The following is a 576,716-nucleotide window of genomic DNA, read 5'->3' as shown; positions in this document are numbered from 1 at the left end:
CAGTAAGTACGAAGGATTATATCCATTGAGGGAACTTAAAGCAGCCGCGGGATATAGCAACCCGGCATATGAGTCACCTATGCAGAGTAGTGACGAAAACCCAGACAAAGACAAAGATAGGGAAATCACCTCCAAAGGCGAGAGGGACAAGGAGAGGTGCGAGAAAGAAAAAGGAGATCAAGCACAAGCAAGCACATCTCCATATACGAATAGAGAGGGAAAGAGTTGGAAAGGAGATGAGGACAGAACTGATGAGATGGCATTCACACAGAACAAATGGATGGGAGGTCAGATTCTATTGAAACTTGATGGTAAAGGCATTGAGGATGTGAGGCAAAAGGGAGAGTCAGACGACTCAAAGCGAAAAGAGAAGGAAAAGGAGAAAGTATTGAGGGACGAAAGAATTAGGAAAAAAGATAGACAGAGACGAGAACATCTGTATCGCGAAGAGCAAGAAAGGAAACGCGGTCATAAGCCAAGAGCAGCTAATGATCAGGACAGGCAGGAACAACGAAGAATAGAGGAAGAAGAACGAAAGATACAGGAGAAAAGAATAAAAAGCCGAAGGGATGAGGAAATCCAGAGGGCAAATGAACATAGAGATGCGAAGAAACAGGAAGAAGATAGGATCAGAGAGAAAGCGAGGAAGCGCAGAGAGTTTGATGATGACATAGAACGCAAGCGAAGACAGAGGTCACAGAAGCTTGAATATCTGGAAAGAGAGGTTAAAATCCCGATCCAGTGGTAGACTAGGAAGACATAGAAGAATTCTTTCCTGAGTATGATTCAGTACCAGTCACGTCTAGGGCAAATATCAAAGATGACTTCGACACCAGAAGCATTGTGGAAACGATCGATAGAATATATGATGAAATGGAGCTAGAACAGGTACCCCAAGGGAGAGGAGAAGACAAGCATTTTTAGAGCACTTAGTTGTATGACACTGAGGATGCTTCTAGAAGTAGCAGAATTAAAGAGCTGTCCCTATATAGGTTAACACTAAATAGGAATGAGGAAGATGAGAGGAGTTGCACGAGTTGGGCACAGACAATATCAGACACAGAAAGAGAGGAATATGAAGAAAAGGAAGGTGAGAGGAGACGCGAAAAACGCTTCGCTGGAGGAAAAGGAATAATATGGTCAGATTCTAACGAGTCTGCACCTAAGGCATCTGAGTCAGCCACACAATCAGATCGACACAAAGGAGTAGCTAAGGTCAGAGGGAGGTGTCTCCACCACCCCAAGTGAGCCGACTAAGGACATTACCAGGTAAACGGCGCTGCGGGACCATAACACCTGCAGTGGATATAATAATGAAGAGAGAGGAAAAGGAGTGTCATGTGTTACAATTCCCGTTGCTCGAAAAAGGAGGAACGAGGCCACAGTATTTACCCTGGCCACACATGGACCGAGAAAATCAGAAAAATAAGCTTCCAATGTTAACATCGGGAGCCGGAAAATGGATACATGAGCTAGAAAAAATGACAGGAGGGAATACGTTAGCTATAGGGGATATTAAGGGTCTTTTGATCGCCACACTTGATGATAGAGCTGACGATGTATGACACGAGTAGGTTATCCTAGCGTGACCACAGTTAATACTGCGCACAATGAAGCTCCATTTAACAATTGCAGAGCCGCGGTATGGAAAGCATTACGATTGCTATACCCGGATACCTCTGACATAGGAGCTATAATGACACGCAAAATGAAAGAATCAGAAGATCCTTTGCTTTACATTCAGAATTTCCAAGACGCAGGGGTGCTGGAAACGAGGGAATCTTGGGGGAAATCTATACCCGTGTTCTACCATATATTATGCCAAGGGCTGCCAGATCAGGTACAGAAGCAGCTCAAGAAATTGGTAGGAATCGAGGCCAAATCATGGTCGGAAATACAATTGACCATAGCTCACTATTGCAGGCTACTGGTGATGGAGGAAGTCCATTCACGCAGCATGGGACAAAGTTATATATGGACTAGGACAGCTCATTGGGAAACCTGATGTGTTCTATCCTATCAGTGACACCAGACCCTCATGAGGAACCAAGGGTAGATGTCTGTATAGGATATAAAGAATATTCCTTCTTAGTTGACACGGGTGCAACACACTCATGTATATGTGAAGGCAAGTTTTCCTTGTCCGGCGATGCCATAAATACTGAGGGCTTCACAGGAGCAACCAGTCGTGTTCATTTTACAAAAGAACTTCCAGTATCTATAGGAGAATGTGACATGAATGTGCCACTGCTATATTCAAGGCCGACCCCAGTAAATATATTGGGACGAGACCTAATGACAAAGTTAAACATGACAATCTCGTTCATGGAGAAGGGCAAAGTATGCTCAACTCCAGGAATGCATACGCAGGGCAATCGGCTATGAGAGCTATTCCATTGGAACCAGAAATATTTGCGTATGGAATATGCATACTAATGGCAGGGCTACCAGGCCTTGCAGACAAAACTATGAGAACCCCAGATGAGTTTTTATTTAGGCCAAGAATACCTATGCACGAGGCAAAGGGACAAGTATTTCCCTTGGCAATAGACACAGCCACAGTACGAGGAAAAATGGCTTTGATCGATGGTTGTGATGATGAAGGCAGACAATGGTGCACAGTAATCGCCATTGAGGAAGGGTACAGATTGACTGACGTCACTGATAACTATCTATTTGACGAACAAGCAGGTGTAGACGAAACATCAGTTGAGGTAAATCTTGTTTTCTGGGTGAGAATGATGCTAGCGAAAAAACATCCTGAATATTTTGATGCCGACATGGCCCAGGGGCCTGTCTCAGTGTGGACCACAGGCTCCTATGACGTAGGCCTGTTAACAGGAGTAGTAGAAGTAAAGATTAAATTGAAACCAGGAGAAATCTTGCGAAGAGCATGACAATATCCCATGTCTAGGGAAGCAGATGAAGTGATTTTCAAGACAATTTCTGCTATAATGGAGCAGGGCATCTTAGTGACATCTGAGTCATCATGCAAAACTGCTGTTTATCTGATTAAAAAATCAAAGGGAGGGTCTTGGCGTCTAGTCCAGGACCTTAGGCCAATAAATTATATTGTAGAGGCCGAGTTCCCTCTAGTCCCTAACTCGTCCACGATCCTATGTAGTATACCTGTTGAGGCACAATATTTCACGGTGATTGACTTGAAAAATGAATTTTTCTCAATCCCATTGCACAAAGACTCACAAGATTTGACGTCATTCACGTTCAGACAGATGCATCTGAAAAGCACAAGGTTGCCCTAGGGGTACTGCGAGTCTCCTTCAATTTTCAACAGTCCTGCAGATGGACATAAGCAATATTGCATTAGAGAGTGTTGTCTTGCAATATGTGGACGACATCTTAATTTGCAGTACAACAGAACAAACGTGCAGACATGATTCTATCCAGCTATTTACTATATTGGCTGAAAAAGGATATAAAGTTGACAAAGAGAAGTTACAATATTGTCAGCAAGAAGTGCTGTACATAGGCCAGCTAATCTCACATGAGGGGAAAAGGGTTACCCCTGAAAGGGCTGAGGCCATACCTAACACAGCCAAGCCACACATGATAAAACAGATGCAGAGTTTCTTAGGACTGTGCAGTTATGTCAGAGCATGGGTCTTTGACTACAGCTCATATACCAAGCCCTTGTTGCAAGCCCTAAAGAAGGCACAGGGGACGAAAGGAAAAATTTAATGGACTGGCACCATGGAAGAAGGATTTGTCGAACTAAAAAGAGCCATTTGCACAGCACCAGTTATAGGAATTCCCAATTATGCAAAGGAATTCTACTTGTTTTCGCACAGAAATGGCAGTGTCATGACGGCAGTACTCACACAGAGAACCAAGTTGGGGTACAAGCCCCAAGCGCACTACAGTGGAAATCTAGACCCAGTAATAAGAGGTCATTTCCTTTGCGAACAAAGTTTAGCTGCTGCAGCGTTCGTCATAGAGAAGACTACAACCATTGTGATGGGATGCTCTATGACGTTGTTCGTCGAGCACGCACTATTTGCCATTCTAGAGAAACAAAAAGGCACATTGACATCTCATTGAGCTTCTGCATATGAAGTGATCTTATTGAATCCATTGATTAAGATAATTTGATGTAAAATAGTGAACCCAGCTATGTTCATAGCGGAGCCAGTCACTGAAATAGAGCCGATTCATGACTGTGCAAATTACGAAGAATTCTATGATGAGATTCCCAGAGTGAAAGAAAATGCACTGGCATAAGGAGAAATTGGGCCTCATTACAAGTCCGGCGGTAACTGAGGCGGTAAAACCACCTGGTTACCGCCAAACTCGTATTACCATTCCGCCTCCGTGATTCCCGGAATTACCGGAGCATTACAACCCCGGTTTCCCAGGAATCACGGAGGCGGAATGGTGTTAATCCCCATTCCCATGGAGTCCTATGGGACTAAATGGGAATGGGGATCATGGAAACACCGGCAGCATCTCGTAATGCTGCCGGTGTTTCCTCGTCCGCCTGCAGGTGGGCGGTGTTAAACCCGCCAGGTCAGACCTGGCGGGAACATCACCTCCCACCTGCAGGAGTTGTGATCGCCCGGCATTGAAACAGCGGTGGCACCGTTGTTTCCATACCGGGCGGTTCGTAATGAGGCCCATTGTCTTTGTTGACGGTTCTTCAAGAATCGATCAAAATGATGGGCAAAGATATACAGGCACCGCTGTAATGAAACACACGGCAAAAGTGAGAATTCCGAGTACCTCTTAGTGTACGATTACCATCTCATTACTCAGCACAGGCTGCAGAATTATTGGTGTTTATACTCGCACTTGAGAATCACGCAGACCAGGAAGTAACAGTGTACAGCGACTCTGCCTATGTGACGTCGATAGTGCATGCAGGCCTAGGCGCTGGAAAAGGAGGGGCTACCTCCGAGCGGACGGCACACCAGTGCAGCACACAGCCCTATTGGACAGACTGATTAAGGCACTACAGCTCCCAGTGGGCATAGCGGTCATGAAATGCGCCGCCCACATGAAGGGGACGCATTTTATTTCACGAGGAAATCAAGCAGCAGACACAGAAGCCAAGCGTGTGTCAACCAAAGACGAAAGCATAATGGACGTGGAAATAACTGATGTGCATGAGAGAATGATTGTTGCACAAAGTGAACCTGACAGTTATAATAACATGGAGAAAACCCAATTAATAAAACTCCAAGGGGAAGCACCACAGGAAGAAAAGAATCTCTGGAAGCAGCAAGGGTGTTCTTTAAACCCCTGTGAGAGTTTGTGGCGACAAGACAGCACTGGTAAACCAGTGATGCCTATAGCCCTATTGAAGATAGCAATGGAACAGTTGCATTATCCAGCGCACATGTCAAAAGAAAATTTAGCAGCAAGGATTGCTGAAGACTGGTTTATACTGAACTTAGCGGAGCACGTTGTAATTTTTATGGTGAACTGTATAATCTTCCAACAGTTCACAGCTGGTTATACACTAAGAGTAATTAGAAGAGTCAATCCAAGGCCTAATGGACCTTTTCAGCACTTGCATGTTGATTATTTCGATATGATTCAAGTATGTAACGGGTACACATATCTAATTGTTGTGGTGTGTCCATTCTCTAAATGGATAGAAGCAGGTCCATGTACACACCCAGACTCTACCTGTACAGCCACATTTTTGGTAAGAGAGGTTTTTCCCAGATGGGAAGTGTGTGAGGTCATGAGATCAGATAATGGGCCTCACTTTGTTAATGCAGTCTTCGAACAGATTAGATTGCTGTTTGGTATAAAGAACAAGTTCTCTTCAGCATATCATCCTCAAGGTAACGGGATATGGTAGAAGCTCACCGGCTTGTTAAAGGAAAGGATAGCCAAGTTGAAGCTTACTCTAAAGCAGGGATTACTGCACTGCCTTCCACTGGCACTGTATGCGCTCAGAAACCAGCCTGGTTCTGACCATCACCTTATGCTGCACAAGATCATAACAGGCAGAAGGATGCGCAACGCCACTGACACCCCGAGATAGAGCTAGATGTGATGCTCAGCCAACAGGGGAAGTTTAAGGGTCTGAAATGCAAAATTACTTGTATTGCATGACATCTTGTCTTACTGTAATTTCAGGACAGCTGCAGCGATGACAAAAAGGGTGCAGGGCAGCACAGAACACAGAGGGAGATACTACTACAGAGCCGATTCAAGGTTTACATCTACCACCAGTTTTCCCTGGGGACACGTTCCTGATAAGAAACCACACGAGAAAACAGCAAATAGGCTTGTCAGCATGCTATTCTTCCACTTTATGGAAGACTGTCCAGATATTGTTGGGAGACGCACTGACGTCTTGACATTTCTTCGAGATCCAGCAAACACAGAACTTTTGAGCATAATCCTGAACGGAATCATAATTCAGGTTGCACTTCAAGCTCATCGAAACACAGAATCTGAGTACCGAGCAGTTCCAGAATTCAACAAGGACTAGACAAATGTCCCTGTCAGCAGAAGATAGCAGATTGGCGAGCAATGTCTTCTTTCGCCTAATTGAGGACTTTCCAGAACTTGTGGGGAGACCTGCCAATGTTGACGTCCTCACTTTTATCAGAGACCCAGCAAACTCTACACATATGAGCATGCTCCTGCATGGTATTGTAATGCAGGTTGAACTTTCTAATCATCAGAATTTCCAGAGGAGACTGTAAACTTTCCGCCAAGGGACAGATCGAGGAAGTGTTGACAAGAATACACTTTTGCTGACAGAGAAGCAACATGTCCTCTGGAGTGAAACAGATAAGGGGCATTGATTGCGAGCTTGTTTATTTTGAACACACACAATAAGAGACTTACTGAACTTATTACCATACGTTGATATTTTCACATCCAGAAAAGAGAACTGTGTACAGTGACTAAAACCAATCTAGTCGACAGGCAAACAAGGACAATGGTTCCAGTTCCTGCAACCTATGAGCAGAAACAGCAGAATTCAGAGATAATGATCTTATCTAGAGTGTATTAAACTGTTAGTTTTCTTTCCTTAAATGGTAGAGATGGGCAACTTAAAAAGTAACGTTGTCATCCCTCAAGAAGAGAGGCGCTCATACTGCTCCAGAACTAAGTGCTGTCGACTGACCTACAGAGGCATCATGTACATATGCATTGTATTCATCGTTGTTTTACTGTCACTAATGATTCGAACTGCATTTTTTATTGGTGCCCAAAGTGTTCTGATTCCAGTGCACCCCCCTAATGATGTACGCATGGCACCCACAAAGGCACCCAGACCTTTTATAGTCATTCTAGTCCCTAGACAGTCTGACAAAGGAGTGAGTGAACTTGAAATGGATGTGATTAGCAATGACACATGCACACATTTGGTAACAAGAAAATTGTAAAGCTGGAGACAGGGTCGGCAGAGCAAGCCTGAGAAAAGGTTAATGAAAAATACATACACGCAAACAGCGAGTGCACATACACCAGGTCTAGTGTCAATAACTGCAGAACCGTAAGCCAAAGAAGGGGAAAAGTTTGGGCTACCTGCTATGAGAAGTTCTACTATCAGTGAAGTGAAAAGACGAATGGGGGAAGCTGAACTTTTAAAGAAATAAAAGAAGTTGGAAAATAAAGGTACAGAGAGAGCATTGACAAATGCATATGATCCAATAAAGAGGACAAGTATAAGTTGTACAATACTGCCATATACTGGACCAATGGCAGAGTGGATATGGACATTTATACCCAGAAGGAAAAAGATGCAAGAAGACAAAGAAAGAATTGTCAGGCTTTCTTCTACTCGAATGGCACAGATGAAGATGCCTGACCCATGGATAGAGATACCTGAGATTCCTCCAGTGAGAAGAAGCTACATGGATGCTATTAAGGATGTGATCATAGAAAACTACCTGAAAACCTTGAGAATAAAGAGAGACATACAAGGAGATGACAATGAACTAAACGACTCCCTGGACAGCACAGCACATTTGGGAAATAACATATGATACCAACACATGAAAGAAGTTGGACGACGAAATTAAGAGGGGGAATGCTTTGTTTGTGCACTCCTAACTTACAGCATGGGGAAGTCAAAGATCTTCGTAGCTGTGGAAATTGATGTCCAGACAGCACACTGTCTATCACACGTAGCAATGTGCACGACCAGAGGCCAGTTCATGGGACGTGATGCTTCACTCAAATGGGCAACTGAAGCAATGGATCCAAATGAAGACGATTATGTCCAAGACATAAAGGCAAGGAACAATGGAAAAACAAAGCACTGTCATAAATCACCAATGTATCAACTGAAAAGGATACGGTAACCAAAAAAGGATACAATTTGGTAGGGCTCATCCGGATCCTATTTTCACACGACTTGATTGTAGGCAGGTCAAATTAGACCTTCCAAATGATACAACTCTCTGACTGAATGAAACAGGCAGAGAGATGGATCACTGGAAAGGGCGTGAGAATTGTGTAGGAAGTATGCCTAGGATAGATAAAGTATCATAAGAAACTGTCCCAATCGAATTACTAAGAAAACACAGTATTAGCATTAATTCAGACACTGACCTTATGGCAAAAACTGAAGTAATCCACAAAAGTTTCTTGAAGAAAACCAGGAGTTGAACAAACGACAAAGGAAGGGAAGATTAGTAAGGGAGACTTATCCCGAACGGCACGAGGCTCTCGCTAGATACCGGGTTGGTGCACCACAGGATAGCGTCGAAAGTACTGGGCATAATAACCTTCCAATAGTTCATGAAATACTTCCTTTCCCACGATGAACAAAAATTAGCAATTTCACCTGTTAACTGTCACAGGTACCAAAGGTTCGAAATAGTTCAGAAAACCACGTGCAGGATTGCACGCGATAGAATACACGCAACCAGGCCAGCCGCGCTTGAAAACAGCATCCGCGTGTAGATATTTAGCACGCAAACAGGATACACGCAGCTCAGGACAGCCGCGCTTGCATACAGCGTCCGCGTGGAGATTTGACACGCGAACCGGATTCACGCAGCTCAGGACAGCTGCGCTTGCAGACAGCGTCCGCGTGGAGATTTGGCACGCAAACAGGATTCACGCAGCTCAGGACACCTGCGCTTGCAGACAGTGTCCGCGTGGAGATTTGGCACGCGAACAGGATTCACGCAGCTTCAGGACAGCCGCGCTTGCAGACAGCGTCCGCGTGGAGATTTGGCAGGCGAACAGGATTCACGCAGCTCAGGACTGCCGCGCTTGCAGACAGCGTCCGCATGGAAATTTGGCACGCGAACAGGATTCACGCAGCTCAGGACAGCCGCGCTTGCAGACAGCTTCCGCGTGGAGATTTGGCACGCGAACAGGATTCACGCAGCTCAGAACAGCCGCGCTTGCAGACAGCGTCCGCATGGAGACTTGGCACACGAACAGGATACACTCAGCTCCGGAATTAGCGTGTGGAGGAAACACACTCAAAATAGGCCAAAGAAGTTGTTGAAGGGAATGCGAGAACGCAGGTCCGGAATTCAGCAACCAAAACGCCAAAATTGACTTAATCAGAAGCAGCGATCGGAGTTTCCACACTGCTTATGTACGCACTGCCGTGATACACGTGACGGACCTAAGTCACGTGAATTTTAAACGTGAAAAATGTAGACGTCGTTTTCCGGGCAATGCATTGAACAACCTCCATTTTGAGTAGAATGGTCTAATGGTTCTATGGGCATAACTCATTTTGTATGGAGAGGTCGTTCCTGGTCCAGAGGTATGTCCAGCAGGCATGACAGTGCCACCCCCCAAAGGAGCAGCCTCTCCCCTTTTCGAGTGGAATCGCCTTAATAAAGCTGGAGCATGAATGTTAGACAGAGGTTCCCAGGATCTATCCTCGGGACCATAGCCTTTCCAATCCACCAGATAATATGGTTTCCCAGAACGTAACCTCATGTCCAGAATGTCTTGTACTTCATATTCGTCAGACCCTTTCACAGAAATAGCAACAGGCCGTATAGGCAATCTAGTAGCATCCGAGCACGGTTTGATGAGTGACACGTGGAATACAGGATGCACTCGCCACCGTTGTGGCAAAGCCAAACGGACAGGAGCCGGATTTATAACGTGGAGCACTTCATATGGCCCGATGTATTTAGGCAACAATTTCTTTTTCCCGGGTATCCTCAGGTTTTTTGTGGACAGCCATACCTTCATACCTGCTTGGTAGACAGGTGCAGGGATTCTATGAGCATCGGCATAGGTCTTGTCTCGTTTTTTAGCTTGCTCCAATTGCTGCTTAACTTTCTTCTGTAGACTCTTAAGATCTCTAAAATTACGTCCTGCTGCAGGAGTATCCAAAGACAAACTGGAATCCAAAGGAATGGATCGTGGGTGTTGCCCATACAAAGCATAGAAAGGTGAAGTACCTATGGCACTATGATAGGAATTTTTATAGGCGAACTCCGCTGCCGGCAGAACACTGAGCCAATCTGACTGAAACTGCAGACACAAACATCGCAGATATTGTTCCATAGTGCTATTGACTCTCTCAGTCTGTCCATCCGTTTGAGGGTGATAAGCACTAGACAATCTGTCATCAATTAGTAATGCCGAATTTAGTGCTCTCCAAAAACGTGACGCAAATTGTGAGCCCCTGTCAGTGATTATCTCTGAAGGTAGACCAAAAAAACGGAATATATGCCGGATGAATAGATCAGCAGCCAGACCAGCAGCTGTTGGTACACCAATACAGGGTATAAAAAGCACCAATTTTGTAAAATAGTCCACCACCACCCATATGGTATCGTAGCCTTTATTTCTTGGAAGTTCAACCACAAAATCCATTGATATCATGTCCCATGGTTTTTTGGGAACAGGTAGAGACTGGAGTAAACCCACTGGTTTGCCAGGAGTGTTCTTGCATTGACTGCATACCGAACATGTTGAAACATAATTTATAACATCTTGTGTTATAGACGGCCACCAACACCATCTTTTCAGTAACTCTAGAGTCTTCTTCTGTCCAGGATGGGCGGCAATCAATGAATCATGACCCCAACTGAGGGCCTTGTTCTGAGTGGTACCAGTTGGTAGATAGAGTACTCCTTGTTTAAAAGGCAAACCATTGTATATATCAATATTCAATTCCTGAATCAATTGTGGATTTAGTTTCACCCACTCCTGTAACTCGTTTTTTAGGGAAGGTTGTGCAGAACAACTACATATCACGTGATCTGCCAACAACTTATTTTGCACCGATGATTCTTCTTTCACCTCTTCACCGATGCGAGACAAAGCATCCGACTTGACATGTTGTCTGGCAGGGCGATAAGTAATTTGAAAATAGTATTGAGCAAAAAAAAATGCCATCTGGCCTGTCTAGCTGTAAGACATTTCATAGTTTTGAATGACTGAAGATTTCTATGATCCGAATACACCACCACCTGATGTTTGGCCCCAAGAAGATGATGTCACCATTCTTGGAAAGCATCCTTGATTGCAAGTAATTCACGCTCAGTGACAGTATAGTTTTGTTCATATGGGGTAAGTTTGCGTGAGAAGAAAGCAACTGGATGCTGCTCCTTAGTATCTGCACAAACCTGCGAGAGTACAGCTCCTGTAGCGACACTGGAGGCGTCTGCTTCAACGATAAACTGACCATCCGGATCAGGATGTTGAAGTACAGGTGCAGTGGTAAATGCTTCTTTTAACCTCTCAAAAGAAGCTTGGGCATTCTGGTTCCAACAGAATGGAATTTTAGAACTAGTTAAAGCTGTCAATGGGGCCACTGTCTTGGAGAAAGAACGAATAAATCTGCGATAAAAATTCGCAAAACCTAGAAACGGCTGTTATGACTTGACATTGTGTGGAACAGGCCAATTCAATATAGCCTTCACTTTGGACGACTCATTCGAACACCTTGATTGGTAATGTCGTAACACAGAAAATCCACTTCTTGTGTATGAAAGACACATTTCTCGGCTTTAACAAAAAGTTTGTTCTCTCTCAGTCTTTGTAAGACAGCTAAGACGTGTTTAACATGTTCTGGAAAAGATGATGAATATATCAAAATGTCATCCAAGTAAATCACTACGAATTGGTCCATCATATCTTTGAAGATATCGTTCATGAAGAACTGAAATGTGGCGGGAGCGTTACAAAGACCAAAAGGCATCACTAAATATTCATAAAGGCCGTACCGCATCTTAAAAGCGGTCTTCCATTCGTCTCCTTTGCGAATGCGAACCAGATTGTAAGCACCACGCAAATCTAATTTAGAGAAATACTTGGAAGTTCCTAATTGATCTAACAGAACATTAATCAGTGGTGAAGGGTACTGATTCTTTATGGTGATGTCATTAATTGCCCTGTAATCAACGCAAGGCCTTAGATCTCCTTCCTTCTTTGGAACAAAGAATAAAGGAGAAGCAGCCGGCGATTGAGATGGCCGTATAAATCCCATATCAAGAGCTTTATCGATGTATTCTTTCAAGACAACATCTTCTTTGAGAGTTAAAGAATAAACTCGACCAGTAGGAATTTTAGCTCCAGGAATTAATTCAATTGGACAATCATACTGCCTATGTGGAGGCAGCTGTCCTGCCTGACCTTTGTCAAACACATCAGCAAAATCTGCATATTCACTTGGTATATGTGTACCGCTCTGATGTACCACACTAATAGTGGAAATTCCCTCAATAGAGGCCAACATATGTGATTTATTTGACACCACCTGGCTGGTAAAACAATGTTCGTTGCAAAAAACGGAAGGATATTGTATCAATCCCGTAACCCAGTCTATGGCGGGATTATGAAGAGTCAACCAATTAAGACCAAGTAATATTTTGTATTGAGGAGCCGCAATGACATCGAAGACTATTTCCTCCGAATGACCATTTGATCAAGTCATCTGAATAGGTACAGTCTCCTGAGTTACCATACCGGAAATCAAGACCGATCCATCCACAGTATTAACCGTTTCAGACTTGTTCTTGTATATAAGGGGTATAGAACATTTCTTGGCATATGTGATATCGATGTAATTATTAGTGGCTCCAGAGTCAACCATAGCCTTGGAAACCAAGTCTTGGTCATTGAAACGTAAAGTCATCTCAACAGCTATCGGTGCATGCGCTGGAAATGTAATGGAGTCCGATGTAACACTCGACACAGGGACTTCTGCTACTGTCGAGTTTTGGCGTTTCTCAAAGGCTTAATTGGTCTTTTAGGACATGCCGCCAATAAATGCTCAGATGAACCGCAATACATACATAAGTTATTTTTCCTTCGGTTCTCTCTTTCGGCTCTAGACAACCGGCCTCTCACTGCACCAATTTGCATTGGTTCAGGATCATTCGAAGAAGGTGCCGATGTATCAGAACGAACTGATGCATGAAGGAAAAGTTTTCTCTCTCCTTTGCGGGCATTTCTTCGGGCATCAATTTGTAAGATTAAATCAAGAAATTCTGAAAAACCTGTAGGAACCACTGGGACCGTGGACAAGGCATCTTTGAGTTCTTCTGAAAGACCCTTGTAGAAAACAGCCGTCTTCTTGTCTTCTGGCCATTGAGTTTCGGCTGTTAATTGGTTAAATCGTGCAATGTAAGCCAACAGAGGTTGAGTGCCTTGTTGTAAATTCAGCGACTCCAGATCTGTGGCTTGAGTAGCGTAGCGCATATCAAAGACTTTGTTCATAGCAGCCAGAAGATCATCGCAATCGTACAACAGAGGGCTATTTGATTCCAATAAAGGATTTGCCCAAGCATCAGCTGTACCCCCCAAATGGGAAAGAACGAATGCTGCTTTAGTAGTTAGATCAGGAAATGAATTAGGCCGGCAAAGAAAATGAAGTCGGCACTGATTAACAAAAGTTCTGTAGGTTTTAGGATCACCTGTGAACCTTTCCGGGGGAGCCAAAGGAAACTGTGTGGGCATAACCACTTTAAGAGTTTCCTGTGATAAAGATGGTGTCGTAGTCCCAGATCCAGATGCAGTGGCTACTGGAACCCGTGCTCCCTGAGGAGTGGCATGCATGGCATCTTGCATAACATCCATTCGATGCCGTAGCACGTCCTGTGCCGTAATCATTTAGTTTCTCAAGTCAGTGATTAACTGAGTCAAAACAGTTAAAGGATCCGTACCCTCCATGGCTTCTGATTCTGTCATAAATCACCAATGTATCAACTGAAAAGGATACGGTAACCAAAAAAGGATACAATTTGGTAGGGCTCTTCTGGATCCTATTTTCACACGACTTGATTGTAGGCAGGTCAAATTAGACCTTCCAAATGATACAACTCTCTGACTGAATGAAACAGGCAGAGAGATGGATCACTGGAAAGGGCGTGGGAATTGTGTAGGAAGTATGCCTAGGATAGATAAAGTATCATAAGAAACTGTCCCAATCGAATTACTAAGAAAACACAGTATTAGCATTAATTCAGACACTGACCTTATGGCAAAAACTGAAGTAATCCACAAACGTTTCTTGAAGAAAACCAGGAGTTGAACAAACGACAAAGGAAGGGAAGATTAGTCAGGGAGACTTATCCCGAATGGCACGAGGCTCTCGCTAGATACCGGGTTGGTGCACCACAGGATAGCGTCCAAAGTACTGGGCACAATAACCTTCCAATAGTTCATGAAATACTTCCTTTCCCACGATGAACAAAAATTAGAAATTTCACCTGTTAACTGTCATAGGTACCAAAGGTTCAAAATAGTTCAGAAAACCACGTGCAGGATTGCACGCGATAGAATACACGCAGCCAGGCCAGCCGCGCTTGAAAACAGCGCTCGCATGTAGATATTTAGCACACGAACAGGATACACGCAGCTCAGGACAGCCGCGCTTGCAGACAGCGTCCGTGTGGAGATTTGACACCCGAACCGAATTCACTCAGCTCAGGACAGCCGCGCTTGCAGAGAGCGTCCGCGTGGAGATTTGGCACGCAAACAGGATTCACGCAGCTCAGGACAGCCGCGCTTGCAGACAGCGTCCGCGTGGAGATTTGGCACACAAACAGGATTTACGCAGCTCAGCACAGCCGCGCTTGCAGACAGCTTCCGCGTGGAGATTTGGCACGCGAACAGGATTCACCCTGCTTCAGGACAGCCGCGCTTGCAGACAGCGTCCGCGTGGAGATTTGGCACGCGAACAGGATTCACGCAGCTCAGGACAGCTGCGCTTGCAGACAGCGTCCGCGTGGAAATTTGACACACAAACAGGATTCACGCAGCTCAGGACAGCCGCGCTTGCCGACAGCGTCCGCGTGGAGATTTGGCACGCGAACAGGATTCACGCAGCTCAGAACAGCCGCGCTTGCAGACAGCGTCCGCGTGGAGACTTGGCACGCGAACAGGATACACGCAGCTCCGGAATTGACGTGTGGAGGAAACACGCTCAAAATAGGCCAAAGAAGTTGTTGAAGGGAATGCGAGAACGCAGGTCCGGAATTCAGCAACCAAAACGCCAAAATTGACTTAATCAGAAACAGCGATCAGAGTTTCCACGCTGCTTATGTACGCACTGCCGTGATACACGTGACGGACCCAAGTCACGTGAATTTTAACGACGTGAAAAATGTAGACGTCGTTTTCAGGGAAATGCATCGAACAACCTCCATTTTGAGTAGAATGGTCTAATGGTTCTATGGGCGTAACTCATTTTGTATGGAGAGGCCGTTCCTGGTCCAGAGGTATGTCCAGCAGGCATGACAAGCACATTGTGAACAAATATGAGAAACCTGGAGGAGAGATCAGAACAGAAGCAAATCACAAACTGAACATTCAAGGAAAGACGCCAGAAGAAACTCGGAAGTGGAAGAACAGAGGTCAAATGCAAATTTGGCAAACAATGCTTTCACCAGACAGATGGGGAAGAGGAGTAGTGATCTGCAGAGCATGGATGGTCTTTGGTCACTACGAGCCCACCATCAACATAGTGTAAAATGGATGCAAGCCATTATGGCCAAAACTTGATAAACTATTGACATGGGTCGAAGACAAAGGAGGACCCTTACAGATAGTGCCATTGGAGAATCCAAAATTCTGCTTCTGGAATAATGGTACAAGAAAAATGGGAGGGAATCAGAATTGTGGCTGAGTCTTTGACGCTTCAGGAATGGTACACAGTACTGCAGTGATCATGGATCATTATTGGGCATGTGGATCCAAAGCATATATCAGGATGCCAAAGAATTAGGGAGGTATATGCACAATAGTGAATGTCCAAGTTCCAGCACTGGTGATTTCAAAATGTATCTGAATATTGACAGTTTCCCGAAAGCAGATGCTCACCTGAGGGAGAAGGGATCTGTGGAACTGATGAGCAGAATCAAGCGAGAGAATTACTTTTCTGCCAAATCCATCGAAGCTTTTGATTCAATCCCATATGAAAATACTGTTCAGTCAGACTTCTTCCGTGTTCACAACAATTTTTATGCCAAGAATTCAGGTTGGAGCAAATACTAAATGGTTGCAGATAACCAGATGGGAGTTACTGCAGACCATCAACACGACCATACAAGGATTCAATGCAATCAGAGAAGAACTAAGGGCAATTTGACTAATGACTTTACAGAACAGATATGTCCTTTACATGATCACAGCTATGGATGGAGGTGTTTGTGCAAAAATCAGAGAATCATGTTGCACATTTACACCATCTCACAATGAAGAAAATTGAACTTTAACAGAAGCAATAGGTATGCTGAGGCAGTTACAGAATCAGATGATCAATGAAGCTGACGAAGTTGATGATGACAGCTGGTTTGGATCACTATTTTCATGGGTTCCACAATGGATGGCAGATGCATTCAAATTCCTAGGAGCCCTGCTAGTGATGATATTGGTCGGATTCTGTGTTATCAAGATAATAACCTCTCAGTGCCAGAAAACTGTAAAAAAGGCCATACGGATGAAGATCATGATTGATGTTGAACCAGGATGGAAGCCCAAGGACCTGACTGATGAATAAATAAGAGACTTTGTGAAAGCTAGCATTCATGCAGCAGAAGGAACAAAGTTTTGGCATCCAAGGAAACACAGAAACTATGTGGGAAGATGGATCTATTGCAACCCAAGTGGACAATGTCAACTTATGATGTGGAATAAAGATGAACACGTGCGAACAGCAGGAAGTCTGAAGGGAGTCATAAAAATATGGACTCGAAAGAGACATTTCTTCAAACCTTCATGTGTGGACCCAGAAGTTGAAATAACAAAGGACCCAGAAGATAAAGAAAAAATGGATCCAAAGGATAAAGAAAAGGTGGATACAAAGGAAAAAGTGAAAGTGGTTGATGAATCGCCCAGAGGGGGAGTGTAGAGGAGGTCCCAAACACGATTTGCACCCCTACCGCCCATTTTGAAGTACCAGGAACGTTCACACCGAAATATGTGACGTATGATGAGCAAATAAACCAGCAGAGAGCCGCAGTGTGGCTCTTTCCCGACTGACAGCACCCACTGTAGTACCAACACCTAAGAAAACCTGGACAGTGAGGTACTCATTAAGAAAACCATATCGACAAATGAGACAGAATGATTATTGTCAAAATGCAATACCTGAAGAAGCCAAGAAGGTACTAAAAGAAGACGAATGGTGACATCACTAGAACCCAGTCTGACTCACATATAGAAGATATGATGACCTGCGAATGATGAAAAGAGACGAAACACCATGGATAAGTGACATCCTGAGTTTAAAGTGAGACAATATCAAATGTAAGAAACTTATGCCATGAGCGTGATGAAGATATTCAGCCAGTTTACATGTGTGCATATGCAAGGAACCGCAAGAAGCTAATAAACTTGTGAGGCTTGCTAAGATTAGCAGTAAGATAGATTGAGGCAAGCGCCACCTATACATATCTACCTCAAGAAAGTACTTTATATAGGTATACTTCCACTATGCACAAGAGCAGAACCGACCAAAGGTTACTTAAGGTCTCACAAGGAGAGCTTTGCAGCAGGAAAATTGAGAATTAAGGACAGAGAGAAACCAGACGAAGACAAGTCATGCCAAGAAGCCAAGGTCGTACCATCAGAAATAGCCCAACAGTGGATACAATTAATGAAGAGAAGAACACAGTATCCTATTCTCAAAGGTCAAGATAAGCCACAGAAGGCAGATGGCTTGCAAAATTAAATCATGTACACAAATTGCATGGAGAATAAGACGATTTCATGGTGTCGAAATCACGTGACTGAGCAAGCAGAAGGGATGAAACTTTCACACCTAAGCATGGATTTGTGGCATGCCCAAATGCCTTAACTTTTCCAGACCAAGAAGCAGTCTCAAGGCCAAAATGCAAAGAAATAATTGACACATGACCACTGAAGTGATGATTGAATGTTGCAATAATTGGAGGGAGGCTGGGGATGCAGACAAACTCCCTGCACCTGGCTGGCTATTCTGCACGCTGCTAGGCTAGTGAAAAAGTATGAGTGGGGTTGATGCCAACCCAATCATAGTGGACCAAGTAATCTAGGGTCCTATAGTGAGTAGAACCAATGAGACGTCATATTTTTAGTGACGTCTACAGTAGCCATTTTTAAGGAAGGACTTAGATGCCCCACCTGACACTGTTTATCCAATTCCCTCTCTTCGTTACCATATACAGATATAGCATCTATATTAAAGTTACCTTCCTAGAACCAGTAGAATTGCATGCCAGATTTTAAGCATTACACGTCAGTGATGACGAGTTTTTAGTATAAATGATGTGTTTTTTATGAAATTAGTTAACTCCCCATTTTTTGTACTTGTCATTAAACGGACTCCCTTTACCAAACCATTGAATTGTCATTATTGATTTGATGCAAGAGTATTAATCTGCATCCCCATCCATCTCACGGGTGCTGCTGCCTCATCTTAAAGTGCTATTGGGTAACCCCCAGCTCTATGGGCTTGGGGTCCTAGTGCACAAATGCAAGGAAACTTTTGGTGTCTCAGACTATGAACGCTTCAGATATTGCCAATTTAACCCCTTGGGATTTCTAATCCAGAGACACTTTCGACACTCACTGCATTAGAGCTCCCCATTCAGGGGTGTTGCCACGGGAAGAAAATCACTATGTTATATAAGTTATTAGATAGATCGGATCCCCCCAACTGGCTCTCCTGTATGTTGCAATGGGAAAAATGTCATGGTGTCGAAATCACGTGACTGAGCAAGCAGAAGGGATGACATTTTCACACCTACGCATGGATTTGTACCATGCCCAGAGGCCTTAACTTTTCCAGACCGAGAAGCAGTCTCGAGGCCAAAATGCAAAGAAATAATTGACACATGACCACTGAAGTGATGATTGATTGTTGCAATAATTGGAGGGAGGCTGGGGATGCAGACAAACTCCCTGCACCTGGCTGGCTATTCTGCACGCTGCTAGGCTAGTGAAAGGTATGAAATCACTAGGTTATATAAGTTATTAGATAGATCGGATCCCCCCAACTGGCTCTCCTGTATGTTGCAATGGGAAAGAGATCTTGAGTGCTCTATCGTAGAAGAGCCCAGGAGATGATTTGGGTGAGGATCACCACTGCACCCCGCTGCGTAAGGAACGAGGAGGACACATACAAAGTTCTGCCTTAATAAAATCAATGGTTCCATCTCTCCCTACTATTGGAGGAATTGTGGCCAGAGGGGTGACCGTTTGCACCTTTGGTGGCATTGTGGAAAGGCCCACAGGTTCTGGAAGACGTACTGGCCTTAATCAAAAACAGAAAAGGTTCGCTATTACCTATGAATTGTATAGTAATCTTGTTGGGAGAAATGGTGGACTCCATCTATCTCATGAAGGACGCCAGAACAGCACTGATTACGCACTTACTGTTAGCAGCGAGGATCCCACTGGCCAGGAGTTGGAAGATGGCAGAGGGACCACAAATCAATGTTTGGCGGCACAAGTTATGGGAAATAACTGAAATAGGAAAGGTTTGCGCCCCCTCTCAAGGTTGCCTCTCCAAACATATAGCAACATGGGTTCCTCTTCATGAGTTCAGTGAAACATACCCCCTCCGGTGTACTAGACAGCTAATGTTGCAATCGTTCTCATTAATATAATGTGTTCATGTCATTTTGACTCTGTGGAAGAGTTCTCACTCTGCATTATCTTTGCTTGATTGTACCATGCAATGTTATTTTACTTCAGTTATGCCATGCCCGTGCTGCTGTGAAACTCCCTGTTTGGGTTTGATGGTCGCAGCCTCGATGATGACGGCCTCATGTACTTCTGGAATATAAGAGGGTTTGTCCATCTATTTGGTGAAGGTGGTCTCATTACCAATATTGAAATCTTTATGTTAGTTGCACTGCAAGAAACTTGGCTACTTGAACAAATTCATTTTGATGGACGTAAAACAATTAACCAGGTAGCCACCAAGGGGTTGAAAGGATGCCCTAAATGGGGACTGTTGATTTCCATAAACATCCCTGGAATATAGAAGCCATTCAGGAAAGCACTAACCATATACAGGCTGCTTGGGTGTACAATGGGAAAAGGAAGATGTTGGTAGTCAATATTTATGACCCTCCTAATCATTCAGAAACAAAAGTAAATAGAGGAATTGTACATATGTTGCTAGAAAAATACTCCAAGTCTTATCCCATATGGTTGATAAGTGATTTTAATGCTACCCTAGATCGCCCATTCCCTGATATGAACATATCCATACAATCAGCTCCTGTAGAGAAAATAAAATTAAACTACCAAAGCTCCCTTTGGACTAAACTTCTAGAAGAGCATAATCTTATGCTCCTAAATGTTTTTTGCCCTAGTAATGCTAACAGGGCCTTTACTAGATCAGCTGGTAATAGTGCTACCACCATTGATTATGTAATTGTAAATTCTATTGGTTTGACTCTAACTCAGGATATCAGTATTGTATCACGCACTGAGCGATCATTTTCCATTATGCACCTTAATTGAGTCCTTGATTCTTCCGAATGTATCCCCAAAATATGATCTGAATGGGAACATATTCCTAAACGAGGGGCTCAATCAGATACAGTGGAATGAAAAAAATGTGTGTAAAGACAATCTAACAGCCCTACGTCAGCTTGGCCACTTTGTTCAGAAATTTGAAAACATTATTCTTTCTGCAGGTAATGAGATCATTGATGCATTTGAAATGATGATAAAAGACATAGGTGGAAGGTTTTGCACAAGACGCAAATACAAATCCTATTATGAGAAGTCTAATTTCCCAATTAGTAAAAGAAGTTGTCATGATAAAAATATCTCTGAGGCGAAAAAAACAGTTACGTAAAGCGATTAAGTCGATATTGCTTTCAACAAGTGGAGTATATGACAATGAGCAAGTTGCATCCTATGTTAAATCAGCAAAGTGTGCATATAAAAACTGGTTAAAAATGTACATGAAAATCTGTGAAATAGAGATCTGGAAACAAATAGCATACTTGGCTACCGAAAGAAACAATACAGAGATTTGGCACATAATACGTGGCACAAAGAAACGCAATCTCCCGATTAATGGTGTGCTTGAGCCCGAATGGGTCAACTATATTAATACTACCATTGGTGCCTTAGGCTGTGATGAAATAGTTGTGAATATCCCAGATTGTACGTGGAAATTTCAAGCGACGATATTAGAAATTCAGGAATCTATCGAACACCTAACTAATTCCTGTGCTGCTGTCCCCGATGGGGTCTGCAACAATTTAATAAGGTGTTCACCAAAGAGTTGGCCTTTGGATTTTGTTTAATGTAATTGGACATACAGGGGTGATTCCTCTAACATGGAAGAAGAGCAACATCTTACCCGTTCACAAGAAGGGTGCCTGGAATAACCCTGCAAATTATCGTATACTGGCTATGTTCGATATACCAGCTAAGATTTTCGCACAGGTCCGGTTAGCTGAGCTCAATATTTGGATATCCGATAATAAAATGTTACTTTTAAACCACACTGGTTCTAGGAAAAAATCATCTACTGCCCATAATATTTTGATTTTAACTACCGCAGCAGAATATGCATGGAGGAGGCGGGACTGCAATATGTATTGCGCGTACATCGATTTTAGCACCTCATTCGACTCTGTGAACAGGAATAAGTTGTGGTTAAAATTAACTAAATGCAAGATCCCTCTTGGACTCCTTAAAATGCTAATGTTGCTCTATTCCGACACCTCCGTACGCGTCCGCCTCGATGGAAAGGGAAAACTTTCAAAATCTATCGCCACCCATCAGGGCAATATACAGGGCTGTATCGTCGCAGTAACACTTTTTAATCTCTATTTGGCAGATCCTTATGATGATCTTGGGACCACAGTTATTTGTCCCGCAAAAATGAGAACAATTGCAATACACTGGTTAGCCTATGCTGACGATTTGTTATTGTTAGATTACACTCCCCATGGACTCCAGCATTCTCTCAATGTCTTTGGGGAGTATGGGAAAACTAACTGCCTAAATGTAAACGTCAATAAAACCAAAATAATGGGTTTTGGTAAACGTGCCAATGCTGTAAAAAAATATACATGGACATTTATTGGTAACTTAGTTGAACAAGTTGCGACTTATAAATATCCAGGTGTCCATGTCGATGACAAATTTAGCTGGCGATACCATTGGCAGAAAACAAAAACAAAGTGTTTAAAAGTAGCCAATATGATTAGCGCCTTTATTGGATGCAACATAGGTTTCTCAGTAAAAACTGTACTGCTTCTGTATTCAGCAAGAGTACAATCAGTCCTTTTATACGAGGTTGAGATGTGGGGACACAACTTCCTACCTGAATTGAGAAAGTATGAAGCTAGGATATTGTGCAAAATGTTTTGCTTACCCCAATGTATTCTTGTTGAGTATATTTTATTAGAATTTGATTTACATGGAATTGAATGTGATTTTAATCAGATAAATATTATGTGCTGTGATAAGTTGTCTGTCCTAGATAATGACATGATAGCGGTTACATTTGTCTCTGCTTTTCAATGCATAGTTAATTGTGTGAAAATGGGTACTATGGGAAAAATCATGACTATGCATAAGCTGTGGAGAGAGAAATGTAGTCCATCTTGCCACCCTAAACAACAGCGGTCACTATCTGCAATATAGAATACCGTGTATTTTAATACCTGTTTATATTGTAGCATATCCGTGTCCAACTATTATTCGTCAGTACATTCTTCTGAAATTTAATTGCTGCAATACTTTAGAAATCTATAGTGCAAAACTTGGAATACTGAGAGAAGAGAGGTGGTGTCATCTTAGCGGCGACCATAAATTAGAAACTCTCAAACACCTGCTTGTTAATGTGAAAGTAACAGTCATAAAAGAACTTTTTTTTAAAATCATATGATAATCTTTTTAACTGCCAAGATCTATCGTTTTTATGGGATACCTTCATGATATAAATTTTATATTTGTCTTATTTAAGTTTTATTGGAAGATCATTGAAATTTTAAAACAGCTATCCGATGGAATTTTTATTTGACAAATTTTATTTGATGAATTGTAAACTATTGTGAACTGTTTTATCTTAATTGGATATGTACATACCTTTGGCAGATAGGGAGCCGGTGCAAGTGGATCTAGGTCACCTGGCCTAAGCCCCGACCACCTGGTGCCTTCCAGGTTGCCGCTCTTTTCCCCCCACTTAGCAAGCCCCGCCCACCTTGTGCCTTCCTGGTTGCCGCTCTGTTTGCCTACTTAAGGAGCCCTCCAGCTTTCCTTTGCAGATGGGGAGCAGGTGCAAATGGATCTAGGTCACCTGGCCTAAGCCCCGCCCACCTGGTGCCTTCCAGGTTGCTGCTCTTTTTCCCCACTTAGCAAGCCCCACCCACCTGGTGCCTTCCTGGTTGCCGCTCTTTTTGCCTAATTAAGGAGCCCTCCACTCTCTTTTCCTTTGCAGATGGGGAGCCGGTGCAAGTGGATCTAGGTCACCCGGCCTAAGCCCGACCACCTGGGGCCTTTCCCAGTTGCCGCTCTTTTTCCCCACTTAGCAAGCCCCGCCCACCTGGTGCCTTCCTGGTTGCCGCTCTTTTTCCCTACTTAAGGAGCCCTCAGCCTCTTTTCCTTTGCAGATGGGGAGTCGGTGCAAGTGGATCTAGGTGAACTGGCCAAAGCCCCGCCCACCTGGTGCCTTCCAGGTTGCGCTCTTTTTCCCCACTTAGCAAGCCCCGCTGACCTGGTGCCCTCCTGGTTGCTGCTCTTTTTCCCTACTTAAGGAGTCCTCCAGCCTCTTTTCCTTTGCAGATGAGGAGCCGGTGCAAGTGGATCTAGGTCACCTGGCCTAAGCACTATGCACCTTCTTAGCCCTACCTCTTCCTTCCTGCTCTTAATTCTTAGATCAAGGGTTTCTATCGCCCATGTGTCCAAAGTGAAGGGCAGACAAAGAAAAGGGCAATTCCTGTTTCCGACCAGGAGGACCCAGGGCCCGACCCCAGCTCAGACGGCAGGTAAGCATGCACCAACATGTGTTTACTCCCTCTGTCCCCACAGGCCATCCCCACCCCTTCTGGTCCCCCTGTGATGTTCCCTTGTGCCCCCCACCCTTCTTGCACACAGGTGTTGCTTGTTTTGCTTGATTCTTCTACTCTGCTCCCCTTCCCCCCATCTAGCCTACTTCTGCAGGAGTCTGTCCTGATACATTCTGTCTTGTGGCCAATGCTGTATTTGACTTTTATGGCCTTCATTGTTTCACGGTGCGTCACCCTTTCTCAACTCTCATGCTGGACTTCCTTTGCATCTTGTACTCATGGTGGCCCTGAATTGTGCTGTTCCCTTCTTCATCTTGTATCCTGGCTTGCAACATTATGTGTTACTCCTGACTTCTGCAATTGTATTGGCTCTCCCCTCTAGCTTCTCCACTCTTTTTGACTGCTTACTCTCTGTTCTGTCCTCCTCTCCCTTTCTCCCTCTTCCCATCTCCTCGTCTTACTTTCATCTATGCACTTACTTTATCAGAATTGTCCCTGGACCTAGTATGATTGCAACTTCGTCTGTCTCCTGCCCCCTACAGTTTTTTGTCCCCCCCCTCCAGCACTATCTGAAATGTCGTCAGGCGTAGTACGATAGTCGCTTGTCTTGTTCCTCCCCTCCCTTTCTGCACCCCTCTCCCTCACCTTTTGTTTTTCTCCAGCTCTAGCAGAAATGTTGTCAGGCTTAGTACGGTAGTCGCCAGTTTGTTTCCATTTCCTTCCCACTCTCTCCCTCCCTTCCTTATCTATGTCTTAGCTCTTGTACTATCTGAAATGTCGTCAGGCCGAGTATGATAGTTAATTTCACATCCTTACTGTTCATGGCTTGTCAGAATGTCATTGGGCCTCATTACAACCTGCCAGTCCGGGACCGTGCAAAATCCGTGATGGGGGTACAAACGTTTCCGTGTCCGCAAGCTTGCGGAAAAACCGTCCGATTACACGCTGTCGGTCGCGCGTACCACACGGACTCGGAAACGTTGTTACCGCCGTCACGGAAAACCCCACGGAAATGGAAATAACGCAGCCACAAGTGGCGCAAAACCCGTGTCCGCCTCCGCCGCCACGGACACGGAACCGGAAATACCATGATCGCCAAAACAGGAAACAGAGAGGCGGCCATCATATAAAAGCACAATCCATTACCATCCAGAGTCAGCACAAGCACAATCCTAACTCTGAGAAGCCAAAAGGGACCACCAGCATGTCTGCCAGGATTCCTGCTCAGAGGCAGCGCAAACAGCGCTTCAGCGAGGCAGAGCTAACCGTCTTGGTGGAGCACATTGTGGACAATGCGGAGATGCTGTTCAGCGGCGACCAACGGCGTGCCACACAGCAGAGGGGGAAGGAGGTGTGGGCCGAAGCTGCACGCAAGTGCACCGCTGTGGGCGTGACAGTGAGGAGCGTGAAGGACTGCCACAAGCGATGGGACGACCTGAGGCTGAGGGTACGCAACCTCATTTCCACGCACCGCCAACGCAGCAGTGGAACAGGCGGAGGACCCCCTTCCCCACTGAGGCTGCAAGCATGGGAGGAGCGTTGCAGCAGAGTCCTCCACCTTGAGGGAATCCATGGGATCGGGGAGGCTGAGGCAGGAGTGAGCCCACCTGCAGATGCCGGTAAGTGCCCAAACATGAATGCCACATGAAAATATGCAGTTGTGAGTACTGGGCCAAAGGACCCATTAACAACCCCCCCCTAGGCAGTGCATGTGTGGGCCAAAGCAACCCCCCCAGGCAGTGCATGTGTGGGCCAAAGGACCCATTAACAACCCCCCCCCCCCCAGGCAGTGCATGTGTGGGCCAAAGGACCCATTAACAACCCCTCCCCCCCCAAGCAGTGCATGTGTGGGCCAAAGGACCCATCATGATCCGTACGGCAACCAATATCACAGAATGCATACACCAGCAATCAGATGCATGTGACTAACACTATTCAATGTACAATCTTAATGACGCATGTGATGCACCCATCTGCCACCACAACAACACTAATTGCATGCCCTTTGTGTCCCCACAGCCGTTTCATGTGACAGTGATACTGCACAACAGGCCAGCCAATCTGAACTGGCAAGTACACAAGCCACCGCCACGACACAGGAGGATGCTGCCGGCAGTTCTGCATCTCTGGCCACATTACCAGCCACTACAGATGTGCCGCCCACCACCACCACCAACATCCCCACCATCTCCACACTGCCTGAGTCTAGACAGGTGCCACGGGAACCTATCATGGCCACCCAACACAACACCGAAGGCAGCAGCACTGCAGAGGGGGCGGCCTGCAGTGATTACAGTGCCCCGCAAGAGCACTCGGAAACGGGGCCACAGGGGGAGATGCCCACATTGGAAGACCTGGGCTCCTTCCATGAGCTGGAGTTCAGCCCCACATCACTGAGGAGTCCCATGAGGTCGCCCACCCCATCCATGGCCGAACTGAATGCCCGCATGCAGCGGATGGAGGAGCAGCAGGCTACCCTCACCCAGCTGGTGGAGAGGCAGCTAGAGGAATCCAGGCTGCAGAGGGAGAGCTACAGCGCCTCAGTGCGTCACCTGTCGAGGTCCATCGGACGCTTTGCAAGCACTATAGTAACCCTTGCACGCCATGTGCGGGAGGGCAATGACCACACCTCCAGGCTTGTAGAGGCCATGTTGGTTGGCCAACAGGCAAATCTGGCACGGATGCCCTCAATCCCAGATTCTGCGCAATCAAACACAACCACCCCATCCAGCTCCACTACTGCCAGTCCAAGGAGGCGCTCGAGTAGGCTAACGGGTCCCTCGGGCAAGGTTGCACAGGCACAGAAGCGCACACGGAAGTGATGGCATGTGTGTGGGGCAGTGCAGGACACATGTGGACTACAAGGGTGTGAGAGGGGTGGGCACGTTTGGGTGGTGGGGTAGGTAGTTTTGGGGGTTTGAACAATGGGGCCTGGGTGGGGGTGGGCACGTTTGGGTGGTGGGGTAGGTAGTTTTGGGGGTTTGAACAATGGGGCCTGGGTGGGGGTGGGCACGTTTGGGTGGTGGGATAGGTAGTTTTGGGGGTTTGAACAATGGGGCCTGGGTTGGGGTGGGCACGTTTGGGTGGTGGGTGGCCCCGGGTGTACAGCTTCCCTAACCAATGCACCTCCTTCCCTGTTGTTATTACATCAATACATCACCATTTCGAATCAAGACATACATGTGTGGACATTGATCATTTATTTTGCAGTGCAACTATTAATTCATTGTCGTCACCATGTTCGTGCATTTCTGTGAATGTGCTGTGACTCAAAAGTAAATGCGAATCAGGGCATCCCGTGCTCTCTGGCCATCATGTGGACCCCCAGGGGGAGGCGGTGCCATCCCATCCCCATCTCCATCCCCATCCCCATCCCCATCTCCATCCCCATCCCCATCCCCATCTTCCTCATCTGCGTCTGGTGGCATTGGGATGTTCCTGCGCAGGCAAATATTGTGCAGCATGGCACATACAAGCGTGATTTTACCCGTCTTCACTGGGCTGTACAGCAGTGATCCGCCAGATCTGCTCAGACAGCGGAAACAGGCCTTCAGCAGTCCAAATGTCCTCTCAATCATTCCACGTGTGCGGATATGTGCCCTATTGTATGCCTCTGCATGCCTGTTCCTTGGTCTCCGTACAGGTGTCATCATCCATGGCGTGAGTGCATATCCCGCATCACCTACATGGGATGTAGATGGGGGAACATGTCAGTGTTTGTGGCATCATGTCCTCATCTGCTGCTGTGCATTCTTGTATCATCATTCATTCCATGCATATGTACCATGCAGTATATGGAGGTATGTTTTGGGCATCACAATGTATGTCGCTAACTGGATATGGGCCTACACATTAACTTGCATGTTTACTGTGCCCTGCGGGTGACATTTGATTGTGTGCATGCCACGGTGCAGTGCTGTCCACACATGGCAGAGTGACTCCACTGTACGGAAGTAGTAAATACACGTCGTCTCATTTACACGCCTCTCGTGCCTTTTGAGGCAGTGTTTCAATTGAGGGTGGGTGTCTGCAGTGGCACAAGGTTCATGGGACAGTGACGGATTGGCTGTGCCAGCGTGTGCACGGGCACATTGTGGTGCCCTGTCATGTCTTCCTTCATGATGTTTGGCATCCGCTGTGTATTTGGTAGATGGAAGGGGGGTGATGCATGTGCGGTCACAGCGGCACACTCACAATGCTCATTGGCCTGGACACACACACACCACTTCGACAGGGTTGTAGCATTGTCAGCTGTACTCACCCAATAGCCATGTGCTTTGTCCGGCATAGCGTTCCATGTACCGTGGCAACGTGGAATTCCGCAGTAACATTGAGTCATGTGATGAGCCTGGGAAACGTGCGCAGCAGTGTGTAATCAGTTGCATGGCATCACAAACCATCTGGACATTCAAAGAGTGATACTGTTTCCTATTGCGGAACACCGCCTCAATTGCACATGGTACTGTCAGCTCAACGTGGGTGCAGTCAACTGCGCCTATGCAATTTGGCATGCCTGCTATGGCATGGAAGGCCAACTTGGTGGCAATGACCTCGGGGAGGGTGCGGGGTAGGGCTATGTGTTCCGACACATGGCGCAACAGGGCATCCAGTACCTGTACCAGGATTTTTGAGAAACAGGGTTGTGATATGCCGTGCAGCTCACCAACCGTGTGTTGATAGGTGCCAAGGAAATGCAGTACTGAGACAACCTTCAAGAGGGGGGGATGGCGGTGGGGGTGTCAATTTGGCTGCTGATGTTGTCCTCAATCATGGCGGTGATGTGCAGGATTGTTGCACGGTCCAGCCGGTATAGTGTGTGGATCTGTCCTGGGGTGAGGTACCTGGGTGAGGCCCTGATGCGTGGTATTGCTGGCTGGCGGCAGGGTCGGCTGGCTGGGCAATGGGGTTTGCCATAGCTGCAGGGTTGGCTGGTTGCCGCCTGCGCCTTCTCCGCCTGCGCCTCCTCCTCTGCGTCATTACTGCCACCATGTGCAGTGCTGCCTGTTGGTTGAGTAGGCCCAGTCCCAGTGCTACTAGACCTGCTGCCTGCATGGTTCTGTGTTGTGTTGGGCTGGGTGGGGCCCTTTTGTAGGCTCCCAGTGGCCTGCTAGGTCCAGCTGGGCTGATTTGGTGCACCTGTGCCCTGATTCAGTTCAGCAGGCAGTGTATAAAGCCATGTTTGCGGTGGCGGCGGTTCCGCAAACGTGATCACGGTATTTATGCCATTTTTTTGCCGGTATTTCCGTGTCCGCGCTAGTTGTGATGCTCACGGTGTTTCGTGTTGACGGTAACGGAGGGGTTTCCGTGCAGACGGACTTAACGGGACCCCTATTTCCGCGGTGGCGGTTGAGGGTGGTGCTATTACCGGGGCCACGGGTCATGATTGGGCGGACATGGAAACGGTGCCGGTATGGTTTTACCGGCAGTGTTAATTCCGGACCGGAGTACTTGTAATGAGGCCCATTGTATTTTCCCTTATTCCCTCCCTTGAAGCGCTTTGAAACACATTGGCCCTCATTACGACCCTTGCGGAAATCGACCGACCGGACCGCCATAGCGTAAATAGCGTTTCCGCCATTGCACGACGGAGCAAAGTACGGCTCATTCCGACCCATCGGGCACGAGCACCACGCCATGGCGGAAGTGCAAAGTCCGCGATGGCGGAAATGACCCCAAAACGGCCCACACCGCCGCCGTACGGCGCCCTAGGTGCAATTCCGCCACCCATCTTAGCGGTCACCGCAATGAGCGCCAACCGGAAAGTACGGTGACCGGAAATATACTGAAACGGAAGTAAAAACATGGTCCCGGAACGGGAAACATCACGCCGTACACCTATAAAAACACTATTTCCACACAACCATTAAAAACACAACCCTGAGACACATCCCAACCCGTCAGCCACCCTAGTGAAACCAAGAACAATGGGAAAAGAAGCGAAGAAAGCGTGCGACCGCAAGCGGCAGGTCCACTTCTCCCGTGAGGAACTCACCGTGCTCACAGAGACCCTCCAGGAGAATGCTGCCGCCGTCTTCTCCACGCAAATGACCAGGACGGCACCTGCGAACAAGAAGGCCATATGGGCCCTGGTGGCACAGCGGGTAAGTGCGGTGGGGACCGCACCCCGCAACCCACAGTAATGCAGAAAGCGATGGGACGACCTGCGGATCCGCGTCCGTAGCATACTTTCTGCCAACCGCAACATTGCCACAGCTACCGGTGGGGGATCGGAATCACCCATCAAGTTGACCCCCTGGGAAGAAATCTGTGCCTCCACCATTGGAATGGAGAGTATAGAGGGAGTCGGAGGGATGGAGAAAGGAGTGCAGACAACCGAAGAATCAGGTAGGTGCCCCAAATAAAACAATGCCAAAACCACAATGTCCAATCATGTGAAGTACCACGTGTCCACATAGTGCAACAGTAACACATGTCCAGGAGAACGGCCACATGCATAGGCCTGATAGCACACTTTAAAAGTCACATTAAATACATAAATAATTAAAAATCCTAAAAACACCCTCTACATGTGCAGCAGGCACACCCTAACTGCAGGCTGCAAAACAACTGCACCCTCACTCCGCACACAAATGAAACCACCTCCAAGGCCCTGACCCAAATCACCCTCAGGTACCACCCCAATGCATGTGATACATTGCCATTCCAATTTCCACAGACCCATTAATAACGCTCGCCCTCCTTTACTCCACCACAGGGTCCGATTCAAACGACGAGCTCCAGGACACCCGTACCAGCACACCTGCAAAGAGGGCCAAGACCAACGGCCAAAGACCCTCCACCTCAGCTGCACGCATCAAGACACGGCATCAGCACAAATCGAGTGGCAGCACACAGGAGGGGACTTCAACAGGCACCCCAGCAGCCAGCATGGCCACAACACCACCACCACCACAGGCCCCCCCAATGGATGCCACAGAAGGCACTGCTTCTGGTGGCAGCAGCACCATAGGTGACACTGCATTAATGGCAGCATGCTCCGACACAGAAAACGGGGATGTCGAAGTCAGATCCATCCATGACCTGTCTCAATCCCCCTGTCTGTTTCATCCCGTACACCATGAGGATACCACGCAGGGGCACCCACAAGACGACGACTGGCCATCCCCCACAAGCCCTGTGGCAAGGCAACATGAGGTGACCAGCCCCTCTGTGACACCACCGCACATGGCCATGGCACAGCAGAGGCAACAGTCCCTCGACCAGGTGATCGTGCAACAGCAGCAACTGGCCACGCTCCTCAAGGACCATGCTGATGAATGTGGGGGTACTAAGGCAGCCATAGAAACATCAACTGAGACACTTAGGGCAGTAATGGAGAGAAGTACAGAGACACTAAGGGCACAAATGGAGAGAAGCACCGAGAGCCTGAGAGTACAAATGGAGAGAAGCACCGAGAGCCTGAGAGTACAAATGGAGAGAAGCACCGAGAGCCTGAGAGTACAAATGGAGAGAAGCACCGAGAGCCTGAGAGTACAAATGGAGAGAAGCACCGAGAGCCTGAGGGGGGAACTGCATGCGACGTCCAAAGACGTATGTGCCGAACTTGCCGCAGTGCGCCGTGTGCTCACTGAGCTCACACAAACCCTTAGGGACATGCATGGACGTGAGCAGGCAGAGACATCATCCGTTGCAAGTTCCGTCCAGGGCAGCCCCCAACGTAGATCTGGGAGGAACCTGCGCTCCACAGGCAGGGGTGCCCCTGATACCCGGAGAGGGGGCCTGCAATAGCGACTGCCCACTGACAATGAGCATCTTTGGACACTGGTGTTCGGGGGGAGGTAGGAGGGTGGAGGGGGTGTGTTGGGCTTACTTGGGTGGCGGGTCGATAGGGTGTTTAACATGATATCACATATGCCATGAACAATGCACGATCATACAATGAGATGCGTGGACATTGATCTTTGTGTACGTGGCCATTATAGGCGTACAGTCCATATTGTGCATGTTCCAGACACACACAGTGCCACAAGTCCCGTGTCCATGTATCAGCCACCAGGCGTGAGTGCTAGAAGCATGCATCTATGATATGCTGACGAATGTCACGGCCCTCCTGTGCCTTGCAGACTCCTTGAGGTGCTGCCACATCCCCACCCTCATCATGACCATCTTCAGGTGCTTGCGGTTCTGCGTCAGGGGGCATGGGCACATTTCTACGTACGCACATGTTGTGTAGCATGACACATGCCATGACCATCTTTGCAACCTTCTCATGTCGGTACAGGAGTGCCCCGCCAGACCTGCTGAGGCAGCGGAAACGAGTCTTCAGTAGGCCGAATGCCTGTTCAAGACTACACGGGTACGTGAGTGGGCATGGTTGTAGTCCTCCTCATGCTGGTCCCGTGGGTTGCGGACTGGTGTAAGGAGCCATCTCTTCAGTGGATACCCGGCATCACCTGTATGTGGACAATGAAGGTATTTAGAGGAATGCCATTGCTACGTACGCACCCCCCCCCTTCCTGCCAGGTCATTGCCGCATCACATACCCCACACTATCATGCTTGAAATGAGACTCACCGAGTAGCCAGGATCTGTTCCCTGCGTGTCGGTCCATGTAGCGTGGTATAGTGGAGTTCCTCAAGACCATAGAATCATGGGTGGATCCTGGGAATCGGGCACAACAATGTGTAATGATCCTGTTGGAGTCACACACCATTTGTACATTCAGGGAATGAAATTGTTTTCGGTTGCGGTACTGGGCCTCCATGGCATGTGGGACTACCAATTCCACATGGGTGCAGTCGATGGCACCAATGCAACCCGGTATGCCGCCAAGTGCATGGAATCCCACTTTTGCGTTCGTTATTTCCTGCTCCGAGCGTGGTAGAGAGATGTAGTCGTCTGCGTGCAGCAGGAGGGCATCGAGCACTTGCAATAGTGTCCGTGAGAACAGTGGCTGTGAAATGCCATGCAACTGTCCGACTGTGTGCTGGTAGGTGCCTGTGGCCAGGAAGTGGAGTACAGACACCACCTTCAGTAGGGGTGGGATGGCGGTTGGGCTATCTATCATGCTGACAAGGTCAGCCTGTGTCATGTCCACAATGGCGGTTATGGTGTCCCGGTCCAAACGGTAGAGGGTGTGGATCTGCTCATCAGTGAGGTTGAACGGATGTGCTCGGAGGCGTGGGATAGCGGGCTGCCTGCGTGGTGGTAGTGGCTGTGCTGGCGGCCCTTGCTGGCCCTGCCTTGCCCTCCTCCTCCTCCTGCGTCTCCTCCGTGCGGCCGGTTGTAGTCGGTGTTCGTCTTCTTCTTGAAGTTGGAGTACTTGCAGTGCTATCAGGTCCCCCAGGGCCAACATGGCTAGTCCTGCCGGTAGCATTTCGGAGTGGGTGTGGTTGTGGGAGGGGGTTGGGTGTGCAATTAATGTGTTTCCAGGCTGTATGGGCTCCACCTGTGGTGATTCATTCCACCTGTGCAAGCTGCTCTCCCCTTTGGGCGAGCACGTCCCGCACACAACGCTGCAATTCGACGAATGGCATCTTGCCATTACAATCATGTATTTGTACCCAATGGCAGTGTAACATTGGTTGATATGTTCATTCTGCTTTGGTCCCATTGTTTCACATACTATCTTTGCAGTCGCGAACAGACTTGTGAAGGGTCAGTGGAACGTAGTACTCGAGTAACGGTGGACCCTCATGCAACACTGCACCGAGGTTCACCGACGGGCGGGGCGTCCCATTTGTGAGTGAAGGCAGTTGCCATTTTCACACACAGCCGCACTAGATGGATTAATTAGTGATTTCAAGCGGCCACAGATGCCTTTTCGACGTGATGTTGCAAATGAGGAATTCGAAGGACGGCGCTTTCGGTTTTCAGCTAGCGGCGAGGAGATGCCCACAGGTCTGACTGCGAATATAACGTTCTATTGTTCAATGTCCTTGGGACAGGGGCCATGGCGAGGATGCAATGATTGTTATGAATAGTATGGGATGCGCAATAGCGAAGTGGGCGATAAGGCCGGACGTTCCCAATTACATGTTGCTTCACAACACTGGAATTACGGGCTGGGGGAACAGTGGATTTTGCAGGCTCCATTACGCACGGACTCAATGGAAGTTTCACATGTCATGTGAGTATGGAAGCAGGCGTTTGTGATAGTGTTTTCACCTCGATATAGATAGTTATGATTCGCTAGTGGTTTTTGGTTGGTGATGATCCTTTGGAGTGGGCTAGCATGCATATGGCTGTGGATTTGGTGTGATCATTGAAGTGAGTAATTCAAATGTAGTTCTGATGGCCATTCTATTCTTTTTCATTTCGTTTGGGTGACAGGTATCTCCTCCCCTTTTGCCACTGCCATCTGTATGCCACTCCTGCAGATGGATTTTACTCCCGACACCTGCTGCTTCGTGTTAATCAGTGGTGCAGCATTACGATCTTATGGGACGATCGCCAATGGGCCACATGCCCTTACGCAGTACTAGTGGCTAGGAGCAACATTTCGGCCTTTCAGCTGGACTAGTGCCTCCCTATTGGGTCGGCCCTGCGGGTCGAGGCGCTTCCATGTTGCCTTTTCGTACGAGAATGTAGCCCCTGTGTGCCATGAGGGTACAGGGCGTCACACAAGAAGTAGCTGGTCATTTATTGCGGATGCTGCCCACAATGGTGAAATGTATTTTGGGGTTCATGGCCTGATGGCTGTATGGCCTTGGTGATTTTGTTGTGCATTTAATTCCTATTCTGATATGAACCGTGTAGCGTTCTTCTTTGCAGGTGATGTGTCAGATTCCTATTTGGGGAGCGATGTATAGTGAGGAGATCTGCATTGGGTTCCAGCTTCGGAGTATAGTTGCATGGTACTGTGCTGGGCGCGTTTGCCTACGAAGCCCAGTGAGGTCAGGGATGAGGGCTGCCAATGTGACTGTTTTGATGATGTGATGCTCAGGGGCGGGGGAATGGCTTTTGTGTAACAGATGCCGGTCAGCCAGTTGGATTGGTGGTATGATGTGATTATCAGAATATGGCTGGTCACAGGTGCCTGTGTTTGCGTGCGTTTCTTGGAGGGAGACTGAGGTCATGTCCATTTGTGTGGCTTCTGTATTCGTGCCATCTGTGCCCTGCAGCTTCCATTGGCCCCTCTTGAGATTCATTTGTTCGTTGGCAGGCATGGATGACTTGTACATTTCACTGGTTGCATTGTGTGGCTTCATTGAACCTACGGGGAGTTGTACAATGTGGCCAGGGAGCGGTGTACAGGCACTCAGTAGGGCCGTTTACGGTTGGTTCGCGATGCCGTACTTCTCACCATGGCGGAATGGTACTTTCCGCCGTGCTTGATGGCGTTAGGTGCATGTCCGCTGGGGTCAGAATTCGCGTACCGTTGCGCCATGGTGGTAATTGCGGTTTGGCATGGCGCGCGCGCGCGTACTTGGTGCAGTTAGCGTTGGCGTTCACTGCGGTGTCGCCAATGGCATCGTACTTTGCGGTGACGGGTCATAATCGCACCGAGCGCTATTCGATGGCGGTATTGCATTTCCGCCATTGTTTTTCCATTTCCGCCAGGGTCGTAATGAGGGCCATTGTGTATAGGCGCTATATAAATAAACTCTCATATCTTATCATATATATTTGGACAGCTTTGGATCTGTTTTAATTGTTGTTGTGTCTTTTTTAATGTTTTAATGCTGTCCAGTTTTATATTGTATATACAAAACCATGTGGTTAAATGTATATTAATAAATAAATAAAGATGTCTAGTATTTTAATTTTAGTTTTGTTTTTTTGTTTTTCATTTCAAATTGTTGTGTTGCTAAAATGATAAATAAAGTCTTTAAAAAGAAACATCTGCCAGACGAAATCCCTGAGTTGCAACCCAAAACAAGGGAATCACTTATAGTAATACTGTACAGCAAAGCCCCAATCTCACCCAGCCTGCAGCCACATGTAATGGCGTCCAGGAAAACTGACTTCCAAGGCGAGAATACAAGGTCAACAGAATCAATTGGTTCAAAGGGAGAGTCCTGTAATGCCGTCAACACCAGGGAACTATCCCAAGGGGGAACTCCAACATGCACCCTGGGAATGGTGAACAAGTAATACTTCAGTAACTGGGATCCCAGTTATTTACAACCTGAGTTCAGAACACATGGTAAGCACAATTCCCAAATAGCTGGAAATGGAGCAATGAATAGCCTGAACTGACCTTTTGACACACCGATGTGAACAATTCTTCCAATGTTTATTAAATACCTTCAGCATGGAAAGCCTCCTGACGGTGGAAATGTCAAATGCCAGATGCATAGTCAGACTCCGCCTTTGCAACCTTGCTCGTCAGTGTTCAAACCCCCCCCTCCTAAAATGGGGCATTGGAGGGACCAGCTCGCGGAAACTCTCTTAGAGGTGTGACGAATCTGAGGATGTCATCCCTTATTCCCCAGGGGGAGACCTTTTCCATGGGGCCAGGGCAGTGCGTCCACAGAATAATAATCCTCCTGGGGTGGTGCACCGGGGGAGGATCACTTGGGAAAGGAAGCCCCTTATGGGATAAGGGACGACCCTCCTCAGAGAACGTGGTATGTCCCTGCAGTAGTATCCCTTCTCCAGCATACAATCCTCCCCTCTCTCCTTTTGACAAAGCCAGTATTTGTTAGTCAGATTAGTCCATCTAATGTATCCGATAAAGTTAAAATCCTAGAAAATACCATGTCTCTTATATGTGACATGTACTGATAAGAGGAAGATGATCAGGAGTCCAAGGATTACTATTAGGAAACAGAATGAGCATTCTAGCTTTTTAAGGACTAGGATGAAGACGACGATTAGGAGTCCAAGGATCATTTTTGACAAACAGAATGATCGTTCTAGTTTTCCCAGGAACAGGATTGCCCCAAAGCAACTCCCTTTCCCAACACTGGAGTTTGAATGATGCACAGATGAGATGCTAGTGAGAGATGATCCTCCAAGGAGGAAATCTGCAAGTTGAGCCGTGGCCAGCAGGACGAGAGCTAGCTGGAGGGAAGCTGAGAGCGGAGGAGGAGGAGGAGGAGAACGTGAGCAGGGTCCCAGAAGTCAGGACTGCTCATGCCATTGCCATCTGGATCCTCCCGGCCTCTCAAGATCCAGAGAAGTGACCAGCCGAGTGGACGCACCGCAGGAAAGAAGCAGACGTCCGGGAAGCCACTGTCAGCTGTTATGAAGTCCCGAACATGACCGGAGCCTCCACAGAAGCTGTTGCAGCTCAGGAAATGCCAGTACCTTCCATTTGGAACTAAACAGGTACGCAGGTTACCCGAGTGGGGCATGAGGTTCAGGAGCAGCGAAGGGCTGAAGGTTGAGGCCACAGAAAGGTGGTCTGAGACCCTGAGAACCAAGTGCAAGTCTGGGACATGCACGCATTGGAAATACAAAACCAAAAGCCAATGCAAACTTTCCGAGTCTGGGACTTGCACCGATATGAGAATCTGAAACGAAACCAAACAAAACATTGCTAGTCTGGGACCTACACCCAAAGAGGGATTGCATATATTGGAAGTGTTAATTGGCAGCAAAGTAAACCAAGTAACTGTGAACATTACGAGTCTGGGACTCACACCCATAGCAGGACAGTCCATGAGAGGACAAAGGCTTGTCAGGAGAGTATGGTGTCCAGTCAAAGTTTCGAATACATAGTTTCGAAATAAAATACTTTGGAAACAAAAGGATCCAAAAAAAATTATTCGGATGCATTTTTTTTTATGTAAATGTTTTTTTTTTTTGGTTCATATAGTAAAATTAGTGTTTTTTACCAAAAAAACAGGGGTTGGGGGCAACCCCCCCCCAAAAAAGAAATGCATACACATTTTTTTTTTCGATCCTTTTGTGTCGAAACTTTTGAATTTCGACACTGTGACTGTCGAACAAGTGACTATGAACCGAGAGTATACCAAGACGAATTGAATGTTGCAGATTGCTGGAACCAACAAAGGTACGAAAATGAGAGAGAATGGAACGGGCACAGGGCCTGCTAAAACATAGTGAAAAAGATACAAACACTGTATCTCAAGGCTAGAAAAGCCACCAACAGCACAAGAATTTAAGATAACCTAACAGACACACGCCCTATGTAAAACGGAGTGAAAGGGAAAAGTGTGCTTTATGTCAAGGTTGGGAAATCCGACAAGGGTACGTGGAACAGAGTGAAAGGAAGAATAATACTCTTTAGCAAGGCTAGCAAAGCCAATGAGGTAATAGGAACCGGAAATACCAGAGCTTGCAGATGCCATAAGTTTAATACTGTGATTGAGAATAAATACACCTACCAAAGAGCCACAAGACTTTGGGGAGTCCCAGTGCCACGAAGGTGGGACACAGAGAAGTGTCTTAAAAATAATCCTGGAGGGAAAGTAAAATAAGAAACATTTTTGTTTTAAAAATGGGGAAAGTGAATAACCATACAGAGGAAAATTATATTTTTAACCAAGAAACTCTATACAAAGATTGTGAAGACTATACCCATATACTCTAAAGGAACTTTGAGACTGAACACAAGTCATCTATAAGTTGGGCCTGGCAGAAGCCCATACTGTGGCTATTGTGCAAGCCTCCTCTTTTTCCTTTTAGTTATATGTTTTGTAAAGTGGTAGGGTCAGTTAGTTGGTTAGGATTCAGACAGAGGACTTTGTACCTTGGCCTTTTGATGTGCACCCTTAGCTTTTGTTTTGTTAGGTAGCAAACTTCCCTCACAGCTATAGGGCTAGGTAGGCATTTTATTTTAATAAACAACCTTGAATCATGAGCCAATGTAGTCTGAATCCTTCTTCTGGTTCACCACAACATGTTGCACCAATTTGTCCCAAAGTCCCATTGCCTCTGCTTAGTAGATGTGAACTCTGCATGTTTAAAATAGTGTGTTTTGCACTGCCTATTCCTGTGTTAATTTAAAGGGAATCATTTTCAATTTGCTGATTCCCACGGTGCACAGCAGCACCGTGCTGAATCCTGTGATAAATGGAAACAAACGGTAGAAAATTCAAAGGTCTTCTTCCCTGTCCTCTCAGGCATTCAACATGATCCCCCAACTCCTCTGAATTGCCTTTTTCCTCCATGCCCCTCTCACATTACCCCTAGCACTCTTCGCTTCATAGGACACAGTTTCTTTTCAGAGGGCAAAATTCCCCCAGGATTTCCCCAATAAGCTCAGAATGTTCTACCCGTAACTGGCTTCCAGGCCCACCCTAGTTACTCCACTTCACATCTTGTCCTCTTTCTCCCTTCCCACCTCTAACCTGATGTGATTACATTTTCATTTTCAGCTTCCCTCGATATTTCTGCAGGAATCTCTCTGTGAGAAACCTGGAGGTGTCCCCCTGACTAGTCCTGGGGGTCTGTCATCCAGGTGGCCAGGACACAGCCATCGCTATTGGATCCAGTTCCTGGGGGTGGACCAGTGAGGGAGAATCGCCTGCATACATGGATGGGGGTTCCTCAGGGAGTGGAGGTGGGAAACTGACAGGTGAGACGTGGTATCCCCCTTCTCATGACAACTTTTCCCCAACCTTCCACGTAGGATGCACAAACACTTTACCCCACCCCCTTTTCTGACGTGAACACTTTTGCATATTACTAAGGACAATGACTAACACTCGAGCCATTTACCTGACATGTCCCAACCCCAGGGTCGGGCAAAGTCAGGCAATTGACCAGAACCGCACACATCTGACAGTCCTTTCCCTTCCCCACAGGGATAAAAGGTGGAGCACAAGAGCACAATACGAGCAAGGCAGACCGCACGACGAGAGAGCTAACTCAGCACGTCAGTTCAAGAGGAGGAGAAAGACAGCGCATGCCAAGAGGGTGACAAGGAGAGAAGTGACCTTGCCCTTTTCGACCAATGCCTGTGAAACCTCCACAGAAGGAATTATAAGACCATGAACAATAGCTAGCGTGTGTTGCAGCAGATGTCAACGGTACACAAGACCCTCCTCTGCGGATAACCAAGAGGTGCTTGTCTCTGTGGTACCAACCTTGACTCCATAGAGAAAGAAAGCCAAGCAGTTCATCACAGCCGGTGAGTCCAGGGGAGAGTCGATAAGAAACCGAACTGTGTTGAGCAAAAAGTAGCAAATGGCTAATTGAACTGTGAAAGGTTAAAAGAACTATTGATGAGAAAAGGGGGAAACCCAGCAACAGAGGAGTCCGGCACCACGTGGGTGCTCACTCAGGAAACTCTGGGCAATTACCCGATTATTGAAACTGGCATAACCAAAAGGCCTTGGGCAAAGGTGAGAAGGGGGTCAAAGTGGCCATATAGGGGTCTTGTAAAATCCTCTTTACAGTCGAAAGTCTATGACCAACAGATGATTGTGAAGCTAAGGGAAGTAAATCCTGCCTCGTAAGAGCTTAATACCACAGAGAGGCACGATTGACAAAATTGGCAAGAGTGAACCCAAAAGAGGATGCCGATAAAAGAGGGCGAAGTCTAAAGTCCCGAAATACAGTGTGTTGACAAGAGTGAACCCTGCTGAGGGCTGATCACAGTGAACTGTTTAAAAAGACATTAAGATTTGTGAAGAACACAAAGAAGATTGTGTTGAAACCCATAGTGAACCCAGTGGAGGGAGGCTAACAATTGAGAAGGGTCAGAGCCCGGAAGAGGGCGACCCAGAGGTGAAAGACATCACCCGATATATCTGTGAAAAGGAACTCTTTGTTTATTTTAATATGGTGGCAAGAGACTTTTTGGTAGAAAAGAGACTTAACCACCGAGTGCCCTGATTGCTGAAAGCGTAACTGTTAGCTTGTGCTGGGAAAGCTCGAGCGTGTGTTCTGCTCCAAAGTCCCACCTTGTCCCGCGTTGCAAACGAAGGGAACGGAGACCTCAAGTAGTGCATCCTGACTTATCATTTGTGAACACTTCCTTCTTTCTTATGAACATTATCCCACACCTCTTTTTGTATTTAGCATAAGGATTGGCAATATGTTTTTCTTAGTATAGGCCCTTTTATTTGACACAACACCACTAGGACTGCCTTATTATTATTTGATTGTCGAAGCTTGCTCCCCTCTCAGATTTAGGTTTAGAGTAGGTGTTTTTCCAACCTACCTTTACAGTTTAATAAACATCCTTGAACTGAGATCACTTGTGTCTGTCTTTACTGTTGTCACCATGAGTTCCTTACATCTCGCATTGTGCCACAAAAAGGCTGCTTTTATTTTCTGAAAAGTCTCCCTGCTGCATAGCACGATGGGAGATATCTAGAGGTTTTTCAGGAACAGGGGGCACCCGCTTCTTCGTTGAATATTTTGAAAACTACTGGATGGATTTGCCCGAAACCAGCAAAATAAATATTCCTTTATTTGCATGCATGCATACATACATACAGGAAAACAAGCTCCTTTGGTCACAAAGGAGCAGCCAAAAGGTAATATAGCAGATAAACGAGAGGCAGTGAGCCTCTTATAATGGGGAGAGTTTGAGTGGCATGATGACCGAGTTTGAGAAGCGGTATAATCGACAGATACCAGGAACAATACAGTGGACAAACGTAGGACAAGTAAGTGTCTACTGGTAGACAGTCCAGCCAGCTAAGCAGGAGCTCTGGCCTCAAACTATTAAGCGCTGGTGTGGTGGGCAAAAGAGAGGGAAGCTGTGAGGCAAGGTGTAAGTGGTAAGGCTGGAGAGTCAAGAGGATAGCACAGAAGCAAGGAGGTGGGCTTTCAATTTGCTTTTGAGTACTTCGATGTGGACCGTGTTTCGAATTGCAGAGGGGAGGGTGTTTCAAGTAAACAGAGCAAGAAGAGGGAAAGAGCGAAAATCAGAGAAAGAGCAGGGTGGGCGAGGTGCCACAAGGGTGGTGGGGGAATCAGAGCGAAGGCTGCGAAAGAGATTGCAGGGGTTGATACAAAAGGGTAGATATAGTTTCATGCACTAGTAGGAGAAATTTGAATTTGGCTGTTTTGCATAGCTAGTCACCCAGCCTGCTGGTGTTAGGAGGAAGTAGGGGTGAAGCAAGGGAGTTCAAAGAAAGTCCTGGTAGCAAAGTTAATGTTCTTGTCAAGGGGACAGGATGCAGAGTTTGGAAGACCAAAGAGGGTACTGATGCAGTAGCCCAGTTTAGAGAAGACAAGAGTGGTTGGGAGATGTTTGGTGGTTTTGAAGGTTTAATGCTTTTAAAATGTAATATTGTTGAATGGAAAACATGCAGTCTATTCGAAATGCATTCTGGGTGCAGCAGTGGACATTTTCCTCAAGCCTCAGTGAATGCTGAATTTTAATATGGGCTCTGAATACTGTCTGCATTATTTGAATCACTAAAGAAATATATTGTTCCAGTCTGCAGTGTTTTAGGGATTGTTTTGAGTAAAGTTCCTGATAACGTTGCAGGACGGGAAAGCAAACTATGTTGTCTTTTGTGCTCCCGTGGGAAAGAGGCCTCTTGGCGTTTTCCATGTGACATTTCAGGCGTATGCCAGTGGATACTTGCAACAGGTGAACTTTCTGGAAGAGTACTATACTGCATTTGTTTGAGGTTTAAAATGGGTAACACCAGATCAGGCGATGAGATGGAGCTTTAGGGGAAGGATAGACGTATTACTTCCTAATTGCCGTTAAGCACAAACCTCTCTGTTCACCTGGTCTGGAGTTCCCCAGTGCAGATCTTGGCAGAGATAAAGAGTTGCAGAAAAGGCACTTTAACTGTGATGTATTACTAACCTTTTGTTTTATGTAGTATTGTTAGTGTATTCATGTGTGTAATAAATGGCCATAAAGAGCCATTTTATCTAGCGCAGTGTGTGTGTGTGTGTGTGTGTGTGTCTGTGAATGCTTGCCTTTCAAGCGTACAATGTTTTCTATTTAGTGTATTTCTGTGCACTTTATGGAAATCAAAACAGAAGGGAAGGAGGTGCCTGATGCTCCTGGTGTTTAGGAGGTTGAGCCGAGCCACCATTGCAGTTTTAAAGACGACGGTAGAGAATGTGTGTGATGGGTCGTAGATGACATCAAGGCTTCTAGCTGACAAGGAGTAGGGAAGAGTGTCAGGTGGGAACTGGTTAGGCAGAGGAGGAGTTGCGAGAGAGGATTTGGCAGGAAATAAAAGCACCTCTGTTTTGGAGGAGTTCAACGTAAGAGACGGTGATGCCATCCAGTATTTAATAGCAGAAAGACAGTCAGTGATTGTTGTAGATAGGTCAGTGGAGAGTTCACGAAAGGAGAACAAGATTTGGGTGTCGTCTACTAAGAGTTGGTACGAAAACCCAAAAGGAGAAGATAAGTGCTCCGAGAGCAGGAGTGTATAATGTACACAGGGGTGGAACAAGGCAGAGCCTTGGCGAACATCAACAGATCAATGAGTGACTTTAGAGGTGTTGTTGCTCCAGATAACAGAGAACTGACAAGGTGCCAGGTAGGACTTGATCCAGGCAAGTGCTTTATCATGAATCCCAAGCAGAGAGAGTGTATGAGGCGATCAGAGGGATCGATGGTAACCAAGGCAATAGATAAGTCGGGGATGATTAGGCTACAGGATTGGTTGCAAAGTTTAGCAGAGGCAATAAAGTTAGAGGCATTCATGAGGATAGTTTCAGTGGATTAGCAGGAGCGTCACAAAGGTTGTATGTGTCAAGAAAGTTAGTAAGGCGGTTGACTACAATTCTTTCCAACAACTTAGATTAGTGAGGAAGAAGTGACACAGCCCGAAGGTTAGTCGGCAGATTTGGAGCAGCATCTTGCTTTTTCAGGAAAGGGATGACAATTATCTGCAATTTTATGCCAAAGTTTTTTCTTATTTGGTACAAATCTGTCCTGGGGTTTTCGCGCTACGGTGTTCAATCGATGCACTTTTTCTTTATTCTCAATGGGAAAATAAATAGGAATTGGCCGAAAACAGCATTTTTATCTTTTCTTAGTAGCCTTTTAATCTTTTGACAAATCTTTCCCGGAATGTCCAGTTTGGTGGGAGTGGGACAACCTTTTTTGTAAATATTTATCCCTATCCGTCCAGTGAGTCAAAAGTTATTAGCAATCACATTATCGGGAAAGTCTATGCACACAGGCTTCACCTTAACAACAGGACAGCGATCTCTGTGGCACCACTTAGAGGTATGCCCCTTCTACAGTCCATTCATCCATAACACCCATCTCACATTCATATCGCATTCAATCGCGCCTTGAAACACTTGTGTATAGGCGCGTTATAAATGCCATATCATATCATATCATATTGCGAAACGCAGAGACAAAAATATAATTCATATATTCACAGAAACAGCAGAGAAATGCAGACAGGAGCCATGGGCTGAGATTGACTTTGAGGAAGAAGCCAAGGGTGGAGAAATGAAGAGGGGCGGTTGTAGAGGGGTGGGGGCACAGGAAAAGAATGAAGGGCTATGGATGTAATTTGGGAAGGGAAGCATCTGGTACAGATCATATAACACCACCATTGATACCGTGGTGACAATACAGTGAATGCCATATGTAAGCTTTTAGGGCTCATAGAGTAGCCTTTTTCAACCACGGTTTTAATGCTGGTGTTCATTGACCAGTACCAGCCTTTTACCTTTATTCAAAGTGATTTTGTGAAATTCTGTATTCTTGTTTACCCTGCTCTCTTCCAAAGAGTTGGCCTTGATTGCACGACCACAGTTGGCACTTGCCGAGACAAGGAATGCTTAAGGTTGTACTATTTACCTACATTTGGGAAGGCACTCCCACACCCTAAATAGAGGCCATCAATATTCCTCCTAACACTTTCAGTGGGGGCAGCACCGTAATGGAGTTGCACCGTACTTACCCATCATATTATGACCCTTAAGGGAATGGGTAAACTCCGAGGTCCTTTTGTAGAAGGGATTGTGACTAGGTTAAACAATAAAACAAATGTTCCACAACAGTATCCTGGATGACCAGGCTTTCAAATACGCTTAGGCTAACCAAAAGGAATATCTTTCGAAGATCCCTCTGGGTCTCTCCCTGGTGCCACTCACATTCCATTGCTACAACAACCAGTTCTCAGAGGCACATTTCACTATAGCCATAGGGTTGAGAGTACATGGGTATGGATGTTGTCCTCTGGGTCACTGACATTGGCTGGGTCCTTGTCAATACAAGAAATCCAGGAAACCCTAGTCAGGCTCACCACAGGATTTAGATTAATTAGCAGCCAAGTTGTTAGCCTTTGGTTTTCAGTGGCTGAGGGGCTATGTCCACGCTGAAGGCAGGTAGTGGCAGGGGCACTGGCTGGAGGATGCTTGCTGGGGCCCCTGCATATCCCTAGTCCAATAGTACTGATGTTAGGAGCTCCTGGTCCATTAGTACACTCATGTTCGCCTGTGCCTGAACGTCCTTCTCCTTACACTCCCCTTTAGCTTCGGCAACTCCTGTTTATTCTCTTCATTGCTTTGTCCTTCTCCCTCACTCACACCCTGTAGGCATGGGATAAGTGTAACCCTCATCTCTTGTCCTCTAGTCTCTCCCTGACCTTCCCTCCATTCCAAATCTTCTTCTCACCAACTCCTCCTCTGGTTCCCAATTATTTACTTCCTCTTGCTGAGGTTTTACTCTCTCTACCACCTCCTTTGCTCTTCCTGTTACCTCCTACTCCTTAGTCTCACCGCCACCACCTTTGCTCCTCCCGTCACCACCTCCCTGTTTACTGTCACTCTCTCCACCGCCTCCTCTGCTCCTCCTTTCACTTTACTCTCTCCACCACCCCCTCTGATTCTCCTGTCACCTCCTCCTTAGCGCTTCCTGTTCTCCACTACCTCCACTGCTCCCCCTATGAACTCCCCTTTCTTAGAACTTACTCTCTCACCACCTCCTTTGCTCCTCCTATCACTTTCAACCATATGTCTGTCTCCAGTCTCTACCTTCCTCTGCCTCCAAACTCAAAGCACCCACTTACATGCAGCCTTATATAAGCCCCTGTCTCCTCCCCTTGTACAGGGCTCCCCGTGAGGGTTTGCACATGTTTATAATTTCATTTACTGGTGCAAGATTGGAGGTTTGCTAATTGATTCTCGGTTTCAGGTGTGTCTTTTTGAAGACCGTGGGCCTCATTACGAGTCTGGCAGTAACCACGGCGGTAAAACCGCCTCGTTACCGCCGGACTTGTATTACCATTCCGCCTCCGTGACTCCCGGAATTACCAGGACATTACAGCCCTGGTGTCCCGGGAATTCCGGAGGCGGAATTCGGTAAATCCCCATTCCCATAGGACTCAATGGGAATGAGGAAGTGGAAACATCGGCACCATCTCGTGATGGTGCTGGTGTTTCCACGTCCGCCTGCAGGCGGGAAGTGTTCAACCCGCCAGGTCAGACCTGGCGGGGAGATCACCTCCCGCCTGCAGGACTCGGGATCGGGCGGTCCGGAATTAACAGTGGCGGCAGGTTTACCGCCACTGTTAATTCTGGACCACCCGACCTGTAATGAGGCCCCATGTCTACAGGGCTGAACTTTCATAAGGCCGGTCCATCATCTTGGTTTTACTGCAACGCCTGCACATGTGCACGTGAGCTGGAGCTCCACCTCGGACTTGTGAAGCCAATGTTGCTTTAGATCCAGATACTTTGTGGATGTTTCACCCTGGACTGACACTGATAAGCAATGTTATTGTTCTATTTCCAGGCACATACTCTGACCATAGGTGATGTATCTGGCCTTCCAAAGGCATGGATTTGGTGCTGGCATTGTGCGTGTGGTGCACCACAGGATAACCCCAAGAAGGGTGGCAAGATTATTATTCTGTTCTGCTTGCTGCACAATATAGCAAGTGGGTTCCAGTAACAATGCCCCCAGCGTGACCCTTGGGGTGTGTGGAGGAGTGGCCATGATTGCTGGGGCTGACACCACCGCTCCATGATGCAGTGCCCAGGGGTGTTGCAGTGTGATTCGCTAAGGACATCCCTACCACACACAAGTCAAGGGGTAGAGAATTGTCAGACTGGTGCCACAGTAACATCCGACCCTATAAAAAACCTACAGCAATTTTTCAAAGGTTGGGGGCCCCTCTTAAAGGACCTGCATGGTTCCTAACTTCACTAACATGGTTTGCAATGTTCTGTATAGGGCCACAAGTATTGGTGCTGGAGTCAGACTTGGATTATAGTTGCCTCATAGGTAAGCAGCCTTTATTTGGCTGCGCAACTGTACTAAGACAGAAGCTCGCTTTGAAGCAAGCTAACGTGTTAGGCAGTGTGGGCATGTAAGGCCATGTAAAGGACTCGAAACATTTCTCAATAGTAGACAACGTTGGCGTGTCTTGTTAAACCTTGTGGGTTACATCAGATTGCTAGGTCACAGGTGCCCAAATGGACAGCTGGCTGCAATTAACTGTCTTTCTGGGTCCTTCCACGGTCGGAATGATCTATCTGACAACAACAGATCTGCAGAATTGTGTTGTGAATAGGGAGGTCTATTGCCTCGGAACTGCTGAGGACCCAGTATTCCAGAGAACTTTATCCACCTGTATTCTGGTTACAAAAAAATGGCAGTTTAAGGGAATCGTGTGCCAATTTTTTCTAAATCAATGCATTTATTATGGACAATTATATATATGTTTTAATGTCTATTGCACTGGGTTCTACCTTAAAATCAACCACATGTGTTGGCTATACTTATGTTAAAATATTACAAACATTAAAGTGACTCCGTGTGTGGTGTTATTTCAAAATGTCAAAAACTATTAAGTTCTCTAAGGTGAAAGTGAATGTATTTATACAAAACAAGAAATCAAACAGATAGACATATAAAACCAAGACAGATAATGTATAATGGGTTTTTCCTTACAACAGCTACTGGGTATCCTTTATTAACAATGTTAACTACTGTGTGACCAGGCCAGTAATCTGGCCTTGTTAAGATGGGATGGAAACCACTCTCAGCTGGGGTGTGAGGCCTGCCAGAGAGGGACCCAAAGCCATGCCTACCCCTGTTGTGGATAGTGGCAACAGAGGGGGCCCCAATTCCTTCTCCCCACTCCCCTGTGCCAGCATCCTTGCTTGCAGACCCTTATCTCCAGCCTTGCCTCATGTATTAGATACGCGCCAGTGTCTTTATGTTACTTTTAAAGCACCTGCATCAATAGTCAAGAATGCAGCCCTAAATGAAGCGAAGTCAGCACCATCACAGGGACAAAATCGGTCAAGGAACCAGAGAGAGCCGACAACAGGAACCCAAGGGTAGCCACTGAAGAATGCCAGAGGCACTGCTCGATGGTGAGAGAAGCTGAGGTCCTACATGGCAGCATGAAAGGTTTCACAGAGCTGCCATAAGGAGCCGGCGAGCCCGCACACGAGCATCCAAGACCACTAGTGAGTAAAACCCAGACTCACTGGAGACTGGTAGACCCCACCAAATGTGGGCCCGGAACACGAAATGGAACACTGCACTGCCTACGCCTCCATCTTTACTATGAGAAAGTGGGTCGGGCTTAGCTCCCTTTTCAAGATTTTTCCCTCACACATACATTCCCCGGATGTGCAAGACAGGACCAAATTAGCCTTGGAAAGGTGGCCAGTCGTCGCAGTGGGAGGAGGATTTAAGCAGGGGACAGAAAACCGGAAGTGTGTTTTTTTTGCGTGAGGTCACAGGTGGAGGTGGACAACGAGCAAGAGACCAGCAGGGGTGAGGTAGGGAGCAGCTACTTGTGAAGGAGATTTGTGGAGCAGATTAGGTATTGGGTTAGGAGTCGAAGTGGTTCTCCAGTGTCACTGTGGATGTTCGGGTGACAAGTGAGTAGAGAGATTAGTGTAAGGAGTGAATGCAAATTGGTATAGGGTGAAAGGAAGGTGTTTAAGTAGTTGTGGGAGGAGAGTAGTGGTGGGAGGAGGGGAGTAGTAGTGGGAGGATGAGAGCGTTAGTGAGAGGGGAAAGTAGTAGTGGGAGGGAGTAGGCGAGTGGAGGAGGGGAGTAAGAGTGGAGTAGGAGAGTATTAGCGTGGGGAAGAGGACTAGCAAAGTGAAAGGAAAAGTAACATCAAAGGGTGCAGGCAAGAACAGGAGGAGTGCAACATCAAGGGGATATGAGAAAGGAGGGAGGAGTGGCTGAGAAGCGATCAACGCATAGAGAGAAGTGAGAATGGATGTGCAAGGATAACCTGACTCAAACCAGTGGAAGGCACCATTACACTAACCTTTTCAAAGAGTAAAGAGAGGTAGGACGACCCTGAAGGAGCTTAGGTAGCCAGCATTTAGGGAACCATCTGTAGTAAAAGACAGCTTTTAGATAGTAGGGGTCAACATCAGGTAGCACTAACCAGGAGTTATGCATGCCTGGGTCATAGATGGGGTAGTAACAAGACTAGAGAGCGAGAGAGAGGGGTGGCTCTAGGCTCTACAAAAAATAAAACCCCTTGAACTGACTCCAAGACTCAGAGGGATTTCTGTGCCATCTGTGATATGTGGTGTCAGAAGTGGGAGCCATCAGACACAAATACAGAGGTCACACAATGCCATCCAAGATTCTGAGAGGGGTGAGACTGACCAGCATGGCCTGACTTCCCACCAGAGTTACCCCAGGGGCCGCCGGCTGTAATCAATATGCTGATGAAGAAGTGATGGGCCAAGCCTTGGTTCGAACTGGGTTGAAAATGGAAATACTAGAGGGATCCTACGGGAGAGTGGGGCCCTGAAGTCTGGGCTAACCCTTAAAACAGTTGCTGGAGGTCAGAGCAGGGGTAATCGACTGGGACTACAGTGGAGAAATCAAGGTACTCTTGCTGATCTTCAGAAACACCTCCTAATGTCTGAGGCAAGGGCAGCCCATGGCCCAATTTGTTGGTGAACGTGTATTTATTCTAACAGTGGAGGACGTCAAACCCTTGAGCACACAAACCGAGCAGAAGCAGGATTTGGGTAGATGACGGAAGCTTTAGAACCTGATAGACCGATCCAAGATCTCCTGGGTCCGGCTTCAGTTGAATTTGTGGTGGCACAGAGGACGGATCCGCTGCTAGACCAGGCAAGGAAGAATCTGGTTTCGGAAGTTGAGAGCCGAACATTGGAAGTGCTACATTTTATTGGAAGGGAGGGATGCTCTATTGTGTGAGTGTGAATCACAGAGGAGACAGAATCAACTACCACTAGCTGCTGGTGCCAAAGCCCTTCCATAAAGCTGTGCTAGAGTTAGCGCATTTCAACCTTACAGCCCACCATCTAGGGCTAAATAAGACATAAAAGACCATGCTGTGCTGAGTCTACTGGCCCGGAGTGTATGCAGAAATCAAACAGTTTTGTGCCTGCTGCCCTATCTGTCAGAAAAACTCACTGGACGATGTACCCAGGGCAACCCCTACCGATCATAAAGGTACCCTTCTACTGACCACTAGACATAGTCTGACCACTAGAACCATTGAAATCAAGCAACAGCTACATCTTTGTTGTGGTTGACTACACAACCCGATATCCATAAGCTTCCCAATGAGAAGCAACACCACCATGGCAATATTAAAGGTATAAACCCCCTTGAACTCTCTCTAAGACTTCGAGTAATTTCTGTGCCATCTGTGACAACGGCTGACATGTGCATCACAAAGATGTAAAAAAATGATTGGCACCAGGAGGTAGTACAGAACACGCTTTTTACAATAAAAGTTCTCAAATGGAAACACTAAGAGAAAAAATGAATAAGCTTGAGAAATTGTCTAAAAAAGAAATCACCAAATATTGGGAAATAGCCAAACAAAGAGCATAATAGAATGCCACTGGGATTAAGCATATACATAAAAGCCATATTTATGGCTAGATAATATAGAATAATTACGGCTACCTTAAGTTGAAGAGTCTGGATGCATTAGAACTAAAGAAGGCAGGGGTTTTACTGATACAGGAGACTATGGCGATCACTCCATTTGAGCTGGAAAGGTTCTATACTTATAACAAAGTGGCCATCGGGGACAACAAGGAAGGCCATCAGAAGTAAAAGCAATCGCAATAGACCTACAGCAGGAGCTACATCTCCTGTTTACGAAGTGGTCCGGGAGGGGGGAGATTGAACTTATTGTTGTGGGAAAAGACCTGAATTCTGCGTGTGTAACATCACATTCTAAAGGGGGATTGGCGAACACCAGGGGCCGCTCTACACTCTCTGCACGATAGAGAGTGGCATGGAATCATCATTTAGAGCAATCGGATCTTCGGGTAGGTCTCTCAAGGCATGAGGAAGTGAATTATTTCTACACGTGGTTTCGTGGATGGAAAAAGACCTGGATTGATCACTTCTTTGTCTCTGAAGATCTGGGCCACCTTTCTGACCCTTTAAGAAATATACCAATAACCCTGACAATGCATCTTCCACTTAAAACCAATCACATTCAACATGAAACTGCTTTCCTCTCACCAGAAAGAGGGGGCAGGGGGTGGTAAAGTGGAATGCAGAGCTTACCCCACATTTAGTGATATATAGAAGAAAGAAATAACAAAAATGGAGATGGGAGGACAGAGGCTAATGGCGAATAGCCTTGCCCTCACGGAACTGTATAAAGTCTCTCACCACTAGAGGACAAACTAGTGGAGGTAAACATCATAACCACCCAATGGCAAAACAAGCAAAGAGGGAGGCGATTAGAACTTCATTAAAAACAAAGCGCCCGATAACTCCATCTTCAGGACAGATAAGAAAATAATTGTGGCCTATTATAAAAATACACTAAGACGTATTGGGCGCAAAAGGTTGATTGAGCAAAATCAAACAGTGATTAAGACCCTTATCCAGAAGGATACAGTTAACTTCTGGAAAATCATGGGGGGGCGGTCACCAAAGGAGTGCATAATTCCTTAGAGTCTAACATCACTGCTCAGGAGTGGGTAGGGTACTTCACCACCAAATATGCTAGACCCCCCGATGAGGAGAGACTAATCTGGCCAAGCATGTTGGACCCAGACACAATGGCCCCTTCAATGGCAGATCAAAGACATACTATGGGCAATCGGTAGGGCGAAACCCTCGAGGGCCCTTGGCCAGGACAGTATACTGCCAGCATTAATTAAATCCAACCCAGAAATATGGGCTGCCCCGCTGAGAGATTGGTTTAATCATGTGAGTCAGACACTTACTGTAACGGCCACATGGAGAGAATCCCTAATAATTCCAATTCCAAGCAAGGAGACAGAAGTGAACCAATAAACTTCAGACTGATAGCCCTGTTGGATTCTTCCAGCAAGATTTTCTGAACCCTCTTGCTAAGGGAGTTTAAGGGCCTTATAACATCGAAGGGACTGTACTCAGAGTACCAGATAGGGTTTAGATCTGGCATGGGAACATTCCTGAATGCTTTTGCTATGTCACATCTTTTAGCAGCTGTCAAAAAATCTAAGGTAGGGACTGTCTATATGGCATTGATAGACATGTCCAGTGCCTTTGACACAGTAAGCAGAGCAAGGCTTTGGAAGAAACTCCTGGGCATGAATCTCCCCTTATCGCTGGTACAGCTGCTGGACTTGCTGCATACGGACACTACCATTGGGGTGAAGTTGACGGGGGAGGGAGCCATGACGGACACTATTTCTATGCACATGGGTTTGCGGCAGGGGTGCGTGGTGGCCCCCACTCTCTTCAGCCTCTACCATGCAGATTTATATTGTGTCTGGGCGGGGGGCATTAACAACTCTGTAAAACTGGTCTCAAGGACGTCATTTAGGGGTCGCCAGAGGTCACAACTGCGACCTCTGTGGTCTCCCTTGCGACCTCTCTATCTTTTAAAAAAAACGGAAAAAAACATGATTCTTTTTTTTTTTTGGTAATCCAAGCTCCTGGGTTGGGGCCAGCACCATGTGGCTCTTTACTTCTGGAGTGGCTGGCTTTCTTGATCAGGCCCATTTTAAAAAAAAGAAGAAAAATAAGAACAGGAGTGCCACAAGTCTAACACTTTCAGCACTGATCCTAAATAAGAAAGAATAGGAATACCAAATAATGTATCTTTCTGGAATTCTATACAATAATTGCTAGACTCATCAAAGGTTTATTTCAGGCACACTTCAGTGGGTGAGTCACTGATTTAGTCTGTTCTTAAATGCCTCAACTCAGCCTTTCATCCTTCTGAGGTCGATAAATGAGTACCAACACAGGTTGGGTGATATTGGGTATATATTTTTTCTTTATAAAGCGCTTAAGCATAAGTGCTATATAATAACACCTCATTATCATTTGGTCATGGACGTCTGCTTGCAATCACAGTAATTTGGTAATATGGACCTATATACACTGATCTTAACGATACATATGTCGATCCGCTCTTGTATGAAATGTACATCACATTATAGTGATATTGTAACCATATTTTTCGTAGTGTACAATGCTATGTGATGCCACTTCCTGTTTTGTTAATGAGTGAAAGGTCGTGTTCCATCACTTCCCGTGATATCACTTTGGGGCAGGGTCAAATTACATCACTTTCTGTGATGTCATCAGGGGGGTCAAGGGTCATGTGATGTCACTTCCGCTACCCCTGGCATTTTGGTGAAATGACATCCCTGGCTGGGCTCTGTGTCATTAGACTGCATTGTCTTTGCAGACAATGTGGTCTTGTTTCATCTGACACCTATGGGGCTCCAGAGGAAACTGACTGTTATTTGAATATGCTGTTAAGAAGAACTTGAGAGTAAATGGACAAAAGTCGAAAGTTATCCTTTTCTCTAACAAAAGATGGCCAAATATAATGAAGTGGAAGGTTGCCGCAAACCCGCTCTAAAGGGTGGACTCTATTAGATACCTTGGTTACCATGTTACCAACACCCACTCCAAGGAGAGTTGGAAAACTCTGATTGGGGGAAATGCTTGCCCCTACTAGCAAAGAATGAGGAGGGTATACTCACAATTATGTCACTTCTTGTTCAATCCTCTGCTCCAATACTATCTTTCAAGTGTGGAGGCCACTTTGCTTTATGGCCTGGATCTCTGCCTCTTCGACCTGGGGGATTTCCTTAATTCCATCCAGGGAACTCTCCTAAAGAAATCTTTGAGGTTGTTCATCTCTATTCCGAACGCAGTAATAAGGCAAGAGTTTGGGCTAATGTCATTGGGCACAAGAGCGAAATGGTGGAAAATGGTGGAATATGCCAAATTATTAAATCCACTAGCTATGTCTCTCTACCAGAGTTGGTGGGGAGGAGGGGAGCATCATAGAGAATCTGGGGCCTCCGTCACAAAGTTCAAGGTAGAAATGAGCGAAACACTTGCCTTGATAGTGTCATCCAAAGAAGATCTTTCCTAATGGCCATGGTCAAGAATAAGCTACATAAATACGACTGAGCGATCTCCTCAGATCAGGTGGGGACATATAGAATGTACACTGAAAACAGCAAATTCCTCACTAAAAGAGAAGAACTTTCCAAGTACATTCATATATTTCCCTGTGATAAACGTATGACTATTTACCTACGTTTTAGGGTAAATCAAAAACCCCACTTTGGAAAGGGGGGTTTGGGCACCAGCAGCCAGAGCTGTAGATTTTGTAAAAACACTCATTAAAGAAACCATTAAGCATGTGATAGCTGATTGTCCAGCATTGCAAAAGGAAAGGGCCACTCATCTGGGGTTGGAAACAGTTAATGAATTTACCTGGACCAGCTTGATGGCTGGTCTGGGACAGTCGCTGATTTTGGCTTTATGTGGCTTTCTTGCCTTGTTATTGAAAAAAATCTCGTTACTATGATGGTGCATACTAAGTTTTCACTCCCTTACTCGAGGAAACAATGTGCTACAAGCACTGATGTGATATATTCTTATGAATTCTGATTTAATAAAGGGAAACACATATTTTGCTTGTTTTTCTTTTAAATTTTGTATGTAAAAATGCTTTTTATATTTTCTTTGTGTGATTGTTCTGTTTTTGCTTTTTGTATAAGTGGAAGGTTTATACAATTTATATCTGAAACAAAACACTTATTCACGTTTTTATCAGAGTTTTGGGATGATAATCTGACAATATCTTCCATGAATATGGTAAAATTACTGATTAGGCAAGCAGAAAGAATTCATACAAAAGTAGAAGACGAAATAGTTACATTGAAGAAGGAAATCGAAAAAAAATATGCAGACTATATAGCAATTAACAAAAATTCTATGTAAAAGACTTTTAAAATTAACCAAAATAAAAAATACATTTTCAGAGATTAAAAGGTTTTCTGTTAACTATATTAGATTCCAATGTGTATGAATGTAATATAAATGAAATACAAACAATACTAAGCCCTGAAGTAGCTTGTGTAATAATTATAAGTGCGGGTTGCGCAAACACGTGTCGGACATAATTAAAATTGTTAACAAATGATACTCAAACCCTTTGCAAGGAAAACCCAGGTTACATTATTTGTCTTGGGTGTTATTTTTTTTGCATTTTTAAAGCGCTTATACAGCACGCGGCATCGAGGCGCTGTTGCAGGAATTGTTTGTTTTTTAGTTGCGTAATTTTGTTTTTGTCCTAGTTGCGTATTTTAACGCGCTTAAATAACTAAAGGTGTCTAAGCCGACCCTCTTGATTCCAAGGCGAGCACATTTTCGCTGAGCCTCCCAGGATGGTCTTTTTCAATTACTTGTTACTTGTTTTATTGACTTTTACTTTACAGAACTTAATTATGTGGGACATTTTACAATAATAGTGCATGAGACATCCCTTTAATGTTTGTAATATGCGGAAAAATGCAAATAAGGCTTAAGAGGATAAGGCTATCAGGCTACAGCCATTTAAACACACGTCATAGGAATACACTTCTAAGATAATAAAGATCTTCTGTCCTTTAATCCAGTAACCTGCGGTGCAAGTGTGAGCCAAAACAGGTGAGCAGAGAACCTGCCCCCACAGGGACAGGGCTTTGCATTGGGCTTTTAAATTCGAGTTTGAGTCCCTTGAGCAGAGGGGTCGCTGGCGGGCGATTGTCGCCAATGACACAGCATGCGGCGCAAGCCAGTCATGCAGGCTAGCTTACTGGTCCTTCAAATTTGAATGTTGCTTTATGCTGCGCGAAAGATCTGCCGTCCTCTCCCTACAGAGAGGATGTCCCCTTAGTCTTCATCCAGGGCCTGGAGGACAGCATGCTGGGGCAGAGGCGCGTTCTGAAACATGTACCCCATAGCACCTGCTGCTGCCCACTGTGGAGCTGACCTCTCTGTTTGCTTGCCATGCCTTCTTACTTAACACAACTTGGTGGGCAGCATTAAGTTTCGTTTTATTGCACAGTAAAGAACCAGACACACTTTGGCAATGTCTGCCCACATGTATTTGGCACCATCTTTGGCAGAAAGTCCCTAATGACAGCCGAAGGCTTGGGACCTCAAGCCCAGAGAAGTGCCATGTTCCTAGCAACAGAGGAGGAGTGATTGATAATATACGATGAAGGCATTTAAATATATATGGGGTACATGCACAGAAGAAGGGTGAGCATATCCAAGCGGACATAAACCTCTATAAGTAACAGGGTGGGATCAGGAGGTTGGGAGAGGACGCAAAAAAGTAGGCTACTCGTTACAGGGTGGTAAATGCGAGGATGGAGAAAGCATGTAATTACCCTAGAGCAGGGCAGTTACAGAATTCAGAAAGCAAATAGCAGATACATTAATCATGATTTGGATCAAAGACTGAGCTGTACACAAAGAAGAGCATATAGGTTTGCAGCAGTCGAGGATTGGGGCACCGGGAATTGTCCGCCATTACTTTTTTTTTTTTTACACTGATCTACATGCATACATGAACATTTTCCACATTTGTTTTAGTTTATGAAGGTTGAGAAAATAGTCCACCGTCTTCCCAGCAAAGTTGCGCGCCTGTGAACCTCATGGCATCCCTCTTTCCCATCATCTGGCTGTTCCGGCGCCCCTCGTACTCCATTTTCTACTCCTGCGAAAGTTCTTTCCTTGACAGTCACTGATCTGGTGAGGCGGCATAGCTCGTCGCCTATCCGGACGAATTCCTTGGGCCTGTTTAACGTTTTTATGTATCCATGCTTTAGGTCCTTTATACGTTCACGTACAAACATAGGAATGGTTCATAGTCTAGCAAGTGTTTTTTTTTTGGCGTGGAAGTAAGTCTCTAGGTGGTCGCTGGCCTGGAGATCAGCCAGTCAATGCTACGACAGCACGCAGCCCCTTTTCGTCCTGCGCTTGCGCCGTTTCTTTTTCATGCCATGCATGGCTGCTGCGGCCGCCTCCGAGAAGATGTCCAGGATATTCTCGCGGAACTTGGCGGAACATTCCAGATATGCCACAGCCCTGATCTCCCGTCCCATGGACTGCCCCTAAAGAAGGAGGAAAGAGAATGCGGGTGGTAAGAATTAAGGCGGTTTATCGACACCACTGCACCAAGGACGAAACACTAGAATGCTCTTGCAACCACACGCTACTCGCGCCCTAACATTGTGAAGCCATTGAAATAGAAATAAAACATGCTTTTATTGACTGGGTAGGAATTGGGGAACTTAAAAGTAATATGTAGACAAAGCTAAGGAGATAACATATTGCCAACTAGTATTCGGTTTCATTATCTCATGCATATGTTCAATGATGAAATAAAGGGATTTGACGGTCACCAAAGAATATCTTACTGCTTCAAATTTCCATTCATTTCACTCTCTGCTGAAAGGATAAAAAGAGCCATTGTTTCCAGAGTATAGCTCAGGGGCAGCACGCTCGTCTTGGAAGCAAAATGATGCAGAGCAACACAGGTTCGATCTCTTGGCAGCAAAATGATGCAGAGCAACACAGGTTCGATGCGCATTATAAACAACCAATTAGGAATCTTGTAAAAATAGTTTTTAACCCAATTACATCAATTAAAATAAAAAAAATATAAATAAATATATTATATATATATCTGCTCTTCAGCCACTGAAGACTTTAAATTCCATTTTAACTTAATGAAAAAACGCTGAAAACTAACAGTAGCAATTGGAAATCTTACCAAGATTAACATAACATATTTGGAAAAACAAAGTTTTATTTGAATGGTGCATAGGTTGGACCAAATGAAACATTTTCTCTATCCACACCCCTAACATTTTGGCATTTATACTTGGTTTCAGCTGTAAATGTAGATGTTTTTCCAGGTATATCGCACAAATGACGGAGATTGCGCCCGGCACGTACATCACCAAACATTAACGGCTGTTCATCCCTTATAGTCTTCCAGCCTAGCCCTAAACCATATCCTACCACTTTACCTTTTGCATAAAATTTGAAGAGCAGCAAAAAAAAACAAGGGGTACACAATATAAGTTTCCGCACCAACTTGTGTAAAGTATTTCTTTCTGGATCCCACTAAACTGCATGCAGTTGCCACAAGACTCCATGCTACAATGACACTTCTTTTCTCCAGTCTTGGCCTTTCACTTAGCAACAGATTGCATTCTGGGAGTTGTAGTCTTGGTTATTTTTTTAATGGACCAAAGTACCATAAAACTGTGATTTTAAATTAAAAGACACTGTTTGTAAAAGTGGAGTCACAATCACAGTGATATGATCGTGCTAAAATGTCAAACACAAATGGAAATTAGTCTGGTCATCTCCTCGAGTATTATCCCTCCCTTTGACCCTCGCCTCCTTCTTCCACTTTTCCCAACAACCCTCCTCTGCACCCCACCCAACTCTTGACTCAATACTTTTACTGGCCCTTCTGTTTAGAACCAAGAACGGAAACAACAATCACACATTTCAGTTTACAGGAATCTGTTTTGTTTGAGCAACGGATTTCTTTTGCGAGGGTGAATAGCCTTTTCCGGTTTTTCACCCTGAATTGACAGCAAAACAAATAACAATATTCTAGGGCTCTTTTGCGTACAGGACACTGACCGATTTACATTATTCTCCAGGACTGGCTCTATTATTTCTGAGACCATGTGCAGCAAAAGACATATAGTCCCCTAATTTGCATATGCATTGACATCTTTGGAAGTTTCATCACAGAAAATGACATTAAAGGCAGTGACATCACAGTCTTCCATACTTGAGGGCACCAATCAACATTAGAAGTGCCAAACGAAGAAGTTGATGGAGTATGCCAAGAGACAAATAACTCTGTGGCTAGCACTTTATACATGGCCACTATTATTAAGAGTTTTTGGAACAGCTGTGATTGTCACGCGGTATGACCAGCCTGAGGGGAAGAGTAAAACTCTGTGGGCTGGAGTTGCCCGCAAGCCGAAAGAAGCAATTCCTAGAGGTGGTATATTGGGGATCCCACAGAGACCATCTACACCTCTAAAACCATCATGCCTTCTGGAAGCCAGTCTATCTGTGAGGCGCTCTCTGTTCCTATATGTGGGGGTGAGAAAGGAGGAAGGCAGGACTGCCTTTAAATCTCCTCCAGCATACATGTGATGGCAGCCAGAGTTAAAGGGTAGCAGTATGCCAAGTCAGCCGCATACGCCCTCAGTGCCCCCCAGTCCCTGACCCAGCATGATCCCCCCAAGCCCGCCTCACGTTACCTAGTGCTAGCTCCAACCCAGTCCCTCCCTCGCACTCTCTGGGGAGACGGATAGCGAGCGCCACCTGCACCTGCCCTGCATGTCGCACTTACAAACAGCCAGCAGAGACTTTCCAGGCAGGGATAGTAGCGCCTCACAAGGGAGAGCCACTGCCAGATGAGATGCAAACCCATTTCCTCCTGATTCCAAGATGGCGCCCGGGTTCTTACACCCTTAGCCTTGGCTGCCGTGGAGCAGACAGCAATGGAAGGAATCTCATTGCTCAGGGAAGGCAGAGAATGATCCGCATCTGGAACCAACGGGAGAAAGCCGGACACCTGAAAGGACACGCCTTGTAGTCAGTTAAACCAACCCCGAGTACGAATAACTCAAGACTAACGGAGCACCAATTAGAACATGTAATGATTAACCAGAGCCCTTAGCAGGGCTATATAAGGCTAATTTTTGATGCAAAGATTGTCTCAGTCAGACTACTCTTGTAGAGACCAGAACACAGACGAGAGAGCATGCAGGAGAAAGAGAGGGAGTGCGAAAGAGAGACACAGAAAGAGTACGACTACCAGTTCTACTTATCTTTCAGCCACGTAAAAGGCCAGGACACAAATAGGAAGGAACATTACAATTGTACTGAGCACCATAGCCTAGACAGTGGCTGAGACCAAAGCCAAAGGAGAACCAGATGCTGCAGCCCTGTTTCTCAGACCCTGGCAGGCCAAAGAGAGGCCACGAGAGACAACCACGAGTCTGCTTTGGCTGGAAGTTTCAGCGGAGGAAAGTGACCGTAGGCTGGTGGGTTATATAAGAACGCAGCCAGGCAATGACCCTACAATAGGGGGAAAAATACTTGCCATTCAAAATGTGCCATGGTAATAACTTTAGTAACGCGGAGGGGACAGGCGCATCAGTAGGAGACTGGTAAAGGTAACACACTAAGCAGGTGGGAAGAACGCCTTGCCAGTAGGAGAGTGCTTAATGTAACACCCCAAAACAAAGTGGGAGGAAATACTTGCTGGTAGGACAAGCCAAGAAGCGCGCTGGGCGCCATTTCCTTGAGACTGTGTATAGAGACAAGAAGCTGGGGACTATATCCCTGAGTCTGTGCAAGATAAGGGAATTCTGTCATGGGAGTGTAATCTTTGGACAGAGTCTTCCAGCAAACTACTACAGTGGTGATTTGGCACTGCATAAAAGCCTATTAGCACAACAGAACAAAACATTTGAGTCGATCCAGACTAATGGCCTCATCACAAGTGGGTATATATCCCGGCAGTAAATCCACCGGGATACTGTCCAATGCAAATAGCGTTGCCTCAACTATCCCGGGTTGCGGTGGGGCACTAAGTCCCTATTCATATTGGATCCATTGGACTCAGTGGGGCATTTTTGGCACTGTTACTGCGAGGTTAATAGCACCGAAAATGGGCGGAAAGTGGCCAGATTTATCTCCAGTGGAAAACTGGAGGTAAATCTCGACCTTTCCTCCCAACTCATAGCTGGGCGGAGCGGTAATGCGGCAGTAATAGCGTAACTGACACATTTTTACCGCTACACCCAACTTGTGATGACCCCCTAAGGCTTTTTAAGAACAGTTATTTAATTTGGAGATTAAGCTGAGCACCCTGGGCCTTATCGGTGCCCCACCCACTTTGCCCCCCCCAAACTGCTGTGTGCAAATAAAGATGAACCATATTTTGTCTTGTTTGTTCTGTTGATCTTTCATCGTACAGTGTACACTGTAAACTGAAGCACTTCTTTCTACAGATAAGGCATAGTGAGATTTAAAGATTTGCCCAGGATCACACACTCTCTCTGGTTAAGTGGTGAAAAGGTATTTGAGCCATGACTGCAGTGTAGGCACTTGACCACATAGCACTGGTTGGTACAAATATATAATAATATTTGGATTACAACAGCTAAAATAATACTTTGGTTTACGGAGATGACTTGAAAAGTGCACACACATTGCATAATACACCAACATAACAGCATATAAATAATTCTAGAAACATGTTGAGCAAAAAGAGTCTGACTATCACTTTATTGTCCTCATCCAAAATGAAAGACTTCAAGCCCCAGCAGGCAATGTAATGTGAGCTTAAAACAATCTGCTCTCGCTTTTACATCTGTAGTCTCAAGACTTAAAGACAATGAGAGAATCATAATATAGGGCGTGGAAACATAACTGGGTTGTGTATTATGTGGTATCCTCCAGCGACATCTGCTCTTTGTTTTGGAAATAAAATAGTGAGCAGGAAAGATTAATTGTTTCAATCAACAAAGATAATTAACAAGTTTGCTGCTCTTGTACAGTGTGCCACTGGGAAGCTACTTCAGTTTTCCACATGAAAAGGATGCAGCCTTTAAACGCGCATAATTTTGGGCCCCCAAAATGAACGCTGAAGTTAATGAAAAGTGGTGACACGTCTCCATCTAGCGGCAGCATGGAGCTCAAACAAAAGCATGCCTTCACATTGCTGTTGGTTGGCTTCGTTGTCTGCTAACTTGTGGTTGATGCGAGCAAAGATAACCTAGAAAAATCCGCCGGGTGCTGCCAAACACCATGGAAGCAGCATTACTTGTTTCTGCATAATTAACAAAGTGCATTGCTTAGTTATAAACCTTGCACTGAACGCACACCGGGTTGACTGTCCTGAAGCCGGCCATTCAGGCGCGTTGCTTTTGGGCAGGTCCCTTTTAGGAGCGCCCTGTTGGCTGCGGCCAGCTGGGCTCAGGGACCTGCGCGCCTAGATATGTATGTTTTACTTAAATAGATTGCCAACCAAAGCACGGGAAAATGTAGTGCTTTGGTTGACAATATATTTAAGTAAACATTAGCCGGTCAGTACATGGAGCTGCGCTGTCAGTGCACGCACCATGCAGAAACATAGGTTGCTTTCAGGGGGGGCGCAAGGAAACCTACATTTTGGTGGATGGGGGGGGTCAACCCTTCAAATGTTGGGAGAGACGCTAACTTTGGAGACTGTGGAGGACGGTGTCATGCGTTGCAATCAGCCTCGTTGTGTTGAGGCGTGGCAAGGGAGCAGGGTTGGACTGGGACAAGAAATAGGCCAGGACACCCCTCGCCTAAAAAAAGCCCACCCCTCGCCTCAAAAAAATTGGCCCTCAAACCATCATCCGTGAATCGCGCCAATTCACGACTTTAAAGAAAAAGCTATTTATGTAGGGTTCATGTGTCTGTTACATCACAACACAACTTATAAAATAACATAACTTTGCATACAGTTCTGTGACAGGGTCCACCGCTCCGAGGCGCAGGAGTGGCATGAACCAACCACCCCACTGTGGTTTTGGGGCCTGCTGCAAGTCAATGCTTATTGTATAGCACTTTTTTTTATAGAACAAATATGCATACAATATCACCCAACCTGTGTTGGTACTCATTTATCAACCTCAGAAGTATGAAAGTCTGAGATGACTTTGCTGGGATTCTGACCTGCAACCTGCAGATCCCACACACATCGCAGCAGCGAGCGCTCAACCCACTGAGCTATCATATGGACTATTGTAAAATGAGCAATTATTCTGTAGTGTGTATACCATTAAACTGGTAACTGAGATTTAACAGCAGACCAATTAAGTTCATCTGCACGTCTGGTGCAAATTTGGCCGCATGTCAAGCCTGCGTGCATCTACTTTTCAGGCTTCAGAGGTTGGCAAAATAGGGAAAACAGTGCACTCACAGGACATTGAATACTCTCAGCACTCGTTACCTCATACGTGCAAACAGACATCCTGAACAGCATGCCAGGGAGTTGGGAAAAATAGACACATTACAAAAAAGTATCGTGGCACAATGAAGTCAATGCCCACTTGATGTGCTATGGTCAAATATTTCTACGCTGTACACAAGCTTTTAGGCACAAGGATTTTGTCAAGTGACCGAGGACACCGAGATGGAATGTCTTGTGATGATCATAGCAGAGACAATGGCAGAAAAAACATGCTATTACTGCAACTTGCTAAAAGCAAAATACATAGTCCGAAATGGAAGGTTATTCTACTCTAAAGTTGTAATTCCAGATATGGGAAGCGAAAGAGGGGGTAAGGGGTATTGCACAGGCCTCAGATCTTTGTGCAATCTGGGGATCACAGTTCAAAATCCTGATACTGGGGCCGGGCCTAATTCACCCCCACTTTTACTGCTCCCGCTCACATCTCCTTAGAACTGCACAGCTCCAAATCCATCCCTGAAAGGTCGAAAAATAGGCATGATAATGCATTGTTACCTAATGTAGGACATTTGGCCTTCAGATGCAGACACAGCTCTGGGGGTTTGTTTTCCTACTATACTGTCCTAAGCTCCCTGTGAGATTGTGTCTGATCCTTTTAAGAGTGTTCGCTTATGTACACGCTACCTCTGCCCCCTTCTCACTCGCCCTCCACCCGATTACCACATGCAAGTGGTTGAGTCCAGGGGAGCAAGGGGTGGGCCTTGCCCCTCTGGATAACAGCCGTGGTTTCATGTGCTTGCAAACTCATCTTCTTGGACGAGGTCTATGCATCATTCGCCACGTTTTCTGGAGCATTTGAAAATGGGTGCATTTCTGTGTTACCTCAGGCACAGATGTGCATCAGGAGATGATGGGGTTAACAGAGCCATGTTTGGATTTCGCATTATCATTTGTAGAGTGTCTGGGCACTCTGAGATATGAGCAGTTCAAATGACCTTCTTATTCACGGCGGCTTAATACAGAATGTCTCGATGTTTGCTTTCGTCAATTAAGGTCACTCAGCATACTGGAAGCGATTCAGTGACTCGAGGGCCATGGGCGAGGTGGCAAGGGTGTTTGCACAGACGAAGCAGGCTCTATTTCTGCACAAGGTTGTGGCTCCAAGAGGGCAGTGCACCTGACCCGGTCTCCTGCGCATATCATGGTGAGCAAGATTGCCCCAAGGCCACCCGCAGCGTCCCAAAGCAAAGCAAATATCCTAAATTGGCTGTACTCGCCCAGTGGCGACCTGGAATCCTTATCATAATTAACTTGTGTGGACTGGATGTAACTTACCGCTGCAAGACAAAGTCACACAGAGTCCTGCACCAGCAGCCAGAGCCTTTCTGCGATTCCTGCTGCTCTTGCAGACTAGCAGCCAGAGCCTCCCCGAATTCCAGCTCGAGCCAAAGGCAGGCAGAGTCCGGTTGCACTTGCACCGGCAGCCACTCCAGAGCCTTCCCGCTCACTGAAATTGCTCTGGAACCGCTTCATTGCTATGGAAAATCATGATGTCAGAAGTCACGTGAAGAAGAGTGGGTGGGCCGTTGCTATGGTCCGTTTCTTGGATGGGAATGAAAAAAAAGCACCTGCAATGGCATGGTAGCGACTAGTTCCATGCCGTTGCGGGTGCTTCTTTTTTTTCTTCTCGCAAACCAGCCAAGACGTGTGTAGAAACCGTCCCTGAGGCACTCGCCCGTATAAAAACGATTTCGGCCCAACCACGGGCCGAGTGGCCGATGGGTCATTCTGACGCTGCAAGGGAGGGATGCATTGGGAGGAAGTGACGTTTTGGGACGGGAAGTCCCCAGTTTCACTATTAGAGGGAGTTGAGACCAGTCACTCGTGTGTGGGCCTCCCATTAGGGCGCACCGCGCATTCGCTTACAAACGCCATCACGGGGCTCTGACAACCAGCGGTCCTCGCCGGCCAACATTGGCGATGATCCGGAAACCATGACACCCTGCGTGGGGTGGGTGCATTACTAAGGCTGCATGTGCAGCAACGCGGGTCGCAGGAGCGGCTTTGATTTTCCCTGACACCCGGGAGGTGGCGGTGAGAGCAGGAGAGCTCCTGGGACCCTGGGGGAGGGACAGAGGCCCTGCTCACTCCAACATCCCAGCCCCAACCATCCGATGCAGCTGCACGCACTCACCAGGTGAGGGCGCATCGGCTCATGTGGCGCCAGCTCTTCAACCAAGCATGGTAGGCATGTGAGAGCTAAGATTGGAGGAGCCACCCAACGAACACCCCAAAAGCATGGACAAGAAGGGGAACAGAGGGCAGACAGCACACACCATAGGAAGGCTACTGCGCAGCTAGTCCCTGTGGGTGCAGGGTCGAGGAAAGGGACCCCATTCACTGAGAGAAGCCCCAAGATCTGTCAAGACTCTAAGGCAGCACATCAGATAACATGTCGGAAGAAGATGTGCCACTGAAAATGCCCGCACTCCCATCAGGTGCCTTCCAGAGGGCGCAAGGGGAGATGCTGCCCTGGCAACTGCTCATTGCCTTTGACCTTATAGACACCAGCAATCTGGGTCTGAGGTGAGTACGCTGGGCCAAGGACTTTAGGGTGTAGATTGGTGCCAAGGCTCTCATGGATGATGAATGGAAGAAGAACGGAATCCGCTGCAGATATCCCCATTGCTGGAGGGCATCTGGGAAGAACTAGCGATTTACTTTTTCAGTCTGATCCGAGATGGTTCCTAGGACTGGTAATAATGGATGAATACTCGAGATTCTCCAGGGTACAGCTTATCTCTTCCATGGCCGCAACGGCGGTCATGCCGCCACTGGATTGCATAATCACAGCCTACGGCATCCCCAAAACCATCAAGTCGGACAATGGCCCACCATATATGAGCTTGGACTTTGCGAACTTCGCAGTGTACATGGGGTTTTACCATTGAAAGATCATGCCCCTCTGGTCCCAGGCCAACAGCATGGTTGAGCGATTCATGGGGAACCTCAAGAGGGCCCTGCAGGTCACCCATCTGTCAAGGAAACCATTTGAGCAGAACCTCTTTCAGTTACTGAGATAATTACTGCCACACACCTCATAGCACCACAGGCGAGTGCCCAGTGAACCTCATGTTTGGCAGGCGGCTGAGGACTTGCATTCCGCAAGGTCCCCAGCTGGGAAGGCCAATGCTCTCGGACCACAGGTTGTGGAAAAAGGATACACAGGAAAAAGGAAAATTAAAGTGGCAGCAGATTCCGGGAAGGGTGCAAGAGAAAGCGCTCTCACTATAGGAGACAAGGTGGTGCTGTGATAGTCTCAGTGTAGGAAGCAGGACCCCAAGTTTGCCCGGAGGTCCTTACAGTCAAGCAGAGGAAGGGCACCATTGTCATGGTGGCAGACAAGAAGGGAAGAACAATCACGCGCAACATCCCCCACTTCTGAGAATGCAAGTTCAAGAACGAAGATGGCGATGTCTCCCTAACTGAGAGGTCAGCTGAGGACTTGGAAGACCCATACCACGGGGATGGTGAGGTGTCCGATGGAGAGTGGAAAGACCCGTAGCCCAGTCCACCAGGACGAAGCCTGGTCCTACCAAGGAAAGGACAGCCTGTTTCGGGACAAATTCCAACCTGTGACTTATTTAAGAAATGGGTTAAAGGTACTTGTTTCAGTTTAACAAGGGGGGGAGGTGTTATGTTGTGCAGTTAGCCTCATGTTGAAGCGGGGCTAGGAGAGGGGCCTTGGGAGAAGGTGACGTTTCGTGAAGGGGTGTGCCCAGTTTCACTATAAAAGGGAGTTGAGACTAGTCACCTCTATGTGGGCTTCCCATTATTGGGCACTGCACATTTGCTTACAAACCCCATAGCCGTGGCTCTGACAACCGGCGGTCCTCGCCAGCTAATAGATAGGTTACTTATTTGTGTGAGGGGATCTAACTTCTTTACGCATTCTAATGAGACTATTCTAGTGCAGCTTCAATGTTACAAGCAGTTAACTCTCTCCTTTAAGTCTGAAAGTACCCATTTAAGGACTGCTGTGAGAATGAGCAGTCTCCTGTCCCCTCTCTACCCTTCTAATCTCTCCCCTGGCATGCAAGTACTAACCCCACATCACGATTTCAATTGACTAAAATGTATGTATATGGACACAAGTGGTAACAGTGAAATGCTTTACTTTAGTAATTGCAGGGCCTTTGTTAACGGCGAAGCCCAGGCGTCGTTTAACATCTATGCCCTGTTCTGTCCGGCCACGACTCTGTAGGTCAGCCAGGTCGGGTCAACATAGCCCAACATTTCTGTGTGCGAGAGTGGGGGCTGAAGCCCGGTCAGCTCAATGGCGTTGCGCCACTGGTTGCTGGGTCCTGCAAACATAACGTGCGGGACACACAATATGTCAGCCCGCAGGTCCCTGCGCCCTGCTGGCTGCAGCCAACATGTTGTTCTGAAAAGGGACCTGCACCAAAATCGCTGCTCTTAAACAGGCCGCGCCAAAACACGGTGTACTAGGCCCTCCTATGTGAGAATGGAGAATCTTCCTTATAAGGTCAAAAAAGCAAAAGTTTCAAAGATTGTGAGATTTTGTCCAAGCCTTTTTTTTAAACTGGATGACTACGGGCGAGAGTGTCTTCGAAGGTGTGAGGCCCCACCCCACTATATTATATGAGCAGTCAGGCATGAGACTCTACCCAGTCTGATACTCCATGACAGTGTATGCGGCTCCTGAGGCTGATCAGGAGGAAGGCTACTTCAGAGAGTGTTTTCCCCACTCTTCAATGAGTAGGGACTGTAGTGTGCGAAACGTCAGGAGCTCACATAACCCTGGGCTTTGTGGCAGCATAAGGCTTGCCCAAACTCAAGTACCAATGGAACCTCCATCGAGTCATGGGAGGGGGCCAGAGACCTCCCCCTATGTGCCATGATGGTGGTGCAGAGGATGCATCTGGGGGATTCCCCGGGGTAGCGCTCTGTTGTCCCGTGACCTAATAGGGGCCAGTCAGAGGAGCACTGCATCACCCATAATTCCCCAGCATGATGATGACCCCTTGGAGAAGTCAAAAGATTACACCCAACACTACATGCCCCGAGGATTCTGCTCAGGTGGCTTATACCACTAATTTTGAAGTCTTCAGGGTCTACGAGCCTGGTACTAGATCCGCAAACCAAAAAGGCCACATTTTGAATGCCACCGGCTCTGCAGACCCACTGCCAGGTCTGTGGATCTGTGAAAATGCCAAAACAACCAGAATGGCATGAAAATAATAGTTCTGACCCATACAGACCCCAGGCAATTCGTTTATAGTAAGGGGACCTTAGAAAACATTATTTAAAAGTAGAACTTACTTTGTTTACCTGCAAAGGGAAGCTACTGACAACAGGCAGATATGGGGAAGCCAGGCACACCAGTAAAGTTCAAGATGGCCATCCCACCGCTTATAGCCTCTGTCTCAGTATGCTCCACCCCTAAGCAGAGACAGGAAGGAAGTTGATTGGACCAATCACAAGAACGCCACCCCCTCCAACAACATGTAGAGCCTGTTATTTTGGAAGCCAGCCCAGGAGAGGGGCCAAAATAGCATACAAATATCGTACAACACTGCTAATGTGTAGGTTGTTAGAGTAGTGAACAGAAAATATTTGGAGACAGTTGCAGAGTGGTGAAATAAGGAATACAGCAACTGGAAGGAAGAGGAGGTTGTAATAATAGAGCATGGAGGACAAAGAAGGGTGAGGAGCTGGAGAAGATGTTGGAGAGAATGTTTACATCAAGGACATAAAGGGGGAGAGTTATTGGAAAGCGGTGTGAGGAATCGGAGGAAGGAGGCTGGAATTTCTTTGGGGAGAAGTTGAAACATCAGGAGGTGGTAGGGGGAGAAATGAAGGAAAAAGAGAAAGTTCAGGAACTGGAGGAGGTATGTCAGGAAGGGAAGGTGAAACATCAGGAGGTAGTAGTAGAGGTTAAGGAAGAAGGCAAAGTTAAGAATCAGGAGGATGAGTACTAGGAGGCAGAGTTGAAGCATAAGGAGAGAGAAAGATAAGAGGTTCAGGGAGGAGGCAGAGCTGAGCAAGAGGCGATTCATGGAGAGGAGGAGGAAGGTGAAGCCAGAAGAAGAGGAGAAAAGGCTAAGGAGGGTGTGACGTTGTGGATGAGGAGGAGCCCAGCGAGGGAGAACTGGGACTGTTATGTTAAAATCTTCTTCTATAGCACTAAACCCTAAGACATACAAGCACACAAAGGAATCTGAAGAAACCGTCTTCGGAGACCTAGCTAAGAGCAGAAATTCAGTTGGAAGCAGAAGGTCTTCAATTGTTTCTTAAAACTCAACAGGTTAGGTGTGGGTCTTACTGATTCAGGCAAAGGGTTTCAACTGTGACAGCCTGAATTGAGAAGCTTTTTCTACCAGCACATTTAATATCAAATCTGCTGGAGGTATCAGGATTTACCACAATTCTGGAATTTGGTGCTTTGTGCACTGGTGGAGACTCAGAAGAAGGAGACCGTTCCCAGAGTAAGGGCTACAGAACCCCAAGATTCCAGTGTGCAGCACTGTTCCTTCAACTAGGAAACTATGAACAGCATTATTTGTAGCCCCTTCCAACCTGGCAGATTCAGTAACTCATCTCCCAGCCTAACATGGCCACCTATTACTTACGAGTTATTGATCTCAGAGCAAACAAACAATGCGTCTTAAGCGGTCCACAGATAAACTGCATTGTGTCCCAATGCGTATATGTTCCAAGAACTCCTGAACCCGTTGCAACTTCTTTGCATCTGTGTTCTTTCCTACTTGCCATTTTCCCTTTTCTTTTCTTTCCTTGCCACCTGTCTGTTTGCTCTTTCTTGCTCTCTCCAGCTTGGAACGTTTCGCAGCCCACTCATATTTCTCCCAGCTCACCGTGGTTTCTCATCCAGAATGCACCCACCAGCCCAAAGTTCTTAAATCCTGAGGAGGATTCAGCAATGTACAGTTTCTCCAGCAGTGGTCCTCCGCCTCTCCTAAGCAGGGGTATTCCTTCTGAGGGTTCCTCCAACTGGGGGCCATTAATCAGTAGCTGTTGCCACCTGGCTGACATAGTGGCTTCAGGAGATCAGCAAATCCAGAAAACCAGCTCACAGCATCACAATGAGATCTACCTTTGATAGGTGGTGGAAAACATTAAGAAGGAGGAGCGGGGTGTTCTCGAAGATTTGTAAAAGTCAATTTGAGTGGCCAAATGCTTAGGCCACACAGGTGGCCACCTTGAATTTTATTATTGCTTCCACAGGGAGCCAATGCAAATGATAGTGAATTGATGTGTGTGAAGACATCATGGAGCAAGCAACAGACAACAGATTCAAAGTTCAAAATCATATGGTTTATTAAATCAAATGTCAGGATGGTTAAAGGCCGAACTTGTCAAATACTAATGTGGGATTTCCCTACCTGAACGAAACTAAGGAAAGTCTGGGTCAAAAAATTCAACTTACAAGTCTCTCTGTGTCCAAAACCTATCCTTGTCCTTACAACTAAAGCTAAACAATTTGTAGGGATGTCAATAATCAAATAAATGGTGATCAAAACAAAGTTCCACACAATCCCGGGGGTTCCTTTCCCCAAGTACAAGGTAACACAGTTAAAAAGAAAAGGGTCTTGGGGCGCCGTCCTCAAGACAACATTTGTAGTTCATCAAGTCTCAAGGTCCCCTTCCCCAAGACTTCATCGTACCAACTTATACTTGTTTCAGTCTCTCAATGTTCACCACAACTCCAAGTCAACCTGTCCCTCCTTCTGGATTGCATCAACAGTTCACTTACAGTGCTCCTTCTTGGTTTGTTTCACAATGTCTCTGGCTTTTGCAATTTTAGGGCTTCCTGGTCTAGGCGCAGTTATCCACCCCTCACAGGTCGCGCAACTAGGAACCTTAGGCTCTTCAGCCCACACAGGTTCTTCTGTATTTGCCCCTGTGCACTGATTCACATTCACTTAGCTTCTCCTTGCCAGCCTCTTGGCTTTATGTGCCGGTTCACATTCTGCTGGCTTCTACTGGTTAGACTCTTGGCTTTGCCATAACGTGCCACACATCTCATGTCAGTCTTAGGCCTTGCTCCACTGTACCTATTCATATAGTTCACTCTGTGGAGGTTTTCTCTATTCCCCACCTTTCTGTCATGCTCTTTCATACGTGCGCTCTTATTTCATACATTACTTTCAAGTGGGCACTCTCCCTTTTAACTTTCATCAGCTAATTTCAAGAAGAAATTGAAAACCTTGCTGTTTCTCTGATTGGTGGTCTAGCCCCCTCTTCTTCACTGGCTTTCTTCCTCGTATCAGTTTATGTTCTGTCCCGCGCCCTTATGCCTGTGGGTTCACGGCTGTGCTATATAAATGTTGTAAACTAAACTAATAAGCTTTGCTTGCAAAGTTTTCATTCAGTTCAGCATTCAATATGCATAATTTAACTTTTCTTCAAGCTTTCATTCAGTTCCATATTCAATTTGATTCATACAGCACTTTGTTACCTATGGGTAGCCCCCAGGAGCGCCCCGGCTTCGAGTGCCGTTTCCCTGCACTCACCGGGCCTCAGCGTTCCTCCCCAGCGGCCTCGCTACTTCCCTTCTGCTTCGCCGGCTGGCGGCCAGTCACTGCAACTCCCGCTCGCAGGGGAAAAGGACCCAAATAGGTAGGCCAAAAATCAGTTGTCCAAAGGGAAGAAGCCGAGCGGGGGCCCACCACCAACACCTCGGTCTTGTCAACATTCAACTTGAGCCAGTTGTTATGCATTCATTCCCCCACGGCCTCCAGACCGGCAAAGAATCTGTCTGCTGACTCAGGGGAGGAAAGGGACACCACATGGGAGAGTCGTAGCCATAGAGAAGCAGGAAGAGAATTTGGCGACGGTCAAAGGGCAAAGAGGACAACCAGGCCAGGACGGTACCCGAGAGGCTAGCCTCGGGCAGACAGCCTAGCAGGACTCCATGAACAATGGTGTAAAAGGCGGCAAAAAGGTCCAGCAAAATCAGAGCACTGACGCCACCCCCGTCAAGGATCCACACCAGGTTGTGCATGACTAAGACCAAGACACTCTCGGTCCCACGCCCTAAATGGAAACCAGACTGAGAAGAGTGGAAAAAGGAAGATTTCCCAAGAAAAGTAGTGAGTAAAGGACAGACCAAAGATTAGAGGAGATTCATAGGAAAGGGGAGGAGAGAAATAGGATGAAAATTGGAGGGGACCGTGTGGCTCAAGTAAAGGTTTCTTTAAAAGCAAATTAGCAATTTTCTCGAGGGTATTGTGGTTAAGAGTGTGGCTTGATACTGAGAGGTCCTTTGCTCTAACTTTCTCTTGGAGGTTCCTGCCTTTTGGTGATTGTGTCGCATGGTTCGCAGCAGACGCGGAGAGCTGCAGCGATAAGTGGCTGAGGCGGCTAGCGGCTTGCTATGTGTCAGTGAGGCTAGCTCTGCATACTGAAATTGTATCTGAATTTGCTGTGGTGCGAGCAGCGAGTGGTGAGACTCAACTTGTCTCCTTTGTAGCTTTGCTGGCACAACTGCATTTCGTGGTGTATTGCTGCATGCTTGAAGAGGCTGGATTAAGCCCCTGTTTTTTTATATTCCATGATTGTGTCAGAAGGGACTTCTGTGATCTTATTCGAGGTTCGGCTTGACACACTTTGAATGCCCAATGGCCTTCATATAATTGGTCCAACACAGGCGAAGTGCTGGTTCCAAGTGTTCTGTGGAGTCCATGTTGAAAGCTGAAAGCAGAACTCAGAAAGTAAAACCAATTGGAACTCAGCATGTGGAAACAGGGAGCAACTGCGGGTGGCTGACTTTGAGCTTGTTTGTTTGAGTGCTTTTCCTTGTGCCCGACATTTCATCTAACATGTTTAACTGTGACTATTATACCAACTATTATACCAGTATTTCTTGGGGAAGCAGTGTTGCCATCGCATGAGTATTGTAGTGAGTGAGCGAAAATGAGCTAAAACATGGTGCTGATGCGCAGCCATTTTGGATATTCACTTCCAGACTCCAATGAAAGTCTATGTGCCTCATTACAAGTTTGGCGGTAGCCTTGCTGGTAAAACCGGCAGGCTTCCTCCAAACTTGCAAAATACTCTGGCACCCGCGAATGGGCAATTACCGGGTCATTACGGCCCTGCCGGACTCGGTAATTGCCCATTCGTAGGTGTCGGAATAAAATGCTCCCCATTCCCATTTGAGCCACATTGGGCTCAATGGGAATGGGGAGGTTGGATGCACCGGCACCATTCGAAATGGTGCCGTTGAATCTGACATGCTCTGCTCGCGGGTGCTGGTCTGCCCGGCAGGCCAGTCCTGGCGGGCGGGATGGCACCCGCGAGCAGAACTTGTAGTTTGCTGGTCTGGTAAACAATGGTACTGGCAAGCTTACCAGTACCGTTGTTACCAGACCGGCAAACTTATAATGAGGCCCAATGTCTTTTGCAAGCACGGTTAGAAGGCAAACAGGATTTCTGCAGCGTTTACGATATTTTAGTGTGAAGTAGATGAGCTCACTGCGTAGGATAGTTTTGCATTGCTCGTTCAAGGACGAGTCAGGAGGAGAGGCAGAGACGTGCAGGTGCGCTGATAAGGGGTGCTGGGAACAAGAGCACGAGAGCATGAGCTGGGTTTTTCCACTGTCTGGATCTTTCCACTCTAAGAGTGCCTCCAATGCTTGGTGTCTGTCGCTCTGGCCGGGGGCATTCGGTAATCTATGTTTGTTTGTTTGTTTATTTATTTTTCAAGCGCACCGAACCCGTAGGTATCTGGGCGTATTACATGGTTGCATAAGTTACATAAAGAGCAAAAATGAGAAAACACAGGGCAGTATTTACAATAAGTTACAGTTTTATACAGATATTGCGAACATGTATCTACATAGGAGTCAGATCAGGACATTCATTATACATCAGAGGATGAAAACCAGGATTTAGTGTTCTTCCTAAAACTAAAATATGACGGTTCTGCTCTTAGGTCAACAGGTAGTGAATTCCATAATTTAGAGGCTATTACAGGGAAAGTACTTCAGCCTGTTTTTTGCAAGTTGAACCTAGGTACATTCAGGTAGTGTGAATGTGCAGTTCCAGTGGGGCGTGATGAAGTTTTTTTGGCAAAATTGTCAGCAAGATATTTTGGGGCAGAATTAGTCAGACATTCATACGTGAGTGTTAAAGTTTTGAGTTTGATCCTGTCTTTGACTGCGAGCCAGTTAGCGCTGCGTCTGATATCAGATATATGCTGCGCTCTCGGGATGTTGAATACGCTTCTTAGTGCATTTTTCTGCAGAGTTTGTAACTTATTTATATTGTATTTACTCAAGCCTAAATATAAGGCATTACAATAGCGTAGTTTTGATAAAATTAGCGCTCTGGCTGATATGGTACAACTGCCCGTTGAGATGAAGGCTTTGCAAGCATTGATTGATTTGCATGTGTAGGCAGTGGTAGATGCAGTGGCATTCATCTGTCTTTTTAGATTTGGAGCTGAGTCAAGGTAACAACCTAAGGTTTTCACCTCCTTGGACACTTTGATGTTGATTGAATGATTGATATTTTATTTGTATCGCGCTCGTACACAAGTGCTTCAGAGCGCGACAAGGCAAGGGAGGGGAACAGGGGAGAACAAAACAGAGATCTTACTAGGCCCAATGACATTGAGAATGCGCAAGTGCATGGGAGAGGGGGAAGGGAAAAGTGCATGGAAGGGTGGAGAAGTGGAAAGTGCGAAGCAGAGGAGAAACAGATAAATAACAATAAATAAATAAGAAAGTCAATACCTCAATTCGACATATTAACAGAACATGGTCCTAAGGGTAATCAATTACCACTTCAAATATGGAGACAAAAATGCAGAGAAATGCTGCACCACATAGAAGCGACGAAGAGACGTTATTAGCCAACCCAAATCTGGTTAAAAGGAAAGTGCTCGAATTAGACTGGATCGAGACTTACGAGAAGAGAAGATCTCACAAATGCATGGGAGATTCCCCACCTGAAGCAAAAAGATTTAATGAGATACCCCAATATATGGAAGTGTTCCTGTGCAAGTTCCTGAGGAGACAATACCTGAAATTCAGGCTAAACCTCTATGAGACCAGAGAAATTCAAAATTATAGAAGGGGCTTGTTAGCAAGTGACTCTAAATGCCGGTTCTGCGGCAAAGAAGAAACCTTAAAACATCTGGTTTTGCTATGATCTTAAAACACAAAGAACCACATATTTGGCCCAAGAACTGAGTATGGGGACGACTTACACTGTTGACGAATGGTGGTCAAGAATGCATTGCAGTACAAATAAGAAACTGGCGATCGCACTTACGTTATTCTTGAAACATCTTGAGATCAGACTGTCTGAAGTTCAGTAACGAATAATTCTTATGAAATAAGTAACTTAACTGTGACCTTAGCTATGTCGTTAAAAGCTAATGTGATAATAAAAGTTATAAGTATCTAAATAGTGTGTTAAATGTAGCACTTCTTACAATTTACAGTGTTGTAGCGATAGGCGATAGTTCGCTTTCGATAAGTACATTTGCTTTTTTCTTTTTTCTTCTCTTTTTCTAAAGTTTGTAATAAACTAAATGAAAATAATAAATAAATAAATAATAAAGGCAACAAACAGTGGTAGTGCAGCCAGCAATTTGCAAGTGCTAGGTTTAAGGCAGCAGACAGGGTAGGTCTGATAAGTCCAGGAAGAAAAAGAGGGGGGGCTGAATGGGGACAGATACAGACCCCAGTGCAAGGGGTGGCCCGGAGGCAGTGCGGGAGGGTGGCAGGATGAGCAGGTACCTGGGCCCAAAGGACAGAGGGTGGCCAGGTGCACGGTGCCAAGAGAGAACAGATCATCAGGGGAGAGGGGGAGCGAAGGCAGAAGAAAAGAGGAAGGTCTTGAGGTGCTTCCGGAACCAGAGATGGTTCTCCTCGATGTTGTTGCCGTCGATATTAAAGGAGTTAAACTGGTGGCTCAGGTTGTTTAATTTTGCTGTAGATCCAACGAGGAGTAGCTCAGTCTTCTCGTCGTTCTGACATAGGCCTTGGGTAGCCATCCATGCCTGTATTGTCAGATATATTTTATTGAGTAAGGTGGAGTCATGTTCATGGTTTCCAGTGATGGGGATGAGAATCTGAGTGTCATCTGCATAGTTAGTGTAGGTGACACCCAGATTATCGAGAGCATCGAATAGAGGCTTGGTGAATATATTATACAGTGTCGGCCAGACACATGACCCTTGTGGGACTCCACATGTGATGGGAGTGGGTTCTGCCGCGGCGTTAGGTGAAAAGACTCTTATGGTACGGTTTACAGAAATGATTGAATCCAGGCAGTGGCCTCCTCCGAGTAGCATGCTGCTGATGTGAGGTGGTTGCATAAGACCTTGTGGTTAACTAAGTCGAATGCCGCCGAAAGATCTAAGAGGAGGAGGAGAGCCAGTTTTCTATTATCCTTTAGGCTGTCCATTTGGTTCTTCAGATCTAGTAATGCGGATTCAGTTCCATGTTTAGGTCTAAAGCCGGATTGACGTAGACCAAGGAGATTATTTGTTTCTAGGTCAGACTGAATCTGGAGATAGGCCGCTCAATGAAGATTTTTAGAAGGAAGGGGACAGTTGTAATTGGTCTGTCATTAGTGGGTATGTTAGGATCTAGGTTTTTTTTTTTTAGGAGCAGGAGGACCCATGCGTCTTTCAGGTTTGCAGGGACATTACATGAGTTGAATGAGGCGTTAATGAGGGTGGTGATGAAGTTTGAAGTTTAGTTTATTTGTAAAGCGCACCAGGCCCATGGGCAACCAGGCGCATACTCTTGAATACAGGTTACAACAAAATATGAACAAAAGATCCAAATTTACGTGTTATCAATAAATACAAGATACAATTTATGAGTGAATACATTGTGGCATATATGCACAGATAAGATATATTGCAGGTAGACAGGTAAGGAACAGGCTAGTAAGGGTAACCTTATGCTTTCTGGGTGAACAGCCAAGCTTTGGCATTGTTCTTGAACATTAGGAACGAAGGTTCAGTTCTTATGTGGGTTGGCAGAGTATTCCACAATTTGGAAGCTAGGACAGGGAAGCTTGCGCCGCCCGCTTTTTGGAGTTTGAATCTCGGTACTGTTAGGGTGTGAATTTGGGCTGATCTGGTGGGACGGGAAGAGGAGTGAAGTTCAAGGCGCGATGAAAGGTAAGGTGGGGCATTGTTGTTCAGGCATTTGTGGGTCAAGGCTAGCGTTTTCAAGGCAATTCTAAGTTTTACCGGGAGCCAGCGTAGGTCAGATCTAAATGTGGAGATATGGGACCGTCTAGTTATGTTGAGAGCTGCCCTTATGTTTGAATAGTTTGAAGTTTATTGAGGTTAGACTGGCTAGTCCCTAGGTAGAGGGCACTGCAGTAATCTATTTTGGACATGATGAGTGTTCTAGCCAATGTAATGCAGTTGTGAGTGTTCAGAAATGGTCTGCAGGCTGTGATAAGTTTACATGTGTAGGCAGAGGCCGACCTGACAGCATTTGTTTGTCTGTTCAGGGAGAGGTTGGAGTCCAGATAGACACCTAATGTTTTGGTGTCTTTGGAGACCTTGATGACGTTGGCGTCAATGGTGAAGGACTCATAGGCTTGGTTAAGTTTGTTAAGACGATAAGTAGATCCTAGCAGTACGAGCTCCGTCTTATCGTCGTTGAGGCACAGTTCATGCTGAGCCATCCAGGCCTGGATGACCAGATAGACATCATTCAAGGCTTTGGTATCGGCTGTGTAGTCACCAGTAATGGGAATGAGTATCTGGGTGTCATCCGCGTAGTTAGTGTAAGATACACCCAGATAGTCAAGCACATCGGAAAGGGGTTTGGTGAATACATTGTACAATGTGGGCGATACACAAGAGCCTTGAAGGACGCTGCAGAGAATGGGAGAGGGGTCTGCCGAAGCTGATGGTGAGAATACCCGCATAGATCTGGTGCTAGTTCCCTGGTGGCTTCTTTTATTATGGGTCTCGGGCAAGAATCTCCTTGGCATCTAGAAGGTTTTAAGGAGGATATTATTTTGACTACTTCTTGTATGGACTCCGAGGTGAATTTGAAATGGTTGCAAGGTTTCAACCGATTTGAGTGTAGTTTAGGAGAGGGTATATCCTTGGATAGATTACATTTTTTTTTCAATTTTCTCTTGGAGCAGTGATATTTTGTTGGCTAGCGCAGATTGAATATTAGTACATCAGGTCTTGTCCTTGGTGCACGTTTCTGCTGGGGCTAACAGTGACTCTAATTCTTTTAGGATGATGAAGAGCTCTCTAGTGTTAGAGTTAGCTTTGTTAATCCTGTTATTGAAGGTTGCTTTTTTCGTTTGGGCAATCTCATTCTTATATTGTTTAGGTATGGTGTCAAAATTGTCTTTATTGGCATCTGTGGGGCTAGTCTTCCAGGGTTTCTGCACTTATTTTCCCGTTACGTAAGACTTTAAGATTAGGCGTAAACCAAGAATTAAGGTGTGCACAAGGTTTTTCTTCGCGCATTTTTAAAGGTGCTACCTTATCAATTGCTAAGTTAATCGTATTATTGTATAGGTCAACTAAGGCTGTTGGGTCTAGGTTAGTGAATGTAGGATTTATGATTGGTTGGAGTAGTGGCAGTAGACTATCTGCAGTGATATTTCTCTTATTTCTAGTCAGTGTAGGGGGAGCCATAAGGTTAGGGATAGAAGGTGACCTAACTGGTAGTTGGAATGTGATCAGGTGATGGTCAGTCCAAGCACATTGTTCATTAGCGGTAATTTTGGTATCACAATTGAGTTCAGCAGACCAATCTAATATTCTTCCTTTATTATGAGTTGGCCTATTGATACGGTGGGTTAGGCCCAGTTCGGTGATAGTGTTTGCGAAGGTAAAAGCATTAATGTCATTAAGGCCAAGGTTGAAATCACCAAGAAGTATAATCTGAGTGCAGGGTTTAGTGTTGGTAGTGAGTAGGGAAGTGATATCTTCCTCAAAGAAAGAGATGGGACCAGGAGGCCGGTTTAAGGTGTAGCGGAGGTCCCAAGTACAGCCTGCACTCCAGTCATCCATTTTGAAGTACCAGGGACGTTTACGCCGAAGTATGTGACCTACGAGGAGCAAATAAACCAGCAGAGAGCTGCATTGGGGCTCTGTCCAGTACCAATTAAAAGAACCGCACCCATTGAGGTACCTACACCTAAGAAAACCTGGACAGGAAGGTATCCAATGAGAAAACCATATCAACAAATAAAACAGAATGAAGATCGTCTGAGTACAGTCCCTGAAGAAGCCAAAAAGGTCCTAATGGAAGACGAATGGTGATGTCACAAGAACCCGGACGGACTCATATAGAAGATATGATGACCTGCGAATGACAAAAAGAGACGAAACACCATGGATAAGGGACATCGCGAACCTAAAGTGAAAAAGACGATGTCAAATGTAAGAAGCTTATGCCATGAGCACGGCAAAGATATTCAGTTAGTTTACGCATGTACATATGCTTGGAACCGCAAGAAAGCTAAGAAAATCGTGAGGTTTGCTACGCTTAGTAGTAAGATAGATTGCGGCAAGCGCCACCTATACATATATACCTCAAAATAAGCACATTATATAAGTATATTTCCACTATGCACAAGGCAGAATCAACCAAAGGTTACTGGAGGCCGCATGAGGAGAGTTTCATAGTTAACAAATCAAGAATAAAAGGCAGAAGCGAAACCCAGACAGAGACAAATCGTGCTAAAAAGCCAAGGTTGTAGCAGCTAAAATGGACATACAGTAGCTACAATTAATGAAGCAAAGAACAGAATATCCTTCTCAGGAAGGTCCATATAAGAAGCCGAAGGCAGGTGGTGGGTAAAACGAAAATCAAATACATGAATTACATGAAAAATGAGGCAATTTCACGGTGTCTGAATCACGTGACCAGCCGAGCAAGAATAAGGGGGACTTTCACACCTACGCATGGCAGTGGACCATGAAAAGATATCAGAACTTTTCTAAACAAGAGACGCAGTCTCGAGGCCAACCACAGTGAAATAATTGACACATGACCACTGAAGTGATGAATGATTGTAGCAATAATTGGAGGAAGGCCGGGGGAGCTGACAAGCACCCTGCACCTGGCCGACCATTCTGCATGCTGCTAGGCAAAGTGGAAAAGTATGAGTGGGGTTGGTGCCAACCCAATCATAGTGGACCAAGTAATCTAGGGTCCTATAGTTAGTAGAACCAATGGGCCGTCGTACTTTTAGTGACGTCTACAGTAGCCATTTTTAAGGAAGGGCTTAGATGCCACACCTGACAATGTTTATCCAATCCCCTCACTCTGTTACCATGTACAGATATAGCACCGATACTAAAGTTACCTTCCTAGAACCAATAGAATTGCATGCAACATTTTAAGCATTATATGTCAGTGATGATGAGTTTTTAGTATAAATAATGTGTTTTTTATGAAGTTCATTGGAGTTGTGAAGTGAGAAGGAAGATCAAGCAACCGCTGATATTCATGAAACTCCCTGCTTTTTGTACTTGTCATTAAATGGACACCCTTTGCCAAACTATTGAGTTGTTATTATTGATTTGATGCTAGAGTATGAATCTGCATCCCCATCCATCTCACGGGTGCTGCTATTCCATCTTAAAGTGCCATTGGGCAACCCCCAGCTTTATGGGCCGGTTGGGGTCCTAGTGCACAAAGGTACCCCTGCCAATAACTTGCACCAACTCCAAGTTATCAAAATGATGCAATTAGGGCTGCATTAAGAATCCCCAAAAGAGAGCATATCTCCGAAGCCAGGTGTGAAGACCACTGGCTTCCCGTAAAAGAGCGCATCACCTTTAAAACATTATTCATAACACATAAGTGCCTCGCTCTCACAGCCCCTATCTATCTTTCAGACAAAATTGTACGAAATACCTCCACTAGACCCAAAAGAGCCAATTACACCAACCAACTGTCTACCCCCACCATCAAAAGAGCTAAAGCAGGAGGCGCCAACTTCCCCTTCCTAGCGCCTAAACTCTGGAATTCTCTCCCGCACACTCTCAGGAATCAGACCTCCCACATGGCATTCCTGAAAGCCTTGAAAACCTCCCTCTTCAACTAGCCCGGAGTCCCCCTGTCATTAGAAAACCTCACACCTCCTCACTCAACATTGGTCCCTCTCACTCCTCCTACATGTATGTCTGTCTTCCTTGCATTGCTGTACTCCCCATATGTCACTTGTGTAAAGGTTCAATGTAACCACGAACCTCCAATGCTTGCTATGGCTCTTCTGTAACCTCACTTCAATTTCATCTTTGTGTTTCTGTAACTAAGCTAAGCTCCGAATGAAACAGCGCCACAAATCCACAGGGTTGCTTGTGCACTTTACAAATGTAAAAAATAAAATAGAATAAATGTAAGGTGCAAAGTTATAGTATGTGATGGTGAGAGTGGCACTTTGACTATAAGGAGTTCTCCTGAAGGGAAGGGATGTTGGGGTAGTAATCTAAGACATAATTTAGTTCTAGCGATGAAAGCAATACCTCATCCTCTTGAGGTTTCCCTCTCTGCCCTTAGTATGGTGTAGTTGTCCGGTGATGCTAGTGACACAGAAGGGCCTGCTGCAGCATGCAACCAGGTTTTGGTTATCACTAGGAAATCTAATTGGTTAGTGGTCATTAGATCTGCAATATCTAATGCATGGGCTACCATGGACCTAGCATTTATTAGTGCCCCTTTGATGTGAGGTAGGTCATTGTCTAGTTCATTAGGTAAGGGAGAGGTAGTTTTATTGGACACATTCTTTTTTCTAGGTTTGACATTAGTTTGAGTACTTTTTATCGGTGTCGGTGAAGGATTAGGATTAGCACTATTATTGGTAGGTGAATGATGGTCAGTGATGAGTCTAGAGCCTTCCCTATTGTTTCTGACGCTAGTTGTGCAAGGTTGGTTCGGGGTAGGCCTGGAGGCATACCCTTGAATCCATTGGGCTGGGGAGAGAGCACAATGGTGACTCGTGGTAGACTTAATCATCCGCATAGGGTTTGGTAAATCTGGTACACACGGTGGAAGGAATGTACTTGGGGCAATAGTCTCTGTCAGAGGGAGTACTGTGCACATGGATAGTGAGAGCCTACGTTTATGCGAGGGTGACATTCTGTTATATATTGTGCTCTGTAACAGAGTGATGGCTGGGCTTACAAGTAGTAGCGTCGCTAATATTGATGAAACAAGTGATATTGTTAGCGACTAGAAGTTAGCTAGTCTAGTGGTCAGACGGGGAGCATGGCTCGTGGTGTCAATGTGGTATACATAAGGGGCCTGAGGTAGTATGCGACAAGCATTCATAGATAGTCTAACATACCTATAGGGCGTGAAGAATTAATGCGCAATTAAGGCGGAGACTCTGACCCAATGAGAGGAGTGGTAGAATCTGCTAAGGGAATCAAAGGAAAAGTCTCACTGAGAGGGAGAACGCTCCGTTCCAGCCCCCGTTAGTTGATGTGATCTCTCTGCCTACCGGCTTTGGGACTTTGCAGTGTTGCGTAGAACGAGATGAAGGTGTTCTGTACAGCTGCACTAACAGTGATTCATTAATCTATGTCTATGTCTATATATGTATCTCTGTATAATAAGTTGCATCATTCTATTGTTTTATGCAAGCTTATGAAGTATGAATAAAGGGCCTGTAAAGAGCCATTTATATTCTAACTATTGGACTAAGTGTGCATCAATGCCTTCCTGAGTGCAAGAACTTTCATTCCGTGTAATAGTGTGAGCAGTTTTCTGAGATTTATAAACATGTTTGGAAAGCAAAACAAGTGTCTACGGGCACTTCCTTTGGAGCTGCAGTTTGGCTTGTATGTCTGTTGCCTTTTATGTCCTGTTTCTCTGCTATAAACACTTTGTTCGCATTACTTTGAGAGAGTGACTGTGAGTCTTGGACCTTTGAGCTCTCTAAGGAAAAACTGTTTGAGTGTGCAGTGTGTTTTGGTGTTTGGAGGTCTGAATATGGCGGGTTCCACGTATTCACTGGACTCAACTGGACCCTGAGCCTGTTAAGGCCTGACAACAGCTTCAATTTCCTTTCCAGCTGTTTGTATTGGGGAAACAATGAAGCAGCGGGCTACTGGTTGCATTGCAGCACAAGCTACTAACCGTGCCACAATGGTAGATACCAAAACTATCGGGACATGCAGTTATACTGCTGCCCTTGCCGCTGAATCAATTGGTTGCCCGCCAGGGGTACCATCTGAGGCAACTATACCCGCTCCACATGGTATCGAGGACGTCCTATTTGCTTGTGATGTTTTAGATAATGTGCTACAAAGTCACACAATACTTGATATAACACCTGATGTGGAGTTTGTTATGGAGTCTGAAGCCATTTGTACTGACTTTCAGGATAGTGACAAAGATAAGGACAAAGCGGAAGTGGAAGCTACTGTAGTCTTAACCACAAAAGAGGAATGTTTGCCTAGACGGTCGTCCAGGTCTTGTTCACAGAAGACGTTACAAATTGGGAACTTGAGGCATAAGTCCCTGATTAAGATTACTGAAATTTACCCTGTTTCTAATGAGGCTGCTGTAGGGGTTACACCCAAACTAACTTCTACTGATCTGATTATGCAATTTATAACAGAAACTTCGGCAGCTCAATCATGGCTGAGCTCTAAATTGATTGAGATGGTTGCGTGTGCTCTGGGGCAGGGGGGAGACCTTGATGTTCATGCTTGACCCTGTGAGGTAAGCCCTGGGCTAGTATCTGTTGGGCTTTCACTGCAACACGCTGGTTATGGCTGGAATGCTGTCAATATGGCAGCCAAAGTAGCTACGGCTTCAGGTGAGGTTTTGCCCGTGGCGATTGCCCTGAATGACCGAGTGAGTCATGTCGTTATTAATTTAATAATACTGACTTTTCATCTCTAACAGCATGTTCCCCTGTTACAGACAACCAGGTGGAGGTCAGTGCTGACATTTATGCTTCAGCTTCGTTCAAGTGTGTTGTGTCCACTGGTATTGGTGATACCAAAGAAGTAGACAATGTACACCCTACAACACATCAAATTCATTAGATTTACCAAATGACAGTGTTACAAGTTGCGACTAGGCCTCTTGTTTGGGGTAGTGGAGTCCTTATTAGTTCAATTATTCATTAGGCCGGATGTTATTATTGATCTTTTTTACAGGTACCATGCTGAATCCAGTTGCCTGTAGCTTTAGTGTACATGTGTCCTCTCATGGTTTCCAGTTTCACTTTTCCTGCCGTCTTAATATTTTTGTGCAGTGTATGAAATCTTGCTCGTGCCGGTCTTCGCCGGGCCCATTTGCTTTTCTTTGGCGTTCTTGGCTGACTAGGTGTGCTGCTGAAGTTTTCACGGCGTTGGTAGGTCCACTAACCACAAAGACTTATTTAATCTTGTCTACCAGTCACAAAATAACTCCCTGCCTCGCATATAATGTGCTTAAAATTCACTTCACACTCACAAGGTGCTGGACTTCAGAGCATTGCGCCTTTGTTGGTTCTTTCACTCTCATTGCTCAACACTCGCTCATTAATCAAACATGGCGTGGAAAATGCTGATTACGTCACTGAACATAATCCCGATATCTTTGGGCTTACAGAGACTTGGCTCAACTCCAACCTACCCACCCAAGCCACGCTCTCCACACCTGATAACTATACTCTTTACAGAGCAGATCGCACCCAGGGCAGAGGAGGAGGCGTTGCGCTAATGTGCAAAACTAGCCTTGATTGTCATGTCATGCCTCATACCTCACCTGACGGGTGTAAATCCTTGTGGATAAAGATAAGAACCACTCCCAATACTTTATATGATGTGTTAACACTTTATAGGCCTCCCAAAGACATGCCCTCCTTTGAAGAATAACTTTTTGACCTCATTGCTCATATCTCCAAATCGAAAAGTCCTCTCATCATAATGGGAGATTTTAATTTTTGGGCAAGCGACCCTCTCGACAAGCCCGGCTCCATATTACTTGACTCTCTTACTTCTACTGGACTTAAACAATGCATTGCCACACCCACTCAAAATAGTGGTCATATCCTGGATTGGCTTATTTCACAAAACCTTAACATATCTCAATTGACAGTGGTCCCATTCATATGGTCGGACCATGCTCTCATTCAGGCAAAAATAATGTACCCAGTCCTCCACCCAAACTTAATACTCTGCTCCACATTCGTCAACTCACTAGGAACCTGAAAAACATCACAGCTGCCAATTTCTCCATGCTGCTGTCTTCCAATTTGCAGCCACCTGCTTATGTTTCTGATTCTTCTGCATTAGTAGAACATCTTAACTCCTCTATTAAGCAAGTTATCAATGAATAAGCCCCCATGAAGATGAAAGTGATTAAATCTGAAGCTAACAAAAACTGTTGCTTCTCGGAAAACATCATTACCACCAGGCAATCTAAAAGGGCTTTGGAAAGAATTTGGCGGAAGAATCCCAATGCTGCCAGCCTCCTAGCTTATAAAAAGTCTGTATCGGAATTCAAGACACTTGTTACCTCTGCGAAAGCCACCCATTACAAGAGTATTATCAATGCCCAGTCCAATGTTGGAGAATTGTTTAAAATCTTAGCTGAATTCCAAGACCGTCCAGTTCCTAACAATGACCTTGTTAAGAATTCAGAGTGGTGCCAAGAAGTCCATAATGGCTTCTTGTCCAAAATTACAGCCCATAAGGAAAACATTAAAAACACCCTTAATCATTGTGACCCTGTGGTATCAGAACACAACTCTTTTACTCCAACTAACAATATTAACAACATTCCTTTGTTTTCCTTTTGCCACTGTTAGGAGCAACAAGTGCATAAGGTTGTTCAGGATTTATAAACTACCTCATGTCCAGGTGACGACGGTCCCACCAATATCCTCAAGGACTCACTAGATCTTCTTGTCCCCTGGCTCACCAAGGTGATCAATCTATCTTTTGATGAGGGTACAGTTCTGTCCTCTTTAAAATCTGCGTGGATTACACCACTGCTGAAAAAAGACAACTTAGACCCCTCAATCATAGACAATTACCGGCCCATTACCAATGTACCTTTCATTTTGAAGATACTTGACAAACTCGCTTATATCCAACTTCAGGCTCATGTAGAGGAACACAATATTTTAGGAATACGACAATCCGGTAACCGTGCTCGGCATGGCACAGAAACTGCTATGCTTGACCTTAAGTCCACTCTGGCTAGCATGGCAGACAAAAATCATCCTGCTCTGCTGATGCTTTTGGACCTCTCCGCGGCCTTTGATCTTGTTGATCACACTCTACCTGTAACCAGGCTCGGAGAGGTCACCAATTGCTCCATCTCAGCCTCTAAGTGGATCGCCTCCTTCTTGGGACCACAGACAGTAAGGGTTTGTGTAGGGAACAACCACTCTATCCCCACTACATAAACATGCAGCATTCCGCAGGGTTCGTGCTGGTCGCCACTTCTTTTTAATATTTACATTCGGCCTTTGCGTGACCTGTTGAACAGCCTGGGTGTCCAATATACCGACTACGCTGATGACACTCAAGTTGTTCTTCAGCTCAGCAGACTCTACAAGCAGGATCTTACCACTCTTAACAAAATCTACAGTGCCATCCAGAATTAGATGGCCTGTAACTCCTTAGCCCTAAATAACAAGAACACAGAGCTTATGATTGTTGCCGCCAAAAACACTCTGAGCAAGCTTACAGCTGACTACTTGATTGCTGATCATATAATTTCCGGTCTCAAAAAAGGTGAAAACCCTAGGAGTTGTCCTTGACGATGAACTGTCAATGAAGCCCCATGTATCCTACATCCGGTCTGCCTGTGGTTTTATCAACAAGCGCATACAATGCATTCAACCTTTCATAACCGCCAAAAATTGTGCATTGCTGTCCACAGCATTAATAGATTCCAGGCTGGACTATTGTAACAGTCTTCTGGCTGGTACTACTGCTATCAATATCCAAGCCCTTCAGGTTACACAGAACAATGTTGTGCATACCATCTTTGAGTATTTGCGTCGCACCCATATCTCTACTTTCAGGAAAACTCTTCACTGGCTTCCCTTAAAGCAGAGAATATCACACAAGGCCCTCACACCTGCCCATAAATGCTTATCTCTCTCGAGCCCAGTATATTTATTGGATTGCATTAAGAGCAAGACATCCACTAGAAATCTTCGGTTAGCCGCAGCTCCTTTACTTGTCCAGCCAAGATTTAAACTGGCTCGTTTTGGCGGCACAAGCTTTTGACATCCAAGCCCCTCTTCTCTGGAACTCTCTTCCCAATTCTATACGCCAAATTGAAGACTACTTACCCTTCAAAAAGGCCATCAAGACTCACCGTTTCAATCTCAGTCCTGATTAGTGGGCTATCTCCTCAGTTCTCTTCCGGTCTGACTCCTGTGTGTCTGTGTGTCTTGTCTTGACTTTATGTGCGCCCTGAGGCCCGCAGGCATGTGGTGCGATACAAAAATTAAAATAAAGAAAGAAACAGGACTCTGCTATTGCCAAAAATAGCAGTTTTTTCTTTCTTTTCAGTGCATTTTGGTGGACCATTCTATTAGTCTCGAAAAAACCAATACTATTACTTTGTCAATTTTGGATACGTCTTCAATTAACCAGAATGTTGGTGTCTGCTCCTGAGATTAAACCAGCTGACTGCTGCATGGTATGCACGCAGAAAGCATAGAGTTATATATCAGGCTAGCATGTATTCAGATAAGCGAAGATAGAATACAGCAATTAGGATGGAACCAGAAAGTGTAAAAGAAGGCAATAGCCAGCCTGTGAGGTGGCTCTTAGCAGCGACCCATACCTTGGGTATTGGCGCTGCAGATTGCTTCACTGGCCCTTTGCTGGAGGGGGAAAACGGTAATGCAGTATTATGTGCACTGGAAAACAGGAAATGGGAAGGGCAGTACTTTAGAAGAAGTGCGCTCTGCGAACATCCTTTTTTGTTGAGGAAGAGGATAAGTGTGAGCCTCCGCTTCGAAAGGAAGTGATTTTCGAACCTGTATTTCACTGTATTTCACAGTGTTATTAACCAAAAAAAGTATCGAATATTGATATGATATGATGTGCCATTTATAACGCGACTGTACACAAGTGTTTCTAGGCGTGCTCTCATGAGAGAAGGCCATAAAAAGGGTGGGGGAGAAGGTAACCCACGAGTGGTCAGTGCTGTTAGCATGCAGTGCTTTTGTGAGGCAGGGCCAGTATATAATCTTAAAGGGATGGTCTAGTAAAAAAATTTATTTAAAAAATAGATAGGCCACTTAAAAAAAAAATACTAGCATCCTCCGTTTTAAAACTTCCTATGTAAAATTTTGAGCTATTCAAGCTCAAAATTTGAAAAAGCAAGTACAGGGGCGCAGCCATTTTGTGAAATGGAGGCCCTCCTGTGCTGGATTTTGCTTTTGCGGCACTAATGAAGGAAAAGCCAGCCAGCTGTAGTAAACAAAGTCTACCGCTGGGTGGCTTTCCCTTCATTAGTGCCGGGACTCGGAGGACGCGGACCGGAGACCAGAGCAGGAAAGCTGCAGCTGAATCTCGGTAAGTGCTATTTATTTTTTTTACAAAAAATAAGCATTAGCTGCGTTTTTTTTCTAAGTTTTCCGGGCTGGAGGAGCCCGGAAAACTTAGAAATAAAACCGCAGCTTTAAAAACGTTGTATTTATGTTTGCGGTCGCTTTTGAAGCGACCGCAAACATAAATACAACGTTATTGTGTTGGAAAACGCTGCGGTTTTTCTTTCCAAGTTTCTCAGGCTCCTCCGAGCCGGAGGAGCCTGAGAAACTTGGAAAGAAAAACCGCAGCGTTTTCCAACACAACCGCGTTGTGTCTGCCTGAATCTGCTTTACCATTTGGGGCTCTCGGGCTCCCACCGGGGAGCCCGAGAGCCCCAAATGGGAAAGCAGATTCAGGCAGACACAACGCGGCATTGCTGAAAACAACCGCGTTGTGTCTGCCTGAATCTGCTTTTCCATTTGGGGCTCTCGGGCTCCCCCCGGGGAGCCCGAGAGCCCCAAATGGGAAATCAGCTGCAGGTAGAAACACTACGCGGCATGTAAACATAACCGCGTGTGTTTCTGCCTGCTGTGGCTTTCCCTTTGGGTCTCCGGTGCTCCCCTGGGAGCACCGGAGACCCAAAGTGATAGCCACAGCAGGCAGAAACACACACGGTTGTGTTGGAAAACGCTGCGGTTTTTCTTTCTAAGTTTCTCAGGCACCTCCGAGCCGGAGGAGCCTGAGAAACTTGGAAAGAAAAACCGCAGCGTTTTCCAACACAATAACGTTGTATTTATGTTTGCGGTCGCTTCAAAAGCGACCGCAAACATAAATACAACGTTTTTAAAGCTGCGGTTTTATTTCTAAGTTTTCCGGGCTCCTCCAGCCCGGAAAACATAGAAAAAAAAACGCAGCTAGTGCTTATTTTTTGTAAACAAAATAAATAGCACTTACCGAGATTCAGCTGCAGCTTTTCTGATCTGGTCTCCGGTCCGTGTCCTCCGAGTCCCAGCACTAATGAAGGGAAAGCCACCCAGCGGTAGACTTTGTTTACTACAGCTGGCTGGCTTTTCCTTCATTAGTGCCGCAAAAGCAAAAGCCAGCACAGGAGGGCCTCCATTTCACAAAATGGCTGCGCCCCTGTGCTTCCTTTTTCGAATTTTGAGCTTGAATAGCTCAAAATATTACATAGGAAGTTTTAAAACGGAGGATGCTAGTATTTTTTTTTATGTGGCCTATCTATTTTTTAAATAAACATTTTTACTAGACCATCCCTTTAAGCATTTGTTTTCAACTCCCACTTTTTCCACTACTCATAAGCCTGTGAATAGGATTTCTGACTGTACAGGTCCAGACAGATGTCTGCCCAGGGATAGAGAGTCAACAAGTTCACATATCAGAATGCACAAAGGATAATAAAGTGAAGGCTCTGAAAATACAGTCTTTTTGTCGATCTGGTCGGCATGACTATCTAAATGGCTCGCAGGTCATGGAGTTGTTCCAATCTATCATTCCGCTACGAATCATCAGAAATAGCAATATTCAAATAGTACATCAATGTGAGAATGAGGTGTTGGTAACCTCTGTGGTTTACTCTTTTACGGAATTTATGATTGATTATGTGGCACAACATTGTCAGCAATTCTTCCGGCTTGGTTACGAGTGTGCAGTGGTGGAAGCAACAGAATCTGTCATTTAATTGTCTACATTGTCTCTGGGCTTTATGAACCAGAGCTTGTGGCATAGGCTTTTCTCTTTCTCACTCACTGTGGAGGCCCACATGTGGGGGTCTCCCAGGTACATCTGCAACATTTCTAATACCAAGACGAGTGTCTTATCCCATCTACACAGAAGTCGGGCACACCGTGCAGCACTTGGTTCTTTCAAGGACTGGCTGGATTCTGAAGGACTTTGTCTTTCTCAATTGTTTTTGCTTATTACATCTCTGTGCCAGGGAATAGCAGCCCAGCCAGCCTGGGGGCAATTGGCCCCACCTCAGGCCGCACATTATATATAATGAAAAACAGTGTTAAAAAGGTCTCTTGCAAAGTCCTGCTGTAAGGGTGTGACGTATCGTGGGATTCAGTCACTTCTCCACTAGAGGGAGCGTTTCCCTGTGAGCAAGGGGAGGAGAACCTGCTAGGCGATACCTTCTGTAGGGAATCAGGTTCTCACCAGGTGAGACTCTCCCCTTGGGGACAAAGACTCCTGTTTGGAAGAGGAACTCCCTAGGTCATTCAACACAGTCCACCTTTTACCGCCGCAACACACAGAAGACGAGAAGACCACACTACTGTTTGTTATTGTGATATAAAACCATTGTTTCAGTGTGAAGAAAGATGTAATGGTAGTGCTGAGTAGAAGAAGAGTTCACAAGTGATACAGAACTCTCAAATAACAAAGAAGAAGGACTAAGAAGCTCTGCTGGGGAAGCGCCAGCAATACATCACAAATAGAGAAGGAGGAGTCCTATTGAAGCGAGAAGCCCCGGAGTTTCGAATCAGCTGTGACCCAGGTGCTGAGGGAGACAGAGACATGGAGCATGCAGACCTGGAAGAAGGCTGCAGTGTAACTGAAACATGAGCAAAGCTGGAAACAGGTGAAGCTGGGGGAAGGAAGGCCCAACGAACTTGCAAAGGATATGGTGGTGGCGTGACCAAGAGGCAGTGGACTGTTCAGTTCGGGTAACAATTCGGAGACCACCAGTCTGCTCACATCATGGGGCAGAGACAGGGTGAGAGAGCGCAAAGCCGATGCCAAGGTGAGGATGCAAGAAGTGTTTCCTGCCCTGAAAAAGGGCACGGTGACGCTGACCCCAAAGAACAGAGGTAACGCTGAAAGCGGCAGACCAGGGAGGGATAACGAAAATAAGGAGTATATGAATCATACTCGTCCCAGTAAGAGTGAGGAGTGGAAATTAAATGAGGACATTGATACTTGTCCCAGTGAGGGGTACAAATTCAATTTAAGGTAGAATCATTATTGGAACATTCCTACTCATCCCAGTGAGGGTGAAGAGTTGCAACAAAATGAGAAGTCTTATTGGCATTTGTATACTTGTCCCTGTGAGGCTGAAGAGTGGAGATTGGATGAGAACATTGATACTCGTCCCAGTGAGGGGGAAGAATTTAAATTAAGTGAGAATAATTATTGGAACATTGCTACTGATCCCAGTGAGGCTATAGAGTGGAAACTAAGTGACAATCATTACTGGAACAGCAATCCTCATCCGAGTAAGAGTGAAGAGTGGAACCTAAGCCAGAATCATTATTGGAACATTCATACTTGTACCAGTAATACTAAAAAGGTGAAGAGAAGTGAGAATCATTACTGGCTTCCTCATACTCATCCCAGTTATACCAATGAGGTGGAGGCAAAGGAGAATCGTTATTGCAACATACGTACTTGTCCCAGTAACTGTCGAGGGAAAGAGAAAAATTAGAGATCATTTGAGAAGCTTTAAAACTGGCCTAGCCAGGAGGAACTTTGTCTGTAGAAGAAGGATCAAGTGTATTGAAAAGAGAGCAAGAGAAGAATAACTTCAGAAGGGGAAAACAAGATGTCCCGGACACGAGTGAGGAATTGAACAGCCCTATTTCCAAACTGTATGAACTGGTCAAAGGAGTTGCCAAGGACTATCTACACTGAAGTTAATGAAGTGACTGTGCTGAAAAGCAGACCACGGGAGAAGGGAGTCATTCTCCTGTGCCCTAGTTCCTTTTGATAGTGACAGGGACAGAATAGGTTAGATTTGGAAAGAGGACAGATTTTCCTTTTGGACTCAACGACGACTGACAAGCACCCTATTTAGGGATAGTGAGGCGTTTATGTTTTAATTTTGTCAAATAAATCCCATAGACTGGCAAATATCCGTCTCTGTCCTTCGTCTGACCCGCCACACAGTGCTTAGTTGTGTCAGCAGTTAACAAAGGGTGAACATGTTGAGTGGGATCATAAAGGGTACCTTTCATAAGTTGAGAGGGGCAGGTCACTCTTAACCCTGTGGTGGTTGCGACTAAAGCTGCCGAGTCAACAAGAGCGTGGCTGGGTTAATTCGTTTCTCTGAAGGGCCTGAAAATTAACAGGGCCCCTCCTCTTAACATCTGTAATATTCAAGACCCTCAGTGCCCCTCTATAGGTATTTTGGGTGGGTGGCTGTGTGCTACATGATCAGTTGTATGGCAAAGATACCATGCTTCTTGTCAAGCATCTGCAGACCCTGCTCCTTTCACTCCTTAGAGTGGGTGTCTTGCAATCCCTATTTTAATGAAACGGGGGAATGCTGCTGCTGATATTTTTAAACACAGGAATGATAAAGATGCCATTATCAGGTAGATCCCTCTGAGCCGTGTGCATCAGGTGCTGCTAATGCTGAGGACAACCTTCTTGGCACACTTGCTGATGGCCCATTCCCTTCTCTAGTGAGAGCTACCAAAGTAAGGAAGGAAAGTACATTTGTATTCGTTTTGGCTAGCAGGTAGGGCCTTAGCACCACCTACCAGTTGCATTTATTTCATTGGTGTACAAATGGGAGGTAAATTGGGTATATAACAATGGCAAAGGCAACAGTTCTGGCTTATGTCTAGGTATCAGATAGATGTAGATAGGCATTGACATCAAGTACTCACACCATTTTACAGCTCTTGCCCTTTTATAGCCAGGTCTTATGGTAGTGGCTGGCAAATGCTATTCCCATGCCTACACAAAAGCCAACATTGTAGGCTTTGCCAATACTTGTTTGGCTTACACCTAGATTGGTAATGAGTCTGAAAGCACACAAATTCTTAATTTTTAGAATTGTATCTTCCCATGTTTGTTGTTAAGACGCCTCGGGTTTCTTTGTATCCACCACAAAACAATTATAATGAAAGTGGCCTCAATTCCCACATAGACTGTTGCAGTGGTTTTAGTGCAATGGGTACGCGTACTGAAAAGCTACAAGCACCGCAGAATGTAAGAATGAGATCATGTCTTGCAAGCCAGACCAGAGTTGCACTGTTTGCCTGGGGTTGCGTGAATGTACTTGAAAAAGACTTGCCTCGCTGACAAATGTTATACAAGCCTCCTCTGATCTCCCAATTTAAAAAGGGTTAGTAGATAAGAACCCGGGAGGCAGCGGAGAGCTGCAAAACCGTGTTTGCTTTTCCTTCTCTCAAGCTCCACAGGGGCCACCACAAGCGCAAGGCACTGTTGGAACATTTCCTGGGATTACTGTGGCAGAAGTCTGCGCTGCCAAGTAAAGTATGCCGGTGAATGATTTCTATTGGGAGGCCCTAGTGCAGGAGACTGCCATTTCCAGGAAAAATGGGAAGCAGGTGTTGTCTAAGTAAGAGAACTATTTTATTGCTAGCGCGGTACAACTACACTCCCCAAGAGAATGCACTAGAAGGCCTCAGTGCCCATTTTGAAAAGCCACTTTTAAATATTGATGTTCTCCAATGCATGCTGCACGTGGTAGTATGAGAAAAAAGCTCAACTAAATGTCCAATCCATCAATGCATGTGTGCCACAAGGGGTCCAATGTTGGCGCCTTGCTGTTCTACAACTTCACAAATGATATCTCCACGGATCTTCGGAAGACAAAACTGCCACTCTACACTGCCGCGGTCATTGCTCAGTCTTTCAGTGCAAGGAAAGTGTCTATTTACCTTCAGACTTCCTTGGACAAGTGTTCTGCTTGGTATTGAGACTGCCAGGTTGCACTGAACACAAGCAAGACGACAGCTAAACTGTTCACTAGCAAGAAATAATCAAGCATAACTCACAAACCTGATTCAACTGAGATGTAATCAAATGGGGGAAAGGACAGCTCCTTTCCAGGTGCAACATTAGACAGTAATCTCAACTGCCAAACCACGCTCAGAAGCCTCAAAGTAAGATATATGTCAAAATGGCAGCCCTAGACCAACTACTGAAGATAAAGTCTACTGCGATCCAGAGCCAGATCAGTATTATGATTGTGATTATCAGAAGTGACCCTCGCCTCTGCAGCGTGGAGTGGCTGCCTCTATGGGACCGAATTTCTCTTCTGGAAGTATGTAACAATGTCCCTGACATGGCACCTGGTGCTGCGCCTCTCACAAGAGCAGCAAACCTTCACAGAAGGGGGGGTGTCGGGGTACCGGACGAACAGCTGAGGAATCTCAACAACTTCCAGAAATGATTAGGGAAGACTGAAAATGCTCTGATCGCACAACATGCTGCCATTAACAAACACCCACCCGTGTTCTCACCACGCCCAATCACAGCCCTGACCCTGTGAAACAACTCAGCTGTGAGGACATGGTGCAAATCATGAAGCAAACAAAACTGCAAGCCCTTCCAGCACACCTAGTGTAATCAGACCAACTTCATGACTGCCAAAAAATCTGTCTCTCTCCTGCTAGCCAGAGTTCCAGAACATTGGCACAGAAAATGTGAAGCCCCGGTCCCAAAGGGCTTGCAGGGGTCACTCCTGGGAAGTTACTGATGGTGGGAGGAGCTGCTCTGTAATTAAGTGAGTTAGGACTGCACAGGTCCTGCGAGCGGTGCATAAGCAGTGAATTTCTGCTGAAGCTCAACAACGAGATATCTGAGAGACAATTTGTGTTAATTCATGGAACTCTAGGCTGCTTAATATTTCGTGTCAGAGGACAATGCTGTGTAACAACAGAGAAGCTCCGAACAATGCCCAATAACTACATTCTTGGAGAAGATGTGTAAAACAATAGGTTCTTATGCAGACCATTTTAAAGGAGTGGTGAATAGACATTCTAAACTCTATAAACTAGTGAACTGAAACCAGTGGGAGGCCTTAGAGCTTTTTGGCCTAGCTCACAATGGGTACGAGGCCTGTCCACACAACTCTTCCTCATCTTCGAAGCATATATGTTCCTGCTAAGGTGCTCGTACACTGAAACACCCCCTTTCTCACAGCTTTCAATCTGGAGGTTGTTTATCCTGTAAACAACGCTCAGTTTCAGGTTTGACATATAATCGGGGAGCGGTTTACAGAGAGGGCAGGCTTTAGGGTTGTTGTTTATTAATGTGTATTATACCAAATGCTTATACAGCGCTTCATGTTGGATGCCTCTCTCTTCTCAAAGCTTTAGTAATAGGTGTTATTACTTCACGTTTTAATAATATTCCGTTTTTTGCTCAAGGAAGAAGGAAGGCCTGAGTTGGCCTGCTGGGATTCTAACCTGTGTCCTGCACCATCAACACATATGTCTGCTACTAGTGCTTAACTTGCTGAGTTATCTTATAGATCTAATCTCTGTGCTTTTCTTTCTCACAGGTTCTACCCCATCCAGCCTCCTGCCTTGATTCCTTACCCCTTGACGCTGCTGTTCGTGCCAAGTATTGTATGGTCTTGGATTCAGCTCTTGGACTGTACTGGGGTCCAAGAGCTTTGTCCACCGCTCTGCAGTTGTGGTCAGAGGATGTGAGGCCTTCATACGTATAAGCGAGGAAGAGGTGGGTGATCACTTTCAGTTCAGTGAGCCAAAACAAGGAACTTCCTCCCTTTATCCCCAGAGAAAACATAGGTTTAGAGAAATGGTGTGAAGTACAGCAGTTAAGATTTGCTACTATTGTGATAGATACCCTTGAGGGTATTGGGGCCATGTGGATAGTTGATAATATGATTCATAAAGAGCCCAGTGCAACCTCAATTTTCTCTGGTCACTAAAATATTAGGGGGTTGGTGTTGCTTAGCTTTGTTTTTGTGTAACTGAGGAGGTGCTTCCTCTTCTCCTTTACTTGCATGAGCAAAAGAATCGGCACATTAACAAAGGGGATCACATTAAGATGCCCAATTCCCGCCCCCCCGAAGCGCAATTGTGCATTCATGAAGGGGACGTCTAATCACATATTGATGTGATTCCCATATTTACAAAGGGGAAGGATACGCACAAACATTCATTCTCCTGGACCCGCTTTGAACAGGTGCAGGAGTGATACCTTGGACAAAATTGCCCCACTTAAAATGCGCACAAGTAAACCCAAAGCCCACCTAAATAAATGGTTCACGCCCGAACTCAAGGCCTTACGCCTCACCAAGAGAAAATATGAATCCAACTGGAAATATGTGCAACTGCTGAGAACAAGGCTAACCTAATATCTATCTCCCGTCAATACAAAAACGCAGTCTGTCTGGCTAAGAAAAACTCATACAACGATCGTATCGCCAATTCTAAATCAAGCATGAAGGAACTCTTCTCCATCCTAAAGGAACTTGAGTCACCTATTGCCATACCAGACACTTGCACTAAAGATCAGACCTGGTGTTCTGACATCCAATATGCTCTATCTAATAAAATCACTACCCTCCAAAACAAAATTCAACTGAAAAAAGACTCGCTTAAACTCCCCACACTGTCACCACCTAAGGCGATCCACATGCCTCAACATACCAAATTTTCCTTCACCAAAACTTCCACACTTGAGATTGAAAAAATTATCCTCACCCTCAAACCATCTAACTGCAAAGGTGACATCTGCCCAGCACAGCTAATAAAAGACGCTGCCAGAGACCTATCACCATTTATCTCCAAACTGGTCAATGCATCCTTCTCTACAGGCATCATCCCAGCTAATCTAAAACAATCCTGGGTGCTCCCGTTGCTTAAAAAGCAAACTCTAGATCCTCTTATCCCCACCAATTACCGCCCAATCACTACAGTTCCGTTTCTGCTAAAGATCCTGGACAAAGTGGCCTATATACAGATTCAAAACTACCTTGAACTGCACAAACTACTAGGAACTAGACAATCTGGCTTCCGCCCACTACACGGAACGGAAACAGCCCTGATTGACTTAAAGGCCCAAATAGACGAACTGAGAGATCAGGGCAAGACAGCCCTCCTCCTCCTACTAGATCTCTCAGCTGCGTTTGATCTTGTGGACCACAAAGTCCTCTGCAAACACCTGGACGTTGCCGCTCACTTCTCCACCCAAGCCATCAGTTGGATAGAATCCTTTCTAAGTGAGAGAACTATGAGAGTCTTTTCCCCTTCGGCAGCAGCTGACCCTATACCTATTACTTGTGGAGTCCCTCAGGGATCCTGCGTCTCTCCGACCCTCTACAATATATTCACCAAACCTCTGTTCGACGATCTGGACAATCTCGGTATCACCTACACTAACTATGCAGATGATACACAGATTCTCTTCCCACTTTCTGGGGATCACAGCAGGGATGGGGAGTTGGTGAATAGAGTGTATCTCATCATTCAGGCATGGATGGCCACTCACGGTCTTTGCCTGAATGATGATAAGACAGAGTTGATCATTCTGGGCACACAAGCTAATATTAACAAATTGGGCCCGGATTACTCAGCCTTCAGCATAGACGGAAATGCCATTAAAGTCTCGAGGGAAGTAAAAACACTTGGTTTCTATCTCGACTCTACCCTGTCCTTCACTAAACAGGTAAACTCCCTAGCCTCCACTACTGCCTACACTTGTAAATTGATCAGAGCAGGCAAGCCCTTCCTGTCCAATACCAGCTGCCTAATCCTGGCTAGAGCCTTAATTCTTTCCCGACTAGACTACTGTAATGCCCTATACAGTAGCGCCAATAAAGCCACCACCCTAAGACTTCAAATTCTACAAAATAATGCTCTCAGAGCTGCATTAGGAATAAAAAAGAGGGAGCATATCTCCTCGACTAGACGGCAACATAAATGGCTCTCTACGGAGAATAAAATCCAGCTAAAAATGATCTCATTAACCCATAAGGCCTTAAATAATGCAGCTCCCAGCTACTTAATGGACAAAATAAAAAGAAAAACTTCTAATAGACCCATGAGAGTCGCCAATTCCAATTGTTTGGCAGTACCTAGATTCAGACTCGCCAAAATTGGTGGCGCCTGCTTCCCTGTGAAAGCTGCTAACCTGTGGAACGCCCTGCCACCTAACCTAAGAGCTGACCAACCCTTCCCCCATTTCAGAAGGAACCTTATCAAACACATTATCGCCAACAACGACTTAACACCCGAACACTCACAAGTGTAGTTCGACCCAATGCACCCTGACGTGACATCAACCTTTATGCTTATTACCGCAAATCCTGTATATTGCTAACTGTACATTCATGTAAATACGGCAAATCTTTATCTGCACATTCTTGTAATTTGTGCAATATGGTGTAATATTGTAAATTCATTTATATAACATTGTAACATTGTAAGCTTCGCATATACTTGTTGCTGCGCCCGGTAACCTAAGGGTCTGGTGCGCAATATAAATAAATAAACAAACAAACAAACAAACAGTGTGATGCACAGGAGGGTCCGTTTGATCGATTTGTGCATTTGTTTCAAGTCTTCCAATACTGTCCATTTCTACTCCTTTCTAAGTAGTAAAAGGGTATTTTATGAAATGGTTACTATTTTGCATGGCAGTCTCTTTAAAAAAGTGTAATTCTGAATTGTACTCCTAGCTCTTGCGTGGAAGTTGGGAACCCATGAATAGTGTGACGAATCTGAGGATGTCGTCCCTTCTCCTCTAGGGGTAGCTCTTTCCTATGGGGTAAGGGTGGTGCATCCGCAGTACAATAATCCCCCTTAGGGTGGTGCACTGTGGGAGGATCACATGGGGAAGGAAACCTCCTATGGGATAGGGGACGACTATTCTCAGGGAACGCGGTATGACACCGCTTCAGTACACCGAACCCCTTTCCCAATACTAAATCCTCCTTCTTCTGTTCTAGATAGAGCCAATGTGCTCTGTTGCCAAGTCAGTCATTCTAATATCCTTGAGAAGACTAAAATATCCAAGAGTACCAAGTATGCACCTAGTTTTATAGAAAGTATTGTGAAGAAAAGGTTTGAATGAGAGTCTGAGAATCACTCTACAGAAGAAGAGTCAGCGGTCTAGCTTCTTACGGGAGGTGGCTGGACCAAACGAACATGACAATCCAACGCTGGAGTTCAAAAGGAGCTCAGTTGGGAAGCAGATCAGAAACGATCTGATGAGGAGGAATTGCAGGAACGGTGCTCCGGGCGAGCAGATGAGAGCCAAAAGGCAATCCTTGAGCAGAGGAGAAAAAGAGCCGAATGTGGTCCAGGGCAGAAGGACTACTCGGACTATTGTCAAGACAAACATCTGTGTGCCCCATGCTCCGGCAAAGCACCTGAAGGAAAGGGGAAAGTTGCTGCAGACCCCGCTGGTCACCCGAACGGTACCAGAGCCTTGAGAAGCAACGCAGCTGCTCGGGAAGTGCTGGTACCTACAAGGAAGAAGCAAACAGGTTCTCAGGTTATCCGAGAGCTGTTAGAGGTCTGCAGAAGAATAGTGGTGAAGGCAGAATCTGGAACAAGAGGGTCTGCGACCCTGAAAGGACATATCCCTCTGGGACCGGCATCCATATGGAAGTCAAAGTATAAGAGGGTCTGGGACCCTGGGGATAACAACAATTGAGAAAGAGGAATCGTATGTTTGGCAAGGGAGTGAACCAAACAGATGCGATAACGAATTGCGAGTCTGGGACTCGCACCCATATAAGAAGCTGTGAATAAGAGGGTCTGGGACCCTAATTGTAAAAGAAGCGAAAAAGGAAGAGTTCTATGCTTAGCAAGTGAGTAAAGCAAGCGAATACAACGCTGGGACCCTACCCCATTTGAAATGCAAACGCTTACAAAATGAAGAGTAAGATGGTCTGGGGCCCTGTGAAAGAAATAGAGACAGTCTATGCCAGGACAGTTGTTTTGCAGGAGAGCAAACCAAGCTGCACGGAATATTGCGAGTCTGGGACCCACATGAGAGGTTAAGAATAAGAGGGTCAAGCATCCTGGACCTGAAAAGCCCTAATTAAAAGGAATCCTACGCTTGGTAGGGAAGTGTGCCAAGTTGGTGGGATAAAGAACTGTGACCCTGAGAAGTCTATCCTTTTGAATTGACCAGTTACATTTACCTAAGAGGACACGGGCCTCAGAGGCCCAAAACGAAGGAAAGCAGAATAAGTAGAAGTCTTGGGGAAAGGAGCTCAACCATATCCTTGGGAGCCTGTATTTTTTAACATTGTTTATTTCATCACTTTTTACCCGGGAGACTGGGGACTTTTCTGTTTGTTGGAACTACTATGAACATTTTACTTTGCGAAGAGATCATCCTTGCACATTTATTTTAAGTTATGAGTGTCAGTGAACCTGCAACTTCCACTTTCCCTGGGGGGGGGAGTCATTCATCCTTGGGGCATGGTAGGGAGTTACCCCCCTCGCTCCCTGATAAGACCTTTGCAGAAGGGGGATTGATTCGCCCCTCCCCCCCACGGAAAAGTAATACACACACACAAAGAAAATCACGTAATTCTTTGCACTGATCCTGCAGATCGCCACGAAAACTGCGGGGCAGAGATCGTTGCCAACAACAGATGTGAATACCCAGTCGGTAACACCGGCACCTCAAGACCCCTTGCCTAGAGTAGTAGATGGGTGCTTGGTCAGACAGGGTACACAAGTTTCCCCGCTACTGACCTATGAGAACTCCAATGACTTGAGCCTTGTGGATACTCCACCTGACCTGGCACAGAGAGATATGCCTGATTGTGACTCCTCCATATCTTTAATTGAATCAAACCGGCACCTTTACTTCATAGAAGACTGTAATCAGTAATGTGAAGAATGGACCGGAGAAGGGGGGGAACCACAAGATGAGATTATAGTGGAAATCAACCAAGTGTTATGCATTCTTGTTTCCCTCTACATGGGCCACAAAGCGGAAACCAAGACTCATTCCATACTGTTGGAATCCTTATTCTTCAAGCTCGATAACATCAATGCCAACACCACAGCAAAACAATTAATGTGTAATCACAGGCTCTGCAATGAAGAGGCTAAAGAGAGTGAGGAGAATGAAGCCGAGTTATGGAAAAGGAAGTGGGGTGGGAATCCGCGATGGACACCCAATTGTGCAACACTTGCTTAAAGCAAATGCACGGGCCTACCAACCCTTGTGATATGGACAAATCGCTGACTAGTGAAATGTCTGTGCTTAAAGCTGTTACTTGTTCTTCAATAGTTCCGGTATATAATAATGAAGTGGCTCTTCCATCAAACGATGGGCCAATTCCTCTACCTGAAGTTATCTGTGTGGAGGACTGTAGTAATTAGCAAACAGGAAGCAACAACAGTGTGTAGAAAGGTAGAGGATATCCCCTCCCCCCCACCCCCGGGTAGGAAACATCAGGGTATTCAATAAAAAGAAATAAGAATCGTCCACCCCAAAATCTGAACAAACAAGCGTCTTGCAAGTTCCTTCGGTCTTTGCTTACACAGCCTATAGTAAAAGCGGCTTTGGCTCAGACCCCAGTGGAATCAGCATTGGTGGAATCCACTGAGGTAATCATCATAGAACCCATTCCAAGCGTAAGTGTGACAAACGTGACCCAGGAAGCCTCTGTACAGAGTGTGGAGTCTGGACATAAAGTAGGGGCAGCTCAGTTGGAAGGTGTGCCCTCGAAAGGTAAATTTGTTGGCTAGCTTTTCCGAGGAAAGTGATAACTCTGCCATCATTGTTCAAGGAGTCAATGCAGTTGCACAAAGTCTACTGATGGGGCAGCATTCCCTTTCTGATTTACCACGTGGTACAGTGGAGACCTCTCCCAGTCATGATTTCTTTGTTAATCACAGCGCCAGGCACATGGATCAGCAACCCACTCTGGCATCCACAAATGGTGCCCTTAATTTTCGAAAACGAACTAATGAGATGGGAAATAGGGATGGTGGTACTTATGAGCTTATTCCAGCGGGCCCCAAGCCACATCAGAAACTTCACAATCTAGATATTGGAACAAGACCGGATGAATTGTATGTCGAACATCCATTTAAGATCTTAATAGAAAGTTTTCTACCAGATTACAGGTTTGTAATGTTAAATCGTACGAATATCCTCCCTCTCCTTGGTGAAATTCTCAACCTGACGGGTATATCCACAAGCGATCTTCAGAGAGTGGACTTTATAGACTTGTATAGGATAGACCACTCTGTCATCTACGTCAACTCCAAATCTGTCTTTGACATTATTCTTAAGGAACAAGAACATCTCAGAGCTTTTGGATTTGACCTTACGCATTACTCAGAGAAAACGAGAATTGGTGTACAACTGATTGAAAAACTCTAGTGTGGTACAAGTGATATAAACAAAAGGTTATTGGATTATGGAAGGGCAATTGCGGAGGATGTCTAGGCGTTAACAAGAAAGCTGCAAGCCTCAGAACAGAACAGGTGTGGGTTGCTGTGTGCAATGAATCTAGGATAAACTTCAACCTATGCTCACTGTTGCAAGTTTGGTTAGTCATCTCACACTCCTCTCATGGAATACTTGTGGTCACTCACACTTGTTTAATAATGAAACAGTTGGAAAAAGTTTAAAGAGTCATGCAAAAGTCTTGTTGCAAGAGACCTGGTGGAGGACTGCTCCCTCCATTGATGGATATGTGACATGTTTCCAGGCAGCCAGACAAGAGGAGCTGGGATGTCACTATGGCGGTCTGTTAGCCATTATAAGATCATGTAAGGAAATAGAAGTGGTGGGAGTATGGATGTATGCTTATACACTATGGCCACCCATGTTAGAATTACTGGGAAACACTGCCTGCATTTATTTAAGCTTGATTGTGCATTGGCACGCTGGTATTGTAATTTGGAGGATGCCTTAGACAGTATTATGTTGTGTGTCAATGCCTGGAGTGATGTGTTCTTGGGTGGCCATGTCATCCTAACAGGTCAATTGATTGTATTAACTTTGACCTGTTGGATGATATCGGTGTGACTAGGGACCAACGTAAAATCAAACAATATAATAGGAGAATTTGTATGAAGGGCCTGGGAGGTCTGGGCCTGGCCCCATTAATGGCACTATCACATATGATGTCCCGAGCCATTATAGCTGGTCAAATGGAGTCGTTCAATATACAATTTATTATATATTCACAGGGAAATGATTATTTGAGAAGTGCACCTCATTGAAAATTATTCCAACAACTTATAGTGACCACTCCATGCTTGAGGTGCAATTTGATGTATGGCTGTCGAACAGCGATAAGGGGGAGCATGATCCTACAGATGTGAGTGCCAACATAGCAGGCAATAGGATATCATGAAATCCAGTTCAGTCCTTCGGGTGAACGACACCCTGGTTAAATACCTGGTTTCAACCTCCCAAGATTAGAAATATAATACCTTCACGGTGGACAACTTCGAGGGATTTGTGAGGGCCTGATAAAATCTCATTTGACTATGAGTAAATCGGGTGGGGAACTAAGACCTAAGAAGCATTTTCATGCCTGCCATGGTGAGGTAGCCCTTAGGTAAAAAGACATGAGAGCGGCCATAAGACAGACAAAGAATAGGGCTGACCTATCGTTGACTGAGAAAGTGGGGCGAGCCCAACAGTCGTATCGGAATTGGCTCTGTGGTAGTTGAGCTAAAAGAAGCCAAGAGGATGCTGAAGCTATGCTTTTTGGAGGCTAATTAATGAACTTTGCATTGTTCATCCCTCTCAACAGATAAACTCAGTGTCTGAGAAAGATTGGGTGCTTCACTTTGAGTCCTTGTATGCTCAGCCTGAAGGGAAGGTCTTCAGCCAAACTAAAGAACCCCTTATGAAATTCAAGAGTTATGATTTAAATATTAAATATGAGAGTGTTTATAGAAGTAATAAATAAGATCAGTTCCTCTCGTGCCCCCGGCCCGAATAAACTCTCAAACGTTCTATTCAAGGGTGATCTGACAGCATGGCCGACGAGATTGACTTTCCTCTTTGAAAACGTGGTTAATACTGAATCCTTCCCTGTGTCTTGGTTATCGGCGCACGCATTGTCCCATCTTTAAAAAGGGGGCTAGATCAGATGCTATTAACTACCGACCGATTGCCATACTTTATGCGGATATCAAAGTGTTTGCATCCATCTTTGTTAAGACGGATTTCTGAACTCTGTCCTGGTGGCGCAGAAGTTCAGAAGGCCAACCTAATTACTTGGAACAGGGTAACCTCTGGACAAGCCAGACCAATCAAGGTAGCGATCGCGGCGGTCAAGACTAGGTCTCAAGAGGGGTGAGGGTGACTGAAAGCCCGCAATGAGCACACAAAGCAAGGACACTTACAAACTACTCCAAACAGGTGCTATATTAAAAATATATACACATTTATTCCAAGGCCTTTAAAACAATGACCGTAGCGAGAAATCACAATACAACTCTAGTAAACCAACACATACCATACCAATACAATATGTATACAAATACAAACAAGTCTCAAGCATTAGATGCACGAAATGTGTAGTCCACCTAAAAGGGAAGGAAAACAGGGAGTGCAAAATAATGCTTAGACCCAGTCCGCCTTCAGAGGCACCTAACTAAAAGGATGTCCGAGCCCTACGAAGAGTGGAGCCTTGTGCTCAAAAGTACCTGCACACGCTGGTGCCAACGGGCAAAAGGGGAGTCTCTTTGAGGGAAATCAGGCAGTTCAGTTTAGTGCACAAATGAAGAAGAACAGTGTTCTGCAACTCAAGCGCAGCCTCCACTGTGGGCAGAAGCAGAGCGCGAGTACGGAAAGGCGTGCTGTTTTGACACAGCGGGGAAAAGCTATGGGCTCCTGCAGGAGGGCGACCAGTTCCTAGCTATGCTACTCACCGGTCCCCGAAGCAAGCAGACCCAGGCTTCTCCGCGTCAGTTTTAGTCGCTGGAAGGTTCAGAGGAGCAGGGGACGTCTCGTCGTCGTGTTGAGTCTGCAGCAGCAGAGTTGAGTAAAAGACGTCCCAAACGAAGGAACCCGCACAGTTTGTTACCACAGCAGGGCAACGGAGCGGCCGTGTGTATCTGAGCCAAATGTACACTACTCACTTCAGACCTGGGAACGCCAAGTGTACGAATCGTGTGAGAGTGACAAGGACTCGAAATACTACACAACCTGGCGGCGGTTACAGAGCAAGACTCCTGTGTAGGCTGGACAGTCAGCTGGATGGCCCAGAGACGCTTCCGAAGGCTTACTAGCAGGAGATGGTGAAGATGCCGAGAATAGCTGTCCCCGCTATTCCAAGGGTCGAAGTACCAGTACAGGCCTTCTGGTTCGATCAAAGGTGAAAAGGGTTTCAAAAGGCGACAGCAGTGCAGAGGAGCAGTCCTTCAGCGGGTCACCAGCGATTCCTCGGTTCAGCCTCTTGGTTGCAGGATACTTGGCTCCTGTATTCCTTCGTTCGTGAGAACTCAGGAGATTGACATGGTAGTGGTGTTTCCAGCCCCCTCTTATCCACGGTTCCCTTCGCGCCAAAACGGAGGGGACCCAATGGGAGATCCGCTCATCAACACTCACACCATTCGTGGACCTGTCACGGACCACGGTGGTCCCAGGCATTCACACCACCCTAGACTCTCTGGCACCCAGGATGTGTATTGGGACCAGACATCCCAGCCCACATCCTGGAGGCACACACCAGGCATGTAGAAGCCCGCGAAAGCATCCGTGTTTCGCGGGAAAGTACATGCCCAAATAAGGAAAGCACCGGGTCGGCTCGACCTGGGGAAGGTGAAGGGAGCAAGACGGTCAGCGGACAGGACAAAAGAGCCTTGTGGTCTGGCCATTTTGGGAGCCAGGCCACCATTTTGGGTTAAGCGCGAGAAACGCGCTTAAAACGCCAAAAGGAGCTCAAAACACAAGAAATGATCGCTGCCACCATTCCCGTCCGTGAATCACTTGCACCGATCAGTTACAATCCTAAAAGAGTATCTAGGGCCTGTAGAAGGCTAGAGACCCAAGAGAGCAGTAACTTAGCTTACAGTGCCCTCTTGCGTCATGTTGCACGAAAGCCGCAACATGATAAAAGAAACTACGGAAAACAGCGTTCCCCGGTACTGACTGTCTTAGGGGCATGTCAGTTTCCCCGTAAGAAAGGAGCAAAAGCCCAGAGGAGTGCGGCATAAGGCTGCACTTCTCTGGCAAAGTTGAGAACAAGGTGAAAAACAACAGCAAAAAGTTTAGGGGTTGCCACATGGAAGGAAAATTACCTACAATTACGAAATCTTTCCTAACAATCTTACTTCAGCACCTTCAGTTCTGGGCAAATGAAAATCGGGAGAAGCAACAAAAGGCAGATTAGGTTCAGGAGATATATGGATACTTCCTTGAACGGTCTCATTTTAAAGTGCATACAAAATCTAGCTGGGGGTGGAGTATGACTCCATATACATCCATAGACCTTACGGCTGCTTTTGACGCCATTGGACTGCAACTTGCTGTGGTCTAAACTCAGTATGTGGGAAATTTCTAACGGTCTTCTATGGATGATATTCAGACTTTATGAGAACTCTAATGTCCAGGTTCGATTAAATCACAATGAGTTATTGTCACGCCAGATCCCTACCTCTCGTGGAGTCAGGTGCTGTACTAGCGCCCTGCTTGTTCAATCTTTATATGGCAGACATAGGTGATTACTTGCAGCCAGTAACCTTTGTAACCCCCAAACTGCACCACATGGGGCGCTCTGGATGGCTTACGCAAATCACTTTTTAATCTTTAACTGCACCCTGATAGGAGTACAACGCCTAATTGATGACTTTTTCCAATTTTGTTGATACACAATCCCTCAAGATTAAGGGCCTCATCACGAGTTTGGCGGTAACCCTTAAATGCGGCGGTAGCGCTATTACTGCCACACTTAAGGGTCCGCCACATCACAGGTTTGGCAGATTTTCCCCCAGCTCTGAGCTGGGGGGAAATCCGCCGAAATTTCCCACTCTTACTGCCGGAGGGAAATCCGCTGGTGGTAAGAGCGTGAAAATTCCCCATTGAGCCCAATGGGGAATGGGGAATTCCCGAAGGGGCTCAGTGGGGAATGGGCAATACCCGTTCCGCCAAACCCGTGGACCGGCGCTATTGGTGCCGGAGGGTTTGGCAGTAGGGCTATTAACGCCGGCGCTAATAGCGCCGCCGTTACCGCCCAACTCGTGATGAGGCCCTAACTCAGCAAAAACCAAAAAAATGCAGTGCTCTAGATGGAAAAAAGTTCCAACTTTCCGTTGGTGGATTCAGACTGAGCTGGTGGAGACGGTGGACAGCCTTCTGTATCTGGGTTTCCCAATCACTTCTAAATTATTTTTAGTAATTAATTATGTAAATCTAAGTTACAGAAGTGGTTGAAAGGTTGTGCTACAGCCCTTGCAAATCAGCTAAGTAGGGATGACGCGAGATATAGCAAATTCTCATTGTTACCATGTATTTGATACTATGAGGGAAAAATCATCCCCAAGGTCTTATATGGGATGGAAGTGTACACCTTAGACATCTTCGAATATTTGCCTGCGGTGACCTGGAGATGAGCCCTTAGAATCCCTGGCTCAGTCCCTTTACACGCAATAAGTTATGAGCTTGGTCTGGTTTCATTGAAAGCCAGAGCGCTTTGGAAATGTCTCTCACTTTTTAGGAAGTTCATGTGTCCCGTAAAAGGCTCCTTGTTTGTAGACTTAAAAGAAACATTGCTGTAGAAAGGTAGTGGGTTATTGCAAGAATTCAATGGGCCTCATCAGGAGTCTGGTGGTATCCCTGCGGTAATACCGCTGGGAAACTGCCAGCGTAAATAGTGTTACCGATGCCCGATAGCGCCGGATCACGAGTAGCAGCTGGGCGGTTACTGCCCATTCCCCATTGTGTCCATAGGACTCAATGGGGTTGGAGGTGCTATTACAGCTGCCATTAATTGCCTCCATTTTTACCTTCAGCTTTTTGCTGGAGGTAAAACTCCAACTTACTGCCCAACTCGAGATTGGGACAGCCCTAAAATGTAGCGGTAATAGCGTTACCGCTGCATTTAAGGGCTACCGCCCACGTCGTGATGAGGCCTAATGAGTTTTGTTGTAAAAACTGGATGCTCATTGAGCGAACTGATTGGGAATCCAGTTAAAGTCAAGCAGTCCCTATATGATCTTAATTGGAAATACACCAATACACCATATGCATAAGTATGCTTCACTGCGTCACTTGTATGATGATCATAAAAAGCTGGGTACGCTAGCACCCTACCTGGCAATCTATCCTGTCAAGCGGGTTCGACAGCTTTTCCTTCGTTTCCGTTGAAATCTTGTATTGACCAAAGAGATCTTGGTAAGATATGGCATGTTGCAAATCGAACAAGACTTGTGCAGATTCCGTAGCGAGAAAGACCAATGTGAAACCCTAAAACATCTGTTTGTATTTTGCCCTGCCGTGCAGGGTTTAAGGTGGAATTCCTTGAAAAAGTTATCTGGTGAGGAAGAGCCGCTTTGGCAATGTTGCCTGGCAGGTCTCACTACACCCACAGTTTTGGCGGTAAGTGCCTTCTTGAAATCCTTGAAGCTTGAACATCTGAATGATACGACATCTTCTTCGATACTGGTTGTTGGCTCCCCTACACCAACATTATGTGAGTCTGTACCTGGTTATAACTTGTGCTACTATGCGTTGGGGTAGAAGTTGTCATCTTGTCTTCTCTGTCCCTGTGAGATGTGACTATGAAAGATTCACTGTTTTAAGAAATGTATTTAGGGATTTCTTTTATGCTTATGATCATGTCGAACTGATTTCTTTTTCTGTATGAAATTTAATTTCTGTGTTATTTAAGATTGTTAAAGGTTACATTCCTTTTTTTTTCCATCACCAAACTTTTTTGTTTAAAATACAAAAAACAGCAACGTACCCATGTTGGCTCTGCACTTTGTTCATTTCCTTGTTGTCCCAGAAGCCTGCCACAGACCGATGCCACCTTGTGGTTTGCATTCAGGCTATGTGGTGGGTTTAGGAATGCATGAGTGGCACGGATAACCAACACGTCTGATCGCGAATCATTTTTAAAAATTTGCTTCAATTAGCTTCACATGATAAATGTACAATTGACGGAAGAGGTGTCCTCCTCTCTCAAGTGAACATTTTACATCTTCTCAACAGATGGTACCATTCTGTGACCTCAGGCTGAGCTGCCCAGGGAAGCTGCGGGCCGAAGGAGCTGAGGGACCTGTGCAAGCAGAGTTACCACGGGGCCATGAGAACTGCATAGTCAGAGGAATGCAAGAGAAGTAGGACTCCTGAGAGAGCCTATGGGAAGAACCTGCCCCAGGAGCGAGACCCGGGCAGATGGTGAAAATACCTAAAACTGTGAAAGTGTGCTGGGGTCTGCATCCCTGAAACTGTGGAAGTGTGTGCAGGGCACTAAATACCGGAAAAGGGAGCTAGGTACTATATCCGTAGGAGCCGAGAAGCAAGCTATCCATGGTATCCCTAAAAAAGTGAGTCAGGCACTATATCCCTGCCGGGCACTATATCCCATAGAAGCGTGCTGGGCACTATATCCCCATAGAAGCGTGCTGGGCACTATATTCCTGAGCATGTCTTTGGAAGTCATAGAAGTAGACTGGGCACTTCATCCCTGCAACTGGAAAAAAGTGACCCAAGCATTCTATCACTGCAAGGATTACAAATAGCATAGCAACTGGGTGCTATAATACGTAGACTCCGATTTTGGAGTCAAGCAGCATGTGGAGAGCTACATCCTTGAGACTGTGTATTGAGAGTTAAAAAGTGTGCTGGACGCACTTTCCCTGAGACTTTGTTTTGAGAGCTAAGGAGAGGGCAGGGTCTATGGGCCTCATTACGAGTATGGCGGTAAGCGGTGGAGTTACTGCCAACTTTACCACTACACCAAATTAGGAGTGACCCAAAAAAATGAGCAGTAATTCCACCGGCAGTTATTGCATCGGTCGTCATGGCTAAACGCTAATTCCGCCAATTTTTGCCAGAATTACGTCGTACAACGGGTTTTTCGGCGGTACCTCCGCTGGGCGGAAATTACTGTTAACGCCATTGGTGTGTGCGCATGCCCACCAGGTTGTAATTCAGCAGTAACTCAACTGGGTCACACAGCGGTAATGCTGATTCTGCCACAGCAGGGTTAGTGCCGGATTACCACCATACTCGTAATGAGGGTGAGGCCCTATATCCTGAAGTTGGTGTCAAGAATCATGCTAGCTGCTATAACCCAGTGACTGTATTTCAGAACAGGGAGACAGAGGTAGGTCACCCCTGATGCACAGTAGTTAACCACCCCTTCATCTCTTGCCTAGTTAGTTGAAGACCAGTTGCAGAGAAACCCCCAAAAGCCATATTCATTCATCCCATTACCATCCTAACAGCAACGCTTATTTGAACATTCTTCTGAACCAGAGGGCATGTCTATATGGCAGTGCAATCCTTTCAACGGAAGAGTTCCAGCCCTTTTCATCAGACGGGCAATGCGTTTAGCTGGAGCGGACGTGCACTTTCCAACACTGACACCATAATTCCAATGGAAGAGTAACAGCCTGGGGGACATGCTTTCCTTGCAAGAATATTGACACTTAGGCGCTTATTCACAGAACGTTTTCCAATGGGGGTTTCCCATTATAAAACACTTCTGGGAATTAGGTCTTTAGTTCTCAGCAGTGATGCCATACTTTCAAGGGGCGAGTACTGACGCAGGGGTGCAATATGTTCTATTGTAGAAAACTAGGTATGGTATGGTAATGGGTAATGTTTATTTATATAGCACCTATACACAGGCAATTGTTTCAAGCGCTCTAGCGCTTCAGAGGAAGGGTGCAGGGCTTTCAGCTGGTCAAATAGCACAGCGAGTGAGCACTCGCTTTGACATCTGTGCAGAGCCTGCCGACGCAGGTTTGAATCCCGGCAGGGCCAAACTCAGCCTTTCATCCTTCCGAGGTTGATAAATGAGCACCACACACCGTGGGTAAGCAGCGCTCAGATGCCCAAGGGTTTGTAGCGCTATATAAAAGCTAAAAAAATAAGATTAAAATAAAAAAGGAGTGTGGGCACTTCTTGATTTGGGTGCAAAGCTTTCAATGGGAGATTATTGCCACTTCTTAGCAGGGATCCCTGCTTTTAATGAGAGAGTATTGACATTTCTCCAGCATTGGATCTTTCATGGATTCACATGCTTAGAATATTCCCCGTCATCAGGCCGGGAACCCTCGGTATATTTATTAAGACGTTTTCCATTGGAAAAAATGTGACACTTCTGTGTCCCATCGATGTCGTTTTGGGCCGCTTACGCATGACCCAATAGGACGTATAGTATAAATAGCCCCGCCCCGTGGCTCCCTTCAGATTTCAACCGTCTCCAAAGTAGCGGGAGCACCTCGTGTTTTCTACTCTTTACAAGGTTGAGCTTTGTCTTTCTTTCCCAATGTCTGGGAAGACGTTGTTCCGCCCGTGTGCCACGTGCGGACTGAAGAAAGTCTACGAAGGAGATGGGCACATGGATTGCCTTTATTGTCTTCACTCGCATCATTCTGCGGACAGCTGTGATATTTGTAAGGGATTCTCACAGAAGACCCTGAAAAACCATAATAGGCGTCTGGTGACGTGGCTGAATGAAGGGGCCTACCCTTCATCGGAGGTGGGATCTACGCACAGTCTGACATTGAGGCCTAAATCTCCAATGGTTCATCGCCGCTCTGTGTCTGCAGAGCCTCTGGTGAAGAAGCCATGTTCTGCAGAGAAACGTCCTTCGCTAGAAAAACATCTTCTTCATCATCGAAACAAGGTCGTGTGGAACAGGACCGCAAGGGAAAATCTTTCTCTTCATCTTCGTCAAAAAAAGAAAGAAGAGACCCTTTAAAGACCTCCTCCTCAGGGGACCATCACAGGTATTCCTCGAGTAGAGACTCGACGAAGCATAGGTCTAGCTCAAAAAAGGCAGGATCGCCTAAAGAGCCTGCGTCACAGCTACCGCTGTCGTCAACGGGAGTTCCGTCGTCGATGGTTCATTACCACCGGCGCAGGCAATATCTGCAGTTGCTTCGTCAACCCCGGCAGCGACAGTTGAAAGGGCTCTGAGATCATCATCGACGGTGGACCCGTCAGAGCTTTGGCAACTGGCAGTGTACGATGCAGTCCTGCCAGATACCCTGTTACAGCAGGAATCAGCGTTCTCAATATCGTCGATGGAGGAAGACCGCAAACAAGTTGCTTGTCCAACTGATTTGGGTTTGCAATGTGTTGGCTCGTCGACGGTCTCGGGAGTGCAAAGTTACCCCATTACATTGCCTTTGCTAAATCCTCAGTCGGTGTTATCCTTACAGGTGTTGGCCACGCTGCAGTCCCTATTGAGCCGATTGGACGCAAGGTTGCCCTCCATTGGTACGCCTCCAGTGATACCGACGATGCCTGCCAACGACGAAACAGGTCCCGCTCGCGGTCAATGTCAACGACCGAGTTGCCGCCCTCCCGTCCAGTTAGCGAGGAGCCTCCCCGCTCACACCTGGAAGAAGGGGCGTTGCAGGATTCAGAGTCAGCCCAAGGGCCTAGAGACTCTTTCTTGGACATTTCCTCGTCTCCTTCGAGAGATCCTACATGGGAATCAGAGGCAGAAATGGAAGCTCCTAGAAGTCCGGCTCAGCCGTCACCGCCAGATCACATTGGCTCCTTTCACGCGATGATGGGCAAAGCCTGTATTGCATTTGGTCTGACTCCAGAGGAAGAAAAGAAGGAATGCTTCTTATTCGATCATATGGGGAAGAGGAGGAAGTCAGTCTTCTCGGTTCCTATTCTGGACCACGTCTGGCAAGAAGGCTTGCGAACAATGTGCCATCCATTTTCGGAACCTGCAATCAAGGGCAGGTTGGAAAAGAAGTTCAAAGCCCGGATTCTACTTCTAAAAGTTTGACCGCACAGCCCTCCCCGGAATCGGTAGTGTCGGCAGCGGCTGCCAGAAAAGCCAGATCTCAGCATAAGTGTACAACGCCTCTGAACAGTGAGGCTAGAAGGCAGGATGCTTTTGGTAAAAAGGTATTGTCAGTGGGTGCAACAACGGTCAAGGAGGCTAACTCGCTGGCTACCATGGCTAGATACGACCGTGAGATGTGGCATCGTTTGGCCCCCATCCTGGAACACCTGCCGAAGGAACACAGAAAAACAGCCGTTACTGGTCCGTGAGGGGGAAGAGGCGTCAAACCACTCTATTAACATCGCCGTGGACTTGGCCGAATCCGGTTTAAAGCAAATAAATAACAGAGTGGTATTGAGAAGGCAAGCCTGGCTGAAATGTACGAACTTTAGACCGGAGGTCCAATATAAGGTGCTCAATATGCCATGTGAGGGTGAGCAGTTGTTCGGGGAGAAAGTGGACGAAGCCCTTAAAGGCATGAAGGAAGATTCAGACATGGCAAGGTCGCTCGGAGCCTTACAAGGTGGTAGGGCAGTTTGGTCCTTTTGTCCCTTCCGTGGAGCGTCAGCAAATTCACAATTTGTGGCATCCAGGGACCAGGGTTTCAACAGGTCATCATACTCCTCCCAAGGTTACAGACGAGCTGTCCAAGAGACACGAAGAAGCCGAGACTTCCAGACCTCTAGGAGAAGAGGAGGACAGTCTTTGTCCACCAAAGCCAAGCAGTCAAAGTCCCAACAATGACGATTTTCAGGACGTCCTGGGAGGCAGAGTGTCCCGTCACGTCGACGAGTGGGAAAGGATAACATCAGACCGTTGGGTGTTGGACACGGTTAAACTAGGCCACTCTTTGCTGTTCAAGAAGATACAATCTCACATTCCACTGGTGTATTCGGCGCAACCCCATCTTCACATATTACAACAGGAAGTGGTGCTTATGCTGCAAAAAGGGGCTATAGAATTTGTTCCAGTGACCGAGAGAGGTCTGGGAGTTTACTCCCATTACTTCGTGGTCAAAAAACCCAACGGCAAGTGGCAACCCATTCTGGACCTTCAAGCTCTCAACAAGACTCTACAATGCCTGAAGTTCAAAATGCTTACACTTCAGGAGGTTATCCGGTCTATACAGCTGGGGGATCTTCTGGCATCGTTAGACCTGCAAGACGCATATTTTCAGATACCCATGAGTCGACGACACAAAGTTTCTAAGGTTCGTAGTCGGTCTGAGTCATTACCAATTCAAAGTGCTTCCATTCGGACTAAAATCGTCTCCCAGGGCGTTCACAAAATGCTTGGCTCCAGTAGCAGCATGTCTGCGAAGAAAAGGTCATCATGTTTACCCCTACCTGGACGATTGGCTGGTAAGGGGCTCGTCGCCGGGAGTTGCGCAAGCAAGCCTAAAGGCCACAATGCAACTTCTGCAACGGATAGGCTTTGCAGTCAACTTCGAGAAATCCTGCTTAGCTCCCTCAAGGACCTTGGTGTTTTTGGGTGCAGAGTTTCAAACTCATTCGGGACTAGTGAAGCCTTCGTTGGAGAGAGTGCAAAAACTAAAACTAAAAGCGAAGGAGTGGAAAGCTGGCACCAGTGTCAGTCAGGAAATACATGTCACTGCTGGGGGCCATGGCGTCGTGTATCCCGTTAGTGAACAACTGTCGTCTCTTCAAGAGACCAATACAGGAATTTTTGGCAGACCGATGGTCTCAAAAAGGCGGTTTGTGTGTAAATTGAGCATCAGCAGTGAGCTTCTACAAGCGCTTCAGTGGTGGCAGCTGTCAGACAATCTGATGTGAGGGATGCCCCCACAGGAACCTGATTTCCAGTGGACGGTGGTAACAGATGCATCGCAGACAGGATGGGGAGCCCATCTGGGATCTGTGCAAGTTCAAGGCCAATGGTCCCCAGGAGAGTCGACCCTTCACATCAACTGGATGTTGGAGTTAAGAGGTGGGCTCTGAAATCATTTTGACCACGCATACGGGGATCAGTCGTAAGAATATTAACAGACAATACAACAGCAATGTTCTACCTCAGAAAGCAAGGAGGCACTCGTTCCAGAATGCTCTCGAGCGAAACTCAGGATATATGGCTTTGGGGCCTCGAACAAGACATAAGCATAATGGCTTACCATCTGCCAGGGGAGAACAATGTACAAGCAGATTCTCTCAGCAGAGAGATGAATCAACTGCACGATTGGGAGTTGAACGATCAACAACTGGCGAACATCTTCAAAAGTGGGGTCATCCATCTCTGGATCTTTTTGCAACCCGAGAGAACAAGAAGTGTAAACATTACACGAGCAGATGTCCACAACACGGCTCGCTGGGGGAGGCATTCTCCTTCACGTGGACAGGCAAGTTCACGTATGCGTTCGCTCTGTTTCCGCTCATTCGACAGAGCCTCCAGTGAGTTCACAAATACCAATGTTGACTGATTCTAGTTGCTCCTTACTGGGCGAGACAGTTGTGGTTTTCGGACCTGCTCCAGCTGTCGATAACAGAGCCAGTGAGGTTCCAGAAGACTCCGGACCTTCTATCCCAAGACAAGGGAGCAGTTTGGCATCACGACGCAGACGCCCTCAGCCTGCCAGCTTGGCTCCTGACTTTTCCGAATTTGGGGCCTTGAACATTTCCTCGGATTGCCGCCGAATTTTAGAGGCAGTGTGAGCTCCTTCCACGAATACTTCATATGCATGTGAGTGGAAAAGATTCTGCGTGTGGTGCAGGGATCAACTGGTGGTGGACCCCCTAAATATCTTGTCAGAGCAAGTTCTTCCATAATTGCTACGCTTAGCGGTGGGAGGGTTGTCTTTCTCCTCCATAAAGGTTCATTTGGCAGCCATTTCGAGATTTACTCGTAAAAGACATTCAACTCAGTTGTTCAGCGATCGACTGGTTAAGCATTTCCTGCAAGGCTTATTTCGGACCTTTCCTCCAGCCAAAAAGTTTCCTCCTAATTGGAGTCTCAATTTGGTGCTGTCGGGACTGATGAAAGCTCCTTTTGAACCTATGTCATTGTCATCCCTAAACTTTTTGTCGTGGAAAATTGCCTTTTTAGTAGCTATTACTTCAGCAAGAAGACTGTCGGAGCTGCAGGCATTGGTGATTGATCCCCCATACTTGCGTTTTCTCAAGGACAAGGTGGTATTGGCAACCAATACTCGTTTCATACCAAAGGTTCCAACGACATTCCACAAGCATTCTTCAATTGTGCTGCCAACATTTTTCGCAACGGCCTCTTCTTTCGTGGAAAAAGCTCTCCATACATTGGATGTGAAGAGAGCTTTGAAGTTTTATCTCAGTCGTACTCAAGATTTTAGGCGTACGAGACAACTGTTTGTGGCTCATGGTCCGTTGGTAAAGGGAAAACCAATCTCCAAACAAGGACTAGTCCTTTGGGTGTCGTCGACTATTGCTTTTTGCCCCTCTAAGGCAGGGAAGCCTCTGGAAAGACGTCCGAAAGCTCACTCCACAAGATCCACCTCGTCATCGGCGGCATTGTGGTCCGGAATCCCGCTGGTGGACACCTGTCAAGTGGCATCCTGGGCTCATACATTTACTCGGCATTATTGCCTAGAGCAACAGCATGCAGCGGATGTGCAGATGGGGAGAGCAGTCCTGCGACACCTGTTTCAGTAAGGTAAGCCCCACATAGGGGTGTATCCTGTCAATGTACCATGATTGGGGTTACTGTCAATGTACCATGATTGAGGTTTTGGATTGCTAACTGCATGTGCGGCTCTGCTAATATTGGTTTGCATTGTACACCTCCAGATTAGGAGTACTGCTATATAGTCTAGCCTAAGCATGTGAATCCATGAAAGATCCACTGCTGGAGAAGGGAGTAGTTTCTTACCTGTAACTCCCCTGAATGCAAACTTGATATGCCCCTACTACTTTGGGGGTTAAAATCTGAAGGGAGCCGCGGGGGCGGGGCTATTTATACTGTACGTCCTATTGGGTCATGTATAAGCGGCCCAAAACGACATAGATGGGACACAGAAGTGTCACATTTTTCCAATGGAAAACATCTTAATATACCGAGGGTTCCCGGCCTGACGACGGTGAATATTCTAAGCATGTGAATCCATGAAAGATACCAACGCTGGAGAAATGGAGTTACAGGTAAGAAACTACTCCCTTCTCAGCTTGGGTCCAATGATCTCAATGAGAGAGTGCTAGCTCTTATCACCAGTAGGGCTGGTATATTTTGATGGGGAAGTATGACATTACTCGGTGAGAGAGCGACCCTTTCAAAAGAGTATGAACACTTCTCCACTGTATTGAACACTGTGTGTTGAATACTTTCATGGAAGAGTACTGGTACTTGTAAGAATAGGGCCAATCATGTCCACGGTATTAAATTGCACTTCTTAGCAGGTACAGTACTTTCCGTGGGAGAGTAGTGACACTTCGTAGCACAAGTGCAACATGTTTAATTTCCTGCAGTTCAAAACACGAATCAGGTGCTCCGGTGCAGTGAGTGCATCCGCATTCGAAGGACACAGATGAATGCGCCAAGGTGGGTTCTGGGCGGTGTTTGGCTCTGAGATAGACCGAGGTATCCAGAGATCAAGTGGCATGAGACCCTGAAAGCACCCAAGAAAGGTTCTGGCAACTACCCAGCACCCAGGGTGGCCCAGTGAGTGTCGCTCTGTGGGCGAGGTGCTTCTTGTCTCTCCACCCTCAGAGGGCTGTGCGGACTTGCATTAAGTACCTAGGAATCAGCGTTTCAGCACATTGCTGCGCAGTTCCGGAACATTCCATGATATGACTAATCAAAACCTGCGTCAGAGGTGGGAACCCGGCTCTTTTTTTTGTTTATAGAATCTGGGAAGCCACAAACCCAGCAACGCTTATTGCTATATAAGCAAAACTCTCCTGATATTGGTATGACTCTATCCGAGCCCTACCGGCCCCGAGGCACAAGGCTTTCCTGAATCTGATGCTCTTCAAAAAGCACTATGAATTTGCCAAACTGACATCCTGTGTTCCTATATTACTGTCTGTAAGAATACCTCTGCCATAAACTGACACGTGACTGACTCTGCCCCAGACTTACTGGCGCTTCAGAGGCACAAACCAACGTGTCAGAATTCTCCAGCACTCGATATGTCACCATGATAGTGTGCCCTAAACATACGCATGGAGCCTTATCTTTTTTAAACAAATACAAAAATAGTCTCCGAAATGAGGGGGGAAAGGAGAGAGAGGAGGAGCAGTGGGTCAGATGGGGAGCGATGGACAAGAAAGCACAGGGTAGCTGTGGCCCAGAAAGCAGAGAGGGAGCAGTGGGCCCGAAAGAGGGAACAAGCTGCAGATTGGTTGAAAGGTCAGGGAAAGCACCTAATAGACTGGGAGAAGAGATGCGAGAGGCAGAAGGAGGCGAGAAAGAATGAAGGACTGCAGGAGGAACTCGAGAGTGTAAGGTGTGAGTTGGGAGCACGGTTGGGAATGTGTCAAGGACTGGAATGATATGATAATGATATGATTGGTTATTTATAACGTGCTTAATACCCAGAGGTTTCCAAGCACGGACCCGGGCATCAAACCTGTGTTGCTCCGTGTCGTCTTGCTTCCAAGGCGAGTACATTGCCCCTGAGCTATCCTCCCGAGACATGCGAGTTGTGACTTGGTGGTGGGACTGAGCGAGTGGATATGTGCATTACTGGTAGACTACAAGGTTTCGGATTGTATGTTGGGATGGAGAATTGGTGAGTGTCAGGGGTGTTGGTGAGTGGAGGTGTGGGGGTGCATGGGGGAACTGGTGAACAAGAAGGGAAATATTTGCACCATTACAACTGATAACAATCAATAAAGGTAATAATATAAAATAGGCAAATACATTTAATCCAAAAAGTAGAGCAAAACAAACACTGTTCTGTCCAGCTGTGGACAGCTGGGACCCTTTCAATTCAATTGATAGCAGAGACCACATCAGAAAGGGGCAAATAATGACAACCTGATGCTTATGCAGCCTCACACAAACGGTCTCTTCTCTTGCAACCCGGGTCTCTTACACCCTGCCTCACTAGAACCCTCCAGTCAATAAAAAATGCGCTGCAAAAATGCTACAATAAATACCGCAATTGTGTGCTTTTTTATGACACAAAATGTTCATTTTCATGTCGCAATATCCTGGAGGGTACAATTGTCATCTGGACACTTTCTAATTGGGGTGACTGGCGCTTCTTTGAGCTGGGAGCCTCAGTGAATCAAACTTTGCGCGCATAAATACGCTCTAGCCAATTGGAAAACATCTGGCAAACACAAACCTGATCCAAGTGCTCTCGGTCTCAGGTAACTGAGGGAAGTTTCTACACACTGTAAACTTTTATCATCCAAGCTTTGGACAGTGGACTAGTTCGCAGGGATGTATGTGATTTCTTCGAAAATATTTTACCTAATGGAGATTTCGCCGAATGCATTTTACCAAAAAACGAAATTTACTTTTTACTTTTTATAATGCGGGCCCCCTCACCCATCCTTACCCTAACGTATACCACTACCCCACACCCCACCTATTATGCATTGTACATATACCACTTCACCTACCATTTCCGGTGAAATCTCATTAGGTATAATGGTATTAGGTGAAATGTAGGTAAACAAGTTTGCAACCCTAGAATTCAAGCAAATCACTACAGATCTAGTTGGTAGAGCAACTCAAGGCAAGAAGGGAACCATACAGTAATTTGGTGAGTGGATTTGAATGTAAATCGGGGTAGGTAATGGGGAAGAAGGATTACTTAGATGAAGAGGAGTGTGCACTTGTTATTCCCACCCCATATCTTTATGACTACTGTGTAGACATGACGGGATTATACATGCAGGAATTACTGGAGTAAGAGCCATGAATAGGCGATTGGCCCCAGATATCCCAGACATGTAGATGTTTGAGCAGCAAATCACACTATTTTATTCATTAAGGTTTGGGAGTGGCTCGGCTGGACAGCAGCATTTCATTACAGATCACCCTCTCGCACTATCAAGTCTCATCACTAAAATGTAGATAAAATGATAAGGAAGATACTAATGTGCAGAATCTCAAACGCTCTAATTTAAATGAATTGAACATTATTCACAGTAAGATTGTTCCTGAGGAACAGCAATATGTTCAGCTGTGTAATTTAAATGAATTGAACATTATTCACAGTAAGATTGTTCCTGAGGAACAGCAATATGTTCAGCTGTGTAATTTAAATGAATTGAACATTATTCACAGTAAGATTGTTCCTGAGGAACAGCAATATGTTCAGCTGTGTAATTTAAATGAATTGAACATTATTCACAGTAAGATTGTTCCTGAGGAACAGCAATATGTTCAGCTGTGTTTTGATCCTTCCCTTCCCTCCAGGATCGCATGTGAGGCTTTTGAAAAAATACTAAGATATTTGATACATTTACTACTAAAGTGAATTCACCCAATAGAGCTGTTGAGAGCAAAATCTGGTTCTATAAAAAGTATAAAATTACAACACAAACAACAATCTTCCGGGGGTGCTTACAGTGCTCCTGCAAGGCTGTCTGCAGCTCAGAGAAATTAGGTTTTGGTATAAACAAGACTTAAAGCAGAGAGGTGGCTTGGCCGATAAGATGTGAGAAGAATTAGGGATAGCTTCGGCCTCAGGCAATTTGCACCCATTTTGGAGGATAGTATAATAGCTGGAGTGAGCATGAATTAGCGGATAGTTTACACAATCATGTTCCCAATATACCTGGGTGAGCCATTTCTCTAATCTATATGATTCCTAAATCATTGGCTCAGACCAATAGGGCTGTACCTATTTAATCATTGAAGGGTGGGAAAAGATACTATGCCTTCTTCTGTGAGTTGGTGGAGCTCTAACCAAGTTCAGGATAGTAAGTGCAAACACTTTTACGGACTTTCTTGGTGAAGTATTGGAAGCATTAGCTACACAACTGCTTGTAAAAGCTGTGGGCTGGACGGGGTGTCTCTCGATTTCTATAAATACTGTGTAGAACTATGGGACCTTGGGCCCTCTCTTAACAGCATTTAGGGCCTGATTCATGGAAGTGTTTTATAATGGCGCAATCCCATAGGAAAAGTTCCATGATCAGGCCCTTAATCGCTTCAGTAGAATGGTTGACTTCCCTCTGTTACCATCACTGATACAGCATTTTTATTTTGGTTTCTTTGAGGTACATCTGATGCAATGAGACTGGCCCACAGACTTGCTTAGAGACTGGCCTCACAGCTGAACACCCATGCCAAGCATGGTCGCAGAACTGAGCTGTGGAATGCGTGATGCCTTATGCTGCAGTGGCCAGATTAGGCCCGTGCTGCGAATATACACAGCAAAGACGCTGCGGACTCAAATCCCAGGGCCTGTCCCAACTGCGGGGTTTGTTCCCCCTGTTCTACGAAATTGACCTTTTTGTTAGTATACGTACTGTTTCATGGGTGGAGAATGGATTTAGCCACTCATTGTATATAAGGATGAGCCAGGCCTGGGAGGGGCAGAGGTGAATGCAGCCCTCCCATGCACTGGTGTTTGTTTGCATTACAGCCCATTTCTCTCTACTTCTGGTCTCCTGTGTATTATTTGTGTCCCAGTGCCGAGTGCCTGGAGTGCCTGCTTTGCCTGAGGTGTGGGGGTGCACTGGTATCGTGGGGAGCAGGACGAGTCTGTAACACCCCCCTACTTGGAAGTAGGCAGTAATTGCTACAATTTACGGAAAGTGGGAAAGGTCTTCCCTGAAATCTTACTGCCCAATGTCACGGCTTGGCACATCTGCTAAACCTCATGGAAAGGTGGTCCTTGATAGAAGGTTAGAGTGGCTTCCCCTGTGAGGGATGATGGCAGATACTCGGTTTGGCTTCAGGGAGGGTCTAGGCACAGCGCAGTGCCTGAATGTAGGCCTCACAGGATCTAAATGCTCAGGCCAATGGAGGCTCGATTCATCTCTCATTCGTTAACCGGTCCATGGCCTTTGACTGCGTGGAAAGACCCACGTTGTGAGAGTCATTCCTGGTTGTAGGACTATCGCAAGATAAATGTACCTTCTGGAGCGAACTACACAGTGAGAATTTGGCAGGAGTGAGTTGTGGGCATGGCAGTGAGAGGCCCCTTCCTTTAATCCCCTCAAGGGGTCAGCCATGTGTGTTGGTGCCACTCTTCTTTTCATTATATGCCAATGCCTTTAACTGCAATATTAGAGGATCCCAGCTCTGAATAAGGCCACTGCTACTCCTGTTTGCCGACAATGCTGTTTTGATGGCGAGGTCTCACTGTGCCTTGCAGAAGTTGATCCCGGGGTACACAGAGAACATGGGGGGCCATGAGCCTCGGCATTAACCCAACTAAATATTCCACCATGCATCTGGGCAGGGTCGCATCTCACTGGGGGAGACTTGACAGGTGCTGAACTATGGGATACATGTGTCCAGTATAGTTACCAAGGTGTGGGATTTTAAAAGCAGTTTAGCTGGTCAGCTAATTTGATGAACCAATCATTCTGTCGGTCACAGGCGCATGGGGCAATTCTGAGATGCTCAAACAGACTTATAAGGCAACCAATTAGGTTCATGCTACGCCGGGAGGGAAACACATACCTGGGACATTTAACAATGGAGGCAACAGGGTCGGACTGGGACAAGAAATAGGCCCGGTCACCCCCAAAAAAGTGGTCCACCCCTTGCGCCCCTTGACCTCTGATGACATCACCGGAAGTGATGACATTTGACCCCATCCCAAAGTGACATCCCGGGAAGCGATGGAACACAACCTTTCACCCCTTGACAAAACAGGAAGTGGCATCAAATAGCATTGTACCTAAGTACACTAAATTACTGTGAATTCAAGCAGACGTCCAAGGCCAAATGATAATATGCTATTGTATAGCACTTACGCTTAAGCTCTTTTTTATAGAGCAAATATGCATACACTATCACCAAACCGATGTTGGTACTCATTTATCGACCTAAGAAGGATGAAAGGCATTTTTTTTTTTAAACATTTGAAAACAAATAATTTTTTTTCAATTTTTGTTTTCTCCAAACCGGCCCAGGCATGGCCAGAAACCAGCCCCCACTCCCCAGAGATGATTTCGGCCCAGCCACTGGCCGAAAGGCCGATGGGCCAATCTGACCCTGGGAGACAATTATACATTTCTTGATGTTTGGCCCGGGCTTTTTATTCCTCTACTAAGGACGCATCATTCTCAGCACTGAGGACATCCTTTGTTTTACATTTCCCGCTCCCAGTTGCCTTTACACGCGTATCTATTCATTTACTCCTGGCGGGCTCCCACCCTATGGGGGCCAAGGGGACACTAGAGTCATGGACGCTTGATCCTGTCGGGCAGCATGGCTCGAGAAGGTTGCACACGTTACCTTTACAGTCATACTGGTGCTGTACTATTAATGCATTTATTTAGGTTTACAGAACAAAGCCCGGATCCTTTCTAAGTGACTTTGGTAAACTGTAAAAGCGGAGTTGAGTTGTATTATATTGTAGTTTCTCTTTTGGTTGTATTTTTTTTTTGTATGTGATTTATGGATTCATTCATGGATTCCGAAATAACTTGAACTCGAACTCTCCCTATTCCTGTTCTCCTTCCTGGTCTTCTGTGTCTTTAGGCTGTTCCTAACCCTGGTGTTTCCCCCTTTCTTGAAGGCTCTAAGCTTACTTCATGGTTTTGCTAGCTGTGTCTGGGTTCTACTCTCCCAATCTTGCACTTCACCTCCCTGCGAGCTGACTGGAGACTGTGTCCTTGTTCTCCTTTCTATATTCTGCTGCTTCACCCCTTTCCTGGTTCTCCGTCCTGTTTCCTGGCGCTGTTCCTCACTCACTCAGAGCTGGTCATACGCCAGAAGAGCACCCAGTCCCCGTTTTAGCTTGGAATTTAGTAGTTTCTAATTTTTCTACATTTCAAATGGGGTAAAAATCCAACTCTCAGAATCCACAGGGAAAACAATAGGACTGGGTGGCCTTCTCATGCATGGCCCGGGAAACTTGAGAGCTCTGTTCACATCCTCTCTATCTCTTGCCTGTCATTACCCCCTCTCCTTGTCCCCTTCCATGTATTCTACCTCTATGCCCATCTGCTTCCTGGCTCTCTTTCTCCCTCTGAGGGGTCTCCTTTCTGCTTCCTGGCTCTCTTCCTCCCTCTCGTGTTGCTCCTCTCTGCTTCCTGGCTGTCTGTCTCCCTCTCGTGTTTCTCCTCTCTGTTTCCTGGCTCTCTTTCTCCCTCTCGTGTTTCTCTTCTCTGTTTCCTGGCTCTTTTTCTCCCTCTCGTGTTTCTCTTCTCTGCTTCCTGGCTCTCTTTCTCCCTCTCGTGTGTCTCCTCTCTGAATCCTGTCTCTCTTTCTTCCTCTCGTGTTTCTCCTCTCTGTTTCCTGGGCATTGCCACTCTCCCTTCTGGTTCCCCACATTCCATGGCTCTGCGGCCTGTTTTCGGGCTGTCTTCTTCTTTCCCCTTTTCCTCTCCCGTTCACTGGCTCTCGTGCATTCACTCTGCTTCTCTATCCTGTTGTCTGTCTCTCTCCCTGTACTGTTTCTCTTCCCCGGCTCTTATCAATACTCTCTCTCCTAGTTGTCCTTCTATTTTCCTGGCTCTCTCCTTTTCCCCTGCTTTCTTCCCTCATTCGCTCCTGATTCACCATCTCTTTCTGCTGGCTCTAATCCTCTTCTCTTTTTTACTTCCTATTCCTTGGCTCTTTACTGCTCCCCATGACTGTTTTCTGGCTCTCTTCCCCTCTCTCCTGGTTCCCCTTCCTGTAGATGGGCCCTCTGCCTCTTGCTGCTGTTTCCTCTCGGCTTCCTGGCTCTCATGCTCACTCGTCCATTTCTCCTGAATTTTGCATGGCTCGCCTCGCGTCTTCTCTCATCTTTTTCTTCTTCCTGTTGCATTTCTCTCTCTCTCTCTCTCTGTCTCTCTCTCTCTCTCTCTCTCTCTCTCTCTCTCTCTCTCTCTCTCTCTCTCCCTCTCCCCTCACTATGCACCTGTTCTATTCCTTTCTCTGTTTCCTGGCTCTTCTGCTTTGTCCATTTTCCTTCCTGTTGCAAGGCTCACTTCCCCACCCTCTCCTGGTTCGCCCCTCTGTGGGCTAGTTCTAGTCCTCTCTCTTCTTTTTCTCCTCCCTGTTGCATGGCTCACTTCCCCACTCTCTCCTGGTTCGCCCCTCTGTGGGCTAGTTCTAGTCCTCTCTCTTCCGTTTCTCCTCCCTGTTGCATGGCTCACTTCCCCACTCTCTCCTGGTTCGCCCCTCTGTGGGCTAGTTCTAGTCCTCTCTCTTCCGTTTCTCCTCCCTGTTGCATGGCTCACTTCCCCACTATCTCCTGGTTCGCCCCTCTGTGGGCTAGTTCTAGTCCTCTCTCTTCCGTTTCTCCTCCCTGCTGCATGGCTCACTTCCCCACTCTCTCCTGGTTCGCCCCTCTGTGGGCTAGTTCTAGTCCTCTCGCTTCTGTTTCTGCTCCCTGTTGCATGGCTCACTTCCCCCACTCTCTCCTGGTTCTCCCCTCTGTGGGTTAGTTCTAGTCCTCTCTCTTCTTTTTCTCCTCCCTGTTGCATGGCTCACTTCCCCACTCTCTCCTGGTTCGCCCCTCTGTGGGCTAGTTCTAGTCCTCTCTCTTCCGTTTCTCCTCCCTGTTGCATGGCTCACTTCCCCACTCTCTCCTGGTTCGCCCCTCTGTGGGCTAGTTCTAGTCCTCTCTCTTCCGTTTCTCCTCCCTGTTGCATGGCTCACTTCCCCACTATCTCCTGGTTCGCCCCTCTGTGGGCTAGTTCTAGTCCTCTCTCTTCCGTTTCTCCTCCCTGCTGCATGGCTCACTTCCCCACTCTCTCCTGGTTCGCCCCTCTGTGGGCTAGTTCTAGTCCTCTCGCTTCTGTTTCTGCTCCCTGCTGCATGGCTCACTTCCCCCACTCTCTCCTGGTTCGCCCCTCTGTGGGCTAGTTCTAGTCCTCTCTCTTCTGTTTCTCCTCCCTGTTGCATGGCTCACTTCCCCACTCTCTCCTGGTTCGCCCCTCTGTGGACTAGTTCTAGTCCTCTCTCTTCTGTTTCTCCTCCCTGTTGCATGGGTCACTTCCCTACTCTAACCTGGTTCGCCCCACTGTGGGCTAGTTCTCTTTCTCCCTCTTCTGTTTCTCCTCCCTGTTGCATGGCTCACTTCCCCACTCTCTCCTGGTTCGCCCCTCTGGGGGCTAGTTCTCTTTTTCTCTCTTCTGTTTCTCCTCCCTGTTGCATGGCTCACTTCCCCACTCTCTCCTGGTTTGCCTCTCTGGGGGCTAGTTCTCTTTCTCTCTCTTCTGTTTCTCCTCCATGTTGCATGGCTCACTTCCCCACTATCTCCTGGTTCGCCCCTCTGTGGGCTAGTTCTAGTCCTCTCTCTTCTGTTTCTCCTCCCTGCTGCATGGCTCACTTCCCCACTCTCTCCTGGTTCACCCCTCTGTGGGCTAGTTCTAGTCCTCTCGCTTCTGTTTCTGCTCCCTGTTGCATGGCTCACTTCCCCCACTCTCTCCTGGTTCGCCCCTCTGTGGGCTAGTTCTAGTCCTCTCTCTTCTGTTTCTCCTCCCTGTTGCATGGCTCACTTCCCCACTCTCTCCTGGTTCGCCCCTCTGTGGACTAGTTCTAGTCCTCTCTCTTCTGTTTCTCCTCCCTGTTGCATGGGTCACTTCCCCACTCTAACCTGGTTCGCCCCACTGTGGGCTAGTTCTCTTTCTCCCTCTTCTGTTTCTCCTCCCTGTTGCATGGCTCACTTCCCCACTCTCTCCTGGTTCGCCCCTCTGGGGCTAGTTCTCTTTTTCTCTCTTCTGTTTCTCCTCCCTGTTGCATGGCTCACTTCCCCACTCTCTCCTGGTTTGCCTCTCTGGGGGCTAGTTCTCTTTCTCTCTCTTCTGTTTCTCCTCCATGTTGCATGGCTCACTTCCCCACTATCTCATGGTTCGCCCCTCTGTGGGCTAGTTCTAGTCCTCTCTCTTCTGTTTCTCCTCCCTGCTGCATGGCTCACTTCCCCACTCTCTCCTGGTTCGCCCCTCTGTGGGCTAGTTCTAGTCCTCTCGCTTCTGTTTCTGCTCCCTGTTGCATGGCTCACTTCCCCCACTCTCTCCTGGTTCGCCCCTCTGTGGGCTAGTTCTAGTCCTCTCTCTTCTGTTTCTCCTCCCTGTTGCATGGCTCACTTCCCCACTCTCTCCTGGTTCGCCCCTCTGTGGCCTAGTTCTAGTCCTCTCTCTTCTGTTTCTCCTCCCTGTTGCATGGGTCACTTCCCCACTCTAACCTGGTTCACCCCGCTGTGGGCTAGTTCTCTTTCTCCCTCTTCTGTTTCTCCTCCCTGTTGCATGGCTCACTTCCCCACTCTCTCCTGGTTCGCCTCTCTGGGGGCTAGTTCTCTTTTTCTCTCTTCTGTTCCTCCTCCCTGTTGCATGGCCCACTTCCCCACCATATCCTGGTTCGCCCCTCTGGGGGCTAGTTCTATTCCTTTCTCTTCTGTTTCTCCTCCCTGTTGCATGGCCCACTTCCCCACCATATCCTGGTTCGCCCCTCTGGGGGCTAGTTCTATTCCTCTCTCTTCTGTTTCTCCTCCCTGTTGCATGGCTCACTTCTCCATTCTCTTCTGGGTCACCTCTCTGGGGGCTAGTTCTCTTCCTCTCTCCTGGGTCACCTCTCACGTGCTGCCTTCCTTCCTCTCTCTTCTGTTTCTTCTCCCTGTTGCATGGGGGTCCCCTTCCTCTCGCTCCTGTTTCCCTTCCCTGCTCTCCGGTTCTCGTCTATCTGCTGATTCTCAATTGTCCTCCGTTCTTCACTGCTCTACTTGTTCCACGAGACATTTTCTTAACTTGCAGCGCAGAGGTTGTGCGTGATTGAACAGGTCGAAGCTGGGAGGCAGAATCCTAATTCAAACTACCTTTTCTGGTTAGTCATGAAAGCCTGGCGCTTAAGGCGTAATTAACCGCAGCTTTAAGCATGGATCTGTCTTCATGTCAGCCTCTCTCTCTTTTTCTCTCTCTCGTACTCACTTTTGCTCATCAGCAACTTTGCAGAAGTTGCGTGGAAGAGCACCAGGTCAAACGCATGGGAAAGGGTTTCTTATGAAGGCATTCCCCGTCATGGAAAAGTTAGAGGGCTGTCCCTTAGTGCCCACTGCACCCACATATCGAAAATGGTTCATCACATCAGGCCCAGTGATATCACCCCGACATGTGTATGTCACCAAGAGCCCCTGGGTGATTACTGCAGCCGCGCGGAGAGCCACTGGACACCTCTCCCCAGGGCTGCCCCCTACCCTCACAAATTCCCGGCCTAGAAACCTGCACCTGGCAGGCACTTCCTGTTCTTCACCCCTTTCTTTGCAGTTCTTACACTCCCCGCTGTTTCTGCCCGATCAGGATTTCCCCACTCGTTTTTTTCATGTATATGCATTATAGGTCAGTGTTGCTGCCCTATAGTTGCGCTTGCCACCAGCTGGCCGCACTTTTATTTATTGTCTTTATTTATTTTACTGTTGTACTATGTACTGCACTGCCCCCTCTACTTCTCCCTGCACTTTCCCCCTTCCCCTCCCCCCTCCATTTGCATGATCTCAATGTCACCTGGCCTAGTAGGATCAATGTCTGTCTTCCCTCTGTTTCCCCTCCCTTGCCTCGTCGCGCCTTGAAACACGTGTGTATAGGCGCGTTATAAATGCCATATCATATCATATCATAAAGCCAATTTGCATGGACTTTTTCCAAAATTCTATTGACAATTACGGTTGACTTGCTGGATGGGTTTGGACTGAAATGGTCCCAAACAAATGTCTGGTAGGGTTCCCCCAAACTAGAAAAAATGTTTTAAACAGTTCAAAAGTTATTAAGCAAAGAAAGAAAGTGTTTTTCCGCCTACTCCCATTTATTTTGCCATAGAGAAAAAGGTTCTCTGATTGAACGCGCCCAGAGCAAAAACTGCTGGATGAATTTGCACCAAATAAGAAACCACTTGGGCACAAAGCGTTGTAGATATTCCTTTTTTTTTGATTTGGTGGAAATCTGTCAAGTTGTTTTTAAAATGTTTGGCAGAGAAGGGATGCCCCCAGTGAAAAGCACTGTTTTGTATTTCTCACATGGTGTGTTACAGCTCTGAGTCTTTTCAGAAATGAAATCTACCATTTTCTGTACTCAATGCAAGCAATTCCTGTGGGAAGTCGAAAAAGAAAAGGGCTCAAAATGATATTTGGACGAAGGACAGGGGTGGGGTTAGGGTAGGGGCAGGGATGGTGAACGAGGACCAAATGGTTAGTGGGACAGTTTGGGATGGGCTGGAGGGCCCATTTTGAAACACTTCAGTTTGATTTTACCACAGGATTCCTGCAGGAATATTTAAAGGCGCAGTCAAACAAAGTGCCTCACGTGAAAGAGCGGGGAAAGGGGATAACAGGAGAGGGTCAGTGCAGATGTACACAGAGGGTTGAGATGCAGCGGGACATAACAAGAGATGGGGCACATGGAAAGTGAAAGTGGGGATGTAGAAGAAAAAACTGCATTACCATGGGAATGAACAGCAACATTCTGATGATCGCAGGGATGTTACCACAGAAACTATTTGGGGGAAACAGCAGTAGAAATGAAAGTAGGGGAACGTGGGGGTGAGGCCACTGGCCAAGGGCAAAGGCTATAGGCCGAGGCACATGGCCGTTTAGTCTAATTGTTGCAACATGGACAGTTGGACACAGCTGGTGGGATCTGGTTATTTATTAGTGAGGGTGATAGGGGGCCAAAGGTGATGGCCAGTGGGCCATGGAAAAGAGATAGCATAACAAAACTATTGAAATTCTGTGAAAAAACTTAAGGTAAGAAAGAATTAAGATGATCCAATTAATACAAACAAAACCAAGGAAATTGAGTGGGTGTGGGAAGTGTGGTACATCATAAGAAGGACGAGGACCCGGTAAAAACATTTTTACTGTGAGGATTATTTAAAGTAAAATAAGGCCAATCTTTCCCTATGACTATGGGGTGTTCCATAGCTATTTTACTAACTGAGGTGCTCATCAGTTAATTGAAATGTCCAAATCAAGTCCGTCCACTGTCCAAATCTAACCTATCTACTCTACCACTATATAACTAATTAGGACCAGGAGAATAACTTTCTTCTCCTGGTTACTGTTCTTCACAGGGATTCCGTTTTGATTCTTCTGTTCCACTCAGAATACCAAATGCAAATAGTCTTTTGTTATCTTTTTAGTTACGTTCTGTAGCTCCCTTAGGGGACTGGTAGTTCCCTTTTTCACTTTCTCTCTAATTATCTTGGTTTGCTTCAAGTTCGTTCTCTCTCACTTGTAGTTTCCGGGTCGCCTTTTATATTGTTCTCCTGTTGCATACTCTGAGGGCTCCAATTATAATTCACCCTTTCCCAGAGTGCTGTTTCATGTATGAGGTTTATCTTCTTGCTGTCAGAAGACTGTATTCCCCAAGTGTCTTTTCCTTTAATATTCTCCTTTTTACCTTCAGGATATGGGTTGCCTTTTCCCTTTTCCCAACATGAGAAGTTTCCAACTTTTCTTCCCTACCACTTTGTGGTATTAGTGCTTCTTTCTATTTCACCAACACAGTTCAGGTTTCTTACTTAATTTCCATTTCCCTTCACACTAATACTGGGGTGTTTGCTTTACATTGAGTCCCTCTTACCCTTCCAGTATTCTTGTTCCCTGTATTAGCTTTTGTGTTCAGGGGCAATGGTGCCGGTTCCTGGTGGACATCAGATTTTCTTTCATCTTCTTTGTAGCTCCATGGCTTACTTTCCAATGCGTCTCTTTCTTCTGTGTTTCGCTCTCGTCTTCTAAACGTCACTAGTCCTGTGACGTGGATCAGGAGTGATTTCCTCCCACTGGTGGTGTCAGTGTTGTGATATGGGCGGAATGCCCACCATGACTGCTTTGTGGTCATGCCACCACCAAACTCTCTATTCCACAAGAGTTGGATTGCCTTTGCTCTGACATGCCAGTTTCTCAGCATTTCTCGCTCCACGTCAGAGCTGCTTTGACTAACACCGGCTCTGCATTCTACTACAGGCCGCCTTCCTCTATTCTCTACGTACATGGGGCTTCCCGTTGTTCTCTCGGCATTCAACTCTCTCTCGGATCTCCGCCCTCTCTTTCGGCTCTCCGCCCTTTCTCTCTGGTTCTCTGGTGTATCATTCCTGATCAGCCTCCTCGACACAGTCCATTGGAGAGTCTAATTTAAAGGGATATTCTCAGTGTTTTCTTGCTGATGATATTGGTACACTTTATCTTCAGGAAACTGATAACACTCTGGCGTATTATACAAGTCCATTTAAGCCATTACATGGAGGGCCTCAGGGAGTTCATCACGGGAACCGGAGTCCAGGTACCCAAAGGGGGAGTCACTCCTGATGAGGCCCCACTTCCCTCAAACCCTAGGGAGCGTGCTGCGTAGTGGACACACCTCCCTATACTCAAATGAGGGGGGCCCCCCTTGGGGAGATGTGACGAGTTCTCTCGATTGGTCACAGAAGTGACCACAATCTTAACTTGGAGCAACCACTACTGTTGGTGCAAAGCTCGTATTCACATGCATGAGATCACAGCAGGGAACAATTAGATCCAAAATGACTTCATAGGAGACATCTCTGGAGGGAACTCTGAATTAAGATTGCTATCAGTTCCTACATCCACAAAATGTCCTGGGTTTTGCTGCGATGAACTGGATTCTCTTAATTCTGTCTTAACTAAAGATTCTTTTACAAGAGGTCAGCCAAAATCCCTCCTGTTTTTGTTCATCACAGCGCTGACCATGTGAAACCCACTCAACTGTGACAAAAATAACACAGATCAAGAATATCACCAAAGCCGCAATTACTTTACTCAACCAACTTATGTGGAGTAATGAGTCTCAAGCCTTGGTAACCAAACTCATCACTGACAGCAAATCTGTCAGCCTTAGCATGGGCAGTCTGTGCCGTTGCCCAGGGCACCGCACTCATGGGACACGAGCTGGCACGTATATATAAATGAATAAATTGTATTTCTGGAGGAACTGCACTCCTTCCAGAGTGAGGCTCTTTTCTCCTGCCAATTTTGAATGTGGGTGTTCTTTTACCTCCTAACCCCTGGGAGGCCCGGAGAGAAACCCTTTCTGCAGACCTTAATAGACTCTCCATCCACGAAGCTGCAGGATGCGGGTGCCCCTGCCCCTCTCCCCCATCCATCGGAAGACTAGACGGTGTTCTACACACCACCAGGATGTGAGGTAAGCCCTGGGGGCTTACACTATGTCATTGCGCATTCGAGCGCACATTTTTAAAATCTTTCAAATATGACTTTCACTTTGTTGCCCTTCTGCAATGATAGCCTTTTCCTGCTACATGCCGGCTCTCTTGCTGCTACTTCTCTGTATGCCGGCGCTGCCTGGCCATTCCATGATGGCCGCCCCGCGTGCACCGGAGTGCCTGGGCCTCTGCTTTCCTGCTGGTAGTCCCTGATTGGCTGGGGCTAGGGACTTTTGGCCTATGGGAGAGCTTGCAGGCTTGGCCGGCCCTCCTCTCAAGGCCCGTTCCTGGCCCCTGTCTGCTCCCTGTCTGCTACATGGATGCTCTACAGTGAGTCATTGTCCCCCTTGCTGTTTGCCTGAATGTGCCCACTTGAGTGACTCTTGCATCGCTGTGTCGCAGCCACCCTGCAACATGGGGTTAGGCCCCATGAATGTGCCCACTTGATTGACTCTTGCATCTCTTTGTCACGGCCGCGCTACAGCATGAGGTTAGGCTCCATGAACGTGCCCACTTGATTGACTCTTGCATCACTGTGTCGCAGCTGCCCTGCAACATGGGGTTAGGCTCCATGAATGTGTCCACTTTGAACTCTTTCTTTCACACCTTTGCTTGTGATGTAATTACCTCTGTAGGCTTCTCTATGATGTAATCACTCCCTGAGCTTCCTTTCTGTAACCAGAAGCACTGTAAGCATTCTCTTAAGTATAAGCACCCAGATAACTCTAGGATATATGCGCTATATAAATAAATAAATAAATATATAAATAGTGGCCCAGCAAAAATTACACAGCAAGTCCTACTGGGCCTACAGAAATGTTAGTACTCAACTCTCCATTTGCTATGGCAAAGCATTTAAACAGGAAGCTATTTGCAAGTGATGGTTCAGCTGACTAATCATTGTGTGGACCAAAAGCACCAGTGGTTCAGTTGACTAACCATTGTTTGGAACAAGAGCTTAAGTTTTAAATTCAGGTGAAGTTGAGCATTGCAACAGTGACATTTCTTTTCTAAACGCACACTCAAGGCAATTTAAAAGTCACAAAAAACAAAGTTTGAAACTATCCCCTCACTTTCACATATTCTTATTTGGTTCTGTGAGGAACCAGGAATGAGATGTGGACACAGAGGACTCCTGGTATTGGTTATAGACTTTTATTAGAAAAAAAGGGGTTGGAACATGCGTCACTGTCCCTACTAAAGGAGGTGTCTCCCTACCTCAACCACAACTAAGGGTCTGTCCTTTGTTAAGATGTCCAAAGCAAAAATGTCCTGTGTCCGAAATCCTATCCTAGCCCTCTCATTCTAAAATTAACTCTAAAGTGTTGAGAGTATTGTCTCTGGCTTGAAACGTCCACAAACGTTCAAGTTCAACAAAAAAGTATAATCCAACAAAAGTTCCAAATGGATAATGTTCACAGTTCCTGGGAGGCTCCCTTCCCCAGGTTTCTCTCCACCAAAACAAAAGTTCCAAAGAATAACCAAGTTAGTTAAAGCCAAAGAGGATGAACCACTTCTCTTGGTATTACAATCCACTCAAGGAGATATAATTTCCTTCCTCAAGTCTTTTTCACAATCACTGTAAGTCAACATCCTAAGGGCATAACTCTTTTGTAGGATTCTCTTTTCTATGTACCACAATTTGGGTCCAGGTCCCAGACCCGCGACACACCTGGTATACTCTCCTGCCAGGTTCTCGCATATAGTTCCCTTACACAATTTGGATGTAGGTCCCACACTCGCAAGACACCTGGTGTACTCCTCCTGCCAGGTTCTCTTATATAGTTCCTTTAGACTATACGGGTGTGGGTCCCAGACTCGCTAGACACCTGGTATACTCTCCTGCCAGGTTCTCTCATGTAGTTCCTTTACACAAATTGGGTGCAGGACCCAGACTCGCAAGACACCTGGTATACTCCCCTGCCAGGTTCTCTCTTTATTCTTGTATTTCTTGTATTCACACAGTTCCAATATTCTATATCACTTTCATTCACTTTATCATTTGTCCCAGTGACCCAACCTTCTTGCTCTGGGTCACCCGAGTCATGTAACTGGCTTTATCAGTACTTGATGGAGCTTCTGAAGCACCTTGGTGACCCAGCTTCCCGTCTCAGGGCTCATCGGCTTTCTTTGGTCTTGCAGCAAACATACAGAAGCGTCCTGGAATCCCGCTTCCACTACACAGGCTTACCGGCTTCGCCTGGCGGCTTCCACGTCCTTCGCGCCTCCCGCTTTGCTCCTGAGCCCTTCTCCGTGTGCGGTCAGCATTGGTGCTGCTTCTCGATGCACTGCGGTCACCAGGAAGTGTCATCTTCTCTTCCTGCTGCGATTCCAGCACAACGAATGAACTCCTGCAGTCCTTCTTTTCTCACTGTCTCCCCGCTCGACTGTAAACCTCACAGATTGGCTTCCTCTGCAGTAACTAGCGAGTTGAATCTCTTTGTTACTTTCAGCTGTTCCATCTTTAAACTCCTGCTTCAGGGGATTTGCATGGAGCCAATCAGCTTCCCCTAAGCACTAGACTGCTTCTTCCGGTTCTGTTTAGTATTGCGCATTACTCAGCTCTTCTTCCTCATCTCAGTCTTTATAATTCTGTTTGTTACAGAAATTTGACAGATACTGCCAGCAGACTTTGCTGGTTGTTGAAGGGGATGATCACAGTATGCCAATAAGGCTTGAGGAATGGAAGGGATATCCCTAAAAGGGAAAGGGGGATACCATGTCACGTCTGATGATGCCAGGCCCTCCCCCTGTGGGATGCTTCCCCTCATGTGATCCTCCCTCAAATAGCCACCCCCAGGGTCGAGATCAGGTAGCAGTTGGTGTCCCCTGGCCACAAGAGGAGAGGCTACCTCTGGGAAAAGAGTGATGACATTATCAGATTCATCACATATCCTTTCCCTTATTCTGCTGGTTCTTTCAGCATGTATTGGGAAACGTGAAAGAAAATCTACATTCCCCAGATCTCTTCCTTTTCAATGTTCTCTGCAACTGGCTCTTTGGCACTTCCCCTTCTGTGGAACCTCTAGCACGTACCGCTTCCCCTGTCCCTTCTCTCTCTCTGCAACTGCAAGCTCTGAACGTTCACAAGGCCTAGTAAGGCCACCTTTTGTCCTTTGATCATCACTGTTATTATATTCCATTGTCTTGCATTGTTCCCTTCCCTTTGCCCTGTGGGTGCTTTTAAACACAATTTCTTGATGTATAAGCGCTTTACAAATGCCAAATAAATAAATAAATAGTTTGCCAAGATGTACTATCGGAGAGGACCAAGGACTCTGGGATGGTTCAATAATATCAGAGACCAACATCTTCTCCACTTCCTGTCTGACTATCTCTTGTCTTGCTTTGGGTATCTGATATGGTTTTAAATGGACGACCTTCCGTGGTGGTGTACGGATGTAGTGAAAAAACACTTTTACTCTACGGGGTTTATTTTATAAAGACATCTAGAAACAGTTCCAATAAGTCTTGTTGATTTTGTTTCTGGTTCTGGGGTAGGTGGAAAGGAATTAAAGTGTATTTATCTGACCCTTCTGTTAAGAGACTAGTCAGTACCACTGTTGTGGTTTCTACAGCATCCTCTATCCATTCCTTAAGGAGGTTTATATGATAGATATGGGTCTTGATTTGCCTATCTGGCTGGGAGATCCAACAGTTGTATGGGGATGTTTCTTCAACCATGTCATAGGATCCATACCATTTCGACAGCCTCTTGTGCTCGGATGTTCGCCAGGGAACAACAACTTTCTTTCCAATAGATAAGACCCAAGTAGAGTTTTTTTTATCATAAGATGTCTTTTGGTTTTCTTGGACTTCAGACAGGTGGGCTTGAACTATCGCGTTTACAGTGGTCATGTGTACTTTTAAACATTGGGCTGTTTGTGAGAGTGGTTAAAGTACCTCCTCCCAGGTCTCCCTTAGCATGTAAAGGACATCCCGTGGCTACCTACCATACAGTAACTCAAAAGGTGAAAACCCGGTTGAGGATTTTGGTGTTTTTTCGGATGGCAAAAAGGGCCCAGGGTATCATAACATCCCAACCTTTGCTGTTGACCTCAACCAATGTTCGAAAGACATTTTTAAAGGTTTTCTTGAAATGTTCCACCAATCGGTCAGTTTGTGGGTGGTAGACAGAGGTCCTAAGAGTTTTAATGTGTAGGTTCTCCTTCACCTCTGCCATTAACGGACTCATCAAGGTAGTCCCTTGATTTGTTGGGATCTCCTCCAGGAAACCAACTCTTGAAATAAATGGGATGAGGTGCTTCAAAGATTGTTCAGACCTATTATTGCATAATGGGAAAGCCTCTGGGTATCGGGTAGCATAATCTACAATTACCAAGATGTAACGATTCTCCAATCTAAATGACTTAAGGGGTCCAACTATGTCCATACCTATGCAGGAAAAGAACACATCAATGATAGGCAAAGGATGGAGCAGAGCAGGAGGATGTATTTGGGAACGAGTCTTTTGACACAGAGCACATGTAAGTACGACATTGTTCACATCAGTATAGATTCCAGGCTAATACAATCGGCTGATTACCTGGGCCTGTGTCTTGGCTGTTAATAAGTGGCCACCTCTTAAGTGGAAGTAGGCAATCTCCAGCACCATCCATTTATTACTTTTAGGCACCATAATCTGAGACCTAGGAGTACCATCAGTGCTAAGATCACCTCTATATAGTAGGCCATGTCTTAGAAAGATGAATGGTCCTACTTCCAGCCACCATTTTCTTCAGATATCACATGTAGTTGTCACTTGTTTTGCTCCTGGAAACTTCTTTTAATGTAACTTCCCACGATCTCTGAGTATCAAAGACACGTTCTGTGATGTAATTTTTTGTGTTGTCACTACTTATGGAAATTAGGGTGCGCTGCAAATCGTTTGCAGCCCAAGGCCTAGTCAATCCTGCGACTTTCTCTGGTCAGCCAGAAGGAACACTGCCATCCTGTTGTTTCTCCAGACAGCTTCCTTCCCAAAGTATATATCAAGAATGCAGGTAAAGTGGGTCTCCTGATGGGAAAACATCATGGAGCTGGCAAAAAGAGTAGCTCCTCGTGCCCCTGCAGGGCTTGAGTCTAGAGTAGAGCAGCATGCCTGAAATAGCTGCTTCAAAAGCACTTATAAACGTGTATGCTTCGGGCAGCAGCTGCCTAGGCCGCTTCTTTAGCCTCCTTGCAGGCCTCACGGCAGTAAGGATAAATATGGCCCAAGTATACACCAAAATAGTGCATCTAATTAATTGCAAATTAGATAAATGCTCTTCGAGTATTTGAGTGGCTTGGACCGGAGCTGAGCTTATGGTCGGAGGACTCTGCTACTTAAATACTGGTACAGAAGTATGAACTGTTTCTCCCCATCAGCGATCTGGTGGTACAGGTACAGTGCTCTGCTGCTCTAGGTGCCACCTTAAAGAGTAGCGTCTTTAATTTTCAACAGCTTCTGTGTGTTTAAGTGATGCCGAGCTCAGGTGTGGAAGAGCAGCTGGGTTTAATACTTCCTTTCAGACTTTCCCTAATGCTTACATTTGTTTTACCCCTCTCGGCCCACCTAGTCACAGTCCTTACTGGTTCCCTGAGACAGACTCTCTCTATTATCCTTTCCAAAGTTAGATGAATGACTCCAGTCACTGCCTTGGTCCTTTCTCTATGTTTGTGTTTTTGTCTTTTAGTCTCCATTGTGTGACCTATAAGAATCTCCCACCCCACTGGACAAACTCAGATCCTCTTTTAGCTTCTCTAACCTCCCTTTGCTGATGACACTCAGATCTTTTCCTCATTTCCATCCTTTTTCACTGGACTATCCACCCAAATCTCCATTTGTTTGTCTGGCTTACGCACAAGTGGTACTTTGCGCTCTCATGTTGACTTCTTCAAAGATCGATGTCATCCATCTCCCGGCCTCTCCCGTGCCTCCCTTTCTCCTCTCCCCACGATTATTTCCTCTTCACACCCTCATCCCTCTCCTACAGGCCAGTAATTTGAGGGCCCTCTGTGACACCACCATCAAACTTGAGCAATTCATCACCTCCGCTGCCACAGCTGCCAGGCTTAACCTCCTGAACATCCACAAGATCACCACTTTCCTTTCCACCAAAAATGCTTACATCCACCCTTGTCCTCAGCCGACTGGACTACTGCTCCAGCATCCTACTGGGATTCCCACTCCACTCTTTTACCCCTTCATCAACTTTTCTGCCGTGTCTTCTTCCATCTTCCCTGTTCTGTTCACACATCCCACTGCTGACTACCACTGGGGCTGCTATCTATGCAGGTCCACTCCCTCTTCAAAAGTCTCCTCTTGGTCTTTAAACCCATTCATGGACTGGCACCACCCTACCTCTCTCCCTACATCCCCTGCCACTCCCCCTTCTCACTCTGCGGTCAGCAGCTTTTTTCAACATCTCCGCCCTTGATTCTGCTTTGCTACCTCGGGCTTCCGCTCCTTCTCCCTTATTGCTCCACACCATTTGAATTCTCTACCAATGGACATCAAATCATTCTCCACATTGGATCCATTCAAGCTGGCCTGAAATAAGTACCTTCTCCATCAGGAGGGCACTACACCCACCACTAACACTCTCCTCGCTTCCTTTTCCTCTTCCCCCCTCCCTGTGCTCACTTATGTGTAAATATATAAGTACTAGTGTTAATACTGAACATACCTCTGTATATATGATCTTTTCATTAGTGTCCCGTCTTTCTGTGCCGCTACTATTACTACTGGTTATTATGTTCATCCATTCTCCACCTTGTATCATTGTAAGGCACCCCATGAGGGTGCTCTGTTCCCAAATGTACGATGGATACAGTTTTTGTTCAAAACACTTTTCTATGTTTCCAATAAATCAATCAAAAAATAAATAAAGTTTGTGGCTTTTAGGCAGCAGCTTTCTCCATGTTGTCGGAGGAGTCACTTCAAATGGCTGGCAAGCTGCTTGTGAGCTCTGGAGACCTGGACTCGATACAATGTTGTAAGTTCGTGGCCTTCCAACCGCAGGGTTTTCCCGCATGTGACCCGAATTTACCACTTCATTGTCTAACGGCAGAGTGCTCCCTCGCTGCCAGGGGTGGACTATACGAACAATGGAGATTGCCTGTGAGGCCTCTGCACCCTGGCCCTCTTTTGTGTGGTAACCTATTTTCTTTCCACGTTTTCTCATAGGAAAATGGTTGGGCTTGCTGATAATGTGTAATATGGGGCCACTTTGAACATTATTTCCAGGGCCTCTTTTGGTTTCCAGTCCACCCCTCCTGGCCGGACATACAATGTTGCAAATTCACCAGGACATACCAGTGTCTGAACATTTAGAGGATTTAAACAGAGAGATAGAGATCGCTTATAATAAATATTTTGGCTGGAAAAACGTTGCGCAGTGCCCCAATGAAATAGGGCACATCTTTCTTGAGCGCATGCATTAAACCTCCCTGCCTCATGTCTCGCTGCATCATTGCTGGCCCTAGTGCCTTGAGTGGCAATGGAAAATGAGCCCAGACTCATCAAGGGGGCGTGGCATAACGGTGAGGGTTACCTGCCGGCTCGTTAGGCCACAGCCCCCTGACAGACACCGGAGCAATGGGCTACAGGCACCTCCGCCAGGCAGCCTCTTCTAGCGATCAGCACCCTCTGCCCGCGTGGGGAGAGGATGCTCATCTCTGCATTTATTTGCCAAATGCTTGCCTGGCAAGGGACAGCGCCTCGTCCTTTAATGGTGGTGCTGTCCCTCGCCAGGCAACATGCCAGAGGAGGGGCTGCGTTACCATTAAGCCTGAAAAGTTGAGGCCGCTGGAAGCCGAGGCCTTTTTCCTAAAGCCTGAAACTCCTGAGAATGAGCAGGAACTTTAGGCAGCGACCTCACCTTTCCTCTATAGTGGTGGCGCCAGCCCACAGGCATCTCTTGCTTGAAGGGATGCCTCGCAGGTGCGGCGCCACCATTATGGATTAAAGGCTTTTTTCCTGAAGCCTGTAGCTCTCGCACATGAGCCTCGTCCTGTAGCGGGCGGGGTTGCCAGTTGACATTAGCGACCCCTGGCAATGCCCCACCTCGAGTTTCTGAGCATGATGCTAGGGTTCGGCCCTGGCTAGCCACGGCCCACTTAAAGTCCTGGCTGGCCCTTTCCAGTGACTAACTGAAACCTTTTGGGAATGGGAGATTGGAAAGCAGAACTGGGTGTCTGCGGTGGCAGAGGAGGGTTTCTTCTAATAGAGGAATCATTGTGAGGGCGGTTATCGGCAAACATGCATTTGACGACAGTCTGTGCATATGGATAGATTTACAGCTGACCGTAGCTGCTCCTCTAATATGAACCAAGGATCTTAGCAAACCTAGTTTAATAATATAGAAAGAGCTACTGTCCGCTGCAAAACCATCCATTTCTGCAGGGTGTTGGAATGTGGCAAGTGGTACCACCCCAGCGGACAAAGTTCTCCTTGGGGTCTGATAATTCGACCACACTTTCACCTTTCCATGCAGGACTAAAACACACGTCCCTCCCAGCAGCCGCTGCATCACCTGGCCAGTAGTTGTGCATGGCCCACAAGAATGTCTCGCAGTGATGAGTTTCCTCTGGATACTGCATGGGACAGCTTTGAGGAATAGCTGCACTGCAAGAGTCCTCGCGGCTTAGATAGATTTACTATACATTGGAACCTCCCTTAAAGGGGCAGGGGAATGTTTTTGCTCAACGTGGCCAGCCGATCACCAGGGACTGGCGCATGGTGGGGTAGACCAGGGGATCCTCCCTGTGCCGCCTTCGTGCCCAGCCTTACGTAGCGGGTGGCAGCAACTGGCCAACCGACCCACTACCCGAAGGGTCCGGCTAAGGACTTCAAAATCGACAAAATGACGGTGTATTGAACATCTATAGATGTTTGGAGAACATACACATTCCTACATCCAATGTGCAGAGTGCCTTTCCAGGTATTTGTTATGCCATGATTGTCTTTGATTTTGGGGGAGAACCAGGGCTGCAAAGGTGTGCCCTTTTGATTTTGGAAGGGGCGGTCATCTCTCCAGCAGACAGCATGTTCTCTGTGCAGTATCACCTTAGCTGGGACTTTAAGGTGAGCTGTTGTAACCAGTGAGGTATTAGGATACATGATTCACATGAGTGCATGCAGAACCTGCTCCCAGGGCCTGTTCGAGGATGCACTCGAGGACAGCATACGCCGCGACCAGTTTTCCTCGTGTGGGCACTCCAAGCAAGAGCGCTGGAAGGGACACCTGTTCTAGACGAATTCAGATGGACTAAGGTCCAGTCTGTTCGACCAACAATTCAGGTAACTTGGAAGTATATGTGTTTGTAGCAAGTGGTAAAACAGGACACTGGTAGAAGCAGGCCCTGAATTGGGAGACCTTTAGAGAATATGCGCAAAACATGTGTCCAAGGGTTGGGGCCACTTTTCACATGATGATAACCATGGAGCCCATAAAAAATGTATCAATGTCAAGTCATACAGAACAATGCAGTAAGGACAATCACCAAGAAAAAAAGAAAGGGAGGAACATATTACAGAAGACAGAAAGTCCCTTCATTGGTTAGCCCTGGAAGACCGGATCACCTTTAAAGCAATAACCATTGTCCATCACTGTTATATGTGGATCCGCACCCGTATAACTAAAAAACCAAATAACCACATACGAACCTCGCCACACCTTAAAATCCAAGGCGCAAGGGTTTGTGAAAGTAACTCATTCCAAAAAAGCCAATGGATTTGGACGAGCATTCCCTACCAAAGCGGCATCTAAGTGGAATGAGCTCCCAAACAGCCTAAGGCTAGAATCTAACTACCTATCGTTTAGGAAGAAACTGAAGACACTGTTGTTCAAATAAAGGACCTGCTTAAATACTAATGTCCATGTAATGTAATCTATTCATACCAGTAATCTTACTGTACTGTCCCGTCACTTTTCCGTTGTCCTGGTCTTCATGCAATGCGCCCTGATGCCTGCGGGCTTCAGCGCTATAGAAATAAATAAAAATAAAATGTCGTGTGGAAGGGCTTTTTCCATTGCTGTCATGGACAGAGCTGCACAGTAGATAGGGGAAACCCCACCCCATGCTATGGCCCTCTCCTGTGCCTACATCCTACAGTTAGCGCCGTGTGTGGGGAGTGGTGCCTAACAAGAGGGCGGTCGAATTGTATTTAACCAAGTCTCAGTAATACACATCTTGTCTGGTGTACAAAAACATTGGGCATCAAAGAATAGCATAGAGAAGGCACTTTTTTTTCTAATGCACGATTTTTGGAAACGTGCTAGTCACCTTATTTACAAAGGTGATATGAACATTTTTCAGGGGCCATGTGCCAGCGCAAATGAATTTCTGGCCAGCCCCCTTGCAAACATTAGTGTCACGAGCCTGCTCCCGCAGACATGCATTATTGGCTTCCATCACACACGTGGGTGCTCTGAGGCCATTTCCGAGTCATGGGGGCCTTCAAGGGCTTGTCTTAAGGAAATGTTGAAAAAAGCAAAAAAACGTTCTATCCGTGTTAGAAGAATAGAAATGCAAGCAGAAAAAAGCTGCATGCGAGGGACAGAAAATGAATGCCATTGCCATTGCGCATCCCTGCAGCGCCTGTTCCAAACAGACACAGGGGATGCTTTTTCCTTCCATGCATTTGAAAGCGCAACCCTTTTGTGAATTCAGGTTTCACTTTAAAAATGATCCTTTGATCCTCCAGCTTTGCACAAACAAAGGGGAGGGGGAGTGCACATGGAATGTGTGTACTTCTATCACCTGCATCGTTAGGCGCGAGATCATACACGAGTCTTCGGCGGGAAATTAGATATTTCTCAGCATCACGTGCGATTCTTGTGATATTTGCTCTGCATCATTTCCTGTGCAGGGAGTGTCTCTCCAATGAGGAGCCGCTGCACTCACGTTTTAGTTACAGGCTTTGCTGCTGACCTTGGTACCTATACCAGTGTCACCTGCAAAACAAACAACCCATAAATCACACCAACAGCACACGAGGACTCACATCGATGCAATATTCACACCCAAGCTCAGCGCACAGTGAAACCCGTACTGAAGCTGCCAACAGGACATTACTTTTCTCACTTTCCAGTTCCCTCTTCACCCTACTAACCCTCCCAGCTCCTACCTTCTTGTTTGCAGATCCGCCTGGGGACCAAGTCCGTTGGTGGCGGTGCGCGGCACAAATACATTTAACATTATCATTAAAAAAACTAGAGTGGTGCCGCTTGCTAGTAAGACCGCTGCATACCCCAGGGGTACTGCTTTCCTATTTCATCATGGAGCATGGTGTTCAAATATGGCCAGGATGCACAGAACTAATGTGGCCTTTGATCGTTTTAATGTAATGTTTTGTTATGGCATCCAGAATAACAAGCAGCTGTTTGAGTTGCTCTTAGTAACGGTTGCCATGCCTTCCAGCATACCTTTTCACTTTTACAAGGACACCAGGCTATGTCCACATGCTTTGCAGTGGTGCAACCCATTTTTATAGTTCATCACATAGGTCGGATTAAGTGACGCACACTTCTATGGATCCTTTACAATAAAGTAATAGTATGTCTATTGAACCAGAGTGAATGGCATTTATGGGTATTTTCGAGACTAGATAATGCACAGTCAGATTCTCAGCCAGTTTAACACCCGGGCTTCCTTATTGAGGCAATAAGCCCCGAGACGGCAGGCCATTAAAGCCCAAGGTAATGCCCCCAGGGACGAGGGCCTTAACGATGTCCCGGGGGCATTACTGTGGGTGGTAATGGCCTGCTGTCGAGGAGCTTATTGCCATTAGTCCCCCAGCCCGTTAGACAGGGGTACTAATGTTTTTTTTTTTCCCAGCTGCGATACACGTTGCGTTTCGCAGCCGGGAAAAAAAAGTCAAAATAAGTTACACAAAAAATGGCTGCCGCGGAGAGACAACCTAGTCCATTTTCTGTTTATGTGGCGGCCATAGTAAACAAAGAAAATGGCCGCCATGGAAGGTGAGAAGGGAGTACGCATAGTCCCTTCTTCCTTTCCATGGCGGTCATTCACTTACATTGGAAAAAAAAAGAAACAAAAAATGGCCACCTTGGAAAAGGTAGAAGGGACTACGTGTGGTCCCTTCTCCCTTTCCATGGTCGCCTGAACAAAAAAAAATTGTGCCTGGCACACGATGCACACAAGTGCGTCAACGGAATTACACTGTGGTATGGCTCAGAAACGAGCCAATCCACAACAAGTGGATTTGCGTTGCCGGGTACTAATAGATAACTAACCAGGTCCCTCCATTTCCCTTTAAAAGGCTGCCGGGCTCTGGAAGACTGAGGTCTTTTTTTTCTTCCCCTTGCAACAGGCTCCACAAAGACCAACCCGTATTCTACATAAAATATTCAGGGAGTTAGCAGTTTACTGCAGCCTTGCCCCTGTGAGACAGAAAAGGCCAGTGTAGATTTGCACTTGAGATCCAGTAGCCTGAGCCGGCATTTGAAGCCAGCAGAGCCTCCCACCTGAGACCCTGCTCCCCGAACCTGCACCTGTAGTTGAATTGTGGTGTTTCAGAGGCACAGAGCAATGTTTGCAGCTATCCCCATTCTCCTCCATACCCATCTTTCCACCAAAGTGCTACAAACTGAAGGTTGGGGGTGAAGTCACACACCAGGCAAGGATCGGAGTAAGAATCTGATTAGCAGCAGCTAAAAGCAGCTCGAGTATCAGCATCACCCAGTATCCAGGGGATATCTCGCAGGGGTACCCAGAGCTATGTAACATACCCCAAACTGAACCCCCAGGTGAAACCATTGTGCAAGTCTGGGACCTGCACCCAAGCAAATATAAAAGAGTAAGAGGATCTGGGACCTTAATATCTGAAGAGAAAAAGAAAAGAGAGCATCAGAAGCTTTGCAGGGGAGTAAACCAAGCACCAACATATTGCATTGCGAGCCTGGGACCCTCACCCATATCAGAGCTACAGAGATCATATTTGAAACCTCTGTGATGAGCCCTGCAGAATCCCAGCCTAAAGTCTCCTCTCATGTGGCCAGGGGAAGGCAGCCGCTACCTGACCCTGACCCTGGGTGTGATTAGCCGGGTGATCACATGGGAGGAGAAGGCCATCAGGGGAATGTGAGGACTTTGCCATGGTAAACACAGTATTTATCCTCTTCCAAGGGGGAAGTTTCTATGATACCGGAATATCTAATGGCTTGTTATCATAGTAAGGCTTCCCTTCCCAGAATTACCCAAATTGTCAGTGGTGAAACCCCTTATGGTAAACATGGGAATCATATATGTAAGGATCAGAGAATCAATACTACTGTTTCTGATAGTTATAATTCCACCTTAGGTTTTGAATTATAAAACCAGAAACCTACCATTAATTCCTTTGAAAGCCTCCCCTAAAGGTACATTGTATAAATCATTAAACAGAGTGAATTACAAGAGGTTAAAATAAATAAGAACGTTGGGACTTCAAGTCCCATAATGCTTTTGGTACTGAGACAAGGAAGAGGGTCTCAGAGTTGCAGAAGTGTAGTGTGCAGACTAATGGTTATAATAACCCACACCTGAGCGGGACCTTTAAATATTTAAGGCCCCTTCAGGTGCAGGCCATCAGAAAGAAGCAGTGGGAGCAGCAGAAGCAGAAGAAAGCAGACGTTAGAGCTGCCGCTGTGTTGTCAGCAGGACGCAGTGCAGAGAGAGTCATAGGAGTCGGGAATCCTGAATGCAGAGAATGGGCAGCGGGAAGTGGTGTTGAGACAGGCTGTCACGTAGGAGCGAGAAGCTCTCCTGGTTCTGCAGCTTGCTCCGGTGGGTGGCGTCACCAGAGTATGCAAGGAGCAAAGGAGGTCTCCTTTTCAGGAGGCACAAGCAATGGGAGTGTTACCGGAGCTGTCAGACGCCCAAACAGTCCTGACGAAAAAAGAAGTTAAAGCAGCAACAGGTCCAATGGTGGTGCAAGGAAAGACCATTGAGTTGGCCTTCGATAGGTAACTCTCGGGGCGCTCCGCAATAGACCACTGGCTCAAGGCAATCTTTTTTAATACCGACCTGTTGAACTAAAGCATAATTGGCATAATTCTCATGTTCAGAAAGAATGATTGAAAAAATGTTGTAACCATCATTGCCAGAGGGGACACTATTTGAACAAAATGAATGTAATCTACTAGAAGGGAGATTACCTGAAAGGGAAGACAACAACCAGCATTGCCTAAGCCTACATAGGGACTGTTAAAAGTAGTTTCCTGGATTGTGTTTGGCAGGAGGTGAACCAGATCTGGCCGTCGGTTGCGAATAAAGAAAGCGATTCACAGGAACTTTGAGAACCAGAGGAAATCCAGGGGAAAGGAGCTATCGCCTGTATATTGGAACATTATATTGTGGAAAGAGAAATGTGTTGTGTGTCAATTTTTACAACCCAGATTATCTGGAACTTTCTGTTGGTAAAGAACTTTACCCATCACTTTAGGAGAAGAATATATCCTTGCACTTTATTACTGCTAGGGTCAGAGGTAGGTTTTCGGACACGACCGTGACTGACGTTTTAGTAGACATCCTGACTTATTCACTAGATTGTTTTGAGGCAGGGAAATCCCTCTTAGAGCTAGGGCCAGAGAGGCTATTTACCAACACTTTTTCATTTAATAAAAGTCTACAACCCAAATAATGTCACCCCTGTGTCCGAGCCTTCCTTCTGCACTCAGAAGGCTCCCACTGTTTTTTTAATGACAGAAGGACAGAGATTCTCTTTTATTGATACTCCATTTCACCTCAACTATCCTATCCACTTCCAGAGGTTTCTTTCTATTCTTCTTCTATTAATTGGATGATGTTAGGTTATCGTTCTTCATGCCAAAGAGTTACATGATGATGCCCAGGAGCAAACTGTGTGTCAGAGTTGTGACTGCGTGTATGTGCAGCTTCCTTTTTGCTGGTTGGATGGAAGCAGGGTTCTCTGTAGTACCATCCTGTGTATGTGCGGAGAAGAAATGGTCTCTTCCATATCTCTTCTTATCTTATTTTCCTCTAATTTGTCCAAGATTAGCAGGGACTCAAGATGGATGTTTGTCTAGTAGCGGGTGACTCAGCGAATGTCACTGCAGAGTCCCTGGATGATACACAACTTCAAGACGAACACATCTGAGCAAGCCTGGGCATGTCCATGCAATGACATCAGGTGGAGTTGATGCCCCCCATATATCTGGTATTTGATCCAGTGTGATAGGCTATATAGGATTAGTCTCAAAATAGATACATCCTCAGGGAATACTACAATCACTCTTACCAGTTCCAGACCAGGCCTCATTGCGTGATGTTTGCAGGTAATTTTGTCTTATTTCTGTATGTATGTATGTATGTATGTATGTATGTATGTATGTATGTATTACATGTGTTGATAGGGCACAGACCCGGAGGTATCACAACGCTAGTTACAGAAAGTGCAGCATACTGTTCAAGGGTAGGCATTCGGGTTACAGCGTAGTGGTAGATGGTAGAAGCACATTTTGTCTAGCCTCACCTCATGGTACGGGAGGGGGGGCTAGTTCAGGTGTGCAGACAAACATCATTTACAGCCAAGAGCTGCTAAAGTCACAACCGATGGGTTGCAGGGAACATCCATATACAGCTAACAAGCTGCTATAATCAAATTAGGTGGGTACTGGGTACATTGTATTTGCAGCAAAGTGGTGCGAAAGTCAAAGTAAGTGGGTCACAAAGTGATGTACAATGAGATGATGGTCGCAGGAGACATTGCAGAAAAGCCCTTCTGGCTGGGCCGTGTTGACGCGCAAAGGGTGTGCCAGATAACACATAGGGAAATCACAAAGGTTGAGGTAAACAGTGGGTGCGTGCAGCCTAGGTCAGAGTGCCATTTGTGAGGTATTTATTGATTTATTTAAATTTGTAAAGCACACTACAGCCCTTAGGCATCGAGGGGCTGTTGCAGGAAGATGTCTTAGTTACAGGAATATGCGCGCGTGCTCGTGGGTTACAAGGAGCATGACTTGGCATAATGAGACAGAATGCAGGTACATGGAGAAATAGCGAGATTCATAAACTGAAAACAACAACAGGTTACATTACAAGGGTGATGGGTTATATAAGCAGGCAGGGTGCAGATGCCCAGGAGGCCAGTTAATACAAACAACCATGTTTTAATGGCTTTCCTGAAGGCTGTGTGAGAATCAATGCATCTTAGATGAGTTAGGTAGGGAGTTCCATTGTGACGTGGCGATGAAAGGAAAGCTAAAACCTCCTGCACGGGACCGCAGTGTTTTCGGAACAATGACCATGTTGGAGTTTGAACATCTTGTAGGTCTTTCAGAAACGACGGGCTCCCGCGCCCTACGAAGGAGGGCCCCTCGGCGGGGGCCCCCCCTTAGTGCCGACTGCCTCACGCGGCACGGCGGCATGAGGAGACTGGAGGGGAAAGGGGGGTGGAGGGGGCGGGTGACGTCATCTCCCGCGCGCCCATTGGCGCCATAAATACAACGGACAAGGGTCGCGGGGTCTCTCTTTGCCGGCTCCTCACCGACGTTGCAGTCACAAGTCCAAAGTTGCAGGCCAGTTCCAGCCGGGTCGGGTTTCAAGGCGGTGGTTGTTCCAGGCGTGGCAGAAAGGAGCGAGCGGCGGCGGTAGGACTCGGGCGGTAGAACAGAAGCGGACTTCGGTTCGAGCCAGGACACAAGGTAAATGCAGGCAGGAGGAAGGAAGAACTAGGGGGTGGGCATCGGTGGCACATGGCGGCTTAGGAGGGGCTGGCGGCCGCGTTGGAGGGGGGGGCGTTATATTCGCGCACACCACGTGGTGAATATTTGGGGGGTTGGAAGTTAAATTACAGATGGGGCGCATAGTCAGGTGCGCCGGAAGTTGAGGATGAAGTTAAGGGCCGGCGGGGCAACGCATGTCGCGTGGGCAAAGGGCCACGGCATGGCACAGGGGGAAACCGGAGGCGGGCAGGAAGGGATCATGGTCGTTTGGTATGGTTCGACCCATAGTTGGAATCCGCCTCAAGTCACGGGCCTCGCGGTCTCGGGCACAGGACATCACTATTCAGCAAAACGGGCCGGATATTAAGACATTCAGGTTAATAATCCAAACGCGGCAAATTCTCCGATCCCTGCATGATTACTACGGCTCGCAAAGCAGCAGGCCATCATTATGCACACACGTAAGAGGCCAAGCCTCGTATGGGCAGCGATTGCCAGGTTCAGTAGAAAGTGTAGAAGTTTGCATGCATGGGAAAGGTAGGTGGGATAGTAGTGCAGGATGTTTCCATGACATAGTGGCTTTCCAAGTTTTGTTCACCAAGCGGAGTGGTGGTACATTCCCTCTGCGAGGGAGCTGCGCATTTCAACGGGTCCGGTTTAATAGGAACGATATTGGCGTAATCCCATGCATGGGCATGGGCTTACTAATGGTGGTCACGCGTAGCAAAGTAGTTTAAGGGATGTCTAATGGGATCGCCCGGGAGGGGCAAATCGGTTACTGTAGGGCAGGGGGTCGTTAAGGCTTTATTTGGAGGGGGAGGTGCGCGGTATGCTAAACGTTAACCCAGCAGAGGGGCCAAGGAATGTATGGGTATCGGGGATAACATAGGCAACGCAGACACGCGAAACGGCCTTGGCTTCCAGGAAGGGGGTTTGTGCAAAGCTGCCGCGCCACGTGGCTTTATTTTCGAAAATGTGCACGCACAGCATTTCCAATGTTTGGCTGGGTATGACGGTGTGGGTCGTTGGCAGGCCGTGTGGGGAAACAATTGTTTAACAAACATGTCTTACGGAGGTAGTTCAAGGGGCAGGCCGAATAGTAGGATAAAAACGGAATGTCACTAAGATCTGCACATAGGATGGGTGAGCGAAAGGACGGGCAGGTTGTTATGGTTTCAAGTAGTCCAGGGTGCAGTGCATTTTGGGGGCATGTGTTGGGGCGACAGGGGGAGCCTTTCCATCATGTTCGCATTATGTTTTGTTATGTAGGTTACAATGCGCCTTTTTCTAATCGTTGGGAAATTTTGCGGCCCTGGAATGTTAATTTGTCGACTCTACCACGGAGCGGGCTGGTCGCAGCCTAAATGTTGGTTTGCAAAGGAGGGGGGGGGGGGAGTTGGAACATTGGGGATCGCGCTGGGGAGAAGGGGTCGCGAGGCAAGATTATTAAATATTTGCTTATTTAGTTGGGTTAGGGTGGCAATTGTGTTCCTGCTGTGTGCCCTGTGAAGGCGTTTACTTCGTTCTTAAGCAACAAATATTGGGAAGGTAGTCAGAGTCAAACCATTGGTTTGGGATTTTAGTGGGTGGGTCCACACAGGGGCGAGGCGGTCGTAATTAAGGAATGGTACATGGCAGGGAAGATTTGGAAAGCACACCTAGAGCACCACCAAGCATAACGGTCTTATAATAACTTTATAGAAGGAGGGTAATGCTGACAGGAAAGGGTTATAGCTCCAAGCTCACCATCGCCAAGGGAGCCAGTTAAGAACCTGCACACCAATGCATGGGATTTGGCACATTTAATCTCGGTTGTCTGCGCACAACACAGCAATGTAATGACATGTTAGGTACGACTTGTTATAATAGGATATGATAGTTTAGTTATATAGCGCCTATACGGAAAGTGTTTCAACGCTTGGGTTGTAAAACATTTGGGTCGATCGATTTTGGTAGGCAATTGAAAGTTTATTGCAGTTCAATGGGCGGGATTGCCGCTTTCAGAATCCGAATTGCCAATTGCTTGGGCTCTGGGAGGCGGGACCACGTGGGGGAAAGGCTGTTGCAACCTCGGGTTGGGTCAGGGCTAGTGGTTAGATAGAGCTATGTGGGAAATGCTTGTTGTGTTGGCATCGTTTTTTGGTGTGCTCTTGGTATTTAGGCAGGGCCCACTTGGTGGACACAGTTGGTTGCCGAGCATCAGGTTTACACTGGCGACACCGCATCCGTTGGTGCAATTGAGGGGGGGGGTCCACTTGCGGGGTCGTCAGTGGGCGAAGGTTGGGTTGGTAGTAACCCTAGCGCTGATAGTGGCGTGTTGTTTTCTTGGGGGGCGTGGGGGCGGAGGCAGGTATATTGCGCCTGGCATTGTTTGCGCAGAGCGGACGTTTGTTGGCAGGTTAGTACCGCATGGGTTGGTTCATGCTATAAAATGTGAAGGGAAGCGCCACGAACCATGGAGCACATGTCCGTGGTGTTGGGCGCAGTATCTGGGAGGGGCAGGAAGCAGGAGAGTCGCTGGGGAAGGGCACGGGTTGGTGTTGTTGGTTTCGGGATGCGGTAGTTAGCGGGGGGGCGATGCAGTTTTTTGCTGCCTTGGTACGGGCGGAGGTCAGGGCCTGGTCTGGGTGGCCGTCGGGGGTGGCACATGCGCAGTCATGACGGGCCTAACAAGCAGATGGGGCAAATGCAGGGAGGGTCTCAGCAGCTGCTGCAAGTACAGCAGGCAAGTTGGCCGGCTGCAAGGTCTTGAATGGAAGGTTCATTGGTATAGCGCCACGACACGTCTTCCACAGCGCAAAACTGACCCCTGCCTTTTCCTTTGACATTTTAGGGTTCCTTGTCCCTTCTTGTGCCTTCCCCCGACCCAAAGCCTGGGGAGACCCACTATCCTCCGTCGCAATGAGACATGGTTCACGGCCAGCTCTGCCACGAGCTTGGGCCACGCCCGCGGCACGCAACAAAGCCGGGGCGGGGTGTGGAATTGGGGGTCGGCAATGTTACGGGGGAAGGTCGCCTAACCTTATGATAGGGTCGGCAGCCAGGTAAAGCAATTTTGGATAGGGCGAAGCCTTAGGACCAAAGGGGGGGGCCGAGGTAGGTACGCAGCGGAATCAGGTTTGCTCACCATGATTTCTTTCATCCCGCAGAACACACCGGACGGTCGAACTGCGAGGCAGAAATAAGGTCGTTTACTCAGAAGTCTGAGAGGGTAGACGGTTGCAATGGCCCAATCACAAAACCCAGGCCGGGTGGTGGCGGCTGAAGAGCAGTTGGCAGAAGGACCAGCGGAAGGGGAGTCGGCATCATCGCCTCCAGGGGGACAGCCTTTGGGTGCGGAAGGTTGGGCCAGATTCGTGGCACTGGCCAGGGCCGCAGGTTGGGAAACAGCGGTAGCTGCGATGGGAAGGGGGGTGCAGTTAGGCAGATTTGGTGGAGCGTTGGTCAAAAAAAAAAAAAAAAAAAAAGAATGTTTAAAGGAAAGGTGTTATGCAAACAGCTAGTAGCCAAAAAATAGTAGCTGCTTTTGGGTTTCGTCACTTTCAGCAGAGCTCGCAGCCATCAATTTTGTCACGATCATCTTTATAGACGTGGCGGAGGGCGCAAAAAACGGGCTGCATGGGGACCGACTGAGGGCACTTACTGCGGGCGCATCACAAATGGGTTTGAAATTGTTGAGCGCAGAGATCAGGGAGCACGGCCATTAAATATAAATCGCGATGGAGTTATGGACGGGGTCTCGGCTCGGCTTATGACATTAGGTTTTAGGCGAGGGTTGATAACAGGCATGGGGATTAAATCCAGGCGAGGCAGCTATGGGGTTCGCAGGTGCCAGCTGCGGCAGGAGGAAGCAATGGTTGCTAGTGAACACCACACATTTTGATGCAGTGGGGAATTTATAACACGCATATACACAAGTGTTTCAAGGCGCAAATGAAGGTCTGGAAGGTTTGGTTTACCACGCAGGTGGTATGCTGGATACAGTTTTAAATGCTCCATCTGTTGGATGGTCGAAGTGTGGGCTGGAATGCGGCACATTTAGGCGGGGGGAGTGCGGGCTCGTACGGGCGGGTAAGCAGCAGGTCGGCAAGGCGCACAAGGGTTTTACATGGGTAGGCGGGGATACGCCGGGTAAGATATCCAGCTGCAGTATGAACGCTCTTAAAAAAATAAATAAAAAAAAATAAATAAATAGAGTGGAGGAGAGTGGGGAAGATGTAGAGTCTGATGTTGCCTACAATAGAATGTACATTCAAACCTGGGGGCAACGCCCGGACAAAGACCGCAAGGGGCCGTTGCATGTTCGGTGTTGGTCATATAAAAGCGTTTCTCTCTCTAATGATTCACCAAGGACGTTCACTGCACAATCTCGCTTTTTCGCTACTTACCGGTGTCCCTTAAGGTTGGGAGTTTTTTTTTTTTTTTTTTTTTTACAATGTTCACAGGGTTCAAGGAGTAAGATTAACCAACAACAGATACAGGAAGAGAGCGTTTGGTTAGAACAATGGGCAACTTGGGTACGCCTACAGATGCCCATGAGAGCGTAGTGGCGCAAGGTTTTGCATGACTAGCTGTGGTTAAAACAGAGCATTTTGGGCTGGGTGCAAGGGCAAACCACTCCGCTCTGGGAGGGGCAAGTGATGGAGCGGCACAGGCGCAACCTCCGCCATGGGCTTTAGAAGTGGGATGGCCAACAGCACGGTTTGAGCTAGGGGGAAGGTAGGGTGCGCAAGCCGGATCCCCCTCTCTTGCAGGAGAGGGGTGCTCTGGCAGGCGTGTGAAGGGGGCTAAGGGGGGGGGCGCTAGGAGGGGCTGAGTACGCGCACGGTGACGGGGGGGTTGCAAGGGAAGAGGGGGTGGGTGAGGGTAGAGCAGGCACGGGGGGGTGGAAGAAGGGGACAGGTTCTTAGCATACGGAAAGGATATGACATGGGTAAATCAGTCTATCAAGGCAATAGTCATTAAGACATTGCTTAGACAGATGCAACAACAGAAGCAATCAAAAGGATTACAAATGAGGGCCCACAAGGAAGGGGGGGTGGAACGCTATAGACTTACCCATTAAGAAAGGCCGTTAGTTGGCCCGAAACGCCCCCTCCCCAACACTTAGGGGGTTTTGGGGGCCTCCGCTAGGAACGGAACGGTCAAAGGAAGGCCTCATTTCGGAACGCTGCTGCCAGGTCAGGGGCCCGCCTGCAAGGCAGTACGGAACAAGCAGCAAACAGGAGGAGCACCAGCAGGGAAGGCTGCAGCACCATTCATCACGCCACCGGTTCTAGCCGGAGGGCCTGTGTGTCTGTTGGGGACGGAATGAATGGAGGTAAAAAGAACAGGTTGGGATTATAACTGGGGATTGGTGCACTAAGGCGACCAGGTGCATGAGGGGGAACTCACTGCGGCCGGTGGCCCGCTGTGAGTCGTGGCGGTGACACCGGTCGCAGCGACCGGTCTCTTGCAGACAAGCCCAGCGGATGTTACCTGGTGTTCCCGTTAGAAAGTACTGGCGGATACCACAAGGGGAACTGCACAGCCATCAGCTTATTAAGAACGGCGCCCAGGAGTATTAGACTCAGGGGAGGCCCACGTTAATGGGGAGGGTTAGGGGGCTTGGAAGACCTTTCCAACTCCAAAATTGGGTGGGGGAAATGGGAAGTGCATCGTTGGAAACTGAAAATTGGAAAGCAACAATGAAGTCAGCAAGGGGGGGGTGAATTGAAAGTTTGCACTGTAAACGGGGCTCCGGCAAGTACGTTGGTAACTGGGGGGAAGGGGGGCCCCTGGGAGTTGGAGGATGTTAAGGGGGGGTTCAAGAAAGGGGGGCCCTTCGTGATTGGCAGCTTAAGGAGATCTAAAAGAAACTTGGGGGGGGGGGCCTTGGAGTGCGGGGGGTAGGGGCCAGGAGGAGCAGGGGGGGATAGTTGGGGAGGACCCCTCTTTAGCGAAAAGCAGGGGAAGAGGTTGGGGATAAGAATGATGTTGGGCTCTGGGGGATAGGTAGCGCTTGTTGGATGGGGCTCTCTAGAACAGGAGGCCGCGATGGGGGCCGGAGGGGATGGGACAACCAAGGCGGCGGGGAGAGCTAGAGCAGATCGGGGTCTTGGCGGAAGGGGGGAGAGGGGCTCCCTGGCAGGATGGGTTGGAGGAAGACCTGTTTGGGGAGAGATAATTTAACAATAATAATAAGCCAACCCGGGGAAACGGGAAGAGGGAATCCTGGGGTAAGAATAAAGGAGCAAAAAGGGGAAAGGAGACCGGAACGCATCCTTTAGAAGGAGCCTAAGCGGAAATGGAGAATGGAAAGAAAGTAAAGCACGGAATAAAATTGCACTTAAATAGCGTTGGGGAAAGAAAAATGAAAAGAAAATTGCAAAACAAAGAAATTGCCAAAGGGTAGAGAGGGACTGCTGAGGAAGGGACTGGGCGCCCGCGTCGGGTCCCCCAAGGACCCGAAGGGGCGGGGGGGAAAAGTTGCTTGCTCTCAGCGCAGAATCCTGAGCGTGAACGGAACACCTGTAAGCTAACTCCTGACTTTATGTGTAATAAAGTTTGCTGTGGCAATTTTTTCTCCCACTCATCCTACTGGTCTCTGCCTATCCTTTGGGTGGATGGGGGTTGGGCTAATTTGGGAGGAGGGTAGCTGGGCAGGAGTGAGAGTCGGAATGTGGAATGAGAGCTGGGGGGGGCGTTGGGAGCAACAAGGTCTGCCACCGTGCCACCCCACTGAGGGTGTCGGCGCTAGGGATTTTGCAAATCTCTGGGAGAGATACCGGGGTGCAGTGCTGTTGAGACATTTGTGTTTGATGGTAAGGGTTTTGAAGGTTCTGCGTTCCTTAATGGGGACCCAGTGGACTAGTCTTCTGGTGGCGGACAAATGTTCCTTTTCTGAGATACCGGTGGCAGCCCGTAGCAAATGCAGGCTACAGAGTTGGTGTCAGAGAACCGCAAATGGACATCTAATGCAGGATCGGCTAGGGATGGGGGGCAAGGGAGTAAGGTAGGGAGACAGCAGCAGGGAGAATGGGTGTGCAAGAGAACGGAAGATATTGGCGTCACCTGAAATAAGGGATCACACAGTAGAGAGCGCTCAGAGTGCGGCGCTGGTGCGCAAGCAGGGACCGCTTGCTGCAGCGTACCTTCCCTGGGTGACAGAGGTGCACGGAGTGCTGGCGGAGGGCGATCATGGCAGCAAAGGCAGCGGCAAAGCCAAGCAGTGTCGCGCAGACAGAGGGAAAGCCTAGGTGCTGTGTCTTAGTATGGAAGTTACATATTCCGTGAACGAATGCAGGTTGCACATCTTCTCACAGACATCCAGACCTTTCATGCATCTCCTAGTTTGACGTGGAGTAATGTTTCCAACCCTATGTGGGACACACGATGCTGTTGCGCCTGGGGATAGCAGCCCTGCAGTGTGGTGAGTGGCGCTGGGCGGTGTCGCCCAGTGGCTTCGAAACACTCACCTTCTGGTACGTGATAGGCTCCAGCCCGTCCTCCCTCAGCTTCCGTAGCCGCATTTTGTCCTTCCGCAGGTCCGTCTTGCAGCCGACGAGGAGGATGGGAACCCCCTTGCAGAAGTGGTTCACCTCCGTGTGCCACTGTGAGCAGAGAGCAGGACAGTTAGAGCAGCCGACGGCCCCACGGGACCGCAATGGCTCGCGCTGTGCGGGCTGCGGAGGGGGATGCGGGAGTGATCGCTGTAGGGCTGGTGTTGTGGCATTGACTACCGATTATACTTAACGCGGGCGGTGGTGTGGAAGCGCCTGCTGTGTGCGGGGTTGCGGGCTCTCCAGTATGGCGTGGAAGCGCTTGGTTTCTGAAATGGTATAGGTGTGCTAGCTGTGGGTGGTGGCCAGCGTGGACTGTGTAGATGGTGTAGCAGGGTGGATTTTGAAGATGTTGTAGGGTACTGAAGTGTTGGTTGTGGAGTAGGAATTTGGAGAGTTGAATGTGGGGGGGGGCAGTGTAATAGCAAGTACTATCCAGGCCTCTCCTCCCTGCCACCCGGTACAGCTGTACCCCTCCTCTGTGTCCCCCGCCCCCCCAGTGCCAGATGGGGAGGAGAGTGTATAATGGCTGAAAGTGTGAGGAGATAGGATTGCTGGTTGTGTGGGGGAGTGTTAGAGTGCTGTATGGGGGGCAAGTGTAGGAGAGTTCATAAGGTGTAGGTTGTAGGAGTGTCGATCTGAGGGAGGGAGTAGGAGCACTGGATGTGGGGGAGGATGTAGGAGTCTTGGGTATGAGGGAGAATGAAGGTGTGTCGTCGGATGTGTGAAAGTGTATAAGGGGGCTGGGTGTGGGCGGTATAGGAATGCTGGGAGGGTGAAAACGTGCTGCGTGTGGGGGCAGGGTATAGGAGTGCAGGACATGGAGGGGGGTGAACAAGTCTTGGACGTTTGGGAGGTTGTACGAGTGTTGGATATGGAGGAGCGTGTAGGAGTTCTGAAGGGGGCAAGGTTGAGGGGTGCTGAGGTGTAGGGTTGCTGTAAGTGGAGTAGGGTGTAGGAGTGCTGGCTATATGGGAAGGTGTAGGAGTGCTGATGTGGGGTAAAGAGAGGGTTTCTGGATGCCAGTAAGTTGTAGGGGTGCTGGATGTATTAAGGGTGTATGAGTGCTAGGTGTGTGGGGGATATAGGAGTGCTGGGCGTGTGAATTAATGTTGGATGTGGGGAAGGGTGTAGGACTGCTGGGTGTGGGGCAGAATGAAGAGTATTGGGTGTGGGGAGGGTGTGGGACTACTGGATGTGGGGGAGAATGAAGAGTATTGGGTGTGGGGAGGGTTTAGGGGTGCTGATGTGGGGGAGAATGAAGAGTATTGGGTGTGGGGAGGGTTTAGGAGTGTTGATGTTGGAGAGAATGAAGAGTATTGGGTGTGAGGAGGGTGTAGGACTGCTGGGTGTGGGGGAGAATGAAGAGTGTTGGGTGTGGAGAGGGTGTAGGAGTGCCGATGTGGGGGAGAATGAAGAATATTGGGTGTGGGGAGGGTGTAGGAGTGCTGGGTGTGGGGAGAATGAAGAGTATTGGGCGTGGGGAGGGTGTAGGAGTGCTGGGTGTCGGGGAGAATGAAGAGTATTGGGTGTGGGGAGGGTGTAGGAGTGCTGGGTGTGGGGAGAATGAAGAGTATTGGGTGTGGGGAGGGTGTGGGAGTGCTGATGTGGGCGAGAATGAAGAGTATTGGATGTGGGGAGGGTGTGGGCCTGCTGGGTGTGGGGAGAGTGTAGGTGTGCTGGATATTTGGGAGGTGTAGGACTGTTGGGTGTGGGGCAGAATGAAGAGCATTGGGTGTGGGGAGGGTGTAGGACTGCTGGGTGTGGGGGAGAATGAAGAGTATTGGGTGTGGGGTGGGTGTAGGACTGCTGGGTGTGGGGGAGAATGAAGAGTATTGGGTGTGGGGAGGGTGTAGGACTGCTGGGTGTGGGGCAGAATGAAGAGCATTGGGTGTGGGGAGGGTGTAGGACTGCTGGGTGTGGGGGAGAATGAAGAGTATTGGGTGTGGGGAGGGTGTAGGACTGCTGAGTGTGGGAGAGAATGAAGAGTATTGGGTGTGGGGAGGGTGTAGGACTGCTGGGTGTGGGGGAGAATGAAGAGTATTGGGTGTGGGGAGGGTGTGGGACTGCTGGGTGTGGGGGAGAATGAAGAGTATTGGGTGTGGGGAGGGTTTAGGAGTGCCGATGTGGGGGAGAATAAAGAGTATTGGGTGTGGGGAGGGTGTAGGAGTGCTGGGTGTGGGGATAATGAAGAGTATTGGGTGTGGGGAGGGTGTAAGAGTACTGATGTGGGGGAGAATGAAGAGTATTGGGTGTGGGGAGGGTTTAGGAGTGCTGATGTGGGGGAGAATGAAGAGTATTGGGTGTGGGGAGGGTGTGGGACTGCTGGGTATGGGGGAGAACGAAGAGTATTGGGTGTGGGGAGGGTGTAGGAGTGCTGGGTGTGGAGAGAATGAAGAGTATTGGGTGTGGGGAGGGTGTGGGACTGCTGGGTATGGGGGAGAACGAAGAGTATTGGGTGTGGAGAGGGTGTAGGAGTGCTGATGTGGGGGAGAATGAAGAGTATTGGGTGTGGGGAGGGTGTGGGACTGCTGGGTGTGGGGGAGAATGAAGAGTATTGGCTGTGGGGAGGGTGTAGGAGTGCTGATGTGGGGGAGAATGAATAGTATTAGGTGTGGGACTGCTGGGTGTGGGGGAGAAGGAAGAGTATTGGGTGTGGGGAGGGTGTGGGACTGCTGGGTGTGGAGAGAATGAAGAGTATTGGGTGTGGGGAGGGTGTGGGACTGCTGGGTATGGGGGAGAACGAAGAGTATTGGGTGTGGGGAGGGTGTAGGAGTGCTGGGTGTGGAGAGAATGAAGAGTATTGGGTGTGGGGAGGGTGTGGGACTGCTGGGTATGGGGAGAACGAAGAGTATTGGGTGTGGAGAGGGTGTAATAGTGCTGATGTGGGGGAGAATGAAGAGTATTGGGTGTGGGAGTGCTGACGTGGGGGAGAATGAAGAGTATTGGGTGTGGGGAGGGTTTAGGAGTGCTGATGTGGGGGAGAATGGAGAGGATTGGGTGTGGGGAGGATTTAGTACTGCAGGGTGTGGGGGGAGAATGAAGAGTATTGGGTGTGGGGAGGGTGTAGGACTGCTGGGTGTGGAGAGAATGAAGAGTATTGGGTGTGGGGAGGGTGTGGGATTGCTGGGTATGGGGAGAACGAAGAGTATTGGGTGTGGAGAGGGTGTAATAGTGCTGATGTGGGGGAGAATGAAGAGTATTGGGTGTGGGAGTGCTGACTTGGGGGAGAATGAAGAGTATTGGGTGTGGGGAGGGTTTAGGAGTGCTGATGTGGGGGAGAATGGAGACGATTGGGTGTGGGGAGGATTTAGTACTGCAGGGTGTGGGGGGAGAATGAAGAGTATTGGGTGTGGAGAGGGTGTAGGGGTGCTGTTGTGGGGGAGAATGAAGAGTATTGGGTGTGGCGAGGGTGTAGGAGTGCTGATGTGGGGGAGAATGAAGAGTATTGGGTGTGGGGAGGGTGTGGGACTGCTGGGTGTGGGGGAGAATGAAGAGTATTGGCTGTGGGGAGGGTGTAGGAGTAATGGGTGTGGGGAGAATGAAGAGTATTGGGTGTGGGGAGGGTGTAGGACTGCTCGGTGTGGGGGAGAATGAAGAGTATTGGGTGTGGGGAGGGTGTGGGACTGCTCGGTGTGGGGGAGAATGAAGAGTATTTGGTGTGGGGAGGATGTGGGACTGCTGGGTATGGGGGAGAACGAAGAGTATTGGGTGTGGAGAGGGTGTAATAGTGCTGATGTGGGGGAGAATGAACAGTATTGGGTGTGGAGAGGGTGTAATAGTGCTGATGTGGGGGAGAATGGAGAGGATTGGGTGTGGGGAGGATATAGTACTGCAGGGTGTGGGGGGAGAATGACGAGTATTGGGTGTGGGGAGGGTGTAGGACTGCTGGGTGTGGGGGAGAATGAAGAATATTGGGTGTGGAGAGGGTGTAGGACTGCTGGGTGTGGGGGAGAATGAAGAGTATTCGGTGTGGGGAGGGTGTAGGACTGCTCGGTGTGGGGGAGAATGAAGAGTATTGGGTGTGGGGAGGGTGTGGGACTGCTGGGTATGGGGGAGAACGAAGAGTATTGGGTGTGGAGAGGGTGTAATAGTGCTGATGTGGGGGAGAATGAACAGTATTGGGTGTGGGGAGGGTGTAGGACTGCTGGGTGTGGGGGAGAATGAAGAATATTGGGTGTGGAGAGGGTGTAGGGGTGCTGTTGTGGGGGATAATGAAAAGTATTGGGTGTGGGGAGGGTGTAGGAGTGCTGGGTGTGGTGGAGAATGAAGAATATTGGGTGTGGAGAGGGTGTAGGGGTGCTGTTGTGGGGGATAATGAAGAGTATTGGGTGTGGGGAGGGTGTAGGAGTGCTGATGTGGGGGAGAATGAATAGTATTAGGTGTGGGACTGCTGGGTGTGGGGAAGAATGAAGAGTATTGGGTGTGGGGAGGGTGTGGGACTGCTGGGTGTGGGGGAGAACGAAGAGTATTGGCTGTGGAGAGGGTGTAATAGTGCTGATGTGGGGGAGAATAAAGATTATTGGGTGTGGGGAGGGTGTGGGAATGCTGGGTATGGGGGAGAACGAAGAGTATTGGGTGTGGGGAGGGTGTAGGAGTGCTGGGTGTGGAGAGAATGAAGAGTATTGGGTGTGGGGAGGGTGTGGGACAGCTGGGTATGGGGAGAACGAAGAGTATTGGGTGTGGAGAGGGTGTAATAGTGCTGATGTGGGGGAGAATGAAGAGTATTGGTTGTGGGAGTGCTGACGTGGGGGAGAATGAAGAGTATTGGGTGTGGGGAGGGTTTAGGAGTGCTGATGTGGGGGAGAATGGAGAGGATTGGGTGTGGGGAGGATCTAGTACTGCAGGGTGTGGGGGAGAATGAAGAGTATTGGGTGTGGGGAGGGTGTAGGACTGCTGGGTGTGGGGGAGAATGAAGAGTATTGGCTGTGGGGAGGGTGTAGGAGTGCTGATGTTGGGGAGAATGAATAGTATTAGGTGTGGGACTGCTGGGTGTGGGGGAGAATGAAGAGTATTGGGTGTGGGGAGGGTGTGGGACTGCTGGGTGTGGGGGAGAACGAAGAGTATTGGCTGTGGAGAGGGTGTAATAGTGCTGATGTGGGGGAGAATAAAGATTATTGGGTGTGGGGAGGGTGTGGGAATGCTGGGTATGGGGGAGAACGAAGAGTATTGGGTGTGGGGAGGGTGTAGGAGTGCTGGGTGTGGAGAGAATGAAGAGTATTGGGTGTGGGGAGGGTGTGGGACTGCTGGGTATGGGGAGAACGAAGAGTATTGGGTGTGGAGAGGGTGTAATAGTGCTGATGTGGGGGAGAATGAAGAGTATTGGGTGTGGGAGTGCTGACGTGGGGGAGAATGAAGAGTATTGGGTGTGGGGAGGGTTTAGGAGTGCTGATGTGGGGGAGAATGGAGAGGATTGGGTGTGGGGAGGATCTAGTACTGCAGGGTGTGGGGGAGAATGAAGAGTATTGGGTGTGGGGAGGGTGTAGGACTGCTGGGTGTGGGGGAGAATGAAGAGTATTGGGTGTGGGGAGGGTGTAGGACTGCTGGGTGTGGGGGAGAATGAAGAGTATTGGCTGTGGGGAGGGTGTAGGAGTGCTGATGTTGGGGAGAATGAATAGTATTAGGTGTGGGACTGCTGGGTGTGGGGGAGAATGAAGAGTATTGGGTGTGGGGAGGGTGTAGGAGTAATGGGTGTGGGGAGAATGAAGAGTATTGGGTGTGGGGAGGGGGTAGGACTGCTCGGTGTGGGGGAGAATGAAGAGTATTGGGTGTGGGGAGGGTGTGGGACTGCTCGGTGTGGGGGAGAATGAAGAGTATTGAGTGTGGGGAGGGTGTAGGACTGCTGGGTGTGGGGGAGAATGAAGAGTATTAGGTGTGGGGAGGGTGTGGGACTGCTGGGTGTGGGGGAGAATGAAGAGTATTGGGTGTGGGGAGGGTGTAGGACTGCTGGGTGTGGGGGAGAATGAAGAGCATTGGGTGTGGGGAGGGTGTAGGACTGCTGGGTGTGGGGGAGAATGAAGAGTATTGGGTGTGGGGAGGGTATATGACTGCTGGGTGTGGGGTAGAATGAAGCGTATTCGGTGTGGGGAGGGTGTGGGACTGCTGGGTGTGGGGGAGAATGAAGAGTATTGGGTGTGGTGAGGGTGTAGGACTGCTGGGTGTGGGGGAGAATGAAAAGCATTGGGTGTGGGGAGGGTGTAGGACTGCTGGGTGTGGGGGAGAATGAAGAGTATTGGGTGTTGGGAGGGTGTGGGACTGCTGGGTGTGGGGGAGAATGACGAGTATTCGGTGTGGGGAGGGTTTAGGAGTGCTGATGTGGGGGAGAATGAAGAGTATTGGGTGTGGGGAGGATTTAGGAGTTCTGATGTGGGGGAGAATGAAGAGTATTGGGTGTGGGGAGGGTGTGGGAGTGCTGGGTGTGGGGGAGAATGAAGAGTATTGGGTGTGGGGAGGGTGTAGGACTGCTGGGTGTGGGGGAGAATGAAGAGTATTGGGTGTGGGGAGGGTTTAGGACTGCGGGGTGTGGGGGAGAATGAAGCGTATTAGGTGTGGGGAGGGTGTAGGAGTGCTGTGTGTGGGAGGAATGAAGAGTATTGGGTGTGGGGAGGGTGTAGGAGTGCTGTGTGTGGGAGGAATGAAGAGTATTGGGTGTGGGGAGGGTGTAGGAGTGCTGTGTGTGGGGGGAATGAAGAGTATTAGGTGTGGGGAGGGTGTAGGAGTGCTGTGGGTGGGGGGAATGAATAGTATTGGGTGTGGGGAGGGTGTAGGAGTGCTGTGTGTGGGGGGAATGAAGAGCATTGGGTGTGGGGAGGGTGTAGGAGTGCTGTGTGTGGGCAGCATGGGGGAGCTTGAATTAGTGTATGATGTGGGGGAGAATGGGGGAGCGCAGTGTGTGTTTGGGGGAGGGTTGATTAACTTTACCTTTATCAGAACATTGTCGAAGCTGCCAGGGTTTGTGACATCATAACAGATTAAAATAACATTTGCGCCGGTGTAGGACAAAGGGCGAAGTCTGTCATAGTCCTCCTGGCCTGAAGGAATGAAATAAGACGTGTTAGCTGTGCCCACCGCAGTCTAACCCCAGTCACACCAAGCCTCAATGTGAACATCTTGAAAGTAAAATAATAGAGCATTGTAAATATTGAATGATAAAAGGCGAATCGTAAACGATACAATGGCTCCCTACTGCAGGCATAATAATATTTAACAGTATTTTTTTTAAAGTATACCGTCGTGCAAGTGATTTTTAAACCAATATTATTTAGTTCACCTTACTAGCCTGCTTTATTAATTTATTTTCTAAGCACACTTCTTAATTGAGGAATTGTAAACGGAGGATAGCACAGGGCCAGCCATGGTCTAAGACCACGCAGAGCAAAACAGGTTCGAATCCTGGATCCTGCTTGGAAACTGAACTCAGGTAAGATAACAAAAAAACAATCAAATAAATATAAATAATCGGGGTTGGGTAACTTCTAATCACTCTTTACCCTTACCCAGCAATACTGTTTCTGGGTTTCTCACCACTCTTCCCCCTTCATCCAGACAATGGATGTTTTTATTCTAATTTTAACTTTTTTGTAATTTTTGGATTCTATATTTGAGATGTTCATGAGAATCTTGGAGCATTCTAGGTTTTTGGTTTATGGTTTGAGGGTTTACCCACACACGGAGAGCCTCAAACAATCCCTCCGTTGAAGGAGTACTCCCAAAACAGAGGTACCCTGTGCTCCTGGAATCTGAGAAGGAAGCAGGCAGGCACTGCTACTGCTACTCAGCACAAGGAGTACTCGCTTTCAGAATGGCGAGGGCTAATGTGGTGCCAGGCTCCAACTTGCTACGCTGTTCCTGGGGTGGCCACCTTTAGCCATTTAACTGTTATGGGCGTGTATTTCCGCTCTGAATCATTTTGGAAATCCGTGCAAACTGCACCCTCTTCCATACTCGATGACAATGAACACATATCTAGTGTCAGGGCCAGAAGAGAATGAGTTTAGGGAGGAGGGGGGAGGGGGATAGGGGGTGGGTAGGTTAGGAGACCACTTCACACCCGAGAAGAGGATTCCCAGTTTAATGAAAAAGGTGCAAGTGTGAGGTCTAACACTCTTTCAAAGGTTTCCCTCTCATGGCCTCCGCTCATGAAAGCCACTCACCCATGGTCCCTCCAGAGAAGGATGCGTCTGCTCGCCAAAACACCTCATCAGTGCCATTACAGAAGTGGGCACACTCTGGGTACATTCATGTGGACTCAGTGGGGGCAGCCCAGTCTTTACTGGCCGGGAGCCTGGGCAATGTCCAAGATGCACCTGGTAAAGGATTCTCACCAAGGCTGCCGCAGGTTTAGCATTGCTTCCATTGCCATCAGGGCGGATGAGGACTAGACCACTCCTGCAGAAAAGCAATGGAGGAACATGCTAGGCAGAGGAACTGCCAGTGGCTGACAAGCATTTCCTTCCAGTACATAGCGCTGTACATGTGTTCCTTGGACAGGGTAAACCTCAGTCTGGGAAATAATGAATGCGAGGCACTGAACGTCTCTGCAGATCTGCCTTGAAAGGAGCTCCCTGTGCCGGTAGGAAATGGATCCGGCAGGTCTCGGGAGGATAGCTCAGGGGCAACAAACTCGTCTTGGAAGCAAGACGATGCGAGCAACAAAGGTTCGATCCCTGGGTCTGGGCTTAGAAACCTCGGGGTATTAAGCACGTTATAAATAACCCATTACAATTACAACTCCTATTCCACTTGTCTCGAAATGAGAGTTGTAATGCTCGACCGATGCTCCTGCACTGAATCCGATCACTTGTTTGTATAAAAACATGTTTGGACATTTTAAGAACTGGTCCTGATAGTATCTCGGTCTTTATAAGGACATGGTCGCTCTGGCCCCCTCACCTCACCAATATTAGATCGACATGAAAATGCTACCAACCTCCACACAGGAACTAGTTGACACACAACCTAATAGCAAGGAACCAAGATAGAGCAACTTTGCGTGTGTTGTGTAATTTGCTATCTACGTTCTGGAGATGCATTTCAGCAATATCTACATACATAGATATATACCCAAAATATAGGATGGCATTACAACTTCTTGCCCTGGGCGTTATAGGGTAGGTCATACCAAGTAGGCATAGGCGCACATGCAGACACACGCAGGTGCACACCCTGTCCCCCCAGCGCTTAAGGACCACCTGCTCTCCTGGACCATGGTTGCTTGCCTACCTGCTGTGTCCCACAGGTTGATCTCCACACTCTTGCTGGCCACCTGGAAGTTGGCGGTATACTTCTCAAAGACGGTGGGCACGTAAACCTAGTGGCAAGAGATACAAAAAAAGAATTACCTTTGGATGCACATCATGAGGGGAGGGGCACAGGGAGAGAAAGCGAGAGAGAGAGGACAAGTTAGATAACTCAATGAGGTACTCATCTCTTGCTGCTGACATGTGTGTGCGAGTCTGGCCTCACAGGCTTGGTTCCTGGCATAACAGATTTGGCAAGTCATTCTTCTGAGCTCAATACAATGAGGGCCAGTGAATTGCGCAGTATCTGGTAATTGCATAGAATGCCAAAGCCTCGAATGCCTTACCATAGAAAAAAATGCATCGAAAAAAATGCATCGAATGGTAAAGGGTTTATTTTAATTATAATGGCTTTTTGAGGTAAAAAAAGAGGGGCGGGGGGCACCATTTAAAAAAAAAAGAAAAAAATGCATTCAATGCTTTTTTTTCGATGCATTATTTTCTATGGTAAGGCATTCAATGCTTTGGCATTCGATGCAATGACTATAAACCGAGTTGGGCAATAGAAAGCCTTGTAATGTGCAATGTTACACACATGGGGAAAAGACAGTAGTGAACCATGATGCAAGACGGCAAATGATTAATCAGGGGCGTTGCTGGGGGGGGGGAAGAGGGGGCTATAGCCCCGGATCTTTTGGTTGCAGCCCCAGATAGAAGCTCAGGAGCTACAACCAAAAGGCTAGCTAGCCATGAGTCCCGACAGCCAGGACATTAGCGTAGCCCCGGATCTTTTCCAGACCTAGCAACACCCCTGATTACGATTATTATTCTGTGAATGGGGAGAGTCACGGGATACCCGAATTCCTTAGGCGAGATCTCCAGGGGTACATCACGGAAGATGGGAGGAATCCAGAGGGCACTTGCAGGGATAATGGGAGCTCTCCAATGCAGATTGAGGGGTAGGGGGAGATCTCCCGGATGCATAACAGGAACAATGAGATGTCATTATTATATGAAGACGGGTGGGGGAGATCTTCAGGGCAGCTGAGTGTGTAGGGTCAGATCACAAGGGCATCTGTAGGGCTAGGGTGGACTCTCCAGGGTACCTGAGACAGGGTGGGTATGATATGCCAAGCACGGTACAGGAGTGAGATGACACCATCGGGGCACCTGCAGGAGAATGGTAAGATGTCCAGGACTCTAGAGAGGGGGAAGTGTGATCTCAAAGCAAAGGCTGCTGACAGGGATGGGAAGCAGTCCCTGAATGTGGCAGGAGACATGACCGGGGCACTAGACAAGGGTTTTCCAAGAAACCTCACGGCTGAAAAAGATCCCCAAGGCAGCCCACAAGGGTGGGTTTAGAATTAGAGTAGACCTGGAGGGTAGAGTGCGAACTCTAAAGTGGGCCGGTCTGGGCCTGTACAATCTCCAAAGCACCTGAACGTCGGGAGGATAGCTCAGGGGCAACGTGTTCGCCTTGGAAGCATGACGACACCGAGCAACACAGGTTCGATCCCCGGGTCCGCGCTTAGAAACCTCTGGGTATTAAGCGCGTTATAAATAACCTATCATATCATATCACCTGAAGCGCAGGAAACATTTCCATGGCACTGGAAGCGGAAAGGTAAGGTACGGTACAATGCTACCGCCATAGAAACTGAAGGATAGGTCCAGTTCTTCAGGGAACCTGGAGGTTCCCTGACTAGATCACCCAATTGGCTTCTGCCAGCAAACTGGGTGAGATCTACTGGGCACCTAAAGTAATAGGGTGGATCACCAGTGTGCATGAAGCGGGACAGCAGGAGGATCAGGGCGCCTGTCCATCGATCCCTGACCGCACCTACTGCCTTGTTTTGGTCCTGGCATGCAGGGCTAAGGAAAGAGCAGTGAAGTGGTCGGAGATAGAAGCTATTGTGCTGAGGCGAGACCAGTGCTTGTGGAAAGTGAAAATAGCTAAATATATCGCCAGGGTAGCATAGCAAGGGGATAAAAGAAAGAGTGAGCGACCGTGCAGGAAAACTCAGTACAGGAATGAACGCTAATTGAATTGGTACGTTTGCACAGAACACACTTACACAAACCTTGCACCACTAGATGGGCCGCTCTAACACCTCTTACGTTGTATCCCTGTTGTGAACCTCAGATGGCTTAATTGGTCCTTTCCAAGATTTGCCATAGAAACTGCACACAAATATCTGCAGTTGTTTTTTTTAAAAAACAAACTGCGCTATGTCACTTTCGAAGCACATCATTGTTCCAAGTTATACCCCACAAAATAATTGTGAGTCTCAATTGGACCCCTTAGGCTATGTGTGCATATTGTGCTAGGGACCGCTTCAGTTGTTTGCTGTACACTGGGGATATCCATTCTACTTTCCTTTTCTTGTATTTATTGGTGGTTTGTGAAGCAGCACACACCACTTTCTGGGACACACGGTTAGAATATGAGTGAGCATAGTCAATGAGTTACAAGGAGCCTGGTAAATCAAAATAAATCCAGATCAAATGATATTGATATTGATATTTTATTTGTATCGCGCTCATACACATGTGTTTCAGAGCAAGATGAGGCAAGGGAGGGGAACAAGGGAGAACAAAAGCAACGATCTTACTAGGCCCAGTGACATTGAGAACGTGCAAGTGCAGGGGAGAGGAAAGGGGGAAAGTGCAGGGGGGGAGTGGAAAGTGCTGCGCATAGGAAGAGAAACAACAACTAATGGTAGTGCAGCCAGCAAGTGGCAAGTGCTAGGCTAAAGGTACAGACCGGGGGGAGTCTGATAAGTGCAGGGAAAAGGGGGGGGGGTCTGTGGGGTTACAGATACAGCCCCAAAGTGCAAGGGTTGCCAGGAGGCAGTGCGGGTGCGTGGCAGAGTGCATAAGTATCTGGGCCCGAAACCAGAGGGTAGCCAGGTGCACAATGCCAAAGCAGAACAGCTCAACAGGGGAGAGAAGGCAGAAGCAAAGAGGAAGGTCTTGAGGTGCTTCCGGAACCGGAGATGGTTCTCCTCAAGTTTCAGAGTGGCAGGGAGGCTGTTCCAGAGGGAGGCCCCAGTCGAAGACAGAGATCTACCCCAGCACGTTTCTTTGAGAAACGACTGACCCTGAGGGAGTTTATTCATTTATTTAATCACATTTTCAAAGCGCGCAGCAGCCAGATGGCATTTTGGCGCTATTACAAGACAACATGCTTAGTTACATAATACATTCTCAGATACATGCAGAATGCAGAGCACATGAATGACAAGGTGGGAGAGGAGGGACAGGTGCAGGGGGGAATGCAGTGTTAGTTGAACTGTAAGTTGGAGGAGGAGGAGGAGCGAAGAGCTCGAGAGGGAAGGTATTTGCAGAGGGGGAGTTGAAGGTATTTTGAACCCAGGCCCCAGAAAGCCTTGTGGACAATGCAAAGGGTCTTGAATGTAATCCTTGCAACCACTGGTAGCCAATTAAGAGATTTCAGGGCTGGAGAGATACAATCCCAGGGCTTGAGGCCCAGGACAAGTCTCACAGTCCTGTTCTGGATGAGTTGCAAAGGGCAGAGAGTAGAAACAGGTAGATTTAGAAAGAGGCTGTTGCAGTAATCCAGCCTAGAGAGAACCGGGGCTGGAGATACAGTGAGCTTCTGGGGAAGGAGAAGAAAGGCAGAATACACCTGATTAGGTGCAGTTGGAAGTTTGACTTTTTACAGACATTGGAGATGTGGACAGAAAAGAAAAGCGTGCAGTCGAAGATGACCCAGAGGTTCTTAGCCTCGCAGGTGGGGGTAGGAGGAGGGCAAGGGAGGCAGGCCAGATAGTAATTCATTAAATATTGTGAATAATGCACACAACAATATGCATGTGAAACCTTCCATATGCACAGCACTATTGTCTGTCTAGAACATGCTTAATTTGTGTTGGAAGACCCCTGCTGCCAATGAGATTCCAAAACATAGCCTCTTATAGCTGTAAAACCTTGATGGGTGGAAAACATGATTATGTAGCAGTACTCTGGGTGAAGGACTGCCTGAAAAGAAAGTGTAAACTTCGAGATCAGCCAGTACATCGTCGACTTTCGCAGTTAGGTGCTTCTCGTGTTTGATAGCCTTATTCGGTAGGCGCATATCCACACATACGCTCACAAATCAGATTGGGTTTGGACGCTATTACTGTGAGGGACACCTGGGGAGTTGGACCTTTTCAGTGACATCATCATTCACCATCTTGACTAGTTTTTTTTCCACCTTCTTCCAAAGATGAAATGGGACCCACCAGTGTTTCAACACCACTGGCTGTGCAGTGTCATCTATATGAAGTTTTAAGGGTAATTCTATTAGGCTTCCTCTGCCATGAAAAGTGTTTGGTACCATTTCTATAGGCTGGTCACGTCATCGACATGACCCTACCCCGCATATGCGAAACTTACTGCCCAGAAGGTTTCTGCTGCTTCACAGACTAACAATGTGTCTTCACTTACTCTAGTGACTGAGAGTTGGGTGTTTATTTCCTCCTGCCTTGCTTGACTTCCGGCATGAATTTCCCCGAATCGGTTTGGAGCCTCCGAATGTGTACATCTTTACGTAAGTCAGCACCAGCACCTTTGCCTTGCGTACCTGTCGGCAATGAGATAGGGCCAGTACATTCACTGAGGGGTACCTCCTTCCTATTCGTCGTGCTCCATGGACACTCCATATGAAGAAGGCATCAGCTTCCTCTTCCTCACCTTTTTACTCTGCATGTTTGTCAGCAGATTCCACTTCGGCAATCTTAGCTTTTCCTTTTCTTGGGCCTGGGCGAGGTTTGGGTCATTGGTGTGGAAACTCGGAATGGCACGCGCTTGCTAAGTGATTTACTCTTCTGCATCACCCACAGGTTTTACCTTTGGCAGGACACTCACCTCCATGTAGAAGTGTACCCCCACAATAATTGCAGGAACCCGAAGACTGTGCCACACTTTCTTGCCTGGGGGAACCTTGGTTAGTCTTGCCCTTTGTTCTGATGGCTGACTTCCTCCCCCTTTGGGGTCTTCAAAGTTTTCTTCATTCTTATTCTCCTTTTTTCTGCCAGATCATGAGCTCACCATGCTGTCACCATATCGTTACGACAGAATAACGCCACACAGTCACATGCCTTCACAACAAGCACTACGGTCAATCATACCTCCCGACTGTGCCTTGTGTCGAAGGTGAAACATCCTGTTTAAAGAGCTGCTGAGGTGTGTGTAACCTTGGTGGACACAGGGGGGGGGATTAGAGGGCTGCACCCCCCTCCCTTCATTCCCCCTGGTACCCAGAGTGCCCCCCGGCTTCCCGCTGGCACCCTATTATCTGCCTCCACATCCCCCGGCATGAAAAGCTGCTTCCGCAACTGGTGTGTAAAATTACTCTAAACATAGCCCAGCTTGACACTGCGTGTTAAAAGCCTGCATGGATCTATTTTTTCGAATTAGATCTATTCTATGAAAGAGTTTGGCCTGGAACACATTTGGAGGGATGCCTGCACGTAACCGTAACATGTGAGCAGTGTGGTGGTGGTAGTTAGTAAAGGCCTGGGTACATGAGGAAAACAGCAATGCATGTACACGTGCACTACCACATCCCTCCCAGCTGTGCGTGTAAAAACAAATATCCTATCAAATCATACATCGTGACATTCGTCGCCCTAGGGCCGGTAGCTAAGGTGAAGCCTAAGGTCCACTCCGTAAGAGTTAATTTGGGGGTTGCTTCCAACAGCTGCTGACGTTCATAGGCTACGTTGTGAGGAATTGTGTCACTTTAACTGTCTCTTAACAAATGTTTTGGGATTTTTTAGGTATTTGTTTGGTAGGAGGCAGATCATGATTCTTGATCAAAGTTGTCTGCTCCTTGCTTATAAAACAGTGGACTTCACTACAGTTGAATTCAGGAATAAGGCTAAATTAACCAGATTCGGACTAAAATTGTCTCGCCGAATCCCAGTTCTGGCAAAGACACAAAGCCCATGCCTGAACTGCCATGCAGCACTGCACCCTCCGTGACACCCTGTGAGGCACGTGGGCGAAGCAAGTAATTTCCTGCGGCCCAGAATCACCTGTTCCTAGTGATTAGAGACTCATTTCAAGCGCAGAAGAGCTCTGTTCTTGTTTTTTATTTTATTTGCATGTATGCAGAGCAGGAGCCTCGCTTGCTCTGTCATCTGTCAAATTCCTTAAACACTTCTCTTTGTTTTAACACAACATTTTAATCAGAAGCGATTAACATTAGATGCCTGTGGACACTGCAGTGAGTGAGGAATTGGGGGTGGCTACGGTACGTGACATGTCCATTAAAAGGTCTGACCGTTTTGTGATTGGAAATGGAAGGGGTGCATAAAGCTACAGGCCGTGGGAAACAATGACTACAAGCCGGTGATTATTGCATTCATTTTCATTTACTCCGTTTCTCGATATTCTTGGTAGTATGCTATGTTATGTTATGTTGTGCTAATAAGCTTGTAAACTGCATCCATCACAGCTGCAAAACCCAGAAGATTTAGTTTAGGTTTGAATTCCTTTGCATTATGGTACTTGTAGGGTTCCATTCAGGAGGGGGAAAAATAAAGCTACAATAATAATCATTTTGCCCAACATTTTACTATGATGATGATTTTCTGTATGTATGTATATATATATATATATATCCAGGTTGATTTACGTGATTTGTGCTGGTTTTATGTACTCTCATTATAAGAGCGTTATTTTAGCCCTGCATTTTTTGACACACATATTAAATGCCTGGCATGACTCCACCCCTTGATCTGCCCCCCAATTTCGCCCCCATCACCCTAGTTACTCACCCACATAAGAGACTAGATCCTATGTATTCGTTTCAATTTCCAGCAATGCTGAGGATCTGAACCCCTGAGGGCCACAATAGCCGAGGAGGCACATATGGCTCACAGGAAAGGGGGAAGGGCAGCTGATGGTGAGAGGGGAGGACTTCTAGTGATGAGGAAGATGCAATCCAGTGCTTGGACAGAGTGAAAGAACCTCCAGAGGTCAAGGGAAGAGGGAAAGGGAATGTAAGTGAGGGCAAGGAGGGAAACCTCTATTTGCTGAAGAGAGAAAGAGAGAGGGCGTACCTCTGATGAATGGACAACGTGAGAGGGTATCATAGCTGGCAGAGAGAGGGAGAGAAAGAGATAGAGGTGTACAGAGACAGAGACAGAGACAGAGAGACAGAGAGACAGAGACAGAGAGAGAGACCCATTAATGGGTGCAGAGGATGTTGAACCTTTGGGTTGCTGGAGCAAGGCAGAGAACATTCATTGGCTGGCCAGAGTGAGGGGATGCCTGAGAGCTGGAGGGAGGAAGAGCCCCAGAAGGCTGGAGAAAGAGAGATGACCTCCAATGGCTTAGATGAGCAAAAGCCCCACGAGGATCAGGAAGAAGGAGAACACCTTCTGGACAGTGAAGGAAAACCTCCAATTAATGGCGAGAAGGTTACGACCTTGTGGCGACCGCCCCTCTTTTGCACCCATGGATGGCAGCATGATAGAGAGGGAAGAAGATACATGACCACCTGGCAGGTCTTCAGGGCCCCGCCATTTGCACGTCTTTGTGGAATGTAGGTAACCAGACAAAGCTACCAGCGCACACTCCAGGTGTGCTATTGCCCAGGAAGGGACCTGGGAAGAGAAGAGTTGCCGGTCATGGGAGATTTGATCCTTTTGCCCCTGACACATGGTGGGTGACATTTGGCATGGGCCACATCAAGCATCATCTCCGAGGCCTGGTGCTGAAAATGGGGAAAAAAGTACTCCGGCAGCCCACTGTCCTTCTTGCGTGTGGGTGGGCAGAGCTGAGGGGCAGAGGTCCAGCCCAAGTTGAGCAGCACCCAATCCCTTAAATGAACCCATGCCTGGCGATTTGCATGAAAGCAAATAGTCTTTTGGGAACATAAGAAGGACCACATTTTATATTTGAAATATGTTTGGGATAGTGATTCTGCTTGAAACCCTTCTGATCAAGTAATGCAAATTCGGGTCTCTGCTCTTTTCATTTTACTCAATACTCACGCTACCGGAAAAATGCCCACAAATGGCAAGACATATATATATATACATATCTATTTGGACAGCTTGCCCACTGGGTGTGAGGCTTGGGTTGTTTCTGTGCTCAGTGCCCGTGTCTACTGACTGCTGGGCTAGCCTAGTCCCCGGGCTTTGGGCCTAGGGTTGGTGGAGCCTGTTGGGGCCCATGTCCTATCCTGACGAGGCGCTATCGCCTGGGGACATGTTGATGGATATTGAGCTTGTATACGATTGCATGTTCAATGGTTGCCTGGTTACTTGAGAAGGACGCCTGACACCCAAGGCAGCTGTACTTCACACCGTTGGCATGCTTGTAGCACCTAAACAATCTCATTCTCCAAATTGACTAAAACAGGTGTTCCAGCGATGAAGGAAGACTTCTGATCAAATTCACACTCAGGCTCTAGCATCAGTTTGGGCAGAGCTCAGCTCGTCAGATCCCGGGCAATCAGCCACTCTCGACTCTCTGCTTCTAAGCACTGTCATTCTAACTGTGCAAATGCACCCCTCTAAATCAAATATTGTACTTTGTATTTCAAACTGTTAACTGTTTTCATTCAAAGATTGATAGCCTTACATGTCCTGTTCATATTCGTGGCTCGCTTCGTGCAGAATTCCCACGTCAATGGAAGAATTACGTCCTTTCTTTTCCAGCCCAAAGTCATTGGCCTCTCCATTGTTACGCCTGCGCTGGGTGGTATGAAAGAATCTACAGTGCTGCTCTGGTTTTGTTGTCAGGTAATGCCCCTAAACATGAGGAACGGTGGTAACATTGTGAGGTAGAACCCGTTACCACCCGGCACTGGTGGCCAGCATCGTGGTCTGAACCCAGTTTCAGTGAAATATTGGAATTAAGAGCACCCATCTACAGCCGTGGTGGTATTTTTGTAAAGCACTTGGCAGACAAGAGCCATAGGACAAGCCAAATGGAAACTGACCATTGATTGAACTCCCGATAAAGTAGTTCCCTGACGAGGAATGGATGGTCCATTTTGGCACCAAATTGCTTAAATATATTCTGCTGTAGAGTAGTTGGAGTGGACTGGTGAAGCGAAGATGGCTCAGAAGACGGGTGAAGCAACATGGGGGAGCACCTGGCACCCCTCCCAAAAGGCTGACCTAGACCAGGATCTTCACGAGGACCCTGGGACCTAAGTACGTCCTGGAATCACACAGAAGCCGAGGGTGGGCTCAGAAGACCCCCACAGCGTCGACGGAGCTTGAAAGGCTGCACATTTAAACAGTGGCACCCACGCTGAAATGGCACCATGGATAAAAACTGCAACACCGCACTGAGCGTTGAGCTATGGGAAACGTGGTGCAAACCGGTCTGTGAAGGTCAGAAGCGGTCTGTGAAGGTCAGAAGCCTCACGACAAACTGGCCGTGACTCGACGAGCAGCCAACACGAAGAGAGACAATTTAGTTGCATGCCGCAGTAATGGTCACATGGGATGTCGTGTGTAAAACAGGGTATGATGGCGTTGGCCTCTGGGATGAACTCTGCTCCATGTCTTTATTGGTGGAGGCATTCGGGGAGCTGTAGACAGGGAAGGTCTCCGCACCAGTACTGTGAGTCTGAGAACTTGCTTTAACAACAGTAGATGGCTCAGTGTCTTCCTTTTTTGCCCTCCACTGGCTTACACTACCCGTGTGAGGAGGGCACTTGGTTTGTTCGGCCTCCTGAAACACCATTGTGAAGTGAGAATATTTTGAGAGACTGTCTTACCGGGAAACAGCATGGTCTACAAACAAACCACTAGAACAAATCCCACTCATGGTTGTAGCTTTGGTTATCCAGACCCAGAATCTGACAGAAGGGGGGAATTACAATAGACTTCAAAATGGCCGCTAAATCTTTTGATGCCTCTGGAACAGCGCCGGGTCTACACATGCAGGTACTCCTCATTAACAGAAACGATAAAAGCCCACCCATCGGAGGAGCAAATGGAAGTTCTGAATCCCACAAAATCTGAAAAGGAATCCGGGGTTGAGAAGATGTGTGAGAAAGAAGAGGGTTTTGTGAAGCCATGAAAACAGGCCCATACAACAATGCCTTTAAATATTCTGTTAATTTCTTAAGGACTTGTGAGAAAGTAGTGGGATTTTAGGAACAACAATAAGAACTTGTATGACACCAACATTCTTATAAAATCTCACAAGTTTGAGCTAGGATTTTTTGTAAGATCTTATAAGATTCTGATAAGATCCTTATAAGAAAATAAATGAGAAATGATTGTAAGGGGAAACACAGTTGACAAGCCATAAGAGACTGGAAAGAGGGTCGGGAGAACCTGAAACTACTTGCAAGCTGGGACCTATATCCCTGAGGATACTATAAAGGGCAGCGAGAGCTACACCCCGAGCTGGCCACTTAATTCATGGAAGCACAGTGCAAGCTGCAGTGGGAGCTGGACACTTAATTCATGGAAGCACAGTGCAGGCTGCAGTGGGAGCTGGGCGCTACATCGCAGAGGACATAGTACAAGCTGCAGAGTGAACTGAGCACTATATACCTGGAAGGCAGACTGCTAGAGGCAGAGCAAGCCGAGTGTTATATCCTTGCATGCAGACCATGCGGGGGATATACCCACTGAGACATCATCTGAAAGTTGCATACATAGCAAGCTGGGGCCTATATACCTGAATGCAAAGTGAGGAGCGAGCTGGGTGTCATATCTGTGGATGCAGACATGTGCTGTGCAGTATAGCCATGGCGCTTGCAAGTAAAGCAAGCAGAGTATTGGGTGCTATAACCCTGAGACTGAAAATGAGAGCAAGAGAGCTGGTGCTGTATCCCTCAGACTGGTAGGGAAGCTAATGGGGTTCTGAATTTCTGGGCGTAGGGGTTCATTATTTTGGTTTATGGGACACTCCAGGTTCCCGTAGATAGATGATTCCAAACCATCCTGACCAAAACAATACATATTTGTTGAACAAGAACTTTATTGTGACGTGTGTTTTGTTGATTACCACACCACTTTTTTTGCCCCCGAGAAATAATGGACACTTGTTTTGCACCTATCACCCAACTATGGGTATTTGTTAGATCTTGGAGCATTGTCAACTTTGTTACAGACCAACTTGGAGCACGAGGAGGGAACCCCTGCTTTCTGTTGACCCCTTTGTTGTGATTCATTGGCCCCAACCTCACATTATACCCGGACAGTTTTAGCCATCATCCGTACACCTTACTTGTTGTGTTTTGCCACTATCCCAACACCTTGTTCTATTGAGTTTTACCGGTCTCGTGACACCTTCTGGGATTCTTTGAGTACTTGCATAATAAAGGGTTGTCCAACTCCTGTCCTCGAGGGCCAGATCCATGTTGGATTTTCAAGTTACCCTCATTAATATTCATGAGATAAATGTGCATACAATGGGCCTCATTACGAGTATGGTGGTAGCCATGGCGCTTTTAGTGGCATGGCTACCCCCATACCGGGTACCGGGTCCGGGTTCCAGGAATGGGGAATTACCGGGTCATGCCGACTTTGGCGGGCCCGGTAATTCCCATTCTCGGGACCCAGACCCGGTACATCCCCATTCCCATTAGAGCCCCCAAAGGGCTCAATGGGAATGGGGAGGATGCTAACAACGGGCTTGTTAATGACGGGCCTGTTGTTAGCATCCTGGTCTGCTAGCGGGTCTTGCTAAGGAAGCCTGGACTGACCAGGCGTTCCAGAGCGGGACCCGCTGCAGACCTCGTAATAGGGTGGCATGGAATGAACGGTGCTGGTCCCTTACCGGCACCGTTCATTCCGTGGCCGCCTACCTCGTAATGAGGCCCAATGATTCTAAATGTACGCACATTTTTGCTCATGAATATTAATGAGAGATATCCTGAAAACCTGTCAGGTTTCCGGCCCTCGAGGCCTGGAGTTGGACAATGGTGAGTGGTGTCACCAAGACACATTCAAGTTCAAATGGATCATTCCGCTTGCCAGCCATGAGGAGTTTCATTGCACTCTTTGGCAGCCAAAAGTGTGTTGATGCTCAGCAAGGGGTAGTTTCCCGTGCAGAACATTCCATTAAAAAGATTGGCGAGTAAGGTTTGAATTTTCTGGTGGAAGTCATGGAAAAATGTCGGCAACCTTCTGGAGCCGTCCTTCACATTGTCAAGAGATATTCGCCCTATTTCCTGTTCACTTATGTAGAGGTTAACAGAAATGTGTGGACCTGGCCAAACCCTGTTACCAAGGAATATGTCCACTGGTGTAGGACACACTTTATGGGAGGAACCAACACTTGCTTTTTATGGACTGCATTTTGTTTTACTCTGTAGACCGGGGCCTGTAATTTCGCTGTCGCCTTACGTGTTTCTGTTGACATGCACAAAACCGTTCAGCCTTCGCGTGGAGCCCAACGGATAACTTTAGTGAGATTTGCCTGCAGGTGATCCGCTGGGCTGTACATGAGGACATGGGATACAGTTTTAAAGAAAGTGCACTGTGGAAAATGTGCCTATGTGGGCTGAACCCCTGAATATCGGCGGGGCATTAAATAAATAATATGGAAGCATATATGCACTCACCCATGTTGCACGATTCTGCAAGTGTGTTTGACCCATAAAAGCACATAGAGCGAATGATGTCTACACAATCATCCTCTTAAATATTAAGAAACATGTTCTGACCTCCCTTGTAGCGGAGCTCAGATAATTCAAAGGGGAATCGCATATGAAGTTCTTTTAAACTCTGAAATTTGAAATGAGTTCTGTGAAATCTTCTTCCCAGATAGTACTTCTGCATATGTTATGGATTTTCCTTAACTCCCGGGAACCCAATACATAAATATCTACCTGGACATGGTGAATCTTGAGACATTTGTATGAGCCTGTCTTTCATGTCTGTCCTTTGAATGCCAGAGCTGGGGTTGGAAGGCCGACCAGGCTATAATCAGGCCAACTACCTGGGCATTGGTCCAGAGACGGGCTCTTCAGACTGCTGTCCATAAACAGAGCAGAGATTGCCCCCCCTCCCATTGTATTGTGGGGAATGTATTAAGTGCGACATTCGCCTGAAGCATCTTGGTGCTCCTTGCAGGATGGTGAGCAAAGGGAATTTAGAAGAAATACGTTTTCAGGGACTTACGGAAGGCTAAATTGGTAACCGTCACTTGGAGCGGGGGGGTGCAGCAGGGGATTCCAAAGGTCTGTGGCTACCACTGAGAAGGAGCGGGCCCTAATCGCATGGACTCCATCATCAGCAGTGAAAGAGATGTGTAAAGCGTGGATTTGGGCTGCCCAAAATGGAATCCTGCAAGTTATGTAGATGGCAAACTGAAGGGAGAGAAGGTGCAGTTAAGGGAAGGTTAAGGCTTAGTCAGTGCTGCAAATGGACAAAATGTACTAGGTGACTTCCCCCTCACCCCTGTCGCACGTGGCCGGTTTTATCAGTGTGTGGGTGGGACTTAGGGCAGAGCTAAGTGTCGAATTATGTGTTTGCACTGAATATTGAATCCTGGCTTATTTGCATAAAAACAAGTGTATTTTGGGAACATAAGAATGACCACCAATTTATCAAACATGTCTGTGCTAGTAATTCAAACGTTTATTCCTTCTGCGCACGCAATGAACACTTGGTATGGTGCTCATTTCATCTGTCAGAATAGTCACCATGACAGTACAATGTGTGCAAAGCATGAGACTTATGTTCAGCTTTGGACCGTTTCATTGTTTAAGTGTGGGCTGTTGACAAAGGACGACTTTCAGATGCAGTCTGTGAAAACATGTGCAGCTCAACTGCACGAGACATGGTGTTTGGGAGACTCACAGAAGTCAAGGGTAGATATCTTCGTCAATTTGGGGGAGTTTTGGGCCTCGTGCCGTCTCTCCTTCCCTGGAATTAGTAGTTTAGAAAGGCCTACATTGACTACTCCCAGACACATAGCTTTATTTAATTTACCAGGCCGGAGCCACAGATTTCTTGTTGTATCCTGGGTGGAACCTGCACCTCGACAGCCAAAGATCCAAAGAGTTTTCCCTCCACTTACCAGACATAGATTTGTTTCTAGGATTGACCTGCTAGGTTCCTCTAACACTTCTCAGGACCGCTGACAGAGAAGCCTCTGCTCCCTTTTACTGCTGCCTTGCACATTGATTGGGCCGCCAGCCAGGAGGGGGCTGTCTGAAGCCGTGGTTAAGCCTCAAGACTGGAAGATTCCTGTGTTATGTCAGGTGCAAATGTGGCTAGCAGGGACCCCGTGAGCCAAAGACCTCTGCCCATGAGCCCTGTCTTGTTCGGACATTAAGGCGCATGGATCACACAGCAACATTGTGGACCGCATGGTGTGTGCACCAGCAGGTGATGCTCACTTCTTAAAGCTGTGAGTCCTGAGCCCTGCCCTTGCTTGTATAGGGAGTGACATTATTTCCTAAGACTGCAGGAGATGCCACCATCCAATAATGAAACTGAGAGTGGCACAGTGGACACCAATGCAACCTGGGCAGATCACTCACCCAGCCCATCCCTCCTATTCAGAGGGAAAGGGCACACTGCGGCCATCTCGATGAGACCCACCTTATTCATGAACATTTATCTTGCTGTGTGTTAAGCTTCAGACTGTGCGTCAGTGAAATAGCTTTGAGGATCTTCTTGCCCGCATGGACTGTTTTTTAATGCTATTGGTTGTTGCATTACACATTCTGTTTTGCATTATTGTTCTTCATGGATTTGAGTGGTGATTAGCTCTTGCACTTTTATGAAGTTGGCTTAGCCGGTACATTCTTTATTTTCTCAACTGTATTGTTTTTGATTGACTGTGCCTGCCTTGCACACCCGACCATATCCCTCCGAGTAAATCAAGGACGTGCTTGGGGATTTCAAGACACACCTCTGTGAGGTCCTCCTATTTGGGTACCTGTGGAAGCTCCGACATCGCACACTGGACTGTCTTTGGCACTGTTTTACCCCAGCCCACCCATGGCTTCCGGGCGGGCTGTTGGAGATCTATTCACGTTGCTATGACAGCATCCTTTTTTTATTGGCTGAGGGGTGGGTAGTTTGTTGCTTTTGTGCCCGTCCGTCGTGCACAGAATGTAACGATAACTCCTGCACTTGTGACCCGGGAAATGTATCGGAGACAGAAATGCTGCCCAGCCTGGGAAATGTATCAGAGCCAGAGATGATACCTAGTATGGGAAATGTATTAGAGCCAGAGATGATGACCAGCCTGGGAAATGTATTAGAGCCAGAGATGATGACCAGCCTGGGAAATGTTTCAGAGCCGGAGATGATGACCAGCCTGGGAAATGTTTCCGAGCCAGAGATGCTGCCTAGCGTGGGACATGTATCGGAGCTGGAGATGCTGCCCAGCCTGGGAAATCTATCGGAGCCGGAAATGCTGCCCAGCCTGGGAAATGTATCTGAGTCAGAGATGCTGCCCAGCCTGGGAAATGTATCGGAGCCAGAGATGCTGCCCAGTCCTGGCCAACTAGAATGTAATACAATACATTGTAGGTTAAACCAGGGCGTGGAGTACATGAGTGTTCTGGGGCCCACTCCCTCCTCCCCAGGAAAGGCCATCTGTGTGGGAGTCCCCATACTTTCAATGGGAATTTTGTTTTGTTGGGCACCGGCACCACCCGAGAAAAACAGATGTTGGGGCTTAGCCAAGAAGGGGCATCGGCATCTTGCCCAGGCTACTTATATTGTGACAAATCATCTTCCAGGACACCAGTGGTCCAGGGATGAATAATTGTTTCTAAACCAGCAATCAGCCTCGCACCTCTAGTACACCAGAAGTGGTCCAAACAGATTGGAAACACAAGCAAATTATAAACCTCCTTGTCCAATTTTGGTAATGTGGTCAGAACGGCAGGCTTATCTACGAAAGGACGTGGATCGTTGGTTAGTTGCAACACAGCGAAAATACAATTATTACCCAATGATAACAGGGACTGTGTAGACAAGGTTGTATACAAATGTCTACTTTATTATTATCACAACAGACAGTTCAAGCAACACTATGAAATACAACCCACCCTGTAAGGGAATGCAGAGGACAGGCAGTTTCAAAGAAGGAAAAGCGGTGCACTCAGGATACTGACAGGAGGGTAGTCGGTATAGTAAATAATCACAGCAGTTCAAGGATACTTGGCTTCAGCACAAAGGGAGCAATGGGTCTTAAAATGTCAGGGGGACAGAACAACAATGTACCTTGTGCATGTAGGTGTTCTTGGTGCTCAACAGGGTTGAGTTGGTTTCAGGGTACTTTGCAGCTTCTGTGACAGTTTAAGACGGGAAACAACTGCAGGAGACAGCTGCAGGTATCAGGTGGCGGGCAGTTTGGCGAGCAAAGCTGAATGGACAGCTGCAGGCTGGCCGACACAGCGGATCAGGGTCAAGAATCATTGCTCAGTGCTGGTCGGCAGTTCTGAAGCTCTGGTTGAGACATCTCAGAAAGCTTTAAGCGACTGCGGTGTAACAACGGTCAGCGTTGCAATCAGTTGCAGCTCGAGGAATTCGACTTGCTCGAAAATGTCCTTTACAGCAGACGTCGGTAGATGCTTGTCGGTGCACTTCTCCTAGCTTTGTCAAGGCTTGTGTCGTCCTTTAAGGTGGTGGCCCAAAGCTTGGGAGGGTGTTGCAGGCAGCTGCCTTGTCCTTGGTTTTGGGCACAGAGACCTTCTGGCATTTCCCAACTCAGAAGCTTGCTGCAGAGCCTAGCAAGGCACACTGTGTGCAGGCTGTGTACTTGTTCTGGTGCTGCTGGAGGGTCTTATGGATTTGGTATCTCCCTCTGTTCCCTGGGAGATGTTTAGGGGAGGGATCTTGCTTCCCGCTTGGAGGTCCTGGCCTTTCTTCACTGGCGGAAAATGTAAGGCAGAATGCATTTCAGCCAGGGTCCAATGATGAATTCTTCCTTCTGCTTCTGGTGAAGCCTGCAGCTGGTCTGCAAAAAGAGTGGCTCAGCCCTCTTTTAAAACCAAATGGACAACAGTGATTGGTGTAGGCTAAGCTTACCTTAATGAACCAATCCTGGGTCCTCACCAACAATCTCCTGAATGCATGAGGACATAACCAGAGTGCTTAGCAAAAGAAAAGGTGAAGGGGTGAAAACATGTAATACTAAGTCCCACCCACCTTCCTGTCTGTTGTGGATCTGTTGTGGATCAAAGTGCCTTTCTGGTTAATGGAGCTCTCTGTGGTTCCTGATTAAAGTGGCAGGTTTCCCTTGAAGCTGCGGCAAGACCACTTTCTGGCTCCGGCAAACCACATTCTCGTACCTTTATGAATGGGGCCCCCTTGCTGGGTGAACTACTATAAACATGCAGTCACAGACATAACAGTTCACTGTCAATTGATACTGAGGGCGGGAGCTGGCTTCAGGTTCACACAGTTGCATATGAAAGGTTGTTGGGGTTTCCGGTCTCCTTTGTTAACCTCTGCATGCAGGCCCCATATCGGCCTGTTTGAATTACTCTCTGATTAGTATGTGAATCATTGCCACCAGGTGCAGGGCACAACAAAAGGACAGGGCAGATCCATGGATCCTTTGTTAGTTAGTTAGGCTGGCCATAGCAGGGGAAAGGTTTGGCCCTCCCCTTTCTGGAGATGCATTGTGTACTCCCTCTGTCATATCCCAACTAAATATGACAGGGGGGACTGTGCCTGTAGGCTGTGTCCACCATTAGTACACAGATCTATGCATATGCTATGCAGTGAGAATAGGAAAATGTGTGCGGTTTAGCCTCACACATTTTCTGGAGGTGGATCTACCATTATTTAATTTCATTTAAAAATGTTAAAAAGCCCAGTTGAGCGCACACCCACATGTGAATTATCAAATTCCTCACATACGTGGTAGATGGTCTTGTAAAGCATCCCTGCACTGTTTCTAGTCTGTGGACATCCGAGTTTGTACTACAGTACAACCCCCCTAAATGCAAAGTGGCAGACAAAGGGTAGAAAAACAGACAATGAACATGCTCTACCACAACATTGTATCCCTCGTGAGGCACAACGAGCGCTAAAGATGCCATTTTTACCTAAGCAGTGTGGCAATCGCAGCAATTATAACATGAATACAGAGGGTGATGGCTGCATGCACCCACTGCTCATATTTGGCAATTTATGTCTCTAAAGGACAGTAGCAGATACCCAAACTGGTACCAATGCTGAGGTATCAGTGAAGGCAGGGTTGAGCCGAGCCCCAATGTCTCATTTTGATGCACCCACAAGTGTGACATTTTGGCTGTTCTTCCCGGTAAAGCTGCCCAGAGCTCAGGGAACAAGTGCTCATTTACCCTCTTATGCTAGAAGTGGGAGAGGACCACTGTGTGAGTTGATGGTGACGATGGATCATCAGACCTAATAGCACTCACCCGCCTGCAGGGGCTGCATCATGGTCCAGATGAATATCAAACCACTGTGCCACAGCCTGTATTCTGCTGACAGAAAGGCAATACCCTAGAATTCCTTCTAGTCACCATGTTGGATGGAGAAGAAAATGGATTAGACTTTTTGATACAACCATGTTAGTACCTAAAGGAGAGTGGAATCATCTGGACTGTCAAAGGCCCCAGAAGAACTAGCTCTCTGACATCCAGTGCCCTTGCTGGGATGAATAACGTTTTCTAGGGCATAGCAAAGCCAGGCTCATGGCCTGCTTCAGGGTAGAGGGCCGCTGAAAACCTGTGTGGGGTCAGATACAACACAAGCACTATCTTGGTTGAGGGTCCTTAACCTAACCTCCTCCTCTTTGACCGGCGCCTGCTGTCCCTCATTAACTTCCTTTATTCACCTGGATTTCCCCCCACCACTCTCTGTCCTTCCACCTCTGATTGGTGTACCACATCCCTGTACTCCACCTCAGAAAACCTTCAAAAGTGAAGACCTCCTTCACCTGGCTACTATTAACGCCGGCTCAGCCCACAAACACTGCACCAACATCTGCCTCCTTCTTGAAGACACTGACCTCGACATTCTCGCTCTTACAGAGATGTGGTTCAATGCCAGCTCAGTCACTGCTTTTGACTTCCTTCTCCCGGATGGCTTCATGATCATCTCCAAGCCATGACCTCTCTGTGCTGGTGGTGGGGTTGCCTTAATCTTCCCTGAGTGGGTTCCTTCTTCCATCATACCCACCAAGCTCTAAACTTCCTTTGAGAGCCTAGTCTGCAAGCTGGTCATCTCTCCCTCCTCCTTTCTGACCATTGCTTCCATCTACCGGTCTCCTGGCGCAACCACCCTGTTCCTCTCTGAATGGTCTGATTTCTGTTCCTCCCTAATCTCAACCACCTCTAATCTCCTCCTCATGGGCGATTTCAACATCCAACTGGACTCCCCTGTCACAGCATCCACTTTCTTCCTTGACCTCTGCACATCACATCCATCTCCATTCTCCCTTCAGGCCCAACCCACTCGGTTGGACACACTCTGGACGCCTTCATCCATTCTGTTCCCCTCCACCCCCACCTCTAGTCACTCCACTCTCTTGGTCAAACCATTCTCTCCTCTCCTTGCACCTGGGTCCTCTCAGTTCTTTGACTGCCCCTCAAAAATCTCTGCCAACCTCGTTCATGAACATCCATCTGATTAAACGAGTGTCCGCTGTTGCCTTCACATCCACCTTCATCCCCTATTTCCCCCATCACCAGACTCTACCACTGACTCTTCTCTCAGCAACCTCCATTTGGCCATTACCAACACCCTTGACATTCTTGCCCGAGTCATGTGGATTCACCTGAAACCCACCTCCAAACGTAACACCTGGTACGACTTTGAACTTGCAGCCCTGAAACGCAAGTGCAGAGCTGTGGAACGGAAGTCGCAAACCTCAGGATCACCCTCTGACAAACTGGCCTGCCACCTGCTCCAAAGACAATACAGACTCTCCATTCATGCCGAAAAAAGGGCCCGCACCCAGGCACGGCTATCAGGTGCATCCAACAACACGGATGAACTATTTCAAAACTGCAGGGAACTAGGCAACCCTTCTGCAGTTTCCTCTTCCCTTCTTCCATCCCAGGCACTCTGCAACGCATTGGCCACACACTTTACCACAAAATCTCTGGAAATCCTGACCACCCTTGCTACCCTCGCACTCAACCCCTCCCTCACTCCCTCGCCTCAAACGGCTCCTCACCCTACATCTTCCTCTTTCTCCTCCTTCTCCCCCGTCACACCTGAAGAAGTCACGAGAGGCACAAAACTGCTCTTCTGAATACCCTTGAAGAACTGCTTGCATCTCGGGACTCTAACTCTCCAGCTGTCCTCATCCTACTCGATCTCTCCTCTGCCTTCGATATGGTTAACCACTCCATCCTCATAAAACGACTGCATGATGTCCTTGATATCTCAGGGCGGGCATTGGACTGGCTTACCTTCTTCCTAACTGGCCGTTTGTCCCAAGAAATTCTGGGCGCCTTCTCCTCACCTACCTCCTTCACCACCGGGGTGTCCCCCAGAGCTCAAACCTCTCCCCCTGGCTCTTCAACACTTACCTTGCTCAGCTAGCACTCCTCATCTCCTCCTTCTGTGCCAACTTCCAATGCTACTGGTATGACACAAAACTCTTTTTCAAACGCCCTGCTGACCCTCTTGCATCTTCCATCATCCCTGACTGCCTATCTGCCATCCAGTCCTGGTGTATCCAACAATCTCTGCCTCAATGCCAGCAAGACCGAGATCATGCCCATTGGGACCCCTGCTCCCTCGTTTTCACCCTCACTCGAGCCAGGCTCTCCCCCTGCTCTTTCTTCTGAAGTCAGAAACCTTGGAGTCATCTTCGACTCCTCTCTTTCCTTCCTCCCTCACACTCAGGACATTGCCAAGAAGTCCCACTTTCAACTCTTCCTTCTCAAAGGAATTCTCCCTTTTCTCACTTTCCCCCTGAAGCTCAATGTTACCCGAGCCCTGGTTCTCTCTAGGCTTGGCTACTGCAATAGCCTTCTCCTGAATCTACCTTCTTCCACTTTACGACCCCTCCAGCTAATCCAATTATGGCAGCAAGACTTATCCTTGGTTTTAAGCCCAGGGACCACATCTTCCCTGCCCTAAAACTCTTCACAGGCTCCCAGTTGCGACCTGGATTAAATTCAAATCCCTCTGCATCATCCACATGGCTGCCTGAGGCTTGGGACCACACTATCTGCAACTTTCTCTTAGTAAATACTCTCCCTCTAGACCTCTGCGGTCCTCCGGCACCAACTCTCTGTGTGTAAAGCATCCCTCTCTCTTGAGCAGGACTTCCTCAAATTCCGGAAGCTCCTCAAGACTTTCCTCTGCACCTCCTCCTTCCCTTCATCCCTCCTTTGAAATCTCACAGCCATTGTGATTGGTGGCCAGGGCCCTTATGTATGCCTTGGGGACCTGGCCTCCCATACCCAATCGCTGCAGCCTCTGTCTACCTCTCAGCACTTGCCTCAGCGCCCCCCAGCCTCAATCCTGCAAGCCTGCACTTTCTACCCAATGCGGCTCCAGGCCGCATAGCACTTACCTCACTATGCACTTCATCTGCTGCTCACCCACGAGCACGGACATTCCAGCACTTACCCTCACCCCCCACATCCCCTCTTCTCACTGCACTTGCACATTCTGAATATTTACAAGGCATAGTAGGTTTGTCTTTATCTTCCACTGTATTCAATGTTTTCCAATTCCCTTTGTTCCCTCCTTGTTGTCCTGTGGGTGCTTTGAAACAGAATTGACTTACTGCATGAGTGCCTAATACATGCACAATATATAATTAAATAAATAATAATGGTCCACTGTTAAGGCCAAAGTACAATGAAGCGCAAAGTATGTACTTGTTTACTCTCACAAAGTCCCGAATTGTAAGCTGGATAGTGAGGCTGGGGTAACACCACACTCTGTATTGTCAGTGCCTGAAGGAGGGTAGGGAGGATACCCCATGCACCCAAGCCCACCACCAGCCTCAGAAAAAGGATCCGCCAAGACAGGACAAGAAAGGTACATGTGAGGGGTAGAGACTCCAGAAAGAAGGATCCCTTGGACCACAGTAAAGTATCCAAGAGGACCCCCAATGGGATTGAAAGCAGTATTAAACTTGTGGGGAAAGGTGGAGAAGTACAGTTATGATCTTCTCCACACCTATATAAACCTGGAACCCCTTAACATGTATAATGAGAGCATATTCCCTTTTCCAAGAGGTTTCATAATCCTTTACTAAAGGGTACATCCTTTCTCCCCAACTCTAACCTATTATTCCTCCTTCCTTAGTCCTTATGTTTGATTTACGCTGGTGACCCCTCTCCTTTATCCTTGGAAGATATATAGGTCCCCAAATGTTTGTTGGAAGAATGGCAGGTGACCGACAAATGCATTTATCCCATTCAATAACTCAGCTTTATGACTCTGCTGCAGGAATCTTCATGTTTGACAAGGGTCAGCATTAGAAAAAAGCAGACAAGGGCATTCGTACCCGAGTGGGAGCAAGAGAACACAGGGCTCCGCAGAAATTGTGGTTTAGTTTGTGAACGGCACAAAGGACAATCACCCACTTCCTGGAGGGGGCCCATGAAGCAGGAAGGAAACGCTTGTGGATGTGGCCTAGACTGTCAAACGATGTGTGGAGAAATTGCAGAGGCAGAAGAGATGAGGATGCAGCAAGCAAAATGGTGGAGGGCTTGGCTGGAGGCTTGGTCCGCAGATTCACGCGGGTATATGCTGACCAATTAGAAGTAGCTGCGAAGAACAGTTTGAAAGAGGAGACCCAATCCCCACACTCAGATGTTCGTAGGTGGGTCCTGTGATTAACCAAACAGTGTCTCGCCCACTAGTTCTTGGAGACTTGTTATCAAGGTGGCCAGGACACGGCCATCGCTTTTGGATCCAGTTCCTGGGGTGGACCAGTGCGGGAGGATCACGTGGGCGAGGGGTCTTCGGGAGTGGGGGTGAGACAGTCAGTGGCGAGACGTGGTATTCCTCCCTTTCCCATACCTATGATTCCTCCTATTTCATAGGATTCTCTGTTGTCCCAACTTCTCCCCCCTTTCCTCACAAACACTGGGTTGAGGAAAAGGGCAACTAAGATTAATAATGCTAACTCTTTCACATTGTATTGTAGGCGTCCCGCTAATTGGGTCAGGCAAAGTCAGGCACTTGACTCTAAGTGCATACATCCGATAGCAATTAGCTCTCCTCACACGGATCAAAGGCGGAACATAGAGACACACTCTGAGCAAGGTAGAATACAAATAAGAGTGGATTTCCCGGGTGAAGACGAACCTACTGGAGCAGAGCATTGGACCGAGGGACGAGAGCCACTGGTGGAGAACCCGAGGAGTTCCCTGCAGGCGGCTGTTGCCTCCAAAAGGCAACGAAAGGTATATGGAGAAGGCTGAGTTCCAAACAAGAAGGCTGCATTGTGTTTCAAAGACATGTAAGGAAGGCATGGTATCAAAGTAAGACAGAAACAAGTCATTATAGTTCAAGGGAGTTTATTGAACTGCAGAATGGGTGAGATGAACGCCTAATCTAAGCCTAAATCTAAGATGGGAGCAAGCTACAACCATCAAATAATAATAATACTGTTCTTGTGGAGTTTAGTCAAATAAAAGGGCCTATACTAAAAAATACTATTGCCAATCCTTGACGCTATGCTACAAAATAAGTTGGGGATAATGTTCACAAAAAGAAAGAAGTGTTCACAAAATGATAAGTCAGGATATGTAGGCTGGGGCCTCCCTTCCCCACGTTTTTAGCACAGGAAAAGGTGGGCCAATTGAGCACAGAACACTCCAGGGCTCCTCCGGCACAAGGTCACAGTTCCTTTCACCAGCATCATGGCCTTCTGTTCCCGAGTCTCTTTAGTGCAAACGTCACTTGACTTAGAAGACCTGATGTCCCATAAACAAGTAAAGAAAAGTTCCTTTTTCAATCTTTTTTTTGGGCGATTTGCTCTTCACCCAGGATCCCCCTCAGCTTGGCTCTGATCCTTCTTCCACCGTTAGCATCCCTTCGTCAGGTTAAGATCAAGTTCACTGTGTAAGCATCCCTCAATCGGGTTCACCTTTGTTACAACAATCTTCTCGGGTGTATTACTGTTCACCCTAATTCACAGGCATCCCTTAGTCGGGTTCATGTTTGCTACCACAATCTTCTTGGGTGTTGTTCACCCCGGATCCCCCTCTTACAGGCTCAAACTCTTTCTTTACAATTAGTCACCCTCTTCCGGGCTCAGACCAACTTCTCTTTACAACTAGTCCACCTCTTCTGGGCTCAGACCATCTTTACAATTGGTCCCCCTCTTCCGGGCTCAGGCCAATATCTCTTTACAAACAATCGAAGGCTTTTGAGTGTGCGCAGGATTCAACGCCACCTGCTGCAGGATGACTTTGATTTTATAGTTCAACTATTCTTCCCTGCTGAGGTGGGGGGGTACCAAACAGAGAGCTTCGAGTGAGCACCCACGTGGCGCCGGACTACTCTGTACTTGGTACTATTCTTAGTTTCACAAAGTTTAATTATATTCAAGCTCTCCTTCTTCACACAATGTTACCGCTTCCAACCTTCAGCATAACAGAATCTGGTCTTCTATCAGTTTCTCCAACTCACCGGCTGTGCTGATCTCGTTGGTGTGGCTTTACTGTCGGAGTCAAGAATGGTACCACTGTGGTAATCGCTTCTCCCTGCCCTGGCTATCAGTGCGGGAGGGCCCCATGTACCTTTGACACACGCTACACTGTTCATCAGTTGCAATTCCCCGTTTTATGTTTTGTTTCCTTGAGGATTCTTAAAAGTCGTGGTTCTCGATTGAAAAAGGCCAGGGTAATTCCCTCCTTGTCGTCCTCTCAGATCTCGCCACCTTTCTCCTCAGTTGAAACTGCTGTCTCAGGATAGCTGCTTCCTCGTGCGTTTGGCTTTGCTCAGAGTGTGCTTTCGTGCTCTGCCTTTTATCCATGTGTGGAAGTGTAATGGGAGTCAGGTGTGTGTAGTTATCAGTAATGGCCTGACTCTGCATGACCCTTGTGTTGGGACATGTCAGGTATATGGGTCTGGTGTTAGTCCATTGTCACTCACGATGAAATGTCTGGGAGAAAATGTTTGTGTCGGGAAAGGGGCGAGGGGTGGCTTGGGCTTCTAGGCCTTCTACCTGGTAGGACGGGGAAAAGGTGTCATAAGGAAGGTGATACCACGTCTCACCTTTTGGTGTCCCACTTCCACTCCGTGAAGACCCCCATTCAGGTTATCCTCCCGCAATGGTCCACCCTCAGGAACTGGATTCAATACTGACGGTCGTGTCCTGGCCACCTGGATCACAGCTCCCCTTGGACTAGCGGGTGAGACACTTTTAGGTTTCTCACAGATGCCAGCGACCCTCCCGGGTGAAAAGCAGAGTTGGGGAGGCAGGGCCAAGCCTGTGGTACTAACCTTGACCCGTAAAATGGAAGATAGTAAAGACAAGAAAGAAACGCACACAGCCGGTGAGTTGGCAAGCAAGGTGACAGACAGGTGTGTGCTAAAGAAAGATTGAAGTGGCAACATTATATCGCACAATTGAAGGCTGCACGCTTGTGGATGAGACACAAAGAAAGGAGCACCTGCAAATTAACCTTGAAGTAAAGATAGCTGTAAAGTCAGCGATATTGAGAAACTGAATGGTCCGGTGAAAGGAAGTACCCCACTCGAAAGTCTCTGCGAAAGCTGAAAACGATGTAGTGATTAAGTGGATGACCTGTAAAAGCGAGGTGATTGAAATAGACCCAGAGAAAAGGGGAGAGTAAAAAGTTGAACATTGAACTTTGGTACACAATGCAGTGAACTACCCAGACCAGGAAGAACTGGGGCAAATAACATAGGAATGTGAGTTGAAAGTTGGAAAGTCAAAGTGGTCCTGCGGTGGTCTGTAGAAAAAAAAAACACACATATGGAAGTCTTTGACAACAGGAAACAGCCCGAGCCCGACTGAGGAAGACTGAAGGTGTAATAAGTTAGGGGAAGGGAACCCCTCCAAGTATTTTGTTTTGCTTTAAAAGAACCAAGTCTAATGGAGGGAGACCGACATGAACTTTTGCTGTGAAAGGTCTGAGCCTGACTGAGGGGGATCGACGTGAACTTTTTGGTGAACTTTTTCTTTGAGAGGTCTGAGTCCGACAGAGGGGGACTGGCGTGAACTTTTTGGTTGATTTGTGAACTGAAAGCTGAAAAGTAAGACTTTTATGTGGAAGGCCAGACAGGCCTCGATCTACGTCTTGAACTGCCTTTGTGTTAAGAACTTGAGCCAGAGCATGTTAGCCTGCCTACAGGGATCACCTTACTCCATGATGTTCATCATGGGGAAGAGAGCTGACTCATCCACATTTATTCGTTATATTTGAACACTGACTTTCCTTTGCATACATATTCTCCTTTTCACACTTTTTGTACGAGATATAGGGCATGCATTAGGTTTTTGTTAGTATAGGCCATTTTGATTTGACAAAATCAAATCAAACCTTGAAACACTTGTGTATAGGTGCGTTAGAAATGCCATTTCTTATCATATCGGACTCAACTAGGTCTGTATTATTTATTATTTGATGGTCGAGACTACTCCCATCTTTGCTACAGGGCAAAGTAGGAGTTTCTCCAACCCCATTGAAACTTCAACAAATGTTTTACAAATTATATCTTCTGTGTCAGTGTCATACTTGTGATACCATGCCTCCCTTACAGTCCCCACTGGTACAAAAGCACTTAGCATTTCATGGTGAGCGAGGGTGTTCTTGAAAGCAAAACAATGAAGAATCAAGCAATCAGGAGAGGAAAGCAAAGTGAAAGACAAATAGCCAGCAGGAGGAGAGGAGAGGCAGGGGAGAAAGAGTGGATGGGGAGGATGAGGAAAGAGCAGGAGAAGGGGTAGAGGAAAGCAAAAAGACCTATAGAAACAGAGATGGAGAAGGGAAGAGGAGAAGTATAAAGGAAGATGAGATTAAGAATGAGGATAGAGGAAAAAGAAAGAGACAGGTGTGGTGGATGATGAGAAAAAATATACACCCGAAAGGAGGAGCTTGGGAGAAAACTAAAGCAGGGGAATGGAAGGAGGGGGATGAAAGGAGGGACATGAGTCATGGAAGGTAAGAAGCCAAGAAGATCCGCAGAAGAGGAGGCTTGGAGGAAAGCAGAAGAGTTGATGATGAAAGAAGGCATGGAAAAAAGGAGTAGAGAGTGATAAGAAGGAAGGAATAACTGGTGGAAAGGAGGTTAGGAGGAAGATATAAACAAGGCAGGAAAAAAGGAGAAAGTGAGCTGGGAGGCATAGAAGATGGGCAAGAGAGTAACAACACCTGGAGGAGAGGTGAGAGAGGGGAAGAGGGCGAGGGGAGGAGGTTGGCACCAAGGCACTTGTACAACAATAACTGACATTGAGGAAGGAGACTAAAGAAGGGTGCAGGGAGGAATGGGAAAGAGACCTGCAAGTTAAGAAGGGAGGTAAAGAGATAATTGCGGGGCATCAAAAGGCCAGGAGGGCAGAAGCTACTAACTGAGGAGAGGGGACAGAATCAGGGAAGTGAGAAAACCTGATGGAAGTCCAGGTTAGGAGGCATCTGTCTGACCATAAGCCTAGCAATACAGTGCTCACAGAGGCTGTGGGAGATTCTGCAAAAGGCACTGTGGTGTCTGTGCTCCGCCAAAAGTAGGCAAAGTGAGGTCTGGCTTAACTTAGTTCTGATCGAGGTAAGTCTGTCCAAAGCCCCCCGGGCTCCATGAGTCTGAATGACTGAAGGGGCCGCCTGAGAGAATAGTAGTTGGACCAGGTATTGACAGAGCATGCACTCAGTGAAGATAACAAGTCCAGAGGGCTCTTCAAACCCTACAGACTGTGAGGGCAGAGCCCAAAGGAAGAGAGGGATGTAATGATGGACTACGGTCCACAAGTTATCTCGACTTTCTCACCATTGATTTCTTTGAGTGACCCATAACCTTACAGTCCATCCTATGCTTTGGGAGTACTGATGTTGTTCAATAAACCCCAATGAAACCATGCTGTCAGAGTCTTGTGTTGTCTGGTCATTCCTCTGCTGTGACAGTGCCCAGTCTCTCGGGCCGAGAGAACAGGACCATTCAAGACGCTGTTTGGGAACCGGACGGAAACTCCAACGTTTTCACCTTGTAATCTGTCTGCAGAGTCGTGGTTACCGACCCCTGCTCTTTTAACGGTGGCCTGATGTCATTGGTACTTCACTGGAGAACTCCCATTGACCAGTGCAGCTGAGACTTTGGAGCCTTCACTGGAGATCTCCCATTGACCAGTGCAGCTGAGACTTTGGAGCTCCAGGATAGACTCCATACTCTACAGGAGACATTGAAGCTCGGATTTAGCAGACGAAACTCCCATTTCGGCCTCTGGAGGCACTGCCCATTCACTGACTGAGGCTTTGACAGTCTGTCCCAATGAAAATAGTGCTTTGCACCAGCCCTCTGCCCTGTTCCATCTGGGATCTGGGTTGTCTGACTGCAAATGTTAGTTCGAAGGTGGACTGTCTGCAGTGAAACTGCTTGGGCCCGCGTTTTGTCCGTTCATTAAAAATGGGGGCTGAGCAATTTGTGTCCCCCGCTGCCAATGTTAAAGATGCGGGGGACACCCCTGCAATGCCTGAGGCTGATGATACCAAACATGGCGTGCAGGGGACACCCCCACAACCCCTGCTCTTCATGTTCGGTATTTTCGTACACAAATTTAATGAAAAAATTAAAACTAATGGTACTGACCGAATTCAGTCAAATCTACCATTCGTTCACATTATTTGAATCAGTTTGGGTAATACCTTTCATTTGTAGAACCAACGTGTCCATTCTGACCCAGCCTGATCTGACAACCTGAACTAATCAAAAGTCCCAGAAAGTCACTTAGAAGTTTCCTGCTTTCATCTAACCTCCCACAGACTGGGAGGAGGGACCTATAATGTTCTATGAATCATGGTCCTTTTTGACTTTAAGAACGGCGAAGACAATTTATACCGTATATCTTTACCATGGTTAATGCATGTCTCCCTATTTGTATAAAGTCGCAACCTTGGACGACAAGGTCTTTATTTTTAGCTCTCTTGCATTTAGGGTGTGACCCTTAACTCCTCTGATGGGGGGGCCAATGGTGCTCCCAGGAAGTTTTAGCCATTTAACACTTGGAGGGATGGAATGGACTGGTGCATGCCACTAGAACAAAAGTTGCCTAGGCTGCTGGACTGCCCCCCAAAACAGCTTCAATCAAAAGATGTATAAAATGTTGTTTTTCAATCAAGTTTTGTCTTGTCACTGATTATGAACAACTAGATATGGTGTTGCTGTAGCTCATAGTTTGCATTGAGTAGCTGAGCTAGATTACAGGAAGCCCCTCTAGCCACTATCCCACTTTGCTTTCCAAGTTTCTTCCTCACAGCCTCAGTGGAATTTACGAAATTCTATGAGATGATATTAAAAACGTCAAACAGTCATGTGACTTTATGGGTCTATGATAAAGAGCTGGCGCGTCGCTGGAGCATCAGTCTTCCTATAGACCAGGCCACAAGTGGCTCAGGAAGGCCTGATGATTTCTCTCCGATCTGGTAGAAAAAGTTCACTTTGGTTGTATAAGAAAGTTCAGAACTCTGTTCTAAGATCTGTTCGTAGACGTCGAATGACGTAGGTTGCACAGCCTCAGATAGTCTCGGAGGGAAGCATCAGTAAAGATGGCTTCCAGTGGAGAAAAAGAATTGAGCATTGTGTGGCTAAAAAATCCATGTCGTGGCTTTCTCCCAGTCCGATTCTTAATGTTTTGGTCTTGAAGCACAAGATTCTCCATTGGGCCCGATTACAAGTGGGATCCAATTAGGGCCCCGTAACCTCAGACCCACTCGTCAGGGGCCACAGTAAAGCGCCTTTGCTGAGGTGGAAATGCTCCGAGGTGCTGCTGGAGGTTAGGAAGGGGGATCAATGCCCCTGCCTCTCCCATTCGGTGTTTGTGTTCATAAAATCACCCACTGAGTTTTTGCGCAGTTCTTTGTCTGCACATCAGGCTTTTGCAGGCTTAAGATTCTGGAACTCCTAGTACTCATTGTATGTTGCTAAATATTAAAGACATGCTCCAGATTCTTCCTCTAAGGTCCAGATGCAACACTTCTCTAGTGGGAATGTGGTATGGGCGATGTCCGGCACTGCTGCCTTAAGGAGCTCTTCTCCAGTCTCACCAACAGCCATCTTGCATGGTTCTGACAAATCCTTCCGTGCTCCCTGGTCTTGAGGGAGTGGGCACCACAGCTGTCCACGGCCCTTCCAGGCACATGGGAACAAAGCAGCAAAACAGTTGGCCTCTCAGGGGGTGGCTCACTTTGCTACGCCCTGGGAACAAACCATCAGACCAACAAGGACACAACACGCAAGATTGTCCACCAGCTTTACTGGGAGACAGGGAACCTGCAAAAACATCTTCAAGGATGTTCTTGGAAGATGCTCAATGTGGTGCCACACTCACTGTGGCGGCATCATAACAGTTTGTGAAGGGCAATTTTACCACATTTTTTGCACCTTTTTTGGAGTGGGTAAAATGGGAATTTGAGTCTCGGGGGGTGCTAAGAGAGGGGTGTCGAGGGCTGGCCTCCACTACAAAAGTTTCAAAAAATGCAAGGAAATGGCCATCAGGATGAGCTGTACCAGATCCTCACATCTTGGTACTCTGCAGGGAATCTAACCCTGTGATTTGGAGTGGGGATAAAGAGGTGGTGAATGTCCTTAGCTCTGGTGCCCAACCACCTTTCTGTGCAAATGGGGCACCGGGAACCCTATGGGGCGCTGCCTGTGGGCACCTTTACCCCAGTGCATCCTGAAGCTGTGTTCCTTGAGATATCAAGCAGCTGCAAGCAGCTTAACTTCAGTGAACACCCCAATAAGCACAATAAAAGCACCTGCCCAAAGGCGCATTGTGGCAATGGTCAGGCTCAATACTCTACCGTTAAAGGATGGAATGTCCTGGCTTTTTAAAAATAGGCCCTGTTCCTGTGGGGATATCGAGGGTGTACCTCATTTTCTTTTAGTCTGCAATATACTACTGGACTGAAGGAGGCAGTGGCTGCGCTGTCATTTTATTCGCAATAATGTTAGATCAGTATCTGAGGCAATGTTGTTCATGCTGCCTAGTGATGATAGGCGTTTTATTCTCTCATCTCTGTGAATATGTGAAGGATATGATATGATGACATTTATAACGGGCCTGTACACAAGTGATTCAAGCCTCTTTTAAACTTAGCCTAACTTGGCAAGTTGTATGTATTCTAACTTGGCCTTCAGTGTATTCAAATCGTTTTTCAGATTTGTATGTGTTTTAGTCTATTTTAAATTCTGTATTTGGATATGTTTGACATGCTTATTTGTATTACGTTGTAAGTGGCGTAAGCAGAAAAAAGTATGTATTACCACAATGCATCACTTTTTATGACTTTCTTTGTATCCAAGACTCCAAGCGGTATCCGGTAATATTACCCCGACAAGAATGGTCACCATACATATAATCGCCGGGAAACATGTATGGTGACCATTAGTGAGGGGAGCGGGGCGGTCCCCGGCTCGCCTTGGGGGAAAAAAAACATTTTAAAAAAGGGGCTGCAGGGGTGTCGCCCGCAGGTACACGGTGATAATGTCGCCGCAAACCACAGCCTTTTTGCAACAACCTTTTTGCCGCACGGCCTCTTTGTAGGGACCTTATCACCTGGAACCCTCCAAGCAAGGTTTTGGGGTGCAAACCTTTCTCCTACTGCAGTATTTCCTGCCAGTGGGATCTACGCACCCCAACACTGGCATGCCACCTCCCTACTCGAGCACTGGCTCCTGCATTCCCGAAAACGTTCTCCCACTTCCATTGTTGAGAAAGCATTCATCTTCATGGGACTGGATTCTGGGGATCCCCCTTCCCTCACCTCCACCCCAGCACCCCAGAGCAGTCCAAATCCACAGGACTACAGGGTGGGCTGTGAAAACATCGACCAAATCTAACATGTACTCCTAATACAACAGGCTTGGGAACAATCAAGTACAAAATCATGACATGTTTTATGACAATTTCTATTGTTCCAATAGTCTCCACTGCCACCAAGATCCTTTCTAGTGATAAGGGAAATAGAAATAAAATCACATCTGAGCAAGAAAGACTGGAGGATTTCCAAGGTCCCCGTGTACTGTAGGAGTGCAGAGCAAAGTGACTCCACTTTCGAAAGAGGCCTGTCATTTCTCGCTTAGACGCTTGTTATGGTATCCGGATGCAGGGGGCCGTGGTTACACAGGGCGTTTCTTTTTCCCAAAATGAGCTATGTGTGCGTTTCACAGAGCAGCCTGTCTTCAGGTGGGGGCCGACACTGTATGTGTGCCTCCCTGCCAAGTTTCCCACTTCCATGCAGGAAGTAGACTTTTGGTTTTCGCGAGGGAGCTGGAGGGCGAGTTATGGCTTCAGAGGTGGGCCGGCGGCAACAACAACAAAAAAAGTCCCATTGTAAGTATAGGGTCGTTCATGCAGATGGCCTTTCCCGAGGGGTTGGGGGGATGCCTGGGCCCCAGAGCACCCATGTACTCAGCGCTCTTGGTTCCATGCGTGACACATCAGGCAACTCCTGTTTTTTTATTTCAATTTCATGCTAGAACTTGTAGTTGTTTGTCCCATTTCAAGGGTGGGCCTGCAAGTACCAGCATACAGTGCTGAAAAAAGAGCAGGACTGGCTCAAAGGTTTAGCATGGAACAGGGAAACTTGGGAGCTATGTGTGTGATACACCATCCCTGTGGGAATGGGTGCAGTCTAAAAGCTTATTGTTTTTTATTTTTTATTAAAATTGTTTTAGTTGACATTTCAACTTTTTCAACATTGATACATACACACCTCACTGATGATGTCCAACAAGGTTGAAACACGTGTATGGGGTTGCTGTTGCTACTCTTGTTCAGAAGAGAATTGTCCTAGCATTTCGGTGCTGGACTGCCCATGTGGGCAGGACAAAGACTGATATGCAAATGAAAATTTCCCATCTGTGAAAGGTACAGTGAGCTAAAATGTGGCTGCAGACTCTGGAGTGGGTACCATCCCATAGAACAGGCAATTGTTGCCGTGTTTGTTCTCATAGAGGGGCGCCCATGACAAATGTTTGGATTTTTTCAAGTGCCTTAGGTTTAGTCACCCTATGTTTCCTAGGGTCATCCAGACGTGGATCCCTTGCTCACTGTGCTCAGAGAGGCACAGCTCCACCTCACTGATGATGCCCAAAAAGGCTGAAACACATGTATGGGGTTGCTGTTGGTACTCTTGTTCAGAAGAGAATTGCCATAGCATTTCGGTGCTGGACTGCCCACGTGGGCAGGACAAAGACTGATATGCAAATGGAAATTTCCCATCTGTGAAAGGTACAGTGAGCTAAAATATGGCTGCGGACTCTAGAGTGGGTACCATCCCATAGAACAGGCCATTTTTGCCATGTTCATTCTCACAGAGGGGCACCATGACTCATTTTTTGATGTATCAAGATGGCCAGTTAGTTTTTTTTTGTTTTAAATATCCAAATGTTTTAATTTTTTTTGCGAATCATCATCTAGTTTAGAGACCCATTTTGTATTTTTTTGTTTCTTTTTCCCTTTCTTTGTCGTTTTGCTCTTAACACCTCGTATAGTAGAGGGTTATCATCATTGGTATGTGCCACATCAGGCTCTTCATCAAACTCGGGAGGTGGAGATGTTAGAGGAGGAGACATTAGTACAACCGACTTGGGTGACGAAATTTCAATGACCGTATTATTCTCCATCTCGCGTTCCGGCATTGTCTCTATTGTAAGTGATATTTCAGTTGCATTGTTAAGAACGGCCTGGTGGCTCGAATTTGTTTGTTTCATCTCAGTCGACATTTTCCAAGCTACCCAATCCACTTTGACTGCTAGCGATTGTAGAAGCGTATTGTGTATGACCGCCTTCTGATCGATCATTCATAAAGCTTTGTTAGGCTAAATATGCTCGCATTAATGGTTGCAAGTGTCGTATCTATTGCAAGTATGGATAGTTGGGTGAATCCAAAGGACAGTCTTGGGATAGGCTTCGTAAAGGAATTAACTATGGACGATTCCGACTCAGAAACGGTTGCATTGTGAATAGATCCTTCATTAGTCTAAAGAATAGGAGATTGCGTCAATCTTGATGGTTGATCAGTTGCGCACTGGTGAGCCAAAGGATCACGTTCAGGTGAAATGTGGGAGATTGGGATTTGGGTGGATTGAATAGGATTATTTAGTATGTGTGTTTGTGCAATTCCAGATGGAATTTTATCTAAATGCAGTGAAGCCCTCATGATGTCACCCTTTGGAATATAAAGGTGGAATCGTTGAGGAGTCTATTTCGTGTATAAGTACACACGCTTGAAGATTCCCATGTGCTTCTGATATCTGATGAGGCGTGTGATATGTTTCAGAATCTAGATCTTCCTCAGCAGTAAATGTATGTTTTTTGATTGGTAAGATCAGACACTGTAGGTGTCAAAATGGAGTGCAGGTTTGATGGTAAGCTCATCCCAAGGGCTGTTCAAGTTAGACCTGGGATGACAAAAGTAGCAGGTTTAAGGATTGGAGCAGGGCTTCTTCATGTTTTGAAGCTAAGTAACTTTGAATATCGATATTAGCGTTTATACTTCACAGAAGTAGTTGGGCATGCGGGTGTAACACTCGCACCGGCAGCCGCAGCGATATATTAGCTTGCTTGGTTAGTGTGATTCGGGGTTGATGAGTCTGGTCAGGCATACCGGAAGTCAGGCGGTACATTACCTGTGCCTTATCAATCAGGTTGCAGCAGCGCCACTAACACAAACACAATAGATAGATGTTGCAAGGAGGCAGAATACCTGAAAAATATCAATGGAAGAGTAAAGTCGATTGTGACTCAACGACCCTGCGGATCAGCGGTCAGCAGTCAGACACTCTCCAGGCACTCTTCGCAGGTGCGCGCTAGTGCGCGCGCTCAAGTTATTTTATAGGAAGTCACGTGATGTGGGCATGGCTGTTCAAAAAGATAAGATTTAAGATGGATATTAGTGCATAGTTCGAGAAATAGAGTCCAGTGAGTCCACTTTGAGGTCCACTTTAAGGTCTGGATGAGTGAAGAAAATACCCTAGATGTTTCAGCAAGTGGATTGATTTGGAGTGATTTTCCCGAGGTGAAAGCAGAACCGGCAGTCGCAGTCAGACACTCTTCAGGCACTCTACGCAGGTTACATAACATAACCGCTGTAGGCAGGCTGCTCGCATCCTCGGGTTGGGACAGCGCACACTTCTTCGTGGAGGGGTCAGTGTTCTGGGGCTGACTGGAGAGGATCGAGGCAGGCTGAGAAAGTGTGGCCGCTATTCCTGGGCCTTCGGGATCCGTGGGCTCCTGGAGAGGGAGAAGACTCGGGACACCATTCTTGCGGCCGAGCGGTGGGTCGCGGTGGACTGCTGGGGCAGGGAGAGGAGGCAGGCTGAGGTGCACCCCATTCTGGAAGTGTTTGCTTTTTTGAGGGAACGGACGTGGTGGTTAACTCCGGAAGCACCGAATAGAAGGAAAGCTCAAGGAAAGAGTGAGGAGACTCAGCAGGATTAATGTGCTTGTTTCTCCTCCGCACAAAAAACAAGCAACTGGTGCGATTTCTTTTCTGTTTTGTGAGCGGTGACACGCTTTCCCCCCTCTCCCCTCCTCTGCGCTTCCTTAGAGTCTCCCACTCTACTCTCCAGGGCCACTGCCTTTCTGTCCACTTTTCTTCTTGCGCTTTCCTCAGTCATTCTCTTCTTACGTCTTTCTATTCCTCCTTGCCTTCTTTCCTCTTGTCGTGTCTCCTCTACTCCCCTGCTCTTGTTCTCTCCTCCTTCTCTCTTGCCCTTTCCTGGTCACCCTCACCGACTCAGCTGCCTCTCCTCTCCCCTCTCTTACTCCTCTCCTTCCCCATTTTAATTTTTCTTCGCCATTTACCTTGATGTCTCCTGATCTCCCCTCACGTCCTCTCCTGCTCAATTGTCTCTCCTCCTAATACTTCTCTCGATCAAATCCTCTTCAATCCACTCCCAGTCTCCTCTCATCTTCCTCTATTTCCTATCGCCAATTCTCTTCTCTTTTCCTCTGCTAACCTCTCCTCCTCTCCTCTCTTACTGTGGTGACATTTTGAGCTAAATTAAACCCAACAGCCAGAGGCTAAACCGAGAACCTGCCTCGTTCTGGACTGATGTAACCTAAACCGCCAATCAAATCTCACCAGGGCTGCAGGACCGCTGTCCGCTGGGAGAGCTAGGCCTATTCCCTGACACCACATCGAAGCCTACCCAACTCACTTCGATATGGACCTCATTCCTTTCCAGAAGCATCATTTTCTATTTGAGTCCCCTGACCTACAGTGAATCTCCATCTTGAACTTCAGGACTTAAAGACGTCGCTGCTTCGACTCCATTTGTTGTACAGCTCCCAAGATGTACCCTCATGTGGTACCGACTCAGAGGCGGATTTAACTCTCGGATGAGAGACAAAAGCCCACTGGGCCCACCTGGGTTGCTTCTCTCAGCTAAAAGTCAAATAGCCGGGGCTGCACAGTGCCTAGCACCAGAGACGTCTTTATGTGAGGACAAAAGGGGCACTTGTTTCGGGCCCCCGCCTTGGAGGGGGGCCCCACAAGGCTACCTACTCTAAATAAATCAGTTGACATTATTTATCCGACATACATAAATAGCAAATTTCGGGATATTTAAAGGCTTGCTGCTGAGGCTCCAATCCTATTGCCTGTCTGTTGTTGACAAGCAAATTGTGCTATGATCTATTAACCCCTTAAATGCCAGGCTATTATGCAACTCTCTGCAAAAAGGACGATGTCATGCTTTGTGTTCACTGTGTTATTCATAAATTGTGTGTTCACTAAGGAGCAATTCTTGTACCATTCTCACCTTTCTGTTGTGATTATATTGATCATGAGCAATAGCCAAAGTTAAAAAGCTTATTGATAAATGTGAGTGCACCAATAGTTCAGAATGTTGCTCAATGTGTTAAGCACTCATTGCAGAGGTGTGTTCACTTTACCACATTGCATCAAGAACACATAAACAGCACACGAGCTGTCGTCCGATCTGATACTTGCACCAAAGCCCAGCACTCGGTGTATACCGAGCTGAAGCTGCCAACAGCACACCACCTCTCCCACTCTCCTACTCTCCTACTTTCCTACTGCCCTCCTCCCGACTAACCCTACCCACCCCCCTTCCTGTTTACAGATCCGCCAGAGCGCATGGGGATCAATTCTTTTGGTGACGGTGCGCTATATAAGTACCTTTAACATAACATAACATATTCAAGATAACGGTAACAAATCCCAGCAGGGTCAACTCAGCATTTCCTATGTCTGAATCTGATAACATCTGTGTAAATATAGTTTGTTTTGTAGCACAACAGGTGCTATTATTAGCAATGTACATGCACCACATTGTAGTTGCTGTAAAAACAAACAAAGCATCAATATGGTGAAGGTCAATAGATTGGTTTGTTCAGATGGGGTTTTGTAAAACCTAGGCAATCACCTCCAATGATGAACATAAAGTGTTAGTTCTATAAGTAATACGCTATCCATGTTCAAAACTGTGGAACCAAATGTTCATGCTTGTATCCTGGCTATGCCAGCAGACGTTACAGTGATCCTGGACAAATCATCTTATATCACTGCCATTACTGTGGTGTCTTTTGTGAAAAGGATTGCCTTCTCAAATGCTGGTGGCATTGTTTAGCCCATTACCTGATCATTCTTTTATATAGGCCACGAGTGTGGAAGGTTTGTAGAGAGAAGAGAGAGGACCAGATATTGCAGGCTTCTGGCAAGCATGTTTTATGGTCTGCTCATTTGACATAAAAATGGTTGGCTTTTTTGTAAAACTCAAAGGTTTGTCTGCTCATTTATAAATAACAATTTCACAAGCCTGTGTTTTGGGTGACTTTAAAGCTTTAAAATAGAAAAGCAAAACCCACAAAAAAGTATTTTAAGATATCAATTACTTCCCTTGTTGATGGAGACAATGAAGCTTCAATCATTGCCATTTTGCATGATACGTTTCTATAACATTTTGTTTGTATAAATTGTCATGTTGCGTTATGCAATTTCTCTACTTTCCAAGTCAGTCCTATACAATGTGAATATTTTAGTTCATTGTAAGTGCTAGAAAAAAAAGTGGTGAAGTGCAGAAATTGCAGAGTGGGTGAAAATCCAAGCTTCATAACTTAACCAATGTGTGATCCTAAGCATCTCATTCAATCTTGTATTGCCTAACCTATAAAAATTGCCAGTTTCTAAAGCTTTCAAAATTGTCAGCCTTTAGAGTGATTTCGTTCTCATGGTTTCACTGGCTATAGCCCTGGTTCCTCTATAAAAGTAGTATGCATTGATATACTGCACACCAAATCCACTTGTTCCTTTGCTCTCTAATAGAATTCTGATTGAAAGCCATGTCCCACTTCTAATCTCAGTCTGTCTGGATATGGACACCTTCCTGGTAGTTTATAATCTTCATACACTATCTATGATATGGTATGTCTAGCTTTTTCCTTGCATCCAGTTGGTCTCCTCTATCCATGCTTGAGCACTTTTGCATTATGTGAGGCAGCTAACCTGAGTCCTCTGTCTATTCTGGATTATGTGCACCTATTTCCATACGATCTCTGTCCTGCATGTATACTATGGCCGGTATACCTTCCTGGTGGCTGCTATTGATGACAAGTGTTCTGTACCTATGCTAGGACACAAGTGCCCTTATCGTAGATTGCTAATGTGGACCTTGAAATGCTACTTGTTTATCATTCTGATTACAGCAAGCATGAAGAGGGTAAGAGGACTGAAAGGATACCCTTGTCTATTGTGATCTCTGCGAGGCAGCACATCAACCTATGTGTTGTGATTGCGATGTTGGGGATGCGACCAGGTACTCTGGACCCCTTAATTTCTTGAGTTTAGGGAGGAGAGCCCTGAAGGTGTCCATGCCCGGGCCCCAAAAGTGCTTAAGATGGCCCTGCCTAGCACTTATCCTTTTAACAGGCTCGGCAAGCACAGCATTTACAAAAGGCGGTGGTTAGTGATATTAACAGGTTACATACAATACATGGAACACGTGTCCCTAAAGTTCATTAATGTCGCTCTTGTCGTAGCCATTATCTGTGCCTACCCAGGGACCTCTGTCAATCTTGCCTACGGGGCCCTTTGCCTTAAATCTGCCGCTACCTCTGCTCTCACATGGTTCACACCCGTGCAGCACCTTGATGTGTACCCTCTCCCTGCCGTCATGTCGTATTGCGCCACCACCGTTGTGCACTCGTCTGGCATATACTCCCCTTGATATGCCCTGATGGGGTGGCTTAATGAATACCCCTATGGGCCTTTGTGTGACATATATTTCCCCTGCTGCTCCCAGCGGCAGCTCCCTTGCTCTGACCTCAGGTGGTTTGTTATCTACCCTGCTGTTCCCGCTCACTCAAGCTCCACAGCTCCCCCCTCCTGTGCCCTAGTGTAATATAACCCTTATACACTACCTCTCAAACATCCATGTAGGGATGAGAAGCAACAACCTTAAACTCAACCTAGATAAAACGGAAGTCACGATCACGCCCAAGAACCCTTCTATCCAACCGCCCGTACCAAAGCCTATGGAAATGGGAACCAGACCAGGAGCCTCCAAGGTGGTTACAAATCTTGGAATTCTGACGGACAATGAGCTAACACTGGAACCTCAAGTTATCGCAGTAGTGAAGAAAAGCTTCTACCCCCTACGATCTAACAGCCGGGTAATGCCCTTCGTCACTATCATCCCACACAGATCTCTTGCCATTTTCGTCTGGAGAATAGACAATCCCCTCAGCATCTCCCTTGGCATGAATGACTATCTCACCAGAAAACCTTAACAAATCCAGAATGCAGCAGCATGGCTCCTGCTAAGACTCAAAAGGAGAGAACAGATCGTGCCAGCACGAAGATGACTAACTACACTAGGATCTCAATACACTCCACATCGTCCACAGAAACATTCACGGTCAAGGACCAGAATTCCGACCAGAAAAACTCCATCTGCAGACCAAACAGAACCCTGAGTTATAGCCAGGGCATACATCCTGGACCCAAACATTTACATCTAGAACCAAAACATTTATTTGTCAAATGTCTCAACTAAACGCTGGGACCGCCCTATGCACAATAAAGGGACACCTGCCCTTCAGAAAAGCAGGAAAACATGGCTGTTTAATTTGCCGGACTAACTTACAAGACGTAGGCCACTTTCTAATAGAGATCAAACATTGCTAACCACGGCCCACCAGACTCCAGTCACCCAACAAGCTACATAAACGACTGACTCTTAACCCAGTACCATGAGGATGGCACTCCCTTCCCTCACTAACTCATGCTAAAATCCTGCAAACTTACCCCAGGAAATACCAACTATGCCATGCACACAGGACATGTATAACAGCCCCCACCCTGACGCAAAGCAGCCAAACCTCACCCTTAACTCACAGCCTCAACACGGCCAATGCACCCTGACGCCATGGGTTCGCAAGGCCATACACATGGACTGAAGTGCTTGCTTGCATATCAACCACGACCACCTAGAAGCACTCCCACACACTCTGAACTGAAACTACCAACACAACAGCAAAAGCACTCTTGCGCTTCCCCCTCCTTCCACACACAAACCCACCCCTCTCTTATTTTCAGATGTGCTAGAAGGCTGAGAGCATGCGAGTGGCAGCAGTGGGCTGCATGAATCGCACTAACATAACAGTATATAGTCCTGTTACATCGCTCTCATGAGACAAAGCCCCCTTGCTGTGCCTCCATGTGGTGTATTGCCCCCCCCCGATGTTCCCTCATATGATATGTACATAGTCCCCCCTGCTCTTCAAACACCCTCTATGATAGAGAGCCCCCTGCTGCTCTTTCCTTATTTGGGATATTTTCCCCATGCTCGGTCTTCTTGCTCATGTAACATGCAGCCCCCCTGCTGTGCCTCCATGCGGTGTATTGCCCCCCTGCTGTGCCCTCATATGATATGTACATAGTCCACCTGCTCGTCAAGCACCCAGTCTTCTTCCTCATGTAATATGCAGCCCCCCCTGCTGTGCCCTCGTGTGATACATTGCCCCCTACTCCTACTGCGCCATCACATGATAAATAGCCCCCCTGCTGTTGTAACTCCATCTGTGATACACAGCCCGCCCCCTCCCATGCTGCGCCCTTGTGTGGCATATTGTTCGTATGCTGTTCCAGCTCCCTCATACGATATACAGTTCGCTGGAATGTGCCCTCATAGGGCATTACATTCCTCTGCTGCCCCCCCTCCCCAACCCCTGCATGTGTTATAGGGTTCCCACACTGAGCGTGCATGGGATACTTGCCCCCTCGGATGTATCTTCCCTGATGTGCTCTCCTATGGTTTACACCCAAGGCAGCTTCTAGAGACACTACAGCGAAAGGGGCGAAGTACTAGAATGCGGTCCAATGCCACAACCTCCTCACTGCAACCTTGCCCACAACCTACAACCTCGGCCACAACCTCCGCACTGCAACCTCGCCCACAACCTCCCCACTGCAACCTCGCCCACAACCTCCCCACTGCAACCTCGCCCACAACCTCCTCACTGCAACCTCGCCCACAACCTCCCCACTGCAACCTCGCCCACAACCTCCCCACTGCAACCTCGCCCACAACCTCCCCACTGCAACCTCGCACACAACCTCCCACTGCAACCTCAGCCACAACCTCCCCACTGAAACCTCGCTCACAACCTCCCCACTGCAACCTCGCCCACAACCTCCTCACTGCAACCTCGCCCACAACCTCCCCACTGCAACCTCGCCCACAACCTCCCCACTGCAACCTCGGCCACAACCTCCCCACTGCAACCTCGCCCACAACCTCCTCACTGCAACCTCGCCCACAACCTCCCCACTGCAACCTCGGCCACAACCTCCCCACTGCAATCTTGGCCACAACCTCCCCACTGCAACCTCGCCCACAACCTCCCCACTGCAACCTCGCCCGCAACCTCCTTACTGCAACCTCGCCCGCAACCTCCCCACTCTGCAACCTCGGCCACAACCTCCCCACTGCAACCTCGCCCGCAACCTCCCCACTGCAACCTCGCCCACAACCTCCCCACTGCAACCTCGGCCACAGCCTCCCCACTGCAACCTCACCCACAACCTCCTCACTGCAACCTCGCCCACAACCTCCCCACTGCAACCTCGCCCACAACCTCACCACTGCAACATCGCCCACAACCTCCTCACTGCAACATCGCCCACAACCTCCCCACTGCAACCTCGGCCACAACCTCCCCACTGCAACCTCGTCCACAACCTCCTCACTGCAACCTCGCCCACAACCTCCCCACTGCAACCTCGCCCACAACCTCCCCACTGCAACCTCGGCCACAACCTCCCCTCTGCAACCTCGCCCACAACCTCCTCACTGCAACCTCGCCCACAACCTCCCCACAGAAACCTCGCCCACAACCTCCTCACTGCAACCTCGCCCACAACCTCCCCACTGCAACCTCGACCACAACCTTCCCACTGAAACCTCACCCCCAACCTCCTCACTGCAATCTCGCCCACAACCTCCCCACTGAAACCTCGCTCACAACCTCCCCACTGCAACCTCGCCCACAACCTCCCCACTGCAACCTCGCCCACAACCTCCCCACTGAAACCTTGGTCACAACCTCCCCACTGCAACCTCACCCACAACCTCCCCACTGCAACCTCGCCCCACCATTGTCAAATCATTGCAAAGGTTTTTTAAAAAAGGGTCCTTTTAACTAGTAATTAAAGCACTTCAAAAAAGTAGACACAGCAGACAATATTTCAGAAAAGAACCCATTTGAGAACATGTCTAAATAAAGAACACTGACCCGGACTGTGTGCCTCAAGGGTGTTGAATGTGCTGTGTTAATTATTTGTCTATCCTCTCTCCAGCCATTTAAGACCGTACACCTATTTTAACTCCTTTCCCATCCTGCAGCAGCCACTGGAAATGGAACTAAGTCATCAGTGACCCACACATTTGGAAACTGCAAATGTATTGTTGTGCAGTGAATATGGCGCACAAAGAAGACATGCTCTTTATCCACAAGCCATAGCTGTTGGCTTTGTCATGGCTACTGTTGGTCCTGTAGATACATGATGCGGGAAGCTTTTTTAATGTACACTGAAGCACTTTTAGCGACTCATTTTAGGCACATCAGACATTTAAGCTAAGTTTGCAATTTGGGCACATGACCACAAGTCATCCCAGCTCTAGTTGATACGAATATATGTTTGTTTGGGTTTCAAGAACTAGAATAATTGATTGGAGTTTTACTTTCCCCATCCTGAATAGAAACCTACGAGTACTCGTGTGCAAAATGATAAGACATGTACTTTCAAGACTTAAAGACACACAGTGAAAGTAAATGAATGATAAGGTCACCCGCTCGTAGTCACTATTTCCACACATGCAATTTGCCATGTATCACTCTTTTTTCTAATCACCCATCATTGACCCTTCTAAAGGGACACGCCACCGACAATATCCACTCTCACGCACTGCTTTGTCTACGGCAATCTGGGACTAACTGCTTCCCATTTTAAATGGTCTGCAGACAAGAAAGAGGCGGTCGAATAACATATTTTAGGGACTCCAGATAAATTACGTTTTACCCTATTGCTTTATCTTCTTGTTAGTGAGGTATTTTGAGCACAAACAAGAGAACAGCTCAACTATTCTGAGCTCAGAACTTAGACTCTGAGCCCTGGGAAGGCTGGGGACAGCTGATCGTATGCCCTCAAAAGCAAGGGTGTTGTAGTATCTGCCCCATTCGCCGTATCAAAGTAATGGCGCAGTATACAGCCTAACATAATGTTCTAGTACATGTGTGTGGCATACAGAACCCCCTGCTGTTCTAGCACCCATGTGGGGGTATACAGTGCCCCTCTGTTTCAGTGTCTTCGGGTGCTATGTAGCCTTCTACAGCCATTGTGCAGTACGGAGTCACCACTCACCTCAGGAAAGTCCCCCTTGGCGAACACCATCAGCAGGGAGGTCTTCCCACAGCCACCGTCCCCCACGATGACAGCCTTGACGCTGGTGGGACTGTCGTCCCTGCGAGACCCCGATGTTCCATTGGCTCCTTCCCCCATCGTGTCCAGCTTCCTCAGCCAGCACACCTTCCAGAGACCCTGCTTGCTAGACCGCTAAATCTGCGATACCATTTATGTCGCCACACTTCTATCCCTCTAGATCCAGGCCCCGGGGCGTTGTGTAAGGGCCACCAGCTCTCCTCCTTAGCCTGGTTCAGTTGGACATTGGCTCTCCTCCTTGGCACGGTCACATTCGACACTGATTCCTCTGTTATGCCCAATATAGCTGGACTCGTGTATTTGAACGAATTTGCATTTGGGGTATGTGTATATGTGCTACCCACCCAAAGAGGGTCTACACCATTGGGCTATGTGGAAGGATAAACCCAAAGGGAAGTTATTTTCAGTCTTGTTCAGTGGGAACTGGTTCTTCACCTAGACCAGATCAACATGGGCATCAATTCCCTTCTGTCGCCTGGCCCAATGGACACTGGTTCTCCCCTTGGCCTGTTCCAGGTGAACAGTGGTACGTTACCCTACTGGGCCTGGCCCAATGGTCTCTGGTTCTCCTCCTTTGCCTGATCTAGCTGGTCAACTTTTCCCTTCCCGGTTGTTGTTCATTTGGGCACTGGTTTTCCTCCTTGACCTGCTCCAGTCTGCCACTAGTTTCCACCTTTGGCTGGTTTAGTTGGGCACTGGCTGAAATTGGCCCAATTGGACACTGGTTCTTCTTCTTGGCCTAGTGTTGTTGGACACTGGTTCTCCTCCCGGGTTTGGTTCAATTTGGCACTGGTTCAGCTAGGCATTTGTTGGGCCCGGGCCCATTGGACAGTGGTTCTCCTTCCTGGTCTGATTCAGTTGAGCACTGGTGGTTGAAACTGGGCCAGTTTGACACTGGCTCTCCTCTTTGGCCTGGTTCAGTTGGACATTTGTTATGCCCGAGCCAGTTCAACACTGGTTCTACTCCTTGTTTTGTTGCAGTTGGGCACTGGTTCTCCACACTAGCTTGGTGCAGTTGGACACTGGTTCTACTCCTTGGCCTGTCGCGTTGGACGCCGACACTCCTCCTTGAATACTTCCCAGATAACGACTTTCCAGGTTTCACTGAATCCAGGGCTTCTGTGCGAGGGGATTCACCAAAGATGTTCGAGTGGCTCTTTTAAAGGGTTGCTCTAAATTCCCCTTTTCTGGCGCGTCTCTTCTCTCCTGTGACCCTTTATTTCCGGCAGTCTGCTACCATTAAGTGACGTTGACCATACTGCCAAAGGTTTGGCAAGCGCAAGGCACGCCGGCCAGCGGCTGGCGTTCTCCAGAGAGCCCAGATGTGAACGGTCGGGGCGCGGGGGCAAAGGCTGGCCAACGAGTTCGCACAGTCGAAGAAACAGCCTGTACCCAGAAGTGTCCGGCTCCGGGAGGTGGGGGTGGGCACTGAGGCTTGGCAAGGTGCAGGCACACAGTAGAACCTGAGCAGGCGTAGACGGGGCAGCGGGCAAGGATGGCAAGCGGGGTCCTTAGATGCAGTGGTCTGATCCCATGGGGAGATGCCGGGCACTCTCTGCCCTCTCTGGAGGGAGAGACGATCCTGCCGAGAGGGAGGGGCAGGAGGGCGGAGCGGGCAGGTGCACCAGGAGCGAGGGCGGAGGGGAGGCAGGAAGGGTTTATGAGTAATGGGAAGGGACTGGGTGAGTCAGACAGGGAGGGAGAAAAAGCGGAGGGAGGGAGGGAATGGGTGGGGGAGAGAGGGAGCGCGCGTGGACATTGGGAATGAGACTGCATGTGCATGGGTGAATTAAGGGGAGGCTTAAGGCACCGGGGAAGCAGAAGGTCATGTCAGAGGGAAGAGGATGAGACAGAGAGAACGTGAGAGAGGGAAAGAGACAGACTCAGAGGTGCAGGGAAGCCTGTGGTGCGGGGAAAAGACGGGATATGAACATAGAGTACGAACGATAGAGGTAGCTGAGAGTGCACGAGGGGTTCATAGAGACGTTTTTTTTTAACTAGAGAAATGGTGGGGCTGAGGGCAAGAGAAACGGGTTAATTGAGGGCAGGATAGAGAGATGGCCCCTTTATATTTGTGCGGAAGCGCGCCCTGCGTTACTGAATCGCACCACACACGAGAGCAGATTCATAAGAGGCTCACATCATGTCCCAGCATCTCGACGTCGCCTAAAAAGTGACGCCGACTCACTCCACGGCGCGAGGTGATCAAAACAACCCACGGATTGATGGGAGTCCGACATTGTCAGGCGTGGCAAACCGAGCGCAAGGAAGGGCAGAGATGCGCACACTCTGGCAGGGGGTGAAGGCAGGCCGCGCACACAGTGTGGCAGAGGAGCCACAGAGAGGCCAGGCTGTGTGGTGGCAGAGAACACGAGAGGCCAGACACTGTAGAAACTGTGCCATGGAAGAGGACCGGCTTTGCAGTCCGCGTCATGGAAGCACAGACGCCAGGTCCTGCAGAAAGCGTGAAAGTAGAAATAGATGGAGAGGTCAAGCTCTGAAGACAGCGTGACATTTTGGTTTCCATCACCCCAAACTCTCTGTGGTGCCCATCATCGAAGTTTGGCATCTCTTCACACCAACGTTGCCTCTTTTTCTCACTCCCACTGTCAATCAAAAAATGTCAGGGGTGCTTGTCTCAGCATCAGCAAGGACACACCAGCGGGACCCGTTCCCCACTCTGATTTCACTCCCTTCTCCTTTGAGCATATCTCCATCCAACACATCGCTCTCACCCATTTTACGATCATCTACTGCCCCTTAGGCACCCTCAAACTCTCCTCTGATCCCGTCCCGCTTCCTCAAAACGCTCCTGCGGATGTCCATGCCCCCATAATGGGCAACCTTAACCTCGCTTATATATGTAAGAGCTCCAACTTGACTCCGCTCTCTCTGACAACTTACTAGTGAACACCCATAACCTCCAACCCACGCCCAAGGCAACTCTCTCAACCTCCTGTTCCTATCTTGCCTCCTGCTCGCTCAATGGACCCCTCCCCCCCATACTCTCTCATTCACTTCACCATCTCTATCCCCTTTGACTGCCCCCAAATGTAAATTCAACCCTGACTCAATGGTGCCCTCCAGTGCTTTAAGTCAGATGTGAAATCGAGGGGTGTGGGGCCATATTGTGCTGGCCGTGGCCTGACGGAGCGGCAGGTTGCATAGGCAAGGGCCATCTACCCTTAATGATACCTCACAAGGCCCCGTCAACAAGTATTTCATGCCACTCAGCGGTGTTTCAGGTGGTGGTGTCCATGTACTGTAAATAAAGCACTCCCTGGTTCCGTTTCTGAATGAATTGCTGTCTGTAAATAAATCGCCTTCTCACTCGGTATATAAACAATTCAATCAGTGAGTAAATCACCTTAAGCCTGTAAATAAATGACCAAGGCCCAAGGTGCTTTGCAGCTTATCAAGTGGTCATTTGGAGTCCCAACTGCCCTTCTGGCCAATGAACCTGTCCTGGGTTAATCTGCAGCTATTAACCTCCTCACTGCATCACTTTATTATAGTTTTGATAGTTATGGATGTACTGGCATAGATAGAGTTATGAATGTACCGGCATAGATAGCGTTATGGATGTACCGGCATAGATAGAGTTATGGATGTACCGGCATAGATAGCGTTATGGATGTACCGGCATAGATAAAGTTATGGATGTACCGGCATAGATAGCGTTATGGATGTACCGGCATAGATAGAGTTATGGATGTACCGGCATAGATAGATGACTAAACGAGGGATCGCAACATGCCAGAAGAACTGATAGGAAAGAAATAGAAAAGGAAATAAAATAGACAGGAATGCAAAAAGAAATGACAAGAGACAGAAGATTCAACAGGAACGGTCAGCAGTGGAGCAAAAGACAGAAGCACAGCGATAGTATTAGTGGTTTCCGGTGTGTACCTGTGTGTGTGCATGCCACAGTTTGGGAAAGAAAAGCAAATCCCATCTTTCAGGCACTTGAGATGGGCTATTCTGGCATGTGCATCTCTGAATGTAAAATTGCTAAACAAAAATAGATTTTTTTCTTTTTTCTTTCTGCATTTATTTTTGTCTTCTTATGTGCTAATTTCTTTTTAAGTTGTCCATTAATTAAACGTTGGCCGTCCTGAGACTTCATGAGACATTAATAGCTCCTAGGCAACAGTGTGTAGCTCCTGGTTAGAGAAAATGCCTGGCACCCAGGAGCTACTTATAGCTTGTGCCTCACAAAGTCCAATTTTGACCCCTGTAAGGGTCTTCCTAACCCCTGTACACTCCAATCCCGAGCAAATCTCTTCTTTGCACTTACACGCACCTTAGAGAAATGAATCCAGCTGGGCCGCTGCTACACTCCCGAAGGGAATATCTTGATCTTAAAAAAAGGCACAAGTGTTTATATAGAGTTTCAAGTTGCATAGGAAACCCGAAAATTGAATTGCTTATAACCTTTGAGTTACATGACAGATTTGGCTGATATTTTGCAAACAAATGCTTGTCACAGACCGATCTAAGGACTTGAATTTTTGGGAAATCTTTGTTAAAAATGAAAAAGTTATTAAGAAAGCAAAACAACTCTGTTTTCGGCTTCTATCATTAATTTCCCCATAGAGAAAAAATTAAAAATGTCTGCGTAGCGCACAGCAAAAACCGCTGGATGGAATTAGACCAGACACAAAATAAGAAGGGCACGAAGCGTTGACTCGATTTCTGGGGTGATTGCGGACGGGTCTGAGGTTATTCCATCTAGTAGTTAACATTTTTGACAGAGAAAGGGGTATCCCTTCTCCCAAAATGATAGCTATATATGTGTCCCACAATGCAGCAGTGAGCCTTTTCAGAAATGAAAAGGCTGCCTTTTTTTGTGCTCTATGCGTGCGATTACTGCGGTAATTACCGGGGTAATGTGAAAACGGAAAGTGGAAATAAAGCTATTTGGAGGAGGAAAAAGTAGGAAATTGCATCAGACTAGAGGTGGGGAGGGGGAAAGAGGATACCATGTGAAGTTGGGGAGTAGGAGGTGATCTGGAGAGCCAGTTACAGTTCGAAGGTTTTTTCATTACTGGGGTAATATCGCGATAATTACAGCGGTAATGGTGGCGTGGTTATTTTACAATAAAGGGACTCCTTTAATCTGCAGTAATTGTCATTAGATTATTGAGGTAATTACCACAACAATTATTGGGGTAATGGAAACCGTAAAAAAAAATGATTGGACATCTATTGTGATCACATCTACAAGGCAAGGGGAAATGGGTTTGTGTGCCAGTGGCCATTGCGCCCCACAGAAGTCTATTTGTGCAACATGTACAGTGGCCACAGCCAAAGGCCTTGGCTAGTGAGCCCCAAGTTTGTTTGTTTGTTTGTTTGTTTATTTATTTATATAGCGCTTTTGACCCGGGGGTATATATGCGCTTTGAACATCAGGTTACAGGTAAAAGACAATAGTACAGTATTGATAGGGCATAGATAATAGTTTTCAAGCAATATACATAAAATTGGACATTCGGAGTGCATACATATGTGGTAGGACAGTTATTTGTTGGTTAACCAGGAAATGACCTTGGTTCTGAAGGGTTGGAAGGTAGGTGTGGATTTAATATCCAGTGGGATGGAATTCCAGAGTTGTGATGCCAAGGTTGGGAAGCTGGATCCTCCAGCTCTTTTGAGGGAGTATTTGGGAACTGTTAGTTGTAATGAGTTGGACGATCTGGTGGTTCTAGTGTTCTGTCTTAGTGTAAATTTGTTCGAGAGGTAGGGTGGGGCAAGATGATTGAGGGCTTTGTAAGTAAGGCATATGGTTTTCAAATCAATTTTCTGTTGGATGGACAACCATTTGCAGGCAGTTCTGGAGGCGGAGATGTGTTCCCTTCTGGGAATATTGAGGGCGGCACGGAGTGCGTTATTTTGTAAAACTTGCAATTTATTTATTACTGTTTTGTTGGCACCTACATAGAGGCTATTACAGTAATCCAGTTTAGATTGAATGAGTGCTCTGGCTAGGATGAGACAGTTGCTAGGGGAGATCAGTGGTCTGCAGGCCCTGATAAGTTTACCGGTGTAGGCAGTGGCTGAGGCGGTCATGTTGATTTGTTTAGTTAGGTTGATGTTCGTGTCTAGGTAGAAACCGAGGGTTTTTACGCTCTTGGCAATGGGTATGGAGTTACCGTCAATAGTGAAGCTAGTGTAGCCGGGACAGAGTTTACTGATAGTGTTCGGTGAGCCGACAAGAAGCAATTCAGTCTTGTCATCATTCAGGCATAGGCCATGTGTGGCCATCCATGCCTGAATGATGGAAAATACTTCATTGATCCATTTGGCGTCCTTGTTGTAGTTGCCTGATAAGGTGAGGAGTATCTGGGTGTCATCTGCGTAGTTAGTATAGGTGACACCCAGATTGTCCAGCTTGTCGAATAAGGGCTTGGTGAAAATATTGTAAAGGGTAGGTGAGACACAGGATCCTTGTGGGACACCGCAGGTGATGGGGATGGGGTCAGCCGCTGCTAGGGGGGAGAAGACCCGCATGGTTCTGTTGTCCAGGAAAGATTGGATCCATGTGACTGCAGAGAGGGAGAAGTGTGCTGCCAGAGATAAATGGTTGCACAGGATTTTATGGTCGACCAGGTCAAATGCAGCGGAGAGGTCAAGGAGTAGAAGGATGGCAGCCTTGTTTTTGTCTTTGAGTTCGTCTATCTGGCATTTGAGATCAACAAGGGCCGTTTCTGTCCCGTGTTGTGGTCGAAAGCCAGATTGGCGAGTTCCTAGTAGGTGATTGGCCTCAAGGTAGTCCTGGATTTGTAAATAAGCCACTCTATCCAAGATTTTTAGTAGGAATGGGACGGTGGTAATGGGTCTGTAATTCGTGGGGATGTCAGGGTTGAGAGTAGTTTTTTTTAGTAGCGGTAGGACCCAGGACTGTTTCAGATTGCTGGGGACCATGTTGTTGGCGAAGGACAGGTTTATTAATTTGGTGATAAATGGGGAGAGATCCCTAGCTGCATCTTTTATGATCTGTGCGGGGCAGCTGTCCCCCTTGCAATTCGATGGTTTAAGGGATGCTATAATTTTCTGAACCTCCAATATGGATACCTTTTTGAAGGTGAAGCCTGAATTAGTGGCAGTAGGTGGAGGGGGCGTGGGGAAGGAGGTGGGATCGAGAGTGAGTTGTTGTCGTTTGTTGTAGATTTTAGTTTGGAGCCCTGAGATTTTGTTAGCTAGGGCATTCTGGATCCCTGTGCACCAGGGTTTATCCTTAGTGCAAGAGTCAGTGGGGGTAATGGGGTTTTCTAATTCCTTTAGTATGTTGAAGAGCTCCTTAGTACTGGAGCTTGCCTGGGAGATCCTAGTATTGAGAGATTCTTTCTTGGCCCGTATAATCTCATTTTTGTAGAGGGTGGAGATGTTGGTGAGATTGGTTCTGTTATTTATAGAAGGCACTGATTTCCAGAGTGCTTCAAGTTTGATTTTTTGTTGACGCAGGGTTTTGAGCTCCGGGGTGAACCATGTGTTCAGGTGCGCTTTGGGTATTCCTTTGCGCAGTTTCAGTGGGGCAATGATGTCAATGGCTTTGGCCATGGACTCATTGTAGGCGTTGACCAGTTGGTTCAAGTCCATTGTGGCGAGTAGTGCGTTTAAAGTAGGGATCACCAGAGGTATTAGGGCTTCCGCTGTGATATTGCTCTTTTTCCTAGTAGGGCAGGCAGGTGCCATGATAGGCCTTTTATGTGCTGAGTTGCTGGTAAGAATGTCAAACGGGAGGAGGTGGTGGTCAGTCCAGATAAGTTGTGTGGGATCTTTCGTAGTAATGTTGCAGTTAAGGGTAGTTATCCAGTCAAGGATTCTGCCTTTCGAGTGGGTGGGTTTGGAGCAAAGTTGTTGGAGGCCATGCTCCTCTAATGCCATGGCCAGGGCAGTGGCTGGGGTGTCTAGGGGGTCGTTAAACCCAAGGTTAAAGTCTCCGAGTATAATCAATTGTGCTGATGGTTTGGAACTTTCAGCAATTAGTGAAGTGATGTCTTCCTCAAATGAGCCAGGAGGGCCCAGGGGTCGGTAAATTAAGTGCAGCGTAATAGTACTTTTAGGGGAGGTTTGAAATTTGACTGTAATGTGTTCACAGGATTTGAGTGGGGGAGCAGAGGATAGTCTGATGTCAAGCATGGACTTAAAGATGATAGCTACGCCGCCACCTCGAGCGTTCGGTCTATCTGCTCTAAGGATGGTGTAGTTATCAGGTATGGCTAGGGTAAGAGATGGACCTGCAGCATCGTGCAGCCATGTTTCGGTTACCGCAAGGAAGTCCAGGTTGTTTGTTAGAATAATGTCAGCGACTTCTGAGGCATGGGCGACTAATGATCTGACATTTAGGAGAGCTCCTTTAAGACTGGGATGGATAGTGTTGATGGGTGTTACAGTGTGAGGGTTGATCTTATTGAGTGATTTGGTAGGGCCTTTGCTAGGTCTGTGGTGGGTTCTGGCGCCAAGTCTAGAATTCCGATCGGAGGGGATGAGGGTAGTGTTACGGGAGTTGGTTGGGTTAGCTAATGTAGAGGTGTTGTAGTCAATGGTAGGGCAAGATGCTCTCGTGTTGATGGGGTTCTGCTTATAGACAGCTAGGTGTGTGTTAGCTGCGACATGCGGAACGTGTGCATGTCTATGGGTGGGAAGGGCGGACTTGGTATCCGGGGGGAAGGCTGGTGTGGTGGGCAGGAATGGTGTAGGGCAGGTGATCGGGTGGTGTCTTGGGCAGGCGGGTCTGACTAAACCATTATTATAGGCTAGGTAACTGTTGCCAGTGCAGGGTATGTTACTTTGCATGACACAGAAAGGGAACATGATCGCGGTCAGGCAGAGAAGCATGCTGGGGCTAAGGTAATGTACAGGGGAGTGGCGTGAAGGGGGCATAGGCGTTATAGGTAGGGCACAACACAATGCGAATGAGGTCTAGGCGACCATAGGGCACAACACAATGCAAGTGGGGTCTAGGCGACCATAGGGCACAACACAATGCAAATGAGGTCTAAGCGACCATAGGGCACAACACAATGCGAGTGGGGTCTGGGCGACCATAGGGCACAACACAATGCAAGTGGGGTCTAGGCGACCATAGGGCACAACACAATGCAAGTGGGGTCTAGGCGACCATAGGGCACAACACAATGCGAATGAGGTCTAGGCGACCATAGGGCACAACACAATGCAGGTGGGGTCTAGGCGACCATAGGGCACAACACAATGCAAGTGGGGTCTAGGCGACCATGGGGCACAACACAATGCAGGTGGGGTCTAGGCGACCATGGGGCACAGCACAATGCAAGTGGGGTCTGGGCGACCATAGGGCACAACACAATGCAAGTATGGTCTAGGCGACCATAGGGCACCACACAATGCAAGTGGGGTCTGGGCGACCATAGGGCACAACACAATGCAAGTATGGTCTAAGCGACCATAGGGCACAACACAATGCAGGTGGGGTCTGGGCGACCATAGGGCACAACACAATGCAAGTGGGGTCTGGGCGACCATAGGGCACAACACAATGCAAGTGGGGTCTAGGCGACCATAGGGCACAACACAATGCAAGTATGGTCTAAGCGACCATAGGGCACAACACAATGCAGGTGGGGTCTGGGCGACCATAGGGCACAACACAATGCAAGTGGGGTCTGGGCGACCATAGGGCACAACACAATGCAGGTGGGGTCTGGGCGACCATAGGGCACAACACAATGCAAGTGGGGTCTGGGCGACCATAGGGCACAACACAATGCAAGTGGGGTCTAGGCGACCATAGGGCACAACACAGTTACGGTGGTACGTTAGCGACCATAGGGCACGGCCAAATAGCAGACATGCGGCATGGAGCACTAAGGGCTAAGGATGCCTGTACTATTAAAGAGGTGGCAGCAGTAATGCATAGAGGCAGCGGCGTTGGAAGCATGAGCAAATGTAGCAAACAGTTAAAGAGACCGAGTTCAAATGTTTATGGGTGCGGAGTAGCAGAGGGCATACCAGAAAGCACAATAGTATAGACTGAGGGTATTCCCACTACTCACAAAAGATTAAAGGTCCGTGGCCCTTGGCTCCTGATGCTCCAAACAGGCTCTCAACAGGCCTTAGAGTGGCCTTGGAGCTGGCCGCCGGCGTGATCCGCCTGCCGGCGGTTACCGCTGATGTAAATGAGGCTCAGCCTCGGTTTCAGCCCGCGCTGCGCCCGGCATGGGCGAGTCAGGCGCCGTGTGGGGACAGGGTCAGGCAGGCCCTGTCCTGTTCCCCGCTTGTCGCGTGGTTCCTCTGCTGGGCTGGGGGTGCTGGGGGGGCTCCTGCCCTCGCCCCACGATGAGGAAGAGTGGAGTGAGGGGGTAAGCAAGCTCTCAACAGGCCTTAGAGTGGCCTTGGAGCTGGCCGCCGGCGTGATCCCTATATGATCCCTATATATAACCTATATGTGGATCAAGGACACCTCCCATGGCCAAAGGCCATGGCCGTTGGGCCCTAAAGAAATCCTATTGGTGCAACACGCACAGTGGCCCCAGCCGAAAGCCATGGCAAGTGGGCCATCAAGAAACCTATTGGTACAACATGCATCGTGGTCACCTATAGGTGGAACATGTACAGTATCCACAGCCATGGCTAGTGGGTCCTACATAAATCCTATTGGTGCCACATGCACCGTTTGGTCATGGCCACGGGTCATTGCTGAAGGCCAGGGCCAGTGGCTTGGAATAAACTATGGAATAACAAATCCTTTGAAATTCACTGAAACAAACCTTAGTTGAGGTGCAGTTAAGTTGTGCAGATTTAACACAACAAAAGCCTTGAAACTCAGCAGATGTGGGAAGTCATGACCAGCTTAACTCGGCACATTCCAGTTGCAAAGCCCATGAGCACATATATTATAAGAGCAGGGATTCCAATGACATACAAAATAGCATTATGGGTGATATCAACGAGAGCGAAACCGAGTTAAGATGGTCATGTCTTCCCACATCTGCTGAAGTACAAGGTTTTTGCTGCGTTAAATCTGTGCAATTTAACTGCACATAAACTAAGGTTTTTTCAGTGGTGAAGATATATATATATATATACAGGAAAGTCCAGTTGAGCCATGTCACACGTTCTACAACACCACCTAGAAGCCATCGCTGGAAGCTAATTTGCATACCCACAATGCCTTGCTCAGAACAGGAGGTGAACTTCCAGTGATGGCTACTAGGTGGCGTTGTTGAACGTGTGACTTGGCTCAAATGGACTTTCCTATTTTCACATTGCAGGTGAAAGGGTTTTTTCCAAACCTTTTTAAACCCACCATAACTTTATAAATATATGCTCTTTGTCTTTCATTGACTATGGCCATTTAATCGGCCGCGGAGAGTGCGGTTCACTCTTTCCTCTTTTTTCTGCAATATATATATATATATATATATATATATATATATATATATATACACACACAGTGGTGGAAATGGAAAACAATTGGTGGGGGATCCCACATGAGCCGGGGTGGGAGCAGAGCTTGGGGGGGCAGTGCCCGAGGAGGTGGGGTTAAGGGGCGGGGCAGTCAGTTGACCTCCGATCAAAGGAAATGTCCAAAATAATAATTTTAAACGGCGCTATTTCTTTTCTAATGCTTCTTTTCCAAACTATGTATCAATTCCACTTTAAACCACTTCCGTGGCACTGGTGATGAGTTACTTCACTATGCCGAGTAAATATTTTTTAAAATGCACAATTTGCATCCCTTTTTATTTAAAAAAAAAAACTTCCCCTTGGGTACTATTAAAACAGGGTGATTTCTGTTCGCCATAAGCAACATTCTCCTTAACTCGAACCACAACCTGCACAGCTCCTGCAGCTCCCCTCTCAAAGCACACACACTTTCTTTTTTTCTGTGGCCTGCACATTAAAATCATAAGACTAATATAAAACCTACAGCACACTGTAACATTGTGCGTACTTACAAAGCACAGCTTTCGAAATGTTTTATTTACTTATTTATTTTCAATAACGTGGTGGTAGGATGACTGGTGTGGGTGCTGGAGGGTGGCGAGGGGCTCAACTGTGGCCGAACATGGTACTTGCCATATTGCTTTATGTAATTTGTGAAGGGACCAGGAAAGAGAGACATTATACATAACACAGACATGGGAGAGTTACAGGAGTGCTTTTGGAATTTTCAGGAATATTTGAACTTGGGGCACCAACATATCGGGAGAGGCAGAACTCCATGACCCGTATCTGGCGCTTGAATAGGTTATCCCCTCCCTCCCTCACACACACATAGACTGATTGTTCCTCAATCGTGTCCTGGTGGGGTGGAGGGCGGCGGGCCTTTTTCTTGTTATTATCTCGGAGGGCTGCGGCGCTGGCTCCTGTTTGCTGCTCATTGTTCTCACATCAGTGTAGCATTAAAGGCTAACTCGAGGAGTGGGAGGGTGGATGGGGGCCAGCAGGACCAAACGGACGGGTCAGAACGGGAATACGCCACCAGCTGACGTCTACAGGCGCGACGGCGCATTGGAAGGAGCCGGCAGGCTGACAGAAAGCCCGGCTACGTGTAACATTTCAGAGTTAAAATGAGACCAGCACAATTCTAGTCAGGGCTTTTTCTGCCTGTGCTGTGAGGTTGGAGCAGGACATGCTTCATTTCCAGCTATGACTTCCTCATAAACGTGGAAAGGGTAACTAACATAAAAGTAGGACTAAGTCTTGAAAGTTGCTGTCAAGGCACTTCACTGGCGGTTGGAGCAGAGGGAGGTTTAACTGGTGGAGTAAACAGATATTATAATCAATTTATCACAAACTACACCTGTCTTAATTCGTAAAAAGCAGCATTTCTTCTGTGTGACATTGTGCATTCCTGCCCTCCAGCTATGAAGTCCCATCTTGAGAAAGGGGGACAGAGCACCCATTTCCGGATCAGTCCTGGCAAAACCGGGATGTCTGGTCACCCTTCTTGAGGGTCACTTACTTGTGCATTGCCCATAATCCCATGCCCGCCCTCCAAAAATGTGCATCTTTACATGTTATGTTATTTGGCATTTATATAGCGCTCTATATATCATTGGTATGACCTCAAAGCGCTGGTAGGTTGAATGCCTTTGGGGACCGTGGTCCAGGTCAGTTGAGAGAGTATGGTCGCATAGGTTGCGTGGGTGCATCAATTATGTGTGCAGCTGAAGCGTCTGCGTGATGGTAGCTGCAGCCTAGCATTAGGTGTGGTGGTATTTGATATCAGTAGAATGAGTGCAGTCAGGGCGAAGGTCACCAGGACTGGGTTCTGGCTGCGTTGGGCCTGTTTAGGACGCTTATGTGTGCCGCTAGGCCGGATTCGAGGGGTATAGCTGCTTTTTAATCGGAGTGTTGTGGTGTTCATGAGGCAATGTTCGTATGTGAACAGCTAGGCCGAAATTGATCGAGGGGTGTAACTGTATTCTAATTGTGTTGGTGTAGAGAAGAGAGTGAGCGTAACGATATGAGAGGTGAGTGTATGGGAGGAGGGTTTTGATCTAGCAGGCTCGCTGTTCCGGAATTAAGGTCCGGGTTTGCGATTGCCGCGTAAACTTTATCGTAATTTATAAGCTGTCTTCAGTGCTGTTGTTGCTCAGGATTTCTGAAATTGTTGTGGGCAGACGTGGGGTATAGGGTAGTTCATGGATTGGGGTGCAAGGGCGCTGGCCATGTGCAGGGGGGATGAATTACTGGGAGAGGGTAAGGTCTTGAGAGGCCAGGAGTGACTGGGTAGGCGAGGAGGGTTTGTTGATGAGGGGTCTCCATCATGGGGGATGTCAGGGCAGCACCGGGAGTCTGAGGTACCTGTGACAGCGAAAGCAATGGCCCTGGATGTGATAAAAGCATCTAGACTGGGGCTCAAGGACAGAGAGAAAGGCTTAAAGGGGCAACAGAAATTGCAGGAATTTGTGGTGCAATAGCAGTGCCTAGATTTGGCACACCTGGATGGAGGGGGGGAACGACCCAGTGCGGTAAGAGCCTTAGAAGTAACAGTAGTGCCTAGACTAGGAGCACTTGGATAGCGTGGGAAAGCCTAACACAGGGACAACAGTAAATGCAGTGGTGTGTGATCTACGATATCCCAAGCTGAAACTGAAGCCTCTAGATTTGAGATACCAGGTTGGAGGGAGAGAGGCCTACCACAGGGACAGCAGAATTCACTAAGTATAAGTTAATGCAATGCTAACAATTTTCTAAGTGCGAGTCAATATAATACTAACAATTTTATAAATATGCGGCGCAGTCTAGTAAATGCACAGTACTCTCACAGTGGGCACTTTCTAGGTTTGAGTCATGTGAGCCGATATTCACAATTCTATCGAAATGTGGCAATGGCTAGTGTACACATTTATATCTAAATGCAGCACTGGCCTACACTCACAGCTCTGTGAGCCAGCCAGCAAGCCAGCCAGGCCAGCCAGCCAGCCAAGCCAGCATTTACAATCTTGTCTGGAGGTGACTCGAGCCGACATTTGCAACTCTATCCAAATGTGGGAATGGCCAATATTCTCAATCCCATATAGATGTGACGCAAGCCAATACTCAACTGATATAACTAGAATGTAGCAGTGTCTAACATTCAAAATCCTGTCCAGACGTGACGCAGGCCAACACTCACAGCTTGAACTACATGTGGTACCGGCCAACACCAACAATTCTGTCCAGATGCGACACATGCCAACACCCACAAAATATAAATTACTAAAATGTGGCAATGTCTAACATTCAGAATCCCATCCAGAAGCGACGCAAATTTAACATTCACAGTATGAACTACATGTGGTATACTGGCTAACATTCATAATCTTGTCTATATGTGACACAAGCCAATAATCACAAGATATAACTAAAGTGTGGCATTGTCTAACATTCACAGTCCTGTCTAGATGCGACGCAGGCCAATAGCCACAAGACATAACTAGAATGTGGCACAGGCTAAAGTTCATAGCTAATATTAAAGCTAGTATTGATAGCTAGGACTACAAGTGGCACTGGCTAACGTACACAATCCTGTCTGGTTGTAAAGCTGGTCAGTATTAACATCCTGGCATGATAGGTTTTGAGGGTAAGTAGAGTGGCAAGGCTTCCAGAGTACAGTGATTGCTGTACTCCCCACCCGGGCCACACCTACCTTAATAGTTGCTGCTGGTTAACGGCTGGCCACTGGCTTCCCCTGCTGCTGACACCTGCAGACACAACCGGGAGCCGCCTCTGTGGGAGCCGCCCTTTGCTTTGGGGCCCTTAGCCACGGCGCTGCAAGGCAGGGGACTGTCAGACAGGGGGCTGCCACGCAGCTGCCTGCAGTGCTGAATTATATGCAGAGGAAGCACCAATCAGGGTGCAGGGGCAGTCTGGAAGGCGTGATAAAGCCATGGAGGAAGCAGCCTGGGGAATAATGCCCACTCCAAGTGGTTTTTGAAATATAAATGGGAATCAAATCAGGACGCTCTGCAGCAGGGGGCTTCAGGGCCACTCATCTTGTGCTGGAAAAAGTTGCGAATGACGCTTCTCATCTACAAGGAGAATCTTGGAGGAGGACGCAGGGAGAGAAGAGGCGAGGTCAGACCACTCAGAGGAAGCCTCTGGCAAGCTGACTACAACTCTAACTATAACTATACTCACGGGGGGCGTGGCTACGAGGGCCATGTAGGAGGACATGATCTGGAGGAGCTCCCGAGATCCTGTAATGATCTGGGCGAAAAAGTGCGTAACGATGGGCCGACGACCGCTGAAAATACACACGTCGGTGTGTGAATGATCGGGCCACGCGTGGTGAACTTCTGGATGGTGTAGGAAGAACGGCGGCAGAGATCTGTGCGGAAAAGATAGGGAGCGCCGGAGACGAAAAATGACACAAAATGGCCGACCTATGTCCGGAACAAAGGAAGAAGCAGGCCGCACGGTGACCGAGCGAAAGGGGCGTACTGAGTGCGCGTTTGTCATTTGTGCAAAATACAGGTCCTCTGGGTCATGTCGAACAGAACGGTGAGGCCGAAGGCGAAACAGGCCACCTTAGACGACTTCGCTAAGACATCCCCGAGTCACGACAATACCAAGAGCAGGGACAAGCCGCCTGCAAGCGGCATGACGACATCGGGCGCTAACCAAGAAGTCCTAGCTGCGATTGCGGACCTAAGGGCGGCCTGGGAATCTAAACTCGAACTGGCCGTCACTGAACTGAAAACGGCACTGGACCTAAAGGTCGGAGAGGTACAGGAGGATGTTAATCTACTCCGACAGGACGTCAGGGCCTTGGCGGAGCGCACGGAGTCCCTTGAGAAGGAAGTTAGCCCGAATACTGCGGATTGCGCCTCCCATAAGGCCGAATTGCATGCCCTGATACAAAGAGTGGGCAACTTGGAGAGCAGATCGGAGGAGGCGGAAGGACGAGCCCGACGAAACAACATCCGCATCGTGGGCCCGCCGGAGGGACTGGAGGGCCACGATCCCACGGAATTCATTGAGTCCATACTACTGCAAGAGATACCCGGAGGAGCCCTATCTCAAGGATTTGCAGTGGAAAGGGCACATAGAGCTCTTACAAGGAGGCCGCCGCCGGGAAACCCGCCTAGGCCGGTGATAGCCAAAATTCTTAATTACCGAGATCGGGAGAGGATATTGGAACACTTTCGTAAGGGAGGAACGATTACGCAAGGAGCAGCAAACATCATGGCCTATCCGGACTACACCCTGTCTGTACACCGTAGCCGCATGAACTTTGGGACGGTAAAGCGGAGATTGAGAGAGGCGGGCCACAAATATATGTTACTGTATCCGGCAAAATTGAAAGTCATTCATAAACACAAAACTTTGTTTTTTGAGACCCCGGAGGATGCCATGGGATGGATCGATGCGCAGGGATGTCCCCAGGAGTCAGAAGTTCGGACGGAGAAAGAGCACGGAAGAGATAAGTAATGTACGAGGAAGGTGCCACAAGATGGCGCGGCACGTGGGACTTGAATATAGTCGTTTGCGCAGCCTTCAGTAGAGAAGGTCAGACTATTGCACTAAATGTTATAAGCACTATAGTTATTATTGAATTAACGGGAGCCTTACAGAGCGGATCTCTTCACCCCACAACAATTTTAGTTAAGTGGCCATTAGGGCGACTTCACCCTACTGAGCATTGAGCTCTGTGCATTGTTTGGTGCTTGCAGGGCTAGATGTGGGGGTGCCTGAGTTCCGAGAATGGAGCTGGGCAGCAGTTGGGGTGTGTAATGTTGGGGAAGGGAAGGAAGTTGGGAATTTGCTGTGTACATAGTTATGGGGAGATTGAGCTGGTACGAGAAGTTACAAGCAAAGATGGAGAGCTGTATCTGTATCACGTGGGCAAAGGGGAATCGCTGCACGGAAGGCAGGAAGACACTATGAGCCATGGGGGACCTTAAGATCGTAACATGGAATTTTAGGGGACTCAACAGTTACTTAAAAAGAAACAAAGTCATGATGTACTTAAAGAGACAGAAGGTTGATATTGCGTTGTTGCAGGAAACACATTTGACCCAGCAAAAAATTGGAACTGGTGGGGAAGAAGTGGAGAGGTACTGTAGTAGGCTCTCCGTATTCTGCCTACGCTAGGGGAGTGCTGGTCTGGGTGGCACTGCATGTCCCGCTCCAATTTACACAAGAGGTGGTGGACACAGAGGGGAGGTTGGTCATATTAAAGGCTTTGGTAGAGAATAGAGAGGTGTGCATTATAAATACGTATGCCCCCAACCAAAACACTGCGACATATTTTAGAACCCTGTGTACTCATCTGGGCGCGTGTATGGGAGGAGCAGTTATCTGGGGAGGGGATTTCAACTGCGTGCTCAACCCAAAGGCAGACAGATCTGATGGGAAGATTGATAGGCCCACCCCAGCGGCCAGGGTATTGCAGACATTACTAGACGACTTAGGGCTGGCAGATGTTTGGAGGCTGAAACACCCTAACGAAACACAGTACTCGCATTACTCAGCTCCGCTGCAACTGCATACGAGGTTAGATTACTTTTTTGCCACGCCAGATGTGGTGATAGAGACCACCCAAATAGACTATAGAGCGAGGGTCTTGTCGGATCACTCACCTCTGGTGCTGAGTTAGCAGTGTTGCCGCCGCAGGGCGCGGATACCGACATGGCGCCTACGGGCGGAAGCGCTCCGGGACCCGGTCTTCAGGGAAGATATCAGGAATGCGATCATACAGTACTTTGAGGTAAACACAGGCAGCGTAGACTCAGCATGCACTCTTTGGGAAGCCTTTAAGGTGGTATTGTGGGGTGCTGCTATTGCTAAGTCAAGAGGCCTACAGGGTGGGGTCCTAAAGGAACTAGAGGAAGCAGAAGAGAAACTGGAGCGCGAAAGCAACAGGGCGGGAGGAGATTTGGAACTTGTACTCGAGTTACAGCAGAGGTGCGCAGAGCTTTGGGAATGGCTCTGCAACCTTAACTAAGTAAGAAGTATGTCGAGAGGCAACATGCAGGAGGGGACAAAAACTGGCCACTTGTTGGCGTGGTTATATAAGAGCGAAACCCCCAGGCCCCCGATTAGGACAATAACTAGAGAAGACGGGGAGGTGGTTGACACCCAGGAGGGAGTCAACGAGGCATTCATGGACTATTATAGGACATTATATGAGAACAGAGGAGGGGACAATCGAGAGGAGATTAGAGAAACTCTAAAAGACATGGAATTACCTAAGATTAGTGCTGAAGAAAGGGAGGAGCTGGACGCACCGATTACCTTAGAGGAATTGGGGGAGGTGGTGAAGCAGCTGCCCACCTGCAAGAACCCGGGCGCGGACGGATTCCCTAGCAAGTTTTATAAAACATATAGAGAGGAAGTACTCCCCCCTATGCTAGAGATGCTCAATGAGTCTTTTGAGAAGGGTCGGCTGCTGGAATCGCTTAGAGAAGCGTTAATTGTGCCGCTCCCTAAGCCCAATAAGTCAGGGCATAGCTGCGGCTCCTATAGGCCATTGTCAATGTTGAACCAGGATAGCAAGATATTGACGGCAATCCTGGCCAATAGGCTGCGAAGAGTTATTAGCAACCTGATACACCCGGGCCAGACAGGTTATGTCCCCAACAGAAATATAACCCACAACCATAGGCGACTCCACCGGGTTATTGAAGAGGGAAACAGGAGCAAGGAGGAAATGGCGGTGGTGTCCCTAGATGCAGTCAAAGCTTTTGATTCAGTGAGGTGGGCCATGGTTGCTGGAGGCCCTGGAAGAATACGGGATGGGGCCGGGTTATGTTAGGTGGGCAAAATTACTATACAGTGAACCACTGGCCACGGTACGCACAGGATCGGTGATATCTGAGAGATGGCAACTCAGTAGAGGCACCAGACAAGGGTGCCCCTGGTCCCCGATGTTATACATTCTAGCCCTGGAGCCCCTGGCAGTGTACCTCAGACAACAATATGACATGGTCGGTATTGAGGTAGGGGGAGAGAAACACCTAATATCCTTGTATGCTGACGATTTACTACTATATTTGAAATATCCAGAGGAAAATCTTCAGTATATTCTAGAGGTTATGGAAAAGTATGCAGAATTGTCCGGCATAGCGGTGAACCCCCAAAAATCGAGCATGTTCCCATTGGGGAGCTACATAGGAGCCCCACTGGAGCGGTTGCCAGTGTTGTCCGTACCTTGGGCGGCTGATTCCTTCCGCTACCTCGGAATAGATGTGTATCATACGGTGGAGGGGGAACACTTGCATAATACCGAGGTGGCTGTGAAAAAAATCCGAACAAATATGAAGTTTTGGGAGAAGCTGCCGCTGGCGATGATGGGACGGGGGGCGATGCTCAAAATGGTCGTCCTGCCCAGGCTGTTACATTTCTTCAGTAATATACCATACTTGATACCCAAAAAGTTTTTTGTCAAACTGAACAGCATGTGCAGGGACTTCCTATGGCATGGCACTCGCAATAGAGTGGCGCTATGGAAGCTGCAGAACTTCCATGATAGAGGGGGCATTAAGCTGCCGAATTTTGAGGCCTATTATGTAGCTAGTCAGTTGCAATATGTAACCAAATCGCTCTCCCATGAGGTAACTCCTGAATTTAGGCTGTTTGGGCAGGACTGCACCCCGTTTTACCTAAAGGAGATTATCTGGGTGCCTAGACTTGAAATTAAAGAACGCCCGGGTATGATGTTGCTTGGGTGGAAGATCTGGCGCAGAATATGCCAACTGATGGAGAACCCGTACCAGTGTTGAACAGAAAACTTTTCATAAACTTCCCCCTTAAAGAATGGGCTTCACCAGTATAGTCAAACAGACCTGAGAGAGGCCCCGCAAGGAGATCGTTCCTCTCAGGTAACAGCTGTTACTCCCGTCCCTGTGCCTGGTAGGGGTGATAAGGCTCAGAGAGAGGCTCATAGGTTTCCTCCCATGGTATCGCCCCCGGCAGCTATGCCTTATTGCAAGGACATTCGGCAAAGAAAAGCTGAAAAGGCGAATATTGCGGACCCCAGTTTAAGGAGATTTGTTTTTGATTCAAGAACCTTTATTAACATCAACGCCGATAAGCCAGGGCACTTTTAGTCCAGGGAGGCCTTGAAAAATAAGATCCTGGCCTGGTTTAACACCAAATTAGGCATTAACTGTGCGCGAACTCAGGACCTAAAGGTTATGCGTAGAACCCATATTGGCAAATGGTGCCCTAGTGACAACACAGACTGCATTATTGTGGGTTGTGGGTCTAGTAGCCTTCCTCGGTATTTGAAAAGAAATTCACTCTCACAGCATAAGTCTTCCTCTACCAAATTGGGAATCGTATTGAACTGACATGCGAATCCTGAAGTCTCTCACCATAGTCTCATGCGCTCACACATCGCTCATGTTGTTCACTGGGACTCATGTTTTTAGGTTAGCCCAGATGTTTCTCTCAATTGTAACTGGTGTTACAAGAGTTAAGTCAGGCTATTATTTATGTTCTGTGTTTATCTCACGACTGAAGTTTGTACTGTGTAGTCTGAATTGTGTATGTATGTTTTAGTTTAGCGCCCTGAAGCCTGCAGGCTTTCGGTGCTCTATAAGCATACAAATAAAATTAGGACAGTTTAAAAGGCCCCACGTGGTCAATTTGTGATTCCATTTAAGTGTCTTGAAGTTCCATAGTTAACTGTTCAAGTTGTATGGGGGACCTTGAAATGCAAAACCCCCATCAGCTCTCATCACCCAAGCATTAATTCTAAATTAGAGGACTTGCAGTCCTTCAAATGTCCAGAAAAGTTAAGTGAAACGCAAGGCCGTACTCCCAGGTATGGCATATTGGCATTAGTGATGCTTCGGCCTTCTATTCAAGGTGTTGGAGCTTCGGGAGGCTGCAAGGCCCCTCCCCCCGCCCCCAGGAGAGTGAAGCCCGGGCCCATGCCAAAGTCTGCAAAGCGAGGTCAAAGCCCTGTGACTGTTTACCGTAGCACATCGGAGTAAAGCTATTATACGCAGACGAAAAAGCTCGCTTTGCATTTAAAAGAATCATCCCTTTAGTAAAGGTGAGACCTGGTTCCTCAGCCTGCCCGGCTTGTGGGTTTTCTCAGACCGTTGAGGCTTTTAGGGTTTGGTGTTTAGTTGCCGGCCAAACCAACGAGCCGCAGGTCCGTTGGCAGCCATGCCTCGGTCGGTGTGAGGGTCATAACAAAAAAGCGCCATTCACAGACATGACTACAGCCTGTGTGGGGATCCAAACCAGACCCACTCCAACAGAGACAGCACTTCAGTCTCCGAGGGGTTGGGAGGGGGGGTTCTTTCGGAGAGAGAGGGGGCTGAACTCAGGCAGCAATGCCAAGGGGTCCTGATTGCGAGTTTGGAGGTTACCACTGATCGCTGTGGAATTTCCACCTGATTATTGGTTGTGGTTAGCCCTCATTCTGATGCCCCATAGGACTTAATTGGAAAATGGAGCAATTACCCAAGGAGGTAATTTTGCCACAGGTCATTATTTCATTTTTTAGAGGTAGTAACTCCATTCATTTGCTGGAGGTATTGCCCCTGGTAGGTTTGCAACCCCTAATGAGCATGAATGAAAACAACTTGGGGTAATTCCATGATCTCCTGTTCTTCAGTTATCTCTAAATTCTTAATGAGGCCCCCAGCCTCCTACGAAACAGGACTTCAAGGCCTGTACGGTATCTCAGGGAGTTAAGCACTGCACTCTGACATCTGTATGCAAGCTGCAGTTAGAAGTTGAAGTCATGGCAGGATTAAACCAAGAACAGCTCCTTTCAAAGAGTCAACGTCTATTTCTGAGTCTTACAGCATGACTGTCTTCGGGTTACCAGACATTTGGTCGAAAAAAATTGGTCGACCAGACAAATGGTCGAACCAATTTGGTCGAAAACCAAATGGTCGAATTTTTTATTTTTTATTTTCACCCCTTTTTTTTTTTTTTGGGGGGGGTCCCCCCCAAACCCTTTTTTTTCTAAAAACCCATTTTTGTAAAAAACGAAAACCCGAAAAATAAATATATAATTAAAAAAAAAAAATTCGACCATTTGGTTTTCGACCAAATTGCGTCGACCAAATGTCATTCGACCAGTTTTAGGTCGACCAAATGTCTGGACACCCTGTCTTCGTTCAGAGAGGAGGCCTTAGTCTGTGAGGGCTAGAAACACACTGCCTGCATTCAGGTAGGGTATTTAAGACTATGAGGGTTAGAACAAGATCAACTCCATTAAGTGATGAGATTCTAGTATGCAAGGGGGTTAGAACAAGATCAGCTCTTTTCAGACAGGACCTCAGTCTGTGAGGGTCAGTATAATTATATAGCTCCATCAGAGCTAGGGCTTGACTCTACTGTGAGGGTTAGTATAAGACCAGTTCCATCAGAGGCAGGATCACAGTCTTTCAGGGTTAGTATAAGTCTGGCTCCATCAAACAAAAGATTTAAATATGTGGGGGTTAGTATAGTTCTAGTGAGAGCTAGTACAAGACCAGCTCCATCGGAGACAATACTTGAATCTGCTGTGAGGATTGGTATAAGACCAGTTCCATCAAAGACAGGACTTGAGTCAGTGAGGGTTAGTATAATTCTTGCTTCATCTGAGGCAGCACCACAGTCTTTGGGAATCAGTGTAAAACCAGCTACTTCAGGACTGAAGGTCTGTGGCAGTTAGTATAATTCTGGCCCCATCAGAGACAGGAGTTCAGTCTACTTTGAGGGTTAGTATAAAACCAGCTCCATCAGAGGCAGTATCACAGTCTTTAGGGACCAGTATAAGACCTGCTTCTTCAAGAATGTAGGTTTAGTATAAGACCAGCTCCATCAGAAGCAGGATCACAATATCTGGGGATCAGTATAAAACCAGCTCCCTCAGGACTGTAGGTCTGTGAGGGTTAGTATAAGAGCAGCTCCATCAGAGGCAGGGTCACAATCTCTGGGGATCAGTAGAAGACCAACTCCTTCAGGACTGTAGGTCTGTGAGGGTTAATATAAGACCAGCTCCATCAGAGGCAGGATCACAGTCTTTAGGGATCTGTATAATATCGTCTCTCTCAGGACAGTAGGTCTGTGAGGGTTAGTATCTGGTTGAGACTCCCCCGAGACTGAGACTGGTATAGAGACTCCCAGAACCACCTGTTTTGCAGGGTTAGTATAAAACCAGATCCATCAGAGGCAGGAACACAGTCTCTGAGGTTTACTATAATTCTTGCTTCATCCGAGGCCGGATCACAATCTCTAGGGATCAGTATAAGACCAGCTGCTTCAGGACTGAAGGTCTGTGAGGGTTAGTATAAAACCAGCTCCATCAGAGTCAGTACTTCAGACTGGGAGGGTTAGTAGAAGACTAGCATGACCTCAGGCTGTCAGGCTTTCGCACCCGAGTGCTGTGTATCTTCATGTATTGGCACAAGTGAAATGACAGGACCCCTACCTAACAAATATCCCTCAGGACGCTTGAGCCTTGACAACCTCACTCCACTTTTGCAACACAGCAATACAAATAACACAACGGAGTGAGGAAGTAATTTGTGGGCAAAAGCGGTGCAAGACAATAATACAAAACGTAACCCGTTCCAGGAGGCAAGGAAGCCCGTTTGCGTTGATTAGCGGGGCTCCAGTGTTTATTGTATATCTTTAGACATGCACACCTATATTTCATGGAACTGTTTCCATCTTATGTCGCAGTATTATCCAGACTATACCCCAGAAATGGAAACGGGTACTAACCAGACAACTTCCATAAAGCCAAAAACACCTGTGGAAAAGGGGCAGGCCTTTGGCTATGCCTGTGCCATATAAAAGGCAGGCACCCAGGGAATTATTTAGCTGCTCGGTCTCTGGGGGAATCGGAGACCTCATGGGGAGGATGAGAACAGGGCTCCCCAAGATGGAAAAGTTCACACTGTTGTGGGGCTGTGTGCGGCCCTGCGATGTTCCGTGATCCCCCTCCCTCCACAGACTCACTCCAGACACGTCTGCAGAGTTGGGCCCCCCGGACACTCGGTGCGGCCAGGAAACACCCCCTTTATTTAAAGGCACACGGCGGAGTGCAACGTCACTGTGCTGCGTGCTGAAACCCTTAAAGGGGCAACACCACACTCCTCCTTTTTCATGAGGACAAACAATGAACAATATAACAATGCTAATACCAAAACACAACGCCCACGGCAAACCAGATCACAAATGGACCCCTTTAATGACAATTATATCAAAAAAAGGGCTCCTGGTGGATACAACCCTATTCTGCCCAGGAAGGCTTCAGTTGCTAGAACAAAAATGAATGGGTTGGAAAAAACAATCTTACTAGGAAAACCTCCTCCCTTCTGTTTCATCCCAAAGCTTCCAGCACGTACATGTGTAAAAAATCACATGGGAAAATTTCGAAAAGTTTTATATTTAGATATAGTTTTAAATTTCTAGGTTACACATTTTCTATATTAAACATTTTGAACAAAATGTGAAAGAACACACACATGAGCAAACACAAATTGCATTGTCAGAACAAAGCAGAAACAAGATACTGTTCTTGCATACTGGTATGGTGGAACAAAAGTAATGCAATCACTAGTGTCACTGTTATAAGCAGATGACAGGCGTCATACACAAAGTGAACAAATAGACATAAACAAGTCAGTAGTGCATATCTACAAGGGAACAAACTGTTAACATTGGATATGTTGTAAATTGGTGAAAAAGCGTCTACACCAGGTGTTTCAACCCTATAGTCAAGCTTAATGAGTCATTTCTTCCTAGGGCCTTCATCAGGACGAAGGGAAGATGGTGTGTTCAGGATGTTCAAAGGGTGCTGAGACAACCTGGAAACTTTTCTTGTTATCCGCAATACTTTGTCACTTCCGTTCCCCATGCGGCAATGAAGTCTATGACGTCAAAGATGCAAGAGTCAACAAGATTGTCCTTTGTCGGCTGGTCTTCTATTTAGCATTGTTTTTTCTGCTGTGATCTTCATTTCAGAGCCTCTGCTTGACTCCTATTAAATCTGTGGACCTTTTTTGTCCAGTTCAGACGTTGTCATAGGCTATACATTCGCCTTCTGACTTGCTCTTGACAGCAGCTGGGCCAGGAAGTCAACTTGAAATCTGCAGAGCTTCTGTTGCTTTGCTTTGGGATGAAACAGAAGGGAGGAGGTTTTCCTAGTAAGATTGTTTTTTCCAACCCATTCATTTTTGTTCTAGCCCCTTTAATGACAGCCACCCGGGTCCCCCTACTACTATTGCGCCCCACCGGGTCCACTCATACTCACAGTTCCAACACATAGTCACTGAGGCAAACAGGTTTCCCTCGCCCTGTCCTCAGGGGGTACCTCCTGCTCGCCTCCTGGGGAGGGGTTCCCTCGGCGGCCGTCATGCTGACTGAAGAGCAGGGAAGGTGGCCACCCCCGTCCTCATCTGGAACCTCCATGATGTCCTTGTCCGGGTGGCACCTCTGCCCAAGGTTCCCCTAGTCTTTTAAAGAAACTTACGTTTCGGGTGACAGATGCCTTGCCATCGGAAGCTGTTACCATGGACCCTTTGACAGCTACTACGTCCAATGGCTCAGCCTCATAAGTTAGTGATAGCTTCCCATGTGGGTGCCTGTTTCTGATAAGCACCTCATCACCAGGCATGAGTTGCTGAGGTCGGAGACCTCTCCTCTGGTTTTCATGTTCAGCCCTTACCCTGCAGTCACGTTCCACCTGTTGATCATCAATGACTGCAGGCTCCTTCTCCCCGACCTCAGGTATCAGTCCTCTCGGTCATCGTTTGAATAGGGCTTCCGCCGGGGCCACTCCCATGGATGTGTGTGGGCTGCTCCGGTAAACACGCAGAAACTGGTACAGCGCCCTTTCTAGGCACCGGCCTTGTCCCTGCGCGATGCAGAACACTTTGTTGAGGGTTTGCATCAGTCTCTCCGCCTCCCCCTTTGCCCTGGGCCACAGCGGGGTGATCTTCCTGTGCTGAACCCCATAGTCATTCATCAGGGCCGCAAATCTTTTGCCCTGAAATGGCACCCCATTGTCCAAACACAGAAACTTGGGGAGTCCATGAGCGGCGAAGATCTTTTCCATGGCCACCACCACATTCTCAAAGGCCACCGACTCAATGAACTTGACCTCAGGGTACCTGGACCATTCGTCTACCACCACCAGGAAGTGGGTGCCCTGTGTCGTGGAGCCGAAGTCTGCATGTACCACTTCCCATGGTTGCATGCCTCAGGCATGGCTTCGATGGAAGGCTCCTTCTGCATGGGAGATGCCACCTGGCACCATACACATGCCACAAACTCCTCCACATGTTTCTCCAGCTCTGGGAACCACACCTTCAGGTGCAGACAGGCTTTTGTCTTGGCAGCCCCTTGATGACCTTGGTGAGCCAACCCAATGACCTCCTGGACCTTCACCTGATGGACTACGATCCGGTCACCCCTGAGTAGGAGGCCAGACCAAGAAAATGACAATTCATCCCTCACCTTCCACAATTGTTCAAGCGTAACCTTCGCCTCCTGCGTTCGCATTGCCAGAGACTCCAGAACCGTCTTCCAGGATCCCTGCTGCATCGCCGATTTCAGTATGCGAACGCACTCGTCCTGGGCCGCAGCCACTTCCAGGTCCTTCAAGAGAAAGGAGTTGGGAGTTGCCACCTCCACCACAAACCGAACATGAGTGTCCGCTTCCTCTGCAAAGTCATCCGCCGAGCCCTTAGAGTCCCATCTGGGGTGGCGAGACAGATAGTCAGCCGCATTGTTGGTGCCCGGCCGATAGACTGGCGAGACACCATACTCGAGAAGCGCCAGCATCTACTGTTCAATCCTCGACAGAGGTTTTGAGGACAAGCCTGCCAATATGGGCAGCAAAGGCTTGTGGTCGGTCACCACCGTCACAGGACGACCCAGAATATACAGCCGTGAGTGCCTGCAACCCCATAGAACAGCCAAGGCCTCACGCTCGATCTGGGAGTATCGCTGCTCAGTCTCAGACAGAGCCTTGCTGGCATAGGCCACTGGCCTGACACTTGAGTCTGCACCGACCTGTGTCAACACTGCCCCCAGACCAAAAGGGCTGGCATCCACTACGATCTCCGACTGGAGGGCGGGATCGAAGAACGCCATAGTGTCCTCTGCTGTGAGGGCGCATTTGATGTCTTCAAAGGCCGCTTATTCTAGCGGCCCCCACTGCCACGCGGTCTCCTTCTTTGTGAGGGCTTGCAAGGGCTCCCAGCGAGAGGCCAAGTTCTTTATTAAGCGGCCACAGTACATCACCATGCCCAAGAAACTCTGTACCTCCGACACATTCTCCGGTGGATGAGCATCCTTGATGTCTTTGACCTTGCGGGGGTCAGGTGACACCCCTCCCTCCTTGAAGATGAACCCGAAGAATTCGATGGTAGGCTTTAGGAATTCACATTTTTCACAGTGTATCGTCAGGCCAAGGGACTGAAGCCGTTCAAAAGTCTTGGCGAGCTTGTGCAGATGTTCTGGTTCTGATTTTGCAAACACCAGGATGTCGTCGCTTATGTTCAAAACGCTGTCTCGGTCTGCCAGGGCACCACAAATAATGTTTTGAAACACCTCTGCTGCAGAGGACACCCCAAAACTCAGTCGCTTGTACCGATACAGCCCTCGGTGAGTGGTGAAGGTTGTGATGTATTGAGATTCTTGATGCAATACGACCTGATGGTACCCGGCCCTGAGGTCCAATTTTGAAAAGAACCGGGCTCCCTGCAGCTCAGTGATAATGTCATCTATGGTAGGTGTTAAATGCCGCTCTCTTTTGATAGCCTTGTTGAGGAGCCGCATGTCAACACAGATCCTCATCGAGTCTGGTTGCTTCGGCTATCGTGCCACGACAATGGGGGACACCCACAGGATAGGGCCTTCAACCTTCTCGATGATGTCAAGTTTGATGAGATTGTCCAGTTCTTTATCCACCAAATCCTGCAAGTGGAAGGGCACCCGGCGGTGTTTGAGAGCGATGGCTTGCACTGATTCATCAATATGAAGTCTCACCGGATCTCCTGCCATCTACCCAATCCCTTGGAATAAACAGGAGTATTTTTCCAGCAACGTTTGAATGTCTTCCATGTACACTGAGTACGCAAAACTCACAATCCCTAAGGCTTGAGCCGCTGTGCAGCTCAACGACGTGTTGGTGCTTACAGGTGTCACGTAGAAGCGGGACCTTATTTCAGAATCAACATGCCCCATGTCTGCCACAAAAGCACCATCCAGGGGAATTGGCTGGGATCCCCCAAATGTGAAGACACAGGCTTTGGGAGCAGCCAGTAGCGGAGGGCACTCCATGGAATTGTAGTGTCCAGTGGCCATCACGTTGACAGAGGCCACAATGTCCACTAGCACCGGGACAGATGATTTGTTCATTGTGACAATGCACCGCGGCTGCTGTCTGTTCTTCGATTTGAGGGCCTCAAAGCTGGATACAAAGAAAATGTTCTCCTCTTCCTCTTCTTCCTCCTCTTCTAGTTGTGCACCTTCATCACCCTGGTTGACCTGGGTGACATTAGGCGGGCGTGATTGCCGAAAATAGCCAGACCGAACAGCATCCCTCAGCACTATCATTGGTAGGGAGGCCCTGCACATTCGGGCGTAGTGGTTAGCTAGACCACATCGACCACGTGCTTTCCCCACCACTGGGCACTCAGCAGGGTGGAGCAGGTCATACCCGCACTTCAGGCACGCCTCCCCTGGCTTTCCGCCCCTGTCACGGAAATTGCCTGCTGGCCTCCTGGCACCTCTGCCACCCCAGCCACAGCACAGACCTCTTCCGCCTTGGCTGGCGCACTCCTGCCTACATCCTGGGCACTCGCACCTCAGACACCTCTTGGCACCGACCCAGTTCAAGGATACGAGGCAAGGTGATCCCAGGCTCCCACAGCACCTGTCTGCATAGCTTCCCCGATGAGCATCCTTGGATCAGCTGATTCCTGACCATTGCATCGGGATTGTCCCAGGTACATGCCACTGACAGCTTCCGAAGACGACCATAGAAGGTGTCAAGAGTTTCATCATCTTTCTGACAGGTGGAAAGCATCACAAAGCGTTCATAGTCCGCATTCGCCAAAGGCAGGAAGTAATCATGAAGAGCCGTCTTCACTGCGCGTAGGATCCATCTGTTGGTTGAAGAGACTCAACAATGTCTTGGACCGCAGGCCCCCCAGAGTACAATAGGGTTGCCAGTTTGCTGTCCTCATTGGTCTCCATGGTGGCCCTGAAGTACATGTCGAGGCGATCAATCCACCGCTTCCACCTAGGCCCCAGGCTGGACGGGGGACTAGAGACATCAAACTCAGGGATTGGCTGCTGTGCCCCCGGTGGTCTCATCTGGCCCATAGCTTGAGGCGCAGGTTGGGGCCGAGGCTGGATCACAGGTGGGGGCTGGATCTGGGGCATTGGCTGGGCTACCTGCTGGGCCCCAGCTTGATCAGGCTGATTACTTATGGGTTAAGCGCACAAGCACCCCACCTTGGATGACGGCGTCGCAACTCACCCAGACAGTCTGTTTCCAGATGAAAAATAGTTGCAGGCCGTCTTGATCTTCAAATTCACCTTACAAGTCCAAACATAGTTCAGGGCATGCCCATATTCCAGTCTCAAACACACAGCCAGTATGAAGCAGTAGAGATCACAGGCAAAAGCAGGAAGTGTCCAAAAATTGAGCCAGGGAGGCCTAGGGGACCAACAAAGAAAGCAGCAGGCCATCCCCAGCACCTCACCTCAACTTGAAGAGAAAGCCCATCAAAATCGAAAATTTTTAACATATGAAGTGCTGAGCATGCAGAAACAGCTGCCCACTGTCAGTAGTTAAAAAAATTAGACCTGGGTGGCGTGTAGGAACCCTCCTGGAGTGCCGCGACCATCCTAGGCCTTTGTCATCAAAATGGCCACCAGCTGCATGGTCCACACCCTCTCTGCGGCATAGAACGAGACATACCAACATCTCGTTGAAAATGAAAATGTGGGGCTGTGTGCGGCCCGCGATGTTCCGTGAGCCCCCTCCCTCCACAGACTCACTCCGGACACGTCTGCATAGTTCGGGCTCCCCGGTCGCTCTGCGCTGCCGGGAAAAACCCCCTTTATTTAAAGGCACGCGGCAGAGTGCAACGTCACTCCGCCGCGTGCTGAAACCCTTAAAGGGGCAACACCACACACATGACCGGGGCACTTCAGCTCCTCACGGTTTAAAACGTTCAACCTTATACTCTGGGCCTGCTAGAGCCGACAGGTAGTACTGCACGTGTTTGCTTTGGGTGCCACCAGTCAGCTGGGATAAAGCACCAGAGCCTTCCCGTCCCAGGCATTACGGTCTGGGTGGGGGTGGGGGGCACCCTGTTCACAGGACAAAGACAAGAAGTGAGTGGAGACTCTCGGGTTTAAGTCTCCAACCTCTGAGCAAGTTACCCAACTCTCTATCTCCTCCCAACCTTAAAAACAATCACGAATCACGCCGAGACAGCATCCTTCACTCAGTGCCCAGGCGAGGAGGCGTGCTGCAGGAGAGGCGTTCACACAATCACGGGGCGTGCCTGCTGGCAGCTTTCGGTAGAAGATTAGCCTTTAGATGAGATAGGTCCATGAACGTGCTTTCCAAGTGAGCGCTCTCACTAAATACACATTCAGTCCCACCCCACTGCTACCGTGCCAGCAGCCAGGCGCCATTAGAGATGTATAGTTCCAGTAGCCATGGCCCACCGCACACTTAAAGGGCCAGGGATCATGCCCCTGCCATGTCATACTGGCAGGGCCAGCAATCAGGCTCAGTTATTGTGCTAGAAGTCAAACGCCTTCAGGTGGCAGTTGGCATAGTCACTATACTCCATCACACGGTTAATGCAACACAGTAGTAGCACACGGGCGAGGCGCTGGCCAATCAAAATACCTGGAAATGTGCGGAATCCAGCGATGATTGCCTACGTTCTATGCCAGCCTCCTGCGCCTATCCCCAAGCCGCCATTTTCACTTGGTTCAGCCAGTGCACGGGCCACATTCAATCCCCTGGTCCTGCTCCCCCATACCTTCCTCATGAGTCCCATTCCCCCCACCACTGGTGCATCAGCTGGCACCCCAGGTGAGGGGATGATGATGATATGACGGATGCAAAGGGTTGCCCGTCAGAGGGTCGGCGCCGCAATTAAGAGAGGTGACACTTACCCGACCTGAATGCCTCCCGTTATACCACACCCTTTCGGCCATGCACCATAAGAGTTCCAGCTCGATTTTGCATGCCACAAAGCAGTGCCACAGAGATGACACAGTGGCAGGTCTATGGGGAAGCACACGGCCTGAGTCAGTGAATAAGGGAAATGAGGCTAGGGTAAGGGCATGGCTTTAAGTGGGTAGGGGCTAGCCAGGGCTGAGTCCCGGCATTTTTCAGGCGGGGCTCTGCTGGGGCTCCTGTCCCAACAGTATTGCAAACAATGGTGGCCAGCTCATTTGAACATTGGGGGATTCGTAGGGGGAGGGGGGGAGATGGGGCACGCGAGGTTTGGATACCGCCTGCTGTACCACAAGCAGAATTCTGAAAGGCACTTCTGCACAGCAGGGGAGAGAATATTCTCAAAACACAGGAGTGAAACGCGATCTCTGGTGAAATGGCCACTGTCCCAGCGAGCTGCCGTCTGCTGTGTCACCTGAACACATCATTACGGCCCGTAATTACGGCCCTTATCCGGGGCGCATTACGCAGCCTAAATTGTGGGGTATTTTAAAACACGGTGGCATCTCCACTCTGGATGACATAGAACGGGCATGTTGATTTCTGATTTCTCCTCTGTAAAGTACTCGGGGGCTCGGAATGTCCCGGGTTATAAAAGCCCTTTCGCCCAGTGGTCCCGGGCAGAGGATGAGGGAGAAGTGGGGTGACTCCTACAGCTGCCCCAAGGTGGTTACTGTGAGGCAGAGACACATAGGCAATTCTATCAGTGAGTAAGTCACCCCTCGTTCGGTAGATGACCCATGCACCTTTTTTTGAGTGATGTTTGCAATGTCGGCGTGGCAGATGCTATTTGTGGAGCAGTAGCCCCATTTTACATCATCGACTAGAGGTGCAGCGGAAGTGCGTCATACCAGCGCCGCCTACAATAAAAGACGGAGCTCTGGTGAGTGCTAACTTCAGAGGCTGCGTGGGTGGAGGAGCTGGGGTGGTGTAGGCTATAGCTCACAGGGGGTGGCTTCCCACTGTGGCAAAATCCGAGAGAGGGAAATCGAGAAAGGGGGTTCATAGCCACAGATAATAACAGCACAGGCAGCCAGCAGGAGAGCTGAAACACTGAATGATCACTTAAAGTATTAAACACGCTGTCCCTGGGTCATCTTCAGCATGAAGGCTATTTATTCTCGGATAGAATTGCCTATATCCCGAAAGAGAACGTAATTTATTTAAGCTCAGCTACCTCCAACTCTCTAAGGTTCAGATGCTTCCCCAGGCAGAGTGTGGGGGGTAGATCTCTCTCCTGTGCAGGTGCCTCCCTCTGGAATGGTCTCCCTGCCCCTCTCAAACTTCACCCAGACTACCTGAAGTTCTGGAAGCAGCTCAAGACCCTTCTTTTCTCCTCGGTTTTCTCTCTCTCCATCCCCTGCTGACCTACCTGTCTGCTGTGACGACTGGTTGCTTGGCTACCCTCAGAGCCTCACTGGGTACTAGACTCCTCCATGATCAGTCTCCACTGCACTGCCTCCGGGCCTACCGCACACTCAGGGGCTGTAACAGTAACCTCTACAGTCCCCTGCCTCCTTGCACTTACCCAGAGTCGCGCTGCCCTGGCTGCATTCACTCAGAGCAACTGCTGCCCTGATTGCACTGCTCATCTCCCTCTCCATGGTACTCCCCCTCCCCCTTCTCTCTGCACTTTGCGCTGTCGCACTTGCACGATGTGAATGACACAAGGCCTAGTAAGATCGTTTGTGTTGTCCTCCTTCTGTCTTCCCTACTTTGTCTTGTCGCTCCTTGAAACACTTGGGTGTAGGCGCGTTATAAATGACATGTATCATACAGACAGTGGTTTATGTAGAAACTGAACCAAAGGGAGCTTTATTTACTGTATGCAGACACACCCGAGACCATGCTGAGTGAGCCACAGTGCATGCTTGCAGGGCCTCAGGGGGTGCTGCTTGTTATGGGAAGGTGTCCCTTGCCACCTGCCCTGCCACATCCAGCATATGTTGTCCACACCCCCTTTTCAGAATCCCTCCCCCTCAGTTTTGTACCACACTTAAAGCACCAGAGAAGGGAGAGGGAAAGGAAAGATGATGGTGCCGGGGGAGGGGTGGGAGTGGGGGGCAGAAGAGATCAATCACACGGGTCGCAGACCTGTCCTGGCAGATAACAGCCAATTTTTGATTGGTGCAGTGCTTAAGCTGGATGCTAATAAAAGCTAAACTCTCCTGCCAATTTCATGAGAGAAAACAAATGATGGCAGCCATGTGCCTGAAAGTGTTTTATTGACTGTTCATTCAAGTATTCCCTTTGTGGTACAGTGCGTCTACTCATTTGCGTGAAGTGCAGGGATCACATTCCAGTCATCGCCTGCTCAGGATGAGATCCGGGTGTCATTATGTCTGGGATGTGCTCAATAAAGAGATGCCTCTGCCAGAGTGTTATACAGAGACAAACTGTTCAACATCCTAAATACTCCCCCGTGCGTCCAAATGGTCCAATCTATGGCCCTCATTACGATACTGGCGGTAAACCATGGCGCTATTAGCACCATGGTTGCTCCTGGTATCGTAACAAGTCCGCCAATATTCAAAGGGGAATTACCACCCCATTCCAAGGTTGGCGGGGCGGTAATTCCCCATTGAACATTGGCCCTTCCCCATTCCCATTTTTGCCCCATAGGGCTCAATGGGACTGGGGAAGGCGCTAAGTACGGTACCGCAAAAATTGCGGTACCGTACTTAGCACCAAGGTCCCTTTGCGGGACCCTAGACCAGCCGTTCAGGTCGGGTCCCGCAAAGGGACTTCGTAGTAAGGCGCGAATGGGTTAATGGCGCCGCAGCCTTTTATGGCGCCATTAACCCATTAGCGCCAGGGTCGTAATGAGGCCCTATGTCTTTTTGATTGTAGGTTTCGACCCTTGTTAAAAATGGAATGGGTATGAATCCACATCCTTTAGGTCCCACAGCTGGATGGATGGGGCAGAGGATGATGGGAGCTATTTGACTTCTGTGATGGATCCAGGGAGTTTGTCACCTCTCCTTAAGGGGGTGCCACTAACTTTGGGAGTAGGGAGGTGAGTCCACTATGCTTAGCACTCCCTAGGGGACAGGGTAAGCAGGATCCCTCTGGAGGTGACTCCCCATTAGGGGACAGGGAAACCTCAGAGAGAGACTGAAGTCACCACCCCTTTTCCCCATAGACACTAACATCTTTATGGCGTATGTAGGAACTAAGATGTGTGAGAACTCTTTTAAAATGGCTGGCTCGGCTTCTGACCTAAACTTCATTTCATCCTATTTTGGGAAAACAGCAGAACAACAGAAAAACTAGCCCCCTGAAGTCATGTGAAGCGAGGAACCAGCCCCCTGAAGTCATGTCAAGCGAGGAACCAATCAGGAAGGAGTATTCACATAAAGTGCAGAATTTAATTATGCTGCAACGCACATTGAGAGGAGAGATGCTCCGAAAGCCAGATGTGGCGTTGCAACTGGAGGCCCGCTCTAGAAGAGTGCAACGCGGCCCAGCAGATGAAAAACTTGAGCCGTCGGGCGTGACAGACCCATGCAAGAACAGAGTAACTCAGTGGGCCGAGGGAGAATCCGGAGGAGGAACCACCCACGCACTCTCTCACGGAGCCAGCAGGAACCAGAAGGAGACACCCACCACTGCAGAGTCAAATGGAGGAGTGTTGTAAGCAGCTCTGTGGTGAGACAGGAGGCAATTGGGCTACATAGACCTTCCATAGAATACCGCTTGCCAGATACAGGTAGTGGTGTCCGATGAACGGGAGGTGGGCGGCAAAGCCAGAGAGAGAAGCCCCAGTATTGTTGGGGAGGAGACATCATTTTCCCACTCCCATAAGCGGTACCGAAAAAGGCACAAATGTGAGAAGATACGTTCAGGGAGCGGCAGTGGTGTGGGGTGGGTACACACAAAGGGGGATGAACAATCTTTATAATGCATGTATTAGGAGCTGTAGAAAAAACGCAAAACTGCAAATGCCATCTTAGAAAAATGGCAGCCATCTAAAATGTAGGCCTGAGTGCAGCAAATAGTATTATGTGCTTGAATATCAGGTCCCTTGCATGAGCACAAACAACACCCCCACCACAGTCAGGTCCCAAACAGCCCATGAACTCCATTGACTTTAAGGCCCTCGCACACAGGAAAGAATGCGTCCTGCAATGTCATGAGAAGTGATCAGCGCGCCTCTTGGAAGTACCACACCATGAGACAGATAGCAGGGCCTTCTGCCTCCAACGATCCCAAAATTAGAAACACAGCTTTGCAATGCTTTCATCCTGAGACCCATGCATGCCATAGCACCACCAAAACCCAGACCACTGACCATAAAACCTTTACACCTCTTGATCGATCACTAAGATCAGAAGGCAAGGCCATCATGCGTTCAGAAATGGGCCACTTGATTTGTGCAGCGAGGTGCCGAGTAGCAACTAAATTATAGCCCAAAGCTAAAGTGGAGTACCTTGGGAGTTACTGGGCTGCCTGGGAATGAGTGAAGCATGTGAGTTAGTGTGACCTGTGCTTTTCTGCAGTCCATCGGTGTGTGTGCCAGGTGTTTGCAACAATGATAAGGTAACAGTGCATACCAGAGTAGCCAATTAGTGTTAGGCCAGCCTCACCATGGATGACGAGCCAAGAAGCACCCAGGTTGTCTGAGATGGACAGATGAAGATGGCCTAGCATCCCTTATGGAGCAGACCTTATATGTGTAGTACCCATCCAATTGGGATGGTAGAATTGTACCGCATAGTATGACGCCACAAGTGATGCTGTCGGTAGTTATAAGGTAGTGCACATGCTTTCAGAGCTCAGAACATTCTCATGCAGCAGAGTGCTTTCCTGGTGTTGTTTCTGTTTTGTGGAAATAAACACTTGTTACCTTTGCAGGGTTGGGGAAAAAAATCAATGGGCTGCTAAAAAGTAAACTGTCTAATCTTTGCTCCACTTTAAAGAAAAACTGGGTGCATTTCCTACCCTTGGCCCTGTTCAGTTTGCGCACACAGTCCAGCAAGGACCACCATCTATCGCCCCATGAGGTGGTAACTGGCTGTTGCATGCACACCCCAATATCTCCTATCAGGAGAGCCTCAGACATGTACAGGGCAGCATCGATTCTGGGCGACAAGTTTAAGCACTATTTGCTAAACTTAACAAGCACCGTAAATGTATGTCCCGACAGATCTCAGCACCACAATCAGGAGAAGTACCAGGTTCTACAGCAGACTCCATGACTGATTCCCCGCCCACTCAACCGCTGCTGTCAGAAGAACCTGTCTACATTCGGTCCTTTGTTCGTAGATGGAACAGCCCCAGGTTCAACGGTCCATTGGAAGTGGTCTATGCCACTTCTCTTGCCATGAAGGCAAAGGGACACTTGTCAGATATTCGGAAGGTTCTTCCAGACGCTGAACCAACATTTAAATAAGTGGCACTGGGCATCTATCTCACTCATTTTCTTACTGCCAGATTCAGTTTCACGTCTTCTTCAAACGCGTGCATATGCAAAAGCTGCTACAACTGTTAGTTTACATTTCCAGGTGCTCTCTTGCACTTGCCCATATATACATATATTGCCTTCGGATAACTCAATATGTGAGCAAATGGCTCTAGCAAATTCAAACCACTCAATACATGTTAGAAGGCATTATGATTTTGATGTTGGGTCTAGATTTATGAATTCATATATGTGTGCTATACCTTTTGTAGCAATTGTATTTGCCATTTCCATGGTTAGCTTGGGAATGTATTTAGTGAGCATTTTTATATTGGAAGGTAATATAAAAGAGGGAAGGGCAGGAGGAAATTATAACCTCACTGTAAATAGTGTCTCCAATGCAGAATCGGTCAAAACCAAACATTCCACAGAGGTAGGAAAGTATGTTTTGGTCCCAGACCCTGATCCCCATGCTAATGCATTGCTCCCAAAGTATAACCTTATGCCCCAAGACAATAACACCCCAACCCATCCAGCTTGAATATTAGAATGCTTTGCTATATCCCTGTTGCTTCCCAAATTTACCAACCCTATTGATGTACATAATGCAACCACAATCGTAAACGGATATAGAGGGCTACCCACACATACAAAGAGGCAAGAATATGATGTATATAGTGGACTTGGTGTAGATGCTATAGAAGATGTACGTCACCCTGAACTGTCCAACATTTGGTATAACGATATGAGTGTGTGTAAGGAAGGCATGGTATCAAACAGTAGGGCAGGCAAAAGTTATCACAGTTCAAGGGTGTTTATTGAACTTCAATCGGCTTTGAAAAACTACTATCTAATCCTAAATCTAAAGATGGGAGCAAGCTACGACCATCAAATAATAACAACACAGTCCTAGTGGTGTCTTTTCAACAAAAAAAGGGCCTATACTAATAACCCTATTGCCTATCCTTACTTATAAACAGAAATAGTGTGTGAAACAATGTTGTGCAAAAGAAAAGTGTTCAAGAATTTATATGTCAGGGTATTGAAGCTGCTGGCCTCCGTTCACCATGTTTCCAGCACGCGACAAGGCGGCACACTTGAGCTTATCACAGTCTCTGGCTTCTCTAGCACGAGGATGCAGTTCAAATCTCAGTATGTTTGCGATTCAAAGTCTCTTACTCCAGAAGGCCTGATGCGACAAACAAACATTCAAAAGTTCCCTTCTCTTCAGGATTCTCATGTACAACTTCTTGGGTGATTTTTGATTCACCCCGGGATCCCTCCACCGGGCTCAGACCCACTTTAACACAAAACCTTCAATTGGTCTCCTTCTGCCGGGCTTGGACCAAATTCATGTACTTTTCCAAACGTTCTCTATTTCATCAAGATCAAAGACTTTCGACTGTGCACAGGAATTTGCTTGACCCATTGCAGGACCACTTCCATTCACATTTATTTGTTCTCTTTCAATTGATCTCCCTCTGCCTGGCTCTGTCCTAGCCACTTACCCAGGATCACAAGAACTACATCAGTAAGTGGAGGGAGCAAGGGGCATCATGGTTCACACACGTCCCTTTGAGACATTTATACATTGGGGGCGCAGTTGGACTCAGTCCTGGCGCCTATGGCGCCAGGCTCATGAAGAAACATAAACAAGACTTTTTATTATGGGCAGGAGTACTTGGAACCTCATGGACAGGAATGCTTTGAAGAACTTTCCAGCTTTCAAGAGCTTTCCATTAGTGTGCAATTAGCACTCTTTTATTTATGGACAGGAGTGCTTGGAACCTCATGGACAGGAATGCTTTTAAGAACTTTCCAGCTTTCAAGAGCTTTCCATTAGTGTGCAATTAGCCGGGTGTGGCTTTTCATCTTCAGCTGCACATGCCTCTTCAAGGAGTGGCAGGGTGTGGCAAGCTGAACTGAGCTAGTGGGCGTGGCCTTAAGAGCTCAGCTACAAAAGCCAGCTCAACCCTAAGGCGCACACTTCACGTTAATCTGCATTCGCATGCAGCGTGACGCTCACCCACGCCTGGGTAGCTCTGACCTGGGGAATCCTGTCTCCAGTCCATACGCTTACCTCCTGAAGTCAGCTTCCATCTGTATTCCATCCATTCTTCAGCTTCCGGATCGCAGGTCTTCAGTTCTGTGCACGACATCTTCTTCATCCCCAGCACGCAAACTCCAGCTCCTGGCACCGCAGGACGACATCTTCTTCTCCCATGAAGTCGGACCCTGTAAAAAAACAAAAGGCAAGGTTAGACATACGAACCTGCAGTTTAAGGCTGCGCTTGCAAAACTCTTCGCGCTTGTCCATAAATGCTCACTTGCCTGCTGACTGACGGCCGCGGGATCCTCCACTCTTCATCTGGAGCCACCTCGGGCTCTGCTGCTCTGCAGACCGCAATCACACCTATTTGGGGAAAAAGGTAGACATTGTAACAGAGTTGACAACAGGCTGAGAACAAGACAATACCAATACTTCAAGACAAACCGAAAACCGAAAGACACTTACCAGAAAGGCGTGGCATTGTCGCAGCTGGACTGGACACCACGTATAAAGGAACAGTGAAGGAACTAGGTCCTCATTCTACAGGCGCCCCTGCCAGAAGTAGCAGGACAGAGAGATCACCCTTAATAATCTACAGGTAAGCCTTAGTGGGACGATGTATGCTCACCATGTTATGGGAGGAAGGGTTTGAGAGGGAGTTCACTCACAGGCCAGTAAACGTACGTCCTCTCTTGTCTGTATAGGAGTAGGGTTCTAATTCATCGCAGCAGCCCATAGCCTACTTGCAGTGGGAAGAAGCAGATCGGGGGTCCTGTTTCCTGGGAGCGCTGCCTGCGTGCCCCAACGTCCCCGCAGAGACAGGTGAGCGTAACAGAACGTGAAGCCTCTATGAATCTCTGCTTGGGCGTTATCGATACCTCTGAGACTGACCTGTTGGCCCATCTTTTGGGTGAATTATGGGCCAAAGTTCATGCTTCTAGGCAGGCAACCAATGCCTTAAGAAGGGACCTGATTGTGAACCGAGAGCATACTGATGGTTTGGAAAGACATTTACTCCAGACACAAGCTGGCCCAGTTCCATTGCCGGGGCTTACTCCCACACCACAACAGTCACCACCAGTCCAGGTGGTTCTTCCAATTGCAGTTCCTCTGGCCCCACCCAAACGTTTCACAGGCGACCCCAATAAATATGCCATATTTATGAATCAATGCTGCTTACATTTTTTATGCAGACCTGGGGCTTTTCCCAATGATCAAGCCAGAGTGGCGTTCATACTCTCATATTTTGGAGGCAGTGCAGCAGACTGGTCTATACCTTTGGTAAATCAAGATGATCCTTTGCTTCGGGACCTAGGCGGTTTTCAGCATGAAATGGAAACATTGTTTGCACGACACACTCAAAGACAGGCCTTGGACAACAAATTACTGTCACTCAGACAGTGAAATCAGGATTTGTTAACCTACATCGCATCCTTCAATCGTCTTGTAGCTCAAATTGGCCTGAAGGGAAGAGGACTATGCTCTTTTACTGTGGATTGCGTGGAGAACTCAAGGATGATTTAGCTCAAGTGGTAAATCCCCCAGAGGGCTGTGCTGAATATATCAACCTAACTGTACGACTTGATCATAGGCTGCAGAATCGAAAGATGGATGGAACTAGGGCAGAAGGCGATCAGTCTATGTACGGCCTCGTGATAATCCACCCAAGTCACACGAACAGGCTGAGCCCATGAAACTCAGGGATGTCATTTGGGGGTCGCCAGAGGTTGCAAGTGCGACCTCTGTGGTCTCCCTTGCGACCTCTAAAAAAAAAAAGGTTTTTTTTTTTTTTTTGCAATGCAAGCTCCTGGGCTGTGGCCAGCACCATGTGGCTATTTAATTCTGGAGTGGCTAGCTTTCTTGTTCAGGCCCCTTCAAAAAAGAAGAAAAATAAGAACATGAGGGCCACAAGTCTAAAACTTTCAGCACTGAACCTAAATAAGAAAGAATAGGAGTGCCAAAAAATGTGTCTTTCTGGAATTTCATACAATAATTGCTAGACTCATTAAAGGTTTATTTCAGACACACTTCAGTGGGTGAGTCACTGATTTAGTCTGTTCTCAAACGCCTTAACTCAGCCTTTCATCCTTCTGAGGTCGATAAATGGGTACCAACACAGGTTGGGTGATATTGGGTGTATATTTCTTCTATTTAAAGCGCTTAAGCTTAAGTGCTATATAATAACACATCATTATCATTTGGTCATGGACGTCTGCTTGCAATCACAGTAATTTGGTAATATGGGCCTATACACACTGATCTTAAGGATACATATGGTGATCCATTCAGGTATGAAATGTACATCACATTATAGTGATATCGGAACCATATTTTTTGTAGTGTACAATGCTATGTGATGCCACTTCCTGTTTTGTCAACGGGTGAAAGGTCGTGTTCCATTGCTTCCCGCGATATCACTTTGGGGTGGGGTCAAATGACATCACTTCCTGTGATGTCATCAGGGGGTCAAGGGTTGTGTGATGTCACTTCCGCTACTCCTGGCATTTTGGTGAAATGAGGTCCCTGATGCATGGGGGACTACGGAGTCCTCTCACCAAAGCAGAACGAGACAAAAGGAGACAACACCAACTCTGCTTGTATTGTGGAAAAGCAGGTCATTTTCTTTGAGAATGCCCAGTGAAACCACCCATGAAAAGAGTCGGAGCAACTGACAAAGACGAAGAAGGAGAGCAAGATTCAGAAAACTCCAACGCCCGGCAAGCGTAGGGGTCCACTTGTCGAGCAGTAAAAAGGAACTTGTACAGCCCTCACATCTAGTCATTCCGGTGCTCTTGGTAGACCACCAACAACCGTCAAAAATACATGCTTTGGAAGCATACATTGACAGCAGAGCTGTGGGAAACTACATTGACCAAGATTTGGCTATCCGAAAAGGCCTTCCTCTCCGGCAAAAGCTGAAATCGGAAAATGTCACAGCGGTAGATGGATCTCAACTTTCATCTGGCCCAGTAACACATTATACCGTGAAACTCAAGCTCTTGTGTCAGGACGGCCACCAAGAGGATATTACCTTCGATCTCATTGGTGCTCCTCAGTTCCAAATGATATTAGGAATGTCTTGGTTGGAGACCCATAACCCTACGATTGACTGGCGGAAACAAGTTCTGACCTATCCCGAAGACTGTTGTGACACCTGTTACGCTCAAAGGCCCACTAACCCGAAGTCCAAGAAAGGAACCGTACTGGGACTCACTGGCTCTTTGCCACTCGAATACCTAGAATACCAGGATGTCTTTCAAAAAGAACAAGCAAACGTCCTTCCACCGCACAGGTCCTACGACTGCCAAATTGATCTTGTACCCGGAGCCCAGATACCCTGCAGTCGGATTTATGCGCTGACTGAGCAGGAAAACCAACACTTAAAATCTTACCTAGACCAGTACCTAGCCAATGGCTTCATCCATCCGTCTAAATCCCTTGCCTCCTCTGCACTCTTTTTCGTGCCTAAAAAGGAGGGCGATTTAAGAATATGCATCGATTATAGAGCACTAAACCAGATCACAGTAAAGAGTAGATGCCCGTTACTACTTATCCCAGAGCTCTTGGATCAGGTAAAAAAACGCTCAGATCTACACCAAAGTGGATTTACGAGGGGCCTATCACCTCGTAAGGGTTAAAGAAGGAGACGAGTGGAAGACAGCATTCCGTACTAAATATGGTCTCTACGAATGCCAGGTGATGCCCTTTTGGTTATTTAACGCCCCCGCGGCATTCCAGTTCTTTATGAAAGACATGCTCCGTGAATTACTGGACGTTTGCGCGCTTGTCTATATTGATGACCTTCTCATTTATTCAACTTCCAAAGAAGAGCATATTGGTTATGTTCGGGCAGTGCTAGAAAAGCTTTGGCAACATGGAGACATTATCTTTTCAGAACCAGACATACAGTCACTGTCATCACGGATCACTGCAACCTACAATACTTAAAGTCAGCTAAAGAGCAATCTTCGCGCCAACTTCGTTGGGCCCTCTTTTTTGCAGAATACGACTTTGTCATTACCTATAGACCAGGAGTTCGTATTGGGAAAGCTGATGCCCTCTCACGCATGAGCGAGGAAAAGGAAGCTTTCGCTACACCGGACCCTGTGGCTATGATTCCTGAAGAACGCATTCACAATATGGTGGTCGCGGAAACCTGTCTGGACAATCTACATTCCAACTTGCGATGCCAGATGAATCAATCTGCCCAACAGGAATGGCTTCAAAAAGGAGACCAATTCACCATTAAAGACGATCTGCCCTACTTCCAAGTGCGAATGTACATTCCGGATAAGAAGCTACAAAATCAGATCATCACCAACTATCATGATTCCTTGGTGGAAGGACATCCAGGAATAGCAAAGACTCAGGCTAAAATAAAGAAACACTATTGGTGGCCCACTTGGATGAAGGACATAATCCATTTCATTGCAACCTGTGCTGTCTGCGCTCAACACAAATCTCAAAAGCAAAACCCTGCCAGTTTACTACGTCCATTGATGGTACCGCCAGCACCTTGGCACACTTTGTCCATGGATTTTATTACAGACCTCCCTTCCTGCAACGGTTACAACACCATCTTAGTTATTGTGGATATGTTCTCCAAAATGGCACACTTCATTCCTTTGAAAGGGCTCCCCACTGCTTCTGTTCTCACGACAGTGTTTCTAGAACACATTGTGCGACTGCATGGGTTCCCATCTGTATTGATATCGGATCATGAAACCCAATTTGTTTTGGCATTCTGGAGAAGGTGTTGTAAAATCACTATAATAGACCTTTGGCTATCCACAAGTCACCATCCCCAAACCGATGGTCAGACTGAATGAACCAACCAGACCCAAGAGCAGTATTTGAGATGCATGTTACAACAATCTGAAAATTCCTGGAAAGACATCCTCTGGTTGGCTGAGTATGCATATAACAATTCCATTCATACCAGTACAGTGCAAAGTAAGTTTTATACTGTACACGGAAGACATCCACGGACATCTGGTTTTGATCCACTTGACACATTAGAAATGCCAGCAATAGCAAACCTACACAAAACCATCACCCAGGTCTTTAAAGAAGCAACCGAGCATCTGACCAGAGCCAAATAGAGACAGAAAAAGTTTGCAGATCTACATCAAAGAGAAGCTCCCAGTTACCAAATCGGAGACAAAGTCTGGTTGGCATCAAAGAACATTCCTCTAAAAGGACCAAGAGATTTCCATCCCAGATATTTGGGGCCCTACACAATTAAGGCCATAATCAATCCTGCCGCCATGAAATTGGAGTTGCCATCCAACATGCGGATTCATCCGGTGTTTCACGTTTCACTTCTAAAACCAATGGAACCAGGAACATGTATCAGCATTCCACCAGATCCAGAAATAATTGAAGGGGAGCCGGAGTATGAAGTCAAACCTATCCTAGACTCTAAGGTAGTCCGACCCAATTTATACTACCTCATAGACTGGAAGGGATATGGGTCCCAAGACCGAACCTGGGAACCCAGCGAGCATGTCCATGCTCCCCGATTGGTTAGGCAGTTTCATTGCAACAACCCTACCAAACCAGGACGAAGAGGAGAACCACCCTTAAGAGGGGCCTTAAGGGGGAGTGCTGTCATGGCCACTTGCCCAGGATCACAAGAACTACATCAGCAAGTGGAGGGAGCAAGGGGCACCATGGTTCACACACGTCCCTTTGGGACATTTATACATTTGGGGCCCAGTTGGACTCAGTCCTGGCGCCTGTGGCACCAGGCTCATGGAGAAACATAAACAAGACTTTTTATTATGGGCAGGAGTGCTTGGAACCTCATGGACAGGAATGCTGTCAAGAACTTTCCAGCATTCAAGAGCTTTCCATTAGTGTGCAATTAGCCGGGCGTGGCTTTCCATCTTCAGCTGCACATGCCTCTTCAAGGAGTGGCAGGGTGTGGCAAGCAGAACTGAGCTAGTGGGCATTGCCTGAAGAGCTCACCTATAAAAGCCAGCTCAACCCTAAGGCGCTTGCTTCGCGTTAATCTGCATTCGCATGCAGCGTAACGCTCATCGCCGCCTGTGTAGCTCTTACCTTGGGAATCCTGTCTCCAGTCCATACGCTTACCTCCTGGAGTCAGCTTCCATCTGTATTCTTCGCTGCTAAGCCTGGCATCCATTCTTCAGCTTCCGGATCGCAGGTCTTCAGTTCTGGGCACGACATCTTCTTCATCCCCGGCACACAGACTCCAGCTCCTGGCACCGCAGCACGACATCTTCTTCTCCCACGAAGGCGGACCCTGTAAAAATACAAAAGGCAAGGTTAGACATACGAACCTGCAGTTTAAAGCCGCGCTTGCAAAACTCTTCACGCTTGTCCTTAAATGCTCACTTACTTGCTGACGGACTGCCGCAAGATCCTCCGCTCTTCATCTTGAGGCACCTCGGGCTCTGCCGCTCTGCAGACCTCACACCTATTTGGGGAAAAAGATAGACTTGTTGCAGAGTTGACAACAGGTTGAGAACAAGACAATACCAATACTTCAAGACAAACCGAAAATTGAAAGACACTTACCAGAAAGGGGTGGCATCGGCGCAGCTGGACTGGACACCACGTATAAAGGACCAGTGAAGGAACTAGTTCCTCATTCTACAGGCGCCCCTGCCAGAAGTAGCAGGATGGAGAGTTCACCCCTAATAATCTACAGGTGAGCCTTAATGGGACGATGTATGCTCACCACGCTATGGGCGGAAGGGTTTGAGAGGGAGTTCACTCACCGGCCAGTAAACATACGCCCTCTCTTGTCTGTACAGGCGTAGGATTCTAATTCATCGCAGCAGCCCATAGCCTACTTGCAGCGGGAGGAAGCAGATCAGGGGATCCTGTTTCCTGGGAGGTCTGCAACCGTGCCCCAACATCCCCGCAGAGACCAGGTGAGCGTAACAGGCTCAGACCAAATTCATCTACTGTATCACTTCTCAGCTGTATACCTTACAGAGACCTTCAAGTGAGCACCCACGTGGTGATGGACCACTCCGTCAAAGGTATTGGAGCCTGCTTTAAAGTTCAATCACTCATCAGCAGTTTAACTTCATTTGCATCTCTTATGACACGTGTTTTAACAATGGTCACTCCAGAGCTCGCCATACAATGTTGCTGCTTGCAACTTTGGTTTCAACACAGACCAGTCTTGTATCAGTCTCCCCAAATCACCGGCTGTGTTGCTTTCACTGAAGTGGCTTTATTCTTGGGGCCAAGGACAGTACCACCGTGGCTGGAGATTCTCCCCGCCTTAATTACTGACGCATGAGGACCCTGGGTACCTCCGGCACACAATGCAGGATTCTTCAGCCTGGTTTCCTGGACTTTTCTGTTCTCGAGGCTTTGTGAAAGTAACAGTTCCTTGTCAAAAAGGTCAAGGGAACTTCCTTCCTTGCGACCCCCTTCTGTTTCACCGTCTTTCTCCTCTCATTAAACTGCCATCTTGGAATTGCTGTTTCCTCGTGTGCTTTGCCTCGCTCAGAGTGTGCTCTCATGCTCTGCCTTTTATCCATGTGGGGAAGTGTAATGGAAGTCAGGTGTGAGTGATTGTTGATAATTGCCTGACCTCACCTGACCATATTATTGGGACATGTCAGGTAGACAGCTCGGGTGTTAGTCTGTTTTCTTTTATAGCGGGCTGTCCGTGAGAAAGTGTTTGTGTTGTAAAAGGGGGGGGGGGGGTTGAGTTCCTAAATATCCTATCTGGTAGGATGGGGTAAAGGTGTTACAAGGAAGGGGATACCACGTCTTACCATCCGGTGACCCACTCCACGAAGACCCCTCACTCAGGTGATGCTCCCGCACTGGTCCACTCCCAGGAACTGGATCCAAAAGTGATGGCCGTGTCCTGACCACCTGGATGACACATCCCTGGACACTAGCGGGTGAGACACCTTCTGGTTGTTCACAGTGTGGCAGGAAGGAATAGAGTGAATGGGAGCTGCTAGGTATGTTCATTGATACTGCATGGGGCAGGGGCACCCAAGGTCCAAGTGCCACAGGAAGTACCGATTATAGAGGCACACTGCCTAGTACATCCTGCACTGTGTAGGCTCAGAGGCACTTTCCAGGCACACAATGTAAGACCCGAAGGGGTGGATGCAGATCGCCTGAAATGCAATGACAACCCGGAAAGCAACAAATGCCTAAAGAGACCTTATCTGGTAATAAGACAGAAATACACCAATAACAAATGGCAAGAAACACCAGTGAGTTGTATGGCAGAGGGCCTTGTGGGATATGAAGAAGGGGTTCTGGCAAGAGTGGAAGCTGCATGTGCACAATTCTGGACAGAACATATCACACAACTAACATGTATTGAAGCAATGGAAAAGCCAGTAAAAGTGCACAAAGAAGACAAATATGAACTTTGCTTTTACAGTGATGGAATAATACTTGTAGGAGCTAATTAATACAAAACTCTAGTGATGCGTGTGCAAGAACATTGGTCATTCTTGCTGCACATTCGTGCCTCCTGAAGATGCTGAGAATGGCTCACTATCACACATCATCGAGGCTGTGCACAATTTGAGAGTACGCATGAAGAAAGAATCTGTCATACAGGATGAAGACTGTGTGCAGAGCATGGGTCCCAATTAAAGATTCACTGCCATACGGAAGAGCGTAAAGACTAAAAGAAGAGAGAGCCAGAAGCAATGCTGAATAGATGAACCTATGGTCCCTTGAGGGAACCTATTGGGGAGTTTGTTATTGTAGAAGTAACAAAAGGGGGGATGTTGAGAAGACATGGGCTTGCCAACCCCAGGTAGTACAGCATAAGGCACAAATGCTAGAAGACACATTCGGGAAGCAGGGGGGAGTTGGGTACACACAAAGCGGGGTGAACGATCTTTGTAATGCATGTATTAGGAACTATAGAAGACACGCAAATGCGAATGCTATCTTAGACAAATGGCAGCCACCCTAGAATGTAGACCTGGGGGCGGCAAACAGTATTAGGTGCTTGAATATCAGGTCCATTGCATGAGCACAAACAATCCCCCCATCCTGGCCAGCTCCCACACAGCCCATGAACTTCTCCATTGTTCCAAAGACTTATAGGCCCTCGTGCACAGGAAAGAATGTGCCCTGCAAGGTCATGAGAAGGGAGCAGCGTGCCTTTTGGCAGTACCATCTTGTGAGACAGATAGAAAGGCCTCATGCCCCCAACATTCCAACATTAGAAATACAGCTTTGCAATGCTTTCATCCTGAGACCCCAGCATGCCATAGCACCACCTAACCCCAGATCACCGACCATAAAATGTTTACAACCCTTGATCGATCAGTAAGATCAGAAGGCAAGGCTATCGAGCCTTCAGAAATGGGTTACATGATTTGTGCAGTGAGGTGTAGAGTAACAACTAAATTATAGCCCAAAACTAAGGTGGAGGACCTTGGGAGTTGCTGAGCTGCCTGGTAATGAGTGAAGTATGCGAGTTAGTGTGACCTCAGCTTTTGTGCAGACCATCCGTGTGTGTGCCAGGGGTTTGCAACATTGATAAGGTAACAGTGCATCACAGAGCAGCCAATTAGTGTTATGCCAGCCTCACCACGGATGACGAGCCCAGCAGCACCCATGTGGATGGAGATGGACAGATGAAGATGGACCAATGGCCTAGCATCCATATGGAGAAGACCCTATATGTGCATTGCCCATCCAATTTTGATGATAGAATTGTATTGCATAGTATGACATCATGAGTGATGCTGTCTGTAGTTATAAGGTAGTGCACGTTTATCCCAGAGCTCCGAACGTTCTCGTGCAGAGTCATTTGCTGGTGTTTTTTCTCTTTTGTGGACTTGTTACGTTTGCAAACACATCATGGGCCTTCTTCCCTAGCAGGTTGTATTTTCTTCTGGTGTGAGAATACAGGGGTGTGCCTTCATTATGTGGGAAAAACAGAGAGGCCCTAGAGTAGGGAGTGAAACTGAAAGAGCCCAGTATGGTTGAGGAACAAAGAAGACCCAGAGAGGGGAAAGAAAGAGAGAGAAGCCCTGAGGTGGGAAAAGAGCAGAGAAGCCCCAGAGTGGGGTTAGAAACTGAGAGAAGCCCGGAGTGGTCGAAACAAGACAAAGAAAAGCCTGGCATGGGTCTAAGAACTGATGAGCCCATTGTGCAAAACTAACAGTAGAGAGCACCAGAGGGGGCGAGGAAGAGACTGAAAGAACCGTCGACTACGAGAAGGGGGAAATATTAACGTCTCCCCAAAGCAAGAAGGACTGTGAGACACACAAGTTCAATGAGAACCAGAGAGACCCGGCTGGAACCCTGGACGTCACTCCAGCAATATACAAACTATGTGTTTTGGACTATGAACATAGGCAAAGGCCTATGAAAAAGAGACTCAATGGTGGGGAACAGTGGCCCACAGTTATTTATTTCCCTCAGGCAATGCCCAAATGTACGTCTTGGTTGTTATAGATTTTCTTTTGAGTACTGGGGAGAGAAAGTAGGTTAGGATAGGATTTCTGAACACAGGACTTCTATATTTGACCATCTTGACAGACTGACAAGCACCCCTCGCTGCCTTCGTTTGTATAGAGTAGGGCTTAGTATCAGAGAGTTAGGCAAATAATAGTTCATTTGAATCAAAAGAGGAAAAATAACCTTTTGAACATCATACCTGTTTGTTCGTCTCCTGATTCTGACTCCCCACACTTGACAGAACATGCATATTTGTACACCAGCAGTAACCCCCTGCACCATATGGCGTGGCTCTGCAAGATTATGGTTTTGAAGATCCACCCGTATGTTGTAACCCTTATGTGTGGTTTCTGCACTTCATAGAATGTCACTCCGCACTTACTGTAACTAGCACCTAAATGCCTGAGGGTTTTGTGCGCTGCTATGAATGCAAAAATAAATAAATAGACACAACACCACACTAGAGGGCCTCATCACGACTTCGGCAGTAACCCTTAAATCCGGCAGTAGCGCTATTACCGCCGGATTTAAGGGTCCGCCGAATCAGGGCTTTGGCGGATTTCGCACCAGCTCTGAGCTGGGGGGAAATCCGCCTAAAATTCGTGCTATTACCACCGGCGGGAAATCCGCCGGCGGTATTAGCGCGAAGATTCCCCATTGAGCCCAATGGGGAATGGGGCATTCCCGAATGGGCTCAGTGGGGAAGGGGGACTTACATTACCGCCGAACTCGTGATCTGGCGCTATTAGCGCCGGGGAGTTTCGGCGGTAGGGCTAATACCGCCCACGCTAATAGCGTTATCGTTACCGCCCAAGTCGTGATGAGGTCCTCTGTATGAGGCCATTAGGTCCAAGCTTACTTCAATTCTGGGCCCCCTCTGTCAGGCTCAGACCACTTTCGAAGGCTTTCGAATGTGTGTTGCTTACTTTTCAGACCACTGTAGGACCACTTCAACTGAAAATGTATAATTCAACTTTTACTTTCCCCTATCTAAGTGTCAAACCTTTCCATATCACTTTTGCTGTATGTCTGCTTTCTCACTTTGAACAATTTACCTTTTCACAGAGACTTTCGAGTGGGCTACTTCCTTTCGCCAGACCACTCAGTTACTTAGTATTGGTGAACTTGCAGCTGCCTTTTACTTCAAAGTTCATTCACTGGTCTGCCTTTCCTTGCATCTCATTCATTTGCGTGCAGCCTTTACTTGTGATAAAATGTTGCTTTTTCAAACTTTAACACACACAGGTCTTTCAGATTGCCTGCCAACTCACTAGCCGTGTGCGTTTCTTCTTTGCTTTACAATTTCCAATTCACGAGTCATGGTTAGGTCAACAGGTTAGGCCTTGCCTCCCCAACTCTACTGTTCACCCGGGAGGGTCGCTGGCGTCCCTGAAACACAATGCAGTTTTCACTTGCGGGATCTGGCCTTCTCCACATGTCTCTCACAGTGTGTTGGAGGCAACGACCTCCAGTAGGGAACTCTGGGGTTTCCTGATCGCTGCCCTCGCACCTTGGTCTGTCGCTCTGCTCCAATGGGATTGCCTTCCTCCCAGAAGCCCTGTTCGTTCTTGTGTTCCGCCTTGGTCAGAGTGTGTCATTGGGTTCTGCCCTTTGTGTGAGGAGAGCTAATTGGTATCAGGTGTATGCACTTAGAGTCAAATGCCTGACTTTGCCTGATCCGATTAGCAGGACATCTCCAGTACGATGTGTGAAAGTTAATGTTGTCACTCTCAGTCACCCTCTTCCTCAGCCCAGTGTTTGTGTACAAAGGGGGGGGGAGTTGGGATTTCGGTGAATCCTAAAAAAGAGGGTGGGTTGGATAAACAAAATAGGGGGGAATACAGCATCTCACAGAGGCTGCCTCACACACACTCCCCGAAGACCCCTCACCCAAGTGATAGTCCCACACTGGTCCATCCCCAGGGTCTGGATCCAAAGGCGATGGTCATGCTCTGGCCATCTTAGAGAGAGATCCCCGTGGACTAACGGGTGAGACACCCTCTCGTTTCTCACATACCCTTCCCCTATGCAATGTAGCCACATCTGTTTCACAGGGAAACCGGGAAAGGAAATTGATGTTCCCCTGTTATTGACCTTTTTTGTTTTCCACAGTGAGACAGTAGGTTTGCAGGTCTAAAACCCATCGCATGACTCGAGGGTTAGAGTCCTTTCATTGACTTATCCATGCTAAAGGAGAGTGGTCAGAGACAAGTGTGAACTTCCTCCCTAGAAGATGGTACCTTAGATGGACGATTGCCCATTTGATGGCAAGGGCCTCTAATTGTAACACAGAATAGTTCTTCTCACGTGGGAAGAGTTTACAACTACTGAATAGGATGGGATGTTCTTATCCATCATATATTTGTGATAACACTGCTCCTAACCCTGTGAGAGAGGCATCAGTTTGCAACACAAATTCTTTTGAAAAGTCTACTACTTTTAGGATTAGGTTCTGACACAAGGTTTGTTTTAGGTTCTTGTAACATGCATCATCTCCATCAGTCCAATGAATCTTCTGGGGTTCAGCATTCCTTAGTTTGTCTGTTAACATGGCTGTTCTATATGAGACATTTGGGATAAACCTACGGTAATAACCAATCAATCCTAGGACTGCCCTGAGATCTCTCTTGGTCTTGTGTGTGAGGGCATCTAGGATGGCTTTCACTTTTTCTTGCTGGGGCTGGACACTGACATTCCCTACAAAGAATAGTAGAAAGATGAAAAAGATGGTCTTCCCAAGTTTTACTATAAATGACTATGTCATGAATATAATCCCCACAGAAATCAGAGTAGGGAAGTAATATCCTGTCCATAAGTCATTGTAAAGTGGCTCGGGCCCCATGCAGGCCAAAAGGGAGGATTTTGAACTGGAATAGTCCCAGGGGTGTCAAGAAAGCTGTCTTTTCCTTATCAGGTTGATATACTGGGTCCTGCTAATATCCCTTGCTTAAGTCTAGGGTTGATAGGAATGTGGCATTTCCAAGGTTATCTATTAACTCCTTGAGGCATGGCATGGGATCGGCATTGAAGGCAGTGATGGCGTTGACCTGCCTGAAGTATATGCAAAACCTCCAATAATCATCGGGTTTCATTACCAACACAATAGGGGAGGATCATGGATTTGAAGAGGGCTCGATAATGTTTTCCTTCACCATTTATTTTCACTTCCTCAATCAATATTTGTTTTCGTGCTTCTGGGAGTCTATATGGTTTCAAATGGACCACTTTTCTTTTTGGAGTTCGGATATAATGATAAGTACCATGTACTCTCCCTGGTTTCTCGCAGAATACACCAGGGAATGTCATAATAAGGTCATTTAAATCTTCTTGTTACGGCCTAGATAGTTCTAGGGGAATAAACTCAGAGTTGTCTATCTCCTCCAGTACCAAACAAGACAATATCGAGGCGGTGGCAGCGGAAGGATTTTGTTTCCACTCCTTTAAGAGATTTACATGGTAAACATAGGTCTTTTGCTTTCTATCAGGTTGGGCTATTTCATAAGTACAGGTTCCGGTTTGCTCTAGCACCTCATATGCCCATGCCACTTTGAGACAAGTTTATTTTCAGACGTAGGCAAGAGGACTAATACCTTCGGTCCTACTGAAAAAGATCTTAAATTCACCTTCTTGTCATAGGTGGACTTCTGTTTGGCTTGAACTTTCTCCATGTGAGTGTGAACAAGACTCCGGACGAGTTTCATGTGCTCTCACAATCGGGTAACTGTTTGTGAGAGGGGAATAGGTGCCTCTTCTCTCTCTTCCCAGGTCTCCCGGACCATGTCTAAGACATATCTTGGTTCTCAACCATAAAGTAATTCAAAAGGAGAGAATCTGGTGGATGCCTGATACTGCAAACAGGGCCCATGGGATCATGCGACCCCAGTCCTCCCATCCTCATCTACCAATGTTCTAAAAATCATTTAAAGGGTTTTACCAATCGGTCCTTTTGGGGGTGGCAAACTGAGGTTCTTAAGGTGGTTATGTGCAGTAATTCCTTGACTTGATCCATACAGTTATTCATGAAATTGAATCCCTGATAAAATCCGTAAGAATTTCCTTGGGGAAACCAACCCTAGAAAAGCATGGTAGTAGGTGTTTTAAAATGTGCTGGGTTGTATTGTTCCACATAGGGAAAGCCTCTGGGCACCGAATAGCACAATCAACGATTATGAGAACATATTTATTACCCAGTCTAGAGGTTTCCAATGGTCCAATGATATCCATACCAATTTGGTAGAAAGGGACTTCTATTATTGGTAAGGGGTTTAGAGGGCCTGGTAAGGGAATATGTGCGCTGGTTTTCTGGCATATTTCACATGTCTGAATGAAGTTCTTTATGCCAGCATGAATACCTGGCCAGTAGAATTTCCCATTGATACGAGCGTGGGTTTTAGATTGTCCTAAATGTCCTCCTGTTAAATGAAAATGTGTAATCTGTAGCATGATCTTGCAATGGGTTTTGGGTATTACTAACTGAGTTTTACTTAGGCCTTCTCTGCAGGTTTCCTTTTCTTGTCCTTCTCCCCCAGGAATCACCTGTAAGCTTCTGTGAGTGCTGGATCATTTCGCTGGGAGAAGGCTAGATCGGGCAGGATGGTAGGTTCTTCTTCCCTCTTTCCTCAGTGATAGGTGTTTCATCAGCCTCTCCAAAGCCTAAGCTATCTCACTCTGTTTCCTCTCGTTAACTTTATTCCTTAAAACGGGGAAATAGAGCCTTCTCAAGAATTCCCTGTGCAATGTTGTCCCTACAGTGTATTTCAAATGGAGTTCCGCCATGGTTCTGGATGAGAACCTTTATCTCTCCTCGAATGTCAGGATCTATGATGCCTGCTAGGACATCTAGACCAAACTTCCAGCCAGGCCAGGTTTTGGGACCAATCTTATATAACAACCCACAGGAGGTATTAGGACTACGTCTGAGGGAATCATCTCTCTTTTCCCCAGGCAGGACAGTGGCTTCTCTGCTTCTACAACTATCAATGTCTATGGATTATTTTGTGGTGGTAGAGGGGTCTGAGGCTCTGTGACTAAGTTTCTGGAAATGTAGGGTCCTCCAATTTGTCTCAATTGAGTCACATCCCACTCTAACACCATATATAGGGGAGGCATGGTATCACAAATATGACACTGACACAATGGGTACAATTTGTAAAACCTTTATTGAAATGGTTGGGGTTGGAGAAACTCCTATTCTTCACATAACTAAGATGGGAGTAGTCTCGACCATCAAATCATAAATTACACAGTCCTAGTGGAGTCATCAAATCAAAAATGGCCTATGCTAACAAAACCTAATGCTTGCCCTATCTCCTGTACAAAAAGTGTAGAAAGGAGAAAAGTATGCAAAAGGAAATATCAGTGTTCAAATGAATAAATGTGGTTGAACCAGCTCTCCTCCCCACTTTAGACTTCACAGAGTAAGGCTGTCACTGTAGGCAGGATGACACACTCTGGCTCGGCTTCTGACACAAATAAAGTTCTGGAACGTGTATCGAGGCAAGTCTGGCCTTCCACATTTAAGTCTCTTTTCTCGACTTACCAAAATAATGTTTCAACCAAAAAGTTCACAAAGGTCCCCCTTTGTCAGGCTCAGAACTTTAACCACACAGTTCTCGCAGGTCCCCCTCTTCTGGGGTGACACCTCTCATGATAAAGTTCAACACAACTAACTTGCAAGGGGGGGTGTAAGGAAGGCATGGTATCAACAGTAAGACAGAGACAAGTGACCACAGTTCAAGGGTGTTCATTGATCTTTCACAAGGGTGAGATAAACGCCTATCTAAACCTAAATCTACAGATTGGAGCAAGCTGCGGCCATCAAATAATAATAATGCAGTCCTAGCGTAGTCTTGCCAAATTAAAAAGGGCCTATACTAAAAAAAATAATTGCCAATCCTTACCACTAATTTACAAAATAAGGTGGGGTGATGTTCATGAAAAAGAAAGAAGTGTTCACAAAATGATAAGTCAGGATGCTCTAGCCTTTGGCCTCCCTTCCCCACGTTTTCAGCATGGGACAAGGTGGGTCATTCTAGCAAAGCACACACTCTGGCTTCTGTGGTATGAGGATACAGTTCCATTATCACAGTTCAGGCCCTCTGTGTCCAAGCCTCTTTACTTCTTGCAAGTCTCTTGACTCAGAGGGCCTGGTATACAAAGAAAAAACACAAAAACATTATTTTCCTTTTCCAGCACTCAATTTGGGTGTTCACCCTGGATCCGCCTCAGCTGGGCTAAGATCCTTTTCAAAACAAAAAGTTCAACATTGGACCCCCCCTCTTCCAGGCTCAGATCCCTTTCCAACAATGTTCAGATCCTTTTTTCTCGGGTCACTCACGGTTCAGCTCAGATCCCCCTCCGCCAGGCTCAGATCTCTTTCTTTCACTTAATTAGTCTCCCTCTGCTGGGCTCAGACCAATCGTGATGCACTTTAAACTATCTAAGATTTTCAAATGTGCACAGGGTTTAGCTTGACCCGTGGCATGACCACTTTAATCTCATTATTCCTTTTTAACACAATCAGCATCAGTTGGTTATCTAACAGAGACTTTCGAATGAGTGACCATGTGGCACTGGACCACTCTGTGTATGGCATCTTGGGATGCCTCCCAAAGTTCAATAACAAAGTTCAATTTCTTCTTTGGTTCCAATTATATCTGCGTCACTCTTTGCAAATGCCTCACACACTGCTCTCTTTGTACAATGTTCCCACTTACAACCTTGGTTCAAAACACAAGCTAGTTTGGTATCAGTCTCTCCAACTCACTAGCTTGGCTGTCTTTTCTGATGCTGCTTTGTTGTAGGATCCAAGGACAGTACTTGCATATTACAAATATTTTCTTTTTGACTGTGTTTTGGTAGAGGTGAGGTGGATAAACTGGTCTTTAGGGGTTTACTCTGCTTTTATGGGTTCTTTATATCTTGTGGGAGGTTCATAGGATTCTGTCTTTTCCCAGTCCCATATTGGAGAGTTTTGGCAATAGTAATTCGAGTACCAGCAGTCCTGGGGTGAAAACTCTATATAGGGAGGTGGGGTGTCTTGCAAAAAAGTGGAAAATGTAGGGAAATCCTGACCCACAATGACTTCCTCAGGTAGCCCAGGAATGATGCCTGAAGATAGTAAACATGACTCTTCCCTGATGTTAATGTACACAGGTATTTTGGGTATTTCATTGTCCCTGTGTACACAGGTAACTCTAACTAGGGAGCGTTCTCAAGGTCCGTTGTTGTGGCCAAGTCACCTCTTATGGTGGTTTGCTTGCTACCTGAGTCAATTAAGGCCTTCACTTGCTTCCCATTCACCCAAGCTTATTCCATATGTGAAGTCAACAGAAGACTGACAAAAACATATGCTGAAGGTCTCTAGATCTTCTTCAGGTTTTTCCCTCTCTTCTCCCTTTAAATAGCCTATTTCCATAGGTTCTTCTTTTACATTTTTTGGACAGCACTTGGCCAAATGCCCAGTTTCTCTACATGAAAAGCAAATAAGAGGGGGTGGTCTGCTTCCTTTAGGTTCCTCCCTTTTACTTTCTTCTGTACATTTAGGGTCAGATCTTTTGGCTTCTATTCTTTCCTTGGGATCCATTCCTTGATTTTATATAACCCTCCTTGTTTATCTATTCCCTGAGGTTGGGTTTGGTGGGCAGGTTTGTAATCTTTCCATTCCTCACCTTGATGTACAGAGTGGAAGTTTTTGGCTTCATCAGGGTGGTTTTGTGCAGTTTCAATGGCCATTGCTACGGTAGGTCCATTTAATTGTAATACAGGCTTTTGCAGAAAAGGCAGTAAGGAATTGGTGAACTGTTCTAATGTAATCATTTCTATTAATTTTTCCAGGGATTTATCATTGATCCAAAGGGCTATGGTATTTTTGATACGTTCACCTATTTCAAGGGGGGTTTCTCCAGGATTTCATCTAATGGCCCTCAGTTTTTGCCGCTAGAAGTTACAAGTTTGGCCCAATCTCTTCAAAAGCCCTTCTTTTATGGATACAAAGGTGGCTCCCTTGGCACAATTAAGTAGTTGGTAGGCGGTCTGTAGTTCACCTTTCAACAGGGGCCCCAAATAACATCTTTTAAGTTTTTCTTCCCATCCTAACTGTTCGGCTAATCATTTGAAATTCAGAAAGGTGTTCCCTAGATCTTCACCTTCTAAGTATGTTTGAAGTATCCCATGTGATATTAGGGGTCTGGCTTGCAGCTTGACACATTTCATCATGTTTTCTTCGAGCCTAGTTTCAGCCCATATTTGATGGGCCGCCAACTGGGCTATAACAGCTGCTAGGTCGGCCATTTCTTCCGGTGGGGTAAGAGTTCCTTCGGTGGAATTTTCTGAATCAGAAAAAAAACAGGTCTAAACTCTTTTGGATAAAGTTTCGAAGTCGTCTGATCCTTCTGAGTCTGATTCCGCCAAAGAGAGTGATTTAGGTAAGTTGGTCTCCAACCCTGATACCGCTGCGACCGATGGTAATTGGGTACCAAAAAAAAGGGTTTGGGAGCAGGGAGTAGGGTACTAGGTATAATGAAGGTAAAGGCTGGTCGGATTTTCAATAGTATTTGATCCCACTGTTGGATATTATTATGAGAGAGTGGGCAGGTATCCAATAGCACTTGAGATTTAAAAAACAGGTGTTATGGACTAGTTGGGATATCTAGTTGAGAGAGCAAAACTTCTTTAAGAGTGGATACACGATCAGAGTCAAGTAGTTCAACAATTCTATTTTCCCCTTCTGTGGTACGACAATTATCAGCATGGATCCCAATTTTTATCAATTGAATCACATCTCACTTTGGCATCATATGTAAGGAAGGCATGATATCAACAGTAAGTTAGACACAATTGATCACAGTTGAAGGGTGTTTATTGAACTTTCACATGGGTGAGATAAACGCCTATCTAAACCTAAATCCACAGATGGGAGCAAGTTACGACCATCAAATAATAATAATGCTCTCCTAGTCGAGTTTTGTCAAATCAAAAAGGGTCTATACTAAAAAACCTATTGTCAATCCTTATTGCTAATTTACAAAATAAGGTGGGGTGATGTTCATGAAAAAGAAAGAAGTGTTCACAAAATGATGAGTCAGGACGTTTTGGCCGTTCGCCTCCTTTCCCCACGTCTTCAGCACGGGACACGTCGGTTCACTCTGGCAAAGCACACACTCTGGCTTCTGTGGTATGAGGATACAGTTCCATTTTCACAGTACAGGACCTTCTGTGTCCAAGCCTCTTTACTTCTCTTGCAGGTATCTTGACTCAGAGGGCCTGATATACAAATACAACACAAAAACATTATTTTTCTTTTCCAGCACTCAATTTGGGTGTTCATAGCCGGGCTCATATCCTTTTCAAAAGAAAAATGTCAACGTTGGATCTCCCTCTCCCAGGCTCAGATACCTTCCCAACTATGGTCAGATAATTCTTTCTTGGGTGACTCATGGTTCACCCCGGATACCCCTCAGCTGGGCTCAGATCCCTTACTTTCACTCAATTAGTGCCCCGGTTACTTCTGACACACTGTGCAGGTTTGATCAGCCTTAGTTCCTGGTCTTTGGCTTCTTACTTGCCAAGGCTTGTGAAAGTAACGTTCTTTAGAGGTCACATGTACAAATAAACATCAGAACTGGCTCGGGGTGTCGCACATGAGAATGGTGAACTTGCAGGGATGGGCCATACCAGTGGCAGGTGGGCACTTTACAAATGACACCACAACAATATATTATGGCAAACCCTGACTTACATGATAGCACTTCCCAACATGTGGGATTGGTCAGTGTTTTTTCCAATCGTTTTCTTTGGGTAGTTTTGGACCGTTGTCGTGTCCCTGTCAAGCTGATTTTTGACAGAAGCAACATCGAAATGAAATCTCTGCTGTGCTGCGGTGTCAGTGATGTCGTCATATGGTTTCAGGGTAATGTCAAGGAAGCAAAAAAACACCCAGTGTTAAATGGCATTCGTAAAACAACACACCCTGTGTTCACCTGTGTCCCCCGAGCCCCACAACTGTGGTGTGTTGATGACACAGGAAGGTTTTTCACAAGTTATTTGTGCTAATTTTACTGGTTTTCACAAGAAACGTCCTTGACGCAGAGCTCTCTCATTTCCTGTGGCTATGCCCATGGGCGCAGGACATGGGGAGGCTGAGGGGGACAAATCCCCCCCATAATTTTAAGTGGGGGAGATATAATAGCTTTTCTCCCCCCAGAATGTGTGTCTCTAGCGCCTTCATGGGTTTCATTCCTGCGGCAGGGTTGGATTGGCCTCTCGGCCCGTGGCTGGGCCGAAATCGTCCCTGGGGTGTGGGGTCTGGTTTCTGCACATGCCTGGGCCTATTTGAAAAAAAACAAAAATGTCAAAAAAATATATTTGAGAAAAAACTATTATTTTGCAGATGAACTTAACTGGTCTGCTGTTAAATCTCAGTTACCAGTTTAATGGTATCCACTACAGAATAATTGCTCATTTTACTATAGCCGATATGATAGCTCAGTGGGTTGAGAACTCGCTGCTGAGATGTGTGTGTGATCTGCAGGTTTGAATCCCAACAAGGCCATCTCAGCCTTTCATCCTTCTTAGGTTGATAAATGAGTACCAACACAGGTTGGGTGATATTGTATGCATATTTGTTCTATAAGAAAGAGCTTAAGCGTAAGTGCTATACAATAACATATTATCATTTGGCCTTGGACGTCTGCTTGCATTCACAGTAATTTGACAATATGGATCTATACACACAGATATTAATTGTAAATATGGTGATCCATTCTTGTATGAAATGTATATCACAACCATGTAAATCATAACCATATTTTTCGTAGTGTACTCAAGAACAATGCTATTTGATGCTACTTCCTGTTTTGTCAAAGGGTATCAAGGGGTGAAAGGTCATGTTTCATCGCTTCCCGGGATGTCACTTTGGGGTGGGGTCAAATGATATCACTTCTGGTGATGTCATCAGAGGTCAAGGGTCGTGAGGCGAGGGGTGGACCACTTTTTTTGGGTGTCTGGGCCTATTTCTTGTCCCAGTCCGACCCTGTCCTGTGGTGCCATAAAACACCTCACTGGGTCCAGGACCAGAACTCCCCCGCCCCTCACCCGCAGTGACAGAGCACGCCGGGTCTTCTCCCTGCTGCCCAGTACACACAGTGCCAGAGCACGCACACCTTTTCATCCGGTGTCTTTGTCGCTGTAGTCCTGGGTTAAGGGCTGTGGCGAGGAAAGGGGGCGTATTGCTGACTGCCCCCGTTCACAATCGCTCTATCTTCCTTGCTCGCATGCAGTGGCAGACCACACCATATTTTTACCACTGCATTCAGTGCCCCAACAAAACCCACCTATCTTTCCACAATGCATGCAGTGGCAGCACACACAGCATATAACGTTCTTCCTCCCAATGCATGCATTGTTAGATCACCCGCACTCCCCAACATAATGCATGCAACGCCTAAAGAAAGCACCCCCACAGCACACGCACCCTAGCTCCCTTTAATACTTAAATGCAGTAACGAAACACAGCCCATCTATTTCACTGCACCCCCACTACACGCACTGTGTGAAGACACACCCTTTCTCTCACCCATCAAGCCCATGTAATGCCAGAACACACACCCCTCTGACTCCTTTCACCCTAATGCGGCAATGCCCCATTGCCCGACCTGCCTCCTCCCTTCACCCTTTTGCCAAAATCACAAGGTGCCTCACCCACCGCTTCCTGCTGAATGCAGCGCCACAGCGGCACCCGTGCGCCCTCCACCCCCCTTCCACTGCAGTGGTGCCACTTGTGGCCCTCCCCGGGTGCTCCATCGCCTCTGCATGTAGAGCTGCACATGCAACTGCCACGGATGCCCCCACTCCCTCGGCCGGTCAATGCCAGGGTGCGCTTTTGTTGCCAGGCCACTGTGTCAGCACTGCTGTCCCTTCTTGACCACATCAGTCGCCATGCCGACACTCTGTGTCGCCTCCTGTGAGATCTTTTTGGAAGCATTTTGATAACAAATTATTCACCTTGAAAGAGGAGCCTAGTCCCAAAAGGAAAATGTTTCCCCTCTTGGCGATATTGTAGCGCTTTTGTATATTCCTGGCACTATACAATACTCAGATAGTCCAATATTTGGAGAACCAGCATACGTTGCCTCGTACAAACAGGGGACGATACACGGCCAGGAGAGAGAAGGGGGTAGGGGATAATGGAACTGCAGCACAGCACTGGTAGGTGGAGGGGGGGTGTCGCCTAATATTGAAATGCATGCATTTCTTATGCTGTCGTTGAAAGGCGGAGCTGGGGGAGTAGAGGCAGTCACGTGTCAGGTCAGGTGGGTCGGGTGCATCCATGTATCTTTCTGCGGGCACTAAAAGAAAAACTGATTTATAATATTCCAGAAGTATTATAGATGCTGGTACTTCCAAGATTGTGCTACGGCTGGGGGAGTTACATGTTGGGTGTGCCTAAATAACCCTCTGTTCTTCTGGCGGCCATCAAATGTCTGCCACAGAATTGTGTAATGTATGAATGCATGGGTTTTATAAAGCATAAACCTATGTGGAAAGCAGCCCCTGTACATAGGCGATGCACACAGGTGGCCATTATTAAACACAGGTCCCTCTTAAAGACCAGTAGAGAAGAGGAGTCAATCACATGTCACATGTGCCCAACTGAGCCTTTTATCTCGCTTAGAACAGTAAAATGAGAGACATTGAAATGGGGAGAGACTTTTAACATGTGCAGGCTTCCTACACGGTAGTACTTAAGGCCATTCTCAAATGGTGCCGACTAGAATGGCTTCATTGCGTCCCTGACAAACTGGTGAAAATATAATAAAGATTTCTCCAAAATGTGTTTACACAAAGCGCAAAATGTAAGCACCATACCTCTCACATCAACTTCGTTTGAGGGGTGCCGCCAGCACCCTCCCTGGGATCAGCTTCTCCCTCACGAAAAGCCAAAGGTTTTTCATAATCTAGAAAGGGATGGACAGACTAGTAATCCCTCATTACCGCCAGAATATATGTGATCTCATTTGCTTTTAACAGGATCACCACTACCAACATCTGAATTCAGCCATCTTGAAGGGACAGGTGGTTTAGCTGGCCCTGGAACACCAGGCAAGTATCTGCAGCGTGTAAAATACAATGTCAGCTTGCAAAAGTTAAAAGTAAACTGTCTGCAACTTCTGCTGCGGTGACCCGCGCCTGTGCATAATGAGCGTGCCCAGGCCGGGGAACAAACTGCAGGCGCCCTGCCTGCGCAGTGCACTGCCGAGCAGCCTCAGCCTTCGTTTTTCCAGAATGAAGGAGAAGCCAGGCAGCGACCCATGCTCCAGTGACTTTGGGACAGCATGTGTTATCGAGGGAGACAGAGTGAGGAAGACTCCGAGTCCGACTGCAACTCGATCTCAACTACCGTAAGGTAAGTCAAGTGGCGTGGACCCCGTATCCCAGGTTCAGGGCGGCAAGGGGAGGATTTATTAAAGGGAATGTGCCACTGCCAATGTCAGATATACAGTTTCTAAACACATGCGGCACGTTGCAAAACTGATGGGAATCCTGGCCTCTCAATGTTTCATGATGAAATTTTAGGAGGCCAGGTTCCCTGATCAGTTTGCAACGCAAAGCGCGTGTTTAGAAACTGTATATCTGACGTTGGCACAATTTAATGAATTGAAAAACCTGAGGCCCTGCCGCCCTCAGGTTTTTCAATTCATGAAAGGGTGTCTCTGCCAAAGAGGAACATCACATTGGAACAGCTCTTTGTTCGTTCCTTACTGTTGGGCAGCCAGAGCTCATGTTTAAGCTCCAAGCATTGGCCAACACAGGCTTGCAAGGCCGCACAAACAAAATACGGAGGCCATTCACCGAAACAGCAGAGGATCAAGGGTGCACAATGGGAGCTGGTATTTATTAAGATGGATTTCTGAACTCTGACCTGGTGGGCAGAGGTTCAGGAGGCCAACTTAGTTTCTTGGAACAGGGTAACCTTCTGGACAAGCCAGACCAATCAAAGTAGCTTGGCGGTAGTCAAAACTAGGTCTCAGGAGGGGTGAGGGTGACTGAAAGACCTCAATGAGCACACAGAGTAAAGGACACTTACAAATCACTACCAGTCAGGTGTAGATATATTAAAAATACATAGACATGTATTTCAAGGCCTTTGAGTTTCAAACACACAATCAAATCTCATTAATACTATTTAGACAAACACAATACTATCAAAATACATATATACAAGACCAATGGGGTCTAAAGGGTTAAAGCACGAAATGGGTCCACAACCTAGAGGGGAAGGAAACAGGCAGTGCAAATAGTCTTTAGCCCCTTCTACATCCAACACACTCCTAACTAAGAGGCAGTCCGATCCCTAAGAAGAGAGGAGCCTAATCAGACCTTCCAGGATTTTGCGGCATGAAATTACACATTTTGCGGCACAAACCTTTATTTATTGCGGCATTTTTGCGGGACATTTTGTATTAACTGGAGGGTGTAAGATTGCGACATTGCAGGAAATAGGCAGAGTGCAAGGCTACAAGAGAGCCAGGGTATCATTATTATGTATCTTTTGTATTAATTTAATAGGAAGAGTCCCAGATGTGTCTGGCTTGGCAGAACAGTGTTTGATTCGGCTACATTTCTGGTTTAATGTTCATGCCTATTTAATAGTATTAACTAAATTGATTATTATCAATTGTAATTCTGAAAATATTCCCCTTCTATGTTCTCCAATCCCCCAAACACCCACACACCTCTCTGACCAACACACATCTCACCAACTCTCCATCACAACTTGCATTCCTTAACCTCTCACTCTGTCATACAAATACTCACGTGCTATGTCACACTGTCAAGTCACAATTTGCACTGCCCAGCCCCTGCCACACTCCAAATCATACTCCCAACTCACACCTTACACTCTACAATTCCTCCCGCAATATACAGTCCTTCATTCTTTTTTGCTGCTTCTGCATCTTGCATCCTTTCTCCCATTCTATTGCACTCTTCCCGCATCCTTTTTCAACCCAATCTGCAGCTCACTGCCTCTTTCTGGCCAAACGCTTCCTCTCTGCTTTCTGGCTCACTGACCACACGCTCCCTCTACTTTCTGTACCTCTGCTCGCTCTCAGATTTCTGGCCCACCGCATCACTGCTTCCTCTGCGCTCTTGTGCAGCGCTTCCTCCTCTGACCCACTGCTCTCCCTCTGCTTTCTTGCCTATCACTTCACATCTCACCCATCACTCTCCCTCTCTCTCATAGTGTAACCATTTTTTTTAATTTTAAATGTAGATTTTGTCCCAGTTCCTCAAACAATGGGTCATTTAAAAAAAGAACCGAGGATATGCTATTTTTAGACAACCCATTTTTGGAAATGAGCAGGTCACCTTATTCTCAAAGGTGACCGGCGCATTTCCACAGGCTTGAGCTGTAGCGCAAATTGTGCGCTGGCCAGCTACCTTGAATGGTGTTCTGGGTTGTTTGACCGAAGTGTAATTATTTGCGGCAGAATTGACCGTAGTCAATTTCGCTGCAAATTGATTTGCACTTCAGCCAAACAACCCAAAATGTACCTTTCACCACCACCCCCACCCCCTCCCCTACTTAACTGCTTGGTCGCGGACCCTTCCCCTGCAACCCTGCAGTGCCAGATCCGTCCCTCCAATGCGGGTCTACTCCGCAGGGTCCCTTTTTTGTTATTTTCTTTTTCTTCTCTCCCGCCTCCAATTTTGGGGAAAAAGGGGAAGACACTTCTGCAACCACCCTAGACCAAAAATACTGAATATGGGGAGCGGGTGACACCCTTGCAACACATGTTCAGTATTACTTTTAAAAAAAAAGAAACGATCGAATAGTACTGGACGAAATAGGTCAAATTGTAACATTCGATAGATTTTTGTCATCAAAATGGGCAGTACTTTGAATAGAATCGCACTCCCGACAGTGTTCTGCAAGCTCCCAGCGCCTTTCACAGGGACAGGCCCTCCAGGTGCCTGCCACTGTAAAATGCAACCCAAAAAATGCATTTTTATCCTGTTTGAAGAACAGAAATGCAAGCGACACAGCAGCGGTTCATACCTTAAAAGAAATGCATGACAGGATCAGGAAAGACCCTGTCATGCAGTGGCAGCCCCACATCCCGTGTGCGTAGGGTTGCCTACAATTTCTGCACATTTAAAAGTGCATCTTGCTTGGAAAGGAGGGATGCGCTTTTAAGTTGACAGAAACGCCACTTTATTTGATCAAGGAGGTGAAAAAGGCCATCTGAATGGGCGCGCATATAAAATGTGCCCATTCATGTGTCCCATGTGTGATTGGGCTGCACTTTTTTGGGGCGCAAGTGATGAGATGTGTTAGCGCATTTCATTTCTTGTGTAAAAAAAAAGTTGAGAACCTGGCACCCTGAGTATTATTTTTTTTAAACAGTAATTTTTTCAGATTACTTAGATTTTTTTTTTAAAGATGCTGTTTTTGCACAAAACGGTCATTTTTGCGGCATTTTGCGCAAAACGGCCGTTTTTGCGGCATTTTGGGGGATCGCAAAATCGCTATAAGCTGGAGGGTCTGCCTAATGCTCAAAAGTACAGGCAATGCAAGCGTATGCGGTAGTTCCAATGGTCAAAATGGGGTCTCTTCAGGGGTCTCTAGCAGCTCAGGAAGGTGGGTGAGGCGATGAAGAATAGGTTCCCACTATTCGAGGAGGGTCTCCACTTGAGGATAGAGTCGATTCCAAGAGTTGGGAATAGTTTGCTAGTTCGCACTAGCAGTGGAAAGGAGAGGGGCCCACAGGGGCCACTCATGCGTAAAAATGGATGGTGGCACTAGGGGCCACCGGTTAGGGTTGCGATTACTCACCAACCCCCGGGGCACTCCGGACCAAACTTCGGATGTGGAGTCCACTTCGGTTGCAGGCTCAAGTGCGGAAATTTGGCGGCTCAGCGGCTTTCAGCGACGAAGATACATCGATGTTTCCCAACCGGACAGTGGCAATTTCTCTGCTCCTGATGGATGGATCAGGCCAGTTTCACTGCAGCAGGCTTCAGGGGCAAGAGGGGCACAAATACAGTGCACCTGCAAAGATCGTCACCACGGCTGGGTGACACGGTAACCGCGTATGCTCCCATTCTGGCGCACTCGTCTCACTTCAGACCTGGGAACTCCAAGTATACGAAATTCGGTGCAAGAGTGCCGTGAACACAGAGCTAGCAGTATACCAAGTTTTGAGGGCCTCCTCGAAACGGCGTCAAAGATAGAGCAAAGGTCCTGCGTAAGCTGGTCAGCCCACTGGTTGGCCAGGGACACTTCTGAGAAGGCTTACTTGCAGCTTTTGGAGAAGGTGCCGAGAATAGTTGGTCCCACTATTGTAATGGGTCGAAGCATCTTCGCAGACCATCTAGGACGACCAGATGCAGAGGGGTTCCGTGGGACGACAGCGGGCTCAGGGTGCCAAACCTTCCAGCGGGTCACCAGCGGTTCCTCAACTCAGCATCTTAGCTTTAGGATAATTGGATCCTATCCTTCGTTCAGTGAGAACTCCAGAGATCGACATGGTATGGCTGTTTGGGGGTTTCTCTTATCCAGAATCTACTTTGCGCCAAAACAAAGAGTACCCAATGGGAGATCTGCTCACATTCAGGCATACCATATGTGGACTAATCACGGACCACTCTGATCCCAGGCATTCACAGCACTCCAGACTCTCTGGTACCCAGGATGTGTATTGGGGACAGACGCCCCAGCCCACATCATGGAGGCACACACTCAAAGCATGCAGAAGCCCGCCAAAGCCTGGCGTTTCGTGGGAAAATGCATGCCCAAATAAGGACTGACCCGGGTTGGCTTGACCTGGGGAAGGCGAAGAGGCAAGATGGCCAAAGTACAGGACAAAAAACCTTGTCGCATGGCCATTTTGGAGCCAGACCACCTATTCCTGTCAAACGTGTTAATCGCGGTTTACCTGGCAGGAAAGGGTTAAAATTATATGAAAAAATAAGCTGCCACCAGCCCTGTCCATGACACATCTGCACATTTCCTAAAAAAATCCTTCGAGAGTATCTAGGGCCTTTGGAAATGACTAAGAGACCCAAGTGCACTGTACTGGAAGGTACATTGTGCACTTGTTACATGATGCAGAAAAGTTGCAACAAGTCAGATTATGGTGTTAAGCAGCAGCAAAAAGTTGGGAGTACACAACTGGAGGGAAAATTACACATAAATGGAAATCTTTCCTAATAGTATTGACATGTACATGCAGCTTCTATACAAATGTCAGGCACAATACCGTTTAATATACTATGTATTGCCTTTTTTAAGGAGAAGGGCGTGCCAATTATTTTTGCTGCTTACACTAGTGCCCCTAAACTGTCAGGTTACTTTGAGATTGTTTCTAGTTTATTTCCTTAGAGTTGGATCACGCTGACTGCACCTGACATGTTTCTCTGCAAAAAAACATTACAAATTCTATGAATATATCTATAACTGCTTCCCAAAATGAGACCCGGTCCTCCAGCTGGAGGTGACATCTATTGCTGTGACACTTTGTCCCTCTTCGCCCTCACTCAACATGCTTATGGAGCAACAAGAAACTCTGTTAGAACATTTACGATTGAGCATTTCGTTACAGTGTACACTGCCAACTGAGTCTTTATTTTTTTTATTTAAATGTTTGGTTTGATTTTACAAACTTTACATTACATTCTTTTTCATTTCTATACTTAAAAAAAGAAAATTTCATTTGCTCTGTTCATTTCGACTCATTTCATGATCTCAGTCCAGAATTTAATTATTGTAATTATTCGCCACTGATCATTTCCTCTTAGCAGATTCGCCCATCTTTCTTCTGTCGTCATCTCTTTATTGGAGATTCTAAAGAAGGTTCTGAATAGTTCTCTTTTTTCTTTCAGCATCGGACACACCATGATTAAATGGAATAATGTTTCTGGTGTTTGCAGTTCTTTACAAAATCTACAGTCCGCGGAGGTAGAACCAGTTTTATCAAATGTAGCTAAGTAATCCCTGGTTGGAAGTATATTCAGGCGAAATCTTAGAAATAAGTCACGAATCATCCTATCAGGGAATTGAGTTAAATATTCTGGTAGTTCGTTTAAGGCTCTTACTTCTGTGTCACATTTAAGGAACCGTTTGTAGTTTTTTTGTTTGTCTATTGTTTTTATCCAGTCATTCGTTTTTAATTTTTTTTTTCGCTTGCTGGGGTCTCTTTACCAACTGTTCTTATGTAATTTCTTCAGCTTGCATTTTTCTCTTTATTGTTGTAATCCATTTCAAAAGAGCTGTCGTTTGAAATGCTTGTTCTTTTCTTTTTAATATTTCCAGTGATGGAATCTGATCGTCCGAAATGACTTTTCTATAAAGGTCCATCTATTTCCATGTGACTGTAGATTCTATCGATTGTAGGCCCAATTCAAAATGGATCCTAACAATAGGAAATGATTTGGGGAGTGCTAACGTTTGCCGCCAATATAGGCCTTCTAGGACGGACCAGTTAATAACCTTCTCATTGATTAAGGATTCACTGGCATAGGTTATGATTGGAACTACCTTTTGCCTGTATAATAGCATTGTGCCCTTCGCTGAGTATGTACCATACTTCAGATGAAAGAATCTACCTTGCCTGGCCAAGGATCTGGCCTTTTCTTCGATGTTTTCGTACCATTCTTTTTCATTATTAGAAGGGTTTATGAGAGCGCCTAGATATTTGATTGTCTTTGTGATCATAAGTTCTTTATTATCATGCAAGATTTTTATGGGATATTGATTTTTCCGCTTCTGACTGATGAGTTTCATAATCTTTGTTTTACACGTATTCATTTGGAGATCATTTACATACATGTAATCTTGAGTTTTGTTCAAAGATTCTTGTAGTCCGGATGTCGTTTTGTCCAATATAATAATATCAGCATAGATTAGTGCCTGAATCGTTTCGTTGTTAATTCTTGGGGGATTTGCTTTTGTGTTTTCAATCTGCTTCTCAAAATCGTTGGTATACAGATTGTATAAACACGCAGCTAACGGACAGCCTTGCTTCAACCCATTCCAGGTCGGAATTGATTCTGTGACCATTACAGCATTTGTGAGTCGAACTCGAATGGAGGTATTTGAATATAGTTGGATGATCGGGTTTAAGATGTAGGTGGGACAACCCCATGCTGTTAACTTACCCCAGAGTTTCTGTCCGTTTACTGAATCGAATGCCATTGTCAAGCCTATGAAGAAAGCATATACTTGTTGGTTTTTGATACTTGCTTCTACTTTTATTATATTCAGTAACAGTAAGTTTACATTTGTTCCAATTTTTGTCACAAAGCCAGTTTGCCTTTTCACCCGTTTTCCGTTCTTTGCTGCCCAGATGTTCAGTTGTTTTTGTAGGTAGCTTGCAAATAATTTTCCCAATGGGTCTAGCAGGGCTATGGGTCTATAGTTGCCTGGCGTCTTTCGGTCTCCTGATTTGTAAATTGGGATCAGAATTGCAACTGTCCAAGTGTGGGGAATTTCTTTTCTTTTTGCTATAAGTTCGAGTAAATGAAAGAAAAATTTGGCCCATACTTCCGGTGTTGCTTTGAGGACTGCGTTTGAAAGCCCATCCGGGCCTGGGGCTCGTGACAAATTCAAGGCTTTAATTTTATTTGTTATATCCTTGATGTCCCATTCAACTTTCCAAGTACACTCTTCATTTACTCCGGTCGTTGTCAAAATGGATGTTTTGCTGTTATAAACTGCTTGATAATGGTTTACCCAAACATGGGGCTCAACTTCTTGTATTAAAGTTTGTTGTTTGGATTTATCAGTCATCATTGACCACAGATTTCTTGTGTTTTTATTTTGTAGGGCCCTCAAAATTGTTTCTACATCGTGTTGTTTCATCATCGCTTTGTTACTTTTTAGAAAATTAGAGTATTTTTGTTTTTCTTTGCGTATCTGTTTTTTAAGGTCTAGAACGTTCTTTAATTTCAAATGCCTTATTCTCTTTTGATGTTCTTGCTTTTCTTGTTTGATTCTTTGATTATATTGATGGCAATGTGAGGTTTTGGGAGCACTCTTTGTTTTTGTTTGTGGACATGTATATTTTTCTAAAATCCATTGATAATCTAGTTTTTCGTGTTCTTTCTGAGGGGCCAGTTGAAAAGTTAAAAGTATTTCACTGGCTTGATGGTTTCTTATTCTTAGTTTATTCAGCCCATTGGATAATTCAGGTAAATTTATGTGCTCATTTGTAGTTTTGTATGCAAGCCATGAAATTGAAATTTGATGATGGTCGCTTTCTTCGTTGGGGAAGTTATTCCAGTTACAGAATGTTGTAAGGTGTCAGAAGCAAATATATAGTCAATTACTGAAGTGGAGGCTTTTCCTGTCCAGGTCGGACATAGTGTCCCCTTTGCATTCGTTGATTGTTTGGTTAAAGAAATATTGCGAATTCTTAACTCTTTCATCCATTTCCTTGTCCGTGATGACATTTCGTGTGACAAGTATTTATTACCCTCTTTGTCAAAGAGATGCATGTTGAAGTCGCCAACTATAATAAATTCATTTAGATTATTAGCTTGCATGATGGAATCGATTTCTTCGAATACGGCATCTATTAAAATGTTGTCGTTGATTGCAATAGGATTCCAATAGATGTTAAAGATTGAAATACTTCTATGTTCCATTCTGCATTTCATTTGCTTTCTATTTTGATCTAGATTATATGCTGGCATGCTAATGGTAATATATTGACACCAGGGATTAATGTTACTTCTTGCAGTTATAGACCATGTCACATTAATTTGCATCAAAATTAACATTCCTGAAGCCGCTCTGCCTGTTTTCGACGGTATTGCGGGATTCAACCAGGTTATATATCCCTCACACAGGATCTCCTCAGTTAGCCAGGTCTCTTGTAGGCAGATTATTTCCGATTTTGCTAACATTGAGGATTGATTTTTCAAGAGATGTTTGTAGCCCTTTGTGTTCCATGACATTAGGGATATTTTATGTGTGTCGCTTAGTTTGTCCTTTGATTGTTATAGATATGTTTTTCTTGGTTGTCTGGCATTATTGACTTCATCCACTCCATTTACACGGGTTGGAGTACTTGAATTGTTCCTTTTGGTGTTCCCTTGGATTGGCTTATTCTTTTTGTTATTTTTCAGCCTTTGATCAAGAAGCGTAATATTCGTAGATCTTTTGCTAGCCATTGATCTGGATACATATATTTCTTCTGCCTTGAAGCCAAGATTTTTGAGTAGATTGTTTGGTGCTAAGACACGGTGCATGGTTTCTTCTGAATAGAAGTCAATGTGGGCTTCCTCCATATATTTCTTATTCGGAAAGATAATTACTTCGATGTCACTCGTTTTTATATCTCCGAGTTGCGGAATTGCTTTCAACAGCAGAAGAATGTTAGATCTGTTTAGTGTCACCAAGTCTTCTGGATGTGGCGATAGTTGAAACAGAGCCACTCTATAAGCATACGTGGTGCTCAAAGGGTTCTGAAACTTAGGTCTCATAATAGTAGAATCTTGGGTAGGTCTCTGCTTATCATCATTTTTTTCTTTCTGTTGCGTTTCTATAGATGACCATGTTTCATCACTTGAAACCGCTGAATAATTAAGGGGTTCGTTTCCCCCTTGATCTGTCAATTCCTGGGAGTATGTCGTCGAAGACAATATTGAGCCATTATATTCGTCGATAACAATCAACTCCTCATTTTGATCATTGGTGACGGATGAAATATCTTCTGTTGAATCCCCGATTATTGAAGGCTCTTTTGCCGATACTATATTTGGTCTCAAATTTTTGTCGTCTCCGTTTGTGTCTGTGCCCTGGCTTGTTGTCTGCTTATTGTTATGCAGGTTTATTTCAATTAGCAGATCATCCAATGGTTCCTTTGATTTTTGTTTGGCTAATTGGATAACTGGTTTTAAGCTGGTTGTTTTAGCCAGTGCCAAGTTTGGAGCTGCAAGCTCTAGATGTTTCATTACCCTAGTTTGCTTGGATTGTGGTGATTTGTCGTTTATTGATTTTTGTACCCTTTGCATCTTTCGCAAAAATGCACGGGATCCCGTTTGTGATTTTTTTGTCGCTTTTTTATAATTTTGTCTGGTCAGGTTGTCTTGTCCTGTTGGTCCGCGTTTTGTAAGGTCGAATATGTCAAAAGGAGTGCATGTTGGAGGTTCATTATTATCAATTATGATTGGATTTAGCTGGGAATTTGTTTCCATCATTAGTGGTGGGATCTCATACTGTGTTGTCTGATAGATGTTAATTTTGTTTGAGCAGCCTTTTTCTTCTGTTTGTGTTTCTTGTGTTAATACTTTAGAAGGATGTGTTGTTTGTGACTGTTTTTTCTCCTTTTCATCTATTAGTTTTTTTGTTATATTTGACACTGTTTCCATTAGGTTCTGCTTTTCGATCCGTTCCACTCTTGCCATGTCCGCTAAACGTGATTGCCAAGTCCTCGACGTTTCTGCCTCATATTTCATTCTTTCTTGTAAGCTATTTGTTAGGAATTCAAAGAGGGATTGTTTAGTCATGATCATCGCTAGTAGCGTTGCTTGGTCTTTTGTAGCATCGACCATTGCCTCCTGTATTTTCAAGAATGGGATCATTGCATTTGATAATACTGGAATTAGAGTATTTTGCAAGTCTAACATTGTGGTCGGTATTCTCATTGGAGACTCAACCAAATCCTTTGTGCGGTCTGAGTGCATGCTTATCGATGTAGATTCCTCACTCTCAGATTTAAGGTTTTTCACGTAACCATTTACTTTGTTCCTACATGTTTTTACTGTTGTTGATGCTGGTGTTTTACTGTCTTTGTAGTTATTTGGCGTAGAGGTATTTATTTGATTGATGTGGCTAGTTAAACCTTTCCCGTTGAATACCTCTTGTCTTTTTTCTTGACAGTCCATTAGAGCATCTATCTCTGTTATACCCAGTGACAATCGAGCAATCCTAAGGGGGAGAGCCTGTATATTATTATCACATAGAGAATGAGTGGGACGATATGTTGTCTGCCACTGTTGTTTAGCAATCCATGCTCTCTCTTTTAAGGATGGTGTAACGCATGAATCATCTGCTCTTATTTTCTGTAAGTGATTGGACTTCGCTTCTCCTTGTTTAGGTGTCTCTTTGACATGAGCCATAAATACATCTGATGCATTCTGTTGATTTATAATTTCAACTGATAAAGGGTAAACCAGATCTGTAGAGGTTCTGATTGGACAATGTGTTTCGGAGTTCACAATCTCATCTCTAGTACGCAAGTTTTTTTGTGTTACCTCGCTAATGGTGTGTTTTTGCTCATGTGTCAGTGCAGTATTTGCATTAGTTTTAGTTGGTCTTGGTTTTTCCTCTATATGCGTGTTATTTATTTGAGGTTTGTTATTATTTTGAGCTCTGTCTTTTTCATTCATTGCTAATGTTTCTTCCAATTTCTCTTGGAGTCTAGTACGAGGTTTTACATTATCCATCTTGATCAAGTTGAAATTATGCTTATGCAGACACTGTACTTGCACCAGAATTAGATTAAATTGGTATCTTACCTAGCTTTTCAACCGGCTTCCTCAGTGACTGCACTGCTGTGGTTTTGTGCCGATGTTCAGGAGGCGTGTCTCCGGGTTGTCACGTGAACCTGCTCACGTGGTGAAACGGCAACCAATGCACACTGGCCCACTCACTTCAACTGCTGTCTGCTGATGGACGTTCAGCTGACAGTCTTACGCGATTAGAGCAGGTGAGTCTTTCGAGGAAGTGTTTGTTAGTCTGAAATTAAATAGAGCCTCCAACCACACAGCAGTCGTCAGTCCGCCCTTATCTCCACACGGGTTCCTATGAGTATGTTCCCATTTTATGAGCACCGGAGTATAAGAGGGGTCCCGCTGATGTGGTCAAGCGTTAGGTCTCCACACTTCCGGACCAACAAGGTGAACAGTGTACACTCTGCACATCAATTTGGGCGCCCCAGCACCAAACAGCCGCACAACAGCCAGCGGGCTTGTCTCCACTGGGTTTAGCGCCGCAAGGGTGCTTCCACTCTGGTTAAAAGCCTGTGGTCTGATCACTTGCTTGGTCACGTGCTGCAGGGAAGACACGCCTCCTCCAGGAAGCGGTACGGCAAGAGCTACGGCTCGCAATGCCGTGTACAGCAGCAAGGTAGAAAAGACAGCGCTTCACTTTCAGCCACTTTTCAGAATGCCAACTGCGTCACTTCTAGGTGATCCCAAGTAAATCTATAGAGAAAATAATGCACAGTGGGGGGGTCACTCGATTCACCCAGGGTCACACAATTTGGCAAACACTGGATTTTCTCCAAGATGTCCCTGTACCCCAGGCTTGGCTTGCAAAGTGCAGACACTGCCCGAGATATCAGCCTGACATTGTATACGAAATCCTCATGAAACCATATAAAGTAAAATGAGGATGAGCCAAACTCAAGAAGGGCTGCACGCTCTTTTCCATAGTAGTGTCTAAGGTAGGCAAGGAAAAACATTTGATGTATACTCTAATATCAGTAGGAATTCAGGCACACCCCTCCACCTCTTCCCACCAACTCACACCTGCTTGAGGTTTTGGATGGTACCACACCTAAAGCTTGGTCTCTGACATGAGGGCTACCTGCATTTCGCTAGTTCAAACCCAGCAGCAGCTGAGTCCACTTAACCTTTCATGAATTCAGTACCGTTCAAATGAGGGTAATAATACCTGTTATTGTATTTCCTAGACGCTGAAGGCATCCAGCATGAAGGGCTATGACCAAAGTGTTATTATATTCCATAAAACAAACTATTACCAGCCCAGACTTGAACTCTGTCCCTGCCCAAAATAAACCATTTGTGGGTGCCCATCATGCGCATCTCTCAAAAGAAGTCAAGCGCTAATCTTCTGTAGGTCTTGGCTAAGCTTCACCCTGTTTTATTCAGCTTGGCTGTTTCTGTCAGCGTACTTGAGTGGTTGCAGTGCGATCAGATTTTCGGGGTAGAGCCTTGGCAGTACGTGGATTTAGTGGCTTCTGTGTCTGTCCCCCCTTCCAAATATCCATGCTCCTGACTATTTCTTAAGAGTTAATGCTTGCAGGTATCAATGGGCCCTTTAAAGGTCATAGATCTGGCATGCCCGTTCCAGCTAATTCTGAGAAGCTATATGGAGTGGTTGGTCATGCATGGCGTGCAAGAGAAAACCTGTGAAATGTAAGCCAGGATATCAAAGGTGCTCTGAAGACTGAGGAGAAAGTGCTGAGTAAGTGTACAGATGAGAGTTGTGTGGGGTGCTGGCCATGGGCTAAGGGGAAGCGAGGGACTGGGGTGCAGTAGAGTGTGGGACTGCAAAGTGAAAAAGGGCAGAAAGCGTGCAGAGGACAGAAACAGAGAGGAATAAAGGAAGGGGAGAGATGGGAACAAGAACAGAGTGCAGATGAAAGATGGGGATGGTTTGCAGCACAGGGTGACCAGTGTATGCTGGGGAGAGAGGGGTCCAGGAAAGACCAGAACACAGGCAAGAGTGGTTTAGGGCAGAAATGGCATAGGAGGTGTTTTGGGTTTTGCAAATGAGAGAGAAGTACAGACAAGTGAGAAAGTGCAGAGGGCAGTGTGTCAGAGTAGTGACTTAGTGTGGGGTGCAGGGAAGGGACTTGGGAGAAAAGAGTATACAGCAGACAAGAATGTGGAGTAGAGAAGAGTACAGAGGGGAGATTTGTACAAGGAAGAATGGTGGCTCACCTCATTTTCCCAGATAAAGGGTGCAGTCACAAATGCGTCTTCTTCTAACGCTTGATCCATGCTCACGAGGCCTGCACGAGGATGATAAGAAGTTGTTTGTTGAAATAATTGCAGATATATACACTACACCATACCTGTCTGCGCATTGATTGGGCCAGATAATACACAGAGTGCCCCCCCTCTTCCATGTGCAGGCCAGCATGGGGAGGATTAGAGGTAACATGGGAGCTCAGGCTCAATGCTCTCCCACTGCCCCAGTGTCATCTGCGCTCCTGTCTGGTTCCTCTCCAGGAAGAGACAGTCACAGAAGGCTGTTCCTGCATCAACTCCCTTTTCACTCAATCCTACCTGCAGCCTAGGTCTGAAGTCAGGACTAACCTTAAATGAGGTATATATTCACCTCTGACCTGTCCTGTAGTGGGAGCTGGTGCCAGGGTGCGTGGCATCTTGCCTTGCGACACAGCATCATGTTATTTGGGCTATCTTAGGAACCTTCATGGGTTTTTGGTGGATGGATGCCACGCAGGCTGCAGACTCATTTTACGCCATAATCTATTCTTTTAAATAAACACTAGAATGATCTATAAAGGGCATCTAAAGTGCCAGTTCTGGTTTAGATAAAGCTACTGACTTAGGGATGTTTACTACAAAGCCCTGTGTAGTTAATAACTTAATTGGAGCTGGGAACATACTACTGGTGTAATACAAATGTCTTATACAGGGATGCTTTCAGCCACTCTATTAGCACTATGCATTTCCTTCAGCCACTCTATTAGCACTATGCATTTCCTTCACTGAAGTCCTGCTAAAAACCAGAAATGGCAAGCGTTTGCTTGTGTATACGTATTGGGCATTTTCCAGGCACTTCTATTAAATGTCTGGGTGCTTGCACCATTTTGCAGCTGCCACCATCAGTGGGTACCTAATACCACTATGGCGGTGCTTGGCAAGTGCCTTTTCCATGTCTACATTAAAGCCCAAACGGTTGGCGTTGCCAACGCTTGTTTTAAAATAGGGATGCAACTGCATTTTTGGTACCCACCACCAGCTGAATAATGAGTTGTAGACAAGTTTTAATAGAGGCCACCATACGGCATCTGGGTGACCCAGAAAAAAATAAAGCAGAGCCTCGAGATTCACAACAGCATTTGTTCTGCTATCCATGTAAAACCAGTGAATACCCTGGTGCTGAGGTATGATTGTAGCCCATACACTGCTGTAAAGAGGCGCACTCATGTTCCATCATTGAGGGTTCAAGTGGAATAGGATAGGAAGGGTTGGTCAAACTCCATAAAGCATCTGCACTTAAAGAGCAGGTGAGAGTATTATAAAAGATCTCTCTAAATGTCCATTGCTCGAGGATTTTATACTCTGAATTGCTTTTCTCTTTATTAATGTCGTTCTGTTATCATTTCTTCTTTTCTCTTGTTTTATACCGTGATGATATATGTAATTTAATACGTACTGCTATTTTAATGTTGTGAAAAATGGAGTTCTTTGACTAAAACACAATAAATAAATTAAAAAAGCAAAGTCCCTAAGGTGTCTCCTGTCCCCCCCTACTCCCCATCCCAGATTTTATGGGTGATCTACGCCCCTGGCTATGCCCGAGAACTCCACCCCGTCCAATGTTTTCTCTTTGGATTCTGCCACTGGTAGTTTGTTATTTCTAATTTCAAATGTATTTAAACTACTTCAATCCCCACATTTCAAGTAAAAATAGCACTGGGTGGCGGTGGCACACGGGAAACTTGAGAGCTCTGTCAACTTGGTGATGTGGTTTTTACGCGTGCACGTGGTCGCTACCGCCAAGGCGTGACGCGCAGGGGCTTTCGGTTCTGCCACGTTACACGTCGAGGAGGGGCAGATGGTACAGGTGGAGGGAAGAGTCGGGGTGAGAAAGGCTGCAAGAGCTCTGGGGGCAGGAAAGCTGCGAGGGCGAACGTGCGCCGACATGCTCAGAAAGCGGCCTCCGGTGCACACCTGCTGCCAACTCAGCTTTATTAACACGAATAAGAAATGTATATTTTTATGTAGACATGTGTCCAATGTTAAAGTATCCGGCTTCATAGAATTCTGGAAAATCAAATAACTCGAGTCCTGTTAGCACCGGTCTGCCCGTCAGCAGCACCACTTCAAAGAAAGAGGGCGTATGGTTGCAAGGGAGCCTGCCAGGGAGGGAAGGGTTTGGGTTCATTAACTGGCAAGTGCTGACGAGATCTGTGGAGGGAGACTACTAGATTATTCGGTATCGTCAGAACTGGGCTGCCATTTTAGAAATCATTGGTATATGGCGCGCGAGTCAAATGATGTGAACCAAGACTTCAACCCCCACAATGCATTCATTTGTTGTGTGCAACTCCCATATTGGCAACGTGGAGTCCTGGTGGCATTTGGTCATCCAATAAATGTAGCCTATAGATTTTAGGTGTCCTCAATGCCAGTGAGCCCTGTACGAGATCTACATCTCACCTGTGGGTTACAAGTTCGAATGCTGTAAAAGAGCAGAGTGGTCGCGTGTTTGCTGCAGAGATGGACGCCTAGCATGTAGGTTACAGGTTTGAATCCTGTAGAAAATACTGAGATAGAGCGACGAAGTTTCCCCTGGCCATGCTCGAGAAGGCCACCTGGTTGTTTTTGCTAAGAATTCTGGTACTTGTAGTATTCTTCCTTAAATTCAAATGGAAAATAAAAAAAAGACTAGTCCCAGAATGCAGGGGGGGGGGGGCACGACTGGTTTGCCTTCTAATGCATGGCTATGGGAAACGTAACTCTGTGTATCGAATGCTTGCTGCAGAGATTTCTGCGCAGATCTGATTCCTATGGCGTTGGTGTGGTCATGAGGGACATGGTGAAACTCTGACTAATGGACAAACAGTACTCAGCACTATGACCTCCATTTGTGTCTATCCAGTGACCTTTCACCCACTTCCTGCCGCTGGACGAGAGAAATGCCAGGCCAGACCATTGAGATCCTGCTGCGGGGGCGCAAGTGGATATAGGGACCGAGCGCTCAAGTTTCCCAGTTCCATAAATGACAAGGCCACCCACTCTTGCTTTTTTCGTGGTACTCTAGGATTTTTAGTACATCATTTTAAAAAGGAAGAGACGGATACAATTCCAAGAAAAAAACGGCATTGCTTGCATTCTCACGCATGTAACTAGGAAATTTACGGGCTCTGTTTGCACATAATGTACGGACTACTGACTGGTAATTTTCACTACTCCTAGTCCAACTCTTCCTCGTCACAGTACTGGACAGGTGTCTCATCTTCCCACAAATCCTTTTCTATTTCTTGTACCGTTATACCCAGCTCCTCCCTGGTGGCTATGACCCTCCTCCAACCTGATCAGCCCTAGTTAACCATAACCAAGTCATAGCCCCATTCAGCCATGTCGGGAGGGGTGAAATTACTCTGAGGCGGAAGATTTTTTTTTTAAATTAAAAATTATATATGATGCAAGCAGCATCTTTACAATACATAAGCACAGCTACAAAAGAAGAATGACTACAATTGTGCACCTATAAAAACAAAACATTATTATATTTCAATATAATTCTCTAAATAAATCTATACGTCTGTGAACACTATGTAACATAGCATACAAATACACTATTACCAAATGTACAACCTATGTCAAAACGAGTCGCAATTTACCCTTTAACAACGAAACTCTTGGAGTTTACAAGAGAAGTCTGCCAAAAGCCCAACACTAGTATAGAAACTAAAGAAAATGAACTAAGTTCATCATAATTTACCAAAAAATGAACATTTTAGCCAGTACGGCTAATTGTCATTCAATTGTTAGTAAATTAATAGATGCTAACTCACGACCTCATCTAGTTTTGTTTGAATGAAGGATAAAAAGCTCGTTAAAACAAAGCATTGTTATCGCCCCACGTACAAAAGATCCAAAAAAGTTCCATGGCGAACCCTGAAGTGTTCATCATATAATGGCACAAAAAAAAACATTTGTTGACTTTCAAAGGATTGGCAATGCAGAGTTAAATGCTTTAGAGTTTCCATCACATTCTTCTTACGACAGAAATGACAAAAATGGTCAGATAAATTTACCTGTTGACATTTCCAATGTTTGGTTCGTTCTTTAGTATTGAACAGGTTGAACCTGAATCTCATAAACATTTGTCTGAATCGATCACTAGGTCAAAGCTTGAGGTAATGTTGGCTTGGGGTTTGTTTATGCCTAAATTTGGCATATTCAGTTAGCTGCAAATAATTTGCTAATTGATCTAAAGTATACGCCCAATCTAACTGTAGGATTTTTTTCTTCACAATACCAGGCCGGGATACCAAGTCAAATTTTATCATCCCCAGCTCTTCTACTAAAACAAACATTTGTTCTTTGAATTGCGCCAAGGAAATGGGCGAATCCTTGTTTATCATCTCAGCGAGATCTTCATACAATGAATTTATTGATGGTTGGAGCATTTTACTAAAGTTGCTTAGTCTGCGCCATTGCAACCTAGTAGCAAGCGAGAATATGCCCAGTTCATGTCTAATACATGCATTTGGAAGACTTTTTGGAAGCTGTAAAACCTTTTTCCAGATAAAACCCTGAATCCTATCGAGATGAATGTTTATGTTTCAGAGACAAAGGTCTAGCCCATAGAGCAGGACAGACTCCACTTTGAGTAGATATAAATCTATCACAGGAATCAGAGAAAATGTGCAGAGTTTGTTGCAAATGATTTTCATTTGGGCTATTAAAGGAGCTGTTTTGATGGTAAGCGAATTATACCAGGTTATCAAGGAATTATTAATGTTTAACCTATATCCCAGGTAGGTCAAACCAGCTTTACGATTAATTACTCTACCTCCTAAAGACCAGTTAAAAGGGAGGAGATTAACCTCAAGCAGGAAACTAGTCTGAATATCTTGGAGTGTCTGAAACTGAGCAAGTAAGGCATGTGATAACTGCAAGTAGTGGTATCTTTCTGTCACTGTAAGGCTGAATGTGTTGTGTAGATCAGCAAATGGGACCAGTACAACCTCTTTTACCACATCTCGATATTCAACACGTTGCACCTGTGAGAAACCTGAAGGTGTCTCCCTGACTAGTCCCCGGGGAGCTGTCATCCAGGTGGCCAGGACACGGCCATCGCTATTGGATCCAGTTCCTGGGGGTGGACCAGTGTGGGAGGATCACCTGGATGAGGGGTTCTCGGGGAGTGGAAGGGGGACACCGATGGGTGAGATGCAGTACCCCCTTTCCTACAACACATTTTCCTCATCCTACACCGTATGATATGCAGAAGAACCCCCAGCCCCTTTCCAACACACTTTCCTACACTGAGACAGACAACAGACCAACACCAGAGCCGTTTACCTGACATGCCCCAATGCAAAGGTCAGGCAGAGTCGGGCAATTAACCATAACCATGCACACCTGAAAGCCCTTTCCCTTCCTCACAGGGATAAAAGGCAGAGCACAAAAGCAAACTTCGAGCAAGGCCAAACGCACGAGGACAACTATTCCGGACTGGCAGTTCAAGAGGAGGAGAAAGGCGGAGAGATCTAAAAGGGCTACCAGGAGGGAATTGCCCTTCCCCTTTTCAACCCAGACCAACAAAGCCTGTGGGAAAGCAAACTTAAGACCGAGAGTCGCAGCTGGCGATTGGTGTATCGGATGTCTGCAGTATGTGGAACCCTCCCACACTGATTGCCAGGGTGGGGGAAACGGTTCTCAGCATGGTACCGTCCTTGAATCCAGCGACAAAATGAAACGCCAACGAGTTCAACCCAGGCGGTGAGTCGGAAGCAAGTGATAGCGAACCGGACTGTGTTGAGCCCAAGGTTGCAGTAGCAACATTATATATACAGAAAGAAGATAATTGACAGAGTTCTTTTGTGAGTGAAGTTGGAACCAGACATAGAGTGGTCTGGCGCTGTGTGGGTGCTCATTCGAAGGACTCTATATGGTATTCCTTGCTAACGAAACTACAAAGACGAAGGGGCCTTAAGGGAGGCTGTGTATAGTGTCAAAGTGGACATACGAGGGTCAAGAAGAAACCCTTGTACAGTCGAAAGTCTTTGACACATGATGAACACCAAGTGAGTTGTGAGAATTGGCAAATGTGAACCTGAGTGATGCCTATGAATTAAGGTGATCAATAACACCCCGAGAACATTGTGTGATGTGAAGCCCAACTGGGGGCTGAGACCCGGACTTAGGAAAGAAGAGAACCTGAGGGCCTTAGTGAAACCGTGGCAATAGTGAACCCAACCGAGGGATGTCTGTGAATTGAGAGCAACTAGTGAAGAACATTTTAACGACATGTGTGAACCCCGCTGAGGGATGTCTACAATGGATAGTGGGTGAAAACGACAGTAGGACTGTTAAATTATATGTTTTTGAGTGAGAGGCGGTAGTGAACCCGATTGAGGGAGGCTAACATTGCAAGAAGGATCAAAGCCCGGCTAAGGGAGATCCAAGAGGCGAAGAGCAGTCGCCCGACATAAAAAAATTAACTTAGGAAACTTTTGTTTGGTTATTGTTTTGGTACAGCCGGGCTTCTAAGGCAAGGGACTTTTTCAGGCAAGAGACTTGGCCCTGGCAAGATCTTGGCATTGTTGAAAGGAACTGTAACCTCGTGCTGGCGAGGCCCAGCAGTGTGCTGTGCTTATAGGTCCTGCCTTGTCCCATGCTAAAAACCTGGGGAAGGGAGACCCAGCCATACCATCCTGACTTATCATTTGGTGAACACTTCTTTCTTTTCTTGAGAACATTATCCCACACAATTTTTGTAACTTAGTTGTAAGGATTGGCAATAATTTTTTTTTAGTATAGGCCCTTTTATTTGACAAGACGCCACTAGGACTGCTTTATTATTATTTGATGGTTGTAGCTTGCTCCCATCTTAGATTTAGGTATGGATTAGGCATTTCCCTCATCCATTTTACAGTTTAATAAACACCCTTGAACTGTGATCACTTGTGTCTGTCTTTACTATTGCCACCATGAGTTCTTTACACACCTTACCCAAACTTGCCAATCTTGTTAACCTCTGGCATATGCGCATTTCCCCAAAGGGGTTGGTTCAGGGTAGCACCCCCATCCTCTGTGTCGATGTGCATCCCTGCACACCTGTATGGTATGCTGCATCATGGATGGAAGCAACTTCCTTCCTGGCCACTATACAAAATCTGGAGAGGAGGCAAACCCTGCATCCACCTTCTCTCTGCCCCCCACATGCAGCATTGATATATCTCCACGTAGCCAGTCGTTTCAGATCACCTGCTGACCGGCCCAATAGTAGCTGCAGAGGTTAGGCAGCCCGATATCCCCTTCCCATACCGAATGCTGCAATGCAACCATGGCAATGCAGGGCTGTCCTCCACCCCATAGAAGGGCTGGAAGAGGAGCATCAATTCTATCAATTTTCGCTCTGGGGACTTGAAGGGGGGCATTCTGGATTACGTATAAATACCTAGGCAGACTCAACATTTTGTACAAGGCCGCCATCCCAAGTAGTATCAATGGGAGGGACTTCCAGTGGGTGACATCACGGGTGAACCTGTCGGTAATAGGGGGGTGATTAGCGTGCATTAAATGTCCTTGCTCGGGACCCATTCGTACACTCGTACTGAAAGCCCTCGACTGAAACACCTGATACGAACAGTCCTGGGGGATAGCTCTGTCTGCACCCTGAAGCGGGAAGAAAATAGATTTCTCCCAGTTCATCCTTAACCCACTAACCCTGTGGAAGTCCTGCAAAGTGTGCGTGACCCTGGTGGCAGGTGACCCGTGGCCCACCCAAGTCGACTAAGAGGTTGGCCCCATACATCGCATGTGTTGTTATTAATGCACAGACCCTTGGAATTTTTTTGTATTAAAAACAGGTGTCTGCCATACCATAAGAGAAACCAGACAAGGGGACCAAAGTACCTCCCAGGCTGGGAAGCACTCCTGATCCCATCTAGAGCACTGACGGTGCCAACCTATGCGGGAGCCATAATCTTCAGGCTGGTGGGATGAGCAAGCCCACCAAGGAAACTAAATAAAATGTGCTGACAGAGAAACATGAGCCAGTACCGTGTGCTTACACTGAGAAACCTTAACCATGATGGCTGGCTGAGACCTGGAAGCCTATGACAAAAGAACTCCTGAGGAACCTCAGCGTGTGTCAGGCTCCAAGGGCCATGGACGTAATTTTAGGGGGGGCAGGGGTGTTTGTCCCCCCCAACTTTCATGGCACACCATATTGTCCCCATTCATTTGGCTTGGGCACCTTTTCTTCAGATGTCATGCCCCCCCCCCCAACATTTTCAGCAAAGTTACTCCACTGCCAAGGGCTGCAATACAGGAGCAGTGTTTACACACGCATAATATGGAAATGTCATGAATGTGTGCAAACAACATTTATTTTTTTCTAAAGTTGACATTTCAGAATGATCCATTAAAATCCCCCTGATGAAGTGGCAGTAAGTGGAGAAACGAGTATTGGGGTAGATAAACTAAAAGGCCTGTTTTTATAAACTGAGTTTGTCTACATAAAGAACTGTTAAAGAATATACAAACCAAACCTCTTCATTTGTTTTAGGAATAGCAGATGCAAAATCATGTTCTTTAATATAGTTAATAATTTCAAAACAGCACTGCAGAAAAAAAGGCAATCTGATGAATGCAGCATTATTTCCACACTGTTCATTTATAGTGGCAGAATTCCATTGCGGAGAACACATGTTATGGCTATCAAATAATTCCAATGAGAATGGAGCCTGCCAGTTAGCCAATGTCCATCTTGGATTTCTGAGATACTGCTCTTGGCCCGCAGGCGGAAAAATATCTTCGGAAATATGAGACATAATAATCTGTTATCCGGTAAACTAATCGACCATAACATCGCCCAGTATCGCCACAGCATGCTAGTCGCTTCCAGGAGGAGTTCCTGGAACTCTTTAACTTGGAAAAGTGTGAGTGACTGTTAGATTCACTTGGCCATGAGGCCTCGAACTAAGTACGCATAGTTTCCTCATAGAATGCGGTACTTTTTTTTTTATCTCTAAATCTCACGAAGACTCTGTGGTGTGTTTTGGTTTCACGTAAACGCCACCCTTTTTAACAGAATATTGTCTGACATTTGTTTCCTCTCTTCCAACCACTCCTGTGTTGTGTTCCTATATACTCACTTTTGATACTACAATTATAGTGGGCAAGTCCTCTTTTGACCTCTTGTTTGCGACACAGCTCAGTGCTAGTTGGTGTTAACGTATGGCTTTCGGGAACTAAAATAATGCTCTATTTTAAAGTAAACATCATCAGACCGCTCTAGGCTATCTGAAACTCGTTTGACATGGACATACAAATCAACCTGAGAAATACAAAAAAATCCTTTCTGAAAAATGTGAAGCAAAAAGAGTATGGTTGTAATTGGTTGCCCTTGTCCAGAATGAAAGCCTACTAGTACCACAATGCAAAGTAACGTGAACCTAAAACACATCCCCTGGATGTTCCAATTTTACTTTCAAGATGTAAGGATGCACCACAAAAGAACTGCTTTAGTCACTGTTTTATCCCAACATGCTTTTTCCACCTTATGCATGATCAGAAGAAAAGGGCCAATAAAAAGCAGAGCATTTTGGTGCATATCAAACAAGCATAGAAGTAAACTACACAGTTAAACAAAAATACTGCTGTCAACAATTACCACGTCTGTCGATAGAATTTCACAAAATCTGCCCATTTCAGAATTTTACACTAGCCGGAAGTAGTAACCTTAAAACATATTTTTTTCCTATCTATTCTCACCTTCAATGTGAAGGTGGAAATTGGGAATGCACTGTAGTGGTCATACCATTACTGTACATTTTTTTAAATGCAAATACTGACAATTGCATACATTGCATGGGTAAGGTGGTGAGAGGGGGCATCATTGAGGCCCACCTTTTCATCCCCTTACCATGGCCAATGGTATATTTTGTTTACAGTATTTAAAAGAAGCGTGTGTGCTTTCCTTCTGTCCAGTAAAAAAAAGGTAGGAGGTACAAATCGGTGGCCTTTCACTTGAAAGTTTTCCTGGAATATCACCTCCGGTATTCTGATGGAATACCGGCGGTGGTATTTCACACAACTCTGAATTTGGCGGGTGGTATTTGGGAAATATCACTGGATTTAACACTACCTCCAAACTGTAATGGCCCGCATTAGTTTGACGGTCTTGGAAGAAGTCACAGATGTGATAGCTAACCAGATCAATGGGGGTCATTCTGGTGCAAATGCACCATGTGAGGAACCTGAGGGCGTCCTCGCTACTTTTCCCCCTCTCCGGTTGTTAGGGCAAGGCCATTGCTCTCGGATCCTGACCCTGGGGTGGATACGCAAGGGAGGATCCCCTGGGTGGAGGAGACTTGGGGAGTCGGGAGGAGACGTCCTTAGGTGAGACATGATATACCTCATTTCCTTTTCATAATAAATCCTCTATTCCTCCAACCTTTATAGGCTATTGTCAGTCCTTTCCCTGTTCTTCTCTTAAAACATTCCCCAAGAAATACCAGTTCGATACTGGAACATGGAGGAGACTAACTAGAGAAACACATCTTCATTTTATTAACACACACACACATACAAACATCCGTTGAGTAATGGGACGAGGAGGCCAGCAAGGGTAAGGCAGGACTACCATTTCAACAGTGACCGGTCTAGTCATTTTTGGACCAATCGTGGTGGCGGGAACTTTAAAAGCAAGAAGCATTGTGAAAATGGGGTGAGCTGTGGAAGTAGGGCTACAGACTGATGGGCGAAAGCAGACCTCTCCGGAAAAGCAGCGTGGCAAGCGGAGCGCTCGAGACCCCTTGTAAGGTGCAAAGTTCATGCAGCAGGAAGCAAAGCTGAAGGACACTGGAGGCCGGTGGCAGACCGCGAGAGGGAGACTGGTGTGACCATGCGAAGCGGTGTGAATCCCGAGCTGCAGAAGAAGCATCGCTGGGTGAGCGAAGCCATGGAGAGTCGCTGGGAGACTAAGCGAGGTACTGCACCGGAAAGAGAGAACTCGTGGCGGCAGAGTACCTCGCAGGAAAGCCGTAAGCTCCAACCAGTGGGTTTATCAAGCATGGGGAACACCGGGATGGCAGGTGAACACGCAAAGCGAGCAATAAACATTGATTTGAATGGAAGAAAGCATTTTTGCGAATACTGATCGGAGTAAAGGCAAGTTTGAGCGCTTTTGAATATCGATCAGAGTGAAAGAAAGTTTGCGAATCTTCCTGATACAATGAACTGTATTATTTGAGAAAACAAGCATTGGCAAAAGCCAAGAGAATTCAAGGAACTGTATATTATGAGAAAACAAGCATTGGCAAGAGCCAGGAGAATATAAGAAAGCATAACAAGTGCATGGTGGCAAACCAAGCCATAATACAATGCCAAGAAAGTGTGATATATGTGAATGAATCAAGCACCACTGTCAAATTGAAGCAGTGGCCCAGTATTGATGCAAAAGCAGCAAGTAAGGTGTATCGGTTGTGTAACCTGTTGATCGTGTGATCCGACAATTGTGCCTAGACCAATTGCACCCCTATATGGAAACGCCACTGAAAGCACTCACAAAGAAGCTTGTGTTTGAATTGCAAATAACATTTTTATGATTTTGAAGTCAAGGAACTGAACTACATATGTGAAATGGTGAAAAGTAACTATCAGAAGAGCTGGGAAGTATCCCAAGGAATGTGTTGTTTTGGACAGCTGAACGATCTTAACCCCTGTGCCCTATGAACTATTTTGAACTTGGGGAAGGGAAAGCTGGTTACAAACCAGGATCTGGAATAAGCTCTGAACTTTTATTTGGACCACTACTTATTTTTATGCTGGCATTCTTAAACATTTTATACAGTTAGACGTGAGGGCAAGTATAAGTGTTGGACACAGATAGACATTTGCTTTGGTCTTTCTGACACAGACTATCCTTCGTTTTCTTTAGGTAGGGATATCCCACCTTAGCATAGGGGAAGTTTGGCCTTATTATATCCTGCATTTTTAGTTAAAAGGTTTGTGGACCAAACTTTGATCTGTTGTCTGTGTCTGCTTTGTGAGGCCTTCACAACCATCACAATTATTTTAATCAGAAAATGCAATTTGGACCCTGCATGAGGGAACCATCTTGACCAACTCAATGGGGGGGAGCATTGTGAGTCTGATGTAATACAATTATTGATAACCTCCTACCCTTTAATTATCAAAACACTCAACCGTAGTAGGCCAGGGCGCACTCTTTAGCTTTGCCATAACAGCTAATCCAACCTGGTGGTTATTAGAAGTATATTACTAGACCATTCTGTGCAGCTTTCAGGAAGACCAATCCTCAGCTTGGTTTTAGGACTTCTCGTATATTTCAGTACCCTCTAGGGGCAAGAGTTGATGAGCAGTCAAGGCTTTAATCTCAAAAAGGAAACATGAAAAAACATACACAGTAGCATAGAAGCCAAAAAAGTGATTGTCCACACAACCTATGTATGAAAACATACTGTTTACAAAGGTTTTAACAAAAATGGTTGTGTACTGAATTGCAGAGGAGTAGCTTTGCAGCATAGAGGTTTTAGTGGCTTTAACTCCCCCAAAATTCACTACGGGGCTCATTTCTAAATGAGCAGAGTGGAAATAGATTTGCTTCTTCCATTCTCTGCTCTAGGACATTTGTGTACCCTTTCAAGTCACAGGAGGGCAGCAAAGCAGAGTTTGCACCTCCACTTTGATTTTTACACCTGCATGATATTTTCATACAGGCCTAAAACCAAAGGTTACCAGTGGAATGCGCCTTGGTTTAGTACCTACTAAAGAATATATATATATATATATATATATATATATATATATATATATATATATATATATTTTCTTTTTTGTTTTTAACCTTTTTGGTTTTTACAAAAATGCGAAGTTTCAGGAGTGGTCTTTCAGGATGTGCTGCGTGAATTTAAAGAGAGCTATATTACGACACCACTTAGGAAGAGTGATCAAGTTTCGTGGGCTTGAGCGTGCTCATTGGGGTGACCAATCCTGGGGCTCAAGTTCCCAATGTTCGTAGTAGACGGGGAGCCACTAGCATCTTTGTTGGCTTTCGATAGGGCCAACGACAGGAGTTTGGCTGCCGTTCTGGACCATCTTGCAGAGTCACCGGCTATCAGTCGGGCCCAGCAAGTTTCTTCGTCTAGTGCTAGTGGATCGCTGATAAGTGGTGTCATAAAAGTTTGTCTCTCACGTATTAGTGCTGGACATTTCATGAGGAGGTGGCGAACCGTTTGCACTTGATCTTGCACACCGCACAGGCGACAGTCAGACTTCGGAGCCAGTGCTCTTGCTGCTAGAATTTCCCTAGTGTGCAGTAAGTTTAGTCCAGCACGCAGAAAGATTTTCCTTAGGTTTTTTTCTGGAAATTTCTCGCAGTATTTTAGGGGCACTTTTAGCTTGTTGTGGGTTGGTGGGAGGTGCTTTAGAGACTTATACTGGTGGGTTAAATCGACAGTATTTATCCAATCTTGCTGTTATAGTTTTGTTTTGACGTGTCCTGGGTTGGAAATGAGAATTTCTATAGTGCATGCTACTTCCTCAAGGTTGGATTTGATTTTTTCAACCCAGATAGTTAGGGTTTTGCAAGACCCTTTTCGAATTTCAGAGACAATGAGTCAGAAAATGGGCAGGGTATTTGGAGTCAGAATTTTCCTGTATAGTTGGGTTGCACTCAGCGTCACCACAGAGGCTAAAGACTGTAGGCCCAGGTTGCGCCAAATTGCTGGTGTTGGGGCAGACTTGGGCAGACCTAAGACTGATTTCCAAAGGAAGCCCTCTATCTGGGTCCAAAACTCGGTGGGTAGATTTAGGTTTGCCGCCATCCCGTAGGTTAGTGCAGGGACTACTTTTGCTTTGTAAAATTGGAGCGCAGCGACCCAGGAGAATTTTCCAAATTTTTTATCGACTGCTCGTGGTCTGCGATGTTAAGTTTCTTGCCTTGGTCCAGAGGAAGTTTTGTAGTGATTTTTCTCTCAGTGTGTTGTCCAGCATTATTCCCAGGTACTTGTATTCCGTGACTACTTCGATTTTTGCTTTGTCCAGGAACCAGGCATTTCGTGAGTTTTTCTTGCCTACTGTTTTAGATATGGTTAGGATTTTTGTTTTGGCAGTATTGATTTGAAGGTTGTTTTTTGCCATGTATGCGGCCAGATTGGCTAGCTGTCTTTGAAGACCTACTGCTGTCTGATCCATAAGGACCAGGTCGTCAGCATACCACAGCCTTGATACTTCGTTAGAGCCCACTTTAGGGGGAAAGCATCTGATTGTTTTTTCTGAGTCCTGAAAGTCCCCGATGAAAGCTATGAATAGGGCAGGCGCCAGGGGGCATCCTTGCTTCACTCCACGGCCAGTAAGAATTTTGTCTGATAGGATGCCTTGACGACTAAGCCGCACCCACATAGATGTGGAAGCGTGCAGGGCCTTTATTGGTTCCAGAAGGCGATTTGGGCAATTCCATGATGTTAATTTGGCCCATAACTTCGATCTGTCAACCAGGTCGAAGGCTTGAGAGAGGACTATCATAGCCATGAAGACTTTCGGCGCCCCGCTCTTTACCTTTGCCTTAATGATGTTAAGAATAAGCAGATTGATTGACGTGCCCGCGCCCTTTAAGAATCCCGTCTGGAAGGTATCTGATGCTGGCGAGTTTCTTGCCCAATCTTTGAAGTGGGACAACAGGAGAGAGGCGAAGATTTTGCCAATAATGTCCAAAAGGACTATTGGTCTGTAGTTTGCTGGTAAGCTTGAGTCCCCCTTTTTAAAAATCGGAACCAGGACTGCTTCGGTCTAAGTGCTCAGGATTTTCTTCCGTTGTTGTCATATGGTAAAGAGATCGCTAATGGCCTTGGACCAAGTGTCCGGGTATTCTTTAATGTCTAAATTATTCATCCCATCCGGTCCTGGGGCCCTGGATACTTTCAAGTTCTTAATAGCTCTGGAGATTTCTTGGCGGTCTGAGAGATCAATCCACCTGTCCGTTGGGTACGATGTTGGCAGTGTCACTGGAGTTGGTGGTGGCCGGTATAATTCTGAGAAGTGAGTAATCCATTTTTGTTCTGGAGGGGTTTTCAGGCCATTCGCGCTCTTTAGAAGTGACCAGAAGTCTCTGGAGTTTCTTGATAGCCAAGTGCTTTGCATTGCTTCTGCATCCTTCTGGTATAGAGTGGCGCGATAGTGTTTCAGCCATGCTTTGTAGTGTTTCTGTCCTGTTTGGAACGATGCCCAAATAGGGCTTCTTTGATTGCCAATTTTTTGAGTTTCTGCATCTCTTGCCGTTTTTCCATCACCATGTGGTTAAATGAGTGAATGTGGTTCGATGCAACTTGAGATTTACCGGTGAAGTTTACTTTATGGGAGTCCAAAAGTGAAATATACTCCGGCCTTTCAGAACTTGGGTCTTTGTTTGTGGAGTCGTACTTCAGTCTTAGATTTGACGCAGAGCGTCTTATGTTGTCAGAAGACAATCAGAGGCGATTTTGTTGATTATTTGATTCAATGTTGGCTTGGTAATAAGTTCTTTTGTGAGATGCTCCGCCCTATGACATCTGGAGAAGGTTGTGGTCACTGTTTGTTGTTTTTAACACTGTGAAGTCAATAAAGAAGGGAATCAAGCCCTCCGAGATGTAAATGTGGTCAATAGTAGCTGATGCCCCCAGTCTTTCCCATGTGGGGATTTGACTTTTGTTTTCTTGAAGGGCTGCTGTGTTGTGTAGATTTCTTGATTTCATTAGCTTTGACCAAGTGCGGCCCCGGTCGTCCAACAGCATCCGCGGCAGGGTGCCTTTAGTGGTGTTGGTTCCGAACCCACATTTGGCATTTAGGTCGCCGCATATTATCAGGTTGGGGACGCCCCGGTCAACTCTAGTTTCATCGATGATGGAAGTTATGGAGTTGCAGAAGTTTTTGCAAGTGGTTCGCTCCGGGTTCCAATATAGATTTACTATTGCTAGTTCCGTGTTTGTCCAACAGTTGTTATAGTGATCGTAATGATGCCAAGATGAGAGAGTTGCTAGAATACCATAGCCCTCTGCGATCTTCCCCACCAGGGTGATACCCGAGCCAAGGCGGATGGCGGTCAGTATGCCTGCCGAGGGACGGCCTGCGATTGCCTTAGTGGCTGGTGAGACTTCTATGTCGTACCCGTCAAGTGTAGGTTTGGTAAGAAGCCATGTTTCTTGTAGGCAGATAAGGTCGAAGGAGCTCAGGTTTGCGTCATTCGGGGTGGTTAAGTGGCAAAATCCACACGTGTTCCATGATGCCATTAGGAGGGTGCTGACTTTGGGTTGTGGTATGTCGCTCTCCTGGTTGAAGTTATTCACCATGGGACATGGAAGTCGCTGCTATTTCTTGTGTGATCGAGAAAAGGTGTCCGAAATCCACTTCCATGGGTTAGGCGCAGACGACTCGGTATGGTCTCTCCTCGGAGGCGACGCGTTAGCTTGCCTTCGATGTCGTGTTTCGTAGTCCACTTCTTTGCTGTTTGGCGTTCCATTTTCTGTGTGGGTGAAGAATACCCATTTCATTTTAGCCAAGCTTCTATTTTCTGTCTGCTCTTCGGGGTAAGAATTTTTCTTGCTGGTCCATCTGGCATCATTGTCGTGGCGTGCCGCATTGTTGTTTTTTTTGGGTGGGAGGTTCTTCGTGACCCTGTGTTCTCTTTCACTGGGAGACTTTACAGATGAAGGCTTGGGTATCAGTTGGCATTTTAGGCCTACGCGACGGAGGTCCCTTTCTACTTCGGCCGTAATTTCTTTTATTGCCTTGTTTTTGATATGCAGGTAGGCTTTGGCTTTGTGGTCCCAGTGGTAGGGTTCCACAAGGACTATATCATCTGAAGTTAGGTGTCGCAGTTTGTCAACTTTAGCCAAGATTTTCAGGACTGTTCTGCGGTTAAGGACTAAGTAACTGTCCTTGGCTGAGATTTGTTCCACCTTGTAGATTGACGAATTGTCCAAGTTTATTCGGTCCTTATGCTCGGTCTTATGTGGTCTAGTCCTTTCCTTGTACGAGGGGACACGGGACCTGCTCTGTCGTTGCATTTGGCTATGTCGTGAGCTGGAATCCATAGTTGCTTTCAGGGCCGGGGCATTTTCTTTTTTCTGAAGGTCCTTTAGAGCTTCGAGGGCTGTACTTGGCGAATTTGAGCGTGGTCTGTACGGGCAGGGTCCGTCTTTCCTTTGGCCTTCCGCAGGAGAGACGTGCGGCTGTTTCTGACTAGGCTTTAGGTGGAGCGCTTTTTTGGACGACTCCCCTGGGATGTCTGGTGATCTAGGTGACAGATCTTCAGTAGCTGAGTGTTGAGAAATTTCAAGGAGGTCTTGAGAAAGGTTTCCAGCCGGGATAGTTTCCAAGTTGGCTATTTGGTCTCTTTTCTCGGTGGGTGGTAAAGTTTTAGAGCTCAGCTTCAGGGTGCGGGTTGCTGGAATGTCCGCTGGCTGGTTATGGCCACGTGCCCGTCTAGGGTCTTGCAGTTCTTTAGACGGTATCCATATGCTTAATGTATCTGTTTCTTTGGAGTGCGCGACGCACCCGTTTGTTTGATCAGAAGAGCTGGAAGTTGAAGAAGATGTGGCCAGCTTTGAGGGACATTTTTCAAAAAAATAGGGACCATGTCTTGCTGTTTTCTATTAGCCATGGTCTGTCTAGATTTAGATTCCGTTCCTTGGGTGTGGTCGGTCACTACTTTTACGTGTGACAGTAAGATACTCTTAATTTTTTTTCAATTTTTTCCAGTTTTTTTTCCAGGATTGCTTCAGACCTATTTGAATTTTGGTCGACGACGGTTATGAATCCCTCCATGAAGGCGAGTTTGTCCTTCCAGGTGCTTATCATTGTGGTGTTGTCTTTGAGTGCTTCATGCATAGATTCTTACAATTTGGCGAATGGATTAAGTGCAATCGTGAGAGCTGACATGATTGAGAGCAAGTCCATTTTTTTCTTTGATGGAGATCCTTTGCCTGGCGAGCTAGGGATTTCCCGCAGTCTCCTTGTTTTGGGTGAAGTGATTTGGCCTCTTTCAGATTGGTGTTGGGCCCATCTGTCACTGGGCCTTCTCTCAGCAGGAGGGAGACCTTCTTGTTGAGAGTGTTGGGATTCTCCTAGAAGTCTGCTGGATTGGCCTTGAATGTGAGGGCGAGTCCAAACATAGCAATCTGCAGGGTGTGTTTTTCTGGATCCTGAACTGGCCCTGTTCCCTTTATGCGCCGTGATGTTAGTGTCATCAGACGATGAAATGTTGTTTATTGTCTTGTTTGCTGACCCTCTCGGTATGCGGGGGGGGGGGTTCTCCTCACTTTGTGGCCCCTCCGTGACCCCTGACTTGTTTATACTGTGCAAGGCTTGAACTTCAATTTCTCTTTGGTCCATGGGCGGTAACGGCTTTGGTATAGAAGTCTGGCATGGGAGAGAATCTTGGGCTGAGGAGTTTGACTTTGTAGCTTTCGTTCTTGGCGAGGATTCCCTAATCGCTTCCAAGATTTTGGCATCTGAGAGTTCGGGGTCCTGTTCAAGTTTTCTTTTATGCTGCTTAACGAAGTATTCTTTCAAGGACGAGGAAAGCAGCAGGACCGACAGCCCTTTAATGCCTTTCTGATCTGAGTTTTAGGCTGTATTTTACGGGTTCTTTTTGTCCAGACTTTCCTGGGCTTGGTTTTACTTTTGACACTCTCCTTTGGTGACAAGGTTTTATCCGCCTGAGGCGAATCTGATATTGGCGGCACCAGTACATTCTGGAAGTAGCGGGAGGGCTGGATCCCAAGTTAGTCTTTGGTGGTTGTGCTGTGTCACCCTTAAGGGAGGGCAAGGCTGCAACCTCCGCGGAACTTGATGTTGGTTTCGTATGCGGGACGGCATGGTCGGCTGACTGTGCAGCGGGGCGCTGTTTTTCCCTTGGTGACACTTCAAAGACTGAGTCGTCGGGTGAACATCTAATTAGAGGTGAGGTCTCGCCACCGGAGTCCGTGGTCCAGGACTCGTTCCTGGTATTCTTACGGGGTGTGGCTTCAAGTTTGGCACACTTTGAGCGCTTAGGTGGATTCTGGATTGTGGATCTGTCGCAATGGATTTGAGCTGAATGGTCTATTTCTTTGGAGGCTTGGTCCATTTGAGGCATCTTTGACTCGCCAACGCGAGTGTCACGCTTTATTGCGTGGAAGCGCACTCCTGGAGAGAAGAGATGCTTTGGCGTGCCCCCATCAAGAATGGCCATCAAGGGTAAAGCACCCGGTCGTTGAGACACCCGCCGAGTACGCCCTTCGGCAGATTCTGGCTGGGTGTCGCTCGCATTAGCGGTGAAACGGCCGAGCACAGTACCCGTTTGGTAGTTGGACGGCCTCTGGGCATCTGTTGCAAGCGAACTCGTCGAGTGGGTTGATTGCCATTCCGTTTTCGTTTCCAGGTCATCTGCTCGGCCACAAGAGGAAGAGGTAGCCATTCGGTCGGTCTTGGTTTCGTGAAACAGCCTTTCGTGTTGAGTCGTGCCTTCGAGGGGAGGTCTCGAGGGAGATGAAGTCAGGTGAGACTGGGAGGGGACCGGGGTCAGAATGTTAATGCCCGGTGCTGACTGTGGGGGAGGGGCAACAGGGGCTTTACTTGCTTTTCGCCTGGGTGCCTCCTTCAGATCTAGCAGGTCTTGTTGATCTCCCAAGTCTTGAGGTAGTTTGCTACTTCGGAGCCGGCGGCTGATGTCATCTTCCGTAGGGGAAACAGGCGGCACGTTCGATCGATGTCAAGATTCCTGATGGGCAGTGTGTCTGGAGGCGAAATTCAGTGGCCAGTCCCCAGTCACCGGGCACGGGACACCAGACACTGCTTCGCACACCGCGCCGCGCTCCGCGCCTGCGCGGTGTATATGTAGGCAGTCTTGAAGAATAAGGAAATAGAAAGTGGACTGCTTTCAGTTCTCAGTTCTCTGTTTGGTCGTCTTTGGATCAGGTGACGTGATTATTTTAAACTGTGGTGTTCCTTCAAAATGCTTTCAAAGTTGCCCGGTCACATTCCTGACGCTGCCCGGAACCTGATCAGACTGGACATGTTTTAGTTGCCCCCTTGAAGCCGTAAACAACCAGAGGTACGCAAAACGGTAGAGTCTTCGGTCTCATCTAAAGTAAGTGACTTCCCAACTGAGAAAAAAGCCTGGCTAGCTAAAGAATATTTCAAATTGACGCCTGCAAGGCGTAATTTGCAGGCAGTGTTTTATCTCTCACAAAGTGGAGAGTAAAATTGAAGGGTTAAGGTGATTATGCCTTCTTTTACCACCGTAGTGTTCACAAAACTACTTTTAGGCCCAATAGGAGACATATGGTATCACAAGTATGACACTGACGCAATAGATACGATTTGTAAAACCTTTATTGAAGATACTATTAACCTTTATTGAAAATGTGGGGCTGGAGAAACTCCTACTTTGCCCTATAACTAAGATAGGAGTAGTTTTGACCATCAAACGATAAACAAAACAGTCCTAGTGGAGTCCTTTAAATCAAAATGGCCTATGATAACAAAACCTAATGCCTGACCTATCTCCTGTACAAAAAGTGTAAAAAGAAGAAATGTATGCAAAGGAAAAATCAGTGTTGAAAAGAATAAATGTGGGTGTACCAGCTCTCATTCTCATGTTAGACCTCACAGAGTAAGGCTGTCCCTGTAGGCAGGATTACACACTCTGTCTCGGTTTCCAACACTATAAGCAGTTCCAAACCGTGGATTGAGGCCTGCCTGGCCTTCCATGTTAAAGTCTCTTTCTTGACTTTGAAAATTTTACTTCAACACATAGTTTACAAGGTCCCCCTCTGCTGGGCTCAGACCTTTCAGCACACATTCCACACATTTCACGTAGGTCCCCCTCTGTTGGGCTCAGACCTCTCACATCACAGTTCAAACACAAACTTGCAAGGGGAATCCCTTCCCCAAGCTTATTGTACTTTGGGTCTCCCTCAATCGGGCTCGGACCACTTTCGGATGTAGAAGACTTTCGAATGTGTGTAGCTCTCTTTACAGACCACTGCAGGACTACTTTGACTCAAAGTTCATGTTTACTCTTGCTTAATTCACTTTTGCTGTTCATTCGCTTTATAGCTTGAAATGATGTACCTTTCACAGAGACTTTCGAATAGGCTACTTCCTTTCACTGGACCACTCCATTGCTTAGTATCGCTAATCTCACAGCTGCCTTTTATTTCAAAGTTCATTCACAGGTCTGCCTTTCATCGTGTCTCATCTACACGCGTGCAGCCGTCACTTGCGATATAATGTTGCTACTTCATACGCTTTAACACACACCAGTCTCTACGGTCGCTTGCCAACTCACCGGCTGTGTGCGTCTCTTTCTTGTTTTGCTATTTCCAATTCACGAGTCAAGATTAGTACCACAAGCTTGGCCTCGCCTCCCCAACTCTGCCGTTCACCTGGGAGGCTCACTGCATCCTTGAAACACAATGTAAACTTTACTTGTGGGATTTGAACCTTCTCCACATGTCTTTCGTGGTCTATTGGAGGCTACGACCTGCAGTAGGGAACCCTTGAAGTTTTCGACCTGCTGCTCTTGTCCCTTGGACCATTGCTCTGCTCCAGTAGCTGTGCCTTCTTCCCGGAAGTTCTGCTCGTACTCGTGTTCTGCCCTGTTCAGAGTGTGCCTTTAGGTGTTGCCTTTTATTCGTCTGAGGAGAGCTGACTGGTTTCAGGTGTATGCACTTAGTGTTAAGTGCCTGACTTTGCCTGACCCGATTTAAAGGGACATGTCCAGTACAATGTGAGAGAGTTAGTCTGGTTACTCTCAGTCACCCTCTTCCTTTGCCCATTCTTAGTGTAAAAAGGGGGGTGGACTTCAGAAAATCCTACAAAAAAGGATGGGGTAGATGTTAGGGAGGATTCTCATTTCTGTGCTAATTCCCTTCAACTTCAGAGACGCCCAGCTCTTTTGCTGGAATTTAGGACTTTTTAATTTTAACTCAGGAGTGAGCGGGACTTTCTTCTCACTCTCTTATGTATTTTGGACCTAATTTGGATTATGTATTTCCTCTGTTTTTGGAGTCTGGCAAACTCCATAGGCATCTACTTTGTGTATGGTGACACACAGCACCTTCAGTGCAGTGACAAAGAGAAATCTTTAGATTTCTCATGAGGCTTTAAATACCTTTTCTTGTGTTAACTACAGTTGCCAATAATAGTAAAGGGAAATTGACTTTACTTACCTTTTCTCTTTGTAGGTCCAACACACCCCATCGTATGTGAAGTGCTGGGCCTAGTAGCCCCTTATCCTACATTCTCATGTAACATTTATTATGTTACCCTTGCTACTTTAAATGGCTGGTGGCAGTGGTTTAACTTTCCTAACATTGTGCTTTTCTACGCAGGCTGAATCATCAGCTGCAGTACAGCACCCATGGGTGACCATTTCTGTCAAAATGGCCCTGGTCTCCTTTTTTCGCCATTTTCTGTTGTTGAAGTCTTTCTTGGGTTTTACTCTGTGCGTCAAGGTAGATTTGAGCCCTTTGTTCATTTTTCCTTCAGGTCTGAAGCCCGCCTCTGGCTCCAGTGTTTCCGGCAAGGCAGGATGTGAGGGAGGTTCCCGAAACTCCCCTGTCCATTGTCTCTAGGAGTACGTGAAAGCAACCAGTCCTGATTGGCTGGCTGGCTGTCCTTTCATGACAGCTACCCTGCTGTTTGATTGACAGCCTAGGCTGTGCCTGAATGGGAGAAACCTGCTTAAAGAGGTGAGGGTTTTGAGACTAGAGGCAGAGTCGACCACTGGGAGGAATACCCAACGAAGAAACCATGAACGAAGCTTGCTGTATCCGCCTGGACTTTTGAATTGCCCACTCAAGCCCTGCTCCTGTGCTGAAACTCCTTTTTTGAATGGACAAGAGAAGCTCCGGAAGGGACAGCTTCTTCCCTTGGGTTAGTGGGACCAACTAACCCTGAGACGAACTCCACTGCACCATCTTCCCTGATTGGCTGTACTTCTTCGCTGCTGCAAGAACCGAGTGCCAGGGGCTGAGAAATCCGTAGTCGAGTGCAACATCTGAAATCTGGCAAGAAGCTACAGGAATCTCCTACGGACCCTCCAGAAGCAGGACTAACAGAGCTCGAGTCCCCTCACCAGAGTGCAGGAGCCACGATGTGCCGCTGATCTGAAAAGAGCTCTTAGCTGCCGACGATCTCCAAACTGCTGCCACAGGAGCCCCCCAGACATCCTCCCTCTTGTCCCCATGACTGAGGCTCAGGAACCCAGGGCCTGCACTGCTGCAACAGGAAAGAATCTAGCTGGACAATTCTTCTTCAAACCAGAGGTACGTACCTCATTGTCTTTTGGCTGTGCTCTTCTCAGTTGAGTTTTGCATTGGCTGCTTTGGAGAGTTGATTCCAACTCTCCTTTTCACAGGCTTGCAGCTTGGAACCCTACAAGTGATTTTCTACAAACTCTCTAACTTTGTGCAAGACGTTTCTATTTAAGAAGTGCCTCAGCTCCATAGTCTGTGCTCCAAATGACTTTGGCTGTCCTGACTCTCTGCAGACTCTTCTAGACCATTGACTTTTTATTTTTTTTAAAACTTTATTTTTAGGTATTTAAATCACGATACAACTTCACACCCACATTAGGGTGGACTTAAAACTTTGCGCCTTGACCCAGGACCCACCCAATGCCCCTCCCCCCACCACCTCACAGCCACATCCCCCTGAAACAGCGTCCTCTTTAATTGAGAAAGTGCCCCTTCCAGCAATCGCTTCAAGGATGTGGAAATACCCTGGACCAGACCTCACCGGGGGGTGTCCTCCGAGTCTGAAGATGCAGAGGCGTGCTCTGCCGCTTCGCCCATCAAGAACAGTGTCAATGGCCCCCAGATGTCTGGAGGTCGGGCGTGCAGAGGAAGTAATTTAATGAAGTCCGTTTCCACATCTTGGTAATATAACAAGTCTCTGCGCCAGGCGGCGACTGACGGGCGGGGGCCTCTGCCCCATGCCATGGCAACCCTCCTATGAGCCAGAGTCAACAGTACCCCTGCAAGTTTCCTTATTGGAGCAGAGAGCAGCCTAGTCATGCCCAACAGAGCTGCTGTATGGCTTGGTTGTATTGGTTCTCCCACAACAGCCGCTGTCGTCTCCAGAACTTGTTTCCAGAAAGGCGTAAACTCGGGGCACTCCCATGCTAGGTGAGCAAAGTTTGCTGAGATTGACCCGCATCTGATGCATCTCGCTTCTGCGTCTGGGTGATGCTTGTTGGTTTTCGCTGGTGTGTGATATGTTTGATGGAGAAAGTTGAGGTGTGTAAGTTTTAGGCATGAGTTAAGCGCCAATTTTTGAGTTTGTTTCAGGCTATAGAACCAGTCTTCATCAGAAATCTTAACCTGTAGTGACTTCTCCCATCTAGCCTTTGCACCTGAGATGGCGGGGGATGTACTGGGAATGAGGGCTTTATAGATCTGTGACACCAGCCTGCCCTCGCCTTGCGCTTGGATGACGTTATGCAGCAATTGCCACGTTGGTGGCTGACGTGGGAAGTCTGGCAGTAGAGCCTGAATGGTGTAACGAGTTCTGAAGTAGAGGAATACATCCAAGGAGGTGTTTCCCCCTTTACTTTTTGCTTGCTCTGGCGTTAGAAAACCCTCTTCTGTGAAGAGATCCCCCAGGGTTTGTATGTTCAGTTTGTCGACCCACTTGTGAAACACCGTCTCTGAGGTCAGTGGGACTCCGGGAATAAACTTGAAAGGTAGGAGTGGGGAGTACCGTGTCTGCACACCAAGCTTCTGGGCCAGCGTCTTCCAAACTTTGTATGTCGTGAGCATCACATTCATCGTGGCGCTGGGAACCGGCATGTGACTAAGGACGACTGCAGTTAGGAAGTTAGGTGTTGCGAGGGCTCGCTCAACTTGTACATGAGGTCGGATAGCCTGAGAGGCATACCAATGGCTGAGGAACTGTGCTTCAGCCGCCCAATAATATCTTTCCAGGTCCGGCATAGCCAGTTCCCCCTAGGTGACCGGGAGTGTTAGCGTGGTGTATGCCACTCTCGCTGGCTTACCCGCCTAGAGCAGTTCGAGGACCAAGCTTTTCAATTTTTTCCAGAGGGATTGTTGCAGCAACATAGGGATATTGTTGAATAGATATAATAGTTTGGGTAAAATCATCATCTTCACTAGGGAAATCCTACCCCAGAGGATTAGTGGAAGAGACTTCCAGCGAGAGATCTTGTCCTGAAGTGATTTGACCACCTCTTCATAGTTATCCCGGAACACTTCCTGACAATTTAGAGATAGTTGTATCCCGAGGTATCGAACTCTGGAGCACTTCCATGTGAGTTTGAAGTCGTCTGGAAACTGTTTTGTGGATGGGGTTAGAGGGAATACAATGGATTTTGACTGGTTGATTTTTAATCCTGACGCTGCTCCAAACTTGATGACTTCCCTCATGACTGGATTGAGATTGTCTTCCGGGTTTCGAATGAATAGTGCTACGTCATCGGCGTAGAGAGAGATGATGAGCTTGTGAGGACCTATAATGAGTCCCCTCTGCTGTCTCTGTTCTCGCAGTTTGGAGGCTAGAGGTTCCATCACCAGGGCAAATATTAAGGCCGATAGTGGGCAGCCTTGTCTCGTGCCTCGTTGCAGAACTATTGGGGCTGATTTGGCTGTACCCACAATAATGTTGGCACGTGGCTTGGTATACAGGAGAGAGACCAGGTTAATGAATCGGGCTCCTAGGCCCATCCTAGTCGCACCGTGAACAGAAAGGGCCACTCGACTGAGTCAAATGCCTTTTCAGCGTCGAGAAGAACCGCCACAGCCTGCAGTGAGGGGTCCAGTGCGGCCATGACACCGAACATTCTCCTAAGTCCAAACGTCGTGTTGCGGCCCGGAATGAAACCGGCTTGGTCTGCCAGAACAAGGGCAGGCATCAATGGCATTAACCTCCTTGCCAGCACCTTGGCAAGTATTTTCTTGTCAAGATTGAGGAGAGATATTGGTCGGTATGATGAGCAATCTTCTGGAGGTTTGCCAGGTTTGTGTAGTAGAATAACATTTGCTTCACAGGTGGTAGGGGGCAGGTGCCCTCTTTCCAGCGCTTCCGCATATACTGCCTCTAGGAGGGGGGCCAGGGTGCCCGCGAATGACTTGTAGAATTCTCCCGTCAGTCCGTCAGGACCCGGCGCTTTGGAGCTAGGGAGGGACTTCATGGCTTCTATAATCTCTTCTTGCATGATCATTTCGTTTAGGGGTTCTCGGAGAGAATGTTCGACCCGTGTCTTCTAGGTACTCCAGTGGGGCAGTCAAAGACTTGTTAAGTTTAACACTGTATAGTTCTTGATAGAAGATCCTGAATTCCTCCGCTATCCTTTCATCGGTATAGACTGTCTCTCCCCAAGTGGTCCGAAGCGATTCAATGTGTGCAAGTCTGTTGTCGGCTCTGATTAAATTTGCTAGAAGGGCCCCAGGTTTTTGGCCTTCTCCGTATTGACGAACTTGGCCATTGCGATTCAGGAATTTGACCTCACGGTCTGCTGCGAGATTGAATTTCATCAATTCTTCCTTCAAGGCTGCTGATATTTTGGGATCCGCCCCGTTAGTGACTTGACGCTCAAGGATCTTTAGCTTCTCTTCGCTGCTTGTGAGCTCGCGCTTGATGAGCTTGAGGATGCCGTTTTCCTTGGCATGGCAGACTCCTCTAATAAAGCATTTTAGGGACTCCCAGATTATGCTTGCGGATGGGACTGAACCAGCGTTGGCATCAAGAAACACGCTGATCTCGTCCCTTAGTTCGGAGGCAAACACTTCATCCCTTAACGAGCCGTTCTTGAAACGCCATCGCTGTAGCAGTGGCGTTGGAGTGGATGGCTTTCAATTGAGGAAAATAGGGGAATGATCGGAGAGCGTTCTCGGATGTATGCAGCATCGATCACCTGTCAGAGGACCGATTGCAGAGACGAAGAGATAGTCGATACGTGAGCTCGAGTTGTGTACTGGTGAATGAAATGTGAATTCTCGTGAATCGCCATTCGAGACCCTCCAAATGTCTATCAGGCTGAAGGCATTACAGATTTCTTTTATTTGGATTCCAGATTTGGTAGGAGGTAGTGGTGAAGCTTTTGATCTGTCCTTTACAGTACAGTGTTCATGTCTCCCCCCCAAATTATGGTTGCTGGATCCTGTTTGGAAAGCTGGGTGAGTACCCATCCAAAATTGTCAGGGCCGTCTGTGTTTGGAGCGTAGGAGTTGACAAAGGTCACCTTCTGTCCGGCTACGATACCGCTCACTATGATCGCTCTCCCCTCTGCGTCTTTCGCCATGCGTATCAGGCGGAAGCTCATCCTTCTGTGTATAAGTATAGCGACTCCTCTCGAGTAGGTTGAGTAAGAGGAGTAGTATCTGTGGCAGCCCCAGCTCTTGGCCCACTGGTGTTCCTTCCCTGGTAGAAGGTGGGTCTCTTGAATCATAGCCACGTCAATTTCGTGACGCCTGAGGTATTGCAGTATTTTCCTAGTTTTAGCTGCAATATTGCCGCCTCTTATGTTCCATGTTAATACGTTGAATGGTTCGGATAAAGCATTCTAATTGATCACTTTTCGTTTACTGCAGCTGGCCATGGAGCAGCATCGAGAAGAGACTGGTTAGCTTTGTTGCTGAAAGCTTTGTAACTTGCTTGATAAGACGACACTGGTATCTGCTTAGGAGATGGAGAGTAAGGGGAGGGTTGGGAACTGGTGGCGCTGAGCTTTCCTAATGAACTTTGAGGACACCGTCCGTGATCAAAACCCCACAAGCCTGTGGTGTTTCTCTCTTTCAGGTGGGCAACTCCCAACTGGCCCACCAGGAGATCCCTCATGAACCCAATAAAACAAACAGAGTAACAAGTGGAAGCCATGTTGCTGTACAAACTGTACCCCCTAGGAACTCCGCTCAGAGACCTACTGGCAGCCGAGTGCACCTTGGGGAGTAAACCAGTGCGGTGCTAGGGGCGCCTGGGGCCCTCGAAGCTTCCCTGCCCCGCGTTAGAATCACTATGTATTGAACCTGTTTCCATTGTATCTTCTTGCGAGTTTGCACTTCGCCTCTGGTCATTCCAGATTATGGCGGATTCCTGATGTTTCTGTCTCTTTGGGGCCTGGGACGGTTGGGATTCGGGTCTGGGCATCCCATCTGGTCAAGAAACATGCGTGCATCCTCGGGTGATTGGAAAAAATGGATCCTCTCCCCGTGCTGTACTCTGAGCCGTGCTGGGAAGAGCATCGAGTATGGTAATTGTTTGGTTCGAAGCCTTTGTTTGATGGCGGTAAATGATTTCCTCTGGGTTTGTACCGTGGGAGAGAAGTCTGGGTAGACGTGAATTTTGTCCCCATCAAGAAGCAGCTCTCCTTTCTCTCTTGCCAGGCGGAGGATGGTGTCTCGGTCCTTGTAGTTGAGCAGCCTGGCGATGATTGGCCTAGGCGGTGCGCCGGGGGCAGGACGGGTCGACGGAATCCTGTGAGCCCTCTCTACTATGAACATTGGGCACAATGATTCTCTACTGAAGAGTGATGTGCAGAGTAACTCAACAAACTCCTCCATTGTACCTTGCGGCTGCTGTTCCCTCACCCCGACGATTCTTATGTTATTCCTTCTTGAATGACCTTCAAGGTCCTCGCATTTAGCTATTGTTGCCTTCATTTGGGCTTCGAGCTGCGAAACTTTGGTTGAGAGGGATGATGACGTTCCGAGTGTGTGTCGATGTGGTGTTGAAGAAGGTCTACCTTGGAGGCAAGGCCGTCCATTTTGTTGTTTAGATTTCCCATGCCAGCCTTCAGGTCTAAAAGGAGTTCTTTTATTTCAAATGCATTACCCTCTGGCTCCATCAGGGGCGAACTGCTGGGGGCGGGAGTCTGGTCTTCCTGCTGAACGGGGGCTTTTGGTGTTGCACCGCCTTCGAAAGTTAATTTCCTCTGAGACTTGTCGTTTTTCCCCATTTCAAATGTGGAGCCGGTGCACTTTATGTGAGAGCCGCTATATTTTGTCATGCCTGGGGTGTTCCGCGGAACCACCTGGGATGGCTAGGAATTATCCGGCTGCTCGGATTTGGACGGATTACAGTTCAGAAGCAAAATGGAAGTCCGCTATTGGGCTGCGTTCCGCGCGCCCTATGGCACATAACTAGGGGGCTGACTTAGTTTGATTTGAGCGGGGGGTTAGCGATTTGCTGTGCTAGCCAGGTTTGCCACTAACGGACTCCCCCTGGGATGGTGCTGACACTGGGGTGGGGAGGCAATGGGCAATGGATTTTGTCAGGCTTATTGCTGGAGCCTCAGTAGGTGAATGAAATGGGATGCAGCATTGCATTGGTGACTCTCCTGACTGGCAGTATGGTGGTTGTCAAGGTGCCAAGGTGCCAGAGGGGTGTAGGGAAAAACACCACAAGTGGGTTGGGCAGCCCACCAAAAATGAAGCACCAGTCCAAAGTGGGGGGAGCGGGGGGGGGGCCTCTTGGTTCAGGTCATCCAGCGGTGTACACCCGAGACTTTTTCCTCCCCCGTCCTGTACTGGGCCTCCAGGGCGCTGTACCGATTCCTCTCAGGGCTGTTGCTCCGGTATGTTGGTGGAGACCCCACACGCCTCCCAGCCCCCAAAAGTGGCCTCTCGCGCCCGGAGCCGCGGGTAGGACTCGCAGCTGAAGTGGCGAGGTGGCGGGGGGTGGGCCGGGCCAGCTCGGGACCAGCTTCAGCGCGGCGCATGATCCCCCCCCGTACCTGGTGTCCCTGCTGATCCTCTGGCCTCGCTCCTCTGGACTCCGGTGGGACGTCGGAGAGCCCCGCGGGGTGGTGAGCGGGCACCGGTGATGGCCGCGCGCCAGGAAGTCGGATGCTGGACCCGCACCGCCGCCGAGCCCCTGTGGTTCGCCCTCGCGCCGGGGAGTAGTGCTCCGGATCTGGCCCTCCCGCAGGGCACGGTCCAAGCAGAGTGGGGGAGGTCCCTCAGCAGCGCGACGCAGGCAAATGCAGTCCGCTGGCTGGATGTGGTCTGCGGCGCAGCGTCCTTTGCTCCGGTGGGCCAGCTGTGTAGGGCTCAGACACAAGGCCTCAGGGGTCCCAATCAGGCATGGAACGGCCGATTTCCGTCAGGAAATTCACTGGCAGACAGCTGGGCAAATCAGGAAGTCAGGAGACGGGGAATTGGGGCTGTGCAGTTCAGGAAACAGCAGAATTATTTAGGATTGATGCGGGGCACTTGCGGGAGCTCAGACCAAGGCAGCCATCTTGGATGGCCCTCTAGCGCCCTCTCCTAGACCATTGACTTTGATATTTCTGTCCCTCATAGGTGGTAACTTGTTTAAGACTGTTATTGATGGGAAAGGCTTGTCTAGAGTTCATTGGAAGATTTAATTGTCCTCACCTATACTGAGAACCGTTTTAACCTTTTTCCTTCCTGTAACCTTTCCTTTCTGCAACCTCAGAATCTGCAAAGTATAACTAGTGTGATATATAAATGCCATTTCTGTCCTTGTGAATGAAGTCACCTCAGAGTGCAGGAAGTGTGTAAAAGTATCCACTAACTTATGCAGATTCTGAAAAGTATTTTTAACGTATCTTTTGTTACACAAATTGCCCTTTTTTAAAGAATGCTTAATTAAAACCTGATGTTAAATAAATAGATAAATAAGTATAACTGAAACCTTGAGTGTAAGTGTGACTTGGATACTTGTGCAAACAAATTTCATTGCTACAGCTCTACCCTCTTCAGATAGGCCTGGCTGCTCAGTCACACTACCAACTTATGTAGTGTAGACCTATACCAAAAGTTGGGTTACCTAATACCAGGCAGATAAGTGTTGTGTAGTCTCACACAGTGTTACTACACCAATTCCTATCTAATAGTAGATGAAGAAAAAAAAATTGTGTCTCACCATCGACTGCCTCATCACTACTCCGCGAAGACCCCTCTCCCAGGTGATTCTCCCCGACTAGTCCACCCCCAGGAACTGGATACAAAAGCAATGGCCGAGTCCTGGCCACCTGGATGACAAGTCCCAGAGGACTAGCGGGTGAGACACCCTACGGTTTCTCACAGCCCTGCTTGCATTATCTTTGTCAGGATTTTCGAACTTGCAAAACCTTAATGTTAAGCCGCAGCATTATAACCCAAAACAAGAATGCACACAATTCACGGTTGGGCTCAGTGTGAGAAACCTGATGGTATTCTCCCACCTACTCCCTCGGGATCTTCCATTCAGGTGGCCAGGGAAGGGCCATCGCTTTTGGATCCGGACCCTGGGGTTGGACAAGCGAGAGAGGATCACCTGGGTAGAGAGTCACAAAGGATTGGGAGGAGGATACCCAAGAGCGAGACATGTTATTCCCCCAGCCCCCATAATACCACAACCCACTCTCCCTCAGCCTTTACGGGGTATTTTCAATCTCACCCCATCTCCCCCTCCCCATTTGCAACAAATACTCAGACGAGGATGAGGCAACTAAGAGCAGTACAGATTACCCATAGAAACAACATGGGAAAGTAAGGGAAACGTACTGTAGAAAGAACTCAAGTTGTCCTACTAATAGTCAGGCATGGTGAGGCATTTAATAATGATCACTCACATCTGAGTCCACTTGACTGCTTTTTCAACTATAAAAGTGTCCTGCTTCCAAGATTGTCAGGGGCAGGTGGTGAGACTTCAACCTCAACCCTGTGCATCCAGGGGAACCGCTTGTCAACGCGAGGCTACCGGGTAAGAGAGAATGAGAGACACAGCAGCGTGCTCTTGACTGAAGCTTAGCGGGAGAAAGATACAGTTCTAAAGCGAGCACAGAGCGGAAAGGTTTGAAAGTGAGTGAAGGACAGAAAGCATAAGAAATAAACAGACAAAGAGAAATAGAAGTTAAAAAAGGGGCGCTAGCGGCACAGAAGAAAAGAGAAAGAGAAAGAAAGGCATGTGAAGAGTTTAAGAGTGCAAAGCGTCCACGGTAAAGAGAGGACAATGGGCCTCATTACAAGTATGGAGGTAGCCATGCCGCTTTTAGCGGCATGGCTACCCCCATACTGAGTTCTGGGTCCGGGTTCCAGGAATAGGGAATTACCAGGCCATTCCAACCTTGGAGGACCCGTTAATTCCCTTTCCCGGGACCCGGACTCGGTACATCCCCATTTCTATTTGAGCCCCCATAGGGCTCAAATGGGAATGGGGAGGATGCTAACAACGGGCCCGTTAAGGATGGGCCCGTTGTTAGCATCCTGATCTGCTAGCGGGTCCCACTAAGGACGCCTGATTTTACCAGACGTCCTTAGTGGGACCAGCGAGCCGACCTCGTAATGAGGCAGTAGAGGGTTAACGGAGCCGGCAGCTTTACCGGTGCCGTTAACCCTCTACTGCGTGGGTCGTAATGAGGCCCAATGTGTTAAGCGTGCAAGAAGCAAGAAAAAGAAACAGATCAAGTGCACACTGAAACAGTGAGGTGCGCAAGAGGCACAATAAGATAGTAAAGGAAAGTGCAAGAGTGCACAGTGGAGCAAAAGGAACAACAAAGAGAAGCAAGAAGCCAAGGAAAGCAAGAAGTGGTGAAGGAAGCACCTGAAGGTGAAAGGTTTATAAAGAAGAGCAAGGAATAAAGAGAGGGGTTACAGATCTGAGTGGTCATGCCTAGGAGGAGCAAAGAATACGGTGGTTTCAAAAGTCTCTGACTGTGCCCCACAAGTGAAGTGTGTGTGAAAGAAATGTGTTTAGAAGGAAAGGTACATCCTGACAAATTGAACTTGTATTTGAAACCAAAAAGTGGCCTATAGTTGGGTAAGGGGACCCAGAGAGGCCTAACAAAGAAAGCAAAGTACATCCTGATAAAACTGAATTTGTTTTGGAAACTAAAAGGGGCCTGAGCTTGGGGAAGGGAACCCTCAGGAGCTCAAAAGGAACTGTATTATATTTCATTTGTGGTGTTTGGAACTTGAACAAGTTAAAGCACAGGGAAGGGAATCCCAAGGAATCCAAAAACCCTGAAGGTATTTGGGAATATTGCATGGGCTCGGTGGAAAAGCTCTTTCGAACAGCCCTTTTTGATAGAATTTTTTTTTGTGACATTGGGCCTCATTACGCAGTAGGAGGTAGCCATGGTGCTATTAGCACCATGGCTACCCCCTTACCGCATTCCGGGTCCGGGTTCCAGAAATAGGGACTTACCGGGTCATTCCAACCTTGGAGGACCCGGTAAATCCCCATTCCGGGAACCATTCCCCATTCCCATTCGAGCCCACATAGGGCTCAATGGGAATGGGGATGGAGCTAATAACGGTACCGCAATTTGCGGTACCGTTATTAGCTCTGAAGTCCCTTAATGGGTCCCATCCATAACGCCTGGTTAAACCAGGTGTTGGGGAAGGGACCCGCTAAGGGACCTCGGAATAGGGTGGTAAGAGATTACCGGCACCGGTGACCTTACCGGTGCAGGTAATCCCATACCACCTACCGCGTAATGAGACCCATTGACTGAACTACACCTGGTGTGAAGACCACCTGAAACCAACCTTGGTTTCCTATTCCTTATTAAAGACTTCCATCAAATTTTTGTAGCGGCATGGTTAACGCTGGTAACTTACCGATTCCGCCAATGGTAAATGGGGAATTCCCCATTTAGCATTGGCCCTTCCCCATTCCCATTTTTGCCCGATAGGGCTCAATGGGACTGGGGAAAAATTGCGGTACCGTAAGTACCGTAATTACCGTAATTACCTCGAAAGTCCCCTTGCGGGTCCCTACTTTAACGGCTGGTCCAGCCGCAAAGGGACCTTGTAATCAGGCATTAAGGGTTTAACGGGGCTGACACCTTTTACGACACCGTTAACCCCTTAACGCCTGGATCGTAATGACCCCCTGTGTCTCTCTTGATGCCATGCCTGTCTCACGCAGGCTTTTACCCAGTGCTTTCCTATGGATGCAATGTTTATTATATGCGATAAAGCCAGCCAGTAAGCATTGTGGGACAGGCATGTTATCAAGAGATGACAAAAACAACAATATTTTAAGTTTTATACAGTATGATATGATATGGCATTTATAACGCGCCTGTACACAAGTGTTTCAAGGCGCGACAAGGCAAGGGAGGGGGAGAAGAAGGAAGACAGACAACAATCCTACTAGGCCAGGTGTCATTCAGATCGCGCAAGTGCATGGGAAGGGCGAAGAGGGAAGTGCGGGAGAAAGGGGGACGTGAAAGTGAAGTACATGGGATTATAGAATAAATAACAATAAGTAAAAGTAAGGCCAGCAGGTGGCAAGTGCAAGGGTAAGTGCAGGCATCAGGAGTCAAGTGCTGGTAATGGGACTGTAAGGATACAGAAAACAGTCCCCAAGTGCAGGGGTTGCCAGGAAGGCAGTTGCAGGTGTGCGACTGGTGGGGAGGGGACCTGGGCTCGAGATCAAAGGGTGGCCAGGTTACCAGTGCAGTTTCAGTTTCAGCCGGGAAGTCAGCAAGGGAGAGGAGGAGAAAAGGCAGAAGCAAAGTGAAAGGTTTTGAGGTGCTTCTGGAACCAGAGATGGTTCTCCTCAAGTTTGAGGGGGGCGGGGAGTCTGTTCCAGAGGGAGGCCCCAGCTGAAGACAGAGATCTACCACCAACTCGTTGCTTGGAGAAGCGATTGACCCTGAGGGAGTTGGAGGCAGATGAGCGAAGAGCTCAGGAAGGAAGGTATTTAGGAAGAGAAAGTTGAAGGTATTGAGGCCCCAAGCACCAGAAGGCCTTGTGGACAATGCAGAGGGTTTTATACTTAATCCTCGCAGCCACTGGGTGCCAGTTCAGGGATTTCAGTCCTGGAGAGATACGATCCCTGGGCTTGAGGCCAAGGAAAAGTCTCGCAGTCCTGTTCTGGATGAGTTGCAGAGGGCGAAGAGTGGAAGCATGTAGATTTAGAAAGAGGCTGTTGCAATAGTCCAGCCTAGACAGAACCGGAGCTCTGGAGACAGTGAGCTTTTGGGGGAAGGAGAGGAAAGGAAGAATACCTCTGAGGAGGTGCAGCTGGTAGTGTGACTTCTTAGAAACGTCGGAGATGTGAGGAGAGAAGGAGAGTGTGGAGACAAAGATGACCCCAAGGTTTTTAGCCTCACAGGTGGGAGCAGAAGGAGGGCCAAGAGAGGCTGGTCAGAGAGTGACAGGAAAGGAGGGTGTGGGTGTGCCGATGAGGAGAATCTCAGTCTTACTGGCATTAAGGCAGAGCTCATTGGCAGCACACCACTCCTGAATGGTGGACAGACAGTCAGAGATGAGAGGGAGAAGAGGTGGCTGAGTGTAGCCTGAAAATGAGCTGAGTGTCATCCGCTTAGCACTGGAAGTTGGGGCAGAGCACGACAATGCCGTGGGCAAGAAGTGCCAGGTATTGGTTGAACAGCCAGGTAGAGAGGTTAGAACCCTGGGGAACACCACAGGTAGAGAGAGATAGAGGAGAGGAAGGACCCAAGTTGAACTTGGGAGGGTCGATGAGAGAGGAAAGAAGTCAGCCATGCTAGGGACTGACAGGTGAACCCCAGGTTATCACGGAGACGGTTGAGCAGGATGGCATGGTTGACTGTGTCAAAGGCAGAAGAGAGATCAAGTAAGATGAGGACACAGTGAGTGTTGGAATCCGGTTTGGAGAGCAGGTCTTCACAGATGTTCAGGAGAGCAGTTTCCATGCTTCAGGCAGCTATGGAGCCAGACTGATGATCATGGAGGCAACCAATAGATTCACAGGGTAATTCATAGAATTTCGCTGAAAAGTGTCGCAAGCGGCTGGCGCAGAGTGTCCGCGTGCGATTGACTGCGCCAGGCACGTGCGCTAAAACCGATTTCCGCGCACAGCGTATTCATGGATTTCATGCTCCCAAACCAGCCGTGGCGCAGAGTATCGCAGCGACCCTGCAGCAGCGCCAGTAACGCCCCCAAGAACGCCCTCGCGCAAGGAAAAGCCATCAAAATCGCTAAATCATCGCAAAGGGCTGCGCTAACCCTGGACCAGTTTACAGGGCTGCCAAACAAGGAACGCAAAGCGGGTAACGTGCATATCAGGGGTACGCGTGAAGTCATACACGCGATTAGCCAGGGTACGTGTATTACAGGGGTACGCGGGAAGTTTAACACGCGATTGGCCAGGGTACGTGTATTACAGGGGTACGCGGGAAGTTTAACACGCGATTAGCCAGGGTAAGTGTATTACAGGGGTACGCGGGAAGTTTAACACGCGATTAGCCAGGGTACGTGTATTACAGGGGTACGCGGGAAGTTTAACACGCGATTGGCCAGGGTACGTGTATTACAGGGGTACGCGTGAAGTTATACACGCGATTAGCCAGGGTACGTGTATTACAGGGGTACGCGGGAAGTTTAACACGCGATTGCCCAGGGTACGTGTATTACAGGGGTACGCGGGAAGTTTAACACGCGATTGCCCAGGGTACGTGTATTACAGGGGTACGCGGGAAGTTTAACACGCGATTAGGCAGGGTACGTGTATTACAGGGGTACGCGGGAAGTTTAACACGCGATTGGCCAGGGTACGTGTATAACAGGGGTACGCGGGAAGTTTAACACGCGATTAGCCAGGGTACGTGTATTACAGGGGTACGCGGGAAGTTTAACACGCGATTGGCCAGGGTACGTGTATTACAGGGGTATTCGGGAAGTTTAACATGCGATTGGCCAGGGTACGTGTATTACAGGGGTACGCGTGAAGTTTAACACGCGATTAGCCAGGGTAAGTGTATTACAGGGGTACGCGGGAAGTTTAACACGCGATTAGCCAGGGTACGTGTATTACAGGGGTACGCGGGAAGTTTAACACGCGATTGGCCAGGGTACGTGTATTACAGGGGTATTCGGGAAGTTTAACATGCGATTGGCCAGGGTACGTGTATTACAGGGGTACGCGGGAAGTTTAACACGCGATTAGCCAGGGTAAGTGTATTCAAGGGGTACGCGGGAAGTTTAACACGCGATTAGCCAGGGTACGTGTATTACAGGGGTATGCGGGAAGTTTAACACGCGATTGGCCAGGGTACGTGTATTACAGGGGTGCGTGGGAATCATCACACGCGATTAGGCTGGGTGGGTCCTCACAGGTGTTCCCTGTACACCCTCCACGGCCCCTGCAGGCAGCCTACAAAACAGGGGACTACCCTGCACACCTGCTCATGTCCCCTGCACCCTCACCCCCCAGCAGTGCAGGGGCAGCCTCCACCAGGCCCCCACTCATGTCTCCCACCACCCCCACCCTCCCGCCACCAGGGGCAGCCTCCACCAGGCCCCCACCCATGTCTCCCACCACCCCCACCCCCCCGCCACCAGGGGCACTCTCCACCAAGCCCCCACCCATGTCTCCCACCACCCCCACCAGTGCAGGGGCACCCTCCACCAGGCCCCCACCCATGTCTCCCAACACCCCCACCCACCAGCACTGTGGGGCACGTGGCCAGCAGGCAGTCAGGCAGCAGCAGATGGCAGGTGGGAGCGTGCTCAGGGCTCTGGGGGGCAGTAATTTGGCCTCCTGGCCAGGAGCGTGGTCTCTCGTGTGTGAACGCGTGGACAGCCTGATAGGGAGTGAAATCCCACACGTCAGCAAAGGCCCTTAGCGCGTAAACCCGTCAACAGCATATGCGCGCCTATAGTCACCTGCACGTGCAGGAAATTGTTGCGTGACACGTCCCAGTGTCAAAGCGTGTGATTGGTGAAAATGGATGTACACGTAGAAGTGACAAAGCGTGTGATTGGTGAAAATGGATCTACACGCAGAAGTGACAAAGCGTGTGAATGGTGAAAATGGATCTACACGCAGAAGTGACAAAGCGTGTGATTGGTGAAAATGGATCTACACGCAGGAGTGACAAAGCGTGTGATTGGTGAACGTACACGCCGCGTAAGTGACGCTGTACGTGTGGGCCTGTATATAAGGTACATGTAGAACACCATTTCCTTGTACGTGCTTTTCGTGGAGAGCGAGTGGGTGAATTCTGTACTTCTTGTCGTTTCACACGCGATTTACTTCACGGCGTTTCCAGTTCGTATTCCCTGTTACCTCTGACAGCTTTTTCTCTTTTTTCTCTTTTACTGGTTTACCTGGGCCTGTTCCCTCAAACAGTGTCCCCTTCTACTGTTGTCCTGTCTTCTCAGACAGCGTACACATCTTCTTTTGGCGGGGGTATAGCCAGCCAAACGCGCTCATTCTTCACGCTCTTTTACCTGGCAGACGGTGAGTCACGCACGTATCCAACTTCTGTGCTTGCCCCGTGTGTAGCCTACCCCTTCAGAGGTCATTCTAGGCTGCGTGTGACACGCATACGTTCATTCTTGTGTTACTGGGTGCCACAGCGTAGTGCAGGTTTTTCTTTCTGCACACGTGGTCTAGGAGGGGTTGCGTGCACGTCATCTCCCTTTTTTGGGCCTCCTGTGCGTTGCGTGAACCGTCATCTTTCCCCAGGGGTTACAATCAGCCGTGCTAGAGCACTAGGGTACAATTACCATCTGGTACCCAACCCCTTTGACCCCCAATTGCCCAGGACAATTGTCTACAGCCACTCCCATACGCACATTAATATCAGTGCCATGGCTGGGAGGCGAGGATTCCGTAAGGGTGGCAAAGGTGGAAGAGCCACAAGTGGTGGCCGTGGTGGATCCGGTAGGGGACGTGGTTGTAACTTGCAGGGTGAGCCTGTCCCCCCATGTGTGGAGGACCAGTCAAGGGCACCCATCATCCCCCCCCCTCCCACCCTCCCCCCCTCCCGTTGAGGCTGAAGTGGCTGACACCATCCATGCTCAGCCCTTGTTGGACCAGCCCATTGTGGCACCAGACCTGGCTGACTCCATGGCTGACTTCCAGGTCAGCAGGGCTACGACACGTGCGCTGGTGCACGTTGATGCCATCATGCCACGTGGATCTGGGGCAGCAAGGTCATCTGCTGCACCAAGGAGGCAGGGCGGAGTGGCTGCAGGGGCAGCTGCGGCTCCATCCACCCCAGCCCTCACACACCCAGCCAGGACAGTGTCGGTCCTAGTCCATGCTGCTGACATTCCCCCTGACACCATCACACTAGAGCCAATGCCTGCACCAACTCCCATGCTGAGTGTGCAATCCCACACTCCTGATACAGAGTCCACCAGGGCTCCTGCCCCTAGTGTCCAGAGCGGCGCAGGACACTCAGGATCACCACCACCTTCCAAGCGGAAGAGGAAGAGTGCTCGTCCGGCACAGGCTGATGCCCCAGACACGGCTACACAGTCCGGCCCGTCCAGGAAGCCCAGCTTCACGGATGACGAACTGAATGCACTTGTCGAGTATGTGTCCGGACATGACAACGAGATGGTCATTGTTGCAGGATCCAAGACCACACCTGCACAACGCCAGGCACACTGGCAGACCGTTGCGGACATCGTAAGTGCCCTTGGAATCGTGAGGCGCACAGCCAATGATTGCTATAAGCGCTGGAATGACCTAAAGCGCAGGGCAAAGAGTAAGCTGGCCTCAAGTCATGCCGCAACTCTAGTGACTGGAGGTGGGTCTCCAGTAGTAGACATGGAACTCACTCCACATGAGTCAGTCGCTGGGACCTACGTCACGGAGGAACAGATCCAAGGCGTGGGAGATCTGGCTGATTACGAGGCATTGTCCGGTGAGTGCACATGCATGTGTGTGTCATCCATGTGCATGGTGTGTGTGTGAGGGCTTCTGTTTGGGTGCCAGGTGAGAGTGTGTGCGCCTCAGTCGTATGGGTCAGCCATGTGCTTCATGCAATACTTCCTGCGCAGCTGCATTTGGCCATAGCAGTATCCCTTCTGCCAACAGTAGACATCTAGCACAACTGCACGCCAGTTGCCCTTGAAGTGTCACCTTGACACAACATATTTGCTTATTTTTCACTGTTCATTCAGTCTGTTTGTTTGCATTCCACCACTTTCACTAGGCATGTCGCTGTCCACTAGTCACATGTCTGACATGGGTATGGTAAAGTGGAGTGACTTTGTTACCTGGATATCATTTGTACACACATGTCCCTGTGCAATTTGACCATTTCAGACTGGCAGCTCCAGGTGAAAAATCTGACCTGTTAGAATCAGAAAAGCTATTACATGCGGGAACTGGACTGAATGAATAGGTGCTGCCCTCCTCTCCATCTTCACTCAATAGCAATGGTACATGCCATCTGTGTGATGGCATGTGTGTTTCACCTGCCAATCACAGGCCAATGTGTGATGCCACTGCCAGGCAGCATGCAGAAAATTTGTTCATCTACCATCTTGGTGTCATCAGTGTGTGCCATTTGCCTGCACTTCATACGCAGTGAGGGTGCATGCATGGGAGGGTTTTAGTCATGTGGGACATGTGTCAATCAAGTACTGGTTCTCTTGCTTCTCAGCCCTCAATGTGTGCCATGGTGCTAATGCCTGTTTCCATTACTTTGTTTTCATGTCTTTGCAGGGGAAGACGCACCTGATACTGCTGGGGTTGTGGAGATGGTGCAGACCCAGGAGGTGTCCCAGGGCCGACCAACCACCAGTGAGGGACGTGGTGTGGTGGTGGGGGAGAACCCACAAGTGCTGCAGGTCGTGCTCTCAAGGGGTGTCTCTGGCTGCACCTCCCCCGAGCTGTACTCAGGTGTTGATTCGGATGAGACCTACGTGCCGTCGCTGGTGAGTGTTCCAGGGAGGGATTCTGTTCTGTCTCACCCACCTGCACCAGGGTCAGTACCCTCCATGGGGATGTCAGTGTTGGCAGCTACGCCTTCGGTGGTTACGGATGCAGGGTCACACTCCGCGACATCTGATCCTGTTCCTGGGCCAGCAGATCAGAGGGGGAATGCAGTCCTGCAGCCTCAGGCAGTGCCGGCACAGCAAGGCGCAGTTCGCCTTGCCCCAGACAGGTGTGGTGCCCGCCGACGTGGTGGCCGTACGCCACCCGGCAATACCGCATGGGAGCAATCCATTTACGGTATGGCTACCCAACAGGCTGCATCATCCGAGATGATGGCTCAGGCCATGGATAGGGTGGCCACTTCCATTGTCCCCCCAGAAAGGCTGATGGAGCGACTAGAGCAGGCAACCGACTCCATCTGCCAGTCACACAGGGAGGACATGTTGGGGTCCAACAGGGATAGGCGGGCGCACTGGCGACTCTGCAGGAGGCCATCTCCATTGAGTCCCAGGGCCACAGGGAAGCCCTGAGGCAGGAGCTCCTACACCTCAGGACGACTCTTGTTGAGCTTGAGGCTTCAACACACCAAAGGACAGAACAGCAGCTGGAGCGTCTCACCCGTACGCTCTCAGCTGAGATGCAGGCAACGAGGGCGGAGGTCCGGGCATCCCGTGAGTTGTTGCATGGGGACCTCCGCACACTCATCCTCCAGAACCAGACCTACCACACCCGCATGCTTGCAGCCATGGAGGAGCAGACTAGGGCCTTGCGTGGGCTGCCTCCCATAGTGCAACCACCTCCGGATGCAGCTGCACAGGGTGATAATAGCGACAGCAGTGATACTCCCACAATAGGGTAGCCGTGTGGGCCATGAGCCCATGGAGGTGTTTTATCTTCCCAGGATCCACGCAGGTGGGTTCTGGTGTGCATCCTGTCCTCGGACCTCCTGGGTGGCCTCCCCAACCCCCCCGGGCCCATCAATGGCCATTTTTGATTTCTTATTTTTATTTTTATTTTGATTTCTTTTATTCCCAATTTTGTTGGGACGATCTGTTGGCTCCGATCTGTTGGCTCCGATCTGTTGGCTCCGATCTGTTGGCTCCGATGTGTTGGCTTCGATGTGTTGGCTTCCGTGGTTCCTGTGGGCATACGCTGCATTGTGGCTGGGCACATGCAGGCTTGTAATGTATTTGGTTCAGATGCTTGGGTTTGAGTCACACACACCCCTCCTGCTTCCCGTTTCCATGGGCTTGCAAAGGGTGTGCCCAAGTGACAGTGAATTACACAGTGACGTTGGACTCCCATGAGCTGTGTGGCCAGTCTGTAGTCAATACTGTGTATACATTCATAGTGCATATTGCTGTTGTGTTGTACACTGCATGTTGCATTGATGTGTAACTCTTCTTCTGTGTCTACCTCCCAATTTGCAGGTCCCTTCCTCAAGTCCACACAAGGACCTCTAGTCTGGCGATGGGGACCATGTTGGCAGCAGTGCACCTACAACTCTACATGGCGCCAACACTGCACAGTTGGTAGTGGTGGGAGTGCAGGCATTTCCAGGTGGTGAGACTACTAATATGTAACATTTTTGATGTCATGTTAATGGTACTACGTGCTCAAGTATGTTGTTGGTCCGGCATTGCTGTGAGCATTTCAGGTGTTGCAGGTTTCTAATAGTGCCACTGTACATAGTGAGAGTGATGTCATGTTGTGGGGATTACTTTGTTTACCTGCAATTAGCATGACATGGCACGGTGTGTCGTGTGGCAGTGCTGGGGTTGGGTTGGCTGACATGACACTGTCCTCTTGTTGCATTTTGCAAGTGGGTATTCATTTTAGCTGCTTCAATGTGTAACTTCACAAAACTGCATTGGTGGTGTCTGTGTGGGTAGGGATGCACACATTGTGACACTTCCAGGTGAACAATCTCAGGCTGACATGGAATTCCCGGTTCATTCTCCACACATTCAGGATCAGTGTCAGGTTGAGTCATCATTGATTGTCAGATGGAATGTGCCAGGGCAGTGTGCACTCCACAGGGGTGTGATTTCTATGTGAAGTAATTAGCCACTAGCTGTGTACGGGCTGCCTCCCCCCGTGCCCTTTCCCCTCCCATGCGCAGCGGCTGTGCATGTGGTTGGGGATGTGGGGCCACCACCATGTCCACGGCCAGGCCCCGGCGTGTTGCAACGTTGTGCAGGACACATGCTGCCACTATGATCCTGCACACTACTGGGGGAGCGTATAACAGCTGCCCGCCAGAACGGTCAAGGGAGCGAAAGCGTGACTTCAGCACTCCGAATGTGCGCTCCACTATGCCCCTGGTTGTAATGTGGGCTGTGTTAAATCTTACCTGGGGTGGCGTGGTGGGGTTCCGAATTGGCGTCATCATGTGGGGGCTGAGAGGGTAGGCACTGTCCCCTGTGGAGGTGGGGATTGGTATCATTGGTGAGGTTGTGACCTTGCTCAGTATCCAACATGCATGCATGTGCAGTGGCATACATACTCACCAAGCAGCCATGTATCGCCATGCCGCCCAGCTTCTAGGTCCCGGCTTAGGGTGGACATTCGGTAAATGAAGCTGTCGTGGGTGGAGCCGGGATAGTTGGCATATACTGAGGTGATGATTCCCTTGGCATTACATGCTACCTGCACGTTGATGGAATGCCAGTGCTTGCGGTTCCTATAGATGTGCTCAGATGCCCTGGGGGGACGTAGAGCCACATGGGTGCAGTCGATGGCACCTAGCACTTTGGGGAATCGTGCCACTGCGTAAAAATCCAGGGCGGCAGCATGCCTTTCTGCAGGTGTTCTGGGCAGGTATATGTGCCTGCGGACTGATGGGCGTGCAGTCATGATGTTCAAGACCTGGTGTAGGCAGCGTGACTGGGTGGCCTGTGACACCCCACCCACTATGGCACTTGTCCGCTGAAATGATCCAGTGGCTAAGAAGTGCAGTACATTGAGGACCTTCTCCAGGGGGCTGAGTGCTTGGGAGCACAGGGTGGGTGATGTGAGGTCATCCTCCCACTCACTCACCAGGTCCAGTATGATGTGTGGTGGAAACCTGTACCTCCCATACACCTGGTCATCAGGCATCCCGAAAAGGCTGGTTCTGGGTGTGAATATTCTGGCCCTGACTATCCTCCTCCTCCTCCTTTGGTAGCCCACTGCCACTGCTGCTAGGAACGGTATGTTCATCCTGGCGTCTGAGCTTGTTATTGTTGAAGTCCGCAATTTATGCTTAGCGCGTGTTCTAGGCGAGCGTGTGACCCGCGCACCCCTGGAATCCAGTTCCCAGTCCAATAGCGTGTGGAAATTCACACGCACCACGGGATACAGCGTGTGACCCGCGCAGCCCTGGAATCCAGTTCCCAGTCCAATAGCGTGTGGAAATTCACACGCACCACGGGATACAGCGTGTGACCCGCGCACCCCTGGAATCCAGTTCCCAGTCCAATAGCGTGTGGAAATTCACACGCACCACGGGATACAGCGTGTGACCCGCACAGCCCTGGAATCCAGTTCCCAGTCCAATAGCGTGTGGAAATTCACACGCACCACGGGATACAGCGTGTGACCCGCGCAGCCCTGGAATCCAGTTCCCAGTCCAATAGCGTGTGGAAATTCACACGCACCACGGGATACAGGTTCGCTGACGTACTTGCGTGTGTAAGTGGCCGCGCACCCATTAAATACACGTACATAGGCCAATCGCGTGTACGCGCACTTTTGTCCAATTACACGCGATGACACTCTGACGTGCAGTATCTCCACGTGTGCCCCGTCATCACGTGCTGAGTGGGGAACACCCGTGCGGGTCACGTCACAGACGCGCTTACGCGCTGAGGGACTCTGGTCCAATAGAATCGCGTATGCGTGCTGACGCGCTTACGCGCTAAGGGCCTTTCCTCGGATTTCACGCTGACGTGCAGGATTTTCACGTGCCAAATCACTCCGTATCAAGCTGGCCACGCGAAAACACACGGAAGCCCACGCTCCTGCCCAGAAGGCCGAGTTACTGCCCCCCAGTGCCCCGAGCAGCCTCCCACGTGCCATCTGCTGCTGCCTGCCTGCCTGCCTGCTGCCACCGTGCCCTGCCATTTGGTGCCTGCACATCAGCCATCTGCAGGGGTCCAGTTGCTGTGTCCACCCCTGCTGGAACTGAAGACTCCCGACTGGTATTACATCGCTCCACAGCCCAGCCCCAGGACCCAGTTGCCCACCCACACCTGCCTCTGGGGTTGCCATGTCGGGCACTTCCACATCTGGCACCAGTGGCAACCCCAGGCCAGAGGGGCAGAGGGGCACCAGCTTCACTGTCACCGAAGTTGGTGTCCTGGTGGAGCATGTCCTGGGGCAGTATGATGCCCTCTTTGGATCGTCCCGCGCCAGCAAGGAAGGACGGCAGAGGATCTGGGCCGACTGTGTGGTTGCCATCAACGCGGAGGGGGTGGCAACCCGCGACGTCCTGAAGATCAAGAAGCGCTGGGAGGACTTGAGGTCCAGGACCCTTGTGAAGGCCCGGCGCCTCGTGGAGGGGGGCCGGGGCCGCATGAGTTCCATCCAGATGAGGGTCCTGGAACGCGTACGCCCAGCGCTCCACGCCCAGATCCTTGAGAGGGAGGCCCGTCTGGAGTTGAGCGGTAAGTGTCCATGCATTACTGTGTGAGACAGGGCATGTTGCGGTGTGCTGGTTCTATGATACTTGCCTGTATGTGTGCCATAGGCCATGTATGCATGTATGTGTGCAGGGACATCATGGTAATGCATGTGCGACCAGTGATGTGTGATGCACATGGTTGTTGCATGTGTTGAAATGCCGCATGGGGAGCCCTATTCAGATTTTGAACATGAGAGCATGCCAGTCTCTGTACGTGGACATGGGTAGGGGTGAGGGATGGGTGCTGATGCCAGGTACATATATGGTAGCCATGTCTGTGTGCCTGACCTGCGTGTCTGTGACTTGTGCATGCCATGGATGCATGACACATGTGTGTGACAATGCAGAGATACAGTAAAGCAGCCAAATTACCCTTGTAACCGCTGTGTTTGGTGTGTTTGGGGCCAGATGGATGTGACTGAGGTGAAGTGTGTGCATGTGATGGGCATGAGGCATGATGCATGTGAGTTACATATCATTGAATGTTTCAAGAGTCCATTGGACATGCATGGAAATGTCCATGGCATGCACCATGCCTGTTACTGTGTGTGTTTTGCCTGGACTGACCCATGTGTTGTGGAGGGACATGATGGAAGTGTACTTTGACAGTGGTGCTCATCTGCTATTGCTTCCTGTCTAGGGGACCATTGTACAGTGCCCTGATGCTTGTGTTCTTTGTCTCCCTCTACGCAGCGGCTAGTGAAGAAGAGGGCGGAGACGGCGCTGTGGAGCAAGGCGGCGGGGATGCCCCCACGGCTGCAGCGGAAGGGGTGGGTGAGCCCCCACAGGGGCCTGCTACGGTGGGAGACGGTGAGGAGCCATCCAGGTTGGTGGTTTGCACAGAGGAGGAGGAGGCCGCCACTGGGGCACACATGGGGCCTGGTGGGGGCATCCCTGCTGGTGCAAGTGGTGCAGTCCAGGGCCAGGGGCAGGAGGCAGCACAGGTCACCGTGGAGGGGCCTGTGCATGTCGCTGTCCCTGACCCTGTGAGTGCACCACCATGCACCAGCAGGGATGCCCCGTCCCAGGCCTGTCCGCAGGTAGAGGGGATGTCCATGTCACCTGACTCCCTTCCACCTGCGGACGTGGGAACCCCTGGCCGTGCGGAGAAGGTCCTGATTGGGGTCGCGATGCGCACGGCTGTGATTCGTGATGCCGTGCGTGCTTCCCGGGAGGAGCACGCACGTCATCACGAAGTGCACCGTGCCGACGTGGCCCAATTGGGATCGGCCATGTTCGGGGGTTTCCTGCATGTGTTGGCCAATGTGGCGGCCCTCTCCTCCTCTGTGCAGGCTATCCGCCAGTCGTTCTCCTTGCCGTCTTCCAGCCCAGATGCCACCAGGGCCCCCTGTGGACCTGCCCCGACCAATGCAGCCAGCTCGGTGGGGATCCCATCCCTGCCACAGTTGGGAGTCAGAGATCCAGCAGGGGTGGACACCAGAGCAACTGGACCCCAGCAGATGGAGGATGTGACGGCATCATCGGGCAGGGCACGTGCACGACGGCGTCGGTGGTTTCCATCAGCCTGGATGCCGTCGTGCTGGCACAGGCAGTTGCGTCGGAGGCAGCAGCAGGCTCAACGTGGGAGGCATCATGGCTCGGGGCCATCAACATCAGGGGTGCAGGCATCGGCCGGAGGGCAGGAGAACCCTGGAATGGGAGTGGCTTCCGTGTGGGAGTGGTTGTGCCAGCGGATAGGTGCGGAGCGGCAGCGGGCAGAGGAGGAACGGCTCACGATGGTCAGGGCGGAGGACTCCATGCGGAGGGCGTTGAGGCGGGCTGAGTGCCTCGAGGGTCTTCGCAGGGAGTTTGAGCTGGACACTGCGTTATCCCTGCGGGACCTCGGGGCCAGGGAACATGCCCGCCTCCAAGCCATTGACCAGGAGTTCGATGATGCCCTGGCCCATGACAACAACCAGTGAGCCGTCCGAATAGCCCGCTGCCTTTGTATATAGTTGTATAGTTAGGGTTAGGTTTCCTTTGTTTTTTTGATTATTTTTTTGGTTGCGATTGGACAATGCACCACTTTTTTGTATATAGTTCACTTTTTAGTTAGTAGTCAGTTAGGTTTAATTTGGTAGGGCTCATGGACCCAGGATGATCTTCTTAATTGGCTTATTTTAATTTTTCAGAATTTTTTCTTGGACATTCATCTTGTTTTGTTTGATTTGCTTTGTGTTTTTTCTTATTTGCTGTTCAATACATATTATTTTTTTAATCTTCAATGTGTCGTATCATCTCATTGCTTTCAGGCATGTCATGTTGGGTGTTTTGTCATTCACTTGCAGCCATTGTGTGTGACAGACATGTGTTAAATTGCATTATTTACATTGGGGGTGTAACATGTAATTGCCTTTGATATGTGGGTGGGTGTGATAGTTGGTTGGGCCTTTTGGCAGGGGAGGATGGGCATTACGGACATGATTGGGGAATGTTGGGACCCAGGTGCAGGGGGGCATGGATTGGACATGGGTGGGGGCCTGCTGGCAGGTCCCACACAGTGCTGGGGGGTGGGGGTGGTGGGAGACATGAGTGGGGGCCTGGTGGAGGGTGCCCCTGGTGGCCGGGGGGTGGGGGTGGTGGTAGACATGAGTGGGAGCCTGGTGGAGGGTGACCCTGCACTGCTGGGGGGTGGGGGTGGTGGGAGACATGAGTGGGGGCCTGGTGGAGGGTGACCCTGGTGGCTGGGGGGTGGGGGTGGTGGGAGACATGAGTGGGGGCCTGGTGGAGGGTGACCCTGCACTGCTGGGGGGTGGGGGTGGTGGGAGACATGAGTGGGGGCCTGGTGGAGGGTGACCCTGGTGGCTGGGGGGTGGGGGTGGTGGGAGACATGAGTGGGGGCCTGGTGGAGGGTGACCCTGGTGGCTGGGGGGTGGGGGTGGTGGGAGACATGAGTTGGACATGGGTGGGGGCCTGCTGGCAGGTGCCCCACAGTGCTGGGGTGTGGGGGTGGTGGGTGACATGAGTGGGGGCCTGGTGGAGGGTGCCCCTGGTGGCTGGGGGGTGGGGGTGGTGGTAGACATGAGTGGGGGCCTGGTGGAGGGTGACCCTGCACTGCTGGGGGGTGGGGGTGGTGGGAGACATGAGTGGGGGCCTGGTGGAGGGTGACCCTGGTGGCTGGGGGGTGGGGGTGGTGGGAGACATGAGTTGGACATGGGTGGGGGCCTGCTGGCAGGTGCCCCACAGTGCTGGGGTGTGGGGGTGGTGGGTGACATGAGTGGGGGCCTGGTGGAGGGTGCCCCTGGTGGCTGGGGGGTGGGGGTGGTGGTAGACATGAGTGGGGGCCTGGTGGAGGGTGACCCTGCACTGCTGGGGGGTGGGGGTGGTGGGAGACATGAGTGGGGGCCTGGTGGAGGGTGACCCTGGTGGCTGGGGGGTGGGGGTGGTGGGAGACATGAGTGGGGGCCTGGTGGAGGGTGACCCTGCACTGCTGGGGGGTGGGGGTGGTGGGAGACATGAGTGGGGGCCTGGTGGAGGGTGACCCTGGTGGCTGGGGGGTGGGGGTGGTGGGAGACATGAGTGGGGGCCTGGTGGAGGGTGACCCTGGTGGCTGGGGGGTGGGGGTGGTGGGAGACATGAGTTGGACATGGGTGGGGGCCTGCTGGCAGGTGCCCCACAGTGCTGGGGTGTGGGGGTGGTGGGTGACATGAGTGGGGGCCTGGTGGAGGGTGCCCCTGGTGGCTGGGGGGTGGGGGTGGTGGGAGACATGAGTTGGACATGGGTGGGGGCCTGCTGGCAGGTGCCCCACAGTGCTGGGGTGTGGGGGTGGTGGGTGACATGAGTGGGGGCCTGGTGGAGGGTGCCCCTGGTGGCTGGGGGGTGGGGGTGGTGGTAGACATGAGTGGGGGCCTGGTGGAGGGTGACCCTGCACTGCTGGGGGGTGGGGGTGGTGGGAGACATGAGTGGGGGCCTGGTGGAGGGTGCCCCTGGTGGCTGGGGGGTGGGGGTGGTGGGAGACATGAGTGGGGGCCTGGTGGAGGGTGACCCTGCACTGCTGGGGGGTGGGGGTGGTGGGAGACATGAGTGGGGGCCTGGTGGAGGGTGACCCTGGTGGCTGGGGGGTGGGGGTGGTGGGAGACATGAGTGGGGGCCTGGTGGAGGGTGACCCTGGTGGCTGGGGGGTGGGGGTGGTGGGAGACATGAGTTGGACATGGGTGGGGGCCTGCTGGCAGGTGCCCCACAGTGCTGGGGTGTGGGGGTGGTGGGTGACATGAGTGGGGGCCTGGTGGAGGGTGCCCCTGGTGGCTGGGGGGTGGGGGTGGTGGTAGACATGAGTGGGGGCCTGGTGGAGGGTGACCCTGCACTGCTGGGGGGTGGGGGTGGTGGGTGACATGAGTGGGGGCCTGGTGGAGGGTGACCCTGCACTGCTGGGGTGTGGGGGTGGTGGGTGACATGAGTGGGGGCCTGTTGGAGGGTGACCCTGGTGGCTGGGGGGTGGGGGTGGTGGGAGACATGAGTGGGGGCCTGGTGGAGGGTGACCCTGGTGGCTGGGGGGTGGGGGTGGTGGGAGACATGAGTTGGACATGGGTGGGGGCCTGCTGGCAGGTGCCCCACAGTGCTGGGGTGTGGGGGTGGTGGGTGACATGAGTGGGGGCCTGGTGGAGGGTGCCCCTGGTGGCTGGGGGGTGGGGGTGGTGGTAGACATGAGTGGGGGCCTGGTGGAGGGTGACCCTGCACTGCTGGGGGGTGGGGGTGGTGGGTGACATGAGTGGGGGCCTGGTGGAGGGTGACCCTGGTGGCTGGGGGGTGGGGGTGGTGGGAGACATGAGTGGGGGCCTGGTGGAGGGTGACCCTGGTGGCTGGGGGGTGGGGGTGGTGGGAGACATGAGTTGGACATGGGTGGGGGCCTGCTGGCAGGTGCCCCACAGTGCTGGGGGGTGGGGGTGCAAGGGGACATGAGTTGGTGTTCATTAGTTCAAGGAGACATGTGCCTTTGCTGGGGGGCATGCCCATGGTGGGTGGGCTGCCTGCGGGACATGACCAGGGATGCAGGGTAGTCCCCTGTGGTGTGGGCTGCCTGCAGGGGCCGTGGAGGGTGTACAGGGTACACCTGGGAGGACCCACACTGTGAAATCACTACTTCCCGCGCACCCCTGAAATACACGCGCCCAGGCTGTTCGCGTGTGGAACTTCCCGCGCACCCCTGGAATACACGCGCCCAGGCTGTTCGCGTGTGGAACTTCCCCCGCACCCCTGAAATACACGCGCCCAGGCTGTTCGCGTGTGGAACTTCCCGCGCACCCCTGAAATACACGCGCCCAGGCTGTTCGCGTGTGGAACTTCCCGCGCACCCCTGAAATACACGCGCCCAGGCTGTTCGCGTGTGGAACTTCCCCCGCACCCCTGAAATACACGCGCCCAGGCTGTTCGCGTGTGGAACTTCCCGCGCACCCCTGGAATACACGCGGCCAGGCTGTTCGCGTGTGGAGCTTCCCCCGCACCCCTGAAATACACGCGCCCAGGCTGTTCGCGTGTGGAACTTCCCGCGCACCCCTGAAATACACGCGCCCATGCTGTTCGCGTGTGGAACTTCCCGCGCACCCCTGAAATACACGCGCCCAGGCTGTTCGCGTGTGGAACTTCCCCCGCACCCCTGAAATACACGCGCCCAGGCTGTTCGCGTGTGGAACTTCCCCCGCACCCCTGAAATACACGCGCCCAGGCTGTTCGCGTGTGGAACTTCCCCCGCACCCCTGAAATACACGCGCCCAGGCTGTTCGCGTGTGGAACTTCCCGCGCACCCCTGAAATACACGCGCCCAGGCTGTTCGCGTGTGGAACTTCCCGCGCACCCCTGAAATACACGCGCCCAGGCTGTTCGCGTGTGGAACTTCCCCCGCACCCCTGAAATACACGCGCCCAGGCTATTCGCGTGTGGAACTTCCCGCGCACCCCGGTATACACGCACACGTATTTTTTGTCCGCGGGTGTCCGTGGGTACCCCTTTGCACGTCTTTTTTCCTGGAGGGCCACAGTATGGGACATTCATCATGGCAGTATATAGGTGCGATTTGTTGGCGCACCTTTTGGCGCACATTTCTTACAGCCGCAGAGACGCTACCGCCTGCTTTCTTGTGGCGGTCGTGTTTGTGCCTGTGCGCTGGTTTGAGCGTGCGCTTTTTTCCCCTATTCTATTCCATGAATACGTGTTGTAGGCGAGCGTGTGGGCGTTCCGCGCACTTGTGCCCTGTACTTCCCCCGTGACGCCCACGTTTTGGCAAGTTGTTCCCCATTCCGAGTGTTACGCCCGTGTTCCGCCTACTTTTGTTGCGTGCGCCGCGCTATGTGCGATTTTCGCTGTGGCCTGTGCGATTTTCGCAGTGACCTGGCGCACGCTGTTAGATGGCCTGTGCGCCAACGTGCGCCGCGCACTTTTTATCGCACATCCGCTGGTTTTCTCGCGCACGGCCTTCCATGAATCGACGTGCGCTGCTTTTCGTGCGATTTTCGCAATTGCACTGCGATTTTCGCTATTCCACTGCGATTCGCACGTTTTTGCCCACTTGCGCCGCGCTAATTATTCCATGAATCGGCCTCTCAGTGTGAAGATTGAGCTGGGAGATGGACAGCTTTTCTAAGAGTATGCCCAGGAAAGGAGTGATGGAGATTGGGTGATAATTAGCCGGGCAGGAAGGGTCGGCAGAGGGTTTCTTAAGAAGGGGGTGCACAAGGGAGTGCTTCAGGGGGGAAGGGAAGACTCCAGTGGCGAAGGAGTGGTTCCAGAAGTCGGCCAGAGCAGGAGCCAGGGAGTCAATGTGGTCCTTGATGGTTTTGGAGGAACAGGGATGAACCTGTTTTGACAAGACTTTCATAGATCAGACTTGTCTAGAAACTTCATCTGGGGAGAACAGGGGACAGGCAGAGAAGAAGCGAGGAGAGATGGCCTAGGAAGGGCCAGAGGAAGAGCAGGGAGTAGAGGGAGGAAGGGGAGAGGAGGAGAGAGAGGACAGGATATCCTGAGTTTTAGTGATGAAATGAGAAGCCAGTGCCATGCAGAGGGCCTGGGAGGTGACCGGAGAGCTAGAGACCGTGTCAGTATTGGCCAGTTCCTTTCAGATTTTGAAGAGTTCAGCCAAGTCGTTAGATGCTGCAGAGACACGGGCTTGGATGCGAGCTCTCTTCTTGGTGAGGACAGAGAGCCGATATTGCCTTTGGAGCAGGCCGCAGGCCAGTTTGTCAGAGGATGTACATGAAGCACGCCATTTCCTCTCAGCCACCCTGCACAAGGTGACGCGGTCTGAGTCGTACCAGGAGTTGCACTTGGCTTTGGGCTTCAGGCGGAGCCTCATGACTGGGGCAAGAACATCCAGAGAATCAGAGATAGAAGAGTAGATCATGGACTGTGTCAGGATGTGAGTTAGCCGGAGGAGGAGGAGGGGAGAGAAGGTGGCAGCAAAAGCCTCAACTGACACACGTTTCATGGGTCGAATGACCCAGAAGGTAGGTGGCAGAGTTGGAGTTGGCTTCGCCTGTGGGGTAGGGAGGGAGAGATGGGAGAGATGGGAGGGCAGGAGGGAGTGATCACTCCAGGAGAAGGAAGTGGTCAGAGCGATGGAGAGAGGGAGGTCAGTGGAGATCAGAGCATGAAGCGTGTGCCCTGCGGAGTGAGTCGGGCCAGAGGGGAGAATGGAAAGAGAGACAGAATCGCAGATGTCACGAAAGAGTACAGAGGAGGGACAGGGCGCAACAAGATGGATATTGAAGTCACCAAGAAGGCGGAGTTGAGTGAATGAGGCCAAGAGGGAAGAGGAGAGGTCAGCCCATTGAGATGGGAAGAGGGTGAACTGACCAGGAGACCGATGGATGGTAGCAACGGTAAAAGAGTGGCCAGGAGAGAGAGAAAGCTTGCAAACAAGGCCTTCGAAAAAGGAGTAAGTCTGCATAGGAATTACCGTGGCAAGAATCCACTTGGGGAAGATCAGGGCTACACCCCCTCAGGACTGGGTGGATCTGGGTGCAGAGAGGATCTTGTAGCCGCCAGGGAGGAGAGTGTCAAAACTCATGAAAGAGCTGGCCGTGAACCATGACTCAGTGAACTCAAGTTCTTCCAGGAGGCAGCAGATGTCAGAGGAGTGTTTGACGGCTAAGCGAGAGTTGAAAGGGCTGTGTCAGGGTGTGAGTCAGCAAAAGGGGCAGGAGGGTGAGAAAGTGGCAGTGAAAGCCTCAACTGACACGAGCTTCATGGGTCGGATGATCGAGAAGGTGGGTGGCAATAATTGAGTTGGCTTGGCCTGAGAGGAAGAGAGGGTGAGCTGGGAACAGAGGAGAAAGTGATCACTCCAGGGGAGAGGAGTGGTGAGAGGCATAGAAAGGGAAAGGTCTGAGGAGATCAGAACATCCAGATTATGCTCTGCAGAGTGAGTCGGGCCAGAGGGGAGAATAGAGAGTGGGAGAGAGTCGCAAAGGTCGCAGAACAGTCCAGAGGAAGGACAGGAAGCATCCAGGAGGGAAGAGGAGAGGTCCGCCCACTCAGAGAGAAGGAAGGAGATCTGACCAGGTGGCTTGTAGATAGTAGCCACAGTAAGGGAATGGCTAGGAGAGACAAGGCATTCGAAAGAGGAGTAGGCCTGCGTAAGAATGACAGAGGCAGGAATCCACTCGGGGGGGCTACACCCCCTCCGGATCAGTTGGACCTGGGCGCGGAGAGGATCTTGTAGCCATCAGAGAGGAGAGTGTCAAAGCTTGTGACAGAGCTGGCCATGAACCATGTCTCGGTGAAACCGAGGGCATCAAGGACAAGTTCCTCCAGAAGGTGGCAGATGTCAGAGGATTGTTTGACAGCTGAGCATGAGTTAAATGTGGTAAAATGGAGAAGATTGCCGTTCTTGAAAGATTTCCGGGGAGGGGTACAAATCAGAGGTACGCCCTGCGGAGGTGTAGAGGAAGCCTGAGGGTGGGGGGGCAGAAAGGGAAGGAGGAGAGGGCATGGTAGCCAAGGAGGAGGGTATCACGTAATATTATTCCCAACAAAAATATCGCAGTATATATGGTCATCAGGAACAGCCATAAGCAATATTTTTATTGGGGATAATATTTGGGTTTTTTTGGGAGCGGGGGTTGCGGGGGTGTCCCCCCGCTCCCTTTAAGCGGGGTGTCCCCTGCAGGTTCCATTCCTTAATATCGCCGCAAAAATATGGTGATATTTCTGTATGGTGATATTCTTGCAGGGATATTAACACATGAAACCAGGAGGAGGCAGCAGGGGGAGGCGAGGAAGCTGTGGAGGAAAGAGGGGACAGCAGGAGAAGAAAGGAAATTGATGAGGCGCGGGAAGCATCTATCGAAGAGGAGAAGGTTGGCCTGAGGGCCTTGGAACAGGACGGTACCATTCACATGAATATTAATGATGACCTTAGAGGAGTGGAAGGAGGCCAGGAGGGACTCCCACCGGGTGCAACCATTAATGGGAGAAGAGAAAGGAGAGAGCACAGAGACCATATGTAGGGTCAATAGGTCTGGTGAGGGAACGACAAAGAGGATGTCAGTGAAAGTTTGCCTGGTAGAAGCACTGGTATAGGTGTCAGCGATAGGGAGGCCTGGGTTGGAGACCAGCATGTCCTTTTTAAACTTCTTCCTACCAGATTTAGGGCCTCATCACGAGTTTGGCGGTAACCCTTAAATCCGGCAGTCGCGCTATTACTGCCGGATTTAAGGGTCCACCAAATCAGGGCTTCGGCGGATTTCTCCCCAGCTCTGAGCTGGGGGGAAATCCGCTGAAAATGTGCACTATTACCGCCGGCGGGAAATCCGCCAGCGGTAAGAGCGCGAAAATTCTTGATTGAGCCCAATGGGGAATGGGGCATTCCCGAATGGGCTCAATGGGGAATTCCATTACTGCCAAACCTGTGATCCGGCGCTAATAGCGCCGGGGGGTTTGGCGGTAGGGCTAATACCGCCAGCAATAATACCGCCGGCGTTACCACCCAACTCGTGATGAGGCCCTTAGTGAGAAGATTAGGATAGTCGATAGAGAAAAAAAGCCTAGGTTTCACAATGCAATTTGAAATACTTTCACCTCTTTATCTAAGGAAACTCCAGGTCAGTAAGTCCAAAACAATAGTCTGTCTGTGTCAAAACCGATGCTTGCCCTCACATCTAATTAAACACTGTGTCGGGACCTTCTTGCTCAAAGAAAAATAGTGTTCAGAAGTAAAATACAAAAACAGAGTTCCGCTTGAGCTGTTCTTTGGCTCCCTTCCCCAGGTTCAAAACGTATTTGTTCACAAAGCTCACAAGGTTTCTCAGGATCCCCTTCCCTAAGCTTAAAACACTCTGATTCACAAAGGTCAACGTGCTTCTCAGGGTTTCTCTCTGCGAGCTTTCAGCCCTTTGATTCACAAGGTCCAACAACTGTTCTCCAGTATTCAACAGGGCTTTGGGTTCCTTTTCCTAAAACTCAAAGGGCCTCATTACACGGATGGCGCTAAGGGATTACCGGCACCAGTAAGGGCATCGGTGCCGGTAATCCCTTAGCGCCATACTACGAGGTCCCTCAGCGGGTCCCGTCCTTAACATGTGGCCAGACCACATGTTAAGGAAGGGACCCGCTGAGGGACTTCAGGGCAAATAACGGTACCGCTAATAGTGGTACCATTATTTGCTCCTTCCCCATTCCCATTGAGCCCTATGTGGGCTCAAATGGGGAAGGGCCTTGGTGAATGGGGAATTACCGCCCTGCCAACCTTGGAATGGGGCGGTAATTCCCCCATTCACCAAGGCAGAATCGGTAAAATACCGGCGGCAACCATGGCGCTAATAGCGCCATGGTTTCCGCCATCCGTGTAATGAGGCCCAAAGTCTCTTGTCACACTATTCAACAGTTTCGATACTCGACAGGAGCTTTGGTTTACCTTTTCCAGAGCTCAAAGCACTTTGCCATAACATTCAACAACAGCCTGGTTTCGGGTTCTCCTTAATTATTTTCATAGTTGGTTGGGGCCCTACAGTCTAGGCGCAGTTGATAGACTGCACGGTCCAGCCATTACAGGTAACTGACTTTATGCCGTTAACTTCCCAAGCTCTTTTCATTGTGTTTCTCTAAAGTTCCTCAGCAATTATATAATTCTCTGTATTTCTCGATTCCTCCTTCTCTAACAATAATCTTTCTTGGGCTCTAGTTTACACTGTTTTTCGTGATTTTGCTCACACTTCATTTTCTCTCAACGCCATCTGTTTGCTTTAGGGGTTTTCTCCTTTTATACCACTGCCAGTCAGTAATAGGTTGCAGGTGCGAGGTATCGGACTCAATTGCCTGACTTTGCCTGAACTTATTAATGGGACATGATTGGTTTGACTAATAGTAATAGTAATAGTATTCCTCCATAGTCTTCTTCCTCGTCTCAGTACTATACTGGTGTTTCCTAATGGAGTTATGCATTACTCTTTGAGGTTTCTTCCTCTTTCCAGTACTGGGTGTAAATTCAGAGGGTAGAATAGGATGAGGATCGCAATATCCTATAAAGGCTGAGGGAGAGTAGTGTAAATCAGTGTTAGAGAAAGGGGGATACCTTGTCTTGTCTCGGCATCTTTGCTTCTTCACTCTCCTAGGTTGGGGAGGATTCTTGATTTTCCCTGGATTCATGGAATAGGCATAGCAATAACCCATAAATGTCTGGGGGACGGTGGATTTCCCTTGAAAGAAAAGCATGGTATACCGTGTCTCACCCGAGGACCCTCCTCTTCCACTTCCCAAAGACCCTCCACCCAGGTGATCATCCCTCACTTGTCCACCCTAACGGTCGGGATCCAAGAGTGGTGGCCCTTCCCTGGACACCTCAGCAAAGAATCCCCAGGAAGTAAATGTGAGAACGTCCTCAGGTTTCTCATATCACCCAGTTGGAGTTAAAAGGAGCTGTGAAGGTCATGGTTCATTGTTGGATAGCATCGGCCCTTCTCACATCTCAGAGGGCCAACATAGCAAAGTCTGGGTAGTGCTTCCCCTCTTCAGACCCATTATAGTGCCACACAGCACACCCACAGTAATCATACTAACCATTCATGTGCCCCCACCCCTCCACTGAGATAACCTAAAGCTCTTTCTAAGCAGACCCAACGTCTTAGTAAGGGAAAAATGCTTCCCTTGTTGCAAAATCAATTTAATTCCACAGACACTGCTCCAAGTGTTTTGATATTGTTACAATTTACCCATCATTAAAGGATACATTTTAAGCACCAGTGAAACAGACCCTGAACTCTGCGCTTGATACAATGATGCAAGTTTGAGGGTTTCTCAGTGTGTGAACTTCTGAACCTCTGCCTGATTCAATGTTGTACGTTTGCAGTTTCCTGGCCGCAGATTTAATGTTGAGTGAAACAAAAGTAACAATCCATTGTCTCCAGGCAGAGAGTTCCCTCACAGAGAATACAATGTTGTAAATGCAATGTGAAGTGACACTTTCTTGACATCAGTTTAATCATTTTACCAAGACTTTCTTCACATATGAATCTCATGCCTAAGAAACAGGAGGCCTGCCTCCTGCACAAAGCGCCCTAGAGAGTTGGAGAGTGCAATCCAAGACGAAGGACAGGCCAAGTGATGGCTTGGTCTGGCCTGTTTAGTCTACAGAGATAGGCTATGTGGATCCAGGAGCAGCAGCCAATCCCTCACCCTGCTCCAATTACAGGAGTTAGGTGCAGAATCTCATCAGAAGTCCAACCCAAGGAGAGGAGGACTAGCACTATAAAAAGCAGAGACCCAGTTAGCCAGTTTGGGTTGGAGGAGCAGGAGGTGCGAGTTTGGCTGTGGCTGGAAAGTGGAACGAGTTGGAGAAAGCAAAGGTGGGAGCGATAGAGGAGGTTGGGAAGGTGGCAGCACTGGAGAGCAGGAGGCAGAAGTGAGAGCAAAAAGATGGAAGGTGGGTGTGTTAAGATCAAGGGCACTGGAGACATTATGAGTAGAGCATGGTAGACAGGAGTAGGTGGTAAATTACAGGGTGCAGAAGCTGGTGACAACATTAGGAGGAGAAGGTGGTAGTCAGGAATAGAAGACCAAGGGCCTCATTACACGGAAGGCGGTAATGGTTACAGCCACCGTTAACGGTTACAGTGACCGTTAACCATTACCGCCTTACTACGAGGTCCCTTAGCGGGTTGGTGCTTTAACGCCTGCTTTTTGCAGGTGTTAAAAACCAACCCGCTAAGGGACCTCGGAGCTAATTACAGCACCGCAAAATTGCGGTGCCCTAATTAGCGCCTTCCCCATTCCCATAGAGCCCTATGGGGCAGAAATGGGAATGGGGAAGGGCAATGGCGGAAGGGGGATTTATCGCCCCTCCAACCTTGGAATGGGGCGGTAAATCCCCTTTCCGCCAAGGCGGTGCCGGTATTTTACCGGCATGAGCCATGGCGCTAATAGCGCCATGGCTCACCGCCTTCCGTGTAATGAGGCCCCAAGTGTACAGGAGAGGGTGACAACAACAGGGGAGAGAGTGGTGGTGGGGAAGAGGTGGTAACATCAAGGAGGAGATGACAAAATTGAGGAGAGGAGGTGATCAGATCAAGGGTGCAGGAGGAGTTGACAACCTCTGGAAATCCGGAGAAGGTTGTAAGATCACTGGTGCAGGATTAGGTGACACCTGAAGGAGAGGGTGATCATCACAAGGATGTGGGAATATAGAGGAGATAACATCAGGGCACAGAAGTGGTACAGAAGAAGTGGTAATATGAGGTGTTGAGAGAGATACTAAGGAAGTAGAATTGGAAATATCAGGGGTGGAGGATGCATAAGAGGTAGCAGCTGGAGGTTGATCTTGTTGAGTGCAAAGGCTTAGTTTAGAAGTGGTGACATCAAGTGGTGTCGGTGGTGGCGCAGGCCAGGTGGTGAGATTAAGAGAGGATAAGGATAGGGAAACAGCAGCAATTGAAGGTTGTAGAGAGGAGGAGGTGGGATATCATGTGATGGAGGCTAGACTGAGGAAAAGGAAGTCAACAGCCCCATAGTCATCAGGGACAGGAAGGTTCGAGTAGGCAAGGTAATTCCTAGGTAGGACCAGAAGGAGGAAGGAGGGCCTCGAGTGTCTACAACAGGACCGTAGAGGTGAGGGGAGGGGGGGACAGGACGGGCCTTGTTAATATAAAGATTAAAAGATGCCTATCCAAATCTCTGTGCCACTTACTCTGGATATTGTATCTGTTGGCAAGACCAGAGGTAGGAATGCGTCTTGGGAAGTGGTGAAAGTGTGAAAAGAAAATAGTAATGGTACTATGCTCCCGCCTGCCAGACCCTCCCTCCCTCCCAGCATTTCTCAGCCATACCTTCTCTCTCTCCCAATACCAACCCCCTACTTTGCACCCTTCCTCTCCTTCACTAGACCTCCCAACACTGTTTTACAACAGTACTATGTGACAGGGTGTCAAGACCAGATTAAGGGCTCTGTAAGCATATGTCTTATACACGACAGACATTCCCCGGAGAGCACCTCACTTGCGGGTCTATGCAGCACAAGGTGTGGAGGCCTCCAAAAAGGGAAAGGTCAGGAGGAATGCCACCCGTCGCTCTTCTTGGATGCATTAATATAGAATTATTCTAGAGAGGGTAACACTTGCACCACCTCTATCCAGTGCATATCTGGCAAATTCTCTCCAATGACATTGCAACTTAAGGTCCAGGAGAGCAGACTGGTGCAGGCCAATGGCAAAACCTTGCCCCGGGCAGTACGTGGGAGCAGCAAATCAGACACTTAGAGGACAATCCAGGAGTCCCAGGGAGCAAGTTTCAAAAGTTCAATTGGGAATAGAGTAGGGCTATCTTTAGTTCAGAGTCACTCATCCAGTCAACAGTCAGGAAGGATGATCTGCAGAAGACAGTCCAGGAAGCGAAGGCCAAGGTCAATGATACCAAAAAGAGTTCCAGTAAACCAAGGTACCCAAATCCAAGAGGATAAAATAGTAACTGAAGCAGTCCGGGAACAGCAGGCTAAGGCCATTCCCATTAAGGTAAAAACAGAAGAACAGAACAGAATACATAAAATGCTACTCAAGGAAATCATTGAGGAGCAGCGCTCCATTCCCAAACATTGCACTATATTGAGCAATGCCATGATCCTTTCTTGGGTCCCAGCACTTTCCATTTCATCAGTATGCCAGGCACGCTGTGCGAAAGATGCCAGGAACTGCAATCATCGCCTGAACCTGGCATCCCCGGTTAGGCACCATGACAACCACCAGCTTTGGGAGACAGCAATGTAGAGGAGCAGGTGGACATGTCATCCCGAGCTTGCGCCCCCTCACCTCTGTCATACTGGAACAGCAGGAGAAGAGCCCTATGTGGGACACCAGGTGTCATCCCAATATCGCATCGAGTGTAAGAGAGAATATATGCATTCTGACAAACATATCGAATGTACCCTCACACTGAGAGGGTTGAACTATGGCTGCATACACCATTGAATATCATAGAGCTATAAGTGAAATCTGAGGAAGGGAGAGCAACGTCATGGAGGAAAGATACTGAGACGCACTGAATCGATATTCAAATAAAGATATAACTAAAGTAACAAGAGAAACATGTAATCGACTATGAAGAAATCGTATATGCAAAGAAGATAAATTAACCTGCTGACCAATAAGTGTATATATGCAGAAATACAAGGTAGATGAGATATATAGAAGCTTGCTGCAGGGGGTGTGGCTAGACAGCCATGTAAGAGGCTGGAAGGACCTAGAGCTCCTGCAGATCCGACAGAATCCTGAGACTGCCTACCGGAAGATTGCACGGAAACTATCCTTAGAAAGAAGGTCCAGCCACATAAGATCGTGTGGCACACAATGAGCCATGCCAGGCTTGTGACCGACCAGCTGAGAACAATATAATTGCATTTCAAGCTCGCTGAAATGCTTGTGACTTCTCATCCAAAATAGCCGCCAGGGAGAACAAAAGACCAAGATACATTGTAACCCGCACAGCACAGCACGGCGCATCAGAAGAAACGGACTGAAACTAACAGAGCCGCCAGCCAAAGAAAGCTGATGAGAGCGAGCAGGCCGCCTACGCCGGACAAACAGTGGCGCACATGCAGATGCGGCATGATACTTGGAAGAAACACGCATCGCATTTGTAAGTCGGCAGTGTGAATAGATGAATGAGAGGGGACCGAACAGACTCGCAGCTACATCCCCTCTCCCTGCAGTGGATGGGGCAACACCACGGAGCGCAGCGAACGCTGGGTCTCCAAGATAGCAGCCGACACGGATGGCAGTGCAACGTGTGGCGGTATGAATGACACCCATATGGCCCACCACAGCAAACCAGACAACACAGCGCCGCTGACTGAGCAAGCCTGCACTAAAAGCGAGACCAGAAAATAAGAAGTACAATACAGAAATCAGCAGAAAGCGCATATCTCACAGAGCGCATGCCCGAGGGGCAAGGTGAATAGTGACGGGTGATACGTGCACAGCACCCGCACTGTGAATAGCGGAGGGCCTGGACCTGTGTGACAAGGAACACACACCCGCCACGGAAGGCATCCGCATTGAATATGCCGGCAAGCCAAAAGTTGAACAAAATTGCACTAATGACCCCACATTGCAATGGAGTGCATCGGCTCATATGAGGGCCCCTGCCGGGAACGTTTCTTTTTCGGTACATATTCAAAAACAGCCTGCTGTGTTGGGCAGCTTGAATGTAGATTGGAGGACGGCGAGTGAAGTAACTCCCCAGGCACTTAGAGAGGGGAGGAAGAGGCTGGCATACTATACTGGGCTCCCCCCTCACAATACATACCGCAGTACCTACATGCAGTGATCAGAAACAACGAAGGGGCCCTTGCACTCAGGAGAAAGTGCACTAAACAGGAATCACGGGTGCAGACAAATCACCACACCCCAGGGAGAGTGAGACGAGACAAGGCTGCGCCAGGCCCAGAGGCGACACACAGCCCACCAGAATAATTAAAGGAAAAGAGAGGGGAATAGTGATCGAGACATGGGAGCACATTGTGCAGACACACCCCGTAAAACCGCTAGCGCATGGTGCGACACCTTGGCCCACAGTGGAGCAGTCCAGTGCCTTAGGCAGAAACCAAAAGCCACTGAGTCGCCACAAGTCCAAAATACGGACACTGGAACCCTTGAGGTTGCAGACAGGCACATCAAGTGACGAAGGGATGGCAGCCAAAGCACCCAAAATGAAAGGAAAACAGCCTCCTATGGAAGAATTTGCCAAAACACCAATACAAACGGATACAGCCAAGAACAAAGAGAGCAGCTCACAAGCAGACTCAACATCATTGAGCAGCGAACAACAGATCTTGAAGGCAATAGCTGACCTGAAGGACACTTGGGAAACCAACCTCGAAGCAGCGATGACAAACCTCAAAACGTCGGTGGAACACAGGATCGACGCAGTGCAAGTAGATGTGACCCTCCTGCGACAAGATGTGAGAGCGATAGCAGAACGCCCAGGCGCTCTGGAAAAAGAGGTACAAGCAAACGCTACCGCCAGCAAGACTAATGCTTCCGAGATCCACACACTGCACCAGCAAGTGAGTAACCTGGAGAATAGGGCTGAGGAAGCTGAAGGACGAGCCCAAAGAAATAACATATGCATAACAGGGCTCCCAGAAGGCGAGGAAGGCCTTAACCCCACAGACTACATCGAAAACATGCTGCTGCAAGAAATAGATGGAGGGGCACTGACCCAAGGGTTCGCTGTGGAAAGAGCCCATCGGACATTGATGAGGAAACCTGCACCGGGAGCCAAAATACTAAACTATCGGGACTGGGACCAGGATAAGATCCTAGAACACTTTTGGAAAGGAGGCACAATGCGGAGGGCATCAGCAGACATAACGGCATACCCAGACTATACACTTCAGCTACAAAGACGTCCACTGAACTTCGGAGTGGTGAAGAGAAGACTACATGAGGCAAACTATAAATATATGCTGATGTATCCGGCGAAACTGCAAATATTTCACAAAAACAAGACTTTATTTTTTGAAACCCCGGAAGAAGCTATGGAATGGTTGGATGCACAGAATGGCTCGCTAGAAATGAGCAACCACCAAGACGGCGGAATGGGCAAGCGAGGTGGCGGTCAACAAGATTGAGGTGCTGCATATACAATGACACTGGGACTGGAATATAGATCTGTACTCGGCAGCTAGCACGAGGGCAATGTAGAAGGTGGGCAAGCATACACAAGCATTGGTGCAGGAGATGCAGAGTACCCAACTCGTACGCCAGTAGATAGATTAGGTAGATTGCCATTAGAGTGGCAACCCCCCGCTGTGTCCTTGCACCAGGCTAGCCGGGGCAGGACCAAATGCGGGGTAGCCTGAGACCCAGGGATGGAGCTGGGTAATTGTTGGGGATGGTAAGTTGGGGCTGGGCAGCGAGGAGGGAGGGAAGAAAGTTGGGGGAGTTGCAGTCTTGTGGGTAGGGGCAGTTTGGGATGGGGAACAAGCCTACATACATGAGAATTGACGCCTCAAGCAGCAGAAGAAGAGACACAATGGAGGAGGTGGGGCATGGTTGAAAGATGGGGGACCTTAAGGTAATTTCTTGGAATGTCAGGGGGCTCAATAGCTTTCTAAAAAGGAACAAGGTCATGATGTATTTAAGATGGCAGAAAATAGATATAGCTTTAATACAAGAAACTCACCTTACAAAAGAAAAATTGGGGGTAATCCAGAAGAAGTGGAAAGGGACTGTCTATGGTGCGACGTACTCGGCCTATGCCAGAGGGGTGATTACTTGGGTAGCGCCGCATGTCCCATTCCAGTTACTGCAACCCACAGTGGAAGAGGACACCCTGAATCGGACACAGTGACATATTTCAAGACCCTATACAACAAACTGAGCCTGCACCTGGTGGAGGCATTGATCTGGGGAGGTGATTTTAACTGCACATTAGACCCGAGCAAAGACAGGTCAGACAGGAAAGTAGATAGGCCCGCCCCTGCGGCCAGGGCCTTGAAGACTTTGTTGACAGATTTCCAGCTAGAGGATACATGGAGGGTACAACACCCACAAGATAGTACTCACACTACTCCGCCCCTCAGAATTTGTACACGAGGATAGACTACATGTTTGTCACACAGGACGTCATGGATGAATAACACAAACAGAATACAAAGCAGGGGTTCTGTCGGACCACTCACCACTGGTTCTAATATGGCAATACCGGCCACAAGGGCTAAAATTCCAATGTGGCAGCTTAGAGCATAGGCACTAAAAGACATAGGGCCTCATTATGACTTTGGCAGTAGCCATGCCCTTAATAGGGCTCAATGGGAATGGGTGCGGGAGCTAACAACGGGCCGATTATGACCGACCCGTTGTTAGCTCCCTGGTTCCCTCGCGGGACCCGCTATGGTCACCTGGTAAAACCAGATGTCCACATCGGGTCCCGCGAGGGAACCTCATAATCTTGCAGAATGGGTTTAACGGGTCCATCACCATTAGCGGTGCCCATTAACCCATTCCATAAAGGTTATAATGAGGCCCATAATGTTTAAGGAGGACCTGAGAGAAGAGATTATACGCTACTTTGAAGACAATACTGGGAGTGTTGATTCGGTCGGGACGCTATGGGAAGCATTCAAAGTGGTGGTGAGAGGAATGGCTGTAGCCAAATCCAAAGGGCTGCAGGGAGGCATAATCAGAGAATTGCAAAAGGCAGAAACTGAGCTAGAGACATTGATGAGCAAGGGAAGCAGCACTAAGGAGGAAGCAGAAAGCATAAGCCAACTGCAACAGGAATGCGTAAGACACTGGGAAAGATTATGCAATCTAAACTATAAAAAATACATAGAGAGGCAGCATGCAGGTGAAGACAAACCGGGGAGGATGCTGGCATGGTTGTATAAAAGTGAGACCCCCAGACCACTGATTAGAGCCATAACAGGGGACGGTGGGCAAATAGTGGACACCCAAGAGGGCATAAATCGAGAGTTCCTTGAATATTATAAACACTTGTATGGAGATGGAGGAGGGAGCGACAGCAGGGAGATGATGGACACATTGGAGGACATGGGCATGCCACAAATAAGCGCAGAGGAGCAGGAAGACCTAGATGACCCAATCACGTTAGAAGAGCTGGAAGCGGTGGTGGTGCAACTACCCACCAGTAAGACCCCGGGGGCTGATGGACTCCCCAGTGAATTTTATAAAATGTACAGAAATGAGGTGCTTCCCCCGCTGCTAGCAATGTTAAATGATGCATTCGAAACAGGGAGGCTACCAGAATCCCTTAGAGAAATGATCATCATCCCACACCCCACACCCAATAAGCCAGGCAAGGATTGCGGATCGTACAGACCGCTATCGATGCCAAACCAAGACAGCAAAATGCTCATGGCAGTGCTGGAAAATAGAATGAAACGGGTCATAACCAAATTAATACACCCTGACCGGATCGGATATGTCCCGCACAGGAACATCTCCGATAACATTAGACGGCTTCACCGGGTTATAGAGCACACAAAAGGAGACTCAAGCGAGATGGCAATTGTATCGCTTGATGCAATTAAAGCCTTTGACTCGGTCAAATGGCCTTGGTTGGGCACCGCCTTGGCTAGCTATGGGATAGGACCTGGGTACCTCAAATGGATCAAACTACTGTATAGTGCACTGCTAGCTAGAGTTAAGACAGGAGCGATCATTTCGGAGAGATGGTAAATAAGTAGGGGCACTAGACAGGGATGCCCATGGTCACCAATGTTGTACATATTAGCACTTGAACCTTTAGCGATATACCTGAGACAGCAGTATGAGGTAATAGGGATCAGTGTAAAAGGAAAACCGGACCTAGTTTTGCTATACGCAGATGACATGCTCCTGTACTTAAGATATCCTGAGGAAAACCTCCAATATGTAATGGAAGTGATGGAACGCTTTGCGGTGCTGTCTGGCACTGCAGTGAATCCCAAGAAATCATGTATATTCCCCCTGGGTAGGTATGTAGGAGTCCCAAGAGAACAATTGCCAGTTTTGCTAATACCATGGGAGATTGACACGTTCAGATAGCTAGGGATAGACATTTACCACACGGTGGAGGCAGAACATCAACACAATACTGAGAAGACGGTGAAAAACATTGGCAACAGCATGAGGTTCTGGACCAAGCTCCCCTTGGCAATGATGGGAAGAGGGGCGCTGTTGAAGATGGTTCTACTGCTGAGACTATTACATTTATTTGGGAACATACCATATCTGATACCAAGGTGGTTTTTTACTAAACTACAGTGTATATGCAGGGAATTTCTATGGCATGGGACTAGGAAAAGAATCGCCCTTTGGAAGTTGCAGAATATGCATGATAAAGGGGGCATTAAGTTACCTAATTATGAGATCTATTACTTGGCCAGCCAACTAAAATATGTAGTCAAGTGGTTATCAGAAGACCCGACCTCAGAATCAAGATTGTTGAGACAAGAGAGTGCCCCATTCTTCCTGAAAGAAATAATATGGCTCCCTAAATCACAATTGAAAGAGCTCTCAGAGATGATGATACTGGGATGGAAATTATGGTGGAAAGCTTGTCAGGTCATGGAGAACCCAACCCGTGTTCCCCGCAGGTGCCGTTAGTGGCACTGATGGGAGGAAAAAACGATTCTAAGGTACTGGGAACCAGTAGGGATAGTAACAGTGGAGACATGTGGCAAGAGGGGGAAATAAAGGAATTTGGGATGTTGGTGGAGGAAACAGGGCTACAGGCGTGGCAATATATCACATATAATAGAATGATACAGAGGATCAAAGAGACATGGTCCGAAATAATACTAGAAGAGCAACCCGATATGGCCATTGAAACAATATATGATATAGCAGAAGGAGGGCACGATGTCCAGGGTGGGGAAGGAAGTGGCAAAATTAAGACATGACTGGGAAGAAGAAGTCGGGGCACCCATGAGTGATGGGATGTGGGAGCGCGTGCAGGGCTACCATAGGAAAGTGTCCAGAAATGCAAGACTACAACAAATACAACTATACGTAACCCACAGGGCATATATGACTCCCCAAAGAATACCTAAATTCAAGAATACAGAACGACAAACATGCCCCAAATGCGGGGAGGAAAACGCTGGGATGACACATATTTATTGGGCATGCCTGGAAATTGGGAAGTTCTGAGCAGAAATAGCTCACCGGCTAGATGAGAAAGGGGTCAAATTAAATGTTGAATCAGTGTGGGCATGTATGATAGGAGGGTTCCACAGACCTTGCCAAATGAAGCACGTAAGCAAGCTAAAGGATTTAGCATATATACTTGATAAGCGTAGAATTGCCATAGGATGGAAGGCATGTAACAGACCAAGGGCAGAAATCTGGTGGAGAGACCTTCAGAAATGGACTAAAGCAGAAACAGTAGTATGGCAGGAAGTGGGAGATAAAGGAGGGGAGGAGGAAGCAGAAACCCTGATGGCCTGGAAACATTTAATAGCCACACTGTATGGGCCCACCCAGGACTGGTCTACAGACCAGGTCTCGGCTGAAGACACAGGAAAGGAGAACCCAAGAGAACAAACCGCTGCAGATAACGTAATGGAGTAGACTCAAGTTGGGAGTTGGGCAAGTGGTAGGCTGTAGACATAGATTGACATATGTAAAATGTTGGAATATTATGACATGTACTGCAAGTTTTTGTTGTTTGTTTATTGTTTGTGGAAAGACCAATACAAATTATTTAAAAAAAAATAGAAGCTTGCTGCAGAGGAAAACATAACGTGGCTAGAGCGGCCATGATGGAAAGATGGACGCCAGACTCTTATTGAAACTAATCAAGCTACCTTGGAAACAGACTAGCGCTGCAGAGTCAGGAGATGCTGGAAAACAGCTTTGTGTGAGGAATAAAGAGGAGTCTATTGACCTGGGATCAAGGATGCTACTTCAAGGATTAATTGCAAAGCACAAAGGGAGTCAAAAGGATAAGCCATGTATGTAAGACATATTTGTCTTAGATTAAGCAAAGAAGAAAACATTTGCAAAAGCCAAGTATTGGATAATTAAAGATGCAGTAAACCCATGGAAGGTGATCTCCAGAGGCCAAGAAGGGTAATGACACCCAGCTCAATTGAATCAAATAGCAGTAAATAGAAGGTCAAGATGGACAAATTTGTGGTTTCCTGATACGTGATTCAGAAGTCGAAAACAAGGGCTATTCATTAGGCCGAAACATAGATACTGGTGTGCCTACACTTCCTTGAATGTCCCGATCAGAGAACAAGCTTCAAGGTCAACTAAAAAGGAGAAGCCTTGGCTTGGGGCCTGACGATGAGATATGATGGACTCATTGGTAAAGTGGGGAGTAGTGTCACGTTACTCTCAGACTTTCGTATTGCTTACGTGCTGCATATGAGCCGAAAGCCCAAGGTTGGGAAAGCATGCCAACCAATCAGAGAGTCTATGTAGCAACTTGCTATACAATGTTGCAAAGACCAACTCCCTGCCATTTTACTGTTATAATCAGTATTATACATATATAGAGGTGGTTCAAGGTGTATACTTATGTATATAATAGGTACGTATGTTTCCTTAACCAATCCCTCCCTTCAATAGCCTTTACAGTTTGCCACGTAGGATGACGTCATAGATGACGCATATTGAGGTATAAAAACTTTGTATAATCATATTTGGGTGTGTGTGCGTGAATTACTGTCTGTTATTCGCCAGATTGCCCTACTTTATTTTTATGCTAATAATAAATTAGAACTTTGCCATATTCTTTGAGTCTGTCCAGTTATTTGGGTCTGAGATCATTATTGGTAATTCCATCTTGCTTCAAGGTGCTAGAGCACATTTTGGTGGCAGTGTGGAATGGTTCTGGTAGTACCTAGGCCCAAATCTAAACTCTCAGATGATCGACAACTTCCGCCATTAGCCAGAAGACAGTGAAACTTCCTGTGGATACTGGCGTGCAAAAACACACGTGTGAGAAGAATTGGTTGGCAGGTGCCCCTTAGACGAAACTCCTGTCCGGTCCCCGCTGGTGCATGCGTGGACTGAAAGCTACCTGGTCGATTGGGGAAGAGCATCGGCCAAGGCACTCGACCTGAGCCACGGATCTAAGTATAACATCGAAGGGTGCAAAAATAGGGGGAGGGACTGTATTGTAAATATATGTATAGAAGTAACTGGGTTTTTGGGGATTAGAATGAAGAGAAATAGATACCTCGATCACTGGTTCCAAGAGGGGCGGAAGGGTACGCACTAAAACTCCAAATAGGGGTATTATTTAAGCATTCCTGAGGCAAGGTCAAAAAAGAAGAGTGCATATCAAACTCCAAAATGGGGTAAAGAATGAGATGAGATACTTTTAGTAAAGCTATTCAAGGAAGGCGTGCGCAGAACATTTAAAAGTACACATGTATATGGGGGTATAAATATGTCAGTATAACAGTTTTATTGTGTCTAGATTAGGATATATAAAACTATAGCAAACAATTAAGGTGATCATCAGATTTTAAATCAAGAGATTGATGTCAATCATGAGGGTAAAAAACAAAGGAGAATAATAAATACTAAATAAATAAGAGACTTCTTAAATATCAATAATAAAACAATGAAATGTTTAAAACTGATAGAAAGTGTAAATGAAGGAACAAAAATAGCATTATTGCATTTATTTATATATAAGTGGTTAATAGAAATTGGGGATTTTGGTAATACACTGTGATTGATGTTGCCTGCTCAAGTTAATCAGTGTGGTATACTTGATAAAATAAATAAAAGAATACAATATCTGGTAAATATTAACAGTTGAGATCGACTTATTATCATGGGGAACATTCCTCTTTTACACCTATGCAGGACACTGCCGAAAAATACACCCAAGATAAGACAGTATCACGCGGAGTGGGTCAGAGGCACGACTAATACAACACTCATGCTGTGGCCTCAAGAGCACTCATTGTTAAAAACAGTGTCGTCCCATATGCTAACATATCTGCATGCTACATATAAGGGGAACAAGTTAAAGAAAAGGTTAGCTGTTTTAGAGTTGTGAAAATGTATGCGAGCGAGAAAGAAGATCCGCCTGAGAAGGATTGGATGCTTAATCAGCATAAGGAGGAGGATATAACGCCTTCGGCTCCTGTTTCCACTCCTGAAAAAAAAACTCCTCTTTCCCCTTCTGAAAACAAGAGCGCAGACCTTAAGGAACAGGGATTGTATCCTTTAAAGGAATTGAAAGCAGCGTCAGTGTATGTTACTCCGACATATGAGCCCCCACTTATAACAGTGAGCAAAACATGGAACACAGTAAAAGTAGAGAATGCAAATATATGCCAACATGCGATGAATGTAAACAGCGTGATAAGAGAAAGGCCAGACAGATGGAGATAGAGGAAGAAGCAAGGAAACAAAGGGAAGTGAAAGATAAGGCTAGGGTAGTAACGATAGCACAGAATTAATGGATGGGAGGACAGATATTACTTAGATTAGATGATAAGGGCATTGATGGGGTTCGAGAAAGAGAAATAGAAAGAGAACATGAGAGAGCATACAAAGAAGAATACAAAGAGAAGGAAAAAGAGAGGAAGCAAAAGCAAGAGCGAAGAAGGTACGAGGCAAGGAAAGAAAAAGAGAAACTAGAGGAGAAAAGGCGAGAGGAGATAGAAATACAAAGAATGCAAGTATGCAGGTTGCAGAGAAGACAAGAGGAAGAAGAGAAAAGAGAGATGAGAAGAAGGGAAAAGGAAATAAAAAGAAGTAGTTGACTAAAGGATGATGAGATAGATCATCTATTTAATAGACTTATAGTGTCAATTGAAGCGTGAGAACGTTTTGAAGAAGAGAGAGGGCCATAACAGCCCCAGAGGGAGCTGCAATGGACACCGAGAATACAGACATGGGCTGACGAGCATGAAGTAGAAAGCATAAGGAAGACTATTGGGGATTTATATATTCAAATGAGAGTTAAAGATGGGAATAAAACCCAAGCGAATATCGAAGGATCTTTTTTGAGGGAAACAGGAAGATGGTCAGGTGATGCATTAACAGAAGAGCATAGAGTGCTGCCTTTAAGTAGACTAGGGGTCCCATTATGAGGTCGGCGGTAAGGGGTTAATGGCACCAGTAAGGATGCCGGTGTCGTTAACCCCTTGCCGCCGCATTACGAGGTCCTTAGCGGGAGCAGCTAAAGGACCAGGGAGCTAACCAGGGAGCTAACAACGGGTCCATTATTAATGGCCCCGGACCTGGTATGCGGTATGGCGGTAGCCATGGTGCTAATAGCTAATAGCACCATTGCTACCTCCATACTCATAATGAGGCCCAAGATCTTGATGATGAGGAAAGGGACAAAAGTCATGCGAGCAGGGGCATAATGATGTCAGGTGAAGAAAGGGAAGAAAATGAGTGCAAAGAGAGGGTGCATGCAGTTTTTTTTTTAAAGATTTGAGTTTAGAGAAAGGGGTAACATGGTCATACTTAGAGGACACTAAAGAAAAAACACCAGGACCAACACCCTACACTGAGCGACCACACGTACAGTCGCACAGTGCAGGGGATGTATCCCAGCCTTATGTAAGTAGATTAAGGTCACTACCAGGACAGAGACAAATGGGTGATACTAGCCCCACCTGGAAAACACGAAGCATAGGTGGGTATGATTATGGATCAGGGTTTTCACAATTCCCATTATTAGAGAAAGGGAGAGAATGACCACAATATACTATGTGGCCACAAATGGACAAGGATAATTTGAAATGCAAATTACCCCGTTTGACTTCAGGTGCAGGAACATGGATTTATGAGCTAGAAAGAATGACATCAGGAATGGCGCTAGCAATATGTGATATAAAAGGCCTGTTAGCAGCCATTCTAGGGGAGAGGGCTGATGACATTTGGAAGCAAGCAGGGTATGCGGGTGTACTTACCCAAGTTGGTAGGTAAAATATTGAGAATACCTGGAGAATTTTTGTTTAAACCAGAAATACCTATGGATGATGAAGAAGGGCAGGTTATCCATTTAGAGCTAAAAGCACCGGTGGTCTGAGAGGAAAGAGTGGTTGTCCATGGAACAGATGAGGGGAGAGGATGGAGAGCAGTGATAGCCCTCAGTGAAGGATATAGGTTCCGAGACTTGACAGACAAAGAGCTTTTTAGGGATGATTACTCTGATGATGGATCAGTGTTTTTCATAAGCCTAATTTATTAGATTGAAGTGGAGAGCAGAGAAATACTGTAGAGAATGGCGATGGTAAAAAAGAAACCGTCATTTTTCCAGGAAGATGTGAAGAAAGTGCAAAATATTTATGGACCACAAGTCCATATGACATAGGCATATTGAAAGGAGTAGGAGCAGTTAAAATCAAGCTTAAACCAGGAGTAATTTTGCCATAAGCAAAACAATATCCCATGTCCTGAGAAGCGGGTGAAGGTATATTCGAGACCATTTCCACTTTAATGAAGCAAGGAATATTGGTGCCATCTGAGTCCCCATGTAACACGGCTTTGTACCCAGTGAAGAAATCAACTGGGTGTTTGTGGAGGTTTATTCTTCACCCCTAAACAATATTGTTGGAGCAGAGTTTCCTTTAGTTCCAGATCCTGCTACTATATTATGTAATATCCCATCTAAGGCCAAATATTTTATAGTTATAGATCTAAAAAACGGGTTCTTCTCAATTCCCCTTCATGAGGACTCACAAGATTGGACTCCCTTTTTGTATATAAATATCTGCCTGAAACATACTTGTTTGCCCCAAGGATACTGTGATTCCCCATCAGTCTTTAGCAAGGTCCTTCAGATTGACAGGGGTAATGTACAGCTTGAGAGCGCAATAATTCAGTACATATATGACATATTGGTGTGCAGTGAGACAGAGGAAATGTGCAGGGAAGACTCAGTGCGACTCATGACCATATTAGCAGAGAAAGGATACAAGATAGACCAAGAAAAGTTACAATATTATGAGGAAGAGGTCCTGTATATACGACAGTTAATCTCTCAAGAAGGGATAAAAGTGAAACCTGAGAGAGCAGAAGCAATCATGATCACATCCGAACCTAAAACAGTGAGGGAAATGCAACAATTTTTAGGCCTATGTTACTAATGTAGGGTTTTCGATTACAGTACATGTATTCAAGTGTGTTTAAAAGGACTTAAGGAAGCACAGGTAGGCAAAAGTAAGATAACATGGACAGATGAAATGACTGAAGGATTTGAAGAATTAAAAATGGCATTCAGTCTAGCCCCTGTGTTAGGAATTCCAGATTATAATGAAGAGTTTGATCTATTTTCACATTCAAATGGAGAAGTAAAGACGGCAGTCCTCACACAGAAAACAACATTAGGACATGGACATAAACCATTAGCCTATTATAGTGGGATTTTAGATTCAGTAATGAAAGGACACTACCCTTGCGAACAGGCGTTGGTTTGATTTTTGATTTTGAGTCATTTGTATAGCGCACCTAAACGAACCAAATCATATTGGGCGCAGATGGAATCTAAATACACTCAAATGATAATATAAAGAAGAAAGCACATTTACCAAATTCCCAATCCTGATACTGGAGTAGCTCCTACCTTAGAACATCCTCATTTAGTTACTTAAACAGGTGGGTCTTTAAAACTTTATGAAAAAAACTGAATGTTTTTATTTCCCGAATTTCCAATGGAAGCTTGTTGCATAGCTTTGGGCCATATATTGCAAACCTATGATCACCCCAAGATACACAATTTGAGGGGGGAATTTGCAACAACAGTTTGTCACATGACTGCAAATTTCTGGTTGATTGTTTTTTTCTGAGAGATAGCTGGGGGCCAGCATGTTTACACATTTGAACACCAGACAAAGAAGTTTAAAGTCAATATGATCTTTGACCGTAAGGCCGTGCAGCGATTGATGCCGGCTTCAAAACGGGGTGAATTTTGTTACTCTAAAAAGAAGTCCAACAGAGCTTTTTGCAATTTCTGGATTTGTTTAGGAGGAATACCTGCCAGCAGCCCATTACAATAATCGATGCATGAATTCACCAATGTGCCCACCACCACTGCGTGATCCTTGGCCGGAATAAATGGGAGAACCTGTCTCAGGGTGTGCAAGGTGCTGAAAAGTGTTGCACCTTAGCACTTACCTGGGCTTTGCTTCCCAGGTCCTTCTGCCAGATACAACCCAGATTTTTTATTTTAGGGGCAAGAACTAGATGTGAGCCTAGCTGCTGCTAATTTCACTATTGAAAAGGCTGCAAGTATTACAATGGGGTGTTCAGTGACATTTTTTGTCGAACACTCATTATTTGCTATTCTAGAGAAAACCAAAAGTACAATAACTAAACAAAGAGCATCAGGGTATTAGGTAATTATTTCGAACCCAGCAATTAAAATTGCTATGTGTAGAATAGTGAATCCAGCAACAATTACAACAGAACCAGTACAAAAGGAGGACTATGTACATGACTGCACAATGTATACTGAGTTCTATGAAGATATTCCTCATGTTAGAGAAAATGCTCTCTGAGGGGGGGGGGAATTCTGTTAATTGATGGCTTTTAGAAAATTTACCAAATGACAGGAGAAAGCCATACATGATTAGCAATAATGAAGCTGAACCATGATGGTGAATTTGAAGTAGTGACAAGTGCGAGACTGCCTTCACATTGCTCAGCACAGGCTGCAGAATTAGTGGCGCTTATCGCTACATTTCAGAGATACGAGGAAGAGGAAGGGACAGTATACTCTGACTCCACCTATGTGACATCAACCGTACATGCAGGATTGTCATGTTGGAAAAAGGAGGGGTTTCCTCCGTGTAGACTGCACACCAGTTCAACAGGAATCCTTATTGGATAAACCTATTGAGGCATTGAGACTCCCACTGGCTATCACTTTGGTGAAATGCACAGCCCATACTAAGAGGACAGACATGATTTCTCGTGGTAACAAAGCCGCAGATGTAGAAGCCAAAAGGGCAGAATATTTCCAAAATATTTCTGATTTTGAAGTAAAAAGTGTTAAACAAATGTCAGGACGATGTATGATGGTAAAGGAAGTTTTCAATATGTTGTCCATTTTTCAGATAATTGAGTTACAAGGTCGAGCACCACAGGAAGAGCAAGATTTATGGAGGAAATGGGGGTGTTATTTATCCCCCAGTGATGCGATATGGAGACAGGATAGCACTGGAAAGGCAGTTATGCCTCTAGCATTATTGAAGGTGGTGATGGAGCAACTTCATTATCCCACGCACATGACGCAAGAGAGTCTTGCTGCCATGGTTGCAGAAGATTGGTTTTCACCAAATTTATTACAAAATGTGGCAGAGTTTATTGTGAACTGCATTGTGTGCCAAAAATGTACAGCAGGGCACACTTTGCGAACAGTGAGAGGATCATTCCCTAGACCCAATGGCCCCTTTCAGCATCTACATATAGATTATGTGGATATGTTGCAGACATGCAATAGTTACAGATACCTGTTAGTGGTATTATGTCTCTTTTACAGATGGATTGAGGCAGGTCCATGTATGAGATGCTGTGATATATGATATGATATGTAATTTACAACACGCCTGTACACAAGTGTTTCTAGGCATGACAAGACAAGAACGGGTAAACAGAAGTAGGACAGGACTTGTGTCATTCAGATGGTGCAAGTGCGGTGAAGAGGGAGGGGAGAAGAGCTAGGTGGGGGAGAAGTGCAGGTTACACAATAAGTGCTTCCAGAGGGTGGATCATAAGTGCAGTGCGGAGGGATTTCAGGATTGCAGATACAGACCCTTAAGTGCTGTGGGGACCTGGAGGCAGTGCAAGGGCAACTGGATATGCAAGAGCCTGGGCCCCAGTTCAGTGGGTGGCCAGGTGACCAGTGCACATAGCAGTCAGGGAGGTCCACAGGGGAGAGGAAGAGAGAAAGTGGAAGCAAAAAGGAAGGTATTGAGTTGCTTCTAGAACTGGAGGTGGTTCTGGTCAATTTTGAGAGAGGCAGGGAGGCTTTTCCAGAGTGAGGCCCAGCCGAGGAAACAGATCTGCCCCCACTCTCTGCTTGGAGAAGCCTCTTACACTCAGAGAGTTGGAGGTTGATGAGTGAAGAGCTCGAAGGAAGATGTTTAGGAAGAGTGAGTTGGAGGAAGTGCAGTCCCAGGACCCAGAAAGCCTTGTACATACCCCAATGCCACAGGTGCTGCCAATATTCTCATACGTGAGGTGTTTCCTAGATAGAGTGTGTGCAAAGTGCTTTGATCTGATAATGGGCCACATTTTGCAAACAAATTATTTGAACAGGTCACTCTTTTCTTAGGCATAAAGCATACATTTTCTTCTGCCTATCACCAACAGGTGAATGGTATCTGTGAGCATTTAAACTGACTCCTTAAAGAGAGGATAGCTAAGAAAATCACTTTAAAGAAGGGGTGGTTACATTGCTTACCCCTTTCATTATTCGCACTGCGAAACCAGCTTGGCTCAGATCACCATCTGACTCCTCATTAGTTGGTGATTGGATGCCATATGAGAATACCCTTTGCTCCTCCTACAAGGGTAGAAACTAATACCTACCATGTAGCAAAAACATTAGGCGATAAGATGCATGATTATTTTACAAATATGACCGCTAGTATTTCTTTTATTTCTCAACAAATCAAAAACCGGAGGGAGGGGTGAAAGAATATTGAAGACAGCCAAATAGTTGATTCCAATGACTTATTGAAGCAACCTAGTTTGTATCCAGGGGACCAGTTGCTAATACAGAGTTTTGTCTGCACTTGGAATAAATCCCGCTTTGAAGGACCGTCCCTTATAGACGGGGTCACTCCCACAGCTGTCAAGCTACAAGGAAGAAGAGGCTGGCTACATCTGCATGATGTAAAGCTGAACAAAGGAGAAATCCTGACCCCTCCTGCATCCGCTGACAGTGAAGCAAGAGAACAAGCTCTATGGATGATGACAAGATCGGCTGCCAAGAACCAAAGCAAAGATTTATCGAAATAAGGACACTTTGAATTTATAAAATAACTTTTCAAGGCAAAGGAGAAGAAGGGTGAATAACTTTTGAAACAGTTCTAGAACTATTTTAAATAGGCGAAAGAGACAATGCATTGATGTACCAAATCTAAAGAAACAGTACATTGCACCTTTTATGCTGCCAATAATAATATCTTTACACACATTCTTATATACATTTTTTTCTTACATACTGCAATCTTATCCAGCCTTAGTAAGATGATACATGCACATTGTTACATTTCTCTGCAATCCTAAAAACAGTCCTATTATTTTCAGGATCATTATTGCGATCATTTTGTAATTTCTGATATACAAGTGCGATTCACAAAAGTAACACACTTATATATTGAATTAGAAGAGTGTGAATGTTACAAAATATAAGAGACTCATTACCAACAGGAAAATCGATATGTTTCTTTGGACTACTAATTGTAACCTCATTTTGCCAATGATTTGTCATTTCTTCTTTATTATTATGGCATTCAGACACATAATGATTAAAAATGCAGGTACAGCGGTTGACAATGAAACGTCTGTTATCATACCTAACAAAAGCACAAGTAGTATTTTCCCTGATTTTGCTACATAAATGTTCGACTAATAAGAGATGCCGGTGAAAATCATGAAGATATAAATACATATCTTGATAAGCAAGTCCATTTACAGAATACGATGTGGTATCAGCACACGAAAGAGGTAGGGAGGAGAACATCAGATGAAAGCTGCTAGGTGTGTTCTCTCAACACAACCAGAACATTAATCGCAAGAAGAATACCTGTACATGATGCAAGATGTCTCAGTCACTCAATAGCGTGCACAACAAGAGGCCAATTTGAAGGAAAACGAGCAACCCTAAAATGGAGGTCAAGAAAGACATTTCCATATAAAGATGGATATATACAAATGCAGCAAATGGAAAAGGAACCAGGTTGGATGAATAGGGTGCTCATGTATTCCCTCAGTGGTATGACTGGAGACCAGATATGGATAGCTGAGCAAAAGATATTAGGATGTGCAAATGCATGGGAAACACCAGGATTGGCAGGATGCTGGGAAAGGTCTCAGATGCTAGCATATGGACAAGTAGGTTTATAGTGACTTTTCCGACAGTCACTATTTCGAAATACCAAAATGTCGAAACAAAAGTGCTGAAAAAAAAATTCAAATGCTTTGTTAAAAACATTTTTTCAGGGGGCATCCCTCCCAACCCCCTGTTTTTTTTTTTTAAAAAACATATTTTTTCTGCTAACTAAACTAAACCCTATAAAATAAAAAACTATAAATTAACAAAAAATATATTTCGGCACTTTTTGATTGACATTTTGGTATTTCGAAAAAAAATTATTGACATATTGACTGGACAGACAAGTAGCAACCAGCACGGGACAGGAAGATGGAATGCTGACCTGTAGTGCACACTTATCGATGACAGCACCAGTGCAGATAGTGCAAATAGTGAATGAGGAATGCCTGACATCATAGGCCAAGTGTGCAAAACTACTAACATGGGTCAAGAATGAAGAAGGACCTGTATCTATATTACAGATGAAGAATGTCACAATGCACTTCAGAAATACAGGATCGACTAAAGTGGGAGAAAACAAGGAATGTAAGCAGATAATTGATTTTTCATGAATTAGTGGAGGAGCTGCCGAGCCGAAGGACCACTATTGGTCCTGTGGATCCAGATCTTACATGCAGCTGCCTAAGAATTGGGGAGGAATATGTTCTATTGTGGTCATACATGTTCCTGCTTTGGTGATCCCCCAAAGTGATCTCCATATTGAAGAGTTTCCAAGGATGGATGCACACCAGAAAAGGAAGAGGTCACTCAACCTCCTTCGGCTGAAGAGAGAGAACTATTTCTCAGAAAAATCAATAGAATCTTATGAAAGCATTCTGGTTGAACATAAATTATTCAGTAAAATGGCAGTAATATTCACAGCTATATTCATAACCAGGTGGGAACTGTTACAAACAGTGAATATGACAATCAAAGGATTTAATGTGATTCGAGAAGAATTGAGGGCCATCAGACTCATGACCCTTCAGAACAGGTATGAGCTGGACTTGATTACAGCATTGGAAGGCGGTGTGTGTGCCAAGATCAGGCCTTCCTGTTGTATATACAAACCTGCCCAAACTCTGACAGAGACAATAACTAGGCTGTCAACCCTACATACGAAGATGGAGGAAGAAGTCAATGAGACAGAAAGGATCATTATAGGACAATACAAGAGAACAGCAAAGAAAGCTATTGGGATGAAGATAATGATTGATGTGAACAGTGACCATACACCACAGACTGAAGACACCACCTGTGAGAACATAAAGAATTCCCTGGCACACCCATGGATGAAGTTTTGTTACCCAAAGGGTCATAAAAACTATGTAGGACATTGGGTATTCTGCCAACTAAAGAATGCAGGCCTTCTGTGGGGGTGACAAAAGTATGGATCCCAAAAAAACCAAAGTATGGAGAAAAGATAAAGAGGATTGAGGAAGAGGAGATGGTTGAGGACTCGACCAGAGAGGGGAATGTAGAGGAGCCGATGTACACATCATCTCTAGTGCCCGCCCCCACACCTCTGTCATACTGGAATAGTAGTAAGAGAGCACTGTGTGTGACACCAGTTATTGTTCCAATACCGCATCGAAGATACGAGAGACGTTTTGCACTTAGACAACCGTATCAAATGTACCCTTGCACTGACATGGTGGAAGGATGTCTGCATACACCACTGGACAACGAAGAGCTGTAAGTGAAATTAGACAATGGCAGAGTGACATCATGGAGAGAAGACACAAAGGCTGAAATGATATACACATACTCTAAAACTAAAGATGTAAATAACAAGAGAAACATGTAAAAGAATGCGAAGAAATCATAGGCACCAAAGAGATAAATGAGAAGAGATGAAGTAAATGTAGATACACAGAAATGCAAGGAAGATGCAAGGTAGATGAGACATATATAAGTTTGCTGCAGAAGAAATATAATGCGATTAAAGCAGCCATGATTAAATGATAGACGTGGGACACGTGTTAAGAATGACCAAACTACCTCAGAGATAGACCAGGGCTGCAGAGCTAAAAGTCGCTGAAAAAAAGCTTTGTGTGAGTACCAAAGAATATCCATTGGGCTGGGATCAAGAATGCCATATCAATGCCATATCAAGAAATAATTGCAAGGCACAAATGGAGTCAAGAGGATAAGCTGCAAAACATCTGCAAGTGCCAAGTATTGGACAATCAAAGATGCAGAAAGCATATGTGAGGGATAGCAACCAAGTCTTCATAGTCCAATAGCAGTAATGGCACCCAGCATAATTGAATTAAATAGCACTAAATAAAAGGTTGAAATAGACAAAATTGTGTTCTCCTCACATGTGATTCAGAACTTGAAAACAAGGCCTATTCGTTAAGCTTCAGACAAAGGTAGTGGTGTACCCACATTCCCTTAAATAATAATAATTTAGCATTTATATAACGCTACAAACCCTCAGGCATCTGAGCGCTGCTTATTATTACCCACTGTGTGCGGTGCTCATTTATCACCCTCTGAAGGATGAAAGGCTGAGTTTGGCCCTACCTACCGGCTATCGGGCCAGCTAAAAGTTTATTTATTTATTTTTTCATTTGCTACACGCCCAGACCCTGGGGTATCACGGCGTGGTTGCAGACATCTTAACAGTATTTGTGTACACAGGCATTGGTTATGCATAGGATAAAATAACATTGTAAAAACATTGGTATAACATTGGTATTACATGGTCATTTAGAGGTCAATACAATTTTTCAAGGATCGGTGTTGTGCTAGTATAGGTTGAACATCCATGTTTTTAATTGTTTTTTAACATGGGGAAGGAAGTCTCTTTTTTATGTAGATAGGGAAGGAGTTCCAATGCTTGGGGGCTAGGACATAGAAGCTACTACCCCTTTCTTTGTTGTTGTTATACTGAGGAGTCACTAAGTTTTGGCTATCATTAGATTTTAGGGATCTGGCATTTACTTTTTTTAGAATATAGTTCAAATAGAGTGGTGCTTTGTTGGTGATGCATTTATGCGTGATGCACAGTGTTTTGAATATTATTCTTACTTTGACGGGCAGCCAGTGGGCATGCTTCCTAGCCTTGGATATATGGTCATGTGCAGCTCTTAGTGCTTTATTTTGTAAAAGCTGTAGTTTGTTAAGGTTGGAGGTGGAAATACCTGCATGGAGTACATTGCAGTAGTCCAATCTAGATAAAACCAAGGCTCTGGCCAGGATGAGACAGTTAGTCAGGGTCAGGAATTATCGATTCAGCGCTATAAGTTTTGATGTATATGCTGTGGAAGATGCGAGAGTACTGATGTGTTTGGTCATCGTGAGGTTGGCATCTAGGTAAACTCCAAGTGTTTTCAGATGTTTGAGGACAGGGATCATTGTGCCGTCGATGTTGATAGAGGAGTAGTCTGAGTGGAGGGTCGCTATTTTGTTTGGGGTTCCAATGATGAGGACTTCTGTCTTTTCATCGTTAAGAAAAAGACTGTCGAGTGCCATCAAATTTTGTATGATAGAATATATTTTGTTAATGGTTAGAGAGTCTTGGTTGTAGTCTCCTGTGATGGGAATGAGGATCTGATTGTCATCTGCAAAATTAGTGTAGATGACACCCATATCGTCCAGGGCAGAGAAGGAGTTTAGTGTAAGCGTTATATAGAGTAGGCGAGAAGCATGAGCCCTGGGGGACCCCTGTGAGTACTGGTATGGGATCAGCTGCTTCCTTATCTATGGCCACTCTGGAGGTCCGTTCAGCAAGGAAGGATTTAACCCACTTGGTGGCATCGTCTGAGAAATGTAAGTCATTAGTTAGGGAGGTGCATAATTTATCATGATCTACAAGGTCGAATGCTGCGGAGAGGTCTAGCAGCAATAGAATACAGAGTTTCCCTGAATCTCCGATGGTGTCCATATGTTTTTTTTAATCTAGAAGGGCTGTTTCAGTGCTGTAGTTGGGCCTGAAACCTGATTGTCTAGTACCCAGTAGTTTATTTTGTTTGAGATATGATTGTATTTGTGTGTAGGCTATTTTGTCTAGGAGTTTCAGTAGGAAGGGGACTGTTGTTATTGGGCGGTAGTTGGTGGGTACCGAGGGGTCGACTGATGGCTCTTTTAAAAGTGGGGTGACCCAGGCTTCTTTGAAACTTGCTGGAACTATATTAGTGTTAAAGGAGGCGTTGACAAAGTTGGTGATGGTGGGTGCAAAGTAGGTAGCACAGTCTTTAACTAGTTTAGCTGGGGCACTATCTCCTTTGCAATTAGAGGCTTTCAATTTGGATCAGGTGTTGCACACTATTTCTTGCGTGACTGGAGCAAAATGGAATGACGTGTTAGGCTTTATAGAGAATGTGATGGGTGGGGGTGTGGTTGTATTTTTTTTCTGCGAGCGATTGTCTTTTAGCAGAAATTTTGTTTTGTAGTAGCGTGATTTTGGCTGAGAGTGCGTCTTGGATGGTGGTACACCATTCTTTGCTGACATGAGTGGGGGCTGTAGGGGGGATGGGATTTTCTAATTCCCCGAGAATGGCGAAAAGCTCTTTAAAATCTGAGGCAGCATTGCTAATGTGTTTGTTATAAGTGTTGGCTTTGTGAGAGATGATGACTTCTTTATATATTTTATTAGCATTCTTGAAGGCTTTATCAGAGTCAGGGGTGGGGTGTCTGATATGGGCGTGTTCAAGGGAGCGTTTAGTTCTTCTCGGTGCTATTAGTTCTTTGTTGAACCAAAATTGGTTCTTTTTGTTGGTTCGATGTGTTTTAGATGAGATGGGTGCTACTTCAGCGATGGTGAGTGTGAGGCATTTGTGGTAGAAGTCGGCTATGATGCTTGGGTCATTACTATTGGTTAATATGGTTTCGGGGTGATTATTAAGGCTTGGTGCAAATTTCTCTACCGTGAGTTTACAGGAGTTTCTGGATTCGATGATGCCAGTAGTTTTAATTTTAGGGGAAGGAGGTTCATCACTGATGAGAGTGAAGTGGATACAATGATGGTCTGTCGAGCTGAGGGGGTTGATTGAGTCTATAATGAGATTGCTATTGAGTGATAAGATCCAGTCCAGGGTTCTACCTTTGACATGTGTTGGAACATTCACTTGCTGAGTGAAGTTCATGTCCTTGAGAGGTGAGTATAGGTTGGCAACTTTGGGGTCTAGGTCATCATTAAATCCTAGATTTAGGTCTCCAAGAAGAATACATTTAGTATTAGGTTTGATAAGGGGTGTGAGAAGTAGTAGGATGTCTGTTTCAGGGTGGCTAGTGGTACTGGGCATTCTGTAAGCCACTATGATGTTAATTGTGGTTTTCTTATTCACGGCCAATTTGACAAGCAGAAGTTCATAGCCTGGTATGTCTTCGATTGGGCTAGATCTAAGTTGTATATTATTTCTGGCTATGATGGCTACACCACCTCCTATGGTGTAGGGTCTGTCAGCTCTGAAGATATTATAATCGGTTGGTATGGCCAATGGTAGTAGGGGTCCTGATGCTTGGTGAAGCCAGGTTTCAGTTACCATCAAAAGGTCTAGGTTGTGTTCTGTGATAAGATTGTGAACTTCAATGGCATGTGCTCCTAAAGAACAAGTGTTTATAAGGGCGCTTTTGAGATTACACAGTGGCATGGATGTTGGAGCTGGGGTGGATTTTGGAGGTTGGGTGGACTTTGGCATTTTGGTAGTAGTCAGGATGGTAGCTGAACTGTATGATTTATTTATTTTTTGTCTGACGTGGTTGGAGTTGGGTGTTACAGTCTGCAAGGTCAACTACAAAGAAGAAACCTTGGATTAGGGCCTGACTGATGAGAGATGGTAGACTAATTGGGAGAGTGGGTAGTACTCTGACCATGTTCTCTGAACCTGAGTTTTGTTTTGCTTACATGCTGCGAATGAGCCAAAAGTACAAGGTTGGGAGAGTATGGCAACCAGTCCTGAGGGTCTATGTAGCAGTGTACTATACAATGTTGCAGAAGCCAATCTGCTGCTGTTATTCTGATATTAATCTGTATTATAGGTATTTAGAGGACGTTCAAGGTGTGTCTGACAGATAAGGGGCATCCAATAATGACCTTAACACTTATAAGAGCTATAGGTGTATACGATCCCTTAACCAATCCCATCCGTAAATAGGTTTGAAAAGTTTGCCACGTAGGATGACGTCATAGCTGACGCACATCGAGGTATACACCTTTTATATTATCAAATTATTGTCGAGAGTGTGGACTATGATTTGTTGTTCGCCAGGTTTGCCTACTTTATTGAGCTGATAATAAAGTATCATTTTGCCATATTCTTTGAGTCTGCCTGGTTATTTGGGTCTGAGATTATTAATGGTAATTCCATCTGGCACTTGGAATGCTCCATGTGCTACTGCACACCGCTATTGATCATTAGTGATTATATCTTGGAAAAGGAGGTTACCTACTGTTTGAACTGGACTTGACAAATAATGTAATATAGAGAAATTCCTAGCCAGTCAACTGAAAGTGTAAGCTCCTACGCTTATAAATACAGGGCACCTTGGTAAGTAAAAATCCAGTTTGTGTACATTTGCTGATGTTAGTAATCTGTAAACAGTGGAGAGTTGGTACAAAGCATCAACTGATCAATAGTCTCTGAATGCCCTGAGGAAGACCTGAGTGTTCTGGTTGAAACATGTGTTGGCTACCCAGTAAAGAGAAATGCAGCAACAATTTACAAGTCATCTATGACTTTGAATGCTATTGTTTAGGAAATGACATTTAATACTGATTAGGGTGTAGCACTTCGGTGTCACAGTCTACTTTATATTTCCAAAACTGTGCTGGAAAGAGGGGGGGCTTAGAGGGGGTTTAAAGCCTCTCAACTGTCTAATCCAGCTCGTGGGGAGAAAAAAAACAGGCACTGATTGGTACATTGAGTCAGGTGAGCATTGCAGCCAATGGAAGGGAGAGATTGAGACAGGACCACAGTATCGAAGGAGACAGAAGGAAAGGCAGCGCATGGGTTGCAGGGTTGAGGTTAGAAGGTGGTGTGAAGGTGGACCGAGAGACCAGGCAGAGGGCGGACAGAAGAGTGGGGTGCTAGAGAGTTGGTGACAGAATTTGATCAGAGTGAAGGTGAGGTTGTTGTGAAAGAGAGTGGAACCAGTTGTGTGTGTGCTGTGTGTGTGTAGTGTAACGGAGTAGGGGCACCACGGTTAGGGAAGGTTTGGTGCATTTAAAGAAGTGAGATAGAAGCTTCCCTTAGCTAGCCCGTCCACTCCCCTTTCCAGTCTGGCACATTGTATTGATACAGGTTCCTGTCCTAAATATGAACAAGCTACCTGTATTATTATCGACCAGTACGCTCATATTTGAACACTCTTCGCACATTCAGTCTGAACGATCTGAATACCTGAACTGCTTTAAAAAATAATAATCCTAGGACTGTTTCCCGGCTTCCTTGAATTATTAAGGCCATCTGTGACAACTAGAGTCTTCCCAGAGGGATGCAGGTTTCAATCCCGTAAGCGGTCCATCAAATGACAAAGGTTCTCTTTTTTTCTCTGTCTAGGCCGTTGTTTTGGTCAAAAAAAGAAAAGCAAGGTAACGATAACTGAATTCTCCAAAAAGTAGAGCAATGTCTTATCCTTCAACACTAATGAGGTCATCTGTGACCTCACTTGCTGAATCAGTCTCAGACTCATCACGAAGGGAGGGGAAGCAGAACCTCTGTCTGAATTCTGCTGCAATGCGCCCAGAACCACTGCATTTGGGTCAGGCCTCTAGCTGAAAAACCTCAGATATGAACCGAGAAATGAGGCAAAAATGTCTACCTCCAGAGGCCCCCAAAGATGATACATATGCTGAAGATGTATGTGTGACGTCTCCAGTTGCTGGAGTACCACCGATGTCCGCATTAGTATTGTGTAGTCCTGGAAGATATTCTGCTTGAATTACAATCTACCTGTCTAGGCAGAGTTGCCAGAAAGCCTTTGCGCAACATACAAGGACATGGACCTCCCCCCCCCCCCATCTTGTTGACATATTGAACCGCTGAGATGTTTTCCACCCTCAAGAGAATACACCAATTACCCTTGTCCAAGCTCTTGAGAGCAAACAAATGCGCCATCAACTCTAGACAGTTGGTGTGAAGTTCCCTCTTCTGGGGAGTCCATCTCCCCATTGTGGAAAGGGAGCCGCAGTGACGGCAGGCGGAGAGTACGGGGGAAGCAGGTCGACTCCCAGGCAGGCCCTCCACAGAGCTGTCTTAAGGGCTAAGCTGCCACTATGGCAAGGTAGCCAGAGATACGGGGAAATCTGACATGGAATCATACACTGAGGCATGTAAATAAATCCTCATTTTGTAGGAAACAGCAAAGTCATCCCGACAGCACCCAGGTCCTCTGGTCACTGACTCCAACCACCGTCCGAACTGAACAGTATAACATATTGGATTTGCGTGCCACACGGCACACATGAGTGCACCACCGGCAAAAGATGCAACACTATGACCAGACAACACACAGTCAAGTAAACTTAACCCTACGCGCCCCAAAAATAATATATAATGCAAAAATATTCTTGTGACACACATATAACTTAGCTGTGGCGATAGCAAAGAAGAGGCAGTCGGTTTGAGAGTCTGATATTTATAGACTGCTAATAATGCTCATGTCCACCTGGGACCACGTTGAGCCCAGATGTAACTGTCACTCCCGGAACACAGACACTGTTACACGCTCACAGCTTTCCATCTACTCTGATATCACAGCAGCCAGACTGACCTGGAGCTGCAGCACAGCAGCAGCTACACAAAACCATATCACAATGCTCACTCGTCAGAGTTCAAAGGCGGCTATCACAGCCACCGCTTTCGTGGCCTGTGGGCCCACACCTTACTTAATTGCCTCCAGTCTCGTTCATCTGCAACACGTTCCTTAGACCTACAATGTACTGTGCTGAATGTTTTGATGGAAAACAGGGAGGTGTGGTATCCGGTGCTTAATTTGTGGGGGTGTTTGCCGGGGCTCAGCCCTGGCACTTATTTCTGAGCCCCAGCACTTATTGTTCAGACTCAGATTGATTATGAACTAATGACAGCCAGAGCATCCATCAACCCCAATGAGCAGCAGCCAGCTGTAGTGTAACCCCAAATGTGCCGACACTGTGGGGCGCAGCTGTTGGTGGGAGCAGCAATAGTGGGGAACTGCCCGCCCACCTTGTCACCGGCGTGCTAGAAAGTATTTGGGCCTTGCGACTTATTTCCTTGCAAATTAAGCAGTGGTGGTATCCTGTCATCCTGCTATGTCTCATAGTGTAGTCTTTACTCGGGCCTAGAGGGCTCTAGAATGGGACTCTATGAGGATTTCAAGACACCATTTGTTGCTGAGAATCGAGGAGGCACGGCGCACTTTCCTATGTGGTGAATAGGCCTATCACGAGTGCTCTCCGCAGTTACTTTCCATATTGTTGTGAGGGAGACTTCGAGGAGTAACAGGGGCAGGGAAGTGCAGAGACTAGCAGAGCCCGGAATCCGGTTCCCTTTTGCCAGGGACTTGGTTAGCAGCTGTAGTTTCATTTATTTTGCTGTGCTGCCACCTAGTGACACTGTCTGGTATGTAGCCATTTTCCCCGGCCTTCAGGAGCATGCAATGTTTTGTCATACCACTTTAGTGAGTCACTCTACTTTGGATGTGTCCCAACTGGGAACAAAGATGACACGTGGACTCGTCTTTACTGACTGATCTAGTTAACTGACATGATTTGTGCCCAGAGCCATCTGAACATTTGTCAGGGCTCGTGAGGCCGATTTCAATGTGAAGTTTGGGGGTCCCCTTGCCTGCAGTTTGGGAAAACAGTCGGAGACACCCATGGGGTGCTTAAATAATAATGAATACATAGGAATGCAGCAGGGATATTAATCGCTGCAGGTTATCGCGCGGGAGGCTTCCAGTGGGGAGCTGAAACACTAAGAGCCAGATTCACAAAATCTTTTGGGCGCAAGTGAGAAAATGCGCATCACTTCACTTGCGCCAGAAAAGGAGAAGCCCGATTCACAAAGGGCATCTGAATGAGCGCATCTTTTGACCCTCAGACCACCTTTGAAAATAAGGTGCCCTGAGCGTTTCAGAAAAGAGAGCAAATAAACAAGCACTTTCTCTGCACTCCTTTCATGTGCGCTCCTAAATGTCCACTGAAAAGCTGATCATTGCTCCGTCAGCAAGGAGCTAATGAAGACGAAACAGGAGTAAAAGGCAATGAGGAGAAGGCAGTGTGCAACAGACGCAATGCAAGGCGTTCATTTAAAGTCTTGAATTAAGGTGACAGCAGCCAGGAAAGGCAACCAGTAATGTGCTTGTGGCAAAGAAGAATTTAATGTCATGAATAAAAGAAAGATGTTGCTGTGTAGTAAGAATGTAATAATGGGGGCAGCTGTTCTGGCCCCCTCTGAGGCTTGGGGGACTATTTCCACTAACAAAGTCTAAAGGCCCTGCTGCCGTTCCTGTCTGTGCCACATATCCTGGTCACCTGAAGATACTTACTGGAAGACAGAGCGGTATTCTGAACAAAAGGCGAGTGCCATGCTCTATCACATTTTCAGGGAGTCCAGGCATGGCAGTGGCATTCTAGGATCTCTGGGAAGGCGTGAGTTTCTTGCTTGCCCGCTGCAGTTTACCACAGCTGTGGCTCTAAGTTGCCAATGTGTTGGTCTGCGACTCTTAAGACCTTCTGGGTCATGTGGACTTGGTGTGATTCAAGCAGTTCGTTCGTCACCCAATGAATCAGATATTGCCATGGGATATGATATGATAAGACATTTATAACGCACCTATACACAAGTGTTTCACGGTGCAACGAGGCAAGGGAGGGGAAACAGAGGGAAGACAGAAATAGCAATCCTACTAGCCAGGTGACATTGAGATCGCGCAGGTGCAGGGGAGGGGGGAGAGGGAGAAGTGCAGGCGGAAAGGGGAGGGGGCAGTGCAGTACATAGGATAACAGAAAAGATAAGTGAGACAATAAATAAGGACGATAAATAAAAGTGCGGCCAGCTGGTGGCAAGTGCAGCCATCAGGTGTTAAGTGCTAGTAGGGGCTGTGGGGATACAGAAACATTCCGAGTGCAAGGGCTGCCAGGGGGCAGTGCAGGTGTGCAACTGGTGGGGAGGGGACCTGGGCCCGAGATCATAAGGTATCCAGGTAACCAGTGCAGTTTCAGATTCAGCCAGGTGATCAGCAGGGGAGAGGAAGAAAGAAGGCGGTAGCAAAGAGGAAGGTCTTGAGGTGCTTCCGGAACCAGAGATGATTCTCCTCCCGTTTCAGAGAGGCAGAGAGGCTGTTCAAAAGGGAGGTCCCAGCAGAAGAACAAGATCTACCACCAACTCGCTGTTTGGAGAAGCGACTAACCCTGAGGGAGTTGAAGGCGGATGAGCGAAAAGCTCGAGAAGGAAGATATTTAGGAAGCAAGAGTTGAAGGTATTGAGGTCCCAGGCCCCAGAAGGCCTTGTGGACAATGCAGAGGGTTTTAAACGTAATCCTCTCCACCACTGGGAGCCAGTGAAGAGATTTCAGTCCTGAGAGACTGTAAGAATAGTAAGAGCAATCCAATAGTGTCACGTTGGTATGCTATTTTAAGATATTTTGATGTACACCTTTGTCGATCTCATTCCAAGGAGTCCCAGGGGTCTTGGCAAGCACCCACAATGTGCCCCTGTGCAGATAGATATACATGTATGATAAGTAAATAAGTGACCTGATCCCAATGTACATGCTAGCTTGTGCATGGTTAGTCCCCTGTCTGTCATTTGTCTGCCGTGTCCCCGGTTTCCATACCATGTACTACCACTGGACTTCATCTCCTGCTAATGTATGCACCAGATTCAGGTTGGCCCTGTTGACTGTTGATTTCTTTTGTGCTTCTGGGTGAAACGTCCTGTACCCACAATCAGTACTCCAGATAAGAGTTTGAAGTGAGAGTATTTTACTCCCTATTTTTATAGTTGGGAGTAAAATGATTTTTCAGGGAGTAAAAATGTAAGTCCAATCCCCAATGGGAGTATTTTATAAGCTAGTACAAATATTTTTTTACTTTAAAAACGGAAATATTTTTGTAATACTTATTCCTTTGCACCTAGTTATTCATTCACATTAAAAGATACCTGTGTATTTCTTCCGATCAGGCAGTAATAATAGTAGGTTCTTCCTGTGGTACTATGTGCACTGCTAGTCCAAACATAGCCATGGAGCTGTGTGGGTGAAAGCAGGGGCTCAAGGTCCAGTATGTCTGTTTCTTAGTTTTTGCTGGGAGTATTTTTACTCTATATTTGTATTTTTTGGTAGTATTTGCCTATTTGTAGGGAGTACAAGTGGCCAATACACCTCTTAACTGTAGGGCCCCCCTCAATATATACAAATATGTAAGTGTTACATTTCCTACCACCCCCTCCATTTACTGCCTTCTGGCTGCTGCTGTCTGATCTTCAAAAAAGACCACACACCTCATTACGAGTTTGGCAATTCTTCTGCTGGACTTACTGCCAAACCCATTTACTGTTATGCCACCCGGTCGAGTGGAATTACCACTGGATTTCAAGTAGGGTAATGATGGTGGCAATTCCCATATTTGGAGTCCATTGGACCCATGGGCATTTTGAAGGGTTTTCCAGACACAGTAATTCCACCATGGTAATCTTCCAATATTTGGTGGTAAATTGGAAGTTTTTCTGCCAGCTCTATGCTGGAGGCAAATCCTCCTATTCACCGGCAAAGTCAGAATTCAATGGGGCACTAAAACTGGTGATATTTCTATTACCACAAAAATGACGGCCACCCCCAAACTCAAAGAGACCCCATGTTTTCTTTTAAATAATGGATGGCAATACAATGCTTTTGAAACCAATGGTAATTGGGAGACTGTTTTGTTTTGCAGAGAAAATGGAATGACAAAGAAGCGTTAAGTAATGAAGGGAGGACCCTTGGTGTTAAGGGGAGTCCAAATCACTGTACTTATATATCACAGAAAAAACCTGTGGCTAAAGGGGCTGAGATGAATCGTGGGATTCAATCACTTCTCACCAGCAGTGAGCCTTTCCTTGTGAGACTAGGAATGTGAACCTACTACGCGGGACCTCACAGAGAGAGACTCCCCTTTTGGATACAAGGACTCCTATTCTGTTGAGGAACTCCCTGAAACCCTTTCTTGTGGGCTGACAATAACATCCTGGCTTCAGAGAAGTTCATCAGAACAAGTCACTGTTTGTGATTGTAATATTAGACCCATCATCAACTTGAAGAAGCAACTGATAAAAATACTGAGAAGAAGAAGAGAGGTGAGCAAGTAATGCTGATCACTCACTGCTTGGAAACCAACCAAACCTTGAGGATGAACAACAAACGAGCAAGGAAGAATGCTCCACAAAAAAGAGAAAAGGGACTTTAATCCTGCACTGGGGAGGACACAGAAGTCTAAAATACAAATGGAAGAAGGACTACAGAAGAATTGTCAGACCCGGGAAGTTTAAATCAGCAAGGAGGTGGAAGCTGCTGAGAACCAGGAGATCTTCTGTCAGGAGGGTCAGACCAGTGGGTGTAACTGGGAGGCTCAGAGAGAGTAGAAGGCCGAGCCGTGCAGGGGTAGAATATCCCAATAGAAGGATAAACGAGTGAGCAGTGGTGTGACCCATGGCAGGTGGACTGTCCAGTCCAGAAACAATGCTGAGTCCGATACAGTGTTGGATCCACAGAGCCAAGAGGAAGAAGCAAGAAGATTCAGAGTGAACAAAGGAGCTGTTCTGTCTCTGAATGTCTTCCTGATCCTGGAGAAAGACCTGGTGACACTAGCCTGTGAGAAAGAAGGTAACGGGAGACGCAGGAGACTCAGGAGGGCATACGGGAATCAAGAGCACACTCAGTCTACCCGTCCCAGTGAATGGACCAGTATCCATAAGCGTGAGAATAACTACGGGAATCAGCCTACTCATGTTAGGATCCTCCCCCACTGGTCCATATGGACGCATTGGTGGCGTACCGTTCCCACTTTCAAGATGACGGACCATTAGGTCGAAGCAGAACCAATCCATTATGGCTCCATGTAACCTGCATCAGCTGATGTCTCTTTCCAGAAACTCGGAACTCTGCAGCTGATCTCATAAAGTATACCAACAAATGGTGAGCATTGCGTCACAACTGCTTCCCTTCATTGCATGACGCTCAGTTTACTTGCCCTTGGATCTACTTCCTTCCCATCTTGTCCTTTCCCTTCTGCTCCCCCTTGCTACGTGTACTTGTCAGTACTCTGTCCAGATCCTCACCTCCCTCCTTCGCAAGCGGTTCCAACTTTCTCTCCAGAGAAGCAAGGTCAAGTAAAGAGGAATTTCAGTACCCATAAATTATTGGAGAAAGGGAATTTTAAAGGGTCACTTCAAGAAATCAAAGTGCAAAGGGATCAAAACCCAAAGCCAGCTTGGAGATGAGGTTTCTCTACAGAAGCGAAAGGGGTGCCAGAAAGGTGGAAAGTCCCAGAGAGGAACTTAACAAGTTAATCAAGAAATAGTCAAAAACTATTTAAAAATCATCTACTAGGGTTGGAAAAGCTGATGCAGGAGAAGGGAGTCATTCCCCTGGAACTTTTGTGGTTTTCTCTTAGTGGTAGGGCCCGTATAGATTAGCTTTGAGACAGAAGACAGACTGTTTACTTTTTGGACTTCACTACTGACGACAAGCACCCTAGTTAGTTTTGGTAGGTAGGGAAACCAATAAAATAGGGATAGAAAGGCTATTTTCTTATACTTTTGTTGGGGTGCGGTGGTGGAGGTCCCTCAGCCCCTCAGCAATTTTAGAGTGAGATCCTGTTGGGGAGCTGGGAGAATGGAGGGGGGTCACCCATAGAAGGTGGATTGTAGTGGAAACATGCTGAATCCTGCTATTAATACCACATGTGTAGTAAGACTTTTTCTAGAAGTTAGATGCCATTTTGAAATTGAGGCATAGTGCCATAGTTATGCCAGTACGCTTAGTCCCGTCCCAAAGATTAGAAGGGTGTGTGTGCGCCTTCTGTTCGCAGCCCTGGCAACCCTGCAGAAGGTTAATTCATTGAAGACACACAGTTCTCCATTGTGTCATATAATTAGTGCATATAACACAGAAGGAATGTGCCCTGCAAGGCCAAGAATAGCCAGAGTGGATCTTTGAAGAGCTATTCCATGAGAAGGGGGTGTGGGCTTTAGACCTTTGCCAGTCCAGATCTTTAAGTTATTGCGACCAGGGCCCCCCGAGCCAAAGACACAAGAATTTGAGTGCACCTACCAGCCCAAGATCCCTGACCATAAAACTGTAAAGTGCCCAATCGATCAGGAAGATCATAGAGCAGTGACGGGCTGCCCCCACAATTGGTTCATGTGATTTGTGCTGCAAGGTGCCAGGGGCGAAGGTAACAAAAGTAGGACTGTGGGTGGGAAAGTTGTGGAGGCGCTGACGTGTCTGGGATGAAGCGGGGGTTCACGTAGTTCAGAGAAGTTATCACGACCTCGAAAGTATCTGCCTCGCTCATGTCCTTGGTACCAGGTGCACCGTAGAGCTATGAAAATAATGAATTGTGTAACTAAAGTGACAATTAGAGCCTTTGTACCCAAAGACGGAAGAAGAATATCCCCATGTGGAAGGAGCTGGACAGAAGATGCTGGGACCAATATCCCGTATGGACCAGGCTATATGTTTATAGGGTCGCACCAACCAGCTTCACGGACTTGTAACTATGTAATGTACGTCACTTGTGACGTTATGTATCCTTAAAACCTGTTGCTTGTGCTGTTTTTGTCAGAGTGCTCCGTGGCAGCACGGTTCTTTGCTGGCATGTACTTGTATTTTTGTGAGATTAAACCTTGTTCTCCTTGCAAGGGGTGTGCTGGGCCTTTTTCCCTAGCGTTGAGGGGCTACTCTATACTTCATATAAATCACTTGTTAAACATGCAAAAAACTGGTCTGTCTCCTTCTGACCTACCACAGGACATTATGGTTATGTTTATCTTGCACACACCTTTGTAATTAAACCTCACATGTATGGTCCCGCTAGCAATCTACTCAGCCACTGCCCTGAAATGCTCATGATACAACACACGCCATCCCAAATGGCATGCATATGCCCACGGCTGTTGCATGTTATGAGAAATAAAAAGAGCTAAGAAAAAAATATCAGCAGCTCAGACTGGTAATACTCACTATTAATTTAATTTGACGGTCAACATGAAAAAAAAGACCAAATAGACGATAAATATTATTTTAAGGTGCTGATTTTACATGTCAAGGAGTATACCGGGAGAAGTCATGGTTGCTTTAGGAACCATTGAGAAGTCAGGAGCAGTGCATGGCCACTTTAGGAACCATGAAGAAGTCAGGAGCAGTGCATGGTTGCTTTAGGAACCATTGAGAAGTCAGGAGCAGCAGTGCATGGTCACTTTGGGAACCATTGAGAAGTCAGGAGCCGTGCATGGTTGCTTTAGGAACATTAGTCAGGAGCAGTGCATGGCCGCTTTAGGAACCATTTAGAAGTCAGGAGCAGTGCGTGGTCACTTTTGGAACCATCGAGAAGTCAGGAGCAGTGCATTGTTGCTTTGGGAGCCATTGAGAATAACCATTGCAAAGTCAGAAGCAGTGCTTGGTTGCTTTAGGAACCATTGTGAAATCAGGAAAGGCAGTGCATGGTCGCTTTCGGAACCATTGAGATGTCAGGAGCCATGCATGGTTGCTTTGGAACCATTGAGAACTCAGGAGCAGTGCATGGTTGCTTTAGGAACCATTGAGAAGTCAGCAGCTGTGCATGGTTGCTTTGGGAACCATTGAGAAGAACCATTGCAAAGTCAGAAGCAGTGCATGGTTGCTTTAGGAACCATTGACAAGTCAGGAGCAGTGCGTGGCCGCTTTAGGAACCATTGAGAAGTCCGGAGCAGTGCATGGTCGCTTTAGGAACCATTGAGAAGTCAGGAGCAGTGCATGGTCACTTTAGGAACCATTGAGAAGTCAGGAGCCATGCATGGTTGCTTTAGGAACCATTAGTCAGGAGCAGTGCATGGCCGCTTTAGGAACCATTTAGAAGTCAGGAGCAGTGCATGGTCGCTTTAGGAACCATCGAGAAATCAGGAGCAGTGCATTGTTGCTTTGGGAGCCATTGAGAATAACCATTGCAAAGTCAGAAGCAGTGCATGGTTGCTTTAAGAACCATTGTGAAGTCAGGAAAGGCAGTGCATGGTCTCTTTGGGAACCATTGAGATGTCAGGAGCCATGCATGGTTGCTTTGGGAACCATTGAGACGTCTGCAGCAGTGCATGGTTGCTTTAGGAACCATTGAGAAGTCAGGAGCAGTGCATGGTTGCTTTAGGAACCATTGAGAAGTCAGGAGCAGTGCATGGTCACTTTAGGAACCATTGAGAAGTCAGGAGCAGTGCATGGTCGCTTTAGGAACCATTGAGAAGTCAGGAGCAGTGCATGGTCGCTTTAGGACCCATTGAGAAGTCAGGAGCAGTCATGGGTGGACTGGGAAGCAAAAGAGGCCCTGGAAATATTTTTAAAAGTGGCCCCATGTTACAGTTTTCCAGCGAACACAACCCTTTTCCTATGGGAACATTTGAAAATACCACACAAAAGAGGCCCAGGGTGCAGAGGCCCACCGGGAAATCTCCAGAGATCCCTATGGGCCAGTCCACCCCTGGGAGCAGTGCATGGCCGCTTTAGGAACCATTAGTAAGGAGCAGTGTCTGCCTGCTTTAGGGGCCATTGAGAGGCCACTTTAGGATCCTTACCAGGTGAATATGTATCTTCATGTTGTTTTGATCTGAAACCATAAAATCCCTTTAAACAACCGACTTTTGTTTCGGGCTGAATAAGGCAGCCGCTGTAAGAAAGCCCTTCACGTCAGGGAGAAGAGGACCCGGGCATGTCTAATAATGTACCTACGAGACCCTACCTGAAGGTGCTCGAGGGGGTAGCTCTAGCAGCAGCACATTACGCACTCACAAAGCTTCATGGGAAGACTGGGGCACACCATCCCCAATAGGGGTCATTTCTATTTGAAATGGTAATGTTACAAACACACGTGCTATCACTTCACTGCCAGGCTTTCTGATGTAGAGACTGTTAACTCGTTTGTCAGGGCTTATGTCGCGAGTGATGGAGAAATACATATTTCCGTTCTCCTGAGGGGACAATACAGTACACACTATATGGCCATTCCCTAGGGGTCGGTAAATCGCAGTAGCAATTTTCTAAATATGGGTTCCGCCCATTGCCAAAGTCTAGAGCTGGCATCACAGTTAATACAGAATACAAGTTGTCCACAGTCCCATGAACCCAATGCTCTCCCCCTCATCGGGCTGGCGTATACGGCCTTATTCAGACGTTTAGCAAATTCCAGAAAGGGTCTCCAGATTGCAAACAAGCTAGTAGCTTTTCTTTTTTTTTTCTTTTTTTTTATTGTTGCATTATTAGTTTACAAGAAACCTTACACAACATAATCCATAAAAAAAGTATACAATCCATATCAAAAACCACAAGACATTATAAAAAACACATTACATCAAAAAATCAACTTTCCCATAGATAAATCCTTCGCTCCCCCATATCATTTCGTCTTCCATAAAAACGAATAATTGCATGATAAATTCATATTTTCCAATTCCTCCGTAATATCCTGCAGTAATTAATTCTATGCTAAAATTAGGGAAATGTTTAAACCCCACATACAACGGCTCCAAAACAGATGCATAGACATTTCAAGATCTTTGTTGAATCTATCTTTTAGGTAGATCGCACGTTTAGGCTCAAAATACTTACAAGATAATACAAGATGCTTAAGTCTCTCTGGAAATCTAGTTTCTCCACAAAATCGACATGGAAAGTCCAATAGATCCAATTTGAGTACAGCATCATCGTACAACCAATACCGTGTTCTTTCTAGGGTCGGTATCTGATTGAGCCTAAAGCGCATATATATAGATCTGGCCCTATCACATGGGAATCTTTGTAAGTAAAGGGGCACACATTCCCTGGTGTGCCCATGTAGTGCGTACTCTTTGTATGTGGAGTATGAGTCCATTCCATTTACCGTATCTACCCAATCTGCCTTGAATAGAAGCCTCTTAACCAACCCTGGACGCTGAATAAGATCGTCCAAGCATAGACCTAAAGTATCTAACAAAAGAATAATTTTATCACAACATTTTCTAATAGATACCACCATCCCAGATTTTACAACCTCACTTAACATTTCCTACAGAGTGTTAGTAGGAGGATCAATTATTTTCCTTAACAAAGACAATTGCCTCCAAAGGTATCTAGCTTTAAGTGATATGAGGCGTAACTCATGTTGTATAATTGCATTGGGAACTGAAATCGATAAACCAAGAAGTTGTTCCACATTTTCCCCTGAATAATGTTAAGGCACAAACTCATATCATGAGTACAAATGTCTAGGCCATACAGAAGGATGCACTTTGAGTTTGCTGCCTTTTCCTCCAGGCTCAGTTTCCACATCTTCAGGCTAGACCTGTTGGTAAAATTATAGCCCAAATATGTGATAGCCTGAGCCTGTTCCACCGGGTCCTTGCCCATCCTCCAGCTGTAAGATTGGATGGTTCTTTTTTTTGTTTTTGTAAGCACGAGCGTCTGGGATTTGGATGCATTCGGAGAAAGATTATTTACGATAGCATACTGGTAAAAAGGGTGCATCTTTCTTCAAAGGCCACGAGGGGGGGGGTACGGTCAAATAATATAAAATCGTCTGCACGTGCCATCCACTCGATAGCCAAACTCCCCAACCTAGCCGGTGCAATGGAAGGGCCCTGCCACGTGCCCTCCACATCACACACGTATAGGTTAAAGAGAGTCGGCGCGAAGCGAGCAGTCCTGCTTAACCCCCACGTGAGTAACAATAACCTCTGAGAGAGCGCCTTCCTTGGTCAATCTAACCCTTACAGAGGTATTCTATGCAGCAGGGCCACGAGTTGAACAATCTTACGAGGAATACTCATGGCTAACATTTTTGACCATAGTCTGGCTCTAACAACTCCTTCAAAGGCATTCGAGAGGTCTAAAGATGCCAAAAAAACCTCACCTATGTTGGAATGATGAACCGTATCCCCTAAGTGGGCCAAAATGTTCCCATTCAGATTCGTTCCCAATCCTTCTCTAAAACCGACCTGAAATTTACTGAGACAGGCATTCATCCTTATCGCTTTGTTAAGGTCTCTTAGAAGCAAAATACCAAAGACCTTGCTAGCCGCATCTAGAAGTGCTATGGGTCTATAGTTGTTGGGATTGAGAACATCACCCTTTTTAAATATGGGAACTATGATGCATTGAACCTAGGATTTAAGTAACGTATCCCATATTTCCGGCGCCGCCTTTATAACAAAAGGTGGTATGCCATTAGGGTCAGGCGCTCTAGACGGTTTAAGTTTATTAATGGGCCAAATAATATCCCCTAGATCCAAAGAACATTCTCCCTACACCGGAGAGCCCAAATCCGAATCCCGTTCCATAACAAATTTAGAGGGCAGTTCACATTTTTTCTTATAATAAGCACACCACACCTCAGCTTGAATTGGGCACTCAAGTCTATCCTTAACTGGAGTAAGGGTATTATTAGCCTGCAATATAATAAACGTAATAGGAAGGTTCTTCAAAGTCCTCAAGTCCCTGCATTTGTTTAGCTTGGACCTGTGGATTCTCGAGTCCCAGCTAATACTTGCAGGTCTATGTAAATCGCCCCCCCCTCCTTGCTAATTTTATAAGCGCACAACCTCATAATGTTGTTATAGTAATTCCCCCCAAACGGGCTGTCCCCCCCCTCAAATTTCTGTCAGAGACCCGGGTCAAAGTTTCTAAAATAAGGGAATTGAATTTCCTAACCATATTCTTATTCCAAGTGACTGTTCTCCCTTGATTAGCCACATTAAGGCCCATAAACTCAGGTCTTATATGTAGCTCTGGATGGGGCAAAGTCAAAGTAAAAAGTAGAAGAATATGATCTCCCAGGTCTACCTTTATATGTGCCAACTTACCACACGCTTGCTTCCAACCATTCGAAACACAGAAAAAAATCAATCCTGGAGCTATTTATTCCCCTCTTCCAGGTATGTTTTGGGTAAATTCCAGTCAGAGGAGTGATCCAAAAGTCCCAAGTCCCAGTTCTCCAGGAATTTATCCTACCGTATTCCTCTCTTAAGATTAGGATAGAGCGCCTTCGGGGTATCCCCTCTCTCATTCCACAAGGAACCCTCTGCACAGAGGGAATTAAAATCTCCTCCCATGACAAGCTAGTAGCTTTGTTGTACACTATGTATGTCATCTCTTCGTTCATTAGAAGGACTCATATCTTGCTCTGTAAATCATCTATTGTAGGAATATATTCTGATCTCCAATGCAATGGTATATTTAGGGCCTCATTCCAAGTAGGGCGGTAAGGGATACTGGGCACCGGTGAGGAGACTGGTGCCGGTAATCCCTTACCACCCTACTACGAGGTCCCTTGAGGTCCCTTGCGGGTCCCTTCCTTAACGCCTGGTCTGACCAGGTGTTAAGGACGGGACCCGTTAAGGGAATTCAGAGCCAATAACGGCAACGCAAATTGCGATACCGTTATTAGCTACTTCCCCATTCCCATTGAGCCCTATGGGGGCTCAAATGGGAATGGGGAATGTTTTTTACAATGGGGACTTACCTGTCCTGCAAAGGTCGGACTACACCGGTAAATCCCCATTGAACGAGAACGGTGCTGGTACCGTTATTGGAGGCAGTCATGGCGCAAATAGCGCCATGACTGCCTCCAATCTCGGAATGAGGCCCTTAGTCTTGTTCTTAGCAGAACCGTGCACAGTATTTTGTAGATCTACGGGGGTCTTCCGTACTGCTTCCCATAATGCATACTAAGACTGAGAGAGCTATTTGTACCCCTACTGTGTCCCTAGTCAGCAAGATCACTGGCTGCTAGCACAGCTTCAGTTTAGGACAGCGCTACCAAATATGTAGATCCATTTATTTTATTTTTTCATTTGTAGCAGCACACAAAGCCCTGGGGCATCTAGGTGCTAGGTACAGCTACAAGTGCATAAGCCCAGTCTGCAAACTGTGAGACAAGGCATGAGGTTACAGAATATTACAGAATAAGGTATTGGTTGTAAGGCAATATTCGGAAAAGCCTCACTCCATGGTACAGGGGGCTACGTCGGAATACAGGTAGGCAAGGCAAAAAGTCAACATTGGTGTGGGGCCACAGTGCAGAAAAGCATCATCCAATGGTATAGGGGGCTACTGTTAAGGGAGAATTCTCTTTACTGCACCTTTCCTTCCATTTTTATGGACCTCCACACTTTGTGCTTTTTTATCTTTGAATCTGACCTACTGTTTTACAGTGCAGTGAAGCCATAAGCTTCACTAGACTGTATATTGCTCCTCTGTTATGGGGAAACTGACATGTCCTTCAGGTTGTCAGTACTGGGAACCATTGTTTTCCTTAGTCTTACTACTTAGTTACTACTTTTAGTAACTTGTTATCACTTGCAGTAACTTTTAATTATTGTACCCTGCATCTTACAATGCAGTACAATGGGGTACACATTTCTTTTTACCCTAGACTAACACTCAGAGGATTTTTGGTTACACTAGTTCTGCTAAATGGACAAGCTGGTGGCAGAGGTGACTTTTTACAATGTTTTGGTGCTTTTTGTTTTAGCCTTACTGCGTTTACCACATTTGGCTACTAACTATGGCTACTGACCAACTATGGACATGCCACAAGGTTTTTTGCTTGTCCTTTGGCCACCTTGTCTTTTAGCCTTCTTCCTGGCCTGTTAGGCAAGGAAAACCTTTATATGGACTTCCTTCGCCCGGGAAAGCGGAGTCTTTTGGCAGACTACCGGAGGGCTGTGTGTGTTTGCTGGCAGGATTGGACTGTCTGGTCCCAATCCACAAACTGGTTTCAGTGTGTCTGAGTGTTGTGCATGAGTGTTCCCACCAGTGGTCCTGATTGGACCACTGCTGGGGTGCATGTGGGGGCTAGTTCTATTATTGGCTAGTGGGAGTTTCTGCTCTTACCTGTCTTTTGTGATAAGAAGAGGACCCCTGCACCCACTCTTCAGAGATCCTGGAGAAACCTGAAGGAGCCAAGTCTTCTGTCCAGGTGTGAGACCCATGAGGAGACCAGTGCCCCGTCTGAAAGAGGCCTGGCGACCAACTTCTCCTGCTGTCCTGGAAGAGCCCTGTCTTGCTGTCGATCTTCAGCAATCCTGTGAGGAAGCTGTGACCCTTGTAGTGGAGGGAAAATTTATTCCTGATGTCTGCTCGGTACCCTGCAAACAAGAGCCTTCAGAAGTGCCCCGGGACTGCCCTGTGGCTGACCAGCTCTGACTTTGGGCTACCGTGCTGCCGACGTTGCCGTTCTGAGTTGAGGCCTGGAACTTGGGGGATCCTCAGCTTGTCCTACAAGACTTACCTCAACGAACATTCGGAGTTCTAGCGTCAAGGATATCTGAGATAGGAGGGAAAGTCTGACTGTGACAAGTGAGTCCCTTTGCATCGCCGAGCTGTGGTGACCATCGTCTGAAACAGCTCACCTGAGTCAAGTCCAGTCCTGATAGGGGTCCTGCATCATGTTTTGCTGCATTGGTTCACCTAGAGTCCTTGCACCAGCCAAACACCGACCGGAGATCTGCTCGAACCTGCAACCCCTGCGAATAAAGGGCTGAGGCTGACAGCGGGGAAAATCAACCTCGTACCTTCTTCCACCAACCTGCCAAGTCCTGTGAAGAATCCGAGTACGATGGGTAAGTCACAGGGGTTCTTACTTTATTTATTTAAATTTTTGTAACGCGCCAACATGCCCGCAGGCCTCAGGGCGCACACAGAACAAAACAAGGACGAACACAACAGGCATGAAGACAGAAGGATAGAAGAGTCAGATTATTCCAAGTTGAAGTGAGTCTTTATAGCACGTTTGAACACAGTATAGCTTTGGATCTGCCATATCCTTGCTGGAAGTGTGTTCCAAAGAAGGGGACCCTGAGCATCAAGGGTAGTACCTCCAAATTTGGCTGTCCTGAATTTAGGATGTTTGAGAATGATCGCAGAGGAAAAGCGAAGGTTCCTCACATTGGGTTTGGTGCTAATGCGGGATGACAGATACATGGTGCTGCTTAGACTGAGGCATTTATGGGTCGTGGTAAGCATCTTATGTGTTATGCGGTGTTTGACTGGAAGCCAGTGGACTTTTTTCCTGAAGGTGGAAATGTGTATACAACGAGACTGATTGAAAATGTTACGCACGGCATTATTCTGCGCCACTTGTAGAGATCGGATATTAGAGACTGCGGTGCCCGTGAAGAGACTGTTACAATAGTCCAATCTTGAATTAACCAGTGCAAAGGACAAAAGAGCACAGTTCTCGTCTGAGATGAATGGTCGAATATATCTCATTCTCTTGTTTATGAGACCAGAGCTGGATTTAATGCTGGAAACATGAGATTTCATGGAGAGTTTTTCATCACGAACTACTCCTAATGTCTTAACTTTCTTTTGAACGATAATGGTGTTGTTGGCTATGTGGAAAATGTTGTAGTTAGAATCAAGTTTCGCTTGAGTGTTTTTAGATGCCACGATAAGGAGTTCGGTCTTTTTATCGTTCAAGGCAAGAGAATTGCAGGCCATCCAATCTTGTATGGCTTTGCATATTTTGTTGATGGTTTCCGTGTCACTGCTATATGAGCCACTCAGCTGTCTAACAACCTGAGTATCATTGGCGTAATTTGTATATTGCACTCCTAATTTGTTCAGGAGATCAAGAAGGGGCCGGATGTAAAGATTGAAGAGCAGCGGTGACAGACAGGAGCCATGAGGAACTCCACAAGTCTGCGAGATTGGAGAAGATTGATTATCACCAACGCAAACCCTTACCATTCTGGGACCCAGAAAGGAAGCAATCCATTTGGATGCAATCGCAGAGCAGTTGGCAACCTCTCTGAGCCTTGACACCAGTAAGCTGTGATCAACCAGGTCAAAGGCTGCGGAGAGGTCCAATAGCATGAGCAAAGCAGCCTGGTTTTTATCAGCTATGCTGGCAAGTGTAGATTTGAGATCCAACATAGCTGTCTCAGTCCCGTGATGAGCTCTGTATCCTGACTGACGGGTACCCAAGATGTTGTGTTTTTCAACATGGGCCTGTAGCTGTAAGTAGGCAAGTTTGTTAAGTATCTTGAGCACATAGGGCATGTTGGTTATGGGCCTGTAGTTGTCATTGTTGGCTGGATCAAGGTTTTCCTTTTTCAATAGAGGAGTGATCCATGCCGACTTTAGCATGTCCGGCACCAGACCCTCGTCAAAGGAAAGGTTAACCAGTTTGGTGATCCATGGAACCAGGGAGTCCAAGGATTCCTTAAGAATACTAGTGGGGCAGTCGTCAGCCGGACAGGATGTGGCTTTAAGGTCCTGTATGAATTTGAATACTTCGTCTTCCGTATAGTGCGTGAATGAAAATTGAGGGATAATGTTTTCATGGGTGTTAAGTGAAGTGGTATCGGTGAGAGATTGTGTGGAAGTTACGTTGCCTAAGGCTTTACTGATTTATTCTTTGTGAGAATCAATCTTGAGAAGAAAGGCATCATGAATGCCATGACACCACTTGTTATCCTTGATGATGTTATTAGTGGGTGGAGGCTGATTTTGAAATTCCGCTAAGATTTTAAAAAGCTCTCCAGTACTAGATTTAGCATTCACTATTCTTTCGTTATAGTGTGTGGCCTTGGCTTCTATAATGAGTTTTTTGTAGTTGAGAATGGATTTGTTTATATTTTGATCGGGTGTTTTCATTAGGGTCTTTCCTCCAGGCTCTTTCAAGAGCTCTCTTTTCTTGTCTGGCAGTAAGAATTTCGTTATTGAACCACGAGTTCTTTGCGGTTTCGGTCTTAATTGCCTTCATTTTCAATGGAACGAGATTGTTAACCGCTTCCTTGATGTTAGTAGACAGATGGTTTATGAGTTTTGAGGAATCAGCAAAATTGTCTATGGGTTGAAGCTTGGTAGACAGTAGTGCGGCAAATGTAGGGGCTGTAAGTTTCTTTAGATTACGGGATATTTTTTGTGTATGTGGGTTAGTGTTAAGTTTGGAAGGAGGAGGTGGTAGTGAGATCTTGGCTTGAATGAGAAAATGGTCAGACCAAATACATGGCGTGACCAGGATATCAGAGATGTTAGTGTTTTGGGACAGGAGCCAGATTAGAGTGTGACCCTTACTATGCGTGGGAGACACCATCCACTGGGGAAGGCCAAAGGAGGTGATGGTATCCATAAGATCGGTACCTACTTTGTCCTGTCGGTCGTTGGCCCAGTAGTTAAAATCACCCATAACAATAACGGGGCCCTTAGTGGTACTGATCTGGGCCAGTAGATCACTAAGCTGTTCTTCAAAGAGGGGCATGATTTTGGGTGGATGATAAATCGTGAGTGTGTTTAATGTGGTGTGTGGGGAAGTTTTTATTTTCACCCATAAACTCTCACAGCCTTCCGGCGAAGTGTGGGGAATTTCATAGCATTCAAGACTTGACTTGCACATCATTGCCACTCCGCCACCTTTGCCTAACAGACGATCTGCTCTGAAGAGAGTGTAGTCATCTGGCAATGAGAGTGTGGCCTGAGTGGGAAGGTCAGGGTTGAGCCAGGTTTCGGTTATGCTGAAGAAGTCGGGCTTGAGCTCGTTGGTAAGGTCAGCGATTTCCACACCATGCTTATATAGCGAACGTGTGTTAAGAAAGGAGAGAGATAGAACTAGCAACGGCGCAATCTTGGGTCCATTCATGTTGGACTGGCTTGGTGTTTTCTTCAAACACATGAACATACTTACCTCTAAACTCCCTTTAAAAGTTTTGATAACTTTTATAAACTGTTATAACACTTTGGCTTTACCTTTGCTTGCTTGTGCAAGCCTTTCTGAAAGTTCGGGACACTTTAGTTGACTTGTCCTCTAACCCTTAGAATCATTCACTGCACCCCCAGAGACCCTAACTTCATTTTTTCCAGCCAGCGTTACAAACTATGTCAGAACATTTCCTCAACTTTTGGGCATAAGGCCCCAGACAACTTAGGCAAGGACTTTTGAAGTTAGGGTTAAGTCTCAGTGGACCTGTAGTGCATAAACTAATGTACACTTTCCCTTGCAGGGGTTTGAGCTGTATTATGCCCTACTCTAGTGACTGTATATATGTATTCAATTATTAGTGTTGTGTTATACTTCTACCTCTTAGTCATTTTTCATAGTGTTGCTTGGCCATAAATACATTTCGAATGGATTGTGTCCTTCCATGTATTCCCCATCGTTGATATTCAATATCCAGCTTCAGCTGATTCAGCAATGTTTTCGGCAAAGGGCGCTGTGCATCAATGCAGTCGACTCAATGTCCCTCGAGGGCATCCGTCTCGAGGATGATGTCATTGAAGGCATATATAGCATGTGCAGTGCACGTTGGGTTCAGTTCTGTTTTTCTTACAGTAGAAATACTGGCATAATCCTGGGAATGACCGTACTCAACTATGAGGGAGCGAAAGCGGTAAGAGCATGGGAAATTCTACTGTGGGGTAGGTTGGGAGGGCGATGAGGAATACCTGGGAGGAACATCCAGTTGAAAGAACATTACCAGGGCTAAGTAACATGTTCTTCGAATGGATTGTGTTCTCCCATGTATTCCTCATCTTTGATAGACTCCCAAAACAGTATAAGATTGGCAGATGGAGTAAGAATTTAGTTTTCTAATGGTTTTCATGAACCAAATGCAGGACTGCTTTTCCACAAACCTCCCATCCTGACCGAGGGAAGACTCCAGGCAATAATGTTTTGTGAACGTGTGAATAGTAGAGCATGTTGCTGATTCACAAATACTTTTTATCGGTACACTATTTTGCAGGGCTGTAGAGGTAACCATGCCTGCCAGTTTGTAGCATTCCAAAATTTCCAGAATGATCCACCTGAATAAGGTCTGTTTCATAACAGCCTAACCCAGTTTGTGGCCTTTATAGTCAATGAAAAGCAGATCATTAATGCAAAGTTTTGATAGCCTAGATATATAAAAGCTCAGAGCTCTGCGATGCAATCTCTCCTCCTCCTTTCCAGGATGAGGTGCAGAAGATAAAAAGGGCAAAACTATTTTCTGCACTATGTGAAAATCAAAAAGGATTTTGGGTTAGAAAGAAGGCTTATGCCTCAGAACAACCCTATCCTTATGGAAGATAGTAAAGGGTGGCTTGCAATTCACTCACTCTACGGGATGAAATTAGAGCTACCAAGAGATGTTTTAAAAGTTAACAACCTTAATGGACATAAGTGTAAAGGTTCAAAGGGTGCACCCATAATACATTTTAGTACCAGATTAAAGTACCAAATTGGAACCTGTAAAGGAGATGGGAGAAACACATTGGTTACTCTCTTTAGAAGTTGTGTCACCAGTGGAATCTTGAAATATGAACATTCTTCGGACTAGCGCTTAAAGATGGATAGTGCCTCTAAATTGTACTTAATAGTTCCAACCTGGAACCCCAGATTGGCTAAGGATAGTAGAAAGGATAACACCTCAGGCGTTTTACACAGAAAAGGGCCTACATTCTTGTCTCTGCACCAGTTGCAAAATTTGTTCCAATGGCAATGGTACAAAGACTTTGTTGCCGGCCTTCTGGCTAAAAGCAAAGTCTCCATTACGTCATCAGCGAGGTCCCAATCCTTGTATCTCAGCCTCTCAGAAACCAATGCGTGAAAGCTTAGTGTTCTGACCTCTGGATGGAGAATCCAACCCTCCTCTCACGAGAGAAGGTCCTCTCTTAGTGGAAGACATTTTGGAGGGCAGATGGACATGTCCAGAAGGTCCGGGTACCACGTCCTCCTGGCCCAATCTGAGGCAACTAGGATCATGCATTTCCCAAGCTTTCTCAACCTCCTGATCACGTGAGGAATGACGGGGACTGGAGGAAACGTGTACAGGAGTGGAAATGTCCAGTCCACCACAAACACGTCTCCTAGGGCTCCTCTTGGGGAAATTCCCTGGAGCAGTACAGTTTGCACTTCCAATTGACACTGGTATGAACGGATCCACATGAGGGGTTCTCCAAAGGGTGAAGATCTCTTGAAGGACTTCCTGAGCTAGTTCCCACTCGTGGGAGACTGTGCTCTGCCTGCTCAGAGTGTCCAGCACTGTATTCTCTTCTCCGGGTAGGTGAACTGCCGACAGAGAGATTCCTCTTGAATTGCTCCGTACCAGAGCTGCATTGCCTCTCTTCACAGTGGTAGTGACCCTACACCACCTCTTTTGTTGAAGTAGTACAGAGCCACTGTGTTGTCCGTCATTATCAGGACATTCTTTCTCCACACAGAGGGCAGAAAGGCCTTCAGCGCTAGTCGGATTGCCCTCATTTCCAAAAGATTGATATGTAGGTTGGGGTCTGATGGAGACCAACAACCACTGACTGTCAGCTCATTGGTGTGGGCACCCCAACCCTTGAGTGGGCGTCCGTCACTACTGTTATCTCCGGCCATAGTTGCCAAAAGGGTTCCTTCAGATTGTTGTCCTTGCAGGCCCACCACAGAAGATCCTGTGTGACCCTGCTTGTAACCTGAAGTAGGACCGACATCTTTCCTGAGAACTGGGACCATTGAGTTCTGAGGGCCCATTGAAGGGACCTTATTCTCAGGTGGGCCTCTGGCACCAGAAAAATGCAGGATGCCATGAGGCCAAGAAACCTCAAATAATCGAAGGCAGTGAGATGCTGGGCACTTTGAAAGTTGGAGACCATCTGTAGAATGTCTTGAGCCCTCACCTCAGGTGGCAAGCTCTTTCCCACATATGTATCCAGTACAGCTCCAATTAACCAGAGCTTTTGAGAAGGTGTCATATGGGACTTCTTGTGATTGAGGGAGAAGCCCAGTCTGTGAAGAGAGTGGCAGGTGACGTGGAGATGATCCCGGACTTGTTCGGGAGAATGCGTCCTGATCAGCCAATCGTCCAGGTAGGGGTGGACGCAAATCCCCCCTCTCCTGAGACTCGCTGCCACTACCGCCATCAGTTTGGTGAAAACCCTCGGGCTGAGGTTACCCCGAATGGCAGAACTCAAAATTGATAATGAGAACCACCAACTGAGAACCTCAGGTATTTTCTGTGCTTGAGATGGATTGGCACATGAAAATAAGCATCCTGAAGGTCCAATGACCCATCCAATCCTGGAGTTGGAGGGCCTGAAGGATCTGAGAAAGTGTAGCCATCTTGAACTTGTCCTTTCTGAGGAACTTGCTCAAGTATCTCAAGTCCAAGATGGGTCTCAGTCCTCCATCCTTTTTGGATATTAGGAAATATGGCGAATACCATACCTTGTTCCTCTCCGCTACAGCCACCGGCTCTATAGCACCTTTCTCTAGCAGGGTTACAATTTCCTGCACAAGGAGCGGATCTGGAATCCTCAAAGAGTGGCTCCCCGGTGGATAGCTCTGAGGTTTCTGTATGAAAGGAAGGCAGTACCCGTGGGCTATGGTCTCCAATGCCCAAGTATCCGAAGTAATGTCTCGCCATTCTTCTAGATGCTGAGACAGTCTGCCCCCCACTGGCGAACTATGACTCAAGACCTCAGAGAGGTTTTGAGGTGGTTGATGCAGTGACAGATGATAAAGATGCCCCTGCTTGAGCTGTCTAAGCACCTCTCCATCGTCCACCACGCGTGAACTTTCTTTGGCCTTTTTGATCCCCCATTCCTCTCGCTCTTCCAACTGAGGAGTAGTAGCGAAAAGATCTACCCCTTCAAGTCTGTCCACTAGGGTGAAAAAAGGCTGAGGCTGCCTAATAGCGGCACCTAAAGATTTGGCTGCTGCCTTAGAGGTCTGCAACTTCTCAAGGTTCTCATCAGCCTTGTTGCCAAAAAGGTGAGACCAGTCAAAAGTCATGTTGAGGAGGCTGGATTGCACATCCGTTGCAAAACCTGACTTCCGCAACCACGCAAATCTGCATATAACAGTGCTAGTACCCATGGCTCTGCTAATGCTCTCAGCAGAATCCAGACCTGACTGAAGACTCGCACATGGCTTCTCTGCCATCTCTAATTATGGCCAAGAATCTGTCTCTTTCTTCCCCCTCGGGAATGTGCTCTGCCACCATGGAAATGCAGTCCCATAGAGTGAATGAAAATGTTGCAAGGGCACATGTGGAGTAGGCTGATTTGAGCGCCATACTCCCTAAAGAAAAAAATACCTTCCTTGGCCATCCATCTACTCTTTTGTCCCTATCTGGAGGGATGGTAGGGTAAACTGCTTGCTTATAAGTTGCGGTAGCTGCCTGTACCAACAGACTCCCTGGAGTGGGGTGTTTAGACAGGTAGTCGGGGGTCACTAATGGAAGGGCGATATTTTTTTATCAGATTTTTATTCACAGCCAGATTGGTTTCTGACATCTCACAATTTGCTGCCACACTTTTTTGGAGAGCAATATGGAAAGGTAATACAGGATTTATCTGTGGACCCTTATCCAGGATGTCTGTCAGATCATCCTGCTCAAATGGTAACAGAGGCCTAATCCACCCCATATATTCCACCGCTTTGGCATTAGCTGCTTATATGACACATCAGCATGTTCCCCAGCCTCTGGCATTCCAAAATCTAGCTCAGGTGAGGTGTCCACCCCACTGGCCGTCTGTAAATTATCATAAAGATCTTTCTACCTTGACTCCTCAGAAATGAAACTTTCAGGCACATTTGGTGTGCCAAATTGGAGGCCAATGGGTGCATCGTTGTCTGAGGGTTAATTCTCCTCATATATTGAGGTGAGGGACTTAAAATTTATGTTCCTTTACCAAGGAAAGAATATTTTATCAGGCATCAAGGGTTTGACAAATTGTGGATTCGACGCTCGAGGAGTTGTCGAAACCTTTTTCAATGGCGCCATAGGTTTAGAAAGGGTGCTCAGCGTTGGCGGTACCGCTGGAGTCGAGGGCAGCCGGTGTCGATGTTGATGGCGCAACTGGTCTTGGTAGCACAGCTGGTGTCGATGCCGTTGGCGTCGAAGGTTACACCGATGTTGAGGGCTTGACTGACGTCCAAGGCGCAGCCAGCATCAATGGCATGGATTGTGTCGACGACCTCGACCACGACTTCTGCTTATGTTTTCAGCTTGATGGATCCTTCAATGACTTGTCATCGCACCGAGACCTTGACGGCTCCCAATGAGGATCAGGCCTTCGTCCCGGGCTTAAGGGCGCACAGGATTTTGGGTGGAGCCATTTCCGTACCAGCTTTTTTTGGAAGGCGCAGTAGGAGCATGGCTTGCCGTGGGTTTCTGTTTCTCAAATATTTTCAGCATTTCTGCTCTAAATGCTTCCCATTCGGCAAGAGTGGATTTTATTGTGGGACAAGATACCCTCTCGGCCTATGGTGCCTCTTTTGGGACCTCCTCGACGATGATGAGGAGTGGTGGGACCCACTCCTTGATCTCGATATTTTAACTTTCTTCCTCCGAGGAGAGTCACCTCTCGACTCGTCGGTCGAAGTCTTTTGGTCGGGGTAGATGTTTTGGTGTTTTGACCTACTGCCAATTTACCCTTTCGCTCCTTCAGGGCCTTTCCAGTCATCAACTGGCACTTGGAGCATGCCGAGGTCTTATGCTCCACCCCAATAGACCATAGACATATACGGTGTGGATCGGTCAACAACATTTTCGAGTAACAAACTCTAAACTTCTTGAACCCGGTCTTCGGGGTAGTCGGTGTCGATGAAGAAGACATACTCGCGTATTAAGTAATGAAGCGTGCCCTATTTCTCTGAGCGATAGCATTCACCGAAAAACAGAACTGAAGCCAACGGGCGCTGCACGTGCTATATAGGCCTTCAATGACATCATCCTCGAGACGGAGGCCCTCGAAGGACATCAAGTCGACTGCATTGATGCACAGCGCCCTCTGCCAAAAACGTTTTCTGAAGTACCTGAAGCTGGATATTGAATATCAAAGATGAGGAATACGTGGCAGGAACATCCAGTCGAAAGAACTTTACCAGGGGTAAGTAACTTGTTGAACTGTAGTTTTATACATACTGCCTAAGTGTAATTTGTGATTCCCATTGTGGACCCTTTACAAGCTCACCACCTCTTGAGACTTACCCTAGACCACTTGTCACTGCTACCTTGAACTGATTTGGCTACAGCTCCCCGAGTTGTCCCTGTCACAATATAGGTTAGCCTTCTATACATCTGTCCCCAGGCCAGAGTACAGAAAATCAGTCCTAAAAGCTACATCGTAAAACAAGCAGGCAAAAACTCAACATTGGTGTGGGAGCACAGTGCGGGGAAAGCCTCACCCCATGATACAGGGGGTTATGTCAGAATACAGGTAGGCACAAAGTCAACATTGGGCTACATCAGCAGAAAAAATGTGATGAGCAGGCATATCAGGGTACGGAGTCAAGAATACATGTTTTTGTTGCAGGGACATGTCACACACTGGGAAGCTGTGCTTAGAGGAGCTAAGGGCTAGATCCGCAGAAAAAGATGTTTTGAGCCGGCATATCTGGGTATGGAGTCAAGAATACACATTTCGGTTTGAGGAATGGACCGAAACGAACATAGGCGGTCAGTCATGAGGATGGTGGACATGCATGAGGCATTGGTGCCCTCACCTGGTGATTCCCATACTAGGCTTACAGCTCAAAGAGCAGTATGAGCAGGTTCAGATATTCGGCAAAGAAAAAATGATGGGAATAGGACATCAGTGAAGTTGAAGCAATAGAGGTGGGCGGGCGCAGGGGCCAGCAGCCATTGCAGGACATGGCCAGACAGGGAAAAACGCTGGAGGGCTTATAAATCCACCTTTGAAGGGGGCCGGCGTCGCCTGCCAGCTCCCAGCAAACAGATGCAGATAGACTCTGGGCATCCTATCCGCTGCAAGCAGAGGCAGTGAGACACTCAAAACCACATTTGATGCTTCGAGAGTCGGAGTAACGGCCGCCATGTTGGAAAGGCAGTCAATGTCCTTTGTAATAAGCTCAACAGAGCGTACCTTAAGTTGAAGGCCCAAATAAGGCAGGCAATATGCTGCAAAACAACCCAGCCAGATGCCTGAACCCCAGCAGCCTCTTCAACGTAGACCAGAATTGCCTTCCAGGAAATTATTGGTGAAGTCTAGGCATGATACCAATGAGATAAAACTGCTCTGCCGATTCATATGCCAGTCGTGTTTGTGAGAAACCTGAAGGTGTCTCACCCGCCAGTCCCCAGGGATCTGTCATCCAGGTGGCCAGGACACAGCCATCGCTTTTGGAGTCAGTTCCTGGGGGTGGACCAGTGTGGTGGATCACCTGGATGGGGGGTCCACGCTGAGTGGAAGTGGGACACCGGAAGGTTAGATGCCGTATCCCCTTCCATGGAACACCTTTTCCCCAGGAATTCAAAACCCCCTTTCCCGACACAAACACGTTATCTCGAACAGTTCACCGTGAGCAACAACGGATTAACACCAGAGCCGTATATCTGACTTGTCCCAACACAAGAGTCAGGCAGAATCAGGCAATTACTGATAATTACACACACCTAACTTCCATCACACTTCCCCACACAGATAAAAGGCAGAGCACAAAAGCACCCTCTCCGTGATGCAAAACACCAGAGTAAGCAGCAGTTCTAAGATGGAAGTTTAATACGAGGAGAAACACGGCAAGACCAGAAAGGGTTGCAAGGAGGGAAATGCCCTTGGCCTTTTCAGAGGAAGAAAACCGTTACTTTCATGAGCCCTCGAGGATAAGAAACATAAGACTGAGAATTAAAGATGAAGAAATGTGCATTGGGTGTCAAAGGTACCCGGGGCTTTCTCGCATCAACGGCCGAGGAGGGGAGGAGCTATTGCTGCTGTGGTACTGTCCTTGGCTCCGACAACAAAGCCGCTCCAGTTAAGTCAGCACAGCCGGTGAGTCAGAGAGACTGATAGCAGGCAGGTCTGTGTTAGAACCAAGGTTGCAATGTATGATGAAATCTGCAAAGAACAGATTTTAAGGTGTATTTGATGAGCAACATGAATATAATTGAATATCCAAGGAGTGAGTGAACATTTGAAACCAAAGTAGATCCCATACAGAGTGGTCCGGCACCACGTGGGTTCGAAAGTCTCTGAAAGGTTTCCAACTGAGAGTGTAAACCTGTAAACTGTGAAATGGAAGTGGTCCTGCAATGGGTCAAGCCAAACCCTGTGTACATCTGAAAGTCTTCGATAGCAAATAAGAACTGTAATTGAGGGTGATCCGGGGTGAACCGTGGGTCACCCGAAAAAAGATATACGAACTGTAATTGGTCCGAGCCTGGCTGAGGGAGACTAATTGTGAAAAGGAGATCTGAGCACAATTGAGGGGAATCTTGGGTGAACCGTTAGTCACATGAGAAAAAGATTGTGGTACAAAACGGGAATCTGAGCCTGGCTGAGGGGGATCCAGGGTGAAGAGTGAATTGCTACATGAATACATGGAAAGGTACTTTATGATTTATTTGATACATCAGGCCCTCTGGATCAAGAGACTTTTGATAACTTAAAAGACTTGGACATAGAAGGCCTGATGCTTGTAATCGAACTGTGTCCTCATGCCGAAGAAGCCCAAGAGTATGCTTAACTTGAGTGAACCGCATTGTCCCGTGCTGAAAACATGGGGAAGGGAGACCAACGGCCTGAACATCCTGACTTATCATTTTGTTAACACTCCTTTCTTTTCCATGAACATTTCCCCACACTATCTGTAATTTAGCGGTAAGGATTGGCAATAGTTTATTTTTAGTGCAGGCCCTTTGAATTTGACGAGCCTCCACTAGGACTGCATTATTATTATTTGATGGTTGTATCTTACTCCCATTTTAGATTTGGATAGGTGTTTATCACACCCTTGATAATGTTCAATAAACACCCTTGAACTGTGGTCACTTGTATCTATCTTCCTTTGATACCATGTCTTTCTTACATATGGTATGGGATGTGATTCACCTGATAAAAATTGAAATCCATGCTGATAACTGTCGTACCACCAGAAGGGGAAAATAGAATATTTGAACTCCTCGACTCTGACAGTTTATTCACGCTAAAAGTGGGTTTGCCCTCTCAAATACATATTGCGACTGGGCAACAAGATTTGTTCTTTAAAACTCAACTATTATTGGGCACCCTTCCTCTCTCCCATTACAATATACAACAGTGGGATCGAATAATAGTGAAAGTTTGACCAGTCTTTACCTTTATTACACTTAGTGCCTTAAATTCCCCCGCTTCTGAACCTTTTTATTTTGGCACCCAATATCCATCTGTTGTGCTTAGAGACCAACCTTCCCAAAGTCATTCCCTTTGGCAGAATCAGACTCAGAAGAATCAGACAACTTCGAAAACTTTATCTGAGTGAGTCAAGACCTGTTTTCTTTCTGATTCAGAAAAAAAGCACATTTTTTTCAAATCTATAAGTCTCAAATCTGAGTTACTGAAAATAAATGAAGAACACACCAGTCACTAAACAAATATATAACAAGAGTTTATTCTCGCTTTAAGCGGACCCAAGTTCAGCTGTGCCTGCGCACAGTCATGGAGAAATTGAACAATTCACATGGGGGACATGCAGACTTAAGTGCACTTCAAATCGGCTTTGGTTGCTGAAATAATACATAGTTTACAATCCACGTAACGTGAGGCATTTTCCATGGCGACACATGGTACCTCGCTCTGCATCATCTCTGCACAATTTATTGTTCTCATAGCGAGGAAGTTCATCACGTTCTCATCACAAGGACACATCCCTTGTGCTTCATTATCAATGTTTGTCTTAGACATAAAGGGCCCTTTGCATTTCGGCTTGGCAGTTCAATTACCTTTTCCTCTCTAGAATGTGCATGGTACATCCTGGTAAATTATGTTTTCTAAACATGAGTCGTGCGATTAGCTTCGGAAAGCAGAGGACAGGAAGGAACATAAATCACCCTTTATCTTTGTCTGTCTGTGTCTGCCTGTTCTAGGCTCGAGCTGGTAAATTCCATTAGCTAAGCATTCCTCACAGAGATACTTTTGCCATCCTTTCAGGGTGCAATCATTTTCTACATGCAGAATGAAAACCCAGTAGTGAGCAAAGAAACCTGAATGGAATCTGAATTACACGCTTCAACGTGTGCGCCTAGGCTAACACAGAATACCACAAAATAGATGCATTTTCACAGAACCCTTATCCCACCGGAAGAAATGGCTGACCCGCTCAGTGTCTTAGCCCAGTTGGCAGGCCATGAAATGCAGGGTGAAACTAGGATCCAAGAAAATCTAACAAAACTGGTTGCATTGCAAGCTAGACCCCTACTACCACAGGGGGTACTTCAACCATAACAAAAATAAAGAGGTGATGGCTGGAAGGTTTAGGATTAATCTTAACCTCTGTCATTGCTCTGTGCAACCCTCCAGACCACTGTTCTTTGCCTACCAAGCCATTACAGAAGGGGAAAAACCACATGCAAATCAGGCTTGGTCCCAACCCAAAAGGGCCAGTCCAACCTGAACTGCTAGATAACACCCCTTCTGCACGAGACCACAAGCATCCCCAGACATGTTTCGGCCTTGTTGGGCTTCATCAGTTCGGCCTTGTTGGGCCTCATCACTGAGGAGGAGCTTGGGTCTCTAGGCCCATCAGGCACGGGACCCACATATGGGCATACATGTCCCACTCAGGGTGACAAACTAAAATCAAAGAGGTGATGGCTGGAAGGTTTAGTGCCTGCTGGGCCTAGAGACCCATGCTACTCCTCACTGATGAGGCTCAACAAGGCTGAAACATGTTTGGGGATGCTTGTGGTCTCGTGCAGAAGGGATGTGACCAACCAGTTCGGGCTGGACTGCCCCTTCTGGTGTGGGACCAACCCTGATTTGTATATAGTCTTTCCCCTTTTGTAATGGCTTCGCAGGCGAAGAACAATGGTCTGGAGGGTTGTCCAGAGCAATGCCATAGGTTAACATTAATTTCAAACCTTTCAGCCATCACCTCTTTTGTTTTGCATAAGTCACCCCGAGTGGGACAGGTATGCCCAGACGTGGGTCCTGTGCCTGATGGGCCTAGAGACCCAAACTACTCCTCACTGATGAGCCCCAACAATGCTGAAACATGTTTGGGGCATGTGGTGTTGTGCAGAAGGGCTGTGGCCAAGTAGTTCGGGCTGGACTGCCCCTTTTGGGGAGGGACCATGCCTAATTTGCATATGGTGTTTCCCCTTTTGTAATGGCTTGGCAGGCGAAGAACGATGGTCTGGAGGGTTGCCCAGAGCAATGCCAGAGGTTAAGATGAATTCCAAACCTTCCAGCCATCACCTATTTTGTTTTGCATAAGTCACCCTGAGTGGGACGGTTATGCCCAGATGTGGGTACCGTGCTGCTGGGCCTAGAGACCCAAGCTACTCCTCACTGATGAGGACCAAAAAGGCTGAAGCATGTTTGGGGATGCTTGTGGTCTAGTGCAGAAGGATTGCGACCAAACAGTTCGGGCTGGACTGCCGCTTTTGAAGTGGGACCAAGCCTATTTTGCATATGGGCTTTCCCCTTTTGTAATGGCTTGGCAGGCAAAGAAAAATGGTCTGGAGGGTTGCCCAGAGAAATGCCAGAGGTTAAGATTAATTCCAAACCTTCCAGCCATCCCCTCTTTTTTTTGCGGTGCGTCAACCAGAACTAAAAGGCAAAGATCTAGGAAATGTTTTCTTGAATTTCAAAAGTCTAGCCAAACAAATAGAATGGGAAGAGAACCTTAAAAGGTGCTATTTGGCTCCTCTCCTGAAAGGCGAACTACAAACGGAATATCCACTACTTGTCCAGGGGGCCACCTTTGTATCCATCAAAGAAGGGTTGTTGAAAACAGTGGGGCTAACTTGCAATTTTTATCAGCAGAAATTGAGGGCCATTAGATTAAACCCAGAAGAAACCTCCCTAGAAATGGGTGAACCTGTCAAAAACACAGTAGCTCTTTGGATCAAGAACACATCCCTAAAAGTGTTAATAGAGATGATCACCTTAGAACAGTTCACCAATTCCTTGTCCCTTTTTTTGCAAAAAACTGCCTTACTGTTAAGTCGACCTACCCTAGACATGGCCATTGAAACTTCCCAAAACAACTCAGATACAGCTAAACACTTCCAATCGGCACATCGAGGGGAAGAACCTAAGGATTACAAACCTATCCACCAACCTCAACCTCAGGGAGTAGACAAACAAGGGGGGTCATACAGAATCAAGGAAGGGATACCAAAAGAAATCAAGAGATCTGACCTTAAAACCAAAGACGAAAGCATAAGGGAGGAAATTTAAGGAAGCAGACCACCCCCTCTTATCTGCTTTTCCTGTAGAGAAACAGGGAATTTAGCCAGACAGTGCCCGAAAAATGTAAGGGACGAACCTATGGAAATAGGCTGTATGAAGGGAGAAGAGTCGGAAGAACCTGAAGAGAGTTTAGAGACCTTTAGCATATGTTTTTGCCCGTCTTCTGCTGACTTCACATATGAAAAGGCATTGGGTGAATGGGAAGCAAGTAAAGGCATTAATTGACTTGGGTAGCAAGCAAACCGCTATATGAGCCGACTTGATCACAACAAAGGTCCTCGAGAATGCCGCCCTAGTTAGAGTTACCTGTGTACACAGGGACAATGAAGTATACCCCAAAATACCTGTACACATTAATATCCGTGGGGGTTCCTCTTTAATTTTTTTTTTTTTTTTTAATTTCTTTATTGGTTTTGAACAATATAACAACCCATAAACGTTATCATTTGTAGCATATTACCACTCATCAACAAGATTACGCATTCCCACCCTCCCCTCCCTAACCCAAGACCACGGCCGACTTAGACCGTTCATATCAACCGGATTGATGGCTATGACAGTCCGAGCCATCTGGGGTATCGTCCATAGTGTTAGGGTGAAGCAATGGCACTGTCATCGCTATCCAGCGGTGCAGTTCTTCACTGGAGTCCAGCATCTGTTCATGGATTGCAGTTTCCCATGCACCGGTCTCGGCCACTATCCACTTCGTAAGGTCCCCCCACCACTGCGCCTCGATCAGGGCTCTCGGGCTCTTCCAACCCATGGCTATGCGTCTTTTTGCAGTAATATAAATCACGTCTTTAAGTTTGTTTAGAGGCTTATTTTTGTGGTTACGTTTGCATCTGCCCAAAATGGCAGCCGGGTTATGCACTTCGAGTTCGACGTCTGCAGTTGCCACTCTTCCCTGTACCTGTGTCCAAAGGTTGCGTATCTCTGGGCAGCCCCAGAACATATGAGTCATTCCCGCCCTGGGCTCGTTGCATTTGGGGCATACCTGGATCTCCGCCCCTTATACTTTGGTATGGCCTCAAGTGTTAAATAAGCCCTGTTGGTGATGTATAATTGGATTAGTTGTAAACGGGCGTTCCTGGAGACCTTTTTGTGGTAATGGGTTATTTTCTCCCATTCCTCACCCTCGAAGTCCCGGCCTAGTTCTATTTCTCACTTTTCTTTACTTTTGAGCCTGTTTCTAGTCGTGCCTTGCATTAGGGCTTCGTAGAGTCGCAAGGTTTTGTGGCCTCCTTCGGCGGTGTTGAACAATGTTTCTATGACCTAATTTTCTGATGCTAGGGTGGTGGCCGCTGGCCATCTGCTCTTCATGGCCTGTATTACTGCACTATGGAGCAAGAATTGTCCAGTAGGTAGCCCCATGGTCTCAGCAAGGTTGGCGAAAGATATGATTTCTTGGTCCTGAACCAGGTCTCCCAGGGTAGCTACACCACAGGGTTCCCACTGAGCACACGTTTCTAGCAGGCCCCACGGATGATTGACCATAATTGCTGCAATGGGGATCTGCGGGGAATACGGATCGGCTGACCCCACTGTTTTGCAGGCTCTTTTCCAGAGCTGAATTCCGAGTTTGGCCAAGTATGGGTAGCGCAGCGGGGTTCCATTCCCGACCCAGAGTAGATCCCTGAGAAGCAAGGTGGGCAATGATGGTTCGGAGGAGTCTTGGTGATCTCGTCAGCCATCCACCGCATCACGTGCCTTAGTTGGCTTGCGAGGTAGTACAGTTCGAAGTTGGGAACTTTCATTCCGCCCTTTTCATAGGGTCTTTGGAGTGTCTCTAGCGCCACCCTGTGCCTGCCACCCTGCCAGAGGAACCGCCTGCATAGTTTATTGATATCTCTGAAAAAAGAGGGGGGGGTGTTGAAGGGGACATTCGTGAAGTGCAACCATTTTGAGGAGACCCGCCCTCCCAGCCATCGAGAGTGGGAGCTTACCCCAGAAGTCCATGGATTTTTCCAGGGTGTCTTTTGCTTTTACCGTGTTGAGGATATGTTCCGTGTACGGATTTCGGTGTATGGTGATTCCCAGGTATCTAAAGGAAGTCGCTTGCCATTTTAGGTCTAAAGGGGGTAGGGATCTAAGGTCCTCCCTATACAATGCTGCAAGTGGGTAGAGGCAGGACCTATCCTTGTTGATTTGGATTCCCGTGTATTTATAGAATCCATCTAGGGTCTCTAGAATGTAGGGCAGGAGGTGTTCGGGGTTGTGTAGGTATAATAAGGTATCGTCCGCATACATGGAGACGAGATGGGTCACCCCATCGATCACAATGCCCCCATCTCCATATTCATGTCTGAGGTATGCGGCTACGGGTTCAGTGGTGATGATATATAACATCGGGGAGAGCGGGCATCCCTGACGGGTGCCTCTGTGAAGGGACGATTTGTCAGAGAAAGTCTTGTTTGTTCGTACTCTAGCGGTTGGGTTGGTGTAAACTAGCTGGGTCCATTTCAAGAAGGCCGGTCCTATCCCCATTTTAGCCATGGTGGGATACAGCCACTCCCAACGCACTGAATCGAAGGCCTTGGTGCCGTCCAATGACGCAACCGCATATTTCTGAGGCCTGTGTTCCGTGCTATAAATGACATGGTGTAACCTGCGCAGGTTCTCAGTTATGGAGCGCCCGGGCACATATCCCGTTTGGTCCTGGTGGTTCAGGTGAGGGATCACCCTTCTCAGTCTATTCGCTAGCAGGGAGGATAGAATCTTGCTATCAACGTTTAACATGGAGAGAGGCCTGTAGGAGCCGCAGACCGTTCCGTCCTTACCGGGTTTCAGGAGGGGAATAATTACAGCTTCCCTCATGGAGTCAGGGAGGGCACCACGCTCGAAAGCTTTGTTAAACACCTGCGCCAGCAATGGGGCCAGGGTCTCCTTGTACGACTTATAAAACTCCCCGGGCAGGCCATCAGTGCCAGGGGATTTTCCAGATGGAAGAAATCTAATGATTGCCTTAACCTCTTCAAGGGTGATAGGCTCGTCTAGGGTCTCAGACATTTGTGAATCCAGCCTGGGAAGGTCGATGCTGTCTAGGACATCTTCGATGCCAGTGTCGATTATGGGCGGGGTCTCGGAGTACAGTTTGCGATAAAAATCCGAGAACACAGAGTTGATTTCAATTTGGGTGTGCACGGAGGATCCGTCTGGCTTGAGTATTTGGCAAATGGGTATCCTGGGGATTTCCCTTTTGTATAGCCAGGCTAGGAGTTTACCGGGTTTATCACCTAGGCCATTGGTTCTCTCAGTATGTTTGGTGTAGCTTAGCCTACCCAGGGATTCCCAATGCATCAAACAGTTTTGTTTTAGGTCGGACATTTTCTGTAGGTGTTCAGGGGATGGGTCTATCCTGCCTTCCAATTCTCCCAGCTCCCTCTCAGAGTGTTAAAGAGAGGATTTAATAGACCTTTGAGCTCCGCCTATGGCTGCAATCATCTCACCCCTCATGACCACCTTGTATGCCTCCCATGCGGTGCCAATGTATTTAACGCTATTCAGATTCTTTCCCAATAATCCTCAGATCTGTCTGCTATGTGTTCCCGGAAGGCCGTGTCATGGAGGGCTTCAGCCCTGAGTCTCCAGGTGGGGATAGGGGATCTGGGCGGGAATACTTCCCAGTTGGCCAGCAGTGGGGAGTGATCGGACAGTTCCCTTGGCAGGTACTGAGCATTGCCAAACATTGCTTGTTGCTCTTGGCTAACGAAAAGATAGTCTAGCCTAGTGTGGACAGCGTGTGGTGGGGAGTAAAAGGAGAATTCACGCTGGTCTGGATGTTGTTCTCTCCACAAGTCTCAGAGTTGTAGGTGCTGTAACAGCACGGATAGTATTTTGGACGGAGGAGAAGGGCGGGTATCTTTATCATCCGACCTGTCTTTCAGTGGGTCTAGGGTGCAGTTGTGGTCGCCTCCCCATATCACGGTGTTATCTAGCTGAGTCGTGAGTATAGAGAATGAAAGAAGGGTGTTGCGTCATAGTTAGGTGCGTAGGTGCTGAGTAAGCATATCTTCCTGCCTTCGATTGTGCTGCACGCTAGTGCCATCCTGCCTTCATCATCTGTTTTAGAGATTACTAATGTGAAGGGGACAGAAGGGTATATCCAAATCAGGACTCCTCTGGCATAAGAGGAGTAGGAAGATCCTATCAGAGTTCCTCGCCATGTCTTGGCCAATAGCTTCAATTTGTCCGCAGTTAGGTGCGTTTCCTGGAGCAGGACTATCTTGGCTTTGCATCTTTTGATGTAGGCGAGGATGCGGTGTTGCTTAACGAAGCTATTCATGCCTCTGACATTCCACGTTATGATTTTTATCGAGTCAGCCATGGGAGTCAGAGGATGCAGTGTCTTTTTCTGGTTTGCCAAGAGGTTCCGCAAATGACGGGCGGCGCGAAGAGTCCCCTCGTGGTCTAGGTGGTTGTAGGATGTGGGTCCGGACTGTGGTGCCTTCGTCCCTTGTCTTTTGTGCCGATAACTGCAAACTCTTCCAGCGTAGGGACAGTGTTTCATCCGTGCTGTCTACAATGGTCGTTGGTGGTCTTGGTGTTTCCCCGTTCAAGCACTTAACTTCTGTGCCAACTCCCGTTTCCCCCCCCATAACTTTGAACTCCCCAAACATAAAACAGGTTGAGCGAAGTCCACCTCGCTATGACAGTCCCGTTTCCGCTCCTTTAGACCGATCATCGGTTGCCTGGTGCCCTATGGGCGGTATCTATGTACCCTAAAAAAGAAAGAGCTTCAGGGGGTAGAAGAGTGTTCGCTTCGGGCATCTCGCTGTGTGGAATCTATCCAGCTGCGGTATGTGTAGCCGTTACTTAGTAGGGCCCCTGACGGTCAATTGGTCAAGGTGTAGCCGTGGGGGGGTGAGGGTCAGCATGGTTGACGCTTCTTCACTTCGATATCAGGGATCTGTTCGCTGTCCATCCAGTCCCGAGCTTCCGTAGGTGTGTCGAAGAGGTAGGTGTTGTTGTTGCGTTTCACCTCCAATCTGGAGGGGTACAGGAGCATGTAGCGCAGCCCGGCAGACTTCAATCTGGCTTTGGTGTGTATAAATTGTGCCCTCTTCAATTGGACCTGGAAAGTGTAATCCGGGTAGATGGATATTTTGGCTGAGTCTCCGCAGATTTGGCCACCTGATCGCGAGAAGGCCAGGATGGTCTCTCGCTCCCTGTAATTAAGTACCTTTGCTATCACTGGTCTAGGTGGGGTGCCAGGGGGAGGTTTCTTGGTGAGGGATCAGTGGCTCTTTCTATCGTGAAACCCTGGGAGAGTTTCTCTGCTGTAGTAGGAGGGTTTCAATATAGTTTGTGGGGTCCGATCCCTCAATGCCCTTCGGCAAGCCCAAAAGGCGGATGTTATTCCGGCGTGCACGCCCTTCTGCCTCCTCGGCCCTGTCTTCAAGGTTTTTCACTCTTTGCTGAAGTGCATCCACATCTTTGAGGAGCACAGTTTTAGCTTCTGTGTTTTCGCGAACTTGGGCTTCCAGTGTGTCAGTTCTGTTGGCCAAAGAACGGACGTCCTGGCATAAGAGGCCCAGGTCTATGGCCACTGCGTCTATTTTGTGTTCCACGCTCGTTTGGAATAGTTTAATGGCTTCGAGGATCTGAGTGTTGCTTGGTTCAGTTGCTGCTCCTGGGGAGTCAGGCAGTTCTTCAGTGGTTGTCGCGTACATGGTTCCAGATGCTATAGGCCCCCCCGCCGTGAAGGTGTCAATGGTGGTCTGGCGTTGCTTAGCCCTTGCCCCCTTGCTGGACATGTCAACTGGTCCTCTAGCGCTTCTCTGTCCCTGGCGTGGGTTTGGGGTGGCCAGTGTGTGGTGGGGCTGTGAGGCCGTAGATTTCCCAGTGCCAATGTTAATGGTAGAGCTATTTGGCCAGCCAGGTCAGGCTGGGAGCCTAGGGAGAAAGTGGCAGAATAGGCTCGTGGTAAGCTGTGCTATCAGTCCAGATGAAAAGCTCATATGCGGGGGCCCAGCTGTGTCATCTGGAAGTGTCCCCGGGGGGGCCACCTCACAGGGCCCCCGGGATGACAGGAGATGGTGAGTAGCGCCTATCGCTAAGTTTATGCTCTATTCCTGCTGGGCGCCCCGTGTGGAGGGCCGCTATGCGTGCGCTGGGCGCGGAGGAGCGGAGGGTGGCCTGCGTGGACCAGCGATATCTGCCGGTGCACTGCAGATGGACTTGTTTCCCCCCCCCTGCTCACCTTGTGGGTACTGCAACGCCTGGGCTCTCGAGTTCAAGTCGCAGAAGAGGCTCCAAGGGTTGCTTTCGTGTCAGACTGGGCACCGCGTCCCGGGTGCTCCTCCATGCGCACTCCGCTGGTCGAGTGCTTCGCTGGTCCCAACTCCGGTCGGGGCTGGACCCCCCTGTGTAGCGCGGGTGTCCTCTCCGCACCGGTGGCTCGAGCGCAGCGGCTCGGATGCAGTCCTAGATTTCGGACTGCTGCATCGATCGACAAGAGGGAGCCGCCATTTTGACTCTGATCCGCGGGATCGTATCGTAGGGCTTGCAAGGCAAATCAGCTCTTGGTGAGGAGGTTTGCGGGCCCCCGGGGTCTATAAAATGAAGGTAAATGCAGCTTATGATATTCGCATCAGTCGGAGCGCACGGAGTGAACGTCCTCTTCACATGGCGGTTAACCACACCACCTCGGGCGGTTCCTCTTTAATATCTTCAGCCATCATTCTGGGACTCCCTGAGGATTTATTCTGGGTTGGGATTCCCCTACTTTTTTTTACTCTCTTGCAAGAAACCCCACCTCCCTTTGAAGATGTTTTACCCCAGAATTGCTGGCACTAAATTACTACTCCCAAAACAGGTCTGTGTTAGAACCAAGGTTGCAAGCTGCAACATTGTATGAAGAAATCTGCAAAGAACAGAGTTTAAGGCATATGTGATGAGCGATGCAAATATAATTGAATAGCCCAGGGGTGAGTGAACTTTTAAAACCGAAGTAGATGCCATACAGTGTGGTCCGGCACAACATGGTTGTTCATTGGAAGGTATCCAACTGAGAGTGTAAACCTGTAAACTGTGATCGAAGTGGTCCTGCAACGAGTCAAGCCAAACCCTGTGCACATTCGAAGGTCTTTGATAGCAAATAAGAACTGTAATTGGTCTGAGCACGGCTGAGGAAGACTAATTGTGAAAAGGGGTCTGAGCCGAGCTGCGGTGGATCCTGGGTGAACCGTGAGTCACCCGAGAAAAGATATACAAACTGTAATTGGTCCGAGCCCAGTTGAGGGAGACTAATTGTGAAAACGGGATCTGAGCACGGCTGATGGGGAACCAGGGTGAAGAGTAAATCACCTGGTGCATACCTGGAAAGGAACTTTTTCAAGAGACTTTTGATAACTTAAGAGACTTGGGCATAGACGACCCTGATGCTTGTAAAAGAACTGTGTCCTCGTGCTGAAGAAGCCCAAGAGTGTGCTATGCTCGAGTGAACTGCCTTGTCCCGTGCTGAAAATGTGGGGAAGGGAGACCAACGGCCTGAACATCCTGACTTATCATTTTGTGAACACATTCTTTTGCATAAACATTTCCCCACACTATTTGTAATTTAGTGGTAAGGATTGGCAATACTTTCTTTCAGTATAGGCCCTTTTATTTTTACCAGACTCCACTAGGACTGCATTATTATTATTTGATGGTCATAGCTTACTCTCATCTTAGATTAAAGTTTACATAGGTGTATATCACACACCAGTTAACTGTGGTCACTTGTGTCTGTCTTACTTTGATACCATGCCTTCCTTACATGTTCCACTAACTTTATGCCATCCCGTGGTGCATGTAGGGAGGGGCTCTTTTCTATGATTTGAGATTAGATATGTATATCTATTTGAAATAAGACCTTTGGTGGACATTGAGGTTGTTGGAGCAAAGAGCATTTTATTTCTGGTCAACTGCAGACATATATTAACCATGGACAGAGCAAAACCACAGCCATAAATGGAAGATGACGGGGTGACCACAGCCATGATCAGGGGTGGGGCGTCGGAAGAGATCTGACTGTTTGGCATACACTTGATCTTCTAGGAGAGAAGTGGTTAAGGCTTTATGCCAAATGGTACTCATATGTTTCTCTTAAATGACACCTGCATGCATCTAAGAAAAAAGTTGGATCTTGATGTGAGGTTCACCATGACAGAAAAACACAATGTATTCTGGCCCACAGAGCAAAGATTGTGAAGCGCATTTAAAATATGCAGTCAAATTCAGTTGGTCAGTTATTGTTCCTATCGATCGGTGTTTACTTGGTGGTGCCAGGATGCAATCTGAGAGCTATAGGCCTGAAACAGGATAGTGAGAACAGAAGCCAGGAGTACCAGGAGGCAACATGTGATAAAGAGGGGTACCATTAATAGCACAGGAAAGTTTCAGGGATGGGCCACCAAACCTACCCCATCTGGGACGGGTCTGGCTGTGACTTTTGTTTTGGTAAGCCTCCTGCCCCAGATTGGGAGGATTCCTGTTCCCATCCTGACAGGGCTATGCCCCTGACCCCGTCATATACCTCCACCCTTTTCCCCCAAGCCACCCTCCTCTTTGGATTATCAATCTCACTTAAAGGGTTTTGGAGTCCTCCCGCGCTCCTGACTCTGTAGTTTTCTCAGGGATTTGCTGATAAAGGGGAAGTCTGTCCCAAGGAGTTCTTCTTCGGGCAGGCCGGCATGATCGTCATCGGGACGATGAGGCATTGTTCTAGCACCCAAATGTCCACCTTTGCCTGAGGATATAAGTTTGCATCCCAGGGAAGACTGGTGCTTTGGGGCAGAATCGCTGGGTTGATATCTTGTGGGGAGATTAAGTCGTGGTCAATGGCCATTTTCTTGCCTCTGATCCAAAAGGGCTGTTTGGTTGAGATTTCATGGACCACGACCGGGAGGTGGTGTTTCTGGTCCACCTTACCCAGTATACCCCATAAAACCTGGACATTGTAAGGTCTCCTTTTCTTTCAGAAATGAGTCTGGAACATCCGGACCTGCTGATTTCATCGCAGGTCTATTTCTGGATCTAGGGTGAATCCTTCCGGAGGTCCAGGCTTCCCCCTGGCATGATAACAGCTTCCCTTTGCCAGGTCCAGGATTGGCTGGGGCCTGAACCAGTCCTTCTGAGGAAGTGCTTCGGTCTTCTCCTCTGTTGTGTTCACTAGGAGGCTAAGTTTCCCCGGGCCCTCTGAGTTCCATTCTGAGTTCCACTATTACTGGGATGAGGAAGAGCTGGCTTTTGGTAGGAAGGGTAGGTATTTGTGCCCAACCTGTACATATTACACATTTGTGTGTTCCTTTTCCTGTCTAACTGGTGCTTAGATACCCAATGCCCCTTTTAGCTCACCTTCAATCAGTGCCGCAGCCTGGTTCCCGTAGTAGCTGCTTTCCTCCATATTAAGGCGTCTGTCCTCACTTCCTCCTAGCGGTACCCGAAACAGCTGGTCGGCAGTTGCAGCTTGGGGATCTGTTTTCCAATGGTCGGGTTTCCGCCTCACTTACTAAGCAACTTGTCTCCATGCGTGATGCTTCGACCATGGAGGCGAGCCCCTGGGGGGAGCCCTAGTTTCAGCTGTCTCTCAAGCTCCCCCAGGGGGTTTCCGTCTCTTTGTGTTATCAGGTCTGTCTTTTAAGGAAGTGTCACTTGTATTCCTGGCAATGACCAGGAGATGGCTTTATCCCAAATAGCAGTCGCTGCTCCTGGGACTCGCTTCCCAGTTCCCAAGCAGGGCTCTAACCCTTTTCAATGACCACAGATACCTATTGGGGCTTGTGGATTCCAATAGGTGGCTCGTCTTTGTCCAACGAGGCCCCAATGTCAGTCTTCCTGTGCCGCTCTGTTGGCCCACTTCGGGTCGAGTTGCTCCCTTCCGGCAAGTCCCTTCTTTTATTCTCCAAGACCTTGGGCCTCATTACGAGGTTGGAGGCAGCCATGGAGCTATTAGCTCCATGGCTGCCTCCAAAACCCTTCTGACTCCGCCCTGGTGAATGGAGAAATTACCGGTCCATTCCGAGGTCTGAGGGACCGGTAATTTCCCATTCACCAGGGCCATTCACCAGGGCCATTCCCCATTCCCATTGAGCCCCTATAGGGCTCAATGAGAATGGGGAAGGTGCTAATAACGGTACCGCAAATTGCAGTACCGTTAGTAGCTCTAGAGTCCCTTTGCGGGTCCCGTCCTTAACGCCTGCAAAAACCAGGCGTTAAGGATGGACCCGCAAAGGGAACTCGTAGTAGGGAGGTAAGGGATTACCGGCACCGGTGCCCTTACCGGTGCTGGTAATCCCTTACCTCCCACCTCGTAATGAGGCCCCTTGTCTCACTCAGGCAGCATCGGCAATGTGCAGTGAAGTCCCTGCACAGTTATCTCTGAGAGACATGATTGGTTTTGACCCCAGGTGCAGTGAAGGCTCTGCCCCACTTCCTACTCGGCTCCGCGTATGGGGAAGCCTTTGGTGTGTGACTCTGCCGGACCTCAGTGGAGGGATGGCACCACACCCTTACAAACCCTCTCTCAGGAATACCTGTGTGGCCTTCATCTCGGCCGCGTACTGTGCTCTGGTATCTTGGGCAGATAACGGACTGTTTGGTCTGCTTATGTTCCCGTCTCCCATTTCCCAAGTCCCATTTCCCTCTACTTTCAGGTCTTCTTTCCTTACTGTTTTTCTGCTGCCAATGGCTTCTGCAGCCTCTCTGACCCGAACTACCTCTCTTCCTCTGCCTTTCGCTCCTACTGAAATTACTTTCTAGACTTTGTTTTCCACTCCCTAAATCCCCCTGTTCCTCTGCTACTACAGCCAAGACTACTGCTACTCCACTCAACCATGCTCTGCTTTCTGGTGTTTTTATGTCAGAGTCAGTTGCCCTTGTTGTGTAATCACTAGGGTATTGCCAGCAACTCTGGGCCTCCTTCAGTGACTTCTTCGTCCCAGTACTACCAGCCCCTGTAGCTGGTATTAGTTTATAACCTGCTACTCGGTATGGCTCATGAATGTTTGGAGGGGAGGAAACGTAGGAAACCTTTTTGCCAAGTCAGATTTTCGGGACTTCAATCGTTTTCCCTTTTTGGCAATATCAAAAATAAAAGCTGCCAGTGGGGGAATTGTCAAGTGAAACTGTATTTAAACAAATTGCCCAAAATTGCCATTTCACATTGCAGAGCATTGCGTTTAATTTAAAATATAAAAAATTGACCATTAATAGTTATTATAAAATTCTGCAACCACAGGTGTTAAGAGATACAACGTTAAAATATAAAACTTACCAAACTTCACATTATAAATAATCCTCCATGTGTTGCACTATTTAGAAAAGTTATGTTTTTTTACCGATTTTCAAGAAGAAATGCACCAATCCACGAACCATAGTCTGTAAAACTGTTCCAAAATCCTGACTAAATGGACATCCAAACTGCCGTGATGTAATCCAAGTTCCCAAAAGTAATCCAGCGATCCAAACACAGTACCCAGAGAAAGCATTCCCAAAAACCAAAGAATCCAAGAATAAAAATATTGAAAATGTGATGTAATCCAAGATCCCAAAAGTAATCCAGTGAGCCAAACACAGTTTCCAGAGAAAGCATACCAACAAAAACAAAGAATCCAGCAACAAAAACCATATGAAAACATGAAAAAATATAAGTTACCAAAAGTAATCCATCGATTCAAATAGTGTCCAAAGAAAGCATTGAAAAATCCAAAGATTCTAAGAAAAAATCCATCCCAAAATGTGAAGTCCCCAAAAGTAATCCAGCAATCCAAACACAGTGATCAGATAAAAAATTCCAAAAAACAAAGAAACCAAGAAATAAAATCTGAAAATATGAAAAAATGAAGTTCCCAAAAAGTAATCAAAAAATAAATAGAACAATCCAAAAACAAACTACCCCAAACATATTGGAAAAAAGTCCTGAATCCCGGAAAAAAAGCCAATTGAAAAAGTGAAAAAAACAAGTAAAACAAACAAATCCAAGGCCATGATCAATGCGGGAACATCTTCACCTGGAGCCACCGCCGGAAACACTGAAGAATGATAATGGCGGACGCGGGTAACCAGAAACCAAAAACGAATGAGACAGCCTCTAGTGGACAAAAGGAAACTACATTGAATTGAAGTCGAACCCGGCATCCAGTAGTAAAAATAGTGAACTCAAGACATTTAAATCTTTATATATAAAGCAGAATGTAGGTATTGAAGTGGGAAAAGTGAACAAAAGGCTCCCACCAATCCCCTCTCAACCCTGGCCTAGAGGATCACGGCCCAGACACCCGCCACGAGAAGAGTTTGCCCATCTACCAGATGACCAAATACCCTGATACAAGAACATACGGATGTGCCCACTCGCGTGCCCACCCGCCTGCCCACCAGCCTGCCCTGCACATGCCGACACCTGCGGCATGGATGGACTCGACTGAACCATCCAGCACCAAATCAACACATCGTTAGAGATGCCATGACGACCTAGCCAACGGTCAGCACACCCGTGCAAACATACACACAGGACACTCACACACCAATCCACACGAAGAACATACTCAGTGCTATGACGTAGGCGACGGACACACCCACGGACGTGCATCTTTATTATTTTCCACATAGGCCTTTCAAAATGCAGAAACGCAAGACGCACAATGAACTCATCTAAAAAGGCTTGCTCACGCTTCTCCTAAACCCATGTATCATAATGAGAAATATAACGAAGACACGATACTGGGGATAGAGCAATATGATACCATAACCTAAAGCGCTCTGTATCAAACGGTTCCACCTATGCACCAGGCCCAAGTAGGCAGCAAGCAAAAGCTTCCATGAACATTGAATGAGCAAGAGTTCGGTTGCTGACCCTGCAGAATGAGCCCAGCGAAAGCAGACAGTCAAGGGCACAACGTTGCAAACTCTCATACCGCAAGCCGACGCCAAGGTCACACCTGCAAGATAAGCCAGGCACACAGTGAAAAATGTAATATTAATTGTGCAGAATTCTGCCTCAACTACGGTCCCACCTCACGTGACCAAGCCGAACCTGATAGGGTGCCAAGCCCAGGAGGAAGAAGGCGCCTGGATCCCCCGTCTCAAGACACAGGCAGATACAATTAAGCGACTCAATGGACATCTGCGGCGGTGGGAGTAGTCGGCCTTCCTGCTTATGAATAAATCCTCACATTGTCTGCACATACCCATAGTGAAACATTGTTGCAAATGACAAGTGCACCGCGAGCTGGGAACAGCGATGGTCCCAGACTGGGGGGCTCGCGGATGGACCAATCAGAACATGGGGCCCTTATCACTGACGCCATTAACATTGACCAATCCTCAGGGGTCTTCATGTAACAATTTTTATGTATCAAACTGAAGGGACGACCCAAGTATACCACCTGACTGACCCTTAACCAATAACAACGTTCTCTATACGTATGCTATACTAACCCTACCACTCGGGGAACCAATCCAGAGTGGCGATAGGTTTTTTAATAACTTTCTCAGGTGACGCAAGCAGCGTGTCATACTAAGGTAAAAAGGGCCTGCGAGCCCCACAAATGTTGAGAGAGTGTCAGGACGGACGCGTACGATCCTTGACCCATCCCTGCCGTTTTGTTTAATAAACAGCAGAATCACCTTGCTTCTTGCGTGTGTCTCATACTCTATCTCTTTTGGGATATACGGGAGGAGTTGGGGCCTCCCTGCCCGGAGGTCCGTGGACGGCCCAGCCGACCCCGGGAGAATTTCCCCCCGACAAGTTAGAGGCACTGCTGAGATCTGTTTAAGGTCCGCTTTTATTTTTATTTTTCCAAGTACTCCCGTTGCGGGGAGGCCTGGCGGCGCGGCCCCCTCTGCCGCTGCCCCCTTTTTGAGGACTACAGGACCATTGCGGAACTGCGAGAAGACCGGACAGCGCAATCCGGATATTGGCCCTCGGGAGCCGGTTGAGAAGTATCCCGCCTGCGGTTGGCGAGTGTCCAGACGTAGTCCAGACGAGGGGAGGTGGCGAGCCGCTTGGAGGGGTGCACGCAGTCGAGCGGCCCGGCATCAAGAGAACTTGGTGAGTATGCCACGCCCAACAAGCAATGTGAAATTGTGAGGGAGGGGGGAGGAATTGAATACGGGAGGTATTACACAGGTGCGCGGCGAAGGTTTGATAATTTAGTGTTGGCAATGAAATGAATGGTAGCAGGACGAGTGCGAGAGCAGTCTGCTACGTTACGGGAGAGAAGGGGGCGGAGCACGAAAACATCACGTGCAGCCGCTCATAGAAACTGATTGGCCTAGGTCGCGACCATGTGTAAGGGTGTGTGTGTGTGTGTGGTTTCCTACGATTTGGCAATTATTGATCAATGAGTAGATGAGGATCCCTATTGATCGAGCAGGAAACTCGATAGATAGATGACGTTTCCCTGTAGGCGGTAGCTAGCTAGTTGCCCAATACAGAAGATAATTGGCTGGTTAAGCCCTCCTGTCGAGGGGCGTATCACACGTGAGGCGACGCAGCGTGCGCAGTCCGATTATATTATTGATTACCTTGTTCCAGGAGTGACAGGAAGACAGCTGTGGGGTTAACGGGGGTAGATTGCAAGTGTATCTTGGACGTCGAGAATATATGAAGAACTCACCAGTAGTTTGAAGAGATCGGTGACGTCACCAGCAGGTAAACGGTAATGAGTTGATCGGGGGAAGGCGAAAAGGGGGACGTGGCTGCGCACGGAGAACGCCGGCCACGGCAAGTGTAAAAGAGGGAGGAGGAGCAAGTGAAAGTAGGACGGCAGTATAAGAACGTCACAAGGGGCACGCGGCCGCAGGGGGCTACGTGCGCCTCGGCCACAGGGGGCCGTAAGGTTGTTGTATAAAGGAAGAAACGAAAGAAAAGAATATACAAATGTAAATACTATATTTTACTAATTTTTCCTTAGCGGACTATCGCAAGTCCCCAAACTTACGGGGCCAGGTAAAGACATTAGGCTGTATATTGTAAAGTGCTAGTAAAATAACCGCTACCAAATAGGGGAAGGATAACAAGTGGAGCGCTACTATGTCATACGGGGCAGGATCGGGGGGTGGGGGAACACCCTCACTACCCCACTGCAACACATATGTAAAACACTGTCACCCCATAGGGAGAAACTGATCAAGTATAGCATAGAATGGACACAGGGGACGGACAACAAAATGACGACACCATGGCCGCCTAATGGTAGCTTCGATCCATATACCCAACACTCACTATTAAACCATCTGCATAATACATACAAGGGGAAGAAGTTGACACACCACATGGAGGTGTTCAATTTATGGAGGATGTTCCAAGGGTCCCGACCAGGACCAAACGGAATGTTCATTGTAGGGGAAACAACGGGAGATAAGGAGATTAAGGAGGAGGGAGAGAATGGGGAAAAAGAGAGTGAAGGCACACAGAACACGGGGAACGGACAAGAGGGAGGAGAAAAGAGTGACAACTCAAATGAAAACGAAATAAAAAAGGAACAGAGCGACGATATACCCCTAGCGAAGGTAGTGAAAACAGAAGGAGGGGGGTTCTATCCTTTACGAGAACTAGGAGAAATAGCAAGAGAACCATTAAGGGCGGCGGAGGGATACTCGAATCCGGCATACATCCCGCCTCCATATACAGCTACAGGTGGCCACACGGAGGGGAGCGGACTAGTACAACGGGATCAGTTCATAGGAAGACGCTAGCAGAGGAGGGGAGGACTGAAGAAGAGCAGACTACGGACATAGGAAATGATGAGTGGGTAGCTGCGCAGATACTATTAAAATTACGGCGTTCATTAACAGGAGAAGAGAAGGAGGTGGTAAGGAAAATGGACGAGGATACTACCAGGGAGGGTGAAATGAAAGGGGAAGAGCTGATAAGACAAAAGGAAGAGACTTTGGAGGAACGATTAGCAGAATTAAGGGATGAGCAGAATGCACTGATCAAGCAGCTCGAGAGGGGGGAAAGAGAGAGAGCACGGGAAAGGAAAGAAGGTAAGAATGAGTTGGTAAAAATGAGAGAACGAACTGAGGAGCAAAAGAGAGAAGCCGAAAGGGTAAAGGCACTATCAGAAATGGTATCAAGAGCAGCACTGCACGACAGGAAAAGAGAGGAAGAGGAGAAAGAAAAAGAAATGGCAATATGGAAGAAGAGATTACTGTCAGAAGCGACAAGGAAATACGAGGAAGGGAGGATGATAGAGAGTATATTAGAACGGGAGAGGGAGAGATGGGAAAGGAAGAAAGAAGATGAAAAGTTATTGGAAAAAATGAGTAGTGAAGTAATGGAAGAATTAAAAAAGAAAAGAGAGGAAATTGGTAGAGAAATAGCAGAGAAAAATGAAGGGGAAAGAGAAGATAGGAGAGGGGAGAGTGAAGTAAGGAGGCATGTATATAGAGGTAAAGAACTAGCAACAACATCGGCACAAAGGGGAGCGATTAGCAAAGAAGAAAAGGAAGGAACGGACCTAATAGACATAAGAACAGTAACGATTGGGGGGGAAAAGACAGATTGGGGGTTGCCATTTTTGAATGGCTTTTGTAGTGAGGAAGAAGAAGGAATGGAGAAGGAAGGAAGAAATAGTGAAAGGGAAAGCCTAGATAAACTATACACCACCCGGACAAATAGAGACTCACCATGGATCTGCAGGAGAAAGGAAGAACTGCAGAGAAGTGAGGAGGAAGAGCAAGGAATAGCGGAAAGGCAGACACGTGAAGCCACACCGTCACCATCCCGTCCTTCATGCTCCACCACCTCACGCTCATTACGTGCAACATGCCCATCTAAACTCGCGCCCTTCACAAACGACCTGACACCCTATGCAGGAAGGCTTAGAGACCTCCCTGGACGCAGGCAGGGAGAACGAATACACACGTCCACATTAAATAAAGAAAATGATGAAAGAAGGGGAAGTGGTGGAGGAGAAAGAGTTAAGAGCAGGAGAAATATGGAAGAAATTGACGATGTAGAAGAGACGGAAGAAGAGGAGGGGTGTGCGGACTCGATTTTGTGGAACCCAGGGGGTCAAACGGGACACAACTTGATGCCTCTTCTGGAGAGGGGAGGGGTTAGACCACAATACGTCCCTTGGAAGCATGCAGACAAGGAAAATATAAAGTGCAGACTCCCATCATTAAGTGGAGGTGCGGGTAAATGGATATATGAAATGGAAAAATACACCGCAGGACAGAAATTGGCAGTGGGAGATGTAAAGGGCCTTCTATTATCAATATTAGGGGATGCTGCGGATGACATCTGGAAGAGAGTGGGCTTCCCCGGGGTCACAATAACAAACACATCTCACGATGGGGCACCATTCGCAAACTGCAGACATGCATTATGGCAGGCACTGAGGGTACAGTATCCAGACACATCAGACATAGGAGCAATTACCTCGCGCAAGATGCGTGAGAACGAAGATCCTGTTGATTATATCCAGGAAATTCAAGAGAAGTGGCGTATGGAAACTAGAGAACAATGGGACAAAACACCAGCAATATTCTATCATATACTAGTACAGGGGCTCCCAGAAGCAGTCCAGAAACAACTGAAGAAAGCAGTGGGGATGGAAGCAAAAGCATGGCCAGAAATACAACTGACTATAGTACATCATTGCAGGACATGGCAAGAATAAATGAAAAAAAAGGAAGAGGACAGGAAAACGGAAGAGGCTAAACTAGTACAGGAAAAACTTACTAAATACACGATGGAAGGCGCACTAATAACTACACCTACAACAATGACTCAAAGCCCCACACAAGTAGTGGCTGCACAAGATCCCTCCCAAATACAATCATCGCAGACTGTAACACAACAGATGCCGCCACTCCAACCATACACGACTAACATGGGAGGAGGATACCCAACGCCAGGAGCTGGGTATTATAATTACAACAGGGGAAGGGGAGGAATAATGAGAGGGAGAGGATACGGATATAACACACAACAACAGGTGGGGGGACTTAGAAATTCCTACCCCACCGGGCACTCAGTATACCAGGGCAACACAGGAAGCTTTCCATGGCAGAACAGGGAACCACTGGTGCGTTGGATTTGTGGATTAGTAGGACACATGTCACGCACGTGTAGAGTGAGACCAGGCACACCATCGTGGAGTGAACAGGGACAACAAGAGCTCACACAGGAACAGCAGGGCATCCAGCAACAGCAGACATTGCAACAGGGACATGGACAGCAATAACTAGTAACACAACAACAGCCACAGACATGTCCACCGCCTCAACAACAGGTAGCGATAACACAACAATCCCAAGCACAGCAAGTACAGCAACCTGCACAAGTCCAAGACCATAACATAACATCTACCAATACCCAACTACAGCAAACACAACTGGGTAGGGTGACGCTACTGGGACACAACCCTTACACAGGAAGTGGTCAATCATTATACCCTCAATAGGACAGCCCACAGACGATCTTGGTGTGTCCCATCCTGTCTGTAACACCTAATAGTGCGGAGGAACCACGCATAGAGGTAACGATAGGTGACAAAAAATAATCATTCCTTGTTGACACCGGGGCGACCGGGTCTTGCATAAGGGAAGGTAAATTTAAGATGTCAGGTGAAGCCATGAACACCCAAGGATTCTCTGGGGCAAGGGGGTTGGTTCCCTTTACTGATAACATTCCCTTATCAATAGGGGATTATGACATGTCAGTCCCACTTTTATATTCTAGGGCCTCACCAGTAAATATAATGGGGAGAGACATAATGAGCAGGTTGAATATGACGATCTCCTTTACGGAGGACGGCATAATTTGCTCCACTCCAGGAATTAACATGCTCACTGCACGACAGATTATGCAGGCATACTGTGGACAGACAGTGATTAGGGCTGAGCCAGTAGATGGTGAACTGTTCCAGTACGGGACGGACATGGCATTTGCATGGATGCCAGGGATAAAAGGAAAGATCTGGAGGAGGCCAGCAGCCTACTTGTTTAGACCAGAAACACCAGCCAATGACCCAGAAGGAAAGGTGATTTCAGTGGACATAGAGAGCATTATAGCAACCGCTGATTACATTGCAGTGCATGCCCAAAACAGAGAAGGAAGAGCATGGAGAGCAGTGATATCACTAGCAGAGGGATGTAGACTCACCCAGGTGTCAGATGAGGAGCTCTTCTCAGGAGAAAAGGAAGAAGGTGAAATGGTATTTATGATGAGTGTGGAAATATGGCTAAGGGTGACGTACAAACAAGTGGCACAGAAAATTGCAATGGCACTTGAGGCACCCACGTCCACCCCAGTTCCCTTCTTTGAGGAGGATATGGCAAAAGTACCCACATCATTATGGACTACTAGCCCCTATGACGTGGGGTGTATAAAAAGCATAGGGGGAGTAAGAATAAAATTGAAAAAGGGTGCAATACTCCCCAGAGTGAAACAGTACCCACTATCAAAAGAGGCAGATGAGGGCATATATCAAACAATAACGGCCCTTATTAATAATGGCATATTGGTCCCATCAGAATCACCATGCAACACAGCTGTATACCCAGTGCGCAAGGCTAAAGGGGGGTCTTGGCGCTTCATACAGGACCTCAGGCCTTTGAACAACATAGTGGAAGCAGAATACCCCATAGCAGCAAACCCGGCCACAATATTGTGCGGCATTCCAGCAGAGGCATCACGGTTTACAGTGATCGACCTTAAAAATGCCTTTTTCTCAATACCACTGCACCCAGACTCACAAGATCTGACAAGCTTCACTTACAGAAACACAAAGTGGAAACACACCAGATTGCCACAAGGGTACTGCGAGTCACCCTTAATATTCAACAGAGTAATACAGATGGATTTGGGTAACATTGAAGTAGAAAGCACAGTGTTGCAGTATGTTGACATAATAATTTGCAGCACAAACGAAAGAAGATGCAGAGAGGACTCATTAAAGATGCTGACAATATTGGCTGAAAAAGGTTACAAGGTAGAGAAGGAAAAGTTACAGTACTGTCAGGAACAGGTACTTTACATTGGCCAGCTCATATCCCAATATGGAAGAAAGATTGCAGCACAAAGAGCACAGGCCATTTCAAAAACGCCATTGCCACAAACAGTGAGAGAATTACAGCAGTTCCTGGGTCTGTGCAACTACTGCAGAGCATGGGTATTTGATTACAGCTCATACATTGGACCCCTACTTGAGGGGTTAAAAGAAGCTAACAAAGGGGAGAAAAGGTTGGGGTGGACAATGGAAATGAAAGAGGCTTTTGATGAACTGAAAGATGCAATATCAACCGCTCCGGTACTGGCCACCCCAGATTATGAACGACAATTCTTTATATTTTCACATTGCGACTCAGCAGTAATGAAAGCAGTGTTGGCCCAAAAAACAAGCATGGGCTACAAACCAGTAGCGTTTTACAGCGGCCACTTGGATCCAGTGATGTTAGGTCATTTCCCTTGCGAACAAGGTCTCGCCGCAGCTGCCTTTGCGGTAGAGAAAGCATCAGCAATCACCATGGGGTGCCCAACCACACTATTTGTGGAACATGCACTATTTGCAATATTGAACAAGCCTAAGTACACACTAACCACGCAGAGGGCGTCAGGTTATGAGATAATGTTATCTAGAGCTGACCTATCAATTGTTAGGTGTAGCACGGTCAACCCTGCAAGGTTTATAGCAGAAGCAATTAAGGAAGGAGACTATGCGCACGATTGTACAAAGACTACCGAAATGTATTCATGTACTAGAAGGGTTGAAGAGAACGCACTAGACGGAGGTGAGCTCTTGTTCATTGATGGGTCATCAACAATTGACCAAAGTGACGGGATAAGGAGAACTGGGGCAGCAGTGGTAAAAATGACGGAGGTACCGGTGTGTGTGGCGATGAAATGCGTACAATTACCACAGCATTACTCTGCTCAAGCAGCGGAATTAGTTGCACTGATCTTGGCGTTGAAGGAAAGCTTTGACAAACGAGTGACCATATATTCCGACAGTGCATATGTCACGTCTACTGTCCACTCAGGGTTGTCCAAATGGAGGAGAAGAGGGTTTAGGAGAGCTGACGGCACTCCAGTGCAACATGCCCTCTTAATGGCTGAACTAATTGAAGTAATAAATGACCCCCAAGAATTAGCCTTGGTCAAATGCACCGCACACACTAATGGAGAAGATCATATTTCAAAAGGGAATGCAGCAGCAGACGCACACGCGAAGTATGCTGCATATTTTGGCGAGATATGAAACCCCCCAGAGTCAGAGAGAGGGAGAGGGAGGGGAATAGCTAAGGAGATGTTAATACGAGAAGGGTACACCCATCTCCCAGCCACACAGATAATGGAACTACAAGCGGCTGCACCAATGGCAGAAAAAGAAATATGGGTGAAAAGAGGATGTACAATGTCACCAACTGACGCACTATGGCGCCAGGTTAGCACTGGAAAGATGGTAATGCCACTGGCACTATTGAACACCGCCCTGAGCCAACTACACCACCCAGCCCACACAGGCAAGGAAGTCATTGCAGCACGAATTAGGGAAGATTGGTTCTGCCCCGAGTTAAATTCCCATGTGTCAAATTTTATCAGCAATTGTCTCACATGTCAACAGTTCACGGCCGGTCACACGCTGAAGGTGATAAAAGGTACTATACCCCGGCCAGAGGGACCCTTCCGACACATCCATATTACTATGTTGATATGATCAACGTATGTCAAGGAAATAGGTATATGATTGTAGTTGTATGTCCATTCTCGAGGTGGATTGAGGCAGGGCCCTGCTCACACCCAGATGCATTCTGAGCAGCTAAATTCCTAGTGAGGGAAGTCTTCCCCAGGTGGGGAGTGTGCGAAATACTGCGGTCAGACAATGGCCCGCGTTTCGCCAATGAAATGTTCCAGCATATCACATCCTTACTGAACATCAAGCATAAATTTGCATGTGCATATCACCCGCAGGCCAACGGTATATGCGAACGCCTGAATGGCCTATTAAAGGAAGCAATTGCAAAAATACAGCAAACAACAAAGAAGAGTTGGCTGTATTGCCTTCCGCTAGCCCTATTTGAGCTAAGGAATAGACCAGGCTCCGACCACCACCTCACCCCTCACGAGGTGGTGACCGGACGTCAAATGCGCCTTCCTCTGACGCCAACATCAAGAGCATTCACCGACCATGAGAGTACTGCAACTGTCCTTGGTGATGAAATGTACCAATATGTGTCTTCTTTGATTACTAGTGTAGTGTTTGTGTCTCAACAGCTCGAGCGCACGCGGGGCGGGTCTAAGAGTGATCAACAAGAAGACGCGGATGAAGAATTGGAAAAGGAAAAACTGTGCAAAATTGCTAAAGGTGACCACGTACTACTCCGCAATTTCAACAGAAAGTGGAACAGCCCACGCTTCACTGGCCCCCACTTGGTAGAGGAAGTATCAACGAGAGCAGTAAAGCTATAGGACAAATGTGCCTGGAATCACCTACACGATGTAAAGATCTGCAAACTCCAGACCCGCCCTAGCGTCACCGACAGGGCCTTTGGAAGAACAGCAACAGCGTCGCCAACGGAGGAAGGGACTTCTACCGCAGCTAACGGCCAAAGTGCCCCCATACCCTGCCACCCCCCTGATTACCCAGAGACAACTACTGAAATAGAAAGGGGTAATCACCATACCCCCCACCCCATGAGACTAGCCTCTGTAATAAAGATGATAGGGATTTTGATGATCACCGGGTTCGTGGCTGCCTCTGTATGGCAGAACAGTTATGCTATCAATATTTTTGCTGTACCCAAACCTAATATACCCCCACCCCCAGCTGCAACAGGTGTCACGTCAGGTGGTACTACAAAATTCCACACAAAGGAAATAGAGTTCAACGCAGCACATACTCAGACAATAAAGATATTGACAACTACATACAAAATTCAGCACATGTCTCAAACAACATGTGGTACCAACACATGACTCAAATAGGTAAACAAACAACAGAAGACAGCTGCTACGTCTGCTCATTGATCCCATACGCCATGAGTGCTTCCCGAACTTTCGTTGCCACGGAAATAGATGAAAAAACAGCACGGTGCATAATATACCTGGCACTGTTCCAAACGGAAGGGAGGTTTCAAGGAAACACGGTGCACCTGGTATGGAAAACACGAGACACATACCCGTACGAAAATAACTTCCTTAAGAGTTATTTGAGTTACCACAAGGCCGGTTTACATGCTGAAGCATTCAGATACATAACAAATGGCCCTGAAAAAGGAGAAATAAAGAAAGTTACACTACAGTACCTACCATGTGATTGGTACGCCACTGAAGTTCCTGGTAAACAAGGATGTTGGGAAAGACCACTGATAATAATAACAGGGAAGGTGTACCTGGGTGACAAATGGGACACAGGAGTGGTTGGCAGCAACATGGTAATGAGAGAGGATACTACAACTATTGCTGAACACAAAAACAGATGTTGGATGACTTGGGTCAAGTACGTACCCATGCTAACGTGGATAGAGATGGATGAAGACCCATTAACAATACTGCCGATGACTGCACCTAAGGTATGCTACCAACATAAAGGAGAAGTGGACGTGGGATACAACACCAACTGTGCAAGCGTGACAGAGCTACCTGAGGGGGGAGCAGGAACAGCAGTAGTAATGGACCGTTACTGGGCCTGTGGAGACAAGGCATACCACACACTGCCCCCTCTGTGGAATGGTGTATGCACAATGGTACACATTAATGTACCATCACTAGTGGTGCCCCAGAAACATGTGAATGTGGCGAACTTCCCCAAAATGGATGAAGGAAACAAGAGGAAGAAGAGATCTGCGCAGCTTCAGAAGGGGCCAGAGAACCAAAACAACGGCAACAACACTGTCCTGAATAGAAATAAAAGACAAGGAGAACCTCTGACAGGAAATTACCTATGGGGAAGGTCGGAAACAGCACTCACTTCAATTCCGCCAGAACACAGACTATTCAGCAGAGCAGCAATGTTCTTCTCCTCAATAATACATCCGGGACTACAGGCTTACGCAAACGCAAAATGGCTCCAGATAACTAGATGGGAATTAATGATGACAATTAACTCCACAGTAAATGGATTCAACGCAATAAAAGAGGAACTGCGAGCAGTGAGGATGGTAGCACTACAGAACAGATATGTACTGGACCTCCTCACAGCAATGGAAGGAGGAGTTTGCGCAAAGATAGGACAATCATGCTGCACATTCATTCCTGCTAACGATGCTGACAATGGTACACTGACAGAAGCAGTATCACAATTGGCCCAGATGCACTCCAAAATGATGGATGAAAGTAAAGGTGTGAAAAAGGATGAGAGCTGGTTTTCGACGCTATGGTCATGGATGCCATCTTGGCTGTCAGACGGACTGAAGATTATAGTTGGATGCATTATTTTGGCTGGAGCTGCACTTATCATAATAAGATTTTGGAAGGCCCGGAAGGCACGCACCACAGACGAGATGATCGAAATGGTCGGTATGCACCCCTTGATGCCAGCAGATGACGGCCAACACACAGGCACAATAATAAAAGAGAGAGAGAGGTTGCGCAACCAGATCATCACCAACCACCTGGACCCACCATCTGTGAAGCTCGAAAACCCAAGAAACCCAAGGAGTTACATAGGGAAATGGGTATACTGCACACCTGGAGGGACCTGTGTATATATGTACTGGTCATTTGAAGACCATGTTAACCACTATGGGCATTTGGGAGGAGTAACTAAAATATGGAGAGTGAGAGGAGATAAGGAAAAGGATATGTTTGTGGTCGACAAGTCGACCAGAGGGGGGACTGAAGTGGGAAAAGTGAACAAAAGGCTCCCACCAATCCCCTCTCAACCCTGGCCTAGAGGATCACGGCCCAGACACCCGCCACGAGAGGAGTTTGCCCATCTACCAGATGACCAAATACCCTGGTACAAGAACATACGGATGTGCCCACTCGCGTGCCCACCCGCCTGCCCACCAGCCTGCCCTGCACATGCCGACACCTGCGGCATGGATGGACTCGACTGAACCATCCAGCACCAAATCAACACATCGTTAGAGATGCCATGACGACCTAGCCAACGGTCAGCACACCCGTGCAAACATACACAGAGGACACTCCCACACCAATCCACACGAAGAACATACTCAGTGCTATGACGTAGGCGACGGACACACCCACGGACGTGCATCTTTATTATTTTCCACATAGGCCTTTCAAAATGCAGAAACGCAAGACGCACAATGAACTCATCTAAAAAGGCTTGCTCACGCTTCTCCTAAACCCATGTATCATAATGAGAAATATAACGAAGACACAATACTGGGGATAGAGCAATATGATACCATAACCTAAAGCGCTCTGTATCAAACGGTTCCACCTATGCACCAGGCCCAAGTAGGCCGCAAGCAAAAGCTTCCATGAACATTGAATGAGCAAGAGTTCGGTTGCTGACCCTGCAGAATGAGCCCAGCGAAAGCAGACAGTCAAGGGCACAACGTTGCAAACTCTCATACCGCAAGCCGACGCCAAGGTCACACCTGCAAGATAAGCCAGGCACACAGTGAAAAATGCAATATTAATTGTGCAGAATTCTGCCTCAACTACGGTCCCACCTCACGTGACCAAGCCGAACCTGATAGGGTGCCAAGCCCAGGAGGAAGAAGGCGCCTGGATCCCCCGTCTCAAGACACAGGCAGATACAATTAAGCGACTCAATGGACATCTGCGGCGGTGGGAGTAGTCGGCCTTCCTGCTTATGAATAAATCCTCACATTGTCTGCACATACCCATAGTGAAACATTGTTGCAAATGACAGGTGCACCGCGAGCTGGGAACAGCGATGGTCCCAGACTGGGGGGCTCGCGGATGGACCAATCAGAACATGGGGCCCTTATCACTGACGCCATTAACATTGACCAATCCTCAGGGGTCTTCATGTAACAATTTTTATGTATCAAACTGAAGGGACGACCCAAGTATACCACCTGACTGACCCTTAACCACTAACAACGTTCTCTATACGTATGCTATACTAACCCTACCACTCGGGGAACCAATCCAGAGTGGCGATAGGTTTTTTGCTAACTTTCTAAGGTGACGCAAGCAGCGCGTCATACTAAGGTAAAAAGGGCCTGCGAGCCCCACAAATGTTGAGAGAGTGTCAGGACGGACGCGTACGATCCTTGACCCATCCCTGCCTTTTTGTTTAATAAACAGCAGAATCACCTTGCTTCTTGCGTGTGTCTCATACTCTATCTCTTTTGGGATATACGGGAGGAGTTGGGGCCTCCCTGCCCGGAGGTCCGCGGACGGCCCAGCCGACCCCGGGAGAATTTCCCCCCGACAGTATGTGTGTATGTTTGTCCAGCTATACAAATCCACACTGTTGAACCCGCGTCTACCACATTTTGCATGGATTCCTCTTTTGTCTGGGGCAAGATCATAGTCCATGTTTGGATGTAAAAAACGTATATGAAAAAAATATATATGTTAGTCCGGCTATACAAATCCACACCGTTGAACTAACTGCTACCAAATTTTACATGGATTCCTCATTTGTCTAAGGCAATATTGGAGTCTACCTTTGGATGCAAACAATTCACTCCTTAGACACCCTCATTTACTGATGCTCACTCTGATTCACTACAGTAGGTACTAGAAGGAGGCAACATTTTGAAAAGTGTCCGAAGCAAAATGTTCGATGTGTTGGTTATTCCTTTGAAATGAATTACTACTTTATACAGTTTGAAAGTGTTTATTAAAGCATTTTATAAAGGAATCCATTTTGAAAAAGAAATTATCTTTTTTTATCATGCGACTCCAAATATGGGAAAGGGCAAGTTTACAGTTTACTTAAATTCATTCATGAGAAGAGAACACAATCAATCAATCTTTCTTGGACATTTTCTCAAATGTGCTGAAGCCATTGAGTAACTGAAACATGCCTCAGAAAAAACGAACATCCCTTGGAAAAAGTCTATCTGATGCAAATCAAAAATCAATATCAAGAGCTTCTGAAACACATCAACAAACAGTAGCACGATTTACCGACCAGAGGACAAGAGCAACTTTCTCCAGGGAAAATTAGATGCCAAAGCAAACTGAAGCAAGACTTGCTGACATGAGGACAAGAGCAACATCCTCCAGGGCACATGAGACAACAGAGTAAACTGAAGCAAGACTTGCTGACATGAGGACAAGAGCAACATCCTCCAGTGCACATGAGACAACACTCGATCAGGACACGGGCAATGCCGGGTATCCCAGCTAGTAATAAATAATTGAGTCCAAGAACTATATACGACATTTTATCCATATTTTAAAGTATTATATATAAATACATAATCAATGACATTTTTTGAGATATTTAAGTATTTGGTTATTTATTCACCTCTGAATATTGCATCTTTATTTTTTAAGGCAATATTATCACTGATTACTGATTTGAACATATCACACCAGCATTACGTACCCTCCACTAGCTACTTTAAGGGTGTGGGCGGGGGAAATTGACACAAAGGTGGCATATTTTGGTTATAGACTTTTATTTTAAAAATTAGAAAAGAAGTCCTTGCTATCTCTAACTTGTAAGAGGGGTTTCCCTGCCTCATAATTAATACTAAAAGGGTCTGTCACGATGTCCGTCAAAGAATAAACCACCATCCTGTGTCAAAACCTACTTCTATCCCTCACACCATGGCCCCTATGAAATGGGGCATCTGCCGGGCAAAGACATCGGCCCTGTGGTTCACAGCCGATTTGAGGCTACTGAAGCAAGCGTCCCGGAGGGCTGAACGTAAATGGCTTCTGAGCTCTGATTTAGAAACTAGAGCCAATTACAAATCAGCTCTTCTTGTCTATCAGAATGCTATTAAAAGTGCTAAGTCTCAGCACTATGCTGATCATCTTACTTCTGCTGCCTGCTCGTCACATGAGCTCTTCAAGATAGCTAAGGAGCTGTCGGTATCACGGCCTCCGTTGGTAGACCCCTCTCGCTCTCAAGCTGTCTACGATCATGTCAACTGCTTTTTTCAGGAACAAATTGTTAAAATCAGGAATGTCATTGTAGCAGCGTGACCATGTGCTTCAAGTGTTAATTTTGTATCACCAGCACACTCGGAAGAAACATATTCTACCTTTCTCTTTGACCTTGTGACTAATGAGACTGTTGTGGAAGCCATTGGCAAATTGAAATCGGCATCCCCTTCGGATTCCATCCCTCTACATCTGATTCAAGCCCTGCCGTCTGATTGTGTCCCTTTTTTTACTGCTGCTCTTAGTTACTCTTTCAGTAATGTTGTTATTCCGGCTTCTCTAAAAAAAACGCTGTGGTTTCCCCCATGTTGAAAAAGCCCCAACTCCCAGACAGCTATCGTCCTATCTCACTGCTGCCCATCCTCATGAAACTTATGGAGACTATTTTTACACCTCAGGTCTCCAGTTTTTTAGAAGCAGAAGGTCACCTTCATTTCTGTCTGGCAGGCTTTCGTCCATGCATGGGAACTGAGTCAGTTATGATTTCGGTACTCGATGACCTGGCACTAATGCAAGATCGTTGAGAGGTCAGACCCTTGATTTTCCTTGACCTCTCTGTGGCATTTGAAACAATCGATCATGCTATTTTACTCCAGCGTCTTAAACAGACTGGGATGGCAGGCATTCCTCTGGCCTGGTTTGTTTCTTTTTTGTTTCTCTGTTTCCGTTTTCCTCTGCCCCTTTCTCAGTATCATGCAGGGTTCCTCAGGGATCTTCTCTTTTCTTTAATCTTTATTTGCGTTTTCTCGCAGACCTCATCTCCTCTCACGGCATACGTTTTTATACGTATGCTGATGACACTCAGCTGATCGTCCACCTTGGTGCCTCAGCCTTGCTCCCCCTTTGAAACTAGGGGTTGTTGTGCCGAGATTGGGGTATGGATGGCGGAGAACTGGATAATGTTAAATAAGGAAAGACTGATGTCCTTGTGGTGGGGTCCACAGACCCCTTGTCCTATTGGAATTTTGACTTCTGGCCTGATTCACTTGGCCCCTGTCCTGCCCTAGTAGCTATGTGAAAAGCCTAGGGATAAAGCTTCTCTTCTGGCTCACGGGCAGCTCAAATTTCTTCAGTTTGTAACTCCGGCTTTCTTAGGCTGAAAATATTGCCGAAAGTCCTGCCATTCTTGCCGCCTGCCCATCGCTCTTTGGTGGTTACAGCTTCTGTCATGGGCTTTCTGGATTACTGTAATGGCAACTTTTTGGGCAAGCTGGATTTTTTGATCCAGAGACTCCAGACTCTACAAAATGCAACAGCGCATCTGGCCTTGGGGGCCCCTAAGCTCTCCCATTCTAGTCCATTGTTAGCCAAGCTTCACTGGCTCCCGGTTAGAAGCCGGATTAAATTCAAGGTCACTGTTCAGTTCAGTGCATAGGTCCTGTCTTTCTTCGCTCTAAACTTACTAACTATGTCCCGGCGTGCAGGCTGCGCTCTGCAGGTAAAAACCTCTTGATGGTTCTACGCTTTCGTAGGGCTAGGCTTGGAGGACGCTCTTTCTCCATCTCGTCGGCTCCCACTTTGTGGAATTCTCTCCCACTGAGTTTGAGCGATGTACCGGACCATTTATGCATCCGTAGAGCTTTAAAAACATTTATTTTCTAGGCTCTTGATATGCCCCTTTTTCAGGTCTTCTAATAGCACCCAGATGCCTTCGGGACAGGTTTTCTTTCTTGCTCTTAACAAATTTAAATACATACATACATAAATACACTATAAACCTCAAGAGTAAACAAACACAAAGTTCCTTCCCCCATTTCTGAAATGTTCCTTCAAACAAACGCCAGGGGTAATTTACAGGTTTAAAAACAGTCTTTAGACAATGTTCTCTCCAGGGGAATGGCTCCCTTCTCCTGGTGTGATTCTGTGCAAGTCCCAAAAGAACCAGGGGAATGACTCCCTTCCCCTGGTATGTATTGATGTACTGCCCAAAAAGACCAGGGGGAAAGACTAATTTCCCAATGTGTCACCAAATTGATTTTTATCTCCATAACAAGAGGAAGCCTCCCTTCTCCTCGTCTGTTCTTGATACACCAAAGCCAGAGGAAACGACTCCCTTCCCCTGTTGTCTTTCTGCTCCTGCTTTATTGCCAGGAGAGACTCCCTTCTCCTGGTATCCCTTGATAGTCAGAGCTTTCAGATTGATATATATCTATTGCCTTTGTACCTTGCTTCAATGTCTCTTTTTTGGGGTCCCAGAACCTTCCTCTATCACCAGTGGTTTCCTCTTCCCGACTGATTGCAATCGACAGGGTCCCAGACACTTCCTTTGTGGCCAGTGGGCGATTCTCCCCCACTGCCATTGTGAACAGGGCCCCAGCAGGGACATCGATTCACCAAAATGCCAAGGGTAGGGGAAGTGATTTCACACACCTGATGTACAGAGTCAAGCAGGATCCCAGCGCCATTTAAACAGGAAATACAAATAAAATACTGGTGAGCCACCTGACAATGCAGGCAGTACCTTCACCCCAAAGAGAACACTGGTAATTAGGCACTGACATGGAGTTTTGGGGTTCCGAATTATCAACGCCACTTCCAGAAAACAACACATATACTTACTAAATTGGTCTTCAATCAACAATATAATTAACACAGAGCATGCGCCAAATAAATAGAGTCCCTATGAAAGACTAGTAAGCTGCCTTGGACATGGAATGCCTTGGTGGAAGGAACCAGTTGACAAATATTTTCCAGCCAACAAAGCCCACGATTTGGTCGCAAATAGAAAGGTACCCTTAACCGTCTCCAAGCAAAACAGAACTGCAGTGATACAATATGCAACGGGGCTCCAACAGGGTGAAATGACTAGCTGAGCTGAAGGGTCATTCTGCATTACCAGGAAAAGAGAACTTAGCCCTAGGTATCGTATTCAAAGCAACTCACTATCTATCAAACAATGATCACAAGTGCACGACCCACTTCACAAAACAAATGCCTAACTTACCACTTTAAGGCTGCAGATTTTGCTTTAGCAGGGGCACAGCAATTTTAAAATTAATGCAGCTAGGATGTTCCTGGTCACGTCCTTAGCCGACGTGCCCAGGACATGGACAACCATCTCTGTTGGTTCGCTAATTCATGCCACATTACACAACTCATACAATGCTTTCAACAAGTACATTTTTTCTATTCATTTTCAGGACACATTATTTCCAATTTAGTCACACCTGATGCATTTTGCAGTGCTACAGTAATTCTCCCAGACATTATATTAACCTATCAAGGTATTATTCAAGCAACTAAAAAAATATTTTGTAAAATGTCATTTACCCTTATTTTCAAGGCAACTGAAGTCCCGTGCAGGATTTCACACTACAGTTTATCTCTATCAACATTCGTGGTATCTCTTACAAACTTTGAAAAAAATGCAATTCTATGTTGCAAGAGGTTGGGACAAACCAAAAGCAGATGCATCAAAGATTCTATCATCCCAGCTTGCTTACAAAACCTACAATATTTTTTCTCAACATCGTTCTTTCCCCGGATGTTCTGTATCTCGTTAGTACTTGATACATTAAACCTAAAACGCATGGTCTTGTTGCTAAAGGACCGCAAGGGATATTTAACTAAATATTCTTCAGGCCTAGGGGACCATTTCCAAAATGAAATTGCTTGGCAGTAAAGGCCTGAATTCAGTACAACAGCATTATTTTTCAAGCCAATCAAAAGCTTTTAATATGTCTTTCACCTTCCCTGGATTACTAACCAGAGTGCAAAAGAAAGTCCTATGTTTAACAATATTTTCTCACTGGTATTTTTCAGAGACTACATACAATTATCCTTAAACTCTTCTTTTAAATAGTAATACATAGATTCCTTCTCTGCAACCATACATTTTCTCATCAAGGCAAGTTTTTTTGCATACATAATATTTGTAATTGATTGCAGGCCAAGTTGATATCGAATCAGTTCTATCGGAATACATTTTGGGATAAAGAACAGTATTTTGCGCCATATCAATGTTTCACATTCACTCAAGAAAGGTAACAAGACATCTGGTAAAAACTCCAAACCATATGTTATTCTTGGAATAACTTTCAAGCAAAAAAATTGGATACAAGGGGCCAATGTAAACTTCCCATATTTTCTTTCAATGGCCCTGATTTGGTTCACAGACTCTTACTTTCAGGAGAAGGTTATTTTTTTAGCACCGCGTGGGATTGAGAGCTGGTAAAAACATAGCCCAAAAAAAGCAAATCAGCTTGGTTCTTGATTCTCACACCGCTGCAACCCCACGATAATGAGGATGGTCTCACTCTTTTACTACCAATGTGAAATATAATAGTTTTACTAGGATTGATTGTCAATTTCCTTTCTACTATAAAATCACCAAAGGCTGTAATCAATCTCTGCAGACCTATCTTTGTACAGTCGAATAAGAGCAAATCGTCTGCATATGCACCCATTTGACAGTTAGACCACCAGTCTTTGGAGCAATTAGTCCACTCAAATTTAAAAACGTACCCGCCTGTGAGACATACAGATTATGTTGCGGACCTCAGCCAGTGGCCTCTCAAGTGGCCTGTTGTGCCTGTCCAGCTGCTCGCCTCGTTGTTCGCTGTTCCTGGATCTGTGGAAGTTCGTGTCAACACGTGGATATGTCTGGACTTGTAACTTTTGGCCACGCCCACAGAGGAGGAGGACTCTAACAGCGAGGCGCACGACATCAGCGTGCGCGCCTCAGCAAGTGGCCTCTCAAGTGGCCTGTTGTGCCTGTCCAGCTGCTCGCCTCGTTGCTCGCTGTTCCTGGAACTGTGGAAGTTCATGTCAACACGTGGATATATCTGGACTTGTAACTCTTGGTGAATGCTTGCACAACATATGTATCACTGTTGGTGATAACTGTTACTGACTATATAGTCTTAAAGGGTAGTATAATAGCATTTTATCTGTTTACCCATAGGCCATGCCCACAGAGGAGGAGGAGGACTCTATTTAACAGCAAGGCCGCGCGCCATTGGCGTGCGCACCTCAGCAAGTGGCTTCTCAAGTGGCCTGTTGTGCCTGTTTGGCCTGTGGAGCTCCAGCTTTTCCCTGCCGTAACTGAGAACATTGGCCCTGCTGGGCTGTTGATTCGTTCGTTGCTTGTGGGTGTACAAAAAGTTGTGGAGCTGATGCCTCACTAATGAGGATGGTAATTAGAAACAACATTCCATTTCAGTGTATACACCGGTGCTTGCCTGTCAGGGTTCCATTAAATGTCTCTTCATCTGATCATAGATCGTCCTGCATAAGATTTAACATTCCAGAGTTCACAGAAGAGCAAAACAGTTTTCACTCTAAAGCGGGACTCTCTTTAGCTCCTAGAAATCTTGGTTCGTCTTTTTCCTGCTCCCTTTCAGGAAACGCTATGGGTTGCCTTGGAGACGCTGGTGCCCTTTGCATTCACGTAGGTGTTCAGGCCTATGACGCCGTGTTATGCGTGCAGTCAGCTGACCGGTATTTAAGCCCTGCCCCCGCGCGCGGCGGTGCTTCTGAATTTGTACATTTCCTAAGCTATGCATCTTGTTACTTTTTCTTCTGGCTCCTTGAATCCCTGGTTTTCTTTGTGACTTTCCTGCCTTGTTCTTGTCATTGCCTTCGTCTTACCTGCTCATTGCCAGACCCGGAACGGCCACAGTCTGCATTCGCCTCATTCCTAACGTCTTACTTGATTATTGCCTACCTCAGAACGTCCACGGACTGCCTTGTCTCATTCCTCACATCTTACCTGTTGCCAAGACCTAAGTCTCTTAGATTGCTCCAACTACATTCAGTGCTACGTCTTATTTTCTTACCGCCCAAAGACTTTAAGGAACAGAAAGGACTTCCGCGCATCGGCGCAAGGATCAAAGGACATTAGCACAACGGTGCAAGGATCAAATGACATTAGCGCAACGGCGCAAGGATCAATAGGCTCCTTAGGCGTCCTTGTGCAGGTGGGAATAGGAAACAGGACATTGTGTTTCCAGGACTACCACTTCCTTCCCAAAACTACATCTGCTGTTTCTACCCAGAACACTCACTTGGTAAGCACATACAGTTTGGTTCTTCCTTTTTCTTACTCTTCTGTCCTCCTGGTAACAGTTACCTTTCTTGTTTCAGGATACTCACCAATCTAGCTTGGAACTATTCAGTCCCATTCTGATTTTCTTGCTTGTGAGTATCAATTCTTCACCTTGTTTTGAGATTACATTGCCTTAAGCCAAATGTTAATACTTGGTTAATTTTTCTTGCAGCCAGCTATCTGAGTACCAGGGTGTACCAATATTTTCGGGCAATACTCACCTCAATCTGTCCTTTTGTACTCTTGAGGGGTATATTGTCAGAAAGACTCAATTGCATCACAACGTGTCAAGCCACCTCTACTGGATTTTGTCCTTGGGCCCTAACATTGCCTAATCACGTACGGAGTGTTAATAATGCCCTCGCATAATGGGAAAATGAAACGCAAAGCCATTACTTTAACCACAGTAATGACCAGACGTACGAGCATGGCATTGGCTGCAGCAATGCCATTGCCAGGGTCTTCTGACACGGATGATCACCTATTAAAGTGTGGCAAACTGCGTTCTTTGGGAGGGGGTGTGGCCCCGATTCTGAGTAACAACGCTCTATCTGAATTTTCACAATCACTATTTGGGGAAGGAGGGAAAAAAGCAATTAATAACAGTGATAATGTATATACAGCCCTTGTCCTGAACTCAAGTTATATATTTGCAAACGCTCCTCCCATTTTCAACATGGGTGAAATTACGATGTTAGGTCTTTCACAACACCTTGATAACGTTGCTGAATACCGGAGCAATTACCAAACCAATGTAATTGGTGTTAAAGAGTGTGTCACTGAGAACACTAATCATTCTAACAAAAATTATACGATGCTGGTGGAACTAAAAAAACACTCAAGACTCCTAAATGAAATAGTCATGGCGTTAACATCTTTGCCGGAGTTATGTCGGATGATGATGTCAGAGTGGGTTTCTGACTCTCAGTCAAAAGCAAACACTGAGTATAAGCTACCTTTTCAAGTTAAGCTTTCTAGGGAGAAAGCAGTTAATATCCAATCACCAGGCATGGTAATAGCATCCGAACTGGTGACCTCTGTTAATATCCAGAAAACACAAAGGGTCACGGCTTGTACAACTCAACGTCAAACTAGCCCAGTGCCCATTAACAATGGTGTAATCACCACAAGCAAGGACACTGACCACTTTGAGGTGAAAACGTCTAAGAAAAAAGAGAGAAAATCAAAATGTTAAAAAAACATGTCTGCTGGCAAGAACTTAAATGTGTCGTCCCGAAAGTTCATGCGTGCCATGGATTTGCGCAACGATTTTGCAGACTACCAAAAACAAAAGTAAGCTCTTGTGAGTGTAAAACTATGAGAAGAGAACAGTGTAACTGCAGCCAAAACTAGGTTTAAAACTGTGAAGGCTAATGTAGCTGATCCCGGAACTTTCATTCCCTGTGATTACATAGAAGGTACGTCTGATGCATTAAAACAGAATGAGACATCAGCCTGCATCGATAGAAATCTCAGAATAATGGAACGGGGCGTGATAGACATATTTGACATATTTAAAAATCCTGAAGCACCGTCACAAGCCAATACTCCCATCTCGGCTGGTCCTGTATGGTCTGTGCTGTCTACTATTTTAAATGAAAAATCTATAATCTGTGTGGATGATTTAAAATCTTCTACGGTGGCTAGTAAAACTTACAATAATGTGGGAAGTGGTATTCAATCTTGACAGCTTGAGAGTGCTGGAGCTGACCCCAGTCAGAGTAATACCGGGGAAAAAATCCTAGTAGATGCGAAGCATTCACAGATGGATGATGGTGGTATAATGAATGGTTTAACCGAATACACACTAAGTACAATTATTGAAACTATCTTGGATAAAAAAATGAGAGACGGATATAATGGTTTGCTTGTTAAAGAAATTTCATACCCTGCTCAGACGAAAGCTGATGCAAATCCCCCCCAGATAAACACAGGTGTAAGCATAGCGGACCGTATTAACTACCCGCTTGGTAGGGATAAGGGGTGTAATGCTCAAGGAATAATGGAGGCAAACAAAAGTCTTTTGAATCCAGTCAGCTGTTTCAGTCGTAATGAGGTCTCAGTTGGTGCTCATAGGGTTCCAGCCTTTCCTAATGAGCCCAGTCTAGTTCTATACAATGTATTTGAGGAAGGGGGCTCTAGAGCACTCAACATACAATACATTCTAAACTTGTTCAATGATATTAAAGAACTCAGCCTAATTACATCCTCTGATATACAATTGGTGGATTTTATTCATGTCATGACCCTTGCCCCTGGCCCTCACTGGCAAGTCAGCCTTCCAGTTAGGGCCAGGCCAAAGGCCTTAAAACCTCATCCAAGACTCTCTTGGAGTCAGTCCTGGTGCCTTTGGCACCAGGCTCATAACCATCATGAAGACCAACATTAGAATGGGACTATTTACTGGGGACTATTTAACTTGGGGGGGTTCAGCCAACATGGAGGCACACACATAGCTCAGTTACAAGGAACTGAACTATGCAGTCCAGTCTTTTGGGTGTGGCAGGCCTGGGACTACTTTACCTGGACTACGTTGGGTGTGGCAGGCCTGGGACTATTTTACCTGGACTACTTTACCTGAGACTATTTAAACCACACCCAAACAGCAGAACATGCTTTGTATTATTCTGCTGTGGCCAGCGTAACGCTCACCGTGTCCAGTTCTTTGATGCCAGTTTACCTGAAACCAAGGACCTGCAGAGAGAGAAAGAACACTACGAAACTTACCTGGAACAGTATACTGTCTTCAATCCATCGCTGACTTCAGGTCCACTCACCTGAAGGTATGACCTCCATAATCTGCATCGCATGCATCCTGGAATACCATAACCTGGAAAGAGGAGAAAGAAAGACAGCAATAGTAAGCGTTTACTCACGTTTCCTCCCGAATGAAGAAAGCCACACAATTCTTACGTGGGTAGTCATCTCCTGGTCAGTATCATTGCTGGAACATTACGGCGCTCAGCGAGGAACATCCCACCCTGCAAGGAGAGAAAAGACACAGGTTAGCAATATAAAAGGCGAAACAGCGCCGCGCATTGCGCATTACTCACTGCACAGCATCGCTCACACCGCGCTTTTGCCTACCGGCCCATGCTCATCTTCAAACTGCATGACAACACCAAAATATCTTTTCATACCTAAAAGGAACGAAGCAAGACATTATTATTCGAACTAAGAGGAACATAAGAACTGCATATAAAGACTGTAAAGCAGCAAACCTACGGAGTCGCAGCAGGCCAGGATTCCCACAGGGGGGCTTGCACCAGTGAAGTAACTTGGTTCGCTGCTCGCCCCCCACATCTACGCGCCCCTGCCACGAGGAGCAGGACGGAGAATCCACCTTTTACAATATTAAGGTGAGGAGAAGGCCCAAGGGGGAGGAAGGAGTTGAGGCCAAGGGAGGTGGGAAAACATAAAGACAATCTGGTATTGAATCCAGCTCTCCTATATTGCAGACCCATCTTTAACCAGAGGCCTTACCAAGAGACCGGGAGAGGGTTCGAGAGTGCAAATCATCCAACCAGGGCTGGGTGGCGTCCCCGTGGATACCAGGTGAGCGTAACAATTCACAACCATCGTTACGACTATGTAAGATCAATAATAAAATATCCCCTGGTAAGAGCTCTTCGCTTAAAAGAGGTTAGGTCCCTGCAAAAACAGGAGTTCGATATTGTTCACTACATTTACATCACATTCGAGAATGCTGGAAATCTTGGTTATATGCCAAGAGAGATTAAAAAGGTGAAACAAGTAGAAACAATCCCTCAGCAAGATGAGGTGTCCTTAATTGTAGATGAAGCTAGTACCCAGTTAAAGGGTATACAGGAATGGCGCTGGCTGGTGCTTTCTTTGAGAGATTCAATAGAACAACTCAAATTGGTACATAAACCCCTTTAGCAAAGAGTTATTTTTTTCGTTTGGTTACCTGGAACACTAGGGGGAACAAACAATTTACTCAAGACACCAAATCCTGTAACTGTTTGATTCGTTTGATTTTATTGTGCTACAAAAAACCTGAGCAACTGGCATTCTTCTTCTTGATGGTTTTAGTTTTATTTGTTTACCAGCTAAAAAACGATCTAGAGGTCGGCTCATGTATGGTCTTGCTTTGGCATATAGAAATGAAACTACAATTGTGCTCGAGTCTAATTCAATGATAATGGACTTCACCATATCTGCCAGTTTTAAAATCGAATCTAAAGACTGTTGTGTTTATGTCTTAATGTTTAATATTTACTGGAATAATGGTGTAGTCAATGATTGTAAATTGGATGATGTCTTCGAGTGCCTAAATGTTCGGATTGGAAAGTGGCTTGACACCAATCCACAGGGTGTCATTCTATTTGCGGGTGATTTAACTGCTGAATGTAACCTCTCAGAGGGTCAAATGCAGGCGGCCCTGGCAAACCATAGGTCTGGAGAAACAACAGACTCCAATAAAAGGAATAGAGGGAGCATGTGGCTCGATTCTGAGTTGAGTTGGGGTCTGAAACCCATGTTTAACATAACACCTACTTGGCAAGCCAGAGGGGTTAGTTCCATCATAGACTACATTTTTGTGAGTGATCATGTTATGTCGCTATGCAACAAAATAAAAGTAGTGTATTTCCCCATTAGCGATCATGGCATGCTTTGCCTTGATCTCCCCTGGATAAAAGATTATGAAGAAGTGCTGTTTTTCCCTGAGCAAATTGAAGCAAGTAAGAATAGTTCTCGTGTGAAATGGACCCCATGTAAAATTGCCCGTTTCAATTCAACTTGCTACATGATTTTGAATCTTTCCCTTATGAAACGAAATGAAACTAAGTATTCTGTTGTTTCATTTAAAGAATACTTAGAAAATTTACTATATTGCAGTAAGTCATTTACATCCCTGCGCCAAGGTCTGAGTAAGGGACACAAGCATGTATATGATCAAGATGCCAATGCCAAACTTAGAAAAGGCATATGTGGGTTACAGCTGGGTCAATTCTGGCCAGAGGATGTAAAGATCAAGATCAAACAACAGAAACAAGCCCATAAAAGTTGGATTATTTCTCATAGAGCTTCAATTGCACAAAAAGATGGGGAACTAATGCTCAAAGCTATGAGGGGGTCTAATTCCTGCATGTATTGGTCTGTTATAGACAGCACCCAAATTTCTCAGCTGCAGTTGCAGATCAATCCAATTGACTCTATGATACGGACTGAATACTTTGAAAGCGTATAAGAAGTCTACTGTTGTGTGGCTAGCCCCATATGGTAGTGAGATCACATGGTCCGTAGATATTTCAGTTCCTAACATCGTAAGATTAATCAGTAAATCGAAATCCACCACTACCCCAGGTCCTAATCATCTGTCGTTTGCAAATTTAAAGAGCAATGCTTTAATGTGGTCTAACCTGCTACACATATTGTTTAGGGACATTTCTACTAAAAAGGCAACACCGGAGTCATGGAAAATGTCCTATGTGCTGCTTATCTTTAAGAAAGGTAATCGACTCTGTCCGAGAAACTACCGACCCATTACCCTGATGAACGTAGAATCGAAAATCTTTGCTGCCACTGTTTTGGAAAAGCTGACAACATGGATAGATGCTAACGCTATATTTGATTTGATTGCAGACAGATTGATTTTCGAAGACAATTGGGGACGGGTTTGGGTGGTCTAATAGTATCCCAATTACTGAGTCATGTAAAACTAAAATCATTGGAGAATCTATATATTGCGTCAATGGATCTTACAATGGCGTTCGATCTAGTAGACAGGCCAACCTTGTGGAAACCTTTAACATTGTTAGGGATTGACACTGGGCTGTTAAATGTAATTATTTACCTGTACTCTGAAACGGTAATGAGAGTGAGACTAAACAATAAGGGTTTACTGTCAAATGTAATAACAACACAAACCAGCTTAAAGCAAGGGTGTAGATTGGCAGCAACCCTTTTTTAATCTGTATGTCTCACAGGCGGGTATGTTTTTAAATTTGAGTGGACTAATTGCTCCAAAGATTGGTGGTCTAACTGTCAAATGGGTGCATATGCAGACGATTTGCTCTTATTCGACTGTACAAAGATAGGTCTGCAGAGATTGATTACAGCCTTTGGTGATTTTATAGTAGAAAGGAAATTGACAATCAATCCTAGTAAAACCATTATATTTCACATCGGTAGTAAAAGAGTGAGACCATCCTCATTATCGTGGGGTTGCAGCGGTGTGAGAATCAAGAACCAAGCTGATTTGCATTTTTTTGGGCTATGTATTTACCAGCTCTCAATCCCACGCAGTGCTAAAAGATAACCTTCTCCTGAAAGTAAAAGAGTCTGTGAACCTAATCAGGGCCTTTGAAAGAAAATATGGGAAGTTTACATTGGCCCCCTGTATCCAATTTTATCGCCTAAAAGTTATTCCAAGAATAACATATGGTTTGGAGTTTTTACCAGATGTCTTGTTACCTTTCTTGAGACAATTGGAAGCATTGATATGGTGCAAAATACTGTTCTTCATCCCAAAATGTATTCCGATAGAACTGATTCGATAGTAACTAGGCCTGCAATCAATTACAAGTATTGTGTATGCAATAAAACTTGCCTTGATGAGAAAATGTATGGTTGCAGAGAAGGAATCTATGTATTACTATTTAAAAGAAGAGTTTAAGGATAATGTTATGTAGTCTCTGAAAAATACCAGTGAGAACATATTGTTAAACATGGGACTTTCTTTTCCAACTCTGGTTAGTAATCCAGGGAAGGTGAAAGACATATTAAAAGCTTTTGATTGGCTTGAAAATAATGCTGTTGTACTGAATTCAGGCCTTTACTGCCAAGCAATTTCATTTTGGAAATGGTCCCCTAGGCCTGAAGAATATTTAGTTAAATATCCCTTGCGGTCCTTTAGCAACAAGACCATGCGTTTTAGGTTTAATGTATTAAGTACTAACGAGATACAGAACATCCGGGGAAAGAACGATGTTGAGAAAATATATTGTAGGTTTTGTAAGCAAGCTGGGATGATAGAATCTTTGATGCATCTGCTTTTGATTTGTCCCAACCTCTTGCAACATAGAATTGCATTTTTTCAAAGTTTGTGAGAGATACCACGAATGTTGATAGAGATAAGCTGTGTTGTGAAATGCTGCACGGGACTTCAGTTGCCTTGAAAATAAGGGTAAATGACATTTTACAAAATATTTGTTTAGTTGCTTGAATAATTCCTTGATAGGTTAATATAATGTGTGGGAGAATTACTGTAGCACTGCAAAACGCTTAGAGTTTAGGGCGGAGCTAAGCAAACAGTTATTCTATCAGGTGTGACTGAATTGGAAATAATGTGTCCTGAAAATGAACAGAAATAATGTACTTGTTGAAAGCATTGTATGGATTGTATAATGTGGTATGAATTAGCGAATTGTAAGTGATTATTACGGTATTTTATTTAATATGTGCAATTACTCTACTGTTTTAAAATGTATATGTATTTGTGTTTCAAATTCTGTTTTTATCTGTTATGAATTTTTGTAACTTAAATTTTGTTAAGGTTTATATAAACCAAAACAATGAATGAAAAACAAGTGTCCTGGGCATTTAGGTGGTTACCACAAGTATCCTATCTCCCAACAACCATCACACTGAGTGGGTGGTGGAGGGAGAGAGAGCTGAAGACCAACACAGTACAGTTGTGCTCCCACAATGCCTTGTCCATGTGTACACAGGCCAAGGCATGTCAACCCATCTGCATGCATAAACAGCAAGGGACAAGCTCAAATGCTTAATTCTGCCAGTGGTGCAGGAGGAGTATGTAGAAAACATGAATAGGTACATTTACAACTGGTTCTAAAGATTTAACAAATTCCAGTTTCCAAAAAGAGAAGCTACCAAAACATTATAAATGACACAACACTTCACAACACTGACAAGGTGCCAGTCAGGATGGTTACTGTACCCGAGAGCAACATTTGTACATATTCTTTTAACCAACCAAATCTTCCCATTCATATGCACATCCCCAAAATACTGAACTACACGGTTAGTACAGCTTTGCAAGTCATTGTCTATTGTTCCCCCACTAGGAGTCCCTTTTGTCATTCAACAGTGGTTGAAGCACCTACACATGCATGCCCTTTCCACAACCCACACAGGTGCACCGGTCTCGGACACATAAGCATCCTGGTGCAGGCCATACAGTATTAGTGGTTTAATGGTTAGAGCACTCGCCCAGGAAAAGAACAAGCTGCCAGGAGTGCTGGGTTTGAGACTCATCACTGATGCTCTTCTTTTTAAAATACATTTGTATTTCAGCCATTGAACAGAGTGTTATGTGTTTTCTAAAAGAAATGTGCATAGTTATTTCATGATGCCCTCAAATCCTGGAACTTTCCCGTGTATAAACACTCTCCCCAAAGGTGTAGTTAGCAGCTGCACAACAACTATATGAATTCCAAGATAGAAATGGGTTTCTACTGTGCTTCAGGCCTTTCATAAGGGCCCCATTACAGTGTGTGTGTGCACAGTAGATTTTTAAGTTGGGCTGGGCATCGGTAGTTCAGGAAAAATGGCTGAGGGCTAAGTCATACACCCAGTCACTATGTATTTCCATCCTTCATAGACTACCTACTATGCTGGCTGTGCAACTGCTACATTGGGCAATGCAGTCCCTGCAACAGTCAAATACAGTCCCTATTGATCAACGTGTCTAAAGTGAGCCCCCTTTACATGACCAATGCGCTTTCCCTTTGTTTTTGTGCAAATCTGCCTTACAGCTGATGAGTCTTTGTGTATGAAGCAGCCATTGTTACTGGCTCCTGTACAGTAGCTCTACCTTAAGAAGTTAACCACTGCTCTTTTTTACCTGATTTTTATTTTTGGGGTAGTAATATGCCTTCTCTACACTGTGCCACCTACATTTGCATTTTTTCAAGCACAGGGCTGCACACAGAGAAAACAAACCACAGATTGCGTAGACAGATAGCAGTTCAATATAATGGGTCACTCTTTTATAGGCACTCTCCCCAAACGTGTGGCTAGACACTGCTCACCTGTCTCCTCGCCTCAGACTGCATTGCCTGCATTGTATTTCAAGTGGGGAGAGAGTGTTGACAAGCAGCCTCAAAAGGCTCAGTAAAAAAACATGATATTCTCCTGTAATTGCCAGGGGGCAATGGAGCAGCCTTGACATTGGGAATATGTGGGCATATGGTGTTCAGGTACTTTGATAATGTGCTCTTCCTGGCTGCAGATGTGTTGGAGAGTGGTGGCCATGGGGGTCTGATGCAAAATCTATACAAGAATGCAGATACAAATGCCTTGTTTAAAAACATGTGAAGGAAATCCTGCGCAAAGCATTTGAAAAAGACACGTGCAAGGAAGTATTGTGAAGTCAACAGCCCATCTACAAGAGTGTATTTGTTCACAGTAAATGATAAGGCCAAGAAAATAGGTCCTTTCAGTCACATGGAAGAATTCAGCAACCTTTTGTTAATTGTGTTAATTGTAGAAAAGTTCATTTTGTTTTCTAAAAACACAGAATGTAATGAAGCAGTAAAAATCGAATTTCTGCCTACTTTATTTCTTTAGAGCATTAGAAAATGAAAGGCACATTATAGATCTTTGACAGGAGTTTGATTGCAAACATGTTATAATGTTGCCCTCTTTCAAGTGACAATTACAGTGTGGAAATGAGGAAAAGAAAGAAATGCTACATTGGTAAATGAAGCCAGCAATATAGCATGGAAAGCAGTTACATTAATGAAACTGCTACTGCCTGAATCAAAGGATACAATGTTTGCTTTGTTCTTAAAAACCAGCCTGATTAATAAAAACAATTGTGCCCCATTTACAGCTTCATTCTGCCAAGGGGCCTATGTACAAACTCCCTAAAAATGCAAATAGGCTATGAGAGGTGGCCTGCAATGGTCTTCCCCCAACTTATCAGACCTTCTAATCAACCAGGTCCTTCCAAAAGAAAGCAATTCACACCTTCAGACACCTGGAGTCTGATGCATGGGACAGGCAGATGGTGGAATCATTCAAGAGGGCAGAACCATGTCAAGAAATGTCTTGGTGCAGCATCATTTAAAAGGGCTTTCGGACAAGGAGTCCCATGACAGCCACATTGAGAAGTCGTAAATGGCTGAGCTCGGAGCATCAAAGGAACCAACATTATATGACACCAAATGTTCTGCTGACAGGCCAGGGAATTTAAGGCAATTTCTTATTGTGATTCATTCCATTACATGTAAATGAAAAAATTCACTATTTCAGCATGAAAAACTATCAGCTGAATGTAAAAATCTTTTTTCATATTATGTTAATTATTCAAATTATATTAAATGTGGATATTTTTGCACAGAAACATGCCACGTTAGTGGTTCATGTATTCCAGCGTCCATGCCGGTTAGGCCATTATTATGTGCTGGGAATAGCATTTTTTTGTAAAAGTATCAGAGAACAAAAATAAAAATCTGTCACACCCATGTCAGATGTCGTGCTGAAATCAGACTAGCATCATTGGATTCAGCTGGGAGAAATCTGACAAAATAATTAGTGACATGTTCACATTTGAGGAACATGATGTTTCTGAAAGTATGCAAGATGACATCACATCAAAGGAGAGGGAAACTGGCTTTAGAAGTTGCTCCCATTAGACTGCCCTCTTTATTAATATGCCCATGGATTGTGAAGGGGATATCTTAGTGTGATATCAGTTTAGGAACATTATCCAATAACATGCACTGGCCAATTAGATTAGAGAAATGAAACACATCTCTAAAGGGAGGGATTTCTTATATGTGAAAGTCCAAACCCATAAATTCTGGGAACTCACTGTTTTTCTTTAGCTTGGAAACGTGGGGAACCCTTGTACTTATGCTCCCTGGCCCTTGCAAAAACCAGTTATTGGACTCAGGTAGATGAAAAATTACACATGAAACGTTAGTTATAGTTATGATAATAATGGCGCATTATAGGTCCTTTATTCAATCAAAATATACATGAAGGAAAATAAACATATAATCAATTATAAATAAAAGATAAAAAGCATCACCGTTAAGATAATTGCTGAAGACACCTTCCTCTCGGCCACTACAACACTGCTTAGTCCCACAGCAGGTAGGCAACGAGATTGCTCATTCTAACAGGATCTGGAGCAGAGCGTCCTCCCTCTCAGAGAGACTGCATCACCCGGTGTTTAAATTCTAACTGTTTTCCTAAGAGGAAAACCTCTTCTCTTTATGGGGCTACTTTCGATCCTCGCCCCTCATGGCATAGCATGCTGCCCTCGGCCGAAGAGCAGACAATAAGCATGAGGCGCAAACAGAGTGGAATATTCCAGCTAGAAGCAGAAAAAAAACAGCTTCTCCCCCTGCTTTCCTTCCCTTTAGCCCTTATCACTGCACCTGCAGAGTGCTCCGACTCCCTCTCTGGCATGTCCTTCAGTGGACAATACAATAACTATTCTCCCCGGCTTGGACATCTGACATAAATATGTGACCTTGTCTTCGCTGCAGAAATACATGTTTACCTGCTGAGCCCACGAAAACGTAGGCTTGCATTGCTGTTTCATTGCCTTGAATGGAAGTGAATATCAAAGATGGCCACGCATCGGCGCCATGTTTTCTGGCTCATTTCGCACACACACTACACTCACTCGGTCGCTGACTGACTGATTGATGGGAACAAGAGAAAGAAGAATTGACAACATCAGAAAGTAGAATAGAATAGATTGCTTTCCTTCTGACACATTTTGTATAACGAGCACTGCGCTGTAAGAGAAACCAGGCTGTGGAGGAAGGTTAACTCCATCTTGCGGATTGACGATGTCCACCTGTTACTGAGGGGGATTATGGAACCAGTCCTTAAGAGGGTGCCCATCTGTCTGTGAGACAGCTAAAAGACATGTTTATGTAAGTATAATGTTAAGGGGAAAATATAATTCTGAAGGGAAGTAGCTCTAAAGGGGAATGGATTGAATCCCAGCCCTTCTTGCCTGGGAAAGTACTATGGGCTGGGCGGTATATAAATTCACTGTATATCCTGGGAAAAAAATATTTCAGAAGCGTATGTGCTTCTGTAATTATAGATTTGATCAAATAGATCCAAATGGTGTATATTGGGAGATCCTCTGACTCCTTCTCTGTGTAATGCGCAGGCACAGAAGAATTATTTGGGGAAACAAAATGATACCTCACTATGTACATAAATACTTAAATGAGGTAATTGAGGTCATTAACTGGCTACATCACCAAGCAGAGTTCTGTTACTGGCAATGAACCACTCAAGAAAAAGGGGAAAGTGTTATTCACTTCACTCATTTTCCGACCTTTAAGTTGTCCATTGAAAATGACAAACGTGCACATTTACAATTGTGTAAGCAGCACCACTGTTTTCTGATTTAAGACTTTGCTGTTAAATTGAACCAAATCTTTGAAATTAAGAGGTGACAAGAACAGGCAGACATAGGACACTGCAGCCTGATACACAGAGACAATTTCAACCTTTGGGTAAACTACAAAATCATTTGAACTGTGCTTTTGAAAACAACATTAACCAAACTGTGGAAGATAAAGACATTTTGTGTTTTTTTTTTAATTGTGTTTTGGAACATGGGGAGGGGAACCCTGAGTCCTGATTAGAGGCCTATCATCTCAAGGTCATTTTTGTGTGATTTGGAACTTGGGGAAGGGAATCCCGACTCCTAACTTGGGGAAGGAAACTCAGAGGCCTGAAAAGACTACTTGGTATTCTAATTCTAAATAAGGGGATGTTGAGACTTTACTTTGTTGAACTGTTTTAAACTTCAGGAAGGGAGCTGAAATGAAGCTGGGAGCTGGAAGAAGCCCAGTACCTTGCGTTGAACACTGTTTTCTGTTGGTTGCTGACATCCCTACACGTTGTATGGTTATAGTTGTGAGGGCAGGCATAGGTTTTGGGCAAAGACAGATTCCTAAGTCGAACTCTTTGACTGAGACTCTCCTTAGTTTTATTTAGTTAGGGAAATCCCACCTTAGCATAGAGCAAGTTAGGCCTTTTTTATCCTGACATTTAAGTTAATAAAAATGGATTGTTTGAATTTGGAATCTGTTGTCTTTGTCCTTCAACATGATGCCTTCACACAACCAATTAATACAAAAAATCAATTATTAAAAAAGAATTGCACTACCAGTAAAAGTGGCACCCGCCCTCTGACTGCTTCATAGTAGGGATCACATTTGAATATTAGAGTATAAAAGAAACTGTGCTCGAATATAAGTACAAGAAGGGAGTTGAGGTGGAGATGCGCTAAACACCATATGAATAAGGAGCACTAATTATAAAATTGATGCTTTAATTGTTGCAGAAACAGCCGACACGTGTTTCGACACGCAGGTCGTTTTCAAGGCTGAGTAGTCACATGCAACATTTGATTTATCATATTATTCATGACAGAAAAGAGGATACAAAAGATTGTAACAATCACATTGAATTTGAAAAAAGTAAATACAGACCATATCACATAAAGTTAAAAAATAGTAGTGACATATAGCAAAAAAAATAGTGACATATAGCAAATATCATAATATTATATGAATAAGAATCATTGGCATACCGTAAACCATGGTTGGAGGGTGGAGTAAACAGAAGCAAACGGTAGTTGAAAATAATGAAACAAAAACAGAAAATATACAGTAAGAAACATGCTTAAACATTTGAGGAATACATCCTTCCTTAAATGGAAGAACAAAAGAAACACATAAAAAAGGGGATTTCCTTGACCTATGCGCTACAATACCGGAGCCCCCAATCAAGCATGGTGTGCACACATCACCCATGCAAATAATGAAATTGTGAACTAATCGGCACCAAAAGTTAAAGGACACACGTTGAGTAGAAACCAATAGCTAATGCAAAAGATACAAGATCAAAGTAATAAATTGAGCTTACCACAAGAACACAGAGTATATCGGAGAAATCAATAAATGGGAAATCCCTGTGTAGAACAAGCATCAATGTCAGATGGACAACTCGAAACAAAGGATTGCTGATAATTGTAAGAAAATACAAGATATAGCCCAAAATATTCGAGTCTACATACCACAAGAAGCAGAGCGTTATAAGTATTACGCTGGTGTCAAGTCCAAGCCGTGATGGCCGTAACCAATATATAACCTGAAAACCAATCAATAGAATATCTAAGTACTTCAGCCAGATAGTATGGAATCAAATCACTGACTATTCAGCAGCAAAAGGTCAAACTCACTCGTTGGATCGAGCAGTCACAGTTATAGAGGAATTCCCCAGAGCAGTCATCTGTACCAGACATTGGAAAAAGATAAAGAAAAGGCAACCGACGTCACAGCGGTGACGTAGGTTGCGTCGCATGCATCTGGCGTCGCGTGAGTGACGTCAGATGTAAACAAACAGTTAAAGTGAAAATAAAAATAGGACTAAGCCGTCAAGTAGGGATAGTATAGAGAAAACTACTAATATGTGGCCGGTAACCAAATACTAATTAAAAAGGAGAAGGAAATAATAGAAAAGAAGCAGCAGACGTCACAGCGGTGACGTCCGTTGCGTAGAACGCAGTTAACGTCGCCCTGATGACGTAAGTATATTCAAACAAAATAATAGTTATCTTGGACTCAAAGAGATAATTAGGATCAAATACCTACCTATTCCAATGGTAGGGCATATCAAATATTTAAATTGAAATGGAAAATTTTTTATTAAAACTAAGGGTGCCAGTGCACACGAGCATGATGTAGCGGCTCCGGCAAAGTGCGTCTCCATGTCCTGTTCAAAAAACATACAATCCATTTTGATTCATTAATCAGAATTATTATAGAAATACAGACATCTCGTGGTCTGTGTTGAGACCCCGTGTGGTACAACGTAATAGGCAAATAATTTTCGCCTCCATTTGGCGCAATTTCAGCTCAAGGTTGCCACCCCTTTTCCCCTTATGAGCCTTCATCAGACCAATAAAGCGCAAGTCAGCAATGTCATCTAGCTGATGTTCCAATTGCCAATGAACGGCCAAGGGTGACTTTGGTTCAAGCATTTTGAGGCTAGACAAGTGTTCCCGGATTCGGATACGGAGTTGACGAATGGTGCTACCCACATACAATTTCTCACAGGTACAAATGATAGCATAGACCACATGAGTAGTCTTGCAATTAATAAAATCACGTATTTGAATTTGAGTTCCAAAATGGTCACAAAAGGTTTTGCATTTAGCAACAGCCCAAGGGCATTGGTTACAATTACCACATTTATGAAAACCCCCCCGGTTGTTTTAACCACATAGAAGAACTTGGTTGGTTATCAAAAAATGAAGGACTCACAATACTTTTGATCGTAGGTGATCTTGTAAAAGTAAATTTGGGCTTTGGAGTCAAGAATGGTTGTAAATCTTTGTCAAGTCTTAGAATATGCCAATGCTTTGCAACCATTTTATATAGCAATGAAGAATCATTCGTGAATGGAGTGATTAGTGAGATATGTGAGGGATGCTCTTTTGACCTAGTCACATTAGTCAAGAGGTCACGTTGATGAGTTTGGGTGAATTTGGAGTAAGCCTTGTAAATAACTGAACTCTTATACCCTCGATTGAGGAAGCGTTGATTAAGGATATTACATTCTCTTTTGTAGTCACTGGATAGAGTACAATTACGTCTGGCTCTATGAAATTCTCCCGTTGGGATGTTATCAATAATAGCACGTTGGTGATTGCTCTGTGCAGCCAAAATTGAATTTACTTCAGTGGGTTTTCTAAAAGTATTGGTAAGTACAGTGTTTCCTACAACAAAGATATGTAAATCCAAGAAGTCAATTTCACATGAGTTCAAAAGACCAATAAGGCGAATTCCAAACCTATTAGTGTTGGCATGACCTAGAAAAGTAGTGAAAGAGTCTTCAGACCCTTTCCAAATTAGAAAAATATCGTCAATGTAACGGCGCCACATCACAATATTTGACACAAATTGCACTTGATTGAGGATATGCGTTTCTTCATAGAAAGACATAAAAAGGTTAGCCAAGGAGGGTGCAAACTTGGCCCCCATGGCAACCCCCCTCACCTGCAGATAGAATTGGTCATTGAAAATAAACATATTGTTCCCAAGTACAAATTGTAAGAATTGCTTCAACATAGATACATGGTCAGAATAAGATGCTGAGGTGTTCCTAAACACATAGTCAATTGTCTGTAGTGCTAAATCATGATTAATATTAGTGTAGAGTGCAACTACATCAATTGTTGCCAACAGATAGTCTGGTTCCCAAATAATATCTTGCAAGGACTGTAAAATGTGGGTACTATCACGTATGTAGGATGGCATTTGTATAACAAAAGGCTTAAGTGCCTCATCCAGATATTTCGAGAGGCCTTCAGTGGCCCAATTGATACCACTCATGATGGGCCGGACCTCAGGTAAGGTCTCAAAAGGTTTATGTATCTTCGGCAGAAAGTACATGGTCGGTATGGTAGGATTAGTGTTGGACAAAAAATGTTTCTCATCATCAGTAAGAAAACCTCTTTGATACCAGATGTCAATTAATTCTAGGAGACCAGTTATCACACGTTTGACAGGGTTGGAGTCAAGAGTTTCATAGCAACCAGGGGTATGCAAATGTTTGCAACCCATAGTTATGTAGTCAAAAGTATTAAGAATAACAATATTGCCCCCTTTATCGGCCTCCTTGATAACAATTGAAGGGTCTTTGGCCAAGTTTTGCAGTGCTTTCCTTTGCTTAGTAGTAAGATTACTTATTTTGTTTTTATGTGAGACAACTAGTTTGTCCAAATATGAATGGATGTCTTGTGTGAGTGCTTGGTTGAAGGTTTCAATGACATTGTCTGCAGGCAGTTGAGGTGTAAATTTAGACTTCGATTTCAATTCTTTGAGATTCAAATGCAGTGGGTTGATATTTAAATCTTGAGCAACATCACATGATTGTGAACAGACCTCGCGATCTAGGGTGACTAGGGTCTCAATTACATTTAAATCCCCAATACTGAAGGAACTCGGGGGATCAGGTATAGTTTTCGGTTGATACATTTTGACTTGAGTAGCAAAAAACTTTTTTAATTTGAGTTTCCGCAAAAATTTGAATAGATCGACCTGAAAATTCACAAAATTAGTACCACTGCTGGGAGAAAAAGACAGACCTTTATTGAGTGCAGAATTCTCGTCATGAGACAAAGAACGATCAGAAAGGTTGATCACCAAATCTGAATCAACTATAGTCCCAAACGTTTCTTTGAGCGCGTCAAGATCCCTGAACGAGTCATGTCCTCGTCCGAACTTCCGCTTCCGCTGCCGCTTACCCCCCCTCCTGCCCCTGGTGTGCTTGGCATGGTTGGAGTAAACACGGTTGGATGTTTGGTAAATCTGACTTGTTTGGTGTTGGCAAATCTGATATTGCCCTTTTTGTAGCGCCTGATTTCGCCCAAAAAAAGTTGTCCTTTTAAATTGGGAGTTACACCAGGCTGTGCCTCATTAGCATCTGATTCAATTGGTTCTGTTTCTGAGTCTGGATCAGAACTAGCAGGGGTAGTAGTTACTGAAGGTGGTTTAGAATGGGTGTTGATATCATCATACTTGGGTTGAAAAGTATAGACTCTATCCTGACGGTAATCTTTATCGTCACGAAAATATTTACGAAATTTACGCAGCTTAATTTCGTCTTGATACTCAACTAAGATTTCATTCATTTTTTCAAAATTCTTATGTTTAGTTTCTTCTGCATTAGGCATTTGACTGATTTCCTCTTTAATTACTTGAATCTTAGTTAGAACACGTTTATGCTCTCTAGTCGCATGTAAAATTAGTAGCTCCAACATATGTTTGGAGCTTTGGTTTAAATTATCTACCCATTGTTCTGCTAGATCCGCATCCTCTTCGTGATCAAAATTAGGGAATGTGAGAATCCGTAAGCCTCTAGGGATAAGATTGTTCTCAAGATAATTGGTGAGCGAAGCTTGCTCCCAATACTTGTTGATTTCTTTTTTCGAAAGACGTTCGAGTTTAATAAATTTTTGTTTAAGAGTCTCAGGTACTGAAGAATTACGTTTGAATGGATTTTCTGTGCTACCCCTAGGGGCAAATAATGCTGCCCTATCCTTGTCTCTATTAGACATATAATCAGCCATTATTGTGCAGTGAAGGTCAGCAGGCGCAGACTAACGACAATAAATGTAAAACAAAAAGATGTGGATTATCGCATTCGAGGTCTGTGCGCTAGTATTCACTGTTTGTGTTGATACTAGAGAAATTGAAGTGTGAGCTGCACTACCACCTGCGCCAGCCAGTCCACCCTGGCTGGTACCAGAAAATATGTACAAGAAGGGAGTTGAGGTGGAGATGCGCTAAACACCATATGAATAAGGAGCACTAATTATAAAATTGATGCTTTAATTGTTGCAGAAACAGCCGACACGTGTTTCGACACGCAGGTCGTTTTCAAGGCTGAGTAGTCACATGCAACATTTGATTTATCATATTATTCATGACAGAAAAGAGGATACAAAAGATTGTAACAATCACATTGAATTTGAAAAAAGTAAATACAGACCATATCACATAAAGTTAAAAAATAGTAGTGACATATAGCAAAAAAAATAGTGACATATAGCAAATATCATAATATTATATGAATAAGAATCATTGGCATACCGTAAACCATGGTTGGAGGGTGGAGTAAACAGAAGCAAACGGTAGTTGAAAATAATGAAACAAAAACAGAAAATATACAGTAAGAAACATGCTTAAACATTTGAGGAATACATCCTTCCTTAAATGGAAGAACAAAAGAAACACATAAAAAAGGGGATTTCCTTGACCTATGCGCTACAATACCGGAGCCCCCAATCAAGCATGGTGTGCATACATCACCCATGCAAATAATGAAATTGTGAACTAATCGGCACCAAAAGTTAAAGGACACACGTTGAGTAGAAACCAATAGCTAATGCAAAAGATACAAGATCAAAGTAATAAATTGAGCTTACCACAAGAACACAGAGTATATCGGAGAAATCAATAAATGGGAAATCCCTGTGTAGAACAAGCATCAATGTCAGATGGGCAACTCGAAACAAAGGATTGCTGATAATTGTAAGAAAATACAAGATATAGCCCAAAATATTCGAGTCTACATACCACAAGAAGCAGAGCGTTATAAGTATTACGCTGGTGTCAAGTCCAAGCCGTGATGGCCGTAACCAATATATAACCTGAAAACCAATCAATAGAATATCTAAGTACTTCAGCCAGATAGTATGGAATCAAATCACTGACTATTCAGCAGCAAAAGGTCAAACTCACTCGTTGGATCGAGCAGTCACAGTTATAGAGGAATTCCCCAGAGCAGTCATCTGTACCAGACATTGGAAAAAGATAAAGAAAAGGCAACCGACGTCACAGCGGTGACGTAGGTTGCGTCGCATGCATCTGGCGTCGCGTGAGTGACGTCAGATGTAAACAAACAGTTAAAGTGAAAATAAAAATAGGACTAAGCCGTCAAGTAGGGATAGTATAGAGAAAACTACTAATATGTGGCCGGTAACCAAATACTAATTAAAAAGGAGAAGGAAATAATAGAAAAGAAGCAGCAGACGTCACAGCGGTGACGTCCGTTGCGTAGAACGCAGTTAACGTCGCCCTGATGACGTAAGTATATTCAAACAAAATAATAGTTATCTTGGACTCAAAGAGATAATTAGGATCAAATACCTACCTATTCCAATGGTAGGGCATATCAAATATTTAAATTGAAATGGAAAATTTTTTATTAAAACTAAGGGTGCCAGTGCACACGAGCATGATGTAGCGGCTCCGGCAAAGTGCGTCTCCATGTCCTGTTCAAAAAACATACAATCCATTTTGATTCATTAATCAGAATTATTATAGAAATACAGACATCTCGTGGTCTGTGTTGAGACCCCGTGTGGTACAACGTAATAGGCAAATAATTTTCGCCTCCATTTGGCGCAATTTCAGCTCAAGGTTGCCACCCCTTTTCCCCTTATGAGCCTTCATCAGACCAATAAAGCGCAAGTCAGCAATGTCATCTAGCTGATGTTCCAATTGCCAATGAACGGCCAAGGGTGACTTTGGTTCAAGCATTTTGAGGCTAGACAAGTGTTCCCGGATTCGGATACGGAGTTGACGAATGGTGCTACCCACATACAATTTCTCACAGGTACAAATGATAGCATAGACCACATGAGTAGTCTTGCAATTAATAAAATCACGTATTTGAATTTGAGTTCCAAAATGGTCACAAAAGGTTTTGCATTTAGCAACAGCCCAAGGGCATTGGTTACAATTACCACATTTATGAAAACCCCCCGGTTGTTTTAACCACATAGAAGAACTTGGTTGGTTATCAAAAAATGAAGGACTCACAATACTTTTGATCGTAGGTGATCTTGTAAAAGTAAATTTGGGCTTTGGAGTCAAGAATGGTTGTAAATCTTTGTCAAGTCTTAGAATATGCCAATGCTTTGCAACCATTTTATATAGCAATGAAGAATCATTCGTGAATGGAGTGATTAGTGAGATATGTGAGGGATGCTCTTTTGACCTAGTCACATTAGTCAAGAGGTCACGTTGATGAGTTTGGGTGAATTTGGAGTAAGCCTTGTAAATAACTGAACTCTTATACCCTCGATTGAGGAAGCGTTGATTAAGGATATTACATTCTCTTTTGTAGTCACTGGATAGAGTACAATTACGTCTGGCTCTATGAAATTCTCCCGTTGGGATGTTATCAATAATAGCACGTTGGTGATTGCTCTGTGCAGCCAAAATTGAATTTACTTCAGTGGGTTTTCTAAAAGTATTGGTAAGTACAGTGTTTCCTACAACAAAGATATGTAAATCCAAGAAGTCAATTTCACATGAGTTCAAAAGACCAATAAGGCGAATTCCAAACCTATTAGTGTTGGCATGACCTAGAAAAGTAGTGAAAGAGTCTTCAGACCCTTTCCAAATTAGAAAAATATCGTCAATGTAACGGCGCCACATCACAATATTTGACACAAATTGCACTTGATTGAGGATATGCGTTTCTTCATAGAAAGACATAAAAAGGTTAGCCAAGGAGGGTGCAAACTTGGCCCCCATGGCAACCCCCCTCACCTGCAGATAGAATTGGTCATTGAAAATAAACATATTGTTCCCAAGTACAAATTGTAAGAATTGCTTCAACATAGATACATGGTCAGAATAAGATGCTGAGGTGTTCCTAAACACATAGTCCATTGTCTGTAGTGCTAAATCATGATTAATATTAGTGTAGAGTGCAACTACATCAATTGTTGCCAACAGATAGTCTGGTTCCCAAATAATATCTTGCAAGGACTGTAAAATGTGGGTACTATCACGTATGTAGGATGGCATTTGTATAACAAAAGGCTTAAGTGCCTCATCCAGATATTTCGAGAGGCCTTCAGTGGCCCAATTGATACCACTCATGATGGGCCGGACCTCAGGTAAGGTCTCAAAAGGTTTGTTTGTTTGTGCTCGAATATAACCCAGGCAGATTGCTCTCTTTGCGGTCAGACTGGGACACTCAACAAAAATGTGGAACAGTGTCTCCAGCTGCTCTGGAGTCCAGAAATATCTGCAAATATGCAGACTATGTTCAATTACTCGCGAGAGTCCTGGATCTCTCTAGTAGGCAGAATATGCTGCCGTAATCTCAAAAAGATTGCTCTAAAAATTGAATCGGGGAAAATAAGTAAGAACGTTTGGTTTATTGGTCAGCCTTATGGTTTCTCTCCCCAGGATTATAGAGGATTTATAGGCCAAGCGTTCTAACTGAATTTCTAGCTAGTCAAATTGCAGGCGCTTAACTTTGGCTTTTGCTGGTTGGAGAATCAAATGGTCCATCTCCATCTCTGCTGTAGCTGCCAATTCTCGACAGCTCTGAGACCATGCCCCCACTGCATGATCACAGAACAGATCCATGGCTGCTTTCATGGTGCCAAACAGAGAGCTTCCATCCCCCATCAAACATTTTCTAAATAACAAAAGGGCTTTCCAGCTCACACTCAAATACAACAATGACAGACCAATAGCCCACTGTATAAATTGTACTGGGATAGAATTCAGAAGTGATAACACATTTTCCAGAATAGGACTTTTGTCCTATTCCAGATTGTTTTGGGTGTGCATAGAGCATTTCTGCCCGATACGTGAGCGTGGGGCTCACTTTGAGCTTATAAAATATTAACACTGGGTCCAAAGAAAATCAACCATATTTCTTATGGATAGACATCCCCCGGGTGGCTAGAGATTGGGCCTTCAATTTCAAGATGGAGATAATATGAAAGTATCTACTGTTCGTGTTCATAGCAAAGCCCAGGTATCTATAAGAGTCAACCCAGGCAACTCGTTTGTTCTGTATGCGTCATTGAAAATGTTATGTTGGAGCCTTTAGAATCATAACATTAGACTTCTTAACATTAATGTTAAGGCAATTATTCTCTGCAAATGATTGCAATGCATTTAAAAATTTCTGCACACAAATTTGCGTTTGATCTATCAGGACAAGGTTGTCCGCATATAGCTACCACTGCAAAGGACATCCATTCAGTCGAGGGGGAAGCTTATGGTTTTAGAGAGCCCAGATCACTCATATAGAGATTAAAGAGCACATGGGCGAAAATGCACAACTGCTTTAAACCCTGATCAGTCCGAATTCTTGTTGAAAGATCACCCTCTTTATTTTGCCTCACCCTGCATGAGGTCCCAGAGTAGAGGTCTTTAATCATTGACAGCAGATGTTTTGGGCAATCCCAAGTGTCCAACTTCTGCCACAATAGTTGACAGTCCTCACTGTCAAAAGCAAGTTGGAAATCAATAAAGGCCATATAGTTCTTTCTGTTGTTCTTCCAGGCATTGACCTTAATTAAGTATGAGCCCATTTAACGATGTTCCAATTAAGCAATAAGCCCTGAGCCTGCCCCGGGGGCATTATGTTATGCAATAATAGCCTGTAGGCTCTGGGCTTATTGCCATTAGTACCCCGGCCAGTTAGACGGAGGTACGAATGGTGTTTTTTTTCGGCAGCAAGACGCGTTGGATTTTGCCACCAAAAGAAAAAAAGTAAAATAAATGGCCGCAGCGGACAGGAAAATGCAGTCTGTTTTCTCTTTCTGTGACAGCCATAGTAAAGAAAGAAAATGGCCACCATGGAAGGGGAGAAGGGATTACACATAGTCCCTTCTGCCTTTCCATGGCGGCCATTCAAGTAAATGGGGAAAAAAGTAAACAAAAAAATGGCCGCCATGAAACAGGGAGAAGGGACTATTTGTAGTGCCTTCTCCCTTTCCATGGTGGCCTGAAAGAAAGAAAAAAAAACACTGAAGACCAGCACAAGAGACGCGCAGGGACATGTGTGGGCTTAAGGTGTGGTAAGGTTTGCAAACGCACCAATCGGCACATTTGTTTTATTAAACATAATCCGCGCTGTGTACTAATGCCCTTTACAAACCAAGCCTGATGCGCATTTAGTATCCCTTAATCCTTGGTCCACTCCGTCAATTGTCTCAAAATAATTGAGGCAAATATCTTACCCAGAGCGTCCAAAAGAGAGATAGGTCTATAATTCATAGGATTCGATCTATCGCCCTTTTTGAATAATGGAATTAAGATTGCGTCTTTCCAAGACAAGGGGAGAATTTAAGTAAAGATTGTGAATAAATGCTCTACCTGTATCCCGATATGTTCTTTTAGCATCAGGTTGGTTAGTCTGTCCGTGTTAAACTTTCCAGAGCTGATATGGTTAACAAAGCTTAAATCACTAACCTGGATCAGACCGCCAACTGAAATGAGAGAGAATTCCCCTAAAGACCCTGAGTGCTCCCTGCTGCTATACAGCGCCAGAAAACACAGATCCCCCAGGGAAACCCTCTGGGGGAAAAAGCCCTGGACGATGATGTCTTCAGAAGAGTGGTTGTGGTAAAGGTGTACTGAACACTGATCAAACGGTAGTCAGCAGATATGTGGTACTGGCAACTATCGAAGAGGTTAAAGAAAATGGAAAGTTAGGGAGTGTGTTTGGTATTTAGTGGGAAGACCAGAAGTGAGAGAGGGTAAGTACCAAGGCAGCTTGACTGTTAAACACCTATGAAGAAGCTTCCATCTTTGTCTGCAGTGTGAGGGTGTGAAAGAGTAAAGCATGGAGTCTATATGCAGGACGCCAGACTGAGAGCTTTGTCTCTTGCAGAAGTAGCGATGAACAGAATGTGAATGTTTAAGGCAAGTGCTCTGGTTAGTCTGAGGGTGAGTGGTGAGAAATTCCGTACCATAGATGAGGATCGGGACGACACTAGTGAATCCTTCCTTCTGGGGAAGTAGAGCGATTGAGTCTGGCCCGCATGGATAAAGATCGGAACAACAATAGTGAATCCTTCCTCCAGGGGAAGCAGAGCGATTGATCGGATAGTAGCGGTGGTCTGCAAGAATAATTGCACGTACGTTTTACAAGATAACATGCACAACTGTATCTAGAGAAATATTGTTGCTTCGTACCGTTGCTATGCAACGTGATCACGTTCCCGGAAGAGGCAGCTGCAGCGAGGGTGCTGCGGGGAAACTGACAACACTAATGCTGGCGGTCTGAAAGACAGAAACTAAACTATAGATTGTGTCCAGAAGAAAGACAGATTTGACAATGAAAACAATGCCTAGTAAACAAAAATGCACAAAGCGTCCTCTAAGGGGAGAAGTGCCGCAAGGGTGGAGTTCATCTTGGAAGGCAAACCGAAGCTAGCAAACCGCTGGCACTCACGGGCGCCATCTTGGAGGGAATGCAGGCAGCAACTCTAATGTGCCTCCAACTCCGCCAGCAGTGCCAGCGAGACCACCTTCTGACGCATTTCACAAAGAGAGAGCCCTTTTCATTGTTTCAGCATCATTTTGAGATAGTTGGCTTCTGTGCCCTCTTAGCACGTTTTTATAATAAAGTTTTAGTTTCTTTCTTTTTTCATTCTTTTCAGATCCTCTCATTGCCCTTATATCTAACCAAAGTGGCCTTGTTTTCTTCCTTATTTCAATGTCAAATATATGCCTGTGTTTATTCATTGATTTTAGCCCTGTAGTCTTTACACATGCTAACAATTTCCATAATGGGACATGTTGGGACCTGGGTAAGCCCAGTGATGGCGTGCGGGCCCCCCAGGGTCTGAGTACCAGCGCGCGCGGGCGGGCGCGCAAGAACGCACGCCGGAGCCGTCTGTGTGTTCCGGCGCGAACTGCCCGGGCACCGCCTTTATTAACTCAGCGCGCATGCGCAGACCCCGGCGGGCCGCGCATGCGCACTTTGTGTACTATGTACACAACATCCCTCCTTTTCCCCCCAAACAACAAACACATTAAACAGGGGAGCCAACGTGGCTCAAATCAAACTGTACTTAACAGGGCTTGTTACTCATGCCGCTGAGTCCATGATGAAATCCTGGAATCTTTGCGGTGGGCGACGTCCTTCCCTGCGCGGGTACCTGGGTGAACCTCCCTCGGGGTTCTCTGGTCCCCCGGGGTCCTCTGGCGGTTCGCCGCCTCCACGCAGCGCCTCCGGTGCTTGTCCTTGATCAGGATTGGTTTCTTCTTCCGCTGCCAGAGGTCCTATGCGCTTGAAGAAGGATACTTTTCTGGTTTTCTTCCCCGCACATTCGCAGCTGTGACCATTGACCCTTTGACATGAGTGACTCCCATTGGTTGGGTTTCGTAAGTCATCGAGAGTTTTCCCTCCGGTTTCCTGTTCCGGACTAGGACGGTGTCTCCTACCGATATCTCTCTTTCTGGCAGCCTCCGCCTTGTTGTTTCGTTCTCGTTTCTCGCTGCTCTTTCTGCTGTCACCTGTGCGCTATCGATCACACCTGGGTGCCTGTCTCCCGCTTCAGGTATCAGCCCTCTGGGTATTCGCCTGAACAGCGCCTCGGCGGGTGCGATTCCGGTGGATCCATGTGGGGTGGACCGGTATTCACGAAGAAAGTCAATTAGATTGTGTCGTAGGTCCTCCCCTCCATTGACAGAAATTCGAAAGATCTTGTTCAGTGTCCGCATGAATTGCTCAACCTCTCCATTGGCCCTTGGCCATAGCGGGGTTACCTTCCGGTGCTTTATGCCTCGTTCTTCGCAGTATCTAGCAAACCGCTGCCCTTGGAACGGTGCTCCGTTGTCTGAGCAGATCTCAAAGGGGAACCCGTGGGTGGCGAAAATTTTGTCCATTGCCAGGATGGTGTGATCACTGGCGGTGGATTCCACGAGCTCCACCTCCGGATACCTCGACCACTGGTCCGTGACCACCAGGAAATATAGGCCCCTTCCGGTCGAGCCGAAGTCTGCGTGCACCGTTCCCCATGGTACGTCACTCCGCTCCATGGCCCGAATGGGTGGGCCTCTTTCCACAGGACTCGTGGCTTGGCAGGGAATGCAGGTCCTCACAAACTCGGCCACCCTGTGCTCCAGATCGGGGCACCAGACCTTCAGCCTGAGACGTGCCTTCATCTTGGCCATGCCTTGGTGCCCTGTGTGGGACAACTGGAGGACTCTCATGACCAATGACCTGGGTATCACGATCTGGTGCCCTCGCAGCAACAGACCGTCCGTGGACACCGAGAGCTCGTGTCGAACTTTCCACGGCAGTTGCAGTCCCTTTGCACCTCCGGGTTCCTCCTGGCGTTGTTCAAAAGGATGTCCCGCCACTCTCCTGTGGCCACCGCCCTTTTCATCCTCAGGAACGCCTCGTCGGAGTTCGAGTCGTCCGCAATGTCCTGTCTCAATAAGGCCACGGGCAGGGCCGATTCAATGACGAGGTGTACGGCGTCCCCAGTGTCAGTCATCTCCGCGGGACTCTGGGCCTCCCTTGTGCCTGGATGACGAGAAAGATAGTCGGCTGGGTTGTGTGTACCTGGGCGGTATACTAGCTTGACGCCGTATTCCATGAGGGATAGCATCCATCTCTCGATGCGGGGTGGCGGCATGGATGATGTTCCTGACAAAATAGGAATCAGGGGTTTATGGTCCGTTATCACGACGACAGGTTTGCCGAGGATGTAGATTCTGAAGTGTTTGCACCCCCACAGGATGGCGAGGGCCTCCCTTTCTATCTGGGAATATCTTCTCTCCGTGTTGGTGAGGGCTTTGCTGGCATATGCTATGGGCCTCATGACCCCTAGTTCGTCTGCCTGCATGAGGACTGCCCCCAGTCCCACCGGGCTGGCATCGACCACAATCTCCGATTCCCGGCTGGGATTGAAATAGGCCATTGTTTCCTCCTCTGACAGGGCTTCTTTGATGGCCTTGAAGGATCGTTGTTCATTCTCAGTCCACTGCCAGGCTACTGTCACGCGGCGCGCGCCACTCGCCTGTTCTGGGGGTCGGGGTCCTCAGCTACGGCGGTCTCCCTCCTGGAGATTGTATCCGCGTTGGCGCCTTTCTCTTCGGCGTACCGCGGTCCGGGCTCCCGGCTCCCTGGGCGCGGCCATCTTGAATGTCCTGCGCATGCGCGGAACGTCAGTATCCGACGTTTCGCGCATGCGCAGTGACAGCGGCTTGCGTTCCAAGCCTCACTTTGGTCCCAGGCTATAAATAGCCGTTGCAGACCCGGACACAACGCGTCTCAACGCGGTTTGTTCCGTGTTTGCGCTCCAGGAGCCCTACTTGCCTGAATCTCTGTTCTGCTCCTGTCCTGTTCCTGTTTCTACCTCGTGCTAGCCCAGTGCTCCTTATCCTTTGCCTTGTTCCTTTTGCCCTGCCCTGCCTTGTTACTTGCCCTTTTGGGTTCCAGTCTGGTACTTGGTCTTTGGGGTAAGGTAGGTCCCTGCCTGGGTTCCTCTCTAGCCCTGCACCATTCCTTGGTTGGGAAGGGGTCCGGTCCTGGGGTGTTCGTTCTCTTCCCCTACTCTTCCTTTCCTCCTTGAATGGTCTGCCTCCCCATTTCCTTTCTGCTGGTCTTGTGCCCTGCCGGTATCTGTGCCATTACTACCACCGAGGAATTACCGAAGATCTGTCCCTCGAACTGCTGGTACCGAAGTGGACTTCACCTGGCCTTCTCTGTCAGTGTTTACACTGTCCTGACGTCACGCAAATACAGAGAAGTGCTACCCGTGACGTTGGGAGCTGGTTCAGCTCAATCCTGTCATTTATTGTCAGGAGGGTGTTGGGTCGGTTCCCCGCGTTGCTCTTTCATCTTTGCGAAGATCCATCGACAGACTGGCAGCCTCATCCCCTCGCTCCCCAGGAAGAAAAGGTAACCAGCGATCTCGTGACGCCTCTTATAACAGCTACGTCGTTCCTGGTGAGTGCCCTCAGAGGTTCCGACAGAGAGGCTAAGTCCTTGATAAAACGGCCGCAGTAGTTGACCATCCCTAAGAAGCTCCGAACTTCTGCCGGTGATGTGGGTGGAGGTGCATCTCTAATGTCCTTCACTTTCCCAGGGTCCGGGGATATGCCCCCAGCATGGAAGGTGAACCCAAAGAATTCTAGTCGGTCTTTTAGGAATTCGCACTTTTCTTGGTGCAGGGTTAAACCCACCGCCTGTAGCCTCTCAAAAGTGTTCTCTAGCCGTTTAAGATGTTCAATTTCCGACCTGGCAAAGACTAAGATGTCGTCGGACATGTTTATGACTCCTTTCAGTCCGGACAGGGCTCCTCTGATGGCGTTTTGGAAAACTTCCGCTGCGGACGATATTCCGAAGTTTAGTCTCTTGTACTGGTACAGCCCCTCGTGAGTAGTGAATGTCGTAATGTACCTCGACTTAGGGTGTAACTCTAGCTGGTGATACCCAGACCTGAGGTCCAGTTTAGAGAAGACTTTGGCACCTTGGAGTTCTCCGACGATGTCGTCTAGAGTGGGTGTGAGGTGACGCTCCCTTTTGATGGCAGCATTTGGGAGTCTCATGTCCACGCAAATGCGTACTGCCCCCGGTTGCTTCGGCTTTGGGGCCACTACGATAGGCGAAACCCAAGGGGTGGGGCCTTCCACTCTTTCAATGATGTCCCGGTCGACCAGCTGCTGCAATTCCTCCTCCACTTGGGCTCTCAGGTGGAAAGGAATCCGGCGATGTTTGAGGGCCGTCGGCCTCACGGACTTGTCGATATGTAAGCGTATGGGCTCTGCTTTCAGCTTTCCAATGCCCTTGAAGAGAGTTTCAAATCTGTGTAGCATGCTTTTCAGATCGGCATGGTATACTCCGAACGAGAAGTGGACGATGTCGAGTGCTTCTGATGCCGCACAGCTCAACAGGGAATGTGGGCTGACGCTGGTGACAAAGAACCTTGCTTTGATAGTGTTCTGTCCATGAGAAACCGGGGCTACAAACACACCTTGGATGGGTAAAGGTGTTTCCCCTCCGAAGGCATATATTCGCGCCATGGACGCTGACAGCTCCGGTGGGCCTGGCAGGGCTTCATAATGTTTGGTGGCCAGCACACAGACCGAAGCCCCAGTATCTATGAGAATGGGGGTGGGGACGTTATCGATGTTAACAGTGCATGTGGGTTGGCGTCTCGTGCCAGGACCTTTCACAATGCTGGAGATGAAGAAGATCTCTTCCTCCTCCTCCTCCTCTTCTGCGATGTCCAGGTCCTGCAGACCCTGATTGATCGATGAGATGCCTCTCACTCTGCGAGCGCCTCCACGTCCCACTCTCTCCGGTCCTCTTCCTGCCGCTACAGGGGCGGCAGCCCGGCACATCCTTGCATAGTGCCCTGGTGTGCCACACCGGCCGCATGTTCTCGACTTAGCTGGGCATTCTCCTCCGTGGGGAAGGTCGTATCCACAGTAGGAGCAAGATGAGGCATTGTCTAGTGTGGGCGGGGCACCAGGCCTTCTCGGCGCCCATTTTGACCTTCCTGTTGCTGAACATCCCACAGCAAATGCGTCTTCATCATTCTTCGGTCGCGTGGCAGCGTCCATTTTCGCACCTCTGGCTTCTGCCAGCTCATGTGCTCTTCCCAGGTCCAAAATTTGCTGGAGGGTCAGACCAGGTTCTCTCAGTACTTGCCTTCTAAGTTTGCCGGAGCTGCACCCCTGCAATAGCTGGTTGCGGACCATTTCTTCCTCATCGACCCATCTGCAAGAGGTCGCTAGGTGCCTCAGACGGGCACAGAATTTGTCTAGGGCTTCGTCGTCTAGTTGCCTTTCGGCGCCCATGACAAATCTATCAAAATCCACATTTGCCATGGGGAGAAAATGGTCTTTGAGTGCCTGTTTGACTGCGTCATACGTGACCACGGGGATGACGAGGGAATCGTAGAGTTTGTGGACTTCCGCGCCTGCCGAGTAGATCATAGTGGCGATCTTGGTGTCATCATCGTTCACCCCAGATGCCCTGAAGAACATATCTAGCCTCTTGACCCACAGCAGCCACTTCGGGCCCAGTTTGGAAGTGAGGCCAGTAGTATCGAATTCAGGCATGGGGGCTAGGGAGCTGCGAGATCTGCGCGGGATTGGGGCTACGGCACCTTCATCATCAGTCTCTTCGCCCATTTCTGCGTCACGTACTCACAGTTGTCTATGATGGGCGTCTTGTCCCGGGCTTGTAGTAGTGCTGGGGTGTAGAAACCCACTTCTTTCTTCTTTAATGCCACAGCCCTGCGCCTGCAGGACTGTGGGAGTTCCAAAAATTATGTTGTATTCCCCAAAACACAGCTGGCAGGTGGCGCACGAGCACCCTCTCGGGCCGCAACCACTGCAGCTGTGTGTGAAGAGAGGAGCGAGCGAAAACAAAATGGCCGCCGGCACTCCGCGGGTCCGTGATACGGAAGAGCTTTCCGTCTCTCGGAGGCTGTCGGAGCTGGGATGTGATCCGTACCTCCTCGTCGCCAGTGTTGGGACCTGGGTAAGCCCAGTGATGGCGTGCGGGCCCCCCAGGGTCTGAGTACCAGCGCGCGCGGGCGGGCGCGCAAGAACGCACGCCGGAGACGTCTGTGTGTTCCGGTGCTCCGGCGCGAACTGCCCGGGCACCGCCTTTATTAACTCAGCGCGCATGCGCAGACCCCGGCGGGCCGCGCATGCGCACTTCGTGTACTACGTACACAACAGGACATACGACTCCTGAGCGGAATAGGCCGATAGATCCTTCCATTCAATGGAGTTCAAGATAAGAGCATTTCGATCAGCCAATGCATTTTGATTCAATCTAAGTCGATTCTTACAATTATTGGCTGATCCATTATGCACATATCTTTCCCTCCTACAATGAGAACTTTTAATAGCCCAAGACATCTTCAATATTGCATGGTCACTATGCGAGGAGGGCATCACTCTCAAAGAACTAATTAATGTTGCTATATTAGATGAAACATAAACATAGTCAATAATCGACTGTTGTAGGACCCTTGGTCAAGTTGGATTTGCAGGGATGTCACCCTTTACATTGCTGTTAAGCCGTGAGAATCCCCACTCCTTCAAAAATACTGACCACGGGTCACCTCTTATTCTCGCCGTTATTCAGCCATTGAGTTGGTTCGTGAACTGCTCAGCCAACTCTGCACCTGTAACATTCAAATTTCCTGCTTTAATTAGCCCTGTTATTGAGATATCTTCCCAGCAATCATCAATGATGGTCATCAAAGCATCCATAACATTTAGAGAATAGATTGCAGGTGGATTTCAATACATATTTACTTGCACAAATGTGCTTAAGCCTGGGAATGTGTTCTTATCCCAGCATACTTCAACTGCTTGTATGAAGGCGTTAGGTGATGACCATTCCTGCACTTGTATTCCTATATTATTGTGGGCCACAATCAACATCCCAGATGAGGGGCGCCCTTTAGCTCCTTTTAATGCAGGGTTTAACAATATGGAGAGTCTGTCAAAAATTGGAGGGACCAATAACCAGGTCTCCTATAGCAGAATGTTGTGCTACATAAACAAAATACCCCCGCTTGAGACTAGGTGTACAAAGCCACTCGTGTTCCATGATCCCATGATAATCTCTCGATTCTCCCTGCTTCTGGGAATCTAATAGCTATAAGAAGGGGCCAACAAGGCTCTTGCAATCCATGACCAACTATCATCGCATTTTGGATTTGAGTTGATTACTTCTCTAGACATAACTATTTTCCTAATTATATTTTGAGTTATCCTGCCAGAAGGTTATCCTCATCAATGGTATTGAAGCCACATTCAGACTACTCTCTTGTAAGGGGAAGGTGTTTATCAATGCTAAAAAAATCTTGCTTTCCCACTTCTGAGGCGTCAAAGCCCATTGGGTGCAAAGCTGCTTCTAACACCAGCTTTCTAAACAGCTTAGAATATATATGAAGGAGAACTCCGTTTAGATGTTGATTATCAAAGAATTCTACTTGCCCAATATTTCGCGAGGATATCATTCTTAAGTGTGGTAGTGAGTCAAATAAATCTAGCACCTTCCCTCTATTAAGGATTAGTAAATCCAGAGAGATCAGCAGTTGTTCCAACAGAATACACATGTGTTCATCTCCCATGGCCTCTTGCATCTTGTTTAGGCAGTAGCCGTGTGGCTTGGCCCAGGCCCAAACATGATTTCGTTCCTTTTTTGTTCTAGGGTTAAGAAGTCTGACTTTTCATCCATAGGACGTTGAGTGATTTCACTTAAGGACCCATATGTAATGTCATCAGCTGGGCCAATGTCTCGTCTCCAGAGATTGCGTGCTCTTTCCGGAGACCCAGCGAAGAACGTGAAAATACGGAAACTCCAGGACAAACCAGGAGGTTAGGCAGGTCCAGTGCTATTTGCAGCCACTGGTCTCCCTCCGCCCCCCATATTTATGTATTAATTTATTCATTGCATTTGTATCGCGCACCCTCATGTATCTGGGCGTTTGGCCTAAGAATGTGGTTACAGATCACACTTGGTTATACAGGTAAATTCGTTTGTTATACAATAGAGTGATAAAAAAAAACAGTGCAGTCTAAGTGCCACGATGAGTAACGACTAATAGCAGGTTGACAGAGTGGAGTACAGAATAGCAAAGCATCCGCCAGCTAAACGATATTGATTTCTAGAGCACTAGTGTCATTGGCTGTATATTCTGTGCTGAACACGTGGGCTGCTATTGAAACCAAAATGTCATGTGGTTTGTATTGTGGTATTTATAAATGCATTCAAATAGTTCCCATATAAGCAGAAGCATAATTTCCGTACCAACAGATATCAGTATCTAGCAAGCACAACCTCTGACCACCCTACACATATCACAACCCGAACCCGTCGGGGTCAGGGCACATGGGACAAACCTGCAAAAAATACGTTTTCCTGCGCAACTCTAAAGCTCGATTTATTATTTTCTGTGTCCTCCTTTAATCCAGTTAGTGATTTTTTTGATCCGCTGATCCTTCTCGGAGGAGACTTCGTGCATCTAGCGCCCTCGCCTGGCAGCTTTCCCTCATGTTTTGTTTCTCCGGTCAATAACGGGCGCACAGCCCAAGTGCACATGTCGTAAACACAGGCTTCCCATCATGCCTCGTTTGGGGGGTGTGGATTGAGAGTGCCAGGGCAGGGAAACTGGACTGTGTGTCGCCTGCTCGCTCAGTCGGTAGTTTCGCTTTCTGTGCTGGATACCAAACGTCCTTTGGTCTCACACGAGCTGTACACAGAGACAATTTTTGACAAACCAAACTTTCCTACCCGTTACCGGCCGGCAAGAAGTTTGATGACGTACTCTGGAAAGCAGATGGGAATTTAGGAGTCCGCGGGATCAGGTAAACAGCTGCGAGCATCGCACTATTCGGGTGATCTGGGGGGCGGTCGAGTTCGGGGGAGGCATCGATAACTCAGAACGCTCAAGTTATCTCCTGATGGGTCTAATGACAGCCGTGGTTCACATTTGTATGTGGAGTGAAGCGTTCATGCATTCTGGGACACGTAGTTCCGGGCAGCTCAAATTGTTCCATGTAGGGTGTTTTTCCATGCTCACTTGAATGTGTTGTCCTGTTCTTGTGTATCTGTTCTAATGGAGGACCAGTGCGCTCGGAGACACGAAGCCGGGCGCGCAGCGCAGCAGGAGGTCTCAAGCTGCCCTGCGTTAAGTTATAGTGCTTCTCTAGCCCTCGTTTTAACTTTCTATTCTGGTGCTTGGCCTCCTATGAATTGTGCGTTACCGAGGCGGCGTTAATGCTGAGTCAGGTAGATGCAGAGTTTTGAAGTGTCCGATTTGAAGAACTCATCTATCGTTTGTTTACCTGAGCACCCGGGCGCTGATTTCATGGAGCGCTTTGAAGGTACCTAGTGCCCAGAAATACGGCCCAGAGTTTGCAATGCCGGAGAGCTTCTTTATCACTTCCGAGGAACCATTCTCTCCCCCTTTTCGTGTTGCATTTTGTTTTGTGTCCCCCCTCCCCCCCACGGTTGTTTTTGTATAGTGAGTGAATTAATGTCCACTTTTGTTCATGTTAGTTTTAGTTTCCAATCGCGAAGCAGTCTAGTTCTCCATACCCATCTCTGTACCTCCCACAATGCTCTTCAATGATGTTTTTTTAATGATAGTGACTGCTGTTTTCAACCACCGTTTTGTTGCCTCACAGCATTGTAAACGGCCGATATTATTTCCAAAATCAATGGTACCAATGGGCTGCAGAAGAATGAAATGCGGAGCCAGACCTTCCAGGATGTACATATATAGAGGCACGTTTCACACATCTGGATCTATGTGTACCTGGGGTAACCCACTTAAATGGCTTCAAACCGATTTTCCACCCTCTGGCATTACTTCAAGGCAGGGGAGTTGCTAGGTCTGGAAACGACCCGGGGCTAAGCTGATGTCGGAACTTTTTGGACTGGGGGCTAGCTAGTCTTTTGGCTGTAGCTCCTGAGATTCTATCCGGGGCTACAACCAAAAGATCAGGGGCTATAGCCCCCTTAGCCCCCCCCCCCCCTAGCAACGCCCCTGCTTCAAGGCCTCTTTCTCGTCCCAGTGATTACGTTTCATGCTTCTAGGACCACTCTTGCTCTCCCCATTGGTAGGTCATAAATACCAACCCCGTCCCCAGCACTTCAGTTAACAAGCATTGGATATTGTTAGATTAGTAAAAGTATCATCCTGATTAATTCTGGTTTGCAATGATTTGGAGAAAAAAACTGTTTGTTGGCTAGCACTCCCTCCGGATGCACTCTCTCTCCATTAGCCCTTTGATCTTGTAGTGAATAGAGAAAGTGGGGTGGATAGAGCCCTGAGCGCAAGAGAGGAATACAGGGTGAGTTGCGCATTAATTGAACAAGGTAATTTAAACAGCCACCTGTGCTACACTATTGTCAATTTAATTAGCAATTTGCCATGCAATTCTGTAGGTTTACTATGTGACACTGCTTATTGTATGCCTTGGTATGATATTTCGTGAATGTTATTGTATTCATGTTAGAAAACCTGGTTTTATAATAGGGCTACAAATGACTCCTTGATCACGTGTTACTAATTTTTTTAAAATTTTATTGGTGTTTTGTATTTATTCAAATCACAAAGTAATTTGAAAGCTCAGCAGGGCGCTGTGGGGTCAACAATTGGGGAGGTGGAGAGGGAGTGCAGTGCAGTCAAACAATCAGTTAAGTACCTGGCGCACAAGATTCCTAATTACCAATAAGAATAACACATGAACAGTGCACAAAGCAATTCTGGTGACTTGGAGACAACAATGACAGATACCATAAGTGTCATCTCGCACCCTGCCTGTAACACCCCCCCCCCCCCCCCCCGGCTGCGTACATTGCGTATGTTGCTTCCAGGCTAGTTTCGAATATTTATTATAGCCTTCCTCAGTTGGTGGGGCAACCATATGCTGGTAAAGTACAGGTTGAGGCGGGCTCTTAGCCCAATCAGCTCAGGGCCCATCTGTGGTGGGTCACGCAAATGACTTTGAATGGAATGCAGGATTCTATGGGTAACCAGCGAAAGGCCTTCAGATATAAGGTGAAGGAGTCCCAAACTTTGAGGCCCAGTAGCAAAGTGACATCCCTACTAATGATGAGGTTCATTTGGATTGCATAATCTCCTTTAAAACAATATTTGGGCTCTTTACCCTAATAAAATGGTTTTTAAGTATGTTCTTGAACATGAACTCCTCTTTATTTGCCACTAGTACTCTTCTTTCTAGTAGAAGATATCCCTTAAATTCCCAGAATGAAACTCTCTGGCTGTTGGCTGGGAAGGTGGGATTACGTAAAGTTGATATTGTGACAGTGTACAGTTCATGACTTTGTCAACGGAGAGGGCAGTCCTGAGAACGCTTAACCCTCCGCGAAACAAATGTCATCAGTGGTACCACTCTCTATATCCCAGGGGTCTGCAACCTGTGGGACTCCAGATGTGTTGGACTACAAATTCCATGATCCCATCCATTGACTATGGTGGCAGGGTTGATGGGAGTTGTAGTCCAACGCATCTGTAGAGTCAAAGGTTGCAGACGCCTGCTGTAACCCAATGTGCCCAGTACATTTGTTGGCCATGGTTGTCTCTTGCCTGTTGCAGGACTCCAACTCCCAGAGTGCAACTAGGGGAAACTAAGAAAACCTGGACAGGAACCAGGATAACAGAATCAAGCATGACCCAAGAAGTGACTAGGAATTTCCATGTGTAACAGAAATGAAACAACCAACCTTGGATGCATCCCAGACGAATGTGGGGGCAACAGAAAATGAACTGGAAGGGAGGAGAGACTGCAGGCACACAGAGGAAATGACACAAGCCCTCCCCAAACCGATCTGGCAACAAAACTCCTCCTGAAGAAGGCCACAGGGAGATGCAGCATACCTGAGCTATTAGCTGCTTCTTCATTAGTGACTGTTTCCAAAACTATGCAGGAAAAAGGGTACATGTTTTTAAAGCCTCTTACCTTTTGTAATGCAACCCTTGTGGGGTGGGGGCGGAAGACAGGTACAGGGTGGTTCTTAGAGTCAGGTGAGCACTGCACCCAATGAAAGGGGGAGGAGGAAGCCTGAACCAGCAGGGCCACATTATATTGCAAGGGTGGGGTCAGGAGGTGTGAAGGTGGACTGAGACCAGGTGGATGACAGACGGAGTAGCAGTGTAGCAAGTGGTACAAGTTGGTGTGAGGAGAGGTAAGGACTCTGTAAAAGGCAAGAATGAATGAAAGCTAAAGGCATAAGTGCAGGGGTGAAATAGAAAATGTCTGAGTGGTGTAAAGGGGTGGAGAGAGTGCAAGGCGGTAGCAGAAGTAGAGTATCTGGAGTAAAGCTTGTTGGGGTGAAGGTAGTGGGATGAAATGGGCTGAAAGAGTGTGGTAAAGCATAGATGAGAAGAGGGATGTAGTGAGCTGTGATGAGGGGGAAATAGGAACAAAATGGAGGGAGAAAGGGCCTGTGAAGGAAAGGAAGGAGGTGGTAGGATCCGGGAGAGGAGTGAAACTCAACAACTGAGGGTTACAATGAACCAGATCATTTGAGACTAGTGAGAAAGCCGTGTGCACGGGCCAAAGCGCGTAAAGAAAGACATTTTCAGGGTGTTGATACATTATGTGGCATATTTGATTGTAATTCATGTTACTAGAAAACAATTTGTTTAGGTTTTCCTTAACACCGTACCACCACTGTATATCCTAAGGCAACAGCACCCTCTAGCAGTGACAATAGGTGATGGGATACGGAAGCTACAGTAGATTTTCATTCACACAGTGGGACCACTGTGTATTTCCTTAGGCAACAGCTCCCTATAGCGGTGACAACAGGCAAAGCGGGCAGTCTGTATTGTGCATGACTGCATCGGACAAACCTACACCTGGCCTTTTATTATATCGGAGGATATGTACTTTTTCATCAACCTACATTGACAATCTTGGGGGAGTGTTCAGACAGGGCAGCTATGGAAAATTCCCAGAGGGAGCAAGATAAATAAGGCTGTTCCTTTTAGACCTTATTTACGCGCTAGACGTAGATGGTAGATGTTCTGATGGCATAGTGGAGAACTGCGCGGTTTAGGGACGCTTGGGATCTGGAGGGAAAGCCCACATGAGATTAGAGAGAGATGCCTATTTCCCTACCCCTTCTTCAACCTGGTGCATAACATTGAACAGCGGCTTAAAATACATTGAATAACTTGATCGTAATTGTGGATAAACTGCGCAATGTATGTTGTTAAAAATGAAAAAACATTGAACTCACTTGGTGACTCTGTATTCTTAAGGCCGTCTGTGGCACGACATAGAACATGTTGACTTGCTGTCTATGCAGTTTAGGGCACGTCAGAAATGGAGGCAACCTAGGATCTGTAATGGTGCAGAAGTATGAGTCTTGTTTGACACAGTTGAGGCACAGTGGTGGGCATAGACCTTTTATTTACAAACAAAAGGAAAAGAAACGCATGTCTTGCCCTACTTACTATGAGGGGGTGTCCTACCTCAACAAAAATACAAAGGGTCAGTTCAGGATGTCCGTAAGGTAAAATGGCCAATGTCCTGTGTCTAAACCTGTTTTCGTCCCTTACACTTTAAACTAACAAACCAAACTGGATGTCTCCTTCACCCAGAAGGAGGCCCCTCTCACTTTGGATGTTGACTCCAAGGCACACTTCTTGTGCAAAGAATATTTGGTTACATGTTTATAGCTTCCTTGTTCAGACCAACGAAAAAAACACTGTGCCTCCAACTCCTGGGAGGAATCCCTTTCTTGGATCGTGCTTCCTCTTGTGAATGTAAAACAGTTCCTCCAATCTTCTGGAGGAATCCTTTCATCTGTTTGTTTAAACAAAATTAACCTTTCCAGTCTTTTATCGGGTCTGGTTTACTAACCTGCCAGACTTGACTTCACCACTTTTTAGTCCCAACAGATGTTTGCTTTGTCGTTGGTTTTCGGTTTTATTTCTCCTTTTCTAGTCTGGGTCTCCCCAACTTCTTATCTCTGCACTGATGAGGGCCTTCACCCTTCGATATTTTACTGATGGGCATTTCCCGATTTTTCCTTTGAGTACCAGATCCTGCTGTGTGGTGGCGGGGCTTCCCCGCTTTCATGTTTGTTCCAGATCCTATTGTACTGCTTCTCCAGATTCCCTTCCTCTCCTTTGCTTAGTGTCCACTTGAACAGACCAGGAACTATTCCACACAGGGGGATTCCTAATATTGGTATCCACTTGAGTACTCTCTCTGTTATCCCTTTTGGGATGCGTTTATCTGCTTTACAAAGTTCGTCATTCTGTGAAATGCTGCTTTCATCCCCTTGTGCTCTCTCGGATGTATTTACATAGTTTGCATCGATTTGTGTAATGCCTCTTACATCCCCTTGTGCTCTATGGGATATAGCTGCATGGTTTACGAAGTTCCTATCAAATATAATGCCTCTTGTAGCCCCTTGTGCTCTTTGGGGTGTGTTTTGCATGGGGTTTCAGCCCCCTCACTGCCCTAGTCACTGGTCTGACACTTTCCCTACCCATGGGAAGCTACGGGCGGTGTCTGGTCTCTTCGGGTGGCAGAGCCGAGCTTCTCTGATGCTGCCGCGCTCGACATTCTCCTCTCGGTTCCACAGCTCCGAATTCTTCCTCACGTCTCTGGCTGCTTGCGTCTTCCTTCTTGCTCTGCTTCTGCCAGTCTGGCTGCCTTCCTTTTTGCCAACAGCCAGGTCCACCTCGGCTGGACCTCTCTGGTCGCCACGACTTTGTGTCCCGGCTCTCAGCCTTCGGGTGCTCTGCCACAGAACTAGCATCTCAGTTCATGTTCCTCCAGGGCTCGCCCAACAGACCATTGAGTCCTTTCCTATTTTATGATTACAGCTGCCTCTTGACGGCTACACCACTGCGTGTGTTGGTTCCGTGGTGGGCCTGTGCCTCCTTGCTCTATCTTCTTCGTCTAAGTATTCTTTTGGATCAAGCTTGGGTAAGTCTTCCTCTTCCTCGTCCCAGTCTTCTCAAGGATACCTTCTACTTTACTATAATATATAGTGGCATGGGGGACAAGGTGAGTAAGGCCACCTAAGGAGTAAATGGATACTGCATTCTCCCTGGAGCCTTGTCAATGTTCCCATGAAGGATTTCCCTCCCCATGAGAACCACCCTTTAAGTACCACCCCCAGGGAGAATATCGGGTAGCGGCCTCACCTACTTGGCCTCATGGAAAGGTGCCTCCCCATGTAAACTGTGACAATGTCCTCATCACAGATCCTATCTTGTGACTCAGGCACTCCTGCAGTCTCAGAGAGAAGTGAACTTTACACTCTCATTCTCTGCTGGAGCCAGGCCAATTGTATTAACAAGCAGTGACAGTACAGAATGCGAGCTGCAGTCACGCGCGAAGCAACTGATGCATTGTAACCACCAGTGGCCTGTGGTTAACACTTTCGGAAACATCAGAGCTGCAGGCTCTTCTCTTAACACTGGGAAACAAGCCTAGTGTCTGGGCCCTTCAAGCATTACAATTGCCCCACACATTAGTGACCCTGTGACTGACCAAGAAAGCGTAATATTTATTTTAATGGTGGCATTTAGCACATCATATTGGCTTCCTTTCTTTGTTCTGCTGTACAGTAGCTACTTATCTTGATAATCTGCAGCCACTCACCTCCGACCCTCCATTGCTGTATCTGGGATTTTGCCCCAGAATTAAACCACAATGTGGGGGCTGATGGTATGCACATATTCTCTAAGTAAGCATCTGTCTTCCCAATCTAAAGGCTGTGTCACTGAGTTGTGCATTTGCTTAACAAAGGTAGACCTCTCTAAAAGATGTTCACATACCTGTTGTGCCTTGATTTGCTAAACCTTTAGCCTGCAGCAACTGAAGTGGGCTTGTCCGGTTTGAAGCAGGATACGTTGGATGTCTGAAAGGCAAATCTTTATTGTAGTTCCAGGTACAGCAAAGTAGTTGGCCAATACTGGGGACCTACAAAACCGTAGTAGACCTATTAAGCAGTGGTACACGTCTGTCTTCTTTAAACCCAGTTGCACCACGATCATAAATTGTTGGTTAGAACAGAGGAACAAATTGCAAGAAGATGAAGGATTGAATTTGATGGAAAATCTTATCGCAATTTAGAAAATACACCTGCCGCGTAATGTACAGGCAAAGTTACAATTCTTGATTCCATCCCATACAAAAAATGGCCCCTTCTAAGCGAAAATCTCTGAAATCATGTATTCTGATCCCTTCGCAAAGCCAGCTAAGGATACACCAGCAGTACCGTTCACACACTACAACATTACAGGGACCACCCGACTGAGGTGCTGTCCTTCATTACGTGGACATCAGAAGACCCACATCGTGATGGACCAAGTATCTATCTTCTCAACTGGAAGACCACAGCAATAAGAACTCAGATTTCAACTGTCACTGCCATCAGTCACAGATACGGTTTGTCCATCCGTGATATACACTGTCGGTTGATAGTAAAAGCAGTCCTAACAAGGCCATCAAGTGACAACAAAGCAAGATGCTTTGTAGCAGAAATTAAAAACTATGTTTAAATCTGAAGTCCTGCCGTCCGTTGTGGCAAACCAGAAGGAGTCAGACGACTTAATGACATGTTAAAAAATGTTTTTGTTTTTAAATTTGGTTTTATTTAAATTAAAAAAAAGTCCTAACTTGCCCTATTTCTATGAGGGGAAATTTGCCACCTATCGAAACTAAGGGTGCTCATCTAAGTCCAAGAGCAAAAGGCCAACAAAGCAAGATGGTTTGTAGCAGAAATTAAAAACTATGTTTAAATCTGAAGTCCTGCCGTCCGTTGTGGCAATTTTTTTAAAATTTGGTTTTATTTAAATTAAAAAAAGTCCTAAATTGCCCTATTTCTATGAGGGGAAATTTGCCACCTATGGAAACTAAGGGTGCTCATCAAAGTCCAAGAGCAAAAGATCTCTGTCCGAATCCTAACCAGCTAACTGCTCACTTTAGAGAAGGGGGCGGGGGGAAGGAGACCAGTACAAGGCCTCTGTCTTAGACTTCTGCCTGCACGGAGGGCGCTAGAGACCCGACCAAGATGGCCGCTCCCTTGTGAGCTCCTGCGTGGCCTTTTTAAAATCCTTATTAATCCTGTTTATTCCGGCAGTATAACCCCCTAAAACAACCATCATCGCTTCAGCCAGTGTACAGGGAAGAAAACCAGCTGAGCAGAAGCAGAATCCAGAGACACTGACTGTCTAGATCCCGCTTCACGACGTCCCTGTATGGCTAGGGCGCCTTAAAGGCCGCGAGAGAGGGCTTCGGCGGCCGCAGCGCGGCCCAGGCGAGGCCGCGCTGAAAAGCAGGAGAAAGGAATAGCCCGCTGCCCAAGGCGCCGGCGCTACAGATCCCGCACCGCCCCGGCAGCTGAGAAGCAGCATCCCGGCAGAACCTCGCGGCTCCACAGCACCCCGCCGGTGAGCTACACAGTTGCATCCTGACGAAGTGGCGGCCAAATCGAAGGAGCGGAACGTGGGCGAGGCCTCACCATGTACGGCGCACGCTGGGGGGGAGGCGGCGCGGCTGTGCCCAACGACCCACTCGGCGCTATCTAGCAAGAGGCCCCACTCCGGCAGCACAGTGATCCACCGCAGGGACCATAGAACTCCGAACTGAACCAACTATCCTGAGGCCCGATAATCCACCGTCCCCGACACCAACCAGGACACATATGGCGGGCTGAGTGTCCGGCACAGGCCGTCCCTGCGGTCGAGCAAAACATCTCGCTAAACATCGTATAAGGGCACAGGAAACCCCCGCTTCAGCCGCCACACGAACACTACGACCAGACAACCAACAGCGCTGCCCATCCGTACCTGCAATGGGGAAAACTGACAAACAATAGCGCAAACTGAACTTTGATGCTCGAACCTTGACAAAAACCCCAAGACACAGCAACGAATCGGAGTCCCCGCCACACATACTACACCAAGAGAACGACGATACCCAGTCCCTCGACATCAGAGCACTGCTCCTGGAACTGAAATCCGGTATCAGTAACCTAGATAGTAAGCTGGACGGCCTTTCGTCCAAGGTTGATCAAGTCCAACACCGGCAAGACACCCACAATGAACGGTTGGATGAGGCAGAGCAACGGATATCTACTTTGGACGATGGGGTATCGTCTTTGAATACCAAGGTGCTGTCTCTCGAGGCCCAAATGAAAATAATCAACTCCAAAAACGAAGACCTCGAAGGGCGCTCCAGAAGGAACAACATCCGGATAGTGGGAGTAAGAGAGAAACGACTACAAGGCAAAATGGAAGACCACGTTGAAGAAATGTGCAAATCACTCTTCGGTCCGGAAACTCTCTCGCCCCTGTTCGTCGTCGAAAGAGCCCACAGAATACCGACGCTAAGACCCGCTCTCGGAGCCCCCTCTCGCCCAATAATTGCAAAATTACTCAATTATAAGGACAGATATTCGATACTTCGAATGGCCAGAGAGAAAGGTGAGCTACAGCACGATGGCGATACCGTCCACTTTTATCCAGACTTCTCCCCAGCCGTCCAGGCACTAAGGAGGTCTTTCACAAACACTAAACAGAGACTACGCACAAACCAGATGCCATACTCGATGCTGTTCCCAGCCCGATTGAGAATACAACACCAGGGAAAAGCCCAGTTTTTCCAAACACCTGAAGAGGCAAATATGTACCTAGACCGGGCGGGCTGTCGACCACCAGAGAATAACCAGGCACGAGCTCAAAGAGAAAGGGCCCAGAGGAACCCTCCATAAACGGACTGAAGCAAAAGAACACGACACACAGCAACAATCAGCGCTGCCGGAATGCAAAATAGACGGTTAAACAACCTTAAGGCCGCGCGACTTGGGAAAATCCAAGCGCCCCTAGCACAGCAATGTTCAAGTTTTATAATTACAAGTTAAAAGAAGGGGGATCCACGACGAGCCAGTTGGGGGTTGCTCACGAGAAATGGGAGGGAGAAGCACACAAGTTGGGGGTTAACAAGTTGTACAGCACCCAGGACACCCCACATGCTCCACTCAAGACAAGTCCACACCATAAACAAAACCGGCCCAACAGGGCCAACCACCCCCGCCCGTTAGTAGCTAAATGCCACGATCCGCACATGCAAAGAATTGAAAACACGGTGCCTTCACCATAGCCAGATGGAACATTAAAGGTGGGAATCAACCAGCGAAAGTGAGGAAAATGACTCAATACCTGCGCCTGCACAAAATCGACGTAGCGTTTATCCAAGAAACACACCTGCGCCCAACGTCCGAACACCCCTGGGCCAAAGACTGGGGATGTCACCGCTACTTTGCCTCTTTCTCGTCCTATGCCAGAGGAGTGGCCATAATAATCAATAAGGCAATCCATTTCAAACTAATCGCTCAAAAAAAGGACACAGAAGGCAGGTCGCTCATGGTACAAGGAACGATAGACGGAGAAAAAATCACCTTAGTGAATTCATATGGCCCGAACACCGACGGTCCCAATAACTTCGACTGGGTAATGACCCAACTGAGGACGGTCAGTCGGTCCACGATCATATGGGGTGGCAACCTCAACACAACCCTGAACCCAGCCAAAGATAAATCACATAACCAAACAGTGACCCCATCCAAGGCATCCCTACAAATTACTGAAATTTGCAAAGCCAACGACCTCATTGACATCTGGAGACACCAGAACCCAAACACCACCAACTTCACCTTCCACTCCTGGGTACACAGAACCAGTTCGAGAATAGACTATATCCTCGTGTCCTGCCACAGCCGCCTACAATGGAACGACTGCCATATCCTACCGAGAACCCTGTCAGACCACTCCATTTTGTCTCTCACCTGCAACACCGCACAAACAACCAAATCTCGACCTCATTGGAGATTCAAGCCACTAGCGCTGCAAGACACAGTCTTTGCGGAAGAACTCCGAAGTGAACTAGAACATTTCCTCGACTGCAACACAGGTACAGTGCCCTCAGCCGGGACTCTGTGGGAGACTCTAAATTGTTTCACCAGAGGGGTCTGCATGACGAAGGAATGCAGAATATTAAAACTTTTGCAAAGGGAGTTGAACACCAGCGAAGCAAAACTCAAAGACCTTGAAGGCGCTCTCCTGATAAACAAAACTCCACAATCACTAGCAGCAATCAAGAAAGAATTAGAAGTGTTGCGTGACGCAGCTGAAAGGGAAATAAAATTTCTGGGCAGACACCGCAAAATTCGGCAGTACGGTGAAGGGCAGCAACCCGGAGCTCTCCTCACGAGGCTCATAGCTGCAGACAAAAAACCCACAGCGATTGAGTCAGTAAGGGACCCAACAGGCAATACCGTCCACTCGACGATCGACATTGTTGAAAGTTTTCGCAGATTCTACCAGGAACGGTACGACTCCAACTACTCCGCCGACCAAACAGAGCTGACACGATACCTAGATGAAATAGAACTTTACTGGGTCGACCCAGAGCTCAGAGAACCAGTAAACGCCCCCATTACCATTGAGGAGATCCTTGAAGTCCTCAAAGAATTACCCAACTCTAAAGCACCAGGTCCAGATGGCCTGTCTGGCGAATTCTATAAACACTTTGCAGACCTCCTTGCCCCGCTACTCCTCCAGGTCTGACGAGGCCCTGACCAATGACCAGCTACCACCATTATACAGGGCCAACATAATCCCCTTGCACAAGCTCTGCAAAGATCCTATGGATTGCGGCTCATACAGGCCAATCTCGCTAATAAATTTGGACAACAAAATCTTTGCAAAAGTCCTAACCAGGAGGCTGATGCCCGCCATGGTGCTGGCTGACCAGGCGGGCTTCATCCCTGGGAGGAACACTTCATACGGGATAAGGAGGATGTTCGGAGCAATTGAGGCCTTAGAACCGGACTGTCAGGCCGTGGCAGTACTATTAGTTGACGAGGAGGCTTTCGATTCGGTCGAATGGCCCTTTCTGTTCACTGTCCTGGAAAGGATGGGGCTGGGCAAACGTTTCTTGCAAATGATTTCCCTACTCTACAAAAAACCAGTCTCCAACATCACGCTAGGCTGCCACTATTCTGCTGATATCCACTTGAGAAGAGGAACAAGACAAGGATGTCCACTCTCAGCACTTTTGTTCGCTTTAGTAATGGAGCCCCTAGCTTCCGACATGCGTATGAGACACCTTCACAGGGGCCTCTTTTTCGGCAAACACAAAATGGTCATCTCGCTTTACGCAGATGACATAGCCCTGTTGCTACAGAACGCAGATGAAAACCTAAACCCAGCAATGAGAGCGGTAATACAGTTTGGCCGCTTCTCTGGGCTGAAAATCAATAACAGCAAATCGGTTATCTTCCCGCTCACCGCCGCCACCACTGAATTTCCTGACGACTTTGGCTTCCAGTGGCAACATACACACGTAAGGTATCTCGGCATCTACATGTCCCGTTTGAGAGAGGAGATCATTCATGATAACTATGAAACCACTATAAACATCCTCCAAGCCAAGATCGAGAGATGGAAGTCCCTACCACTCAACCTCTGGGGCAGAGTATCAATTGTAAAGATGATCATCTTACCAAAACTGTTGTACCTCTTCTCGAACATCCCTCTACTCCTCACACAGAAACTTATTCAACGCATAAAGAGTATGATCCTAGATCTCGTCTGGGCCGGCAAGGTAGCAAGAGTCGCCTACTCCACACTAACCCTACCGGTACGGCATGGCGGATTGGCCATTCCGGACCTAGAACGTTACTATTGGGCAGCCCAGGCCCAATACCTCAGCCAATGGTACGCAACACAGTTCATACAACCACATGTCCAGATAGAGAGAGCATTGGCGACACCGCACCTCCTTCGAGCCATAATCTTTGGGCAGTTCCCGGTCACTCAGTCCGGAATGAATCCTGTCGCCACCACATATTCAATCTGGAAGAAAATCGCTAAGGTAAACGATATCTCGGCCAGATACTCTCCTCTCCTGCCAGTAAAGCACATTCCTGGTATCCCCATTACGACCGAAAGTGTCTTCCTGCTCTGGACAGAAAAGCTACAGGTGCACTCCATGGATGACCTCTTTCCGGAAGGGACTTTCATGACGGCATAACAAGCCAGAGAAAGAGGAGGCGACAACGCCCTCGACGCGTTCATATATCACAGACTACGACACTCGATTCAGGCAATAATCCCGAGTTTTCCTCAGCAACCACCAATCTGGCCACTACTCCACTACACAATCCAAGCCCAGGGAGAAGGGCACCTGGTAACTAACATCTACAAAGGCCTCTTCGATGAAGCAATCCCACCCGGAGCAAAAGCCAAAAAGAGATGGGGGAAAAGGCACTAGACAGCGTGATTTCAGACGAAGAATGGACCTTTCCTAAAACTCACCCATAGAGTAGCGATCAATGCGAGATTCAAACTGATCCACTTTAACTTTCTCCACCAAACATACCCCACACCGACAAAACTGCACTCCCAAAGGGACTCCATCTCAGCAGAGTGCAACCGATGTGGGACACCCACAGCTGACTTCCTTCACTTGGCGTGGTCCTGTCCTCCAGTAGCTACCTTCTGGAGAGCAGTACTCAAAAGAATCTCAGCAATAATCGAAACAGAGCTTGTCCCCGAGCCAAAAATAGCACTACTAGGCCTCACTCAATCGCTACCGAGCTAAGTTAGAAGGCTGACAGATCTACTGCTGGTCCTGGCACAAAGGAGAATTGCCTATATATGGGGTAGAGGACCTCCTCCAAACGTACAGCACTGGCTGAAAGATCTAACTTTTTTGTCAAGATGTGGAAACAGACTTTATCAAGACTATGCCATTACACGCACGCCCTCCGGACATATGGGGGCCGTACATCACATACCTACTTTCAACGACAGACGCTGCTGACTCTCAAAAATCGGAACCACCGCAGGACTCAAATACCAGCCTGACACACAACGCCGGTGCCCCAGCAACGGCGCCACCTAGTTGATAACCTCTAGCACAATGACTCTTTTCAACATGATGGGCGAGGGGGGAGTAGTGGGTGAGAAGGGTGCAGTTTTCACAGTACGACCGACGTTCGGTCTCGTGGTTTGTTTGTTTTGTTGGAAAAAAGCAATGAAGAAAGTTTAAAAAAAAAAAAAAGACTTCTGCCTGCACAATACTTCGATACAGTCAATACTTCAAATGTTCTTCAAAAGAAAAAGATTCTCAGTACATTTCCATTTACCACAAGTCACCTCAAATCTATAACAGTTCACGTCTTTCTGGCAGACGTCGATATTCAAAAGGAAAGAAAAGGTATTCAATAAGTTTCTCTTAAAACTAGTCTCTCAATAAAAAGTCTGTGGCACTAGGACTCCCCGAAGTCCTACGGCTCTCTGGCAGTCTTGCTCACTTTCTTTCCATGTTATTTATGTAGGGCACTTGCCCACTCGGGTTTCTCAGGATCCCGTACCCCAAAATTTTCTTATTTGGCTTGACTCGACTCAAATATGGCGCTTCCCTGTTAAGACCACTTGGTTATGTAACCTGATTGGCTTTCCCAGCTTAGATGCCTGAGAGTTTGTATCTCTTTCAATTAGATTCCCAGGGGTGCTTGCCCTCATGGGTCGTTTGGGCTCCTGCAACCCCGGAGGCTCTCCCAGCCTTGATACAAAACATTTGTACTTTTCTTGCTCCGAATAACGCAAGGTGCTTGCTGTGACAAACCTGAAGGTGTCTCCCTCACTGGTCCCTGGGAATCTGTCATCCAGGTGGCCAGGACACGGCCATCACTATTGGTTCCAGTTCCTAGAGGTGGACCAGTGAGGGAGGATACCCTGGATAGGGGGTCCTCGGACAGTGGAAGTGGGACACTGACGGGTGAGACGCCATATCCACCTTCCGATAACATCTTTTCCCCATCCTACCACCTGGATACTCAGAAACTCTAGCCCGCCCCTTTTTTCGACATGAACACTTTTGCACACCACGAAAGACAACGGACTAACACCAGAGATGTATACCTAACATGTCCCAACACAAAGGTCAGGCAATTGACCAACAGCACACACACACACCTGAAAGCCCTTTGCCTTCCCCAAAGGAATAAAAGGTGGAGCATGAGAGCACACTGAAAGCAAGGCAGACCGCTATCCAAGTACGGCAGTTCAAGAGGAGGAGAAAGGTGTCGAGAACCGATGGGGTGACAAGGAGAAACGACCTTGCCCTTTCCGACCCAGACCCGTGAAGCCTCTGAGAAAGGAATCATAAGACCGCAAACAATAGCCAAGGTGTGTTGCAGCAGATGTCAACGTTACACTGAACCCTCCGACACTGATGATCAGGATGGATAGAGACGCTTGCTACTGTGGTACCATCCTTGACTCCAGGGACAAGAAAAGCTAGGCGGTTCATCACAGCCGGTGAGTCGAGGGGAGAACCGATAAGAAACTGAACTGTGTTGAACGAAAGTTGCAAATGGCAAATTAAAGGGAAATCAAAGAACTGTTAACTCTTCAGGGGAAAACCAGCTGCAGAGGGGTCCAGCACCACATGGGTGCTCACTCGGGAGACTCTGGTTAATTCCCTTACTGTTGAAACTACCAAAACCAGAAGGCTGTAGGAGACCCGCAAGAAAAAATGTCAAAGGGGTCATACAGGGGTCTAGCAAAACCCTCTGTACAGTTGCAAGTCTTTTACCGGCACTAAATTTGAAAGCTAAGGGAGATGAAGCCTGCATAGTGAGAAAGGAGAAGGAACTGTGTGGTTGGCGAGAGTGAACCTGATGGAGGGATGCCAACAGAAAGGGGAAAAGCATGATGCCCAAATGAACATTGTGTTGACAAGAATGAACCCGACAGAGGGATGTCCACAGTGAATTGTCTAAAAGGAAATTAAGACTTGTGAATGCCACAGGTGAAATTGTTTTGGGAAAATCCATAGTTAACCCGACGGAGGCTAATATTCGAGAAGGGTCTGAACCCAGAAGAGGGGGATCCAGGGGTGAGTGAGTGCCCTCTGACCCTGTCACTTTGCAATTAAATTTCTGCCAGCTTGCCCGCAGTGGACACTCTAGATATCCCTCTATCTGCTAAAAAATGTACTGTCACCCTCCTCCTTTCTACCGCATCCAACCAACCCTTCCAATGCCTTCCACCTCATTTACAAATTCCAACAATCCTCTCTGGTATCCTCCACTGGACGATTCATACAGCTACTTCTCTGCCAGCTCCCTTGTTTTCCCAGCTGCCCCTGGCCTGCCGGAAGCCGCATTCCGCATTCCATCCCCTTCCGCCTCCATAGCCAACCCATGGAAACTCTGCCTCTGAATACGGGACAACGCTATCTATGCCAGGCAAATGCCTTGCGCTGAATGCAATATTGTTGTAGGCCCACAAGCACAAACACCTGCAGTAACTTAGCAACATTCTCATCCTTTGCTGACTAACGTCGATAACAAGTGGAGGTTGTCGACAGGCAAAGTTCACCTTCCTGTTCGAGAACTCATTCCCCTACAAGATCAAAGCTGTCGCTAATGGAAAACATTCCAGAAAAGCTGTGCTTAATCCCTGGCCCTCTCCAATGCTCCAGCACTTTTGAGCGCACCACCTCCCCATCAATACAAACCAACACATCCTGCTTCAGAAAAAATGTGCACGTCTGCGGGTCCCCTGCGAGCCACTTGGGCACACCATTGTTATCCTTCACAAATTATAATCGCACCTCCAGATCCTCCCTTATTGCCCTAGACATCCCTATGATGTGACTGCGTAGCCCCCACCACTGACTTTGCTATGTTCATGCATAAAGCTCACCCTGGAGTCCCACTTTGCATGTGAAGTTGAGGTCCCCCAGCAACTTGCTGGCCCATGAGTCGACGTCAATGTAACTTGCGTTTCCACCTTATTCTGCTGCAGCCTAGACACTTTGCCACCAAATGCCCAAGAATGTCCATACTGTGCCCAGCGCCTCAGTCTTCTCAGGCGCCAGTGTAGCCTGCAGCTCTCCCCTCAAAGCAGTGGACTCTTTTATTTTTTAAAATTTTTATTTGTTTGGCTGAATGCTTCATCCTTTCAATTTTTTTTTAAACCATTCCAAAATAGATCGATAGTTACAATACATACAGTTTCATAAAATACATTTAAATGATAGTTACAATATAATTCATTCAATTTCCTTGGTAGTGGATGTTAAGACGGGTTTCTGAACTCTGTCCTGGTGGCGCAGAAGTTCAGAAGGCCAACCTAATTACTTGGAACAGGGTAACCTCTGGACGAGCCACACCAATCAAGGTAGCGATCGCGGCGGTCAAGACTAGGTCTCAAGAGGGGTGAGGGTGACTGAAAGCCCGCAATGAGCGCACAAAGCAAGATCACTTACAAACTACTCCAAACAGTTGTTATATTAAAAATATATACACATTTATTCCAAGGCCTTTAAAACAATGACCGTAGCGAGAAAATCACAATATAACGATAGTAAACCAACACATACCATATCAACACAATATATATACAAATACGACAGTCTCCAGCGTTGGATGCACGAAATGGGTAGTCCACCTAAAAGGGAAGGAAGACGGGCAGTGCGAAATAATGCTTAGACCCAGTTCGCCTTCAGAGGCACCTAACTAGAAGGAAGTCCGAGCCCTGCGAAGAGTGGAGCCTTGTGCTCAAAAGTACCTGCACGCGCTGGTGCCAACGGGCAAAAGGAGAAGCTCTTCGAGGGAAATCAGGCAGTTCAGTTTAGTGCACAAAAGAAGAAGAACAAGTTCCGCGACTCAAGCACAGCCTCCACAGTGGGCAGAAGCAGAGCGCGAGTACAGAAAAGGGTGCTGTTTGACACAGCGGGGAAAAGCAATGGGCTCCTGCAGGAGGGCAACCAGATCCTAGCTATGCTACTCACCGATCCCCGATGCAAGCAGACCCAGGCTTCTCCGCGTCAGTTTCAGCAGCTGGCAGGTTCAGAAGAGCAGGGAACGCCTCGTCGTCGTGTTGAGTAAAAAGACGTCCCAATCGAAGAAACCCGCACAGTTTGTTACCACAGCAGGGCAACGGAGCGGCCGTGTGTCTCTGAGCCAAATGTACACTCCTCCCTTCAGACCTGGGAACGCCAAGTGTACGAAGCGTGTGAGAGTGACAAGGACTCGAAATACTACACAACCTGGCGGCGGTTACAGAGCAAGACTCCCGTGTAAGCTGGTCAGTCAGCTGGATGGCCCAGATACTCTTCCGAAGGCTTACTGGCAGGAGATGGTGAAGATGCCGAGAATAGCTGTTCCCGCTATTCCAAGGGTAGAAGTACCAGTACAGGCCTTCTGGTTCGATCAAAGGTGAAAAGGGTTTCACAAGGCGACAGCAGTGCAGAGGAGAAGTCCTTCAACGGGTCACCAGCGATTCCTCGGTCCAGCCTCTTGGTTGCAGGATACTTGGCTCCTGTATTCCTTCGTTCGTGAGAACTCAGGAGATCGACCTGGTAGTGGTGTTTCCAGCCCCCTCTTATCCACGGTTCCCTTCGCGCCAAAACGGAGGGGACCCAATGGGAGATCCGCTCATCAACACTCACACCATTCGTGGACCAATCACGGACCACGGTGGTCCCAGGTATTCACACCACCCTAGACTCTCTGGCACCCAGGATGTGTATTGGGACCAGACATCCCAGCCCACATCCTGGAGGCACACACAAGACATGTAGAAGCCCGCGAAAGCATCTGTGTTTCGCGGGAAAGTACATGCCCAAATAAGGAAGGCCCCGGGTCGGCTCGACCTGGGGAAGGTGAAGGGAGCAAGACGGTCAGCGGACAGGACAAAGGAGCCTCGTGGTCTGGCCATTTTGGGAGCCAGGCCACCATTTTGGGTTAAGCGCGAGAAACGCGCTTAGAACGCCAAAAGGAGCTCAAAACACAAGAAACGATCGCTGCCACCATTCCCGTCCCTGAATCACGTGCACCGATCAGATACAATCCTAAACAAGTATCTAGGGCCTGTAGAAGGCTAGAGACCCAAGAGAGCTGTAACTTAGCTTACAGTGCCCTCTTGTGTCATGTTGCACGAAAGCCGCAACATGATAAAAGAAACTACGGGAAACAGCGTTCCCCGGTACTGACTGTTTTAAGGGCATGTCAGTTTCCCCGTAAGAAAGGAGCGAAAGCCCAGAGGAGTGCGGCAGAAGGCTGCACTTCTCTGGCAAAGTCAAGAACAAGGTGAAAAACAACAGCAAAAAGTTTAGGGGTTGCCACATGGAAGGAAAATTACCTACAATTACGAAATCTTTCCTAACAGTGGACTCTTGCTAAAAATGCTCACACTCCACCATCGAGAAACCGTCCAGATGATGTAGCACCTGTCCTAATTGAAAAGCACAGTTGCAAGAATGCAGCAGCTTTCAATCCGGGCACAAGATCTGGAATAGCCCATTGGCAAAATCGTATTCACAAATATGTTATCACAGAATTGCATGCCTAGCAACTGAAAATCCCAAAGGTGTATGGCAGCAAGCGAATAGCAGACTTGATATCGCGTTTTGGTAGCCGCCCCACCCCCTTCCTAACACTGCCTGGTCCACACTAACATACGTTAATGCTCACTCCTCACCTGCTTTGAAATCCTCATGATTTAAACCGAACTCCCTGCTTGCTTTCTTCTGTACCACTGCCAAAGGGGACACTATCAAATCCTTGCAAGGCCGATCCCTTCTCCTTCTACCACACCTTTACTTTCAACTACATCCTGACTCTCCTTAGCTGATCTCTAATTCTCAGCCCACCTTCTCAACCTCGGTCCTTGATTCGCCAAACTGAAACCCCTTTTTCCAGTAACTTTGCCCCATCCCTGGCTGGGTAATAACTGTAAGGAATTCAGGGTGACAACAGTAAAGACAGACACAAGTGATAACAGTTCAAGGGGTATACAGACTATTCACCTAAAGAAGTTACATCGAGAGATTTTGCACCTAAAAATGTTAATTGAAAGACTTTTTCATCAAAAAAATCTTTCACTGAATTTTTTAAATCTAAAATATATGTATGTTTGGGTGGGGTAAAGGGTTACATTTGTTTGGGGTGTTTTTAAGGGCAGAAAACAGGGGTTGACCCCCCTTTTTTTTTTAAATTTTTTTTTTACAGTGTATACATGTTTTCGGTGTATAGTGTTATTAATCTACATTAGGAAACATTTGTTTGGGTATGTTTTGGGGTGTTTTTAAGGGTGGAAAACAAGGGTTTGGGTGGACCCCCAAACAAAAGAAATTCAGTATGCAGGTTTTCGGTCAATGGTGTTATTAATCTACATTAGGTCAAGTTTTAGGTAAAAATTTGTTTGAGAATGTTTGAGATGTTTTTGAGGGTGGACAACGGGGCTTTGGGGAAGCCCCAATAAAAACATTTTATAAAATTCAGTGGGAATGTTTGCAGTGTTTTTAAAGGTGGAAAACAAGGGTTTGTGGGGGACCACACCCCCAGTTAAAATCAGTATACAGGTTTTCGGTCAATGGTGTTATTAATCTACATTAAGTAAAAAAGTTTTAGGTTCAATTTGTTTGGGGTGTTTTTAAGGGCGGAAAACAGAGTTTGGGGAGAGCCCCCCAATAAAAAAATATTTGGTATTCAGATTAATTGATCTACATTCGGTAAAAAAGTTTTAGGTAAAATTTGTTTGGGAATGTTTGGGGTTTTTTTAAGGGTGGAAAATGGGGGTTTGGCCCCCAAACAATTTTTTTTTTTTTTTTGAAACTTCAGTATGCTGGTTTTTGGTGAATAGTGTTATGAATATCCATTAGGTAAAAACCTTTTAGGGAAAATTTGTTATGGGTGTTTTTAAGGGCAGAAAACAGGGTTTGAGGTGGGACCCCAATTAAAAAAAATAAAACAAAATTCGGCATACAGGTTTTCGGTGAATAGTGTTATTAATCTACATTGGGTACAAAAGTTTTAGGCAAAATTTGTCTGGGAATGTTTGGGGTGTTTTTAAGGGTGCAAAACCAGGGTTTGTGGGTTAACCCCCCCCCAATTAAAAAAAAAAATCACCATACATGTTTTCAGTATATAGTGTTATTAATCTACATTAGGTAAGAACGTTGTAGGGGAAAAAAAAATCAGACTAGGCAATAAATATGTCCTTGTAATTGTAGATTATGCAACCCTGAAATCCTGAGGCATTCCCAATGCGAAATAATACCACACAGCAGATCCTTAAACACCTACTATCGTATTTCTTCAGTGTCAGTTTTCCCAAGGAAATACTAACAGACCAGGGTTCGAATTTTATGAGTAAGCTTATGGCCGAAGCCAAAGAGCTACTCCACATTACTACCTTGCGAACTTCTGTGTACCATCCCCAAACTGATGGCTTGGTAGTAAGATTCAATAAAACCCTTAAGCTAATTTTACGAAAATTGGTAGATAAGGACAGGAAAGACTGGGACCGAATGATCCAGTGGGCACTATTTGACGTAAGGAAAACCCCTCTGACTTCCACAGGTTTCTCTCCTTTTGAACTGCTATATGGTTTAGAGCCCAGAGATGTCCTGGACATGCTCAAGGAAACATGGGAAGAACTAGAGGAGGCCCCCGTTCCCATCACGCAGACAGCCACCAGAATGCGAGAACATATGAAATTGGTTCGAGACTTAGTTTGTACTCATATGGAAAAGGCCCAGAGCCAACAAAAATTCACTTATGACAAGAAAGTGAACTTAAGATCATTCTCCATAGGACAAAAAGTAATGGTCCTCTTACCAACCTCAGAAAACAAACTTGTCGCCAAGTGGCACCGACCTTCTGAGATAGAACAAACCAGAACCTGTACTCATAAAGTAACCCAACCGGACAGAATACAGAGGTCCATTTGTATCACGTAAATCTCCTCGAAAGAGTGGAAGGAGAACCAGTCGGCCACCCATGCCGAAGTACTAGCCTGTCTGGTTCCCGAAGAGATAGATAAGTTTGACTTAATTCCTCCCAAGCTACCTATCCAACAACAAGAAGATCAAAAAGATGTAGTGATCTTATTTCCTGATGTATTCTCAGAGAAACCAGGAAGAGTAAAAGGCAAATGCCACTATATTAGAACACCTAAAGGTAAAGTTGTTCATTTAAACCCTATATACTTCCAGAAGCCCTTAAACAGATAGTGATTGAGGAAGTCCACAAAATGTTGAAAGGCAATATTATCGAGCCCGAATCCATAGTCCTCTCCTATCGTGTTGGTCACTAAACCTGACTGTTCCTGAAGATTCTGCATTGACTTCCGTCAAGTTAATGCCATTTCGGACTTCCATACCTATCCCATGCCACGCATCGATGACCTAATTGATAAACTTGGAGCAGCCACCTTTCTATCTACCCTATATTTAACCAAAGGCTACTGGCAAGTTCCCGTGTATGGGCCAGATAAGGAAAATACCTTATTTTTGACGCCTTTGGGACTGTTCCAATTCAAAGTCCCTCCTTGTGGCTTACAAGGTGCACCAGCCACTTTCCAACGCCTCATGGATCAAATCCTACAACCCTATTCCGATTTCTGTGCAGTTTATATTTAGGATATGGTCATTTATAGTGAGACTTTGCACGACCATCTCTTCCATCTTTATACTATCATGAAAGTCCTCAAACGCTGCCCTAACTGCTAATCCAGCTAAGTGCAGATTGGCCCAGTCTGCCGTAAAATACCTTGGATTCTTTGTAGGGAATGGAAATGTACAGCCCCAACATGAGAAGGTAAAACCAGTTTTAGCTACACAAACCCCCAAGACCAAAAGAGATCTTAGAGCTTTTCTCAGATAAATGGGATACTACCTTAGGTTTATCCCCAACTTTTCAGAAAAAAACAGCTAGGCTGACAGATAAACTTAAAAATGCCAGACCCCAGAAACTTCATTGGAAAGACGAGGATGAGATATAACACCTTAAAACAACTCTGTGCCAGATCCCAATCCTGAAGGTAGTCGACTTCTCTAAAGAGTTTGTATTACAGACGGATGCCTCCCTTACAGGGTTAGCACCCGTCCTGTCCCATGTTTGCGATGATTGAGAATACCCCATATTATTCACTAGTCTGAAAATGTTCACACGTGAAAAAAGAATACTCTGTGTTGGAACTAGAGACCATGGCCATCAAGTGGGCCATCATCCATCTTAGATACTAACTATTAGGACGAAAGTTCACACTCGTTACAGATCACTCACCCCTAGTTTGGATTAGCCAGCGCAAAGACTCCAACCCTCGGGTCATGCAATGGTTTCTAGACCTACAAACCTATTGTTTGACTGTGGAACACCGAAAAGGAAATGACCAGGGAAATGTAGATTTTTTTTTTCCCGGTTCCCCTGTTAAATGAATGTGGCTACATCGCATGGAGGAAGAGTATGTGAGAAACCTGAGGGTGTCTCGCTGGCTGGTCCCCGAGATCTGTCATCCAGGTGGCCAGGACATGGCCATCGCTATTGGATACAGTTCTTTGTCTTTGTATACTTACAAAGCAAGTCGTTCACTAATACTTTCATCGATCTCAATAACTTCCTCTTCTGACATGGTAGCCTCCTTTGAGAGTTTTTCTTCTGATACTTTTTTAATCTATGTTTTTGTTCTTGGGTCTCTGCAGTTTGGCTTGTGTGTAGATTTTTAGTCATATTTGGCAGAGAACTTTTTCTAAGGAGTTTAGTTTCACTAGTTCTTTGTATATCCTGTTGTTTGTCTTACAGGGATGTTTGCCTGCGTATGTTTGATTATTTTTCACCTGTTTTTTTTCTGCTCAAAAATAGAGAATGGATTATTTGAACTAATTTTGTTCTCTATTGTAACTTTCCGCTTTTTGGATTGACTGAGTTCCATTATGGCTGCAGAGGGCCTCTCATCATGACTTTGATGATTTCCAGTGATTTGTTCTCGGGCAGTCGTCGAGCCAGGGAGGCTGGTAGATGGAGTATTTATGATGGCAACGTCTACTTGGGCCACATCTTCACAATTTTGTGATGCACTTTCACCTTTGTTGGCCATTAAGTTGATCTGGCAGTTATTTTCAGTGGGTAGCTCCTCGTTACTATGTGATTTAGTTTGTACAGGGATAGTCTTGTATAGATGGTTTTGAAACTGAGTATAGCTTTCTCCAACTCCCTCTAAGAATATGCGTTTATCAGATTTTGCATCTTGCAAGAGGTCAATCAGTGATTTGAGTACAATTTCTTTCTCTCTGCCTCCTTTTTTCTTTAAGTGCTTCCATTACCGATTCCACATAAGTCATCTTGGTGTTCATCATTGCCAATAAAGTTGATTCATCCTTGTAAGTTTCGCTCAGGGATTCATACAGTTTGAGAAAAGGGGCTAGAGTTATCGAAACAGCTGAAATGATCGAATATTGCATCTCTTTCGCCCATGATGGTTTAATGGGTTAGATTTCTGGATGTCTGGCTTTGGAATTGCATCTATGGAAAGTCGGCTGTCTGAAGTTTCTCCTGTTTGCTTGTTCCCATCCAGCACTTTCACTGTCCTCTGTCTCTGTAGAATCGTCATTAGTACTCACTTTGATGGGCTTTGACTCAGCTGTTGTATTAATGTCCTCTAGGTTGTCTCTTTTGTTCTTGCACTGGGCAGCTTTGTTGAGCAATATGTTCGGTTTTCCGGTTTGCTTCTTGGTATACATTTTCTGTCTCAAGTGTGAATTTATTGCAGTGATTATTTCTTTAGCTTGTATATTAGCTGTCTCAGAAAGTCCGTAGTTTTCTTCAGTTTCTCCAATGTTGACTTTTTCTTGGCTCACATTGCTCTCTTGCGTATCAAGTTGGATCGTTTTGACCGGCAATACAGTCAATTTTGACCTAGGGCTGTGGAGCCTAGGTCTTTTCACATCACCAACTCCCATTTCATTTTGAATGAGAGGTTTTCCCAAATGAAGAAAACTGTCAATTTTATTTATTTATAGTTTTTTTTTTTTTCCGGCCAAATGTTTTCAACGTTATTGTCATTCGAAAAAATGCATTCGACATAATATCTGGATACCGGACGCTACATTAACCATGCGGGCTTCATCAGTCTCTCAGACCCATCCATCTGATCCGTATGGGGCATGGAGAAAGAGCGTGCCTCACAGCCATCCGTACTCTTCAGTTGCAGTCCGACTGGCTCTGTGTTTGACATGATCAGCATAGTTTTTTTTTTAAACTCTTTTTATTGTTCAACGGTGATCTCAAGAGTTACAGCAACTTAACCCATCAAGAAACACAAGTCGACAAGCAAAGATAGCATTTACATTCAACATTATATGGACATTTCATCATCTGAGAGCAACTCACACAGATGGGTACGGAATATGTCTTTTGGTCGGCTTGCCCCTGGCAAAGTCAAAACAAATTGTTCCTCACATTCATTGATGTATGTAAGTTCGCGGAGGAAAGTGGTCACATTTGGTGGCACAGGTATCTTCCAGGCTTGTAGGATACATTTCTTCGCCACAGCACATGCAACATTCAATAGCCTCCTGGTTTTCTCCGAGCACTTGGCAATGTCTCCGAATAAGTATTTTTGGGGGGTTAGCTGAGGGGGTATCTGTGTAATTTCGGTCAATATTTCGGCCACCTCTCCCCAGAATCTCAGGAGAGCAGGACACTTCCAGTACATGTGAAAGGAGTCTGCATGTTGGGCCTCACACTTGGGGCACTCCCCCCCCCCCCCATGTTCTGCAACAAATGTTGTCATTTTAGCTGGCGTGTAGTGTAACCTATTTAGGAGTTTAAATTGTATCAAACTTAATCCTGCATTTAATGAAACCTTTTTTGTGAGTGAACAATATCTGCTCCATTTGTCCTCCGGGATAGGTATTTGCAAGTCTGTCTCCCATTTGTCCTTGATCCGGTTCACCGAGGGGGGTGTGGGCCTGTACTGCCCCATATAGTTTAGAAATGCCTAGCCCAGCCTTCATGGTGATGAGTTGTGTGCAGGGGTGTTGAGGAGGTTCATCTGGGAACATTGGCCATCTTTTCTGAAATGCGGCCCTTACTCTGTAGTATTGTAGCATTTTGAGTGGCCCACCCCCCCATCGCTCTAGTAAAGTCCTCTCTGGTTGCAAATTTACCATCTATAAACATATCGCCCACCTTCATTTCCATGCGTGGATCCCAGCCTTCCTGGATACTCACATCCGACATAGGAGGGATGCCCAGAAAATTTCACAAGGGGACCTCAGGGTTATATGGTGTTTCCAGCTTCAGTCGTTTAAATAATACACCCCAGGCCCTGACCATGCAGCGGACCGGATCGTAATCACAGGTTTCTTTGTGACGTGTGTTAAATAGGACCGACTTAATGTCTGCTGGGAATATAGTTTGTGCTTCCACCCAGGTGTGTGGTGTTTCCCCCAGGTTCCTCGTACCAATACTTTGCAAACTGTGCCTGGGCGACCAGGTAATAGAGCTCAAAGTCTGGAGCCGCTATACCTCCGGTGTCGTAGGGCTCTGTCATTTTCCCCCACCCAATTCTGGCCACCTTCCCGTTCCATATAACGGTTACTACCAGCGACCGTAGTTTTGAGAGAAAATCTCTACCCGGCCATATGGGTATATTTACAAAAAAATATAATAGTTTGGGGAAGGCTATCCTCTTGAGTAGGGCTATCCTGCCGTACAGGGATATAGGGAGGTGTCCCCAGATCTGTAACTTGGTGCTCAATGTTTGCAGCGCGTTCTCATGGTTGTCCGCGTAGAGGGTTTGCCTGGTCCTAGTCACCAACACCCCGAGATATGTAATAAATTGGTCCAACCATTTAAGGCCGCAGGTGTTCGCAGGGCATTTAGTGTGGGGTGTGAGCGGGAATATTTCCGATTTGGTTATATTAATGACGTATCCTGAGTAGTCCGCAAACTCATGTATATCAGTTATAATGGGTGTTATGTTTTTTTCTGGTTCGCGGACGTAGAGTAACGTATTGTCCGCATAAAGTGAGATTAGCTGGATAGAGCCTTTCATGTTAATTCCCTTGTCCCCGTGTCTCAGCCGAACCGCAGCTGCCATAGGCTCAATGGTTAGAGCAAACAAGATGGGCGAGAAGGGACATCCCTGCCGAGTTCCTCTACCCAATTGGAACATCTCAGAAATGGTTCTATTAGTGCAAACTCTGGCGCCCGGAGCAGTGTAGAGCAGCCTTACGAATCTGATAAACGCGGGTCCTACCCCAAACGCTTCCAAAACCGTGAAAAGGTAGACCCATGATACAGAATCGAACGCCTTTTCGGCGTCTAGGGCTACAGCTGCTGCGCTTCTGCCTGGGTCAATCTGTGCCATTATACTAACTAGTCTGCGGAGGTTCAACGCGGTGGATCTCAGGGGAATGAAACCATTCTGATCGGGATGGACTAGTGTGGACACCAGGGGCAACATTCGATTCACAAGTACCTTAGCAAAAATCTTGGCATCAACATTGATGAGCGAAGGGGGCCTGCATGATGACATGTCACTAGGTGGGCGTTGGGGTTTGGGCAACACAGTAATAATGGCTTTCCTCATCGTCTGGGGTAGTATGCCTCCCTCTAGGGCTTCCTCCCAGGTCTCCAACATTATGGGAATCAGTTCCGTGCGGAACTCCTTATAGAATTCAGCCCCCAACCCGTCAGAGCCCGGTGCTTTGCCTGACGCTAGCCCCATAATTGCCTCACTCATTTCTTCCACAGTGACCGGTTGATCTAGTGCCATTTTACTCTCGAGTGGGAGTTGTGGGAGCCCCAGCGACGCCAAATATGTTTTAATCTCAGTAGTCATTTTCCTATCTTTATTTGAGTACAGCGTCTGATAAAATTTGGCAAATTCTCCATTTATACCCTCTTCGCTCATCTGTACCTCGCCAGCAGCGTTTTGTATGCTAGTGATTGGGTGCGGCTGCCTCTCATGTTTAATCAGGTTAGCCAATGTTCTGCCCGCCTTATTACTCTCACCATATCTACGTGCTCCGGCAGGGGCCGCTATATATTGTATTTCTCTAGCGGCCAGATCATTAAATGTTTGAATATGTTTATTAATCTCGGCCAGAACAGCCTTTTCGTGTGTACGCTATACGTCTCTTCAAGGCTGTTCAAGGTATTTTCTACCCCTTCTAGCTCCCTCCTCACTCCCTTCAGGAGGCCAGTGGATTTCGAGATAATTGCCCCCTAGCCCAGACCTTAAAGGCTTCCCATACCGTAGAGACCCGTGCCACCGACCCAACGTTATTACTGAAAAACTCTGTTATTTCATCCCGTAGGGCATCCACTACACCCGGGTCACCAAGTATCCCACCCGGCATTCGCCATCTTCTGGCATGTCTAGGAGCATCTCTCAGCTTGAGCTCCAGTGTAACAGGGGAATGGTCGGACAGTGTGCGGGGCAGGATTTCACAGCTGTGCAGCGTCTCAGAGAGGTTCTGTGATATAAAGAAATAGTCTTCGTGATTCACTGTCGTGAACGGATGAGTAGTGGGTATAATGTCTAACGTCTGGGTGTAATGTGCGCCATGCATCTATTAATGCCATTTGTGGAAGGAGTTGCCCCAGTGTCAGTGCCATTTTGGTTGGTGTCCTCGTTTTTGTACCGGATCTATCCATCACCTGGTTCAGGTCCATGTTGAAGCCCCTCTCCCCCCCCCCCTATTATGGAGGAAGCATCTAGTTTGTTGAGGGTCTCATATATGTTTAAATAAAAATCTAGAATATCTATGTTGGGGGGCCATAAGTATTAACCAAAGTAATTTGCTTTCCCGCTATTTTCCCCCACACAAGAACAAATCTACCCATTGCATCCACCTTGTGCCCCTCCGCCGGAACCCCAGCGAGGGATGGATGAGAGTGATGACCCCCCGGGACTGGGACAAATAGCTCGTGTAATATTGTGTCTTTCCCCATTTGGGCATTATATTCATATTTACTGCGTCCATTGCGTGAGTCTCCTGTAACATCACGATCTGAGGGCAATGTCTAGAAACGTAGTTATTGACCTTCCTGGCCTTCATCGGGTTATTTAAACCTCTTACATTCCAGGACAGCAGCGGTATTCGCATCCCCCCTGTGGAAACATTCCCATGTGTAATGACACTTGCCATACCATCAACCAATTCCAGTATTCACATGGCGGGAGCAGCAACCGCAACTGCGAGACCACTTAACCTTCAAACCAAGCTCAATAACAAAGCAACTTACCCCCCCTCACCCTTTCACCCGCAGCTCAACGCAGCTAACTGTTGCCACGCAACCTGACCCCCCACCCCCCTCATCTCCCCCAACTCGACGATGCAGCCCATTAACACTCATAACTCGCCCGGTGGGCATTGAGTTAGTGGACATTTCCAAAGGGGCAGCCAATGTCGCCACTGCCAATGCCGGAGGCCCCAGGCTCAGTAGTTATGGAGATCGGTCCAGTCCAGTCTAGTTGTATCGACTTATATGAAGGAAAGTGAACAAAATACCATTGCGGGGATGGTGTAGCTTCATCCATTTGCCAGATCTCCTCAGTCTTCACCAGGATTGAGTCTCACATTTTGATCCACATTTCGGTCTCTAGGAGGCAACGGGATGGAGGCCTCCACGTATGCCATAGCTTCAGCAGGGTTCTCAAAGAAATGGGCCCTCCCTCTGTGCTGGATTCTCATTTTTGCGGGGAACATTAAAGCGTAGGGGACACCACGGAGCCGTAGCTATCTTTTTCACCATCTCATAGGACCTGCGCTGTGATTGTATGTGATTGTATGTTCGCAGAGAAATCCGGATAGATGTGGATTCTATTTTCCTCGTATTGTACCTTTTTCTCTGGGCAGCCGGAGTATTGTATCCCTGTCCCTGTAGTTGAGGAGCCGTGCTATGATGGTTTGGGGTGGAGCGCCCGGCTTCGGAGGCGGTGCAAGGGCACGGTGAGCTCTTTCAACAAGGAAGTGGTCCGAGAGGGATCCTGTCCCCAGCACAGACTTTAGCAGTTCCTCCACTTGCCTTTCCATGGAGCCTTTGCCGAACGTCTCTGAAACCCCGACTATCCGAAGGTTGTTTCTGCGGGACCTAGATTCAAGATCCTCGCACTTATTCTGGGTTTTGCGCAGTTCGGTTTGAAGTAGAGCTATGTCACGGCCTTGTTGTGTGAGTACATCTTCGTTGGAGCTTATTCTGTTCTCTGCCTCCGTAATGCGCGTGCTTTCCTTTTCCACTCTCGTCTTCAGGGAACCAATTGTAGCCACTATGTCATCCAACTTGACATTAACAGCCAGGAACCCATTCTGCACGATTGTTGCCAGGCGATCCAAGGGGTCCGTGTCTTGGCTTTCGGATGTTTGTGCCGCCCCACCCCCAGTTGTCGCCTGCGGTTGGGAGCTGGCAAAGGAATCCATTGGCCTGGTTTTTTTCCCCCCTGCAACCTTCTTCTCAGTGCGGGCCATTAGTTACCACCACTGGTGTGGGGTGGATTCTGTTCTCCCACGTATACGTGATGGGTGCCCCGGAGACCAGAGTCTGATGTCAGCAGTTGTATGGGAGGGTGGTGTAGCAGCCTTAGCCATGTCTGCCAGCAAGGAGCTTTTCGCAACACAAATGAAGGATTGAGGCTTGGCGCGACCCAGGTGTATACTCCCTACCTCGGGTCGTTATTATTGAGCTCTCGTGACCCTCTCCTGTGCGGATCACTCACCGCGCCAGCGGCACTCGAGCCGGGCCTCAGCCTTCGACCGGGTCCCAACTTGCTGGTCCGACACGGGGAGGTCCGCGATCGTGCCTTTTCCCAGGCGGGGGGCAGCGATGTAGTGCAGTGTCGATGCGCAGCCCCTCCCCCACTCGGCCCGCCCACGGCTGCAAGCACCGGGCTCACGTAGATGCCACGTTGCAGCCCAGCAGTCGCCGCAGCCTCACACCCGGATATCTCTGTTGTTTCGGGGCCGCCGTGGTCCGCGTTTTCAGGATTCCTTCCTTGGACCTTCCGCCGCAGTATTTTATGGTCAACCGTCTTCCAACTTAGAGCTGGAAGGATGAATTTGTTGCAAGGATTTTGAACGAGCCGGAGCTCTCCACCTAGGCGGCCATCTTGAACGTGCGCGACAGCGCCCCCCGCACATGATCAGCATAGTTGAAGGCGTCAGGTAAGATGTTTCGGCGGTGTTCCCCCATGAATTTGGGGTTCTGTAGTAAACACATTTTCCCTAGCTCGCATCACGCTCCGAAATCGGAGAAATGTTGCCAGTGAGAGTATCCGTTTTCGGGGAGTTTGTCATAAATATGTTTAAGTTAAGTATGTCTGGGTACTGTCATGCAGCTGGTGGCAAGATGTTTTTTTTTCCTTTCCGCTACGCTTGCATCTGAAAAGCTGTTTGGCTCACAGAATGGTAACGGTAGCCTCATCGGTGCAGCTGTTAGCATCTTCACACAAGCTTCTCTGTTAGCTATGGGCTTTGGAATACTTTTAACCTGCATTTCATTCTGACGTACCTGACTCCTTGTACGTCCGAGTGACTCCGGATCCATTTCTGAAATCTTTTCACTGCTAGTCTCGCGTCCTTTCCGCGAACACTCAGCAAACACTCTGTGACGCTCCGCGTTCAGAAGTGTGTACAAAAAGCTGAGATTTAAACAAGACTGAAGGCAGACTCCAGGCCAGTCTTAATAGTGGAGAAAACAACTCCAAAAGGCAGCAAAGCAGAGGCAGGCTTCAGTCCCCAACACTCAGCAAACACTACGCTGGCTCAAATCCCAGCTTCTTCTCATAACCAACGTGAGGGATTCTGGGCAATTTATTTAATCTTGTGGTGCCTAACCTGTCAAAATTGCCATTCTCTAAAAATGTTGGGTTGTCGGCCCCTAAAAGTGCTTTGGTTTTCATGGTATACTTTTCAAAAAAAGTCTCTCATGGTTTAACTAGATATAGTATTGATTCGTCTATGATAATAATGGTCTTCATGTATTGCTTAACAGTCATGTGTCTTGGCTGACTGTTATCGATACAATTTGAAAGCCATAGCTCTCTTCTAATCAGTCTGTCAGCATAGATGCACCTTTCTGGTAGCTTCTATGCAGTGGTATGTGTACTTTTCCCATTGCCTCCAATCTGTCTGCATGCTTGAGCACTTTTACATTCTGCTTAAATAAGTCCTTGATCTATGCTAGGGTATGTGTACCTTTTTCATATGGCGACTGACCTGTGTCCCGCAAAAGCTTCCTCGTGGCTGCTATTTTTAGTTTTAGCTGACCAAGTGACACCTATGGCGCAAAACGACTGCATTGAAGTACAGCACAAATGGAGATGGGGATGTCAGGAGAAATGCACAGCCTGGGTTGTTTATTATTTTCTTTTTTTTTCCCCACCCCCCACACACCCTTTGACTGCCCTTTGCCATGCTAATCCCTATGGCCATTCCCACCCACTAACGGCCCCTCCCTGCCCCAAACACACGCTCCTAGAATCTCTTTGAGCTAGCTTTGTTAAGCTGCAACATTAAACGTATGCCTGCCCTTGTTCTTTCTAAACAGTCTTCTGAAAGCATAGTTGCTGTTGTAAATGTGTTGCTGGTGCAATAAACTGGTGAGCTTCTGAGCGAGGTCTTTGAGCTGAGAGAACTATCTGCTGTCTTTATGGCGATTCAGGAGTTTTCTCCTCGCTGGAAGGGGAATTGGGAAGGGCTTGGAAAGACTTTGAGAAACCAACTAGAGACTGGCCAATTTGAGACAGGACTGAAGAGCTGGAAGAGCCGACTCTCGAGAGATTTGATTATCTTGACAGAGTGAGAAGAAATCTTACCACATGGAAGAAAGTCTGTATTCTAAAATAATAAAGAATGACACTTTGAGACACAGTAACTCCTTGTGTTCTTAGTGCTACTCTTCCACTGCCCTCTGAAATCTAAACATTGCAGTGGAGCTTCAGCTTGAGCTTTCCTACTCGACTGCTACCATTGCTGGGGTAAACGGGTGGGGAGGGGTGGGTCAGTTCCACAGGGATTTGTGATTAGGCCTGCATATTATTTGGATTTGATTAGCAAAATCCCAAGCAACGGAGTCAGTCCCCCACCCCCACAGTGTCCAGTGATCTCACTAGCATCGAGTGTATAAACACTGTGGTCCTCATTCCGAGTTTGGAGGTAGCCATCGTCTACCTCCAAACTCGCCTTCGTCTAATCGGCGACCCATTTGTGCCTACGTGATGTGTTGGGGATATTGATACCACGAGTGCGTGGCTGGGTAGCATGCGCAGCTGTTGTTCACCCATAATCTGCAAATCAGACCCGTGCACATGAGTTTAATACAATATTTATATATCTGCTTTGTTTACAGTACAAAGGCCCTCCTCTGGTTGCAGCAGGTCGTGTACCCGGCCCTCCCCTGAAATTCTGCACCTGTTCGACCTGCTCTCTATTGTGCAAGTCTCTAATGAGATCATAATGTCCGTTTACACCACGTGTCAGGTTTCCCCGGCAAACTCTCCCTTCTCCCAACGCAGTATTGCCCTGCAGTGTTCTAGGCAGCAAGCAGTCTCCAACACAAGGGACCTTCCCTGCTGTCTACGCATTAATGTTCATATTAAAAACCGGCCATAATCCCATCATTGCACGTGAAGTCGTCACCGGCCCCGTGGCGCAGGGTGCGGCATTTCAAGCTGTAAGCTACTAACCACCCACAAAAGGTGACTTGCCCTCGTTTGTGAACAAAGGACCGAGCATGAGTCAAGCACACGAGCAGCAAACATGTTAATGATGCACAGGTGTTGCCAGGACTTCAAATAGGATTTTGAAGTGGGCGTTTTTCACTGCCGATAATTTTTTAGTTGGGAGTACAATAATGTTAAGGAGTAAAACGAGTATAATTCCCATTCGTAATGGGGGTATTTTTTTGAGCAAGTAAATATATTGCAATATAATAGTTGTATTCTCCTTTTTAAATAGCGCATCACAGTCAAGTGATGCGATCAGTGATGCCCACCAATCCTGCGCTTTGAGCTTTTTGTTGTACACCTCTTTCATCATTAAATAATACCATAAGCCAGTCTGCACATATGTACTTCTTTATTCATCCATATTAACTGCCCCTCATTCTCCTCTGTAGTAACGAAGTTTTCCCGACACTCCAGGTAAGTTATAGTGTCTTTATTGTCCAGGTCCAGCTCCTTCATCACACAATAGGATTGTAGGGGAAACACATAGACAAGTAAAAGGGAGAAACACTGGGACAGCCCCACGCCCCATAAACACCTTTTCTCACTGACCAGCCCAACCGTCAATACTAGAACTCCTGAACCTCCACATTCCACACAATGACACCCTCCTCATTCCACAAGCCTAGATATGAGCAAATGCTCATAAGCCTACATTATAACACTTCCCCCATCCCTTCGGAAACAACAAAGAGACTAGAGAAAAATGACCAGCATCATACCCAAGTCATCACAAGACTAGCACTGCACTACAAAACATGGCGGCCGTTGTCAGCAATCGCAGCACCCAACACAAGGAAAACTCTCACTGAGCCAAACGGACCACACTCACAACAATACTCCACAGGCCCACCCGGACCACAACACCACCTCACCACTACACACCACCAATGACCAGCTCCAGATCAAATGCCAATGTAATTCCACGGTTACAATTTCCACAACTAAAATTCCACCAGCGACTACTAAACCGCTCGATGGGAACCTACAAGGAACAAAAATAACAAAACAATGCACTTCCACCGTTCTGAGCTGCCCCTTGGAACCAGGGACTGCCACTCTCAGATCACACACTTCATTACAGAACACAACTACCTAACAATCCAATACCACCATCGCACAAACATCCTCCCACTCTGGTCTGCACCCCAGAGTCTCAGAACTGCCACTTCTGAGCGCAAACCAACTCAAAAGAGCACAACAAATGCCCAACACCACCGAGGGACCAGGCAAAACTAAACAAACGGTCCACTGCACATATATCTTACAAGGTAATAACCAAATATCCTAACACTCCATTTGATCTGAATTGGCTTAGTGACAAACACTAACACGCCCCCTACCCAACCGGTAGTAAACACCCGGGGCAAACCGTACTACAGCCAGGGCAAATAGCATGTCATTGAAACACCTATAGACCTTGTGCCTAAGACATATACTCTGTATATGACCCTAATGAGACCCCAGGGCTACGTGATAACCCTAACGAGACCACAAGGCTGCGTGATACCCACATACTCACCACAGAACACTCAACTGGAATGGTGGACCCACCCGGCATCCACAAACCCCAAAATGGGAAATGGACCCAACCCGGCATCCATAATACATATCCAGATCATCAGAATGCTAACAATGTGGACCCTCCCAGATATCCACAAAGGATGACCGTAAACTCACTAACTGAAACCTGAACTAACTCACAACTACACCAGAACGGCATGTCACGTGGACCCACCCGGCCGTCCACACTCTTTTAACAATGCATAAAATGGGGAGGCTCAATAGACCACCCGGCCATGTATGCCCCCAACAACCACCAATCACCAAAATCCTGCATCAGAAACAAAACCTCATCACCACAATATCACCACATACACTCACTCACCTCACGAACACAACACGACATGATAAAATACGATATAATGTAATTCAAACAATTATGACGTTTGTGGTGAAATTTAGCAATACAAATACATTTAATACATGCAAAATTAACCTTTCACAGCAGACCAACACCCTCAAGTCCAATAGATATTCCAGTCCCTTGGATATACCACCCACACGTCCAAAATCCAATGCAATACCCAGTACCACGGAATAACACCCAAACCCGTTGCCTAACCATGCTACATAGCTACATCACCATCAGTCTCTATGAACGCACCACCCACAAGTCCTTGAATCCCGCATAAGGAATTATCCCTCTAATCCGATGGAAACACCACCCTAAATAGTGACATAGGCTAACAATATTTCTAACTAGGCCTAGACATAGAGAATGAGGCCACAACAAAACACACCACCGGGAACATACAACGGCCTCGACAACATCAACCCCTTGCGCTACCAGGAATCCTACCCTGCACCCCACAGTGGGCCACAACATCAACACAACACACTGGCCCATAACACTAACCTGAAAAGAACAGATGTTCAATCATGTTCCAATCCATGCGGTTCCTTGAAGTGCCCAAACGCGAAATCCAGGAAATGAAAATTACACACACTACTTCCAGCACCGGCATATGAACTCTCATTGCACGATTCGCCGTCCTCTGCTGGGCTTACATCACCAGGACCAGGACGGCACAAAGAACCCCTTGGAACAGGGCGCAATATCCTCTGCTGGCAGACCCCACCAGGACCATCCACAACCCCTGACCGCATCACTGGAAGGGAAACATCCACGGCATCTCCTCCATCGCCATACCTCCGCATCACGTGTTAATCCCACGAAAAATCCGGAAATGACATACGAAATTTAGCGTTTACTTCAATGCTGACGTGGGCGGGACACGACCCACAAGAACACCAACGGCCTTGGCGGTGATTGGCTAGCCGAACTACTCCTGTTGACGACATCATCATTGTGCCCTTAGACTCTGCACTGTCCACATCTCTCCCAACACCTGCTGAGACCTCTACCATGGACTTTCTGGAATGGCCCACGCTTGTATTCCTGGATGCGGAACTCGGTCCAGGGGAGTGACCAGGCACCCACGACTGCCGTCCACGGGACAGAGGCCCGGACCCATTCCTCCTCTCCATGCCCAGAACTGGCCGTATGCCGGCTGCTCACCGCTCTCCTCAAACCAGCCTCTGAGAAAACTTCGGGACTCCGCTGGGCACCGCACTACAACCTCCTACGTGCTCCTACACGGCAACGGGACCTCTACTGCCACCAAGTCTCTTCATACAGAACCGCCACCATGGCAAACTTCCCATCAGGGGCTCCCAGCGAGCGGCCCTAACAGCTGCAACAATGGGCCACCGAAATCAAAGTCGCTCAGGGTTCAGCCACAGCCTTTCGGACGGAACTGAACAGCCGTCAAGCCGGTACTCGTTTATCTGCCAAATCCTGGGCAGCGCTCCCTGCACAGTGGACAGAACAGACCTCTGTAGTCGAATCCGCTCAGGTGCGGGGGTTACTTCGGGGGCAGTGTTCTCCGGTGGCACAGGGCTGCACCTCCCCCACCCCCCAGCAGCAACGTCTCCCCTCACAATCCCATCTTCGTCGCCAGTGTAGTAACGAAGGTTTCCCGACACTCCAGGTAAGTTATAGTGTCTTTTTTTGTCCAGGTCCAGCTCCTTCATCACACAATAGGATTGTAGGGGAAACACATAGACAAGTAAAAGGGAGAAACACTGGGACAGCCCCACACCCCATAAAAACCTTTTCTCACTGACCAGCCCAACCGTCAATACTAGAACTCCTGAACCTCCACATTCCACACAATGACACCCTCATCATTCCACAAGCCTAGATATGAGCAAATGCTCATAAGCCTACATTATAACATCCTCCACACTGGCACAAGGCTTTTTCAAAATGGAGGTTGACTGCTTTTAGTAGAAAGTATAAGCAGCTCTGGTGTTTGAGGGGCCCTGCAAACATAATCTGTACTCCAGTGGTCCCAGGTTTGGAAACCATTGCCTTCATGGAAGGGGGTGTAAGAAGTACTTGTTACACTGGGGACCCTGGGAAGGTAACCCATCGCTGAGGAGGGCCAAGACCGAAGAGGAAAGCCAAGAGACCAAGAAGTGGGGTTCTCTCTCCCTGCGCCTTTGAATGTTACCATGGGAACCCTGGACTCGCACACCCTAGTTCCTTTCAATTCGGCCCTTGCACTGCTTTTGCTCCTCACCCGGCTCTTTCTGTATACTAACGTCTTTGACATGAGCTGTAGTCGAAAACCTTGAGGTCCGTAATACGTTCGCCTCCTACGGTATATTTTAGGAAACTGAGGCTTGGTCAGAGGCAGCTCTGACCTCAGCCTTTTGCTTCGTCCTCTCCTATTTGGGTAAACAAACAGTGAAGCCAGATAGGCCACCGGTTTTGTTTGCTGTACCGCCTCTTACAGCTAACCCGCAAGTTCTAATAACTGTGTTCTACATTTTCTGTCACAACTGTTCTGTTGGTCTCCCAACACCACACCTGTCAGAAGGCAAACTGCACTTGCGTGTGTGTCTGTCTGAAGTATCCATATTTGTTTACGCAGTATTGATGAAACTGAAGGCGCCCTTTTATTTTTACAAATAAATATAAGGCCGGTAAAATAGCTCACCGGGTTGAGCCCTCGCGGCTGCGATTTGAGCGTGATCCAATCCCGGCAAGGCCAACTCAGCATTTCATCCTTCTGAGGTCGATAAATGAGTACCAATTTCGGTTGGATGATATTGTATGTAGATATGTGCTCTGTAAAGCGCTTTGGATTGAGGCGCTATATAAATAACACATTATCATTTTTCCTGTCTTATTTTGATAATCATCGTCTCGGCATGTTCTTCTCTCGTAGCCCAGCATGCATTCTCCACACCTGCAAACGTCACTATCCCCAAAACAAAATTGGTTTTAGAGAGTCAGAGTTTTGTTCCTAGGAGCCGTATGCCACCTGACTCTCTGGCCCTCATGTTGGCATGTGTGTGGCATTGCAAACGGAAATACTTCCCGGGGTGAGTAATGTTACCACTGCGTCATATTCTGGAAATCTGCCCCATTTTGAAAAAGGTCAGCAGCAATGGATGCGGACTTCCAGCTCCCCCTCGCTGATGGCGTCTCGGGTATCTGTTGGTTGGTACCCTTATCTTATTCAGAGGGTATTTGCCTGGCATGCATGTGCAGGTGTGTACCCGTGGACTGGGGCCAGACTGATATTTCTACCCTCCTGATGGGCATGTCATGTTTCACATTGTTGCACTGTTTGTTCTAGGAGGGGGGGGGTGTTATAATGTGTGTCTTCCCTCCTATGTCTTTCCTCCATTCCATTACCACCCTGGAGTGGTGATGTCAGTGGAGTGAGGTGATGTCCCTGTGCTTAGAGTGTTGACATCTTAATATGTGTTCCAGGGGGAGCAGTTGGAGATAGAGCTGGCTGGCAAGGATGTGCTGGTGTTCCTGCTGTGTACTTAACTAATAAACCCATACAACTTACCTGCTGGCTCAGGTGTGTTGATGACAATATGACATTGTTACTCTGGCGACGAGGATGGGACAGCAGCTGATCAGGACACCGCCCTCCAAGTGTCCATGTCCTAGGAAGCAGCCAGCTGTGCAGCTTTGGAGATCCGGACCAGAGTTGCAGCCCAGCAGGCCGAGTGGTGCTGGAAGAAAGAAGGCTACTTTACAGTGGGAGCTGGGGCCCTGCTGGTGTAGGGTCCTTAACTTTGAGCGGAGAGAAGAGTCGGAGTGACAGCAGTGCAGTGAGCTTACTGCCTTCACCTTGATGTGTTCTTGCGGGGGGGGGCGAGGTGCGGCCCTTCTAGGAGACGAGGAGACATTAAGGACAGTGGAGCGTCTTACTGCCTGCATCTTGCTGTTTTGCAGGGTCTGAGGGGGGGCCAGGAGCGGCTCTCCCAGGAGGCGTTGAGGACAAGCTAAGTGTGCCCTGGCTCCGTAGTGACTGGTGGCCGGGTGGCCCAGTCATCTGTGCAAGGTGTTTCAGTCATCTGGTGAGGAGTTCTGCTGGTCCTCATTTAGCGTGCCGCTGCGCTCCCCAGTGCAGGAGGGGGTCGAGACGCGGCGGCGGCAATCCACATCCAGAAAATTTCTCTTTGTGGCTTGCTTGGTGCCTGATGTCCAGTGTTGTGGCGGGCGGCCGTATGTCCCGCGATTGTGCGTGGAATTGTGCCTAGTTTGAGGTATGGACATACTGGGGCTCTAGTTTTGAATGCGTCCGCTGCATTGCCGGAGGAGCCCTCATATCGAGGACATGGATGGGCGTCCTAGCAGCAGAGCGGATTGTCCGGTTGGAGGACGGTGGAGATGTGATCGCTGTGGTCCTGATCACAGAGTGATGACGTTGGCGTATCATCAAGGAGTGTCCCAGCTGCTCGCGCTGGAACACACAACGTCTTTGGAATGCCTTGCAAGGTTGTGGCGCAGGGAACGTGCTGGCGTCATTTTATCTGCTGCCGGAAGGGAACCTTGTCGGGCCGGCAACAGTGGCAAAATAGATGGTCTTGTCAAGCTGATTGTAAAGTTGGTGATGCACACTCCAGTAATGGAGTTTGGGGTGTACGAGCATCGGCCTAGGGTATGCAGTGACTGTCAGTTGGCGTGTGAATTGAGAACGTTGCAAGCGGCGGTGTTCTCGGCTGATGTAGAACGAAGGACTTAGTCGGTGCCTGCAACCATGAGAGGAGCAACCATGAAGGGAGACTTTGCCTGGAGTTACCATTTGTTTTACAGAGTTGATGGGTCCTTGGAGGATTTGGGCGTTGGACCGATGTTGCCCGATGCCAAGGAGGATGCTCTCTTTTGTGGCGGAATATGCCCCTTTGAGATAGGACCCAATAGTGTCAGGCCAGTATGTGTGGTGTGTTGTGGCCTGTCTGTGTTTCCTCCAGTGTACGTGTTGCGGGCCTGTGTGCATGAGTGTGTTTGTGTCGTGGCCTGTTGTGTCCAATGTAAAATTGAAAGTGATTTTGTTGTTGTTGTTGTTATACTGTTAATATTTGTTTTCCTTTCAGGTGAAGTGGAATTCCTAGGGATGTGGATTTGCGGGTGGGTATGGACTCGCGGGTGGTCGGGGCTCAAAGTTGAGCTCATATTTTAAAGTGGGAACATGATTGTTCAGTGTTTTTACCGGTCTCACTTTGTTGACAATTTTACCGGCATTTCGTTTTTTTTCTAAGTAAAGAATTGTTCGGCAATATAGCACATGCCATTGTGTGAAGAATCCAGCAATTATGTTGGTGTTGTGTGTCTTTTTGGACATTTGCCATCTAGTTAAGAGCTCCAGTGATATTTTAGATGTGTTGTGTATTTTTTTTGTTGAAGTGTGAGTGTGGGTGCTAGTGCGCATGATGGTTGTGCACATGTTTATGGTGCGTGTGTGGGGTAACACCTGTGGTAGCTTAACTTGTGTTAGGGGTCCCATTGTAAGGTGGTGTGTGCCATTAGAGGTTTACTGTGTTTTCCAGGGATTATGGTCCCGTGGTGTGTAGAGGTTCTGTGTGGCAGGGACTAGAGGTCCTGTGGTGCGTTGAGGTGTTCCGTGTGGCAGGGATTAGGGGTCCCATGGGTCTAGCAGTGTCTTGTATTTGGCAGGGACTAGGGGTCCTGTGGTGTTAGGTGTGGTGTCTAGGTTGCACCGTGATATAGGGGTCTTTTTAGGTCCTTTTGGTGAGCTTGTGCGTTGTTTCACAGGGACTAGATTTGCATTGTATTTTCAGGTTTGGTTGAGTTTAGAGGTAAAGTGTATTCTATATTTTTAGAGTGTTTGGAACTGAGGTTCTTAGTTGTGCTTGTTGTTGCTCATTTCATTTGGGTTAGTGCCCGGGGGTGGCAGCCCTGGTGCCCTGGGGTGCAGACCAGGGTGGAAGGATGTAGCTGCACTGAAGGTTTCTGATCGTTAATAGTGTATCCGTTTTGGGAACGCTGGGGTGTGGCAGGCCCTAGGTTTCAAGGGGCAGCTTGAAACAGGTGGAGTTCTTCTTTTATTGTTTTTGTTCCTCGATTTGTATTTCCAGTTCAGTTGAAGGGAGGTGCAGCCCTTACTTCATGTCGGTGGGTTCCTCTTTCGTGTGAGAGTCTATTAGTGAACGGAGTGGAGTTAAGGTGGTGTTGGGTGAATCTGTGTTCATATTGGGATATTGTGTGGAGCATGGTGTTGTTTCCATCTTCTTAGTGCTCCCGGGTTTTATTAGTGTGGAGCGAGATTTCAGTGTGGCATCAGTGCGCTTTTGTACCTATATGGTAGTGTGGCGTGTTTATGCTCTATTGTTGGTTTTTGTGTGTGAATGGGTTTCATGTGGACCGTTTCCTGGGGTTGGGTTTCATGTTCACATGAGCTTGGGTGTTGCTGGGGCAGGTACGTGGTGGCCACGCGTATTTGTATCGGTATAGTGTACAATGGTACTTTGTGTGTAGGAATGACTAAGAATGTACCATTGTTTGGAGTTTTCCTATTATTAAATGAAGGGAGGGAGAAGTGTTATAATGTGTGTCTTCCCTCCTGTGTCTTTCCTCCATTCCATTACCTCCCTGGAGTGGTGATGTCAGTAGAGTGCGGTGATGTCACTGTGCTTAGAGTGTTGACATCTTAATATGTGTTCCAGGGGGAGCAGTTGGAGATAGAGCTGGCTGGCAAGGATGTGCTGGTGTTCCTGCTGTGTTCTTTACTAATAAACCCATACAACTTAACTGCTGGCTCAGGTGTGTTGATGACAATACGACATTGTTACAGAGGGCTATCGCATGTTTTTTTGGGGCCATTTTGAAACTTTTGGGGGTTCACCCTGTGCTCCCGCGGGCCATAATGTTTACTTCTTGCTTTTTGTACCCAGAGTGACACCTCATCAAGGCCGCATTTGACTGGTGCGCAGTGGTGCGTGTTTGGGGTTGTTTTTACCCTTGTTGAGAGGAGAATTGCCTGGCATTTTGTGATGGACTGTCCTCGTTGGCAGGGCCTGCCCGATCGACCAATGCATATTCCTCCTGTTTTGAGGCCTAGGTAGCAGACGTGGTCATAGACCCTCCTCAGTGGGCATGCCATAAACCAGGTCATTGCTTTGCCTCTCAGTACTGGAGCTCGCACGTGTTTGGCTAATTTTCAAAAAAGGCATTTTGTTTGCACGCTGGCCAATTTCGATGATCACGTGATTGGCATCAACATTGTACTTTTGGCCACACACTGAGCTTAGCGAGCTTGCTGACGAGACCGTGCACTGAGTTGCAAAATCCCTCTTAATTATTTCGTCACAAGGACAGGAATCCGTTCTTGGTGTCCAGTGATGGTGACGTCTGAGCACAGTGGAGTAACATTGCAGAAAATGTTGGGGGTGGGGGGGGACATAACATAAGAAGAAAAGGTGCCCCAGCCAAATGAATGGGGACAAAATGGTATGTCATGAAAGTTGGGGGGGGGACGGGGACAAACACCCCTGTTTCCCCCCCCCCCTCCCTAAAATTACGCCCTTGTCTGAGCAGCATACACAGTAAACATACGTTAACTCTGGCTTCAAATGTTTTGTGGCCGACGTGAGTTCAACGTTTAAGTAGTGGCCAGTTTACAGTGTTGTTCTGCTTGTTAATTTCGTACTGGGTTTCATTTCGTGATCTCCCTTTTCCTTTTTATAGACCACGTCTGGTGGCGTGCTTGGAAAAGTGCAACTTGTCTGGACTTTTAGAATGTTCAGCACAATCCCCAATGTTGGTAGGCACATTATAGTGAACGGGGGATAGCCCATGGGCAACGCAACGCGCTGCTCTTGGAAGCAGGAGCAACAGAGGAACGAATCCCCGATACGTGCTTAGAAACCGGACTGGGGTAACGCTATTAGCCCATAAAAAAAATCAATAGACTCGACACGAATCTGCTTGGATAATGTCTGTTTTATCAAGACAAAGTGGTAGCAAGAATGCGTGTCGTGGGAAGGGAATCCTTTGCAAGAATAACCCCCCCAAGGGATGGCCGCCATTTTGCCTCCTGGTATTTCTCGGGTGGATTGACTCGAGTGTACCCCGCGGGCCACATGGAAGGAAGAGTGCCAAGTCTTGCATTGTCTCCCGGGCACCTGCTCACTTAGTAGTAGGCTTGCCCAAGCCCAGCCCCTTACTGTCTCCTCCGGTGACGTGCAATGTTTGTTAATCTCTGTGGTAACGAAGGTGCAAACACAGGCCTGAATATTCCAGCACCCAAGAATGGTAAACGCAGCTTGGGCTTGCTAATTAGGTTGTCAAGCAAGCCAGCTGATTGGGCTTCAGTGCAAAGCTACGCTCATGCCAATTGGTCTTCATGTGTGCATACATCGATATGCAATATACAAATGGGCTCTGTAAACTGTGTGCATGTCAGATTAGTCAGTGAGCTTCAGTGTGGGGGCTTCCGACTGCTACCCCCAAAAGTCTCTGCCCGCGCATGGCCCCAATTCATTGCCCTTAGACATACATCCTTGTCCACATTGTACTGGATGACAGTGCATACATTCATCTTCTATTGACTTTCATGGTGGACATTGCACTTTGGCTGAGCTGCCACAAAGGGATCCCAGCTCACCCAGCACTGGACACCGGCATGCATTACTCTTCATCACTACTAGTGAGCGCTGACGCACTTAGCCTATTAGACGTGTTCTCTTCTGCATGGCTGCAACTTCTGTCTAAAGGCACCTGATTTGAAATGCCCGCCACCACTAAAATACAAATTTCCTTATGGAGTAGAAGAGCAACATCAGTGCAGTGGAAGGTTGTGCCAAATGCTCTTTTACCTGCACAGTGGTTGTGGCACTTCATCACGTGCAGTTCCAGGGATCACGCATGTCTTTATTTCAATGTCTGCAATGTCTTACATATTTAATTATCAGGTAGTGATGTTCACTGTGATCTAGGGTAACGCCAAATTTATATTGGTTTACAGTCGATTGCTTTAAAAACCACAAACCTCAACCTATAGCCACATAACTCCACGCTGTGCTCTCTGGGCATGTATCAAGACCTGGTTTGGTTTCCACATTCCACTCCCTCAGGATGCGCCCAACTATTCAACCGTTGCACTTCAAATGGGTCGCCCTCAAGATTGCTATAATGACACAGGGTGCAATACAGTTGTGGGCTTGGGAACGACCACGAATGGCCCCATTTACTTTTTTGATGCACAGTGGCGATGACATCAGAGTATGAGTATGAAGCCGCCCCCCTCCTGGTATTGGCACGATGGCCATAATTACTTTATCTGTGAGACGCTGCCTGTAGACCTGCTGTGGTCATGGCGCAAGGCCGCTATATTGATATTTGGCAAACTCTGCATCTCCTAACTAGTCAACATTTGAAATGTAGCATTCGGGGAACCTGCCCTTTCATGTGTAAGTGGAACGGGTAACTACTGAATAAAGCCCTGAGGAAGACCTCATTGGGTCGAAACACGGGTAAACTGACACTGCACAATAAATCCTAACACTCACCAATAGATGCAACATTGAGTTTATCTATATTGATGACGCAGGTTGAGAGTGCTTTAACATTTTGTGTGGTCTTATATCACCACAGAACCTTGGCCTGAGTTCCTGTGCATCACTCTCCATGCAGACCGAGCTCCGATCTAGGGAAGGGCCTCTCTCTCTTTTTGTGTCCTACTTTATCCACTGCTCCTGTTCCTAGGCCACACGTACAGGCGAGCACATGAGGAACTTGTCTCTAACTTTGAAGCCGAGTGTTTCTGATTCTTTCAATGTAAATCCCCGTGAAGATTATGAAAGCATTAACGAGCTGTTTAAACTATGAGTTACTATTAGAGGGCTCTTTGAGATTTACACGATATGCTTATGAAAAAAAAGTATTTGCTGCCGGTTGTTGCCACGTGGCCTTATAAATCGGCCCGCATGTGGCAACCCCACGCTGCTTTCATGCCTTTTTGGCAGCGTTTCCATAGGAATGTGATGGCATCAGATTGCAAGTTCTGCCCAAATAAGACAAGCATTTTTGTGTCTGAAAATGAAACTTAGCTTAACATGTCACAGTTAAAATGTATCCAAGATCACACACTTTCTGCATTTGACCCAGGAGCCTCAAGAAGCCAAGCTCAGCAAGGGAGAGGAAGAGGGAAAACGAACCAGCCAATGCTCGCACAGACGAGACATTTCAGGAAATTGAGAAACTTTAAAACCTGTGCATTAGTAGCCGAGTCCATGAGCAGAATGACGCCATTTGATACCCAGTCCCCCTGCACAGCACAGCAGAGCACAGATCCCATCATTCCACTGGCCATTTCAGACCAGCAAATACTCAGTGAATGCTCCAGCCTTGAAAGGTGCATCAGCAGCTATGCATTGCACCCTCCTTCTCATCCCGGGTGTAAGAAGGGTTCGCTTATGCAACTCTTTCATCAAGATTGTTTTTCAAATGCATTAACTAGGGCCTCTGGCTATAAAATGATTACTATTCCAGCAGACTGATGGGGCCTCGGACAATAAAGCATTCAGCACAGGCAGATTGATGGTCCCTTCGGGAGTAGAAAAGTCCTCTCTCAGTAGTATTAGTCTGAACCTATAAAGGAACTCCCTCCCGTTAGACGCCAGTCTCGAGTCCAGCTATAAAGGAACTCCCTCCCGGTAGATGCCAGTGTCCAGCTGTAAAGGAACTCTCTCCCGTTAGATGCCAGTGTCCAGCTGTAAAGGAACTCTCTCCCGTTAGATGCCAGTCTCCAGCTATAAAGGTACTCCCTCCCGTTAGACGCCAGTCTCCAGCTATAAAGGTACTCCCTCCCGTTAGACGCCAGTCTCCAGCTATAAAGGAACTCCCTCCCGTTAGACGCCAGTGTCCAGCTGTAAAGTAACTCTCCCGTTAGATGCCAGTGCCCAGCTGTAAAGGAACTCTCTCCCGTTAGATGCCAGTTTCCAGCTATAAAGGTACTCCCTCCCGTTAGACGCCAGTCTCCAGCTATAAAGGAACTCCCTCCCGGTAGATGCCAGTGTCCAGCTGTAAAGGAACTCTCTCCCGTTAGATGCCAGTGTCCAGCTATAAAGGAACTCCCTCCCGTTAGATGCCAGTGTCCAGCTATAAAGGAACTCTCTCCCGTTAGATGCCAGTGTCCAGCTATAAAGGAACTCCCTCCCGTTAGATGCCAGTGTCCAGCTGTAGAGGAACTCCTTCCCGTTAGATGCCCGTCTCCAGCTATAAAGGAACTCCCTCCAGTTAGATGCCCTTCTCCGGCTATAAAGGAACTCCTTCCATTTAGATTCCAGTCTCCGGCTATAAAGGAACTCCCTCCAGTTAGATGCCAGTCTCCAGCTGTAAAGGAACTCTCTCCCGTTAGATGCCAGTGTCCAGCTGTAAAGGAACTCTCTCCCGTTAGATGGCAGTCTCCAGCTATAAAGGAACTCCCTCCCGTTAGATGCCAGCCTCCACCTATAAAGGAACTCCCTCACATTAGATGCCCTTCTCCAGCTATAAAGGAACTCCCTCCCGTTAGATGCCAGTGTCCAGCTATAAAGGAACTCCCTCCCGTTAGATGCCAGTGTCCAGCTGTAGAGGAACTCCTTCCCGTTAGATGCCCGTCTCCAGCTATAAAGGAACTCCCTCCAGTTAGATGCCCTTCTCCGGCTATAAAGGAACTCCTTCCATTTAGATTCCAGTCTCCGGCTATAAAGGAACTCCCTCCAGTTAGATGCCAGTCTCCAGCTGTAAAGGAACTCCCTCCCGTTAGATGCCAGTGTCCAGCTGTAAAGGAACTCTCTCCCGTTAGATGGCAGTCTCCAGCTATAAAGGAACTCCCTCCCGTTAGATGCCAGCCTCCACCTATAAAGGAACTCCCTCACATTAGATGCCCTTCTCCAGCTATAAAGGAACTCCTTCCATTTAGATGCCAGTCTCCAGCTATAAAGGAACTCCCTCCCGTCAGATGCCAGTCTCCAGCTATAAAGGAACTCACTTCTATTGGATGCCAGTCTCTAGTTATACCAGGGTTCCCGCCTATTAGATGCCAGTCTCCAGCTATAATGCTGCCTTCTCCGCAGACACAGTATCTTCACGCCCTGCTCTCTTTTCTTTTCAGTGTCGCCTCTGGCTGGATCCAGCATTGTTCGCCTGACGCCAGACCCTGAACATTGCCAAATACCCAGCGATGGACGATAAGGTATTCCTTTCTAGACCTGTTATTTCCCTACTGTGTAGCAGCAGGTTTGAGAGGGGAGGGTGTGGACATTTAATTAGTAATTGGTAGGATTGGTGAACAACATGGAGGTGGGCATGAGGAAAAAAGAGAAGATCCAAAGGAATGAGCAAGGAAGATGTATGAAGACAACGGAAGGTAGAGTGGGAGTAAAGGGGTAGGTACAAACCAAAGAAGGGAGAATGGGGAAGAGGCAAGAAAAAACCGAGGGAGTGTCGCGTCGCAAAGGAAGACCGCAAGGGAGAAAGAGACGCGTGTAGGTAAAATGCATGAGATTAGGGGGCGGGGGAGCTGCACTGACACAAAGGGGGAAGGATCAGTGGAAGGAAAGGGTGAAAGCAGGAAGGAAGGAAGTATGTGAGGATGTCAAGAGGGAACAAGGTGCAGCCAGTGAGTTCAACAAAGGAGCAAGAGAAGAATGAAGGGTAGAGGTAATGGGATTGAATGGTGGAGGTCTGGTATGAAGAAACAAAGGAAACCGAGGCCAGAAAGAAGGAATGGGAGATGTAATTGGCAGATTCTGAACTTAAGGGGAGGAAAAATTAGGGATAGAAAAGGAGAAGAGAAGAATGGAGCAGGGGTAACAAAGGGAACAGTGAAGAAAGACCAGAAGCGGGGAAGAATAGGTAGAAGTAAAGAAGAGATGGATTGGAGAAAGGAGGATGGTTGAATGGATGAAAGGGCGAGTAGTGATGATGCGAGGGAGAATAAAGGAAGTGAGAACAGTGCTGGGCAGCCACAGCACTCTGATGTCTGCCAGGTCGTGTTGATGTGCAGTGCTCCTCCAGTTGGCAGGTCTCTGGGCACTTATGGTGAGTTCCCTCCCGTCTGCTTCCTATGTAGCTGCGTTCTTTGCTTGGTTACCAGCTCTACTTGGACGGCCACCAGCTCTGGGAGCGAGGGATTGTCGAAGATGTGGGGGAGGGAGTATGGAAGGATGCATATGCGAGGGAGGGTTTGGGCTTTTGGAAGAGGTACCTCTTGTCTAGAGATCAGATATGTAGGTTTGGGAGGGCACCTTCATGTAGGGTGAGGTTGTATTTGTGGGCAGGGGGGATCTTGGACATGCACATGTTGAGGTGGAATTGATACACAGTGGAGTGAGGCCACACTGGACAGAGGAAGATTTCCAGATGTGTGGCCTCCCATTGTATAGACTCCCCACCCACCCCCCCCCCCCTTGCCCATGCGATGTGCTAGTGTGATGTCTGTGACTGACCCCGTGCCCTTCATTTCTATGCACAGGACGTCCTCCTGGAGTGGTCTTATGCCGGGGACGACGAAGGACTGGAGTTGGCCGATTATGAGGAATCGTTGGAAATGGGTGAGTACTTTGGCCAGGGTAGCTGAAAGATGGAGGGCTTAGACTCCTATGAGCTCTAAAACACATTGGTGTAGTATCTGACTTGTATGCCCCTCAAACCACAGATTACATATTTAGTAAGCAGTTTTATATTTCAGCTTAAGCAGGAAAAAAAAGTGGTGCTGCTCCTCTCCTCCATCGAGTTATCGTGCTGGGGCATTAGTAAATTATCGTCTGGAATATGTCAATACTTTGTATGCTGGCCTCCACTTCCTCTCTTTTGGCATGCTGCAGAGGGCTCAGAATGCGGCTGTAAGACTCCACCATGGTCTCCACAAGAAAAGATCACACCACGGAGGCCAGACATCCATTGCATGGCTTGGAGAAGAGAACAGAATCCGATTTGAACTGGCCTGCTAGGCCTCTATATACCGTACTCCTTAATCCCCTTATTCCCTGAGTGAAAGACCATCGCTGTTATCGCCTTCCAGTCCTTTGAGAAGCTCAAGGGTTTGTTATGGCAGCCTCCCCAATTTAAACTATCATCCAAGCGTGGACATTGCTTTGCTGTCCTGGCCTCTAGGACCACAGGACCAGAAATGTACTATCTGCACAAATTCAGTACCTTTGCTCGCTTGCCCCCTTCAGATCTCAACTAAGATGTCCCTCTTTCCATTGCCATCTCCATGACCAGTCCATGGAGAACCTTCATGGTATTGGTTGGGCTTTACAAGTCTTAATATTCTATCTACATTTCAAGCACAGAACAGCCACTTATTATATTATACATGATTAAATGGTGTCCTCTGGTCTGGTTGGGAATCACCTTTAACACAGGAGAGGCCATGTTTTTTGGCTCTGATATAAGTTGAACTGTTTTCTACTTCAAATGAATCCTTGATGCCAAACCTAGGAAGCTGAGCTAGATGCATGTTAAACCCCAAAATAATGTCCTCGCGAAAAGGGCTGGATCTGCCATCAGTAGACAGAGTGCGCAAGGCAACACGATGGTGGCAGCGAGACAAGGTAGCGAAGATGGCAGATTCTTGCAGAAGTTTGGCTTGAGGAGATTTCATGAGAGAACACCTGTCAAGAAGGAGCTTGTGAGGAATGCAGTTCTTTACTGTGCACGTAAACGCATGAATCTACATTCCAACAGGAGAATTAGGGTCACAACCATCAACAGAATTGAAAAGCTATGTGAAAAACTGGAGTAATCGTAAAATCAGAGCAAAGACAAGGGTTAGCATCTATGCTATTAAAAAGAAAAATGAACTGGCCTCCATGTTAGCATGGAAGCCCTTAACTTATAGTTCCCTCCTCTTCTCCCCACCTTCCTCTCTCTCCCCCCCCCTCACCGCTCTCCCCCACAACACTCTTTCCCCCTCTCTAGAGAGAGAGCTGTTGGTGCCTAAAGGGCAGGAGTAGGATGCTATGTACTCTGCTCTCCTCTGAGCATTGCCAGAGTCTGGCACCTTCCCTTTTCTCCTGACTGAGCTGCTGTGAGGCTCATGTCAACTTATGCTGGGGTTAGGGGAGGTCTTGCCTTTCCTCTTTCTGTTTCAACAGTCAACAATATTATTTGTAAGAGCTCATAGCTCTTGTAGGCAGGTGTGATGGAGGACCAACAGAACACACAAGAGCCAACAGTGTGGTTCAACACCTTTATTCACAGTAAAAGAATGTGGTAGATTAATTCCTGTGTCTAGTGCTTGGATTACAGCACAATAAGGATAATTGTACTAAAGGTGTTAGATTGAGTTTACTCAAATGGTGCAAGGGCCTATCTAAGGGACAACAGTCCTTTCATGATTCCCTAATCTAATAGTCTCGCTTCTTGCCTTCTCAGTCCAGGGATATAAAGCTCATCACGCTTCTTACCTTCTCAGTCCCCGGGATTTAATGCTGATCTGATTTCTTGATCTTTGCCTACCAGCAAGTGCTTCTCCCCTTTGCTTTTGCCCCTGGGCCAGGCTCAGCTACTATCGTTCCTGACCTAACTATACATTTTACACGCTCATATCAGGAATTGTTCTCCCACCTCCTTTTCCCCTGCTTGTGGTTTTTGTTCTGCTGTGGTGTTTTCACCCAGCAGCCATAAGCTGCCCTTCTGGGTCGAGTTCTCACCTTGGTGTTCCTCGTGGCGTATCTTGCTTCTTTGGCTCCTGCCACTGTCTGAGATGTTGCCCTTTTCTCTTCTTTTGGTACTGTTCTCTGTCACTGCCTGAGATGCAGCCACCAGCTGGCTTTCATCTTTCTTTTTCCATCTGCTTCTAGCCTCTTCCTCTCACCTTCTCTGCTTCTGGGCCTGGCCTTCGCCACTGTATGAGAGATAGCTGACAGCTGCAATTCTGTATCTTCTACTTCTCCAGGTATGCTCTTTGCCTCTGACTTGCCTCCAGCAGGCTTTCAGCTTTCGCTCTCCTGCCGGGTCTGATCTTAGTCAGTTTCTGGGATATAGCCCCCAGCAGGTTTTAATCTTTTTCCCTTATTCTGCTTCTAGCCGCAGCCAGTGTCTGTGATCTAGTTCTCAGTCAACTTTAAGTTCTTCTCTTTCCTTCCCGGCTTTGTTTTAGCCAGTGTCTGAGCTATAGGCTTCAGCAGGCTTTCAACGTACTCTGCTGCCATGTCTGGTCTCCGTCAGTGTCTGAGATGTATAGCCCTCCGCAGACGTCCTCCTTTCTATACAGGGCTCTAGTTATCCTGCTTTTTTGGATTTTTTTGTTGTTGTTGTGTGGTTTGGTTTACATTTAATTAGTTTAGTTTATTTAATTGTATAGCGCGGGGGTATCTGGGCACTTGAGTACACAGCATGTTACCACATTACAATGAAGTATTACATAATTACAATATACATTATGTTACATACTTGCAATAAATGATATCGCAGAATTGCAAACTTACAAAACAACCAGTATTCCGGGTACACAATATCGCAACAAATAGTGTTAATGAGAGAATAGAGAACACTTGTCGGCAGCTGACTTGTGTTACAGATCAGAGTCAAGACATGCCTGGTAAGACAATGAGAGAAAGTTCAATACAGTGTGCTATGTGGGTGAGGGTGAGACCGAGACCTTCGATGACAACTGTGTTCGGATGGTCACTGAGCGAAGAGCCAAGCTTTTACTTTGGCTCGAAAGGCCCAAAAGGAAGGTTCTGCTCAAATGGCCGGGGGGAGTGAATTCCAACATTTGACCGCTAACACAGGGAAGCTAGAACCTCCTTTAGTCTTTAGTTTGTATTTCGGGATGTTGAGGCAGTTGAGATAGAAGGATCTAGTGGGTCTGTCCGACTGATTCCTTGAGAATGTGTCTGTCCGGTATTTTGGAGCCGTGTTTGAGAGACATTTATGCGGGATGTCAAGCGAACGTAGTGTGATTCAGTTATGCATGGGTAGCCAAAGTGCGTCCCGTCTGAGGGCTGTGATACGATTCGAGCGTGGGATATTCAGTGCTGATCTAAGGGCATTATTCTGTAGGACTTGTAGTCTATTTAAATTCTGTGTCAAAGAGCCAAGGAATAGGGTGTTCCAATAATCCAGCTTCGAGAGGATCAATACTCTAGCTAGTGTAATGCAGCTGTTGGTTGATAAATGGGGTTTGCAGGCATTTTGTTAGTGTAGGCTGTAGTTGAGGCTGTGGTATTAACTTGTTTTTTGAGAGATTAGAGTGGAATTTAACTAGAACCCTAGCGTTTTGACCTCGCTAGCGACTTTGATGGTGTTCCCATCAATGTTAAAGGCCTTGTAACGTTTGTCCAAATTGTTTAGACGAGCTTGTGAACCGATGATCAGAAGTTCAATCTTGTCGTTTAGACAAAGGCTGTGTCTTCATTTAAACCTTTCACAATTTCACATAGACACAAATTATTTATACACATATCCTTATACAATAAATATCCTACGTCTAAATTGCTCCTCAGTCAAATTATTTACATATTTCATATACATAAAAAATGTATCAGCTTTCCAACTATAATTATATAAAATCACAAAAGTTTGTTTTAAAAAAGCTAAAACTGCAATTGATAACTAAGTCGAATGTGCCCCTAGTATTCTAGTCTTAAAATCATCCTAGCATAAAATGGACTAGAACACATTTTTACAGCCAGCGCCCTTGCTGCTTCGACAGCATTTCACATTTAATTATATTACAGAAACTGCAGCGTCTATCACTCCTAGGAATCTTGTTTCTAGCCCCTACAACTTCATACGTTAAAAAGAAATAAAATTTGAATCGCAAATATCCTCTCTAAAACCTCTCGAACGACGTTGAAGTAAATATTGGGATGTCTAGCTTTCACTTGCAATCCTGAATGATAAAACAGGTGATACCTCATTGTATTTTCTCGATTTTAGCATCCAATCATATTCATTTATTTTCCTTTTCACCTTCATAGGATTACTAATCAATTCCTCCCCTATGGACTCCACCTGTAATAATCTATTCCCACAACCCATCACCCATTACCATTTATTCACCAATTGTTCATTCAAGTTTTCAAACAAGCTGTTTGGCGAGGGGAGATAATCTTACCGTAAATCTGCAACTTTTTCCAGTTAACCAATGCTTGAATTGAACTCAACCCCAACTCTTGTCTGATCATGCTAATCGGTACCTCACTTGGTAACGTCCAAGTTCTCCGCCACAAAGGGGCTTCTAGCTTTCCTATTCTACATCTACTGGGTTGGTATCCACCCCAAAGGATATCTTTGGCAACATTTTTATTCTATAAGATCGAAAAAACACCCAACCCTCCTTTCCATCATACGCATTTGAGCCGCAGAGACTTTTATTACAGATTGTAATAAATTATGTTATTTTGGCCTCCATTTTAGCATAGCTTGTCACGCCAAGATATTAAAATCAGTCTGCATTTTCAATCCTTTGCCCCTCCAGAAACCAACTACAACCTTCTATTGTTCCTTTAGGCTGTTTCCTAGCTTTCATAAATAGGATTTCCATTTTTGACACATTGATATTTAAATCTAAGTCTGTTAAATATTTGGCCTAGTTCTCCACCTTGGAATACTGTTATCTTGCTCCAATCTAAATTGATAATCTGGGCTGTGCCTCTCCTTTCAGGCCTCTGATCCTTTTTTGTAATGCTGCTAATTAGTCTGGTTAAATAATAAAACATCTGGTTGGCCCTTTCCTATCTTGCACCCTCCTTCGTGTCTATAGGGGATTTCACCAGTGTATTGTCTCCTGCCAAGCTTCTTTAGCTGTTTGCAGTGATGATTTTGGTGCTGGTCTTTCCTGCTTTGTGCTGTCCAAAGGTTTAAAGCCCCTATCCACCAATTTCAGACCAGGAGAAATACTCTTGGTGGCTGTAGGTCTTTTCAAGGTCTGGATACCCCTTCTTCACTGAATGTGTGGGCTTCGAAGGAAGCTGGTTGCTGTTCCACAGATGTTCTCCCCTTGCGAATCAGCCACAGAGAGTGCTGAGTTTGTGAGCCAGCATAAAGCACTTACCACTGCCGATGTTGGTCTGGACCATGTATCCTGCAAGGTTAGTGTTGTGGCTGAGGGATCTGTGCAGGGATGCAGTGACGGTCTGTCTCAGTCTACATAAGTAAATGTGTGACATGCGTTTTCTATCTGATGGAGGCCTGGGCTGGGGTAATACTACTGATGCCCCGACTCACTTACTGGCTGGGGGAACCTTGCTGACCCTAGACGGTGGTGGAACTCTGGATATTCCCGCCCAATTTGCCTCCATGCTTCACCTTTTTCAGTAGATGGCCAATCCTAATCCCTTTAAGACCTCTGAGGTCCTCACAAGGGCTGTTGATCAATGTGACTTTCACAAAAGATAACCAAAGCATAACTGTAAGCCCACAGGTACTAGGACCACACCACTTTCAGCTCTTTGCTTGTCCTAAAATTCCAGATGAAACAACAACACTTCAGCGTACTAGACAGTCATGGTAGGCAATCAACACGGGGTCTGATTTCTACCATGATGGCCTGCAGAAGGCAGTTAAGAGCGTTGAGGTGTTAACAAATGTAATCGTTTTTAACACACTTCTTTCTGGCCTTCAGCTTCTAAGCAAGTGAATTGATCCCGTGCTGTTTCAAGCTGTCGACAAGCAGTTGCCCCTGAGCTATCCTGCCAGCACAATGTTTAAGTTAATCAATTCATCCTCATGTGTGACAACGGTTTCAGCTCTATGAAACTGACCAACCTCTGGTATTGATCCTGTAACAAATGGGAAATTCTATTTTTCAGTGTGTGATCTGCGGTCGTTATTGTTTCATTGCTTAGGCAATCTTTTAGCAAGAGCGCTTCCTGAAAGGAAGAGCTCTGTGCATGTCTGGATGCAACCGCAGCAGAAGAACACAAATCAAAGGAAACCAGGAGTTGAAGTTGTGCGCACATTAATTATGTTGCGCTACATTGGGTTGTACCATTTTACAATGTGTGTAATTTCGTTTTAGGCTGAAATAAATCCCGTTTTGTGTAAGATGAGCTGTGGTTGAAGTATGGCTCATGGACCACTTACTCCCATAAGTAAATTTTGATAAATTCGGTAAGCCTGGTATTTTTGGCATGCGCATGTGGTTTGCATGCTGGCTGCAGTGGCACATATTGGGTGTAACCATGTAGATCAGTGTCAAACTGGTACATTGTTGAAGCGGCATGTTGTTGGCGCAGCTGATGGCGTTTGAGCTCAATAGTGATATTTGCATGTGATTAAAGCTTGACCCCATTCAAATATCGGTGTAATTGCTGGTGGTGTTGGTTGTCACTGGTGATGGATTTTCCGAACGGCATGCAGCAAGGCATGTTTGTATTATGAATAATAGTCGAGGGTGGTGCCTTCACTTTTGATAGGTTGTGTACTGTTGTTGCTTAGGAGTGATCCCCCTACAGTAAGGGTAAGGGTGTCCTTTACTCCCCCTTTCTCATTGTAGATATTGTGCATTGAGGTTTGTGACGGAGAGGGATCCTGTCCTAATGATGCACATTCTTTGTGCCCATGATTCATTTCATGGCATTGTACCGTCTTGACTGATAGAAGACACAGATTGGTCATTGTTATTGCAGTTGTCCATTTAATCTCGCAATTCAAATGTGTCCGTGAATTAGATGCATGACTAAGGTGGTTCGTTCATGTTACTTGTTTTTGTTTGTTGTAGTTTTTGTAAAGAAGAGATTCTCGTGGTAGTGTCCACTTACTAGATAAAGACTGTTGTCCGAATTGTATGAGGATCACAGACGAGTGTATCCACCTTGAAGAGCAGATTGTACATTTTATCACCCCTGAAGAATGTCGGGCAGTAAAGTAATGGACAGAAACCTGTTGGGTCTTTTTGTATTTACATGAGCATTTGGGTTGATGTTACAACTTTGCATATCCTCTTTCATTTCAAAAGTGTATGAGTTTGGACACTTCTTCTTTTGAATGTTTTGTTTTGTGTTATGTATTTGTTGTACATATGGTTTGTCATGTCTGTCATGCTTTTAATTGTGTTTCATTACATTGATTATGTAACCCCTGGTTGGGTACAAGTTGAAGCAGCCTTTGTGTGCTATAATATTGTCACAATGGAACAATCTGTCATGTCTCAGTGAGGCGTCTTCTCCCGGACCTTCATCAAGAGGTGGTGCTGAGGAATCTTGCCCGTGATGGACAGATTTAAAATCTTGCTGTTGGATCGTTGTAGACCATAGATCTACTGTGCCAGAGTGGAATGTTCAATCAATGTTCTTAAAAGCATAAAGTAAAGATTTGCTGCAGTCTTAAGAAACGGGCATTAGTGGGGTAAGTCAGGCTGAGAGTTCAACAGCATATGACCTTAAGCAGGGAGGTCAATAGCCAGAAGTGAATTTAGCAGTAAACCACTTCGAGCAGTAGGATGAGGCACAGGATGTGCAAGCACCCAGTCGTGTAAGATTACACAAGCCCAACCGATCAATCCAGGATAGAGATACCAACTAACCAATACCACTAACAATTTCCTTCTCTGCATACACCTCTCAAACTCCAAACCAAACGCAACCATAAACCTACAGCACAACAAACCGCACGAACTTCACTACACTGCAACAACAAAACAAAAAACACACATAGACTAGCACATCAGTACACGACGACTACCGGCCGCATACACCACAGGCCCAGCCGACGCAACCACAGGGCTGAGGCTGCCAACAGCACATCACTGCAATCTTGCACTTTTCCAGCCTCCACCCACTAACCCACCTCTCCCTCCCTCTTTCAGAGCCGCCAGAGCGCCAGGGGACCACTCCGGTGGTGATAGTGCGCGGTACAAATGTCCTTTAACATTAACATTAACAGTAGAAAGGCTTCAGAAGCACGCCAATCTGTTGTCGAAGCCAATCCACTAAATCAGTTGTAAAAAAAAGAATGAAAGTTTTTCGTCAACCTTATGTGTAACTCCAAATGTAAACTGAACTCCCAGTGACACCTGGGCAATCTTAGTCGCCAATCCCAATAGGAATTGTGGGCATGCTCAAAAAAGTGGAAAGTGACTCAGTAGTTTCCCTCTCACTGTTTGTACAGGGCTCAACTCGGGCCTCCGTCTACTTTATTTCGAAGGTTGCATGCGTTCTCCGCATGGGAGTGTGCAAGCAGTTCCTTGAACAGCCGACATATGTCCTCACAAGTTATTTCCAAAGACTAGAGCGCTACATACAACAGGCAGATGCCCTCAAAATAGATTTTGCAGCAACCAAAGGCTGCACTTGCTTTGTCTCTGTTGTGGTTGAACACCTAGTGACTTGAATTACCTTCACGCTACAGCTCACTATCACCAGGCAGGTTGGACTAGTGATACCTAATTGGCCATCACAAGCACTGCATGGGTACCAGGGTTTACGCGGTTGGACACCTGATGTCATGCCCCCTGCCGATTCTGCTTATGTTAATGAGTCCCCCCGACTTCTTTCTTCTTAAAATAAAATATTTTTAAGACTGGTTCCCTACATTCTATAAAAGGACAAATCATACTCAAAATCATTTGATGCCAAGGATGTCTGCCGCCATCTGTGTTCTCATCCACTGCCTGCTCCACATTCATTTCTGAGCGGGGTCTGCGGAGCACTGCCACCGTTTGGACCCTCATGCTCTGCCATCTCTGTAGGCAGATGTGTAGCCAGGGTAGGGCCTGACCGGACAAAGCCAACCAACGATCTGTAAATGCCCACTCATCAGCACTGTTTGGGCATTTTCAGATCTTAATATCAATGCAGTGGTTCCAACTACATTAGCTTCAGGTCCCACTAGTAAGACGATCATGGCTACACCTCTGTCTGTAGGTGTTGCCCACTTTACCTCAATAACCCTCATTGCTTGCTCTGATGCACCTATATACATTTTTTTGCCTGCCAGGAATTGATTTCAGATCTTTTGGTCTTGTTCTTCCCAAGGGGTCCTTGTGTCCAACGGTGCAGGAGCCAGGATGTATTTCTGGAGCACTTTGGCTCTATGAACTGGACGGCGGGGAGCTGGGTGGAGACTGCTGTGCGTATACTTAAGAATACCCTCGGGTTTCTCACACATCTCAAGAGGGGGTACATGTGAGCTGTACAAATGAAATCCGTCAATACAAGTGACTAAGTAACACTTGCACTCAAGGTTTCAGTTATAAATAGTTATTTATTTATTTAACATCAATTTTAAATAAGTATTTTTTAAAAAGGCAATTCTTTGTAACAGTTCAAGTAAACTTTGGAAATACTTTACAGAATCGATGAAGCTGGTGAATATTCTTTGGATATGCTCAATACACTTCTCCTACACCCTGAAGTGACTTCAATTACAAGGATAGTATTTGCATTTATATATCACACCAATATACTTTGTAGACCCTGTGTTGCAAAAAGAAAGAGTTAAGGAAAATAAAAAGGTTAGAACAGTTTCTTAAAGAGGTGAGGATAACTGAATCCTCCAATGAAGTATAGGTGAGCCTTTCCCAGCAGTAACAGTATTCATCAAGCTACAATTGCCAAAGTCAATGGATTTTGTAGAGTGCTGTTAGGGAGCCAGGAGAGCCAAAGTCATTTGGACAAAAGATATAGTTCTGATGCACGTCTTGGATAAAAGTGTTTCACAAAGTCGGATTGTTCAAAGGAAATCAATGAAGACACACAAGCTGTTAGGCCTGTGCAAAGGGGAGTTGAAATCAACTCAGAAAGTTAAGCAAGTGCAAATCTCAAGTGAGACAGCACAATTTAAGGCAAGAAGTTAAGTACCACCACGCCCAAACAGTAACTTTGGTTAGAAGAAAAGTGGTCCAGCTGGATTCTGTCTTGCTACAGCTATGCAGACCCTGGTTCCTGAGCCTCAGTTGTGGGGACAAGAGGGAGGATGTCTGGAGGACACCTGCGGCAGTACCTGGAAGCTCGTTGCCAGCTATGGGCTCTCTTTGATTCAGTGGCACTTCGTGGTTTCAGTGCTACACAAACCGCATCGCCGCAGAAAAATCTCCAGTTGGACTTTCCCTGCTCCCTCGGTCCTGGACTCTGGTGAGGGGACTCTGGATCAGGATTTCCTGCTTCTGGAGGGTCCTTAGGAGGCACCTGCAGCTTTTGACCGGATTCGTTCCACGAGAGACGTTGCACTCAGTTATGCACACTCGAACCCTGGAATTGGGCTTCTGTGCCTCTCCGTTGCTGCAGCAAGTCGCGGATTGCGCCAAAGTGGAGTTCGGCTCGGGGTTAGTTGGTCCCGCGAACCCAAGCGAAGAAGTCGTCCATTACGGTGCTTTTTGGTCGATTCGAAAAAGGAGGTCAACACAGCCGCAGGGCTTGACCGGTACTTATAGGTCCAGGAGGTTGCAGCAGGCTTCTCTTCCCGGTTTCTTCATCAGAGGTTTCATCCAGTGGTCGACTCTGCCTGTAGTCCCAAAACCCTCGCCTTTTAAGCACGTTTTCCCATTCATGCACTGCCTAAGCTTTCAATCAGACAGCAGGGTGACCAATCGGGACTGGTTTTGATCAGGCCCACCTAGAGACTAAGGACAGGGGAGTTTCGGGACCCTCCCTCACATCCCGTCCTTCCAGACACACTGGAGCTAGGGGTGGGCTTCAGGGTTGAAGCCTGCCAAATGCAAAACACACAAAGGGCTCAAATCTGTCTCGACGAACAGAGTAAAAGCCAAGAAAGACCTTGCAACCAGAAAATGGCGAAAAAAGAAGACAGTGGGCCATTTTGACAAAATGGACACCCATGGGTGCTGTACTGCAACTGAGGGTTCAGCCTGCGGTAAAAAAAAAACCACAATGGTAGTAAAAAGTAGACCACTGCCACCAGCCATTTAAAGTAGTTAGGGTAACAAAAAATGTTACATGAGAAAGTAGGCTAAGGGGCTACTAAGTAACCCCCAACACTCCACATAAGATGGTGTGTGCTCGACCTGCAAAGGAAAAGGTAAGTAAGATACATTTCATCTCACTATTTTTGGGAACTGTAGTTCACCCAAGAAAAGATTTTTAAATTTTAAGAGATTAGTGACACTGCACTGAAGGTGAATGTATTTTGTGTCACCATACAAAAAGCAGATGCCTATGGAGTTTGTCAGACTCCAAAAACGGTGAAAACATAAAATCCAAATTGGGGAACAACACATTGAGGAGTGAGAAAAAGGTCCCACTCACTCTAAGATTGAAGGGAATTAGCACAGAAATGAAAATCCTCCCTAACATCAGGCCGCTCAGTTGAGAGTCCTGGGAGACCACTTAAGACAAAATTTGACTAAGCATTGGGTCACTATGAAGAATTTACTTTTTTCTCCCATAACTTTGGGAGAATGGTTGTGGGTCCCCCATAGGCACCTGTCCCTGAGAATTCTCAACCACCCATTTCAGTCAGTGTTCTAACATCTCTGGAGGAAGTCGAGGGAGATGATGGGGATTACGTTGTGGCCCTCCCCACTACGTTGCATCTGGTTGCTCCCCTATTGGGGACAAGATCATATACCCTTCCAGATTTCAATCCTGTTATGTATCTGGCCTGATTAGGGCTGTCCCAGTATGGGGAGAGGGGACATTTCTGTCTAAGTCTGAACTTGAGAATATCCTAAATCTGGCCTCTCTTCCTCCCTTGCTATATCTATAGTTGAAGGGGGTACTGACAGATTTGGGTTGGGATAATAATTTTAAATGCCCTCTGACCCAATTTTAGCAGATCCTCAAAACTTGCTCAGATTCTAAAGGCCTTATCTCAAATATTGATCTGTCACTGTTGACGAGTGGTCATATAGATACACTGAATACTCAAACAATGGTCTACCAACCTCCAGCTCACTGACGACATGGATGTCTTGCGGGTGATTTAAAGGGTGGTTTGGATTTCATCTATAGTGACTCAGTATAAGATGCACAATAGCAGATTCCTGTTGAAGGTGCATCTTACCCCCTCAAGACTCTCTAAAATGTATCCTTATGTTAATCCCTTCTGCTGGGGAAACTGTGGCTAGAACTGTACATATTGGCACAAGTGGTGGGAGTGTCCCCTCGCAAGGAATTTTTTGAAGTGTTACGAAGAGTTAAATAGATAAATGGGATAGACGGGGAAATTACCCTGCGGTTAGTCCTGTTTGGTATTGAAAGATGTGACGATGAATTCTCTGTGTTGCCTCATATGCAGAGGAACTTGTTTTTAGCGGTCAGAATGTGTCTTTCTTCACTGGAAGAGGAGTCCTCTACCTACACCGGGAGGGTGGTTGAGGAAAGCATTTGAAATATACGACGTGGAAAGTCTAACCGCAATATTATTCGAGACTCACGCTCATATAGACTTAGTATGGCTCCCTTTTCAGGAATATTATAATTAATTCAAATCTGCAGACAAAGCTCTGAGTAGACCCAATCTGGCGTAGCGCCAATTTCGAATGGGAGTTTGGGAGCATTGAGTTGATGTCCCTCTCACTTTATACCCCTGACAAGCATACTTGCATCGTTCCGCTCCCTCCACCTTGATACTTCTGAAAACCCTTTCATCTACATTAGTTACGTTTTCTTTCTTCCATCGTCCCAATAAGGGAGAAGGACGGGTTTCTTGTTTGACAGGGGTCAATATACAGGTTGAATGTGACTAAATGAGCACATAGACTGAAGTACACTCTTTTAGTCCTTGTGTCTCAAGAAGAATTGAGCCTTGACATGTACTGTGATGTTTAGAATGTCATTTTGTTTTCACTATTCTTTTTTGGTCTTAATATTGGTGTATTAATCTGACATATGTTCCCTGGTGAAACTTGCAATAAACAGTATTTAAAAATAAATAAATAATCTAAGATAAAACCATGGGACTGCATTGAAAATTGGGATGAGATCCAAAATTTAAAGCTGTATGGGGAATATCGGTTGCTCTTCATGCTCCTGAAATCCCCATCAAGATGTTTTAGAATTGATTTTTTAAAATTGTATCTGAATTGTTTTCTTACATTGGATGTTTTGGGACCGCATATTGGTCTAGCCCTGAACGAAAAGTGTGTAGACTGTAAATCCCTCCCGACCGAAACTCTAAGGTATCCTGTGCTTGATTGTGTGAGGCCTGTTTACTATTGAATACAGTATCTGGGGAGGTTTGTTCATTCTACAAGTATGGTTTCAGTGATCGTTTGTGGAAACGTTTAATACTGGCTAAAACCTTTATAATTATCCATTGCTCTTTTGAATTTTTTAGGAGTTATCTTTGATCATTTGGGAGATATTCAAGCTTTGACACTTGAATTATTGAGTTTACAGGATTGATAGTTTTATTCCTAATCAAGGGGAGTTTTTTGTTATTAAATATTTTTTGTATTCATTAAATCTGTTAATTTATATATTTTGTGGATTTATATTGATTATGTGGGGTTTTAATGGTAGCAAACGGTTTGAATTTGTATGTGAGGATTTAAATTGGCATATTTATTGTGAAAGTTTACATTTTTAGGCAATGCACAATTTATTTATTTTTTAAAATGAATGATTACTTCTCACTTCGGAATCGCCTTCTCCAGCTGGTTCGACGAGCCCCCAAGAAAGAGCTTTGCCCACTTTTGTGATTTCATGAGGTATGCATTTCAGGCAGAACACCTGGTTTGAAAACGTGAGAACCGTTACTCAAAGTAGGTCTGAGTGTAATCTGCATGAGTACAAAAGTGAGACTTCTTATTCTGAGTAAAGGCACAAAGGGGCACCTGTAGAATAGCCCTGCCACCCTGTGAAAGCCCAAGGGCCAGGGTTAGATCTCGGAGTAGCTGCCCCCTAATCTGACGAGTTGGCAGAGTTCATAAAAATAACCAAAACCATCCGTGCCACGATGGACAGTGTCAATGGTTCAGGAGAGACCATGAGGTAAGGAGCTACTTCATCGTCCATCCCAATCGGAATCTGAGGAGACCCTTCATAGTACCGGCCAGCATAGGTGCTGCCCAGGGTGGAAGTTGGGATGGATATCGGTCACGAGTGAATGAGTTATCAGACAGTGCTGCTAAGTAGACCAACCGGAATCTCGCTTAGAAATGTGGTGTTGGAAATCTGTGGAGCTGGTTGAGCTTGAAAGATATTGGTCAGATAGTGCAATGTGTTGTCTTTCTGCTGCAGCGATCTGTGCCTAACCTTCAAGTTGGAGGTTCGAAGTGATGGCAGGCCCACTCAATCTTGCGCTGCCAATTCTTCACGAGCAGGCCCACACAAGTTTGTTCGGCTGTGCCCACTCGGTCTTGCGCGGACTATTCTTCACAAGCAGGCCCACACAAGCTCGTTCGGCTGTGCCCACTCGGTCTTGTGCGGCCAATTCTTCACGAGCAGGCCCACACAAGCTCGTTCGGCTGTGCCCACTCGGTATTGCGCGGCCAATTCTTCACGAGCAGGCCCACACAAGCATGTTGGGCTGTTCCCACTCGGTCTTGCGCGGCCAATTCTTCACGAGCAGGCCTACACAAGCTGGCCCACACAAGCTCGTTCGGCTGTGCCCACTCAGTCTTTCGCTGCCGCTGACTGTCCTACTCCGTCTTCAATAGCGCATCATGACTGTTTCTAGAGGGACCTCTGCCATGTACCCGTTAGGTCTGGATTAAGGTACAAAATTACCCGGATTCTGTCAACCCAGGATCAATGCTCCTCCCGGAATGTAACATTATCCAGCAATGCCACGTGATTCCATGTCGTCTTGCACCATTTTGTGCACTGTTGCAAAGCTGTCAATTATTGTTCTTAGCGAAAACAACGCTAAGGAAAAGCGTGCTTTAAAAAGTGTTGAGCCAGTTGGCTTCTTAAAGGCCAGGCGCAGTGCTGGCAGATGGCACTGCTGGAGCAGTTGTTATGCTGTCCTGTATAATGAAGCCCTATTCTTCTAATGTGAACATAAAGCATAATGGGACAGTGATGGGGAAAGCACAGCTGCAGCGTCTTGATAACACAAACACATACTCCTCCACTCGCCACAGCCCCAAGGGAACGCGACTTTCGGCCATCCCCATCCTTCAAGCACTCTAAAATAGACCAGATAAAAAGGCGCGATTTACTCGGAGCAGGACTGCGAGCCTCACACCAGCATGAAGCATACACTTTGAGCGCCACACTCTCTCCACCGCACAACTTCACTTAAGAGTAAAAACTGGACGTTCAACCTTTGCCCTTATAAAGCGGACCTGCCCCCATGCAGCGTCTTTTCTCACAAAGGATCGAAGGTCTTTCAAATACACCTTCGTATCCCCCCATTGCTCCCTTTCTCACGCTGCATCGCTCTTGCTTTCTACAGTGACACGCATTACTCTGCCATCCATCCCCTGCCTAAGTTTGCCTCTCTTCTCTTCCTCTGGCAAGCTCTCCCTCTGTGCATCACTCCACACACCATTTCCTTCACTTGGCCCATTCACCATTTCTCATGCGCCACTCTGGTTATACCCATTCTGTTTTCTTCTCTCGCTGCTTTGCCCTCACCACTTCTTCTCTTCCCCCTGTCCGTGTCACTGCTATTCTGTAGTGGTCTCCCATTCTACCGCCCTACTTTTTCACGCCCTCACATTTCCCCATGTGTGCTCGTTTTTGCTTACTTCACAGTTTTCCACCCACCCCATCTTTTTCACACATTTTCTTTTTCTTAACTCTCTTTATTCTCTCACCCATTTCTCTCTTCCCTGTTGCCATCCCTTTCTCATCTTCAGCTTCTGTTAACTGCCGACTTTTGCCTCCCTTTGTTCTTCTGTCTCATCTTTTCTGTTACGCCCTCCAATATCTTCACCTCCCACCCACTTCTCTTCCCTCCTCCTACTATATGCTCTCCCAATTCTATTATGATTGGTCATTTGTAACACGCTTAATACCTGGAGGTTTTTAAGCGCGGACCCGGGGATTGAACCTGTGTTGCTCCGTGTCATCTTGCTTCCAAGGCGATCGTGTAGCCCCTGAGCTATCCTTCCGAATCCGTTGCCCCCGAGTTATTCACTTCTCTCCATCCCACCCCTTATTTCCCGTTCTCTGTGCTTTGTATGTGTCTCGCCTGTTTTCACTGCTTCACCCTGCCTTTAATCTCCATTTCTCTATACAGTTCTCTGCCTCCACTGGAATTTCTGCCTTTTTGCAAAGGGAGTTGGGGAGATGTCACAGCTGGGCCACACCTCCACCCCCATTGACAGTATATATATATATATATAACACCCCCCCCCCAAAACGTGGCTTTGATTTAAAATGGCAACCTGCCCGTTTTTAACAATAGAGGGTCAGATGAATAGTGGGGAAAGTCCTCCTTTAAAAGAGTGCACCTGATTTTTCATCTGCGGTCAAAATGTTGGCCCACTAAGGTAAACATATGCCCACGTTAAGACAGTCAAAAATAAGACTCAATGATGGAGTACTCTGGTGTACGTCAAACCCCAGTTTTATTCACAGAATGAATCCTAGCTGGGACAGCAGACAAGCATTACATCTCATAGCTTTCACCTTTACAATGGTTACAAGCGTTTGTTGTTCCAGAGCTGCGTCACAAATGACAGTTTACAAAACCGGATGGGAATGGGGATTGGTTAGTATTTTAGGAGACATATAGAAAATATAAGGGTTAGTCACCGTTTTGGTTTATAACTATCTGATGGCCCCTCCTGTGCACACCCCTTTATGAATAACCTAATTAATACATCACTACAAAGAGTAGTTTGTTTATTATTTATATTGCGCACCTATTAACCCAAAGGCTTGAGGGCGCAGACATGACAAAAGACAATGATAAAAATATACAACAGTAACAAAAAAGCTCAAGGTAGAGGAGAGTAAACCAAACGATCATACAAATGGCTAGCACCACGAGCTGAGATTGGAGAATTAAATTACAGTTCGATGATCCTTTAGGCAAGTATTTGCAGCGTCTAAGATAGGCAGGTAGGGAGCTCATCCCACAGCCCACTAAAATACAGTCACTATTGGGATGTGAGCACCAGTCGCTCGGGTCTATCGCTAGTGGTTGGTTGTCATTGACCATCATAGGCGGTGATGCAACAGGGCATTTCCATTGGTTGGCACTTAGCTACGCAACCTTGGACGCTTTGATGGGATGTCAAGATATGAGCAAGACCTATAGTGGGGGGGACGAGAATTCTGTTGGCTGCCATACTTCCAATTAAAGAATACTCCTGGTCATCCCAAAGCGAGGAGGCCTGCCCTATCCTTTGTACTTAACCTTGGACTTCAGCTGGTGTCTGTGTATGCTCTTAGGGAGTGCTGCGTGTGTCTTATCTGAGTTCGGCTTTTCATGAATAGCCAGTGCCTTTTGTCTTGTTCACATGCTAGCGTACCATGTTTCAGAGTGAATATCCTTCTATTTATTGGGATTTTGGCTAATTGTAATGTGCATGCTCTGTTCTTTGCAGCCACGGGGGACCCTCTTGGTCTATCTCCCAAAGTGTTAGATGGCCTATTTACTTCATTTCACTTGGACTTCAAGGATTGCACATGTTCCTTTTTGAAGCTTAATTAATTTGCGAGTATACTGCTTCCAGTCCTCGGAACGGTTATCTTGTCTCCGGGTTCTGCTCGTCTACTACTCCCCTTTCCTCTCTGACCTTGGCTTAGACTATGAGCTACTGTTGGGGAACAGTGATGGTTTTCTGAAATACACGTGCTTTTATCAATTCAGCATATTGGAGTTTGAGACCTACTGCTATAGCTCGCTGCATTAGGAAAATGGCTACTTGTCTGTGTGCTTGGGCTTCAATCTATGCTAATTTATAACCATGTTTGTTCATTTTGTATTCACTTTATACATGTACCATGTCAATGTTCTTCATGTCTAAGGCGTGTTATGTTAGTGATCTTCTGTCTGGTGCATACATTCTCAGTTGTATGTGTTTTTCGTGTCTCATGCATGTGGTTTAGCTCATATTCTTTCTAACACTCCCAGGGTCATGGTGCGGTATGCTTGCCTTAGCTTTTAGCGTCTTTCGCCTGGGTGGTACATTTGGGGCGGGGCCGGAACAGGCGCAGGTACTGACATCGCCTGCGTCGTCACAAAGGGACGGCCAGGCTCTTGAATGTTTCTGGGGCAAGTTCCCTGTTACTTCATATATATCCGGCACCCTCCCCTGGGCCTACCTCAGGTTTGGTATTTGTTGCTAATGAATCAGTTTAGTTTGCTTGGTGGGGCAGACCATAGTAGGCGACACAATAGGAGCTTACTGACCTAGTTTGCTTCTGCCTAGCTGAACAGGCAAAAACACCTATAGTAGGTGGCACAATTTGAGCTCACAGATGCTTTGTTAATAGCATAACCTGACCTCAGTTCCAGTAGCTCAAAGTGTGTTTCCCCTGGTAGGTGGCCTAATAAGAGCTTACCAACATTTGGAGAAGTTGGTGTCATCGGATGCCTCACTTGGCACCACCAGCACAGCTGCAGAGACGTTAACCCTCACTGAGCAGTGTGATAAATCACAACTGATCACCCCCCCCCCAAACCCTGGCCTGGGAACCTTCTCATGTGGCCAGGGAAAGGCAGACGCTGCCTGATCCTGACCCTGAGGGTGGTGGAAAGAGGAGCTCAGTCACATAACTGCAATATGCGGTTTAGTGTCTATCCACACCTGAGCTGGAATTTTGACCATATTGAATCCCTCACAGGTGAAGATGCGGGAGAGGTGGTGGTGGTAGTAGTAGTAGAAGTTATTCTTGGCCGTATATGCAGCAGAGGCAGAACGAAGATGCCGGGACCACCGCTGTGTCTTTGGCAGTTAATGGTGCTGTGAGAGTTGTGAAGCAGAGAAGCCCAAGTTTCAGAGGTTACGCAGCGGGATGCGCTGTGCTTGCAAGAGACCTCGTGAGAGAGAGACGCGCTCTCCGCACTCTGTGTCTGCCTCTGATGATGGCTGGCGAGCACCGGGATCCGAAGGAAGTAATGAGGACTCCTGCTTGGTGAGACACGAGTCATGGTACAGCAACTGGAGCTATCAAAAGCTCCTGAACCAAAGAGTAGAAGCAGCAGCGGAAGCGAAAGAACGGAAGTACCCAGTGAGTTATCATCTGACAGATGACCCTGGGGCGCTCCGGTGTAAACCGCTAACTGCTTGCCCTTCTTTTGAATACCAAACTAATGAAAAGTGTTTTTGGCTTAAAGAGTATGTGATATGAGAAACTTGAAGGTGCCACACTCGCTAGTCCCTGGGGATCTGTTATCCAGGTGTCCAGGACACAGCCATCACTATTGGATCCAGTTCCTGGAGTGGACCAGTGTGGAGGATCACCTGGATGAGGGGTCTTCGGGGAGTGAAAGTAGGACACTGAAGATTGAGACACAGTATCCCCTTCCTTATGACACCTTTTGCTGATTCTGCCCAGTAGTATACTTAGAAACTCTACCCCCCACCCCTTTCCAACACAAACACTTTCTCAGTGTGAACGAGAATGGACTAATACTCGAGCCGTTTACCTGAAATGTCACAACCCAAAGGTCAGGCAGAGTCGGGCAATTACCAACAACCACTCACACCAGACTATCCTTTCCCTTCCCCCATGAGGATAAGTCAGAGCACAAGATCACACTCTGACCAGCCCAAACACACGAAGAAACAGCCATTCTAGGACGGTAGTTAAAACAGAGGAGGAAGGCAGCGAGACCTGAAAGGACGTCAAGGAGGGAGTTGCCCTTGCACATTACAGCCCTGACCTGCGAAGCCTCAGATGAAAGAAACATAAGACCAGGAATTGCAGCTGGCAAATGGTGTGATAGATGACAGCGGTACATGGCATCCTCCCACACTGATAGCCAGAGCGGGGAGACGTGGTTGCCATTGTGGTACTGTTCTTGACTGCAGCAGCAAAGGAACCGCCAACAAGTTCATCACAGTCGGTGAGTCGGAAGAACCTGATAGTCGACCGGACTGTGTTAGGCTCAAGAATGCAGTGGCAACATTAAGAGGATAAATAGACATGTTTTTTGTGAACAGACTTGGTACCAGAGATAGAGTGGTCCGGCGACATGTGGGCACTCAGTCGAAGGTCTCTGGATGGCACCCCTCTCTTGAGCAAAGAGACAGTGTTGAACATTGTGACTTATCTAAATAAAATTCAAAGTACCAAAAGGCCATAGGGAAGGCTGGTATAAGGTGTTATGATGGTCATACAAGGGTCAAGCCAAATCCCATGTACAATTGAAAGTCCTTGACACATTGCAAAACCTTTGATATTGTGAAACAGGCGTTTGTACCCGGCTGAGGGTAAACAATGTGCGAACTGTGAAGTTATGAAGCCTGCGCTTGCCGTAGGCTAATAAAGTGACCCAGCGAGACAAGATCGCCCTTAGGAAGTCTCTGTTTAAAGATTGGCTACCACCTGGAAGGTCTGAGCCCGGATGAGGGGGACCTCACTTAACCAAAGGGGTTGTTTAAGACTTTTTGCATATTACAACTGTGTGAAGCCTGACTGAGGGCTTTAGAGAAAGCCTGTATGGGGGCTGAGTCCAAGACTTAGGTAAAGGAAAGAACCTAAGGGGTCTAGAAGGACATTTTGTTGAAATGTGAACTGTGGCAAATGTGAACCTGATGGGGAGATGCCAAGAGAAAGCTAGGGGAAGGGAACCCTGCTTTCTAAAGGAGACTGTGATGGCAAGTATGAACCCGACTGAGGGATGTCCACAGTGAGTGGTTGGTCTGTGCCCGACTGAGGAAGGCTGACGACTGAGAGAAGGATTGGAGCCCGGCTGAGGGGGATCCAAGGGTCAAGGGTAATCACCTGACGTAAAGGTTTACAGGAGGACCTTTTGTTTTGGTGTAACAGGCCCTCTGAAGCAAGAGACTTTACATGAGAAGAGAATTGGGCACAGTAGGCCCTGATACTGAGAAAAGGAACTGTAAAATCGTGCCGTAGAAGCCCAGCAGTGTGCTGTGCTCGATGCCTTGTTATGTGCTGAAAACGTGGGGAAGGTAGACCCTGGCCATAACATCCTGACTTATAATTTTGTGAACACCTCTTTCTTTTCTTGTGAACATTGTCCCACACTCTTTTGTAGCATAGCAGTAAGGATTGGCAGTAGGGCTTTTAGTATAGGCCCTTTTTTATTTGACTAGACTCCACTAGGTCTGTATTATTATTATTTGATGGTTGTAGCTTGCTCCCATCTTAGATTTAGGTTTAGATTAGGTGTTTATCTCACCCATTTTACAGTTTAATAAACACCCTTGAACTGTGATCACTTGTGTCTGTCTTACTTTGATGCCATGCCTTCCTTACAGTGAAAAGGAAACGAAATAAGAAAGTGTTTGACAACCACTACCCAAATAGATGGACAATATTTGAGAAAGACTGTGATTACAGTTGCCCAAGAACAGAGGGGACAATATGAAAACCCCAGTATAACCACCATTGGCAAAGTAAAGCACGGGCAATATCAAATCAGAACTGTAACCTACATTTCCAGAGTAAAGAGGGGCAATCTATAAGACAGACAACAACCAGCCTTGCCTAAGGCAAAGAAGGGTAATTGGAAGAAAGGTGGAAAATCGCTTTCTTGGAAAGAGAAACTTGAACATAAGATATTATCAACAGTTCCCAGGTGTGATAGTGAAAATTCAAAGATGGCAGAGAAGTTGCCCTCCTTTTGCAGATTGGAAAGGGGGAAAGAAATATAATCTGCAATGCATGTGGCCAATTAAACAGTGGAACAAACTGCATCAATGGGTGTTGCACCCTAATGAAAGAAGTTGTGAGTCTTATTGTTGTTGAAAGTCAAGACTTTACTGTGGTTTTGAAGTAACCTACACTGAACAGTACTGGTAGTAGTGTTGAGAGATTCATCCTGGAAGGAGAGCACACCAGGAAAATTGATTGCTAGTGGTAGTCCTGGCAGGTTAGTGAACCATGAAGAAGACATTAAAGTACTCCATTGTGGTGAAAGGTTGTGGTGGAAAGAAAGTGGCAGCCCCACTGATGTGTTTGTTGAACTGTGGAAAAATCATCCTGACAAAAACATTGCTGTACATAAATAGAAAGTGTGTAGTAGTCTTTCTCAAGAGAAAATATATTCTATTCGTAAATCCTATTGAAATATTCATTTGGAAGAATGATGAGCTTTGTTTGATTAGAATACAATCAAGACGACAGGTGAAAACAGAATTTGGTTATTGGGAGAAACCTTTGTGTATGTTACCTTTTGAAGCATAACTTGATTATTGGAATGAACTTTATTCATTGGAACTTTTATTTGGATATTCTGCCTTAATTACGGGGAAGGGGATCTGACCCTTGGTTACAGGAATGTTTGGTTCTAATTATTATTTTTTTGAACTTGAACAGCCAAATAATATCTGAAATGCTTTTGTTGTATGTATAAGTGTGAGGGTCGGATATCCTTCTGTATTAGAGTGTTTTCCTTTTAGTCCTAGTTTCATAGGCAGGGAAACCTACATTAGGGAAAGCGAGGCGTTTATCATACATTTTCAAGTTAGTAAAACGGCTTCTTGTAAAAAGCCTTTATCAAGTTGTCCACCTCACATTTCTGAACCCTCACAGCAGCCCCGGATGACCTTCCCTACCCTACCTACAGTACCTTAAATACATCGTTCAGACCATTATGAATACATATACCAAAAATACACTCGCCAATCGGCATTCCACATTTAACTCAAAGGAGCTTAGCTTGCTCCCGGATTTGCTCCACAATGGTGGCAGTATTGTTTGTTTGTTCTAAAAAAATAATTTGGCGAGGGGGAACCTCTTGTGCTTCCCAAACTTTTTCAGACTTTGCAGCTCCACGTTCATATATGTTGCCATCGGTGTCTTTTCAAACCGCTCCTTGCCGGGGCCTAAACCCCACACTGCAAGGAAAATTAGTGTTGGGGATTCACTTAGGGTGACTAGCTATCCCAAGGAGACTGAGTTGCTTGAAAACTGCTAGAGGAATTCACTGGAATTGTTCGGCTGGGTGGTGAACAGAAAGCTTATTCCTAATTTTATGATTGCTGCTCCCAGGCCTTCTGCTGCAGCCCCTACTGCTTCACCAATCCTGCACCAGTGTGTTACATACTTTTCCTGGTTCAGTCCAATTGGACCCATCTCTCATTTCAACTTTCTGCTATATTGACCCAGCTGCCCATGGGAGGTTCTGGTTGACATGACCAGCCTTCTTCTTCCAGGATGTGGGATGTCCTCTGGCACGCAAACGTAGCACTGCTTTAACAAACTCCAATCCTCCAGCCAGGTGGTACACTATTATAACACAATGGCATCTGAAGATCCGCATCATATCCGCCCTTTGGCTAATATTTTAATAGGTGCCCTCTGGCTTACAAAAGTAGTTAATAAACTACATGATGCTACACAGGCGTATCGGTTTGTGGAGCGATAGTCTTCTCCTGTTGCATGATAAAAACAATCTGATTCTGTTACCTGAACCTTTGTGCATCGAGGAGTCTCCCAACATCCCAGATAACTAAGCCTCTACTGTCCAGCTGGGCAAGAAATGTTGCTATCCAGGCGAGCAAAAGATAGAGCGAGAAGCCTTCATGGTGTTTGTTAACGTTGGATGATATAGATAAAATCGTAAGATCAGTTATGTGATGCCAATGTCACAGGGAGGACTACTTTGCTGCCCTAGTATTTCTGATCTCTGCGTGCCCTAGTATCCCTTAGCAAGCTGTCCTATTCCATCATTACAATTTGCAATCCTGCTGCAGCTGTGCAATTTCAAATGTTCAAACCGGACCTCAATTAATCACATCACTAATCCTGTTAGTACTAGTATGTCTCTTGGTATATATCAACATGTATGCTAATGTTTTTAATCCGTTGAAGTAACAAACGCATTCTACCGACTCTCCACTTCTAGCACAGATCCCTCACCCCAGAGTGGAACTACATTGGTGAATATTTGATTTGGTCTTACAGGGTTAGACAAATGACCCATATGAACGAGCCGAATGTTATGTCTCAGCTGGTAATATGGAGAGTCTGCTGGCTGGCCCAATTCCTCATAACCTATAATAAAGGTTGCAAGTATGGCCTGCCGAAGCTTGTGTCGGTGAATGGTGCCCACCTGCTTTCAAAGAGCCAACTAATGCTGTCTTAAGTATAGAAATTGTGGCTCAGTATGTACCAGTTTTATATCTTTTTGAGTAGTAAATGGTTGCATATACCTCCTGAAGACTGACTAAAACTTGTGTACTTGGTGTCACCCAATAGGTCCTTCTAGCATCCCTTTATAGCCGCCAACTTGCACCACCTTTAGTTCTTACTTCAAATCAGACCTCTTCTCGAGTTTGATAATGTTAGGGATAATACTGTTTGAGTAACCGAACCTGCAGCAACCTTTCCAATAGTCCATCAACCCAAAATTGGTTGTGAGGAATTTCCACCTGGCAAGGGTGCAGAAGCCCTACTTTTTAAAAATGAATTGATACTATTATGCAGGGAATTCCATCTCAGGGTGATCTGCTAATCATACCCCCTTTTCATAAGCTCCATGCAAAAGCCTATTGTGCACCTGTGCCCTGATGAATCGTTATGTTCTGCACCATATGTTCTCCAGTGCATAGAGCAAGACGCAGGTGCCCATTTGACAGCTACTGTGACTGTCAAGTCACTTCGGCATGGACGCTGCTTAAGGTCTACCCCTGGTGGCAGTTTAATATTTAAATATAAAGCCATACCAGAGTTTAGGATATGGTTTATAGTCATTCATATAACTATAAAAAGCCACATCTGTTTGATATCATACATTGTCCGTACTGTGCGTCCAGGCCAACTGTAGAAGGATTATGTATGTTCTGGTTGGACAGTCTGGCCCTACCAACCTGTATTTCAGGCGACTGGATGACTGTGCTGACCCTTTGGGAGGTCTGGTAATGCTTCTCTCCAGCTGGAGAGCCTCCCAACAGAAGCTGTCCTTGGAAACGGGAATCAAAGGACAGATTCATCCTAAAAGGACGAGCCTCACACATGGTTGCTGCATACCAAAATGGCTTTTGATGCTATGGACAAGGCAAAGGGGCAGAGTTAGTGTAGTCCGAGGGAGCTGAGCATAGTTGGAGGTAGAGTCGATCTTCTTTCTATATTTCTTTCCTTCCGGTCTCCTCCACTTCCTTTAACACAAATCACTTTAGGTATGATGTCAGAAGACAAATACCACTTCTCTCATGTACAGGGGCAGGCAGGCTTTTGCCCAGTCAACTGTGAGCTTTTGCCTGCATAAGAGGGAGTCTCCCACTCCTTTGATTTATATCTGGACTGCAACACTTCAGGAAGAATTTGTTGGACCCAGTGGTAGAAGTGTAACAAAAGAAGTAGTGGAGCTGTGACTCTCCAGGGATGGGCATAGGCTGGAGCATGAAGCAATTTACAATGTCATTCTAATTTTCAGCCCTGATATGAGACTTTATATTGTTGTGCAATAGCTCTACACCTTTGTATACATTAGTGCAAGTATAAAGTCCAGACTTTTTAATATAGCACAACCATTTTGTCAAATCTGCCATTCTTGGGGATGATGATCATGACCTCAAAGTTGTACAGCAATAGTTGTGTTTATTAGATGACAAATTGTTCACAACTTTGAGTCATCGAAAATCAAAAAAGTGGCAAACATTAATATAAAGATACAAGAAGTAAACAATGTGCAATTACAGTTCTGCCAGAGCTTTAGGCAGATAAAAATAGATGCACCATGCAATGAATATGTGCTTCTACACTTGTACAGCATATATCCCAAAAGGCGCCTCTTAAGCCATGCAGGCACCGTGTTTACTGGATGACAGGTTAAAAGGAGCCCAAGTGAGGTGGCTATTCTCAAAGAGCCTATAAAACGAAGAGGTATACAGTGCAGCTCTGGAAAACTGCAAATAGCTGTAGAAAATAGTGGAACTATAAACAGTTTAAAATCAAAGTAGTGGAACTGCTTTGTAATTCAACGGGAAGCTGCATTTTTCTCTACCATACTGTGTTGCCATATGTATCAGCACTAGATGACACTTTAACACTGCTATATACTGCACTGTTCACAACCTGCTCTGGAATTGGATGCAGTAGAACAGCACCATGAAAAGGCTAAGTCATCTGTTAAAGTTATGAAACTGTAAAGGGATCATGCAATTACCATATCTTAGGAAGTCATGTGGGGTGCAATATAGCCCCTGAATGCCAGAAATAAAGAGGCCAGGGTGATTTGTGGAGTCCCATAGAAGTATAAGGCCAGCACAGAAATTGTCATGTCAGACATGAGATCTATTGAACTAAAGACCGGCCTAAATCCCAAAGGAAAGAAAGTGAGCTTGAATTTCAAAAGTGCGAAATATGCACAATGCATTTCAGCAAGAAAAACAGACGTGGCTGACCATTCTGTTTTGCTAAATCCATGGAGAGCTGCACTTGTACTTAAAGAGACAGATAGCAGTGTGTACATTAATACCAGATTGTGCTCCAGTCATCTCAAGTGAAACCAAGCTCATTGCAATTATAAAAAATTAAATAACCTTGTTTTCCCTCATCCAAATGACAGTATGCAGAGAGAAGTGCCTACTAGTCTTTCAGAGTTTGAACATGGTTTGCTCATATAACTGCCCTGTACATATGCACAATCCAGAAGTGATGTGTGTATTTTGCAACTGTGAGATTAAAGAAGTATATTACACCTGGATAAAAGACTCAGGTGCCCTATAACATGTCATGTAAAATGCATTGTGTGTGATTTTAAAAGCCATTTCTTGCAGAATTTTACATGCATCCGGTAATTTCTCCTAAAGATGAAACTTAACCTCCAAGACCTTTCCTCTGCTGGTCTTGGAGAGGGGAGGTCTGGTTGTCAACCATCAATGAGGGCCATTGCTTAAAAATATAGAAAGAAATGCACTGCCTAGATTTAAACCACTGTGGAAACAGATGAGGCCATGCCTGCCCTTTAGCAGAAGTGACCTTGTGGTCCCGATGCCCATAAAAGGTTCATTAGAGTTGCAGCCAGGGCCATTACAGGCCATGAGGGAAGAGGCAAAGATAAACATGAGCCAGCCTCTGGCTGATTACATGCTTAAAAGGGGAAATTAAACTTAAAGAGAATAAAGCTGAGGCTGGAGTTTAGTTAATAGAAAAATACATATGGTTGCATAAAAAGGGCAGCGTATATGCCACAATGGTCATTCCAGACCTTTATTAAAGGTGACAGTAACCCCCTTTGAACCATGCTAAAACTATTTTTGTGTTATAAACATAACTAAAGTTATTAATGAAAATTTGATTTGGGCCTTCCCTTGATTCCAAGAGATTTGAAAGTTGGTGTGAGGGTGAAGGGTAAAATTAACATGGGAACTATGAAGTGGCATGTTTTTAACTGATATAGCCCCTGAGTAAATGAAGGAAAAACATATCTCTGCATAGGAAGGGCATGCCCCCTTCAGATAAGCATCATCTGATTTGCCTTAAAATGTAGTTCTTAAAAATCTATCCTTACATGGAAAGATTTTTAAAATTACGGTACTTGCCATGTTGATAGATTTTCAGAGTTTTGAATGTGCCAAGCCCACATGTCAGTTTGGATTGGCGAAGCTTTCTCCTCCCACAACTTTCCTAACTCGCACCCATCATCTCCTTGTCCTACTAGCACACAGGTGGGAGGTTGGCAGAGAAAACCAACCAATCCCTTTCACGGGAATCATGACTAGTTTGTGATGTCATATGCCCCATAAGTAAACCAGTTTGCATCAGAACTGGGCTTTTTCCACGTATTCAGGAAGGTTATCTACTGCTGAACTCTTGGAAGAAACACCCAAGCAGAGAGGCCCCAAATCTTGCATTGGAGATAGGGACCAGGAGATCTAAAAGCTGACTGGGACCCCTTGTGGTGGCAGATGGGACTATCCTGGACTGTCACCCTTGCTGTCCCAGAGGTGCTCTGCTGTTCCCTGATGCTCATTACAAGGCCTCACCTGTAAGTAAAAGTATCCTCAAAGCCATAGATTGTGTAGGCCACCAATTTTCAAGCATTGTTTTAGTTATGTCCACATAGCAAAATATCCTGTTTGTGTAGATCTTTAGCATATTTAATTAAAATGTTAGGCAGGGGTTGAAGACTTTTTGACTTGGAATTGTGTGAGTTTGGTAGGTGTTTTGCTCACCTGGCTCCCACAGAGGCGTCGATCGGAACTGGACATCTGCGGTCTCCACCAATGTGACGCGTAGGGCCGAGATGACGGACTGGACTGGCCCACCTAGCTTTGTTTGCTTGGCCCGTAGGAATATTCTTCTGATGGTTTGAAAAGATGAGCTCTCCATCCTGCATTGAGCGCAGGGGCGTGTTGATAACCAGTTGCTTCATTGGCTCGAAGGAATTGGTGAGTTCCAGAACTATATTGACGCAGAGATTCCCGGCAAGAAACCGTAAGTATAATGTTTGTAAGAGTTCAAATACCTGACTTTCTTTTTTTTATTGTTGTTTTGATCAGTAAAACCTGACCTTTCAACAAAAGAAGATAATCATGACATTACAAACTTTTAAAATAAAATTATACATCCATATTTCTAAATATACAATTGTTAAAACTCATTATTAACATGTTACATATTGATTATTACTCAGTCAGATCAAGGCTCAGATACATGTAATCATCACAATTACGCTGTGTTAATAGCATCTATTTCTGGTAACTTAATTTCCAAAGCATTTAGAAAATTTACAAGGGCGTACCTCAGTTGTTTTGAATGGCCTTGAAATAATATTGACCATAATTCATCGTGCATCACTATTGGCTTGTTGATCAAATGCTTAAAGTACATTATTCTAGATGGTAAAAGGGTGACGCATTCAATCACTAGATGTTTCAATGTTTCCACTCCTTGATGGCAAAATCGACAAGATTGAACTGATATCTTCTTCCATCTAAACAAAATTTCTCTAGTAGGCCAGATATTCAATCTAAAATGCAAAAAGTCAGTGCGATGTTGAGGGTGTGGTGATTGGTTAAGATATTTTTCAATATGTCCGTGGTGTTTTAAAGCAAAAGGGTTTGACTCAAATTTGATTATTTTCAAGCACGCTTCACGGGTTTTAATCCAATCAGATTCCCATAATTTCTTTTTCGTTTTATTGGGATTTTCAATGAGTAGGACTTTGGAGATGTCAGCACCCGTCAATATTTTTGAGACATTAGCCCGCCATTTCGTTGGAAAGTGCTCCTCTGCTGCTAATAGGTAATTAGATATAATATCGAGTAGTCCATTAGTGCTCTCTTTCATGATGCACTTTCTATACAAAAGACATAATTTCCATTTAAATGCAGCATAGAGTGATATAAGACCTAATTCATATCTAATGATCGTAATAGACTCAGATTTAGGGAGCTTAAGCGCTCTTTTCCAATACTTGCTTTCGAAGTTAGCCCAGTATTTATATGTTAGACATATCTCCACTTCAGATCCATATAAGTTGGAGGGCACACATTCTTTTTGCTTGTAATATATAACCAATGGTCTAATAGTAAATTTCCAATATTTAGCCCGAATTAGTTGGAGTTGAGATAAAGCATTCTGAAGCTTCGATTGTAAAAGATGATCTTGTGTTTTATCCGAAAATCTACTGAAGACACAAATTCCCAAGTAGATATAGGAGTTTACAAGCTGCAGATTAGTGCCCTGTAGTTGCCAGCGACACCGGCTCCGACCCTTATTACAGCCGAATTGCATTACCTGAGTTTTATTGGTGTTGATACTAATGCAATTTCGTTCCGCATATATATCCAAGGCACTTAGCATATTACATAGGCCAGAGGGTGTCTTGGATACTAATACCATGTCGTCGGCGTATAAGAGCCAAGGAATTGCTACACCTTGTAGTTTGGGAGAATCAACAATCAAACCTTCAATACATAAACCGAAATCTAATAGAAAAAAATTAAACAAGGCTGACGCCAATAAACATCCTTGTTTCAATCCCCTCGTAGTTTGTATGGGCTCAGACAACAGGCCCTCGTTATTCAGGCGAATTGAAATGGATGTATTGGAATGTAGCTGGATGATCCATTTAAGTATATTCCATGGGCACCCTGCATCCATTAGTTTCTTGAATAATAGTTCCCTCGGGACTAAATCAAAAGCTGCCTTGAAATCAACGAAGGCCATGTAAATTGCTTGATTGCGTTGCATATTCAAATGGATTATGGCCTTCAAAGTTATCAAATTAACAGCAGTACCCAATCCACGGACAAATCCTGTTTGAAAGGAATCTCGCAGGCACAGTTGATCTAACCAGCGGTTAAATTCACCCAGGATTAATCGGGCAAACATTTTTCCAGGGCAGTCCAGCAACGCAATTGGTCTATACGAGGCTGGATCCCTTCGATCACCTTTCTTAAAAATTGGGAGAATAATCGATGTTTGCCAGTTCGGCGGCACCAGGCCAGTAAGCATAATGTGATTAAACATGTCAAACAAAATATCTGCCCATAGATGTTTATGCTGTTTGATCATTACATTGTGTAATCCATCCGGTCCAGCCGCTCTAGACTCGCTCAATTTGGATATAAGGAACAATATATCCTCACGATCAAAGTTAACAATATGATTGGCCACACTGCCGTCCCATGTTAAACCAAGATCAGTAAAGGGTGAAGTGTATATAGTGCGATAAAAATAATTCCAAGATTCATGTGAGATGGAGTTAACTTGTAGTGAATGTTGAGTTTTCAACCCAGTATTATTTAATAATGCCCAAATACCTGCTGTTGACTTAAGAATAATTTGCTTTAACATGACCTCCCCATCATATTGATATTGGGTTGCACGCCGATTTCTAATCCAGTTTTTATACGTCCTTTTTAATTGTTTAATCTGATCTTGGTTAGCTCCTAGGACGTCAGCGTGCCTATTTAACAGATCTTTAATATCCCTTCTTAGTTCACATTTCTTACGTTTTACTTCTAGATCAAAGGCATGTTGATGTAACTGAGTGGAACCTTTATATTGAGACCTCTGAGTTGCAAAACGTTGGATGGCATGAACGTAGCAACCGCTAAGACAGTCAGCGTCATCAGCATATTGTGCCGACAAGGTGTCTCTAAGCTGATGCAGTTTCCACTCGGACCAATGTACACGATTACCAACATTATTGAGCCGTAAATTTGCCGCATTCATATTTAAAGGAAGTGATTTTGTTTTGGGCCATTCAAATGTTAGTTGTAACCAACTATGATCACTCAAGTGGGTCTGCTTAATAGAAAATTTGGATATGTTGTTCAGAAATTTAGCATTAACAAAGATATAATCCAACGTTGCGAAACAATGAGAATTGTGCCATGTAGATTTGGGGGGAACATCTCCAGATATTGATCCATTGACCATTAGAAAATTACGGTCAGCCATTAAGGTTAGCCAACGGCATTCATCAGATAAAGGGGCACCATTGTTTTGGAGTAAAAAGATGCAAATTTAAATCCCCCATTATGAGTGTGTTAGTGATGGTCACGTCCAATGAAAGTTGGTCAAGGATCTTTCTGATAGTATCGAAGAATTCATTCGAAGAAATATGTTTTTTCCTCCAATAGATATTTATCAAGGCACAAAAACTGTCGGCAACGCGAATTTTTACATATTGAAAACATGGTGGAAACGTCTTGTGCCAGATAACTTCGATATTCTTATCCTTGCGGAAGGCCATAAAAAGCCCTGCCATCGGACGACCTTTAACTGCCTCCACCGCTGGAACCATCAAGATGTTATATATGTCCCAGGTTGGAACATTACGAAGCTATGTTTCCTGAAACACCAGGATATCAAATTGTGAGAGATCCTTATTTTCATTATTAAGAAAATGTTTATACCCTCTTGTGTTCCAGGAAAGTAGACTAACTGAATCGAGCTTCTGAACTAGTTACGAGCCCACATAATCCCTACTGCGGGACCAAGCATTATGCATAGGTCCCATCTCTGATGTATAAGAGGCCATCTTTTCACCATATATGCGATTTTTAGAATGATCATCAATGAATTGTGTCTGATCCTCATGGGATACATCTTGTGTCACTATAAAGCCTAAGTTGTAAAAGGCAGTACGAGCCAGCCATATTGTGTTTAGTACCACTCTTGACTGCACAAATATACGTGCTTCTGTAAGGTCGCGATCGTTGGTAAACTCGACCAAACTAATGTCAGCTGATGTAATGTCTTCAAGAGCAGTAATATCGGCACAGATATTCAATATGCTGGCTCGATTGAGATCATATGTAGAAAAGGGGTGGCCACGACATCTTATCAAAAGACGGTAATGATTTTTAAAATGGGCATTACCAGTGTGCCTGGATGATCTAGAACTGAGCTTGTTCTGTTGTTTCGTGCTGGGGGCTATAGAGCGCCCAGCACCTTCCTCCATGGGTTTGCGCAAGGGTATGTTCTGTGCTTTCATCGGACCCTTTATTAAAGGATCAATGTTAGGTAGACCCTTTTGAGAGTTCTGAGGGTTAGGATCAGATATGTGTAGTGAACCCTGTTTTGATAACTTACTAGATTCATTTTCTCTAGTATACCTTTCAAAGGATGCACGAATCTCCTCTCGTAGATCCTGTAAAAGGTCAACAGGGTGCTGTATCTGAGTTTTCCCCCTCCCCTCTTGTGGGTCAATGGAATTAGTTTGTTCAGTCTTGCTCTTGTTAGCTGAGGCACTAAAACGCTGTACAAGAGCCTCACTAGCTTTAATCTGCTTGTCAAAGGAGGCTCTTAATTCTGCTCGCACTTCTTGAATAATATCAATGGGTGTTCTTGACGAGTTTGCTGCCACTGTAGAGTCAAGTATACAAGCAGTACCTGAGTCTAAGGCCTGTATCCCTTGTGTGATAGCTAGTGGATGGAAACTTTCATTGGAAACAGATTACATCAAGGACTCCACTCTTGGAGACCGAGTGCTATGATGTGTTTGGTTAGTAGTTGAAGAATCTACTACTTCCACCAAATCATCTAATGGTTGATATATTAAAGTTTCCTGTCTAGGGGACTGAATTTCCATATCATCATGTAATTTTCGCTTTTTTCTGGTCGATACAGCCAACTTAGTAACTTTCTTCGTTTTTGTCTTTGTATTTATGGTATAAGGAGATTGAAACTTTTTAGTTGCTGGTTCACCTAGGGTGCAACCCAGGGTTGCTACAGGTGGATTTTTAGAGTTACCAAACAAGGGGGCGAATGAGACACCCAAAACTTTTGGGGTTATCCCATTTTTCATTACGGAAATTGGAAGCGAAGAAGGTTCTTGTACAATGGGCAATGTGATTTGGCCCTCCAATATGGACACGGACGAAATGCCCGCGGGAAGGCGTGATCTAACATCAGAAGTGGTATTAGAGAATGGTTGTTCAGATGTCAAATTTGATGACAACACACCACATTCTATGCATGGATTTGTCTGTATAGATTGGTTAATCATTTTATCAATACTAGGCCTGGGTAACAAACTACGTGCCTTTTGTTCTTCCTTCAAGAGCATGTGTAACATATGCAGTTCACTATTTTGCGAGCGCATCTTTTCATCAAGGGATTCATATAATTTAGCCAAGGATAAGAGAGCAGTATTCATGGCACTCAATGTATTATTTAGTGCCGGAGCCTCAGGAAAGGAGAATCGGTTTTCTTTGTATGGCATCTGGCTATCGTGAATAAAGTAAGGATGACTATGGTCGGGTTCTGAAAATCTGGTGCGCCTAGGTGTAGGAGCTACAAAGGAAGTATTAGATATTGGAGATGGCGACTTATCAAATAACACCGGTGATTTATATAGATCAGGGTTTTTAGACTCTGTTGGTGGAAGAGAGTTTGGCTTATAGGCCGGATCGTTACACCCGCTTGTTTGAGACTGTGAGTTTTCAGTGAGTCGGATCAAATCACCCGTATTTGAACAAATGTAAAGAACATCATGGGACTTGAGTTCTTGAGGGCTAGACGCCAGGATGGAGGCCAATGTATCATTACCAAACTCCCCGACCGTTGTTAATTTGGCGGACTCGGCACGTAATATGCGCTGTGCTTCGACAGAGCATAAATGCACCTGAGGGGGAACAATTAAAGATTGAACATTCGGATTAACCGCAGCGGGCATAGTTTGTGTAATACCAATTTCACCTGTTGAATAAGCCATAGAGATTGTGGCGTCGGCCACCTCGAATCTTAAGTGAGGTTGCTGCCCAATTGCGGGACTAGCAAGAAGGTCCGGCACATCCTGCTTGGAGCAAATTGTAAGTAAGTTGCTCTCAGGATTTTTTAAAGCCACATCTGCGGGTAGATAAACTTCAGCCACGGTTATAGAGACAGCTGTCGCCTCCTCCATGTTGGCACAATTAACGTGAGGATCCGGGACCCGATTAGGCTCCGGGACAAAGTGTCGGCGGCTGAATGTCACGCTGGATGCTTAGCGTTTGCTTCCCTGGACCAACTCTTGTTGTATAAAATGATCGAATGTCCACATTAAGTGAGCTCGCTCGGAGTCTCTCTTTTTGTTCTTTAGCCCATGTACTTAAGAGGACCTTGTCTGGACGAGAGGGCAATGGATTATAAATATTAACAAACGATTCCGGCATGCCAGATGTCAATAAATTAGTCTGGCGTACCATAAATATAATAATGGAAACTAAATTAAGTAAAAAAGCAAAAAGAAAAAGACGGAGACCTACAGCGAATAAAATTAAATAAATGAAGAAAGGAAACTTACAAAGCCACCCACACCCGCTTTCCCGCTAGACAGCGAGACAGCAATTCACTTTAGCAATTCACTTTGCTATTCGCGCGCGCATTCACGCATTCGCGAGCTTTTTAAGCAAAACTTGTGGGATCGGTGAGCTAGACAGGAAACGACAAAAAAGGAAAAAACCACAAAAGAATAATATCACTAACAGTCCACCAATCAGGGCGTCAGAATGTAGCCCAAAGTCCAAAATCCAGTGTTGCTCCTACCCAATGGGAGCAATCCGACGGCACCAACAGGGCGGGGTCAGCGCAGTACAACGGGACAGAGGATTCGTCCGGTGAAAACGTCTGGCAACCCGGCAAGCTCCAGCTCCAGCGAGACAGCAATTCACTTTAGCAATTCACTTTGCTATTCGCGCGCGCATTCGCAAGCTTTTTAAGCAAAACTTGTGGGATAGGTGGGATCGGTGAGCCAATGGGAGCAATCCAATGGCACCAACAGGGCGGGGACAGCGCAGTACAACGGGACAGAGGATTCGTCCGGCAAAAACGTCTGCCAACCCGGCAAGCTCCAGCTCGACAGCAATTCACTTTAGCAATTCACTTTAGCAATTCACTTTGCTATTCGCGCTTTCACTCTTGTCCGATTCCTTGCAGGTTGCAGCTTGACCCTAATGAAGAGTTCTCGTAGCAACTGGTAGTATTCTGGTAAGGATTTGTATTTTCCAACACAGTTCGATAAAATAATGTCAATATGTAACCTGTTGCTTTCTCCCTTATTCAGGCGCTGAGAGAAAGTATGAAGTCTCGGGGAATAATACCTGCGGCAGTAAAATCAGGTAAGTCTATTGTGGTGAGGAGGGTTCCCCTTGTTAGTCCCTTGTTTCACCTTGCTGTCCTTTTGTTTCCCCTTAGGGGCCGGGGTTCGGCGAAGATTCAGTGGAAGCTGCGCCGACCCGTGAAGAGGAATAGTACCCCTGGTGGTAAAATCAGGTGAGTCTATGGGAGGGTAACTAATATTCCTCTGTGTATTCCCTTGGCTCATCTTGCTGTTGTTGTCTTCTCCTTAGGTGCCGGCGGAAACATGCAGGAGGATGCGGTGGAATGTGAAGATGCTGCGAAGGCCGGTGAGTTCAGCACGGCGCTGCAGCAGGTGAGGCGACGCGCATAAATAGCTTCTTTCTTCCAGCTCGAAGGCGCGATGGATCGGGAATTCAGGTAAGGATCAAAGGTATTGCTCTTGTTCTAACCTTTTCTCCTTCTTTCTCCCTTTTTCTAGGAGCTCCAAACTCGAGGCGGGCGTGGCAGAAGGCTGGATGCAGACTTGCAGGCACGGTGAGCATTACGCTGCTGGATGCAGAATAACGCGAAGCGTGTGCTGCTCTTCGGGTGTGGTTTAAATAGCCTCCAAAGTAGTCCCAGGGAAGTATTCCTCCTCAGCCCCGCCCGAGTAAAAAATAGTCCCTAAGTAAAGTAGTCCCTTCCAAGCCTCTTTTGGCTTGGAGCTCTTGCAGCATGGTCTGCATCAGGTAAGCTTGCAGCATGGTCTGCATCAGGTAAGTTTTAATCTATGAGCCTGGCGCCTATGGCGCCAGGACTGACTCTCCATATGAGCCTGGCGCCATAGGCGCCAGGACTGCACCCAAATAGCCCCTAGCAGGGGTTGTTGGGCTTGCTTGGGATAACTTGATGCCTGCTTCCGGGGTTGCTGGACTTGGTCTGGGTCCCCGGGGGTAGCCATCATGACAGTAGGGCAGCAGAGCAAGATTCTTTACATACACAGAACTGGCAAATTGTGGGTAGCAGCACTGCACGTTTAATTTGCACAACAACCAGGCGCAGCATGCACCACAGCAATGTAAACTTTGCATATGCAGAACTAGGCTATTCAGTTTTTGACACACAAACACAATGGTTCCTCGTGAACTTCCCTCACACAGTACATTGTAGTAGGCCTTGTAAAAAGGTACGTCCTCAAACAGATCAGGTACAGAAAGCGCCACAGCAGTGCAAGTTTGTTCAAATGGAGTGCATTAGCATGGGCAGCAGAAGTGAATGTTTCCCTCACAAACAAGTCACCATGGGCTGCAGTATTGTAAGCTTCCCTCGCACGGAACATGTCAGTCGGCTTCAGCAGAGAGAGACCTTCCCTCATTTCGAAAAGGGCCCTATGGGATACACTGGTGCAAGGTAACCTTCCTATAACATATACCCAGAAAGTATGAGCCACAGAAGTGCAAGCATCCATCATATAGAAAAGATGGGATCAGAAGTGTAAGCTTCCATCAATTAGAATGATTGCAGCATGGGCCTCGGCAGTGTACACTTCCCTCACATAAAGGGATAAAGCATTTGCTTGAGCAGTTAAAGGGCCACTCGCAAAGAACATAGGCACGACCTCAGTTGTACAAGCTCCCCTTGCGTTAAACAAGCAGAGCATGGGTCTCCCCACTAAAAAAAACATCTGCAGTATGGGCCTCTGCAGTGCTCACTCACGCATATGTTAAATGTTAAAGGTATTTGTACCGCGCACCGTCACCAACGGAATTGGTCCCCAGGCGCTCTGGTGGATCTGCAAATAAGGTGGGATGGGTTAGTAAGGTGAAGAGGGAGTAGGATAGTGAGAGGAGTGGTGTTTGTTGGCAGCTTCAGCTCGGTATACACCAGATACTGAGCTTTGGTGCGGATATTGGATCGGTGTCATTCCACGTGTGCTGTTGCTCCGGCTTATGTGTTGTTGCAGTGTTGTGAAGTGCGTGCAGCTTGCTGTGCGAGAGATGGTTGTGTGAGTTTTTTGAGTGAGATAAGTATGCAGAGTTTGAGCCTATATTGGTTAGTGGGTTACCTGACCTTTAGCATGCTAACATTCTCAGTTCTATCCAGGTGCGGCACCTGTCGACCCTCACACCTCTATCTGGATGCGGCGCAGGCCAATGCCTAGGGTTTCATCTAGGTGTGGACATGCCAACATTCACAATTCTGTCTAAGTGTGGACGTGCTAATATTCAAAGTCCAAAGACGTATAACTTCATCTATGGAGGAAGCTAAATTCTTTTCCCCAAAACCTAATAAAGGCCCTACGGCATGCAGATCATATCGACCCACAGCCTTGATCAATCTTGACGCACAAATCTATACAGAAATGCTGGCAAATAGATTTATAGATATGTTGCCAAGCTTGATACAGCCGGACCAGTCAGGGTGTATTAAACAATGACAAACCCATGATAATATTAGACGGGCTTGTCATTTGATAGAAAAAACAAAAAAGAATAGACAGCCGGAGCGCTTCTTATCATTAGATGCAGAAAAAGCGTTTGATGAGTAGAGTGGTCGTTTCTATTCCAAACCTTAGAGGCTAGGGGATTTGGCACTAGATTTATGAGCATGCTACGAGTGAACTATAAGGACCCTAAGATTAGACTAGCTATAAAGGGTCAGTTATCAATTCCAATTGCGCTGCACTGAGGAACAAAGCAGGGTTGCCCACTACCCCAACACCCCAACGACCCCCCCACCCCCGACTGTATGCAATTCACCTGGAACCTTTTTTGGCAAGAATTAGACAATCTTAGACATATAACAGTCAAAGTATGGGCCTTGGCAGTGCCTGCTCCCCTCATGCAGAATAGTCGTAGCATGCTCCACTCATGTAGGTCCCAAATTAATTCACAATTCTTCCAATAACAATATGAAAGCCTCGGAAATTTTATTTCTGATACAATTTCAATGCACAGCTCTGTGTAAAAAATGTAAATTACTCCCGATATGTATTAGGTAATATTGGTTTTGCACATCTTTGTGAAAACGCACATTGGGACGACTGCTAACATCATTTACACATTCCTTGCCTTTTCAATCATAGGCCCATGAGGAGCACCTCGTTTAAAATTGAAAGCGAAAGGCAGAGGGCACCAGAGCAGCTTCTTATCCTAAGCCCAGAACACAACTGCAGAACCTCTGTGTCTGCTCGGGGAGGGAGGCCTCGTAAATACATTTTCAGATACTGAAAGAGGAAGGGAGCAGAAGGAGGGGCATGGGTTCGTGTTAGCAGGATTCAAGGTTCCACACTCTTAGAGGTGGCAGATAACAAAGCACAGACTGCAGACCTCACACGGTTCTAACTTCACGTTGCTCAGCCCTGTCTATAAATGAAGTGCGGTTGAATGCTTGCTGCTGCGATCTGTGTGTTATCTGCTGGTCGCAGGTTCAAATCCCGGCACGGCCAACTCAGCCTTTCATCCTGCCTAGGTCGATAAACGAGTACCAACTTTGGTTGGATGATGCTGTATGTAAATATGTTCTATCTAAAGGGCTTTGGCGAAAGCGTTGTATAAAGAACACATCATTATTATCATTATCAAGTAGCTGGGCACCGACAAACACTGGGACGCTTGACCAATGACACCTAGCTCGGCTAATAACTGACAAAACCCCCATTTGCATAACTCTGCTGCTTAGTATGGTGCCTGATGTGGGGTATCTGCCAACTTCCTTGCAAGGCTTCTTAGCCAGTTATGGTTGTGGTGATAGTAGTGAGTGGTGTAAAGTGTAAATGAGCTATTGGTCAGCTGCAAACGCCTCTTACTGCTCTGTGTTGGCACACTACGTCCAACCTCTGCTGTTCTGCTCCTACGGAGAGGCTGGATGCGCATCCAAACAGCCGCAATCTCTGCACACAAAGGGGTCTACCTACCCCAGCCCTTCTATTAGTCCCTAATTTTCTCTCCCCACTTAGCAAGGATAATCCATTGGAGTGCTTAAATAAGGCCTTTAATTGTGATAGGTTTGCACCTAATAATTCTGCTCCCTCTGTCTGCTCACTCTTCTAAATTGCCCCCCATGTCTGTATTGCAGCAGGTGCCCACCTCAGCACCATTATCTTCTCCATCATGGGCACATCCAGGCTTGTCCTCCATCACTGATCTCATTCCTGCTTCTTTCTGTAAGGAGAGGTGGGAGGGGCTCTCCATTGACAGTAGTTGTGATTCTTTGCCATTCCCCCAACTCCAAGTGCCTGTGTCCCCAGCTCGCATCCGTGCCTGTATTCCAATCTGTGCCCTAACCCGTGTCCCCAGTAGACGCATACAGTAACTTACTAAACAAATGGGGTTTCTGGGCGTCTCTCTACCAGCACGAACACAGCCCACTGACCTGTTCTTGGGTGGATGGCCCCCGGAGAGTCTCAACCAAGTCTTTAGCTCACTGTCTCTGCCTCCTTGCCAAAATAAATGGCTTGTACCTGCCTTCTGTCTTTGCAGTTGTGCCTTGTGATGTCCCGGCTAGGAAAATACTATATATTTTCGAGTTTTGCGTTCTTCCTCGACAGATTATTCTGCAAATGTAAACATGCCATTTATTATTATTTATTTTAAATGCTCTTTAAATAACCGAATTGCTAAAAAAATGTATGTCCTGCACTCACCCCCACCCTCTTAATATCCATGCCCACTTACCTGTTTCGACTCAAGGTGTACAATCAGTATCTGGGACTTGGTCCCAGCATACATATTTTCTAACCTTTACCCATCATGTCGGCAGTACCAGGCTCTGTAAAGTTGACAACACTCCCACCTCATTCTCCCTTCTACTATTCCAGAGCCCTGCCTGTGTGGTGAGTCGCAAGAAGGATAAGGACTCTGGTCTTCCATTCCAGAATATCCTTTATTAAAAGAAAAGTGAAAACTCCAGTTTTTCCCTAAACTACGAGGTTTCCCAACCTAACACACACCAACTAGGGTGCTCATCAGTTGTCAGTGCGTCCAAAAGTAAGATCTGTCCTCTGTCGAAACTAATCTAACCTGTCTCTACCACTATCAAAAACAACTAAGGCACAAGGGAATGACTCCCTTCTCCTGTGGCTTGCTCCTCAACAAGTTCACTTATTTGTAGGTAGTTCTTTGTAACTACTTTGATCAAGTCGTATAGTTCAGATATTGGGCTCTTCAACTTCTCAACAATGTCTTTTATACCTTGTTTCCCCCTCTCAGTTGTATTTGTCTAGCTTGTGATATTTGTAGTTTTCCGTCCCCTTTGTCCTTGGGGCAATGCTATTATTTTCTTGTTCATCAAACATGGGACTTTTTCCCTACTCTGTGTCCATTCTTGTTCCTGGCTGGGCCACGTAGGACTGTTCCACCAATGATTCTCACTCTTCTCCACCACTTGGTAGTTACTGAGACGGGTATGAGTTTTCCAGTAACGATTCTCACCTCTACTACTCCACTCTTACTGGGACAAGTAGCAGTATTCCTGTAATGATTCTCACTCTTCTCTACTACGCTGTTCTTAATGGGATGAGTAAGAGTGTTCCAGTAATGATTTTCACTTGATTCCACCACTTGACTTATCAGGATGAGTATTACTGTTCCAGTAATGATTGACACTCTCATTAGGTACTTCCCATACTTGATCCTTACTGGGACGAGTATGAGTGTTCCACTTGTTACTTTCAGTCCCCGACCCGGGTCTCCGCCTCTCCCTGTTACCTCTTTGTTTATGGGGCCGCGTCACTGGGCTTGCGGTGTGCAAGTGGTCTTCTTGGGTGAAATTCAGGTTGGCCTGTTTGCTCTTTGCTTCCTCTGCGTTTGACACGCTTTTTGATACCTTTTAAGTAAGTGGTGTCAGCATTGTTTAGGGACTTCAAGTCCACTTGGATTCGGTCATGCCACCACTTCTCACTCTGTCATTCCTTGCACCTTCTGTCAGACCTTCGGCTTCTCGTCTCTCAGGTCCTCTGAGAATGAGATATCGGCTCACACATGCCAGCTTCCTCTCGGCACCTGAAACCATGCATTGCCGCCTCCTTCAGCTCCGCTCTCACAGCTGATTTGGATCTCCAGGGCTTCTCTCCTTCCCAGGTCTCCTCCCCTCTGATTTATGATGCAGCCGTGGGGTTTCCCCAACAGAGCCCCAAAGTCGGTCCTGCTCTGTTTTGTTTGTACTCTGTATTACTTGCATGGTGTTCTTGGTCTCAGTACCAGATACGTATTTCTTTTCAGGTTTACTCAAGGTAACTACATGGCAATAACAAGTATCAGCTTGTTCTTTGTTGTCTTCTGGTAGATGTTATTAGTTATCGGTCATAGGTGGGTTGGTTAGGGAGTTCCGCATCAGAACAGGAGTCCTTGTCCCCACAGAGACCGGTGGGGCCGAGGGGTCTGGCCCGGTGAGGTCCCACTTGCCTCTACATCTAGGGAGGGTATTGCATAGCCATCCCACCTCCCTAGCCTCACAGGAAAAGTCTCCCCCGTGTCGAGAAGCGACTGAATCCTGCGATTCGTCACACTAGTGATGGAAAACCTTAGCACAGCCCTTTTTTGTATTAGGAGTTATTTCAGACTTGGACCAGACTCTGGAATCTCACTAAGAGACTTTATTATTAGGAGCCAGTGCCATCCATATTTGCAGGCATATTGATGATCAAATCCATCAAACTATCTGTTAGCCCCAGGAGCTGCACCTTGAATGTTCTCTTCACCCTGCTACTCCCCCTTTTGTCTTTAGTATTCATTAATAACAAGTTCCAGCATTTAATTAGAAAGGAAGATCCATGGTTTCCTTTGGTTACTTGGCAACTGACACGACAAGATGTATTGCAATCGCAGATCATCCCTGGTGTAATTGTTGCCATGTTGCACTAATTAGTGCTCATTAGTATAATGATAATGGTATTTGTCTGGGAGTTGGTGCACTGACTGCTTCAGGCCCAGGTACCTTCATCGGGTCCCTCGATATAAGAAGCACTGGAACCAAGGAGGGAGCTGCTGCTTCAGCCACAGGAAGATGGGGACAAGCACAGATACACAGCATGGAAAATGAGGTTCCTTATTTATCACTTATCCTGCTTTATAGCTGATTCAAAGTGCCCACCCCACCCCTGAGCCTAGAGACGGCATGAGTTGTTAAACAATATGTGCTCCCATTTCTCTTGTTTTCCACTAGCTCCTCTCCCTATCACGTTTTGAATAACTGAGCTGGGCTTGAGGTCCCAGTCATACGTTTTACGCCTGAACAGGGCTGTTTCAGCCAGAGTACACCACACACAGGAACGGTGTCTCCTCTGAACCCCTCATACTGCGGAGCTGTCGCCTCCTGTGCACTCAGTTAGCCTTAAACCAATGTACTCTGTAATGCTTCACACTCTTCCCTTGTACCTTCCTCCTGTCCATCACTTTCATCAGCCCTTCTGACCTTGGTACCCTCTTGCGCTGCTCCTGTACCACTGCTGGGAATGTTATATCTCCCTATGTCACTTGCTCCGATCAACATCTCCTCGCTCTCGCCTTTGTTCCCGTTTTTTCCTGCATCACACTCGGTTCCGACTGCTCCTGTTCCATGGACCCTCAATTCTTGGGTAGCTGCTATGTGTGATTGAGATGAGGCTGGGTAGTCGAGAATAATCTTGTGTCAGAGCAGTGATGTAAATATTTTCCCAAATTATTTCCCCTATTGCACCCTTTGTTCTGACTGCTAAAGACTAGTTTCCATCTCTGTAGCATCTTATGTTCTGACATTCCAGTAGTTAAGGTCCCACTGCATTGCATCCTTGTTTTAGAAATGAAGAGGGTTTACCCATCTCTCTATGATGTTTTATTGGGGCACGTAAGAAGGGTTGGGGGAATCGGTCTCCTTCTCTATTGCACCCTCTAATCTGGCAGCAAAGGGTGGATGACGGGTCTGCAAGTGCTATAGGGGTTGGGGGTGGGGGGTGGTCCCCATCTAGTGGCAGGGAATGGTCAATGAGGTCAAATTACTCTTTTCCCTTCAGAGTCGGCGCTTTAGCTATGGAAAGCAATCAGTTATTCAGGAAGCTGTTACAGTTAAGGACACAGTCTTTTTAAGGCATTGTAACTCATTATGTGGCCCTCTAGACGTTTTGGACTTTAGTCCCTGCCAGTCCTAGCCAGCAATATTGGTGGTCAAAGACCATGACCGTTTTAGTCCAAAGCATCTGGAGGGGCAGGGAGGAAGACGAGCAAGTGGCTCATAAGCCCGCCCACTCCATGCTACCTGCAGACCCCCACTTTGGCTTCAGGGACACTGTGCCTATTTTTACACGACTTCCTTAAGAAGCCAGCAAGCCAGCATTGACCCAGATAACGAAGAGAATACTCCTATGCCAGCCGGTCAGCAAGCCAGCATATAACAAATGGTTCGGGCAAAGCTATTCTTGTGGAATGCCCTGTGGACAAGCCACGACAGCACAATCACATTGGATTTACTGGCAGAACTCTCTGGTGTGCCCTCTTATTCTTGGAAGGCTTTGCTCGGTCCCTGGCAGCACAGAGATATAGCGCTCACAGGGAACTGGTGTTGCCTACAAAAGTGCTTTGCCTCCACCTACCATTGTGGCAAATGTCTGAAATCCACGAGCCTTGGCCCCAGCATACGCATACACCAGAGAGGTATGAAGGGGGGGAACTGGGATGCCCAGAAAGTGCGAGTAAGAACCAAAATGGCAGCTAATCCTTGCATATGCTTGGTCCCGTCTACAAGTACCAAATTACAGACGGAAACACCAATTCTGAACATTTAAGAAAAAAGGATGTACAAAAAGTAGTCTTGGGGACAATATTGGAACCAAATATGAATTAATGTTTAACCATCATTGTCCGAGTATAGCATGGACAAAGCCTGGACCAAAGGGGCGAAACATTACCACGTGCTTGCTAATGAGTTTATGTTGGTTTTTCTTAAAGTCGTCACAATTGGGTACATGTGTGAGGGTATACACGCATTTCGCCAACCTATTTTTGGTCGTGGTACTTTTCATCGCCGGATTTTACATCACCAGAAACCCCGTTTTTTAATTTTTTTTATTTTGGGGGGTGTTTTGTTGGGGTTGGGGTATTATGGGGTATTATTATAATAGTAAAAGGTGGGTTTTGGGGGGGAATCCCCCCCAGAATAAAAAAAAACCAAAAACAGGGTTTCTGGCGATGTAAAATCCGGCGATGAAAAGTACCACGACCAAAAATAGGTCGGCGAAATCACGTAGAACCATGTGTGAGAGGCCTTTAAGCTACACTCTTCTCATTAATTTATCTTTTTTGATGGTTTTATATCGCATGAGATTTTGTATGTGACCACTGATTTAAAACTATTTTGATGGAATTCATATGATGTTTGGAAACAGTCTTTAAGGATTATAAAATAATTTGTTTGAGATCCTCAGTACTTGGTATGTTCTGGATTTCTTTTTTCTTAAAACTTTAACACTGGTTGGTTTTAGAGTGTTATAACCCCCAGTGGAGGTGTAATAGAAGCGCTTGGAGTTTTGATTGAAGCACAATTATTACCGTGTAGGGGAGTGCTTAGTCGTGTTATCAAACACTTAAGCCAGTCTTTTTCAACCAATTCTGAACAGTCCATCGTACTCTCTGATTCTATCATTCCCTACAAGTGCAGACATTTACCGTAAGCCCAACCCCCGGGGAGCAGTGGCTGAGTTATACAAACCCAGGCTCCCAGTCTAGCTGTGTGTGTAGTAGGAGTAGGAGCTGGAAGCCGGAGTTTGATGGAGATTAAACGGTGAAGACGAATTTTGGAGGTGGTTGGAGGGAGGGAAAGGGGTATGCAAGGCTAGGAGAGAGAGCTACATCAGGTGGAGGTGAGGAACGATTTGGAGGAGGTTGTTAAGGAACATCAGCAGGAGGTGGAGAGAGACGGGGATGAGGTGGAAGACCATCTGAGGAAAGGGAGGGAGAGGCTAGCCTGTCGGACTAGGAATGTTTGAGAGTTGAAGCTTGGCCACAGACTGGGAACAGAGGCGAGATCTCCATCTGACGGGATCAAGCTGAGGGATGAGGAACAAGCGCATGGTGTGGTGGTGAGGAGTAGCGAAAAGTCTGCAGGATTGAGGACCCAGAGCAAGGGGGGTGACGAAGCCCTACAGAACAACCACATCACAAGGAACGTCTTCAACCTGGGGCTGAAAGATGAGCCAAGGAGGACAAGTGAAGGAGGGTGCGGCAAACCCTTAAGACGAGACTGGGCATTGAGGAGAAACGTTACTACTAACTGCAGCTGCTGCTGGAGACACAATGACAGCTGCTGGTGGGAAAGTGTTTTTGAGAATTGTAAGTTCACCAGCTCCTGTGAGCTGTAAGGAGGAAACCCCTGAAATTGTTGGTTTTAGTTCCAAGAGGATTTCTTTTCCATGTTAATATAAAATGTTTTACCCATAATTTGTGTTCAGTTGTTTTGTGGACCATAATTGCCCCCTTGGAACTGCCTTCTCTGTCCAGTAATCTTCGGTTGTTGAAGGAGTTTATCTCCCTCTGTATTGCATTGTGCTGCCAGTGAATTGGCTAATCTGTCTGTATTGAATCTTCTTTTTTCTGAAATTGAACGTGTTCACCCTGAGCTCTGTTACACCCTCTGTTCTGACAATGGAGCTAATCTCTGTCTTTCCCCCCCTAGATATCGAGGAAGCATTGTATCAGACATTGGCGAGGATGAATGCATTCTGGATCCTCTTGGAGAAACATGCTCCCTCCTTTGAAGCTTCCATTACCGAGCTACGCCGCATCGCGGACGGTGTGGACCGCTTCCACCATGGAGCCACTATCGCCAGCATCACAGGGGGTGTGGTCAGCGCTGCTGGAGGCATTACCACTGTTGTGGGCCTCATCCTTGCCCCTTTCACCTTTGGTGCGTCCTTGATTGTCACTGGTGTGGGCTTAGGTGTGGCAGCAGCTGGTGGGGTCACTAGTGCCTCTGCCACAATCTCTGACACAGTGAATGAACGAGTGGAACGCGGCAAGGTGGAGAACCTTATTCGTCAGTATGAAACCAACATGAATGAGGTTCATGTGTGCTTGAAGAGTCTCCACTGCCAGTTGGAAAGGCTCAGCAGTCATCCAGACTTCTCCCGCATCGGCACTAAGGAGTTTGAGGCTGTGGCCCTTACTGCACTCCCCAGGGCAGGCAGAGGGATTGCCAATGTGGTGGAGATTGTAAGGCTAGCACAGCTGGGGAAAGCAGCTGGGGGCCTGGCACGGGGTATTCGCATTGCTGGGTTGGCCACTGGTATCTTGACAGGGCTGTTCCTAATCATGGATGCCATATTCATCGCCAAGGATGCCAAGGATCTGCATGAGGGAGCAAAAACCGAGGCTGCGGCCAAGATCCGGGAGGCGGCAGATGAGCTGGAGAAAGGGCTGCATGAGTTGATTGAAATTGGGTGCACCTTAAAGAAGACTCAAATGTAAACACAATAAGGTGGACTATAGATTATGCTCTTCTCAGAGCTAGGTATTAGAAGACACTGGGTGGGAATGCACAAATATGTTATACATAAGTACTTGTGCTTTCCTTTCCTTACTAATCATTCTGTGTCCTTTACCTATGAGTTAGGTCTTGTATCGGAGGAGCAACCCTCCAATCTGTGCACTTTCTCCCAAAATTCCTTTCTAAAATCCCACCTATGCAGCTGCAATGCTAACTTCTCTAGTGTGTGTGTGTGTGTGTGTGTGTGTGTGTGTGTGGCGGGAGAGAGTGGCTTCTGTGTCGTCTGTAGCCTGAGCTACCTAAGCTGTACAAAATGTTTCAGCTTTTATCTAGATCACCTGACAACCACCCTCCCCACATATTTCTGCATAAATGCACACCTTTCTGTATTTGTGTGATCTCACAACTTCTCATAGGATATCATTCCACCACATAGCATCCACCTTCTTAACCTACTGGTAAAGATCTCTATCCTCACCCACAGTAGCATTTCGGCCACCGTGCAAAATGTTTGCCATTGTTTTGTTATGCAGTTGGAAAAATCTGATGGTGCAACGTCCCCCATTAGGGGTTTCCCCACATGAAGCCTATGCTTCCAGTATTCTTTGATATGGCAATATAGCTGGTCAGCCTCTGTGTTCCACAAAAACCTCCTACGATGAATACTCACTTTCCAGATGTCTTGTGATATTTCCTGAGAAAGATACCGCTGGCCTTTGAATGCAATATTGACTATAGCAGACTGGGAAAGGGGTATTTAGCTGCCTGAAATAAAGAAATCACAACATGTACATCTTCTTGGAGACCTACACAAAACAGGCAGTCATCATTATCTCTAACTCTGCACCAAAAGCAATAGATGGGACGCCGCTGCCACAGTGCTCTTTAGTGGCCTGTCAATGTGTCTGTGAAACTTTAACCTGGGCCCCCCTTGGGTTCAGGAGTCTGACATTTGGCCACAGCCAAGAGCCGAACTGAAGGCTACTGACAGAGCAGAGCCTGTGTTGACTGAAGGCTTGGGGTATAGCCAGGAACACGTACAAACAAATAATTTCTAACCAAAGACTGTATCACTAGAAGTGGCACAAACATGACCACATCCTAAAAGGAAAGAAAGACAATGAGGACATTTTGCACTCCTATCAATGTGGAAAAAGGGCCATATGAAAACATGTATCCAAAGTTCTTTCAGAGCTGAGGCTTAAGTAGGAGGAAACAGAACAGCTTATCAGTGGTGTTCTTGTATCATTTATTAGTATATTAGCCAATAGAGATCTAGAGTTGGGAAGAAGTGTGATTCCCATTTCATCAATTGTTTGAATTCTTCAATTGATAACAGTACATAGTTTTGGAGTGTTAGACCTAAGGGAAATTGATCAAAGAAAATGAAGACCTTTATCGTGGACCTCGATGGTAAAATGTTACCAAGGAACGAAACCTAATCTTCATTTCTTTAGTGGATTGTATGTAAATTAATACTGCCATGTTTCTCTTAACATGGGGAAAGTAGTGCCTTTGTTTTCATAGTATTTTATTTCTAAAATCAATGTTTTAAACGCTAAGATTGGCTTTCAACAATTCAAATGTGGAAATGTTTGTGCACAAAGATGTTGAAAAATTGGTAGGAAGGCTACGTTGATGCTAATTTACGACACTAGAGATGGCAGTAAAATGTTTTCTATTTATTTTTTTCTTCGGTATGTTAACAAAATCTTTCTTTGCCCCTTCCAACAAGTAGCAGGTTGTTTCATTTAAGTCTCCCAAAAATGTCCGGTAATAATTTAAAGACAAGAAGCATATGTTGTACTCTTTTGTACTCTTTAAAAACTCTAGGTTTCAATTCTACCAAATTTAAAAATGTCTTTCTATATCGAGCACTTGGAGGAAATGTACATTTAAAGGTTTATTCTCCGCTTCAAAAAATCAACTATTTAAAAAAATGAGGTTTTCATGCCGAAGATGTTTGTCCTAATGGCAAAAATCCTTAGATATCAGTTGTTTGTTCTTAATAAAGTAGTTAATCACAAAAGTTGAACCTTTGGTATTTATTCATGCTTTGCGATGGTGAGCATAGGAAGAACTCTGCTTGTGAAACACAATGAGGGCGATTACGAGTTTGGCAGACATGATGGGCAGAGGTGGTATTTCTGAAGCATCACTGGCAGTAGTCCAGAAATCCCTCTGCCAGTTGTACCATTTGAAGTCTTTTTTTTTTTTTTGTTGCGTCCATTGCCACCTTCAGTGTGATGTTAGACATGGATAATGGTTTATAGTGAAAATGTCGAAAACAAAAACATGGAAAAAAAGAATGTTGAAAAAAAAGTGTTGAATTTCTTTTTTTTCTTTTTTTTATTTTAAATGAGGGGGGGGTTGGGGGTGTTCCCGCTCCTCCCCCGTTTATTTTTTATAGCTCAACCCAAAAAAAACATACAAATAAAAAAAAAACATTCATTTTTTTTTTTTTTGACATTTTTGTTTTCGACTTTTTGCAGTCGACATTATAACTGCACACCATGAATAATGTACATGGTGGGGAACTTTTAAATAGCAGACTTGCTGGAATGCCACAGACACAGGTGGCATTTACCCAGCAGTATGTCGGCAAAAGATTCTGCCCATCATGTAATGGTCCCCTATGCCTTACTCGGTTGTAGTTGTAGAAACCACTCAGAACACCGAGATCGAACAAATTGATTAAATCTGTGGAAGCACACGGGTCTTTACAAATTTACAAACGTTAACATGCCATTTAGTGACAGGACATTTTCCCCACGGCCTATGGTTAACGTCTAGATAGATTCTGCTACGGGCAAGACAGGGCTCCTTGGGTTCCATGTGCTCACCCATTGGTAGTGGTGATGAAACAAGCAAGGCCCAGTTATAAGCGGTAAGGAGGAGGGTAACATAGCTATCAATTAAAATAAATATACTGTCTACACAGGGGTACACAGTGGTTTATGTACTTTAGATCTCTTGAAAGTTAATAACATTAGTTGTTCAGGTGGCAGTGTTTCCTCACCACTAACTGTTCGTGTTTTGGCGTCAACTGTAGGGTCACTGGTGGAGCATGGTAGAGTATCCCGGGGTTTGATACATTCAGTACCAGAGGGGATCCCTTCTGTCATGCTGGTCTACTGTTTAACTGAGATGTGGGGTAGTAATCCTGGCATTAGGTAGCTGATTGAGCAGGTGGTGGCCCTGATGTTCATTGGTTGACAGGAAGGTTATATGCATGGTACACAGTCACAAATGTTCATAATTCTGGGATACCTGGGTCCGGTGATGAGTCCAGGGAGATTGTCACCTGTCCCTGAGGGGGAGCTACTCCTTTCTTACCAGAGAGGTGAGCCTGCTATGCCCAACGGCCTGCAGGGGTCAGGGTAAGCAGGATCCCTTTGGAGGTGACTCCCTTAGGGGACAAGGACCCCAATTGGGGAATAAGTCACCAGCTCTCTTCCACAGTCACTAACACCTTTTGTAGGGTATGGTGGTGTTATGTTTACTGATAATCATATACACCCGTTAAAAATAGCTGACTTTGCTTCTGACCTGAGAGATGCCCAATCTCCTGCAAAGAATAAGGAGATGAGTGAAGCAGCCCACTGGAAGAGCGTCCCTGGGACAATCAACCACGCACGATTCTAAGCATGTCGTGCAGAGTTTAACTGGGCCAAAGAGGACAGGGGTGGTGTGGCTGGCGAGAGAATGAGAGGGAAGAGTCTCTGGGGACTGATGCGGAGCCCAGCTGAAAAGTCGCATAAGCAACTCCGAGCCTACCAAGGTTATTTATTGTATTCATTTATAAAGCACACCACAGCCCGTGGGCATCGAGGCGCTGTAACAGAGTACAGTAGAATGGTTACCAAATACCGTAGAATGCTTGCAAAATTTCAGGTACGGGTTATACATAGTTACTTGGGAACAGGAGAGGGGGAGTGCGAGGGAGATAGGCGTATACATTGTTTTAGGTGAACAACCACGTTTTGAGAGCTTTCCTGAATGTATAGTGAGAGGGTTCTGCTCTGAGAGAAGTTGGCAGAGAGTTCCAATGTCTGGATGCAATAAAAGGGAAACTAGCTCCACCTGCTTTGGCGTGTTTGACTTTGGGTAGCATGAGATGGGAGCAGGGTGTTGTGGTGGGTCTGGATGAGCTTGCCTTGGTTACCTTGTTGGCGAGGTAAGGGTGGGCTGTGTTGGTGATGCACTTGTGAGTGATGGCTAGTGTTTTAAAAAGGATGCGTTCTCTGATGGTGGGTGTTATGCCTTGCTGCGCTTGTATGGTCCCTTTTGGGAATACCGAAGGCGGCTCTGAGTGGATTATTTTGGATGATTTGTAGTTTCCTTAGGTTTTTTGAGGATGTGCCAGCGAAGAGGACAGAACACTAGCCCAATGATGACCCAATGATGGCACTGTAGCTAGGCTGTTCTCGGTGGACAGGTAGGGTTTTACTGCATGGAGTAGTTTGGTTGCATAGGCAACAGAGGATGCGATGGCACTGACCTGCCGGGACATCGAGAGGGTGGCGGCTAGGTGGACTCCTAATCTTTTGACTAATGAGGATACTGGGATATGTATGTTGTCTATGGTGAATGCAGTGTATTGGCTGCTTAGTTGTTTTAGGGTTTCTTGTGGTCCAAACAGAAGGATTTCCATTTTGTCTCCATTGAGGCACAGCCAGTTGTCAGCCATCCAGGTCTAGATGGTGGAGTAGGCTGTATTGAGGGTATGGGTGTCAGAGTCGTAGTTACCAGGGAGGGGGAGTAGGACTTGTGTGTCATCTGCATAGTTGTTGTAAAGTGTGGGCGAGATGCACAAGTCCTGCGGGACTCAGCAGTGGACGGTGGCTGGGATGGCAGAGGCCTGTTCTGAAAAAACTCCCAATGCTTCTATGAATTAGGAGATCCAGGCTGGGGCATTCAGTGAGAAGTGGGCAGAGGTGGTGGCAGAGGGTTGTTGTCCACTAGGTCAAAGGCAGCGGAAAGGTCTAGGGGGAGGAGAAGGGCAGGCTTACCTTAGTCCCCAATTTCGTCCAGCTGTTTTTTTAAATCAAGTAGTGCTGATTCCATACAATGACCGGGTCGAAAGCCGGTTTGTCGTAATCCTAGGATATGATTAGTTTTGAGGAAGTGTTGGACCTGTAGATAAGCGTCCTTATCTAGAATTTTTAATAGGCAGGGGACAGTTGTGATAGGCCTGTAGTGGTTGGGTGCAGTGGGGTCGAGAGAAGGTTTTTTTAGGAGTGGCCTTACACATGCTTCCTTAAGTTGTGAGGGGACGAGGTCTGAGGCAAATGGCACATTTATAAAGATGGTGAAGAAAGGGGCAAGGATGGCTGCGCATTCCTTGAAAATATTGGGTGGGCAGGGATCCCCTTTGCATTTTGAAGGTTTAAGGTTTTTCAATAGGCTAAAGACTTCTGGTTCGGAGACTTCTCTGAAAATGAAAGGGGGAAGTTCTGGGGGTGTGTGTTCAGGGTGGTAGTGGTAGCTGTGTGGAGTGGGGTTTTCATACTGTTCTGGTTGGTCTGAATTTTGCTGTGTAGGAGGTCTATTGTTTTTAGCATAGCTGATTGGACATTGGTGCACCAGGCTTCATCTTTGGTGAAGGATTGCGCCAGGGGAAGCAGGGGGACTGGAGCTTCAAGTTCCCTAAAGATGGAGAAGATTTCCCTGATTTTGCGTTGACAATCCTGGTGTTGAAGGAGGCTGTTTTGGATAAGGAGATGGCTTTTTTGTATTTGGTTGAGAGCTTGCTTGCTGAATTCTGACTTCAGGGATTCCGTAGTTTTTTTTTTTGCCAGGCGGTGAGGGCAGTACGCTTAGTTTTTCGCAATGCAAGTAGCTTTGGGGTGTACCATGAGTTTGAGTGTGTTATGGGTTTCGCTCTACGTGCTACTAGTGGGGCTATGGCGTCGACTGCTTGGGTTAGTGTGGAGTTGTAAATGTCAGCAAGGACATTGTGGTCATTGGAGAACGGTGGTCTGAGTAGGGGTACTTCTAGGAATGGTAGAAGGTTGTCTTTAGTCAGTTTGCGTGTGCTAAGCGCAAGAGCAGGAGGTGCAGGGGTGGTTACTCATTTATGTTTCTGGGGTGGGGGTATGGAGAAGAGGATCATATGATGGTCTGTCCATGGGCAGGAATCATTGGAACTTATGGAAGGCGAACAATTGAGGTCGGCAATCCAGTCCAGGGTGCGGCCTTTGATGTGGGTGGGGTTGGTGACACATTGTGAGAATCCAAGAGTTTCTAGGGCACTGGCAAGTTTATTGGCTTCTTGGTCTGCAGGATTATTGAGGCCTAGGTTCAAGTCCCTTGGCAGGATGAATTTTTGAGGATAACTTAATGTTGTCTTCAAGGAAATGGAGGAGGTTGTCATGGAAACTTGTTGTGGGACCTGGTGGATGGTAGATGGTGTGGAGTGTGATGGTGCAGGTGCGGGAGGGTGGAGAGCTTGAGAGAAAGGATGTTGTAGTTGTTTTTGAGCAAGGTATTGAGCTGCCTGAAGAGCAGGGACTCTTTGGCTATGAGTGCCACTCCTGCCCCTCTAGTATTCGGGCAGTCCTGTCGGTAGACAGTGTAGCCTGATGGGAGGGCTAAGGATGAGGCTGGTTTCGGAGGCTTCGTGGAGCCATGTCTCTGAGATGGCTAGGGCATATACATTGTGGTCTGTAAGCGGGTCATGGATATCGAGGGCATGCGCTGGCAGGGGGCAAGTTTTAACAAGAGCACAGTTAATGTGTGCTGGGGGTTTTGGGGCGGCTTAGGAGTGGGTGCAGTAGTGGCAAGGTTGTCTCAGAAGAGCGGTGGGGTGGGCTTAGATGTTTCAGCTGTAGTGTGCAGAGTAATAGAATTCACATTGGTGAGCATTTCTGCTTTGGCATGCAAGATATTGACATTGACATTAGTATGCATTTCAACAATATTATGCGATACATCGACATGGTTCTGCTGGGTGTTGGCAGAGGATTCCTTCGGTGGGGTGGCAAGGGTTGTTGGTAGTTTCCAATTTATGATCGAGCACATGGGCTCGTAGAAGTCTTGATGGCTTCTGAGGGGTTAGGTAGGTCAATAGAGCTGTTTGCAAAGGAGAAGTGGGGAGTGACCTTGCTTTAAAAAATCCTTGGTAGGTGTTCCTTTCTTAGCCTGGGCAAGGAGATGACTCTCATGTTGCTGGTGCCGGCAGGCATGGCTGAGGTGGTGACCTGGCTTGGCGGCTGTGTGGGGCGGGTATGCGTTGTTGGGGTTTTGGTTGCAATTGTGGGATGGGGCCTCTTGGCTGGGTGTGTGGGTGTACGATCAGCCTGTGGGTTAGAGTGTGACTGGTTTGCAGTTAGGTGAGCAGACGGACTCTGAGTGGGGCTAATGCTAGGGTGAGGGAGTTGCGAGGGAGCAGCTATGGGTGAGTTAAGGGCCGGTAGGCAATCTTACAGGTAGGAGAAGGACGTTCCGTGGCTGCAGCTAAGGAGGACACTCTGGGCTTAGTGTGGAGCCCAAACTGACGGTTCCTGATTGAGGTGCACCTACAGAGAGTGGGCTGGAGTGCAGGTCGGGTTTGGGCACGTAGAGTATTGAGCCTACATGCGGTGGATGATGCAATGGGCAAGATACCCTGGCCTGGTGTTGCATATGAGTTGAGGGGAGCAGCTGGGAGCAGGCAATCGAGCTGAGGCACATATCGTAAGAATCCAGCATGCGGCTATCTTGGCCTGTTGTTGGTCTGTGTCTAGTGTGGGCCGGGCCTTTCTTACTTTTGAGGCACTACAAGGCGGTGCGGCGGAATGCAGGGGGGTTGCCATTGCACACCGGCAGGGACTGGATTTGCGTAGAGGGTGCCGGAGGGGTTATCGGTTTACTAGCTCTGGCCTTTGGTCCATGAACAAGTGGTTCAGCTGGGGTTGCAGAGCGGGCGAGATCTGTGGCTCCATTCTGCGTGCAGTGCTGCAGCGCCTAACATCTGCGGCACACAACACCATGCCCTTGGCCTGCGCAGGCTTTGCCACAGAGGGTCGGTGCTTGGATTTTATCTTAAGTGTCAGCAGAAATAAGCATTGAATGTGGCGTGGAACGTAGTGTAGAATGAAATCGGGCAGCGTGCTCTGCAGACCTGTGGCGCACAACACCGCGCCTTTGGCCTGTGCAGGCTTTGCAGCAGAGGGTCAGGTGCATGGGTTTTATCGTAAACGTCATAAGAAATTAGCATTGAGCGAGTTGCAAGACCAACGGAGAAGCGTCTTGGAGGAACGACATGGAGGCCAGCTGAAAAGTGCCATAAGCGACTCCACCAGACAGAGTTGCCGGAACAAGAAATTAGAGCACCGGTACACTGACGTGTAGCCCGGCAGAAGAGTCATGTAAGAGGCTCTGTGAGGACAGGATAATCAGCAAGACTCAATGCCCCTCCCTAGCAGCACAGCTCGAAGCATCCAT

The 576,716-nt window shown here is 46.8% G+C and overlaps 2 protein-coding genes and 1 long non-coding RNA gene across 3 annotated transcripts; 1 reads left to right on the top strand and 2 right to left on the bottom strand.

Moving 5' to 3' along the window:
- Positions 1-56,470: 56,470 nt before the first annotated feature.
- On the bottom strand, positions 56,471-211,924 carry RHOD (ras homolog family member D). Its single transcript, XM_069628940.1, has 5 exons — positions 210,269-211,924; positions 166,265-166,352; positions 163,964-164,073; positions 156,959-157,093; positions 56,471-57,554 (listed from the first exon to the last, which is right to left on the bottom strand). Exons 1-5 carry the CDS (start codon positions 210,404-210,406, stop codon positions 57,387-57,389), a joined length of 639 nt encoding a protein of 212 aa, XP_069485041.1. The 5' UTR covers positions 210,407-211,924; the 3' UTR covers positions 56,471-57,386.
- A 56,858-nt stretch (positions 211,925-268,782) lies between these two features.
- Positions 268,783-462,608, bottom strand: LOC138513830 (uncharacterized). Its single transcript, XR_011281822.1, has 3 exons — positions 462,435-462,608; positions 286,586-286,656; positions 268,783-269,152 (listed from the first exon to the last, which is right to left on the bottom strand). It is a non-coding gene; the product is annotated as an uncharacterized lncRNA (long non-coding RNA).
- Positions 462,609-471,466: 8,858 nt separating this feature from the next.
- Positions 471,467-570,318, top strand: LOC138513829 (apolipoprotein L3-like). The gene is made up of 4 exons (XM_069628939.1): positions 471,467-471,822; positions 519,551-519,631; positions 520,913-520,991; positions 567,480-570,318. Exons 2-4 carry the CDS (start codon positions 519,620-519,622, stop codon positions 568,268-568,270), a joined length of 882 nt encoding a protein of 293 aa, XP_069485040.1. The 5' UTR covers positions 471,467-471,822; positions 519,551-519,619; the 3' UTR covers positions 568,271-570,318.
- The last annotated feature ends 6,398 nt before the right edge of the window (positions 570,319-576,716 follow it).

The sequence above is a fragment of the Ambystoma mexicanum genome, chromosome 12, assembly GCF_040938575.1.
Source record: "Ambystoma mexicanum isolate Mex_15411 chromosome 12, UKY_AmexF1_1, whole genome shotgun sequence".
NCBI lineage: Eukaryota > Metazoa > Chordata > Amphibia > Caudata > Ambystomatidae > Ambystoma > Ambystoma mexicanum.
The sequence above is the reverse complement of the archived record's forward strand: the minus strand, read 5'-3'. Positions and strand labels throughout refer to the sequence as shown.

Coding starts and splice junctions, on each gene's coding strand:
- RHOD (XM_069628940.1), bottom strand. CDS start 210,406: ATGGGGGAAGGAGCCAATGGAACATCGGGGTCTCGCAGGGACGACAGT. Junction 166,353..210,268: donor CCAAGGGGGACTTTCCTGAG/GTGAGTGGTGAC, acceptor TCTTGCCACTAG/GTTTACGTGCCCACCGTCTT. Junction 157,094..163,963: donor TCGACAATGTTCTGATAAAG/GTAAAGTTAATC, acceptor CTCTGCTCACAG/TGGCACACGGAGGTGAACCA.
- LOC138513829 (XM_069628939.1), top strand. Junction 520,992..567,479: donor TGAGGAATCGTTGGAAATGG/GTGAGTACTTTG, acceptor TTCCCCCCCTAG/ATATCGAGGAAGCATTGTAT.